At 37.9% G+C, this 501,883-nt stretch overlaps 9 protein-coding genes, 3 long non-coding RNA genes, 2 other non-coding genes and 1 pseudogene across 15 annotated transcripts; 8 read left to right on the forward strand and 7 right to left on the reverse strand.

The window, feature by feature from the left end:
* Positions 1-5,107: 5,107 nt before the first annotated feature.
* LOC134806461 (uncharacterized) lies at positions 5,108-159,333 on the reverse strand. Its single transcript, XR_010146526.1, has 2 exons — positions 159,252-159,333; positions 5,108-5,307 (listed from the first exon to the last, which is right to left on the reverse strand). It is a non-coding gene; the product is annotated as an uncharacterized LOC134806461 (long non-coding RNA).
* LOC134806369 (serine protease inhibitor 3/4-like) lies at positions 32,120-54,514 on the forward strand. The gene is made up of 9 exons (XM_063779591.1): positions 32,120-32,287; positions 32,650-32,741; positions 34,738-34,881; positions 35,794-35,994; positions 36,837-36,935; positions 41,354-41,491; positions 51,122-51,334; positions 52,932-53,079; positions 54,307-54,514. Exons 1-9 carry the CDS (start codon positions 32,269-32,271, stop codon positions 54,492-54,494), a joined length of 1,242 nt encoding a protein of 413 aa, XP_063635661.1. The 5' UTR covers positions 32,120-32,268; the 3' UTR covers positions 54,495-54,514.
* On the forward strand, positions 55,064-55,136 carry Trnaa-agc (transfer RNA alanine (anticodon AGC)). Its single transcript has one exon. It is a non-coding gene; the product is annotated as a tRNA-Ala (tRNA).
* LOC134806465 (uncharacterized) lies at positions 104,358-424,997 on the forward strand. Its single transcript, XR_010146530.1, has 3 exons — positions 104,358-104,370; positions 154,622-154,680; positions 424,391-424,997. It is a non-coding gene; the product is annotated as an uncharacterized LOC134806465 (long non-coding RNA).
* On the reverse strand, positions 198,599-207,434 carry LOC134806420 (lipoyl synthase, mitochondrial). Its single transcript, XM_063779688.1, has 8 exons — positions 207,313-207,434; positions 207,023-207,215; positions 205,977-206,110; positions 202,507-202,663; positions 202,253-202,310; positions 200,431-200,583; positions 200,162-200,283; positions 198,599-199,578 (listed from the first exon to the last, which is right to left on the reverse strand). Exons 1-8 carry the CDS (start codon positions 207,358-207,360, stop codon positions 199,343-199,345), a joined length of 1,101 nt encoding a protein of 366 aa, XP_063635758.1. The 5' UTR covers positions 207,361-207,434; the 3' UTR covers positions 198,599-199,342.
* Positions 210,518-241,683, forward strand: LOC134806452 (uncharacterized). The gene is made up of 16 exons (XM_063779733.1): positions 210,518-210,682; positions 211,214-211,317; positions 211,814-211,940; positions 216,847-216,924; positions 218,158-218,277; positions 219,049-219,201; positions 220,110-220,232; positions 221,321-221,464; positions 222,225-222,554; positions 226,667-226,830; positions 227,725-227,822; positions 230,602-230,782; positions 232,852-232,945; positions 233,783-233,896; positions 235,252-235,414; positions 236,403-241,683. Exons 1-16 carry the CDS (start codon positions 210,602-210,604, stop codon positions 237,110-237,112), a joined length of 2,784 nt encoding a protein of 927 aa, XP_063635803.1. The 5' UTR covers positions 210,518-210,601; the 3' UTR covers positions 237,113-241,683.
* On the reverse strand, positions 260,374-312,886 carry LOC134806459 (uncharacterized). The gene is made up of 2 exons (XR_010146523.1): positions 312,561-312,886; positions 260,374-260,520 (listed from the first exon to the last, which is right to left on the reverse strand). It is a non-coding gene; the product is annotated as an uncharacterized LOC134806459 (long non-coding RNA).
* On the forward strand, positions 264,585-266,384 carry LOC134806652 (uncharacterized). The gene has a single exon (XM_063779981.1). The coding sequence runs from the start codon at positions 264,651-264,653 to the stop codon at positions 266,382-266,384; it is 1,734 nt and encodes a 577-aa protein (XP_063636051.1). The 5' UTR covers positions 264,585-264,650.
* Positions 266,909-273,954, reverse strand: LOC134806370 (uncharacterized). Of its 2 annotated transcripts, none has more exons than XM_063779593.1 (5): positions 273,516-273,954; positions 273,205-273,314; positions 268,811-268,915; positions 268,403-268,588; positions 266,909-268,040 (listed from the first exon to the last, which is right to left on the reverse strand). In XM_063779593.1, the coding sequence occupies exons 1-5, from the start codon at positions 273,631-273,633 to the stop codon at positions 267,978-267,980; spliced, it is 582 nt and encodes a 193-aa protein (XP_063635663.1). In that variant the 5' UTR covers positions 273,634-273,954; the 3' UTR covers positions 266,909-267,977. The 2 variants fall into 2 exon arrangements, with proteins under 2 accessions (XP_063635663.1, XP_063635664.1); XM_063779594.1 differs by having other exon boundaries at positions 268,459-268,588; positions 273,516-273,948.
* LOC134806371 (uncharacterized) lies at positions 339,110-344,917 on the forward strand. Its single transcript, XM_063779595.1, has 6 exons — positions 339,110-339,845; positions 340,398-340,629; positions 340,892-341,138; positions 341,398-341,631; positions 343,221-343,395; positions 344,680-344,917. Exons 1-6 carry the CDS (start codon positions 339,327-339,329, stop codon positions 344,845-344,847), a joined length of 1,575 nt encoding a protein of 524 aa, XP_063635665.1. The 5' UTR covers positions 339,110-339,326; the 3' UTR covers positions 344,848-344,917.
* On the reverse strand, positions 357,999-366,590 carry LOC134806372 (general odorant-binding protein 1-like). Its single transcript, XM_063779596.1, has 3 exons — positions 366,427-366,590; positions 358,483-358,663; positions 357,999-358,229 (listed from the first exon to the last, which is right to left on the reverse strand). Exons 1-3 carry the CDS (start codon positions 366,565-366,567, stop codon positions 358,042-358,044), a joined length of 510 nt encoding a protein of 169 aa, XP_063635666.1. The 5' UTR covers positions 366,568-366,590; the 3' UTR covers positions 357,999-358,041.
* Positions 372,019-413,379, reverse strand: LOC134806456 (proton-coupled amino acid transporter-like protein CG1139; annotated as a pseudogene).
* LOC134806414 (proton-coupled amino acid transporter-like protein pathetic) lies at positions 415,716-470,225 on the reverse strand. Its single transcript, XM_063779680.1, has 10 exons — positions 470,088-470,225; positions 443,226-443,373; positions 434,154-434,237; positions 431,177-431,327; positions 425,176-425,297; positions 424,144-424,228; positions 422,321-422,562; positions 420,479-420,691; positions 416,907-417,076; positions 415,716-415,993 (listed from the first exon to the last, which is right to left on the reverse strand). The coding sequence occupies exons 2-10, from the start codon at positions 443,294-443,296 to the stop codon at positions 415,755-415,757; spliced, it is 1,377 nt and encodes a 458-aa protein (XP_063635750.1). The 5' UTR covers positions 443,297-443,373; positions 470,088-470,225; the 3' UTR covers positions 415,716-415,754.
* Trnav-aac (transfer RNA valine (anticodon AAC)) lies at positions 427,815-427,887 on the forward strand. The gene has a single exon. It is a non-coding gene; the product is annotated as a tRNA-Val (tRNA).
* Positions 470,226-480,097: 9,872 nt separating the features above from the next.
* LOC134806653 (uncharacterized) lies at positions 480,098-495,309 on the forward strand. The gene is made up of 10 exons (XM_063779982.1): positions 480,098-480,677; positions 480,965-481,084; positions 481,451-481,619; positions 482,089-482,282; positions 482,836-483,209; positions 491,523-491,793; positions 492,089-492,400; positions 493,428-493,584; positions 494,081-494,262; positions 494,522-495,309. The coding sequence occupies exons 1-10, from the start codon at positions 480,215-480,217 to the stop codon at positions 494,914-494,916; spliced, it is 2,637 nt and encodes an 878-aa protein (XP_063636052.1). The 5' UTR covers positions 480,098-480,214; the 3' UTR covers positions 494,917-495,309.
* Positions 495,310-501,883: the final 6,574 nt, after the last annotated feature.

A 501,883-nucleotide genomic window follows, 5' to 3' on the forward strand; every position in this document is an offset into this window, starting at 1 on the left:
TCCTCATACTGGATGTGAAAAGCAGTATGTGTCACACGGTATCAAAATTATTTCGTCTTGGGCGTTCACACTTGAATCCCTCATTACGCTCAGGATTCTACTTTAGAATCCCTCACTATGTTCGGGATTCTATTGTAGAATCCATAGCTTCATTCAGGATTCAATGTACGCCCTTGACGGAAATATATCATTTTGATCCCTTGTAACACAAACTACTATTTTTCACATTTAAAGTTTTAAGGTGACAGTCCATTTCCAACCGCAGCTGCACTACTGTTCATTTTACTATGGAAATTAACAATAACGGCGACGCGTTCTGTACCAGTTAAGTAGTGCAGCTGCGGTCAGAAATGGAATGTTACCTTTACCTTTTACGGTTTAGACAGTGCGTAGTCTGTCAGTAATAATAAGTGACGGAACCTTAAAAGTGGCACACACAAAATGACCAAAATGATGCAAAGTGACTTTTGAAAGCTCGAGCACTTTTATTTACCGCAAGTTTTTGCAAAAAAAAAATGATTTTCAAATGTACTTGCCTTACGGTTGTGATATGAAGGCAGTGTAGAGATATGAAAAATGTATCAACACAAAGTGGCCTTAAACAACTTTCCAAGTTGGGCCAAGCGCTACGCGCGGCTCGTAGCGCGTAGCGGCCGAAGCCGCGAGTCTACGCCGTAGCACCCACGCGTAGCAAAATTTCACAACTTTTTATACTTTTACCATTACTGATTTAAAGTATAAGAATCTTAATTAAGTGTTACAGACATTGTGTATTAATTTTTTGAGAGTTGAGTGTAGTTGAAAATATGGTTAGTTTGATATTAACTATTTAAAAAAATATACGCGTCGACTTGAGAACCTCCTCCGTTTTTTTTTTTCGTCGGTTGAAAATAGGTCTTAACTCTTCTGGATGCCCGGTCATACTGTTTCACATCTGAAAATATTTAGTTTAAACATACCTGAGCAGCAACACAGCAACATAAAACAGCTAAGAGTCTATACCACTTATTTTAACGTAACTATAACTAACGGTTAAATAGACACCGATACAAAGCCTACCATAAAATACGTTCTACCAACCTAACACGAACTAACTTTCACAACCAACTGAGTCAGCTTCTACTCTAACTTAAATCTACCCCCAAAAATGCACTAAATTAATCTCTAAATCGTGAACGCGTCACTAATAACGGAATCGAACGCAGTTCGAATTTGAAATTTTAACGCGCGCGACTTTAAAGTTTCAAAAAGTTAGGGTTGTCACTTGGACCGCGTGCTGCGTGGGTCGACGGCGGTGAAGCACTGAACGCGGCGGCTATCAGACACAGTAACGGTTGATACTAGGTCTAGAATAGATGTAGGCACAGTAGACAACCCTAGGGCTGTGCATGTGTGCGTTGCATTTAATTTTGTACCTGGCCTGTGCTTTATTCCGACTATTCATCTTAATAGTTCAGTTTATCGAAAAAAGTTTCAATTTTTAGTATTTTCGGGCAAATCAAGTGAATACAATTAATTTCTTTGTGGTATTATACATTCCACTTAGATAATAGTGGAGTATCAAGTTGAAGCTATAGTTAGACCAAGGAAAGTCTGCAACGGTTTTGATAGAATACGCAGTGCAAGTGTTATTTATACGTTATAATTTCAGCTCGGTATCAAGCTTCAAGATCGAGTAATGAATGTCGAGATCCGTGAGGTGGATGACGTGTATTTCTATGAAGCCGATGGTCCCGGGTTCGAATCCTGGTAAGGGCATTTATTTGTATGATGATACAGATATTTGTTCCTGAGTCATGGTTGTTTTCTATGTACATATTTAAGTATTTATATATTATTTATATCGTTGTCTGAGTACCCACAACACAAGCCTCCTTGAGCTTACCGTGGGGCTAAGTCAATTTGTGTAAAAATGTCCTATAATATTTCGTCATTACCAAACTAAAATGGAATTGGGCGGGACATGTTGCTAGGCAGAGTGATGGCAGGTGGACTAAAATGTTAACAGAGTGGTGGCCGCTTTCAAATGAAAGAAGCGCCTGGCGTCCGTTGGCTCGTTGGGTGGACGACATACGGAAAATTGTGGGTCACTTCTGGATGAGATTAGCTCAGGACCGGGACCAGTGGCGTACTAGAAGAGAGGCCTATGCTCAGTACGTCCAGTTCATACAATGGAGACGGAGCTTTGTTCAGAAAACATATAAAACTCAAAAATGCGCGTTTTCCAGAGGTAAGGCCTAGCTAGATCGATTCTTCGACCCCGAAAACCCCTATATAGCAAATTTTATCGAAGTCGTTAGAGCCGTTTCCGAGATCCCCGAAATATACAGGGTGATTTAGGAGACGTGAGCAGGACTAACACTGCGCATTTCGTAAATTATAAGCAACTGTTTCGTATCAGTATTAGTGAGGTTAACGTTAATTTTCTAGTCGTGTTGAAAAAAAAAGTTATTAATTTATTTACGACATGCATGGTCACCCTAAAATTAGAATACTACCGATATTCTGTGTCAAATTGAATGTCATCACTGTCATCACGGTCTGGTTACTTTTGAAAACTCGTATCTCACTCAAGTTTGACAGTTTATTTTCTTCGTAATCAAAATGCTGTCATTACGGTTAAAGTGGTTTTATGTTTATTAATTAGGTTTTGTAGGGTGACCGTCATTGTAGAGAATAAAATATGCCCTCACCAAAAAGTAAAGAAATAGGAAAAAGTGTGGTTGTTTTACCTAAATACGACGGTGATCGATGAATTATCAGTTACTGAGTGTGCAGGATTAGTCCTGCTCACGTCTCATGAATCATTCTGTATATATATATATAAAAACAAGAATTGCTCATTTAAAGGTATTAGATTGGATAGATAGATAGGTAAAATTGATAAGAACGCTATTTAAGAAATAGTTTTGATGTTATACAGATGCCAGGTATATCAAGTCCGTCTTAAAATTTTAGCAGTTTTTCGCTTTCTACGTAGTATCAATGCAACAATTATTTCCACAATTCATACTTCTATTTGGTAAAATCGTTGAAAATAAGATTTAAAATAACGAGATTTTCTTCTCAACCACATACCGAAACAAAATTCCTGCCTACAAGAAAAACTATTTCTATTATTGTGTCCAAAATCAAATACCTGCACCAATTTCGTCCAATGAGCTAAATTGGCCTTTACCTCAGCGTTTCTTTAACAGCCTTTGATCTGAATTCCATCGAATTCCAAACTTGTACCAAATGTCGTCGGAATCAAACTTTCATTATTGCCTGAAAAGAAATCACGTGCCCAACAGAACTACAAAGCATTTCAGTTGAACAGAAAGGCCGGAAGGACCAGCGTTTCAAATTTTCGTTACAATAGCACAGCTAACTTTAATATAATCCTATCTATAAAAACGAATCCTCTAAAAATAATCTGTATGTCAAGTATATAAAGTTCAAATCCCAAGCGACAGTTGTGCCGCGATACAAGATGTTTAAACATCAGAAATAGTCGCACAAAAGGGTGATTGCGCTCAGATACGAACCATCGAGGAATTTAGTCACAACGCCATCTAGTGTCGGAAATGGGAACCGCTTACTGCCGCCATGATTGGAGCGCGCAATTGAAGTTGCAACTTTGCCGGACTTTTTGGCGCATCCGTTGGGTAAGTTGAATGATGTTCGTTACTTTGAGTGTCTTTAGTGCAATTTTATTACAGGTGTTGTGAGGCATTGTAATGGCGTTGGAAGATATTGTCACAAAATGGTGCAAAAGATAACAAACCACAGATATCCACTGAACATTTTAGAGCTCGTTGTTGCTTTAGGATACTGTATCGGGGTTTAAAATCGTTCGTGGAATATTATGAGGGTTTTCAGAAAAAATGGTACCAATTACTTTTTTTCGATCAAATCATCAACTTTTGGGTTATTTAGACTCGGAATCATGAGTACTCAATGAATGAGACGAAGAAAAAAAATGTCCCCAGTTTCTCATACAAATTTTGGGTGTCAGTTTTGTAACGGTCTATTACAAAATGTATGTGAAAATGCGTTACAAAACTGTAAATTTTTTTGGGATACAAATCCCATGATTCTGAGTGGAAATAACCCAAAAGTTAATCGAAAAAAAGTAAATGGTACACTTTTAAATGAAAATGCCCTTATACGTCCAAAATTAGATTTTTTTGAAAAAAAAATATTAAAATTTCTTTGTTTTTCTTGTTCAATTTTAAGGCGATTATCACGCTGAAGCGGCTTTTCTCTTTCCGCATAGTCTCTGATTAGCAATTTATAAGCGCATCTCACACTTATATGCTTGTTTCTGCATTAGTACCAGATAGCTCGTAAAATGCGATTCCTTTAAGTTTTCGATTGAAATCCGATACATTAACTAGTCGACAAAAAGCAGAAAAGGAATAATGAAAATCACAGGTACAGTAAAAAGTCCTTAACTCAGTCCGAGGAAGGTAGTTAAGCCAAAGCGATTCTGATAAGACTCGGTACTTGTACTCATTTGTACGGCTCGGGACTGCCGCTTTATCTACCAGATAACCGGGGTCAATTCTAATGTAAAAAATGGTTACGGTTTAATTTTTAACAAGCAGATACTATCAAGCTTAGAAATTTAAAAGTGGAATAATTACTGTACTGGATGAGACTTGACCTCACGGCTTCTGGATCGATACTCCAGCTCTCTGCCATCTGAGCCACAAAGACCTCATCCATACCTAGCTAATCTTTCCACCATATGGGTCTAGGGGACCCTAGCGACATTTACCGTGAGAGCATTACACTTCTTAAACGGCTACCGGAGTTTAAGACCTACCGGTTTACCGGGGTTTTAAATTTGTTATGGTTTTTTTTTATAAAATAAGTTTATTTCATTCAACCTGTAATAACGAGTAGTGCAATATTGAAAGGGGTTGAAACCTTCTAGTAGGTATGGTGTACCATCAGCCGCAAAAGTGCGTGGCGAATTTATCAATTTCATAAATTTCTCCATGCGATTTCGCAGCTCACTGTACCCGTGTCGCTGTTCCAATTGGTAACGAGTACAGTTGTATTGTATTGTAGTACGGGCGATTTTCCGCAACTCGACGTCCTGCGCCTATTTTGCGTGATAGGGGGTGGGCTAGTCCTGCCAGCCCAGCTCCTCGAGGAATCCCACCAAACCTTTGATGTTGAGTAGGACCTCGGGGAGGTCTCTCGGAGATCCGAGATGTTTTGCCCTGTATGGGGCCACTCCGCTGCATTCCAACACCACGTGAGAGGCTGTTTCTTCCTTCTCCATGCATCCACGGCATAGGGGACTGTCTGTGACACCTACGAGTACAGTTAAAACGTTGTTATCGATATAACTAAGGTGCAGGGGGCAATTTAGACTGCGGGGTGATTTAAACTAATCGAAATATCTTCCATGTTTTACATTATTAACTAGACTTAACTAGAATGTCCAGATAGCGAAAAAAGATGTGATGTGTGACTCTAGTTAATAATGTAATTATCCCGTAGTCTAAATTGCCCCCTGCACCTTATGTATAATCTGAACACTTATACTCGTACTATGTTACATTAAGTATCTTTAGAACAAAACTACAACCTTAGGTTTGAACTGGTTTTCATAAGACCTTGGGCCCGATTCGGATTTTGAAATAAACATCTATTAGATATCTTTTAGACATCACCAAGATACGATAACGATATGTTTAAGATCTAACCTGTCAAATTTGACATTTGCGCGATTCTGGAGATACTCTTGAACGATTTCCACAGGATATGACTTAGAGATCCAATTCACATATAATAGATATCTTACTCTATCTAACGTAAAAGTGACAGACTGCCGTATTCGAACTTCAAGATATTCACAAGAGACGACACGTACTAGATCCATTCTAGATACGTTATAGTTTAGATATCAACTAGTTCTCTTTTGCAGCGCAATTCGGGCAACCAATGTCACTTTTACGTTAGATAGCGTAAGATATCTATTAGAATTTAGATGTGAATTGGATCTCTAAGTCATATCCTGAGGAAATCGTTCAAGAGTATCTCCAGAATTGCGCAAATGCCATATTTGACAGGTTAGATCTTAAACATATCGTTATCGTATCTTGGTGATGTCTAAAAGATATCTAATAGATGTCTATTTCAAAATCCGAATCGGGCCCATTGGTTGCCCGAATTGCGCTGCAAAAGAGAACTAGTTGATATCTAAACTATAACGTATTTAGAATGGATCTAGTACGTGTCGTCTCTTGTGAATATCTTGAAGTTCGAATACGGCAGTATATCTTGGTGATAGGCGCGCATCTCAAGCACGACTTTCACTTCATTTCGCGTGCACCAATCAGCTTGAGCGATTTTCAAGGTCGTACCAAAAGATATAAATCGTAACAAACTACTTGTTAGTTTAGTAGTAGGTACCACTGTGGCGGTGGTTCTTTTATGTAAATAAATGTATTTTCTTAAAAAAAACCGTAACAATTTTTTTTATCTGAATCGGGTCCGGGACTTTAACCACTAGATGGCGGGATGATTATTTTATGTAGACAGTCTTTCTAATTAGTTTCTGATCTCAAAACTTTGTTTTTATGAAGTTGCTTGTATATTATGTATAATGTATATCGTGTTTATATTGCGAATTATCTCTTTAGAGAAACATGCACTCTTCAGAAATGCATTTTTATATGTGTATCTAATTCTTTGTCACGCTCTACAGCCTTAATAGTTTGACAGATTCCAACGTCTGAGCTGTCATTAGGTTTGTCGTTGTCATAGGAGTTACTTAGGCTATGTTAAAATAACTATATAAATCAAAATAGCCGAGTTGGCCACCAAAATGCCGAAATGTCACGACCGAGGGACACTTTGTCACAACCGTGTTTATGTACTCGTTTTATTTACCTTTCCTGAGGGTATTAAGCTTGACCATGTGAATCAAAAAAATGCTTTTTGTATGTACTTTTGATATATGTAATAATATGTGAAAAATAAAAACGTTTATGAATAAAATAATATTTTTATGACTCAATTTATGAATCACCCATATTACAGGGTGGAACATTTCTAGGGACTGAGCTGAAAGGATAGTGTTATCTAAGTGATCTAAGTTATCTAAATGATAATCGAGTTATTATTTATAAACGTAAAGCTGGATTAAAAACTAAAACAAAATCATTAAAACGATATATTTTTGTATCAGTGACAACCCTACAAAGTTATTTACTTTTTAAACTGACACGCCATGTCATTAATGGAATCTTCTTGCTAGGGTTGAAACATACAGATTTTTACAAGAATGTTTAACAAACTGTATCTCAAAAACGGTTAGAAATATACTCTTACCTACATAGGTGTAATGAAACCAAAGCTACATTTTAAACTAACTTTTAAAAAGGAAGAGTTTCAAACTTATGAGATTTACAAACTTTTTTCATTACAACGTACTTATTCGTAATATGAATACGCTAACGCCCCAAGTCCCTATCTTCTTGTCTCAAATACACCTTCTGCACGGATATCATGGTCGCATTTTTATCACCTGTCATGTCATGCGTCACTTTCGCACTTCCATACTTGTTAGAACGTGACAGGCATGGTGACAGATGATAAAAAGGCGACCATCTTAGCCCTACTAGACGTTGGGGATGAAAACGTGACCGTGACGATATTCACCTCACAATCAAATCACAGGCCAAATAAAGCAAGCCTTTCACACTGGACGAACAAACCTGTCCCATATCTGCAAGTTGGGCCACCTGTGGTCCAACTTTGCCCGCGATTTAATCAGTTATGGTAATGAAGCGCACCGGAAACGGCTCAGCCGGTGTCCTGATGTAAATTGTTTTGTAACTTTGCCTTGGATTTTGGCCTAAAACATAACCAGTATCTTGGAAAAGTTGTAATTGAATACGCGTTTTTGACATGAAGATAAGATTGAAAATCATATGTTTAACACCATATAGATATTTATAGAGTCGAATTTCATTTTTCGAGTTAAGTATATAGATAAAAAATTTACTGAACAGTCGTGAAGGGAATCGCTGCTTACTTCGTCTTAATGAGGTTGAATAATTCGAATTACGGAGGTTTTAGGCTCGGAAAGGAAGGGAATGACATTTTATTTCGTGTTAACGAGGATTTCGTCTTATCCAGGTTCGAGTAAGCGAGGTTCCACACTGTATCTATAATTCTATAATAATTTAGTTATAATATCATTGAATGCAACGGAGTAAAATGAAAGTGTATCCCCTTTTTCAAATCAGAAACTAAAGTGACTCATACCATGATCAATTTATGATTATGATGTCATCATTAATATCTAGTGAGGACTCAGTATCATTAATATCGGTCGTATCATCATCCCTCAGTTTACGGGGAGCATAAATTTTAATAAAGCAGCACTCAAATGCACCCTGGGGAGTGGATTTGCAACAACTTGTAGGGTGGTAAACATAATGGTTGTTTTATTGTATTTTTTTTTACTCTACTAGAAGTATAGGTATTATTATAGTGAAAGATATATCGGGTGACAATCAAAAGTCACAAATTACTAAAAAATAATCAAACAGAAATCAACCTTATGATAAAACTAATACGTTTCACTATGGCTATGAACTTGTGGTGGTAATTAATGAGTTTTGGTTGTCAGCTGACGATATTTTAACCTCGTAAGACCCACCATTTAAAGTTTTCAAATTTTTTATTTGAACCTTATTCTATAAGTAAATTAGAGCGAATTCGTTTGTTTTAAAAAGCAATGGTGCAAAAGAAAGTCTACTTTATTTGGTTCATGAAAGGTTCAAATTAGATTGCACGAATATGTACATTGTAATGTACATTTAGTCTCAGGAGGATAATACTAACCGAAATTAAGGGCCCGATTCGGATTTTGAAATAGACATCTATTAGACATCTTTTAGACATCACCAAGATACGATAACGATATGTTTAAGATCTAACCTGTCAAATTTGACATTTGCGCGATTCTGGGGATACTCATGAACGATTTCCTCAGGATATGACTTAGAGATCCAATTCACATCTAATCTTACGCTATCTAACGTAAAAGTGACATTGGTTGCCCGAATTGCGCTGCAAAAGAGAACTAGTTGATATCTAAACTATAACGTATCTAGAATGGATCTAGTACGTGTCGTCTCTTGTGAATATCCTGAAGTTCGAATACGGCACTATGTCTGTGACATATAGTTCGAAAACCACGAGGTTTGTGAATGCGTTGCCCATCTCTATTAAAAATAGAATGTTCTTACCCTAATCCAATAAAATACTGTAAGATTTATTTTATTCCATAACAAGTGGATGCAAGTAAATTAAAGTTGGTAGCATGAATCCTAGTGCGTTTTACCATATTTCTGAATAAAATTCTGCTTAAAATCAAATCAATTCCGATTTACAAATTTCGGCATAAATTAAAACCAAAAACAAACATTCTCCATGAAAACTGTAGCTCAGACGTCCTTCCCAGTTTCAGCCAAGCGAGCGATCGGTCGCCACGGATCACCAACATCGCCAATTTGGCCACCAGGCCACCACAAAGCGGACCGTTGCTGGCCCTTCAATTTGCTATGTAAATGTATCTTTTGTCCGCCACCCGGGCACTACTCCATAAATTTGCTCTCGACTGCCCACCGTTTTGTATGCAATTTTCCGTTCTCAGATGTGGGCGGCATTGTCGTGTTTTCTAATCGTTCTTTGTCAGGAAATCTTGCAATGGAAGTAATAAATAAATAACTGACCTTTAAAGAGGGTTGGACTACTATGCACCTACTAAATTACGAGTAAATCCAAACCGAATTGATCTATTGAATAAAGCTGTACCTTATAAGATGAGAAAATACATTTTCTTCATGAAAGTCCAGTTGTATTAATTGTATTTCCATTTACTTACTTATTGCACGTTTTTAGTTTTTTTTTTCTAATAAATATCAGTGCGGGATGCCCTGTTTTAAAAAAAATTCACAGATTTCGTGCCTCACACGACTATCGAGCACATTGGAAATGAATCTACGGAATTCGAAAAAATATTGTCGCTGAGCGACGAGAAAGTCTGGATAAGGGAAAAGTTACAAAATAAAACTACAACGTTGAATGATAATTATTTTATTCTTAGATTAACACAAGTATCCTGGACATAACGCATGTGAACAAACAAATTGCAAAATTTCCACACGCTTATCGAAGTTTGAATAATTGTCGCCGTGGCGCATAAGTATAGGTACATATTTCATTTTTCGATTAATAAGCAGGATATATAAAGAAAGATCGATCGATTTTCAAAGTACAAGAAAATTATTACACGGCAAATCCGTAGTCAACTCGAGAAGTGGTAGCCACATCACCGATATCGTCACTCGAGTCTTGATCGGCAGCGGCCCATTTGCTGCAAGATATGAAATTTTCTTTTTTTGACAGCAGTTTGACGCGACGAGAGATGACCATAACAGCGTTTGTCTATGTTGCACCAAACCAGAGTTCCAATAGGTACTACCAGGGTTCAGCATCAGCTATCTTGGGTAATGCTCTACCATATGATCATCATGACGAATCGGATGTCCAAAACGGCGCGTGCCTATGTTGCACCAAACCTGAGTTCCGCTAGGTACAACCAGGGTTCAGCATCAGCTCTATCTTGGGTACTACTCTCCTAAGTGCTCATGCTCATCAAGACGATTCGGATGACCAAAACAGCGTGTGCTTATGTTGTATTAAATCCGTGCTCCACTAGGTACTGCCAGGGTTCAGCATCAGCTATCTGCTAGCAGCCGCCAGCAACATGCTGAGGTGAGACCATTTCGTGGCACTTTTTCTTTTTTATGTTTCTCTGTATAAGTTTTTATTTTGTGTTTGTGCTCACGAATAAAATTATTTCTTTTTCTATTTCTACCTCTACCTCTACCTCTACCTCTACCTCTACCTCTACCTCTACCTCTACCTCTACCTCTACCTCTACCTCTACCTCTACCTCTACCTCTACCTCTACCTCTACCTCTACCTCTACCTCTACCTCTACCTCTACCTCTACCTCTACCTCTACCTCTACCTCTACCTCTACCTCTACCTCTACCTCTATCTCTATCTCTATTTCCACCACCACAAGAATGCATAGATTGTCGAATAGTGCGTTCTGACTTTTTGACTATTTTAAGGTTAGGCTACAGGGCAAACCCTTATCCGATCGTCTTTGTTTTAGGCTCAAATTGTAGCTGACTAAATTATCCAGAGCCGATTTTCTCAATTTTTTGATATCATTCTTCGTTTCCAAATTATCGAGCAACAAAATCAAAAATTCGGAAAAAATTGAATTTTATTTTCACTATTTCGACCATAACTTATTTCGTTTTTGACTTTCTCGAATAATTATTTTTGCACCTTACAGCTCTCGTGATTATGCGTCTTTTGAGCCTATTTTTTAATATCATATCTTCACAACTTTCCGAGATATAAGGGGATCGCACTTTTTCGTGAAATCGGACCCTATACTGGAGCGAACGAAAAGACATTTCCAATGTCAAAATCATATATTTCATAACGCATATGTTAATTTACTTTCTGCTATAATTTTTGCTCAATACAGGCCTTTGTCTCTCTCGCTAACTCCGTTCGCCTTATACAACGTCGAATGTACTCGTATTCAGTAACATTTCTATAGAACGACGCTAACGATGATATCGGATATATTTGCAGTGTGCGCACAGGAATTCCATAATTCTACCTTCCCCGTTCCATTATTGTTTTCAAAACCAACAATATTATTTATTTTTAAAGGGAATATTTTCGTCGTCTTTTCGCTTCTATCGTCTGTATTTTTTGCCAATTGCAACCTCATTATCTTCAAAGCAATAATAGGCTACTACAGAAACAGTGAGCTTAACTTAGGCCCAGGCATCACTCCCCATCAATTTACACAAGAGTCAATCAGTGTAATAAAAAAACGCTGTTTGGAGCTTGTTACTTTAACAGGGTAGGTACCAAAGCCTGGCCCTAAGGCCCAGAAAAAACGCGGGCGAATCCGCCAAACCGACGCTGATGCTACACTCTGTTAGAGTTGACGGCTATAGGTACTTATTTTTAACACGCTTTTATTAGGTCGACCTGTATGTAACTAACTATGTAATGGAATCTAAGGTACCTAACTAATTTAACCATCTTCCAAGGATCGTAGCGTCATGAAAATTGGCAGCTGTATGTAGTTCTGATGACAATACAATAATATGGTATGGTACTGTCGAACTGATCTGATGATGGAGCCGGAAGATATGAACTGGAACTTCATGATGGAAGATCGTATCATAGCTGTGTTTGGATTTGTTAGAAAAGTCTTGTAATGAACTTTGACCACGATTAGGTTTCAAGGTCTGATGATGAAGCCGGAAGATAGCCACTGGCATTCCATGATGGAATATCGTATCATCTAGTCGTGTTTGCACTTGTGAAGCGTGTTTTTCTAGTGCTTTTTAAACTATTATTTACAACAGACGTCAGTGTCGAGCAAAAATCGGCTAGGAGTATTTTTTTATAAGCATTCGGTGCAGTTGTCAGTTAGTTAAGCGGCCTTTGCAGGTACTTGCGAAATATAGACAGATAAATTAAATTAGTAAATACTTAAGGTCGGTTGCACCAAACTGTTCGTATCGTTAAAGAGTTCGCTAAATTTTTATGTATGGAAAGTTTCATAGTAAAGCGCCGTGGCGCGCCGGCTGACGTTGATCAGTCTGTCAAATGTGGTTGGTGCAACTGGCCCTTAATCACCACACCAGCTCGTAAAAACTATTCAAAGTCAAATTATAGTTTTATTCATGATGTACCTTTACTGTTCCAATAAACCTTTTAAGAAAGAACGATAGACATACATAGGTAATATTATATTACTTAAATATTATATTGAAGGTAAATAAATGCTTCTTTAAGTCTATTCGCCAAAAAACAACGAAATATAAAAATGCACATAAGTAAGTCCAAGTGCTGGTTTAAAAATGTTCCCTTAATCTCGGATGAAAATCTTTATAAAAATATTTTATACGTGTCAATAGCAAGTTGCCTCATTTTCTAAGGTGAGGTTGCCTAATATTGAACACATCGCATCTCATAATATTATTTTTATTAAAAAAGAACTAAGGTAGTATGGTAGTATGTAAATAATTTGGAGAGACCCATCGCGATGAAGTTACGAGGTAAGTAGGTTGGGTAAGTATACATTATGTATCTACATTAATTGAAATAATCGGTAGCAAAGCTTGTTAAACCCACGTGCCCTAAAACCCTCGCAACGCTCAAGTTTCCATTTGTAAAACCACTCGCTACGCTCGTTGTTAAATTTTGCAATATTTCATTTACTCGCACAAGAGGTTAAACAACAACTTTTCCCCCTTGTAATACAAATAACTATATACCTAAGGCATCTTAGTATATTGCTGTCTGAATCTTTCTCAATATCTTTCTCAAAGGGTGGAATTGTAATCATTATAAATGGCGTCAAGCTTATAGAGCTTATTAAATCATCCTACAAGCATTTTTGTATTTAATATTATAATGCAAGTCCATCATCAGAAGCACTTACCCTAACGGCATTCGACATACGTCAGCAATGGCGGGCGGAAATGGCGGCTCTGCCAATATCCGGTGTCGGCAGTGTAGCACCCGGAATTAAAATCAAACATTTTTAAAGAAATTGGCAAAAAAACACTTATGTGATGAGTATATATGCGAATAGGTGTGAAACCTAGTCATTAAATATAAAATACGTAAAATACTTCTGGTTTTTTTTTTTTTCAAAATTGCGGATTAGACTCGCAAGGTCTACTGTAGCTCACAAAGCCGCTACTTTATTGCCAATATTATACTAAATTTTACCTACAACGCACCAATGTTAACCTGAGCTCACCAATAAACGCCAATATTCTGGCCCTGGCTCTAGCCATAGCCCCACAATGGCCAGTTAGGCCGTAAAGCAATTTCCATATTGATACCCGGCAATTGCGATACGCGTGATTCGATCATCGAATCAATGATTTGATGATTGCACACCGATTACGAGAATCAATGAGTAGGCTTAAATTAATATTCGGGATTCCGTGAGGATTTAATCTTTCAAAGATTTTTTTTTTATTCCGTCTGTTGAAATGAGAAAGATGTTCATGAGTTTAGAATTTAAGCGTGTATGGAGTACTAATGATTATTGTGTTCGGCAATGAAAAAAACTATGGGTAAGGGTTCCGTTTTTCCCATTTTGGCTACGGAACCCTAAATACTGAGTTAGAACTTTGGCACTTCCTCAATTCTTGACGCCTCGGAAAAGTTGTATGCCAATGTCTAACTGGCCTCACACCTGCGTGTCTGGGTCGTAATGCTTTTTTTTAGATAAAAGTAAGTATGCAGATATACATATATTTTAAGTCCCCGGGGAAGGATATTTTTATCTCGAAAATCATAATTCTACTTACAAAAAGTGAGGTGAAGCTACTTATTATTAAACTAATTCGCATATAATTACGTGCAAACCATTATTTAAATTGCAAATCGTTTAAATTTGCCGCTGCAGCTAATTCTGTGTGTGATGCATGGCCCTGGCGATAAGGTAATTCGTCCCCGGCCGTCTATTACGCATTACGATAGTCATTTACATTATGTAAGGGGCTCTTGGGCCCAAAGTTAACGTTTTCATTTGTTTATGGAACTATCTTTGGCCTGAGGTTACGTTTCAGAACATATTTTGTAGATATAGGTACCTCTACTACTTATTTTTTTTGGTTAACAGTTTTGTGCCCTTGCAACTGAAAAAATACTGTTAGCACAGCACGGTTGCATTTGATTTTGAAGGGAAAAAAAGTAGAGGCCAATTCGAACGTACATTTAGGATAATGCGAGCACGAGCGAAAGGTACCTACAAGTGATAACTTAATAACATCATTTAGATATAATTTTGATGTGAAAATGTGAGTTTGAATTGGCCTCCTGGGAAATTGGTCCCATTGGTATGACTATGCTACCGTTATAGCCCGTAAGTGAAAAACCACTATTCGTGACAAAAAAATAACTAAACAACAAGTAACACAATAACACGGTCCCGAAATGGTCCAACTCAGCAGTATTTGATATAAACGATAACTTTGCTTCCTTGCATAACATTAAACATGATAAAATTTCATATCATCATGCAAGAACGGCAAATGTTGAAGTAGCGCTCGCTGCTTAATATGAAATTCTAATAGGTACCTGCATTAAGTACTTTTTCTGCAAACATAAAAAACAATTTTAAAAGCGTCACTAAGTTAAAAGATAAAGCGCCGATTACTTATTCATCATGTAAATTGTTCGAGAGTTTTTCAAATCGAAATACACGTCAAATTGCCAAGTCGGGAAAGTTTCTTTTTTTAATTTCTCCTAATTCTTTAATGCGGCGTTGGGATTAACGTTTTCTGGAGCGGTAAATTAACATGGAAATGTACTTCTTTCGTTTATCTTCTAGTTCCACCATCTTTACTCTCTACTCGTCACTAAGTACTTTTTGGACCCGTTTTAAATGTAAATTTTGTTTTTGTTTCGTAATGAATTAGTTTTGATATTTTAAAAAGTTTTAATGCCTTCTACCTTCTACTATAAATTAAAATAAATGTCATATACTAAGAAAAAGTGACGAAGGCCCCCAGTACCCCAGGTTGGAATCGAAGCAGCGTCCTCTGCTTTATCGCGGCAGGTGACGAATATTTTCTGAAAATAATTTTAATTTCTTCTAATACTTCTCGCCTTCTACTATTCCTACTTGAACTTGAAGCCCTGCTTTATTCCTATTAGGTCTTTCTTCAGAGTTACGTAGCCAATATGGCAAAACGGAACCCTTATAGTTTCGTTATGTCCGTCCGTCCGTCCTTATTATCACAGCCATTTAACTCGAAAACTTTAAAAAGATTTTAAAAGCTTTTAAACTGGGCATACAAAAAAAAAGACGAAAAATAAAATATACATGGTATTTACTAATAAGCAGCCTATTGTTACAGACAGGTGACTACGGAACCCTACACTGAGCATGGCCCGACATGCTCCTGGCCGGCTTTTCTTTCTTTTTTTACTAATCGACTTCTATTTCAAGAAAGAGGAAGTTTCGTATTAGGTTGAGTAGAGGCTATAGTGGTGCCTCTGCTCGTAAGCGCTTTTCCCAATGAAGCGGAAAAAACTCGTTACCAGCGACAATTTTATTTATGATCACCTTTTATGAAAAAAAAAATACCTTCAATGAAAACTATTTGAAACAGAATAGGTATTTTATTTTATAAAATGATGAATTGTTCAATATATACATTTACCTACTTATTGGATTTTTTTTATAAAAAAATAATATTATTATAAAAACAAACTATGTAAATATTCCTTTATAACGAAAATAGGTATTTTTATAGTAGGTAGTTAGGCTATACATAAAGTATAATAATAATATGATCACTTGTGGAATTCATCAGAAATACGGCATAAAGAACCTACATTGTAAATCTCCAAATCACTTTGATTTATTCATTCAATCCGTGGAATAGGATTGTGCGTATGATTAGTATTAAATTTGAAATATCCTTATTAATTTATATATTACCGTTCATAGTATGACACAGATATTAAATTAGACTAAGCTATGGGGAATGTATCATGGGAAATAAGATTATGATGATTCCACCACAAAAAAAAATGTTTAGCCAGCCGTCCATTTTGGGAAAAAGAAGCAAAAATATAGTTCTAATTCTTTATATGTCTGGTTTATTTTCCAATGCCGCATTTATTATGCATATTATGTACCTAAATGAAAAATCAACCAGATAATATTTATTTTCCCATTTATATATACTCACCTTTTTATTTTTTCCAGTATTTAAGTAGCTACTTTCTTATAATTTTCTTGTTATAATAATTAACCCTTTGCCTACGGGTGTCAACCAGAGTTGCCAGTAAGGCAACACCGTTGCAGTACGGGTGTCAACTATAGTTGATCGAAGTAATGGTCGTGTTCAACATTTTTTTTAAACAAAACGAGACCTTGTGGCTTGGTAATAGCGGTCACATTATGCACTGTGATTAGTATAGATACAAAGAAAAAAATATCATAATATTTCGGTAGATGGCTCTGACATTAACATAATTTTAAAATTACCGCTTTTTTGCTGGCAACTGGAGTTGACACCCGTACTGCAGAGGTGCTAATAATTGAATTCAATATGGCGGACAATAGTGTTGTTTTCAAATTTCATCGACTTGTTGTCGATATGAGAGTATGGCGGGGGAGTGTTTGGAGTGTTATTTTTAGTGTTTTTTTACCGTTTTTGGTTAAAATATTGGAATTTAACATGTTATAAAATCATTATTAGGTACTATTGTACCTAATAATAATTTCACCACAATCATAACTTGTTAAATTTCAGTTTTACATTTACTAGGTTATCGATATATCGACAAATGCGTCGATAGACGCACAACACTATTTTCCATAAGTGGCAAATTGTTTTAGTGCAACGTTTTTTGTGATTGATATTTATGCATTATTTTCATAATTATCGTTATTTAAGTGTTTATTTGTGTTAAGTATATTATAAACTAATGTTCTTAAACGTAAACTTGTGAAATCCGCGAGTAGTAACTTAAAAATCTTCAATTTCTTAGTGACTGGTATATTGCTTGATAGCAGAAAAACAAGTGAATATTATTACTCCAAGTGATTATTTATTGATTAAACACATTATACTTATTATGTGTGTGAAGTTTCAAGTGTGTAGCTGTAATACTTCAAAAGTTACAAGTAAGTGAAATTATGCCTAACCGCTGACTCTCGCCAAAACATGCCCGTATTGGGCGGTGACGGAGCGATTTAATAGCCCGTAGGTAAAGGGTTAAAATCATTATTTGCATAACATTATACAGTCACCTGCAATAATATGTTACTCTTCGAAGGTCGCATAAATAAGTGACACGCTCTTGTGGCTCTACAAATAAGATCGTGTCAGATATTTTTGCGGACTTCGTTGTGTAACATATTTGCAGGTGACTGTACCTGTATGATTTGTCTTTACAATATCTGCTTGGCAATATATATTATCTTACAACACACAAGTATTATAATAGTGGAATTTGTAACAACAGCTAAAGTAGGTATAGCAGCGCCTGCTGCATAATGCTAATAGCAGTCATTCAATTCGCGTATTGCTTACTTCAATTATTAGGCAATTCATTAACTCTTTCAATTCCACCCCTCTTTGCACTCTCTTCTGGGATGATTTCCGACATAAAAACTATCCTATGTCCTTCCCCCGGACTCAAACTATCTATATACCAAATTTCAACTAAATCGGTTCAGAGGCTTAAGCGTGAAGAGGTAACAGACAGACAGACAGACATACAGACAGAAAGACACACTTTCGCCTTTATAATATTAGTATGGATTTATAATGAAGTCGCTGGTTAATAAGCGAAAAGCAAAATACTCTCGATATACAAACGTATATATCGATAGTTCTGATTCAGAATTGCAGGTGGCGCTCCAAAATGATTCCAAAAAAGTTGCACCCTTTCGGCGCGATTCGGGAAATGAAATAGAGATTCACTAGATATGAAATAGTAAAGATATGTGACGCTCCACGAAAAAAGGTACCATTGCCCCGGCTGAATATTGGAGCGGCGTTAATAATAGCGTAAGCGCCAGCCGCCATAAGGTACCTTTTGCCGTGGAACGTCACATATCTTGTGAATCTCTAAATAATTTCCCGAATCGCGCCGTTTGTCCTATGTTGTATATTATTACGTAGTATATGTCGTTGTGTTTAAGCCTGTGGAAGTCTCAAATATAATTTTCACTTCTCATGCTCAAAAAGTGCACCTTTATGTCGTGCGTAGACGACATAAAATCGCATTTTATGATCTAGAGCATAAAGTAAAATCATCTATTACGACCCTTATTGACTAAGCAATAAAGTCCAAATTCTGCCATACAAACTGCCAGCCCTGCCGGCGCGCCCCCGACCGGCGCTCTCCCGATCGGCGTGCCCCGCGCCTCCGACCGGCCCAAGAACAATTTTCTTTAGTCTTGAATAAATACGTTAAAATAACCTAAAATATTTGATTTTTTGTATATTTTCCTCGCAATCGAAGTGAAAAGCAGAGTGTACAACAAGGGCATAAATGTCCATTTTTACCCTCGTCTACTATTTTGGTCTTCGCTTCGCTCAGACCAAAAAATTGCCTCGGGTAAAAATAGGCCACTTTATGCCCTTGTTGTACAATCTACTATTTATTCAGATTGTTGTATCATAATGTGAACAAGAACATAATGAAACGAGATAAGGAATCATGCCCTTAGCTTAAATGACGGGGGAAGTTGTTAATCAAAAAGATTATACTTTTGACGGATCGGGCGCCGCGGTCCCGCGGATTATGCTTTTAAATCTTTTATTTTATTCGCGAGTTTGACGTGCGTGAAATTTTACATAACTTTTAAGTAAGACGCATTTTTAAGTCCTTCGGAGTTTTAATTCGTTTTAATATTTATATTCTTACCTATTTTAAGGCCTCTCAGATGTAACGACGGTAACGACCTTTTATTTATTATTATTATTCAGAGCCCACTGTGTCCCACTGCTGGGCAAAGGCCTCCCCCCTCTTCCTCCACTCGTCTCTATTTAGTGCAATATCTGGCCAGCCTCTCAAGAAGGAGTCCAAGTTATCCCGCCATCGCCGACGAGGCCTGCCGGCTCCCCGGTTAGACTCGTGGGGCTCCTACTCTGTGGTTAACTTGGCCCACAAGTCGTCCGGCATTCGGCAGACATGACCAGCCCAGTCCCATTTTAACTTGGCCGCTTTCCGAGCTACGTCCATTATTCGAGTCTTAGAGCGCATCGTGGTGTTTCGGACTCGATCCCTTAATTTTACACCTAATATGCTGCGCTCCATAGCTCTCTGGCAAACCCCGAGTTTGGACTTCTGAGCTTCCGTCAATGACCAGGTCTGAGCACCGTAGGTGAGAACTGGAAGTACGCACATGTCCATGAGCCTACGCTTGAGTGACTTGAGTTGACTTTTTATTTAATTGTTTAAATATTATTTTAGCTTAGCTAAAATTACTGTTTGCATCTTCAGGTTTTCTATACACTCACGTAATTGATTTGTTGTTTTGATTGATTGATTAAACATAGGTATTTGAACATCAATTAACATATTATAACTACTTCCATTCATGACCTCAGTATGATATTTGTGCTAACCCCGCTAACCCTAGACATATTAACCACAAAAAACAAGCCAACCAATCACCCAATGGTCCATTCAAATCCTGGACAACCTAATATGACCCTTATTGACACGCTTATAAAGTGCAAGCATCAAATAGTAACTATAAAGAACCATTTTGTAAATCAAACGTTCATTACCATTAATACATTCCCTGGTCATTCCGACGGCAGGGGAGTGAGTATTCTGTATCATTTAAAAAAAAGTCTCAAGTCTCATAAATGTTCTATGGTAATAAGCTGTTTTTACTTGAAAATTCAATTGAATGCAAAGCCCATCCTGTGGGATATTTCGTGCTCTATTATATGAATTGCACTTCTTTTATTGACTTTTCATGGATCTTGCAAAAGGAAATAGTGAATAGACTATTTATTAGGGCCCTGCATACAGTCGGGAGGTCATGTCACCAGTTGATATATGAAAATGGGGTGGTCTTCGAGATATTGATATTAAAATCTGGTAATATATTTTTATGTATTAACATTTTAAAATGTTTTTAAGGGCTTGCAATTTTATGAGTATAACTGCACTTAGTCAAGTCTAATTTTATGCTTTGATTATCAAAGTTATTTAAAAGTTTGATATAAATGGCAGTAGTGTGTCAGATTTTTATATGCAAATAAATAACTTAAATGTAAAACAATAATTATTTAATTATGATAATGATCTACAACATTGATAATTCTTGCGGCGTTGTATGGGGGTTGTGCATGGATTGTGGTAGTCTTCCTTATTTACTAAACTCTGATAAAAGGAAAAATACAAAATATAATTGCAAAATGTAAAGCAAGTAACAATTTTGAAACAGTAAAATACGATTTTGTATTAAAATTGTGTTGGTAAAAAATATTTTACCCGTTAAATAATTAAATTGCAAATGTTTGGTATAATAAATCTGATAAAAGCATTCTACAGTGAGTGTACAATATAATAAATTCAAATACGTATTTAAATATAAATCATTGCTTTTAGTTATAATCAATTATGAACTTGATTGGTTGAATAAACCTGTGGACAGTGTGGACAGGGTTTAATATAATAAAGAGTTATTCACACTGTTAATTTTCATACATAAAATGCCGCCATTTCTCAATTTTAAGTTAAGCCTTACATCAAAGATTATATCACAAATAGAATTACTAACCATACCACTTTCACGTCAGTAGTCCCTATCTGAACCTAACCTCCAATAAATAAACCGAAATAAATATCTTAGCAAAAACAAATAAGTATATAAAGGCGAGCATTAAGACCCGCCATACATTTTCCATCGAGCCCAATAGAGTCTGAGATAAAGTCGCCAGTGGAGCGAAAAGATAGGACCAAGGAATTGTCAAAGAGACCAGCTAAGGGGAACTAAGCCCCTTCGGACGCCAACGGATTTATTGTTTAGGGTTTTACAACGGACGTCCGGCAGTGTTTTGTTTTTGTGACAGTTTTGATGAAGTTATTTGGCGAGGGATTTTTTAAAAGTAATGTCACAGTTTATGCGTTAATAAGTAACAACTAGTTCTAGTTATTAGTGAATTCATTGAACAGAGTAATTTTAAAGACTTATGCATGGGAAAATACCTATTAAATATGCAAATAAACAAAAATTTTAGCCATAAAATGTAATTCCATAAGGAACATTGAACCAGTATTGCAATTATAACATTTCACTCATTATTTCATTTTAACACTCGAGATTTTCTGTTTTATCCCATGGTTGACCGCTAGAGAATGCATTTAGGCATTAAGTCCGCCATTTTTACCTATTTTTTATTGTGCAATAAAGTTTAAAATACAGATGACACGTGACGTTCTGCAAAAAATACGGTCAGTTTTTACCTATAGGTAGGTATAAGTAGTTACGTTCGTTATAAATTATTATATAAGCCTATACGGTGTCCCACTGCTGGGCAAAGGCCTCCCTCCTCGATTTCCATTCGTCTCGGTTTTGAGCAATCTCGGGCCAGTCGTTAAGATATGCGTCCAGGTCGTCCCGCCATCTCCGTCTGGGCCTGCCAGCTCCTCGCCCGTCTTGCGGCACCCATACCGTGGTTATTTTGGCCCACCTCTGTGGGTGCATGCGACAGACATGGCCGGCCCAGTCCCCATTATAAATGCTTTTATTATTTATTTTAAACTTTATTGCAGAACGTAAAATGTTGTTTATCCCTCAGAAGTAAGTTGGAAGCGTATTTTGATTGTAATAACAGGTTATGAGTTTGTTACGGATGTGATCTGTTAAGTGTCAAAAGTGACGTTTCTAGTTGAAAAAATATCACTTTTGACACTGATGAATCTGTGTCAAAAGTAACGTTTCTGGTTAATGAAATGTTACTTTTAACACAGACAGATCATAACCATGACAAATCCAGTTGAAAACCTATTTTTGCAATCAGAATACGCCTCTATGTATCCACCCTAGACACTCCAAAGTTAAGTCTACATCTGAGCACGGATAACCATACATTTCGTGCCAAAGCTGTAGTTTATTGAAATTCAAATCGTGAAAGTGGACTGCGATAACGTACGGAACATGTTTTTTTTTCGGCTCCGAAGTTAAAAGTCAACCGGAAGATTTTTTTAATAGAATACAGCGGTAGGTACTATAACAAAATAGTAGATTGTACAACAAGGGCATAAAGTGACCTATTTTAACCCGAGGCAATTTTTTGGTCTGAGCGAAGCGAAGACCAAAATAGTAGATGAGGGTAAAAATGGACATTTATGCCCTTGTTGTACACTCTGCTTTTCACTTCGATTGCGAGGCAAAATATACAAAAAATCTAATATTTTAGGTTATTTTAACGTATTTATTCAAGACTAAAGAAAATTGTTCTTGGGCCGGTCGGAGGCGCGGGGCACGCCGATCGGGAGAGCGCCGGTCGGGGGCGCGCCGGCAGGGCTGGCAGTTTGTATGGCAGAATTTGGACTTTATTGCTAAGTCAATAAGGGTCGTAATAGATGATTTTACTTTATGCTCTAGAGCATAAAATGCGATTTTATGTCGTCTACGCACGACATAAAGGTGCACTTTTTGAGCATGAGAAGTGAAAAAACAATTTTTATGCTCAGAAATAAATCGCATAAAAAAGCATTTTTATTATATATAATAAAGAAAAACAGACAAGTGCGAGGGCGTTTGCTAAGATATTTTTAATGTGGAACAAAATAATGAGTGTATTATTTGTTAGAGTCGATCAAATCAGACCCATGATACCAATAACATATTTTGTAATCAACAAATGCTCAAAAAAGGGTATTCGTGCTCTTTATATTTAACAACTTCCGAGAATACATTTTAAATATGAAATACCTAGTTTTTGATTACTTTTATTGTGTAAGTTTTCTTTTTATAGCTGCAACAGATAGTCGGTATTCGGCCGAATAACAGGCAGCATTCGGCCGAATACCGAATAGTTGCCGTATATTCGTGGCATTTAATTGTTATGCATAATGCCGCTTCTCATAAAAGGGCAGTAGGCCACGTTTTTCGTATTCCCTGTATATGATACAGATACCTTGAACCTCCAAAATGGAATCAATTTAAAACCTATGCGGATATTTCGAAGCTTGGTCTCATACTCGTATCCAGTCACATTTGCTTTCGGATCGCTAATCTGAAGAAATCAGAGAAATTGCTTACAACTGCCATATATTATATTTAACTGCGGCAAATGCAAGTGGAGTTCGCGCCCCGAGATTTCTGTGCCATCACACAACCTTGAGCGTGAGATAGAGTTTAGGAAAAATCATACGTTGTAAGTATTATTTTTCCTTAACTCACGCTTCACAAATTTTTTATTTTGTTTTTGTTATGCAGTACTTCTTCTTTATTATCATACCGACTCTATGTAAAACTCTTATAGTATAAACTCTAAATATGTGTACTTACCATTTTTTCTAACCAAAATTATTACAACTACTGAAATTTTCATATTTTTCGCGTTATTTACGATTAAAGATGCAAAATCAAGTCGGTCTCGCCAAAACTCAAACCCAGCGCAATCCAGTCGCGCGCACTCGCGCATCGGAGCCAATCGCCGTCCCATCAATCCAACGCTTGATCACCTGCAAAAAGTAAAGAAAGATCGCGATAACCCGGCCGGCTAATAAGTTTGCTCGCTCTTGCATGCCGGCACCGAATTGGTCCAATTCCCTCTTTAAATTCTGGAGGATTTTTTGGTGCGCTGATTCGAAGCTGATGCCAATTATGTTTTAACAATTTGATAAGGTTTTGAGCGTATTTTGATACGACCTTGAGTCATGTCATCAGGGGCCTTACCATGATGTCTTTATTGCGATTCAGTTTAGATCCTAAACAGAATCTTACTAAGAGACATCATGGTAAGGCCCCAGGCATTCTGTCAGCCCATAACTGTATAATATCCTGATTCCATTTCGAACCAATCAATGTTAGAGTTTTATCCACATATTACGTCACAGCAAGGGGGGAGGGTCATGCCGTAACAGTATACGTATGAAAGACCTACCTTTTGCGTTTGAAAAAGTGTGACAAGGGGGTGGGGGGTTCTGAAAAATCGAAATTTTGTGTGATGTGATCAATAGACCCCCTTAGCGGCACAAGCTCATTGGAGTAGCGGCGCAAATTGTTAACAGAATCAGTTCCGCGGGTTCGGCTGTTTGGTGAAGATGGTGTTATTGGATTGCTTGAATTGAATTATATATAGTTATGTTTTTTTTTAATTACTGTACTTAATCAGATGCTTTTGAAAACTAAGTAATATTTCATACCACGACGGTATCTGATACGATCTTATTTGTAGCGCCATAAGAACACGCCACAATTTTTGCGGCGCACGTTGTGTAACATTTATTGCAGGAGACTGTCCTACCGAAACCAAGATTACAATGTACAAGAATAAAAATGGTTCAGTATTTAATATAGAGAAGTTATTCATCCAATACTTATTACATTGAAAGCAGAGACGAGGGAGTATTTAATATAAGCCACATCAAAAGAAAATCAAAAGAGACTGAATCCCCTATATTCAGGACGTTTTTGGCGGGCGGAGAGTAACCAAATTTGTGGCATTGGCATATTATTATATTTATTACCTTTTCTCACTTTCACTTCACTTTTTCACTTTTTTTGGTCTATTGACACCACAGCCGGGCTAGCACAGGAGTGGCGTGACAGTATCTCTCCCGCGAGCGAGAGATACTGTCGCGCCAATCCTGTGTAAGGCTTAAAAATATTGTATTTAGTGGTGATTAAATACAGATATAGTGCATAATTGTTTTCCATCGTATTTTCTCGGAAGCGATCGTATTTGTCATGCTAGTTCAGTCAATTTCAGTACTTTTTGTACCGAGACTGACTGAAATAGCCAGACACGTTCGTAAGTTTCCGTGAAAATACGATAGAAAATAACTATGCACTACATCTATAGTTGGTCAAGCAGATCTTGTCAGTAGAAAAAGGCGGCAAATTTGAAAAATGTAGGCGCGAAGGGATATCGTCCCATAGAAAATTTGAATTTCGCGCCTTTTTCTACTGACAAGATTTGCTTGACCATCTATATATACCTATTATTGTCAAGAATTACTGCATTCTCTTTGCATAGTTTTAGTTTTAACAAGGTAACATCGTTTTTGTAACGGCCCGCAAACCAAACCCCGTAAAACGATTCAAAATCAGCGTACACGTAATAAAAATAAGCATAAACGTCAAGCGTAAACCAACACGAGGATTTCATCAGAAAACCACGTCTGTATAATAATTGAATGAATATTCAGGCTTCTTAATCAATGGAGGCATTACCGAGGCTGCAGGAGCAGTCACCAGCCTGTGAAATTGGACTCGAACAGATAAGGATGGGGCGATAGGGTTAAATGGGGGCGCGAGAGGGAGGCGGGATCTGCTGGCTTTTATAAATCATTTTTCCTGGCACGGCGAAGGTTTAGGGTGGCTACGAAGGGGTAGGATTTTAGTTTTTATTTAATGGTATAGAATAGACGCAAAATTTGATCAAAATGTATTCCTTATCTTCTAAAAGAATCAGACAATACATCCATGAGAAACAAACATATTCATTAAAAAAAAATTAAACATGCAGATACGTCTGCGAGCGATATTTTATTATATTTATTATAATTTAATAATAATGAATAATATAATCATTTGATAATTGGTTAGAGCAAACGCACGGATTGCGGAGGTTGCGGGTTCAAGTCCTGCCAGAACCATACATTTTTCCATTTGTTCCTTTAATATAAAATTTGAAACATATTATTATTCATTATAATAAAACGGGTCACTCGTGTCTCTCATCGATCTATGACGAGGGCCTTCAACGGGAGCGTGTGTTGGTTGACCTACGCAGACCCAGTCCGAGTTCCAGTGGACGCTGCTCGTTAAGGAACGAAAAAAACCGAGCAAGTTTCGACTTAAAAACGTGAGTGAGCCGTTTCAATACCTATATTTTGTGTTATATTTGGCAAACCAAATTTATCAGTAAATAAGAACAAAAAAACTATACTCATCCTTTTCTTTTTGGTAGTACTAGTCTATGACAAAAATAGTATGATTCTCTCTGTCTGTGTTTGAAATGAGACAGTCCTTTGACAAACTGATAGTTGTCTGTTTTGTTTATCGTTTTCTCTGACAGGTATTTAACAAATTACTAACAAACGAGACAATAAACGGCATACAAAAATAAAAATAAGATAAAAGTCATGTTATAAAACTAAAATAAAAGTATTAGCCAATTAATTTGGTACATTTTGACGATATTCAATTAAGTTAGCTGGCTGGAACCAGGTATGTATACCAATAAATACACTTAGCGTTCCCGATTCAATGTATGAGAGACAAACAGGACTGTCCTGCCCGCTATAATTAATTACTATTATATTATTTCTCCCAACACAGGCAAATATATTGCTTACCACTTACCAGGAGACACCATCCATTAAATTATATGTACAGTTTTTATGGAGTAAATAATTTTGTATTTTTTTGTATTAATATATGTATGTCCTAATTTAAGTATTTTGGAAAAATGTACCATCCACAAGAAAGTTCCGTGCGCGGCCCGCCTTAGTAGCTGAAACGCTGAATTGCGATTATTTCTCTTTGCGTTTAGTTAATCAATTATTGTAATGTTGTTGGCGGAGACGTGTGCGGGTGCTTTTGGTGTGGTGTGGGAAAACACGGCGAGTCTGGCTACGAGATAAATTGACGTTGAGTGTGGCAACCACGAGTTTGTGGCACTGACATAAACGCTATCGAAAAAGTAACTTACTTTCTATGCATCTCGCTCATACTCGCATATTAGTGCGAGCGTGTATAGAAAGTAAATTACGTAGATGTTAACGTATAAAGTCAGACCAAGAAGAGTCTGCAGCGCTTTTGAAAGCCCACGCAGTGCAAGTGTTTTTATACGTCATAATTTCATAGAAATTTGACGGGTAAAATGCACTTGCACTGCGTGGGCTATCAAAAGCGCTGCAGTCTTTTCTTGCTCTATCTCTATGTCAGTTTTGACTCTTGGTACGGATACATGAATTAATTCATTAGATAAATTAAAATTCGGTAAATTTCATTCGATAGCATGACGTGACGTACGTTTGCGTTAAGTCTCATTTTTTGATTTTGAACAGCGCGCCAAGCGGAACGTTTTGGAAACTCAAAATCCCATACTTTGGAAACCTAACGCAAATTATGCGTACGTAACGTCACGTTAATCACGCTATCGAATCAAATTTATCTGAGGCCAAACATGTAAATTATTTATATGTTTATAATTTCATTTGTACTTTGTTTAATTGTAATCGTCAGATAAATTGTAAGGCGGAGTAACATATAAGCCTTAAACTAATAACGCATAGACAGATAGTCCCCCCATACGGCTAACCTGTCAAAAGTGAAGCCGAAACACGATCGATGTGTGCGTGCGAGGCTCGTGTTTTACGCTCAGCATCACACATAAACAAAAACGTGTGGTCAGTATATAGATATTTCCCTCAAAGTGGGGTATTTTAACCACATCCTTAACACTTGGTTATTAATAATTAGTAAGTGTGTAGATTTGATTTTGTAGCAAAAGCTTTTTATGTTCCTTTTAAGGATTTTTTGCATTTCTGTAGTTTTCAATAAAAAAAACTGATACATTTTTACAATTTTTTATTTAAAATGTGCATAAAATCACTACATAAATTGAAATAAAATAATGAAATATTTAAAAATATATAATTTTTATACAATTATACAAGGAACTTCAATTAAGCGTATTCATTTTAGAATGTAAACGTCATGTCCCATTTTGAGGAAAGAATATTCACTACACTGGCAACATTTATAAGAAATAGCGGCTGACGAAACATTGGATTTTTGTAGTTACGATTACGTAAAAATATCACATTAAACTCTATACTTACGCGTGAAATGTAATGTAAGTCGGTTTGTTTTTATGATATGATCCGTTGTGACACCCATTCAATGCACAAACAACCATTTTTCCTGTGTTTTTGATTTTTAAACGGGAGGTGTACACAAACCGACGTGACCTTGAGTACTGCCAGGGCCGATCGAATACGGTGACACGAGTGCGACGTGACGTCGCACTTGAAATGGCTTCACTAGGGATGTACGAACACTCAATCTATGCCTTATAAATCTATGATATAAGCAAAGAAAGCAGGGGCTTTCTATAGGGTCCGGGTCCGGGTCGGAAACGAAATCACTCTGTTATAGCCAATTTGGTCTGAAACTACTAGACTTATCGAATAAAAAATATCACAACTAATTAATTTAATAATGTAGGTAAGTCGGTGACTCAAAAACTGTCGTGCGATGTAAAAAAAGGTAAGTAATTGTAACATGAGGCTACTTTAAGGAGTTACTTTTATACCGCCTCAGTTGCAATCAAGCATATATTTTAAAACTCGCAATATTGGCCTCCACAATAATCAACATCTGACACAGCTCAAGGGCATCACATCGGTTTCTTGCACAAAAATAATGAGTATTAACTTATACGGAAACTCTTACTCAATAAAGCACCCCGCTGCAATATAAAGCAAGTACATTCAAACAAAATATTCATCCGTACAGGGCGAAGACGCTCTCACAATCTATCGCGATATAATGGAGCTGTTAAGGACAATATTCCGGGAAACATATTGGATGCAGCCCGGCGAATGTGTAAGCGAGCGAAGACTCGGCCGGACTGGGGCATAGTGGGAGGAAGAAACCATAAAAACCGGCTTTTTTTATTTAGAAAAAGGTGAGCATTTGACCACAGTCTCACGTGATGGTAAGTGCCGATGCAGTCTAGGATGGAACATGCTGACCTACCTTCCTACATTTTGAAAATTACATAAAGTGGGTCAAACAGAAAACTGTGTTCGCGTCTTGTGACGTCCAGGCTCCGTTGTGTACTGAGTGATCAAATGAAACAACTGTTATTACTCGTGCACTCCGCCAGCCACCCGCACGCCATGACACTTCCCCACGGAGTGAAGCTAGCGGGTAGTTGCGTCGTACTGTTTACTGTGTGTAAAACTAGTGTGTTCGCGCGAACTGTACATTTTTCTCTCCTGTGGGCAATAGTTAACAGCTTGTGGGCATGTAGGTAATGATTTTATCATAGTTCTCTAAATAAAAGGAGTACCTTTTCACGTGGATAAGGATTAAATAAGAAAATTAACCTTTATAGCCCTTAACTTTTGTGTACAGAAAAGACGCGAACACAGTTTTCTGTTTGACCCAGGTCTTTCATTCAAAGAATTCGCCGAAAGGGCACGGCACAGGGCCATATCTTGAGCTGAAGCTATTCAACAGTCATCTCAAAAAATATGTCTACAGTCTAATTGCCGCGACCCATATATTTTCCTACAAAATGTATGTAATGGCAATTAGATGCAACCGCATATATATTCTCAGAGAATGACCCTCTAATAATCCGTGTATTCCGTCTGTCGCTAATAAAAAATTAACGTCGGAAAACACGCGCGTTCAGCCTGCTCTGCCAGTCAGTCTTTTTATTTAATTTTATTTTGTATAGGCAATAAAAATATACACTGACATGTCCGATCCATGTCGCATCTATAGCAAATTTTTGACGTATCTTAAAAGTTCGAATCACGCCGTAACATATTCGTTTCTGATGTAGCTGCAGTTTTTTTTTTTTTCATAATCCCCTGTGCACCTCGCGCCTAAACGAGTGATAAATCCGCCGCTACATCTGGCCAGGCGCTCGGTTCAATTTTATTACCATTCTCTCCCGGCGACTTATTTGATTCACCGTCAAAGCCTTCGAGACGATCTTGGTTACATTATCTTCTTTACACTCCCGCCTTTTCTTACCTTATCTTATCATCGCTATCCTTTGCTGATCAGTCTACTCCTCGTTGCAACTGAGACGCAGATGCTAAGCGGATCTGTTGAGTGCGGCACGCTTTTAGTTCCGCGTGGTAGATTTACTTACTTTTAAAATGTATATTCTATGCGTTTTATTCTGTGGTACTATTTGACTGCAGCTGTAATCGCTCAGGTGCAATAGGGTGTATTACTGCAATGTTCTGCCGCCAGAGTGCAGCACTAGTGCCTATCGTAAACCATAGACATCCATAGAGTAACTTATACATACTGTGCCTTAAACTGTTTTCAAAGATAATAAAATATGACATTGATGAATCATGACGGTTTGTTTAGAAAGGGCCTACCGGGAATCGCGAAAATCGAAATTTAGTTATCTGCCTCTTAACCTCGAATATGCAAGAGTGATAGAGACGTTAGATAACGTAAGTTTCGTGTTATATTCCCTATTGGTTCAGAAGTTCAAAAGTTAACAATCCATTTTCGCTTCATATCTTCAATCCTAGTATATTTTGAAACTTCCAAAGGGTTTTTAAAGCAATATTAATACAAGGTGTAACAAAAATAGTGAGAATCCGTTTAAGGACATATTCCGTATCGGGTTCTGAAGCTACCTGTTACCTGAAGCTGTTAAATTTATAATTTTGACTTTTTCTTAACCTGAATTGTTACCACTTTTGAATCCTAACCCTTTACGGGTGTCGAGCGGATCATGCAAAGTCATTCCTCCTACGGGTAGTGACTAGGTATAATATAGTATTTATTGTCGATTTGGGAATGGGTACATTTCGGGTTTCTTTTAAACTACTGTGAACCTTCTGTCTTAGCGATTATGGTCTCAAAATACAGTTGCAAATACTATTTTTTATCAAGTAGAAACGTCTGCGAGCGCACCTGCATTTTTAATAATAAAGTAAAAGTTGATAAATTCGCCACCACCGGCAATTAGACTCGATTCGGAACACCTGTCCGATCGCTGCCACCAAGTACCAACTGAGCTACAGAGGCTTAAGTCTGGACGCATAGGTATTTCGCAGACTAATCTTAGACTAGTAGTTATTGCGGTTTTTAAATCAAACACTTAAATAGGAGCTTACGTATTACACGAAATACATGTTTCATTAAGTTTCTGCGATGGTAGTATGAGTAAGTACGTCTGTTTTAATTCAGCAGCCAACCTTCTTCTTCCTCGCGTTATCCCGGCATTTTGCCACGGCTCATGAGAGCCTGGGGTCCGCTTGACAAATTATCCCATGATTTGACGTAGGCACTAGTTTTTACGAAAGCGTCTGACCTTCCAACCCAGAGGGGAAACTAGGCCTTATTGGGATTAGTCCGGTTTCCTCACGATGTTTTCCTTCACCGAAAAGCGACTGGCAAATATGAAATAATATTTCGTACATAAGTTCCGAAAAACTCATTGGTACGAGCCGGGGTTTGAACCAGCGACCTCCGGATTGAAAGTCGCACGCTCTTACCGCTAGGCCACCAGCGCTCAAATTCAGCAGCCAACCATTGTTCTCGAATTGTGATATTTTACATAATTCTTTACAAAGTCATCCCAATTTTACGATACGGTGCGGAGAGCTTATCGATGTAGAATTTGTTTTGTTGGACAATAAAACGGTTTTACAACTCTTACAAAATATAACGCTGGCGCGAACGAGGAAATGTATTCAGTTACTTTTGGTAGCTATATTTTTCTTATATTATAATCAAGTTTATGTCATATACCTACTCGTATTTAATTTTTTTATATCGGTTTTTTTTTACCTCGCTTCCTTAATACCCCAACTTCTTACCTTACAGGATGTTTTTTAACCTTTATTCTGCAAGGCGAATGTGTACATCATACTAAATTCACACCTTTAAATACCTAAATCTTTACATAAGTATCTATATATAATCTTACACCGTAATCGTGTAACTATGTTTAGCTGTCTCATTGAAAACATCGACATAATTTTTATTCGTATAAATAAAAATTATGTCGGTGAAGGTTTCAATCTATCAGTAAATACTTGAAAATAATTTACTTACAACTTTTTCAGTTATATTAACACTGGTATTATGTACAATTTGGGATCCGCGTCGCACGAAATCGGCGTTTGCTAAGCAAAACATGTTACGTGGAGTCGACTTGGTGAGTTAAGAACGCGCGATACTTTTTATTATGTAAGTACTAGTTGCCATGTAAGATGTAGACCTCGCGAATTTTAATTGGCCATTTTGCAAAAAGTCCAAAGAATAAAAAAATAAATGTGACCTGAAAAAAGACTGAAACGGAAATGAAGCTGCAACAGGAACAAGCTCGACAGGTCTACAAGATAAAGTATTCACATTACGACAGATAGAGTCAGACCAAGAAAAGTCTGCAGCGATTTCGATAGCATACGCAGTGCAAGTATTATTTAATACTTACGTCATAATTTCATAGAAGTTTGACGTTTAAAATAACACTTGCACTGTGTGTGCTATCAAAATCGTTATAGACTTTTTTTGGTCTATCTGTAACTAAATTGAGTATGGAAAAATGTGAAATGAAAATACAATAAAACAATACTGGATCTCATGCCTCTTCAGGTCAAGCGGCCCGATTCGAACTATAAGATACGTAAAATATTACGTCTAGATACGATATGGATTAGATATGTCAGTGTCAAAAGTGAAGTTTTTCTTTGAAGAAACGTCACATATCTAATCTATATCGTATCTAGACGTTATATTTGACGGTTGACGTCTTCGGCCTTGGGAACAGTCTTTCTCGCCCGGACAACCAAGGCCTTACAGCGCAGCCACGACATTGAGCGACTTGCGACGACGGCAGCGACAACCATAGGTGAGAACAAAAGGCCCGATCGTTGTCTCGCTCCAACCTATAGTTATCTATGCCACCGTCGCAAGTCGCTCAATGTCGTGGCCGAACCGTTACGCTGCGTAGTCATATTTCATAGAAAATTTGCCGTCTTCCCACTGAATGTGACGCTGAATGCTGGCTATTACATTTTAAGAACCATAAATGAATATTAATCGGTTAAATTAAAACCAAAACCATTTCATTACGCTTTTGAGAACCAGCGACGCTTAATCCTCGCCGCCACAATGCCAACGATGCAACGATCACTTTATTAGCTGCATTGTGCTAAACTACCACGCTCTCATTATCGCTATAGTGATGAAAAGGGACCTTATGGTTGATGGCGTTTACGCTACGGAGCTACGTATTTGTATGGGAGGGACTTTTATAATGGCGTAAGCGCCATCGACCACAAGGTCTGTTTAATAGATAATGTCACAAATTGCTACAGCGTTCAATTTTCAAAGCCGCTTTGACTGTGATTTTATCGGTGACGGTATACCAAGAACCTAGAGTCATCCTTTTCTCGTGAAACATAGAATAGTAAGTACACGCTCACGACGCACAGAATTATCACTGTCTAACAAAACCGATGTGTGACAGCGGAAGGTCTGGCACGTTGTCCCTGCCTAATGTATGGTGCTTATGCCGCGTTCTGTTTCTCTTTCACTAGACTGTACCTTTGTACACCGCTCCGATGTGTGAGCGGAACATCTAATCGCTATATACGCGCATAGCGCTTCACGCTCATACATCCAAGCGACGTGCGAATACACATCAGCGTCAGCTATTCTAAGCACCAAGGCACCACTTGCACCATCCCACTAACCCGGGGTTAACCATTATTCCTTTATTTTCCTTAAATAACGTGTTTACTTTCTTACTTAACCAGTTATACCGTTAACACCTTGTAAATTGTACTAGTAACTATGGTAAATCCAGGTTTAACCGGTTAACCTGGGGTTAGTGAATGGTGCATGTATCCCTTTGAGATGTCGCGAGCGCGCTCGAATAATTGATTGAAATACCACGTTCGATTACACCTGATGACCGTTTAAGAAGTGTAACACTCTTAAGGTAGATGTCGCTAAGGTACCCTTGACCCATAATATGGTGGAAAGATTTGCTGGCTATGGGTGAGGCCTTGGTAGCTCAGATGACAGAGCGCTGGAGTATCGATCCAGAGGCCGTGAGTTCAAGTCTCGCCCAAGACCGTAATTTTTCCACTTTTAAATTTATTCTAAGCTTAAACCTGATGATTTCAAAAATATTGTGTTCACAGAAGATTTTAAAAGACAGAATAGGTAAAAATACAGTGGTATCATCGTTTGCTTTTCGGCTACCACTTTGCAAACTAGCAGCAGCTGCTTCAACTACCACTAGACACGAAATTATATCGATACTGGATATCTCCGCACTGAGCGAGGTACGTACATTTATTTTTGACATAGTGCTTAGGTATGATTCGGTCAAATTGTGTTTTTTGAAAAACAAATTATAGCCTATCCGATGCATATCCAGCGGGAAAGAGGGGAGGCCTTTGTTCAGCCATGGGACACTCCTATAGGTTAATAAAAAAAATAGCCAGCTTGAAATGAATGAGCGTATGGTGCTTTACGAACACTTATTGTCCTAAATGTCCCATCCCCTCCCCCCGACGCAACCCCCCCTTTTAGCATGAAATACGAGTGTCGAGTATGTTCCGGTTGACAGTTATTTTTTTTATACCTACAAGTGTAAATGAAAGAAATAATCCCTATTAAATTCTTAACAAAAAAAGCTATATTCATTTTTAGGGTTCCGTACCAAGAGTAAAGACGGGACCCTATTTATTACTATAAACATTTTCAAGACACGTTATCTTTCTTTTTAGCTAATTCTAGGTATCCCTTTATCATTATAGAATTGCTTTCAAATATACTGTATGGCCGGTTTCAACCGGTAAAAAATTTCGTGCTCTGTTTGTTATTCCATAAAATAAACTTTATACGGTACCCTCGCATGGTTTAAGGTGAATTCGAGTATTTCCGAATCGGGTTATTCTTCATACCGGCTGTACACACTCGTCGAGAGACCCCGAGAGAGGCCGAGAACGTGTGTATACAGTATACTGCTACCTTCTTGTCTCGCTTGTCTCATCGCGCCGTTTTCCGATTGGGTCAGGGCGGTGCCGAGACTCTCGGTGTCAGGACTGTCAGGTTCTCGACGAGTGTATAGCTGGCATGGAACTCACCTACAATTCCTTCATGTCAGTTGTTAGACAATTTCGGGACTACCGGACATTCTGAAGTGATTCAGAATAGAAAATAGTTTTCAAATTATAATTATATATTTTCAGACAAAAACCTGTTACTCGAGCTTGTTTCCCTCTATGTCACGCGTATTGGAGACAGATTTAACCATGCTGAATAAGATTTACTTAAACTACACAGATGAGATAGACGATAATTTTATTCGGGGCTCCCAGTCTTATGGCATAACGGTGTCTAAGATAGGTTACAATTACCGTAAAGACGCTGTTGCTTACGTTAATCGAGAAGTAAGTTTTTGCAGCTTTTAATTAATTATATGTAACAATAGACCTTGCGATATACATGACACCGTAAGATTGTGAACCCGTTAGTTTACAATATAACGTAGGTTAGGTTAGATTGTAATCTCCCTACCGTCAGTTTATAATTTAACTAGCGAGATTATAAACTGACGAGTGTTTACAATTTACGGTGACATACATATACAGATGTAAGGTAAACTAGTGCTCGACATGCTAATGCCCATATGCCCAATAGATGACACCTTGCTGTCACCTCTATTGACAATGACTTAAGTTTCAAGATGACATGTACTGGGACTGGGACCGACCGCGTCGATCACCAGTACGTTTACATTAGTGCATAATTTTTTCCATCGTATATTCTCGGAGACGTTCGTATTTGTCATGCTACTTCAGTCAACCACAGTACTTTTTGTACAGAGACTGACTGAAATAGCAAGACACGTTAGTACGTTTCCGTGAAAATACGAAGGAAAATAATTATGCACTACATTTGTAATCATGTACCTTTGTCATCTTGCTATATTATCCACTTTTCTTAATGGGTCTACATAAATTATGTAGATATTTTTATTTAGACGTATTTATGTAAAAATGTGATGAGTAAGATATAATATCCCCATAGCCAAAAGTAACTTTATTTTATAAAATCATTAAAAATACTTAAGAACTAAGAAATAAATTACCTTATAAAAAGTATAATAATCTAATATATGTAGGTCTTAAATAAATATCAGCAATTTGAATTATGAAAACGCACTTGAGCATTTAAGAGTTATTTTGAAAGTAACAATAAATGTAAACATTATTATTTGTATTTTTTGCAGTTCAGTTCCGAAACATACATGCGTATACAAGATATCCTTGACTTAAATGATATCGACGAAAACTCTTCTATATTGATTGTTAATGGATTTCATTATAAGGTAGGTAAACCTCATTTACATCAAGAATATGAATGCAATATTCGATACATTGCTAACTACAGATTACAATGAGTTCAGTCAATCGACGAAATACCGCAATGTAACGTAAATCGCATGCAAGTTCTTAATTCGTCTAAATAAGGCTTAAGAGCCACCCCACACTAGCGTCTTTTGAGCGTCGGCATCTAGTCAACTCTATGGCTGCTGCTCGACGCAGCGTTGACGCAACTGTGCAGCAACGCCATTTTCCATAGCGCTGACTAGACGCCGACGCTTAAAAGTCGCTAGTGTGGGGTGGCTCTAAATGAAGACGGATCAAGAACTTGCATGCGATTTTCGTTACATTGCGGTATTTTTTCGATTGACTGAATTCTAGTGTGGGGTGGTGCTAAGTGATAATTTCAATTGATAGGTACCTGCCTATTGTAATACCTATACTTTGGTCTAAAATAACGTTCAGATCCTGCATTCCACTTGTTCGATTTGAAAAGAAACGCTTATGATGATGATGACTGACCATAAACACCAACTCAAAAGATAAGGACACGTGGACAGACGATAGTTAATCGATATAAATCTCAATTACTTATATCGGGTGGAACAGAACAAAGGACTTTTACGCAAACGGGGAATTGTTTAGGCTACGTACTTTATTTTTCACTTATTAATCACGTTAATATTTCTAACCGTTTTAGAGATACAGTTTGTTAAACATGAGTGCAAAAATCTTTATGTTTCAACCCTAGCAAGTAGATCCTATTGTATGACATGACATGTGTCAATTTAAAATGTAAAGGAAAAAAAATACTTTGGTACCCTAAATAAAAAAATCATGCTTACCAAAAAAAAAATTGCTGAACACCAAAAAAATAAGGCCTAAAAATACAAAAGTACCACAGTTTTAATTACGACTGCACTTCAAATACCTAATATCATGAATGATCACCAAAAATCATTAATGATCACCAAATCTTGAAGACCAAATTAATGCGATATTTTCACCTAAATAAACCACTATGATTACCAAAAAATATATACACATTACCAAATAAAGTAAACTGATGCCAAAATTACTAGCCCCTCCCGCTCAACCCCCTGTACCCCGCACCACATACCTACCTAACCTAACCTACTTTTCTAGTAGCATTTCGTTATGCTACTAGAAAAGTAAGTTAAACTGCTGTCACTTAGGGTTAGGTTAGGTTAGCACTGCGACCCTTACAGAAACGAAATGGTACTAGAAAAGTAGGTTAGTTTAGGTTTGAACTACGACCTTTACAGAAACGAAATGCTACTATAAAAGTGGGTAAGGTTAGGTTAGAACGGCGATCCTCAAAGAACCGAAATGCTACTAGAAAAGTGGGTTAGGTTAGGTTTCAGCTGCGACTAGTACAGAAACGAAATGCTACTAGAAAAGTGGGTTAGGTTAGGTTTCAACTGCGACCTATACAGAAACGAAATGCTACTAGAAAAGTGGGTTAGGTTTGCTATCCTATTAAAGCAAATGACTCCAAAATAATCATTGTTCCTAAAACGAAATGCTACTAGAAAAGTGGGTTAGGTTAGGTTTGAACTGCGGCCCTTACAGAACCAAACTGCTATCAGAAAAGTGGGTTAGGTTAGGTTTGAACTGTGACCCTTACAGAAACCAAATGCTACTAGAAAAATGGGTTAGGTTAGGTTTGAACTGCGACCCTTACAGACAAGAAATGCTACTAGAAAAGTGGGTTAGGTTAGGTTAGAACTGCGACCCTTACAGAAAAGAACTGCTACTAGAAAAGTGGGTTAGGTTAGGTTTGAACTGCGACTCTTACAGAAACGAAATGCTACTATAAAAGTGGGCTAGGTTAGGTTAGAACGGCGATCCTCACAGAACCGAAATGCGACTAGAAAAGTGGGTTAGGTTAGGTTTCAGCTGCGACCCATACAGAAACGAAATGCTACTAGAAAAGTGGGTTAGGTTAGGTTTCAACTACGACCTATACAGAAACGAAATACTATTAGAAAAGTGGGTTAGGTTTGCTATCCTATTAAAGCAAATGACTCCAAAATAATCATTCTTCCTGAAACTAAATGCTACTAGAAAAGTGGGTTAGGTTAGGTTTGAACTGCGACCCTTACAGAAAAGAAATGCTACTAGATAAGTGGGTTAGGTTAGGTTTGAACTGCGACCCTTACAGAAAAGAAATGCTACTAGATAAGTGGGTTAGGTTAGGTTTGAACTGCGACCCATACAGAAACAAAATGCTACTAGAAAAGTGGGTTAGGTTAGGTTTGAACTGCGACCCAAATGGAAACAAAATGCTACTAGAAAGTGGGTTAGGTTAGGTTTGAACTGCGACGCTTGCAGAAAAGAAATGCTACTAGAAAAGTGGGTTAGGTTAGGTTTGAACTGCGACCCTTACAGAAAAGAAATGCTACTAGATAAGTGGGTTAGGTTAGGTTTGAACTGCGACCCTTACAGAAAAGAAATGCTACTAGAAAAAGGTGACGAAGCGGATTAATTAATTTAATAGGATAACGATAAATTAAATATTTGCACATTTTTAATTAAAATGTTGGTTTTCATTTACTATTTTTGGGTTTACAATTGAGTAGCTTATTTTCAAACTCGGGTAAATCCATGTGTCAGATTATGCGATTTTGGTATTGAGAAAAGGTAATAGGGTAGATATTTGCTGAGAGGGTCAAATGGAGTTACCCGAGTTTGAAGTTAAGCGACACAATTATTATTTTGGAGTCAGTTGCTTTAATAGGGTAGCAAGATTAAAAAAATTGGTTATAATTTTACATTAAAATGGAGTTCTAATTTTGGTGGTCATTTACTATTTTTGGGTTTACAATGATTATTTTGGTGTCATTTTCTTTAATAGGATAGCAAGATGTAAAAATTTGGTTATCATTTCACATTAAAATGGGGTTTGAAATTTGGTAATCATTTACTATTTTTGGGTTAATAATGATAAGTTTGGTGTCATTTCCTTTAAAAGGATACTAAAATGTAATCAAATTGGTAATCATTTCACATTAAAATGGTGTTATAATTTTGTTGATCATTTATTATTTTAGGGTGCTAAAATAGATTTTTTTGGTATTAAATTTTACTAAATCTGGTGATCAGTTAAATAGCAGCCAAATGTAAATATCTTTGTAGGGTTGTCACTGATATAAAAATATTTCATTTTAGTGATTTTATTTTACTTGTTATAGGTAAACCAGAACTTTGGGAGTACTGTCAAGAGGGCGCTCGTTTTGAATTTTATATAGCAACAATTTGTATAGTGGGGACAATGGAAATTGGCAGATGATTTTTGTTTTATTCCGACAACTTTAATAAGTGCGAAGTTTGATGTTTGGATATTTCTTCGGTTTTTACGCTATAAAATTCGTGAATTTTACGACGTATGACACATAAATCAAAATCATCCAAATCTATTTTCTTTTTTTGTTTTCTTTTTTTTAGGTTTGGTCGTTTAATTCCGCCCTTACGCCCTTCGCTAGCAATCCGTGATACCGATGCATGCGATACACCTAATACACAAATCAAATTATTACAAGACATCAACCAAATCGTGACGACCTGACTATAGTGACATTTGTCCATAAGTTTGAAACTTACCCGTCAATTCAGGTGGTAATTTTGTTATGTTTTCTAATGGAAGATATTTCTCTCCCGCACGTTTTTTTTTCAATAAATAACTATATACACCGTTTACAACTTTTTCTCTGTAAAATCTAAAACTTTCGGCATGATTATTGCAGTCTAATAATAATTCACACGAAACTAGACAAAGCAATGTTTACATTGTCAATATTGACAACTATCATAGAGGGTAGATGTTGTCTATTATTAAAGTTGTTGCCATTGCTAGAAATTAGTACCAACAAATTTCCGTATCATGGCGCACCCTCAATAGATCCTGGTTCACCTATACTTCAGCTTTATAATTTATAATAACTCGATTGTAGATCACTTAGATAACATTATCCTTTCAGCTCAGTCTCTAGAAATGTTCCACCCTATATTCTGAATAATACCGGAATAACTTTACATGTAATATTGATAATATTCTAAATTAATTACTATGAACACTAGTTATAAGTATAACTACTGTTATTATCCCTTCAAGTGGCGGTCAACCCGTTAATGACATATAAAACAACCCGTTAATGACACTTGACTACTTTTCGCGTATTCGCGGGCGCCACTTGAAGGGTTAACATATCTTAAATAAAAATACAAATTATTTATTCTTTGAATGTGCGTGATTATAAATGGTGGTAGGGTTAGTATTTAGCTACATCACAATCAGCCAGAGTTTGGCGTATAATACTCTGACTTTCAATATGCATGTCAAAAAACAAAGAGACATAACAATGGCCACTTTAATGCTGTAGAAAACCTTTATTAACTTCAGGCCACCTGGGAATCCCTCTTCGATCGTTCTTCAACGACAAGCAAGCAATTTAGTAGTGGATTAAAGAATTTGAAGATAGAAATGATGCAAAAAACGACACAAAGTTTGTTCTTGACCGATCCAAATGCTAAATTTAAGGTAATGTCATGTAGGCACTGGCTTGTTAAATTCGACTAAATTTCAATTACTATTCTGCCCCACTACTATGCATAACAGCCGTAACAGCTATGGTAAAAGTAAGTGAAATTAAATAAATAAATGTAAGAAATTTTGCCAATGACTGTTGATAGCCTAAAGGAGACCACAGATTACCAGTTCGCCGGACGATATCAGCCTGTCAGTTAATCTCAAAAGGTGACAGCTCCGAACAACTGGCAGGCTGATATCGTCCGGCGAACTGGTAATCTGTGAGCCCCTTTACAGTCTCTATATAGTGGGACAGTAATAAAGATCTTTACACCTGGATTTTAATTTAGGCTCGTACTTTCTATGACAATTAGATCACCTTCATTGCTAATTACATAGGTAACTTAAACTCGTAATCTTTCTTTCCATCAAAAGATATGAGGTAAATAGGTATTTTTATAGCCACATAGTATAGTCGTATGGTTTCAAAATGTCGGGATCCACTTGAGAGACTACCTGACGATGAATGGCATTGTTATTTTTTGTTAAACCAAACCGCTAATTACCTGTGCAAAATGCGCAACTGCTGTCGTCAAGCTCACCATACTTGTTAACCTATCGAATGAGATGATGCCTTTACTGATACTGGTTAGCGATATGTAATCATACTACATACCTATATGAGGCCTGGACGTTAGTGAGATGACGATTCACTCATTGCTGGTGTCCTACTTTATTACCTGCATATAAAATAAGTTTCACCTGATTATCCACCTGGTTTCTTGAACCTCATAGTCGCCTCCAAACCTCCCCTTATAGCGACCCCATTCCTCACACTAAGTTTACCATAAGTTCATATTAGCCATCAACAATTCCCTCGGATCACTGTTCACTCTGAATACTGATATACGTTAGTCACAATTTACATGAGGCACATCATTAATCTAATAACACCATAAGAAAGCCGTTGAATTGATCCCCAAAGCAAAATTCTCCCTCCGTATCTGTTCGCACATAACCTCCCTTTCTTACTATCGTTCGGCGTCTACCCTCTTGTCTTGTCCTAAAAAATCACAATAACCTAGAAGCGGTTATTTAACTTAAACATGACTGCGAGCGCCATCTACTCCATGACGCTGGCAACTATTAGCCGGTTCGCATGTTCGCGACACTCCCGCCCCGCAGGAAAAAGCTACTCTTTTAATTGAAATTAGATGTCCATAGGCAAACATGTAAATAAATTAACAATTAGATGATAAGAACACTAATGTGAATAATAATGTATTTGAGCTGTTCATCCTCTGAATGCCTCTCTCGGCTTTGGCGCTGTGAATCGGCATGACCTGAGATTTCGTACCATTTCTGATGATGTCGTAGAAATGTGCTGTGGCACACCGTTTCTGAGACTGATCTGATTGTTCATCTGTATTTGTGCTGAGCTGATAAAGAACAGGATCCTGAGACTGGTCTGAGCATTCATCAATGTTTGTGCTGAGCTGATTAATAATTTGATCCTGAGATTGGTCTGAGCATTCATCAAGGTTTGTGCTGAGTTGATTAATAATATGATCTTGGGACTGATCTGAGCATTCATTGATATCTGTGCTAAACTAACTGATCTCTGATTTGAGAATGAAAGCAGTATCCTGAGATTGGTGCGAGCGACTGAGCGTTTATCGGTGTCTGAGCTGAGCTGAGTAGGATCACGGCTGCGATTTGTCATCTCTGGTCTGTTACTTATCTCTCTATCTAACCTATATCTATGTCCTATGTCTATGTGTATTTCCCACAATCTCGCGAGTTCGGTTCCAAATTGCTCCGAGCAGTCCTTAGTTACAACGTGGCAACACCGATTTGATATCGAACATCGGTGTTGTTAGACAGTGAGAACTCAATTCTCGCTATATTTTATCTATGACTACCATCTGTGATGTTCTGATGTTTTATGCTGCTTTGCTCTTATGATATCGTTAATAACTTGTTTCACTACTTCAAGGGTCAGAACTTCTACTACAGCAGACGTATACATGATGACCAGCATAATTTGCGTAATTAAACAACTGTAACTTTATTAAACACCGCGGCGACCGCGCGATCGAACCATAGTTATTACACAGACAAAAGCGACCGTCTTATCCGAACGTGACGTGTATATGTAACCTAAGTTCCCACTTCTCTTCACTTATTACTACTGGCAGTAATCTACTATGTGAAGTATTTTAATATACTTGCTTATTCATTAAACCTACTGCTGACATATCCATCTCTTCGTGTATCTACTTCATGTCCGGCAGCCCTCCCCAGCCAAGGAAGAATTACGCTATTCTCATTTAATCACAAATCAACATGTAAAAGAAAGAACGTATCTACAACTCAAGAGAACCACATTATTTTTTATTTTCTTAAGCTAAGCTAAGGATATTTAACAGACTTGTCAAATCAGGCACTTATTTCGAGTCAAGTCGCCTTTTCTTGTAGTTCATTCTGATTTATTAAATAGATATTGTGCCAAAAATTACTGCAGTTTTTATTTTTCTAATCATTTTCTGATGCTGGTGTGAAATAATCTAGTTTAAAAAGATTGGGACAGTCGTGTCAGCCTCTCTATTAGGTATGAAAGCCATCAATGCATTTAACCTGAGCTACACTCAAATAATATAAACTGAGCACTTTATTTTCATCTTGGTTAGTTACAAAACCTGTCAACAACTATTTTTTACTGCGTTACATTTACGTTACCGTGGACCTAAATATACCTAACCTAACCTATATATATATATCATGCTAAGGATCGTAGAAACATCATAGCAAACTGTACCTACCGAGGTACCGATTCATTACGACTTTACATGACTATTCTTTAATTAATGTAACCGATCAGATCTTCAAGTGTAATAATCGCCCGCTTCCCGTACTACGGTATTTTCACTGCTGTGTCTATCAAATTGACCCACTAAGTTCCCTTTATTCACGAATTTTCACTTCACAGCTTTGATAACCATGAGAGACATTGAAGGGTACTCACTCAGTACTCTCAGTAGCAAATACTCAATGTGTGGCAATTAATAGAGAATACAGTGGGCACGGCGTCTGTATACTCTTTAAAGGCTTTCGCAAAGACTTTTGATTTCCTTAACTGGAGTAAAATGTCAGGGTTATGAGCGAAATGGGGATAACACGCCGAGTTATCTTTTTAAAGTTGACCAAGGAGTGCAACTGTTTACTAACATCGGTGAATACATAATGAGTATTGGAAGGCTGTTAGGGTGGTGTCTGAGTTGGTATGAGACTGCGTCCATAAAAGCCGATTCCCACCGGCTTGCCTGTTTTTGGACGTTTGAGCAGAGTTGTAAAGGAAATATGTAAGCCAATTAGCCCCGGCTTGCCTATGGATATGTTTGACGCGCCGCCACTGGTTGATAGCCAACTTATCAATAACCTCAGTTTTGCAAATGACATGACTATAATTAGATTAAGTGTCTGTGGAAAATAACTTGCGGTTCTGTTTCTAAAATTGAGCATGTCAGATATGAGTCCATAACTCCATACTCAGGATTCAGACCAGATTCATACCCCAGGATCAAAAGAAATAAGACGAAGTTGATGCATGTCAATCTGGTAAAATGAAGAGTACCAATACATTGCACGATCTAGAGGCAAGTTGTTGGTTTACTTGGGATCTTAAATAAGCGACGATGGCGTTTTCGACCAAAGGGTGGTCAGAAGAGATCAGATAGCCAAAGCTGCGGTGAAACGACTTTCCAGGGTATGCATATGGGAGAACATACAACCAGTATCACACTAATGCGGACGCCTTGTTTTCTCGATCTTTCTGTACATGTCCAAACCTAGACCATTAAAACTGAAACCCATCATAGGACAGATGCATTTGAGAGGTGGTGCTGGCGAAGAATGCTTGAACGCAGTAGGTGAAATTGCATCAAGTCTCGACGAACTCAACATCAAACCGAGGTTATCCACTATTTGTACTCACCGCGCACGTACTTTCTTCTGCTATCGAGGCAGAAGAGGATCCTATAGTCTGGAGAAGCTCATAATCACTGGCCACATGGCAAGGAAGCGTAGGGATAGGCATGGACGTATGGCCACACGGTGGGCGAACAGAAAAAATATTAAAGACAAAGCCACATTACAGGCTAGCATATCTAGTTACTGCAGATGGTGAGCACTGGTGAAGAACCACACAGGACAGGTGTCTAACTGTCCACTGTGACCCAAGAGACACGATAGGGACACGAATAAAACTGATAACTCTGTCTTGTGACTATTGCTCCTGTAGTACTTAGTCGTACATAAAACAAATACCATGTCCTTAACACTACGATATTTCACAGCAATATTAAAATTAATGAAGAAAGATACATATAGAACTTCATTATATGACATCTGATTCTAATTGTGATTCTGTTCTTGTGTAGCTCCAGCCTCCAGCCTGCATTTTATATCTCAATATTCTGATTAAATCTGATAATCAAGTTAACAGTTGAGGCCACGATCATATACCAATAATTATTTGGCTCATGATTGATCTCTTCCTTTTACTATAACATAAAAAGTTTAATACTTAATTGAAGTTACCTATCACCCTTTCCTTCCTTCTTCACAGGTTTAAATCAACACATTTTATGTTAGAAATAATGTTCACTCGCATCACAATGTCTGTTGTGATAGACGACAGACAACTCTACGTGCCAAAGGTATGCTTTTACCGAGTTTTCAATAACAGGCATTATAACTACATAATATTACAAACACCTAATGTTGGTACACACTGTATTATCCATACTATTTTATTAACATCTGAGAAAAATCTGTGTTGACAGACGAGATAAAATAATTAGCCGATACGCTGTTGAGACTGGAATAAATATAATATGATATAAAAGGCTAATTTCTAGCCTAGTGTTAAAAATAAAAAAATATTAATTATTATTAATGTTTCGTCTAGACCATCTAGTATTATTACAGTTTACCACACAACATCTATCGTGGCCCATTTTTATTGTAAATATGATTTTTAAAGCAAAAAGAAACGTGAACAAAATAACTGAAAAGTATGTGAATTGACAGAAACACTGCTTGCTAACTTGTCATATTGTCATTTAGCCACATCAAGCGCTGAGTTTGTTTCGGCTCCCCCCACCACTTGCCTTGCACGCAGCGAATACCTACTATTCCTTTTCGTTACCTAGACATAGGTAATATACTCTGTAACAAATGCTCATGTGTCTTTGTCATTATGCCATTATTTAATTTCAGAACTACTTGCACAGAGTGGTATAATGACTACTATCATAGTTAAAAATACGTTATCACATTTATTTAAATAACCGAATACTTGAGAATTTCTCTTATTCAGAAACCTATCCACCATGGTCTTACTACCGTCTCTATAATTATTATGAATATGTAGGTTCGTATTCTTTAGTATTTAGTATCTCGATTGGGTAGGCGATATCAATTAATATGTGTTGCTTGATTCCAATTCATTTAACAAAATAAAATTAGTTATGCATGGCTAATGGCTATTCTTTAAATTATCTACCACTCCCTTATCCATTTCTGTTCGAGTAAAAGTAAAGTATGTACTATGTACTTAGAAGTATCTAAATCAGTTAGCAGATAATATAGAAACCACTAGCCCATTCAATCAGTATGACTTTCACTGGGAGTCTTTTCAATAATAACTTATTTTAGCATTTTTAACACTTTAGGTTTGGGTCATCGTATGTACACACATACACAATTCAGAAGTTTAGTTAATCTTTATCTAATCACTAATCTATGGACTTTCCACACTAAGAATCAATGGTTCAGTAATAATAGGAAGTCATTATACCTTAGGGTATTGCTTAAGTGCAAACATATTAGTGGTGGCTTATACTAAACAGTTTTGCCTTTGTCCTTTACATATCCAAGTTGATATTTACTGATTCTCTGATAACAATCTATATTGAAATGTTAATTGGGAATAAATTAAGATACTATGCTTTATTACATCAACAGACAAGTCTTTGGAACCTTAATGTAACGCTGATTAAACGCAATCCATAAAGTAAGTGAATATTGTTTAAATTAATTCGGCAGTTTTTTATTCGTTTACAAACATTTTACCCGTTTATTCTTTCAGAACAGAAATATCATGCATGCCAATTGAGTATGTTACTATTGTTAAATCTAGCGAGCCCCATTTTTGGCCGTTTGCTGGTACCATTAGAATGGCTGAGTGATTCTGATTGAGTTCCAATGATGTTCCTGGTCCTTTGAGTTTGAGTAGTATGTACCTACATTGTACTCGTACATATGACGTCAAGTTGTAATCTGATTTCAAGTGCCTCCTGCATTTTCATTCAGGCACATTACAACTAAATTGTACCGACTTCCAAGAAACCAATCCGTTACAATTCCTTACGATTGTAACAACAAACAACGATGAGGCAAGAAATTCCATATTAACATCTCTTATGATATGAGTGGTTCTAGTCCTTCAAACGTGGTGAGTGTTAAATTCGAGTTTTTAATTAAACTCAATGGTTCTGATTAAAGCCCAGTGAAAATATGGATCCGCAAAACATACCATTATAATAGCCTGGTTTGTTTGTCTGGAAGATATCAATCTTTTAGCGATAAGACCGCCCGTTGTGCACCATAGTATAAGTGATATGTGTTAAGTTCCTTTACATATTGGTGAGCAATAAAAAATATTGTGTTGTTGTAAAAATATTGATCATATAAGTATAAGGCTAATACGTTAAACATGATACATTCGTTTCATGAAAAGATACGCAGTATAAATTGTTGTCATTTCACCACACTTGCGCTCACGACTAGTTTAATCATGGCTGAGCTGATAATTTGTGATGAAGCGGGTATTCTGCAAGCAATGCATCTTCTAGAAAAGCATGCAATCCAGTAATAATTAACTTGGCGTGGAACTTCATAATCACAAAATATTGTTTACCACCAATTTAACGAAATACCGATGTAATAGAATATATACAAAATCGGAGGTCAGACCTAAACTGGTTTGTAAGCAACAACAGTTGGTAAGCCATAAGTAATATCAACTACCCGCATTAAAAATAAACTTTCAATTTGGTACTAAAACTATTCGGCCACACAGAACAATGAATGTGAGATTATGATTCTTATTATTTTAATATTAAGATCTTAACTCATGCAACGTTACAAACAAAATTGCAAAGGCATGGATGCCAAAAAATTCGCATATAATTATTTTAACAGATCTAATCATTTATGCGATTTCATTTATGTCTTACATTTAATTAAATTACGAAAAATGTCATAATCGTCACTTAAGAACCCAATTTAAAAACAAATATAATTAGTAATGTTAAATTGTTGATCAACTGCATAATTTGAATCTTCTAGCTCAGGTGATAAAGTCGCTGTTTGAAAGGATCCATTCTGGTTCACAAATCGACCAGCAAATTTTAATTCAAAATATATTTATATAGACCGTGATTACCTTTCCCTTAACCGTGAATCATCCAAGACTGTTATTTTTCAAAATCTCGTAAATTTTTATTAGTGCATGATTTTATCAAAGATTGGTCAGGTAACTAAAACTAAACAAGTAAAGCAACTTGTCAACTACATCATCAAACATAATAAATATCAAAATGAAACCATGTTCTTGTGAACATAATCATAACATCCACCCAAATATAGATTATATATAAACCTCCTGTTCAACTTAAACTTGTTAGGCATGAGCAGGTATGGTAACGGTACCAATCATATGATATTTAAGAGAACAATAAGATTATTCACAACTTTGAGAAAAAATCTAGTTACTTTTATCAAATATTGCCATTGGAGCTTCTTCACCTTTTCTTTGATACATGACATATATATATTTCAGTTCAGGATTATTGCTGATAAGTGTAAATTTCTACTGCTTAGGGCGTTAAAACTTGAGTTGAATGTCCGTTTCGTCACCCACGTTTTTAGACATGTTTAATGAAAAATGTACGTAATGATTGGTTTCAACGTAATGAAATCTGAGACTTAAGCAGTTCCATGGCTCTTGTTGAAGGTAGTCTTACCAAGTTAGTGTTTAAAAACTGATTATAAACACCTCTCTGATAGAATTTATAGTAAACATACCCATATTGTGCTATCTTTTCTGATGTGACAATCTTAGCCACTCTCTCATTCTTATAACATAGAAATGTTGGAATCCTGAGCGTTGCGAGGGTTTCAAGGCACGTGGGTTAAAAACAAACTTTGCTGCCCTGGAGACACAAACATTTGTATCACATCAACCAGTGACAAATACTGGCTGTAAAACGTTAAATATATAACATATGCTTTCAAATATTTTTATCATTCAAAACCATCACTTGAAATTCCATTCTACTGCTTAACATGAGGAATCAACTCCAAATTTGCACTCTATAGGACTGATTGATTAACACACTGCTTTCAAAGATTAAAGCGAGCTTTTTAGTATTATGTATTCCAAGTAGAATTTTTTGAAACAATTTTGTATTTATAGAATTTACCAAGGAAATTTTTGTATTTAGATAGGTACCTATTTTTTATAAACTATATATATATATACTGACATTTGCAATCTCTTGTATATCAAAGAGCAAGAATGTTCAATAAAATGTAGGCACTTAATTGCATATGTGCTCCGGTGAACCACTAACATATTCGCCTGCTTAACGCCTTTTTGCAAGAATAGGATTACATAAATGTGGGCTTCATTTCATGCCTGAAATAAAACATTAAATTGAACTGAACAAACCAAAAAATGTAACTCTTTAGTTGTACGTGCATATATAAATTGACTTTTCATATGTTACTTTTGATGATGATTACAGTGCATGTGCATAAAATCCCAGCATCTCCACCATGTCGTCAAGCTCACCATACTTGTTAACCTATCGAATGAGATGATGCCTTTACTGATACTGGTTAGCGATATGTAATCATACTACATACCTATATGAGGCCTGGACGTTAGTGAGATGACGATTCACTCATTGCTGGTGTCCTACTTTATTACCTGCATATAAAATAAGTTTCACCTGATTATCCACCTGGTTTCTTGAACCTCATAGTCGCCTCCAAACCTCCCCTTATAGCGACCCCATTCCTCACACTAAGTTTACCATAAGTTCATATTAGCCATCAACAATTCCCTCGGATCACTGTTCACTCTGAATACTGATATACGTTAGTCACAATTTACATGAGGCACATCATTAATCTAATAACACCATAAGAAAGCCGTTGAATTGATCCCCAAAGCAAAATTCTCCCTCCGTATCTGTTCGCACATAACCTCCCTTTCTTACTATCGTTCGGCGTCTACCCTCTTGTCTTGTCCTAAAAAATCACAATAACCTAGAAGCGGTTATTTAACTTAAACATGACTGCGAGCGCCATCTACTCCATGACGCTGGCAACTATTAGCCGGTTCGCATGTTCGCGACAACTGCGCAGCGACGCCATTTTCCATAGAAAATGGCGTCGCTGCGCAGTTGCGTCGCGAAGCAGCCATTTTACTAGACGCCGACGCTCGGGAGAAGTTAGTGTGGGGCTAGCCCTATAAATACTTATATCACCAAATAATTGTATTAATTTCAGGCTATTTCCTTACATCTATCTCAATATGATGTGGTCATGACGTTCGTGTTGCCATACCACAATTCGAGCATTATCGAGCTTCTAAACACCATGTCAGCAAATCCAGACTTTATTAATACATTGAACAAGAGAATGCAATGGAAAGTCGTTAACATTGCTCTTCCGAAATTCAAAGTGAAGACTTGCTTGGATTGGACGCCTTATTTGAAGCAGGTGACTTAGGGCCATTTGCACCATTCACTAACCTGGGGTTTACCGGTTAAACCTGGAGTTTCCATGGTTACCAGTACAATTTAACACTGGGTTAAGGGTTTAACCGGTTAACCCCAGGTAAGTGGGATGGTGCAAGTGGCACTTAGTAATCTTAGGGCTTAGGGCTACTTCCACCACTCACTAAACCGGGGTTAACCAGTTAAACCTTGAGTTACCATAGTTACCAGTACAATTTGACACTGGGTTAACGGCTTAACCCAGGGTTAGTGGGATGGTGTAAGTGGCGCTAAAGTATCGAAATCAACGGTAAAAAAATTGGGTAAGATGGAGTATTAGAACCATACGCAGTCAAACATAGCTATACCGTACCTACCTCACCTTCAATAACTAAATGTATAAATAACTTCCATATTGCATTGATCCCATCAATAAGCAGATGTGCAAAAAAAAAAAAATTTCATCACACTTGCTCATACAACGTGGTATTTTACGCAGGTTGCACTTCGCAGGTTGTTACTTGCACCATCCCACTAACCCGGAGTTAACCGGTTAAATCGTTCTTCTCTTCTTCTTCTTTATATTTAAGAGCGGTGCTCTTGTCGGTGGAGCAATCTCCAACTCGTCCAGTCCTCTGCCAACTCCTTAACCTTCTGGTATGACACGACCTAACCCTTTTCTTTTATTTGGTTGAAATAATTTATTCTCGGTCTTCCTCTTCCTCTCTTTCTTTCTATTTTTCCTTCTATGATGTTATTTCTAGGAACATGTCGTGTCTTAGCACGTGTGTTAAATCGTTACCCAGTGTCAAATTGTACTGGTAACCAGAGTAACTTCAGGTTTAACCTATATAGTGCAAGTGGCCTTTAAAACATGTGGTGAAATAAAATAAAAATCCTAGGGAGGTTGTGAAGGTGAAGAGGAAAAAGAATACCTTACTTAATGGTTTTTTTATTATGTTACTGTGTCATTATGTGTAAATTTAAAAGTTAAATTTGAATGAATGAATTGCTGATTAAATATTTTTTACAATTTTAAATCATGGCTGTATAAAATTTGTTATAATATTTGTCATTAATAAGATAAAAACTCGCTTATAAATTTTGAACTTAATACTCACATAAATATTAAGCTTAAATCTTATTATAAATAAGTTTTCGCAAAGCTCAGTTAAAACTTATAATAAATGGTTTTTAAGTATTGTATGGAGTGAGCAATCTAAGAGCTACCCCACACTAGCGTCTCCCGAGCGTCGGCGTGTAGTGTGTACTCGTAACTCTATCGGCTCGGCCACGACATCGAGCGATTTGCGACGGCGGGAGCGATAACCATAGGTTGGAGCGTGACACAGCGATCGGACCTTTCGCTCCAACCTATGGTTATCGCTCCCGCCGTCGCAAGTCGCTCGATGTCGTGGCCGAGCCTTAAGGCTGTTGCTCGACGCAGCGTTGGCGCAACTACTCAGCGACGTCATTTTCCATATCGCTGACTAAACGCCGACGCTCAAAAGACCCGTGTGGAGTGGCCCTTAGCCTAATTACTTCACTATGCTCTCGTTAACAATTTCGCCCATACCTCCCATTGCACAATGTACTTACAGATCGGTCTCAACCTGACAACTCATATGGAAAACACTGGCCTGAATGGTATCTTGAAAGATGAAGATAATGGACCCAACATGTATGTTAGTAAGGCGAAGCAAAAATTATTCGTAGAAATCGACGAGAGCCCCAGGCGTAATAAGCCAGGTAAGCATTTAAAGTATTTGAAGTATTTAAAGATATAACTGATTTGTCTGATTACGATGAGAGATAATCGATTTAACTGATTTGTCTGATTGAAATTTAAGCATATTAGGGCTACTTGAACCATCCCACTAACCCGGGGTTAACCCGTTAAACCCTTAACCTAGTGTCAAATTGTACTTGTGACCATGGTAACTCCAGGTTTAACCGGTTAACCCCGGGTTAGTGGGATGGTGCAAGTAGCGCTTGAAGGTGTATAATTTGTTAAGGTTTTGCGTAACCCGTGCGAAGCCGGGGCGGGTCGCTAGTTATTAATATTTTTAATTTTAAATGACCACGAATTATAAAACATATCGAGTGAAATTTATGTACCAAAACTGGTGTTTATTGTTCTCATAATAATATTGGTATGTGAGAATGATATAGACTAAAACCAAACTTTTATATACCTAGTAGAAAAATGTTCCTCGATGTAAAAAAAGATATTAGTCAGCAATATAATCGCCTCAAAAATAGTACGTCCTGTGATACAAAGCAATTTGAATGAATTCAAACACAATACATGTCTCTCCGTATATCGCTATATCTACAATTTTATTAAAGTCGATTTAGAATTCTCTAATCGCTGAAATTATAGCCCTTTTATAATTGTTAGAGTCGGACTACACTAGCTCTCCCATACTTTGTAATGACAAAGTGTAGGGTGTCACCATAAAAGCACAGAAAACTATATAGTAGGTATGTAAATTAACGCAAAACATTTACTCAGACCCGTGACTGTGTAGGTCACACTGAGCAACTTTTACTACGGCACCAACCCCGAAATAGCGATAAAAAATTTGGCTGTTTCATACATTTTGCTGGTCTAGCGTCGAAATTTCCTATGGGAGAAACAATTTATTTTCGCGATTTCGGGGTTGGTGCCATAGTAAAAGTTGCTCAGTATGACCTACACATTAACGGGTTTGAGTAAATGTTTTTCGTTAATTTACATACTGTATGAACAAGATTTATTTCGACGTAAACAATTTACATATACATACTGTATGTATAAAGTTTAGATGGGAGACGTGATTCACCACCATATTGTGATTTCAGTGGGCCTTGCCGAAACGCGATTCACCACCATGTTGTGATTTCAGTGGGCCTTGCCGAAACGCGATTCACCGCCATGTTGTGATTTCAGTGAGCCTTGCCGAAACGCGATTCACCACCATGTTGTGATTTCAGTGGGCCTTGCCGAAACGCCGCAAGTCAGACCTGAATTAGAACAGCCAGAAGCGCCTCCCGTGAACCTAGAAGACTTTACAGTTGACGGTCCGTTTTTCTTCTCTGTCACTATCACTGTCTATGAAACGAAGAGAAAACGAGTGAAAAACTTTCAATTGCTCAACGGAATCTACTATGGCCCGGAGTGACATAAATAAAGCCGTTATAACCAGAAATAATAAATCTGACATTCATTTTATTTCAAGTGCGAATCGGACTCGCGTTTCTAGGGTTCCGTACATAAGTCCGACTCACGCTTGACTGCACACTTCTAATAGGTTTTCCTGTCATCTATAGGTAAAGAACTATTTTGTGTATTTTTTTCAAAATTTTAGACCCAGTAGTTTCGGAGATAAAGGGGGGGAATGGTAATTTTTTGGCTAATTTTGTAAATAACTTCGAACCTATGTATTTTAAAATTATAAAAAAAAACATGTCCATCTTTGGGTAACTAATTTACATATGTGTACCAAATTTCAACTTAATTGGTCCAGTAGTTTCCGAGAAATAAGGCTGTGACAGACGGACAGACAGACAGACAGACGCACGAGTGATCCTATAAGGGTTCCGTTTTTTCCTTTTAAGGTACGGAACCCTAAAAAAGAAAGAATAAAAACGAAGAAATAAAAAGAAGTGTAATGTAAGACTCTTACGGAAGATGTCGCTAGAGCTTCCCTAAGGCTCATATATTGTGGAAATATTTACTGTATTGGGTATGGTCTTGGTAGCTCAGATGGCAGTGCACTGGGCTAGCGATCCAGTGGTCATGGGTTCAAGTCCCACCCAAGACAGTGAATTTTCCACTTTTAATTTGTTTCTAAGTATATTAAAACGGTTAAACAAATAGATCTAAAACGTAGTAGTACCTATAATCATAAAGAATCTGCATAACAACAAACAACAAAAACCAAACAAGTCGTTCTAACTTAAAGCAATTAAAATATAATGAATTGTGTGGACGGTAACCTTCGCGACTCACTTGGATGGTTTTCTAGGATTTTTGTAACTCAATAGGAACTAGAACTCGCTTTACTGTGGAACTTTGAGAAAACCAAACTGAATTAGACTCCAGCAACCTTCGAGCAACACCGGGAAGGGAGTCCGCATTCGCACTATTTCCCCTCTGCCGAAGCACATGCCCAACTGGGCATGCACACAACTAGCACGGCGGTGCGTGTTTGTGACTCATCCGTAAACAAAAAGAGATCGAGGTGTGCAAGATTTGTCTTTGACCTGTGTCATTTTCTATGTATTTGTGTCGTCATTACAGACCCCATCATTTAACATACTTGTATTTTATTTAAGTAACTAGCTGTGCCCGCGGCTCCGCCCGCGTGTAATTCGGTCTGTGACAGTAAGCGGCTAATTTCTAATCCTAATTTCTCTCCCCTGGAGGAGGAACTTAAAGTAAAGTTGACATATGGATATGCTAGAGGACTGAAGTCCAATATTTTACAATTAGGTATGTACCACTAAATAAAACTACACTCCAAAATCAATAGTTTTATTCGCCCTTATTCAAATTTTACACGTGATTTAAACTTAGAGAATATAATCAAACAGAGTGGTCATTAACAGGCGTTCCCCTCTGTCGAAAATAGGCGGCCAATGGTCAACCGACGTTTATCTGACATGGCTATGTTTACGTTACGTAGGTACACATTTGATCTGCCCCTCCCCCGCAAAAAACGCCAGACTATTTTGTACCGAAAATTATAGACATGGCGTTTATTACTTGGCGTCTTAGTACTTATGGCGTCTCCGTTGGTTATATTCTCTAAGGATTTAAACGACAGAGTAGTAGGTGTATATCGGACGATACAGTAAGGTATACGCGCGCGAGCGAAAGCGAAGCGGCCTGCCTGGGTAGAGCGCCACCGCCACGCACCGTGGTCTTCTTCAGACTCCTGAGGAAGACCACGTGCCCCTTGTAACCTCAATGCGTTGCGAAACTTTCGCGAATGATTCGATTTTTTTCGGGAAGGCATGGTAAATGCGTTTGACTCCGCAAACGACCAGTGCCGGATTAAGATATTTTGATGCCCTAAGTATTTCTAGACCATGGTGCCCCCTCTCCCTAGGGTCATCAAGATTACATTGAATTTTTTTGGTAAATTGAGTGACGTTCATTGCTGCATTTCAGCTGAGAATGGAAATCAGTCACATCATTTTATCACGAAAATTGACAGTGCCGCAGCAGTAACGTTGCAACAGAGTACCTAATGCTGCTGCAGTCGCCACCCGGATGTCACCTTTATCATAAACATCTTAAAATGTTATTGAAAACGCGAGCGAAGCCAGCGCGAAAAATTTTCGATATCAAAACGCAATTTGATAGATAGTTGTACATTTTTACTTTTAGTATGGAAAACAGTCACATCATTTTATCACGAAAATTTACAGTGCTACAGCAGTAACGTTGCAACAGAGTAATGCTGCTGCAGTCCTCACCCGAATGTCACCTTTATCACATCTTAGAAAGCTATTGAAAACGCGAGCGAAGCGAGCGCGAAAATTTTCGATATAAAAAAACGCAATTTGATAGACAGTTGTACATTTTTACTTTTAGTACGGAAATCAGTCACATCATTTTATCACGAAAATTGACAGTGCCGCAGCAGTAACGTTGCAACAGATTACCTAATACTGCTACAGTCGCTATCCGAATGTCACCTTTATCACATCTTAGAAAGTTATTGAAAACGCGAACGAAGCGAGCGCGACAATTGTTCGATATAAAAAAAAACGCAATTCGATAGACAGTTGTACAGTTTTACTTTTAGTATGGAAATCAGTCACATCATTATATCACGAAAATTGAATGTCACCTTTATCATATGTTAGAAAGTAATTGAAAACGCGAGCGAAGCGAGCGCGAAAATGTTTTGATATAAAAAACGCATTTTGATAGACAGTTGTAGGTACATATTTACTTTTAGTATGGAAATCAGTCACATCATTTTATCACGAAAATTGACAGTGCCGCAGCAGTAACGTTACAACAGAGTACCTAATGCTGCTGCAATCGCCACCCGAATTTCACCTTTATCATAAGCATCTTAGAATGTTATTGAAAACGCGAGCGAAGCGAGCGCGAAAATATTTCGATAATTTTGGTGCCCCATAGACATGGTGCCCTAAGCAAGTGCTTATTTTGCTTAAAAGGGTTAATCCGGCACTGCAAATGACAGAGGTCAATGTTTTTTTTTTTCAAAGTACCCACCTTCGTGGCCATTATTAAGTGCTTAAGGAGGCGATACGTATGAATATGGATTTGATATGGATGCGATATAATTACGATTAGGTATAATTCATAACGGAGAAAATAAATAATTTTATGCAATTATACTCGTGTTGATATGTGTGTTTATTTTAGCACTACGTAACTATGTAAACCCATTTTTAGTTTTCTTGGTTACTTAATGTTTACTCAGCTCCCCAAAAGATGGCACTGTGCAATGAGGGGCAATTAATTTACTGCCGTTTAATTTTGTTGTATTATTAAATCAACACAATTATTCAATTAAATTTGTTAATATTCGTACGATTGATTGAAATTTTAGAAGAGGGGTCTTCTAAACTGATAGTTAATTTGGCAAAATTCTTCCTCGGTGGCTTATTTATGTCACATCGTATTCAATTCAGCGCCATACATCATTCAGTTTACCAGGGTACTCTATAGTGTTAGCACATATTTGAAAAAAGTTTGCCCCTCCTTCCTAAGTAGCGCCATACGATTCAGGGGCAAACTTAAGTCAATCGATTGTTGTGGCTACCCCCCCTTTTAGGGGTTGAATTTTTATAGCCTATAACCTGGCCGGGGATTTTCTCGACAGATTAGTAAAGTTTTCATCAAAATCTGTTCAGCCGTTTTCACGTGATGCGCGTTCAAATAAACAGACAAACAGATAAACAGACAAACAGACAAAAATTCTAAAAACTGTTGGAACGTGTTCTGTTATCAATTCTAATTATCCCCGGCCAACTTTTTTTCAAATATCTTCCATGTACAGACTTTCGACCCTCTTCAGCTTTATTAGGGGCTATTCATAAATTACGTCATTTCAAATTAGGGGGGGGGGGGTCTGGACATCGGATGACGGTAGCATGAAGTAGGAGGAAATGGGGTCATTTGATGCATGATTTTTGGATGATTATAGGGGGGGGGGGTCCAAAATCGTCAAAAATCGATGACGTAATTTATGGACAGCCCCTTATATGTATAGATAGATAGATAGATAGATTAGAACTAGGTATATATTTTTTTATTTATTCGTATTTTTTAAGTCATTAACGGGTCTAACGCGATTCAATTTCATTATTTTACTTTTTTTCCAAAGTTTCGGCCAGGTTACGGGTGGCAGCACCTCCGGTTGAACAGTAGGAGAAATGGCGCGACCATTTTTTTAAATATGCCTCGGCGTGGCAGAGGCCGCGAGAAGGTTCGGTCATAACAAGCCCGTAATTGGCAGAGACCGTCTCGCGGCCTCTGTGCGACGCTGCATTTCGCGCCTAAAATAAAACCGTTAAAACTATGCTTTGCTTGCTCACTCTTGCAAGATGCATTCGTCAATAAACAAGGATGGTATTCCCTAACGGCCGAATTCCCGCGTAAAACAAAGTTTGTTAGGAATGACGTGATGTTCCTGCCCCACCTCGCCCATTACGCGCCGACCGTCGTCGAGCCGCGAACATTCAAACGGAATACGCACTGATAAAAAGTGAAATAAACTGTGGGAATCGTGTTAAATGTATTGTTTTGTCATAAAGACTGCTTTTTCTACAATCAATTGTTTTATTTCGTACCTAATTATACGTATTTTTACATGAAAGTAGAAAAAAAATGGTAATATGAGATTAGAACAAGTCTAGTATAATTCACATAAATAGAATAGAATTCATTGGTATACAATGAAATAACCCATTTTATGCTGAATTCTGTGATATATAGTTTGTATATATCATTCATAGATTTTTTTTGGGAAACGGTCATATTTCTCGCACGCGCCAAATTTGCGATGATCACCCGTTGAGGCCCCGCCACTTGACGTATATTTTTCTAAAATGGCTGCGCCACTCAACCGGCTTGTTATGTCTGTCCGTCTCGCGGCCACCGCCACTTACCGTAGAGACCTCGAGGAGGACAATGCCACTCGAAGGGCTAGGTTGTACACATACTAACTCTTTTAAAATAAAACTGTAAATGTCTCGATTGTAACCTCTGTTCAACACTTTTTTATTGAGCATAGTAGGGTGACAAAGAGTTAATAGACACACGACACCCAATCATTTCTATTACAACTTTAATTGCCAGAATGGACAAATAAAGTGACATTGGACAATAATGGCTAACTACGTGCGCGTGGCAGAAGCGTGCCTGATGGTGACAATACGAGGGTAGCAAGGGGTAAGCAGGTCACTCTTTAAAAGTATAAATTAGATTCAAATTTATTAGCTTTTTGATTATAGGGGCGAATTATTATCAATGTACGGTCTAAATAATTATCTTACACTTATAGGTATTTAAAAAAAAATCTTTGTACCTATCTTGAAACTAAAAGTTTTCCTCTTTATCGCATTTGCTCGCTCTAAACGGGAAAGAAAGAGATGCGGATAACGGAATTTCGATTTTGGTTGAAGACTCGAAAACTTGTGTTTTTTTAGTCTACTATGGTGCATGGTAAGTAAGTAACAGATTTTTAGGTACATTTAAATAACTTGATGAACGAGGAAACATTTTTTTATGTAAACAACTTTGCATATGTAAATTTATATTTGTGTGTTATATTTTTTTAGAAAACCTCATTTTAGCCTATTAAATGGTAACAATTCTCAGCAGTTTCAAAACACCATAGAGTAGACCAAAATAAATTTTCAACGATTTTGATAGCACACGCAGTGCAAGTGTTATTATTACGTCATAATTTCATAGAAGTTAGACGTTTAAAATAACACTTGCACTGCGTGTTCTATAAAAGTCGTTGCAGACTTTTCTTGTTCTAACTCTACACAGATATGACTATTCAGTTAGCTTTAGAGTTCGATAATTGTCACCCTGGAGACATCACCTGTCGGATAGAGGTCGACGGCCGATTCGACTTCTCCACTAAAGCACAGACTTGTTACTCAAGTCATTTACCTACTGTCCGCTCATACTATATGTATGGATGGTGCCGCAGCCCTTTCGGCCACGACACCAAAAGCAGTCGCTGGTCACTGTGTCGACAAAACTGTGTAACCACTTAAAAAAAATTCACAGATTTCGTGCCTCACACGACTATCGAGCACATTGGAAATGAATCTACGGAATTCGAAAAAATATTGTCGCTGAGCGACGAGAAAGTCTGGATAAGGAAATAGTTACAAAATATATATATTGTCGAATAGTGCGTTATCTACGCCCGTCTCAAACAGGATAGATAGAGTTAGACCAATAAAAATCTGCAGAAATTTTGATAGCCCACGCAGTGCAAGTGTTATTCTGCCGTCATAATCCCGATAATTCACAACAAACACCGATAACGAACTCTGCGAAACATGAAGTCATAAATGTCATGTGAAAAATGTCGTTCTGACTTTTTGACTATTTTAAGGTTAGGCTACAGGGCAAACCCTTAACCCGATTGTCTTTGTTTTAGGCTCAAATTGTAGCTGACTAAATTGTCCAAAGCCGTTTTTCTTAAATTTTTGATATCATACTTCTTTTCCAAATTATCGAGCATCAAAATCAAAAATTCGGAAATAATTGAATTTTATTTTCACTATTTCGACCATAACTTTTTTTGTTTTTGACTTTCTCGAATAATTATTTTTGGACCTTACAGCTCTCGTGATTATGCGTCTTTTGAGCCTATTTTTTAATATCATATCTTCACAACTTTTCGAGATATAAGGGGATCGCACTTTTTCGTGAAATCGGACCCTATACTGGAGCGAACGAAAAGACATTTCCAATGTCAAAACTATATGTATGGAAATTATTTATAATAGCTAAAATTATCTAGTGTATTGTGAAGGTGGTTGGCGGCAACATGCAGTGCGTGACCCATATGGCTTATGACCGCATACTATGGAGACGCAGCATACATGGTCGCGATCCTCAACAATGAGGGACCGAGGAAGAAGAATGGATACGTCATAGTGATTCTAGTATTAAGTACGAAACAGAATCGTAGAAAAAATCGTTATGACATAAGACACAGAGAACACACCTATCTTTAGGGTTCCATACCCGTAGAAAATATCTTTATGACATAACATAAGACACAGAGCACACACTTATTTTTAAGGTTCCGTATCTCAAAAGGAAAAAACGGAACCCTTATAGGATCACTCGTGCGTCTGTCTGTATGTCCGTCTGTCACAGCCCATTTTCTCCAAAAGTACTGGACCAATTAAGTTGTAATTTGCTACAAATATCTAAATTCGTGACCCAAAGACGGATATCTTACGTAAACAAATTAATTTTAAACATGGAGGCCACTTTTGGGGGGTAAATGAGAAAATTAAAAAATAATGATTTTAGGGTTCCGTACCCAAAGGGTAAAACGGGACCCTATTACTAAGACTCCGCTGTCCGTCCGTCCGTCCGTCCGTCTGTCACCAGGCAGTATCTCGTGATCTGTGATAGCTAGAAAGCTGAAATTTTCACAGATGATGTATTCCTGTTGCCGCTATAACAACAAATACTAAAAAAAAGAATAAAATAAAGATTTAAGTGGGGCTCCCATACAACAAACCTGATTTTTGACCGAAGTTAAGCAACGTCGGGCGGGGCCAGTACTTGGATGGGTGACCGAGTCCGACTCGCAATTGGCCGGTTTTTTTAAACTATATCGTGGTACATAACAAATGAATGAACTCATTTTAAGAATTTCAAACATATTTTTTTTTGTAATTTTAAAATAATCAAAATCAATCAAAAATATACTTTATTCATGTAGGCCTAGCAACAAGCTCTTATGAATAAATAGTTAAGCATGTCATTTTAAATAGAAGAGCTTATCTTCGATTGTATGGAAGCGGCTTTCCAGCGGTTGGTTCGTGTCATTCTCAAGACAATATAAACAGAGTGATTTTTGCATGCCAGTTGCTGGTGCTTGTGCATGCATGTGCTTCGTAATTGCTAAATCCATCTTTTGTACCTAACCATCGCCCACACTGTTAATTGTCCATAAGTGGACCTTATGCCTTTTTTAATAAGGTCCACCGATGTACAATTAGAAGTGTTGCTACTTGTACCATATTTAATGTAAAATAATCAACATCAAAATCTGTTAATCTTAAAATTATTCTCCCATCCAAACACAAAAACTACTTGCACAATCATAGCCCCGAGACATAAATTCTATTATCCTCTACACTAAATAACAATGATCCCTTAGATATTATTCAGGGGCGCCACTCTATATGCATGGCAATTTAGTCTTTACAATATTCAAATCGCAGTAACAACGAAGGGCAATTATCAAGGCGCTGCGCCACATCGCTCCCGGCGTTCGTAAGTATGCAGATGAGGTGGTGATATTGTGATTGTTTATTTGACGACGTTCGTGTTTTGTTTTTAATATAAAAATAAATTAGACATGGCAACACTTTAGTCTATACACATAGGGCATACATTACATTGCAGGTCACTTTATGATCGAGATTAGGACCCACACGAACCTTGCGATAAACGCACGGCGCGATTCGGGAAATGAATTAGAGATTCACTAGATATGAAATAGTAAAGATATTAGACGTTCCACGGCAAAAGGTACCATTGCCCCGGCTGAATATTGGAGCGGCGTTAATAATAGCGTAAGCGCCAGCCGCCATAACGTACCTTTTGCCGTGGAACTATAAAATATGTGATTTTTACTATTTCATATATTTAGTGAATTTCTAATTTATTTCCCGAATCGCGCCGGAATGCGTTAACAGAATGTCGCTCCTTGAGAAACATAACGTCATTATCCAAAAAATTGGGTTTTTGAGTTAATAACGCCATCTAGCTCGTATGATCGTAACGCACGCAATACGAAGACACCTATCGCCCTAGCTCTATTAGAACCGCCAGAGGGCGCTAATGTCGTTATGGCGAATAGAGGGAATAGGTGCCCGTCTCATAGGAACAATGTCATTAAGGGGAAGTAAATTGTATTTTTTTGCTTAGTGACGGTTTTCTATGAGATTCAATGGTAAGTACGTCAATTTACATAAGAAATAGTGTATCTATAAGTACTATGTCACTTTAAACTTATAATATGGTATCGAAATCAAAACTCAATTTAAAGCAATATCGTGGACACTTGTACTTTTGAATTTAATAGAATAGAATAACGTTTTGAAATAAGTAAAGTGACATTATACCTATAATGACGGTTTTGCTTAAAACTTAAAGCCATAATGCTGACTAAAAATAAAAACGTACTGTTCTTTTACTTTAAGTGACATTGTGATTTTAAGAAGCTGACAGAAGTCTTAGCAGGTCGATCGTCATTATCTGTGTAGTGTCAATATGCTAGCTTAGTTTACCATAGCGACAGTTGGCATGCTTAAGTGAAAAATGTCGTTTTAAGCTTAAAGCCACTACAACTGGTACAGAACGCTTATAACGGTGTGGTTAATGAGTGTCACTCGTTGTTTAATGTCACTGTGTTGTATTTTTTCTATAAGGTTCATAATAGAGTTGTATTATGGGTACCTACTAGACGACTATTTATAATTAGATAGATATAGCCACATTACGAGCCCTATTGATCTAACTGTGGAACTAGGTTGGTATGTGTAAGATTCCCATATTTATATTATAATATAATATTATTTATGTGTTGTGTGATACTTTTTCATTCATCAAAATTTGCAAGTTATTTTTGTGATGTCTGTTATGTTCCAATTTTATTTCTGACAAGGTGACACAAAACACACGTTAATTATTATTATCACTAGGTAGGTACTTACCTATTAATTACCCATAAAACTATTGTTCTCTTACAGTAGAAAATGTCTCAATGTGTCTTGAATGACAAAAAAGTTTAAAGCTATTTTAATAAAGTTAATACTACTGTTTTAGTTGAAACTGTTAATAAAGATAATACTTATGATGATGAAGAATTCGTACCTCCTTCAGAAGAGCTAGTTCTAATAACGTAATGTGTCGCTTGTGAGTTTTTTGTTGTTTTTCCGGGTTGGTTTAATTTTGCTACTGGCTGTTTCTAAAGTATTTATAATGTTGTTATTTTGAATTTGAACTTCTGAATGTGTATTTGTGGTATCTCTTCTTGTAAGGTGTCAAAATTACTTCGTAATTCTAAGTTAAACTGATCGTGGTTACAAATAAGAGTGTGTTTCTGTTTAGGTGTTTTGCCTATTTATGAATTACATAATTGCTTACGGTGGATTTAAGTCTTACATTTTATTTTTGCTCTCACGGGTCTGTGATCGGAACTAAATTTAAACCTATTGATGTACCTAATACCTACATAAATAAATATTTAATTAAACTATTGTCAGATGAAAATATTATTATATAAGTAGTCAATTTCGTGTGTGATATTCCGCCAGGCGAAGTCCAGGTCCAGCGACTTTGAAGTTTTTTTGAGAAAGAAGGAATTACTTATCTACGTTCATGTTTCGACCAAAGGCAAATGGAATAGACCTAGAACTACGGTCGTTTCTGCTGCCAAGGCCATATGTGGTCCGACTATGTATGTGTGCTTGATCTGACTTCACCAAGGACAATGGTCCATGTTTCCTGCTTTTCATCAGTAGATTTATTTAGAGGGTCATAATCTCGTAATACTCTTCAATCTTATCATCGCAATGTGTAGATGTTGATGCGTAGGCTTTGATTGCGGTTAAGGTAGGTATATAGCTTTGGGATTTGGGATATGCTTAACGTCAACACAGCCACCTTGTCGGAGTAATTTGATGACGACAAAGCGTGTGGGTATCTTCCGCCGGGTAGTTTCAAAGTAGCGCCAATAACAGAAAAGCTAACGGAAAAACGTCTGAGGTGGTACGGTCATGTACAGAGGCGTCCTGTAGACTACATGGTTAAGGTAGCGCTCGATATTTCAACGACGAAGCGAGGACGTCGAAGACCACCTGCTACCTGGCTGACGACGGTTCAGCGAAACCTGAAAGACGCCGACGTTGCACTCAATCGTGCAGAATGGAGGAAAAGAACAGGGAAGGCCGACCCCAAGTAAATGAGAACAAGGCCTAGCAGGATGATGATGACGTGGGTATCTTCCGCCCGGGGATTCTTAGCACCACTTTTACAGGGTACTTAGCGCCGTAACGAGGAGTCGTACATGTCAAATGAGATTGGGCCATAAGCCCACCATGCTGGTTCAGTGCGGGTTGGTGGATCGCCAGAGGCTTGTTTGGTATTCCACAGGGTGACCACGTGCAGGAGAGGCTGGTCTGGGGTCCGTTACATGACATTCGGGCCCCTTACATCGCATCCCCCAATTATTATCCTCCCCTTTGTTTATTTACTTTGGTAATTTTTGATCGTAAAAATATAGCCAAACAAAACAAGCTAAGAATACTCTAGTTTTAAAGAAAAACTAGTCTTATTTGCTAATTTTTTAAGACTGAAAGTCGCTTACTTTAGTAAATATTAATTAACATCCATGTAAAATGATTCTAATTGCGCTTTTTCTTTGAAATAAACGTTAAGTTATATCAAATAACTGGATATAGTGTCACTGTTCCATAAATTGAATCAATATTGCGAAGTCGTCATGTGACATTAAGCAAAACTAAACGGAATAGTGACATTACAATTTTCTTTTAATTGAATTATCTTAGAAATTAAACAAAAAAAACATAGTTTACTCAAATGACTCACAAGATTAGTTTAAAATCTAACAAAATATAGCAAAAAAACTCTTTCTTTTATCTCTAGTACGGCAGTTTTAGACGTTTGAAGATTTCGAAAATTTTAAAGCTCTGTACCCAAAAAACACGTTTTTCGCTTAATGACACTGTGTTTCTCAAGGAGCGATGTATGAAAAATGTCAATGCGCTTACAGTTTGGGTTTACCGCGTAAAACAATTAGTGTAATTAGATTATCTAATGTAAAATGTATAATATCCCCATATTGCTACTCTTTCGAATAGACTGAGCTCTGCAGCTTTTGAAGTGAGCAAAATCCGTCAGTTAACTGACGTGAAAACAGCTCGATTAGTATATTTTAGTTACTTCCATAGCATTATGGCATATGGTATTTTACTGTGGGGCGGTGCTTCAGATATAAATACCATTTTTGTTCTGCAGAAGAGGGCTATTCGAGCAATATACAAAATGAACCATAGAGACTCACTTAGAGATAAATTTAAGGAAATTGACATAATGACAGTGCACTGTCAATACATTTATGAGAATATTCTGTATATATTGTGAAATTCATAATATTAATACTAGAAATAAACATAAGCTCGCAGTGCCCTTCACTCGGCTCCATAAAATTAAAAAATCATTCATGGGTAATTGTGTAAGATTTTATAATAAACTTCCAAACCATATTACTGAATTATCTATTAATAAATTTAAGAATTATGTAAAGCGTAAACTTATTTCTAAAGCTTATTATACCACACAAGACTACATGAATGATATTACAACGTGGGATTAATTGTTATTCGAAATGATTATTTATTTATTAGGTACATTTGATTATTGATGAGGAAATGGATATTCCGATGTAATACTATCTACTTCTTTTGTTATATACTTATGCTTTTTTTTGACATTTAGATTTTATTCTAGAAATTCTAGACTAGTATTTTTTTATACAATCTTTTTAATGTTTGACGATCCTTTTGTGAAATTCTTAGTGTTAAATTTGATATGTATAATAATCCAATTTTATTATGGAATAATATTAACATCAATAAATTGCTCTGATAATTAGATTAAGATTAATTACGATTCATAAGAGCTTGTTGCTAGGCCTACATGAATAAAGTATATTTTTGATTTTTTTGATTTTTTGATTTTGATTTTGTAAACGTTGAAAATGGCCTGAATGGCTTCGAGAAAAGGATGGTACGGCCGTGCCTCTTTGTTTTACTCGACTTGGCGGGGGCACTACCGTGCCCCCAGATTTTTCCTACATTTCGTTGATCGCATGAGTTAACCCTGCGTTTCGCTTAAAACAACCGCTTTACTTATCTACACATATTAGCATGCGTCCACATAAGCTCAACATATCAAGAAAATCTTCGAGGATAAACTTTGTATCGATCTCACTCGGAGGCAAGCTTGAACCTGGAGCACCTATAGGCAGAGCCCATTAATTCGGCAGGCCAGCCTACCGCACCTACATCATGCCTAGCATAGCCTAGTCCTGTACGGTGCGCAGAAAAATCGAGCCCCGCGCGCACTCTGACAGGAGGTCATTTGTTAATTCGTTGAAATATGGTGGCAGGCGACGGCTATTCATTATAAGGCCGCTCGTTTACGCCACACGTGTGCTGTACGGTTTGCAGCTGACTGTGGATAGCCTGCTTTTGAGTGATGTTGTTTGAAAAACTTTCTCGGTTTGAACGGGGACGGATTGTACCTTTTTGCGACTCATTCTTATAGTCCGACAAGAAATTGTAGAAAATGAATGAGGGCGCCACATCCTACGTAACTGTCATTTTTGACGTAAAATAAAACATGGCAACAATTTAGTATTTTTTTTTTAGTTCCATTTTATTTAATTTCTACTATTTTATGTCGCACTATTGCGAATTAAATGAATAAAAATTCGTAAATTGCAAATAGTTTTTTGGATTTTATAATCTTAGATTTTTTTACAAAAATCTTGGATACAACATGCACAACGCTGTACTTACATAAGTGATTTAGTAGGCTAAAAGTTTAAATGATAAATGTAGTTAGGTGGTAATTAATTTCTATAGGAGTGATTGATGTGTAATTTTAGTCTTCCATTACATTTATAGTCGCTTTTTAATTCTAATATAAATGTCGCTACCTTCTGGTCCCGTACAGTCTGAAACCATCGACACGAGAAGAAGAATTCTGATGAGTTTACCCAGGTTTTTTTTAGTAAATATAATTTATTTTAAATACAGTCAAATACCCTTTTTTTAAATAATAAAAATCCTTAAAATAGAAAATACAAACTAAAATTAAAAACTAAATTTTTTATTAGTATTTTCCAATGAATTTGAAAACTTTCATCAACAAAAAAGTATTAGCATTTGCATTCTAATGTTATATTTTATTATATACCTACGCGAAATTTTTGAAGCATTAGATGAAATATAATTTTAAAATTTTAAATAAAAAAAAATACTAGAAACCCAAGATTACATTAATCTTATTACAATTTTAAAAGCACTAAGAACAAACACATTACTTTTACACTTAACTTTTTAAGTCTGTTTAAAACAGATATGTAAAGTAAATATTCTCTTAACCGACTTTTTTGCCGACGCTACAGTCAGTGCAACCGCTTGTGCAATTGCTACAACCTGCATTCTCTCGCTCTGTACCGGTACATTACCCGCATAGCCTTCCCTTTCCCACATGGAGTGCAATTTCATCGTTGTACATAGTTAGGCCTGCACTTTGGGTACGTAATTAAATATTTTGTAAAAATGGTGGCCGCATGTTTAACTGAGCGTGTATTATTTAAATTCTTTGTCGAAATTATGCTTTAGTATTTTACACACTTATGGCATTATTCATAATAGCTCTACAAGCTTCAATTAGCTATATTAATTGTTTGTTTTAATGTATTTGCAAGAACGCGATAAATATAAGTTAAATAGAAAAAGTTCGATATAAAAAAGCCCTTTCCGCGAGTAGTTAATAAATGTTAATTAATCATACATTATCACATTCGGGGCCAAGAACCCGACTGTCGGGTACACTGTTCGTAGCGACTAAGAGCTTCATACGGCAAAGACGTGGCTACGCGCTTCGAGCGTAACCCGTAGCGCTTAGTGGCAATGTGTGTTATTTCACTTCCCCCGGACTTATCGTAATACTCTTTCAGAAGTACCGTAACATTTAATAAAACATTTTTTTTACTATTTTTATTATTTCCACAACTTGGGGCTCACATAATTGGGTAATTGACTAATTGAGTACTTAAATGTTTAAGTTAAATCTCACTATAAATGTAAGTACACCTTAACTATTTCAAAATACAGTTCAAATTTCATTGCCATTATCCCTTACAACCCGACCCAATGTGACCCAACACACAGGTATTGAATGACCAATAAGCTTCATTATAGGTAATGGGAAGCATATAGCCTATACATATATATATACCCAAGCATTGCGATGCCCCGCACGGCCGCGGGTGAATATGGAATGACCCGTGGGTGACTATATGCTTTGCATATAATATACTTCCCTGATTACATAATGGATCATCTTAGCAGAGGGAACTTATGTGTTATGATCTTTTGGTTTTACGGCATTACAATACCCGTTGAATAATATGAGTGGTTACGTGCTCAGGGTTCAGTTTTTACGTGGATAGTTTTTATTTTACCTATTTTCGCTTGTTTAAGGTTATTTGAGAGGTCAACTAGTCTACTTTTCAAATGTATTATTATTACAGACATTCATGCCATGCCATGAAGCGCTGGTGGCCTAGCGGTAAGAGCGTGCGACTTGCAATCCGGAGGTCGCGGGTTCAAACCCCGGCTCGTACCAATGAGTTTTTCGGAACTTATGTACGAAATATCATTTGAATTTACCAGTCGCTTTTCGGTGAAGGAAAACATCGTGAGGAAACCGGACTAATCCCAATAAGGCCTAGTTTCCCCTTTGGGTTGGAAGGTCAGATGGCAGTCGCTTTCGTAAAAACTAGTGCCTACGTCAAATCATGGGATTAGTTGTCAAGCGGACCCCAGGCTCTCATGAGCCGTGGCGAAATGCCGGGATAACGCGAGGAAGAAGAAGACATTCATGCCATGCCCCATCTATAGGTATATGCTATGACTTGGGAAATGAAGCATTTGATGAATCCTCTTAGGTATAATTCTACACTTTTGATACGTATTACGTGAACTAATAACATGTCATGTCCCTTCTTTCCGAGCCGTTTTGGCTATTCGTTGTTTATTATCATTTATTAGTAGGTATCAGTGGATAAAACATCTGCATTAATATAATTATACCTATAGGTACTTCCAATTTTATTTAAAAATGATGGAGTTTAATTTTGCGTAATTTCTGTCATTTTTCTGCATTATTAAGGGTTAAACATGGCAAACTTTTCTTCTTCCTCTTAATACTAACGCCGTTCTTACAATCGGTAGTTAGCACAGGGCGTAGTTTTGTGAAAGATAGCTGCCTCTTTCACACGAGGAGGCGAGATATGTAAAGGTTTGCAACCTTTTCAGCCTTTTTTAATCTGTGACTGGCTAGTCACCCTATCCCTACCATATCCCTTTACGGCCGGGAAAAATATTTTGCAAAAACTCATGTGCAAAATATTCTTCTTCTTGCTTCATATATGCAAAACGCATGTGAACCGTTTTCATTTGTTATAAAATAGACGTAAAAAATGATAAAAAAAATCCAACGACCCTTCATCATAAAAAAAATCGCATGCACGAAAGTGACGTTCAGGAATTATCTGTAAATGCACGAACGTGCAAATTCATTTGGATTTGTAAAATAATATGGAAAAAACGCAATATTTTACACAACAATACACTAGTATAATAATAAGTCTTTAGTTTTACATAATCATCACAGTTCTCTTAAAGAATCAACACTAAAACGATTATAGAATGATTGAAAAATAGAATGATAGAAATAATCAACAATTATAAAGTAATCTCAATTCAACTACGTACATCATATGGAAATCCTTGAAAAAGTTCTCATAAAATGAATATTGATTCATTCACAAGTAAAAAGAGAGTATTATGTTTAATAAAGTTTATAACTAATTCTGGAGCTGTAACATCAACGTTTCGAATCTTTTTCTCTCATCTCTTCACAACCCTAATATTGATTGTGCCTGAACACTTAAACAGTTAGAAGTCGAGGAACATAATATACTGTCTTTCCACTTAACTAGAATGTTACTGAATCTGTCTTCATCAGCCGACTCTCTCCTCATTGTCGTCTTTGAATATCAAAATCAATCTGTCAGGAATTCGATTCACCATTACTTTACCCATGCTGTGTCATCTGCTATTGTTGAGTTTTACAGCAAGTAATATAGTTGTAAAGAATCTATAGCGATATAAACTAACTACCTTGGCATACACTTCGAGAAAAGATCGAGTATAGACCAACATTACAGCTTGACCTAACCCCAGTGACATAATATTACAGCCAAACTTGGTTTTAGCTTCTTTATAAATATGGATGTACCGGTTATTGTACCGAAATCAAGCATTAATCCAGTAGAATTATAATCACCATGTTTTTAACGCTACTGGACGAATTTTATACACGACGACCTGACGCAGCAAAGCTATAACATCGTCTGATTCTTGGCTTTCATAGTAAATCCATTCCAATAGCGAATAAGGGGAATAAGGTCGTCGTGAAATTCTTCAATATTTGATACCCATGTCACCATAACACAAAATTCAAAGGATTTGTCTGGCTCCTAATGGACATCTTCAAAAATACAAACCTAAGAAACGGAATATATTATAAAATGATCAAACATATGATATCTATTGGGATTTTAGTTTTTGCGCAAAAGCTGGATACTCACAAACATGCAAATAGTTATGACAATTGATTCACGGGCTACGGCCGAACCCACAAATTCGTGCACTTATTTTTTACAAGCGTGTAGAATGATCATGATGATCATGATGATGATGCCCTAAATGGGTCAAACAGATCAGTGTGTTATGTCTTTCCTGTAGACATACACAAGAGTTAAGGGCTATAAAGGTTAATTTTCTTATTTAACCCTTATCCACGTGAAAAGGTCCTCCTTTTATTTAGAGAACTATGATAAAATCATTACTTACATGCCCACAAGCTGTTAACTATTGCCCACAGGAGAGAAAAATGTACTGTTCGCGATAACACACTAGTTTTCTCTCCTGTGGGCAATAGTTAACAGCTTGTGGGCATGTAAGTAATGATTTTATCATAGTTCTTTAAATAAAAGGAGGACCTTTTCACGTGGATAAGGGTTAAATAAGAAAATTAACCTTTATAGCCCTTAACTCTTGTGTATGTCTACAGGAAAGACATAACACAGTGATCTGTTTGACCCAAATATCATATTTTTACTATAATTTGTGCTAAATAAACAAACTCATTTAACTCTTTTACTGTAATAATTAAGTATTAAATAGCACCTTTGATACCAAAATTATACGAAATTATAAACTTAGTTGTGTCACTACTCACACCCAAACACGCCACCATCTTCAACACTGTCTTGCGACCGACTGATGCGATTGACCTACGGCATTTAGTACTCGAATGTGTCGCTAATATCTGCAGTTTAGATCGGAATAGGTTTGAGCTCGAAAAGTAATTTGCTTGCGGACAGGATTTTTTTAAAGTAGTTTGCAGGATTATATCGCACCGGTCGGAAAGGGGTATTTAAATTTAGAATGTGAGCCCGCTGTCAAATGGAACGCGCTGCGGATCGGCATTCGGTTAGAGGCAGCCATCAAGAGTAGATGACTTACATAACTGTGATATTGTTCATGCCCTAGGCGTCCTCCCTTATAGGCCGTCCCCTTTTGTCCTAACTACCTAATAATCAATCTCATGAGATACCAGTATAGTTGAGTCGTTCCTTAACGCCTGTGTCTTTCGTGACCCAGAGGTAAAGCCTGAGGTCGCGAACCACGAAAGAAGTTACCATCTCCTTCGCACTTACGTATGAATTTACAAGTGCGATAGAGTTAGTAATATAAATAATTTTTAATTATTCATAAAACATAAATTATCGATGGTACCCGAACTCTGGCCCATCAATATCACTTCGCAATTTCGTGATCGGATTCCAATTACACCTAACCAGATTGAGCTAAGCGGAGTTTTGCGAGTTAAAGACAAACAGGCAACTATGCAGACGGCCTGAGATCCATTTAATTAATACAAATTCGCTGCGAGTTGCAGTTTCACTCAAACACATTAGGGGATTTTAGCTCCACAGAAATGCCATTAACTTTTGTATATTAAATTTGAGGTTTAAGATTAGATTCGGATTCAGACTGCACAATCGTTAAGGTGACAGTCCATTTCCAACGACAGCAGCACTACCATTCATTTTACTATGGAAATTGACAATAACACCGACGCGTTGTGCGACTAGGTACAGCTGCGGTCAGAAATGGAATGTTACTCTTTGCTGCGGCATTGACGCGGGAGTTGTCAGCGGCAATTATTTTGACAAAATGAGTGATGGCGATAAATCGCAACGCAATTAAAGGTGTCATTCGGATGGCAGCTGCATCACTGTTGCGGTATCACGGCTGCGGCGTTGACGCGGGGATGCCACTGTATAGTGCGACATAAGATAGTAGAAATTAAATAAAATGGAACTAAAAATATTCCATAATAAATTGTTCCAATGTTTAAGCATTTTAAGTCAAAAATGTGACAGTGAGGTAAAAAGTGGCGCCCTCAATTATTTTCTAACTACAATTTCTTGTCGGACTATAACTATCACTATTATATTTTTGATACAATAATGGATTGAATATTCTAACCACGACAGTAATGCGGCAATGACCGCAACGCAATTTATCAAAGAAATTGACAGTGACATTGCCCCCGTAAACACCGAAATAGTAACGCTGCTGCAGTGCTATTCCGAATGTCACCTAGTTACGTGGCATCTAACGACTCTTAGAGTAAGTAGGTGACCATCAGTTTTCTTGAGAATCCGAAACTATTGGCGCTGTAGTAATTTAAAAAGTTTATTAGGTAGCACTAGCGCGTTTGTGTGGTCTTCCTACTAACTATGCTGCGAGCGGACATTTAATTTTGAATTATGGCGTAATGGACATTTTTACCCGGGGACCTTTTAACCCCGCCCTACCCAAAATATAAGGCTAATATTCAATATATAAGGGTTAATGTGCTAGTTAGTGACCGCAAACATTCCCATATCGCAATCAGTTACATTTTGTTTGATATGCAACACCTCGTTAACGGCTATTGTCCGCCATTTTGAAACGAATCTGAGGGCATACCGCGAACCACGTTCGACGTGTTGCCTCCCTTTCACACTTATGTACGAACTCACAAGTGCGAAAGAGAGGCAACACGTCGAACGTGCTTCGCGGTAGGCCCTCTGATGATATATTTAATTCATGAATCCCCGCTTTGACGATCTCCGTGTAAATTACTATTGCGTGTAATCTCGATCTGAATTTCAATTTTATTTGGAATAAGCCGCTATTTAGTTGATATATTCAACCGACTTTCAAAAAGGAAGACGGCCCAAAGTCGACCGCATGGTTAGGTTAGGTACCTACCTAACCTAACCATGCTAATATACCTATATTTTAATTTAATTTACTGATCAATTCATGTCTATTCTGCCATAGAGTAAAACACAGTACGTACTTACCGCGAATCAGTGATAGAACCTACCTAACATTTTTTTTTCCTAGAACTAAAATTAAAAGTCAATTTTCATTTACCTAAGTCTATTTACATTAAAATGGCTATTAATTTTAGTATCGGAAAAGTGTATTTACTTAATACAACTTGTGTACCTAAGAAGTGTTTTACCCATTTCAACAGTACCTAATTATTACATAAATAGGTACAAATTAAATTTTGTATTTGAATATGCAATATCCATAAATTTCAATTTTATTTTTAGAAACTTAGCAGATGTAACTATCCTATGAATGCACCTGGCAAATAGTACATTTAAAAATAACATCAAAAGAAAAGCGAGCACTGGCGAAAAGCATTCAATAAACCCGCTTCCAAATTCAAAACGCGTAGAATTAAAACAAAATAAAACACTTCCCAATGGAATTAACAACTCGTTGATAACCCGTTAACCGTTGCAGCGCTTACGTGATGCAGCTACTAATATCGTTATATCGTTATGTCGTTATATCGTTATTTGGTTACGCGTGTATTCGGCTCACGTCGCTTGCTCAAAAAGCGAGCACAGTTCCAATTATAATTTGTTCGTCGAATGAGTCTGGTTTATTTAAATTGAGCGTGTTAGCACTAATTGATTAAGTGAAATTGCGGTTAAAAATTGGATTTAACGATATTTTAAAAATTTCATCTCGCATTATTGCAACATGTAATATTTATTAGCTTATTTAAATTTTAATTTCAGTTTCAGGTAGATACATTAAAACTTATTTTAAGCAAAACGTTTTACAACATTTAACCCGACTAAATTTCGTGCAACAAAACCTCGTCTTACAAAGTTGGTTAAAATGTTGCCAATGTAACCCGCATTGTAAAAAGTACTTGACACATGACATGATACACCAAAATCAGCGCCATACCTTGACGTTACGGTTACGGTAAACACAAGAAACAAATACATCCGTGATACATTCATACCCATAAATAGAGTGCTAATATAACTATAATCCTTCCTGTAAACGGGTAAACTTTGAATTTATATTAAGCATATAATACCTATGATATTTTGTTTTCTAAAAGTGTGAAAATAAATTATTATTTATACTTATGTTTACAGGTTGTATAGTGCACCCTTCAAGTGGCGCCAGCGAAAACGCGAAAAGTCGTCAAGTGGCGCCGCAGATTTGCGCAAAAGTAGTCACGTGGCGGGGCCCCGATGGGTGGTCAGCGCAGATTAAGATAATTTTACAAAATCGTCGATTTAAGCTTTTCTATGTTTGAAAGTATATTAAATCACATATCGTTATAATCAGCGTTAAATATGCTATTTGAATATAGCAATAAAATTATTATAATATTTATACATTTGGCCAGACATAATCAAACTCCGGAAGAATGACCGTTTTCCAGTTCCCTTGTAAAAATTACTACCACCATAAAACAAATTGATGATTGGAGGTAATTGCAAGTTAATTATTATAGTAAGACTTTTATTTTTAAGATTAAATCATTAAAAAGGACCTAATATACTATTTATTTCACAAAACAACCTCTTAAAAATCAACAGTGAACTCGGACTAGGCGGTCGCTCCTGAATGAATGGTCCTTACCAACAAATTTTATCCTAAGCGTTTTTGTGTTTCTTACTGTATGCTATCCTTGTCTAACTCGCTACCTAATTTTGGGCGCTAGAAGAGCGAACTATACTTAAATGCGTTCTACACCTCATTGACCACTCACTGGTGGCCGACAGTTTACTGGTTTTCGCATCGACCCGTGATTGGTGGGCCGCCAGTTTACTGCTTTTCGATCCGACCATTAACGGGTTGACCGCCACTTGAAGGGATAATTATTTTCCTTCGAATTTTCACTGAAACGTACGAACGTGCCTTGCTGTTTCAGTCAATCTGGGTACAAAAAGTACTGGTAACTGAACTAGCATGACAAATACGAACGTTTCCGAGGTAATACGATGGAAAACAATTACGCACTACATCTGTAGTCGACATTGCACCTTTAAAAAATGCACTACCTATATCATTACATGTCAATCTCCTTCCTGAAATAAAACACGTAAATGATCAGTGAAGTCAACATCCGAATGTCATCTTAACGCTACGAAGCATAGCAAGAGCCATAATCAAGAAGTTATCATAATCAGTCGGCGCCTGCGGCGACGCTAACTTTAATTCCGGCACTATAATATTCTTCAACCTCGTGATTGTCTGCTTTGCAATACAAACGGAATGACATACGTTATTATGTAGATTAGAAATGGGAGTTGTGTAAGTGAAATCAGTTTTAAATTTAATTTAGACACAAACTGAGAAAACTATAATATTGATGTTGGAATTGGAATCGCGGGATGCAAAGGGAAGATAAATATCTTGTTTCATGCTAATCATTTTTTTCAAAAGCACTTTAGTTCTAGTGCAAGTGCAGCGCGCCAGTGCTCCGCGCGCAACATGATTGTATTACCGATCTCTTTCTAAAGTCTAAATTAATTAGAAACAAACGACAAGTCAATCTTCAACAAAATTTTGCAAGTCAAAATGAATGTTATTAAATATTTATCACTCCAAATCATCATTTGTCTATTCTACCAGCCAACATAAGGAAACAACTCAAAATTTGCATTAGATAACTTTGCCCCACATGTGGATAAAATGCAACTTTCTCATCAGTAGGTATTTGAACAACCAATGTAGCCTTTACCAGCTGCCGGCGTATTATGGATAGCTTTATTCATCTTTATCCACGTGATAAAATAACTGTCACTTTTTAACACCGTGGGATAGAAAGTGACGGACACCGTTTTATCACGCTGTCACGTAGACAAGAACGACCAGCATATTTGTACTGGTGTGGTGAAGTCACTAAACATTTACAAAGGTCACAATGGTCCTTTTATTTCAATTGCTACCTCGTTGCCGGGGGACGTCCCACGGACGGGGTTAGGGTGACCGGTTTTCACGCGTGAATAAACTTGTCCGGGGGACTGATTAGCTAGCTAAGCTGATTTGGGGAATAGTTAGAGTAAATTGTGAGCGAATAAAGACGGAAATAAATAATGTTTCGTATTTTATAACATGGAAAAAGGCACAAATGGAATTATTGTATTGATTGGTTTAATATTACTCGTCGGTTTTTGTGACGACTTTAAAAGGAAAGGGGACGGTCGCTTCTCCATACAAACTTAGTCCCCATTTTCCTCTCTGGATATTGATATTACGGAAAATATTTTTACATAATATATTTTTAACCATAGCTATGCTTAGTTTGGGGCTATCTATCTGGGGATTAAATAATTAAATTAAATGGGGAAGATAGTCCCTAAATACTTACTTACATACTTAATAGTACTTATTGTACGAAACTAAATAAGTAGTTATTGATTAGAAAAAACCGGCCAAGTGCGAGTCGGACTCGCGTTCCAAGGGTTCCGTACATGAAGTCCGACTCACGCTTGACTGGACATTTCTAATTTTTTTTAGATAAATATATTTGGAATATCTCAAAATGAGCTCTTTCATTTGATATACACCGTGTTTTTATTGAAGTCCGTTAACTTCGGGGTATGGTTAAGTACGTTTAAGAGAACTAAATGGCATTGTTAATTTAAAAAAAAAATTTTTGCTTAAAAAAAATAAGTTAAAAAAGTAATTCAATGTAGCATATAGCGTTGTTGTAACACGGGCATTACATTTAACTCAACCAAACAATTGAAATCTGTGACATATCAATGTCATTTCAAACATCGATCGACCGAGATTGTACTTAAGTTTAGTAGCAAATGTATGAACTCATTTTAAACACTAATCTATACGTAATCCGGCCCTAAGGCAAGTGTACACGCTTGTAGAGGCCTTATAGGAAAAAAATAAATTATTGATTATCTCCGAAATGGAGATAATTAGAATATCGGTGTCTTTGGGAAAATACTTGATTTAAGCTCAAGAATGCACCCTTGAAATTAACGGAAATCAAAAAAAACACGGATAGTTTGAAAAACTTTATTTTTTTCACGCCACTGTTCGGAAATGTGGCAATAGATGGTCAAAAACCAAGCTGGAAAGTAGGCAATAGCTGTAGCACCTGAACCACCACTACTACAATGTTTCATTGTTATCATCATCTGTCATTGGTGACGGTTCGCTACAGCAATGAGTATCATTTAAAATATAAAAATCAATAAAAGGTCTTTTTTGCCGCAACTTTTTCCTTCGAAAATAAAATTAGGTTATTTATAGGACCAATTTCTTGTTTAAAAAAAAAAGAAAAGTCAAAACCATTCAGTTCATTTTTTTTTAACAATTATCCATTCAGTTCACGCTTAAGGCGTTTTTTTATTATTGTAGCTATTTGTGTTTTTTTTAGCAAAAACGCTTCTAAGTTTAGAGTCGGTTTGAAGCAAATAACAGAAAACGCCTCTTAAAAGTGATGAAAAAAAGTAAAAAAGGCGGGATCTGAAAATACTTACTGAATTAGACAGTGTAAATTGTGTTTGACTAAAAGATACCAGAAATCTACGCTCGCTATAAAAATGAGTTCTTCAAGTGAAGAAAATTATATTCTTACGCTGACGCCTACCGAAATTCAAGAGACAGCACAGGCAGTGGCTAGTAATTTGCTACCAGAGAAATCGCGGGCTAGTACTTATAGTTATGCAAATGTTTTCTTATTTCCTCGCAGTAGTCGTGAAAAGCACTATGTAATGCCTCGGCCGGAAACGCTAAAGATGGACTCGTTTTATTTGAGGGCCTCCACTGACGTGTCGGCCCTCAAACGACTCGTCCATCTTTTAGCGGTTTTCCGTCCTCTCCTACAATGTACTATTAACTTTCTCATTTACCCCCTAAAGTGGCCCCCATATTTAAAATTCATTTGTATATGTTACATGTCCATCTTTGGGTCACTAATTTACATATGTGTACCAAATTTCAACTTAATTGGTCCAGTAGTATCCGAGAAAATAGGTTGTGACAGACGGACAGGCAGACGCACGATTGATCCTATAAGGGTTCCGTTTTTTTCCTTTTGAGGTACGGAACCCTAAAAATAGTTTGATATTATTGTTAGTGTATTTTGCTCATACCTACTCATTTCATACATTATAATAGTGCAAGAGCAACGCACGCAGATTAAAGAGCATCAATTTGCAACAAAATTTAATTTATAGTTGGTACCTTTAAGGTACCACAACTTACATTTAATAAAATTTACATATTCTAAATAGGTTTTTTACCCATGTGTGGAGTGAACATGTATCTATGCTTTTACGCACGAATGCCTGTAAAGGCCGAGCCTGTAAGCGAATATTATCTTAAAACCTCAAACAAAAGGACCAATAATAGATATTCTTGTGTCTTTGACAATACCGTTAATCCGTACCGAACACACCATAATTGAGCGTACGTCTGTTCCCAGTCAGTCGAGCTAGAGAATAAAGCGGTTCAGATGCGAACATCTTTTTGAGCCGTCCAATTACGACAGATAATGGGGGCGAGCTTCTTTCAAGTCCACACGGCGATTATTACGGCCAAATGACCGTCTTGAGGCGAGGCGAGAGTTGCAGGATGAAGCGATTGATTAATAGGTACCTCTCTTCTTCCTCGCGTTATCCCGGCATTTTGCCACGGCTCATTCCCGAGCCTGGGGTCCACTTGACAAGTACTTAATCCCAAGAATTGACGTAGGCTCTAGTTTTTAAGAAAGTGGCTGCCATCTGACCTTCAACCCAGTGGGAAAACTAGGCCTTATTAGGATTAGTCCGGTTTCCTCACGGTGTTTTCCTTCACCGAAAAGCGACTGGAAGTTCCGAAAAAGTCATTGGTACGAGCCGAGGTTTGAACTCGCAGTTGATGAATAACTATAGGAATATTGAAATATTGTCTCCATCTTAACTGGAATGGAATGAATTTGCAATCCGCTTGAGCGCTAACGTGTTAAAATTTTCACGGGAGTTTAAGTCCAAAATTTATCACGCTATTCATAAGTCTGTCAAATCTAATAGAGTCCTTCTACATAACAAAGTGAGGAAATGTCATATTTTCATAGAAATTTTACGTGTAGGGTGACACTTACACACTTTGTTAGTTTAGACGCACTCTATCGCCTGTCGCACGTAACTTAAACGCAAGGTGTGAGGGGAGGAAATAGAGCCTCCTATTGCCATCGTTATGGGAGCTCATCTCTCGATATAGAAAATTGATAAGAACCTTTTTAGTTCCGGGAAACACTTCCAGTTAAAACGAGCCTGCGAAGCTGAACCATCACGTTCGACGTGCTGCCGCTCTGTCGCACTTATAAATTCGTACGTAAGTGTGACAGGGAGGCAACACGTCGAACGTGGTTCGCGGTATGCCCTCTTAATCCAGTGAAATTGTAGAATTTTGTAACGTGGCTCTTCTGCGTCAAATCCGCTAGTTCTGATTTTTTGCAGACTTATTTATGATGTTGGTCCAATGAATAATCCAAGTTGGTGACCTCGAGCGCCGAACGCAACTTTGTCAATAATCGAAAAACCTGCGAAAATTTCGGTTTTTATTTAGTTTTGGGCGATTCTAACCCTAAAGGACTAGTTTTTGATAGTACCTTCCTTAGACGTTTTTAAAGAAGACTAAATTTTCTACAATACGAGATTAAAACTGATAAAGGCTTTCAAAATTTAGATTTTTTTGAAATTGAGCTCGTACTTAAGCTAAGTGAGTGCAGTGAGTATGCACTTTTGACTCAGGCGATGCCGCTTGGCACGATTGTTCCTAAGGTCAAACAAAGCTGATTTGGCCCAGTAGCTACGAGATCGTAGCGTGCATACCCCCCAAAAAGGGAGGGGAAAGGTCGGATCCCCAGGTCCAATTTAAGCTATATTTCTTCCTGCTCTTAGCAACTAGGGCAAGTTATAAATGATTTTCGCCAATCAATAGAGTGATTCTTGAGGAAGGTTTAAGTGTATAAGTAATTTGTTAAGGTTTTGTGTAACCCGTACGAAACCGGGGCGGGTCGCTATTCTGTGATAAAAAATACATGACATTTTTTGCGAAACAATCATTATAACGATTTATTTATTCAATGAACGCTGAACTTTGTCGTTGTACTAACTACCTCCACTTCTCCAACTACCCCCACTACCACCAACCGCCAAGTTGTCAGGTGGTCACGGCGGGCCTTGCGTCCAAAATAGTCGAGAATTCTTTGATGGCAAGTGGATTTAAGCAGCTACTTACTTATGTCAAATGTTTATAGTGCTGTAACGACTTTGAGATAAATATACTCTCCCGGCCATGGTATAATAATATACTCCGCCTGGTACTCCATTCCGAGATTCGCGTATGACCTAACTGACACGCGCCTACGTCATCATGCTGTTTACAGGTTCTCAAACTTTGAAATGTGGGAGAATTTTAACCAACGGTGAAAATTATTTTAACGGCATTAATTTTAAGTTATTCATGTAGAAACATAGTAAAATAAAACAAATCTAATGTATTAAATTAAACTTTATTTATCTATACAAGACAAACGTTTAAAAAACTAATTCACAGTTACACATTAATTACCAAGCTTACGACGTGAAAAGTTTGGAAAACACTGCGACTGCTGACACTGAGCGAGAAGGAAATAACAATTAACACGCGTTCGACAAGGATGACGGTCAGGGCATGAAGTTATCTAGATCCGAATTGTCAAATGTGCACAGCGCTATCCTGTGTTGCCAGTAGTATAAACAGAATTACCCGAAAGTCTGAAATTTCTTTCGTGAATCGGAAGATATTGCTAACGAGTAATTAAAAATGACGTGTTATTGTAAAATTTAAGCTAAAATACATATAAATGAAAATTATAAAATTATAAAGAAATATTTTAACTTATTAACCATAGGTATAATGTACCCATGTAACATGTTATGTTGAAATAAAGTGGCAATGTTATTGTGACGTAGGCCCGTGTCACTCTGGGAATGGAAGACCATGTTTTATTAGACCATGCTCCCGGCTTCTTGTCACACCAAGGGTTACCAGGTCAGATAAATATTACGGGACAGCCACATAAAAAAATCGTGACTAAGGGCACAGGTAAAAATTCGTGAAGTGCGTAGTAGGTATTATATTAGTTTATCGAACGACTGTCTCATTTCAAACATAGACAGAGAGAATCATACTATATTTTTCTTACACTATTACTAGTACCCAAAAGAAAAGGATGAGTAGGTATAGTTTTATTGTTCTTATTTACTGACAAATTTGGTTTGACCAACTTATTCTATGGGAGTTGTCAACAAGGAATTTAGTATTATATTTTATTATTTTGGAGTAGGTTAAAATTACCATACCTTTTATTTTTACAACTTAACACTACTGATCATATGAGTATGTACACTCATATGCCCATATGAGCGATTAGTAATAAAGAAAAAAATGCACATAGTTGACTTATTTTATTAAGGAAATTATGAATTTTTTTAGCTTTTGGCGCTCAATAATAATTGGTATAATTAACAATGTTATGCCCCAAATTGGATTTCTCTAATTTCAGCACAAGTCCAAATCGGTAGCTAAAAAAACCGATTATCCTGAAAAATTCGGGAATCCTATGCATACCGCATAACCAGAACAAGACGCCCTGTGAATTCTGAGTCACAATGCTGCTGTCATTATGTGCAAGCAATCTAAGTTGCAGACGCCCTGTGCCCTGTTTACACACACTGTTTGTGTGAGCCGATTGAGTTTCACATTCAAATTTCAAAATCATTTATTTCTTGTAACTTTGACACATCATATTAATAAAATACAATTTAAAAAGCCTGAGTATGCCTTGCCTTATAATAACTTAAAAATAGCATTTGTAGAATTTATTTAAGCATTTTGCCGTCCGGAGAATGACAGCAGATTAGGCTTATCCGCTATCATTCTATGTACATTATCATTTTTGGAACTTTTAGGCATCTGTAGCTTTAACTAGAATATATATGATTTTTTATGATAAATAAATAAATAAATAATAATATTTAGGGAAAATCACATTTTAAACATAGTGCCAAGCCAAAGATTCGTTGATTGTAATGTGTAAATTTTGACTTTGTGCTTCGAATTTGACAGCTGAAGTACATGTCGCTGTACAGCTCCGAACATTATGCGGTAACTCAGGTTATCAAATGTCAGTTTATCGGGGGCAGTCATTATTGTCATTAATGATCTGATCAATAAAATACAATTTCTCGCTTCTACAACTAGTGGCTCTGTTGTATCACGCGAACCCCCATCATTGCTCCGTTATTTTTTTTTTTTAACATAAACTTTTTCAACCTGCTCAGCAAATTTCACTAGAATCGGTTGGAAGATGCGACCGGACATACGTTATAATTTTTGCCCAAGCTAAAACAGAGACTTCACTTTCGCTCGGTCAATCAATTACAAGTTGCAGTCCATCTGTACCGTCCCTTGGGAATGTTACCGTCTTGCACACACACACACACAATTTTAATCGGACTCAATCCTTATACCATTAAAAAAAACGTAATCCTTTTTTGTGAGTTTGCACCCCACGCGTTAGTAAACAAACAAACACAGGGTGTGAGTTACACTATCCTGGGATCGGTATTATCATAATACTGGCTTTAAGTTAATGCCGGGTCAAGCCGTGTGAGAATCGAAGGGCGTTCCGCGATTTTTAATCAAATATATAAACCTTTTTCATATCAAAAATGGATATAAATAATTACTTATTCTCACATTTTTCAGAACAAAATATCATAGGTACGAGTATGCTGAATATAAATTCAAAGTTTACCCGTTTACAGGAGGGATTATAATTTTAGCAATTAAAACACCCATGACCCAGGAACAAATATTTGTGTGCATCACATCGAACCCAGGACCATCAGCTTTACACGCAGGATCACTACCCACTAGGCCAGACCGGTCGTATACAATAATGATTTCATTCGACGCTCATGGACCCAAAAATTTTAAGAAACCTAATATTCCAGTATCACCCCGCGATCGATGTCTGACAAATAATTCAGTGAAAACTTGAAGACAGCAGCTTATGTTAATTTGAGCTGCTTGAACATTCAAATCCGGTAGACCGTCCCATCGGCTGCGAATCTAGTATAGCTAAGATTTAGAATTTGTAATGCTAAGTGAATTCTGTTGGTTCTGCTTGCGAAATTTGATAGTCTTCGGGAAAGTCCAGATGTCAAAAGATGACGAGAAAGTGAGTCGCAAGAACTTTAGTACGGCTACCACCTCGACACTGACACGTGCCGTGCCGTGTTACCCGTTTGCGATGCAGTTGGTGCGCGAGGTTCGACGATATTGGCGACCCTTCAGTCATTTCTGAAGCCTGTACTTAAGCTTAAGACACACTGCACAATACAATACAATGGACGTAGTTAACTGTGGACGCACTAACTTTCTGTAAATAGTTGTTTTGTTGGTAACCCAGAAGAAAAAGGTGAAAAGTTTTCTTAAAGAAATGCCTTCTATGCAAAGTGTGTTCCCATAGGGATTGTCCATGAAAGAATTGCAAGTTTATGAGAGTTTTACGCCTTTAAAGGGCACATCACCAATAATACCTACTAAAGTTGTGTAACGAAAAAATTGGCCCGCATGTGACCTCCACAACTGCTAATAACTGCTGTTCTTATTTGATCTGAGGTCTAAAAAATTTTATACAAACGTACTCATAGAAGGACCATGTAAAAGTGCCCAAAAATAAAAGTACTCTTGTTGACTATACAATACATATTGTAATAAATACAATAGAGGTACAAACTGTTCTTAAAGCTTGACAATATTTTTAGTACCGGCGAGACGTCATGTTTCTCGGAAAAATCTTAACACCGCGAACTAGGATTTTCAACACACGGTACAGCGACATCGAGCAGGCAATTTGACAACTAAAATTAACTTCTTTCAAAATAAAACTAAGAAATACATACAGAGGTTGGACACTTCATTTTGGGAGCCACGCCGCATTACCGATACTTAGGCATGTACATAAATCAATTGCCTAAACTAAAGGACCTTAAGAATAGATACTTCACTGAGAAAACAATACCAAGTCCTAAAACAATTCTAATTGCATTTAAGCACACAAATATTTACCTACCTACAGCTTTATATACTTTTACAGTACACCTGGAGCTTCATTACGACATCCCATGCTATAATAAGTACATTACGTAACTACGTCGAAAATTTAAACGGATGAGTACATCACATACACAATACACAGACATAGTTTTACAGTAGTAAAACGTTGTACGATACACGTACAAATAAGTAATTCGCAACTCGTGATGATTTAAAACATTCCCTTCGGATGTGTTTTAAAATTCGCCATTCGTTGCGAATTTTCTATTTTTCGCACTTAAATAACTATTAATAAATCGCAAATAAAGTAAAATGTGGTTTTATTCTAGCAAAATTTAAACAGTAGCCCGGAGCACTTTGTTTTTATTAACATTTGGAGTGTTTTAACAAGAATTACACCCCGTCTAATATTAGAAAGGGGTGCGACGCTAAGTTACCCCTTTGTGTATTTATCGACACTCAGGGTCTTAACTTTTGGAGGAGATGGCTTTAATTTTAGACGCTATCTAACCCTGGCCCCTTCGATATTTTAGCGAGGTTAAAGTTTTCCATGAATCCGATGCATTATTGCGTCGTAATTTGAATGGGGTACTTCTTTAAACAAGGGAATTAAAGGAGATGTACCTGGTCTTTTATAAATATACGAGTATCGTTGATTGTAGAAGGTATTCCCTTGGAGCGATGGTCTGGTCAAGACATTGTTTTTAATAGGTTGTATGTTTTTTAATGTTTTTCTTGTATTCTTACCAGGCCCCGTAAACAACATGCCAATCGCGCTCAGTACTTATCGAACGAAACGCAACTGTCATTGTCACACTAATTTTAATATTAATTGAGAGACACAAAGCAATTCGATAGCGAAGCGCAAGCGATTGTCACTTTGGCTAGGCAGCCAGCTACCTAAATAAAATCTATTCTACGTATAAAAATATTATTAGGTGTGTATATTTATACTTAATGTTGCAAAAGTATACATACTATTAGAGTATGATCCTGTAACCGCAATATGGCCAGTAAAATATAGAATGATTGATTGATTTAATGGTGAGTTATTTCTGTTGAGATTATATATAACCAGCTATTTAGGTAACGTGATACTAACCTCGAGGAATTAGCTATTACTCTAATGATGAACCACTGCTTTAGGTACGTCGTTTATTTCTTTCTGTAATAATATATTATTTACATTTTTCCTTGTAGGTACCCAATTAAATAATGTAGGTAGGTATTGTTGAAAAGTGTACCTATTGCAGCATAACTAATGTAAGACCAATTAGTTTAATTACCTGAACATTTAGTTAAAATCAAATCCTACGCACCTTCTAATTTGCTCTAATAACTCCAATTATTCTAAAATCATTGGAAAATCTATCTCCTCACAATAGGGCTGTCACCGATTATTGAGCGAATTGAAGGCTAATGGAAATTTAAATGCCTGCTTCCGTGCGCGTGGCGGACAATGCGCGGTGAGAACCCTAATTGTGGACTTTTAGTTTTTGTCGAGTGTCAAATTGGCCATTGTCGGCGCGCAACGACGTGGACGCTCGCCTTGTTAGGGTTCCGTACCCAAAGGGTAAAACGGGACCCTATTACTAAGACTCCGCTGTCCGTCCGTCCGTTCGTCCGTCCGTCCGTCTGTCACCAGGCTGAATCTCGTGATCTGTGATAGCTAGACAGCTGAAATTTTCACAGATGATGTATTTCTGTTGCCGCTATAACAACAAATACTAAAAACAGAATAAAATAAAGATTTAAGTGAGGCTCCCATACAACAAACGTGATTTTTGACTGAAGTTAAGCAACGTCGGGCGGGGTCAGTACTTGGATGGGTGACCGTTTTTATAGATAATGGTACGGAACCCTTCGTGTGTGTGCGAGTCCGACTCGCACTTGGCCGGTTTTTTCGTTTTTATTGCAGTGAGTGGAAAATTGTCGCATGCTCTATTGAAAGCATATTGAAAGTAAATTTTTAGTATGGTGTCCATTGAAAAGCAGGGGTTTGTCTAAAATTCCACACGTAAATGAAAGTTTGTTGATTTTAATGTTTCGTGAGTCATATACAATCATTTTACTGTTTCACTCAGCCTTTTTTTCAAGCAGTGCTGAGATTCGTTCGCGTAGCGTAGACGATGGATCTTAATCTTACTTTTTATGCTTGAAAACTACAATAATTATGTTTTTTTTATCGATTCCCTAACTTTTTTTGAATATTTAAAGACTCAATAAAATTATAGAGATGCATATGTTCCTAAATTACTATTACGAGTAAATAAAAGAAACGTTTATTACTCCAGAATGTTTTTTTTTTTGTTTTTTGTATTGTGATAGGTTTTTGCGACAGTCAAAATATAAAAATATTGTGATTCCAAGCAATAATAAAAAAAAATCTATCCTTTGTTCCCTGATTGACAGATTCGTTAAAACTAATACGGATTATCCCTGTATCGGTAATAGAATCTTCAGTTGGGGGATAAGTTAATGTTCCTGTACATGATAATTATCGGCTGGATCAGAATTGATCCCCAAAGAGGGGTGAAAATATGTTAATGTCAATGTAAACATTGTAAACTAACTTCTACAGCGATAACTTGGTAAATCTTAATAGCTCTTAAAATCTATAATTTCTGATTAAAGTTATCAGTTGACAGTCAGTCATACATTATGTCATAACTGTTTTTTAATTAAAATTAATGTTATCTTTTACTGACAGATAGCCCGATCCATTGAATGTAGAACCTTAAAATTTAAAACTTAAATATGTTCTAAACAATTACAAAGCTCTACTAAGGAGGCATTTTTAGAAATTCAATACCTATTAATGGGGTGAAATTGGGGTTGATTTTTTTTATCGCCGATGAAATCGCGGGTGAAAGCTAAAGTTGATAAATACAATAAGTATATCACAACATCCTTTATTTATTCAGGTAATTACAACATTAGAATTAAAAATTAAATAAATTAGTACCTACCTATAAATATAGTATAAATAACCTATATATAAAGGGCCCTAAAAGCCACAATTAAGTATATACAGGTTGATTCAGGAGACATGAGCAGGACTAACACTGCGCATATCGTTAATTATAAGCAACTGTTTCGTATCAGTATTAGTGAGGTTAACGTTAATTTTCTAGGCGTGTTGAAAAAAAAAGTTATTAATTTTTTTACGACATGCATGGTCACCCTAAAATTAGAATACTAAACTACCGATATTCTGTGTCAAATTGAATGTCATCACTGTCATCGCGGTCTGGTTACTTTTGAAAACTCGTATCTCACTCAAGTTTGACACTTTATTTTCTTCGTAATCAAAATGCCATTACGGTTAAAGAGGTTTTATGTTTATTAAATTAAATTTAATTCTCAACAATCATGGTCCCGTAGGGTGACCATGATTGTTGAGAATTAAATTTGCTCTCACCAAAAAGTTAAAAAATAGGAAAAAGTGTGGTTGTTTCTCCTAAATACGACGGTGATCGATTAATTATCAGTTACTACGTGAGCAGGACTGCTCACGTCTCATGAATCATCCTGTATACACGTTCACACATCACGTTCTCGAACCAATAATCATTTTATGAACCCAAACACCGATAACTTGAAATAACGATATCAGAGCCAAAGTTGGAAAAAAAAATCGAATATTCGTTACATACATATATGTGTTTCGGTAAAAGTTTACCGATAGGTGATGTCCTTCTATCAGGCTGTTAGCGCTGTCAAACAAAGGGTGTTACAAAAAGTTTGGCGGCTCGTTACGACACATACGCCGTCACTAATTGGCTGACAACTTCGTTTAAAGGTAAAATTGGCTCTGCGAAGCTGATTTTGCAACAAGTTCGGTTTTGTCGGGCAATCATTAGTATTTTTAAAGCTTTTAAGGGTGCGAAGGTACTCATTTATAGCGTGACCTGGAAAAGCAAAACCCCAAAAGCCCATTCGGCGTACAGCCGAGATTGAAAATAGTGAAGCAAATATTTTTAAATAGCCTAAAATAAGTAATAATTTACCGAAGTTACCGAGAGTTACCGAAGGTCTACTTTTCAGTTTGGGCAAAAATGCACTCGTACTCGTATGTAGCCGGATGTTCTACAAGTCGCAATTTTGAAGCGATTCTCATGAAATCTTGTAAGCAATTTCGATGATTAACTAGATTTTTTTGTTGATTCAGTTATTGGATTTTTTAAAGATTGCGGAACCATACATTTATTCAGTTTAAAGCTATCCTCGCGATTTCTACAGCTCACAGACCCACTAGTATGTAGTAGTATAGTTTGTCAAAGGATTGTCTCATTTCAATCATAGACAGAGAGAATCATACTATCTTTGTCTTACACTAGTACTAGCACGCAAAAGAAAAGGATGAGTACCTATAGTTTTCCTGGTTCTTACTAACTGACAAATTGGTTTGACCAACTATGTATATAATATTAAAGTTTTACATAGCAGGCAGTGAATCCGTTAAAAAACAAGTCAAATTCATGAAAAACAAACCTTACAAGCCATGCTCAATATACCGCTGTTCATAAAACTCGAAAACAAAAAGCCATCGTGTAAGGTTAAACGTTCAATTAATTTTGCAATTTGAACGCTGGCCACACCGCTCCTGACAGCAGAACAAATGTGACGTCGCCTGTCAAATTAGTGACGGGCGGCCATTTTGCTTTTTGAGTTTCGAACACACCGCGCCGCTGTTATTGAGCGCGCCCACTCATTCGGAAACGGTGCCCGGTGAAATGACAATAATTGACGTTTATTAAAAAATGAATTCATTACGCATATGCGTGTTTTGACGGCATAGTGTTGTTTTTTTCGCAAAAAAGAAAAGTTTTATAGCGCAATCGTTTACATCACTGCCGTTGCCTCTACCCACACGATTTTAGGGTTCCGTACGCCAAAAGGGAAAAACGCAACCCTTATAGGATCACTCATGCCTGTCTGTCTGTCAGTCAGTCCGTCTGTCACAATCAATTTGCTCCGAAACTACTGGACCGATTGTGTTGAAGTTCTGTAAGATTGAAACCCAAAGACGAGTGACGTAAATGAATGAATTTTAATGTTGGCAGCCATTTTTGGGCGATCAATTAGAAAAAATAAAATGATTTGCATCCAACTTATAAACGTACTTATATATCGTGTGACATATCAAATGAAAGGGCTTGTGGTGAGGATTTCAAATGTACCTATAATTTAAAGTATTTTTCAAACAGGAACGGTGTGCTGACATAATTATGTCATCCTAAATAGTACAATTTTGCGAGATTTGGCGTTTTAAGGTTATAAATTATGTCGAAATGACACCTGTCCCCGGACCCTTCTTGTTTTAAAAATACTATACATTTAATCTCAACTTAGATAATATTCAAGTTATTCAAGAATATATCACCCATACTCACTCGTAACATGAACACGTATCGAGACGATATGCATGATTTTATTAAAAACAACTTTATTGCGGCAAAATGCGTCAAAAAACCCAAGTCCACTACGGCGGGAAACTTTGCCTTCTTCAGCAATATGTATTAAGTGCCACAGATTATGTGGATTCAGACAAGTAAGATCATAATAGTGACATGAGAATGCTGTAACGATTAGAACATTCAATCCGTCACTCAATTTACTAAGGGAATTGACGTCGCCCATTTTCCGTAAGTTTTTCCATACCTCCCGTATTATTTAAAACCCGGCAAGTGCGAGTCGGACTCGCGCACGAAGGGTTCCGTACCATAATGCAAAAAACGGCAAAAAAAAAACGGTCACCCACCAAGTACTGACCCCGCCCGACGTTGCTTAACTTCGGTCAAAAATCACGTTTCTTGTATGGGAGCCCCACTTAAATCTTTATTTTATTCTGTTTTTAGTATTTGTTGTTATAGCGGCAACAGAAATACATCATCTGTGAAAATTTCAACTGTCTAGCTATCACGGTTCGTGAGATACAGCCTGGTGACAGACGGACGGACGGACAGCGGAGTCTTAGTAATAGGGTCCCGTTTTACCCTTTGGGTACGGAACCCTAAAAAGTAAAGGTAGCCATGTATAAGCATGAGGATTAATTTATTGATTATTACTTCATTAACTAATTACAATACACTGGCAATACTACTTTAGGCCCCATGTTTATCTGATCTGCCACTGCTATTTAGTTTGGTCGCAGCAGTCGGTCCGGCAGTAGGTATGTCTGTGGCATCTGATGTGAGCAGTGATTAGTGAAACCTACATTTCAGTGTCGGCTGATTTTTGGCGTTTTTGTGTCAATTAATATACCTAATATGTATAAGAAACTACTTGATTGTATTTTCAGAATAACTTAATTTATGTAAAAATGTCATATTTCTAATACAAATAGGTAAGTACCTATATTATCTATTAATTAAAAGTTATGCAAAACAACGGCATTATGAATCCAACAATTGTATTATGTACTTATTTAGACTAAAAATTATGTAAGTTTTGCTGTAAAATGTTGGTTTTATTCATGGTTATACAAATCAGTGTTGTGTTAGAGATTTAAATTTATTTGTTCAAGTTATCAAAACGTGTAACAAATTTACGAAACACGTTTAAAATAAAATTTAATTAGGCTATAGGTAAAAGAAAAAACTGTTTTATTTGTGAGCAAGAAGTGTTCCGCTGTGTATTTGCTCAATTAAAAAATCTGTATCCGTAGATGGTGTAAAATTGTGACGCATCTACTTTTCCTATTCTATTAGTCTTTGGTCTATACTTACCTTTTTAAAAACGATACGAGATGAGGTGAGCTGGGGGCCTACCGTGAACCACGTTCGACGTGTTGCCTCTCTGTCGCACTTGTAAATTCGTACATAAGCGTAACATGGAGGCAACACGTCGAACGTGGTTGGCGGTAGGACCTCTGGTTTGATGTTATTTAATTTCATGAGTGCTCGCGAATTATAATAAGCAAACTTACAAGCAAGTTCGCTCAACTCCGATTATGGAGATCGCTTTCAAAGTTTATTTTCTACTTTTAGAGTAATTATGAATTGGTATTGGGAATATAAGTACCGGCTCAACTCCTCAAGTACCAATTTATTGAGAGTTCCACGTCATGTGCATGTTAGCGTTTCTACGACCTGGGGCCGATTGCATAACAAACTACAACTAATATTACAAGCGGAACTCCTTATTTAATAAGTGAAATTAGAAAAGGAGTTCCGCTTGTAATATTAGTTGTAGTTTGTTATGCAATCGGCCCCTGGACCTGGTACAGTCAACTGTAAAAATATGGGTGCACAAATCATCTCAAAAATATGTCCCATTGCTCTTATGTCAGCGAATTAAGAACTATGGGACATATTTTTGAATAAGTTGGCTACACCCATATTTTTACAGTTGACTGTACCTTGAGTATTCAAATGTTTTTAATTGAACCAAATACATACAGTAGGACCCTCCTAATCCAATTACAGAGTCCTATTAGATGGCGGACACGTACTTTTACGTAGCGAGGCATACAATATTTATATTTTCCACTTTTGTATTAGGTACCTAACTATATTTTACAGCGAATGCAGGTCCAACGGTCCAACCTAAGACCAGCTCGGTTCGTTGGTTAGCGTTTGTTTGAAAATTTCGTTCGGCTCGGACACTGCCTCGTATGAAATTCGATTTTAGTTGAGTGTGCTCAGAGCATAAAAAGGTCAACCACGGCGTTGCATGAACAAGAGATTTCCTTTGGCAGGATTGGTCCTTAGGACCCAAGGATGGATTTAAGAAGTGGAGCCACCCAGATTTTTGATGCAGGTGGGGGGTGGGGGGGTTTTAAGCGTCGGCGACGTCTGATGTTAATAATTGTTTAAGTTTAGGTTCTATGTCAAGTTTAGTATCATTTTTAAGTAAATCAAAGATGTAGACATAGATTTCATCTAAATCGGTTCAGCCCTTATTGATTCCCCATACAATCTTACATCTTCCTTTTCACTTTCAAGAGATTTATTTTTGAATAAAAACTATCCTATGTTCTTCCCCGGGACTCAAAATATCTCTATACCCAATTTTATCTAAATCGGTTCAGCGGTTATTGAATCCCCATACAAATTTCCACCTCCCTTTTCACAACCTTAAAGGATGATTTTTGAGATTTAAAGTAGGCTATTATATTCCCTGAAACTCGAACTATCTCTGTACCTAATTTTAACTAAATTGGTTTAGCGGTTTAAGCGTGAAGAGGAATTAAAAAAAAAGTATTTTTTTCATATTTTATGTGTTTTTACTTCGGAATGGTATCATTATGATATCAGAAATGAATTCGGCATCCCCGATTTATACGAAAACGATACCAAACTTAGCCTAGTAGCTTAAATGAATAGATATCAAGATCAAGTTGAGAGCCCCCTCCCCCCCCCCCCTAAAATTTTACATCAAAAATCTCGGGGGCTCCACTTCTTAAATCCATCCTTGGGCCCTAAGCACCAATCCTGCCAAAGGAAATCTCTTGTTCACGCAACGCCGTATTTTAGGCCCAGCACCATCCGCTATTTGGCTGTACCTACTTGCCGGGGGCGGGCGGGTAATCGACAATTTCGAACAATTTTTCCGGATATTTAAGAAATAACTAAGACTTCAGATTTTACTAGAAAAGCGTTTCAAAGATAAGCATGCCTTTTTACAATTGTAAAATCTAGATGCACATTTCCATTAACAAACCCAAATTTATAAACATTTGTTTTTGAGTTACGGATGTTTTCAATATATTTATAGAAAATACATTTAATTTATAGGAGAATATAAAAGGTGACCTTTTATCATTGACATGCCTTTTGTTTATCAGCTAAGTTTGTTTCTTTGATAAACAACCAAAAATAGCATTAAATCTAATTCAATACTTACCTAAAACACGCACATACAGGTTGGAAAAAAATTATGGGCCCTGGATGGAAAATGCCTTAAAACCTTACGTTAGCTCATTTTAGTTAAAGGAAACATTCTTTTATTTATGAAAAGAAACAAAACTGCATTTTAAAGATTTTTCTCTTTTTCGTCAATTTTGCTTGTCTAAAAATATTCTTGAGTAGGTACGTAATATTTTCAATTTTATGAATATTTTGTACGACAGACGAGTGTAAGACCTAATGTTTCTTTGAGAAATGTTATTATTAACATTAACTGTATCGACTAGTAGAATAAAATAACGAGTGTTTATTTTTGGAATTTTTAGTCGGATCGATTCCCGGGCGAGACAAGCGAAATTTAAAAAAAATCTTTGAATGCAGTTTTGTTTATTTTCAAAAATAAAAGAATTATTCCTTAACGTAAAATGAGCTAACTTAAAGTTTTAAGGCACTTTCCCTCCAGGGCCCATTTTTTTCCACACTGTACAATTATTTTCTTAAACTGAAATAAATAAAGCCATTTTATTGCACAGTGCGCAAAACCCGCAAACCTCAGACGTGTGTGCACCTCGTCTGCCCTTTGCGGGCTCGCTAATCATATCAGATCGTATGCAGTCTTGATTGCAGCCGGCTGTTTGTGAGCTTACGAGCTCGAATTAACGGTGCGATTGACACGCAACATCTAAGCAACTTGCTTAAAAATTGAGTGTAGGAAGAATAAAGCCCTCTTGAGACGGATCAAGAACTTACATGTAGGATAGGTAAACAATATTCGATACATAGGTACTAGGTACTACAGAGGGTCGATTTCAAAAATATCAATTTGCCGTTTGCCACAGATTTTCGAAGGACAAAATCGAGCGCTCGAAATTCAAAGGTCTAATCGTTCTACATACACCAGCAACACACTGTACATCGGTGGGCAATAAGGCAAAAGGCATATAAGGTCCACCAATGTACAGTTAACAGTGCGGGCGATGGTACAAATATGTATGCTTTTGTACCTATTAGGTATAGTAATAAATCTCCACAATTTGCGTTCAAAAGTATCTGTCACATTTTAATTGTTCTACATATAGAGACATGTCTTTTAGTCCAGTTATTACAGAATGTTAGATTACTTTTAACGCGTAGTTTTGATATTGACTGTACTAGCCCTAATCTAAAGACACTGACTTTATAAAATCAAACTGAATCCTATTTAGCTTAGAATAAATTTAAAAGTGGAAAAATTACTGTCTTGGGTGAGACTTGAACTCATGACCCCTGGATTTCAAAAATGGCTTATTATTAACCGGGCAACTAAAATATTAAACAGGAACTTTCACTGGGCATATAATAATATAATTTGGCTGTGCATTAATATTTTAGCACCAATAATTTTATATTAGCCTCAAATTTAAGCATCATATTATTAAAAAACTGGCCGCAAAATCAAGCCACCCAAAAAAATTATAGGAAACTTGAATTGATAGGTTGACGTCTAAAATAATAAGTTGGCAACTAATAATAAGTTGGCAAAACTTGTAAAGCGATCATAAAATTTGGTTGTTAATATATTTTGTACATATACAGAATACCTAAGATACCTATATACATAAGCTTTAAATACTCCATTTTTAAATAATTTAAATTTAAACATATGCATACCTAGTACTTTAAATTGACAAATTTCCTAATCCACAAAACACCACAAATTTATTTACCAATAATACCCTATTATACTTGCTATACTTATAGTCGAAATTCCTAATCATGAAACACCTAATGGCCATTATACCATTAGGTCTTTTAATTTTTAATTACTAATTTTAATAGTTACCACTGTGTTCTGCCAGAGTCAAAAGATAGGTGCGACGACGAGCGAAGCGAGGAGGAGCGTGTTAGGTTGACCGTGTAGTGACCAAACAAAATATTTTAAAAGAACTTCATCTTTAAATTAATAGATAGCAGTTTTCTTTTTAAAATGTGCTTCATAAATAGTCGCCAATATAATAATTCAGTTGCCAAATAAATATTTGGTACCTGCCTAAAAATAAACAAAAGCTGTAACGGCATTAAAATACAACTCATATTGATATATTTTATGGCTCCGTTTTTGTTGCCAAACTATTAATTTTAGTACCCATTTCTATTATTTTAAACTACCCAAATTCGATTAATTAGTTGACCGGTTAAATACGTGCCTTCAAAAATCAGCATTCATGATTTGAATGAAATGAATCCTATTTATTTTCCATCTATTTAAAGGGCAAGCGGACCGTCAACATTGCCCAGGAGGGTAAAAAACCGAGGGTCAATTTATTTACGAATTGATAAACCCTTTCGATAGTTGACAATAGCAGGAGTAGATTACCGCGGCCAGCGACTCTAGAGCCTCGTTGTTTGGCTGTACTTGGTAAAGCAACGTAATGTTGTTACGATCGGCGCGATTCGGGAAATGAATTAGAGATTCACTAGATATGAAATAGAAAAGATATGTGACGTTCCACGGCAAAAGGTACCATTGCCCCGCCTGAATATTGGAGCGGCGTTAATAATAGCGTAAGCGCCAGCCGCCATAAGGTACCTTTTGCCGTGGAACGTCACATATCTTTACTATTTCATATCTAGTGAACCTCTAAATCATTCCCCGAATCGCGCCGTCTTTTGAAATATTGTTTATTCTTTGATTTCCGTCCGATCACTAAATCGCTAACCTATCTAGTCTATTTCATTTATAGAAGCAATATTTATTTGCTGCATGGTCGAGTCAGCAAACATTACTATAAGCCCACGTTCCAAAAATATATTTTCATGACCTTATTGGTCAGTGTCAGAGGCATTTTTGAAACGTTGGCTTGTATGTATATTTGTGGACTCAACTGTACAAGTGAATATATAAATCTAATAATACAGATTCGACGTCAATATTTTAAATACACTCTTATACTTACTCACTGAAGTTTGTATTTGTACTAACATTAGCTCTAAGTAAATTTTGTTAATGACAACTAAATACGTACATGCTTCTGAAATAAATGATTTGGTTGATTGATATTAGCTTCGTGAACAAACGTGTAGATAATTTATTATTCGATTTTAACCTACTTTTAAATAGCTGTGTCTAATGTGAAATACAGTCGAAAATAATAAAAAGTTACTTATTATTTTTTTTGGAAGAAACTTATAGATAACTTATGTGTCATAAAACCCTATATATATGTCTTAAACTTGTAAACGCTCCAAAGTTTCAGCTTACACTGGTCCTTGGTGCACAAAAGGAGGGTCCTGTCCCCTGGGAGACCCTTTCATACTGCTAATGAAATCGTGACCTAAAGCCGATTTTTAACTCACGGCTCATATTCGACTAGAAGCATAATAAATACCTAAAAAATGCGTGTTTGGTGGCTTATCGAGTGATAGTCGAGCCAGACGAGATTTTAGGGGGCAAAATGTAATGGCAATTAGGGAGTTTCCATATCTATAAACATGAAAATTGATGCTTTTTCCATATGAATAGTGATCGCTCCAACTTTCGTTTGTTAAATATAGCCTAAGTCTGTTCTTTTTTATTAAAGATATTTAAAATTTGGTACTTACTCGTAACCTCTAGCGGTCATTTAAAATATGGTTTCTGTAGTAGTTTATCATCGTCTCCAAAATAATTAAGAACCATTAAAATGACACTAAACAAAATTAAAACCATTCAAAGTGACGTTGTTAGAATTTTCAAAAGTTGAATTTTTATGTACTCAAATTATTGTGTACATAGTACTTTGTAATTATTTATATTATGTATATAACGCTTTTATTATAAAAATAAACACACTAACAAACAAAACTTGGAGCGGTTACTAGTTTGGGAAAAATAACGACAACTACTTTATTTTATGCATTTATGAACTCCCCACCTGTCTTAAACGTTGGCCCCTAATATCCGGTGTCTGGTCGAGACTAGTCTCGATCTATATGCTGATCTAGATCTAGATCATATGAAAAAAAAATGAAGTACGAGTAATAGCTAATTTAATTAAAATAAAAAGACTGTCATAATGTCATAAAACTCTGACAATAATTATAATATCTTTAATTTTGTATTTATGTTACACGAGTAATTCTCATCCCCGAAACGATTTAAAACTAATTTGTTATTATGAGATAATTTTTCACATATTAATGATTTATTTAATTTAGGGGAGGATTAAACCAATTAAGGAGGGGGGGACTAGCCTAGAGAGACTTGAAACATCATATTATAGATTTTTGTTAAATAAAAAGCCAAAAACAAAATATTTATTTTATTGGCCCTCCAATATCCCCTAACGATACCGAGCACCTATTCGGACTTGACAATGCCAAAACAAATATTTTATTTGCCACTTTTTGTTTATAAAATCATGTAAGTCTCGGGAACCTGGGTGAGTCTCCCGCTCCGCCTAAACTAGTCAGAGTTATTGTTACGCAGGTAATGCTTACATTTCAGTCCTCATAAGTATAGATCACCCGTAAAAAGCCCTTCCCAAATCCTCTGGAATCAGCTTACGCGTATACAGCGTGTAATTGCGCGGCGCGGGCGCAGGGCCCAATCAGCGCGACACGTGTCGTGTAGTGCACCCCTTTTGCACGCATTCCGGTCGATACACAGGCGGGTAGACCGCGGCGTTTTTTTTATGACTACCTTTATTTAATTAGCGAACGCGAGCGAATCGTCACTGTTTCAGCTTAAGCAAAAATGCTTATAGTTTGGCTGTTTGACTCATTTCTCAACCGCATTTCTCATTTCTCATTCAGGTTGCATTTCTCAACCGATCTTTGTGAATTTTTGTGCGCTGACGGGATAATTGTATGTTTTTTTTGTCGATCCAGATTTTGAAGTCTTTTCCTGATCCTGGACCTGGATCCATGGGGGTTCGTGAGGTCTACATCTTACAGAAATACTTACTTGTTAAGAGGGTCGATACCTTTGTCTAGGAAATTAGTTACATTACATATTTATACATCTAATTATGTATGGTATATTCCTTTTATAGCTTATAGTTCAATTTATTGACCCAGCAAGTACGAAACACGACAAAGCGTCTCCGTTTCAGCTTTTGCAAAAATGCTTTCGTATGACCTTCCAACAGTTCTCCTTTACAGGTCATGTATCTCAAAAAATGTTGTGAGCAGGTTTTGTGGATATTTCTTTTCGATTTTATTTTCCAATTTATTGGGTTTTAAATTATACAAAGAGAGTTCCGAGTTCACTCTGAGTCGCCATTATGCAGCCAAAACCAACTGCTGGTAGTGCAAAAAACTGCAACACGCGTCGCTGTAAATTGCGAGGACGAGCGAGATAGCGAGCTTAGTCAAATAATCATACGACTTTCAATCATAATACTACGAATCAGTCGTATGATTATTTGACTTGCACATTGGATTTTGCCCTACAATAATTGTCAACATTTCAGCGTTCCGCCCGCCCGTTCACCCGCGACCCTCCATAAAACCCGTGGGACGCGCGCGACACATTGCATGTGACGGATTAACATTATCATTTGACACTGCATTTATTTAACTACAAACCCGACGTTTGTTATTGTGAGGCTGGGTAGCGTGGTAACACTGGCATTCCCAATTTGATCCTCTTCATTATAAATTGACAATACTTGTTAGTGAGCGTACTGGAAAATAAACGTGACCACATTTGACAAAGAGGTAAGTACCTAAAGAACTACCTATATTTGGCCTTGAAGAGAGGAATAATAATATAGGTATTTAGAGTTTCTGCCCAATATTTGATGAAACCATTTTAAAAGATATGGGGTTCTTCAAAACAGAAGTGTACGATGACCGCTCACTATCAGGCGAGCCGTATGCTTGTTTGCGTCCGATGTGGTATAAAAAAATGAAAACATGATTTCAAACGTAGCCTAGGTATGTTATATTAAATGAAAACCCTATTATAACACTCTCACATACAAAAAATAAAAAACCTATTGAAATTTGTTGCAAGTGTACTTCATTCCGACGGCACACAGACATAATAATAATAATAAAAACATTTTCATGCAATAAATATAAAATAGTCGGATACGTTTTCAGATTGGCTGCATTTACTGAATTCTTAAATTTCCAAAATAACGAGGTGACTCACAATCAATTGTTTAATTTTTGATTTTGAGACGTGATGTTATAAATATGCACATACAGGAGTCCATTTCAAATTTACATTGTGACATCAAAATTATATCTGAATGAGTTAGAATTGGCCCCCTGGCCCCCATGAGGTTAAAAAGCTCCGTCCAGCGCGCCCGACACCCAACCCATCTAATCTAACTTTACAGCAAATTAAATCGCGAAATCCGTTCTAAATGAGCACAGTAATTTGGCACATTTAATTTGGTACTTTCTGTGCCGTTCGGAAGCCCTAGCAGAGAGTTAGTTCCAAAATCCCCGGCCAACTTTGGTGGTAAGTAAAAGAGTGGCTTCGTTGCAAAATTAATTAATGGCATTTAGTTTGGGAGAGTTGCAATAGGATTATTAGTGTTGTAGTAGTAATAAAATTTTCACAGATACCTAGGTATACAAAAATCCTTTCCTTTTGTGAATAATGCAACTATTTACTATTGAAAAATGGGCATTTAAATATAAGTATATAGGTATTTATTTTGTACAGTTGCATCTGCCATCATATCGGACTAACTAATAGTAGTTATAATAGAAATGACCATGATAGCTAAATATTATTAATAAAGAAAAACATTGTAATTTTTCTGATGACATCATTAGGTACCTACTTAATAAATAGCTGTAATCAAAGTTCTGTAAAAAAAACTCTTCAATATGCGAACATGTACCTATAACCAATCTGTTAGTTGCAAAAGGCAGAACATTTTGAAAATTTTAAGGGCCCACAAATTACAAGTTCGCCGGACGATATCAGCCTGTCAGATGTTCGGAACTGTCATCTTATGCGTTTAACTGACAGGCTGATATCGTCCGGCGAACTGGTAATCTGTGGGCCAATTTAGATGGTGCGTAATAGGTTAAAACTCTCGTAGTCATATTAAATTTCGCGCCTTTTTAGGGTTCCGTACCCAAAGGGTAAAACGGGACCCTATTACTAAGACTTCGCTGTCCGTCCGTCCGTCCGTCCGTCCGTCCGTCTGTCACCAGGCTGTATCTCACGAACCGTGATAGCTAGACAGTTGAAATTTTCACAGATGATGTATTTCTGTTGCCGCTATAACAACAAATACTAAAAACAGAATAAAATAAAGATTTAAATGGGGCTCCCATACAACAAACGTGATTTTTGACCAAAGTTAAGCAACGTCGGGAGTGGTCAGTATTTGGATGGGTGACCGTTTTTTTTTTGCTTTTTTTTTTTTTTTTTTTTTGCATTATGGTACGGAACCCTTCGTGCGCGAGTCCGACTCGCACTTGCCCGGTTTTTTCTACAAACATTATTGGTTTACCAGACTTCTCTTTGTTGATACTAATGTTTAAATATTTGTCAGTTTAGAAAACATTAACGCGGCTAACCCAGCGTCAGAAACTGCAAACGTAATATCAAATATATCGAAATTCGAGAAATTTTAAATCAGATTTTAGAACAGATCAAGCGATCGAGCAACCCGCGGGCATCGGTGCATATAATTGTTCAATGGCCAGCGTTCGAGCGCAACCGAAGACGGTTCGTGATACAAATGTACGGATATTTTAAGATCGAATTCGAATAGCTTGTTTTGACAAATGTTTGAGCTTGACTTTTAAAATATATTTCAAACAACGCTTTCCAGTTACAAAATCGAGTAGAAGTTTACTTTTATAAGTAAACAGCTTAATATCGAATAAAAAGTGGATTGACATATATGGTAACCTGGTAACTGCACGCCTGGTTGTTTTATCAATTATAGCCAAAGCCTCAAAATTTATAATTCCTTAACTTTTGACCGTCTTGGATTCTCAGTTCCTGAAAATGACAATGATACAATTGAAATTATTTGATATGAAGGTAAATGAAGCTCCGTTTCGCGGACATCGCACCGTGGAACGACCCCATACTTGTGGTTGAACATAAGAATTTTCTGTTTTTCGATGATAACTTTTTATTTACCTACCTAACAAAAATCTTCGAAATTTAGTAAGGATCTGGGGAATCTGTTCAGTATTATCCCTCCCAAATTGTATGATTTTTTGTCAACATCATACAAAAAATATTCACCGAAAGACAGATGATTCTCGTGTCCACCCAAAAATATGGTGACGTTTCACAGTGCATCGTTGTTTATTTTTTTACAAGCTTCATTTAGTTTCACCTGTCCCGTTCTCTGTAATCAAATCTTGCAATTAGGTAGGTAATAATATACTGTACTAATCTGTAAAGTTATTTGTCAAGCGGACCCCAGGCTCCCATGAGCCGTGGCAAAAATGCCGGGATAACGCGAGGAAGAACACAAATCTGTAAAGTAACGTTTGATTCAATTTTTGATTCAATTAATTAACTATAAACCAGGTATCAAGTATCAGGGATTGAACAGAGGTAATTCATGAGGCGTCAGAACACTAATGGCAGTAGGTGTTCGGGGAAGATTAGCTCCATAATGCAACTGTCGAGCAAGATATTGTGTCGTTAATCTGGGTCGGAGACTTTATGCATTTCTCGCTTCGGTAGTGATAATGACTTTCGTTTGATTCTTTAGCTAGCAGCGGAATTAGAGTGATGGGGGGCGGAGGGGGGGTAGCTAAGGGGCTAAAGCCTCCCAAAAGTATTTTAAACCGTCCATGAAAAAAATGGAAACGTTGCCGATAGCGCGTACCTGTCATACGCTCCGGACATTCAGCCAGAAGTAGCCATTTTGGAAAATATGTTGTTTTATAAACTACTTTATATAACGTAATAACGTTTGATTAAATTTTTGATTCAATTAATTAACTATAAACCAGGTATCAAGTATCAGGGATTGAATCACGAGTAAAGGTAATTCATGTGGCATCAGAACACTAATAGCAGTAGGTGTTCGGGGAAGATTAGCTCCATAATGCAACTGTCGAGCAAGATATTGTGTCTTTAATCTGGGTCGGAGACTTTATGTACTTCTCGCTTCGGTAGTGATAATGACTTTCGTTTGATTCTTTAGCTAGCAGCGGAATTAATGCGGAGTGATGGGGGGGGGGGGAAGGTAAGGGGGCCAAGCCTCCCAAAAGTATTTGAAAGCGTCCATGAAAAAATTGGAGACGTTGCGGGTAGCGCGTACCTGTCATACGCTCCGAGCATTCGACCAGAAGTAGCCATTTTGGAAAGTGTGTTGTTTTATAAACTACATTACATACTCGATTGACGTAACCAGGTATCAAGAATTGAATCACGAGTAAAGGTAATTCATGAGGCGTCAGAACACTAATGGCAGTAGGTGATCGGGGAAGATTAGCTCCATAATGCAACTGTCGAGCGAGATATTGTCTCATTAATCTGGGTCGGATACTTTATGCGCTTCTTGCTTCGGTGATGATAAATGATAATGACTTTCGTTTGATTCTTTAGATAGCAGCGGAATTAGAGTGATGGGGGGGGGGGGGAGTAAGGGGGCTAAGCCTCCCAAAAGTATTTGAAACCGTCCATGAAAAAATTGGAGACGTTGCGGGTAGCGCGTACCTGTCATACGCTACGGGCATTCGACCAGAAGTAGCCATTTTGGAAAATGTGTTGTTTTATAAGCTACTTTACATACTCGATTGACGTAACCAGGTATCAAGTATCAGGAATTTAATCACGAGTAAAGGTAATTCACGTGACGTCAGAACAGAACACTAGTAGCAGTAGGTGTTCGGGGAAGATTAGCTCCATAATGCAACTGTCAAGCGAGATATTGTCTCATTAATCTGGGTCGGAGACTTTATGCGCTTCTTGCTTCGGTGGTGATAATGACTTTCGTTTGATTCTTTAGCTAGCAGCGGAATTAGAGTGATGGGGGCGGGGGGGGGGGGGGGGGGGCTAAGGGGCTAAAGCCTGCCAAATATATTTTAAACCCTCGAGGAGTGGGGGCTAATAAGGGGCCAAGTAACTGGTTAATGAAATTCCACATACCACTTCAGTGTGTAATCCATTTCAATTTTTTGTAAAATAAGTACTTACAAAAACGAAAAATAGGAAATTCACTGTTTCAGTGTTTTAAGTCATCGCACTAGTTGCACGACTGCACGTGTACCTATCGTATACAATGTCTTACAGTACATATGGCCCTTTAAATTTTCGACGTAGTTACGTAATGTGCTTATTTAGCACGGGCTGTTGTATTGAAGCACCAGATAATAAGTTATTCACGATAAAACGAATTTCCTACTTTCCGCACTTGTATCGTAAATAACTATTATCTTTATCGTACCTACCTACAAAACAAATAGTGTGTGTACCTAATGCAGACGAGACAGGTAAATTGTTTGATTTGTGAGTGTGTTTCTAACTTAAACACTAACACCATAAGAACTACTTTTCATTGCATTTTACAAATGTAAATCAGCTCTATAGTGTTTATAGTTAAGTTGGGTATGTTATATACTTATGTATATAATGGCAACTGATTGCCCATTTAGCTGATGAGACTTGGTAATTATCCGAACGGGCGGCGCTGACGCGGCAAATTTGTTCGCGCGGTTTGTGCTCGCAGTGCGTTTAGTGCACAGGGTGATTTGCTCGTTAGAATTTAGGGAAAAGGACCCAACAAACATAAATCTGTCAATAAAATTTAAACTTTCTGTCAAGCACAAAATCATTCGCTTAAATAAGCCCAGTTCATAGTGCCTAATTAGCCATAGTGTCTAGTTCATAGTGCCTAGTAGCCTAATTACATAGACCAACCACCAATTTATGTAGCTGTTGGTAGCTAATGGAATTATAAAGTCAGTCTTAATTTTGGCAATTCGTTCATGTCTTACGCGACAAAGCACCAGATTACAACTACGCATTAGTAAGTTTACAGAAATTTAAAAATACTATTATGAATATTCAAGTGCAAACAAAATAATTTACAAAAACACAGTCAAAACAAAATTTTAATTTTTCAAAAAGGACGTTCGTACCTAAATTTATTTTTAAATTTTACCAAATGATACCGCTCATAAACTGACTAAACGTATTTTAACTAAACTTCTTTTAATGCCTAAAAGATTCGCATGTTACTCAAATAAATTGGCTTATCAAAATTAATAAAAGTATTCAAACTGCAGCATTGCTTTCTCCATCAAGGGTAATATGAATTGCCGCAATATTCAAATTCCGAAGCCAAAGCTACATCTGTAAACGCAAACGCAAAGGCAATCTCATAATGGCGCTTATAACGCCTCAATCACACAAGCGCCAAAATTGAAAGGTTGGGAATCCCCCTGTATAAGCCGGGCTATCATACGCGCGCAAAGAACCGTGAAATTGGTTTATTCGTTCTATCCGATGAATAATTAATATCCGTATGGGATACACGGACATAGAAGGGCGTATGTGGCGACGAAATACAAGGGAAAAGGTCCTTTTGATAGTGGACGCATTAAATCCATCTGCATTTTAAACCGTGTGGGAACGCAGGGATGGTCTTGGGATCAACCTGTGGGTGATCCAGAATCTGCGTAGGACGTTTTGGTCGGAGAATGTTGATGACCTAAAATACCTAAATGATAGTAGGTTTCGGTAAAGTAACCGATCTAAGACTATATAACTATATACCTACATAGCTAAGGCGGTTTTACACTAAAATTATACTGTAATTGTATGCAGGGTATGGTAATGGTATACAATAACAACTGAAATAAATGTTAATCATTAAATGTTTTTTTTTTTTGGAATCCATTGGAAGCCTGAGAGCAATTAGTGATGTGCCGATGAGAACGTTCGCGTTTCTGAGAATTCCTTTTCGAAGAAATTTCCTGAAAATTTCCAACTTTCTCGAGAACGTTCTCTTATTAGCATAAAATGGTGCCAAATAGATTTCTCTGTTCTCGGGAAAATTTCAAGAACGGCACATCGCTACGTTTAATACCTACCAATTGTTTGGCAAAACATAATAATTATAAAATCCAACCCAAACCCTTTGCCCTTTTTAATCCAATTATTATTAGATTTATTTTCGTAGGTATTCTTGGCATAAACTCTTTCATTAGCGTAAACGCTTAGGTAAACACAAAAGGCTTGAGAATTAACATTTGTATTAATTGAATACATTGTTGCGCCACCTTTCGGCGCAGATTTGGGAGTTGGGTCCGCGGTATGCAACATGAAGCTAATGTGCCATTTTATATTAATTTTTAGCAGTTATTATTCATATACTGATAAAAGTGATAAAAGAAGAAATCATATAGACGAAGAGTCAAGTAAGCACTAAGTACATAAAAAATTCATGAATTAGGAAAATATATTCGTGATCATCACATAAACACCATAAATTCCAACCGACACCTATCAGCATCTCAGGCAGTAAGTTGCTGACTAGACCAAACGTTACTTCAAATTTGTATAGCTTAAGTAGAAGCGGTAGAAGAAAAAGCTAGCCATCCTTTAACTGTTAAATATATGGATTTAAAGGAAAAAAACCGGCCAAGTGCGAGTCGGACTCGCGTTTCTAGGGTTCCGTACATAAGTCCGACTCACGCTTGACTTGACTGGACATTTGTAATAGGTTTTCCTGTCATCTATAGGTAAATAACTATTTTGTGTTTTTTTTTTCAGTATTTTAGACCCAGTAGTTTCGGAGATAAAGGGGGGGGGGGGGCATGGTTAGTTTTTGGCTATTTACTTAAATAACTTCGAACCTATGTATTTTAAAATTATAAAAAAAACATGTCTATCTTTGGGTCACAAATTTACATATGTGTACCAAATTTCAACTTAATTGGTCCAGTAGTGTCCGAGAAAATAGCCTGTGACAGACGGACAGACAGATAGACGCACGAGTGATCCTATAAGGGTTCCGTTTTTTCCTTATGAGGTACGGAACCCTAAAAATATACGAAACATGGGATGGTTCCTTCTAACAGATGGGTATAAACAATAAACGCTTGGTTCCTTATTGTCCTCCGCCATCCATTTTAAGTATGAAACTGTCTCCGTTTTTTTCCGCTTGGTGGCGCTTTATCTAATTACCCGGCTCGCTAACTCCATCGGGGTCGTCTTGGGAACGCGACCACCCGGGGATTTGCCACCAAGCCTTATTGTATATGGTAAATTGCTATGAGAATATTTTAATTATGCATTTAAATATGTATTAATTTAAGTATGTACTATCTTCTGCCCGTGACATCGTCTGAATCATCACATGAAACTATCTTAGTCATTATCCGGGCCTCAAACTATCTCCGTGACGAATTTCATCTTAATCGGTTCAGCGGTTTAACCTATATTATTCTTATACAGTAGATAGGGATAAATTTATTCATTTTAATAAAATTTAAGCAAGGCCGTACTTGCGCAAAGAAAACTTAAGTATACTAGGATCAATAGACATATCGACTGGTATATGAAGCGTTTTGTTTTGTGTGTAACGAGAGTGAACGCGACCAGATCAACGAGTGTAAACACTGTGAACGCGTCCGGTGGTAATGTTGAAAGCGAACGCAGCCGACGCGCACGAAGAAGGGTAGACCGAGCGCGGTCTACATAACTTTGACACCTATAGTTACCCGTGAACAAGATGCATGTAACCATAGTCTAATAAAACATGGTCTTCCATTCCCAGAGTGACACGGGCCTACGTCACAACAACATGGCCGCTATATATAGCGCTATCGCATATTATCATATAGCGCTGTCGCATGATGACGTAGGCCCGTGTCAGTTAGGTGACCTAGAAAAGACGGGAATGGAGTACCAGGCGGAGTATATTATTATACCATGCATGTAACTGCATCGAAATATCGGGAGCTCGAAAACAATACAAAAGGTAATCACGGTTCATATTCCTGTCGATATAAGTCTAGTGAAACTAACTGTGAATCATTCAAAACTGTTATTATACTAGGATAGTAACTAATGTGATAATTAAATGGGAACTATACTAATGGGATGAGTCCAGGCAGTGATGGCACTCAAGCCGACATCATAAAGCTCGAGTGTATGGGTCCAATTCTGCATAGTCTGTTGTGGAAATGTTGGGAGGAAGGAAAGTTCCCACAGGATATGCGCGATGCTAACATCGTCACGTTGTACAAGGGGAAGGGAGACCGCGGTGATTGCAACAATTACCGGGGTATTTCCCTCCTTAGTATTGTAGGCAAGTTATTCGGTAGGGTAGTACTATCAAGACTACAACAACTTGCCAATCGTGTGTATCCCGAAAGTCAGTGTGGATTCCGTGCCCAGCGTTCCACAACGGACATGATCTTTACACTTCGGCAAATCCAAGAAAAGTGTAGAGAGCAGAAAACACCTCTGGTGGTCGCATTCGTTGACCTGAATAAGGCCTTCGACACAGTTAGCCGAGAAGGGCTTTATTCCGTACTGGAACATATAGGATGCCCACCAAAACTCTTGAGTCTTGTGAAGTCCTTTCATGAGGGTATGCAAGGAGCTGTAGTGTTTGACGGTACCGTGTCTGACCCGTTCTTTATGCGTAGTGGTGTTCGGCAAGGCTGCGTACTGGCGCCTACCCTGTTTGGTATATTCTTTTCGTTACTGCTGAAAACTGCTTTCGGTGACGACCAACAGGGTATCCATCTGCATACGAGGACTGATGGAAAACTTTCTAATCTAAGCGAAAACGAGAGGACTTATTCGTTGATAGCTTGCTCTTTGCTGATGACGCAGCCTTCATCGCCACATCGCAGTTTGAGATTCAAACAATTATGGACAGGTTTTCTCGTGCCTGTGCTCTTTTCTCTATGACCATCAATCCCCGGAAAACTGTAGTGCTGGCTCAAGGGTGTGCGGAAATACCGACAATCCTGTTGGATGGCGCCCCACTGAAGTCAGTCGACAAGTTTTGTTACCTCGGGTCGACCGTGACTAGCAATCTCTCACCGGATGCAGAAATCGACGTTCGAATCGGAAAAGCCGCAACGATGTTTGGGAAGTTGAGTGCAAGAGTATGGCAAAATAAACATCTAACCAGGAAAACTAAGATGGTTGTCTATCAAACGTGCATCCTGAGCATACTCTTGTACGGGGCTGAGACCTGGACATCGTATGCCAAGCATGAACGTCGTCTCAACGCTTTCCACATGCGCTGCATCCGGAACATATTGGGCATATCTTGGAAGGACAGGGTCACAAACGAGAGGGTCCTTGAGATTGCTCAGCTGCCCAGCCTCTTTGCGCTGCTAAAGCAGAGACGCTTACGCTGGCTGGGGCATGTGCATCGAATGCAACCTTCTCGTTTGCCGCGGCGTGTTTTGCTTGGCGCCATAGCTGACGCCAAAGAAGTATCGGTCGGCCGATGCTACGGCATAAGGACTGGCCAAGCGAGACATGCACTCCTTCAACATCCCGGTTCATAAATGGGAGGAGCTTGCCGAGGACAGAGATAAGTGGCGCAAACAGGTGTTCGATGGTCGCAAAATCCACGATGACGCTTGGTTTAAGAAACTCGCAAGTAAGCGAGCCAAGCGTCATCAGCCCGACATCTATTCGCCACGGGCACACTACACCTGCCTGTTTTGCGGTCGTGGTTGCCGCTCCCGTATTGGCTTATACAGCCATGAAAAACGTTGTCGCCCTGCCTGACGCTGTTTGTATAGTCTGCAATAGACTGAAAGGCCTATGATACTAATGGGATAGTAATTACATTGATGTAATAAGTATTTTCTGAATTCTTGGCCCGTAAAATACCTAAACCCCCGGGGGTTTAGGCATTTTAGACTATTTTGGATATTTATTACAACGTCTCGTTAAATTCCTTCCGCCGCTATTCGGGAAATGAATTAGAGATTCACTAGATATGAAATAGTAAATATATGTGACGTTCCACGGCAAAAGGTACCTTATACTCCATTGAAATCGTACTCTAAAAGGGGGGTTGCCTTGCATCAAATCGGGTAGTTCTGATTTTTTTATATGTTCTATGTGATGTAGTGGTTATGGCAAATCCAAGTTTTCGACCTCGGAAACCGTCCGGGTCATGGTCAAATTTTTGAAAAATCCACAAAATTTTCGGACTTTTTTCAGTTTCTGCCAATTTTTACCAACAAGGACCTATTTTACGGTAAATATTACTATGGCCATTTTAAAGAAGACTAAATTTGCAACAAAATGAAAGTAATTTGGTCACCATAGACCAAATAGTTTCTAAAGTACAGCTATTCAAATGTTAGCAAAATTTCCTAAAAAATCATTTTTTTGAGTTTAGTGGTGTCTGGTTTAAGGTATCTACTATTTATAGTAGCAGAAAAAACAAAACAACAAAAACCTGTGTCATCGGATTTATATTCAAACCGCAATAATAGTCCGTGGTGTTCACGACCAAAAAGTGCGATTTACGGGAAATGATGATGTTGGAATTTCATTTTGCAGAGTTGCTCCTTTTGACTCACAGATTGATTTAGGAAGGGGAACCAATCGAATTTTTGATGCAAAATTTTGACTTTAGGAGGGGTGCCCCCCGAAAAGTGTAAAGAATTAAGTTTTGCTATGTGCTCAAGTTTGGTATCATTTTCGGGTAAAAACTTGGAACGGCTGTATCTAAAGAACTAGTATCAGGTCTTAATAGACCAAATTGGCCTTGTTTTGTTGCGAATGATGTTTAGGTACTTTAATAACGTATAATGACTTGTGACGTAAAATGGGTCCATACTTGAGCACATAGACGAAAACTGAAAAAAAAGCGTCTAAAAATAATATTTTGGAAATTTTGCTAATTTTTGAACAACTGTATCTTACAAACTATTCGGTTTATCGCCTTCTAACTTTAACCTACTTTGTTGAGAATTTAGTCTTCTTTAAAGTGTTCATAGTGACATTTGCCGTAAAATAGGTCCTTGTTGGTACAAATTGGCAGAAACTGAAAAAAGTCCGAAAATTTTGTGGTTTTTCAAAAATTTGACCATGACCCGGACGGTTTCCGAGGTCGAAAACTTGGATTTGCCATAACCACTACATCACATAGAACATACAAAAAAATCAGAACTACCCGATTTGATGCAAGGCAAAATGTACCATTTCAATGGATCATTGGCGCTGGCGCTTACGTCGCATAGCGCCGTAATAATATTGGAGCGGCGTTAATAATAGCGTAAGCGCCAACCGCCATAAGGTACCTTTACCCATGGGACGTCACATATCTTTACTATATCGTATCTAGTTAATCTCTAATTCATTTCACGAATCGCGCCGAGGGTCTTAATTTACTTTATTATCACACTTTATTATCTAATTAACCTTTAAACGAGCAATTCTTGTATATTTCTATATTTCAGGGATCTCGGAAACGGCTGTAACGATTTCGATGAAATTTGCTATATAGGGGGTTTCGGGGGCGAAAAATCGATCTAGCTAGGCCTTATCTCTGGGAAAACATGCATTTTTTACTTTATATATGTTTTCCGAGCAAAGCTCGGTCTCCCAGATATTTTATTTCTTAAAATGATATGTAGGTTAGTAACTAATGGGATAATGGGAACTATACTAATGGGATAGTAATTACATTGTAGTATGTAATAAGTATTTTCTGAACTCTTGGCCCGTTCCGGGTTTAGGTATTTTAGACTAAGTATTTCGGGTATTTCTTACGTCTCGTTAAATTCCTTCCACGGGTCTTTTTATTATTTATTTTTCACTTCTCATGCTCAAAAAGTGCACCTTTATGTCTTGCGTAGACGACATAAAATCGCATTTTATGCTCTAGAGCATAAAGTAAAATCATCTATTACGACCCTTATTGACTTAGCAATAAAGTCCAAATTCTGCCATACAAACTGCCAGCCCTGCCGGCGCGCCCCCGACCGGCGCTCTCCCGATCGGCGTGCCCCGCGCCTCCGACCGGCCCAAGAACAATTTTCTTTAGTCTTGAATAAATACGTTAAAATAACCTAAAATATTTGATTTTTTGTATATTTTCCTCGCAATCGAAGTGAAAAGCAGAGTGTACAACAAGGGCATAAATGTCCATTTTTACCCTCGTCTACTATTTTGGTCTTCGCTTCGCTCAGACCACAAAATTGCCTCGGGTAAAAATGGGTCACTTTATGCCCTTGTTGTACAGTCTACTATTTATAGTGATGTATTAGTGAGAAAATTAAATTATATTTTTCTGAGAAAAGCGAAAACGATCAGGTTTTAGAATTATTTTATACCTTCCCTCTACTACGTATTTAGATTAAGGAGTCCATCCGTACCATAATACTAATAGTAGATTGTACCAAAATAGTAGACGAGGGTAAAAATGGACATTTATGCCCTTATCAAACTGCACAACGGGACTTAATCGCGTATTTAAGTTTTAAGATTTACCTCCGACGTTTCGAGGACGGCGTTGTCCCCGTGGTCTCGGAGCAGACTGGCTCAAGTTGACATCAACATCTTCTAGCCGCGCGAGTTTTTCGAACTACCCGCACTTGGTCTTGTTTATCAGTTTGAACGTTTTGCGCACTAGGGATGTCACTCTGTCGACACACAACACTTAAATACGCGATTAAGTCCCGTTGTGCAGTTTGATAATGTTTAATAATCGTGAAAGTTTAAATCAGTATTTATGCCCTTGTTGTACAGTCGCCATCAGATATATCGGAGCGGCCAAGGTGTTCACAATATCTGAACACGCGCTCTAACGCCCTGACAATAGAGGCGTGTTCCGATATTTGTGAGCACCTTGGCCGCTCCGATATATCTGATGGCGACTGTACACTCTGCTTTTCACTTCGATTGCGAGGAAAATAAAACACATTTTCACGGCAATTTACACCACGAAATTGTCGTAAAGCGAAAGAAACATAATACATAACCAATTCCCGCCAACTAACTTTTTTTTTTAATTTTCAACGTGATAGAGTTTCACACGCTTGGTTTTCTGCCAAGTCAAACATTTCGGAGCATTTTTGAACGATAATCGACTCCTATTTTATGTGATTTACTAAATTTAATGACAGAAAATACGGGTTTCTAATAAATTGTAGCAAAAATAAAATAATATAACAAGTTTTGTCATCTACACAATTTTATTGCTCAGTAAAATTGTGCAATATGTTTTAACTGTTTGGCTGTTGAGACCAATTACCTTAGTCTTAGAAGAAAATTTTACTTTTATGCTCTAGAGCATAAAATGCGATTTTATGTCGTCTACGCACGACATAAAGGTGCACTTTTTGAGCATGAGAAGTGAAAATACTTTTATTCGTTAAGGGGCCCACATATTACCAGTTCGCCGGACGATATCAGCCTGTCAGTTAATCGCAAACATAAAAAAACCGGCCAAGTTCGAGTCGGACTCGTGCACAAGGGTTCCGTACCATGACGCAAAAAACGGCAATAAAATCACGTTTGTTGTATGGGAGCCCCTCTTAAATATTTATTATATTCTGTTTTTAGTATCTGTTGTTATAGCGGCAACAGAAATACAACATGTGTGAATATTTCAACTGCCTAGCTATCACGGTTCATGAGTTACAGCCTGGTGACAGACAGACGGACGGACGGACAACGGAGTCTTTGTAACAGGGTCCCGTTTTTACCCTTTGGGTACGGAACCCTAAAAACAAGTTAATTGGGTTAAATACGTTTATACAAAAGATATATAGCCCAATATTTCAGGCTCTCAGCCATTACTTCATAACGTCTGGAGCACCCCTATCTCCTCTATATTCATGGAAACAAAATGATATTCAGAGATATAAAATTCAAATGTACTGGTATGATCACACGAGGAATTAGACTAGTGCCTTAAATCGTGCCTTAGTACCCGCGCCTCCCCAACCGCGTTTATTGTCTACGGTGTAAAATAATTAAATTTCCATAACGTGCCGCGTCGCCCCTCTCTCCCCTGCTCTGTGCGTTACATGACTCATTAGTCATGAATTTGAAGGCTGGGAGAATGTTGGCTCATGCATGGTCTCATGTACATGGTGTGTCTGACCATGGGACTTTAAATCCAGGGCTTGATTTTACTCGCTAAACTGAGCTACTTTTACTATGGGACCAACCCTCAAATCGGGGAAAAAATTTTGGCTTTTCCATAGAAAACGTCGACATCTGATCAGCCAAAATGTATGAAAAGTAAAAAATTTTTTCGGGATTTCGGGGTTGGTGCTATAGTAAAAGTAGCTCAGTTTAGCGAGTAGAATCGAGCCCTGGATTTAAAGCCCCATGGTCAGACACACTGTATGTATACTATCACTACACCTTATAAAACAAAGTCCCCGCGTCTCTCTGTTTGTGTGTTTGTATGTTTGTTCGTGATAAACTCAAAAACTACTAAACGGATTTTCATGCGGTTTTCACCTATCAATAGAGTGATTCTAGAGGAAGGTTTAGGTGTATAATTTGTTAACCCGTGCGAAGCCGAGGCGGGTCGCCAGTTATATATAAGAAAACCTTAACTCCAAAAAAAAACAGAGCGCTATGTGCACAGTTGCACACTTCATTTTAGCCCCTAAATTTAATACAGCAATAGACATTTTGGGCAGCAGTTAGTTCTCGGTAGGAAGAGCTGATTGAACCTCGCGATTTAGGCCCAGTGGAACGAATATTTTTACGGAAAGTTAATCAAATACCTTCAATTACTATTTCACTAAGTACGGATTTCATTTTTAGAGCTCCGCACGATACTGTTCGCGGAGCTCTTATGCATGGGATCACTTCTGTCTTGCAAATCGGTTATTTCAAATTAAGTTTTAATTTAATTTAATCGAATATTCTATAAGGTATTTATTATAGTACCTACTTCTCTTTATTGTTGGAACGATTCCATGCCAACTATTTGGTAGTTTAGCCTATAGTGAGTTAAAAAGGTTTTATAATTACCATATAATAAGATTTTTTAAATATAATTTGATTGGTGGTTGTTTTGTAATTTTTTTACGCATCTTGCGTGTATGTTACCTAGTCATATTCATTGCCTACTAATAGTATACCGCCTTAGAATAATAGGATAATCCTTGATTATTTACAAAGATTAGTAACTTAATACTGAATATTCGAAAGACACGTGTCAGGAGAGTGCTCATATTAGGTAAGCTTATAACATATCCAAAGACAGACGGACGGACGGATAACAAAGTTATCCTATAAGGGTTCCGTTTTTTTCCTTTTGAGGTACGGAACCCTAAAAATTAGCCCTGCACGTGTTGACAATTTTTTTGTTGTTTTTTTGTTTTCAACCTATAACAATACAAAGGATTACCGACGCTATACCCATACTTATTGCACTATTCTATTTTCTTTTTCTACAAATTACATAACACAAAAAAACACAAGTCAAAAACAAAGCAGTCAGTAGTCAGTCAAATATCCCACCCCGCGTCATCCCAGGCGCAAAGGTGCCCAAAACGCTCGCCGCATTACCGCGCTGAATCGCGATGGACAACCTCTGCACCAGGAATGACCCGGAGCGGGGATCCAGGCCTCTATCTCGCAAACGGTTCCCAACCTCCTTAAAAAACTCTCTAGCCTCTGAGCACCAACAACCAGCCGTTTCGACCGCCAGAGGCACAAACAAATAGCCGTCCAATTCCGCATACTTCTCCCGTTTTCTCAGCGCCGCCACCTCAGCAGCTGCCCCTGATGCCCTCACGGTGCGGCCAATGTGCGATGTATTCTAATTGGTTGTCATAAAAGGAGGCGTGACGCATTTATTTTTTTTGTTTGCAAACGATTCAGTTGACGAAATGTCCAGCCGTAGCCCCCCAGGGGCCAATTTTTTAAATTCGACCGCTCGATTTCGTGTAGTTCGATCAGTAATATCTCCACTACTAGTCATTTAAGTCAATACCACTCGATTCCCAATTTTTATCGCTCGTATTTCAAAAATTAACATATCGCCGTTTTCCACCGATTTTCGAGTGACGAAATCGAGCGATCGAAATTCCCAGGGGGCCGACATTTGAATTTCGACCACTCGATTTCGAGTATTTCGTTAAATAATATCTCCTCTACTAGGCATTTAAATTCTACTAATAGAATTGAAATCGAGTGGTCAATACCAATAGATTCTAAATTTCGATCGTTCGTATTTCAAAAATTAGCATTTCTCCGTTTTCCACCGATTTTCGAGTGACGAAATCGAGCGATCGAAATTCAAAAATCGGCCCCCTGACCGCGACAGTGATAGTACATCATAGTTTTATAACAAATGTAAAATCATACGTTGGCTTGAAATATCTATATTACTTCAGCAGTGAACCCAACGAATAATTAATAACATTCTTTTAGAATTGCAATTTATCACAAATTGTTAACTAACACGATTTTCATTCGGCCAAAAATCGGCCAAGTGCGAGTCGGACACGCATTTCTAGGGTTCCGTACATAAGTCCGACTCACGCTTGACTGCACATTTGTAACAGCTTTTCCTGTCATCTATAGGTACAGAACTATTATGTGTATTTTTTTCAAAATTTTAGACCCAGTAGTTTCGGAGATAAAGGGGGGGAATGGTAATGTTTTGGGTATTTTCCTAAATAACTTCGAACCTATGTATTTTAAAATTATAAAAAAACATGTCCATCTTTGGGTCACTAATTTACATAAATGTGTAGGTACCAAATTTCAACTTAATTGGTCCAGTAGTTTCCGAGAAAATAGCCTGTGACAGACGGACAGACAGACAGACGCACGAGTGATCTTATAAGGGTTCCGTTTTTTCCTTTTGAGGTACGGAACCCTAAAAATTGTTAACTGTTGATAAATACGAATAAAATTAACTGTAGTTTAACCGCCGTTCCACTGGGCCTAAATATTTTAATTAACTCGTATTAGAAACCGTATCGGCTAACTTAGCGAGCCTAGATTGGATCAAATTTGCTTGTAAAATGTATTTTAATGTTTTCCTTCACTGATTAAATCTGACTGAACAACCCTAAAATTAATTCAAATTAAACATCCATTTATGTGCGGGTGTTGTTAGAGTTAGACCAAGATAAGTCTGCAACGATTTTGATAGCACACGCAGTGCAAGTGTTATTTGTACGACATAATTTCATAGAAGTTTGACGTTTAAAATAACACTTGCACTGCGTGTGCTATCAAAATCGTTGCAGTCCTTTCTTGGTCTATCTCTAACTAAGTATTTTTTTAAATATTAAAACATTTTTTTTTATCAATAGTGCCTACTCCGATACATTAGTAGGGTCCCCTTGACCCTGGTAATTTGAAAATAACATTAATTAATATCGAATACAAAAAAAAAAATACTATACTATCAATTAAAATTTACGGTTGGAAATATCCAACAAAATTAAATATTTAGACATCAGTAAAAATAATAAAACGTGACAATTAAATCAATTAGGTATTTTGGAATATATTGTCATTCTAGGCTAGTACAATATCAGCAAAATTCTCAAAGCAGATAAAAAAAACATTTAATTAATTATTAATTCAAAATCTAAAAAGTTTTTTTCTTTCAGGCATAAAACGTAGATATATTATACATATACAGGTTGGCTAAAATTAACTGCATTCCCGTTGCCAGGGAGGTTCGAGATTGGTCCCAATGTCCCATAGTAAAAGTTGCTAAGTATAATCCAAAAACCTCCCTGGCAACGGGAATGCAGTTATTTTTTGGCCACCGTGTATATTACCAACTATAGATGGTTAAGCAAATCTCAGTAGAAAAAGGCGCGAAATTCAAATTTTCTATGAGACGATATCCCTTCGCCCCTACATTTTTCAAATTTGCCGCCTTTTTCTACTGGCAAGATCTGCTTGACCAAGTATATATGGAACCAATATTTATAACGTCATCCTCATATCAGTCTAAACACGTCTGCTCAGCTGTAGGTACTATGCTCCCCTAAAGATCTACTGAACGACCAAGTCGTCACTTTCACCAGATTTCTGTCCATCTAAAGGTGGGTCCACACGGTGCAGACTTTAGTCTGCGCAGCGTGTCTGTACAGACTTAAGTCGGTGCAAATGGGACGTGTGGACGTGAAGTCTCAAGTCTGTAACGACATCTGTGCATTTTTGTATCTGGCATCAAAAAGTCGGCGCAGACATGCGTGTTTGCGCCGACTACTGCACTGTGTGGACGCATGTTCAGACTTGTTTGGGTCAACTTACGACAACTTTGGTTAATTAATGCACAGTTTGCTTTGTTTTTATTATAAAAAATGAACGATTTAAGAAAATATTCGAGAGAATTTATAGATCTATATAAATCCCTTCCAGCTGTATAGAAAATTAAGTCCAAAGAGTACAGTAATAGGGATATGAAGACCCAGGCACGTCCGCACACCACGAGGTTTAAAGAACAACTAACATGTCTGTATCGTGTGGACGATGTGAGTCGCACATACTTTTGTCCGTGCTACAGCCTGCGCAGCGCAAGTCTGCACCGTGTGGACCCACCTAAAGGTAACATTCTAATAATTGCAGCAATACCGTTACAGCTCAGCATTCGGTACAGTAATTATTGAATTAATTTAGCTTACAAACTAAATCAACTTGAATGAAATAAATCAAATTCTATAGCATTCAAAATCTTGTTTATTTTATACTTTATTTTTATTTTTACTTTATTTTTACTTTAGCTTAGACCCTTATTTACCCTTTTTCAGTATTAATTTCCAAAGCTTTCAATAATAGAGAAGGTTGAGGAAGTTTGAATATTTCAGATTATAAAGCTTTTATAGAGTTAGAACAATAAAAGTCTGCAGGGATTTCGATAGCCCACGCAGTGCAAGTGTTATTTTAAACGTCAAACTTCTAAGAAATTACGAGTATGACGTATAAAGAACACTTGCACTGCGTGGGCTATCAAAATCGTTGCAGACTTTTCTTGGTCTAACTCTAGTAGAGTTTAGGCTGGATAAGACGTTGCAATACCTACTGTAATAAAAATCTAGGAATGAAATGCAATTATCTAGGACGGCGGTCGGCAACCTGCGGCCCGCGGGCCGCATGCGGCTCGTGAAACTGTCACTTGCGGCCTGCGAGCCTCTCTGGCTATGTAATATTGAGAAACGACAATGTCTGATAAAGTCATAAATATTAACAAAGTGCGGCACGCGTCAACTTACTCATCGTTAACTACGCTACTAAAACTACGCAAAAAAAGGTTGCCGACCGCTGATCTAGGACATAGACATTAAATTGGTTATTTTATGCGGCAGCGTTGTGCTGCAATGCTGTTGGACTTAGAATGTTACCATAATACTACGAATGATATGAAACTGATTTTTTTCATTAAACGACTCATAATGATACATACCTACGCAAAAACCGTTCAAACCCAATTTACCATTTTCAAATAAAAATTTCCACAGTTCATCTTCATCCGGCAAGTAGCTTAAAGGCAAAGACTAGAGCTAACTTCCCAAACCTCGTATCTCGATTTCTACGTCAAACTAAAAACAATCTTATTTAAAAGTTAATAAGGATCAGACTTCAAGTGAGAGTGGTGAATTGATATGATATTGTGCGAGTATTCGGTCGCGGCAGCTAGAGGCGCTTTGACTCTGAGGTGACAATATTATTCCCTCCAAAATTGGGGACTGGCATTTATTAGAGTGAAACCAGCAACAAAGGGATGATATTGAATTGTAAGGAAAGGGACAAGAAGGAAGGAAGAATGGGGAATGGATGAGGCTTTTTTGAAGACACAAGAGTCATATTTAATTACATATAATGTTGAATAGTACCTCAACAGATAAACAATTCTGTATAATAACAATGGTTACGTAAGGTTCAGACGTAGGTATTAAATGTACTTATTAAAACGAGTCACTTACTTTTTTAAATCGAAAATTGGTCGACATGTTCCGCGCCGTAACGAGTAGCTTCAACAGGAGCCACACCGAGGAGGAGGGGTTGGCTGACCGACGCAGACTGCAGTTATAATTATTTAGTAACACAACAACCAAGTTTACTCAAACTTACTTAACTATCACAAGTTAAAGTTTGCCATTTACTACGTGTTTAATAAAGCTTAACTTAGCTTAACTTAACTTAACTTAACTTACCGTTAAGTTTAGAAATCAACTAATATATTGCCTCTTTACTGTATGACGTCAATGTCATACCGCTACTGATAAAGTACCTCAGGAAAATAGATTAATAATATGTGACGTTATCTATGAAAAGGGACCTTATTGTCGATGGCGCTTATGCCATTATTAACGATTCTCCGATATAAATACAATGCCGCGCGACGCTGTGCGGCGTAAGCGCCATCGACAATAAGGTCCCTTTTCATAGATAAAGCCCCATATTAAGTGAGACACTTTCAAGGTAAAGTTATCGATTAAGAGGTGAAATTACGCTAATATCGTACAGAATAGGGAACTTTACCCATCCACCAAACTTTATCAAAATCTGACAAATAAATGGTTGTCTGTGAAATCGATTTACGGACGATAATTTTAAGTGATAACGTCATAAAAAAACATTACCATTACACTACGTAACGTTACCATGGAGATTTGTCCACAACGTGACACTTTTTCGTGCATGCTACCGGTGTTCATCGATTTATAAGACGTTATCACGTCAAAAAATCGACAACATAATTAAATGGTCACCTCAAAAGTGATACTTCGCTCGGCGTGACAGATCAGCGCACAGAGGGCGGGAGAGGTGACACGCACAAAGAACTCCCAACTTCTTTCATTGTAGATTAAATTCTTTCCTTACCGCTCGGCCTGCGGCTGGTTGTATAGCTAGAGAGGGGCAGGGGCGAAGCGACTGAAAAACCGGACAAGTGCGAGTCGAACTCGCCCACCGAGGGTTCCGTACTTTTTAGTATTTGTTGTTATAGCGGCAACAGAAATACGTCATCTGTGAAATTTTCAGCTGCCTAGCTATCACGGTTCATGAGATACAGCCTGGTGACAGACGGACGGACGGACGGACGGACGGACGGACGGACGGACAGCGGAGTCTTAGTAATAGGGTCCCGTTTTTACCCTTTGGGTACGGAACCCTAAAAATGGTTGAGTAAAGTATTGCCCAAACTTTTATCCCAAACCAATTCTCATTTTTTCCAATAATTTTATTCGGAACTTACCAAAACGTTCAAATCGCCTAATAATATTACCCGTATGATTATTTAGCATACTAACCTATGCTAAATAATAATACCTACGCCCAAAGGGATCAATCTAAAAAAATCTAAATTGCCATTTAAACTTTAGCCTAATTGGGAAATAAAACAAAGCAAAAAGAATTTCGCCGAAATAGTATGTAGTAGGTACCTACACTTGCCGCGTTACCACAGAATAAATAATAGTACAGTGGAACCTGGATAATTGCAATCTCAAGGGACCGGCCATTTTTTGTCAATTAACCAGGTTTTTCATTTAAGCAGGTCGTGTCAATTAACGAGGTTCAAAAAATCGTTGTATCAATTATAGAGGTTTTCATTAATAGAGGTTTCGTTCTGACAAATTTCTTTTATGGAGGTGCAAATAACCATTAAAAGTAGATTTACACGCTTACGTTCTGGGTTTCTGGTCTAAATATTGCTTCTGTCTATACTTGCACTTTTACAGTACATTAATTAATAATTACTACTTTATTTTCTTATCATTTGGGTTTTAAAAAATTCCCTTGAAGAAAGAAGAAAGTTTTATTAGAATGTAAAAAGCATACTTTGTTTTTGATTCAATCAAAACTATTTCACCTACTACAGGCTGTGATAGATACCCAATAAATAAATTGAATTCTGGGTGCAGATATAAATAAAATGATCATTGCTATTAAAATGTTGTTTCTGCTGTCTACAACTACATTATTTCAATTACAGAGGTAATAAGTAAGACTCGTTTCAATAATAGAGGTAAAAAGAAGAGCAAAAATAACGGATTTTTTTAGCACAGTGTCAATTATAGAGGTCTTAGTTGCGATGTGGTCAATTACAGAGGCAAAATTACGAAAAGCACTAAAATCTAAATTGCAATTATAGAGGTTCCAAAATTTCAGTTATAGAGGCCTTTTGGTCTCAAGGGACCGGGACCGGACCTTTGGTTGCAATTATTGAGGTTTTCCATTTATCCAGGTGCCAATTAACCAGGTTTCTCTGTACTAGGTACAGAAGACTCACTCTCTAACAAAACGCGTCTGTTACGATCTGCACAGATATGGCCGCTAGGTGGCGACAGCGCCACGCGCGGCTTATGGCAAACTCCAAAATTGGGGCCGAACGGATGTACTTTTAGCTCATGTAGCAAAGCGTCGAAATCGCGGAGTGAGCCACGCCTGGCGTTACCAAGTTGTCCAGGTTGATAGCCAACCTATTATCAACGAGTGAATAGTTTTTTTCATCACACTTGCTCGGAAAAGATGTATTTACACGTAGGGCTTGCGGGCGGGAAATTGAATTTTTCGCCCTAGGGCGGAAAAAATCTTTTCCGAGCAAGTGTGATGAAAAACACTTATTTACACGTAGGGCTTGCGGGCGGGAAATTGAAATTTTCGCCCTAGGGCGGAAAAGTGTTTTATACAGAAGTTTGTTTTTATTAATTCTCCTTTTTTTCCTTACAAGTGTGATGAAAAACATTGTGTGTGCCACGGGCGGGAAAGAAATTCCGAACTCGTGAACATTTTAAGCCCTCGCTTCGCGTCGGGCTTAAAATTGACACTCGTTCGTAATTTCTTATTTCCCGCCCTTAATACACAATGTACTATTTGTTCACTTTAACTAATTGGACTAACACTAAACATATAAATCGCGGTAACCGAAGACAATATTAGTAAACATATAGGTAGTAAGATATTTTGTGAAATATTTAAACTTATCTTTTATAATATCTTATTTTAAACAAATCGTTCAAACGAATTCCGTTTTTTGAAGACTTTGCTTATTGGCCTCTTCTGTACGAATTTCCCCAGTAGTTTCAATCGGCCCAATTCAAACAATACTTATAAGATGTCACATCGATACAATACCGATGATCAGTGCCAAAAGTGTCATTTCTCCAAAAACGTCACTTTTGACATTGATACATCAGTATCGTACAGCTGTAACATCTCATAAACATTGTTCGAATAGGGCCTAAAGCCTCGCTCGCACTATGCATCCACCTAGCTTAATATCCGATCCCGCCGCATCGTGATCTGGTCCGGATTTAATACATATTTCATTGGAATATTTCACGAGGTATTACCGCATTGTTTGTTAAACGCTACTTTATTACAGAGTAGCTTTTGTTCTACTGGATTTAATAACTTTTTCTTTAATTTTACTGAACTTGACAGTGTATGTATTTTTAGATGGTCGTTGTGCTTTTCGCCAAGGTGACGAGGTAGGTATAATACCAATTCAAATCTAAAAATGTATTAAGGTGGATGTGTAGGGCTGTCCTGCCGACTAGCCACCAAAAGATGGCGTGATTGTGCACAAATTGCGGATTATCACTATTTCTTTCAAAACCCAAACAATTTTCTAAGATGTGTTAATATTGGCGCAAACAATAAAAAATATTACGTCTAAATCGAAATATATTCCACTCAACAGTGTCTCATTTCATCAAAATCTGACAAAACTGCAAAATATTGCAATTTCATGCATTCACGCACACTACCATATCCCCCAGTGTCAGTCTTGTGACCATTAAGCCAAAACAGACTAGAGGTCGCTAGTACAGAAGATGGCTTTTCTGATTACTCTCATTAGCTAACTAGGGACAAAAGTGTAAACTAGATGGCGCGGTGTAAGAGATGAATTTTTTTGCAAGATTAATTTAAGGTAAAGGCGCATCCAGACGAACTGAATTTAGCACCAGAATGGGCGGATTGTCTATGGTCACGGACGGTATATTCTGTAAGGCCTCGACAGACCTTGCTACAAATACCGGAATGGAACGGAAATCACATGCAATTATCGGTGAGGTATATAGAGGTCCATACAATAAATTCGTGACCGTATGCAGACCTTTATTATTCTTTTTTGCTCGACGCTGCCTTCGACTGCCATACATTTGTTATACTACCTACATAAGCAATACCCACATTATATGCACGTAGCGTACGTTTCGTGGCTCCTGGCCGAGGCGTTAGCTTGGTCCGATTTTAAGCTACCTACATTCCAAATTGTAAATTTCAAAGGTCACGATTACATACTTTCTACAATGTTTGTTTTCACACCGCAATGAATGATGAGTGTTTCCAAATGGTCCAAAAGAGCTTTTTCCAAAAAAAAAATAGACCTGAGTCTCACAGACCCTATATATTATAATAATTTGTTTATCTAGTTCTTCCAGCTCAAAATCACTGGCATATTCAATCCTGATAGTAAAAAAATCCTCCAAATATTTGTGGCTTTCCATTACAAATGGGTCCTTATACTTCAAGTGCAATAAGGTCCTTTCCAACTGAAATTCTTATAAAAAGGTTCTTATTGCACATGAAACATAAGGACCATTGCATTGTCTGAATGGAAAGCCACATTTGTATGGAAATTGTAGATTCCACTAAGTAGGTACGTCAAACCATGAAGTTATATTGTTTAAACTGGAGCGAGTTGTCAGTTTTTTTGCCATACTAATTTGAACCTTATCACCGAGACAGAATGTTGTTCATACCAGACTAGAGAAAACGGTCCACATGAGATAGAAAAACCTGAGCCCTGTGTCTCACTCGCACATGTTGCCAATGTTAAAAAGATACCATTGTGATAGAAATTATATCAATATACTACTGAAATTCATTACCTTCTTATACCTACTATTTTAGTGCTATATTCTAATTACAGTTCTGATATCTTTTAAGTAATTTGTTAATTATTATGATGTTAATATTATTAACTGATTAAGCCAAGCATGTGCGCAACAAAAAAAACAGTAAATTGAATATGGTAGAAATTGTAGTAACTTTGAATATTAATTGGTATCCCCAACTTGATGACGATTAGGGTCACCATGATGTCGGTACGATTTGGATCGGTCTTACAAAATTGTTATTTCCTACTTAATGTAAAAATAACTTTACCTAAATAGTATACTAATAAATAAATAAAGATATACTTATTTTGGCATGTTTAATTATTCGGTTCACGTAATGAGAGCTACATAATTGCCAAAAATTAAATCCGAAGTCCTTACATTACAGATTGGACATTACAGACTCATATTTTTATACATAGTATTTAATTACTGGAACGTTAATTCTAACTATTTATATATATGTAATCGATTCTAATCGATCCGTCAGTATACAAAAGCGGCAAATTTGAAAATGTTGTTTCAATTACAGATCTACGATGACGCTAACGCTTAAAGAATAGCTAAAGTATGCAAAAGGGAAGTCATCACGTATATGAACACACCATGAGTATGATATTGATAGTGATAGGTATTTTGTTAAATTATGAATTATGAAGACCATAAATAGTGTAGAATGCCGGTTTACACAGTTAAATGTAAGTTTTTATTTCGTCGTGTGCTAATATTTTATCATTTTAGTCAATAATCAAGATAATTTCGTGTAAAAACATAAATTGTTACGCTACGCTAGGGCTTCACAAAATGACTAGTATCGATAACCAGTGGGCATAGTAATAATATAAATTTATTTGCGTTGCAAGTGTTGAAAGTAGGAATTAAATTCGCAACGAGTGGTGATAAATTAAAACACGACCGAAGGCAGCGTTTTTAATCGATACGATTTGCGAATTACCAAGTACAACTACAACGTTTTACCCGACCCTGGATATTTGTCTCGCTCTCTCTTATAGCTGTCTTTGATAGAAATAGAAAATATTTATTTGGCGTACAAAAACATACCTACATTACGGTAAGTACACCATAAAGTTAACAATACAGTAAACATACACCAAATAGGATGCCGCTCAGCATAAGCAGTGTCTGTAAGACACTACGCTGGTTTTCACCCAATACGTACGATGGACGTACGGCGGACCACCTTCCTCACAATAAACCACGATCGCATTGATCGCGATCCAATACGCCCATCCCATCTGTAACAGCTTTTATAACGACTAAAAGCTTTATAACGACTAAATTAAGTAAGGTTGTGTGAAGCGTTTTACAGAAGAGAAAAAAACTATATCCATCTCTTTTCTGGGGCAATTATACTAGCATAGGGTAAATACAGTATGATTCTCTCTGATTATGCACGAATGAGAAAAGATCCTGGCCAAACTATACATTCCATCTTATGCTAATATCCCACATTCATATGACTTATGGTCACCCTAATTAGAAAGAGATGGAGGGCTCAGGTTTGACCTCTCATGTGGACACACTTTTTGGCCAGTGTACACTATCCAGTTTACTCTCTACGTCCGTGCGTCAAACACGTACAAGTGAAGTACTAAAACGTGACGTAATGGAACGGACATCTCGGGACATTTTTTTAAGTGGTAGTACGGAATGCTGACGGTGTAGAATGAGCCCAAAAATGTGCATGGACACAAAGTTAAATTTCAATGCAGAACTGAAATATTCATGTTTTAGTTTAGGGGAAAGTACCTACCTAACCTAATGCAAGCTTTAAAGCTACTATTCCATCCGCTTACCGAGCGCGTCGAATGGGATGACCGCTTGGGCTAACCAGTATGGTCGTATTTTCCGATTATTCACAGTTCTTAGATCTCTAGAGGGTTCAGCCAAGATGCCAATCATTTGCGACAGAGAGACGTCAGAGTTTCGTTCGCTATGGCGCAAACGATTGATATCTTGGCTAGGCACTCAGTTCACACTACGTTGGACAGCGGTGAGAGAAACTCAATTCCCTAGTACTCGCCCGATATTTGTTTTACTCTGCCTGCTTATTAATTAACGATTGATCCGACTTTCCTTCTTCAAAGAATAAGTATTTCAAGTTAATTACTAAAGTGATACAAAAAGCTTAATATCACTAATAGATATTAGAAGTACTTATACATGCAGAGTGTAGTCTAGTCGACAAGTTCAAAATGGTGAAAAATAGAGATACTACTAAAAATACGTGTGATACCTGGATTCGGATGATGTATAGAAAAATGTATTCGAAGCGTTTATTAGAACACAAAAAAAATCAAAAGTTATAGACATAAAAGGCGGAAAAGAGAAGATACCGTCAACCGGGATGAATAGGGATGATAGGGGTGATAGGGAAGGTCTTCTAATAAGACCGCGTTTTCGCGTAGCAGCACGGGATATGGTAGCTGCTCTCACTGACCCAAGAAGAAAATCCACCCTGTATGTATACCTTTTCGTTGCCTGACCTAATATTAAGTAAGTTTCAATAATTGGTCAATGCACAAATTTATAATTCTTACGTGCTATTTAGTAGCTACTTCATAATACCGCATGAGTTTGTGCCGCACCATAACGATAGTACCTTGTAGTCGACCGGGGTACCACATTACGATATTATATAATAATAGTAGACAGTATTAACAGATTCTGCCCCATGTTCCGGCCCTGCCCAACCTTACGTGTAGCAGAGGAAGAAAGTTGGAAAGGGGCAGAATCTGTGAATACTGTCTACTATAATATAATAATGTGATACTCCGCTCGACCGCAATGGTATAATGGTTATATATTTTTTGATTCATATATATTTTATATAATTGTCACAAGATTTAAAAGAATTTTGGGTAATTCTTAGCAGGAAATGAGTTCTGTGTCGAAACTTCGTAACAATTGTCATGTTTCTTGTGACAATTGTCATTAGCTTCGCCAAATAAGTACCTACCTACTTATTTATTGTATAATAGTATGCTGACTAGGTATTTTTTTACACTTAAATTTCATAGTTTTTTTAAATATTTACTTATCTTGAAAAAATTAAAAACTTCGTAATGTTGATTGATCAAGTGCGGGCTAAGCGTATTCAGTGCACTCCGCGAGCTGTTGAGATTTGCCTCAAAAATGGCGTGAATGGCCGCTAAGACCGAAATACTTGTTTTTAAATAATTATGTCATGCGTCGCCTGTTTGGGTTTGGATATGTATATGTAGGGCACATACTGACTGATACCATGGACAATATTGTATGTATGGCCATGGGACAAAACGGAAACGTACACATGCATTAGGGTATTTAGAGCCAGTAGACAGTATCATAACAACCGGTGTAGTGGTAGTGGTTACGAAGAAATTAACTAATTACGATTTTTTACTTTGGAGCAGCCTGTATGTGTTAGTAGCTCCTGAGGTAACCTTCTTCGACCTTTCTGATTATCTTTCTTATTTATGACACTAATAAGATTCTGACTTTTAATAAACGTCATTATTGCCGCACATTTTCGAACAAATTGTTAAAAGCACTGCCAAGGATTAATACAATACAGGGTATATTGTTTCAAATAAATAAATCATTCATTATACATACCATATGCTACAAAGTATATTTCAGAGTTTTTCAGGGCGAAACATTATTCCATACTTTATTCATTTTAGGCCCTGGGTAATGTTTAAGTAATCATAACTATTACAACACAGTAAACTAAAGAAAATAAAAGTATTTTCTTATTGTACTATTAAATTAAAAAAAAAACAACATATGATTTTACCAAATTTGAGTATATTTACAAATAGGTACTTATTTTTTTCATTTTCACTGGTTCTGTTGTGGCCAGGTGATATTTAGGAGTTCACTCCCGTAGGCAGGATATCGGTAGCGGATGTTTGTGTTTGATGATCAGCTAAAAAGGATCAAAATAGATAATATTAACTAATAAGGAATGAGGATAATAAATTTTAAGAAAATCTAGTTGAGACTAGAATAGTTTTAAAGTTACTTAAAATGAAATTACTATACTTAAGTTTTTATATTATTTACAATTAATAAGCTTATTTATTTATTTAATAACATTTATACAACTTTATAACAAAACACTAAAACTTATATAAAAAAAAAACAATTAATTAAATTTGCCCTGTTACTATGTATGTTAGTTAGTGTATCTAGGTCAAATCTTGAAAGCTAAATTTAGGCTTACGGCTCGATTCGGAAAATGAATTAGATTTCTACTAGACTTCAACAAGTTACAATACGGATAATTTAAAGATATTTGTAAGGTAGATATGTCAAAGGTCATTGGGCGTTTTGTTCGGACATATGACCCACAGCGTACACAAACGAAATAGGGCTAGGTATGTAGGTAAATGTATCTGCTACCCACTGGTATGAGTCGCATTCTTGCAAGACATGGGAGAATTGAGAAAAAAATAAAAATCATTTCTCATCATTATAGCATTTTTGCAATGAATTAAGTCAGAACTATTGGAATTATTTCAAATATACTTTGAATAGCTGCTGTTAGATTACGTTGCTGTTGTTATATTGTTTAATATCAATAGGAACAAAAATAAAATCCAGTTCTAAAAAAACAATATTTTTATTCTGCTTGATCAAAATCAATTGTTAATTCGTCTAAAAAGGCAGCAGCAGGCGCGTCAATCACTTCTTGATGCCTGGCCCATGATAAAAAATAGACTACGCTTGCAGCATGTGCACAGCTTCCGACGGTTTAGGCGGAGTATGTCACTTTCTTAAGAGGGCACTTTCGAGTTAGGTCACGTTCTAAGGACGTCACTTTCTGAGGACGTCACATTCTGAGTTCGTCACTTTCTGAGGTCGTCACATTCTGAGCACGTCACTTTCTGAGAACGCCACTTTTCGTGGGCGTTACTTTCTGAGTACGTCACTTTTTTATACTAAGATTTAAGCGTATACTTACACGAACAATGGATACCAGCAATCAGCTGTACGGCATACGGCCGCTTTTATGTATGACATATACAGGTTGTTTTTTCAGTCGCCATTGAAGGAAAATATGAATCTATAGAGGATAACGGGCGTCTGAATCCAAACGGCAACGACAGTTTCCTGTTATCGTCTATAGATTCGTATTTCCCTTCAATGGTCACTGAAAAAACATTCTGTATGTCATAAATAAAAGTGGCCTTATACCGTACCGCTAATATAATTTCTGGTATCCATTGTTCGTGCAGGCGCACGGTGCACGTGCATGCTAAAAAAGTGACGTACTCAGAAAGTGACGAACTCCGAATGTGACGTCTTCAGAAAGTGGCGTTCTCAGAAAGTGACGTACTCAGAATGTGACGACCACAGAAAGTGACAAACCCAGAATGTGACGTCCTCAGACAGTGACGTCCTCAGAAAGTGACCTAGCTCGAAAGTGACCTCGTAAGAAAGTGACATACTCCGCCTAAACCCTTCCGACGGTAGTGCGATGGCCTTGTATACACGAGCAGTAATAGTTTTGAATACTATTTCTTCCAATAACAACACACAACACTAAGGGCCAGTTGCACCAACCACATTTGACAGACTGATCAACGTCAGCCGGCGCGCCCCGGCGCCTTACTATGAAACTTTCCATACATCAAAAATTAGCGAACTCTTTAACGGTACGAACAGTTTGGTGCAACTGACCCTAACACTATCTCGTACACATACTGTTGAATAACTTTTTTCTGCCGGTTGATACATAAAAAAAATTACATATTTAAAAAAGTGAGATTAAATTCTCTATTTTAAAACTAGTTTGGTCTCTGTACGGGAAAGTTCATAAAGCGGGTCAAAAACGCCCAATGACCTTTGACGTTTCCGCGATTCTGGAGGTCCTCTTGAACGATTTCGACAAGTTATGACTTAGATATCCAAGTCACATCTAGTCGATATTTAATGTAGATCTAGTTGATCTCTAAATCGTTGCAAGATCTTGTGATTATCTCGAAATCCGAATAGGCCTGTTACTTCCCGATTTCCGATTGAGCTGAAATTTTACATTCATATGTAACTTGGAGGTTATTCCCACTAGTTACCACCATGTTGTTACCACCATCGAACTTTCCGTTTTGGTTTCTTGTGAACAATATGATAAATAATTATTAAAGCGGCAGCTGCACGACGACGTACGTCCATGGTTCCTGAGTACAAACTAGTCGATCGTCGGATTGCTTGCCGCGCGCGGCTGCCGCGCTATAATTCAAGATGGTGCCAAAAATGGCTCGCGAGCCAAAATACAGATTTGCCGCGGTCGAACAATGCTTGCGCGGCCGCCGCGCGATATCGAGACGCGGCTTAAGAAAAAGTGACCAAGGCCTCCAGTGCCCCGGGGTGGAATCGAACCAGCGTCCTCTGCTAGGTCACGGCGGCAAGGGCGAATTTTTCTATGTACAGTCGACGTCTTTGATATGTTTACATTTTTCGGTTTATTACAAGGGAGTAAGGTGCAAACATGTAAACATATCTTTGACGTCGACTGTATGTACATATTATTATATATTTTAATGTTTGTTATTACCTATTTTAATTTGTTTGACATGCCTAGAATTAATTTGTTATTTTAGAATAAGAATTGCTGTGCCCTTACAGGGTCCATGTCACTGTACTCGAAATTGTATTGTAACACCTTTATGTAGCAACATGGAAATGCAATACACAATAAACAATGATGATCGGCCTAGCCTAGTCAAAAAGAATCTGAAGTAGATATGCATGATGCAGTTTGCAGGACAGGACCAGGTGCAAAAAAATATAAAGAATTAAATACGAATGTCACACATCGTGACAAACCATAAACGTTTATCGATTATATTATATATTCCTATACATATTTATACTCGCGCACGAAGGGTTCCGTACCATTAGGCCGCCGCCCCACTGCTGCGCACGCTATGTACACGACCCACGTTCCTATTAGTAGGAGATCCCACATATATGGTCGACCTTCACCAACCTGTCTGACGGATGAAACTATGAAAATATGAAAGAAAATATGTTCCAGAACATAAATAAGGGGTCATCCATTAATTACATCACACGTTTAGGAGGAGGGAGTGGGTCAAGAAAATGTGACATGTTGTGACAAGGGGGAGGAGTCACAAACTTTGTGACGTCACTTTAACTTCATCAGTAACCGAAAATTTATTTAATATATTTTATACGCCAATATACATTTAAATAACAAGTCTTAGAAACGATAATCGTTTTTATTCGTTTAATTTTATTTCTTAATCAGTTTTGGGTTATAAAATTACTAATATTTCTTTTGTCAAAAATATTTTGATAAAATATTAAATAAATATTTGCCGATTTCGTTGATGTGACGTCACACCAGGGGGGAGGGGTTTGCCAAATGTGACCAAGTGTGACAAGGAGGGGGGGAGGGGTAAAAAAACCTAGAAATTCGTGTGACGTAATTAATGGATGACCCGTAAATAGGGTTGCCTAAAGAAATATGGTCAAGGCTATTTTAATAAACTTTTGAAAAAAAATTTTTTTTCGTCAAATTTCACCGATTTGTCTGACGAACGAAATAAGTTTCAATGGAAAGTATACAACTTGTACAACATAAATAAACTAGGTTGCCTATCTTTTTCCGGTCACTATTATGTGGTTGCCGTGTTTAAAGAGGTGATTTTATATCGATAATTGCACTCATCTATCTGACGCTTGAATTATACATCAAAATGATGGCAATTTTATTGCAAATACAATGGTATAGGGTTGCCTGCGAAAATCCGGTCACAAATAAGGGTTGCCAGGATTTTAAATAAAATAAGAAGGGAAGACTTTATCGATAACTCATAAACGGCTTAACTGATCAAGTTTGTTTTAATTTTATTTGAATGAGTTTTTTAGGCACTATTTTCATGATTTTTTTCATATTTTTTGTTTATATATATTATATTGTTTGCATATTTATCCAACGACATGTCACACTATGGGATTGAAGCGAAAAAAATGGATACATACATTTTTTTATTTTTCTTCGGTTGATACCTATGTTGTGATATGTCATTTGATATGAATTTTAAAATGAATAAGGTTCTTCAAAAATTTTTTTTGCTAAAGTGAATATTTTAGGAAATAATCGCTTCGAAAGAAACAAAATGTATGTGAGGATTTTTTTTTTCGTTTCAACCCTATGGTGTGGGGTGTCGTTGGATAGGTCTTCCAAAATTAATAGGGGTTTTGGAAGAACATTTTTTGATTAAGTGAATATTTTCGGAAATAATCGCTTTGAAAGAAACAAAATGTGTGTGACAATTTTTTTATCGTTTCAAACTTATAGTGTGGGGTGTCGTTGGATAGACCATTCAAAATAAATAGGGGTATATAAACAACATTTTTTGATAAAGTGAATCATTTCGGAAACAATCGTTTAGAAAGAAAAAAAATGGCTTTTCCTTCTAACTTTTGAACCATTGGTCCAAAAAATATGAAAAAAATCATGAAAATAGTGCCTAAAGAACTCATTCAAATAAAATTAAAACAAACTTGCTTAGTTAAGCCGTTTATGAGTTATCGCTAAAAGTCCTTCCTTCTTATTTTATTTAAAAGCCTGGCAACCCTTATTTTTGACCGGATTTTTGCAGGCAACCCTATACCATTCTATTTGCAATAAAATTACCATCATTTTGATGTATAATTCAAGCTTCAGACAGATGAGTGCAATTATCGATATAAAATCACCTCTTTAAACACGGCAACCACATAATAGTGATCGGAAAAAGATAGGCAACCTAGTTGATTTATGTTGTACAAGTTGTATACTTTCCATTGAAACTTATCTCGATCGTCAGACAAATCGGTGAAATTTGACGAAAAAATGTTTTTTCAAAAATTTATTAAAAATAGCCATGACCATATTTCTTTAGGCAACCCTATTTATTTATGTTCTGGAACATATTTTCTTTCATAAAATATAAGTTTCATCCATCAGACGTATTGGTGAAGGTCGACCATATATGTGGGATCTTAGACCATATACAAAACTTCGTGGGCTTGCCCACGGTTTGTATTAAAACGTGGGCCGTGGATGTAGCGTGCGCAGAAGTGGGGCGCCGGCCTTAAGCAAAAAACGGAAAAAGAATCACGTTTGTTGTATGGGACCCACTTAAGTATTTATTATATTCTGTTTTTAGTATTTGTTGTTATAACGGCAACAGAAATACCCGGAATGGTGGTGTGGTCTGGCCTAGTGGGTAGTGACCCTGCCTATGAAGCCGATGGTCCCGGGTTCGAATCCTGGTAAGGGCATTTATTTGTATGATGATACAGATATTTGTTCCTGAGTCATGGTTGTTTTCTACGTATTTAAGTATTTATATATTATATATATCGTTGTCTGAGTAGGTACCCACAACACAAGCCTTCTTGAGCTTACCGTGGGGCTTAGTCAATTTGTGTAAAAATGTCCTATAAATGTCCTATAATATTAAATACATAATTTGTATGAAAATTTCAACTGTCGGACGACAACGGAAGACGGACGGACGATCAAACGGACAGCGGAGTCTTAGTCTTCGCCGTATTCCTTGAAAGGGGTTATTCTATGGGTCATTTGCAATGATTTAAGTCCAGTCAACCAGGGGTCAAAACTCATTGGTTTTCAAGTTATATGAGTTTTTAGTTTTTTGTTTACAAAACCCGCCTTTCGACTAAAAAGTGGTAATTGTGAAAAAACTACTCAAATTTGGACGTAAAAAAACATTCACCTAATAGCCAATAAACTACTGATTACGTGAAATAAAAAAAGATTGCCAAAACTTTCCAAAATTTTCAAAAAAAAAGGATTTGAAGTCACAATGTTTTTGTAATTTTCCCCAAACTTTGTAACATTTTAAGGCATTACTTTAAAAAAAAGTATGACACTTTGCGTACAAAATACAGAAATGAGTTCCTCAGCTTTCCAAAAAAGTACGAATGTCGACATGTTCTCTTAAACTTTTTAAAATAATAATAATAATAGCAGAGCAGGTAGGTACCGAAGACAAAAAATGCTTACGTAGAAACTAATTACCGTAATGACTTGACATGTATTAGGTACTTACCGAAAATGTAAAATAAGTTTATGGCAAAAATTTCATTTTTGGTACAAGCTTTTATCGCTGACTATACTTTTCTTACGACAGACAACTAATACTCATTATAAATTCTAAAAACCCCTAACACAATTAGGTTGCGTTGTTTCATCACAGAGTTCCTATGGCCACCTCCTGTCTCCATCATCAGATCAGTTCGACAGTACCATATTATTGTATTGTCATCAGGCGGCTTAGCACGGTCGTGTTTTTATCCCTTGTCACCATGCCTGTCACGTTCTAACAAGTATGTAAGTGCGAAAGGGACGCGCATAGTGATAGTCGATAAAAATGGAACCGTGCTGAGCCCGCAGAACTACATACAGCTGTAAATTTTCATGACGCTACGATCCTTGGAAGATGGTTAAATTAGTTACCTTAGATTCCATTACATAGTTAGTTACATACAGGTCGAGAGTTCCTATGGCCACCTCCTGTCTCCATCATCAGATCAGTTCGACAGTACCATATTATTGTATTGTCATCAGAACTACATACAGCTGCCAATTTTCATGACGCTACAATCCTTGGAAGATGGTTAAATTAGTTACCTTAGATTCCATTAAGTACATAGTTAGTTACATACAGGTCGACCTAATAAAAGCCTGTTAATGAGTTTTAGTTTAGGCGTCCGTATAAATAAATCCAGCGAGTAAACCACAACCACAATACTCTTGCGTACAATAGTCTAATTTACGGTGAACGGGAAAAAAATAGAGCGGTAGGTAGGTAGTTTAAAAAAACGTATGCAGAAAAACGCACAGCTTATCTATGGAATAAGTACCCTTCACACTCTCGCGGACTTAATAATAATTTATTATAAATGTTATGATCTTATAAATTTGTAAAATCAATGAAAATTCATTTATAATTTATGAATATATAATTTTTATTTAAAATCATTGAAAAATTATCACCTTACTACCAATCCCAGTTTTGAACTGATAATTGATTAACGAAAATTCCTAGAAACCCTTAGAAAGCAAATCTGGCCTGACCTCCGATTAGGTAGTTACATGTACTAATGTAGGGATCAAATTTTAACGGAAATGGTTTGTAAGCTAAACTATTACAACATATTTTGTGAATTATATACCCTTACGTTATTACCATCTATTGAGTAAATTAGACACTACTTAGTTAGGTCACCTGTGTTAAAGTGACATCTATGTTGGTTATTATTAAACTGAATCTCGCCATCTTGTTTTACATGGATAGTGTAAAGATCACTCACACAAACAAGCGCTTAACTAAAATCTTCGCATTTTTCAAATGGTTTTTAATTAAAAATATTGAATAATTGGTCATTATTTTTAACTTGGCGACGACAGACGATTATGCACTACCTAAACATCAAGGTTGTAAGTGCTGTAAATCTACGTATTAAGAGAAAATTGACCAATAAAATTGTATGAAATTCGCATAAGGAGAACCACCTTAAATATTAAATCATTTTTAGGGTTCCGTACCCAAAGGCTAAAAACGGGACCCTATTACTAAGACTCCGCTGTCCGTCCCTCTGTCTGTCCGTCTGTCTGTCCGTCTGTCTGTCCGTCTGTCTGTCCGTCTGTCTGTCCGTCTGTCTGTCCGTCTGTCTGTCCGTCTGTCTGTCCGTCTGTCTGTCCGTCTGTCTGTCCGTCTGTCTGTCCGTCTGTCTGTCCGTCTGTCTGTCCGTCTGTCTGTCCGTCTGTCTGTCCGTCTGTCTGTCTGTCCGTCTGTCTGTCCGTCTGTCTATCTGTCACCAGGCTGTAACTCATGAACCGTGATAGCTGACTTTTGTACCGCCGGCGGGACGAGATTCGTAGACATAAATCCGTGCTCGCGCCAGGCGCGGCTCACTCCGCGATTTCGTCGCATTGCATCAAGTAGCTACAAGTACATCCGACCCACACCAAATTTTGGTGGCTAGCCATAGGCCGCGCGTGGCGCTGTCGCCACCTAACGGTCATATCTGTCCTAATCGTAACAGAAGCGTTTTGTTAGAGAGTGAATCTTCTGTACCTAGTACTATTATTTATATTATCACCAGATAGTGAGGAAAGAACCTGGCCCCATAGACAACATGCCAATCGGTAACGCTACGTAGCGAATGAAACGCAACTGTCACTGTCACACTATGGAAGAGTGAGAGATAGACACAAAGCGATTCGATGGCGACGCGATAGCGATCGTCACCTTGGCTAGGCCGCCTGGCCCCGTAGACAACATGCTAATCTCTAACGCTACGTAGCGAACGAAACGAAACGCAAATGTCACTGGAAGAGTGATAGAAGAAGAAGAGTGATGGATAACTCCATCCATCGTACGCCAGCTGTTTTGTATATCTATACTCCAAGCCCAGGTGTTGTCGCAGCCTGCGCTGCCTCAGGCGCCGGCGATAAATTAACAACAAACAAACTTTCACGGGATAATTACAACAATGGGGTGTCCGTTCACTTGTACTTTCATTATTTTTGTGCCGCGTTTCCATTGCCGCACGGATTTTAGGGCGATGCTTAGCTAAGTATAGTTCAAACCAAAGTCAGTAAGTAAATAAGAACAAAAAAACTATACTCATCCTTTTCTTTTGGTTGCTAGTACTAGTGTAAGACAAAGATAGTATGATTCTCTCCGTCTATGTTTGAAATGAGACAGTCTATATTTCTTCAACCAAAAACGTTACTTTTGAGACTGCATATCAGTACCTAGGTATCATATTGGAAACAGATCTTATAACTAACACTAGAATTGGCCTGCTAGTTTCTGATGCCATTGTATTTTGATTATGACGTTGACATTTGCATATCTAATCTTTAAAAAAATGGCTTAGCAAATAACAATTACTTTTTTCATCGATTCTGTTTTTGGTATTTTCAAAATGGCTGAACTAGAGCTCACAGATCCACTATAGTCGTAGTAAAGTTGACGCTAAAATAAGATAAGCCGTTTATGGAGTGTAATACTCTTACGGTAGATGTCGCTAGTTAGTAATAATGAAGGATATGGTGGAAATATTCGTTGTCAACGGGTACGGGTTGTCAAGTCTCGGTACGTCAGTTGATAGAGCGGCTGGCTGGTATCCCGGAGTTGCAAGTTCGAGTCTCGCCCGAGACAGTGAGTTTTTCCATTAGTATTTTACCTATTTTTAAGCATTGTCAATAACCTATTCTCACGTTATTCTGCCTATAATCGTGTCGTATCCGTATCAGTAATGGAGCCGCGCGCTAACTCTGGAGTCGCACGTGCCACTAATGACTCGCCGTTTGATTTAAAGTCGCAACAATTGTGTTTACGACCCGGCGCCCCGCTCGTGAGGCAATTCCCGAATTGGACTGCAATACCTAACTTATAATATTATAGTTTGTTCAAAACTTAGGTATGTCTAGATCGACATAGGGTGACTGATATGGTTATTGGCCACTACATAATAATTGGCCACTCCTAACATCAGAAAGAAACAAGCTTTAGTTACATCGTCCTTGACACGACTCGCAGAGCATTCCGCGCGCGCCAATAAGAGCGAGCAATCGCAATCGCATATAACAATATCAAAACTATATTAGATTTTAGGTACGTGCACACTTGTGCACTTCATGAAATTTCAATTAACCCTGTAACGGCTTGTACAGTCGACGTCAAAGATATGTTTACACTTTTGCACCTTACTCCTTTGTAATAAGGCGAAAAATGTAAACATATCTTTGACGTCGACTGTACAGTCAAGTATAAAAATATGGGTGCATATAACTTACTCAAAAATACGTCCCATAGTTCTTAATTCGCTGACATAAGAGCTATGGTATATTTTGTGTATGATGTGTGCACCCATATTATTTTTTTACAATAGCAATAGAGTTTGACTCTATTTGTCGACCGAATCGAATCCGCTCGTCGCTCGTGTCAAATCGTTACAGTCGCGTCCAATTGTGAAGGTATGATTACTTAAAAATATAAATCATCACCAATAGAATCGATTATATGCCCTCTGCAGATTTATTCGAGAATCGTAAAAAGTTGTTTCTAATTTGCATTGTCACAACCCTATAATCACTTTTTGATACCTATGTGTCATTGTTTGAAAAACATTATAGTCATTTCAACATTATTAATCATAATTAGCTTACTGTAAATTATAAATCAAAGACTATTTTCATTGTGGTGGAACAGGGGCCAGGCTTTTAATTTTTTAAGTTGCCTAATGAACGGCAAGGTCTGCATAATCTTAAAAATAGCTTTTAGAAGCCGTTTCAGGAATAAACTTAGCCAAAATTATGAACATCGCGCTACGCGCAAAGTTGCTCAAGAAGTCATTTTGCTAATGGATGATGTCTTTATTGATACCGACCAAGTTGTATTGTTGGAAACAATTTCTTAATAGGTACTTTTGTCTTTGCTAGCACAAATAAAAACAACATTCAATTTACCGGCGTTTGAACCGCTTGCGATAACCTGGTGGTCAAAAGTATGAGATATTTCCGAAAATTTTCCATGCTGAAATTTCTCAACTTAAGAAACTTTCTGGCGGCACATGTATTCAACTTAAAAAAACTCCTTAATTAATGATTACTCGGATAAATTCTATATCTGGTTTATTTTATCGCCCGTATAAGATTTACACACTGAATCAAGAATTAAGAATCTGTATTTTGGCCCTCTGCAGAGCCCTCTCCAGAGGCGTACCTCAGGGATCGATACTCGGCCCAATCCTGTTTATTTTATAAATACAGCTGACATCAGAACTCGCATTACACACTGCAAATATCATATTTAAATGCAGATGATATTCAGATATATATTTTACACTGGATTTCTAGTTGAAAAACTAAACTCAATTCGCCAATACGACTTGCCTCTACATATATCTCTTTTAAGCCCGTCGATACAAATAAGATAACAATAATACAAGGAATACAATTTCTTTACAGTTTTCGCAGTCCGTCCGTTTGTTGTCTCAAAGACAAAGCAGCTTTCCTTGTCTGAACCTCAAACGATAAATCCATTGGTGTCCAATGCAGCTTATGCGCTCCCCACAGCTCCTGCACTAACATAAATACAAATACACACCAAACAAACGAATCCGAATTCTAAATCAATACCCATAAGGCAAGCAGAACAGCAGCATAACTTTGCATGTCACTTGCAACGACAACTTATTATTATCGTAATGTTGAAGGAATTTGAGTTTTATGCGGTCGTTTTAGATATCAAGGTGGACGTAAATATACAAAGTCAGGTTGTGATTCGGTGCTGTGTCGGATTTGTCGCAGATTTTAAATGTTTGGGTCATTAAAATGACAGGAAATCAGGGGGTGTGTGTGGCTGAGCTTCTCTGCCTGTCTGTCAGACTCACGCCTGCAAAAATGCAATTTATTTTACTTAGTTTTATTTATCTCAGGTGTATAAATTTTTGTAACGCAGTTAAAGACGAGGGTAAGGTGTTTATAAATAAAATAAAATAAATATTTACTCTGTCGAAAGAAGTAGGTACATGGATTAGTAGGTAGAAGTCCTTTTACTAAAGGGGCCCACAGATTACCAGTTCGCCAGACGATATCAGCCTGTCAGTCAAACGCAACGCAACGCAACCCATTAGCCACTTTTTTCTTGCAGATTGTTTTTAAGCTTTTGTAATCGTAAATCAAAATCCCAGTCAGCCTCTGATGCCAGCATGACGTCATTGCACTGTTGTAAGACTTCCACTTCAACTTTGCCACAGACTGGTATAAACCTTACCGAGTCTCCGCAGTCCGCAATATCGAGCCAAACTCACTCTAGACAAAACGTTCCGTGAATAGGTCTGGCAGTTACCACTTACCAGGCGTTCTAGTCCCTGCACCTGAGCAGTATTTCCAATCGGAGCCGAGTCGAACTCAAAGGCGACTAAGCGGCCGCTGGATACTCTTCATCTTAGCTTTCCTGGTTACATTTTTAAGGATCCCAGGGTCTGATTTAGGCACCTTTTTACCAAGAAGTAGCGCAGGCATTGGTTGTTAAGAAAGCGCGTCGTACCTTTCAACCCTGAGAGGAAACGAGAGAAAACTAGGCTGCATTAGGTTCAGTTCGATTTCCTTTCGATGTCTTCCATCACCGAAGAACAACTGGTACTGGTGCCAATCCGGGTTTCAATCAAACTTGGGACTGAAAATGTTTAAAACTAGCAACAATTTATGTGAAAGTAAACAAGATTGCGACTGGGTTTGTAGTGGCTAGTGAGAGCGACGATCAGCTTCTAGGGGACTCACATAGCCTATTATAGCTGTACGGCCACATTCACTGCAGGTCAGTACCCCTCAGACCAAACTGAAATAATGTAGGTACCTAGGTAGTATGGATCGCGAGATGATGTACCACGCAATTCGTCTAAATGCTTGACTCGGTAAGTCATTGGAACTGATGGCCAGACTAGACGTATGCAAAATGGGTGCAGCTCGCAAATCCCGCTCAATGTTGCGTTGCGAACGGTGCACGCGTTACGAACCTTAACGCACACAGCTTACTCATGAGAAGAACATCTAATAGTAAGGTAGAAGTACTAGTGCTCGACGCTGCACTAGTATTTGACATGGGCACTTTATGTCAAAGTGAGAAGGATTAAATTTGAATACAGAAAAATCTTCGCCGTTAAAATTTAACCTATATTACTTTGACCTAAAGTGCCCATGTCGAATACTAGTGCAGCGTCGAGCACTAGTACTTCTTACGTAGATTAGGTTACAAAGACAGTGCACCTACATAATCTTTATAGTTGAGCCCATTGGGTGCCATTAGTTGACTTGTAGTGAATGCCTTAAGGCATTTGTACCTTCATGAATTGTGCATTGTGCAATAAAGATTTAAAAAATTAATTAATTATTAACCAACGAATGAATGGCTCCCATTTCCGACGAGATAGATCGAGTCAGAAATGGGTGCTTTCAGGTGAAGGGTACTTCAGGTGAATTATACACTCTATTTTTCATTTAGAATACGAGGAAAATAAATCACATGTATTGTGTATTTTACAAGACATGATTAAGCATGAACTGGAAGTAAGTTTCTTGAGATAATTTAAATAGTTGAGGTAACAGGGATTGTTATTTATGGAAACGGGAGTTAGAGTTAGATATTAGAGATAAAGTTATAGGTACCACAAATCCATTTTGAACCGAAATTTTTAATTTACTAAAAATAAATATAATACTTTAAAAGTGAAAGTGAAGTGACTCTTTAATGGATAACACAATGAGAAATTTCAAAATGTCTCCGTACTATCACGTGTCCGCCATGTGGAGAGTGGAGAAACTGACTTCGCTGTATTGTTGCTTTGTAGCCAACGGGTTGGTCAGCCTAATTTAATGACTGCGCGGCACATAACGTGGTTTTATTTACAGGCTCGCTAGTTGTCGATGAGGTACCTACAGACTAAAAAATTCAAAGTGAATTTACTTGTAGACACTTTCAATAGGAGGGCAGAGAAAGCGCTATATCGTTTGCCATTGTCAAACTTAATTATACGCGATTAAATCCCATTTTCGTAAATAATAACGTGTAAAAATCGTAAAAGTACTCAATTACCTTCTCCTTCTTATACTAGTTTATCTCAACTCAATAGGAAACAAAATCATAGTCAATTTAAAAAGATAATAATAAAAATCAACAGAATGGACAACGTCATTAGAAAGGGACAATCAAAGGGCGCCAATTGTTACTAGTAACATTATTATGAATTTCCAATGCAAATAGTTGACCAAACGGCCTAGGGTCTGACACAGAGTAGGAATAATAGAGCGGACAAAATACTCGATACATTATTACGATAAATGATAAAATCACAATACGGTTTATTGTATACCTACTAATTGAACTTTTAAATGACTGACATAAAAAAGGAGGTTTTCAATTTGACCGGCTTTTGTATATTTGTTACGTCAGATTTACTTGTCATTTCTGGACGCCTAGCCAACGTGCCAATCGTTTACGCTCCGTAGCGAACGAAACGCAACTCTCTGTGTCGCACTAATATGGAAGAGTGATAGAGATGACTACGCTACGCTATGGAGCGTGGCCATATTACTATGTAGTGACTAATAAGTAGAGCAGTCACCTATATTGTTACACAAAAAAAGGGACAACATTTAATTTTATCCTTTTTCCTAAGGGTCCTTTTTGTTATTTTAAGAAAACAACTAAAACCTCTAAAACTAAAACTAACAAAATATAAGTTACTAAAGTTAGGACTCAATGTAATAATTTTCTTTACTTAATTTATTGATTAATTACTTAATTCTAATGTTGCCTATGTAATTATAAAGTACAAGTACAATATAAATTAATTACACATCATTAGTAAGATTGACGTAATATAAAGTGAGCCGATCTCTCGAACAAGTTTGAACAAGTTCGGCTCACTTTATATTTCGTCAACTTTAACTAGGTAGGGTACAGTCGAGTGCATAAATATGTATACATTTCTTCACCTTAACCCATTGCAATAAGGTGAAAAAATGTATAAATATTTATGCTCTCGACTGTAGTATAGTTCGTAGGTTTCTAATAGAGCCCGACGCCTAATCCTATTGTCTATTGTTAAGTAAAACCGCACGTGCTACTTACCTGCAAAAAAGGGTCTTAATTATTCTATTTGGCACCTGAGCGCGGGCTAGTCCAACGCTCAAGAAACCAGTGTAGGTGCGCTCTCCGATAACGCGCCTTTGTTACGCATCTCGATGACACATTTTAGACTGGTTCTGTAGCGTTCGACTCGCCGGCACTCAGTAACCGAAGTACTGTACTATTTATGCAGGTGGTTGTGGCACGTGGCACGAGCGGTTTTACTTAACAATAAACAATAGGATTAGCGTCGGGCTCTATTAGAAACCTACGAACTATACCTATGTGTCGCTTCTACGTAGGGCATATTCTTTATCAAAACACAGTCATGACGGGCCAGTTGTCCAGCAAAACTGTATGCGCCCCCAATAAGAGCACAAGCCATCGGCCGCCCGACTCGGTCAATATTTCACTTCAGACTTACTCTAACGTAATAAGCTGGACTATAACATAATAAACTTGGTAATATAATAAACTACGGTTTGTTTAACAGCAGCCCGATTCATAGTTTACTCAAGTCTTGAGCGCCATGTGTTTTCGATGGTACCGCTTTTCAAAATATGAAAATTGCAATTGTTTCAATCGGAATAAGTTAAATGGTCTTATTTATAACAAAATAAAGTTCTGAAGTTAGATAGTGTCAGCACAGAATAAATAATAGTAGTAGTAGTAGGTAATAAATAATACTAACAGAAGGTATTGCTCTCTAACAAAACGCGTCTATTACGAGAGATGGCGCAAACGCGAGCAGGCGTCCGTTCCGTAGCGGTGAGCGGCAACTACTACTGCTAGTCACCAAAATTGGTGTGGACCTCATGTACTTATAGCGACGCGACGAAATCGCGAAGTGAGTCACGCCTGGTTACAGTAAATTATTTCGTAAATAAACCTCAGCCCAAAAGTATAAATAGAAGAGGTGTACCTAATGAGAGCGACAACTCAAACCTCGAAACCTAGAAACAAGTTTAGTTAATTAATCAGCTAGGTTCTAGACTATTTTTAGCCGGCTTGCTATTCCGAGCACGTCGCGTGGTCGCCGCCAAGTCTTCATTAAGACGTTCGTATCGCCAAGCGCCAAGCTAAATACGACACGAAAAACTTAAACTTAACTCGGTTAGCATGTGGTGAAGTTGTCCTGAACTCCTAGTGTAAATTTCATTCGATAACGTGACGTATAGTTCGTAGCTTCCTAATAGAGCTCGACGCCTAATCCTATTGTCTATTGTTAAGTAAAACCGCACGTGCTACTTACCTGCAAAAAAGGGTCATGATTATTCTATTTGGCACCTGAGCGCAGGCTAGTCCAACGCTGAAAAAACCGGGTGTCCTTCTGAATCCCTAACAACGTTTGTCCTAAAGTTACTTGCCCTAACTGGTTTGTCCTAATGGGCACATGCCCTAACGATCAATTGTCATAACGATTATTTTCCATAATGTAATGTTTAGCCTAAGACTCATTTGTCCTAAGCATTTGTACCATAACTATCAAGATCCCTAATGTTTTTTACCATATTCTTTGAAATCCCTAACAATGTTTGGCATAAAATAATATGCTCTAACTGTTTTGACCTAATGGCTATTGCCCTAATTATCAATTGTCATAACAGTTACTTTTCCTATTGATCAATTATCATAACAATTACTTTCCATAATGAATGGTAACAAACTGTTGCCACAAAAGTGGGTTAGGTTAGGTTAGAACTGTGACCCTCGCAAAAACGAACTGCTGCCACAAAAGTGGGTTAGGTTAGGTTAGAACTGCAACCATTGTAAAAACGAACTGCTGTTAAAACTAGGTTAGGTTAGAAATACGATCCTTGCAAAAACGAACTGCTGCCACAAAAGTGGGTTAGGTTAGGTTAGAACTGCGATCCTTGCAAAAACGAACTGTTGCCACAAAAGTGGGTTAGGTTAGGTTAGAACTGTGATCCTCGCAAAAACGAACTGCTGCCACGAAAATGGGTTAGGTTAGGTTAGAACTGTGATCCTCACAAAAACGAACTACTGCCACAAAAGTGGGTTAGTTTAGGTTAGAACTGCGACCATTGTAAAAACGAAACGAAATAGGGAAATCAAAATTAGGGCATACGAGTTTTAGGTCAAGCAACGATAGGCTAAGTAAAATTAGGTAAAATGATGGTTAGGATATATAATTTTTAGGCCTAACAATAATTAGGCAAAAAAAGAATTATTCTACATAACATTAGGATAAATACTCAATATGGAAAGTGCCATTAGGGAAAAACATATTAGGACAAAAAAAAATCGGCCATTCGATAATAGGAAAACCAAAATTAGGGTATACGAGTGTTAGGACAACTGATCATTATGACAAACAATATTAGGGAATACAAAAATAGGAGAAGAGACTTTAGGGATTCAGATATAGATCCGAAAAAACCAGTGTAGGTGCGCTTTCCGATAACGCGCCTTTGTTACGCATCTCGATGACATATTTTAGACTGGTTCTGTAGCGTTCGACTCGCCGGCACTCAGTAACCCAAGTACTGGGTGCCGGCGAGTTGAACGGACCACACACAACGTAACAAAATTAGTTAATTTTGAATCTTATTGCAATTTCCATAGGAGTTGTAATTCAATTACTTGGGGAAAGTGAACAAACGATTTTTTATGCAGGTGCTTGTGGCACGTGGCACGAGCGGTTTTACTTAACAATAGACAATAGGATTAGGCGTCGAGCTCTATTAGGAAGCTACGAACTATACCTATGCGTTTGCGTTATGTCTCATTTTGATCATGGGCTTTGAACAGCGCGCCAAGCGAGACGTTTTGGAATCTCAAAATCCGCCTCACGTCACGCTATCGAAAGAAATTTACACTGGGTACTGTTACTACAAACTGTTTAATTGTAAGGTGTTTTATTTAATAAAACAATTTATAGGGATTATATCGCGTTAATCGCGTATAATGAATTTAAAGTACACCCACGACGTTTCAAATCCTTTAAGGATGACTCACGATAGACCGGGCCGGGGCCGGGCCGGAGCTCCCGGCGCTTCGTTTTCTATGGAAAGCACCTCGTTATCACCGATCATCATCATCCTTTACAGCGGTCGTATATAGGCAACACGGACAACACTGTGGTAAATTATTTGAATTTATGAATAACTATCACGGTAACCATAGAAATATCATTTTAACCGAAGACAATAATCAAATAAACATTCGAATTTACTTATTTTATCCATTGAATTTACTTTTAAAATAATCTAAACTTTACCTATTCGTAAATCGTTCTCCACGCCAAGCCAACGTTTTTAAAGTAAAAAATTTTTTAATAAGTAAAATAAAAATAAAGTAAGTATATATTTTCCAGCCAATCAGTGTTGCTAACAAAGTTTCTTAAGTTTTACCTATTGTTACTAACATATTTAATTATACTTTAGTTAATTTTAATTTTATTTTAGTTATTTTATTTCAAATATAATTGTATATAGAATTTTTGTTCTGAAATGAATTATTTGAATTGAATTGTCTATGGAAATATAGTTTTAAAAAGTATATGTCATAGGCCTCCTCTTTGTTTCATATTTGTCTATTGCAAAACTTATCTAGTGACCTATGTAAATCTTGTTTTATATTTTCATCTACCTATTGTATGGTATGCAAACTCGAAACGCTAACTAAAGCTAGCTCCCCACTTTACCATAAAACTGCAAACACCATTTGCTCCAAACTAAAAACGGTAACCTTATTTTTAAGGGGCTTTAAAGCACATTCCCGCTTTCCTTTCCCAGGTAAAGCTAGGTCCACACTGGTGTGCCTATGATATAACTCTGTAATCAGCCATTCCTATGCAAATTCGCTCGCTGAACCAACTATGGCTTTATATAAAGGACGATAGTCGCAGTTATGACGGCAGCTTTGACGCTGTTGTTGAAATAATACTGGCCGAGCAAACTTTGTGACAAGAGAGATTAATCAAAATGGGGAAAATAGGGTAAAATCGGAAACTCTACCTCAGTTAGTTAGGAACAACAAGATTTTGAGATAAGTATTTTTAGGGTTAATGTGTCTTGACTCTTATATTTCGTATAGGCTGCTATTTAACTGATCACCAGATTTAGTAAAATTTTATACCAAAAAAATCTATTTTACCACCCTAAAATAATGAATGATAACCAAAATTATAACACCATTTTAATGTGAAATGATTACCAATTTTATTACACTTTACTATCCTTTTAAAGGAAATGACACCAAACTAATCATTATTAACCCAAAAATACTAAATGATTACCAAATTTCAAACCCCATTTTAATGTGAAATGATAACCAAATTTTTACATCTTGCTATCCTATTAAAGAAAATGACACCAAAATAATCATTGTAAACCCAAAAATAGTAAATGACCACCAAAATTAGAACTCCATTTTAATGTAAAATTATAACCAAATTTTTAAATCTTGATATCATATTAAAGCAAATGACTCCAAAATAATCATTGTAAACCCAAAAATAGTATATGACCACCAAAATTTAAACCACATTTTAATTAAAAATGTGCAAATATTTAATATAATTATCGTTATCCTATTAAATTAATTAATCCACTTCGTCACCTTTTTCTAGTAGCATTTTATTTCTGTTACAGTCGCAGTTCTAACCTAACCTAACCCACTTTTCTAGTAGCATTTCGTTTCTGTAAGGGTCGCAGTTCAAACCTAACCTAACCTAACCCACTTTTCTAGTAGCATTTCTTTTCTGCAAGGGTCGCAGTTCAAACCTAACCTAACCCACTTTTCTAGTAGCATTTCTTTTCTGCAAGGTTCGCAGTTCAAACCTAACATAACCCACTTTTCTAGTAGCATTTCGTTTCTGTAAGGGTCGCAGTTCAAACCTAACCTAACCTAACCCACTTTTCTAGTAGCATTTCTTTTCTGCAAGGGTCGCAGTTCAAACCTAACCTAACCCACTTTTCTAGTAGCATTTCTTTTCTGCAATGTTCGCTGTTCAAACCTAACGTAACCCACTTTTCTAGTAGCATTTCGTTTCTGTAAGGGTCACAGTTCAAACCTAACCTAACCCACTTTTCTAGTAGCATTTCTTTTCTGCAAGGGTCGCAGTTCAAACCTAACCTAACCCACTTTTCTAGTAGCATTTCTTTTCTGTAAGGGTCGCATTTCAAACCTAACCTATCCCACATTTCTAGTACCATTTCTTTTCTGTAAGGGTCGCATTTCAAACATAACCTAACCCACTTTTCTAGTAGCATTTCGTTTCTAGAAGAATGATTATTTTGGAGTCATTTGCTTTAATAGGATAGCAAACTCAACCCACTTTTCTATTGGCATTTCGTTTCTGTATGGGTCGCAGTTCAGACCTAACCTAACCCACTTTTCTAGTAGCATTTCGTATCTGTATGGGTAGCAAACTTAACCTAGCCCACTTTTTTAGTAGCATTTCGGTTCTGTGAGGATCGCAGTTCTAACCTAACCTAACCCACTTTTATAGTAGCATTTCGTTTCTGTAAAGGTCGCAGTTCAAACCTAACCTGACCTACTTTTCTAGTACCATTTCGTTTCTGTAAGGGTCGCAGTGCTAACCTAACCCACTTAACTGATAGCAGTTTGACTTACTTTTCTAGTAGCATAACGAAATGCTACTAGAAAAGTAGATTAGGTAAGGTAGGTATGCGGTGCGGGGTACGGGGGGTTGAGCGGGAGGGGCTAGTAATTTTGGCATCAGTTTACTTTATTTGGTAATATGTATACATTTTTTGGTAATCATAGTGGTTTATTTAGGTGAAAATATTGCATTAATTTGGTCTTCAAGATTTGGTGATCATTAATGATTTTTGGTGATCATTCAATATATTTGGTATTTGAATACAATTTGAAGTGCAGTCGTAATTAAAATGGTGGTACTTTTGTATTTTTAGGTGTTATTTTTTTGGTGTTCAGTAATTTTTTTTGGTAAGCATGATTTTTTTATTTAGGGTACCAAAGTATTTTTTGGTGGTCATTATATTTGTAGCCTTTCGTATATACACCTAGTAAGTTTAGTAGGTACACCTATATTTCATCAACTTTACAGCTTTTTTAAAAGCCTTGAACGCAGAGTCCTAATAACAAATTCAGCTATATCTCTCATAGCATCAGGCTGTTCGTCACCGCCCTATTTGAATTAAATACCCCGTATAATGTATTAATATAGGTACAGTGAAACCTATATAACTGGGACTTCAAGGGTCCTGCAAATATGTCTCACTTAAATAGGTATCCCCTTACCCAGTGTATTATATTAGCATTTTAAAATCATTATTGTTTACATAGTCTCAAGTAACCAGTAAGTAAACTTCATCATTTTCATGGCAAAATTATTTAAACTTCGTTCACCTTGTCGTTAATATTTCAAACGGCGATAGAAATAAATTAGGCCTTTTCCTATTACTGTCAACGCATTGAAATCCAATGGCAAAATATGGCAACTAATATTATTGAGACATCCTTTGAATACGAAATAAAAAAAATCAAGTGGTCAAAATTTTAATAATTGGAGAATGATGCATTTTTTAACAAGCATCAAAATCGGCAGCCACACCACGACTGCCACACAGAATGTTTGGAACGGTCGCTGTTGAAGTAAGTGAATTTTCCCCTTTATGCAGCCACTTGACTCCGCAGTACAGAAGGTTTTATCCTTTGATTAGGTACTCTTCGAAAGTTCCCGAAGATGGCCGGAGACGCCCGAGATCGAATAGATGAGAATTGTTGCAAAATGTTTGTATTTTCCTAGACGGCGCCGGAGTGAAATTTACTTTGGAATGCTTATTGAATTTTTTGGTCCATGGTAGTTGAAAACTTAGAAGCCGTGTAAGAGATTTGTTTTAGACAATAATTGTGAAATGAATTGTCAGTTCTTGATTAATTTGCTAAAAATTCCCACTTCGAAACTACTGGGTATAAAATTTAGATTACAGGAAAACCTATTAGGAATGTGCAGTCAAGCGTGAGTCGGACTTAATTATTTAGTTTTTGATCCGACCCCTACGGGTTTATTAAAGACATTTTATGCACGTTCCACATAAAAAATTACATTGTTAAAAATTGAGTAATGAACGCACTTGACCGATCTTTCTAATTAAATCTTGCGCTGGTCAGTACAAAAATGATAGGTACATAGGTACCTACTTTAGCAATGTTTTGGTAAGAGTATAAGCATCAGGAGGATATTAAGCAGTGTCTGATTACGGGAGTGTTTGCCGGCGCTGATTGGCGGGCCGGAAAATTCGCCATTGCCGGCGCGCCGCAAGTTTTGATTGTGCGATGTAACATACATATAAAGCTGGCGTCACATGTGGCTTTGTTCAAACCTACTTTCAGGTTTTATTGCACCAATCTAAAGTATAGGTATCGGTTAACTGGGGCTATTTTGACTCGCAGGGTACAGGGGACACGGCCCGGTCTAACGTGAGTCATCCTTAAGAATTTTATCTGCTTTAGTTATTCACAAAAATAAAATATTTTGGGGACAATCCTACACAGATCGACGAAGCCCCAAAACTAAGCAAAGCTTGTAATATGGGTACTAGGCGACGGTAAACATAAATACTCATATAAATAAATACATACTTATATACATAGATAACATCCATAACTCAGGAACAAATATTCGTGATGAACACACAAATAAATGCCTTAACCAGTATTCGAACTCGGGACCTCCTGCTTCGTAGGCAGAAAAATACTTACGCAACTAGTAAAACGCCCAAAAAAACACCAGCGCTTGTTGGCAGAGATTTGCCCCGCCGTTGATTATTTCTGCACATTGCGGAAAACCAGACATCGCTACCGTAGACGCTGTCTCGGCAAATTTTGATTGCGCGTTACACTGAATGTATTATATCCGTCTGTGTACTCACCGAAGTACGAACAAGCGGTTCCATAGATGTGTTAAATAGTACATTGTCGAGACGGGTAAGGAGGCAATTCCTGACTTAGTATTAATTTTAAGCGGGTGATCTTGGGAGTTTTTTTAAGCGAAGCCAGCAAAGTAAAAATAACAAGTTACAAACCTCCATAAGCAATGGAAATTGTATGCAATATTAATAATTAATAATAATTTCAGCCTATATACGTCCCACTGCTGGGCACAGGCCTCCTCTCGTACGCGAGAGGGCTGTCGCGAATGCAAAATTGCTGTCACCAAAATCGAGAATGCAATTTTTTTTACTTGTGACTATTTACGTTGCACTTCTAGATATATTTTTATTTTATTCGGTAGCTTAAAAACAAGTTAGAAAATCTGCGCTGGTGCCTATTTTTAAGTGAGAAGACACTTGACACCTTAATTTATAACCCATGGATGACAACCAAGAACTGAACAAATCACTAAAACAGTCTATTTATTTATATTGTATATGTACAAGTACATGTATATACTCGTATTATACTTATTTTGTCTGGGTGTTGTACCTATGCTTAACTTATTGCACAAACCCAAAACAAACTAAAAAACAAATGAAAGTAATCTTCCGTTCCCGAGAACTAACTTTAAAGATTATCCAATCACAAAACTAAATTAGGATCTCGGCTCGGATCGGATAGGTATTTAGTTGGGGCGAACCTTTCCTTCTTTAAAGGAAGCCTTCATTTGCATCGGGAACTTTTTTCACGGTAACTGAACTTTAATTAAAAACAGAATTATCTAGAATCGAGCGCACACGTTTATGGCGATATTTACACTGGCTGCAACAATAACGGTATTGCGTTTAATCCAAGAACAGGGAGTATTACTGCAATGTTCTGCCGCCAGAGTGCAGCCCTAAGCTAGCTAGTAAACCATAGGGTAACTTATACATACTGTGCCTTAAACTGTTTTTTGACAAGTTATCACAGACAATAAAATTTGACATTGATGCATCAAGGCGGTTTGTTAAGAAAGGCCTACCGAGAAACGCGAAAATAGAAATTTAAATCTGCCTCTTTATCGCTCGAATATGCAAGAGTGATAGAGAGGTTAGATAACGAAATTTCTATTTTTTTGTTTCGCGGTAGACCCCCAGATTGTGATGGATAGTGGTAGTGGCGTCCCCTACGCAGAGTTTTGCGTAATATTCCCTATTCAAAATGACAGCACAAATGACGGCTTTGTTTAGTTACGAGAAATTAATTAATGAACTTGCGTTTTCAAAGAGAATTAAAATAATAATATTGTTGGGCTACCGTTATACTTACCTGTGTATTTTTCCATGCAATTAATATTCGAACAGCGAAAACATACGCAAATGAATAGAACAAACATCATCATTAGTACAAGACTCGTCGGATAGAAGGGCCTCCTAGCCAATTCGGTAGTTAGTTACCCTGCCTACAAAGTAGTACAAAGCAGGAGGTCCTTGGTTCAAATCCTGGTAAAGGCAGTTGTTTGTGTATTTATCACGGATATTTGCTCATGAGTTAAGAATGTTTTTATGTATATAAGTATTTATATAAATTTATATATTATATAATATCGTCGTCTAGTCCCCACACCACAAGCCTTCGAGCTAACTGTAACTATTCATCTTCGAAAAAAAAAAAAAAAAAAAAATATACGCGTCGACTTGAGAACCTCCTCCGTTTTTTTTTTTCGTCGGTTGAAAATATGAATATACCCATTAAATGTCCGGCTGTGGACACAGTGTCGGTGGCTGCAGCGTACTATCTATCGGTGGCAGTGTCTCCCGGGACGACCCTGCGTTTAATACAAGCCGACTAAGAATATGTTGTAGGTAGGTAATGCTAGCATGGAAATGTGAAGTTTTTACGTGAAGATATTGACAATTTTATTTATTTAGTTTAATTTACAGCGAGGAAATACGGCCAGCCTTCTGGGCACCTTGCCCGCTGACGGTGATTTAGGCCAATTTTTTTACCTATAACCCCCTTATTCATAAAACTTTACGGGCCTGATTTAATTAAAATATATTTTATCCGTATCTTACAAATACATAATTTAAAATGTGACGGATAAGGACAAACGATTATTAGCTAATTGAGGTTTGTAGTGCGTTTATGATTAAGTATTTAGTTTAATTATGTTTGTTTTTGTTTATTTCATTTAATCTTTATAAATATAGTTTAATTTATTTAAAAAAAATTGATAAGTTAAATTCCACAATTGTATAACGTGTATAGTTTGCAGTAAGGGAATTGAAGTAATACTTATAATTTAAAGGTTTAGAATGTATTTCCTTAAACAATAGACGGCCTGTCTGGCCTAGTTTTATTTTATGAAAAATTATATTTTTATCAACAATTTAAAATTATTTTCAGGTCAGGGTCAAACTCAAAACCATGTTCAGGTCTTTCCTGTTGATATTTATGCCGTGCGGAGTGCATGGTGAGGGTAAGTAAAGCGATCGCAGCGCATAAGGTGGTAAAAATAGGCACTAACAGAAGTTAGCGTCTTTGACATTTCATTTCAAAACTTGTGTTTTCATCCGAACTGTAATGTTTTCTCTCCTGTGCCCAATATGTAAATAAGAAAATTAACCTTTATTTATAGTCTATTAACTTTTGGGTAGGTATGCCTACAGGAAAGACCTGAACATGGTTTTGAGTTTGACCCGTCAGTGATGTGAAACTAAAATTTAAAACGGAATAATTTCCGTGTACTGCAAAGACCTTACCCAATAGCAACAACTTTATATGGATCTCTCTTTACAGCCTAGAACAGTTTTGCATATTATTCCTTTATTACCAGGATTCATATGCAAATATTCAAGACTTCGGGTCTCAAAGGGGCCTTAGCCCTGGCCCTAAAGGTTCTGCTGTTCGCGGGTTTAAATGCTTGTAAACTTCCCGCGGATTTCAGTAAATAACAAAACTAGTTTAACTCGGATTTTATTCAGGATGAATACCTAGGTATCTGTTGTCAGAAGCAAGTATTATAATTATGTTCATACTATTACTACATATTATAAATCAAAGTCCCCCACCACGTCTGTCTGTTTGTATGTTCGCAATAAACTTAAAAACTACTGAACGCATTTCCATACGGTTTTCACCTATCAATAGAGTGATTCTATTGAGGAAGGTTTAGGTGAGTAATTTGTTAAGGTTTTGTGTAACCCGTGCGAAGCCGGGGCGGGGCGCTAGTTATAACATAAATATATGACAAAAACTGCATTTATTTCATAAAGCAATAACAAGTAATGTAAACAAAAATAAAAGCCTTAAGGTAAAAATTATAAGCTGACAAAAACTTAACTTTAAACCAAATATGAACTTGAAAATAGTATAAGTTGTTGAGTATGTTTTTTTTGCATAAAAAGCAATTTTGACACTAGGCAAACAATCTTACTTTTACTTTAAAAATATATTTTCATTTGTGAACAATAAAGCAGGCTGCGCCACGAGCCACCACCCATTAAACGTTCTTAAGCGACTCTCTAGGGTTGCCAGTTGAAAAAGGGTACCTAGTAAATAGCTTTAAATTAAATATGAGGAGTGTGGTAAGTTTTACTAATTGTAACTCCATCTTTTTTCTATAATGTGTTACAAATTTAGTAACTAGAGTGTTCTCGTTTACCGTGGCCAATAGGTACCTTTGCCTCTCAACACAAAAAACCGTGGTAAGTAGTTTATAGTCAAGTGGTAGTCGTGGTAATATGTATAATATAGCAGGTAGCAGACATGGAAATTAATTTTCATGTATTCGTATTGTTTTGTTTTTTCATTTAATTGATGGGTTAGATTTTTGCAATTAGGCAATTTTAAAATTTTAAAAATGTCCCATAATCGTTTTGAGGTGTAAATTTTTATTAAATCTTGTTAGGACAAACATTGACGTAAAAAAATATATTGATTCAAATAATCACATTAATAAGTGTTCGCCTAGAAATATTTTTTTATTTCTATTAATTTTTATTGTTGAGTGTGCTTTTTAACAAATTATTGTATTGTTATCAATATACAATTCCTATGTAGGTATGTACTTATATAATACAAAGTCTCATATCGATACAGCAATCAGTAAAGTGTCATTCTATGGAACTTGCTAACTATGTAAACAAACCGCCATATTGAAATTGCCTCTGACTGATGAATTTACTAGTGACTTTTGTTTACATAGTTAGCAAGTTCCATAGAATGACACTTTAGGGTAATCGAATTACAAGATTTTATTAACTACATTGTCTATTTTATTAACAAGTAAAGTTAAAAAAACCGGGCAAGTGCGAGTCGGACTCGCGCACGAAGGGTTCCGTACCATAATGCAAAAAAAAAAACGAAAAAAAAAGCAAAACAAAACGGTCACCCATCCAAGTACTGACCACTCCCGACGTTGCTTAACTTTGGTCAAAAATCACGTTTGTTGTATGGGAGCCCCATTTAAATCTTTATTTTATTGTTTTTAGTATTTGTTGTTATAGCGGCAACAGAAATACATCATCTGTGAAAATTTCAACTGTCTAGCTATCACGATTCGTGAGATACAGCCGGGTGACAGACAGACGGACGGACGGACGGACGGACGGACGGACGGACGGACGGACGGACGGATAGCGAAGTCTTAACCCTAAAAAGAGTGCTAAAATAGTGAAATAGTGAAACACCGTACGAGCGACATGGACAACCCTAGGGACGACACGATAGATACGCGGCTCCGTTGCAGCGAAACACTGTCATTTATATTTGGAAGTGACGTAATCAGTTTCAAATTAAACGGGAAAATTTTGTGCAATATTATCCAAGGACTGTTTGTTATAAAGATAATTTGCTCATGAACTTTTAAAGGCGAGGGCTTTTAGAATATGTCATTAATGACATTATTTAAATTTTTATAATTTTATTTTGAAATATTATTTACCGTCAAGGTAATAAATAAATTAAATAAAGACTGTCAAACCAATTATATAGTCAGTAAAAGAAGGTGGCAAATTTGAACAATGTAGGCGCAAAAAATCGAGCTCCGAGCGAGGGGAATTGAGCGTAGACGTCACGTTTATTTAATTGTAAAAAAAAGAAACATAAGAGAGGTAAAGAGAAAAAATACTGACGTATTTATTTTAATTTTTAACCACATAAAATTTCTTTAGAATTATAAATCATATTGTTTTTGGTTTAAAAATTCAAACTTCCCTATACCTAAACTTCGTCCCAGTCAAGGCTTCACAACGTAAACAATCATCTAATTATTAATTATTATCTTTTATTCGTGGGCCCTTCCAGTATAACATAGGTACTTATACAAAAATATAAAAAAGATAACGCGAATAATATCAATTAAACAATAACAATAAAATTATCGTGCACTCAATGTGTGACAATGCTCACCAATCACAAGCTTTGCATTTGCACCAATCAGAGCGCTTTAAATTTGTAATGTAATCCAGCTCAGAGATTAAACGCGCCCGTAAATAAATACACAATCACAAACTATAAAAGTCTTAAAACAATTCTATCTGGAAACGCTTACGACTTTTCTGAATTAATGACCCGATAAATAAATGCTTTAATTTTGAATCAAAAGGGTGCAATTTGTTTGGTGTACGTTAGTACTTGTGCCCTTTCGAATATTGTACAGAATGCGATTGCTGGATTAAAAGACAACGGTTCATTAGGCAGAACGGTGCATCGGGAAGCTTGTTTTAATTTCCTACCTTAACGATATTGTTAATAAAATTGTTTTTGAACATATGAACGCGATAAAAGAGGGGATTTTGCATTGAGTATAAAGGGGCCCACAGATTACCAGGTCGCCGGACGATATCAGCCTGTCGGTTGTTCGGAGCTGTCACCTTTTGCGTTTAACTGACAGGTCAGCCTGTCGTCCAGCGAACTGGTAACCTGTGGTCCCCTTAAGTGATAGGAAATGGTCATTTTGCGGTCTACTACCCTAAAAGTGTTGTGGCTACCTGTAAATTTTTTGTAAAAATGTACAATACCTATTACACGTTCATCATACAAACGCCGTAGGTAGATACCACGACGACAAGGCTGTACGAAGGGCATGATGCAGTATGATGCGTTCTCGCGTCAAACAGGCACTAGGAGACAAGCGGATAACCCTATTTCGGATCAGATAAGACGAATAAAGGATTGTTGAGCTCATCAGTACAATAAATTAATATTTAACACCCCGAGACCAAGACACAACTTGTTTAGATGGTGAAGACCTCCGATAACTTGCGCATTGCCGAATCTAAAACACATGTCCCTACTTATTGACTCTTTATTTTTTAATAATGTGAATGGCCAAAGATGAAACTCACTGTTTACTTATACAGAGTGATTTCGGGGTCGCTCAGGAGACATCATACAAAATTCGAACATGAGCCAAATGAATCTAATGATGTTGTTAATTTTGTTTATCATCAATAAAGATGATTAATTTTTTGCAGATGTAGACGATGTAGAGATGCAGAGACACGTAGAAAAAAACATTTTTGGTCACCCTGTACTGTATATAATTTCTCAACAGTTCAAAAGATAACCGTATTTTTCCCAGTGTGGTACATTTCTTTTTTTTTTTTATTATGGCAACAAACAGTCATTACATCAAAAGATACAGCGGATGGATTACAGAGAAGACAAACAGTGCCGAAAGTTGTCATGTTTACTTTAGTACATAAGAATATTTACAAGGTTTTCAGAATTTCAGGTTCACATTCAACTGTGCCAGGTAATATATTTCGGACAATTTGCGAGTGGAGCACGCGGATGTTACTTTCATCACATACAGAGCAGTTTTCTCAAACGGACTAGTGTCAACGTGAACTATATCACGTAGAAGTCGTAGAATATTTAAATAGTGGATTAACGCTTCTCCATAGGTATTGTATTGTAGTACGGGCGATTTTCCGCAACTCGACGGCTGGCGCCTACTTTGTATGATAGTGGGGGATAGTCCTGCCAGCCAACTCCTCGAGGAATCCTATCAAACCTTTGATGTCGAGTAGGACCTCGGGGAGGTCTCTCGGGGATCCGAGATCCTCCGTGCATCCTCGGCATAGGGGACTGTCTGTGACACCTGTTTTAAAAAGATGTTTGTTAAATAGTCCATGACCTGTTATGACACTGGGTACCATACACAGTCGGAGCTTTCCTAGTTGAAGGAGAAGTTGAATCGGTGGGCGAGTCCGACTCGCACTTGTCCGGTTTTTTTGAGGTTGTACTTACGCTGGGTTACCTTGGGCAAAACACTCGTAGTGCCATGGGAATATAGGGCTAGGTAGCAAAGCTCGCCAGGGCATTTTCCCCCCAATTACGAAGCGGGCTCGTTTGCGATGCTTCTGCCACTACACTTGAGATTTCCACCGGTGCATGTTTGACAAAATATCTTGCTCTCGTGCAAGAAGCAAATTGAAACGTAGTAAGTTTGGTTTACTTATGTGTAACTTTTTTCGTGTAAGTACACTAATAATTGCTAACTTCGAAGAGTTTTTCCAGAATGGAATAAATAAAAAACAAACTTCAGTTCCGCATAAACACATTTGAATTCATTAACCGTGTGAAATAAGTACTAAACGTATGGCATAAGTCGCATGACCTTACTAGATACCTATTTATTTTACTTAATTTTATTCACGATTTTTTTTCTATTAATTGTTGTTTTCTTTTCATAATTCAATTAAATACAAGAGCTGATCAAGGCGAAGCTTTAAAACCCATAAAATTAGTGTAAAAAAAAATTATGTCTCCAAAATATTAATATAGTCCCGAAATATATTGGGATGATTTCTAACCTCGACTCCACCTTCACCTTTGAACTCCTACTAGACATTTTTTAAGGGCACTGAGGACAATTCGAACCTACATTTTCGATATCAAAATAATGCCATTTTGTTATCATTCGCGCGTTTCTACTTGTTCGTATTGTCTACACGTATTGGCGCGAGAGAGAGGCACGGCGAATCATAACCAACTCACATCAAGTTGACATAGGCATGAATAATAATTGTATTTTTTTTTATAAGTTCAAATCGGCTTCACTGTGCTAATGCTATAAATTCTTTGTCGTCGTAGAAGGTAACCGTTACGAATAATTGACTAAAGCAGGCCCCTGACGAGCCTTCCAAATCGATGCCGTTACAATGGATTCATCCAAATGGACGGCATCCTAATATTAAACATTGTACGTTTTTGACATTCACGGACCGATTTTAAAAAAAATCGGGCAAGTGCGAGTCGGACTCGCGCACGAAGGGTTCCGTACCATATAAAAAAAAAACAAAAAATAAAGCAAAAAAAAAACGGTCACCCATCCAAGTACTGACCACTCCCGACGTTGCTTAACTTTGGTCAAAAATCACGTTTGTTGTATGGGAGCCCCATTTAAATCTTTATTTTATTCTGTTTTTAGTATTTGTTGTTATAGCGGCAACAGAAATACATCATCTGTGAAAATTTCAACTGTCTAGCTATCACGGTTCGTGAGATACAGCCTAAAAACGTAGGCGCGAAGGGTAATCGTACCATAAAAAATAATTATGAATGTTGCGCCTTTTGCCACTGACAAACTTGTTTGACCGGCTATACCTGTCCTACTCTCCCTCTCCTTATATGTGAAACAGTTTCTTTTCTCACCCAAAACAAAAATAGATTTACAGACGCGCAAAATAAACCCACATTCCTACCGTTAAAACCGAACCTATATAAAATTAAGTCAACAAGTAACTTCGTAAAATTATTCATAGAAAAAGATCGAGAGGTGCAAAGTGGGGGTTGCAAAGGGAAAAGAAAGGGAAAAAATGGCTTCATGAATTGGAAATGTAATTTGGTCCGGTGCGTATGAGAGCGGCAATTGTTTTGGAGGTATCGCCAACGATTTCAGTGATAAACGGGACACCGAGATGGCGGGATTCAATTTCGAAAGGAGACATGTTTATCAGTGAGAGAAGGTTTTTTTGAAGGACCAATAGACGGGTTTTGAGATAGACGACTTTTTTTGAGTTCGCTCCGGGTTGTTTTGGTTTATTTTGTGTATATCTTCCTCTAAGATTCATTTACTTTAATTTATGAAATGTTTATGTTTATTTAGATAGACAGACGGACAGACAAACGGACAGCGGAGTCTTAGTAATAGGGTCACGTTTTTACCCTTTGGGTACGGAACCCTAAAAATGACACAAAGCCTTTTTGCCGTATGACTTTAGTTTGACCTAAGAAAGACAACAAAATACGGTGACATACATTGAGCGTATGTCCTTTAACAATATTGGATAGAAAACAACACAAGTTGGTTTTCTTAGCCGTACAGAACAATATTCTTTTTAGCAAAACAAGTTTTCACATATAATATTTGTGTTATCAACATTCAAACGTTAGACAATCTCTTAGTGTTACCATAAGTTGTGTGTCTGTATGAGCGGTACAATTTGATACCACGGCCATCGGCGTCTCTGCAATACCATTTCGTCACTTGGGCATGGAGACGTGGCAAAGAGTTAAACATAGAGGCGACAAGACATTCTGACGGTGACATTCGGAGGCCGAGTGCGGTAGCGTATTAGCTGTTGCTGCGGCGTTGACGCGGGCAATGTTACTGTTAATATTCTTGATAAAATGAGTCACAAATTGAATGTTCTAATCGCGACAGCAACACAATACAATCAGTCACATCAGAATATGCAGATGCATACACTGCAGCAGTCAACAGCTACGTTACTGCAGTCGTCTTCCGAATGTAACCTTAATATTTAATTGCTTGTTCTTCTACATCGTGGCATTCCAGTAACACCATTGAGTTACTTTCATTCCTGGGGTTACTTTGAATCTTAGGGTTAATTTGATAAAATCTTAAATTGGTTAATTTATTTTTAATTATTCAACTTTCTTAATGCATCTTTTGGGATATTTTTTTACCATTGGCTGTATTGAACGTTTCTGTCGGCGTCAGGATCGCAGTGATGGGGTTAAAGTACGTTTATCAATGGAAAAACACTAAAAATTAAGTATTAATCATATATTAACCCCTTACCTTCCGGTAATTCCGCTGCTAGCCAAAGAATCAAACGAAAGTCAATATCACTACCGAAGCAAGAAGCGTATAAAGTCTCCGACCCAGATTAATGAGACAATATCTTGCTCGACAGTTGCATTATGGAGCTAATCTTCTCCGAACACCTACTGCCATTAGTGTTCTGACGCCTCATGAATTACCTTTACTCGTGATTCAATCCCTGATACTTGATACCTGGTTTATAAGTATAATTTCAATAGCTTGTATAACTTATAAGTAATTGCATATATGTTATGTAATTCACTGTATCAGGCATGTATAAGTTATAATCATTTCTTTTGGGTTATTGTACCAAGGGTTGCCTTTGATCAGGCGATCAAGCGGGGTTACTTTGATCACAAACTAAAGTTAAATAACATGTCAAGCGCTCAGATTTTTAACTTATTGTATGTTTGTAAATTAACCGAAAAGTTTACCCAAATGAATATCGCTTCTGTTGTACATTAGTTTAATCTTTGCCAGACACGAAGGGGACAATCTCCCCGTAAAGCACGCTTTTTACCGCGTTATTATACGGCTAAAACTGCAGGATAAGGACTAAGGGCTCAAATAGGTGTGAAGTTTACGCCAAGTACAGTCGCCATCAGATATATCGGAGCGGCCAAGGTGCTCACAAATATCGGAACACGCCTCTATTGTCAGGGCGTTAGAGCGCGTGTTCAGATATTGTGAACACCTTGGCCGCTCCGATATATCTGATGGCGACTGTACCTACTTTTCGTTTAGTTTTGAAGGTAGCGGACGGTTAATGTGATAGCATTTGTAGTTATTTGACATTTTCAGTTGTTGTTATTGTATTTTATTGGCTTAGACCATGTGTTACTGTTAAGGCCATGTTAAGGCAATGGAAATGTAACATTGGTGCGAAATGGGCGATGTCAATGTCAATCCCCTTGATAAAATAAATGTCACCTTCTATTCAGTTACCTGCAATAATATGTTTACTCTTCGAAGGCCGCAAAAATATGTGACAAGCTCTTATGACTTGGCTCTACAAATAAGATCGTGTGTGATATTAATGTATTATTGCAGGTGACTGTACGTTTTTTAATAGATACTTTCTTATAGTGGGTTAAACAAGGGTTAAACCCATGTACTAATTTAAATAATTTTTATTTTTTTTAAATAAATACCTAAATTTGTTCAATGTCATAATGACAACTCGTCTGGAGTAATCAATTCGACTTATTAACAGCTAGTCTGCGCATTTTAATATCGTGGTGGAATTACAAAGTAATAAAAATGCAAACGAACGAACTTGCCCGGTCCGCTGCCTGTAAAATCTGACGCTTAATAAGCCTTTTTATTAAGGCGACGACGTAAATTAAACAAAGTGTTGATGGGTTTGATTTGATTAAGAATTTTCTTCAGTGACAGTAATATTACCATTTTAACTGGTTATAATCGCGTATAATGGGTTTGTTCTCGTCTTTCTGAGTCAGGGGGGGCTATAACCGCGAAAATCGAAATTCGCAAATTGCGGGCATTTTTCTCTGTCACTCTAATTACGCCTTCATTGGAGTATAAGAGAAAGATCCCCGCAATTTGCGAATTTCGGTTTTCGCGGTAGCCCCTCAGTGTTCAAGGTTCAAACTTATTTACCAAAATTTGCCTGATCACCGTCCTGCCGGCCAGGCCAAAGTAACACTCGCTATAGCTACGACAAGTACGGCTACCATCAGTTTGGCACTGATATAAACTCTAACGTCTACGTAATTTACTTTCTATATATCTCGCTCGCACTAATATGTCAGTACGAGCGAGATGCATAGAAAGTAAATTACGTTCACGCTCGCGTTTATGTCAGTGCCAAACTGATGGTAGCCGTAAAGGAAACGCTTTGTGTCTATCTATCACTTCGCGGCCTGTAGACTCAAATCTTAGTTGGTCTGCGCTGGTTGGTTGAACACTAAAACTCGTTGAAGCGCTGCCGACCATTTTAGGGCGCTTTGGACTCAAACCTGTAGAGGAGAAGAATAGTGATTGGTATCGGTCAGTTACTGTGCAACCAAAGTGTCTGAATCAATCCACAACTTTGTATGTAGGTAATACTCTAACTACATGAAAAGAGAGGAATATCAGGCGGAAGATTCTGGGATCAATAATATGACGATGAAAGCTGGAGGCTTAGAAAGAATAGAGATCTAGTTGCTATGGCCTTATTACACTGAAACTGAAATATCACCGGTTGAAAAGCCAGACATCGTGAGTGTTGTGTGCCGGCCGAGTGCAAAATGATAACCCTACAGTGCAAAATGGTCAAGTTGATAAACAAGATCGAGGGCGGGTATTTCGAAAAACTCACGAAAGTTGAAAGGCATGTGCACACCGGATGCGTGTGCGTAGACGTGCACGTGCACGTGCGCGTTGTAGCATTCAGATCCTTATGAGAGACGGCACACTACGCTCGAGTGACGTGTGCGTGTGCGGCTCCAACATTTTAGTGCACGCGCACGTGCACGTCACGCACGCCCAGCCGGTGTGCTCTGGCCTTAAATCAGTATTTAACATACTATTCGTTTACAACAGAACTATCATCCGATTCCTCAATTGTACCATTGAAGTATTTTGGCAGCAAAGGCAGGTAACTTACGTCGTTCCGTGCACACACATGGTCCCATACATCATTAGCCTCCGGTTATAATTTATGACCCCGCCTGACCAATTTCACGCACGGCCGCGTTCCTATCCGGATTTTATCCGGACAGATTAAGTTACCCGGGCACCCACCGTCCGGCTAGCGGAGAAGGGTTTCCTGAATTTTGCCGGATTTCAATGACCGGTTAAAATTTGCGACGACCTTTTTCGTGGAAAGTTTAAAAAGCTTTGGGTTTTTGTATTTGATGTATTATGGGGTCGTTTGTCAGGTACAGTCATTTGTTTTATAAACACAGAGACAAACGATTGCAATTTTAAACTCTTTCTTTTAAATGAAGTGAATTCCAGTTTCCTTGTGTAGGTACCTAAGTGTGTTGAAATATAATTGCTAGACTCAGTGCAATAAACATCAATAAACAAACTCTCTTACCTACTATTTTTATATGCACCAACTTAAATAAATAAATAAAATATTATATGACATTATTACACAAATCGACTAAACTTGGCTAGAGACAGAATGTGGTGAGTCAATAACAACTTCGAATTCTTATGAAAATATTTATAAAGTTCCACATTTGGTCACTACCATTCCGGTGCAGACTTAGCTAAGACGAATCTAAACTGTAGCCTTACCACGAGTTTGGCACTGACATATTCGCTGCGTAACTTACTTTCTAATCTTTCTATGCATCTCGCGAGTTTATTTATCATATGGCGTAGGTATGTACCGGATTACATATAAAAGGTAAAACTTATAGTTTGTATGTCGCCCTTCCCAGGTACGCGGCTGCTTCTTCTGACAGGAGCCTGCCTGTCCGCTAGGCCTTCCAAGAAAAGCTAAAGATGTTATCCTTACCTTAAAAACCGGACTCGCCCACCGAGGCCTCGGCACTTTTTAGTATTTGTTGTTATAGCGGCAACAAAAATACATCATCTGTGAAAATTTCAACTGTCTATCTATCACGGTTCATGAGATACAGCCTGTTGACGGACAGACGGACAGACAGACAGACAGTGGAGTCTTAGTAATAGGGTTCCCGATTTTACCCTTTGGGTACGGAACCCTAAAAAACTTTACAATTTACAGCACAAACGGGCTCTTCTCGTCGGTGCCGTGAACATATTAGTCTTGATTAAGTTACTAGCACAGGTTAGGCACGCATTTGTCTTTTCTTGTGGAGCTCTTTACAACTCAAGTAAAACATGAGTTTTACTATATAGAAACTGAAATATTCAAAATATTGAAAGCTGCCTGTAACGTGGGGATCTTAGAGGAATACCGATTACCGATTACTGCGGGTCGCCACTTTCCCGAATGAAGGTTGAGGGAGGCGATGGCTGAGATACGCGTCATACTCGTGAACGGGTGCTGTTTGTGGAGACTGGTCTGTTTAAGCTAACACAAGCTATTATACTTAGTAACTTTATTTTTATTAATTAATTACAGTGAGACGCCTCATTCTGCTCTCGTATGTTTCTTTTCTCTTAATGAATGTATTAATTATACAGGATATTGACTCTTGGAGACCCTATACATCTCTAAGGATAACTTGATAAACTATATAATCTTATAGTTCTGACACCTAGAGACATTTACACCTCTAAATATTATAGATTTTTTTTTTTGTGTTTTGTATCTGTATTTTTTATGTAATTCGACATTAAGAGACCATATACATCTCTTAGTAATTGTAATACGTTAGATTGAATTGTTAGTTTTATTTTATAAAATTGTTGATGTTATTATTTTTGCTTGTAATTATGTAAATTCAATGATGACGTGTAAAAGTGCCCTTGTGGCCTATTTGCTTAATAAATGTTGATGTTTGATGTCTGATGTTGCGGCAAAAATTTTGAAGTTATCTTCTTATAATTAATTAAAAAAACGAAGGGGCATAGCTGTGATCGAGCCGATCTGATGATGGATACTGGTTCATTTAGATGGATATAGGTATTAGGCATCGTGTCGTTGAGTCGTACGTGATTGGGCACTACGTGTAAACGCGCCTGCAACACCGGCTCCAAATGATCTGATCTTTAACGAGCTTCGCTTGATGCTGATACATCGCCGATTCTAATAAGATGGATACCTCGCGGAGCTGCAATGTTCATTACCTGCTAAGGATAGTCCAAACATTAGTTAACATCCCAAGAGATCCTTTTCTTAAGCGTAAAACACAATCTTATCTCTTATTTTTATCTTACAGGTCAATTCGTAAACTGCTATCAGAATGACATCTAACTGTTGTCATTCAAATAGGTATCGTGTATTTCGCTTGTACTTTTCCGTACATGAATTAGCGCGGGCGAGCGCACGATAACTAATGACAATGTACGATCGAAGTGGCCTGTATGTTACAAAAATCGAATGACAAGTCTGTGCCATGTACATTTTTTTTTAATATGATATTAGGTATGTCTATGTTCAGACTTCTTTCGTGGTGTCCAACCAAAAACGGATTTTTTGCCTCGGTTTCGGCCGAAACCGAAACATAGACGTGTTAGTTAAAGGAAGACACGCTAGACCGGGCCGTGTCCGGGCCGGGGCGTCCGACATGTCATTTTCTATGACAGCTGATCGGTGATCACGTGGTGGTTTCTATAGAAAACAAAGCTCCGGAAGCTCCGGCCCGGCCACCGCCCGGTCTAACGCGAGTCATCCTTTAAATCAGGGCTCTCCAAACCCCGGCCCGCGAAGCGTTCCAATCCGGCCCGCCGACAGCGGTCCAATCCGGCCCGCGGGAGTCAGGCTCCAGGTGTTCAGCCCTAACAGCAGCAACCCCAGATACACCCCCCCCCCCCCCCCTCGCCCCCCGGCCGACGGTGGCCCGCGCGAAAATTCTGAGGTGCAATATGGCCCTCAGGTAAAAAAGTTTGGAGACCCCTGCTTTAAATCGTAGAATAAAATGTCGATGGCCTTTCGTAATCGTCATATGAACAATGAATTAACTATAATTACCGCAAGTTAAAAAATCGCCCAAGTATTTAGGTACATGTCGAGCCTATCATTATTCACTTACCTATCATTATAGAAAACTATACAGATGTAGTGCATACTTATTTTCCATCATATTTTCACGGAAACGTACGAACTTACCTATCTTGTTATTTCAGTCAGTCTCGGTCAAAAAGTAATGAGGTTGTCTGAAGTAGCATAACAAATACGAACGTTTCCGAGAAAATACGATGGAAAACAATTATGCACTACCTACATCCGGTTACCATCAGTTTGTCACTGACATAAACGCCGTCGAGAACGTAATTTACTTTCTATACATCTCGCTCGCACTCGCATATTAGTGCAAACGGGATGTATAGAAAGTAAATTACGTTCTCGACGGCGTTTATGTCAGTGACAAACTGATGGTAACCGTACTGTAGCCGAACGCGATCCGTAAATCCGACGTTCTAAGTTTCTATCGAGCTCCACTTTTTAACTAGGTTAATAATTAATAATTTTATCTTCTGAAAATTGAGAAATGCCTTTCCGTTTTGGTATTTGCCATCCTTCGTCCCACACTTCTACAATAACTATCAGAGCATGAAGCCTCTTGAGACGCGATTCGGGTCCCGTTTGCATATGGCCTTCTGCCCACTGCCCTCTCGAGGGCAGAGTGGACTAATGCATTTGTGATTGCACAGCCATTGTCGGTAATGCGAATGGTGAGTTTGGGTACATACGTCGAGGAGTTTGGGAGTACGACAGACATACAGATGAGTTTGAATACGTGCATTTGGCCATATAAATCTGACTAGGTACATACGAGTACATACATACCTACACGCCATACATGGGTCTGATGGTCAAATAAAAATATTATTGGGCGCAGCAAAAAGGAAAACTGGAGCGATTTTTATTCTTAATACCTATTGACTAAAAATTACCTATAAAATTCTTGTTCTTCTACCTATAGACTTATCCCGGCCTTTGCTAGGGTCCGCTTTCTTCCACTTTGCGCGACCCTGGGCGTCGTCTTGTGTGAGCCCGTTCACGCTCATATCTGCTTTCACGACATCGAGCCATCGCCTTTTTGGTCTAACTACTTATAAAGTTATTATTTATGTAAGTTAAACACTAATTTATTATTTTTTAAATATTCTCAACAAATCCAACTATTTTGAACCGACTTCCATTTCATAGAAGGAGGAGGTTCTGTATTCGGTGATGGCTATGTTTTTTTTTTTTTTATGTATATTCATCGATTACTCCGAGACCCATGGGCCGATTTGAGTAAATCTTTTTTTGTTCGATAGGAGGTACTTCCAAGGTAGTCCCACATTAATCTGGTGCTGTTCTGATGATGGGATCCATGAGGAATTGAGGGAACTCCTCAATTTTTAAATGCACATGTAGGGTGATTTGGGTGTTTTCTTAAGCAACTCGAGCATTTTCTCTCGAAAACCACCAATTTGATGAAGTGGACCTGATGATGATGATTGTTTTGATGATAATCATGACGATTTCTTAAAATGTACGACGTTCAGCGATTATTCCGAGACCCGTGGTCCGATTTGAGCAATTCTTTTTTTGTTTGAAGGGAACTGCCTCCAAGAGCGTCCCACATTAATCTGGTGCTGTTCTGATGATGGGATCCGTGAAGAATTGAGGGAACTCCTCAATTTTTAAAGGCACATGTATGGTGATTTGGGTATTGTCTTAAGCAAATCAAGCATTTCCTCTTAAAAACCACTAATTTGATGGAGTGGACCTGATGATGATGATTGTTGATGATAAATGATGACGTTTTTATAAGTGTAGATTACTCCGGAACCCGTGGTCCGATTTGAGTAATTATTTTTTTGTTTGAACGAAGTTACCTCCAAGGTGTTCCCATAATATTGTTGGTTATAATCTGGTAACGGAATTCATAAGGAAATGAGGGAACTCCTCAATTTTTAAAGGTACCTACGAGTATGGCGACATCGTTGTTTTTTATAGTAACTCAAACATTTCCTCCCGTTAATAACCCATTTGATGAAGTACAACTGTAGCCTTACCACGAGTTTGACACTACATCTTCGCTATCGTCTTCGTAACTTACTTTCTATACATCTCGCTCGCACTAATAGGATGCCAGTACGAGCGAGACGCATAGAAAGTAATTTACGCACTCGCTAAGCTAATATGTCAGTGTTAGACTTATGGTAAGGCTACTGAGGAGTCGGGAAATGGCGGTTGAAGGGTTGGTGGTTCAGGCTTCAGGGTCGAGGGGTTCCGTGATCAGGGGTTGATGTGCTGTGAGGTTGAGTGATCTGGGGGTTGAGGGATTGGGTCAGTGGCGGGGCGGAGGATGGATTTTGTGTTTGTGCACTGTAGTGACAGGAATGATTACGAATTTAGTGATACGCATCATTATTATTCTCATTCATGCGTCACGCGTCACTCATAAGCTGTTAACAATGCCTTACAATTAAAAATGGAGAAATAAAAACTTTTACAAAAAAAAAGAAAACCGACTTCAAAAAGGATAAAATAAAATATAATCCGTTTTTAAGTATATGCGTTACTAACTGATATGTTTGAAGTCGGTGCCAAGACAAATAGTAACAATACCGGTCAAAAATAATCAGCTTTATGTCTATAAATCACATTACAACTGTACTAATAGGTATTATAATAGTGAAAGTAATTGTGTCTGTCTCTTTGTCACCTTTTCAGCTAAACAACTGCCATGTAAACTGGTGAAATTTGCCATGCAGGTAAAAAGTTAAAGCCCTGTAGATGGTTCTTGAATTGTTTTATATTTTGAAATCGAGTTCTCTGGATAAGAGGCGGGAAATAACTCAGTCCCAATCCCACACCTGAGTACTATGGACAGTTCGAAAATTAGTAAAAATTGCTGTTTAAAAAACATATCGGCAATCGCATTGGTTTTATACTAGTACCGACAAACATGGTACGGACTGCGCCAAGGTGGATTGACAGTGGGTTCTTAGGTATCTACAGAAAGTAATGATAATTGCTGTCGTGTAAGGCAATCCTTGTTATGGCAAACATTGTTACCGGATCGCCCTAAAATCATGGTAGGTATGTTTCAAATTTGGCTTGGCACCGACTTCAAACATATCAGTTAGTAACGCATATATGTACTTAAAAACGGATTATATTTTATTTTATCCTTTTTGAAGTCGGTTTTCTTTTTTTTTGTAAAAGTTTTTATTTAATCATTTATTTACATACAATATATGTATATACAGTGGTACTACTAAAAGAAATATTAATAATATAATAGCTTAAATCTAAAATAGGCCCCTGAGGCATTGTACCAAGGATGCTGGCGGCATTTCCTCGCTGTATCGCAATGCTGATATGTACGTTGTGCGAGGTAGCCGCCAGCTCTTCGGTCACCAGTTACGTCAACCAGACGCTTCGCGATTTCTGCGAACAACTTAAGTGCGCTGGGACCCCATGGACCTAGAGTTTCAACTCCAAATGGCACAAAATGGTACTCTCTACCAAGGCTCTTATATTTGTTACGTTTTAGAATTTCGGCGCTTTCCGCCGCCCCGCCCGCTTTTACAGTAGTCCGTTAGAGGTGGGAAGGTGCCAGTGTGTCTACGCAGGATTATTCAACCAAAATCCTGTACCTTTTTTATACCTCTAATACCACTTCGATGGCAAACAAGCATACGGCCCGGCTGATGGTAAGTGATCACCGTAGCCGATGGACACTTGTAACCCCAGGGGTATTATATGTGCGTTGTCGTCCATAAAAACCAAACGACAAAGCTAATTCTATAAGCGATTCTGTAATCTTCACAATAAGGTAAAAAAGAAATACTAATGCAAATAAATGGTGTTTTTGAGGCTTTGTGGCCAATTCCGAAAGCAGGCGTATCCGAGTTTACAACTCGCTAACTCGCTATCGTATTGTGTGACTCTAATCAACTTCTAACGAGATGCTTAGAGAGCTTGCACAATGGGTTTATTCTGTACACCGCACGGAAAACGTAGTACCTGCTTATTGTCAAGCCAAGTAAAGGTGGAGAATCGTTTTTTTTTTTTTAGTTTAAGAATTCAGAGCATACAAGCCTTCATATTCGTGATCCCCAGCATTGTGGTGCAGCAGCCCATACCAAATCTGTTCAGCGGTTATGATTCCCATACTAACTTCCACCCCCCTTTCCACACCCTTAAGGGATGATTTTTGGGATATCCTATGTCCTTTCCCCGGGCACAAACTATCTTTATACCAAATTTCAACTAAATCGGTTCAGCGGTATAAACGTAACGGCCTGATGGCTACAACATTGTGCGACTGGCCTTGGCTAGCGAGACACAGCGATCGGGCCTTTCATTCCCACCTACGGTTTTCGCCTTAGCATAAGCCCGTCGCATAATGTCGTGGCGAGGCCGTAAAGAGGAATGAAAAAAACCGGCCAAGTGCGAGTCGGACTCGCGTTTCTAGGGTTCCGTACATAAGTCCGACTCACGCTTGACTGCACATTTCTAATAAATTTTCCTGTCATCTATAGGTAAAGAACTATTTTGTGTATTTTTTTCAAAATTTTAGAGCCAGTAGTTTCGGAGATAAAGGGGGGGGGGGGGATGGTCATTTATTGGCTCTCCTCTTCTTCTACCTACCGTTATCCCGGCCTTTGCCAGGGTCCGCTTTCCTATTTGCTTTCCTCCACTTTGCGCGATCCTGGGCGTCGTCTCGTGTGAGCCCGTTCACGCTCATATCTGCTTTCACGACATCGAGCCATCGCTTTTTTGGTCTGCCTTGGGGTCGGGGGCCGTCAAGGGCTAGGTTAAGGCATATGTTTCCTACGTAGTCAGCTGGCCTGCGACAAACGTGGCCGAACCACCGGAGGCGACATTCTTGGAGCTTCTCTGCTACGGTCATTAATGGTCATTTATTGGCTATTTTCTTAAATAACTTCAAACCTATGTATTTTAAAATTATAAAAAAACATGTCACTAATTTACATATATATGTGTACCAAATTTCAACTTAATTGGTCTAGTAGTTTCCGAGAAAATAGGCTGTGACAGACGGACAGACAGACAGACGCACGAGTGATCCTATAAGGGTTCCGTTTTTTCCTTTTGAGGTACGGAACCCTAAAAAAGGTTTTTATCTACTTAAGGACCAATCCTGCCAAAGCAAATCTTCGGTTCACGAAACGTCGTATTTAATCGGCTGCAACGGCCACGGCCAATAACCGTGAGTGTAGTGTAGAGTATCCTTTACGCCCATTTTGACGCAATCAGCCACAGCTCGGCGCCGCCACGCGACTGTCGCAACTTATTTAAATTAAAGGCCTTATTTATTGGACCTTCAGCTGTCTTGCTAAATTTGAATTATATGGAAGACGAAACTTGGAAAGGGGTAGCCCGAAGCCCCGATGCTTCGCTTGCAAAAAAGAGAGCGCAGATAGATACGTAATTTTTGATTATTTATCGGGTCAATTTGATGTAATCTTGTAACCACAGTTTTAAGTTTCGAAGTAGTGTCAGAGGACCTATCATCACGAATATTGAAAATTGAAATTAGTTATCTGCCTCTCTATCAATCGAATATTCAAGAGCGTTGGAGAGGCAGATAACAAAGTTTTGATTTTCAATGTTCGCAGTAGACTCTTCAGTGCTAAGTTTTTGCATGGTTAGGTAGGTACTAACTTAGTTTTCACGATAGAAAATAGAGTCGAACGTTACCAAGTCGGCCTAGGCCCTCTCGCTAAATACTACGTAGTTGCTCAGTATAATCTCAAAACCTCCCTGGCAACGGGAATGCACTTATTTTTTCGCCACCACACCGTGTATAGGTACCACACCTATGCTAGCATTTAGGTACCTATGCTCCATAAGAGCCCGGTTACAAATAAAACTTTCTTTCATGACATCATAACGTAGGATCAAGCCGATAAAGAAGCACATAAACTCACTTAAAGAACTCCAAATGCCAAAAGACTTAAACTTAGAATGGCATTCATAAATCCCCTTGCCTATTGGATGGCGGCAATTTTATCGGAGGTAAGTAGTCGATAAAATGCTGGATCTAGCAGCGAATGGAATTGCGTATCGGGGCCCAGACAGGGTGTAATCTGCCTGCCGCGAGCCCAAACGCTCCCGAGAGTTCCTGGGCCCTCTGCACTTACTGGCAAAGAGTAACGTGGTATTGAATACAGATATTCAGAGACAGTATGGCTAAGATAAAGCGGCTTGGAGAGCTTTGGTGCACAGTGTCCACAGTCGTCACGTCCCGTCACAATCATGAGGGCATGACAAAGAAGAAGAAGTATGACTTAGCGTGTCCAGTTGGATGAAACAAAAATCTGATAATCACAGACATCATCGATCGGGAGGTCTCTTGTTTTGAAGGTTAGATTTGATTTTTGATTTGAAATTTAACCTACCTACCATAGAAATCCCATTACGGATGTTGAGGCCGACTTATTTGGTTTAGTGAACGTGTGAGCTTCGAAATGTCAACGCCGTTTCAAGAAAACTACTTAAACTATTACTAAGTTTTTTTACTAAGTTTTTTACGATTTATTTTACAACTGACGTCCACCAATAAACAGCTTCCAGGCGCCCAGATCAAGTAGATACCTATTTACATATAGCAAACTAACTAGAAATAAAGGCTGCTCTAAAACGGTATCCTTTTTCCCGAGGATAGCTCTCCGGCTAAATTTTATACTCTAGCAGCCATTCTCAAATTGTGCTCCGCGGAGCCCCAAAACCTCTTTGGGGACTACCTAACCTACGCCTGAATTTATTAAAAATGGGGACTACGCCTGAATTTAAAAGCGGTCGCCACTTTCTTCTTAAATCATTCGTCCCCTCTGCCCGCCCCAACTCTTCTGTGGCCGATGCATGGAATCGCGCCAGAACTAAATGAAATTGAAATTAGCTCTCGCTCCCAGGAGCCACTCGCGGAATTTCGCAAAATAAAAGCGTATTATAAAACAAAATAGAACTGTTTCGCTCTAGCAAATTATAGGACGACCGGGAAACTAGTTTTGGCCGGTTACATCAAGAATTTTAAAGTTTTATGTACAGATTCTTGGTTAACGGAGATACTACGCAATTTCAAATAAGTATTGCTTATGTTGAAGCGTTTTTGTAAACAAAAATTAAGTTTGTAATTAAGTTACAAAGCTGTTGCCAGCTAACGTTGTAGCCGTTGTAGGTGTAGATGAGATTTTTTTATATCATACGTATGTTGCATGTTCAGCTTTTAACCTCACGATAAAGGCCCACCTAAGAGCGTTGTCCGATCCGATATCGGATGTAGGATCCTACATCCGCGTAGGTTGTCGGGCCGCGGGGGCGCGGTGGGCGCCGGCTTTAACGGTCACTCACACTACAACAAACATTATGCATACACATGCGCACACAAACAAAATTTATCAGCCGACAACGGACGGGGGCTCCGTCATGGATAAAATTATCGGAAGCACGTTTCCGATATCGGATGTCGGAAGATGGCAATGACAATAACAGCTGCAGGAGGGTTCCGTTGGCATTAAGTCCTTTTTTGCGTTGTCTATCGCTTTTTAGTAATAATGATTTATTATATGCATAAATAAATATAGAGAAACATAATTATATGGGACAATGTGAAAACGCTCTAAGGGTGGTATTCCAGCTATCCAATTTCTTTGTCCAATGTGTATAACAACTTCTACACTAAATCACGTTCTTTCAATATTCAGCTTATTGCTAGATGGCGTCACGTAGGTCTCAGTTCCATCCATTTTGTTCGGCCTTAGGTCTCTGCTTTCGGGTTAGGGTTAGCGTCATCTATCGAACGGAAGTTGAGTTATTTTGAAGTAGGTCTCAGTTCCATCTATTTTGTTCGACGCTTAAAGCCGTAACACACTACCGCACCGCAACGCGACTTTGGTGCGGTGCGGTAGTGTAGTGTGTTACAACTCTTAGGTGGTTATCCCACTGGATGTGATTCGCACGACGCTCCGATATTTGAGCGAGACAACGCTATGTGCGTATTATAGCGACATCCCGCTCGTACATCGCAGCGACGTGACAATCGCATCCAATGTGATAACCGCCTAAACACCTCTTGACTTGTCAAAATAACCCAACATCATCTATTGAACAATAGATGGCACTGAAATGAAGGAAATGTTTTTCGAAAAGAAAGTGGGATGGGACCATCATCCAAGAACTCCAGATTTGATGGATACCCCAGACCCCAGCGTTTTTCATAGTTTGGATGTGCAGCGCCACGCGTGGTAAAATAAAGAACTAATTCGACCAAAATGCCGCGGCAAATTACAAACGGCGCCGTTAATGCCATAAGGATTATACATAATGCCGACATTTTACAAATTGCCTTCTGCCTTCGGCAATTTGCAAACGGCGAAACGTTTGTAAAATGCCGACGCCGTTTGTAAACGGCGGATTCTTACAATTTGCCGACGACATGTCAGTCCTCATTTTTTATTCGTCCCTGGCCACAATATGGAAGTTCCCATCGCACTGTCTCATCATGTATGCGCGGTTCCAAGCCGAGTTCGATGTATGCGTGTCCGAAAAGCCCCCACAATGCGTATTTCATTGGCGAATTCAATAGATCGAGTTTTTGTGACAAACCTATTCGAGCTTTATTCGCTACAAATTGGAAACCTACATCTATTCTGGTCTACAAAGTGTTTTTAGGGTTCCATACCCAAAGGGTAAAAACGGGACCCTATTACTCAGACTCCGCTGTCCGTCTGTCTGTCACCAGGCTGTATCTCATGAACCGTTCTAGCTAGACAGTTGAAATTTTCACAGATTACCTATGTATTTCTGTTGTCGCTATAACAACAAATACTAAAAAGTACGGAACCCTCGGTGGGCGAGTCCGACTCCGCGTGATAGTAAACGGTCACCGTAGCCTATGGACGCATGCAATTCCAGGGGTTACGTGAATTTTGCTGACCCACATGACATGCACTCCGCTACACTCTTTTTGAGAGAACTCATATTGTAACTAAGTTAAAACCCTTTTTAAATTATCTTTTTTTTGGATTTGCTTAAGCCCATTGCCTTAGTATTGACTATTACCCGCGATATGGCTCGCATTGAGCAGCAAAGAATATCAGTAGAGTTAATAATATGACAACGTCGTAACATTATGTCTGTCACAAATAATACGTTTTGAAGTGATTTCTATTACTAATTTATTATTATTTTATATTTAAGAAGTGATCTAAAGTTAACGTTAGTTATTGTTTTTAGAGTAAGTATTTTAAGTATTTTTATGTAGCTTTCAATCATCTGTGAACTAACAGCAGCCCAACACTAACCAATGGAATGCTGCGTATGTAAAAAGACTTTCTCAACAACAAAAGGCCTACACATACATCAGTCTCGCATTCACCATGTTCGCGTGTACCCCGCCCCACCCGCTCTGAGTCCAGAAAACACCCACTGCTCATCTACATCACCACCTCAGCCAGAAATCCCACTCCAAACTCTTCTCGGCAAACTTAAACTGTCAACGCCCTTAATAAAGCGCATACCGCGTGGTGCTAGGCCCGCAGTGGCTGAAGCACTAACCGCCACAATAAACAACTGTTTGAAAGACAATAACTTAGATTCCTGGCGTGACCTTTTAACCTTTTCGTTTAAAATTTTATATGTTTCTGACAATAACGACAAAATTAGCCTCACTCAGAAAATTAAAAATAATATTCTTGCGCCTAACCTGCCTCCAACCACTCGATCACCCCGGGATCGAAGTAACAATAATTATGATTTATGCAAAAAAGTGGAAGACAAAGTTCATGACGGCGACCTAAAAGGAGCGGCGCGGCTCCTTTTCTCAAATGACACACTCGCACCAGACACCCCAGAATCAGTGGCTGCATTGCAGGCTAAGCACCCTGTAGGCCCTTCCACCCCTATCTTTGCCGACACTCCCTCAGATCCTTCAGCTTGTCTGCACGCCTCACCGGAAGATGTATTAATGTCGGCTCTTGCATCCTTCACAAAAGGGTCGGCTTCAGGCTTTGATGGTATATCCGCCCAACATCTACTAGACCTCACTAGTCACTGCACTGGAATATCTGGCGAGTTGCTAACTGATAGTATTACCAGACTGATAAATCTTATGCTTCTAGGGGATGTCTGCCAAGACGTGACTGCCGTTATTTATGGAGCCAACCTCATAGCCCTTTCAAAGAAGGACGGTGGCGTGCGCCCAATTGCTGTTGGTTCCACATTCCGGCGGTTAGCAGCCAAAGTGTGCGTGCGACATACTCGAGCTAAACTACAAAAACTCTTCGAGCCTGTGCAGGTTGGTTTCGGCACTCGCGGGGGCTGTGAGGCCGCAGTCCATGCCGTACGCACATTTGTCCAAACAGACTCATGTGAGGTTCTCTTAAAAATAGATGTCAAAAACGCCTTCAACTCTGTCAACAGAGATACCCTACTTAGTGTAATCAAAATTCATGTACCTGAAATTTATAACCTTTTACTCCAATGTTATCATAGTCCGTCCAAATTAGTTCACAAGGGTAACGAAATTCTCTCTGCCGTGGGTTGCCAGCAGGGCGATCCTCTGGGCCCCGCCATATTCAGTCTGGCCATCAATTCAGCTATCCATAGTCTCACGTCCAAACTGAATGTTTGGTACCTGGACGACAGCACCATCGGCGGAGACTCACAATCGGTCCTGGCAGACTTATCCCTAGTTATACAGAAATTTAGCGAGATCGGCCTGAAACTTAACTTCGACAAATGTGAATTGTACATTTCCGAAAACTTAGAACCTTCTTTAGCACCTTCAAAGTTTTTCAAGTTTAAATAAAAATAAAATAAAAATTAAAAATAAAAATAATTTATTTCAGACTTTAGGTCCATTGGGGTTAGTATCATTATTGCTAAACTTAAAATTAGGGTTAACATCATATAAAACTAAAGAATACATTAAAATTAGCCCCAAACATTAAAATCTTATCAAAAGATAATCTCCACCTTCTCGGTTCCCCCATTTTCGATGAAGCTATTCCGTCTGTTTTGGCCAAATCTATTTCTAAATTTCGTGTTAATTCAGACCGCTTAATTAAAATTAGTAGCCATTCAGCCTTATTTATTTTAAAGTTTTGTTTGTTGGTTCCCAAATTTACGTACTTGCTCCGTTGCTGCCCTATCTGGAAACTCGCTAATTTAGTCCAACCTATCGATAGTCTCCTAAAGTCACAACTGGAATCGATTTTGAATGTCCGTTTTAACGAACCAGCTTGGACCCAGGCTTCTTTGCCCATTAGGTTTGGCGGTTTAGGAACACGCAAAATATCGAGTGTTGCTCTGCCGGCATTCTTGTCCTCAATCCATAGCACGTCTGATCTCGCAGGTAAAATCCTTAAAACAACAAACTGCGAGATCGCTTGCTTGGATGAGGCCAGGAATGCCTGGCTAGCCAAACTGCGAGATGTGCCACCTAGACCCGAGAGGCAAAGGGCCTGGGACAACTTGGCCTGCACCGCCGTCATGAAATCCCTAGTTGACAGTTCGTCGGGAAGGGACCGCGCAAGGCTCTTAGCTGTGTCCAGACCAGAGTCTGGACAATGGCTACACGCCTACCCATCACCCCACACCGGCACATTCATCGAGCCAAACACACTAAGAATTGCCATCGGACTCCGGGTCGGGGCCGATGTATGTGTAGACCATAGCTGCGCCTCTTGTGGGGCCCCTGTTAATCGCCTTGGCCACCACGGACTCGCCTGCTCCTCGGGCGCCGGCCGCCTATCCCGTCATGCCGCGCTTAACGACATCCTGAGGAGAGCGCTCGTCAGCGCCGACGTCCCTGCGGCTCTGGAGCCCCAGATCGCAAGGGATGACGGCAAGCGCCCCGACGGGATGTCGTTGGTCCCCTGGAGGTTGGGCCGCGCGCTGGTGTGGGACGCCACCTGCGCAGACACGCTGGCGGCGTCCTACATTTCAGCCACCAGTAAACAGGCCGGGGCGGCGGCTGACGTCCGAGAACGTTCCAAGGTTAATAAATATAGTTGTCTCGGCGCACACTACGAATTTGTAGCCTTCGGCGTCGAGACACTAGGTCCGTGGGGTAGGGGGGCTCGGGGGCTCCACAAGGAGCTCAGCAAACGCCTAAGGCAGGCCACAGGTGACCCTCGCGCGGGCAGCTTTCTCGCGCAAAGATTGGCCATAGCAATCCAGCGCGGGAACGCTGCCTGCGTGATGGGCACCTTACCAAGGGCGCAAAGTTTTGATAAATATTTTTAGTTTTTAGCTTTAGTTTTCAGTTGTACTTAATTTTAGTTTTGTATTCATTTTATAACACTTATTTTACAATAAATGAGTTTTCCTCCATAAAAAAAAAAAAAAAAAAAACGTTGCGTTTTTTTGCTATTCTAAATCCTGACTAGGAATATATCATCACGCGCCATGTTGCGGAATTTCACTGGAACAATTTTTAGGGTTCCGTGCCCAAAGGGTAAAACGGGACCCTATTACTAAGACTCCGCTATCCGTCCGTCCGTCCGTCCGTCCGTCCGTCCGTCCGTCCGTCCGTCTGTCACCAGGCTGTATCTCACGAACCGTGATAGCTAGACAGTTGAAATTTTCACAGATGATGTATTTCTGTTGCCGCTATAACAGCAAATACTAAAAACAGAATAAAATAAAGATTTAAGTGGGGCTCCCATACAACAAACGTGATTTTGGACCGCAAGCAACGTCGGGCGGGGTCAGTACTTGGATGGGTGACCGTTTTTTTTTGCCGTTTTTTGCATTATGGTACGAAACCCTTCGTGCGCGAGTCCGACTCGCACTTGCCCGGTTTTTTTCATACTATACTGAACTGCCACCCTATACAATGAGAATAACAGCGCCCTCTTGACAATGATTGTATATTACTGGTCAAGCATTACATAAGTGTTGTTCTGAAGATAGAAAGGCATGGCTCGAGTTTATGACGGCCTTCTACACCTCTGGATGTAGACATCAAAAAGAACTAGGATAAAGGATGACTCACGTTAGACCGGGCCGGAGCTTCCGGAGCATCGTCTTCTATGGAAAGCATCACGTGATCACCTGTCATGTCATAGAAAAGTAAGCGCCGGAAGCTCCGGCCCGGACACGGCCCGGTCTAACGTGAGTCATCCTTAAGACAGTGCCCACCCTGTATAAGAAGCGGCCGGGGCTGAGCGCACGACCGCACATAAGCCGCCGCCGCACAAACACGCCGTTTGATGCCCACACGTGCATTTATGCCTCGGATAACGAAACTGTAGATATGGCATGAATTACCAAGTAATTCCACGAAAAGACACTGGTCACGATATCATTCCGTACCGTAAACTCACCTAACTATAGCTTAGACCTTAGTTATGGTACCTAATGTTTTTGACGGTACTAATTTAATATGGGAGCGGAGCGACCTCTAATTTCTCTTGCTTGCGTCCACAATTAGCTACTTACTTCCTGTATTGTACTGTATGTTAAAACTATAGGTACAAAATTGTAGTTCTGTTCTAGTCTAGGGATAAACTAGGACTGTTAATGTATAAAATGGTGTAGTTCTGCAGCGTACCTACAATTTCACAGGTCAAATTGTATATATGTTGTGACCTCGCACTCCTCGTAGTCTTTCTAATGCGTTGTTCGATGTAAATTTAGTCTGTGGCTGCCTGTCCAATTTCAGTCAACCCAAACTAACTAACTAATGTGGCTCAGCGACCCAAAGAGGGTCTTGGCCTCCGAAACGTTTCCTGCCAATTAATCGGCTTGAAGCTGATGAAGATAGGGACCCTAAAAATGTATTTATAGTATCCGTGCCAAATTGCAGCCTTGTAGCACTAAAGGTCAGTGAGGTAAGCCGCAGATAGATAGGCAGACGGATAGACAGACAAACGGGTATGGCATTACTAGTCCGGTGGCCGGCTGCATGAAACAAACCTCATCAAAAAATAGAATATACCTACCCTGTAGAGGTACCTGACATTTAGTAGCTTCCAACGCACTTGGTCGGCCTAGGCTTAACCTGGCAGATTTTGTACAAATGGCAAAAACGTTGGACAAAAATTCATCAAAAAAAACCTCATCGAAAAATAGAATGAAACTTGTATGGTACGATACCTGACCTTGAGGACAGTAAAAAAAAAGTGGTCGGCCTCGCCTTAGCCTGGCAGTTTTTGCAGTCCGACCAGATTTATTGGGTCACGTGAGAGCTACAATTTACCTCATCGAAAAATAGAATGAAACAAACGGATTATAATAGCTAAAATAAGCCTGTTGACGTATGTCTTGGTCGGCCTCACCTTAACCTGGCAGTTTTTGCAGTCCGACCAAATTTATAAAAAAATCATCAAAAATTTTTTATCGAAAAATCGTATGAAACTTGTATGGTACGATAGCTGCCTTTGAGGACAGTAAAAAAAAAAGTGGTCAGTCAAATCCTGTGTTGGCAGGTTACTGTGTCCGACCAATTTTGTGGTACCACGTGAGAGCTACAATTTACCTCATCGAAAAATAGAATGAAACAAACGGATTATAATAGCTAAAATAAGCCTGTTGACGTATGTCTTGGTCGGCCTCACCTTAACCTGGCAGTTTTTGAAGTCCGACCAAATTTATACAAAAATCAACAAAAAAATTTTATCGAAAAATCGTATGAATCTTGTATGGTACGATAGCTGCCTTCGAGGACAGTAAAAAAAAAAGTGGTCGGCCAAATCCTGTGTTGGCAGGTTCCTGTGTCCGACCAATTTTGTGGTACCACGTGAGAGCTACAATTTACCTCATCGAAAAATAGAATGAAACAAACGGATTAAAATAGCTAAAATAAGCCTGTTGACGTATGTCTTGGTCGGCCTCACCTTAACCTGGCAGTTTTTGCAGTCCGACCAAATTTATAAAAAAATCATCAAAAAAATTTTATCGAAAAATCGTATGAAACTTGTATGGTACGATAGCTGCCTTTGAGGACAGTAAAAACAAAAGTGGTCAATCAAATCCTGTGTTGGCAGGTTCCTGTGTCCGACCAATTTTGTGGTACCACGTGAGAGCTACAATTTACCTCATCGAAAAATAGAATGAAACAAACGGATTATAATAGCTAAAATAAGCCTGTTGACGTATGTCTTGGTCGGCCTCACCTTAACCTGGCAGTTTTTGAAGTCCGACCAAATTTATACAAAAATCATCAAAAATTTTTTATCGAAAAATCGTATGAATCTTGTATGGTACGATAGCTGCCTTTGAGGACAGTAAAAAAAAAGTGGTCGGCCAAATGCTGTGTTGGCAGGTTCCTGTGTCCGACCAATTTTGTGGTACCATGTGAGAGCTACAATTTACCTCATCGAAAAATAGAATGAAACAAACGGATTATAATAGCTAAAATAAGCTTGTTGACGTATGTCTTGGTCGGCCTCACCTTAACCTGGCAGTTTTTGCAGTCCGACCAAATTTATAAAAAAATCATCAAAAAAAAATTATCGAAAAATCGTATTAAACTTGTATGGTACGATAGCTGCCTTTGAGGACAGTAAAAAAAAAGTGGTCAATCAAATCCTGTGTTGGCAGGTTCCTGTGTCCGACCAATTTTGTGGTACCACGTGAGAGCTACAATTTACCTCATCGAAAAATAGAATGAAACAAACGGATTATAATAGCTAAAATAAGCCTGTTGACGTATGTCTTGGTCGGCCTCACCTTAACCTGGCAGTTTTTGAAGTCCGACCAAATTTATACAAAAATCATCAAAAAATTTTTATCGAAAAATCGTATGAATCTTGTATGGTACGATAGCTGCCTTTGAGGACAGTAAAAAAAAAGTGGTCGGCCAAATGCTGTGTTGGCAGGTTCCTGTGTCCGACCAATTTTGTGGTACCATGTGAGAGCTACAATTTACCTCATCGAAAAATAGAATGAAACAAACGGATTATAATAGCTAAAATAAGCTTGTTGACGTATGTCTTGGTCGGCCTCACCTTAACCTGGCAGTTTTTGCAGTCCGACCAAATTTATAAAAAAATCATCAAAAAAAATTTATCGAAAAATCGTATTAAACTTGTATGGTACGATAGCTGCCTTTGAGGACAGTAAAAAAAAAGTGGTCAATCAAATCCTGTGTTGGCAGGTTCCTGTGTCCGACCAATTTTGTGGTACCACGTGAGAGCTACAATTTACCTCATCGAAAAATAGAATGAAACAAACGGATTATAATAGCTAAAATAAGCCTGTTGACGTATGTCTTGGTCGGCCTCACCTTAACCTGGCAGTTTTTGCAGTCCGACCAAATTTATAAAAAAATCATCAAAAATTTTTTATCGAAAAATCGTATGAAACTTGTATGGTACGATAGCTGCCTTTGAGGACAGTAAAAACAAAAGTGGCCAATCAAATCCTGTGTTGGCAGGTTCCTGTGTCCGACCAATTTTGTGGTACCACGTGAGAGCTACAATTTACCTCATCGAAAAATAGAATGAAACAAACGGATTATAATAGCTAAAATAAGCCTGTTGACGTATGTCTTGGTCGGCCTCACCTTAACCTGGCAGTTTTTGAAGTCCGACCAAATTTATACAAAAATCATCAAAAAATTTTTATCGAAAAATCGTATGAATCTTGTATGGTACGATAGCTGCCTTTGAGGACAGTAAAAAAAAAGTGGTCGGCCAAATGCTGTGTTGGCAGGTTCCTGTGTCCGACCAATTTTGTGGTACCACGTGAGAGCTACAATTTACCTCATCGAAAAATAGAATGAAACAAACGGATTATAATAGCTAAAATAAGCCTGTTGACGTATGTCTTGGTCGGCCTCACCTTAACCTGGCAGTTTTTGCAGTCCGACCAAATTTATAAAAAAAACATCAAAAAATTTTTATCGAAAAATCGTATGAAACTTGTATGGTACGATAGCTGCCTTTGAGGACAGTAAAAAAAAATGGTCGGCCAAATCCTGTGTTGGCAGGTTCCTGTGTCCGACCAATTTTGTGGTACCACGTGAGAGCTACAATTTACCTCATCGAAAAATAGAACGAAACAAACGGATTATAATTGCTAAAATAAGCCTGTTGACGTATGTCTTGGTCGGCCTCACCTTAACCTGGCAGTTTTTGCAGTCCGACCAAATTTATAAAAAAATCATCAAAAAAATTTTATCGAAAAATCGTATGATTCTTGTATGGTACGATAGCTGCCTTTGAGGACAGTAAAAAAAAAAGTGGTCAGTCAAATCCTGTGTTGGCAGGTTCCTGTGTCCGACCAATTTTGCGGTACCACGTGAGAGCTACAATATACCTCATCGAAAAATAGAATGAAACAAACGGATTATAATAGCTAAAATAAGCCTGTTGACGTATGTCTTGGTCGGCTTCACCTTAACCTGGCAGTTTTTGCAGTCCGACCAAATTTATAAAAAAATCATCAAAAATTTTTTTATCGAAAAATCGTATGAAACTTGTATGGTACGATAGCTGCCTTTGAGGACAGTAAAAAAAAGTGGTTGGCCAAATCCTGTGTTGGCAGGTTCCTATGTCCGACCAATTTTGTGGTACCACGTGAGAGCTACAATTTACCTCATCGAAAAATAGAATGAAACAAACGGATTATAATAGCTAAAATAAGCTTGTTGACGTATGTCTTGGTCGGCCTCACCTTAACCTGGCAGTTTTTGCAGTCCGACCAAATTTATAAAAAAATCATCAAAAAAATTTTATCGAAAAATCGTATTAAACTTGTATGGTACGATAGCTGCCTTTGAGGACAGTAAAAAAAAAGTGGTCAATCAAATCCTGTGTTGGCAGGTTCCCTTGTCCGACCAATTTTGTGGTACCACGTGAGAGCTACAATTTACCTCATCGAAAAATAGAATGAAACAAACGGATTATAATAGCTAAAATAAGCCTGTTGACGTATGTCTTGGTCGGCCTCACCTTAACCTGGCAGTTTTTGCAGTCCGACCACATTCATAAAGAATAATAATTTCTATATTGAAAATATGGTTTCTTCGCAGCTTGAACTTAACTTAATAATGCTTACTGAAAAAAGTCATAAGTAAATGAGTCCATGGAGGTCTTAGAGGGCTTTAAAAAAAAGGAAAACATTCAGTACAAATTTTATTTATAAATCTATCTAATATCTAAATAACGTTTTCTAACTACCGACGTGGTTTCAGAGTAACACTTACGTTGAGATGATGTCTCACAGATGTCAAAAATAAAAAGGTGTTCATCTATTATTGACAAGTTTTGAATCGTATATCCTACTTTTCCACTACAGATAGAATGAGGAGGCATAACTGACATTTTATCACGCCAGGTGGCGCCTCCATAGTGGAGTTGCTGTCACTGTCAAATCATATACATTGTTTCCAATAAATTGTAAACATTCTCCTTTTTTAACCGACTTCCAAATCCCAAAGGAGTAGGTTATCAATTCGGTTGTATGTTTTTTTTTCTCCACAATACTGCAATAGTGTGCGACAAATTGTGGAAATATACCTATAGGATCTCCCTTTTTTCCCAAGGACCCGATATGCATAAATCGGTGAGAAAAAGCTTTGAGTACCAAAAACTAAGGCAAATGACAAAGACCGTTTGTGTAGGCTGCATTTTAAGGAAGATAAATATTTTGGAAAGAGTAAATACACAGGTAAGCTAAATTTTAACGAAGTAGTACATAATTTAGGGCATAATGGCTTGGCCACACATGCTATATTCCATACGCATCATGACTTTGTGTACCTATCTGATGGGCGGGCGTATATGAAACGCCTTCTTGTACATGCAGGTGATCCAGGTATACACCAAAGCTTAGTTTTCAATCGAACACTTGTAATATAAGAGGAAAAACTGCACGTGAGCCTTCCAAAATTTCAATAAACGGTAAAATACACAAGATAACCTCACATATATTAAGTGATTATCTTTGCATCAAATCAGCCTTTTCTCCTTCGAAGCTCGGTTTGTAGAAAATAAATTCCCACCTTTTACCAGTGGTAACTACTGGGAATAAAAATTCCCAGTAGGTACCACCAAACCGAGTTGGTGGTAACTACTAGGATTTTTTTTTCCCAGTAGTTACCAGTGGTAAAAGGTGGGAAAATAATTCCCAGTAGTTACCACTGATAAGAACTTGGTGGTAACTAGTGGGAATAACCCTTTTATTGTTAATAATTACTGTTAATCATAATCATCTTCGGAGTCGAAGTCTGACGACTTTCCTCAGACTCCGACTTATCTATTGTTATTTCTTCGACTCGCAAACATTTATACATTTCATCTCTTAATGTCCAGCCACAATGTGTTGCATCAAATTTGATGCAAGTGGATTCTGCCGCACACTGCCACATTGAATTTATGAAAGCCGTCCGTAACAAGCCATACGTCAACAGGTTTATTTTAGCTATTAAAATCCGTTCTTTTTTCATCCTATTTTCGATGAGGTAAATTGTAGCTGTCACGTGGTACCACAAATTTGGTCGGACTGCAAAAACTGCCAGGCTACGGTGAGGCCGACCAAGCCATACGTCAACAGGTTTATTTTAGGTATTATAATCCGTTTGTTTCATTATATTTTTCGATGAGGTAAATTGTAGCTCTCACGTGGTACCACAAAATTGGTCGGACACAGGAACCTGCCAACCCAGGATTTGGCCGACCACTATTTTTTTTTACTGTCCTCAAAGGCAGCTATCGTACCATACAAGTTTCATACGATTTTTCGATACAAAAATGTTTGATGATTTTTTTTATAAATTTGGTTGGACTGCAAAAACTGCCAGGTTAAGGTGAGGTCGACCAAGACATACGTCAACAGGCTTATTTTAGCTATGATAATCCGTTTGTTTCATTCTATTTTTCGATGAGGTAAATTGTAGCTCTCACGTGGTACCACAAAATTGGTCGGACACAGGAACCTGCCAACACAGGATTTGACTGACCACTTTTTTTTTACTGTCCTCAAAGGCAGCTATCGTACCATACAAGTTTCATACGATTTTTCGATAAAAATTTTTTGATGATTTTTTTATAAATTTGGTCGGACTGCAAAAACTGCCAGGTTAAGGTGAGGCCAACCAAGACATACGTCAACAGGCTTATTTTAGCTATTATAATCCGTTTGTGTCATTCTATTTTTCGATGAGGTAAATTGTAGCTCTCACGTGGTACCACAAAATTGGTCGGACACAGGAACCTGCCAACACAGGATTTGGCCGACCACTTTTTTTTACTGTCCTCAAAGGCAGCTATCGTACCATTCGTACCATACAAGTTTCATACGATTTTTCGATAAACATTTTTTGATGATTTCTTTATAAATTTGGTCGGACTGCAAAAACTGCCAGGTTAAGGTGATGCCGACCAAGACATACGTCAACAGGCTTATTTTAGCTATTATAATCCGTTTGTTTCATTCTATTTTTCGATGAGGTAAATAGTAGCTCTCACGTGATACCACAAAATTGGTCGGACACAGGAACCTGCCAACACAGGATTTGGCCGACCATTTTTTTTTACTGTCCTCAAAGGCAGCTATCGTACCATACAAGTTTAATACAATTTTTCGATAAAGAAAATTTTGATGATTTTTTTATACATTTGGTCGGACTGCAAAAACTACCAGATTAAGGTGAGGCCGACCAAGACATACGTCAACAGGCTTATTTTAGCTATTATAATCCGTTTGTTTCATTCTATTTTTCGATGAGGTAAATTGTAGCTCTCACGTGGTACCACAAAATTGGTCGGACACAGGAACCTGCCAACACAGGATTTGGCCGACCACTTTTTTTTTACTGTCCTTAAAGGCAGCTATCGTACCATACAAGTTTCATACGATTTTTCGATAAAAATTTTTTGATGATTTTTTATAAATTTGGTCGGACTGCAAAAACTGCCAGGTTAAGGTGAGGCCGACCAAGACATACGCCAACAGGCTTATTTTAGCTATTATAATCCGTTTGATTCATTCTATTTTTCGATGAGGTAAATTGTAACTATCACGTGGTACCACAAAATTGGTCGGACACAGGAACCTGCCAACACAGGATTTAGCCGATCATTTTTTTTTACTGTCCTCAAAGGCAGCTATCGTACCATACAAGTTTCATACGATTTTTCGATAAAAAATTATTGATGATCTTTTTATAAATTTGGTCGGACTGCAAAAACTGCCAGGTTAAGGTGAGGCCGACCAAGACATACGTCAACAGGCTTATTTTAGCTATTATAATCCGTTTGTTTCATTCTATTTTTCGATGAGGTAAATTGAAGCTCTCACGTGACCCAATAAATCTGGTCGGACTGCAAAAACTGCCAGGCTAAGGTGAGGCCGACCACTTTTTTTTTACTGTCCTCAAGGTCAGGTATCCTACCATACAAGTCTCATTCTATTTTTCGATGAGGTTTTTTTTGATGAATTTTTGTCCAACGTTTTTGCCATTTGTACAAAATCTGCCAGGTTAAGCCTAGGCCGACCAAGTGCGTTGGAAGCTACTAAATGTCAGGTACCTCTACAGGGTAGGTATATTCTATTTTTTGATGAGGTTTGTTTCATGCAGCCGGCCACCGGACTAAGAGGTGGAGTTGCAAAGCTTGCTGGACCATACTGCGGCTCGTATAGTCGAATCTCAGAAGAAAGTTTTGGCTGCCATTCCTCAAGAAAATATAGGTGATGTTTTCTTGATAGGAAAGTGGGGTTTTGATGGCAGTACTGGCCATAGTGAGTACAAACAAAACTTCGCTAACTCCGATGTCACTGAAGATGGAAGTTTATTCGTAACCTCGTATGTGCCGCTTAGAATGATCTCCACGGACTCATCTTCAGAAGAGACTATACTGTGGAAGAATCCACGTCCGTCATCCACCAGATATTGCCGACCTATACGATTTCAGTTTATTAAGGAAACCAAAGATTCAACAGTCAATGAACTGAATTATTTTCAAGCAAAAATTGACAAGCTCGTTCCTACAAAACTGACATACGGCGATGATAAGGAAATTAATGTAAATCATTGCCTGCAACTAACCATGGTCGATGGGAAAATATGCAGCGCGCTCAGCAACACTAATGCAAAATGCTGCATATGTGGAGCCTTGCCCAAAGAAATGAACGACATCGATTCTTGCATTACGAGGAGTATCGATTTTGATAAATTAGAATTTGGACTATCCCCTTTACATTCATGGATCAGATTCTTTGAATATTTTATACACTTATCGTACAAACTTCAAACGCAGAGATGGCAAGCAAGATCGGCGGAAGATAAAAATCATGTAGCTTTAACGAAGAAAAAGATCCAGGACGAGTTTCGACAGAAGTTGGGATTAATTGTAGACAAACCGCGGAGTGGCGGTAGTGGTACTTCAAATGACGGAAATACTGCACGCAAATTTTTTAAAAATGCGGGTGTATCTGCTGAAATCACCGGTATTCAACAATGCCTTATCGAAAGGTGTGGAGTTCTTTTGGAATGTATGTCATCTGGCTACAACATAAATATAACTAAGTTTGATGAATATGCCATAGAGACGGCCAAGCAACTCGTGGCAGCCTACCCATGGTATCCCCTACCTTCATCCGTGCATAAAGTGCTCTTACACGGTGCTACAGTAATAGAAAACGCATTAGTTTCTATTGGTGAACTGTCCGAAGAAGCTGCAGAATCAACGAATAAAAATATAAAGGCATTTAGACTCAATCATGCCAGAAAAATGACACGGGTCTTCACAAACATAGACCTTTTGAACAGACTTCTACTGAACTCAGATCCACTGATTACTTCAAAGAGGGAATTGCCCAGAAAAAAGAAATCTTTACTTTCAGTTAACGTTATAAGTTTATTGGATTGTACTTACGAATGACATGACATGTAATATTATTTTATTCATCAACTTAAAAAACATTGTTAATTCTCCAAATTGTATTTTTATTTATTAATCCCTAATAAACCTGTGCTTTAAAACTGTTTCCAATCAAAAAATCAAGTAATTGACTAAATAATTAATTATGAACGCCTTACTAAGGCGCGCAGCCCACCGTGCACCGTAGTCCGGTGGCCGGCTGCATGAAAAAAACCTCATCAAAAAATAGAATATACCTACCCTGTAGAGGTACCTGACATTTAGTAGCTTCCAACGCACTTGGTCGGCCTAGGCTTAACCTGGCAGATTTTGTACAAATGGCAAAAACGTTGGACAAAAATTCATCAAAAAATAGAATGAAACTTGTATGGTAGTATACCTGACCTTGAGGACAGTAAAAAAAAAGTGGTCGGCCTCACCTTAGCCTGGCAGTTTTTGCAGTCCGACCAGATTTATTGGGTCATGTGAGAGCTACAATTTACCTCATCGAAAAATAGAATGAAACAAACGGATTATAATAGCTAAAATAAGCCTGTTGACGTATGTCTTGGTCGGCCTCACCTTAACCTGGCAGTTTTTGCAGTCCGACCAAATTTATAAAAAAATCATCAAAATTTTTTTATCGAAAAATCGTATGAAACTGGTATGGTACGATGGCTGCCTTTGAGGACAGTAAAAAAAAAGTGGTCGGCCAAATCCTGTGTTGGCAGGTTCCTGTGTCCGACCAATTTTGTGGTACCACGTGAGAGCTACAATTTTACTTCATCGAAAAATAGAATGAAACAAACGGATTATAATAGCTAAAATAAGCCTGTTGACGTATGTCTTGGTCGGCCTCACCTTAACCTGGCAGTTTTTGCAGTCCGACCAAATTTATAAAAAAAACATCAAAAATTTTTTATCGAAAAATCGTATGAAACTTGTATGGTACGATAGCTGCCTTTGAGGACAGTAAAAAAAAAAGTGGTTGGCCAAATCCTGTGTTGGCAGGTTCCTGTGTCCGACCAATTTTGTGTTACCACGTGAGAGCTACAATTTACCTCATCGAAAAATAGAATGAAACAAACGGATTATAATAGCTAAAATAAGCCTGTTGACGTATGTCTTGGTCGGCCTCACCTTAACCTGGCAGTTTTTGCAGTCCGACCAAATTTATACAAAAATCATCAAAAAATTTTTATCGCAAAATCGTATGAAACTTGTATGGTACAATAGCTGCCTTTGAGGACAGTAAAAAAAAAGTGGTCGGCCAAATCCTGTGTTGGCAGGTTCCTGTGTCCGACCAATTTTGTGGTACCACGTGAGAGCTACAATTTACCTCATCGAAAAACGGAATGAAACAAACGGATTATAATAGCTAAAATAAGCCTGTTGACGTATGTCTTGGTCGGCCTCACCTTAGCCAGGCAGTTTTTGCAGTCCGACCACATTTATAAAGAATAATAATTTATATATTGAAAATATGGTTTCTTCGCAGCTTGAACTTAACTTAATAATGCTAACTGAAAAAAGTCATAAGTAAATCAGTCCATGGAGGTCTTAGAGGGCTTTAAAAAAAAGAAAACATTCAGTTCAAATTTTATTCATAAATCTATCTATTATCTAAATAACGTTTTCTAACTACTGACGTGGTTTCAGAGTAACACTTACGTTGAGATGATGTCTCACAGATGTCAAAAATAAAAAGGTTTTCATCGATTTTTGACAAGTTTTGAATCGTATATCCTACTTTTCTACTACAGATAGAATGAGGAGGCATAACTGACATTTTATCACGCCAGGTGGCGCCTCCATAGTGGAGTTGCTGTCACTGTCAAATCACATACATTGTTTCCAATAAATTGTAAACATTCTCCTTTTTTAACCGACTTCCAAATCCCAAAGGAGGAGGTTATCAATTCGGTTGTATGTTTTTTTTTCTCCACAATACTGCAATAGTGTGCGACAAATTGTGGAAAAATACCTATAGGATCTCCCTTTTTTCCCAAGGACCCGATATGCATAAATCGGTGAGAAAAAGCTTTGAGTACCAAAAACTAAGGCAAATGACAAAGACCGTTTGTGTAGGCTGCATTTTAAGGAAGATAAATATTTTGGAAAGAGTAAATACACAGGTAAACTAAGTTTTAACGAAGTAGTACATAATTTAGTGCATTAATGGCTTGGCCACACATGCTGTATTCCATACGCATCATGACTTTGTGTACCTATCTGATGGGCGGGCGTATATGAAACGCCTTCTTGTACATGCAGGTGATCTAGGTATACACCAAAGCTTAGTTTTCAATCGAACACTTGTAATATAAGAGGAAAAACTGCACGTGAGCCTTCCAAAATTTTAATAAACGGTAAAATACACAAGATAACCTCACATATATAAAGTGATTATCTTTGTTTCAAATCAGCCTTTTTTCCATCAACTGTAGCATTTCTCCTTCGAAGCTCGGTTTGTAGAAAAGAAATTCCCACCTTTTACCAGTGGTAACTACTGGGAATAAAAATTCCCAGTAGGTATCACCAAACCGAGTTGGTGGTAACTACTAGGAATTTTTTTCCCCAGTAGTTGCCAGTGGTAAAAGGTGGGAAAATAATTCCCAGTAGTTATCACTGATAAGAACTTAGTGGTAACTAGTGGGAATAACCCTTTTATTGTTAATAATTACTGTTAATCATAATCATCTTCGGAGTCGAAGTCTGGCGAACTTTCCCCAGACTCCGACTTATCTATTGTTATTTCTTCGACTCGCAAAGGCGTTATGTGTCCTTCAAACCATTTGATCTTATACATTTCATCTCTTAATGTCCAGCCACAATGTGTTGCATCAAATTTGATGCAAGTGGATTCTGCCGCACACTGCCACATTGAATTTATGAAAGCCGTCCGTAACAAGCCATACGTCAACAGGTTTATTTTAGCTATTATAATCCGTTTTTTTTTTCATCCTATTTTCGATGAGGTAAATTGTAGCTGTCACGTGGTAACACAAATTTGGTCGGACTGCAAAAACTGCCAGGCTACGGTGAGGCCGACCAAGCCATACGTCAACAGGTTTATTTTAGGTATTATAATCCGTTTGTTACATTCAATTTTTCGATGAGGTAAATTGTAGCTCTCACGTGGTACCACAAAATTGGTCGGACACAGGAACCTGCCAACACAGGATTTGGCCGACCACTTTTTTTTTACTGTCCTCAAAGGCAGCTATCGTACCATACAAGTTTCATACGATTTTTCGATAAAAAAATTTTTGATGATTTTTTTATAAATTTGGTCGGACTGCAAAAACTGCCAGGTTAAGGTGAGGCCGACCAAGACATACGTCAACAGGCTTATTTTAGCTATTATAATCCGTTTGTTTCATTCTATTTTTCGATGAGGTAAATTGTAGCTCTCACGTGGTACCACAAAATTGGACGGACACAGGAACCTGCCAACACAGGATTTGGCCGACCACTTTTTTTTTTACTGTCCTCAAAGGCAGCTATCGTACCATACAAGTTTCATACGATTTTTCTATAAAAAAATTTTGATGATTTTTTTATAAATTTGGTCGGACTGCCAAAACTGCCAGGTTAAGGTGAGGCCGACCAAGACATACGTCAACAGGCTTATTTTAGCTATTATAATCCGTTTGTTTCATTCTATTTTTCGATGAGGTAAATTGTAGCTCTCACGTGGTACCACAAAATTGGTCGGACACAGGAATCTGCCAACACAGGATTTGGCCAACCACTTTTTTTTACTGTCCTCAAAGGCAGCTATCGTACCATACAAGATTCATACGATTTTTCGATAAAAAAAATTTTGATGATTTTTTTATAAATTTGGTCGGACTGCAAAAACTGCCAGGCTAAGGTGAGGCCGACCAAGACATACGTCAACAGGCTTATTTTAGCTATTACAATCCGTTTGTTTCATTCTATTTTTCGATGAGGTAAATTGTAGCTCTCACGTGGTACCACAAAATTGGACGGACACAGGAACCTGCCAACACAGGATTTGGCCGACCACTTTTTTTTTACTGTCCTCAAAGGCAGCTATCGTACCATACAAGTTTCATACGATTTTTCGATAAAAATTTTTTGATGTTTTTTTTATAAATTTGGTCGGACTGCAAAAACTGCCAGGTTAAGGTGAAGCCGACCAAGACATACGTCAACAGGCTTATTTTAGCTATTATAATCCGTTTGTTTCATTCTATTTTTCGATGAGGTAAAATTGTAGCTCTCACGTGGTACCACAAAATTGGTCGGACACAGGAACCTGCCTACACAGGATTTGGCCGACCACTTTTTTTTTACTGTCCTCAAAGGCAGCCATCGTACCATACCAGTTTCATACGATTTTTCGATAAAAAAATTTTGATGATTTTTTTATAAATTTGGTCGGACTGCAAAAACTGCCAGGTTAAGGTGAGGCCGACCAAGACATACGCCAACAGGCTTATTTTAGCTATTATAATCCGTTTGTTTCATTCTATTTTTCGATGAGGTAAATTGTAGCTCTCACGTGACCCAATAAATCTGGTCGGACTGCAAAAACTGCCAGGCTAAGGTGAGGCCGACCAATTTTTTTTTACTGTCCTCAAGGTCAGGTATCCTACCATACAAGTTTCATTCTATTTTTCGATGAGGTTTTTTTTGATGAATTTTTGTCCAACGTTTTTGCCATTTGTACAAAATCTGCCAGGTTAAGCCTAGGCCGACCAAGTGCGTTGGAAGCTACTAAATGTCAGGTACCTCTACAGGGTAGGTATATTCTATTTTTTGATGAGGTTTGTTTCATGCAGCCGGCCACCGGACTATACCACAAAATAAATAATAGTAATACCGTACAGAAAGGACACTTCTTACAAAACCGAAGTTTGACAGCGATTCAGGGACGAATCGTGCTATCCGTTTCTAATGTATGGCACTATCCCTATCCCATTCTAATGTATGGCACTAGTCGGCTATTTAGGGTTGTCAAAATTCAAGCCATTATCTTATCTGTGGTCGTGCACGCAAACAAAGGGACGTCAAGAGGTGCCAACCCTAATAATTGCTCGTAGCAGTGCTGAGCCGAGCGGAGCCGAGTTTGCCCGAAGTCAGGAGTAGACGTCTCCCCACTGGCATTACTAAGGAAACCTTAAAATAAGTTATTGGTAAAAAAAATCATTTTTGGTACAAGCTTTTACCGCTGACTGTACTTTTCTTACGACAGACAACTAATACTCATCGAGACAATTCTAAAAACCCCTAACACAATTAGGTTGCGTTGTTTCATCACAGAGTTCCCATGGCCACCTCCTTTCTCCATCATCAGATCAGTTTGACAGTACCAAATTATGGTATTGTCATCAGAACTACATACAGCTGCCAATTTTCATGACGCTACGATCCTTGGAAGATGGTTAAATTAGTTACCTTAGATTTCATTACATAAATAGTTACATACAGGTCGACCTAATAAAAGCTTGTTAATGACTACGCACAAGTGCCTCGTCCACATTATAACACATCACCCAGTTAAATTAGTTACGTTTTTAGTATTCCGCGAGCAACGGTTGCTTTTTCGTCCGCGAGTGCGCGTTCGTGCGTGCCGGCCGACCACCCACGTACGATCTGGCCTGCACCTTATTACTATGCCTTAGAGTTCAGTTTTGCTTGGGTGAGGTCCAGGATGGACTAGCCGTTTATTCACGTGCAGGACTAGCGATTCGACTTTGATAGTAAATAAGGTTGCAAATTAAACCTTTACAATAATAGAACCGTTTTTAATAATAATAGTAGTGCTACAGTGTATGAACGAATCCTAAGTTCTTATTGGAAAATGAAAATAATTTCAGGTACAAAACGTGGTGAAAATCTGAATAACACCAACAGAGGGACTACCGCCAACATCGGATAAACGAAAATTTGTTATCTGCTCGTATGTCGCTCGAATACGCAGGAGCGATAAAGAAGCGGTACGATTTTCGTTATTTCGAAGTTGGCTCAGTTAAAAGCGATTTAAAATTCAATCGGTTTGGAAACATCGGACAGGACTCAGGATTTGTGTGACGCTTTGGACATGGCTAAATTTGGCTAGCTGTATGAAAAAGTCGGAAAAATACATTTGTGTGTCTGACTTGCTTATGAGTATGTAGGTATAATTGCTAACTAAGTGCTAATCTTTATATCTAAATGTCTTTATGCAAACTTTTTTATGCATCTAGCTAGATTTGTCCAATCTAAAACTGCTTTATAAATATTAAAGTTCCACGCGATTCAAACAAAAACATTTATTTTATAACAATTTTATACACAAAATATAATTTTAATTCTACAAACAATTAACAACTAATCTTTGATTCGTGTCCCTTGGGGATAGTTGAACACAGATCTAATCTCACAGCGGTAGCGCAACAATGCATTTTATGTCAACGTAACAAGGTACAATTGTATATAACGAACGAACTAGAATACTATAGAAGACTGACTTGAGCTCAAAAATGACCCCACGGCTACTGTGTCGAAAACGAATCGACTGTGTCGGGCGGAATTTGACAGCTTTAGTACGACAGCGGCCTTCTGTTTTATAACATGTCAGCCCATATAAAATTATTAATTCAGATAGCCTCATAAAATGCCTTCTTGTGCGGTAAAATGGTGCCGCAACAATACAATAAAACACAAGAAAAAGGATGGGATTAATTGGTTTGTGTAAGTGTAATTCCTGAACGTAATAAATAATTATTGAAATTAACAGACTGTTGTAGACTCATACGCTAAACCAAATGTCGTAACTCTATACTAGTTTCATAATGACTTATGCCTTTTTGATACTGGGTGGCAGAATGGTGATAGCGTTATGCAACATATCTATGAGTAAGTTGGCTATTTATTTTATTTTAAAGCAACAAGCAACTCTGATTATTTCTTTTTATGTAAAATATTAAGTATTTTTTAAATAATAATAGAACCCTGTCAATAACGTAAATATACATTGCAGGGTGCCTAAAAATAAATGCTTTCCTGTTGCCAGGGAGGTTTTAGGATTATACTGAGCAACTTTTACTAGGGGACCAACCCTGAAATCACGAAAAAATTTTTTGGCTGTTTCATACATTTTGGCTGGCCCGTTTTCTATGGGAAAGTAATTTTTTTTTCGCGATTAAGTGGTTGGTTGCTCACAGTAAAAGTTGCTCAGAATAATCCCAAAACCTCCCTGGCAACGGGAATGCAGTTATTTTTTAGTCACCGTGTATATTTAGTAATAATATAGTGTCAATTTGATACTATAATGAATCCTCTTGTTTGTCACAAGTAATCTAACCACACAACAATAGGTACCTGGTGCCACGAATTGAAGTGACGATTTTGTATATCATTTTAACGATACCTAGGTACCTATCGAAGTGTTTTAAATAAAATTGGGAAACGTTGACCACTGGCATTTTATAGAAGTCTGTATGTATGTACTGACACTGTTCCAAAATACATACTACGCATTAATATTATATTTCAACTTTTGAATGAACCGATATACACAAAGTATAAACATGCGTAATCTTAACAATAAATACGCGTCATAATAATAATTATATGAATTGGTTCCCTCCTGGTTAGTATCATCCTTACAAGATTTGACAACGCCAAAATATTGTAACGCCGCGCAAGAGGTTTGACGCATAGAATGTTATTATAGCCAATCAAAACTTATATTGACCAATCACAACTTTTTTTTAATAGCGGGAAATTGTTTATTGGATATAATTCATATAATTAAAAGCAGGTGGGACATATTCATAGAGAACGAATAGCTGTCAGAGTCAGTGTGGCTGGGGTCATTTTTGGAAGGCAATTTTCTATTGAGAGCGATGTCTATATATATTCCGTCGTTGTATATAACCAACTAAATTTTGTAACATAATTAGCGAAAACTCCGTAGACATGTGTTATCTAGGTACTTACTCCTTGCTACAAACAGTTATACCTAACCTAAAGTATATTTGTCGTCATTATTTCCTAAAAGTGAAATGACGGAGTATTTCTTTTAGTTCCTTGTCAAATTAATCCACCCAATTATTCAATATCCATGTTGAATAATTTTTGAACGAAGTTTGTAACTACAAAATGGTAGAAGGAACTTCATATTAATCTCAAACTCATCCTACTGGTATGAATTCTATAACTTATTATGAATAAAGTTATTTTTAAATTCATGGCTCATGGCATTCTGGTCGTGTTTACAATACCGCTCTTAGTATGAACATTAAACAAAGCAATTGAAAATAAACTTTTCCTAATATTATCTCTAGTTAATTGGAAATAAAACATTAAAAACTGATGAACAACATTCACAATGGATCCGATTGGGGCCTACTTCAGTATTAAATTATGAAATGATCATTGACTGTAGCGTTAGCGAAGGTCTCCGTTTTGACTCGGGCATTTTGCTTTCGTATGTCCCGATGTTCTCCTCTACAAGTCACAATTCTTAACTGATTCTCGTGAAACTTTATGACCAGATTAAAAATATTTTTTTTGTCGATCCAGATTTTGGAAAATTTTCAAAGTGCGGAGTTAAGCGCCAATAGCATCTACAATGGCGCTGAAATGGAGTTCACTGTAATAACGACTCAACCAAGTATTTTTCACTTTTACATTTTCTAAGAGAGGTCTACAGCTCACCGAGCTACTAGTACCTACGTATTAAAATGATTAGCTAAATCGTATTCAGGTCACAAGCTTTTCGCCTTCTTGTCTTTCAACAGGCTAGTGATAAAGAACTCCCCAGCTCTGTAAGAGGATCTAACGAGTGGCCCACTAGCGGTATACAGGAACCCTAGTTCGTTGCCTCTGCGTTCCCAGTGTTGGAACTTGGCGGGGGTCACGTATTCGAACACTTTGAGGTGGCGCTTCGTTGGCTGCATGTATTGGCCGAGCGTGAGGCAGTCTACGCCTACGGAGCGCAGGTCTGGAAGAAAAATTTAGAATTGTATAAATTGTATATACAGATGTCAATCACAAGGAAAAAATCAACAATGATCGACTCTGGCCAACGTGGGACTCGAACCCACATCTTTGGATTTCCGGTCCAATGCGTTATGAATTTCGCTAGATGACCATCCGCTAGATTGTAATGTGGTACGTCCCACAATAAAAAAGGAAAAATATTAACATTTTAAGTTAAATTTAGAATAAAGTACGAAACAGTTCAAAAGTCAGGAGTATAACACTCTTACGGTAGATGCCGCTAGGCGCCTCCATAAGGCGCATATGGTAGATATTTCTACTTCGCTGTTCTCGGGTCTCGGTAGCTCAGTCGGCAGGGCGATGGGCTAGTGATCTAGAGACGCGAGTTCGGGCCTCGCTCGAGACAATGAATTTCTCAACAGCAATAGTTGTTAAGCGGGCGAGGTGTTCAAAATGATCTTGACGCAACTTTATTGTTAAAAGAATAAGAGCGCGTCAAGGTAATTTTGAACACCTCGCCCGTTTAGCAACTTCTGCTGCTGACTACGTATCTGCTTGTAAAAATGAGTGGATGACCACTTTACCTTTCATGGTCTGCTCGACTTGCTCATCTGTCTCGCCCAGACCCAGCATGATAGACGTCTTAGTGACAAGATCGGGGTTCATTTCCTTGGCAGTTTCTAGCACTTTCAGCGTTTGCCGGTACCTGTATAAAATGCATTATAATTTTTATCTTTAGGCAACTTTAGGTGGGTCAAAAGCTACATTAATGATTTTCCCGGGGGAACCAGGAGATCTTAGGGTCACGTTTTTACCCTTTGGGTACGGAACCCTAAAAAGTAACAGAACTCACCCTGCCCTCCGGTCCCGGACGAAAGGCGTCAGTCGCTCCACGGTCTCAATGTTGTGCGCGAACACGTCCAGACCACAGTTGGCTATGGTGTCGATGCAGTCGCGATTCCCTCTGAAATCGGGCACTAGGCATTCTACTAGTATCTCCTTGTTCCTGTTAAAATAATTAAACTATAGTCAGTTTACATAATTAAATAAAAGTAAACAAAATCTACTCTCAACTAGCTCCTTCAGCCAGATGACGGTAGATGTAAACATTATACGATCAAATAATGTAGGTTAAAGTCAGGTTGTTCAGTGACAGATCCAGGCGGTTTTGTATTTGGTTGGTTAACCAATAAATGTTATAACTATCCGAAAATGTACAAATTATTTGTTTACTTTTATATAAATACCTAATGATACAGAGATTAGAGCGGTATTTCTTTAACATTTGGATAATACTATTAGCTTAGTTTCGGAGAGCCTAGGTCTCGGCACGCGTACGTTGCGCGCGGCAATCGTGATTGCTATACTCATGCATTGTTGGCTAACCCCCGTATTCATAAAACTTCACGGTCCTGATTTAGTTAAATTATGTTTTATCCCTTTCTTACAAATACATAAGTGGAAATGACAGATAAAGGCCAACGATTATTAACTAATTGAGGCTTGGAGCGCGTTTATGAATAAGGGGATAGATATCCATTTGAAAGCATAAACGATGCACGGGTAGCGGTCACGATGACCGCGCGCTGTGTACGCTTACCGAGACCACAGAATAAGTAATAGTACTACCGTACAGAAAGGACACTTCCTACAAAACCGAAGTTTGACAGCGATTCAGGGTCGAATCATGATATCCCTTTCTAACTTATGGCACTATCCCTTTCGACTATTTAGTGTTGTCAAAATTCAAGTAATTATCTTATCTGTGGTCGTGCACGCAAAGGGACGTCAAGTTATGTCAACCCTAATAATTGCTCGGCGCAATGCTGAGCCGAACGGAGCCGAGTTTGCCCGAAGTCAGGAGTGTCTCCCCACTGCCGAGACCTAGGCTCTCCGAAACATGTCGCGCGAGTGACTAAAGCTCGTTTTTTTCCATCGCCCATGTCAAAAACACGGAAACATTCTCTGAAATTCTGAACTGAACTCTTACCGTTAAATGCCTACTTTACTTCCCGCTGGGTAATTGTGCTTTGCGCTCCAATATTTTCTAATTATGAAAACTATATCACAACCTCATTTAAGTGCTACAACATGATAGCGCTGATAGTCAATAAATCGGCATATATATCAACATACGTACTATAATATAAATATGTAATTTTAAAATTATAATTCATTTGTGAATTTTGGAGCAAAGAGGGCAACATTTTACGGTACCATAGAGAAATATAGTAAGAATAGAGTGCTCGCTCCTTACATCAGTTTTAGTGCCAAAACGACTATTATTTTCACAGTCGACATTTAGCATCAGGTAGCGGAATTATCAGTACCGCTACTTGATACTAGAATTCTCTAGTGTCGCGACTCCCGAAAATTGTATTGAACATCAATTTACAACTAATATTAAAAGCAGGAGTAGAAAATCTGGTTATAATATTAGCTGAAAATTGTTGAGCATTAGACTTTTCGGTCGTTGCAACATCTATTGTCAAGTAGCAGTACTGATAATTCCGCTACTCGATGTCGACTACGAAAATAATAGTCGTTTCGGTACTAAAACTGATGTATGGAGTGAGCACTTTATGTATTTTTTTATCTATGACGGTACTTCGCATAAGTTTTATGGTAAAAAGATACAAGTGTAAAAACCCTATAATATGGAACAATGTACTCACTGTCTTTTTATTTCTCTAACTGTTTCTGCGAAGTGAGCTGATCCTCCATCCGGCAAATCTGTGAAACCAAGAAAGTACCTAAATGAGATTCGTTGAAGTTGCTACCCCCTACAGTTTATGCACGTTCCCTATATGAGGATAAAGTCCGGCAAATCATTTTTGTCAGTAGAAAAACGCGATAATATGTAGGCGCCAATCCCCATCAAAAATTTGTATGCCCCTGGAAATTTGGTTTGCCAGATTATTAATTTTACCGTCTCTATCGACTGAGGTCAGCACAATGTACCCGAGGCCCCACTGTGCGACGGCGGCGGCCGTGTGGCGCGGCTCCAGCGGGTCCAGCGGCGGCGGCGCGCGCGACGTTTTCACGGAGCAGAACATGCAGCCTCGCGTGCAAGTGTCACCCATGAGCTGTGAAATAAAATGAATAATTATTCAAATCAAAGTCAAATGATTAACAGTCCGCCGGACGGTATCGGCCTGTCAGTTGTTCGGAACTGTCAAAATTTTGTTCTAACTGACAGGCCGATATCGTCCGGCGGACTGTTAACACATTCGACACCGCGTACCCGACTCTCGGGCACTCGTAAACTTTACTCAGATGCCGGCATACCCGCTAGTCGGGCAAGAGCTATAAACCTACACGCGACGCCGAAGTGCCCGACAGGCGGGCAAGCATTGCATCTTCACTACCTCAGGGCTGCCACTGCCACTAACAGAAAAAATTGTAAGTCTTCTGATTATTATGTGGTCGAAAAGTTGGTACAGTTGATTATTATATTTTATTATTTCACTTTGTATTTTTATTTACTTTACCTAATGCGATTACAAAATAAAAATTCTTATTAGTTGTTTACGTGAAATTGCATACACGGGTATGTATCAATAGGAGTTAGAATTTTCGTAAATCGTACAACCTAATTTGTGTTTACGAATATTTAGTAAGTATAGGTATACATCTATTTCATGAGTACTCATAGGATGATTTTTGTGAAACAAAATTCGGAGAAAAATAAACCAAGAAATTCAACTAAGTACCTAACAACATTCTAACTTCTAAGCGGCAGTTCTCAGAAAAAGACAATAGGTCAGTCATCATAAAACAGCACTGCACTGCAACTGCGTGGAAGCAAAACGTAACAAGTAGCTTTGAATAGTTACGATAATTAGTACGTTCGTACACATACAATAAAGTCGCAATTTCTTTGACAAAAGAATGTAGTTACTGTGATCATACACTTAACCCTGGAGATGTTGTTTACCATCCCTTATCTATTTGAAGTTTGCGACCCGGGTTTTTTTTTCAACCCGGTCTCGGTGTAAAATTGCAATCGGAGCCATTCCGTAATGGTTTGTGATGTGCAATATTAACCCATTCAGGGCCAGCGACTCAGCGTATGGGTCATGCTCAAACAGTTCCGCAGGGCCAGTGACTCACATGTGAGTCTTGAATAAATTCTGATTTAAACTTAAACGAAACGTAATTTGATGTAATAACGCCATATCATATACGCTAACAACCATTTCTACAAGGTATATTAGGTTAAAAAATTATAAACACATATTTTTTAATGAAAACAGGGTCTAGAATATTGAAGTTTGGTTTACTATCAGTGCAATATAGTAAATATACTGAAATTCTAGATACATATGCGATGCAAGCAAACAGAAAAATCCATATTTAAAAAATACAAAAAATATATATATTTCAGAAGTTATTGACATGGCTCAAGGTATGGGTCACCGTGGCCTGGCGCTACTTGTAAAAACTACTAATGTTTCCGTAGCAGGCTAAAATAAACTTTATTGGCTTGTTTTAAAGCTTATTTCATGTTGAAGCTATTTGATATTGTACCATTTTACAACCGATTACTGTTTGGATGATGGTAAGCCACATTTTGTAGGAACCAAACCGTAGTATAATAATATTTTGTTTTGTATGAGGGGTAAGGCAACTAGGATTTTCTCCCACTGTACTTTTATGTCATAATATTTGGTGATCGTTGTATTGTATCTTAGGCAATTACCTACTAACAATGATGTTAAGGTTAATTTTTTTTTCGTTTCAATATAAAACAAGGCGGTTGAAACAGTCATCACTAACTAATATGTATTGTATTACAAATAGTTTGTGACAAATATTTACAAGTTCTTTAAAACGTCGTGGTTTCTACGGCAGATTAGAAAGTAAGTACTATAATACATTTTAAGTTCTCTATTGTTACTAATATAATGGCGTTTACCAAAACAAAGATAAATGACCGACCAGGTGTAAGCTTATCGGACACACTTGGACAATAAACAAGGAATGCATCCGAGCGGCGGCGGCGGTATTATTTTTCATGTGGTATTTGACGTATTTGTCACAAGAGTTCAAGAAGTGATTCATCCCATCCCCCCTATTAGAGATGTATTTTGGAGTAACATGGGAAATAAATATTATTTAGTCACGATTTATTCGTGGGCGACTTTATACTCCTCCTGTGCTGTTGTGATTTCGTATTTTGTGACCATGGCTATGGATTACCGGAATTTGAACCCGCCTAACCAAACTGCAATAAGTAATTAGTTTTTTTTGATAGGCACAGAAAAACGGTGGTTAGTAAAAATGTTGCATAATGCTGTTCAACTGGCCGGCTTCATAAGCGGCGATTTATTTACCGTGCGCGCCAGGCTCGAGACCCATAAGCTGAGTCATACGTTTTAGCTAAAAACGGTTTGTATGGTGGCCCGGCGTATTGTGTACGCTCAGCGGTTCGTGGCCATGAATGGGTTAATAAATGTTGATGATTTGGCTTTGTGTGATTTTATTCATTTCCTACTGCCCCACTGAATGCATTGTGATAATTGATAAAACGGGGAGCCTAAACAGATGAGACAGCAGATTTAATTTTATCCACGTACTTATACGAAAGTTACTTGACACAGCCCTGAGCGTCCGCCGCTTGCCCGACTAGCGGGTTCGCGGCGTGCGGCATTGAGTTGCACGTCGTTGCCCGACTAGCGAGTACTGTCGGTTTCTGGGGTATTGTTTGAAATTTTGCCTGGTTGCGAAAGTGTTAATCAGTGGGCCCCTTAAACATAGGTAACAGTGTTGGTACAAAAAGTATGTGAGAACGCTATCTTTCGCCGATGGGCATACAAATTTGAGATTATTATGAGTGTCTCACATAACCTATAGGTTAATTATTGTCATATTCATCATATAATTTTATTACTATATCTTTACTCTAACATATTTAATTTTCCTGCGCATTGGCGCTAGCTGTAATGATGTAAAATTATTCCTGAATAAATATTAATATCAATATCAATAACCCATTCCCATAGTAAACTCAATAAGACTTGTGTTTGGAGTGTACTAGCCCTCACCGGGATTCGAACCCAGAAGCATATGTAGGGTTAGTATTCGTAAACAGGGTAATAAACCTGTAGTTGTAGTTACAAACTAGGTTAGGAGATTCTTGAAACACATAATATATGTTTAATAATTACATGTCTTGAATTTTGTAAAATAAAATAATCTATGTAAACTGAGTGAAAGTTCCTCCCTTGCCCAGCAAATTGGTGTCGCTATACAGCTTGGTAATGCTACCAGCCTTCTGGGGACTCTCGGTACCTTTTAGTGGCGACCCAGCTCCCCTTTTTTACCGTATTTTTTTTAAATATGTTTCATTAATTGAGTGTTATTTTGGTTTTTGTTGATTTTTAGTGCAAAAATTACCATAATTGTAGCAGTAGACATGCCCTGCTTGCCCCCGCTCCAACATTCCCCGATGTTTGGACAGCGGGCCTCCTCGCACACTGTACTAAGCTTCAGGCTGCGTAGTTGCTCCTTTACCTCGTTGAACTTTGACCCTGTAATAATGGTGTACAGAAACAATTGATTATTTGCTTTGAATACATACTAGCATCATAAGATATAAATGATAGGATTCTTCCAGATTTTTATCACTAATGATAGTCATTAAGGATAGACAAAATTTATATGTACCAAAATACACGCAGATTGGTACGTATGCAGTGGATGTAATTAGCTGTAAAAAAAACTATTTTCATCATCATCTTACTCGTGTTGTCCCAGCATTTTGGCTACGGCTCATGGGAGCCTGGGGTCCACTTGGCAACTTATCCCAAAAATTGGTATAGGCTTTAGTTTTTACGAAAGCGACTGCCATCTGACCTTCCAACCCAGAGTAAACTAGACCTTATTGGGATTAGACCAGTTTCCTCACAATGTTTTCCTAGGCATATAGGACAGGATAGAAAAACGAGCAAATATGCAGTGCTAAAAATTTCAATTGAGACCAGATCACTCGACTAATAATGTAAGTTACATTGCAATCTTATCAAAATAAAAAAAGCGGCGGTTTCACACTTACATACTTGTTAGAATGCGACAGGTATGGTGACAGGTGGAGATGGAGAAGGATAGGACATACTATTCAAAGAGGGGAAACAAATAACGCAACCAACACTTTCGGTTGGAAACCGCCAGACGGAAGCCGTGGCCTCGGGTGCCCCGTACACCTACACTCTTGGCAGCAGTCCGTCACAAATGAGCTATGAGCGGTCGGGTTGAGCTGGAGCGAGGCCAGAAGGGTCGCTGAAAATAGGAAGGCGTGGCGCGAGCTTGTGAAGGCCCCTTTGCATCTCTGGGGTTCCATAGGACAACAGCATATCACTCTAACATGTAAAACATATTATAACTGTCAGAAGCATATTTTACTTAGGAAAGCTATATACTTGACAAATGTAATTCCTAAATACCTGTTGGTATAGAGGTCTTCAACCACGGTGGAAGCCTCAAACGTTCCTGTTCTCCCTTCTCCCGTTTCAGTTTCCCTTCATACTCTTCCCAGTCTTTGGGTCTGTCCTCCGCTATGAAATCCGATAGCCCGGGTCCCTCGCGGAGTTTCTCTCGTATAGCCTCCAGCTTCGCCGTGTGCTTGCATCTCTGAAACTGTGTAAACAAAATCATTGTAAAAACAAGGTCATGTTTCGTCACATAATCTGCGACACTCCGCAGAAACAACTAGGATAGTAAAAATCGGTTATACTTCTGGATTTCGGCTGATCAAACATGATTTTATCGAATTACGAAACATGTTTTTAGTATTTAATTTATTTGCGTCTACGTAATAACACTCAGCTGAAGTTCAACTTGATTTTGGTTTGACGTATGTTTGACGTGATGACTTTGACGTTTGACGTTCAACTCAATGTCAATATAATTGTCAATGCGTTTCGTAGTCGGCGTTATCTTGGAGCTTATTTACATTCGCGGCTCGGATCGGGGCTCGTCTCGTGTTCACCTCGAGCTCGTAAGCTCGTCGAGCTAATGATTACACTCACCTCATGGCTCATCTTGTGTCTCGGCCACAGCTCGTAAGCTCGTCGAGTTAATCGATTTTAAACACAAACTGCACGGTATAAGGTTTGTAACGGGTCCATATTGGGTTGCATACAAGTTTAGGTCATATCTTTGATGCGCATAACAACTTGTGTCATAATCATCATTGCGCATACAAATTAAAAGTCATATTATTATGTGTCATACATTTTTAGCCATAATATTTGATGACATACTCAGCAGTTGTCATATATTTTTTGTGCATATAGGTTTTGATTATAATGAATCAAATGTCATACCAGCTAAAAGCATAGTTATCGATACTTATAATGTTTCTACGTATAACGTTTTGTAGCATAATAATTGTCAACCATAATGGTTTACATAATTTTAGCCTCTCAACAACTCCTCGAAAAAAACCTTTTCCCTAATATCCGTCCAAACACTTAATTCGACGGAGCCCCGCTCACGCGGGGCTCCTATTTCTGCGTAGTTTGCCCTTCGGGCATCTAAAGAAACCTAACGAACCTAACCTACCTATTATGATTAGTTTCTTTTATAAAACCGTTTCTCCTACTGGAGGGGGCTCCTCTCCTTCGATCTCCTCTTTTATACGGTCTTTGTGTGGTTACGATTATGACATTTATGACTAAAGTAATATTTGCTTCATAGGTTTCTCACAACCATACATATTTATTATTCATGTTTTGGTTACAAATATTTTGAAACTTTTGAAACTTTATGAAAAAAACATAATGACCACTATAAATATATGACTTAACTTTTTATGTCTATAATAATACTATGCACTGCAATACTTCGAACGAAAAAAAATTATGGATATCAAGCATATGACTTAAAATTTTATGCGAATTAAATTAATGACTATAAAAATTAAGACAACTCATTTATGACAAAAACCCAGTTATGCTCAGGAATAATTCTGACTGAAGATTTTTATGACTTACAATTTTATGCATAAAGTGTTATGACAATTTAAAATATGACAAAAGTTGTTATGCGACCAGAGGGAGTCCCGTTTGTAACAGAATGACAGCCGAACTCAAATGTAAACAGCAAGCGCGCGTCCCGCGCAACCGCTTTAACTCGTGCCCAAAAAATCGCTCCTCTACGCGAGACAGGCCAACGCGAGCCGTGCCGCGGGACAAGCCACGAGCCCACCGCTTACATTCGCGTCTCGTGGATCGGCTCGCGGCTCGGATTTTATTTTGTTCTATAGTATAATATACAGTCTGTCTCTGACCATGAGGCTTTAAATCCAGGGCTTGATTTTACTCGCTAAACTGAGCTACTTTTACTATGGGACCAACCCTAAAATCGGGGAAAAATTTTTGGCTTTTCCATAGAAAACGTCGACATCTGATCAGCCAAAATGTATGAAAAAGTAAAAAAGGTTTTCGGGATTTCGGGGGTGCCATAAGATCTCAGTTTAGCGAGTAGAATCGAGCCCTTGATTTAAAGCCCCATGGTCAGACACACCCTGTATATCTTCATACAATATCTCTATAACGAAATTTAAATACAATTTTTTTTGTAAAGTAAAAGTTTAAAAATCCGGAGCAGACTACCGCGACCTTGGTGGACTCATGCAACACACAGACAGACAGGCGTACCGGACAGTGATCTTAGTCCGGTCGTTAGTTGGTTGAAGGTGGCACGCCGTACGTCCGTCAAAGACGCAGCTGTAAGTGAGAGTGTGAAATAGATTGTGCAATCCTTGTAATACAAGAGTTGTCTGTTACATTTTTTTTTAAATTACCGTGTTTTTGCAGGTTCATCTTTCATTAGCCAGACTCTTCGACGAGCCAAATTGGCCTTTACGTCGAAACCACCCTGATTGTTCCCGTTTGGACTGGCGTTTATTAAAAAAAAAACATCGATATGTCACGCGCGTTTACATTCGCGTGCGAGCCACGAGCCGAGCCGCGGGTGTAAACCTGTAACCAGATGGGATAATCAAATCGACCGATTTGATCAGAAATGAAATTGGCGTCAATCTCTAATTTAATCACCAATTTTAGATTAATGGTGATATCAGAGCCCTATAAATTGAAAAAATGCCCCAGAACGAAAATATTGTCGTCACAAATTGGCATTATTTTGCGTCCGCGCCTCATTTTATCGGTAATATCGGTCATTATCGGCGGTTGAATTCGGCGAGCCAAATTGGCGATTGCATCACGTCCTGATTCGATCGGGCAATTTAATCAGATTGGCGAAAAATTTACTAGTCTGGATACGCCTTAAGCGGTGGGCTCATGGCTCGTCTCGCGGCTCGGCTCGCGTGGAGGAGCGGTTTTTTGGGCACGAGTCAAAAGCCTCCTCCACACTCGCCCGCGATTCACGCGCATAGTCTGGAGGGGGCTAAAGGGGCTCGCGCGGGACGCGCGCTTGCTGTTTACATTCGCGTTCGGCTGTCATTATGTTACAAACCTTATACCGTGCCGTTTGTGGTTAAAATCGATTAGCTCGACGAGCTTACGAGCTATGGCCGAGACACGAGACGAGCCACGAACCGAGCCACCGAGGCGAGAGTATAATCATTAGCTCGACGAGCTTACGAGCTCGAAGCGAACACGAGATGAGCCGCGAGCCGAGCCACGAGCCGCGAATGTAAATAATTTTCAGATTTCTTTTTTACATATTTTTTCCTAGTCGCAACATTATTACCATTAAATTAGTCAAATATTTATTTAAGATTTATTACAACGAAACAAAAAAGTACTTAGATGGAATAGCGTCTTCATAAAAATATAAAGTTACTTAGTTTGCAGTGTTTCTTAAAATGCTTAGTTTCTTGTAAATATTATAGTAACAAATTTAAATAAAAGTGTACTGTGATTGACTTTTGATTTGTGACCTTGAATTATTAGCAGCTGTCAACTTTAACCAAACCGAGTGAAGAGGTGAAGAGTTAAGCGAGAGTCGTAAAAATGGAATTTTCAGTTTTGTATTAGTATTCCAAGATTTTCACGATGAGGAACGTTAATCCTCATCTCTTGGAAGACAAAATGGACGAGGCGGTGACGCACTACATCACCCACCAGCCCAGTGAAGTGAGTTTGTTTTCATGCTTGTTGACACGACAAAAACCATCTCGGTTTTAGATCTGTACCGTACATGATTTCACTCTTATTTTATCTTGTGTTTGGAATTCAGCTATCCATTTCAATATTCATCTATAACTCATGAAACCAGATGGTTAGAAATGTCATTTGTATATTTTAAATTTAGTGAAATGCTAATGATATTGAGGTATTTTGTATTCTGCTCAGTGTTGTTTGTGAGCTACATTTAATTTATTGATGTAACTAAGCTTTTCTATTATTATATTTTGATCGTTTAATATAGTATTAGAAGCAACTGATAAATAAGGGTTTGGTTTCCCAATACAATTCTTTTGTTCTGTTCTTAAAATGAATGCATTTTGTAAAGATAATGTTAGTCAGTGGCTGAAACTTCGCTAGACTGAAGTATTTATGAAGTAAAAATGTGAAATGTAAAATACATGTATTGAGTGTAGTGCTCTGCAATTTATTGATGTAACAGCTTAAATAAAATGTTAATTATTGTCACGTTTCTTCTAGTCCGTTCATGTGGATGCAAACACACTGGCACTGAACATACAAGAGGATGAAGGCAGCAGAGTTGTGACAGTCATGCCACAGAACTTCAGTCAGCAATTGTGCCGGTATAGTTAAATTTATATGATCAAAGTTATACAGTAAGAAAGAAAAGTGACACTTGAAAATACATATTACACGCATTTAGGATCAAATGAAGGTATTAAAATGATTTCCAGCTTGCTGGGAATTAATTTTTCGAAAAAATGACTGATCAATGTTACTCACAAGTGAAGTATGAAACATATTGCCACAGATCCTTATATTGTAAAAAAAACCTTATCTAAATCATATCTGGCCCCCCCCACTGGAAGGGATCGGTCACTTTTTCATTAGTATAATATATGACATCTATTTAATTTTGTTTGAGTTTTGAAAAAGGTAATGTTCATAATAATATAATAAAGTTGTGGAACCTGCCCCCTGCTGGCGGCACCCTAGGTTAGGTTATATAATAATATGTTTATACGTATATTGTATTGTTTTGGAAGTGTTTTTATATTTTTCTGAGATCCGATCTGAGACCTAAAATGGATAATAAAGTTGCATTAAATTTTTCCGCAGACAAGTATCAGTGGGGGAGCACGTGGAAGGGTGGGGGGAAGAAATGCTTGACCCGGACGGCCGGCTAGCAGCCATCGTGGCACAGCTCGCCAAAACCGGAGCCCAACATTACCACCCACCACATAAGGTAACTTTTGTTTCTCTGACTTTATTCTTAAGGTGCAGGGGGTCAACCAGCAGTTTTGGAAAAATCGTAGTGCTGTTGGTTTGATTTTACGGTTGCCAAAAAATATGAATAGCAATTGAGGCAAAATTAAAATAAAATCAATGTGCTGGAGGATATTCTTCAAATCTCCATTACATAAATTAGGTGTTTTTTTATTTACATAATTAAATATACAGAGGTATTACAAGATAAATATTAAAAAACCTAAAGTTGCCTGGGACATCGTCCCCAGAACGCTTGCGTGTTTAGGTATTTTATATAAAATAAAATAAAAAATACACCATATACAGGGTGTCCCATAAGTGACACGACACAGTGACACTGGAGGTAGACCAGGCCAAGAGGACCCAAACCAACTTAACATGACCCCAGTAAAAGTGGCACGGTTTTCAAGTTATTGCCAAATTAAGGTTTTTCATGAATTTTGACCGTTTTTAACATTGTTAGTGCCAGTGTGCACTCGGAAAGGTCTCGAAGTTAGTTTTTTTTATGTGTACGGCATCATGAATAGTTGATTAAGATAACAGAAGAGGTATTTTATCGATAAACATTGTAAAATGCAAAAAAAAATACCGGTTTAATCTTGAATGAAATTCACAGCGAAACATTAATTTCGACTTTGACCACCTGTCGTGAAAAAAAAATACTAGAAAAGTAATGAGCAAATAACGTCAAGCTATTAAGCATGTTATGCAGATTCAAAAATGGTATCATACATGTACCTTTCCGTAATAAAATAAGAATTATGATCATCTTTCGAATGCCTCATAAAAATTAGGTTAAAACTAGGAAATCTGCAATCCGTTGCTACTTAGTAAAAATAACGATTTAATGTTAAGATATCTCATTCTGGATACAGAAATAAAAAATCGCCCATTTAGTATTTGCCGAATGCCTAAAAGAAAGAGATGGAAAATGCTTATCTCCCTTTTTAGGGGTATCATTGAGTTGATAAAGGTTCAAAGAAAATAAAATTCAGGTTGAAGTTTATTTGATTTATTAAAATAATGTTACAGTAGATGCTCGAATTGTTTTCCCCGGGCTCGTATGCACGCTTGGCACCGTCTTATAAAATTTCTCGTTAATTTCCTTAAATTAATTTCGGATATGCTTCGTGCTGCCTCGAAGACACGCCGCCGTAGTTCCTCTTGGGACCTTATTGGTTTTGAGTAAACTTTATCTTTTAAGCATCCCCAATAAAAAAAATCCAATGGGTTCAGGTCCGGGGAACGCGGCGGCCATGCCACTGGTCCCAATCGGCCGATCCATCTTCTTGGGAATGTCCGTGTGAGGTGGTCGCGGACGTCGCGAGCGTAGTGTGCTGGGCAGCCATCTTGCTGGAACCACATCCTCCGTCTGAGTGCGAGCGGTGCGTCTTCAATTAAGTCTAGCAAACCGTCTTGCAAGAACTGCAAGTAATTTCTCCCATTCAAAATGGCTGGCAACTCGACCGGTCCTATTATTTGGCCATTGAATATTCCCGTCCACAAATTAATTTTAAATTGGTGTTGGGACCGGTCTTCTTTTTCCTCGTGTGGGTTTTCAAGTTGCCAGCTATGAATGTTGTGGAGATTGAGATACCCATCTCTTCTACACGTAGATTCGTCGCTCCACAAAACTTCATTAAAAAAGTTTTCATTTTCTCTAATTTTTTGCAGCATTTGTCGGCAAAATGCAACTCGAGATGCGTAATCCGTCGGAAGAAGTGTTTGCACGCGTTGGATATGGTACGGATGATATTTGTTACGTTTTAAAATTCTCTGTGCTGAGGACTTAGGTACGCCAGTGCGGCGTTCAATCATTCGTACTGAAATTTCTGGCTCTCTCCGTACCATATTTAAAACCACGTTGTCGTCAATAGTCCGGGGTCTTCCTTCAGCGTTAGCTCGTCCTGGCATTCTGCCATTGCGTTATGCATTAACAATTCGCAAAATAACTTCGTGATTCGTGGCATTACGATCTGCATATCTTTCATTGTATAGTCTTGCAGCTAATCTTGAGTTGTAAGTGACATTCCCTCGATTAGATACACGCCTAGTTTCTCCATAAATCATGTGCATGTCACTGTACTCACGATGGGTGTAATTGTTGCGATTTGCCATTGTAGTGGAGTAGTTCCACAAAACAATTATCAGTGTCCAAGAAGAGGGCAGAGTCGTCGTTTCAGTTCCACAAACAGTCCAAGTCAAAAAGAAATCAGAGTCCAGTTGAATGCCAAGTCGATTTGTTTAGGAACACAGAAACAGAGGTGCAAAGACAACACAGGTGTTGCACGAAACGCAAGGTAACGAACTAGGTTTAGCATTCCTGAATGCTTACTAGAGATAAGGATGACAAAGTTGTGCAAGCGTGGCTTATCCCCACTCCTTTTGTTTTTCGTAGTGATAAGCCCTGGGATATTCCCAGGTAGCAGTCGACCGTGCGACAAAGTCGAGATAAAAAGAGCGAGATAGAGCAAGTGGATGTTATGTTGTCTCATTCTCCTGACCTTTTGAGAACGCGGACTCAAAACCAATAAGGTTCCAAGAGGAACTACGGCAGCGTGTCTTCGAGGCAGCACGAAGCATATCCGAAATTAATTTAAGGAAATTAACGAGAAATTTTATAAGACGGTGCCAAGCGTGCATACGAGCCGGGGGAAAACAATTCGAGCATCTACTGTAACATTATTTTAATACGAGGGGCGTTCAAAATATTCTCGGTATTGATATCTTACAACCTCTTCTAAAATTTCTTTCGTTACTGGCCGCTAAGGTTTATTCGTTGACATTAAAAAAAAGTATAATTCGAACCGAGATGTTCTTTTGTTTTTCTGCAATTGCTGAACAAACACGGACATCATGTGCGAATTGACAATGTTAACAAAATTAGAACATCGATGCGTCATAAAATTCTTGACAAAACAGGGTAAAAATCAAAAAACCATAAAAGAGGAAATGGATTGTGTTTACCGCGAGTCTGCTCCTTCTTTATCTACCATTCAAAAGTGGTCAAGCGAGTTTAAACGTGGAAGGGAGAGTATTGAAGATGACCCTAGACCTGGCCGGCCTGTAGTAGCTACTTCACAAGAAAATATAGATAAAGTGGAAAAACTTATATTAGAAGATGGTCGAGTGAAAGTAAAATCTATAGCTCAAGTAACCAATCTCTCTATTGGTACCGTACATGATATTATCCATGACCATCTTAATATGTCAAAAGTAAGTGCAAGATGGGTTCCGCGAATGCTGACTCGGCTTCAAAAAGACATGCGTGTTGCTTGTTGTTCCGATTTTATTGACCTGTGCGGTGAAAATCCTGATGAGGTGCTGCAAAGAATAGTTACTGGAGATGAAACCTGGGTTCATCATTATGACCCAGAGAGTAAACAAGAGTCCATGCAGTGGCACATTAAGGATTCAGCTCATCCCAAGAAATTCAAGGTCATGCCTTCAGCTGGCAAGGTCATGGCCACGATATTTTGGGATTGTGAAGGAGTATTACTAATCGACTATAAAGAAAAAGGTGTCAGTATCACAGGACAGTACTACGCTAATATTCTACGTCAGTTAAAGGATGCAATCAAAGAAAAGAGGCGAGGAAAGTTAACCAAAGGTGTTCTGCTTCTGCATGATAACGCCCCCGTCCATACTGCTCATATTGCCAAGGCAGCTATTGTTGAATGTGGGTTTGAAACTGTTACTCACCCACCGTATAGCCCGGACTTAGCCCCCAGCGACTTCTTTTTGTTCCCCAATCTTAAAAAGGATCTGCGTGGAAATAAATTTTCTGACGATGAAGCATTGAAGGCGGCAGTGGAGGAGCATTTTTACACCAAAGATAAAAAATATTTTTATGAGGGATTAAAAAAAATAATTGATCGATCTCTTAAGTGTATGAACATAGGGGGGGAGTATATTGAAAAATAAAAATATCAAACTTTTCGTACTTGTTTGTTTTCATTCTCATACCGAGAATATTTTGAACACCCCTCGTAAATCAAATAAACTTCAACCTGAATTTTATTTTCTTTGAACCTTTATCAACTCAATGATACCCCTAAAAAGGGAGATAAGCATTTTCCATCTCTTTCTTTTAGGCATTCGGCAAATACTAAATGGGCGATTTTTTATTTCTGTATCCAGAATGAGATATCTTAACATTAAATCGTTATTTTTACTAAGTAGCAACGGATTGCAGATTTCCTAGTTTTAACCTAATTTTTATGAGGCATTCGAAAGATGATTATAATTCTTATTTTATTACGGAAAGGTACATGTATGATACCATTTTTGAATCTGCATAACATGCTTAATAGCTTGACGTTATTTGCTCATTACTTTTCTAGTATTTTTTTTTCACGACAGGTGGTCAAAGTCGTAATTAATGTTTCGCTGTGAATTTAATTCAAGATTAAACCGGTATTTTTTGCATTTTACAATGTTTATCGATAAAATACCTCTTCTGTTATCTTAATCAACTATTCATGATGCCGTACACATAAAAAAAACTAACTTCGAGACCTTTCCGAGTGCACACTGGCACTAACAATGTTAAAAACGGTCAAAATTCATGAAAAACCTTAATTTGGCAATAACTTGAAAACCGTGCCACTTTTACTGGGGTCATGTTAAGTTGGTTTGGGTCCTCTTGGCCTGGTCTACCTCCAGTGTCACTGTGTCGTGTCACTTATGGGACACCCTGTACAATAAAAAATATACCAGTGATAGTTATCCAATAAGTGTATAATTTCCTTTTTTAATATACTTTCCGAGATTGTACTGTAGCTCACATCACACTTGTCATCTTGTATAACAACACAACCCTGACATAATTTATGATCACTGGATCATATGTTTTGATGAATTCCAATGATATTTATTTTCAGCTAACCTCAGTGAGGGGCGATGTGGAGTCCTCAGTTATGTTAGACGGCCAATTAAGGCTTTTCAACGCGCAAACTTTGGTGAGTCTAATATTATTATACGCATTTGTAAAGGCATTCTCTTCTTCCTCGCGTTATCCCGGCATTTTGCCACGGCTTATGGGAGCGTGGGGTCCGCTTGACAACGAATCCCAAGAATTGACGTAGGCACTAGTTTTTACGAAAGCGACTGCCATCTCACCTTCCAACCCAGAGGGGAAACTAGGCCTTATTGGAATTAGTCCGGTTTCCTCACGACGTTTTCCTTCACCGAAAAGCGACTGGTAAATATCAAATGATATTTCGTACATAAGCTCCGAAAAACTCATTGGTACGAGCCAGGGTTTGAACCCGCGACCTCCGGATTGCAAGTCGCACGCTCTTACCGCTAGGCCACCAGCGCTTCACCATTTGTAAAGGCATTGATTGTATAATATGTGTAAATTCTAAAAAAAAATCGTACCTTCGAATTTGACAGCTGAAATCGATGGCGCCATATGTCTTGTGGTAATAAAATTACGGGGCCTTACAGCTACATTGACTTATAGCTGTAACATTCCAAGGATGATTTTTTGTTAGTCCTTTTATTGGCTTTTATACTAATGATAACTCTTTTGTAAAAACTTGTATACCTAACTATAAAATAATTACCTTTACAAGTTCCGTTTCTTTGACATCTACAGTTCTACAGCAATATATTTCATAGACTAAATCAATGGTTTAATTTTGAACAAGCAGAAACGTCTGCGCACGATGCTATTAAACTTAGAATAAATTTAAAAGTGGAAAATTTAGCTGCTTTGGGTGAGACTTGAACTCACGGGTCACGGGAATTAGGGTCCCCTAGACCAGCGGTCGGCAACAAGCGGCCCGCGGGCCGCAGAACCTCTCGCTTGCGGCCGGCGAGCCTCCCTGGCTATTTTGTGTGTAATATTGAGACAAATGTCTGCTAAACTCACAAATATTACCAAAGTGCGGCCCGCGTCAACTTCGTTAGCTACTATGTGGCCCTTGGCTGCTAAAAGGTTGCCGACCGCTGCCCTAGATCCATATGTTGGAAAGATTCGCTGGCTATGGATGAGGTCTTCGTGGCTCAATTGGCAGAGCGCTTGAGTATCGATCCAAAGACCATGAGTTCAAGTCTCACACAATGCAGTAATTTTTACACTTTTAAATTTATTCTAAGCTTAGATCAGTGGTTCTAAACCCGGTGGTCTGCGAATTTATATCGTATTACTTATAATGTTTACATCAATATGTCTCTGTCACGTTCAGGACCAGCAGGGTGACTCGATAGTTGTGCAAATGCCATCGCTGCCGCCTTTACCACCGCTGCAGGAGATGAAGCGGTGCTCCGACACTGACTGGTTCAACAAATCCAAGAACAACATGAAGGTATGTCGAACTGGGAACTGGACCTTTGTCGGTACACTCTTTACCGAGTGGCCATTATCGGTTATTACCTATCAATAGAGAGATTAATTGTTTAGGAAGGGTTAGGTGTCATAATTTGTTAAGATTTTGTGTAACCCGTGCGAAGCCGGGGCGGGTCGCTAGTAAATTATAAATTACCCCAATTAAATGTATGAACAGATAATATAATACAAAATTTATACAAGTTATGCATCATTAATCAATATTAGACTTTAAGTTACAGGTGAGTACTATATACCATGGTATAATAATGACCCGGGTATGTCCTTAAACTACGTCCAAGACCATCGGTGGACGGGCAGCAGCGTCCCTCAAATTCGGTGTACTCGACTGCGATCGCCAACCCGCCTGCCAAGCGTGGCGATTATGGCATACACCCCCCAATGGGGGAGGCCTATGTTCAGCAGTGGACGTCTTATGGCTGAGATGATGATGATGATGATAATATACTCCGCCTGGTACTCTCTTCCGACCACGTGACTGACACAAGCCTACGTCATCATGCGACAGCGCTATATGATAATATGCGATAGCGCTATATAAAGTGGCAATGTTATTATGACGTAGGCTTCTGTCACTCTGGGAAGAGAAGACCATGTTTTATTACACTATGCTATATACTACATAGGTATAGTGCCAGTTTTCTTGTCAAACTCGATGCAAGATTGTTTTCTTAGATAATTCTTTACTATAAAGTCACTACTGCTATAATAGTCCCACAAATGTCCACAGACCAACAGCGTGCTAGACTCCGAAGGCCAAGTCCTGGAGTTGTCAGATGCGTCGCCGGGCCAGAACCGGCAGCCCAGCAAAAAGAGCCTGCCGCACAAGAAGCGCATATCCCGGAAACTGAAACGGAATACCGGCAACACCACCCCGCAGCAGGTCAGTGTTTTGATTATTATAGTCTGTCAAACCATTTCCGTCAGTAGAAAATAACGGCAACTAAAAAAAAAATTAGGTGCAAAGGGTCCCATATAAAATTTGAATTTCGCGCCTTTTTCTACTGCCAAGACCTTGTTTGACAGGCTATACTAGCACAATTTTGACTAATTTCAACTGACACGGGACTTATTAATTACTTTTATTTATTTTTTTGACCTGACGTTTCGAACTTGACATTACGTTCGTGGTCATAGGCAGTCACGAACGAAAGAGAACGAGAGAACGTAATGTCACGTTCAAAACGTCTGGTAAAAGTAAACGATATAAGAATAAGTAGATGCAGTCTAAAATAAATACAGGGTGACCTTAGCCATTGGACAAACCTGAAATCCCACGTAGGGTTACTTCTCAGAAATGCTCTAACGGTAATATTCTTTTAATTAGAACAAAAGATTAAAAATAAATTATCAAACAAAAGTTATTTCCAATAATCGACAACAAAAAGAAACATACTGTATTAATCATTGGCAGTGCTTTTGACTTGACAATTTGTTTGAAAATGTGCGGCAATGATGACATTTGTCAAAAGTCATAATCTTATTAATGTCATAAATAAAAAAGATAATCAAAACGGTCGAAGAAGGTTTCATACTATTTATTACCTCAGGAGCTACTAACACATACAGGTCCAAAGTAAAAAAATCGTAATTTGTTAATTTCTTCGTAACCGCTACACCGATTGTTATGATACTTTGTATACTGGTTCTAAATACCCTAATGCATATGTACATTTCGGCTTTGTCCAATGGCTAGGGACACCCTGTATATTGAAATTGATATTCGGGGACTTACCCTTTCTTTTAATTCCCGTACATGCTCTAAACACCTAATTATTACTATTTTCGCAGGACATAGTAGTAATCAGCTGCAACGACGAAGTGCAACAGGAGGAAATACTCCCGGACAACTATGTGACTCAAGTGCAGCACCAAACACATCTCGCTGATGACGCACACAATATCACGCACGAGGTAACATTTTCCTCGCGTTATCCCGGCATTTTAAATAAATAAATAAATATTATAGGACATTTTACACAAATTGACTAAGTTCCACGGTAAGCTCAAGAAGGCTTGTGTTATGGGTACTCAGGCAACGATATATACACGATGATTTTTAATCGGTGATCAGGAACCAATTTTTTTTATTCAGTTATCGATGGCGATCACATTTAACTATGAAACCAACTGCGAAATCGTGAAAAAAAAATTAACTCTCTCATAGAAAATATCAACATCGGACCAGCCCTACTGTATGAAACAGGCAATTTTTTTTTGGGATTTCGAGGTTGGTTCCATAGTTAAATGTGATCGCCATCGATGACTGAATTAGAAAAATTGGTTCCTGATCACCGATTACATTTCTTGGTGTATACCTAATATAATAAATACATAGACAATAATACATAGAGAATACATAGAAAACAACCACCACGCCACATTTTGCCACGGCTCATGGAAGCCTGGGGTACGCTTGACAACTAATCCCATGATTTGACGTAGACACTACTTTTTACGAAAGCGACTGCCATCTGGCCTTCCAACCCAGAGGGGAAACTAGGCCTTATTAGGTTTAGTCCGGTTTCCTCACGATGCTTTCCTGATGGAGACAGGAGCCATAGGTGCTGTGAGATGAAACAACCCAACCTAATTGTGTTTGGGGTTTTTATAATTGTCTCGATGAGTATTATAGTTCGTTTTTTTTAGCATTAGAAATAAGATAAACAATCTTGATGTGTCTTTTAATTGAAAAACGCTTTTTAAAAATCAGTAACTATTACTTATGAAAGCAGAAGAATATAAATAATCGTATTAGATTCATAATTATTATGTACATATTTGCCGTAACTTATTTTAATATGTGTTTTTCAATTAAAAGACACATCAAGATTGTTTACCTTATTTCTAATGCTAAAAAAAACGAACTATAGTTGCATGTGGAAAGAAAAGTACAGTCAGCGATAAAAGCTTGTACCAAAAATGAAATTTTTGCCAAAAACTTAATATATTCTAATTGTTATTACAACTACTCACTTATTTAATTAATTTTGTGATAACAGGTTCGGCCAGTGCTAATATGCTGCATATGCGGCGAGTACTACGGCGAAGAACAGCTGAAGTTCTACCAGCATCTCAAGCAGCATTATGAACCACACGCCACCATCATTATCGAGAACCCTGTGTCTGACTTAGGAATAGATAAGGTACGAAACAAGAGGAATTATCACTACACCTTAGCCCCTTACTCCATGTAATAAATAAATATTTGTTTGAACTTTAATATCTGTCAATAGAGTTAAATATCATATCCGCCATATATAGCTTCGTATGCAGTAAGGGGTTAGGGCTCATTTAGACGATGCGAGAACTCGCATGCGAGTTTCATTACATTGCGGGTTTTGATCGGTCGGTTGAATTGGACGTAACCAACAGTCCGCAATGTAGCTAAAATCGCATGCGAGTTGGCGCGCCGTCTAAATCAGCCGTTATAAAACAAAGTCCCCCGCCGCGTCTGTCCGTTTATGTGTATGCATGTTCGCGATAAACTCAAAAACTACTGAAGGGATTTACATGCAGTTTTCACCTATCAATAGAGTGATTCTTGAGGAAGTTTTAGGTGTACATTTTGTTAACGTTTTGTGTAACCCGTGCGAAGCCGGGGCGGGTCGCTAGTTGGTTAGTTAGTTTTCCTTGTTTCGAAATGTGCAATATTTTTTTTTATATAAATATTTTTTTAAGTGATTCGAAACCTATAAACCTAGAATATATTAATGCAGAAGTGGTCGACATCAAAATCAAAGTGATCAATATTTAGTTAGTGGAAACCGTTTTCTCCCAAAATGGAAATTTCATCAAAAAATTACCTAATGTCAGGGGCTATTCTTCCCTCTTAATGTATTAAATTCCTGTTTTTTTAGAATCTACACTGACTGACCACCGTTATGATATTTTTTTCTGTTTTAGATGACCAACACGTGCATAGAGGACAATGTGGCCAACCTACCAGACTCAATAGTCGAACTATCTTTAGAAAACACCGTCCCGAAAACTATGTACCAAACGATGGACAAACACATCCTGTACACATCAAGCGACAAGACGCTCCAATACTCTAGTAATAAGCTCCAATATTCCATGGCAAGTATGGATAAAGAGGTGCCGAGTAACGAAGTGGAGAAAGCGGACTTGTATGATACTCTGGATAAGTTGGAGATGTATAATTGTATGAAGTGCAATAAGACTTTTAGGAAACAGAAGCAGTGTGAGGCGCATATTAAGGAAGTACATGGGAAGGTAAGGCAAATTACCGTGCATTATGTTTCTTTCGTCTTTGACTTTGACAATATGACCAATATCAACTATAACACGGGACTTAATCGCGTTAACTCTTTATAATCCACAAGGGTGTCAGAAATTATGCAAAATTGAACCCTATCACTTTGAAACACAGTTCAAAATCATGTGGGAAATATATTCCCTCTGCCTTATAGGCATAAAGGCTTAGGTAATAATGTGTAACCAATATATGGATATGACCAATAATTGGACAAGTAATGGCTAATTTAGAAAGTGCGACCGAATGATTATTTGGAACTAAGACGCATATAAAAATGGGTCTTGTTTGGACTTGTTTATTTGTTTATTTTATTTTACAATTAGCACTAACAGTTAAACCTTACGTACTAATCGGTGTTGTGTTACTTATGTCTAAAGGGGCCCACTGATTAACAGTCCGCCGGACGGTATCGGCCTGTCAGTTAGAACAAAATTTTGACAGTTCCGAACAACTGACAGGCCGATACCGTCCGGCGGACTGTTAATCAGTGGGCCCCTTAACATGCAGACAGGTACTTAATTAAGATGGATTAAATTACAATATTATATGGGGGATAAAATTAATTACAATTGCAATAAAAATAAATTACCATAAATTACTATAAATTAAATAAAAAACAGGTACACTTGTGTAACTTTTGTAATATTCTAACTTGCGCTATGAATTTGATGTCGGTTTTTAGCGAATATTCTGTAGGACCATTCCACGGGCTGTCCCATACAAACGAATTTTATTTCCTGTGCGATTATTTTTCTGTGCATATTTTTGACCATTTGTCATAGAAAAGGAAACTCTTATACCTGCAAATCTTCAGAAAAATCGCGTTTGTACGGGACAAACGGTAGACAATTTCATGGAATGCTCCTGTACTATCTGTTAACTACAAATAAACTAACTGAATGGCCTAGTTTTTGTACAAAAAGTAAATGTATTTTTTTATAATGTAAAATGTACGCCTTCGCTGCCTATTAACATAATGGGATTGGAGCTGGAATCGTTGCACGCTCGCGGCGAACTCGTTGCGCACTCGTGGCGAACTCGCTGCGCGCTCGCGGCGAACTCGTTGTACACTCGTGGCGAACTCGCTGCGCGCTCGCGGCGAACTCGTTGCACACTCGTGGCGAACACGTTGCGCGCTCGCTTTCAACTCGCTCGCAAATCGCTAGTGTCATAGCGCTCACTAGGGTGTTGCTTATTTCGTCGAAATTGAAATTTTCTATGTCTCACCCCCTTAAATTGTTCTATTTGACTAAAAAACAAATGTGGATTTTTTTCAGAATATTCAATTACTTACGTTTTAGGGGTTGCTACCGAATTTTGAAAATTTGGACCCTCCATACAAGATTTTTTTTTTGTTTTTTTTTCTCGTATTATTTTTTATGAGACAACGGGTCAGGGTGGGGAGAGGGATGTGCAGTTTAACATAAAATATTACCACTATTTTTTTAAAGCTTATTTTGCGTGTTTTAGGCGTTCTAAATATTGATTCTGCAGTGCGCACTCCTAAAACAGGAATAAATAATTGGCCAAGCACGAAGTCAAGACTACGGTGTTCAGAGCACCGTTCCCTTTCTCTATACGCCTTACTAACTCTATGTGCTCTATTGTGAAAAAAAAAAACACAACGACAGTGAAGAACGGAATTCTTAATTTGAATTTTTTCAGATACTCTGCAATAATAAATATGATTCTTACTGGGCACATTGAGATAGTCAATTGGTTGGAAAGCCTGTTCGAAATTTAAACTTATTTGCAATATAATAAGGTTGTATTTTGTAGATCTCTCTCATACTTATAGTAGGCTATTCAGAAAAAAAAATATCCCACAAAAATAAGCAAGCAGAATTAAACTTTGTATCAAAGACATAAGTCATAAATTTCAATGCCAAAGTTTTAACTAAGGATCTTTCTCGCTAAAACTACTTCCTAATATGAAATGACCAGTGTAAGCATCAGTTGGCTAGCCCTAAGCAACCAAAGATCAGGCTGCAGTTGAAAAACTAATAAAGATAAAGTTAAGCTGATAATTTTCCCGCCGTCTCCATGCTTCTTTAAGTTGGGTGTTGACTGGTCAGCTGCCTGTTAGCAATAGTTTTCGCGAAAATCGCCAGGACAGAGGTGAAAATTTTTGTATGAAAACTTGCAACTTTAAATGCATTTTTTATCGAAACTATTGCACTCTAAAATGAAGTCAAAATCAGTCCATCGACTCAATTTTTTGCAAGCTTTCTAATGGTACCCCACACGATTCTTACAAATAAAAAAAAACAAGCTACCCCTCTCAACCCCCTAAATTTCCCCCTAAAATCAGAAATAAGCAGTTTTGACTTATTCACAGTGTTAGTGATGGTACTTGCCATAACTATTCCAAATTTTAGGTACCTACATCAAACGATCTTTGAGAAAAACGCATTTAACCGATTTGCAAGACCGAAGTGATCCCATAAGAGCACCGTGAACAAAGTTTTGTACGGTGCTCTAAAAATATTTAAAAATATATATTAACTATACCTAGTATTGAATTACATATAAATAGCTTCCATATACTTTGACTCACAGTCTCACTAAAAAAAAAAAAAACATCATGTATGAAGGATCCAAATTTTCTAATTTCGGTAGCGACCCCTAAAACGAAATTAAAAATTCTGAAATAATTCCACATTTGTTTTTTAGTGAAAGAGAACAATTTAAGGGGGTGAGCAAGGACCGGAAAACCCCTCTTTACGCTTAATCCTATCAATTCGGTAACCCAATCGATTCGGTTACCTTATCATTCGGTAACCCTATCATACTGTTACCTGATTGTAATGGTAACCTTATTGAAACGGTAACCCTAACCTTTAACCGAGTTAATCTCAAAACCCCATCGCGATAGGGTTTTTGTTAAGGGTTTTTAACAGGTTTTCATTCAGTTATGGTAACCTTTATTATCGGCTGCTTACTGGTTTGCTACATTAAAGTAGTTTTAGTGATGTGCCGTCAGAACTAAAAAAAAATACTAAAAAATTTTTTATTTTATTTACTTTATTTATATTTTGTTGATTTTATTGACTTTATTTATTAAATTTATTTAATTTAATTTATTTATTTAATTTATTGAATTTATTTATTTTTTGAATTTAATTAATTTATTTCATTTATTTTATTTATTTTATTAGTTTTAATTGTTTCATTTAATTAATTTGTTTAATTAATTAATTTATTTATTTATTTATATATTTATTTATTTATTTATTTAATTTATTTAATTATTTAATTTATTTAATTTATTTAATTTATTTAATGTATTTAATGTATTTAATTTATTTAATTTATTTAATTTATTTAATTTATTTAATTTATTTAATTTATTTAATTTATTTAATTTATTTAATTTATTTAATTTATTTAATTTATTTAATTTATTTAATTTATTTAATTTATTTAATTTATTTAATTTATTTAATTTATTTAATTTATTTAATTTATTTAATTTATTTAATTTATTTAATTTATTTAATTTATTTAATTTACTTAATTTATTTAATTTATTTAATTTATTTAATTCATTTAATTTAAGTTAATTTATTTAATTTATTAAACTTATTTAATTTATTTATTTTAACTATTTTAGTTATAATATAATAATATTTATAATAAGAACACACCACACAGGTAGGTATAAAGATAAACAAAGGAAAGGCAAAAAAACTTGTTTGTGCTTAGACCGCCCATGCCAACCTCGGTTATTCAATAATAGGTTGAATTTAAGTGTGCGTAAAGATTACAATCGTTTGAACTGGTCAAAAACCTCATAATGAGGTAACTGAATAGACTGGGTTTTTATTTCGGTTACCGGTAACAGAGGTTAACTCGATCTGATACGGTTACCGAATCAAAGTGTTACCTTATTAAGCGGTTACCGTTATGGTAGGGGTTTTTATAAACACCTCTAAAATAACCCTATGAAAAACCCCGGTTAAGGTAACCGGTTCCTGTCCCTGGGGGTGAGATATAGAAAATTTCAATTTCGACGAAATAAGCAACACCCTAGCGCTCACACAATAAAATGTTGTTATTTACGTAACAGCTGGAGGACATGGGTGAGTTCAGCGAGCCCGAGGACCTGATGGAAGGGATCCACGTCGCCGTTGAGGGGGTGGAGCCCGCGGAGGGCGAGGCCTACGAACAGGCCCTACTTCCTCATCTCACAGTGGAGAACGGGACCGTTCATCAAGAACACGTTAGGCATTGGTAAGTTTTACTTCCATTTATACACATACTATAGTTCGTTTTTTTAGGGTTCCGTACCCAAAAGGTAAAACGGGACCCTATTACTAAGACTTCGCTGTCCGTCCGTCCGTCCGTCCGTCCGTCTGTCTGTCACCAGGCTGTATCTCACGAACCGTGATAGCTAGACAGTTGAAATTTTCACAGATGATGTATTTCTGTTGCCGCTATAACAACAAATACTAAAAACAGAATAAAATAAAGATTTAAATGGGGCTCCCATACAACAAACGTGATTTTTGACCAAAGTTAAGCAACGTCGGGCGTGGTCAGTACTTGGATGGGTGACCGTTTTTTTTTTTGCATTTTTTTCCGTTTTTATTTCATTATGGTACGAAACCCTTTGTGCGCGAGTCCGACTCGCACTTGCCCGGTTTTTTTAGCATTAGAAAGAAGGTACCTAAGCGATCTTGACATGTCTTTTAATTGAAAACGCTTTTTAAAAATCAGTAACTATTATGAAAGCAGAAGAATATAAATGATCGTATTAGATTCATAATTGTTACATATTTGCCGTGAGTTTATCGCGAACATACAGACACAAACAGACAGACGCGGCGGGGGACTTTGTTTTATAATGTGTAGTGATTTTGCGTTAGTAGTACGACAATCAAATATGACGTTCTCAATCAAACGGTACCACATTGTCGCTTGCCATAAGGCTATTCTGACAGGTTATTTGTGTAAAGATACAAGCAAATTTTGTCTAGTTAGCGACCAGCAGGTACCTTTTGATTGAGAACGTCACAAATAATAGTCATATCAGAACATATTGAGCTAATTTGCTTTTAAATTATTTAGGTGCTTTTTACGGTAATTTGCTATGTTTTATGGCAATGGTCCATTTTTCTCCGCCAGGTACATGCGCGGCAACCAGCCGACCGCGTGCGGGCCGGACGCGTACTGTCCGGTGTGTCCCGCGCGGCCGGAACACCAGAACGACTCGCAGCTCAAAGGTACTTCATAGATCTACCACAGAGGTCTCCAAACTTTTGGATCCGAGGGCCGTAGCCAAGCCTTCGGCAGGGCTTCCTTTTCGCGCATTTGCCTCTCCCGGGCCTTTGGAGGATCTTTGGCCCGCGGGCCGTCGATTGTAGACCACTTATCTCAGGCGGTTGATAAACATGTTGGGCGGTGATTTATTTATTTATTTATTATTCGGAGAACCAACAGCTATCAATTGTACAATAGTTATGTATATAGATAACAGAAAGCCAATTATAGGTTCCCACCAATAGCAACAGGTTAACAAACAAATGGTGGTTAGCACTAAATTTTATATATTTTATAGTAGAAGTTAATAGTTAAGTTTTGGGACTAAAATTGGAGGGAGTTTATGAGCTGATATTGACATGTGATGTGAGATTTAAGCTAATAAAACGGTGTAACTCACTAGTCACTCGGGTGACATGTTTCGGAGTATGTATGTCTCCATCCATGTAGGTCTCCATTTTCAAGCACATTTGCCGTGTATCGTTACAAGCACAGACCAACCCCTATAGACCGAGCTTATAGGACGACTCGCGGTCACCGCCCGTATGGTGTATAGGTCAAATATAAGATTGTTCGCGCGCCGCTCCGATCAGTTGCGCCCAAGGTTACGACCTGTTAGCAGTGTGCACGAGTCTAAGAAAATAAATCGTAAACTATTGAATTCATTGGGAAATCATGGGATATTGCAGCGTAAAATGGTGTGGCAAGTCATCTAAGACTTCTACTTACAAAACAGATGGAATAACATCCCACAGGAAAGCGAAATTCATTATTTCATTGAATAATGTTTCTTGTCCGCGGGGTTCATTTTATACTGGTCAGTAAGCAGAGGCGAAGTATGTCCGTCCCTTTTCGTCAACTTGAAAATGCAATGCGCTATCCCTTTCCCTTTCGACTAGTGATGTGACGATGATGGTTTTTCAGTTGCGGAAACTTCGTGCTTCGTCATACCGTATTGTACCATTTTAGACATAATATATAGGTAACATGTTGTGTAAGTTTTTTTAGAATCCTCTAGGCCAGCGGAGCAGTTAGGCCGCATGTCACGAGATGGACCTGATGATGAACTTCAAAGAAGTACCTACGAGGGAACTCGGTGTTGGTCTGTGATAGACATATGTTGTATGGGTTTTTTAGAATCCTCTAGGTGAGCAGTTAGATCTCATGTCACGAGATGGACCTGATGATGAACTTCAAAGAAAGTTCGAGGGAACTCGGTGTTGGTTTGTGATAGACATATGTTGTATGGGTTTTTTAGAATCCTCTAGGTGAGCAGTTAGGTCTCATGTCACGAGATGACCTGATGATGAACTTCAAAGAAGTTCGAGGGAACTCGGTGTTGGTTTGTGATAGACATATGTTGTATGGGTTTTTTAGAATCCTCTAGGTGAGCAGTTAGGTCTCATGTCACGAGATGGACCTGATGATGAACTTCAAAGAAGTGCGAGAGAACTCGGAGTTGATTTGTAATAGGCATATGTTATTGGTCCATTTGACTATGTTTTCAATACAACCTTCTATGACCTTAATAAAACGGACAAAAGAAAATAATTGTATGAGATTTTGGCGACACTTTTTTCTCGTATCGAAAGAGATTGCGATTCTGAGTGGAAATAATATAAAAATTCTAAACTTTAAAATTCAAGTTCTGGGTACTTTAAACAGAAATGCCCTAATATGTTAAGTAAAAAATTCAGGTACATTGTTAAATTACTTAATGAAATATTAAATTAATCAATAAGTATAATTATTAAGTAAGTTTACTCTTAAGTATACTAAATTGGTAACAATTTTACCACAATAAATTTCGATGTCACTGGTAGCAGTACCCACTACCTGTAATGAACATGTCCCATCCCTACATTTACACGTGTCAGCGCGCCATGTTTAAAACGACCAATCGCAACGCCGTGAGCGCCCCTCCCGCACCTCAGTCAGTTTGGTGATTTGCGTCGGGGTCAAAATGGCCAATATTATGTTTCTAGAGGCGGTGTTCTGTGGTTACAAGTGTTGGGTGACCCAAACCCGACTAAAACGACAGCGCAAGACCACACCCAATCGCTTATCTCATTGCGCGCTAGCGCGTGGCCTTCGTGAACGCTACTCATGCACCGTTAGGGCTTTAAGCCTTTATAAGGTACAGGGAATATATTTTCCACATTATTTTGAACTGTGTTTCAAAGTAATAGAGTTCAATTTTGCACTTATGCCTTATAAAGGGTTAAAATGGAGACCTAGGCCCTCCAAAACATGTCACCCGAGCAACTAAAATACGTGAGTTACCTAAACCGTTTTATTAGGTTATTTACAGATGTAGTGCATAATAATTTTCCATCGTATTTTCACGGAAACGTACGAACGTGTCTTGCCATTTCAGTCAGTCTCGGTACAAAAAGTACTGAGGTTGACTGAAGTAGCATGACAAATACGAACGTTTCCGAGAAAATACGATGGAAAACAATTATACACCACATCTTTAGTATGACACACGACAGTTTAAATTCAATAATGAGATTGATTGATTTAACCCACTTTAAAATCACATAACAGGATTCGAATCCAGAACGCCCAGCTTCGTGGGCAGTTTCCTTACTAAAGTTTCCTCTATAGAACTTGCTAACTATGTAATCAAACTGCCATATTGAAACTGTCACTGAATGATAATTTCAGCATGGCGATTTGTTTACATAGTTAGCAAGTTCCATAGTTACACTTTAATCAGATATATCTCAACGTCTACAGAGGAAGTCTTCCAAAGAATATTCGACGTAGAAGTGCCGGCGGCTGAGAACTCCAACTTCGCGGACAACATAATACCGGACACCGAGATACCGGAGGCCGAGAAACCGGACGAGAAGCCCGAGAAGGGGAAGAAGGGGAAGAGCTTCGAGTGCCCGCAGTGCGGGCGTGTGTTCCAGCACAGGTTTGTTTCGTTTTTATGACTCCGTTCATAAAACTAAAAAATGGAACGACGTAGAAGTGCCGGCGGCTGAGAACTCCAACTTCGCCAACAACATAAAACCGGACACCGAGATCGAGATACCGGAGGCCGAGAAACCGGACGAGAAGCCCGAGAAGGGCAAGAAGGGGAAGAGCTTCGAGTGCCCGCAGTGCGGGCGTGTGTTCCAGCACAGGTTTGTTTTGTTTTTATGACTCCGTTCTTAAAACTAAAAAATGGAACGACGTAGAAGTGCCGGCGGCTGAGAACTCCAACTTCGCCGACAACATAATACCGGACACCGAGATACCGGAGGCCGAGAAACCGGACGAGAAGCCCGAGAAGGGCAAGAAGGGGAAGATCTTCGAGTGCCCGCAGTGCGGGCGTGTGTTCCAGCACAGGTTTGTTTTGTTTTTATGACTCCGTTCTTAAAACTAAAAAATGGAACGACGTAGAAGTGCCGGCGGCTGAGAACTCCAACTTCGCCGACAACATAATACCGGACACCGAGATACCGGAGGCCGAGAAACCGGACGAGAAGCCCGAGAAGGGCAAGAAGGGGAAGAGCTTCGAGTGCCCGCAGTGCGGGCGCGTGTTCCAGCACAGGTTCGTTTCGTTTTTAGGGTTCCGTACCTCAAAAGGAAAAAAAACGGATCCCTTATACGTTCACTCGTGTGTCTGTCTGTCCGTTCACAAAAATGCGACTTTGTATAGACACAACAGTCTTGTTTTATTCATCCATTCGTGCATGGATGGATGTACATAGCTACAGCCTACAGGTTGAACGAAACGTTCATTGTATATGTGACACCTGTATCGGTATACACTGTATACAATCAGGGCCACTATTTTATTTTTTAACACATTAAGGGCCAATAACCCGACTGTCGGGTACACTGCTCGTAGCGACTACGCGCTCCATACGGCGAAACCGTGGCTACGCGCTACGAGTGTAAGCCGTAGCACTTAGTGGCAATGAATGTGTTAATGTGATACACACTAGTATTTTATACAATCGTGATATAATAGCGAGTTTTTCAGTCGAGTACCGTGTTTAGGCAACGAAGCTTGCTGAGTTGCCTAAGTAAGGTACGAGATTGAAAGGCTTGATTATATCACTATTGTATACAATACTTTTTCTACGAGTTAACTAAAATAACTAAAATAAATAATGAATAATACCATACTTTCTACTTCTACTACCTGACTTATTTTACTCAAGTTAACAGAAATAGTAAAACAGTTAATATAAAAAAACTACTACGTACATTTTTTAAGGTGCATTGTTTTCCTGTAATTACCTTACGAGAAAAAAATTAAAAATATAGTGTTACCAAAATTAACCCAATGCAATACTTAGTTCTACTACTGAATAATGAATAATGCAACACTCAATTTAATCATGTTTCCTGAGTAGTGGGCAACATATTTTCATCGCTGTCACTCATTTTCATTTAGTATTTTTCACAGTTTCACTCACAAAACAAAAACTTACTTTTACAAGTTTTCAAATTTGAATGCAGAGAAAATCTCGTAGGCGTCCATTGTGAAAAAAAGTTTGAGTTGGCCAACCAATCACAAAGCAGACGCGACGCAGCAGCGTGTTTAAGTAGACGGAAGTATGACAGATGCCGCGATAGTATTAGTTCCGAAACGCCATCGTTGGCTAATTTGCATTGAGTCGAGTCTCCTTAAACAAGCAATATTTTTTTATCGAAATGTATGAAGTTCTAATTTCAAAATTTTTGTAATTGACTAAACCGTATCGATAAAATTATATTAGTTGAGTCGGAAATGCCATAGACTATCCAACGTTAAAAAGTTTGAGGTTATAGAGTTGTATATGAAGTTGTAATACACAGATTATAGTCGATGAGTAGAAAAAGATATTTTCAGTCACTAATTCATTTCATAATGACTGACTGAATGACTACATACTGTTTTTCACTAAAAGTTCATAATTTGATGACAGATGCTTGGAACGTTTGTGTATGATAACATTAATAACCGCGCCCATTTGCAGATAATATGTATATCTAATATTGTTATTACAGAAACAGCCTGCTGTACCACGTGCTATCACATAACGGGAAGCAACATGTATGCCGCGAATGCAATAAGGGATTCTACACGTCGGGCGCACTAAAGGTACCATCGCCCACACTGGTTATTTATTTAATCGTATGGCATGCATGATTAGGCAATCAGAGAACAGCTTTGAGGTTGTTAAGCCAGGCAACTACGTCGGGTGTCAGGGCATCCAGATCCTCAGCTGGGCCAGGATAGGAGTGAAGAGGGCAGCGCCGCAATATGTGCTCAGTGGTTTGTTCTTCTTCGCCGCACTCGCAGAGGGGAGACTCCTTCCAACCCCACTTATGTTGGAAATAATTACAACGGCCGTGACCTGTTCTCATCCTGGTAACTGTACATCGGTGGGCCTTATGCTTTTTGTAATAAGGTCCAACTATGCACAATTAGGTGTGTTGCTATTTGTACTAACAGCTGTAAAATTATTGTTTTATATTGAATTTTTACTCGTTTTAATCAAGAGCAAACTAGACTAATGCAAAGGCCAAACCATTAAAAGGTTAAAGTTGGCTCTATTGAATAACTAGTGATATAGGGTGGTATTCCATCCGTCCAATTTATTTGTCCAATGTGTATTTTGTCTCACATTTTGCTTAATGAGAGAGTGAGACGCAATGGGATTGGACCAAGATATTGGACATGGAATACCAACTATAGCCGAGAGTTCTGATGAGCAAAATTTTAAATATATTTGTTATTTTTAGTAGTAGTAGTAAACACTTTATTGCACAAAACAGGTACATAACACAGAGAGAAAACAGTAAATGTGTACAAAGGCGAACTTATCCCGTTAAGGGATCTCTTCCAGCTAACCTTTAAGTAACTGAGAGATTGATTGATTGACTGATTGATTAATTTTTGGCGTTCAATAACAGACCTTATGTGTATGTCGTTTAGATCCACAAGCGGGTGCATAACGGCGACCGGCCCTATAAGTGCGAAGAGTGCGACCGCGAGTTCCGGCAGTGGAGCGACCTCAAATACCACAAGGTGTCGCTACACTCCAACCAGGTAAGAATGATTGAAGTGAAAACTTCTTTAGCGGCGCTGTGCACATTTTGTGATGGAGAAAAAATGTTAAACTCGCGACAGCGTAATAAGTAAGACGTAAGACGCTTCGTAAGACGGACACGTGACCTGATCGAAAAAATCGGGCAAGTGCGAGTCGGACTCGCGAACGAAGGGTTCCGTACCATATAAAAAAAAAAACAAAAAAAAAGCAAAAAAAAAACGGTCACCCATCCAAGTACTGACCACTCCCGACGTTGCTTAACTTTGGTCAAAACTCACGTTTGTTGTATGGGAGCCCCATTTAAATCTTTATTTTATTCTGTTTTTAGTATTTGTTGTTATAGCGGCAACAGAAATACATCATCTGTGAAAATTTCAACTGTCTAGCTATCACGGTTCGTGAGATACAGCCTGGTGACAGACGGACGGACGGACGGACGGACGGACGGACGGACGGACGGACGGACGGACGGACGGACGGACGGACAGCGAAGTCTTAGTAATAGGGTCCCGTTTTACCCTTTGGGTACGGAACCCTAAAAACTGTTACAATGTCATTGAGTTTTCACTTCTGCCGGCACTCCCGGAGTGCAACCCGTTTTTTTTTACACAACAGCGCAACGCGAAGGAGGCTAATTAGGGTTCCGTACCCAAAGGGTAAAAACAGGACCCTATTACTAAGACTTCGCTATCCGTTTGTCTGTCTGTCTGTCACCAGGCTGTATCTATTGAACCATGATAGCTAGGCAGTTGAAATTTTCACAGATGATGTATTTCTGTTGCCGCTATAACAACAAATATTAAAAACAGGATACAATATATATTTAAGTGGGGCTCCCATACAACAAACGTGATTTTTTTTGCAGTTTTTTTGCGTAACGGTCGGGACCCTTCGTGCGCGAGTCCGAATCGCACTTGGCCGGTTTTTGTATCTATTAGTCTGTGTGTATGTCTTTTGGCACTCTTGGGAACCAACACGTGGGCTGATGTTGATGATTGATACATCACGAATGTAAGTAAGAAGTAAACAATATCGCGACAATTAGACTCCATATTGTAAAAAGAAAAAAAAAATCGACATAAATGTCGAACCTTTAGGGATTTACAATGTCCAAATAACAGAAAGTCAGTGTCAGTGTCAAATATATGGGTATGTGTTAATGTTTAAAGTTTATGAAATACTATGTAGTTGAATTAAGTTCAATTATTTATTTTAAACTTTACTGCACATCAGAAAAGGTACAAATGGCCGACTGCATGACCGAATGACTCATGGCATTCTCTACTAGTCAACCATAGGGCCAAACAGAATGTCAAGGTAATATTGTCAGTATGTTTGTTATATTTGTTTACAGAAACATTTCAAGTGCGAGTTTTGCAGCAAAGAATTCGCTCGCAAATATTCGCTGAGCGTCCACCGGCGAATCCACACCGGCGAGCGTAACTATAAGTGCGAGTATTGCAACAAAAGCTTCCGAGCCTCCTCCTACCGGCTCTCGCACATGCGGACTCACACCGGTTAGTTGTTCTCTATAGATTACAAATATTCGCTGAGCGTCCATCACCGGCGAGCGCAACTACAAGTGCGAGTATTGCAACAAAAGCTTCCGCGCCTCCTCCTACCGGCTCTCGCACATGCGGACTCACACAGGTCAGTTGTTCTATAGATTACAAATATTCGCTGAGCGTCCATCGGCGAGCGCAACTAGAAGTGCGAGTATTGCAACAAATGCTTCCGCGCCTCCTCCTACCGGCTCTCGCACATGCGAACTCACACAGGTCAGTTGTTCTCTATAAGTTACAAATATTCGCTGAGCGTCCACCGGCGAGCGTAACTACAAGTGCGAGTATTGCAACAAAAGCTTCCGCGCCTCCTCCTGCCGGCTCTCGCACATGCGGACTCACACAGGTCAGTTGTTCTCTATAAGTTACAAATATTCGCTGAGCGTCCACCGGCGAGCGTAACTACAAGTGCGAGTATTGCAACAAAAGCTTCCGCGCCTCCTCCTACCGGCTCTCGCACATGCGGACTCACACAGGTCAGTTGTTCTCTATAAGTTACAAATATTCGCTGAGCGTCCACCGGCGAGCGTAACTACAAGTGCGAGTATTGCAACAAAAGCATCCGTCCCTCCTTCTACCGGCTCTCGCACATGCGGACTCACACAGGTCAGTTGTTCTCTATAGATTACAAATATTCGCTGAGCGTCCACCGGTGAGCGCAACGAAAAGTGCGAGTATTGCAACAAAAGCTTCCGTCCCTCTTCCTACCGGCTCTCGCACATGCGGACTCACACAGGTCAGTCCATCTCTGTCACTGTATCTTGGCACATGTTCTGCCCGCCTTCATAAGCGCCCGGCTCTAGACATGCATTCGAACACGGTCTATTCCAACATCACACTAAACTCGAAAAATCGATCGATCTAATCTGAATAAAATTACGAACTAGAGAGTCGCTTTAAAAAAAGCATATACACACATACATACATACTACTCTTGTTTCAGGCGACAAACCGTTTAAATGCTCAACGTGCGGCAAGTGCTTCCGCGTGGCCGGCGACCTGCGCCGCCACGCGCTCACCCACGACAAGCTCACCCGCGACAAGCACCCGCGAGTCAAGCACGAACCCGACAAGTCACCCAAAAAAGACAAGAAAGACAAAGAGCACAAGAAAAAACCACCCGCCACCACCACCAAACTGCCCATCCTAAAAAGCATCCTAGACAAAAAATCACCCAAAAGCAAAAAGAAAATCGGCGCCCCCAACGTTACGGTCGATCCTGATAAAGAGCAGTTCAAAATCAATAACGAATTCACGAACAACGTTGAGGTATTCGACAGTAGAAATTACAAGTTTAAAGAGATATATGTGGGCAAAGAGGAACAGCTGAGGCAGTACGAGTTAGAAGATAGGTTACCCGATGAGAGAAATTTCGCAGTGCTCAAACCTATGTTCAGACCGAACGATTCTATAGAACCGGAGAAAGTGTATGACAGGAGTGAGAATACTGATGGTAAAATGGCCGTTTTCACGCAAGTGGAGAAGAAGGAATATGCCTCGATAGTGTCAAATACGCAGGTCACTCTGGCTGATATTAATAGACATTTAGAGAGAGAGCCGAGAGAAGTTAGGAGCGACAGTCTTAACGGGGAGGCGATAGAAAATGGAATACTCGAGAGGTTGGCGGCTCTGTACAATATACCTGCGGTATGAGAGATGTGTGTGCTTCGAACAAATTCAGTACCTGTCTAATTCCGTATGGCTTCCGCGATGAAACTTGGAATTATAAACTATTTATCTGACCGACAAGTAAACTAACTGTAAAGTAGTCGATAGCTAATATTGGCATAAAAACGTGAATTATGAAGTACTGTCCAGAACAGCAGTATCACCTTCGCGTGTTACCGTCGATACCCGATGTATCTTTCTAAAATCCGAAGGTCATTCTGAGAGTTAACGGACTGTATCAGTATGCAATAATCCATATTGTCTTCTTTAAATGGGTTTTAGAAATTTAAAAAAAGTTATAGCGGAGTCTACTGCAATCTTTTTTAAGTGTATTTGTGAGAACAATAATAATGATAATAGTGATTTAACTCTCCAACGGCAATATATTACGGGAATACGCAAAAAGAGCCATTAAGGGTGGTATTCCGTCTGCCCAATATATTGGTCCAATGTCATTGCGTCTTACTCTCTCATTAAGCAAAATGTGAGACAAAATACACGTTGGACAAAGAATTTGGACAGGTGGAATACGATCCTAAACTATTTTTTTGACCGGAGGTTAATTCATTTGCGAATAAACCATTTAGATCCTTACGGAAAGACGAAACTTAGTGAAATTTACTTTTTTATGTAAGCTTTTTATTTACTAAATTGTAAGAAATACGACCTGATAATGTACCTATTGTATTTAAATGTACAGTGTAGAGCATTCTAATTATAAGTGTTATAATGGTGACATTTACGAATAGTTACTATTTTCAAATAAAAGGGGTGCGTCTTATCTAAGCGAAATAAAATACCTTTCCGAAAATGATAATGATGGTGATCGTATATAAATATGTATACACGACCTTATTGCCCATATATTAAGGTAGTGTATACATAGTTTTGGCACTTTGTCCGTATCGATATTAGTAGACGTGGCTGTACTATTATTCTGTGGCCTTAAGATGGCTGGATGGGAAATGTTATAGAATTTGCCTTTTCTCTACTTCCTTTTCAATGTGAGTATGAATTTGATCCCCCTACAAATGGGCATTATATGAGTGTAAATTTGATATCAACGGTTCTTTTGGTGATATATTTAAGTATTACAAATATAAAATGTAATCTTTCAAAATAGGGTTAATGCTAAGTACGGATGTAGTGCTTAATTGTTTTCCATCGTATTTACTCGGAAACGTTCGTATTTGTCATGCTACTTCAGTCAACCTCAGTACTTTTTGTACCGAGACTGACTGAAATAGCAAGACACGTTCGTACGTTTCCGTGAAAATACGATGGAAAATAATTATGCACTACATCTTTACTCGATACTGCCCCTATTATTTGGCATCTTTAATCTTAATTAATTATAATAATAGGTTGTTTTTGTGTTCCTAACAAATGTATGACGTCGGAACAAGCTAACACTGCACATACTTTACAGTGACAAAGTGTAGTAGTGTCATCACAAACGTCAAAATACTATCGAAATAGGACGTTTATAATGGCATTTTCACACCGTCAAAGTGGGTTATGAGTATGAGTTAGCTTAGACAGAATCTAGCAATAAATTATAATAATAAAAGTAGTAGGCTAAGAGCTAGTCCCGGAAAATGGTTAGTTCTGATATTTCTCCATATTCCATAAATAACGATACTTTTACCTAAATGGTTAATTGAAAGTACCGTCAAGAAATGCAATAAAAGTTATACTTAGTCATGTTTAAAAAAACAAGTGCGGGTCGGACTCGCCCACCGAGGGTTCCGTACTTTTCAGTATTTGTTATAGCGGCAACAAAAATACATCATCTGTGAAAATTTCAACTGTCCAGCTATCACGGTTCGTGAGACAGACGGACGGCCTGGTGACAGACGGACGGACGGACGGACGGACAGCGGAGTCTTAGTAATAGGGTCCCGTTTTACCCTTTGGGTACGGAACCCTAATAAGTAAGTATTTAACTTTCCTCGTATTCGACATGAAAAGTAGTGTTTCACTGGGGTTAATAAAGGCACCATTTCAGCCTCGGACTATTGGCGCTCTCACTGCGTTCAAGTGCCAAACTACCTCGGCAGAAATGAGTGCCTTTCATCTCTTGGTTAACTATCTACTTTAGACATCACTTGGTTTTCTGCATAAAACACCTCCACACATAGAGGCAGAGGTCCACAACGCTTGATGTCAGGTGTCATTACTGTTGTATTCGTTCCGATTGTATCGAAATCGAAATTGTATGCTGTAAAACTTCACAGGAAATGTTTAGAGTCTCTGATTCTGTGTTCTAGAGTCGAATGTCATCTGGAATGAAGTATAGTTATCTAGACAGATAGCCTACCGCGAACCACATTCGACGTGTTGCCTCTCTGTCGCACTTGTAAATTCATACGTAAGTGTGACAGGGAGGCAACACGTCGAACGTAGTTCTCGATAGGCACTCAGTTTTTTTTTTCTCAAAATCGTTAACCATTTTCCGGGACTAATTCTCTGTCTATAATGGTGGTGGTCTACACACTGGCTGTTATATATAACATTTCGTGACAAGAACAACACTAGTGTTTTATTATGTTGTCCCAGTGACACAATGTTATATAACGGTGTAATAGCCAGTGCGGGACCACCATAACATAACATCACATAATATACTGTGGGACTGTATAAATAGCATAATAAAATGACCAAATTACTATTGATCAATTGAAGAGTGTAATAATTATGTTTACAAATGAGTTATTAAAATAGGTAATCCGGCGTTAAATAACTTCCTATGCGATTCACGACTGTTTTCCATGCCGTCTCGTTCGTTTCACTTATTGAGGTAAGAGATAGCGCTGAATTGAATCGCAGTTTAACTTGTTTATTACTCTAAATGATGAGGCAGATTTACGAGAAAATAAAATAAGTGGTGTTTTTTTTTTTCAAACGTAAATATTTTTTACACATTATTTACATCAGTTTTGTCATATAGATCTATTGTAAATTCTCTTATATAATTGTGTAAAAATGACTGATAGCTGTATAAATTAGTTTATAAATTAAAAATCGTAAGAACACTTTCTTAAATAATATTTCAATGATCGCCGCAGCTCTAGGTAATAGGTAGATAGGTACCTACTGTAATATATTTAATATAATATGGAAGTTCTAGAAAAATACCTTTTATATGAAAGGATGCAAAACCAATCACGATTAATTTTATTTGAAGCAGAAACGTGTACAAACGGTACCGCAATACTTAGAAATATAAATGGAAAAATTAAGCATCTGGCGAAACTGGAACTCTGGACTACGAGATACCAACCCGCTGCTCTACCAACTAAGCTACCAATAGCACAGAATAACTAATAGTACTACCGTACAGAAAATTCACTCCTTCACAAAAGTCGCATTTATGTATAAAATTATACCTATACTCGTCGCCTGCAACAAAATTGAAACTTATAACTGCGCACGAACCGTGAATCTCCTTTGAGCGAGCGCCACGTGACACGACTATCGTGCGGTCGAGCGGCCTGCTCTGCCATACGCCTGCCGCTCCGCGCGGCGCGCCGGCCAAATGTACCTAAACTGCGTAGTGACACCCCCCTGCGAATAGGTACTTACTCGTTGACAGCTAGAGCGTAGGTTGAGCTTATCAGCAGGGGGCTGGTATAGTCTGTAGATTTGTAAGTGGACCCGAGCCGCTAATCCTTTGTCTATTTAAGTAAAACCGCACGTGCCTCTACCTGTAAAAAAAAGGGTCGTGTAATTCTCTACGGTTACTGAGTGCTGGCGAGTCGAACCGTCTAAAATCTGTCATCGAGATGCGTAACGAAGGCGCGTTATCGCAGAGCGCACCTACACTGGTTTTTTGAGCGTTGGACTAGCTCGCGCTCAGGTGCCAATTAGAATAATTAAGACCCTTTTTTGCAGGTAAGTAGCAAGTGTGGTTTTAATTAACAATAGACAAAGGATTAGCAGTTCGGGGTCTGTTACGAATCTACGGACTATACAGTATGAATTTTCTCAAATGATTTTTACGCCTAAGACCCTAATCTGTTAAACAAAAGCCACATTGTTTCGTTTGTGCGAGCGGTGGACTCCCGTTTTGAGCGCGTGGCAAAGCAACAATGTCGTTTAAAAAGCTGCTGTATCGTAGTGGTTTTAAGGTCTATGTAATAATATGAGCGCGCGCCTATATTAACAAAAACATGTTAGATGTTCACAGACTTGAATCTTAAAACCACTACGACACAGTCGCCTTTTAAACGACATTGTTGTTTTGCCGTTTGCCGAAAATTCGTATTAAGTATATCCCGGAGTCGCGAGTTCGAAACTCGACCGAGACAGGATTTTTTTCACTTAGGTATATTTAAGCATTTTCATGATGTATAAAATTACTGTTGAAGACCATAAAAGTGATGGCATTAAACTGGGTAGGGTTTCTTTTTTTGTGGAATGCCCAGGTGTGAATAATTGATGTATGTACCTACATTAGGTACCTACTAAAACTTGAAAACTGTATTATACTATTGTACATTTTTGTAATTTACATTTAATATTAGTTAAAAAAAGAATAAACAGGATTTCTATTATGTACTTGTTTTAATAATTTTAGGGACCTAATTTACCTGTGGGGAGGATCAATGTTTATCCTGCGTCAAAGGAGGCGCTAAGCGCGAACTTAAATGACTTCACATTACACACTTATTTTGGCTCATTTGTGGAAAGATAAACTGTCAAAATTTTTATGGCGGCTAGATTTTGTGGTTTTACAACAAAACAAAAAAAAAAGAGATAGAGGATATTCAAAATTTTCAATGGAACAACCATCATAAAGTTCTGCGAGTGTAGAGTTATACGTCAACGCGCAGCGTCGCGATAATTTCACCGTGCTACTTTTTGTTCAATGTCATTGAGTCCCACTTGACTCTCATTAAGCAAAATGTGAGACGCAATACATATTGAACAGATGGAATACCACCCTTACCAAAATGCGGTAGATTAAAGGTTAAGAGAATAAATAAATCCATCTCTCATAATAGAATCATCCATTTGGTCCAGAATTTACCGACATTCCTGTCTTCCCACTGATTCACTTCCGAACATGAAAGCATAACTCGTTTCAGGTCACATTAAATTATCGGGTTATTCCCACTAGTTACCACCAAGTTTTTACCAGTGGTAACTACTGGGAATTTTTTCCCACCTTTTACCACTGGTAACTACTGGGAATAAAAATTCCCAGTAGTTACCACCAACTCGGGTTAGTGGTAACTACTGGGAATTTTTATTCCCAGTAAGTTACCACCAAAACTTTGTTAGTGTTAAATACTAATAAAAACAGTAGGTATGAATAGTATAAATAGAGTTATTTTGAATTACCTAATAAAATCACTTGAAAAATCATCTAAATGGATTATTAAATTTATCCTTAAGTACATATATCATAGTTTTTGTACTAGTACCAGTTAAACTGTTTCAATATTTTTGGTCACTTTTAAGGGAGTTTACTAAAACACTAATCGACTTATAATTATTTATTAAATTACTCTATATATTTATACTACACTATTTATAGTGTTTTCATTAGTATTTAACTCTAACAAAATTTTGGTGGTAACTACTGGGAATAAAATTTCCCAGTAGTTACCACTAAACCGAGTTAGTGGTAACTACTGGGATTTTTTATTCCCAGTTGTTACCAGTGGTAAAAGGTGGGAAAAACATTCCCAGTAGTTACCACTGGTAACAACTTGGTGGTAACTAGTGGGAATAACCCACGTTATCGGAACGAGAAGTCATCACACAACTGTCCTGAGCATTCGCTCACTTCCGCTTGAATCCCGGCCAAGAATCCTAAACTTGCTTTGTTTATTTACTCTTTAGTTAGTTTATGGTTTCGTTGTTAAGTTAATAAAGTAGGTAGGTACCTAGGTAATTAACTTCAAATAGTGAATAGAATCAGGGGGGCGATTTTTGAAATTCGATCGCTCGATTTCGTCACTCGAAAATGCTAATTTTTGAAATACGAGCGATAGAAATTTGGAATCGAGTGGTATTGACCACTCGTTTTCAATTCTATTAGTAGAATTTAAATGCCTAGTAGTGGAGATATTATTGAACGAAATACACGAAATCGAGCGGTCGAATTTCAAAAATCGGCCCCCAGGCGTTACTTTGCGGGAATCCATATTAATTAAAACCAAAATATTACTTTGCTAATCCGCGAAAAGAAAACGTGCTAGTCAATCAGTGCTAACCCAAAAAAAAAAGCAAAAAAAAATCAATCAAAATCAGTGCTTCAAAGCGCGTAGTTATTTTATTCGATTAACTTTTGAATATACTATTTTTATCAGAGTTTATAATTTTAAATTAAGGCCAATTTTTGAGATTCGAGCGCTCGAAGTCGAAGGCTAATAGTAGTGGTCGAAAATAATCGCCAAAATTTACGACACGACGAAACATACGACAAAATTTCAAAACTTTTTTCGCAAAATTTTAGAAATTGGTAAGTACCTACATATTTTTGACTTCACTCGAAATACCGCACCATCAGTAGTATAGGATGGCCTTGCGGGCGCTTGTCGCAAAGCAGTAGTAGTAAGAATTCACTATGACTAGCTTCCATGGCAGCCCCCATGATCAACCTCATCATCACCCCATGGTCGATCCCATAACCACCCCATGGCACATCCCATGACCACCCAATGGCTAACCTCATGGCTAAACCATGACGACCCCATGGACAAAGTTTCATAGGCACTGCTTTACAAAAACAATTTCAACAAATCACGATTCTGACGGACTTAATTACCCTTACCGCCATCATCGAATAATCGAAAATCGATGAATACATCTGCCTCTCTATCCCTCTTGCATATTCGAGCGACAGAGCGGCAGAAACCGTTTTCCGATTTTTCGAGTAGGCAGAGGTATCCTCCAGTACCTATCACTTTCGTAAAGAGCATACTATTATAATTAAACAAAAGAAACTTAAATATTAAAAACCTAAATATAAAACACGATAGAGTTAGACCAAGAAAAGTCTGCAGCGATTTTGATAGCCCACGCAGTGTTTGCACATCATATTATAATTTCATAGTAGTTTGACGTTTAAAATGACACTTCCACTGCGTGGGCTATCATAATCGCTGCAGACTTTTCTCGGTCTGACTCTAACTACGTTTTACACTCAAAATTTATTCGATTCAACGACGATATTATTCGAAGTTTTACACTCATGTGCAAACATCGGATTCTAGGGGGCAAATTGTATGACGGGATCCCTATCCGTCATACAATTTGCCCCCTAGAATCCGATGTTTGCTCATGTGTATTGATACGTTGCGCTATATATATTGTAGATTTATCAGTAGGTAATCTATTAGTAATCTGTGGACGATGTTGGTCTCACACTTTATTATCCTTTGTACTCTATTTCTGAGTCTGAACCCTGTGTGTTACTGTTTTTTGTCCCAAATAAATTGAAAAAAATCCGACAGGTCAGTGGTTTAGCAAGACACGAAACAAATAGGGAATGAGTCCAGAAGAACAAAAATGACTCACTAAGACATGCCTTACTCCGCTTTACCTCATTTATTTGCAATAAATTATTATGTGTTTTGGTTACACATAGCTCCGTGTTTTGCTGGTAAAACACGTTCTTTTCGATGAGTTCCGGCAAATAAAAATAATGATAACATGTGGCTAAAGGCTGCCAAATATTCAAACATTCACTCCTTAAATCCCGTTTTAAGTTAAAACTAGTTCAAAACTCCTAGTGTAAATTTCATTCGGTAGCGTGACGCTGACGAGCGTTCACGTTTGTTATGTCTAGTTTTGTTTGAGATTTTGAACAGCGAGCCAAGCGGGACGTTTTAAAAACTCAAAATCACATACAACATGACACATGACACTTAACGCAAAATTGCTCACGCTATCGAATGAAATTTACACTACAGGGGTAAGTACCTACTGGACTACAATCCTTACCCGGCTTAAAATAATAGTACATACCTACATTGTTGAAGAGGCTGGAAAATGACCATTACCTACCTATTAAGAGCCCATCAACATGCACACTAGCGCCACTGCTAAATAATTGTGATTATTTAAATTTAACGACAGGTATTTAAAAAAAGGGGGCCGCTACGTACTGTATTGTCTATTTAAGTACCTTTTGAATACATCAGACTAGTTTTTATGTTGCTGGATTCGTCGATATAGGAACTCAAAACAAAAACGGCCGTTTTAACTTTGGACGCATAGATTGACGAATCCAGCAACATAAAAACTAGTTTGATATATTCAAAAGGTACTTAAATAGACAATACAGTACGTAGCGGCCCCCTTTTTTTAAATACCTGTCGTTAAATTTAAATAATCACAATTACTTAGCAGTGGCGCTAGTGTGCACGTTGATGGGCTCTTAAGTAGATGGACGAGTTTGTTTGAGATACAAATCCATTGCACTTTCGGCCGATTACATTGTGTATACCTACTCTGTCACAACTACCTTGTCAGTGGAAAAAGGTGGTAGATTTCAAAAATGCAGGCTCGAAGAGTTGACTTCCCATAAAAAAGTTGAATTACCCGGCTTTTTGTTATAGCGACAATACAACACACCAGCTGAGAGAAAATATCAACTGCCTACATGGGTCAAACAGATCACTGTGTTATGTCTTTCCTGTAGACATACACAAGAGTTAAGGGCTATAAAGGTTAATTTTCTTATTTAACCCTTATCCACGTGAAAAGGTCCTCCTTTTATTTAGAGAACTATGATAAAATCATTGCTTACATACCCACAAGCTGTTAACTATTGCCCACAGGAGAGAAAAATGTGCTGTTCGCGATAACACACTAGTTTTCTCTCCTGTGGGCAATAGTTAACAGCTTGTGGGCATGTAAGTAATTATTTTATCATAGTTCTTTAAATAAAGAGAGGACCTTTTCACGTGGATAAGTGTTAAATAAGAAAATTAACCTTTATAGCCCTTAACTCTTGTGTATGTCTACAGGAAAGACATAACACACTGATCTGTTTGACCCACATATAATATTATAACGCTTCTTAATATAAAATGGCACGTATTTAACCGGTCAACTAATTAATCGAATTTGGGTAGTTTAAAATAATAGAAATGGGTACTAAAATTAATAGTTTGGCAACAAAAACGGAGCCTTAAAATATATCAATATGAGTTGTATTTTAATGCCGTTACAGCTTTTGTTTATTTTTAGGCAGGTACCAAATATTTATTTGGCAACTGAATTATTATATTGGCGACTATTTATGAAGCACATTTTAATAAAAGAAAACGGCTATCTATTAATTTAAAGATGAAGTTCTTTTAAAATATGTTGTTTGGTCACTACACGGTCAACCTAACACGCTCCTCCTCGCTTCGCTCGTTGTCGCACCTATCTCTTGACTCTGGCAGAACACAGTGGTAACTATTGAATATAGTAATTAAAAATTTAAAGACATAATGGTATAATGGCCATTAGGTGTTTCATGATTAGGAATTTCGACTATAAGTTTAAAACGTACTGACCATTGGTAAATAAATTTGTGGTGTTTTGTGGATTAGGAAATTTGTTAATTTAAAGTACTAGGTATGCATATGTTTAAATTTAAATTATTTAAAAATGGAGTATTTAAAGCTTATGTATATACAGGGTGATTCAGGAGACGTGAGCAGGACTAACACTGCGCATATCGTTAATTATAAGCAACTGTTTCGTATCAGTATTAGTGAGTTTAACGTTAATTTTCTAGTCATGTTGCAAAAAAAAGTTATTAATTTTTTTACGACATGCATGGTCACCCTAAAATTAGAATACTAAACTACCGATATTCTGTGTCAAATTAAATGTCATTACTGTCATCACGGTCTGGTTACTTTTGAAAACTCGTATCTCACTCAAGTTTGACAGTTTATTTTGTTCGTAATCAAAATGCCATTACGGTTAAAGAGGTTTTATATTTATTAATTAGGTCTTGTAGGGTGACCATGATTGTTGAGAATTAAATTTGCCCTCACCAAAAAGTAAAAAAATAGGAAAAAGTGTGGTTGTTTCTCCTAAATACGACGGTGATCGATCAATTATCAGTTACTGAGTGTGCAGGATTAGTCCTGCTCACGTCTCATGAATCATCCTGTATAGCTTTTAGGTATCTGAGGTATTCTGTATATGTACAAAATATATAAACAACTAAATTTTATGATCGCTTTACAATATTAGTTGCCAACTTATTATTTTAGACGCCAACCTATCAATTCAAGTTCCCTATATTTTTTTTGGGTGGCTTGATTTTGCTGCCAGTTTTTTAATAATAATGATGCTTAAATTTGAGACTAATATAAATTTATTGGTGCTAAAATATTAATGCACAGCCAAATTATATTATTATATGCCCAGTGAAAGTTCCTGTTTAATATTTTAGTTGCCCGGTTAATAATAAGCCATATAAAATAACGGTTATATTTATATGACACTGTCCGTCGGACTGAGCTTAGTCTGACCATAATGCACCTTTCGGGTAAGGAGCCCTAGAATTTATATTAATGATGATAGCTATATGATTGGCATGCGAGCTTGGAGGCTATAACAAAACAGAGTAGCCATTAACAGGCGTTCCCCTCTGTCGAAACTCTATGATCAATGGTCATACACATTGTATGGACTGACGTTTACCTGACATGGCTATTTTTACGTTACGTATACATTTGACGTGCCCCTCCCCAGCAAAAATCGGCAGACTGTTTTGTACAGAAAATAAAAGACAAGACGTCTCCATTAGGTTATATCCTCCAAGTATGCTAGTCATTTTAAAGTGACGCGACAGTGACAGTTGTTATTGCCGCTGCGCTGTCTCCCGGCAGTTTTGGAGACCCAATGCCATGCCCAACAACATACTAATAATGGGGTTGGCAACTGTCAAAGGTTTGCCTAGATGGCGCCATCATAGCTTGCCCCTTTTTCTATGAGATTTGGCTTAAAGAGCTGGCATCCAGGGTATTAAAAAAACAAAAATTTGACACAATTCTAGGGATTGACGGGGCAAGCTATGATGGCGCCATCTGCTAAAAACTTCCACCGGCCAACCCCATTGGTAGCGGTTTCCGGATCTGAACTATATTCCCATAAGGCAGTGCACTATATAGGTATGGGTTAGGTATGCACTATGCTTGGGGATTTATGCCAAGGAAAAGTGTATACCTAAGGGGAGAAAAACGAAAACGAAACTACGATTTTATTCTAGACCAATAATCCTGGCGTAATTGCGGAATCACCTCAAAAACTATAATAAACGTGAATGAACACTTAAACAATTTTGAAATAACACGTCTGTCAGCGAACGTAGTGAATTTACACTAAATCGAACGCTCCCAAACAAACATGTCCGAATTCCGCCAAAAGAAAACAAACGCGGGCGTGAATCTGCCGCGGGCCCACGCGGCAAGTCATGCGTAACCGTTGAACTGATCCTAAATACAGCTCTCTGTTTACTTTCCTAGAAGATATAATGCTGGTGGGTTAATTTGGGAGCTGCAGGCTGAAAATAATCTCACGTACGCCTTCTGGATATAGATGGAATGCACGTGCCCCGCTTTACCTTTTTTGGACATGTTTACCTACGGGTTATATAATTTTTTTAGCAAACTCGTTCGCGTCTTTCCTGTAGATATCGTAAAGTTAAGGGAATCTATAAAGGCGGGATAAATTTTTTCAGTACTCGAGACTCAAATAAGAAAAACGGGATATTTATGTACCAGAGTCGTTAACTTTGATTGTATTGTCCACAAAAGTGGCCTTTTACTAAAATGTGTTTGACATTTACATGTTTCAGGAGGATGTGGGAATGGTGCTTTTGAGTATTTTATTTTAGCAGGGTAACGGGTTATTAGATCTAACCGGTCGGGACACTTTCTGCTATTTTGCTGCCAAGTGCGACGGTTAAATTAATTTTCCCTTTTTCTATCTTTCTCAGCAGTGTCCGGCGACCAGATAGATTTAATAGCCCCTAAAAATTGTGACCAACCTGTTATAATAAATAATAATATACGCCCCACAACCCGGCACACTCTCAGGGGCGAAATGGCTAGCAGGTTGGTGGTCCTCGATGCAGCTGAATTAGAACTTCACAGTCATACATCCCTTAATGTCTTTGAAATTGAAATTGAAATCGTTTATTGCATATCACATAGCAGGTACAGGTGTTCTTAAATATAAGCTGTTCAAGTGACGCCTCTTTACATATTCCTTATCCACAATAGTTTTATTGTATAATCAAATACATTATTTATTATCAAAAACGATTAGGTATGTGCATACCTCCATTAGGCTCTAATCTAGGCTGAGAAGCTGGTAATTAACAGGCCGTCCACCGGAGCCGGCACTGACTCTAATAGTCTTTACCTCTGTGCTTTTTGTCTTTCTAAGGCGGTCTGATCAATCTATCGGGTGTTTGGGTTTTCCGAGCTCAGTTTGCCCAAAATGCAGCTCCAGAATTCGTGTAGATATTTCTCGATTCCGAGGGCCTAGGGCGGTTGGGCTTGTGGTTTGTAAGTTACCTTCAGCACATAACAATGTAATGATTTGGCTCCTCTACACGATGGGCCAACGCCGGCCACTCCAAGGGACGCAGCCATGCGGTAGAATGATATAGCAATATCACTTGCTCCCTCTAACGCATACATGCGTCCCTTGGAGTGGCCGGCGTTGGCCCATCGTGTAGAGGAGCCATAAGAAACTCGCCAGTCGTTCTGTCGGTGATTATGACTGGTATGGGTGTTCTGGACTACAACCGCGAAAATCGAAGTTCGCAAATTGCGGGCATCTTTCTCTGTCACTCTAATTACGCCTTCATTGTAGTAAAAGAGAAAGATCCCCGCAATTTTCGAATTTCGGTTTTCGCGATAGGCCCATGGTACAGTTCCAAAGGCTTCGGACATAATATAAAGATAAGACTTCTGTCTGAATACCTATATCAATTTACCTATGCATCATAACGGTAAACAAAACGCTTACCTACCTACAATTTTGTAGGTATAAATGACCATACAAAAAGATGATCATGTCAGACGTATTAGCGTAAGATTATATATCAAATCTGTCTGTGATCACAAACGTAAAAATAGAATTGGTGTTTTGGTGTTAAATATGATCACTCATGTTCACGGGGATTCACATGAGTCTCAAGGATAATTTTGTTGTTTATATGTCTACGGCACCATACAGTCTACACTGGCATCAGCCGTATTCGAACAATGAGATACGTCAAATACTAGATATTGAAACGATATGGATTGGATATGTCAGTGTCAAACAAGTGTCAAAAGTGACGTCAAAGAGGATTTGAAGACGTTTATGTTTGAAGAACGTATCTCATTGTTCGAATAGACTGTAAGGGCCATTTTATTAAAGTTGTCCACAACACTTTTTTCCAAAATTGGGATTTTTTATTTCATTTCTACTCAGAATCACGAGCTCTTTCTATCCTTATAGGAGAAAAAAAGTGTCCTAAGGTTTTTCCCATTCCGTTACCATTTCTTCATAGACTTTGTATGGCGGTTTCGGAATGGAAAGATCGAAACATGTATGGAAATCTTGGGACCCTTTTTTTCTCCTATTAGGATCAAAAGAGCTCATGATTCTGACTAGAAATAACATAAAAAATCCCAATTTTGAAAAAAACAGTGTGGGGGACAACTTTAAATAAAATGGTCCGTAAACGGTTTTCAGCAGAGATGTGGGAACACGTGGGAATAAAAGAATAAATAGGAATGTAATACCAGAATAATCTTTATGAAACTATCGCTCCCATGAGTAGATTTAAAAATTGATGAAAATATGTATAACCTTATTAACTTTAAAATTAACAACTTCGTATATATCACGCGGTCGCCTTTCCCCAAATGAAAACATCGCGAGGAAACCGGACAAATCCCATTTAGTCCGAGTTTTCGCTTAGGATTCGAAAATCAAACAAATCAAATGCAGTCGCTTTCGTATGAACTAGAGTCTGCTCCACTTGGAATTTGATTGCCGAGCGGACCCCAAGCTTCCCTACCAAACTTGGCAAAAAGTGTTACGGGAATAGTAAGTATATTATACTCAAACTAAAACCAAATTACTTACTTCCGACGCTCGCTCGAACTAGCATATTAGTGAGAGCGAGATGTACCTATAGAAAGTAATATGTTATGCAGACGTTAGCGAATATGTCAGTTTGACACTGGACTGTAGATCCCAAAAACTGTTATTAATTTTGGATTACAAGATGGCAGCCATGTGCTTTTCCGTGAAAGTAGACATGGTGGTCATTTTCAACGTTTCCGGATTGCAGTTTTTAATCTTCACCGCAATCCTTAATGGATTTGCTCGTATTTAGAAATATGTGATCTAATGCGCGAATTGTAAAAACCGGACCAAGTGCGAGTCGGACTAGCCCACCGAGGGTTCCGTAGTTTTTAGTATTTGTTGTTTTAGCGGCAACAGAAATACATCATTTGTGAAAATTTCAACTGTGTCTATCACGGTTCATGAGATACATCCTGGTGACAGACAGACGAACAGACAGACAGACGGACAGACAAACAGAGGGACAGACAGACAGACAGACGGAAAGTGGAGTCTTAGTAATAGGGTCCCGTTTTTACCCTTTGGGTACGGAACCCTAAAAAATCACTAAGACGCCCCCACCACCTGTCACTGGCCAAATCCCAAAGCAAACACGACATATGCCGGAATGCGTACGTTTATATGCTATTAAACCGTGTCATAAATGTACATTTGAGTCATCGAGTCACGAGCTGTAGTGACGACACAATGACGTTGCTGTTAATACGTTTAACGATGCGAAATCTGTAATGACACAAGTACGGTTACCATCAGTTTGTCACTGACATAAACGCCGTCGAGAACGTAATTTACTTTCTATACATCTCGCTCGCACTCTCATATTAGTGCAAACGGGACGTATAGAAAGTAAATTACGTTCTCGACGGCGTTTATGTCAGTGACAAACTGATGGTAACCGCCAAGGCCTTTCTTGGCCTGGTGCTGGTGTCATGACAGATTTCGCGATATATCCGCGAAGGCTGCCTTTATGTCTGCCGCGGTAGGCATGGGGGCCATAAAGGTTGTAAGCTGGAAGGATGCTGACTGTTCCTACCTGTACCTATAGAAAAGTGGATACTTATATCGGGTGGAACAGAACGAAGGACTTTTATGCAAACGGAAAATTGTTTAGGCTGCGTACTTTATTTTTCATTTATTAATCACGTTAATATTTATAACCGTTTGTGAGATACAGTTTGTTAAACATTAGTTAAAAAATCTGCGTGTTTTAACCCTAGCAAGTAGATCCGACCATCGAATGTAAAGTCAAGTTAATGACGTGTGTCAATTTAAAATGAAAATAACTTTGTAATGGTAGGGTTGTCACTGATATAAAAATATTTCATTTTAATGATTTTGTTTTACTTTTTAATCCAGCTTTACGATTATAATAACTCGATTGTAGATCACTTAGAACTATCCTTTCAGCTCAGTCTCTAGAAATGTTCCACCCTGTATTAGGGCACCGACTATACATTGACGCTATGCGGAAAATGCAGATGACACAACAAAATACACAATTATATTATCTCGACATTACCGTAGCTTGGGTTTCTCCGTCTGGCTTAGAAAAAGTGCATTGCATGCCGGAAGATTACCTACTCGACTATTTTTAGCCTAAACTCATTAGGTACCTACTTTACTGCCATTTGTATTTTTAGAGTTAGTTTTAGACCAAAAAGCAGCGATTTTGATAGCCCACGCAGTGCAACTGTTATTTATACGTCATAATTTCATAGAAGTTTGACGTTTAAAATAACACTTGGACACTCTATCCTCCATTTTGTCCTCAAGTTGCTTTCATTGTCTCCCTGTCGCGTCCCCATAAACCTCAGACTTTTAGACATTCAAATAATAGAGTTAGACCAAGAAAAGTCTGCAACGATTTTGATAGCACACGCAGTGCAAGTGTTATTTATACGTCATAATTTCATAGAAGTTTGACGTTTAATAACACTTGCATTGCATGTGCTATCAAAATCCTTGCTGACTTTTCCTGGTCTAACTGTACTATTTTTATAGGTACTTTTATATCACACTTTATTATCACAAATATCTAAACATATTTATGTAAATTGCAATTAAAAATAAAATAAAATTGATGTAATCTTAAAAAATGTGTGATTCTACGGAACCCGCCTTTAACGCAAGCCAACTTGCCACTCTCACTTGTCTGTATGTTTTTCTCCTACTCGTAATACAAATGGACTTATACATAATGTATAAGTGTAATGTATAGTTTTTTTACTCCGTTAATTCGATAGACGTAAACTTCGTTAGCCAAAGTGGTGCAAAAAGCACAATTTTCATGGGGATTCCCTCCATTGTCCGATGATTGAACAAGGATTACAATTAGTAGACTTTATCTTAAGGTAATATGCCTTAAAGGTGATAATAAATACAATACAATACTTTTTTCATCACACTTGCTCGGAAAAGATGTATTTACACGTAGGGCTTGCGGGCGGGAAATTGAATTTTTCGCCCTAGGGCGGAAAAAATCTTTTCCGAGCAAGTGTGATGAAAAACACTTATTTACACGTAGGGCTTGCGGGCGGGAAATTGAAATTTTCGCCCTAGGGCGGAAAAGTGTTTTATACAGAAGTTTGTTTTTATTAATTCTCCTTTTTTTCCTTACAAGTGTGATGAAAAACATTGTGTGTGCCACGGGCGGTAAAGAAATTCCGAACTCGTGAACATTTTAAGCCCTCGCTTCGCGTCGGGCTTAAAATTGACACTCGTTCGTAATTTCTTATTTCCCGCCCTTAATACACAATGTACTATTTCACCACACCAAATGGTAAAGGCTCTCTTTGTTGTTCAAAAACGGTTAGCAAAGTTGCATTTTATTCACATGTGAGGCAAAGTAATCATATGCAAATTTTGAGTTGTTTTCTTATGTTTGCGGGTAGAATTGATTTTTTTGAAAGATAAATATTTAATAACATTCATTTAGATTTGATTTTGTTTGATATCTTACAGTTAATATTTTTTTCGGGTTGGTGTGGTGAAAAATTTTGTTTAAATCTCGTGCTTTGAAACGCTTGCAACGCTCAAAATTCCCAACGCTCGCTACGCTCGGGGTTCAATTTTGGAATCTTTTGCTTGCTCGAGTATCAATATTAGCACGAGCGGTTAAACAACAACCTTGCCCCCTTGTTAAACAAATAACTCAGTTTAGATACATTACTACAACATAAACAGAGACAATAAATTTGGGTAGAGGTAAGCTCTAGTCGACGAGGTCAAAATGGTGAAAAATAGGGACCTAAAAATACGTGACACCAGTATCCTCAATGAATTCGGAATGATGTCTAGAAATATGTACTCGAAGCATTTTTAGCACATAAAAAATTGCAAAGAAGTAATATAAAAAAAAATTGTTTTTCTCTAGTATCTTATAAACTATTAAAATACCTATAAGAAATTAAAAAAAAAGGGATTCTTCATACTTTATGAGATATTGGCTAAAAAAATAAATAAGTACCATTTTTTTTCATTTTGAATTGTTTATAACTTATAACTTATGAATTTTTTAATGTGCAAATAAACGCTTCATATAAATAGCAATACCTAACCTGGTTTTTATACGAAAGTAACTAAAATGTTAAAAGACTAAAATATTTTTCACCACACCAGCTCGGAAAGGCTTACTTTGCGCTTCAAAAACTGATAGCAAAGTTGCATTTTATTCACATGTGAGGCAAAGTAATCAAATGCAAATTTTGAGTTGTTTTCTTATGTCTGCTGGTAGAATTGACTTTTAAATGAAAATTTTGGATGATAAATGTTTAATAACATTCATTTGGATTTGATTTGGTTTGATTTTGTTTGATATTTTACGTTTAATATTTGGTTCGGGTTGGTGTGGTGAAAAATTTTGTGTTACACTAGGGGGCAAATTTTGTTTAACCCTCGTGCTTCGAAACCCTCGCAACGCTCAAGATTCCATTTTTCGAACCACTCGCTACGCTCGTGATTCAATTTTGGAATCTTTCGCTTGCCCGGGTATCAATATTAGCACGAGCGGTTAAACAACAACTTTGCCCCCTTGTAAAACAAATAACTATTGCGCCCTCTACAACAATGCCCATTTTCGTGGCGTTATGGAGTATTGTCAACCTTCTCATTTTATTATTATCCTATGCTAAAAATCGCTGTAAAGGAGTGTTTATATATATTTTTTATATTATTGTCCCTATTATATTATATTTATTAAATTGTTCAAATACCGCTCTTATAGTACCTATTTTTATGTGATACGACCCGTAGCAACGGCTTAACTAGATTGCTACGAATACAAATAAGTTTTTGGCAAAAATTTCATTTTTGGTACAAGCTTTTATCGCTGACTGTACTTTTCTTTCCACAGGCAACTAATACTCATCGAGACGATTCTAAAAACCCCAAACACAATTAGGTTTCGTTGTTTTATCACATAGTTCCTATGGCCACCTCCGGTCTCCATCATCAGATCAGCTCGATGACACCATAATATTGCATTGTCACCCGACTTACGTACGTATGCAAAATTTCAGCTCAATCGGAAACCGGGAAGTGGATCAAATTTAACTTGCAAGATTTGATTACAGACAACGGTCAGGTGAAACTAAATAAAAGCTTGTAATTAGAATTACTTAATAATATTATTGGCGGCCCGATTCGAACTTTAAGATACGTCAAATATTACGTCTAGATACGATATGTATAGACGTTTTTGTTTGAAGAAACGGTGCTTTTGAGACCGGCATATCTAATCCATATCGTATACTAGCTGTGCCCGCGACTCCGCCCGCGTGTAATTCGGTCTGTGTCAGTAAAGGGGCCCACTGATTAACAGTCCGCCGGACGGTATCGGCCTGTCAGTTGTTCGGAACTGTCAAAATTTTGCTCTAACTGACAGGCCGATTGTCAATCAGCGGCTAATTTCTAATCCTAATTTCTCTCCCTCTCCCCTGGAGGCGGAACTTGAAGTAAAGTTGACATATGGATATGCTAGAGGACTGAAGGCCAGATAAAATATTTTACAATTAGGTACCACTAAATAAAACTACACTCCAAAATCAAAAGTTTTATTCGCCCTTATTCAAATTTTACACGTGATTTAAACTTAGAGAATATAACCAAACGGAGTGGTCATTAACAGGCGGTCCCCTCTGTCGAAAATAGGCGGCCAATGGTCAACCGAAGTTTATCTGACATGGCTATGTTTACGTTACGTAGGTACACATTTGATGTGCCCCTCCCCCGCAAAAAACGCCAGACTATTTTGTACCGAAAATTATAGACGGCGTCTCCGTTGGTTATATTCTCTAAGGATTTAAACGCCAGAGTAGTAGGTGAATATCGGACGATACAGTAAGGTATACGCGCGCGAGCGAAAGCGAAGCGGCCTGCCTGGCTAGAGCGCCACTTACCGTGGTCTTCTTCAGACTCCTGAGGAAGACCACGTGCCCTTTGTAACCTCAATGCGTTGCGAAACTTTCGCGAATGATTCGTTTTTTTCGGGAAGGCATGGTAATGCGTATAAAATGCGAGTCCCAAATCGTTTGACTCCGCAAACGACCAGTCGGCCGGATTAAGATATTTTGATGCCCTAAGTATTTCTAGACCATGGTGCCCCCTCTCCCTAGGGTCATCAAGATTACATTGAATTTTTTTGATAAATTGAGTGACGTTCATTGCTGCATTTCAGCTGAGAATGGAAATCAGTCACATCATTTTATCACGAAAATTGACAGTGCCGCAGCAGTAACGTTGCAACAGAGTACCTAATGCTGCTGCAGTCGCCACCCGAATGTCACCTTTATCATACCTTAGAAAGTTATTGAAAACGCGAGCGAAGCGAGCGCGACAATTTTTCGATATAAAAAACGCATTTTGATAGACAGTTGTACATTTTTATATCACGAAAATTGAATATCACCTTTATCATATGTTAGAAAGTTATTGAAAAAGCGAGCGAAGCGAGCGCTAAAAATTTTCGATATAAAAAACGCATTTTGATAGACAGTTGTACATTTTTACTTTTAGTATGGAAATCAATCACATCATTTTATCACGAAAATTGACAGTGCCGCAGCAGTAACGTTGCAACAGAGTACCTAATGCTGCTGCAATCGCCACCCGAATGTCACCTTTATCATACATTAGAAAGTTATTGAAAACGCGAGCGAAGCGAGCGCGACAATTTTTCGATATAAAAAAACGCAATTTGATAGACAGTTGTACATTTTTACTTTTAGTGTGGAAATCAGTCACATCATTTTATCACGAAAATTGACAGTGCTGCAGCAGTAACGTTGCAACAGTTTACCTAAATGCTGCTGCGGGCGCCACCCGATTGTCACCTTTATCATAAACATCTCAGAATGTTATTGAAAACGCGAGCGAAGCGAGCGCGAAAATTTTTCGATAATTTTTGGTGCCCTAAGCAAGTGCTTATTTTGCTTAAAAGGGTTAATCCGGCACTGCAAATGACAGAGGTCAATGTTTTTTTTTTCAAAGTATCCACCTTCGTGGCCATTATTAAGTGCTTAAGGAGGCGATACGTATGAATATGGATTTGATATGGATGCGATATAATTACGATTAGGTATAATTCATGACGGAGAAAATAAATAATTTTATGCAAATATACGCGTGTTGATATGTGTGTTTATTTTACCACTACGTAACTATGTAAACCCATTTTTAGTTTTCTTGGTTACTTAATGTTTACTCAGCTCCCCAAAAGATGGCACTGTGCAATGAGGGCCAATTAATTTACTGTCGTTTAATTTTGTTGTATTATTAAATCAACACAATTATTCAATTAAATTTGTTGATATCCGTACGATTGATTGAAATTTTAGAAGAGGGGTCTTCTATACTTAGAGTTAATTTGGCAAAATCCATCCTCGGTGGCTTATTTATGTCACATCGTATTTAATTCAGCGCCATCTGTTAGTTTACCAGGGTACTCTATAGTGTTAGCACATATTTGAAAAAAGTTTGCCCCTTCTTCCTAAGTAGCGCCATGCGATTCAGGGGCAAACTTAAGTCAATCGAGTGTTGTGGCTACCCCCCCTTTTAGGGGTTGAATTTTTATAGCCTATAACCTGACCGGGGATTTTCTCGACAGATTAGTAAAGTTTTCATCAAAATCCGTTCAGCCGTTTTCACGTGATGCGCGTACAAATAAACAGACAAACAGATAAACAGATAAACAGACAAACAGTCAAAAATTCTAAAAACTTTTGGAACGTGTTCTGTTATCGATTCTAAGTATCCCCAGCCAACTTTTTTTCAAATATCTTCCATGTACAGACTTTCGACCCTCTTCAGCTTTATTATATATTATATATTATATATTATATATTATATATTATATTATATTATATGTATAGAAGATAGACGTAATATTTGACGCATAGATATAATATTCCTAAAGATGGAGTCTAAGCGAGCTGTCCCTGTCGCTACTTTGTTTTTATGTAGGTACGATTAACAATGTGCAACCACCTTGCTGTGGACGTGTCGATAAAGTCATATCATAATATTAATAATACGAGTATATTCATATTTTAATGAAGATATCAAAGCTTCAATTAATCGCTATTACTTTCCGCTGTGTAGCGTTTATCGATATATAACATGATTAAAATTGACTTTTCACATCCCTAAAAAAGCACACATACACGCTTTTACGCACACATACACAACTTGAAACCACCGAAAACAGCGACACCTTGATTTGAAGTTCATCTTGTCAACAGTATGGTTGTCCTTTTTTGACAAATGACATTTTTAAAATAGCGAGGAGAGAGAAGTGATACTAGTTGCTGCGCCGTCATAGAGAACAGACAACGTTGGGGCCTTGATTGGACGTATCTTAAAGTTGGAATCGGGCCGTGGGTCACCTATTGGGTAATAAAACCGTTATGCTTTTTCGAATCTGAGTAGGTTTTTATGAATAGTGAAAACCTATTGATCTAGAATTCTAGATTATTGATTGCCGAAAATGCAATCAAAATCGTGCCCCGGATTTGAAGTTTGGTTTTATACGATACAACGCTATTATTATGTTTTATGGCATAACAATTATCAAATGTCAACAATTATTAAATATACATGATTACATAATTACAATGTTGGACAATTCAATAATTAATAAATACCTAATAGAAACAAATCTACATTAAAATTATAAACTCATTAACATTATTAATTATCAAATGAAATCTAGCACAATATAAATAAACAAATATACAGTCACCTACAATAATATATTACACAACGTAGGCCGCAAAAATATCTGACACGATCTTATTTGTAGAGCCATAAGAGCGACATATTTTTGCAGGTGACTGTACAAAAACTAAACTTACAAATATATCTACATAATCTAAAACTTTGAAATACTTTGAAAAAGGGTCTATGGTACTTAAGATTATTGTGAGTTCGCTGTGGTAATAATTCGATGAAATAAGTTTTTTTCCCATTTTTAAGCCTTTAATGTTTTTTTATAACTTTAATGAGCCACCAATGTTTTTAAAAGTAAATTTACTTTCTGTTAAATATGAGGCACAAGTTTTTCTTAGACATTACACCTCTATTATGAATTACCTCTTGTTAAAACTAGTTTTAAAACCGGCCAAGCGTTAGTCGGACTCGCCAACCGAGGGTTCCGTACTTTTTAGTACTTACCTACTTGTTATAGCGGCAACAGAAATACATCATCTGTGAAAATGTCAACTGTCACGGTTCACAAGATACAGCCTGGTGACAGACATACTGAAAGACGGACAGACGGACTGTGGAGTCTTAGTACTGGAGGTTTTACCCTTTGGGTACGGAACCCTAAAAAGTCAACAAGTCCAAATCTAAACCTCCTCAAACTTTGTTGAGGAAAGCCCGTATTGCACTTACGTCTTGCAAGTGTTAATTGGGTATTCCGTGGGTATGCCCTTTTGTATCAGAAAACCATTTTCCCTACAAATGACATTCCATTCCATTGACAATTAAGGAAAATGTATGTATGCATTCTTGTATTATTATATTTCTATTTATGTATGTATATTTGTAGTAGTGTATTCAAAACTTGCATTTCATTAATTTTAGTGATTGTACACTTTCGCTTTTGTTTGTCATTCATCGTGTCACTTCTGTCCTACTCATTTCCTCAAAGGTTAACTGGAAGAGTTCCCATACAGGGATAAGTTCGCCTTTGTTGTATTTAATGCACTCTGTAACTGTGTTTCTCGTGTTTTTATTTCTATGTACAATAAAGTATATACATACATACATACGTACGTATACTTAGAGGCTACAGAGAACAAATAATATATTATTATGATGATAATAATCATCCCGGCAATGCGTTTTGGAGTTTTTTTATTAAAATCTGAGGATTTAGTACAAAATTCTTTCCGTCGGCCCTCGTGTGCAGATGGACACCCTGTTGGTTATCGCCGAAAGCGGTACGTAAAATAAGCGAGAAGTATATACCAAACAGGGTAGGAGCCAAGACGCAGCCCTGTCGCACTCCTCTGGAAACGGCGAACGGCTCTGATGACTTGCCATTAAAGACTACTGTGCCTTTCATATTATCTTGGAAGGATGCCACTAACCTTAAAAGCTTAGGTGGACACCCAATGCTCTCGAGTGCTGTGTACCTACAAGCCCTCCCGGCTGACCGTGTCGAAGGCCTTGTTAAGGTCAACGAAAGCCATAACCAAGGGGTTCTTTTGTTCACGACACTTCTCCTGTATCTGACGAAGTGTGAAAATCATGTGTACGAAGTGTCGAAATGGCGCAAACGTGTTGTGGAGGGTCGCAAGTATTGTCACGAGACCTGGTTCGCCGCACTCGCTGACTAGAGGCAAAAACGACGACAAGGTGGCTCATATACCGGTTTCCGCAAACTTCTCTTGTCAGACCCCTGGTAGACCATGTCGGGCTCGCATCGGTCTATTCAGCCACCAAAAACGGTGTTTCTCCGGTGTTACACCATAAATCGTCTGCAATAGACGAAAAGGCCTATGATGATGAGTACAAAATTGGTAGAGTAAGACCAAGATTATTTTATTTATTTATTTTTACATATTGATAACAAGAAATTACTATCTGAATAGACCCCCGGTTCTCTTCTGCAGAGGGCCTACCGCGAACCACTGTCGACGTATTGCCTCTCTGTCGCACTTTTAAATTTGTATTTAAGTGTGACAGGGAGGCAGCACTTCGAACGTGGTTCGCGGTAGGCCCTCTGAGGCCTCACATGTCTCAACCGATATGGATTTTTGTATTAGATTAAGTATTTGGGTCTATTTCCAAATGGCGGAGTTATAGGGGTTCGCGAGGCTCACAGGGCTACAAAAGTACAAACGTAAAATTTCGTACATAACAAACGGTTATTGCCTAAGGACGCCTTCAACGTTAGTACAGTCACCCACAATAATATGTTACACAACAAAGGTCCCAAAATTATCTGACACGATCTTATTTGTAGAGCTATAAGAGCGTGTCACATATTTTTGCGGCCTTCGAATAGTAACATATTGCGGGTGACTGTACCTAACAGACATGTTGGAAATTGTCTCTCTAGTCCAGGGGTCTCCTAACTTTTTTAGCTGAGGGCCATATTGCGCCTCAGAAACTTTCGAGCGGGCCATTTTGCGCCGGGGGAGGGTGTCTGGTTGCTGCTGTGAGGAACAGTTCCACTCTCAATGAATGCTGAACCCCTGGAGCCTGGCTCCCGCGGGCCGGACAGTGGGCAGTAGCTTTGGGTGTCGGCGGGCCGGATTGAAACGCGTCGCGGGTCGGATTTAGCCCGCGGGCCGGGGTTTGGAGACCCCTGCTCTAGTCTATAGATACAAATGTTTACAAGTTTAAAGGTTTTAATAAGAAAACTTCCGTGAGACACAGACATATTAAATATAATAATATTAAGAACGGACGGAAACATGTCCTCGGTAAGGAGTGAAACATGTCGAGCGTTTTTCGACTTAAAATACGTGAGTGACGGTCGTTCTTAATACGAGTATATTTATATTTAATAAGTTTAAAGTAAGTAAGTAAGTAAATACACTTTATTGCACCACAAAGAAAAAAATACAAAAACAGATTTACAGTGTAAATAAAGGTAGCAACAGGCGGTCTTATCGCTGTAAGCGATCTCTTCCAGACAACCTAAAGGTGCCTATTAAAACAATAACTAGTTTTGCGACGCCTGATAAAATCATAGTCAGAGGCTAGTTTGTAAAAAATATTGATGTCATTTGCAATAAAATGTTACCTATTCATATTTAGGGGTCCGCATTAAAAGCGACCATTTTTTTATTCACTATCGAAAATTCCTAATATAAGGATGGAGGGAGGTAAAATTTCAAGTTTTAGTTACCTACTAGCAAAGACATATGTAATTTCGTATAAGACGAATAAAGTCTAAGGAAAAAACGTGCCTCGGAATTCAAGTAAAAGTCATTCTCGAATAGATGCCGCACACACCTTTAGCCTATCCTCGGCTAGATGGCGTGACGACACCGTTTCATATTTAACAAGTTTAACACATAGATATCAGTGAATGAACATGGATCAAAATGTTATAAAAATAATAAAATCATTTATCCATATATATACATTTTTTGATAACTTTATACGTTTTCATTTTGAGTTTTAGTCGTGTGTCGATAGATGGCAGTAAATTTACAGTGACTACAAAATTTACAATGAATGAATGAATGAAACCATTTATTTTCAGGCAACTATTGGCCCATAGATAAATACTTTAAAACTAGCATACATATTATTACAAAATATATCTTAAAACTAAAAACACAATTATGGCTGCGATGCAGTTCGCAACCCCGCAGTGTCAGGGAGCCGGCCGCGGAACCGCCGCAACTTGACACCCTTCGGCCAAAACTTCTCCTTAGTGAAGGTCTAATAGATGTTCAGTCGGAACGCTCAGCACAAAAGAATTAAAATGACAGGACCACTCTATACTATCTATTCTTTTTGCTACTAGTCAAATGAAATTATCAAATAGATAAGTAGGTACTAGTATCTTCTAAAACAAAGTTGATTTTGGTTGTTTTTTGCAATTAGTGACTTTTGGTTGTCACTGTCAACTGAAAAGACATACTTATGACGCGCACATTAGGGGGTATTACTGCAATTTTTGCCACCAGAGTACAGCACTAGCACATATTGTAAACCATAGGTTAACTTTTTTTATTTTGTGAACTTGTTTTATACATAGGACAAGTACCTATGCTTCGAAGTCAAAATACTATAATGATCGTACTTATGTATGAGAGATAATTTAAAGTTTGTACGGAACCATCGGTGCGCGAGTTAAATCAACTGGCACTTGACCGGGATTTTTATTGATGGAAGCACCCACGTATTAACGACGGTGTAGTGCTTGTAAATCTTGAAATATTTACAATAATTGTAACATATACAGCCAATAAAGTAGAAAGGGGTTTACAGTTACATTCTAAACGCAGAAGCATTGCAGCGTAGTGTTGCAGCAGACTATAGTTCTTTGCTGCAATAGAAGCTTCTTGATCAAGAACATAAATATTAAATTTGTCATTCAAAGCATTGCTGCGAGCTGCATTGCCGCAGGAAATTTTAATATATTGAACATTGCAGTAATCCTCCCTGTATTACTGCAATGTTCTGCCGCCAGAGTGCAGCACTAGTGAACATACTAAAGCATAGAGTAACTTACATACATACATACATAGAGTAACTTTATACTTACTTATGGCCTTAAACAGTTTTTTGGCAAGTTTTCACTATGACATTGATGCATCAAGGCGGTTTGTTTACAGGTGAAACGCTAAAATCGAAATTTCGTTATCTGCCTCTCTATCTATCGAATAGGCAAGAGTGATAGAGGCAGAAACCGAACTTTCGATTGTCGTGTTTCACGGTAGGCCATGTGATTGTGCTAGTGACGCCCTCTACGCAGAGTTTTGCGTAATATTCCGTATTGTCTATGTCGATGTTCTGTATAGTTGACATTTCATACAGTACAATACAGTCTGCAGCAATTGAAATGTTACCTTTATACGACAATCATTAACTATACTGTCAAATTATCATTTGACAACTGATGTGGGTAGGTAATTATGCTAATTATCAATTTTTCATTTGTCGTGATAACGACCGTTCCGTCTGGTTATAAATAAGGCAGCTAGGCCAGTTAGAACGCTTACGGCTGTACCGATATTAAATATTGTTTCATATGGGGTTCTATTTTTACGTAGATTACTAGTTTTAAGTAGTTCTCTATTAGTATTTCTGGTTGGAAATTGTTTTATACGATAGGTCATCATCGTGCAAATCGGTCATGTATACTACATTACAACTACTTACCTTTTTAGGCTTAGTTTGTGCAGTGTTCAGTGTTGAAATAAATCATTTTGTGAAAAACTCGATGCTCGCTAATATTCTTGAAATGTGTGCATTAGATATAGTTTTATCTAAAACTTTGCATGGAGCTGATGTAGCTGTCATCAGAAATAATAAGTTCGAAAATGATTTCATCAAAAAACTTCACGAAAGTTACAATGTCAAAATGTTTGGAAAGGATTATGATGTACCTTTAAATATTTCACCTGACGTTTACATAGTGCATTGTGATGACAAAAATCATTTTGAAAATATCATCGTCAATTTAAAACATGATTGCTACCGGAATACTAATGCTTTGTTCATACTAGTGTTACCAAATATAAGGGAGGATGATTTGCCATTTATATTTAAAATATTATGGTCCCACCATATCATACATGTTCTTGTTACAATTAAAGATGTAAATGAAGATGCTTCAATATACTCATATCTACCCTATGCAGAAGGTCGATGCGGCAGAGATTACAATTATAGTATTAAAATAGGTCAATGCCAAGGAGAAGCAGCGAGGGACGTCGTAGAGAAGTTACGCGAATACGATAAGCCTAATTTAGAAAACTGCACATTTAATATTTTGGCTCACCATTACCCACCTCTAGTATTTTCTGATCTAAACCCAGCAGATACATTTGCGGTCGGGATAGAAAGATACCTTCTACAACTGCTGCTAGAGGCTGAGCACATGTCCCCGAATTTCACATTTGTGCCAGAAACTGTTGAGTTCGGTGACATAACAAATAATTTTACCGTTACCGGAATAATGAAAAAATTGCACGAAAGCGAAGTCGATTTGTTGTTTGGAGGATTCAGCTTGAACAACAAACGAGCATTGTTATTCGATTTTATATCTATTCATTTAGCATTCGAAGATGTTTACATACCAGTTACCCCTAACGCAGAATTGGTGCAAAGATGGAAGATAATTTACATGATTTTTGAGTACAGGGTTTGGTTGCTTCTACTAGTCGCAATTTTTATTTTCTCAGCTCTGCTTACAATTATTGATAACTTATCAAAATGCAAGTGCAATAGTTGTTCTAAACTGCTGAAGCTCTTTGGAAACGCAACTCAAAATGTAGTGTTAAAGCGAAAAGAAAACTTATCGGAAAATTTAATAATTATTAATTGGTTGTGGTTCGTTTTCCTAGTGACCTGTTATTACAATACGCGGTTGACAAGTTACTCAACCTTCCGGACATATGAGCCACAGATAAACGAATATATGTCTTTGGAGAATTACAATTTGACCCCATGTTTTTCACATGACATGACGGCCTTCATAAAGAATTCAGAGACACCAATAATACATGAACAATATCTAGATATGGATAGCTGTAAGACTGCTGATCTTGCATTAGATGAGATTGTAAAGTCATCGAGTAAATATACAGTTACAATATACTATAAATACCTTTGGTGGGCATCGCAACACCCGAAAGAGAAAAACCGTGTTCATGTCATGCAAGAAAACATGTACAAAACGCATTATGCTATATTTTTTAAACGTGGATTCCCTCTCCTCCAGCAGTTTGAGAGGACAATGTCTCGCATAGTTGAGTGTGGTTTTGTCCATGCTATTGAAGGGCGGTTTCCTAACGATGTCAGATACGCAAGCGACTACTCCGGCGCGTTTGAAGTGCGCTTTCTAACATTGTACGACCTAATTTTACCTTTCAGTATTCTGGCCGTTGGACAACTTATTGCATTAGTAGTATTTATTGTAGAAGTACTTCAAAAAACGAACAAAATACATTGAAGGGAAATTTATTTCTTTATATTTTACTATGATTGAGCTCAATTTTTTCAGTTTCGAGAGAATCTTTCGAATATTCTGCACAGCACAGAACTTGGCACCCATATATATCTCAATTCTTTTGTCGGCGATTTAACCACGATTAATAATTGAATTTGGCTCTCGTTTCACATTTATGTTTTTGTTGGGATCTTACAGTCGCTTAGGAACATGAAGGCCTCTTTGTTTGTGTTAAACATACTCAAGATATTTTGTGCAATTAGAAGTACTATAGTATATATCTCACTTACTCCCGTTCCCAATTTCCCAGTCTCCCAATTTCCCAGTCTCCTCTAGTTGTAGTATTGGGTTTTCTAGTGTTAACTCACTTTTCAGTGTCACTTGCGATTATATGGGTGGGTAAAAATACTTCATAATTACTCATATCCTCATTTGTACCTTATTTAGTAGGTTCCAGACGGAATACCATTTAAGCATGGGTGCAATAGTTATAGATAAGGTTAGGTAAAGTGAAAATAATAAAAATATTTAGAAAAATAAATACAAATTTTATTTATGATCTTATTTTAAGTACAAAAATTTACTACCTATTATTTAATTTAATGTGATTCGATCACTTAAAGCTTCTGAAGCTTAAAATATTTCATAAATAAATTAATGACATATAAATTAAATCTATGAGATTACATGCCTTTGGCACCAAGGACTAGGCCTCCAACACGAACTAAAAATTTAAATACAAAAATTACACAATTAAGAGAGCTGATTTAAAAAATCGAGACATTCCCTGATATCATACAAATCAATAAATTAAGTACATGTCCTATGACTAGACCGAATACTTTAAAGTTTACCTAATAGTCACAGTAAATTATCTTAAACCTAACATTGGAATAGCTATAAATATCACAACATAGGAATTACGTAAATCATATTTACGCCATTAAGTAGGTATAGTAAACAAATACTGCACAGTGATGTCTAGGAGACAAATACTTTTCAAACACCAGACATAACAACAGACTTACAAACATTCGTACGGTGCAAACATTAAATACAGACCAAGGGTCTCGGAACATATTGAGCTCACAGCACCATTTGGCCCCATATAAAAAACCTAAAATAAATAGCTTACCTACTCTATTAATACTGTTGAGACTTAGACTACTTATGTTATAAGACACTTATATCAGTCGGCAATACAACTAAGGTCACTTTAACAAGTCTTTAGTTTTTCACGTTACTCCGCCACTATTGTAGTCAAACTCATAATCGTTTCGACTTTCTTTCAGGACCTCTATTCGACAAGCGACGTTTGACGAATCGTGTTGATCTCCCGTTGATGTGGGAAAAATCATAAGTTCTCGAATACGTACAATGTCAAAATTTGACATTAGCAATCCACAGTTCGGTGACAACCGAACCACCCCGAGTTCAGAGTTGAGTTTTGGTTGTACCAAATGATATTATTCACAAGTGATCGAATCAACACTTGATAGAATCAACATGCAATAAAATTAACTGATTTGACGTGGATGCAAGATCTGACAGTTGTACATGTCGAATTTGGCCCCAGAATGTTCGCGGCTCTATCACTTATCTCATCCGTCTTCGCGCTTCACAAGCGCATTTAGAACGATTCCACCGCATATTCGGGTTCTATAACAAAAGAAAACTTACATTAAAATTTCTGAAAAGTTGTTTTTTTTTTTAGATAAAGCAATAAAACGCAGACAATGGATATCAGCACGTACGCAACGAAACACCGAAAAAGGCGCGTGAATTATAAAAAAGCCAATAAATATTATTCTAGCCTCGATAAGTAGATAGAGGCGTGAGACGACTTGCGTCTATCATTTAAAAAGGTAGTCTCTTTCGGATTAGCATCAGAAAGATTAGAAAATAAACAAAACAAACAGCGGTACAGTAATGAAAAAGAAGTAAAAGCGTTTGTTAAAAGTCGATCGGTGCATCGTGCATCACATCTAGTTAGTGCTTACAGACATCCATTATCTACGAACCTTAGCGAGGCAGTTGCGGCGCTCCTCGAGATTTGGACATTGGCAGGCGCACTTACGGGGGTTGAACACCCGGCCACTCGCCGCGCAGCTCTCAGGGCTGCCCGTGCAGCACTGGCATGACAAATGCTCCTCCAGCTCGTACAGGGAACACGACTCCTTCCCAGTCTTCATATTGGTAATCTTTATCTGCAAACAAAATTCCAATCAGATTCCAATCGTTAAGGAAAGCTATCATAATAGATGACCCGTAATCGCGCGCCGATTCGCTGAATCATAGACGCATTAGAACAATCATGAGGTTTGTTATGTCATTATTATCGTAGGAGACAATCAGAATTACTGTGGCGACGTTTAAAATAGAACAAGTGTGTCAAGGTAGTTCAGTAGAGATAAGGTTTAGGTACTTACTGGTATATGACGGATGGTAGTCTCGCGAGGAACGCATTTGGAGTCCGAGCCCACGTGGTCGCAGAGGCCGACGCAGCGTTTGACCCACACGGCGCCCGGATGGATCTGGGGAAAAACATGAACGTCACCCATATAACCATTCCAGTCGCAGAATCACAAAGTGGTAACTAAATGTCAGATGTGTCGTAACAGAGTCCACACAATGTGTCTAGAATTGTTTCGAAACAAAGTGTCGTCGCCGTGTCTACACTTTTCCGTAACAAGGTGTCGACACATTTGTGTGCACTTTGCGTGCGGTTTGCGACTAAATCTGACAGCAAATTTGTGACAGCAAATGTCAATATAAAATACCTCTTGGAAAACCAAGGTTTGTCAAACTACTATTAGTGTCTCGTGTGCTCGTAATTCTAGTAAGTCATCATGGGCAATGCAAATGATAATAATCGACCGAAACCATATAAACACCCAACACCCGTCAACCTTTTACAGAAAAGTTTTTAAATAAATTCAATAAGCTACTTAGGTCAGGCAACGAATGCTCCAAAAGTTGTAGAGGGAAATGCTCGGAACACAATTTTTGACTCCGTAACTCGGTTTGACAAGTTAGGAGGTGAACATATCAAAAGTCCCCGGCCGTAGCCCTTGAGCGGGGGGGGGGAGAGAGGGGGCTTTGAAGGTCCCATTTTCCCGTTTTTCGATTATATCTCGGAAACTATGCATCTCAGCGACATGGCCACTTAGCTCATGGCTCACAAAATGAAAGTTTATTTAATTTGTTACAAGTTTATTCAGTAAATTTTTTCGATATGTTGAATAGTTTTTGAGATATCCGCTCTTGAAAGTTTATTTAGGGCTCTCAATTTTATCTTGATATATCTATATCAGTGAAGGTGCTAGGCCGTGTTTGGTATCGTTTTCGTATAAATCTGGGGTGCTGAATCCATTTAAGATATCACATTGACACCATTCCACAAAATAAAAATAAATCTTTTTAGGGTTCCGTACCTCAAAAGGAAAAAACGGAACCCTTATAGGATCACTCGTGCGTCTGTATGTATGTCCGTCTGAATACACAAAATAGTTCTTTACATATAGATGACAGGAAAACCTATTAGAAATGTGCAGTCAAGCGCGAGTCGGACTTAATGTACGGAACCCTTAATACGCGAGTCCGACTCGCACTTGGCCGGTTTTTTTGAAACTCTTCTTGACGCTTAACCGCTGAACCGATTTCGTTGAAATTTGGTATAGAAATAGTTTGCGTCCCGGAACAGGACATAGGATAGATCTTATAACCAAAATCATCTTTTGAAGGTGTGAAAAGTGGCGTGGAAATTTGTACGGGAAATCAATAACCGCTGAACCGATTTATATGAAATTTGGGATGGTCTACATCTTTGATTTAGTTAAAAATGATGAAAAAACATGACTTCAAACCTAAACTTAAACAGTATTCTTCAAGAAGTCAATTCTGAATTCCCCCCTACACCTCATTTCACACCTTTAAAGGATGATTTTTGAGGTAATTTATTATATCCTGTCTCGGGACTCAAAATATATGTGTACCAAATTTAAATTAAAACTGTTCAGCAGTTTAAGCGTGAAGAGGAGTTTAAAAGAAAGTATTTTAATAAGTTTATATGTTTTTACTTCGGAATGGTGTCAATGTGATACCTTAACTAAATTTGGTACTGCGAATTTATACGAAAACGATACCAAACATGGCCTCGTAGCTTTACTGTTGTAGAAGTCAAAATAAAATTGAGAGCCCTAAATTCTTATTACTTGGCCAAACTTGTGTAGAAGGAAAAGGTAAAATAAAAGTCTTCGGCAGGAATATAAGACACAAATATATTTTTTTTTGCGTTACTATTTCATTCATCAAATATAAACATACCTTGATTATACTATTCTAGTGAGATCCTCATAGATAAACAAAAACATTTACTTAAAAAATTACAAGGTCGAAATGTCACGGAACTTGTGAGAGTAATATGTGAAAAATATAAACTTTTATGACAAAAAAAATCTGGACACAATTTAAGAATCACCCAATTGCGTCGAGGAATCATCTGTATTTTTGCTTGTTTCATTACCTCCTCGCTTCTTTTTTGTCCTTTGTATTCTGTAGCAATTTGTTAGATCTGAAAATAAAGATAACTTGCGTCGTCACGGATGTCGATTTATAGGTTTTAGGGAGTGCAGAATTCGAAAACGATGATCATTTTATAATCCAAGATGGCGGCTACGTATTTTGTCATAAAAGTGGAATCCAAAATAGTCATCATTTTCGAAATCTGCGCCCCCAGAAACCTATAAAACGACATCCATGACGACTTTTATGACATAGTGCATGGCCGCCATCTTGGAATCCAAAATAGTCATCATTTTCGAAAGCGGGGCCCCCTAAAACCTATAAAACGACATACATGACGACTTTTATGACATAGTGCATGGCCGCCATCTTGGAATCCAAAATGGTCATCATTTTCGAAATCTGCGCCCTCTAAAACCTATAAAACGACACCCATGACGACTTTTATGACATAGTGCATGGCCGCCATTTTGGAATCCAAAATGGTTATCATTTTCTAAATCTGCGCCCCCCAAAACCTATAAAACGACACCCATGACGACTTTTATGACATAGTGCATGGCCGCCATTTTGGATTCCAAAATGGTCATCATTTTCAAAATTGGGGCCCCCTAAAACGTATAAAACGACATCCATGACGACTTTTATGACACAGTGCATGGCCGCCATTTCGGATTCCAAAATGATCATTATTTTCGAAATCGGCACTCCCTAAAACCTATATATCGACACCCATCTCGACTTTTATGACAAAGTGTTTTGCTACCATCTGCATGCAAGACATTTCTATTATTTTTACGTACAAAAATGGCCCCCTGTCAACTTTCAATCGAGATTTAATCGATAATTTATTCGATTAATATTCAGATTAATTCAATTTCAATCTATGTTAGGTCGACTAAACTAATCGCGATTAAAATTTGAGAATTAACTTTTTTTATTCCATTAATTAGTCGAATAAACAGTTAATCGATTAATGCCCATCTCTGACCACGGCATTTTTACACTTTGAGAATATCTGAAAACAAATCAACACAAGGAGCCATTTTGCAAATCCAGTAACTTTGTTATTACTTTTGACAGCGCGTGTCATGTGTCAACACAGAGTCGACACAAAGTCGAAACATTGCAACTACTTTGTGACTGCAATATTTCTCAGCCTTAAACCATATTTATACATCATAATTAACAAGTTTGGTAGTATGTAAAGCGTTATTTCTGTTATTTAAGTATAGTATACGCATCGAAGTACTAAAAATGCTTCAAATAATATAGTTATGAACACAGGCACTGAGAAGTAAACAATTTCATTTCCGGCTAAACTACAACAATGTGGTGGCGCGTTGATTATATTACACTTAGTTTATCAAATCACTCGAGCAGTTTAATTCCCCATAATAATTTAAGTCATATTGTAATATAAATGCAAACAATATATAATTACGTCTTGTAATCCGTTTAAGAGATGGCGTATTAATGTCACTTATTTTTATTTAAGTATTTTTCCATCTGACAGTTTCCATTTGACAGGAACAAAATGAACGAATGAACGAATGATTTTGGCATAAAGTAGTCGCAAACCCGAAACAATGTGTGCACACGGCGACCACACTTTATGTCACTTTGTGTCATGTGTCGACCCTTCCCCATTTCTGGTAACTGTGTCGACACGGCGACGACTCTGCGACTGGAATTGTGACCGAAACAGACGGTGTCGACACAAGATGTGTCAACACCGCGTCGTAACGGCGACTGGAAATGGTTGTATGGGCAGTAAGGCTTTGCGGCGTATGAGTACTGTAGGTACGCATGAAACCTCAAATATTTGATCTAAGCGGCAGATTAAGGATGTCTTTTATCTCTAAGTTTATAACGAACTAGCTAGGTATATCTGATCTTAGAAAAAGTTTAATGTAAGATATAAAAACTAATGTTGAAATAATGAAGTAAAATTTATATTAAATTCAATTAAAACGGCTTATTAATAATCTGTTTGAACTTTTGAAACTTGTTAAAAATTATCAAAAATAATCTGATCAAGATAAAAATAATTGGTCATCATTTGAATTTATGACGGTTAGATATCGTCACAATTAAGATAACGAATTGTAATGTTGTGAAATCGAGAAAATTGTACGAGAAATTGTATCATGCGTTCACGTAGTGCCGATAAAAAGGTGGGTCATTTAAATGCTCACGCGAATGTTGGTGACGCCCTCCGCGTATTTAAATTAAGAATTAATTACAACTTATCAAATTAAATAATGGAATTTAGTGATTAGTTCAGATATATATTCACCTCTTCGTGAGCAGCTTTGGGTTTCAGTACAACGAAAACTTCACGGGGTGCTCCGCATCGCGCATCCTCAATTAGGGCACTCCTCTCGCTTGAACCACTGCTACAGGATACTGCCAAACAAATAACAGTAATTGTTAATAAAACTTGTCAGTTATCTACAAATTCAAAACAATTTTTTTTATCATTATTGTCCCATTTATTACTATTTATTTCGAATCTTTCGTCAAAAATAGGTATATATTTAAGGCTGCTACAGTAGACCGTTAGGGTGTCATCAATTTCTATTAATGTGATGATCCAGAAAGACTCACCTTTCTTTAAAGGCGGGACTTCATGCTCCTCGTAACTCCTGCCAAACTTTGGGTGATGTCTGTTCTCCACCGCCCTCACAATCACAAAAAGCACCAAAACCATGAATAACTTCTCCATTTTTTTTGTAAGTTTCACAAATCTTAATATCACTGGTTAGCTAGTCACTTGCACGTCGTAAGTTATCACTGACACTTGTATTAGGTACGTGTTGCTCGTTCGACGGTCTGTGGAGGTATGGTGTGGAAGGCGGCGAGTTTGTGTTATAAGCCTGCGGGCTGCGGCTGAGTCAGCGGCGGAGGCTCGTCGGTTGCGTCACGGCGACGGCGCGGCGTGCAGTTTGCACAGCTGTCGCTACGTCATCGTCACGACTTTCGGCGAACGGTTTCGGGATCCTTTGCGGATTTGCGTAACTTCCTATTTGAACGTTCCTGCGATAAGGTCCGTCTGGCTTTTGAAGTCATACGGCGCGATTCGGGAAATGAATTAGAGATTCACTAGATATGAAATAATAAAGATATGTGACGTTCCACGGCAAAAGGTACCTTATGGCGGTTGGCGCTTACTCTATTATTAACGCCGCTCCAATATTATTGCGGCTGCCATCAGTCGTTTTAACGTCGTTGATTTTTAATGAGCCTTTATGATTACTACTCGTTAGATTTATTTTGGAGCTTAGATTGATACCTACACTAATGCTTTTTCTATATTAGGTATACCTGAGGTAAACGTACTAGTGCTCGACATGCTAATGCCCAATAAATGACACCTTGCTGTCACCTCTATTGACAATGACTTAAGTTTCAAGAGGACATGTACTGGGACCACGTCGAGCACCAGTACGTTTACCTTATACTCCACATAATTTGAAAAATACTTAAACATAATTTTACTGGAACTTGAATTTAGACCATAGACTTGTAAGTTCTGATTTTACGGTCGCATTAAAGGTTGTGGTAGACTTACATGATGTCAAATAAGCGTGCAATTAAGTAAAGTGTTAGCTTGATGCCATTGCGAGTCAATTCTATTTTATCTATCTAATATCACAACAGTGCGTAGGTAAGCACAAAATAGGTGTAAATTCGTAAATATGTGTAATATGATAGTTAATCACAATAATGATGATGAAATATAATGGATTACATGGAATTCCCAGATCTAAATCAATTACAAAGGAATTTATCGTCATAAAAGTCCACTATCAGATTATTATATCGATTGATGTAGTTAATCTGACACCTGAGGAATTCGCCATAGGTACTATAAACATAGTATTACTCGATAGGTTATCATTCTTGGCGCCGAGTCATGAACTAACTGTGAATGTGATTAAAATACATCAAAGCGTAGGTATGTTCGTATAAGTGATTTATAATCTTAGAGAAATAAATATATTTGAACTGAAAAAAAAAAAAAAATGTTTGTCTTAAATTATCTTTCACGGCAGTGACCTAACCTAGCGCAACGCCCTTTGTTTTGCGGTCTTAGTGTCATCATAATATTATAGTTATGTTAAAGATACAGACCATATTTGCATTGAATGTATTTCCCTCAGTAGCTTGCTGCAGAATATCTTATAATTAATAGATTAAGATAAATGTTTATAGCACGTCCAAATACCAAATTATTTATTCTTTAAAGGCGGATACAACAGGTCTTAAACGTAGGTATCACACATTTTCGCTTATTACTTGCGGTTTTTTGGCCATCCAAAGGTAGGGCATGCACCTTGCAATATGCCTTGATAACACTTCATTTATTACTTTTATTACTTGGTATTATGAGAACATAGATCAGATCCAGATACCGTTACTAATTTTAGTATATTGTGAGGAAAGATACTAGGACCCCACGACTGCCGAGAGACAGTGGCACAAGCACAAGTCTCCTGTGTAATGACGTTATTAAAATGGGTCTGGCATCGCTATTAAAAGTGCAACTTGTACCGAAACTGTGATATCCCTTCGTGCGTTTCCCATAAGGCAGCAGGCTGTTTTTTAGAACGTAATTTAAGATACTAGTCCCGTATAGATATCGTATTTTTTATATAATTGCCTTCCAACGTCTAAGTTTGCTGTCACATAAGTTATCTGATAAGCTATTGGTGTAAGTTGCAAGCATAAAACATCCCAAATTTATGGGATAAAAATAATACGTATAATTGTTACCCGGGAATCATCCCATAATAGTGATAAGCTCGAACAACTAGAGTTTACTTAAACTTTTGTAGAGTATACTGATACCTATATTGGTTTTTATTGCAATAATAAATATTTCAACTGTCTATTAATGTATACAAACGGTAGCAGTAGCTAAGTATACAATTTCATAAGACAGATATACTAAACAGTAGTATACATACCTACATATAGGTACCTATAGAGTTGAATTTACAAGCATTTCATCAGCGTGTTATTTATTAAGGTGCCGTAGGTCTAGAGAGCAGAGTTTTGCAAAATCGTACCGCTTTTTTAGACTTCTTAGTTTCTATACGGTTGCCAAAAAATAATTAGCAATCTTGAGGGTTTTCTCTAGTCAGATTCGAATCCAGATATTTTTACTTTCGGTCAATAGAAAAAAATCACAGACATAATATCTATATAGGAAGATATGTCTAAAAGGCACTTTCAAAAATTGTAACAGTTTATGCACAAAAGCTAAAAATATGGAAATTGCTTCTAAAAATGCGTAATTTTATTTTTGAGGGAACTCATCGATATTTTTTTAAAACTTACAACTAATTAAAATTCAAAAACATCCTGCTCCGAGCATCACATGCATCTCGCTCCCGCTTACGCTCAGTGATAGTGAGAGAAGAACTCGAACCTACGGGGCCTTAACAAAACATTGAAAGCATCAATTAATATTCCACTAAATATTACTATTTATACTTAATTGACAGCTTTTTCATAAGCTTAACTGGAAAGAGCTCGTTAGCATACAAATAAGTTCACCTGAAACTGAACTAATCGAAAAGTTCGTGGAAAATGTGGTCACAGTTTTCCTTGGGAGTGACGTCACCGTTCGGTCGACATACGAATTTCAATTGTTAAACGGTAGGCGTGAACGGGCGGGGCGCAAGTTAAAGGCGCGCGGGAAAAACCACGGAAAAACTTTGACAGGTATACAAATAGAATATCGGATAGATATATCTATCACATACCTTTAAACCAGCAATTCTTGTTTATTTATATATTTCGGTGATCTCGGCAACGGCTCTAACGATTACGATGTAATTTGCTATATGGGGGTTTTCGGGGGCGATAAATCGATATAGCTAGGTCTTATCTCTGGGAAAACGCGCTTTTTTCAGTTTTTATCTGTTTTCCGAGCAAAGCTCGGTCTCCCGGATATTGTTATACCTACTTAGAAATGGTGAACTTAAATAAATGTACATATATATTTCCTTTCCAATTTTTTCTTCTGTTTCTTTTCATATTATTGTATCGTTCTTCTTTTAAAGCGTAGATAGCCTAGTGGACAACATAATTTTATGCTTACCAGCCGCTTTTCCCGAACCGCACAAACATATCCAAAATCCCTATAAGTATAGCATATAGTTTGGCGAGCCATTTACGTCAGTAGAAAAAAAGGCATCAAATTTAAAAACATGTAGGCGCGAAGGATTGTTCTCCTATATTTCGTACTTTTTCTATTGACAAAGTGCGTTTGCCAGAGTACTTATAATTTTTTTTAGTATTTTTTTTATTAGCCTGTTGTAGTGTCCCACTGCTGGGCAAAGGCCTCTCCCCCTGATTTCCACAACAATTTCCAAATTGAAGGTTTGCCAGCGAGCAATGGATCGCAGTATTCTAGGTGTCACAAGGACGGATCGCATCCGAAACACCACATTGCGCTCCAAAACACGCATAGCTGACGTGTGGGAGAAGACTGCCAGACTGAAGTGGGACTGGGCGGGTCACGTCTGCCGCAAGCATCCGGATAGGTGGGCTAGTATAGCCACCAAGTGGATGCCGCAAAAGAAGCGCGGACGTGGCAGGCCCAGACGGAGATGGCGGGACGACTTAGACGCCTTCATCAGTGGCTGGCCGGAGAAGGCACGGGTGTATAAAATATTTAACATTAATTTCGCTTAATTTTTTTTGTTTTCTTCGGTATAAAAATTGTAAGCTCGTGGCTTTCTATTCACTCTAGATAACAATTTTGACCGAGGTATGGTATAAAGAGAATTTAGTATAGAGGCGTATTGTCAAAGTAAATTTTGTAATCACAGTAAAATTACACAGGATTAAAACTTTTAGAACGCCATTCGACTTTGATCCTTGTTCTTTCACTGTTATGTGTTAAAATTGTTAAATATCAAACGGTGTCGCCATCTACACGAGTATAGGCCAAAGGTATATGGCGCCATCTTTTCGAGCATACTTTTTTTCTTAGACTTTATTTATCTTATATGAAGTTATATATCTATATTTTTGGTTATGGTAATGGTTATTGCACAATGTACCATTTCATTATCTAAAATATTATAGACTTTTCAACGTCATTGTGATGTATTTGTAGTTATGATCACATTTAAGCCATGGTTCACGTAAAACTAGACATGAGCTCGCGATATGTAAACGCAATAAAACTATAGCGTCAATGAGGAATGTGCAAAAATAAATAATCGCAGAGGAAACTAGGTAATCTTAAAAGTCCGTAGCAAACATAGCGCGAGGTGACGATGACGTTATGATTGCGACAGCAATACAGCGAACTGTTGCTGCCGACTGGATTGCTGTAGGAAATGTCAATATCCAGGACAATGAACTTACGCTGGCATTCTGTCGTGATTGGAACGTAACATTTAATTTTCTTAACATGTTTTCTTACCCAGCGAATTGGCATTGCCATTCAGCGCGGCAATGCCACCAGCCTTCTGGGCACCCTACCATCCGGCGCCGAGCTAGCTCCCATTTTTTATTTGTATTTTTTATATGTAGGTACATAGTTTAGTTTTAATTTTAATGTTTAAATAGTTTATTTATTTTGTTAATACTGTTTTGCTAAGATAATATTGAATAATATCTTTTAATGACTATTATTATTGAAAATTCTGCCTAACGATAAATATTCATAAGGCTCTAACTAAATAATAGCAATAGTGGATCACTATGTAATTGGCGGATATAAACTTATCGTAAATACTTAGGTATCACAATGATGGCCACTGTCCCAATAGCAGACCCTTTATAATATTGTACTAATCCTATTTAATATACATTAAGATATCTATTTAGTACCCGTACTAAATATACATCTTAATTCCACTATAGCTGATAATAGCTATCATTTGCAAGCCGTCAATCACTAGGTCGTTTACCTTAATTAAAGTGTAAATAATGCTTTAGATAAAAACGGTCATTAGATCATCAGTCAAAACAAAATTAAGACACGACCACCTGGTTAATTAGTCGTGGTTGATTAAGTGGCACGAATTATATTGGCATAATTAGCGAGTTTTAACCCTTGTATTGTTTTGTTCTTAATTACAGGTGGACTTTATCGTCTTTCTAATGACACTGTAATATATTTTTGAAAGTTTTTTTTTTCATATTAGTGCCTACCTATTCACTAAGAGCGTTTCTGGTTTCTAACTAGTATTGGTACCTAATACCTATTAATAGTCAGGCCAATTTTTCTAGTCGAAAAAACGCGTCGAATTTAAATGTTGAAGCCAGTGTAATGATTCGTCCAAAACTACGAAACTTGACAGATCGTAAAGGCCTAAAATAATTTCATTTTCTGAAAGTCAGCAATCCGCTGCCGCTTATGCCTTAGGTGAAAGCGGAGTCCTTGACACACAGTGTACCTAGTGTACAAGTTTGTGCGAGTCATTATGACGTCATACAACGGTGCCCCCAGCCATCGACTCTAGGACATCGATTCTGGTTCAACAATTTGATAAATTTTTTCTTATTTTGATACGACCTTAACGTGGCGGAATGTCATCGATCTTAGTGCGCCCTCACGAACGGCAAAGAGGGTGAAACGTCGGAGTGGGTTTAGTGGGTAGGGCCAAATTCTCCCTCTCTCTTGCCAGGAGAGGGGAAAGGAGCGGCGAATCCCACACAACGTGCATAAACGCATTCCCACTCCGTCAAAAAAAAAGTCGTATCATGAGGTACGCGCACCAATTACTTAGTGCAAGCGAGATGCCTTATGCGACTCCTGATTTCGTGAGGAACATGCAGCGTTAGCGGCTCACCCCGATTAGTGCAGGTAAATCTGAATAGGCGCACGTTGACTCGAGGTCGTATCAAAATAAGATGAAAAACATATCAAAAATATATCATAGAATCGGCCTCCGGTGTGCTAGCTTGTTCACAGCCAATTTGGAACTGAAATATTAAAACTGTCTCTCTTTCCAACCTCGTTATACTCCCGATTGGAACTTTAAGATACGTCAAATACTTATTAAGTCTAGATACGTTATGGATTAGATATGTCAGTGTCAAAAAGTGATATTACTTCAAAAAAAAAAACGTCACTTTTGACTCTGACATATTATCGTATCTAGACGTAATATTTGACGTACGAGTATCTTAAAGTAATGAGTGAAAGAAGGCTAACAACGAGAGTGTATAAGGGAGAAGTAGAAGTGGGATTTGGTAGGGGGGCAGACCTCGGCGGACTTTATCTGATCAGATCGGGGAAATCCTTCAGGATTTCTTCAGAAAGGCCAGGTCAAGAGCACCCTAAACGGGCGAGCGTGTCTGAGGAATGTTATGAAAGTGAAGGAAGCGAAAGAGGTACCTATGTCAGGATCGTAGCAAGTGGAAATCCGTGGTCTCTGCCTACCCCTCCGGGAAATAAGCGTGATTATATGTATGGATTATATGGATTCGAACTTTAAGATACGTCAATTAATAGATCTAGAAACGATATGGATTAGATGTGTCAATGTCAAAAGTGACGTTTTTGTTTGAAGAAACGTCACATTTGACACTGACATATCTAATCCATGCCGTTTCTAGATCTATTAACTGACGTATCTTAAAGTTCGAATCGGGCCGATATGCCCGCACAAATGATCACATAATTACATCTTGTTGAATATTTTGATATTCAACAAGATGTACGAGTAATTATAAAGTTCGAAAGTCTCAAGATCGCAATAACTATATTATCAAAAGTTTAACATATTCTGAAATCTGAAGGTGCCTAATGATATGATGAAAAACAAATGATGTAATTACGAGTAATACTGCCGTATTCGAACTTCAAGATATTCACAAGAGACGACACTTACTAGATCCATTCTAGATACGTTATAGTTTAGATATCAACAAGTTCTCTTTTGCAGCGCAATTCGGGCAACCACAACCAATGTCACTTTTACGTTAGATAGAGTAAGACATCTATTAGATGTGAATTGGATCTCTAAGTCATATCCTGCGGAAATCGTTCAACTGTATCTCCAGAATCGCGCAAATGTCAAATTTGACAGGTCAGATCTTAAACATATCGTTATCGTATCTTGGTGATGTCTAAAAGATGTCTAATAGATGTCTATTTCAAAATCCGAATCGGGCCCATAGTCATACGAAAACACACGTTACCGTCTAAAATTAACCGCTTGTTACAGGTTTGGACGTGTGTTCACATCTTATCACGCGTTCCAAAATTAGCCAAGTATGTTCGTCAACTTTGTACACGACACACGACAAAATGTGAGTCACTAACCTACGATACGACATATCGCCCACACTGTTAATTATCCATAGATGGACCTTATTACAAGAGGGATAAGGTCTACCGATAAGTTAAGAGTATTGCTGCCTGTACAATCAAATAAAGACCGTCTATAGATTACACAAACTCAAAATGGAAGTCCAAAGAGCGTTTTGTCACTAAGCAAACATTAAGTTTGATTTACTTGTATAATGTGACGCAACATTGCAATGTGTTCCAATCGCTCTAAACCTTTATTTAATAAATTATTTATAAGATAATTAAATAATCGCTGTTTTATCATGGTTAATTGTATTAAGATTTTGGAATTCACGGGTCTAGAAATCCCGGTCTTTTGATAGGCTTGCGTGGGGATATAGATCCAACACGTAGAGGCCCCTTGGAGAGCTTTAATGTCATGTAGAACGCCTGCTGGAACCCGTTCACAGGCGCAACAATAAACACCCATGAACCGGTCGCAGCAGGCATTGGGACTATTGTAGAAAAAGTGAATAGTATACCGGTCTATGGATTGATGTTTGGATGGACAATGAGACTGGGCTATTGTAGAGAAGTCCGGACACCTGCCATAACAATGCTAAAACACGTTATCGAGGCGGGTGGTGACTTGCCGCTGACTAGATGGGCCGCTGCAACTGCCGTCGCGAAGACGACCAGGAGCAACATCGGTGTGAGCGGCTCAGGGGTGTCGAGAGGTGTGCGCCGCTTTCTACCCAGTGGCTGTTACCAGCCACTGTGCCAACTCGCGTCTTATGCATCTTTCACTTCCACCCCTGGAGCATATAGCTCTAACGACTCCTCTCTGGACGGCCAATTAAGGCAAGCCAGAGCTGAGAGTCCTGCGGGTCCCCTTGGGGTCCACTCCGACCGACGAAGACACGCCGGAGACGGAGACCCTGACCGACTCTCGGGAGCACTCGGGTCCGTGGGGTCGTTACTCCCCAACAGCTCGCCACAAGCTGCCGGTATTAAGATCATCTTTAAAACACAAAGTTGAGATACTATTTCAAACGGACCAGAGATTTAAGCCCACTTGCACCATCCCACTAAAACCCGGGATTAAGCGGTTAAACTGTGACTCCAGATTTAACCGGTTAACCCCGGGTTAGTGATTGGGCAAGTGGTCCTTAGAGTGTTTAGAGGGAAAATGGTCAAAGATGACCCTCATTTTCCTTTTCACTTTCGCTTTATGGGCCGATTTTTATTGTGGTGTGATTTTATTTTTTATCGTTAGATTTGTAATACAAAGAAAATGTTAGTTTTGTATGTAAAACTTGTAGAGTAGACCAAGAAAACTGCAACAATTTTGACAGGACACGCAGTGCAAGTGTTAGTTATACGTCATAATTTCATAGAAGTTTGACGTTTAAAATAACACTTGCACTGCGTGTGCTATCAAAATCGTTGCAGACTTTTCTTGGTCTTTAAGGGGCCCACTGATTAACAGTCCGCCGGACGGTATCGGCCTGTCAGTTAGAACAAAATGTTGACAGTTCCGAACAACTGACAGGCCGATACCGTCCGGCGGACTGTTAATCAGTGGGCCCCTTTAACTCTACTCGCTCTATTTTCTTTGTACCTACCTATATCAATTTTAAGTATTGTTGTATGTATACCTATACAACAATATTTTTAATTATGTAGTATTCGCTGTAAAACTAAGAAGCTACTACTTAGAAACTCAACGCACAACTTCTTTGCCGACAACCTGAGATAAGTGGTTGAACTGTACCTATTCTTTAAACAAAACGGATTCTTAAAACAAAACACTAATTGCTTATTAAAAATTCTTTAAAATAATTCCATGAATTTGCCCGATAATAATAAGGTCATTGAAGATTTTTCTTGTGAATGAAGATCGTGTGAATGATAACGGTTGCCGGGCACGCGACGAGTCATATTCGGATTCTACAATTTGGTATTGATATTGTTATTCTATTATAGTACGACCTTGACAATTTGCAGTGCTTCTCGCTCGTACTTACGAGACACGGTTCGCGGAGCAGTAAGAGCGATCTTATCACATCAATATCAAAAGCCTAATTTATTTTAAAATCTTAATACGGCTTCACGTGTGGTGTGCGGTGGAAGCCCACTACCATGATAAATATAGACCAGAGAATAATTATCATTACATGTTACTTTTGCAGAGGCGTACACTTAGGGCTGATTTAGACGATACGAGAATTCGCATGCGGGTTTTAATCGGTCGGTTGAATTGGACGTAACCAATAGTCTGCAATGTAACTAAAATCGCATGCGAGTTCGCGCGTCGTCTAAATCAGCCCTTAGACAATGCGAGAACTCGCATGCGAGTTTCATTACATTGCGATTTTTGATTGGTCGGTTGAATTGAACGTAACCGACAGTCCGCAATGTAACTAAAATCGCATGCGAGTTCGCGCGCCGTCTAAATCAGCTCTTAGAGTCGGTTGCACCAAACCGTCTGTCACCGTTAAAGCATTCGCAAAATTTTATCGTATGGGAAGTTTCATAGTTGACTGCTGAGTGATGTTCAGTCCGCTAAATGTGGTTGGTGCAACTGGCCCTTAGTAATTCGCGATGTTACATTAGAAGACTATATAAAATGATGGACACTGTTATGTGAACTCGTTTCTTTTTTGTCAAAAGTATTTAACAACATAAAAAGTTTAAGTTAAAGGGATTTTAAGGCTACTGCTACAAAAATAATGTATTCCAATTTAAAATGGAGCTTTAGTAATACGCATAATAAAAAAAAGCGATCCAACAATCTTCCAAAATCACCTTTGTATGAAAACCCCTCTCACCCCAAATACGAGGCACTACGGGGTGAGGTGGGTTTTCCTCTTTATCGTCAATGTTATGAAATGGAACTACCCAAAATAAAATACAAACGTCCGAAACACTTATTATATACACCATTCAGTTTTCATATGTAAATATAAAATGTTATCGAGGTTTGAATTTCAGTTTTGACCCTACTCACCCCATTTTACGGTAATGTTCTATGCAGTGTAGGACATTTTAGGTAGTCGGAGATCAATACAAAGATATTGAGATCGATGTCAAAACACTGCAAAAATTGAATTTTATTTAATTACATAGGGCAAAGATACATTGATTGAGTAAGATGCGTAAAATCTAAGACAATTTTGTGCATCGAATTTGACAGGTATACGAGATGGCGCTGTACAGCTCCATACATTTTGCGGTAACTCTGATTGTCAAAAGTTGACGTTTGACAATTCAGTGACCGCAAAACATATGGCGCAGTACAGCGCCATCTGTTTTGGATGTCAAGCTAGGGGGCACGTTTTATTCTTAGACTTTGCCTCTCTGTTACAATCAATTATCTTTGCATAGGGTCATCATAGGGTGCTTATACCTATAGGATACCTAGCTACGCAATTTGGTACCTACGTAGTTAATGAATGAATGAAATGAAAATGAATGAAAACATTTATTTTCAGGCAACTATTGGCCCATAGATAAATACCTTAAAACTAGCATACATATTATTACAAAATATATCTTAAAACTAAAAACACAATTATGGCTGCGATGCAGTTCGCAACCCCGCAGTGTCAGGGAGCCGGCCGCGGAACCGCCGGAACTTGACACCCTTCGGCCAAAACTCCTCCTTGGTGAAGGTCGCTAGATGTTCAGTCGGAACGCTCAGCACAAAAGAATTAAAATTCACACTGTGTCGAGATTCCAACTTCACGACCCTCAGGATGAATCCGGACTTGGCTCGTACATACTTCACGTTAATATACAACGGTGGCTAAAAAATAACTTTCCGTTGCCAGGGAGGTTTTGGGATTATACTGAGCAAGTTTTACAATAGGACCAACCCCGAAATCGCGACAAAAGATTTACACTCCCATAGAAAATGGAATCGCCAAAATGTATGAAACAGGCAACGGAAAGTTATTTTTTAGCCATCGTTGTATATTAACTACGTAGGTACCAAATTGCGTAGCTAGGTATCCTATAGGTATAAGCACCCTATGATGACCCTATGCAAAGATAATTGATTGTAACAGAGAGGCAAAGTCTAAGAATAAAACGTGCCCCCTAGCTTGACATCCAAAACAGATGGCGCTGTACTGCGCCATATGTTTTGCGGTCACTGAATTGTCAAACGTCAACTTTTGATAATCAGAGTTACCGCAAAATGTATGGAGCTGTACAGCGCCATCTCGTATACCTGTCAAATTCGATGCACTAAATTGTCTTAGATTTTACGCATCTTACTCAATCAATGTGCACAGTATAATCCCGAAACCTCCCTGGCAATGGCAGTGCAGTTATTTTTTAGCCAACCTGTATGTTGCATTTCTGGAGCATGCGTCGCTGCGATGTAGTTTGTTTAGCTTGGTAGTGTTATAATAAAAAGGTTCAAACATTACTCGTTGTCTCTTTCGGTCAAAGACACGTCCAGAAAGTTCATTAAAATGTGAACGACTTAATTACTAACACTGAATCATTCGTATAAACACCACGTAAATACATTTCGGCCGATTCTTCAACTCAGGTTTGCTCCAAGAATTTAAACAATATTTTCCTCGGATGAGTAATCGAATAGTTGGGAGATTACCGTTTTCACATTTTCGTTCAGTAAGATAAACTTTTACTCCTACGCTACAATACATCTGAACCCCTCGTGTAAATTTCGTTCGATAGCGTGACGAAGCGTTCGCGTTTGCGTTATGTCTATTTTTGTATGGGATTTTGAACAGCGCGCCAAGCGGGACGTTTTGGAAACTCAAAATCCTATACAAAATGACACTTAACGCAAACGCGTACGTCACGTCACGCTACCGAAAGAAATTTAACACTAGGTACATGTAACGTTAAATTGATTCACTGTCAAAATTCGGCATCGCTTTTTAAAAGACTTCAGGAGGAGGATTAAAAGGATGTTCCTGATTTTTCAAAGACGGCTCTGGACATATTTGGTTGAACTACTGATGAATATCATTATACTAATGGCATACTACCTACCTGCTGATTTGTCAAATCGGTTTTTACGGGTCCGTACCCAAAGGGTAACAACGGGACCTTATTACTATGACTTCGCTGTCCGTCTGTCTGTCACCGGGCTGTATCTCATGAGTCATGAACCGTGATAGCTAGGCAGTTGAAATTTTCATTGATGACGTATTTCTGTTGCCGCTATAACAAATACTAAAAACAGAAAATAATAAGTAGGTATTTATATACGTGGGGTGGGCTCCCATACAACAAACGTGAATTTTTTGCCGTTTTTTGCGTAATGCTACGGAACCCTTCGTGCGCGAGTCCGACTTGCACTTGGCCGGTTGTGTTTTTATTAAATCACGGGTTGAATAAGCCATCAGAAGAGCGAGTAAGGAAAACTGTAATTAATTTTGTGAAACCCGGCGGATTGGCAAGTTTAGGTTATGGAAAATCAGGCCAAAGAAAATTGATGTTGATAAGTATGATATCCTTTCACACTATGCATGTAATGCGAATCACGATGTTTGTTATTATAGTACGTTGCTTCTGGAAAAAAATATATGGAAAACTTGGCATAATTAATAGAAGACTTTTTTCAATTGGGATATGTACGTTATGGACCGAAGTTATTTTTCATCAACCCTCCCTAACCCTCCCCCCTCTGCGTCACCCCCCCACACCCCCGCAAAGGGCCCGAAACGCGGTTTTTCTAAATTTTTAAGAAAACCGTTCAAGATATAGAAAAAGTGTGTAGAAACGAAGTGATCCTTAGTTAATTTGCTATTTATCTCTTATACACACTATAGTGCTATCACTTATAGTTTTTGTGAAATCTGTCACCATGTATGCAATTTTTTTAGAATTTTCGTTTTTTTTCTTTTGTAAGATAACTTTTCTCAAAATATACTTACGATATCGCCAAATTTTGTTTAATTTAAATAAATAGTTAATATGTTCTTTAAAATTGTGTATTATTTATTATTAAACTCCTTCATTTGACGATGCTATGCCATTTAGAACATACATCGTCTTCAAACATTTTTAAGCTCACCGAACATCGTTACTATTAGCTACTTGACTGTGAAACAGATCGCACGGTCGCGTTTTTATAGCTTGCCTTACATAGAAGGTAGCCTATAGAAGTGGTGTGCGTGTGCCTCCGTGAGGGACAAAATATACGCAGTGCGACAATATTAAAAACACGTTTTAACATTCCTGACAATATACCAAAAACAATAATCTTCGTATTTCGGTCGGGATATTGAAATGAAATGAAATGAAATTTTTTATTTGTTGCCTACCATAACCCATACTAAATTTATGGTGGGGAACAAACAAAAGTGAGACTGTGACAAGGACAAGCAATATTACCGCTTTCTTGCTACTCCTACTGAAAGTTCTATAAGTGTATCTCGTTCGGTCATTTGGCCCCTCCCCCGTTTCCTCTCTATTATTGTACCTCTATGTTGCCTCACCTGTTACGCTCTAACAAGTATGTAAGTGCGAAAGGGACGCGCATAGTGATAGGCGATAAAAATGGAACCGTGCTGCGCCCGCTGAACGAATTTTATACAACACAAACGAGGGTGAACTCACGATTTTTGACCACCACACACATGAAAAGTTCATCATCTTCTTCGCGTTGTTCCCGGCATTTTGCCACAGCTCATGGGAGCCTGGGGTCCGCTGGCAACTAATCTGATGATTTGACGTAGACACTAGTTTTTACGAAAGCGACTGCCATCTGACCTTCCAACCCAGAGGGGAAACTAGGCCTTACTGGGATTACTGGGATGTTTCCTCAAGATGTTTTCCTTCACCGAAAAGCGACAACTAACACGAGGAAGAAGATGTGTGTGGTGATCAAAAATCGTGGGTTCACCCTCGGTTGTGCTGTACCTATAAATTTCGGTCAGGATCCGTTTCATATACAGACAAGTGGTTAATAACGATATTAGCTGACATTGAAAATATTTGAAGGCGATGTATTTTAAAAATGGCATAGGATCGTCAAATGAAGTAGTTTAATAATAAATAACACATACATTCATATAATCACGCCTATTTCCCGGAGGAGTAGGCAGAGACCACGGTTTTCCACTTGCTACGATCCTGACATACCTCTTTCGCTTCCTTCATTTTCATTACATTCACGCACGCATACACGCTCGCCGGTTTAGGGTGCTCTTGACCTGGCCTTTCTTCAGGATTTCCCCGATCTGATCAGAGAAAATCCGCCGAGGTCGACCCCTTCCAACTCCCACTTCCACTTCTCCCTTATACACTCTCTTTGTTGGCCTTCTTTCACTCATTCTTTCCACATGTCCAAATCATCTCAAAATACCTTTCTCAATTTTAGTCACTACATCAACATTCAGTCCACACTTTTCCCTTATCACACTGTTCCTAATTCTATCTTGCAATCTCACACCACACACACTTCTCAGCGCTCTCATTTCCACTGCATTCACTTGGCTCTGATGCCTCTTCTGCCATACCCAACTTTCGCTACCATACATAAGTGTAGGCACCAACACCCCTCTATGAACAGCCAACCGTGCTTTTTGCGACACCTTCTGGCTGCTCATTAAAGCGTTAAGTGCCCCATTCACATGATTTCCAGCATTCACTCTCCTTTCAATGTCTTTATCATGCTTACCGTCCCTAGTGAACAAGGTTCCCAGATACACAAACTCTTTCAATAAATAATACCCATTTTAAATAACATTTTAACTATTTACTTAAATAAAAAAAACCGGTCAAGTGCGAGTCGAACTCGCGTTCCAAGGGTTCCGTACATAAGTCCGACTCACGCTTGACTGCACATTTCTAATAGGTTTTCCTATTATCTATAGGTAAAGTACTATTTTGTGTATTTTTTCAAAATTTTAGGCCCAGTAGTTTCAGAGATAAAGGGGGGGGGAATGGTCGGACAGACAGACAGACGCACGAGTGATCTTATAAGGGTTCCGGTTTTTCCTTTTGAGGTACGGAACCCCTTAAAGCGTGAAAGATATCGTAAGTGTTATTTGAGAAAAGTCATTAGAAGAAAAAAAACACTGAAAATTATAAAAATAGCATCTTCCGTGACGTATTGCGCAAAAACTATAAGTGATAGCAATATAGTGTGTATAAGAGATAAGTAGAAAATTTTATAAGGATCACTTCGTTCCTACACCCTTTTTCTGTATCTTGAACGGTTTTCTTAAAAATTGAGAAAAACTAGGTTTTGGACCCTTTGCGGGGGTGTGGGGGGTTGACGCAGAGGGGGGAGGGGAGGGGAGGGTTGATGAAAAATAACCTCGGTCGACAACGTACATATCCCAATTAAAAAAAGTCTTCTATTAATTATGCCGTAATTTTAGCTAATTTCACTGAACTAATTAGTTAAGAATAGAAAAACGTGCGATACACGTTATAGTCTGTATCTTTAGGTATTTAAATAAAAGTAAACAAAATTTACCCTCAAATGACTCCTAAAGCCAGTTAAGGGTACGAGTAGATGAAAACATTACACGATCAAATAATGTACGTTAAAGTCAGGTCGTTCAATGACTGATTCAGGCGGTTTTGTATTTGGTCGGTTAACCAATAAATGTTATAACTACCCGAAAATTTACAAATTGTTTGTTTACTTTTATTTAAATACCTAAATATACAGAGTATAGGTATTTAGGTACTTACTTATACAATTTCTATGAAATCGATTTTAAAATTGGCTATTTATGGCTAGCGTTTTATTTTCTTTAGAATTTGATACTAAAAATAAGTAAGCTTGTTTTAATAATTGCCTGAAATCCCTCAACTACGTAAAGAAATGTGGCCTAATTAATAATATTTGTAATCTTAAAAAGGAACACGAGCAACAGAATTAGATCGTCCTTTTAACAGGGGCTGAGTATAATTAATAACGCCAAGAGAGGCCTCTACTCACCTCACCGATAGTTACCGGCGAACGGCGATAGATACGTTTTAGATAATTGCCGGCTAAGTAGGTGCAACGAATTCAATCGATAGAACAAATGCCGCGATGTAACGCAAATCGCATGCATTTATCGGTGAGGTGAGTAGAAGGCTAGAAGCATTGACCCTCTAAAGTCAACTGAGGTTCAGATCGATAAACCTTCGTGTGAGCACTAAGTCATCAAACGCATGACTAACCCCCTTATCCAGAAAACTTAGCAACTTCTTACAAACCTCTGTTAAATTTTGCGTTTATCTAACAAACAGGTTTGTTAGATATGAAATATGACAAACGTTTATGATTAATTATGGAAGAACTTTTTGATTTGGTGCCATCGTCTCGTTTCTATCATGGTATAATAATATACTCCGCCTGGTACTCCATTCCCGTCTTTTCTAGGTCATCTAACTGACACGGGCTTACGTCATCATGCGACAGCGCTATATGATAATATGCGATAGCGCTATATATAGCGGCCATGTTGTTGTGACGTAGCCCCGTGTCACTCTGGGAATGGAAGACCATGTTTTATTAGACTATGGTTTCTATCACCGCACCTCCCGCCAAAGGGGCAAAGTTCATCCCCACTTCTTAGATACATGGCACACCAAGAATAAGCGGGCATCTCGCTCGTTTCTTCCCAGAACGTGCAGAATGTGGAATGACTTGCCTCCTGAGGTATTTGCTTTGCGCTACGACATGGGATTCTTCAAGAAGCGGGTATTTAGGGTTCTCAAGGGTCGGCAACGCTTAAGTGGCTCCTGTGATGTTGCTTATGTCCATGGGCGACGATGACCGCTTCCCATCAGGCGGCTCGTCTGCTCGTTTGCTGACTATATAAAAAAAAAATGAAAATAAATGTTTTATTTTGTTGTAAGTTCAATGTTTTCAGGATTCCCAGAAATTGTATGTTATTAGTGTTATTACTACTCTCTATTATATTGTTATTTTATGTTATGTTCAGAGTCACGACCACTTTTGATTCTACTAGGGTAAAAACTGTCCCAATATTTTCCTATTTTGGATTTTTCATTACGTTACCCTCAAAACAAGTGCCTCTAGAAAGAACATAGTAGAATCAATCTGTTGTTGCTCGTATTTCTGAACAGGAATAACCTAAAATTTCAGGGAATCCTAAGAACACATTACAACAATAAATAAACGCGTTTTTTTAGAAAATTGTAAATTAAACTGTTAACTAACTGTGTAAACTGTGTTGAAGGTTTAACATGGCGTCCTTGTCACTATCTAAGCGAATGAGCAAGTAAATGAAAAGATTTTCAACTGAACTACTGAAGTAAAGAACTAAATGAATCCGAACTGAACTAGTGAATGAAAGAGTGACATCAAGTGAAGTACTTCATTAGAATCTTTTATTCGCGAAGTACTCATGTCTATTTACGAATAATCATTTATAAACTGTATACTAATGTTACACAGGAATTACAGGTGTATACGAAACTTTGCCCCGGTCACCGCAACTTTCATAGTGATGTCTAACCGGATTACGTTTGTTGATTACTTTGATAAGGTGTGAGTCAAAGTCGCCCTGTATTGGCTTGAACGGTCTACCGGCGAATCGGCGTCGCTAGACTTACCTGCTTAGAACCTGACTCATAAGCTTCGCTGTGAAGAGTAAGAAAATAATGTGGTATACGGGGCATTTTTCTAATGTTTGATTCCTAGAAATTTACCTTTATATTCTACAAAAATATAATGAATTTGAATGTTATTTGTATTTGGATATTTATTTGTTTGCGCAAAACGGTCGAACGGAAATCAACGAATCAATCTTGTACTAAATAAAAGTTTTTTTCAAACTCACCAATTACTACCACAAGTTCGGGCCGTAGTGAACCGTACTTTCATCCAAAATGAGTGTAAATCCATCAATTAATTTTCATAACTTCACTATACACCAACAAAAAAAAATTATAGTAGGTACCTACTTACCAATGTAAGTAATAACACATTGTCGATTCTGTGCAGCTGAAATCTTTGATCAGACCTCGCTATCTGCCGCGGCATGCAATAATGCTGTTTTCCACTAACTGAAAGTAAAAGGAATTCCCACTGAGCTACTAAGCAGGAACCAAAGGGAAAAACCCTCAAGGCACCGTCAACCTTATCGCACTTTAGAAATTAGGCGCTCCAGGATACGGAACGAACAAAGACGTCTTTTCTATATTCACCGGCTATTTAGTTGTATAAAATGGTAGAATAAACATTTATTCGACCTTGCTATACGACAATAAGTTTATCCGACTATTTAGTTGCATAATGCACCATTAGTCAAAATGACGACTGTTATGCTACCTTTATAGTACTTCGAGTCGTATAGCTACTTGTTATACCACTAAATTGTTTGTTGGGACGTACCGGATGATCGAGGCGGCCGGCTCATTGATATCTAAAGGCAGAAAAGCTTTTAACGTTATATTGACTCTATGTAAAGACAGTAAAAAAACTATTTAAATGATTTATTTATTTGCAATAAGGAACAAATAATGATAGTAGATAAAATAGGAATTGTTTATAACTTTGGTACATAAAATGCCAATAACGCTTCAAATCAAATCAAAAATCGTTTACTTACTATCAGGCAACAAATTAATGCCCATAATACCACAAACTAACATAAGTACTTATAAATTTCATAAACCTTAAAACCAAAGATTATTTTGGCGACAAAACGGCGTGGCTCCGTTGCATCGGCTGCTTTTGTGTCGGATTCGGCAGTTTACCCCGGAACCTCCGAAACACGACAACTTTCGGCCAGAAGTCGGCGCACTCGATGGTCCCCTGCAGCGGTCGCGACACTCGCACCACAAAAGAGTGCACGTAGTGGCGCGATCGAAGCTGGAACACCCTCAGCGTGTAGCCGGTCTTCTGGTGTACATACTCCACCACAGCAGCGATGGCGATATAATACAGGCGCGACACATACTTCCACCGAGCGTCTTACTCGGTGTAAGTAATAGCAAGTCAGTCAGTCAGTTTTTAATTAAAGTTTGACGTTCTAATTAAATATTATGACCACCGTGCGCCGTGGGTACTTTTAACTATTTTCTGTTGCCAAGGCCCGCCTTCTACAATGTGACATTGCTGCCAAACTCACTGATACAATCGTATGTATATAACAGCACTTAATCACATTTCTGTCATGTGATACGCATGTCATTCCATCGTGTCATGACTTGAGTCACGTATTTAGCACGAGCTGAATTTCAGAATCATGATGAACCGGATCTACTTAACTCATCTTTTACGGGTTTTATTACAGGAAGGAGATTGACATGTAATGATAATGTGCATTTTTTTAAAGGTGCAATGACGATTACAGATGTAGGTAGTACATAATTGTTTTTCATCGTATTTTCTCGGAAACGATCGTATTTGTCATGCTACTTCAGTCAACCTCAGTACTTATTTGTACCGAGACTGACTAAAATAACCAGATACGTTCGTACGTTTCCGTGAAAATACGATGGAAAATAATTATACACTACATTTGTAACGACGATATACCTACCGACATTGAAATTTTTTCTTACTTTATCCTTATAAGTATGTTAAAACCTTCTACTTCTTGAAAGTTGTATTACAATACTTACATACTTATATTATAAGGATAAAGTAAGAAAAATTTTCAATGTCGGTATCGGCGTATGATGGTCTTATAAACGTGCCCAAATTGATAACTTTTGTAATTTTTACAACGCGGACGACAAAACCATTTGAACTCGGCTTTTCGGCTTGAAAGAGCGAGAAGAAGAAACACCGCAGTCAGGTGAATGATTTTTCCAACGTTTTGCTAGTTTACGAATTAATCATCATCCTCCTAGACGATTTCGGCCACAGCGACTGCTTTCTACCGCTGAGAGCATCGCTGGTGCGCTCTCAGGTGACTGACATAGCCAATTTTTGCGACCACACTCGCTGCAGGTCAGCACCCCTCCGATATAAATGTAAAGTATGGTCACATGTGTGGTCTGGCCAGCTCGTCGCGCTTGGCGTCAAGTTCTGTGCGCCACCTAGATTAAAACTGACGCACCTGCGTCTGCACAATCTTTTAATAATATAATACCTTTAAACGAGCAATTTTTGTATATTTATTTATATAGGTATATATTTCGGGGATCTCGGAAACGGTTCTAACGATTTCGATGAAATTTGCTGGTAAAACGCGCATTTTCAAGTTTTTATATGTTTTCCGAGCAAAGCTCGGTCTCCCAGATAGGTATTATGCCATTATACTAATTATAAAGAGTTTTGAGAGCAGTGTTATTAAATGACATAGTTCTACGAAGAATCAGGTTATTGCGTCGTTGTAAAGATAGATTAAGATTGATCTTTCTTTATATAGAGATCAGTTTCCTCGAAGTTTACCGAGTGAATAAGGCTATCGTGAAAAACGGCTGTAGGAAGGATTGTGTTAAATGAGAAAATTGAGGAAACAGTAATTTCCTCCTTCCTACAAGTAGGTATTTTTTAAGCTTTTGTGGCAAACAAACTTATGGCTGTTATCATGGTAAGCGGCTACGGCGTCCATAGACCAGCGTTTACCAAACTATAGCCCTCTAACTATAACCCATTGTTGGGTCGCGAGTGAATATTGAGTGGGCCCCATAGGCGTACTCACGGTGGGGCAAGGTGGGGCAGTTGGCTGGACTAGGGCATCTGAGCGTTACATGACCAAATAATATTTGATGCCCCCTTTTTAAGACGGCCAAGAGGTGGGTCCTGAATTTGGTAGTTTTCGTTAGGTAGGTCGGAACCCAGTCAACTTTGGGAACCACTGCCATAGACTAATGAACACATTCAAGATTCCCACCACCGTCTTGACTAAATTACCTACATGTTGAGCACTTTTCTATTAGCCAAATTAGCTCCAGCTTTCCTCCAAATATTTTTGACTCGCCGCCACTGGAACTACCTAAGTATAATTATAATTATGATTGGGATCTGCTACATGCTACCCTTTTAAAATATTGTCTTAAAGAACCGCATACGTGTTTTCAATAACTTTCTAATGTTGTATTTTCTGCATACTCGTAAAAGTGGATTAGTTTGTTTTGGCAATAGTGAATAGGGATGCTCACTGTTGCCAAAACAAATCAATTTTGTGAGCGTTATTGCATCACAATACCTATTGTGATAGCAAATCACACTAGGTAGTTTAATAAGGCCTTCTCTTATCGGTTATCTAATGTACGACACGAGCCACGTACGACTACGTATCCATATCAGATCAGTATCAGTCACATCACACTGGAAAGTTTGTAGAATTACACCAAGATTTCATAATACCTATTAAGCGATCAGGACTTATATTATCCAATATTACTCAATAATAAAGTTAATCTATCAGCATATAATAATTAATGATTGATTAGAAATATTTTACTAGTGGCTCCGTGAATTACACCAAGATTTCATAATACCTACATTGTGATCAGGACTTACATTATCCGGTAATATGACTATCAATAATAAAATTCAGCCTAAGTATATACGTCCCACTGCTGGGCACAGGCCTCCTCTCATGCGCGAGAGGGCTTGGGCTATAGTCCCCACGCTTAGCCCAAATGCGGATTGGGGACTTCACATACACCTTTGAATTTCTTCGCAGATGTATGCAGGTTTTCTCATGATGTTTTCCTTCACCGAAAAGCTAGTGGTAAATATCAAATGATATTTCGTACATAAGTTCCAAAAAACTCATTGGTACGAGCCAGGATTTGAACCTGCGACCTCTGGATTGAAAGTCCGACGACATATCCACTCGGCCACCACCGCTTACATTACATAATGATTGATTAGGAATATTTTATTAGTGGCTCTGTGAGCTGTAGACCTCGCGTTAAGCTTAGAAAATGTAAAAGTGAAAAATACTTAGTTCGTTGAGTCGTTATCATAGTGAACTCACAATGTGCAATGGTCTTAAGCGCTATAGACACTATTGGCGCTTAAGTCATTTATGCCAATGTCACCATTTTGTTAAAGTTACATAAACGGTATCTACAAAAAAAATCTATTTAATCATAGAATCTGCTCACAAATTTTCACGAGAATCGGATAGGTAAGAATAGCGACCTCTGTAGTGGAGAATATCCGGACATACGTGGGCAGAGTGCCCAAGCTGAAACGGAGACCTTCACTAACGCTTCGGTCAATAATATACCTATCCTATATATATCATAATGTAGCTATCTGACAAATTTATTTTTCTACTCAATTAAAATTAATTTTACAGTAGGTACCTACATATGGTGCTACTTTACCGCCCTAGGGCGGGATTAAGGACAATATACCGGGTGTGGCCTGTAACATGAGCAAAAAATTAAACTGTAGGCTGTACTCCTCATACTGACCAACATTTGTTCAGCGTCTTTCAAAAATAACTTGTGGTTTGATTTTTAATACCCTTTAAAGTTTATTCTAAGACGCAATGTATTGCAAATTTTGTTATGTTTAAGGCGTGACAAGCAACGTCAATCACAATGATATGGCGTGGCGATGGCGTCCATTGAAGATAATATTTATTTTGTATGAAAAATAGGGAGTCTAAATACTTCATAATTTTTAAAAGTTGTGGAACAAAAGTGTCACCGTTTGAGGAGTACAATCTATGTTTTAATTATTTGCTCGTGTTACAGGCCACACCCGGTATAACGTCAAATCCAAATAAGATTTTTGAAGATTGAATACCACGCATAATTAAAAACTCACACGACGGACATACCCGTACTGATAAGTACATTAGATCATTAACCTTGTCACTCCGTAAACTACGCACATAGTACGGTATCACTGTAGTACGACCTTATTTGCACTTTCAAGCATGAATGAAAATTTTAAACCGACTTCCTTGACACAAGCTCAGTTCGAAAACGACCAAACTCCCAAACATGCCAAGATAAAATCAACCAAAACATGTTAACATAGCGTTCAGATTTCATTGTTTTAGTACAGTTAGTTACGGTAAGCAGTAACGTATAAGAAATCGAACTCTATTATGTTGACGTTAATGATTATTTTTGAATGCTACTGTAATAGCACGTGCTCGGAACGTGGCAATGTCATCTACTCTACATTCCTACGAGTATTGAGATGGTGAGAAGTATGCCACATAGGCTAAGAGATAAGGTGTATGAATGTGTAAGAGGTGAGGAGTGGATAAGTGAATGGGAAAATGTGCTTAGTAACTTGTACAATTCGAGAAAATGTAAGGTATTTGTATTGTTTTACCGATGATGATTAAATTAATTAACCCGCCCTAGCATCATACGTGTGATGCTAACTCAATTTGGGTCGTAGCGACTCAGTATCAGACGTGTGTTACTACAAATCAATATGGGTCAAATTGCTTTGCATCATTTTGTCGTATGGTGGGCGTTCGACGGGTTAATCTTCCAGAACATGTAAATGTATAATGTATGTATGTGTTATGTCTATATTAAAATTTTGGACGTACGAGTATATGTAAACTAAATTGACAACGATTATTATGCATGTAAATGGGTATTCTAATAATGAAACACACGCATTACTTTCGCATTTGTAAAATAAGTATGGTTGTATATAGGTAGGAATATACTTCTTATATGTTAATAAATTACAATGTTTATTCAATATTGAATATATATAATTTACTTGCAAATATGATTTTTTTTACTAGAAGTAGGTAACGCTATCGGCGTAGTGCTCTTCTATGAACAAAAAGTTAAAGAAAGTCAATAATTGTATATTATTGTACCTTTTCTTTAGAATGTATGTCTGGACTGAAAACTGGGTTACAGCTCCTGGACTATATTGGCTGGCGATAAGAGAGTCGCATTGTTGCATCAGACTGCGAAAGCGATTCTCGGAACCCAAATCTCATAAAATAAGGGAGTAATTAGTTATTAATGAATTAATTAACATAAAGAGATAAAGATTAATATAGTTTATTATTCAAGTAGGCATACTACAATGCGCTTAAAAACGTCAAATCGTCACACCGGCTCTATCCCTACACCTCTGCCACGAGAAGATTTACATCCCCCCTCAATTGAAGGAGGGTATCCCAATATGGGACCGGCAAGAAACACGGCGGGAGTCCCAAAAGTGTCAAAAGTAACGTTTTGAAAAACGCCACATTTGACACTGACATATCTAATCCATATCGTTTCTAAATTAGTTCGATTAGTTAGTAGTTCCGTTTAGAATTGACGTATCTTAAGGTTCGAATCGGGCCCTCTGTCAGTGCCAAACTGGTGGTAGCCACACTGGTAGCTAGTATTTAGTGTTCTGGTCAACGACGTCAAGGGCACTTGACGCTAAGGCTATTATATAAACCAAACAACTCACGTTCGCCTGTAGAAGGCCGATTCTGTTTAATCATGTTGTTAAAATTGTGATCTTGTCATGATACGACTCACGGTGCATTACCAGTATGTGTGCGAGCGAAATGCCTCATGTCACGGCTCGCCAGTGCATTTCGCGCGGACCTATCATCGGAATCGTCAAGTTCGAATAAGAACAAGAACAAAACATTAACAAATTGTATTTTTTTTTGGTTTTAATGAAAACGAGTTTTCCCTAGTTACAACTAGTTTCCATATCGGGTCAGCAAAAACGCATTTTCACTAGTTAAAATCAGAATCGGCCAGGTAGATTACAAAATTGTCTATTGGTCCTGTCAGTGACGTAAATGGTTTTTCTTGAGATAGCATCATGTTCATGAGCAATCCGACTGGCTGAACAAATGTAGTAAAAAAAAACTGAGATGACAAATCACCGGACGTCGGTAAATCTGCCAGCACTGTGATCTGAGTAATGACGTAGGTTTACAAGTACAACGGAACATATATGGTTTTACAAATAAAAGAATCCTGGTATCGTCTTGGCCCGTCCTATTCGTTTTTCGTCAAGTTCTTAAATTAGTCCTATTCTGCTTTCGTCACTCATTCTACATTGGTCACAATCGTCGGTGGCTTTCAATGTAGAATGAGTGACTAAAGCAGAATAGGACTAATTTAAGAACTTGACGAAAAACGAATGGGACGACCCACGACGATACCAGAATACTGACAATTAGAATCTTGTTTAATATGTAATGAACTCGAAAAATCTAAAGTCATCGGAAGATTCTGTATACTCTCTTTTATCACCATAATTCTTGCTTCAGCATCAGCTAGCCCTTTTCCACCCCTTTTCCCATCACTTGGGGTCGGCGCAGCAATCTTTTTCCCTCCATACCTCTCTGTCAAATACGTTGACGAAAAGTAGTTTTAACTGGAATTTCAGTAAATACTTTACTAGTTTCCGCAAACTAGCCTTATTGAAAACTAGTTTTTACTAATTGATAAACTGGTTTTGAATAGATTACCTGAATTAACTATGAACAATCATTAATCCCTGGCTATGGATTGTGTTGCTTCTGTCAGAACGTGCTCAGTGTTCAGTCAAAAGGGCTTCTAAGTGTTACACAAAATTATCAACAAGTGTGTATTTGACATACCAATATTTAAGTTAAATGATATGAGTTGAGTACGTTGATTAGATAGCTTAAGTAAATATACATCTATTTTAAATACATACAATTAGGTCAAAAATAGTAAACAGTTGGTTTTCGTTGTCTTAATACGTCTTCACGCATTGAAGGACAAACCAAACATATGATTCGGCCAAATTGTGTTTTTTGAAAAATAAATTATGATAAAAAAAAAACTGTCACCCGGGACTGGTGAAATGGGACTTATTTCATGCTAAAAGGGGGGTTGCGTCAGAGGGAGGGAATGGGACACTAGTGTGCGTAAAGCACCATACTCAAAGGTATCATACCTACTACATTAACTGAATGCTGGCTATAATTTGTTTGTCTTCCCCATATATGTGACGTTATCTATGAAAAGGGACCTTATTGTCGATGGCGCTTACGCCATTATTAACGATGCTCCGATATAAATTCAATGCCGCGCGACGCTGGGCGGCGTAAGCGCCATCGACAATAAGGTCCCTTTTTATAGATAATGCCCCATATTAGAACATAACTTGACCGAATCAATAGAGTCAGCGATATGTGATGAGATTTCGCTGGACTTTGCTTAACATAACTGTTGAAGTTCAGTGACTGGGGGCAGGCTGTAGGTACTAAGTAGATATGTTAATTAACTAGTTAATTTCAACAAATTCTAACATGTGGAAAATCATTCGACAGGTCTTTAAACAATCTGGTTTTGAAAAGAGCTTTTTGATTAAACACTTGAAATCCTAAATAATAATATAATATGTCTTCCAAGAATAAAATAATAATGGCGAGTATTGTAATTAGGGTGGACGGTTTTGTGTTATTTAATAATTATCAGCATAAATCTTACCAGTCAACTGTACGGGGTCTATTACGTTCATCACTACGCCATAGTACATTACGATACAAGTGCGAAAAGTGGGTAGTAAATTCGCAACGAGTGGCGATAAATAAATAAGTTTTTGGCAAAAATTTCATTTTTGGTACATGCTTTTATCGCTGACTGTACTTTTCTTACGACCGACAACTAATACTCATCGAGACAATTCTAAAAACCCCTAACACAATTAGGTTGCGTTGTTTCATCACAGAGTTCCTATGGCCACCTCCTGTCTCCATCATCAGATCAGTTCGACAGTACCATATTATTGTATTGTCATCAGAACTACATACAGCTGCCAATTTTCATGACGCTACGATCCTTGGAAGATGGTTAAATTAGTTACCTTAGATTCCATTACATAGTTACACACAGGTCGACCTAATAAAAGCTTGTTAAAACACAACCGAAGGGAGTTTTTAAATCGACACGAGTTGCGAATTACCTTTTCGTACGTGTATTATACAACGTTTTACAGTACATATGGCCATTTAAAGTTTCGACATACGCACACTGAGAGAAAAATCATTAGTAAACTAAACCAGGAATTAAAAAACAGTTCTGTACTGGGGGAAAAAATGAAGTTTAGTAATAATTATAGACGTTTCACTATTTCTGTAAAGTTTATTTATTTCTACAAACAGCTCAGTAATCCTAAATCTAATTTCAACAAACAGATAATAGAAATTGCATTGCTATCCTTTTCTCTCAGTGCACGTATAGTGCAAGTTACCGCACTAGGGCGGTGTAGTAGTACATATGGTGCTAACCATATGTACTGTAATAGTAGATTGTTAACCAAGGGTTGAAAGGCACCCATTGCTGTCGAGGTAGTTTGGCGCTCGAACGCAGTGAGAGCGCCAATAGTCCGAGACGGAAATGGTCGCAGTGAGAGCGCCAATAGTCCGAGACGGAAATGGTGCCTTTCACCCGAGTTAAACACTCTACTTTTCATATCGAATGCGAGGAAACCAAACAAGACAAAGCAATTTCGCAAAATTAGTAATTGAAGTACCTAATAGACCCACGGCCATGATTTTTTTCCTTAGGACTTACTTGCAATCGGAGACTTTACATATGTGAAGATTAATAACCCCTAGCAAAATCATTTAGATTGCAATATTTACGAAAACACACATTTTTTAACAAACTGCAGTAATTTTAAAATTATTTGTTCATTATAGCAAAGACATATGTAACTTCGTATAAGACGAATAAAGTCTAAGGAAAAAACGTGCCTCGGAATTCAAGTAAAAGTCATTCTCGAATATATAGATGGCGCACACACCTTTAGCCTATCCTCGGCTAGATGGCGTGACTACACCGTTTCATATTTAACAATTTTAAAACATAGATATCAGTGAATGAACATGGATCAAAATGATATAAAAATAATAAAATCATTTATCCATATATATATACATTTTTGATATACATTTTTTGATAACTTTATACGTTTTCATTTTGAGTTTTAGTCGTGTGTCGATAGATGGCAGTAAATTTACAGTGACTACAAAATTTACAATGACAGGACCCCTCTATACTAAAAAGTTGGTCAAGCAGATCTTGTCAGTAGAAAAAGGCGGCAAATTTGAAAAATGTAGGCGCGAAGGGATAACGTCTCATAGAAAATTTGAATTTCGCGCCTTTTTCTACTGACAAGATTTGCTTGACCATCTATATCTATTCTTTTTGATTATAGTATGAAAATCAGCGGGATTGCCTCTTACTTTTTAATTTTATACTTTTTCGTTCTAAAAGCCGCAACAGACTACCGGACCGCACCGCACCTTGGTAAGAACATAATAATAACATATTATAATAAAAGTATTTTAAATATTAAATAACAATTTAATTAATAATATAAGAATTTTATATCTTGTATTTTAATTTATTTTCATGAATATAGTGCTAAATAACTTTAAAACCCACTTTAATATCGTACAAACGTTTAACTGTGGCTGTATAAGATTCTGCCTTTGCTCATTTACGCAAGTGTAAGGTTTAAAAAAATATTTTTGGTGTATTCCTTTTGGTTCCCATTCTATTTACTCGATTTCATAAGGAAATCGAGTAAATAGAATTCAACGAAAGAAATCAAGAATAATTTGTTTTTAACAATTTACTTACATCTTTTTTTATAATAAAAAGATCAACGTGGGATAGTAAAATTAAACAATTACCAATTGTTCCAGGCGAGGAAATAAAGACTATTATTGATATATTATTGACTATTTTTCAATTTTATTTCCACCCAGTTGTTCGTGGGACGGGGACGCAGAGGAGTACACCACTTTTCTGCGCTAGAGCATAAACGTATCACTTTCTGCGCACCTTTTAGAACAACAACGACCCACTCAACTCAACTCATGAGCATGAGATATGAAAAAGGTTTTATCGTCACGGCCCCAATTTACCGTCCAGAACTCATGGCTGGTCACGTACGTTCGTTGAAACTTGAAAGCTGTGGGTGCAGGCTACGTGCGCTTCGGCAGGCGTTCATAAGGCTTCAAGGAAAATGTTCCAAATAACTGGCGTGGAGGCATATTAGACTTGATTGCTTTAGTCGAGTGTGCTCAGGCCATAAAAAGGTCAACTACGGCGTTCTCTGAATAAAAGATTTCCTTTGGCAGAATTAAGAGCCCATCAACGTGCACACTAGCGCCACTGCTAAATAATCGTGTTTATTTAAATTTAAGGAAAGATATTTAAAAAAGGGGGCCGCTACGTACTGTATTTTGTATTTAAGTACCTTTTGAATACATCAGACTAGTTTTTATGTTTCTGGATTCGTCGATCTAGGAACTCAAAACAAAAACGGCCGTTTTAACTTTGGACGCATAGATTGACGAATCCAGCAACATAAAAACTAGTTTGATGTATTCAAAAGGTACTTAAATATAAAATACAGTACGTAGCGGCCCCCTTTTTTAAATATATTTCCTTAAATTTAAAGAATCACGATTATTTAGCAGTGGCAGTGTGCACGTTGATGGGATCTTAATCTTTGTGTTTCTAGAGTTAGACCAAGAATTGTCTGTAGCGATTTTGACAGCCCTCGTGGTGCCAGTGTTATTTTAAACGTCAAACTTCTATGAAATTATGTGGCATTAAATAACCCTTTCACTGCGTGGGCTATCAAAATCGCTGCAGACTTTTCTTGGTCAGACTCTAGAAGTGGATAGCCACCCAGATATTTGATGCAGATACGGGGGTTTTAAGCGTCGGAGACGTCTGAGCCTGCCTGCTGGCTGTCTGAATAATTAGCCTCATGAATAACTTTTTAAAATTTTTTAATAATTATTTATATCGTTTGAACACCGGAAAAATTAAAATACTTTTATAAACCTTCCCATAATATTATTAAAAAATATTACAAAATTTCGAAAAATTTTGAGCGGTTGAAATGCTCATAATTTTTGGCGCGACTCCGACAGAACTGATGACGTCACTCGGTGTGAACGCCACTGACGTTTGCTACTTAGTGGCGAGTCAGGTCATAATGCCTTCTCTTTCACTCTTGGTAGGTCTTAACAATTTGTTCAAACGAGTGGTGTCACGTGACGTTTCGACTAAATATCGTTGCGTTTCGCTCACTAGCTTTTCGCGGACTAAATACTCTCATACTAAAAGTGTTCAATTTTTTGCCACAAAAACTTCTATGTCAGATCATTGGGCAACCGACATGTGTCACCGGTTCTCAATGTAAACGTTACAATCATTGCGTAACGAGCTACGAGACGGTGCCAATGACCTACTAGCTTTTGGCAAGTCACTCATCGTTTCCTTCATTCCGATCCGAACGGTCTTGATCCGGATCGAGTGACGTCATTTGACTCATCTGGAATGAAATAGAGGTTGGCCGAGGCTGAGATACTTATCTATTTTCAATTTTTTTTTTTAAATTTATTATTAAATCTTGAATAGTGTGTAATATTGTATAGTTGTAAAAATGCATGCACAATTATTTTTTAAGCCGTTTTGTTGGTAAAATGTCTCTGACTGCCCGATTCGAACTTTAAGATATGTCAATTAATAGATCTAGAAACGATATATGGATTAGATATGTCAGTGTCAAATGTGATGTTTCTGTGAAACAAAAACGTCACTTTTGACACTGTTACATCTAATCCATATCGTTTCTAGGTCTATTAATTGACGCATCTTAAAGTTCTAATCGGGCCGTGATTCCCACGAAACAGGCTGAGCCTAGTGTGGGAGTCACCGAAAAAAAAACGTTCAAAATAATCAATATTTTCAAAATTTAGTTCCTTTTCTTGAACTGTTATTTTGAGCTATTTCTATGTGTCGTCTACAGTAAGCATCAAAATAGATAGAGTCTGTGCGGAAAGAGAAGAGTCGTAGAATGTATGGGCTCCCCTACATTTCATGACTCTTCTCTTTCCGCACAGACTCCGGAGGTCAAAATGGCTGGCGGAAATGTGTTCCGATATTATAATTATGTTTAGCTACTTTGACCTTCACTATTTTAATGTTGACTCTGACTGTACCTCCTTTAGGTGATAGGATTCGGGACCAGCCCTACCCGCGGTTTTCATCGATTTTTGACAAGTTTTGAGTCGTATCTCTTACCTTTGCATTGCACTACAGATAGAATTATAAATCATAAATCACTTATTTCTAATATATTATAAGATAAACGGCTCTCGGTTCTTCAATCTTTTATCTCCATTGACAAATTAGGGCAACATTCATTTCAGTGTTCGAGATATAAATAAAAACAAGATTAAAGTCTATTTTTCATTCGTTTATAAAATGACATTTCCTAAAGTTCGTTTTTTTTAGCATTAGAAAGAAGGTAAGCGATCTTGACACGTCTTTTAATTGAAAAACGCTTTTTAAAAATCAGTAACTATTACTTATGAAAGCAGAAGAATATAAATGATCATATTAGATTCATAAATAATCTGGCTAAAACTGGCTAAAACTGGCTAAAACTGTCAATGAAACAGCAGTATTAACCGCCTATCAATCCTATGTTACCTCAACTTTGAGATATGGCTTAATATTCTGGGGAAACTCCACAGACCGAGATATGGCCTTCAAGGCACAGAAAAAATGTCTACGATCAGTGTGTCGGGTTCCACAAACCGAAACCAGCAAACCAAATTTCATTACTGGCGGAGTCGGACGTGGACGACATATCGCGCGTCGGCCCCCGCAGAGGCGCTGGTACCCAGAACTTGGAGTCTGCACTACCACGGCCGGTTGTCCTCCGCTTTGTGCGGCACATGAAACGCCAAGAGTTTCTTAAAGCGACCAAGTCTAGGCGTAATATTACTTCTGCTGACTTAGAGGTAGAGGGCCGTAATAATAAACTCTACTTTAATGAGAGGCTTACGAAAGAGAATAGGCATTTATTTCGCCAAGCTAGACAAAAAAAAACAACACAGGGTTACAAATACTGCTGGACCTCTAACGGACGCATCTTTATGCGTAAGAGAGAGGGCGGCCCCGCCATTGAAATACGAGGACCTGCAGATCTTGATAAAATCCGGGAGAAGGATCATGATTCACACCCCATCAACATACCACCAGATTCTGTGGTTCCAGGCAGCGACCCTGTACCTGGCGATATTCCTGCGGCGAGTGATACCTCGGCAAATGGGACATTTCGTATCGATAGCTGATAGCCTTTGTTGCCGGTCTCATTATGTGTTATTTTTAGTATCATTTAATTTTAAAATTAGTTATAACTTAATGTTACTATGTATAATTGTTTACGCAGCAACCGCTTGCAAACACTGCACACTCACCTTTGCATACTCACACACATCCTTACACCCTTCTACTACAATTATACGCTTTAACGCAGAAAATGTACCGACTCCAAAGATGAACCATATTTCCGAAACACCATCATTATGGCCTTGTCTTGAAATTATATACTTACTTATATATTTAAACAGTTATAGCAACACGTGAAATAAGCGCTGATATAGATCTAGTTGTTGCCATAAACTGTCAAAAGCTTGAATCTTTGGAGCAAATTAAGCCATATTTTACAAATGTTGGCTCTGTCAAATTTATGACCCTTAACATCAGAAGTCTTCAACGAAACTTTGATGCATTCGAGGTAGCACTAAAACGAATAAACACCGTTTTTGAGGTTATCATACTTACCGAATGTTGGCTAAATGCGAGTTCAGTGATCAACCGCCTTCCAGGTTACAACGCCTACCACACGACCAGGTATATCAATAAAAGCGGAGGTGTAGTAATATATGTGAAAGAATCTCTTAATGCTGTTGTCTCGGAACCAAGTGTCGATGATGCAAATTGCCTTTCGGTCTCTATCTCTGACCAATTTAAAATTTTTGGTATTTACCGCTCCCCGTCATTTCGCAACATAGAAAAATTCGTTTGTTCTCTAGACGTGGTACTTAGCGATGCCACGGGGTTTAGTAATATGTTATTGATTGGCGACATAAATATCGACGTAATGGATTCTTTAAATAACCAGTCCGCTGATTATCTCCAACTAATGGCTATGCATGAATTTCTACCAGCAATTACCATCCCAACAAGAAGTAACTCATGTTTAGACCACATCTTTGTTAAATCTAAATGTCGTTCACTTGGTGCGGTTTGTCAATGTCCTATCACAGACCACGATATCGCTATGGCCGCAATTGCGGCCCCTGACAAAACAACCACCCAACGCTCACGCTGGAGGACAAAAACTGATTTTGCAGCGGCAGCGTTAGAATTACAATCAGCAGATTGGTCCAAGGTTATGAACTCTAAAAAAGTAAACGAGGCGGTTGCGTACTTCGACCAAGTCATTGCTAAATCACTAATTAATAACACCAGTCGGGTGAAAACAAGCCGCTCAAAATTTAATCTGAAGCCTTGGATAACTCCTGGCTTAATCAGGTGTATGAAACATAGGGATAATCTGCACAGTAAAGCTCGAGCTGCGCCAAATGATGTGAGTCTTCAGATTACTTATAAGCGTTATAGAAACTTTTTTGACAATCTCCTGTATAAAATCAAAAACGATTACCATAGTCAACTATTAACGGAGGCCAGAGACAATCCAAAGAAATTATGGAAATCAATAAAAAATATATGTCACACCCAGAATTGTAAGGATTTTGCTAATCAACTCACAACATTGTCTTTTTCGCCGAAAGAGTCCCTTAATGTCTGTAACCAGCATTTCGTGACGGTGGGACAAAAGTTGGCTGTGGAAATCCTTAACAAACTCTCGGAAACTCAATCTTCTTTAACCTCCAAAGTAAAATTGTGTAATTCATCCGCTGACTCCTTATTCTTCAGCCCAACGGACGTTTACGAAGTTGATACAATCATATCAAATCTTAAATCGGATAGCGCTCCGGGACCAGACTCTGTTACGCCACTTTTTATTAAAGAAATCAAAAACGCTATCGTTGAACCACTAACCTATATTTGTAATCTGAGTTTGATCTCTGGATGCTTCCCAGATAGTTGGAAATTGGCTCAGGTATCTCCCATTTACAAAAGTGGATCTAAAAGTGACCCCAATAATTATCGTCCTATATCATTACTCAGTGTTTTTTCTAAAATCTTGGAAAAAATTGTCAATTCTCATCTCACTAATTTTCTGGACAAAAACAAAATTCTCTCAGATAATCAGTTTGGCTTTCGAAGGGGTATGTCAACCGAGTCCGCAGCCATTCAACTGTCAAATAAAATAGCCAGCTCATTGGACGAGGGAAACAAATGTCTTGGGGTATTCCTTGATTTATGCAAAGCCTTTGATACGGTTTCGATCGATATCATACTTAAAAAGCTTGAGGCTTCGGGCGTAAGAGGGATATCTCTTGATTGGTTACGCAGTTACCTGACGGATAGACACCAAGTTGTTAAAATTGGAGAGCACTGGAGCGACCAACTACCAATCTCCTTTGGAGTGCCGCAAGGCAGCATTCTTGGCCCTACGCTTTTTCTTATTTACATTAACGACATCCTTGAACTTAAGTTAGATAAAGCAGATATAATTTGTTACGCTGACGATACTGTAGTGCTTTTTCATGGTAAAACATGGGAGAATGTTTTTGCGCTCGCAGAGTGTGGTTTAAAAGACATTAGGGAGTGGCTCGATAACAACCTACTGACGCTCAATGTAACGAAATCCAATTTCCTTGCGTTTTCTAAAACATCTGCCTCTACTGCTCCCTCTGACAGAAATCTAGCTTTACACGAGAATAATTGTCGCAACCCTGTCAATGGTGCTTGTACGTGTAATACTATAACAAGAGCTGCAAGTGTCAAATACTTGGGTCTGACAATTGACGATAAACTAACATTTAAACAACACATTTCTACACTATGTGGTAGAGTAAGAAAATGCATCTATATAATGAAAAAACTTCGCCGCTGCTCCTCTGAGCATGTTCTTCGCATTGTATACTTTGCGCTCTGCCAATCAATTCTTCAATATGGTTTGATCGTTTGGGGAAGCGCGACAAAAAGTACTCTTTTACTGCTGGAGAGAGCGCAGCGTGCAGTTATCAAGGTGATGCTCAGAAAACCTATTCTTTACCCAACTGACGCCCTATACCGCGAGACAAATCTTCTAAGCGTAAGACGGTTATTTATATTTAAAGCAGTATCTCGAGCTCATTCCGTAGTAACAAACTTACAAAATTATCCTCAACTTCTTGTTAAAAGAAAATTCAGAGTCCCTCTACCAAATTACAAATCAGCCCTTGGTAAGCGTTCACCCGACTATATACATTTACGTATTTATAATAATATATGTAAAGTTTTTGAATTCCAAAACTGTACATTATGGAAATTAAAAACAATTGTAAAAAAGTGGCTCGTGTCTTTAACTTATGAGGATGCAGAGTCTCTTCTTCTCGCCAGTTGATCCGCCGGTACTAACTCTCTCATACATGTACATACACACACACACACACACACACACACACACACACACACACACACACACACACACACACACACACACACACACACACACACACACACACACACACACACACACACACACATGCACACGCTCATACAAGTTGCATGCGGGTTTATTTTTTTAACCTATTACTATTACTTTATAAATTGTATAGTTAATGCTCTTTGTTAAGTGTAAGTATATCTAGCATAATAATCTTATTGTCAAACTTATTTTGCACTCCAGGGGCCCATGATACAGGCTCAGCCTAGTTTGGGTTCCGCCAGACATTTCTTTTATGTAAAAAAATTGTACTGTTTAACAATAAAAAATATTTTGATTTTGATTTTTTTGATTAGGCTCAACATACTCACATTACCTTGCCTGTATATTTACGAAGTAGCGGTATATGTTAAAAATAATATTAGCCAATTTTCTGTTACCAATAGTGCACGTCGTTGCAACAAAATTTATATAAAATCAATAAAAACGGCTTTTATGGCCAAAAGTATTTTCGGCATGGCCCCTAAACTCTATAACAAACTGCCAGATGATATCACTAAATTAGATGACATAAGTATTTTCAAAAAGAGTCTGTTTAAATTTTTAGTTAGGAAAGCATACTACTCGATCGGAGAATATTTGTCTGATACAGAATATTAATTATATAGGTATATGTAGGAATGTAAATTACTAAATTATATTTTATTTTTATAGATTAAGTTTGTAAATATGCATGCACCATCTGGAAAATATTTGTATGCCTAATGGCTAAACATAGTGATACTCTTTTTAAGTGTACAATTATATCTGTAAAAACCTATGTTTACAAATAAATATATGATTTATGATTTATGTTTTATAAATGTTACATATTATTTATTTGTCTTTCCCATCACGGAACAATGGTGTTCCGGACCTTTGGGAGGCGTGCGCGGAGCCGAAGCCAACACGTAGAGGCCCTTTTGACACTTTAATGAAATGTAAGGGGTACACCGAGCGGATGCTGCCCTTACCCGTGTCATGGGACGCACGCAGAGGCAGCACCCGCCAGGGTGTAAGGGCTATTGAGAGTTGATGGAATCTAAAATGAACTAGGTTATTGGGTGAAAGCGATGGACTAAGTACTGAGCTATGGGGTAAAAAACCGGACGCCTGCCTAATAAAACGGTATGCAATTTTATTTCCGGCAGACGGTGACTCGCCCTCACAAGATGGGCCCCCACAAAAAGCGACATCTAGGATGGCTCAAGGGCAACACCGGTGTGAGCGGCTCAGGGGTGTCGAGAGGTGTGCGCCGCTTTCTACCCAGTGGCTGTTAACAGCCACTGTGCCAACTCGCGTCTTATTACATATTATTATTATTATTTATTATACAAGAAGTTACAACTTTTTTGTAAGGACAATGCTCCACAAAACTACATTTAGTTTGACTGTGGAGTCTCACTATACTATACTTAATAAAATTTAAATATTATAATAGGTTTACATTTGGGAGTTAAAATACTTAGGTAAGTAGGTATGTCATGAATACTCTGTAGGGTAACAACACGTCTCCTATAGAGTATTCAGGAGATACCCTTTTAGACTATTTTTAAATCTACTTTTTTTGGGCTCTTTATTTACTGTGACTTATTTTTAAAACGTGTTTTTCAATTAAAAGACACATCAAGATTGTTTACCTTTTTTCTAATGCTAAAAAAACGAACTATAGTATGAACATAAAATAACATTTCATAGTATGAAATGACATTTTAGTCTACCGATTAAAAAAATAGACTTTACGTAACAGAGATATTGATGTAAGTTGTAACAAGATTTATTTTATTGTTGATATAATATTATTGTTATTGTATGTGATCCTAAAATAAACATTAATATAATTAGTTACACGATTAGATAAAGTTGGCTTGATAAAAAATGATTTATCGACCTTGGCCCGCGTCACCTTAAGAGGAGGTCTGAGAACCGGTATTCAGTGACGTGCAATGAAAGGAGGATAAATTTGAAATAGATACAGCTTGCAGTTGGAAATTACTCGGAAGCGGATAATGATCACCTTACGCAGTAGGGTTGCCAGATCGAAAGGCTATTATCGGGAAAAATATCGATTTTTCGGGATTTTGGGACTTAAGTCTGGAAAAACCACTCAAATTAAAGTAATTGTATTAAAAACAACGATATTTTACACTATTGACACAAAGTCAGCTTCTCTGCCCATAGACGTTTTTATATAAAAATAGTATAAATTCTTTGAGATCTAGAACAAACAAAAAAGAATGTCTTCTCGTTATCAACCTAATATCATACTTATAATTATTAGGTATCAATAATCAACAAAATTTATGTAACAAATTTATTTCTTAGCTTGCCCTTGCCACATCTATTTTATGTTACTTTTTACCGATTTTACCATTTTATCGCCTTTTTCACTATTTAAGGTAGACTTGAAATTCAAGCAGTTTTCCTCGAAGTTGAATCGAGTCATTAATTCAGCTTTAATTAGATCCATTCCCATTATATTTCTTTTTTGTAGAGGTTGTTAAGTCATTACTCACGGGAATCGATAGTACGAAACACATAACTATTTTTTTTAATTTTGTACCTCATACGACAGTTCGGAACTTGAGATTATTGTTTTATAACGTGAAGCTGTTTTTCGGGACAATTTTCACTTTGTCGGGAATCGGGAACACATGCTAAAAATCGGGAGAATCCCACCAAATCCCGACCATCTGGCAACCCTAGTACGCAATCATACGGCCTGGGTCATACACATTTTGTAATACGGTTAACCCGTTCGCGTCTTTCCTCTAGTCTAGGCATAGCACAGTTAAGGAAATCTAAAGTCTGTATCTTTAGGTATTTAAAAATCGGCCAAGTGCGAGTCGGACTCGCCCATGAAGGGTTCCGTAGCAGCAAGTAACATAATAAAATTGCGGGTTACGATTTATGACGTATTAAAAAAAAACTACTTACTAGATCTCGTTCAAACCAATTTTCGTTGGAAGTTTGCATTGGTAATGTACATCACATCATATATATTTTTTAGTTTTATCATTTCTTATTTTAGAAGTTACAGGTGGGGGGACACACACTTTACCACTTTGGAAGTGTCTCTCGCGCAAACTATTCAGTTTGGAAAAAAATTATATTAGAAACCTAAATATCATTTTTGAATACGTTATACACATATCCATAGAAACCCCACACGTATGGGTTTGACGAAAAAAAAAATTTTTGAGTTTCAGTTCCAAGTATGGGGAACCCCCAAAATGTTTTGTTTTTTTTTCTATTTTTGTGTGAAAATCTTAATGCGGTTCACAGAATACATCTACTTACCAAGATTCAACAGTATACTTCTTATAGTTTCGGCAAAAAGTGGCTGTGACATACGGACGGACAGACAGACAGACAGACATGACGAATCCATAAGTTTTTTTGCCATTTGGCTACAGAACCCTAAAAAGAGTAAACAAAATCTACCCTCAAATGGCTTCTTAAGCCCGTTGAGGGTAGATGAAAACATTACATGATCAAATAATGTAGTTTAAAGTCAGGTCGTTCAGTGACAGATCCAGGTGGTTTTGTATTTGGTTGGTTAATCAATAAATGTTATAACTACCCGAAAATGTACAAATTATTTGTTTACTTTTATTTAAGTACCTACGTAAAGATATATTTTACCCCCTCATTCATTCCCTTTCTTACAAATACATAAGTCAAAATGACAGATAAGGACAAATGATTATTAGTTAATTGAGGTTTGTAGCGCGTTTATGAATAAGGGGGATAAAGTATAGGCAGGGCGCTTTGGATGCGAATATTGATCTCCTCTTCCCTGGTGTTTGTATCGGTAATCCAAGATACCCGATTTGTCAACTCCACGGTAGAAGGTACCCCCGACATGGAGACTTCCTCGCTGAACTCGTGTATTTTTGTAGCGCTTCATGTGGAAGTATTCAGTTTTTGGCTGGTTAATCCTGAGACCTATCCTTGAGGCATCTCGCTCCAAGACACTGGCTGCCTGCACTACTTCTTCGCGGCTTTCCCTTAATAAAGCAACGTCGTCCCCATACCCTATCACAGTTTGTGCTTGCCACTCAGCTCCAGCCCTACAAATAACAATTTATATATACATATATATCTACGGAATTATATAATCTACCTATATAAATTTAATATACTTATAAGCTACAACCTTTATTACATTATTTTATACGTTCCTAGTATTTTAATCCCCCGTTCCGATGCGTTCCTGATGCAATTATGGCTGTCTATAGTACCTAATCCAGCGTACAAGTTGAATGCCGCAAGTATCATAGGCCCCTTCCTAGCAGGGAAGAAAAGTTCCACTTTGATCCCTGTTAGCGGGGAAGAAAAAGCCACTTTTCGAATTGGTGATGTGAAAAAAATGTTTCAGTACTTACCATAAACCCGTGGAGTAAATCTAAGTCCAGCAGTAAGGTAAACGTACTGGTGCTCGACGCGGTCCCAGTACCTACATGTCATCTTGAAACTTCAATCATTGTCAATAGAGGTGACAGCAAGGTTTCATCTATTGGGCATTAGCATATCGATCACTAGTACGTTTACCTTATATGGACCCCCTTCGTCTGATAATAATATGATGAACTCTTAAGCTTTCTTATATAATATCACAAACAAATAATTGTATTTACTTTATGATAAAATATAAAATATTAACTTCATGAGTCATTGAGGAAAATTTCTTGTCCATGACATGTCAAATATCTGGTCAATGTTTTGTCTAAAATAGTAATCTAAAAGTCACCGTCCACTAAAATATGTTGAACTTGTCAGACTGAGCTCGAATCTTCTCTTGATATACCTTAATTAAAACAATACACTCATTTAAATGATATATAATACAGGTAGGTACAGGCAGCAGCAAAAGTTTCTAAGCGGGCCAGGTGTTCATAATGATCTTGACGCGGCTTTATTGTTAAGAGAATAAGAGTGTGTCAAGATATTTTTGAACACCTCGCCCGCTTAGCAACTTCTGCTGCTGACTGTACTGATAGCAGCATAGCAACCGAGCCATAAGGTAAACGTCCGAGTGCTCGTCACTGACCCAGTACATGTCACGCACGTTTAAACTTAAGTAATCACTAGTCCTTATAAAACCAAAGTCCCCCGCCGCGTCTGTCTGTTTATGTATTTGTATGTTCGCATAAACTCAAAAATTACTGAACGGATTTTCATGCGGCTTTCACCTATCAATAGAGTGATTCTTGAGGACGGTTTAGGTGTATAATTTGTTACGGTTTTGTGGAATCTGTGCGAAGCCGGGACGGGTCGCTAGTTGTCAATAGAGGTGACAGAAGGGTGTCATCTATCGGGTACTAGCATGGCAACTACGGCATTTACCGTATAATATATGCTGGCTTACGGTTGACACGTATGTCAAATTGTGTTTGTAAGGTCTCGATTTCTTGAAATCCGTATTTTTTTCTAAACTAGTATTTAATTAAATATTTCTCTACCTATTTAAAAATCTGTGCTCGAGACTTTTCTGTAAGAGAGTTATAAGTTCGTGTGTTCTTAGAATTCTTAGAATTTAGGTTATTCATATTCAGAATCACTAGCACTACCTAAGTACCTACTGCTTCTAGAAGAAGAAAAAGAAATTTGACCATAAACTTAACGCTACTTTTGTTTGCCAAATTACTATAATTTAATTTGTCATAATAATCAATTGCCATAATCTTGTTTCACGTAAGAAAGAGAGTTTGGAGCTTAATTATTTAAAGAATAATACGCACAATTTGCAGCATTTACTAGAAATACCGTATTACTGGGACATACATGGAGTTTACCGGGACTTTTCCCTTTAACGAGTGTCATGGATATAAAATGCTTGCATTAAATTGGCATAGACATAAACTTGACTTTTATGGGAGTTTACAAAAGGGAGTGGTAGACCATCCAGTCCGTCTGGCTAGGGTAATCCCCGTCTTGAGTTCAGACAGAATGAAACGCGATCTCGGCACTTTACATTCTAGAATAACTGGTTCTACCGATAGGCACTTTGAAACACTGACAAAAATAGAATACGTACTGTAAAATCAGGTAACTACAGACCTTAGGTACAACTATGGTCCAGTTTTTAACGTTGATTCTTAACAAGCCTTTATGATTTGTACTCGTTACATTTATTTTGGAGCCTAGATACACTAATGCTCTTTCTATAGGTATTATATGGGTACTCTAGATAATTTAAAAAATACTTATACATATTTTACTGGAACTTGAATTTCGAACATAGTTGTAAGTTGTGGAATATAGTTACCTGATTTTACGGTGCCATAAATGTGAATTCAAAATTGGGATAAAATGAATGATTTACAATAGAGCGGTCCTTATATTTGAATTCTCGCAAGGGATCTCTTCGTTGCATTCAACTAATTATGTATGTTATGATTTATATTCTTATTTTAATTTAAAAGTTTAGAGTTCTACCATTTATGGAAACCATCTTACGTAAAGTAAAAATAAAATGTTGATACCTATCTTTCGCTTTTTTGTCAAGGGGAATCGTAGTACAGTCACCTGCAATAATATGTTACTGGCCGCAAAAATATGTGACACGCTCATATGGTTCTACAAATAAGATAGTGTCAGATGTTTTTGCGGCCTTCGTTGTGTAATATGACTGAAGTGTCATTGATAATTTTGATTAATTAACATAATATCCCCATAAAATAAGATGAATTTTTAATAAAGGGGCCCACTGATTAACAGTCCGCCGGACGGTATCGGCCTGTCAGTTGTTCGGAACAGTCAAAATTTTGTTCTAACTGGCAGAGATACTGTAGATCTTTTACAACGTACTGTATAAGCCATGAAACATATCTTAAAGATCATTTTGTCGACTTTGACCTTAGGGTTTCCCATACCGCGCAACAATGTCTATTTTTACGTAATACCGTGAGCTCAGCAGAATCCGTTATAATTAAGGTGTAATGAGGAAATCCGTCAGTAACATGGACTTTGGTTAAAATTTAAAAGTAGTTGACCGAGGTCAGTTTGTAGATAAAAGAGGGAAATATCAACAAATAAATTAATAAACTTATTTGCATTATGCATAGGTAAGTACCTATTTGTGTAATACGAGAGCTAAGTTTGGTTTTTGCGTTTGTTTGTCTAACGGCTGATTTTTAGCTCTTACCAAGCGAAAAATTATATATTTAGGTATTCGAATCACGATTATCACGAGTGTAGTCACATCACTCACTCACTAGTATCACATTTTTTGTGTGATACAATATCCTCGGCCTGGTTCTAATGTGGTGACAACATTAAAATAACTCACGAACAACTCCAATTAATACATTTTAACTCCACCAAATCTAATCATGCTACATGTTTGACCACTAATTCTATTTTGTCCTGATATTCCACTGGTTTATATCATAGACAACAGAGAAAATAAAAAAAAACCTAAGTTTTTAATATGTTATGAACAATTTTGCTACTCCTGAGATTGAATAAATCTTCTATACATATAATAAAGCTGAAGAGGGTCGAAAGTCTGTACATGGAAGATATTCGAAAAAATGTTGGCTGGGGATACTTAGAATCGATAACAGAACACGTTCCAATAGTTTTTAGAATATTTGTCTGTTTGTCTGTTTATCTGTTTGTCTGTTTATTTGAACGCGCATCACGTGAAAACGGCTGAACGGATTTTGATACAAACTTTACTAATCTGTCAAGAACATCCCCGGCCAGGTTATAGGCTATAAAAATTCAACCCCTAAAAGGGGGGGTAGCCACAACACTCGATTGACTTAAGATTGCCCCTGAATCTTATGGCGCTACTTAGGAAGGAGGGGCAAACTTTTTTCAAATATGTGCTACCACTACAGAGTACCCTGGTACTTAAACCCGCGTGTTTAAACTAACAGATGGCGCTGAATTTAATACGTGTTGACATGAATAAGCCACCGAGGAAGGATTTTGCCAAATTAACTCTAAGTTTAGAAGAGGGGGTATGGATATCAACAAATTTAATTGAATAATTATGTTGATTTAATAATACAACAAAATTAAACGACAGTAAATTAATTGCACCTCATTGCACAGTGCCATCTTTTGGGGAACTGAGTAAACATTAAGTAATCAAGAAAACTAAAAATGTGTTTACATACATACTTACGTAGTGGTAAAATAAACACACATATCAACACGCGTGTAATTGCATAATTATTTAAAATTATTAATTTTCTCCGTCATGAATTATACCTAATCGTAATTATATCGCATCCATATCAAATCCATATTCATACGTATCGCCGGCCACGAAGGTGGTTACTTTGAAAAAAAAAACATTGACCTCTGTCATTTGCAGTGCCGGATTAACCCGTTTAAGCAAAATAAGCACTTGCTTAGGGCACCACGTCTAGGGGGCACCAAAACCGTAGGCAAAAAAAGACCCTTAAATATCGAGCCCTATGCGAAGCTAGGCTGATAAAAAACTGTCCCATCCCTTCTCTGTATGAAATCCTGGATTCGCGCCTGGATGGGACTAAAAGTAAAAATGTACCTACAACTGTCTATCAAATTGTGGTTATTATATCGAAAAATTTTCGCGCTCGCTTCGCTCGCGTTTTCAATAACTTCCTTAGTATGATAAAGATGACATTCGGGTGGCGACTGCAGCAGCACTATTCTGTTGCAACGTTACTGCTGCAGAACTGTCAATTTTCGTGATAAAATGATGTGACTGATTTCCATACTAAACGTAAAAATGTACAACTGTCTATCAAATTGCGTTTTTTAAACCGAAAAATTTTCGCGCTCGCTTCGCTCGCGTTTTCAATAACTTCCTAACATATGATAAAGGTGACATTCGGGTGGCGACTGCAGCAGCATTATTCTGTTGCAACATTACTGCTGCAGCACTGTACATTTTCGTGATAAAATAATGTGACTGATTTCCATACTAAAAGTAAAAATGTACAACTGTCTATCAAATTGCGTATTTATATCGAAAAAATTTCGCGCTCGCTTCGCTCGCGTTTTCATTAACTTTCTATTATATGACAAAGGTGACATTCGGGTGGCGACTACAGCAGCATTACTCGGTTGCTACGTTACTGCTGAAGCACTGTCAATTTTCGTGATAAAATTATGTAACTGATTTCCATACTAAAAGTAAAAATGTACAACTGTCTATCAAATTGCGTTTGTTATATCGAAAAATTTTCGCGCTCGCTTCGCTCGCGTTTTCAATAACTTTCTATTATATGACAAAGGTGACATTCGGGTGGCGACTGCAGCAGCATTAGGTACTCTGTTGCAACGTTACTGCTGCGGCACTGTCAATTTTCGTAATAAAATGATGTAACTGATTACCATACTAAAAGTAAAAATGTACAACTGTCTATCAAATTGCGTTTGTTATATCGAAAAATTTTCGCGCTCGCTTCGCTCGCGTTTTCAATAACTTTCTGTTATATGACAAAGGTGACATTCGGGTGGCGACTGCAGCAGCATTAGGTACTCTGTTGCAACGTTACTGCTGCGGCACTGTCAATTTTCGTGATAAAATGATGTGACTGATTTCCATTCTCAGCTGTAATGCGGCAATGAACGTCAATATACCAAAAAAATTCAATGTAATCTTGATGACCCTAGGGAGAGGGGGCACCATGGTCTAGAAATGCTTAGGGCATCAAAATATCTTAATCCGGCACTGGTCGTTTGCGGAGTCAAACGATTTGGGACTCGCATTTTATACGCATTTCCATGCCTTCCCGAAAAAAATCGAATCATTCGCGAAAGTCTCGCAACGCATTGAGGTTACAAGGGGCACGTGGTCTTCCTCAGGAGTCTGAAGAAGACTACGGTGACTGGCGCTCTAGCCAGGCAGGCTTCGCTTTCGCTCGCGCGCGTATACCTTACTGTATCGTCCGATATAGGTACACCTACTACTCTGTCGTTTAAAATTTTAATAAGGGCGAAAAAAACTATTGATTTTGGAGTGTAGTTTTATTTAGTGGTAACTGTAAAATATTTCATCTGGACTACAATCCTCTAGCATATCCATCTGTCAACTTTACTTCAAGTTCCGCCTCCAGGGGAGAGGGAGAGAAATTAGGATTAGAAATTAGCCGCTTACTGACACAGACCGAATTCCACGCGGGCGGAGCCGCGGGCACAGCTAGTTCTTAATAATGCTCAATAAGTAATTGATAATATAATTCTCTATAACCGTTTGTTCAAGTTCAATAAAAACAACTTTACGCGAAAAGTTATTGCATTAAACATGCCTGCCCACCGGTAGCTGATGTCGGTACGATGACTTTTGAATAATTCTCATTGCATCATTCACTTTCAATGTTCGGAATTTGTCAAGCACATGTTAATAACGGCTACTACGTCTGACCTACTTCTACCTTTACGTCTACCATCAGTTTTGACATTGATACATACGCTCACGTCTACGTAACTTACTTTCTATGCATCTCGTTCGTACTTGCATTAGTGCAAGCGAGATGTACAGAAAGTAAATTACGTAGACGTGAGCGTTATGTCAATGTCAAAACTGATGGTAGAGGCACTGCTTAGATACACTGTTTGTTGTTGAAATATATACTGTGAATTGCGCGAGAATCCAGGAATCGAAATATTATCTGGGTGGATATTTTTTTCACCACACCAGCTGCAAGGGCTGTGTTTTTACTTCAAAATCTGAAGAGAAAGTTGAATTTTATCCACATGCGAGGCAAAGTAATCTGATGCAAATTTTGGGTTGTTTACTGATATAATTTTGAATAATAAATATTTAATAACGTTCATCATCGAAATCGTTCTGCCGTCCCTAAAAGTTGTTCAGTATGAACTATAAAGTCACTACGCAGAGTATAGCTGGTGGTTGAAATTTCATTTCAATATCAGATTATCGCGAACATAATGACAATAATATAATCGTGCGTGTTTGAGAAATGTTATATTTTATTACCACATTTCTTGCAAGAATTAGTTTGACCGTATAGTGTGGTACTTAAGACACATTTTTTTTTAATAGCCAGGTGTTAACACCTGAACGGATTTTGGCGATTACTTATATCAAAGTTTTTATTTCATTGTCTGTTACTCACTTATTTTGCGTTTCTGTGACAGCCTACCGTCACCCTACCATCTTTCCTCGAAGCCATTCGGGCAATGGTACATAATTGTACCTAATACCTACATTGGGTATAGAACTAGTTGTTCGCATGGATTTTGATATTTCATGGTTGTTGGAAATCGTACAAGAACAATCCCGTTAATATATTAGGAGGGATGCATCATTTGCAAGGCCCTGGCTCAAAGTAATATTCGAACCCGATACAAATTTTCAACCCCTTTTAAACGTATCAAGAGATGATTTTTTTTAAAACGCTAAAATTATTTTTCTTGAGTTTCTTGACATCAAGTTCAAAAGTTTCTCATTCCAAATATAAAGTTTTTTGTAAAATTGAGTTTGTCATGTGAATGCTGAGTGTGAATGCGTTGCACCACTTAGATACCCGCGGGTGTCTAAAATCGCATGCAATTTGTTGCAAGGTCTGTGGAGCTCTTAAAAACCCCACAAGGGTTTTTTAACCACATTATATAACTTGATTAATGTCGGCTGTTATGTAGGTTCTATTTTAAGCAAGTGTTGCTCATGTTTAAGTCATCACGATCACGATATCGAGGATTCGAATTCGGGTTTTTATTAGTCCATAATTTCTGAGAAATTGTTTCTGATATGACTTTTCATGCCTAAGTTGGTCGGTTTTTTATCATCTGTCATCATGCCTCTGTCACGTTCTAACAAGTATGTAAGTGCGAAAGTGACGCATGACATGACAAGTGATAAAAATGCTACCATGATGATATTGATGATACCGCCTCAGCACGTATCGAACGACTGATTAATTTTTAAGTTGTTAATGCCTTTTATAAATATATTTGTATTAAATAATGAATGATGACGTTACTTTTTATTATATGTAAATCTAGATTATAATCAAGGGTGTCGGTATTGAACGTTTATATCAGATAGGGTGTTTGATAAGCTAGAGATTGCATGTCTACGCTAAGTTTACACACAGTCATCGGCATAGAGATGTACGGTACAAGGGTACATATCGTCGGGTGACAAGCAAAAGTCACTAACTAACACCATTGAAATTATAGGACAATAAACCGTGTTACAAGTGTAATAAAGTGCATTGTTACTTTAATGTTTTGATAGTACTTAGTGACTTTTGCTTGTCACCCGACGATATACAGGGTGTCCCATAAGTGACACGTCACAGTGACACTGGAGGTAGACCAGGCCAAGAGGACGCAAACCAACTTAACATGACCCCAGTAAAAGTGGCACGGTTTTCGAGTTATTGCCGAATTAAGGTTTTTCATGAATTTTTACCGTTTTTAACATTGTTAGTGCCTGTGTGCACTCGGAAAGGTCTCGAAGTTATTTTTTTTTATGTGTACGGCATCATGAATAGTCCATTAAGATAACAGAATAGGTATTTTATCGATAAACAATGTAAAATGCAAAAAAAATACTGGTTTAATCTTAAATTAAATTCACAGCGAAACATTAATTTCGACTTTGACCACCTGTCATGAAAAAAAATTAAGCTATTGGGCATGTTATGCAGATTCAAAAATGGTATGACACATGTACCTTCCTGTAATAAAATAGGAATTATTATCAACTTTCGTAAGCCTCATAAAAAATAATTTAAAACTAGGAAATCTGCAATCCGTTGCTACTTAGTAAAAATAACGATTTAACGTCCCAAGAGGAACTACAGCGGCATGTTCGAGGCAGCACAAAACATATCCGAAATTGATTTAAGAAAATTAACTTGAAGTTTTACAAGACGGTTCCAAGCGTGCATACGAGCCGGGGTAAAACAATTCGAGCACCTATTGTAAAATAAAATTATTTTAATAAATTGATTAAACTTCAACCTGCAGTATTTTAGTTTCTTTGAACCTTTATCAACTCAATGATATCCTTAAAAAGGTAGATAACCATTTTCCATCTCTTTCTTTTAGGCATTCGGCAAATACAGAGTAGGCGTTTTTTTATTTCTGTATCCAGAATTAGATATCTTAACATAAATCGTTATTTTTACTAAGTAGCAACTGATTGCAGATTTCCTAGTTTTAACTTATTTTTTATGAGGCTTACGAAAGATGATAATAATTCCTATTTTATTGCAGGAAGGTACATGTGTCATACCATTTTTGAATTTGCATAACATGCTCAATAGCTTGACGTTATTAGCTCATTACGTTTCTAGTCATTTTTTTTCACGACAGGTGGTCAAAGTCGAAATTAATGTCTCGCTGTAAATTTAATTCAAGATTTAACCAGTATTTTTTTGCATTTTACATTGTTTATCGATAAAACATCGATTCTGTTATCTTAGTTAACTATTCATGATACCGTTCACATAAAAAAAAATCACTTCGAGACCTTTCCGAGTGCACACAGGCACTAACAATGTTAAAAACGGTCAAAATTCATGAAAAACCTTAATTTGGCAATAACTCGAAAACCGTGCCACTTTTACTGGGGTCATATTAAGTTGGATTGGGTCCTCTTGGCCTGGTCTACCTCCAGTGTCACTGTGACGTGTCACTTATGGGACACCCTGTATATATGTCCCATAAGGGCGCCAATAGTATCGCTCCGTAGCGGAGATACTAAATTTTAATTTTTTACTTCAAAACTATTTTTACTTTTTATGTTTTAAATTCAATAGATACCTATCTATAGTGAAACACTGATTTAAACTTTCACGATTTTTACACATTATTAAATTGTACAGCGGGACTTAATCGCGTATTTAAGTTTGAAGATTAAACTCCGACGTTTCGAGGACGGCGTTGTCTCCTTGGTCTCGGAGAAGACTGGCCAATTGGCCATGGAATAATAATATACTCCGCCTGCACGGATAGCACATGATTATACGCGGGATAACTCTCAATTCTGTCAATTCCTCGATTTTGGTAGCATAAGTTCGCACATCGAGAAAAGAGTTCCACGAGAGAGAGCCATTCCGCGCGCGACATAGCCGGGGTGGCCGGTACTCTCTTCCGACCACGTGACTGACACAAGCCTAACGTCATCATGCGACAGCGCTATATAAAGTGGCAATGTTATTGTGACGTAGGCTTGTGTCCCTCTGGGAAGAGAAGACCATGTTTTATTAGACTATGAGACTGGCTAAAGTTGACATCAACATCTTCTAGCCGCGCGAGTTTTTCGAACTACCCGCACTTGGTCTTATCAGTTTAAACGTTTTGCGCACTAGGGATGTTAACTTTGTCGATACACCAACCAACCAACAACCAACCAACCAACCGTGAAGTTAGAATTCTCAACGGTAGATTGCCCCAGCCCTTATTTTTAATGAATTGCATCATTGTAACGGGGTTTGATCATGAATGACATCAGTCTCTACCATTTTGGATTGGAACTAACGAGCCCCTTTAAAAATGTAGCAAACGTTAGTCATTTGTGGCAAAAAACGCACTGATTCTAATAGATTATAATAGCCATGATGGGCCACAAAAAATGGTTCCGTTTGGACGGAATGATGGTATCATGACTATCATGCGTCAGCTCTTTGCTGTATTCTTTCACCTGACATTTTTTGATATTTTATTAAGAGGGACACGGACACGGAAACTTAATTTCTTAATCGCTCGAAGACACTGATAAAGAAATCAAAATTTTCGTTTTTCGTGATAGGTCCTCTTATACTAAAATGACATTTCGATTGGCCAACATACATTTTTGTATACAAATGGGGCAATCGAACCAAAACATTTGATTTTCAGTGGTGTTCACAGCAATAGTTATTTACGATACAAGTGCGGGATAGAGGAAATTCGAAACGAGTGGCGATAAATTAAAACACGACCGAAGAGAGTGTTTTAAATCGACACGAGTTGCGAATTACCTTTTCGCACGTGTATTGTGCAACGTTTTACAGTACATATGGCCCTTTAAACTTTTGTCATCGCATGAAAAGCTATTTTACGCACTAGTGCGGGAAAATAGGACCATAATTATGTACTGTAAAAGTATATTTAAACACATTTTGAAATGTACATGGATGTGTACCTATGTACGCGACCTGGTAAAGGTCGCGGGAGTCCGCTGGATCCGGGTGGCGCAGGACCGGTCATTATCGGCTCGATTCGGAAAATGAATTAGATTTCTACTAGACTTCAACAAGTTAAGATACGGATAATTTAAAGATATTTGTAAGATAGATATGTCAAATTTGACGTTTCCGCGATTCTGGAGGTCCTCTTGAACGATTTCGACAAGTTATGACTTAGATCACAGATTAATAAATAGTTTGCTTAGATATCCAAGTCACATCTAGTCGATATCTAATGTAGATCTAGTTGATCTCTAAATCGTCTCAAGATCTTGTGATTATCTCGAAATCCGAATAGGCCTGTAAGGCACTCTTTGGGGGAGGCCTATGTCCAGCAGTGGACGTTCTCTGGCTGATATGATGATGATGATGATGATGATGATGATGATGATGATGATGATGATGATGATGATGATGATGATGATGATGATGATGATGATGATGATGATGATGATGATGCTGTGTACCTATTATTATAGGTATTGTTTATAGTAGCAATTTGTGTCTTAGATACTTAGAGCATAGATACAAAAGTAAATGCTAAGTGGAAACTTTTTAGATGATGCCTTTGAATAAACGAATGGCGAATATCAAACACTGGCTTAAAAGATTAAATTAATCCAATTAATCAGCACTGATATCAACAGACAAGGAATCCCCGAAAGCTTTATAATACCTATAGAAGTATAGACAGCAAGTAGGTATGTAAGTCCAATGTCTATCACGAACCGGAAATGTGTCAGAGAGAACAATGTCCGATATCAGATCGGACAATTGAAAACGCTCTAATACCTACCTACCTACCTAATTGTCATTACATAAGAATGTGATTGATAGCCGACTAATTTTCACTGCCTAACCTAGGTGGAAAACCCAGATAACTTTATAGGTACCTATTTCGTGAAATATGATATCGATTAACGTCATAAAATGCATTTCGTTATCGTAAACGACTTTTGGCGGCTTTCTGTACGCCTAGTGTAAATTTCCTTCGACATAACGTACGACCTAAGATCATTTATGTAGTAACTGGAGACGCCTTGGCTGTCATTACAAAACAGTCTGCCGATTTTTGCAGGGGTTGGACAGGTCAAATGTATAGCTATTTGTACATAACGTACAAATAGTGTCAAATAGTTATGTCAGATAAACATCAGTCCATACAATAGTTTGCACAATTGGGCAAGGTTTTCGGCAGAAGGGTATTAAGCTCTTAAAAGCGACTCCAGTTATTAAATTCTCTAAGCGTACGCGTTTGAGTTAAGTGTAATTTGTATGGGATTTTGAGTTTCCAAAACGTCCCGCTTGGCGTACTGTTCAAAATCCCATACAAAAATAGACATAACGCAAACGTGAACGCTCGTCACGCAGTTGTCACGCTATTGAATTAAATTTACACTAGAAATTCTGGACACAATATTGAGTCAAACTAGAGTATAGACCGTATGATCAAAGTTCATTTATGGCTGGCTTTGCTTGGGATTTTAAAAAACGGTGGCAAATTGAGTTACTTTAGGAGTTTTTTCACTGGAGACGGTCGATAGCGTGAAGCAAAAACATTTTTAGTTTTTAATATTTGTTTTCATATCTCATGCTCTGAAAGTGGGTCGTTGTTGTTCTAAAAGGTGCGCAGAAAGTGATACGTTTATGCTCTAGCGCAGAAAAGTGGTGTACTCCTCTGCGTCCCCGTCCCACGAACAACTGGGTGGAAACAAAATGGAAAAATAATGTCTTTATTTCCTCGCCTGGAACAATTGGTAATTGTTTAATTTTACTAATCCCACGTTGATCCTTTGTTTATAAAAAATGATGTAAGTAAATTGTTAAAAACAAATTATTCTTGATTTCTTTCGTTGAATTCTATTTACTCGATTTCAGATAGCGGGAACCAAAAGGAATACACCATAAATATTTTTTTAAACCGTACACTTGCGTAAATGAGCAAAGGCAAAATCTTATGCAGCCACATTTAAACGTTTGTACGATATTAAATTGGTTTTTAAAGTTATTTAGCACTATATTCACGAAAATAAAATAAAATACAAGATAAAAAATTCTTATATTTTTAATTAAATTGTTATTTAATATTTAAAATACTTTCATTGTATTATTACGTAGTGCGGCGCACCAAGGTCGCGGAGCGGTCCGGTAGTCTGTTGTGGCTTTTAGAACGAAAAAGTATAAAATTAAAAAGTAAGAGGCAATCCCGCTGATTTTAAATTTTTCATACTTTAATGAACACATAATTTTAAAATTACTGCAGTTTGTTAAAAACTTTGTGTTTTCGTGAATATTGCAATCTAAATGATTTTCGCTAGGGGTTATTAATCTTCACACATGTAAAGTCTCCGATTGCAAGTAAGTCCTAAGGAAAAAAATCATGGCCGTAGGTCTTATTAGGTCTAGTTACTGATTTTGCGAAATTGCCTTGTCTTGTTTGGTTTCCTCGCATTCGATATGAAAAGTAGAGTGTTTAACTCGGGTGAAAGGCACCATTTCCGTCTCGGACTATTGGCGCTCTCACTGCGTTCGAGCGCCAAACTACCTCGACAGAAATGGGTGCCTTTCAACCCTTGGTTAACAATCTACTATTTATGTTAGATAAAAGCAAACCTACCTTACCTACTGAAGTATATAGCCGCTAAGGTTTCAGGTAAGTCCCCAGAAATGTATGTTTATTATGTTTTCTCACGTCGTTTGAGAAAGTCACTATCTCTCAGAAACAGGCATTTTCTGACTTGGATCTTTTGCCGATCCTTGGCAAGCCTCAGGGCGGCGCGAGTACACGGTGCCGCCTCCGCGCCGACACCGCACCGCCGCCGCACCTCCGCGCTATGTACTCGAGACGCGTAAAGCCCGCCTGGTGCGGCGGCGGTGCGCTGTCGGCGCGGAGGCGGTACCATGTACACGAGCCCGTGCGGCGGCGGTGCGGTTTCGGCGCGGAGGCGGCACCGTGTACACGAGCCCTCAGCCTGGAAACTACCTCGTGAGAAAATTCTTCTGTAGCCGTTCGGTTTAAGCGGATAAAATAATAAACAAGTGCGAGTCGGACTCGCGCACGAAGGGTTCCGTACCATTACGCAAAAAACGACGAATAATCACGTTTGTTGTATGGGTGCCCCACTTAAATATTTGTTATATTTTTTTAGTATTTGTTGTTATAGCGGCAACAGAAATACATCATCATTAAAAAATTTTGGGCAACTACGGAACCCTAAAAACGCACCAAAAGGTCCAAAAGTCCTGCAACCCTGGAATATTTTTCCAAATACAGTGTGTAGTGTGTGTGTTCAAAAGTAGGTATCTGTAATCATCTAATTGTTTTATATATAGAGATGTACCTATCTCTTTTTGTAAGGCAATTAGAGAATGGGAGAAGCTTTTGACGCGACGTAGTCTGATCCGGTCATTTAATTTGATGCTGACTATACTATTAAACCAGAACTTCCCAAATTCATGCAAAAATGAAAATGAAAAATGTTTATTATGTACAATTTGAATACAATTAGACTTGACTCCTCCTTGTAAGTTGTAAGTACATATCGCTCCTTGAGAAACATAACGTCATTATCCAAAAAATGGGGTTTTTGAGTTAATAACGCCATCTAGCTCATATGATCGTAACGCACGCAATACGAAGACACCTATCGCCCTAGCTCTATTAGAACCGTCAGAGGGCGCTAATGTCGTTATGACGAATAGAGGGAATAGGTGCCTGCCTTATAGGAACAATGTCATTAAAGGGAAGAAAGTTGTATTTTTTTACTTAGTGACGGTTTTCTATGAGATTCAATGGTAAGTACGTCAATTTTCATAAGAAATAGTGTATCTATACATACTATGTCACTTTGAACTTATAATATGGTATCAAAATCAAAACTCAATTTAAAGCAATATTGTACTTTTCCCTTTAAGGACACTTGTACTTTTGCATTTTTTAATGTTTTGAAATAAGTAAAGTGACATTATACCTATAAAGACGGTTTTGCTTAAAAATCAAAGCCATAATGCTGACAAAAAATAAAAACGTACTGTTCTTTTACTTTAAGTGTCATTGTGATTTTAAGAAGCTGACAGCGGTTTAAGCAGGTCAATCGTCATTATCTGTGTAGTGTCAATTTTCTAGCTTAGTTTACCATAGCGACACTGGGCGTGCTTAAGTGAAAAATGTCGTTTTAAGCTTAAAGCCACTACAACTGGTACAGAACGCTTATAAAGGTGTCGTTAATGAGTGTCACTCGTTGCTTAATGTCACTGTGTTGTATTTGTTCAATAAGGTTCATAATGGGGTTGTATTATTGGTACCTACTAGACGACTATTTATAATAAGATAGATATAGCCACATTACGAGCCCGGGTCTCTATTTTTTACCATAAAGTTTTAAGGCATAATGTAGGTATTGTTTGTCCGCATTTTCGTTAGTCATAACGAAAATGCGGACAAACAATACCTACACCTACCTTCGGGTTTTTCTCAGAAACGCGTAACTTTTTAGGATTGCCATAAAACAAACCTAACCTAACCTAAACTATCTATAGGACAACCTTACGAAAATCCTGAAAAGTAAACGGTTTCAGAATTATGACTTACGATGATCTGACAAACAGTACATCATGACTTTCATTAATTATGTCAAACAAAGGGATTCGTACGAGCCGTATTTTGAACTGACTGTGGAATTAGGTTGGTATGTGTAAGATTCCCATATTTATTAATTATAATATAATATTATTTGTGTCTTGTGTGATACTTTTTCATTAATCAAAAATAGCAAGTTATTTTTGAGATGTCTGTTATGTTCCAATTTTATTTCTGACAAGGTGACACAAAACACACATTAATTATTATTATCACTATTCATTACCCATAAAACTATTGTTCTGTTACAGTAGGAAATGTCTCAACGCAATTCAAGACAACAAATTTTAAAGTTAATACTACTCTTTTAGTTGATAATGTTAATTAAGTTAATACTGATGATGACGAAGAATTCGTACCCTATCAGAAGAGCTAGTTCTAATAATGTAACGTGTCATTTGTGAGTTTTGTGTTGTTTTTCCGGATTGGTTTAATTTTGCTACCGGATGTTTTTTAACTATTTATAATGTTGTTATTTTGAATTTGAACTTCTGAATGTGTATTTGTTGTGTCTTCTTGCAAGGTGTCAAAATGACTTCGTTATTCTAAGTTAAACTGATCGTAATTACAAATAAGAGTGTATCTCTGTTTAGGTGTTTTACCTATTTATGAATTAATTGCTAAAGTCCTAATTGCTAATTTATTTATGCTCTCACGGGTCTGTGATCGGATCTAAATTTAAACGTATTGATTGTACGTACCTACCTACATAAATCTCTAATTAAACTTTTGTCAGATAAAAATATATAAGTAGGTAGTTTAACAATTTCGTGTGTGATATTCCGCCAGGTGAAGTCCAGGTCCAGCGACTTTGAGGTTTTTTGAGAAAGAAGGAATTACTTACGCTCATGTTTTGACCAAAGGCAAATGGAATAGGCCGAGAACTACGGTCGTTTCTGCTGCCAAGGCCATATGTGGTCCAACTATGTCAGCATCATAGCAGCAGCAGCAGTATGTTAGGTATCCAATCTGTGCTTCATCTGACTTCAGCGTTGAAATCACCAAGGACAATGGTCCATGTTTCCTGCTTTTCATTTCTAGATTTATTTAGGGGCTCATAATCTCGTAATACTCTTCAATCTTATCATCGCAATGTGTAGATGTTTATGCGTAAGTTTTGATTGGGGTTAATGTATATGACTTTTGGATTTGGGATATACTTAACGTCAACACAGCCACCTTGTCGGAGTTATTTGATAACCCGACATTGTTGTTCTTCCACTTCTTTTTGACGACAAAGCCTACTCCATATTGTCCACTGGCTGTTCCAAAATGGTTAACGGTTCACGCCTTCTCTTCGAACTTCTGACAACCCCACAACGTCCCATTAATTTATTTTACGCAGTGTTTCAGTTCCACTGAACGCGCTCTTCGTTTATCAAAGTGCGGCCTTTATAGGTGTTGGAGTTCTTTTTTCTTGCATGGATCATTAAAATCTTTTTGTGGGTATCTTCCGCCCGGGGATTCTTAGTAGGTACCACTTTTACAGGGCACTTAGCGCCGTAACAAAGGATCGTACTTGTCAAATGAGATTGGACCATATGCCCACCGTGCTGGTCCAGTGCGGGTTGTTGGATCGCCAGAGGCTCCTTTGTTATTCAACAGGGTGACCACGAGCAAGAGAGGCTGGTTTGGAATCCGTAACATGCCATTCGGGTCCCTTACATCCTATCCCCCAATTATTATCCTCCCCTTTGTTTATATACTTTGGTAATTTTTGATCGTAAAAATATGGCCAAACAAAACAAGCTAAGAATACTCTAATATTAAAGAAAAAATAGTCTAATTTGCAATTTTTTTGGAACTGAATGTCGCTTACTTTAATAAATATTAATTGACATCCATGTAAAATGGTTCTATTTGCGGGTTTTCATTGAAATAAAGGTTAATTTATTTCAAATAACAGGATATAGTGTCACTTTTCCAGAAATTGAATCTATATTGCGAAGACGTCAAGTGACATTAAGCAAAAATAAACGGAAAAGTGACATTACAATTTTCTTTTAATTGAATTATCTTAGAAATTAAACAAAAAAAACACAGGTTACTCTAACGGCTAACAGGTTTAGTTAAAAATCTAACAAAACATAGCAAAAAAATCTTACTTTTATCACTAGAACGGCAGTTTTAGACGTTTGAAGATTTCGAAAATTTTAAAGCTCTGTACCCAAAAAACACGTATTTCGCTTAATGACACTGTGTTTCTCAAGGAGCGATATATGTATAGTATTGTATAGGTACCTGTATCACGTGAACCCGCTCTTTCTTAATGTATGTACAGTCAGCAGCAGAAGTTGCTAAGCGGGCCAGGTGTTCAAAAAGATCTTGACGCGACTTTATTGTTAAGATAATAAGAGCGTGTCAAGGTAATTTTGAACACCTCGCCCGCTTAGCAACTTCTGCTGCTGACTGTAGGTACATAATATTAATTCAGCTTATGCAATTTTTTATTAAATATTAAATATATTTATACATGTTCTGCATAACTGCAGTTTATGAGTTACGAGCAATTAACCCATGAATCCGAGACGAAACACGGTACACAATTGTTTTATTCAAATCAAGTGCTTAACACGGATACGGGAATTCCAATATTCTGTCCGGGTGCCGCGGCGAAGGAAGAAAAAAGGGCTGATTGCTTTAAGCCAGTGGTTCTTAACCGGTGGTCCGCGGACCACTGACCACGGGGTGTCCCCTGTATGATGTTTGGCTACGTGATAGCGTGATAAAGACAGTACATATCCGTCTCTTTCAATCGCGTGGTGTTAAAAAGCACTTATTTCATCACCTGGAAGAACCTTATAGGCACTTAAAACCCTAGGTAAGGTAAGGTGGGGTAAGACTAACATAGTTTATTTTGCTCGGGACAAGACAGACAGTATGAGTGTTCCATACAAGTGATAGTCTTATCCCACCTTACCGTACTTATTAGATAGATTAGATGATAAACCATTTATTAAAATTTGCATGATGAAAGCCTTTATTATTTATTTTTACAATTATAAAATTATATTTTACGCTTTTATAAGGTTAACAACCACTGCTCTGAAATGATGTATCAGAATAAAATTAGAAATAGGTACCTAATAAGAATAATTGATGTTCCCGGGCGTCTTTTAATTGATATTATTACTCACGCTAAATCGGACCGGAGCCGGGCCGGAGCTTCCGGCGCTTCGTTTTCTATGGAAAGCACCACGTGATCACCGGTCAACTGTCATAGAAAATGACATGTCGGACGCCTTCGGCTCGGACCCGACCCGTTCTAGTGTGAATCATCCTTTATGATCTATTATTTGGGTTCCGTAGCCAAATGGCTGGAACTTGGTTGAAACTTGGTAAGTAGATGTATTCTGTGAACCGCATTAAGATTTTCACACAAAAATAGAAAAAAAAAACAATAAATTTTGGGGGTTCCCCATATTTAGAACAAAAACTCAAATTTTTTTTTCATCATACCCAATACGTGTGGGGTAACTATGGATAGGTCTTCCAAAATGATATTGAGGTTTATAATATAATTTTTTTCTAAACTGAATAGTTTGCGCGAGAGACACTTCCAAAGTGGTAAAATGTGTGTGTCCCCCCTGTAACTACTAAAATAAGAGAATGATAAAACTAAAAAAAATATATGATGTACATTACCATGCAATCTTCCCCCGAAAATTGGTTTGAACGAGATCTAGTAAGTAGTTTTTTTTTAATACGTCATAAATCGTAAACCGCAATTTTATTATGTTACTTGCTGCTACGGAACACTTCATGGGCGAGTCCGACTCGCACGTGGCCGCTTTTTTTTAAAATTTAAGTCTTTCGTATCTGGATTGTTTTAGACAAACATGTGTCACGTTGTGTTTGATTTGCAGGAGACTTAGGTAAGTAAATAATTTTACTTTAAGCGCTGGTGGCCTAGCGGTAAGAGCGTGCGACTTGCAATCCGGAGGTCGCGGGTTCGAACCCCGGCTCGGACCAATGAGTTTCTCGGAACTTACGTACGAAATATCACCTGATATTTACTAGCCGCTTTTCAGTGAAAGAAAATATCGTGAGGATACTGGACTAATCCCAATAAGGTCTAGTTTACCGTTGTAAAGTCTCTTTCGTAGAAACTAGTGCCTACACCAATTCTCGGCATTAGTTGCCAAGCGGACCCCAGGCTCCCACGAGCCGTGGCAAAAGCCGGGACAACGCGAGGAGATGATGATGACCCTATTATTGATAAGTTTATTTACATTGCAGTCATGCCAGCGGACCATGTGGTACAAATCCTTGTCAAATATTAGGCCTACATACGTAATAGGTACCTAACCTAAGTACATGTTTAAACAATAAACATGGTTTAAGTTTAAACTACCAAATATCGGTTACCTACGCACAAACGAATACTTATAAGTTTGACCTATCTATACATCTATCTATCTATACATATAATAAAGCTGAAGACGGTCGAAAGTCTGTACATGGAAGATATTTGAAAAAAAGTTGGCTGGGGATACTTAGAATTGATAACAGAACACGTTCCAACAGTTTTTAGAATTTTTGTCTGTTTGTCTGTTTATCTGTTTATCTGTTTGTCTGTTTATTTGAACGCGCATCACGTGAAAACGGCTGAACGGATTTTGATGAAAACTTTACTAATCTGTCGATAAAATTCCCGGCCAGGTTATAGGCTATAAAAATTTAACCCTTAAAAGGGGGGGGGTAGCCACAACACTCAATTGACTTAAGTTTGCCCCTGAATCGTATGGCGCTACTTAGGAAGGAGGGGCAAACTTTTTTCAAATATGTGTGAACACTATAGAGTACCCTGGTAAACTAACAGATGGCGCTGAATTTAATACGATGTGACATAAATAAGCCACCGAGGAAGGATTTTGCCAAATTAACTCTAAGTTTAGAAGAGCCCCTCTTCTAAAATTTCAATCAATCGTACGGATATCAACAAATTTAATTGAATAATTGTGTTGATTTAATAATACAACAAAATTAAATGACAGTAATTAATTGCCCCTCATTGTACAGTGCCATCTTTTGGGGAGCTGAGTAAACATTAAGTAACCAAGAAAACTAAAAATGGGTTTACATAGTTACGTAGTGGTAAAATAAACACACATATCAACACGCGTATAATAGGCCTGTTGCAAGTAGCAAAGAATCACGGAAATAATGGTTTCAAAGAAACATATATGTTAATATGATTCAAAAAAATGGCCCAATCTCAGTATAAACTGAAGGATTATTAATATATTCAATAAAATAAAACTGCAAAATTCTCCAATCGGCCATTATTACTGAAACGCCAATCAGAAGCGTTCCAAACAGTGACGTCATCAATCTATAACATATTTCTTAGAGCAACATAGACAACCTCATTGACCGAAATCCATACGTTCTCACCAAAGAGTTCGAAGGTGCAAAAAAAAATGTTATTTCGCCACTAAACATTTATTACGTCCAAAAAATATTATTACACGATATAAAGGAGATATCTATTTGTTATTATCTAAATAAAATGCTAAATAATACGATATTTCACAAACAAACTTTTTTAATTATTTGGCTGAATGGAACTATCATTGCCATGTTGGCTGTCGTAACTAGAAAAAATGAAAAATTAAAAAGTAAAACCGGCGCTCGGTGATTTTCACTCAAAATTTACTTGTATCTAAATAATTCATCTTAAATTGCAACCGTGTGAGAGTTTTTGTCTAAAATGAGTTATTGTGATAAATTTTTGTAATGTATTTATCATCCCTAATCGTAATATATGGTGCTGAAATAACAATATCATTCGGATTTAAGGGAAATTCGTAACTGTAAGTATGTAAACAATGTCTACCACCCTACCACCAACTAAATAGTGACGTCACAAATGTCGTGCGAGGCGTTTTCGCGCGAGTTTTAAACTAGCTATAATAAAATGCAATTATTTATGTTAAATCTTATGAGTATAGCTGAAATATTGTGTTTTTCGGAACCAATACAAGTGTACCGACAATAATAAAAGGGATTTCAAAATTTGTCATCAGGCCTATTGCATAAAATTATTTATTTTCTTCGTCATGAATTATATGTAGGTACCTAATCGTAATTATATTGCATCCATATCAAATCCATATTCATACGTATCGCCTCCTTAAGCACATGGTATAATAATATAGACCATGCTTAAGCACTTAATAATGGCCACGAAGGTGGGTACTTTGAAAAAAAAACATTGACCTCTGTCATTTGCAGTGCCGGATTAACCCTTTTAAGCAAAATAAGCACTTGCTTAGGGCACCAAATCTAGGGGGCACCAAAAATTATAGAAAAATTTTCGCGCTCGCTTCGCTCGCGTTTTCAATAACATTCTAACATGTTTATGATAAAGGTGACATTCGGGTGGCACCTGCAGCAGCATTAGGTACTCTGTTGCAACGTTACTGCTGCAGCACTGTCAATTTCCGTTATAAAATGATGCGACTGATTTCCGTACTAAAAGTAAAAATGTACAACTGTCTATCAAATTGCGTTTTTTAATATCGATAAATTTTCGCGCTCGCTTTGCTCGCGTTTTCAATAACATTATAAGATGTTTATGATTAAGGTGACATTTGGGTGGCGCCTGCAACAGCATTAGGTACTCTGCTGCAACGTTACTGCTGCGGCACTGTCAATTTTCGTGATAAAATGATGTGACCGATTTCCATTCTCAGCTGAAATGCAGCAATGCACGTCACTCAATTTACCAAAAAAATTCAATGTAATCTTGATGACCCTAGGGAGAGGGGGCACCATGGTCTAGAAATACCAGGGGCATCAAAATATCTTAATCCGGCCGACTGGTCGTTTGCGGAGTCAAACGATTTGGGACTCGCATTTTATACGCATTACCATGCCTTCCCGAAAAAAATCGAATCATTCGCGAAAGTTTCGCAACGCATTGAGGTTACAAGGGGCACGTGGTCTTCCTCAGGAGTCTGAAGAAGACCACGGTAAGTGGCGCTCTAGCCAGGCAGGCTGCTTCGCTTTCACTCGCGTGCGTATACCTTACTGTATCGTCCGATATTCACCTACTACTCTGTCGTTTAAATCCTTAGAGAATATAACCAACGGAGACGCCATGTCTATAATTTTCGGTACGAAATAGTCTGGCGTTTTTTGCGGGGGAGGGGCACATCAAATGTGTACCTACGTAACGTACACATAGCCATGTCAGATAAACGTCGGTTGACCATTGGCCGCCTATTTTCGACAGAGGGGAACGCCTGTTAATGACCACTCCGTTTGGTTATATTCTCTAAGTTTAAATCACGTGTAAAATTTGAATAAGGGCGAATAAAACTATTGATTTTGGAGTGTAGTTTTATTTAGTGATACCTAATTGTAAAATATATTATCTGGACTTCAGTCCTCTAGCATATCCATATGTCAACTTTACTTCAAGTTTCGCCTCCAGGGGAGAGGGAGAGAAATTAGGATTACAAATTAGCCGCTCACTGACACAGACCGAATTACACGCGGGCGGAGCCGCGGGCACAGCTAGTACATAAATACGTAACTAAAAATATACATAGTTTACAAATGTTAACACATGTTCTTACTGTAATGATGAACGTTACACTCACGTCTAACCTGTTTGAACAAGACTTTTGTATAACAGGATACAAGATGTTAGTCATGTGACGTCACAACCCTCGACACACGTCCACGTTGGTGACGTCACGAACATCAGCTAGGTACCTCATGGTAGGCGGTTATCACAATGGCGTGGCGCCACAAATGGAAAACATTATCTGTGTGATAAGCGTTGCAAATCCGTGAAAGCCATTGACGTATTATATCTAAGGACTGGCCTTACGGGCACTAAAAATGGTACTAGTTCAGCGGTGTCACCCACGAATTCGAGCTAATCGTGCAGCCTAACGCAACTATAGTTGCGACCAATCGCGCGCGTGATGCGAACTCATCAACGAATCGCGTGCGTGATGCGAACTCATCAACCAATCGCGTTGTAGCGATTTCACACCGCTGTTTGTACTGGCCCCATTCATGCCCCATTCTTAATGCCCGTAAGGCCAGTCCGGTGATATATATGTCAATGGTGAAAGCGATGTTTTAGAACAACTGAGGGCCTACCACGAACCACGTTCGACGTGTTGCCTCCCTGTCACACTTAGGTACGAATTTGCAAGTGCGACAGAGAGGCAATACGTCGTACGTGGTTCGCGGTAGGCCCTCTGGATAGGCGTTCAGTGCATCTCGTTCACTTTTATGACCCAAGCGCAATGCATCTCATGCATGCATTTATTTTCATCCCACGGCAACAATGTAGAGTTCGACCAAGAAAAGTCTGCAGCGATTTTGATAGCCCACGCAGTGCAAGTGTTATTTTTAACGTCAAACGTCTATTAAATTATGACGTATAAATAACACTTGCACTGCGTGGGCTATTATCAAAATCGCTTCAGACTTTTCTTGGTCTAACTCTATACTTATGTTATAGTAGGTAAGGTAGGTACCTTACTGCTACTGAAAAAGGTACTCACACTGAAAAAGGTATTCATAATATTTTCAAGTCCTTTGCTGATGAATTCGGTTCAATAGATTCTATTGAACCGAATTCATAGAATTCAATAGAAAGTAATTCCGAATTCTTAAAATCTGCTTTAAACAGGTTCCATCAAAGTCAGACTGCAGCAGTACAGCGTGGCAAACAAGAGTAATAATTAAAAAGTGGCAACACTGTAGTGTCGTCCCGTTCTATTCTATATTATAAATAGATTGATTTGAAAGGGACGACACTACAGTGTTGCCACTTTTTAATTTCTACTTTTTTTTGCCAGGCTGTATTGCTGGCACAAGTGGCACATGATAAATGCGTCGCTGTCGTTGTGGCATTGCTGTCGTGATTAGAAAATTAACTAAAGAAAATTCTTATAAATGGCGGGTAACGCGGGTAATGACCCATGGCCAGCCCATGGGATATTGTGCTGTTATAGAGTCTGTGCGGAAAGAGAAGAGTCGTGGCAGAAACGGGAACTAACAGTATCTCAAAAATTAAAAAAAAAAACCGCCAATCGGGACATATTTCATGCTAAAAGGAGGGTTGCGTCAGGGGGAGGGGACGGGACACTAGTGTGCGTAAAGCACCATACCCAAGGGTATCATACTACATTCATTAAATGCTGGCTATAATTTGTTTGTCTTCCCCATAGGTACATTAGAAATTATAATAGAACCGAATCACTCCGTTTTTATACTCCTGAGTGGCCTACGACATCGCGAACCACGAACGACGTTTTTGCCTCTTTGTCACACTTACGTACGAATAGCTACGCCCACAACTTTGAAGTTCGACACGATTTGACCATTTCGTTTCACGACGTTTTCAGCAAGTAACGATTTTTTTTGTAATTTAGAAATAAAACTAGAGTCTGTGCGGAAAGAGAAGAGTCGTGGAATGTATGGGGTTCAATACATTCCACGACTCTTCTGTTTCCGAACAGACTCTATGTCCTAAGTAGTCCCTTAAATTCTAGAAAAAGATTTTCTAATAGAGGTAGACCAAGCTAAGTTGGCAGCGATTTTGATTGTCCAGGCTGTGAAAGTGTTATTTAAACGTCATAATTAGATAGAAGATTGACGTTTAAAATAACCCTTTGCACTGTCTGGGCTATCAAAATCACTGCTAACTTAGGTTGGTCTAACTCTTTTCTAAAATAATATTCTATTTATAAAGTAGTAACCCCTTAGCAGCAAGTTGCGTCTGACGGAACGTGCTAGCTAACTATGACGTCACATTGACGTCACTGAAGATTGGCATTTGACATTTAGAATATTTAGATTCACTTTGTTTCGTTTTTGTTTCTTTAAGTGAGAATCTTCCTAAATAAATAAATAAAGAATAGATAATTTGTGTTAAGTTTAATTCGGTGAACGCATAATGTAACTTAAAATCAGTGGGAGTGTTAGTTTTAAGTTGTGTGCACTCTAGATAGCTTTAGGTATCTTGTGCTTCACTTTTGCGTAGGTGTTATATTCAATTGGGCAAATGAAGCCTGGTAAAAGTGTGGACGTTCGGGAGGAGATAGTAGAAGTTCATTCCGTGGCTCGGTCTCCTTCTCCGAAGCACAAAACTAAGTCCCGATCGCGAAGTCGGTCCGGATCGCGAAAATTATCAAACGGGCACTCAGAGGCCCCAGAAGTGGTCGAAACTCCTGCTGTTGATGAACAGACTACAGACAAGTCCAAGCGTGACAGCTGGATCAAGTCTGAGCAAGAATCTTTAGACATAGAGCTGCCTATTCATGATCAAATCAAGGATCAAATCCTAGGATTTGTTGAAAAGGAGATTAAGAAGTCTGATAAGAATCCCTCGTTCGTGTTTTACTCTCATGATCCTACTGGGTTGGATGAGAAGTTCTTGAAGAATTTATCCCGGCCTTCGAGTGGTCATAAGGAAAAAAGGAGCCCGTCATATAGGAAGAAGAAGAGGCAATCATCAAAACATAGAGATAGAGATTTGCATGATTTTGAAATGCCTGGATCTAGTCTCAGTGCATTGGAAAAGGTAACTTAGATTGTTATTTACCTGTGTTTTTTAACACATTTGCACACACGAATGCTATAGCATTTGCATAGTTTTTTGTTTCCTTTGGCCTATGACACTTGATGTCACTAACCATCCACAAATGTGTTATGTCAATACAACTTGTAAATATGAAGGAGGTATATTCTTCAAAATTAAAAGTTTTAAAGGAGTAGAACTCGATCATGCTCTGCTGTTTAGTTTAATAAAATTGTTGAAGGCATATAAAAGTATGAAAGTTTGTTATTTTCTGTGTTTATTTGAATGTCTGTTTTAGCTTATTCAGTTCATTATGATTACAGTCTAAACTTGTATTTGAAAAATAATTATTACACTGGCTTGCCTGTGAATTTTATTGACATTGCCACTGGTATAGTGTGACACTATATCTGTAATTACTATCATAAGTTTTTGGCAAAACTTTCTTTTTTGGTACAAGCTTGGGAAGTGGATCAAATTTAACTTGCAAGATTTGATTACAGACAACGGTCAGGTGAAAGTAAATAAAAGCTTGTAATAACATCTTTTTTATAGGTTGACGACTATCTAAAGGAATACAATAAGGATGAGGTGGTAACTCTAAGTGGTGAACTAGACATAGAAGCGAATGATGTAGAAAACAACAATGGGTCTTCGAAGGAGCACAAACCTAGAAAGACTCGCCGGAAAATGAGGGATGATAGACAAGACACCAATGCTAATGGGAGTGAAGTCAGTCCTAAGGTGTTTAAAGCTGGCAGTAAAAGTAAAGGCGGAGGCAAACCAGGTAAAGGTTGTACAAACTCAGGGGTGTTCAATCTGTGTGTTGTGACATTCTGGGGCCTAATTCAATGGCTCGCTAGATTCTGATGACAATTTGAACGTAAAGGGAGTCACACTAGAAAAAAGTTTGAGAACCCTTGAGTGATTAAATTTAAAAAGATTGTGAAGAAAAAAATTGGTTTTATAAAGCAAGCTCTCAACTCCTTTCAAACCTAGTAGGTTTTAGAACCAAATCTGTACTATAACTTTCACAATACTTGTTCCAGTTCGCCCGACAGACTTATCCACAATGCTGGAATCTCTTGAATCCAGTATGCAGTACCATGACCAGTATATAGACAACCCCTTCTCCTCACCGTCACCTCTCACTTCACCCAATGATGAGAGGCTCAATCCCTTCGGTTCACGGAGGCCAGAGAAGATCTACATGCAGGGCGGAGGGACATTCAGAGCGGTGTCCAGGGATAGAATCTTGGAGTCACAGCAGTCTAGAAATGAAGATAAATACTTGAGGTAAATACATTGTTTTTATGCAAAATATGATTTTGATGGGTGCAGGGGAAAAACAATAACATCCTATTTTACTACATCAAAGAAATAGCCATTTTATTTAACTTAAATAGTTGTAGTAATAAAACACTTTATTGTAGAAAAAAGAATACAAAACAGGAAAAAAACTCATTAGTACAAAGGCGAATTTAACCCTTTATGGATAGGTACTGCGGCTACCACCCCTAGGGACAGGGACGCTTAGAAGACTTATTATTTTCAGACTGGGCGACCTGACGCCACTGGACGTGGCGCTGACGGCGCAGAAGGCGTGGCGCAGCTGCGCGTACGCCTGCCACGGCGTGCTGGGTGGCGTGTCGCTCATGCACCTGCTGCTGATCAGCTATTCTGACAGCTTGGACGCGGGGCATCTTTCCTTTCACGCGGTCGTCACTATGCCATACGTCGCTACTTATTACTTTCTTTGTGTGTTGTGTCTGCTCTCAGTGTTGGATAGGTGAGTGTTATGTGTAAGGGAGGTTGGGGACCATTGGACAGTCGGGAGGCTCGGGCACTCGGTGTAATACATGTCCTGATTTACAAGGGGGTGCCCGAGCCTCCCAACTGCCCAATGGTCCCCTATGTATGTGTACTATATCTATATTATTCCGGCATCCTCTCAATCCACTTTTTACATTGGTTCTGCATAATATCGTCATTTCAATGTCAAACCATAAGGCGATTCAGAAGGTATAGTTATTGTTTCAGTAATATATTTTTTATCCCGTAAATGTTAAATTGCATAGTTAATGACCCAATATACCAAAAAAACAAGTGCTTTATGGAAAATATACTTCATCGCGGAGAATAACTTCGTCTCAAGTCTGATAGCCTTCGAACATAACCTCTATTTCTCAGGGATTAGAGTCTAAGCTTGTGCAAAGGCACTCGAAGTTCAAGGCCGTTGCATAAGGAGCGTTCATTGTTGATGGTATCGGGTCACGCTACGAATAAGTTAAGCCTTAATAAAGCAGAATATTTTGCCACAATGATTTTGAACTTTATTTCAAGGTATGATAGGCCGTTATGCCCGTTAAAGGGTTAAGCGTACATGGATTAACTGGTATAGAATTCTTAAATTAATATTTTTTCACTTCTAATTATTGAACGAAACAGGAGGCTGTTTGACAAGAAAAGTATTCAATTTTGCGTAATATCCGACACCTTTAAGGATGACTCACGCTAGACCGGGCCGGGGCCGGGCCGGAGCTTCTATGGAAAGCACCACGTGATCACCGATCAGCCGTCATTGAAAATGACATGTGACATGGACTATTGAAACGGTCCGTTCCGTAAAATACATAAATATATAACTGTATCTTGGATATTCAATTAAAAGTTTAAAATGGGTTCATAAGTTAGGTTATGAGGACCTGATGGAATGACGGTTTTGTTTCTTTTAAATTCTACAATTGCCTATGATGGGTAGTGTTGTGACTAAAGTTTGTGATATAAACCCGCTACACACTACCCAACCCATGATCTATACCTACCGCCGCGGTTATAAAATACATCAATACATCATTCTTAAGTACTAATTTGTCTTCTGATCGTGATTAAACAAATTAAAAATATGTAACTACATGTTTTTTACTTTTGGTATTTTATTATTCGAGATGGTTTGACATTAGTAAAGTAGTAAGTAGGAGTCTTGCCCATCACTAGTAAATTCATCATTCAGAGACAATTTCAATATGGCGGTTTGTTTACATAGTTAGCAAGTTCTATTGAAATAGACTTTAAGTCATTTGATCTGCCAATCTGATCCCATGCTAGTCGCAAAGTACAGTTTTATAGGTTCTGAATACCTAGATACAGATGTAGTGTATAATCGTTTTCCATCGTATATTCTCGGAAACGTTCGTATTTGTCATGCTACTTCAGTCGACCTCAGTACTTTTTGTGTTGAGACCATGTTGAGACTGACTAAAATAGCAAGACACGTTCGTACGCTTCCGTGAAAATACGATGGAAAATAATTATGCATTACATCTGTACTTATTTCTCATTTTTCGTGACCATAAAAATCGAAATCAACTGTTTCAGGCTAGACGTCACAAGTTTGGACCTGAGCCGGGGCCTGCAGCCCTACTTCCAGCCTATTGTGCTGGTGATCCTGTATATGGCGTGTCTGTTGGTGTGCACGGCGGCGCGTATGTACGACGACCTCATGGTGTACCAGTACGCGCCAATGGTCGCCAACTACACCAATGTTACCACTGTAAGTACTACTTCCAGCCCATCCTGCTGGTGATCCTGTATATGGCTTGTCTGTTGGTGTGCACGGCGGCGCGTATGTACGACGACCTCATGGTGTACCAGTACGCGCCAATGGTCGCTAATTACACCAATGTTACCACAGTAAGTTACTACTTCCAGCCCATCGTGCTGGTGATCCTGTATATGGCTTGTCTGTTGGTGTGCACGGTGGCGCGAATGTACGACGACCTCATGGTGTACCAGTACGCGCCAATGGTCGCCAACTACACCAATGTTACCACTGTAAGTACTACTTCCAGCCCATCGTGCTGGTGATCCTGTACATGGCTTGTCTGTTGGTGTGCACGGCGGCGCGAATGTACGACGACCTCATGGTGTACCAGTACGCGCCAATGGTCGCCAACTACACCAATGTTACCACTGTAAATTACTACTTCCAGCCCATCGTACTAGGGTGATTCAACTTTTAGAAAACTTACGAGTGGATTTTTGATTCATAATAATAACGAAATTCTGGTGTGGCCCTAAGAGCCATCCTAGATTTCGCTTTTTGTGGGAGCTCATCTTGTGGGCGCGAGTCACTGACTGTCGGAAATAAAATTGGATACCATTTTAAACTTATGGAATCCCGGTTCTCGCCGAGATCTGTATAGTGCTTTTCTCAAACTTGCAATCCATTGGCTATGGTGGCAAAAAACGAGAAAAAAACTACCTAAAATAGTAGATTGTACAACAAGGGCATAAAGTGACCCATTTTTACCCGAGGCAATTTTTTGGTCTGAGCGAAGCGAAGACCAAAATAGTAGACGAGGGTAAAAATGGACATTTAAGCTCTTGTTGTACACTCTGCTTTTCACTTCGATTGCGAGGAAAATATACAAACAATCAAATATTTTAGGTTATTTTAAAGTATTTATTCAAGACTAAAGAAAATTGTTCTTGGGCCGGTCGGAGGCGCGGGGCACGCCGATCGGGAGAGCGCCGGTCGGGGGCGCGCCGGCAGGGCTGGCAGTTTCTATAGCAGAATTTGGACTTTATTGCTAAGTCAATAAGGGTCGTATTAGATGACTTTACTTTATGCTCTAGAGCATAAAATGCGATTTTATGTCGTCTACGCACGACATAAAGGTGCACTTTTTGAGCATGAGAAGTGAAAATTCTTTTACATATCACCTTCACTTCTCGCACCTTATACGTAGTATATCCAATCTAATCTAACCTAATTTGAAGTAACTCATGTCAACATTTCTTTGCAAGTTTGAGACATATATGATTACTTCCCCAGCCGACCATCCCCTCGTTCTACCACACGTGGACGCACTTTTCTATCTGGCGCGCCGTGCTGTCCATCCTCGGGCTCGTGTACTTCGTGATCTCCGACCCGCCGGACCTGGTGCTCGCCAACCTGACCAAGCTGCTGCAGTACAAGCATTCCTTGCAGAGCATCGGGTGATGACGTTGAGTGACCTTTGGCTTAGGTCATATTGCTCGGTGATGTATATGAACCCGCGATGTCCTTATTTTAGTTGCGACCACAATTATTATGACCAGTACTTCTGTAAATTAAAAATTACAGCTAGTAGGCTTAACACATGATTGGCACGACAGTATCTCGCGGCGTGATAGACTACCCGTCTTTTTCTATGTTAATAAAAGAGGACGAAGGACGGGTAGTATATCGCTCGTGATTTTATTAAATACCCATGTATGCTCCATCTTGTAGTTGAAGTGATATATGGCTTAAAAAACGTAGTAAACTAAAGAAACTGACTTATTTAGCGAAATCTTCAAGGACTGTACAGTTGCTGTCTTTGAATAGGGGCTATAGAAAAAAATACAGAAGCGACGTCATCGGTATGATTAATTGATTATTATACTAAACTTTTGAGCCCTATTCATATCATAACCAACAAAGTAGGTCCATTGTTTTACACCAATGCATATTTTATAGAGGAGTAAAAAATCTAAAATTCTTGTCACATAAGTAGTACAAATTGGTGTAAATCTTAAATGCCGGCTGTACACACTCGTCGAGACACCCCGAGACAGGCCAAGAACGAGTGTGTACCTACATACTGCTCCTTCCTCTCCTCGTCATATGGCGTCGCCTAACTTCAAACTCGGGTAAATCCATACCTCCATACGACCCTCTCAGCAAATGTCTACCCCTTAGTACCAAAATCGCATAATCTGACAGATGGATTTACCCGAGTTTGAACTGTTGAAGTTAAGCGACTTATATGTAGTCTGTGGTCTCGCCGTTCTCCGATTGGGTTGGAGCGGTGACGTGACGAGACTCTTGGCGCGAGGCTCTGGACGAGTGTGTACTGCCCGCATAACAAGGTTTTTTGTTTGGTAATAAATAGTTTATCAAGAATAATTTACAGATTAAATAGCCTTGAGACTGGTCTCTACTAGTTTGTACTATATTTGTTCCATTTTCAGAGCGTTTTTTTAATTTTTGCCATTTTTATATATTGTGACTTGTGACCTTTTAAATAAATATTTTGTGCCATTTCTACTCAGAATCACGAGCTGTTTCGGTCCTAATGGGATAAAAAAATGTCCCAGAGTCTTTTTCCTATTGTGTTACCATTTCCCCATATAATACTATAAGGATGAAAAGGGCTCGCGATCCTGACTAGAAATAACACAAAAGAGGCAAAAAAGGTCACAATATATAAAAATGGCAAAAAATAAAAGAAACGCTCTTCAATAACAGTGGCCTAGTCCTTTTAGCTGTAATAAACTTTAAGCATAATATTACTATATTACTCAGCATTTAATAAGAGAAACATTTTTATATTACCTACCTTTATAAAAAAAATAACAATAATACGGCAGCTAATTATAATACTTAAATTATAAAGTCTGATTGCTAGTCCTAGGTTTAATTTAATACTGAGATTTAGATGAATAGGTATTAAAAAAAAAATACGTTTTGGATTTCCTCTCGTCGAGATATGGCTTTTTGTAATAAAAACTTTGTAGTATGCCACATTTGAGATGTATTTCTTTGATCTATAGTTCCGTTTTTTTAGCATTAGAAATAAGGTAAACAATCTTGATGTGTCTTTTAATTGAAAAACACATTTTAAAAATAAGTTACGGCAAATATGTAACAATTATGAATCTAATACGATCATTTATATTCTTCTGCTTTTATAAGTAATAGTTACTGATTTTCAAAAAGCGTTTTTCAATTAAAAGACATATCAAGATCGCTTACTTCTTTCAGGTTCTTTCTAATGCTAAAAAAAAACGAACTATAGATGTCAGCAGTGGCACAATGTTATATAGCAAGCATAGTCTGCGCCCGAGCTCTGACGATTTTTCAGTCCAGAAACGTGTTCTGTTCGGCCGTGGTTTTAGCAAGTCACACACGCTAATGTAAGGACGGTCTGCAAGAGGAATTTCGTATATTGACCCGCCTGCTATCTGTATCACACGCGCGTAATTATATTGCGGTCTCGTGCATGTGCGGTCAATGTCATTGTGTGAGCGGTAAACAATATTAAGCACGTGGCGATAGATATAGTAAATGGCGTGTTGTTCTTCGTGCTTAGCGTCCATACTTTACTAAGGAGGGGAGTCTTTTGAGCTCGTGCACATACTGTACATACATTGCGGACAACAAGGCTGTTTTGGTTGCGTTTTATATTATATGCTTAAATGTTAAATATTTGTCTGCTTGTCACATTCAGTGTTATCTTAGGAAATTTGCATATGCGTACTAATAAGTAAGTGTGGATATCATTTTCGTAATAGGTATCAAAATATGTTAGGTAAATTATTGTTAAAATATCAACCAAATCTAGTCAGAAGTTGATCTTTCATATTATATTAATTTTAAGTGTGTATAAGCCCTAACGGGGTTATTACATCTATATATTACTTTTCTGCTTTCTTGATGCTAAGAGGGACAAGGAATGATACCTTTGTCTCTCTCAGTAGCAAGTGTCCTAAAAAGGATATATGTTTAGAGTTAGACCAAGAAAAGCCTGCAGTGATTTTGATAGCCCACGCAGTGCAAGTGTTATTGTAAACGTCAAACTTCTATGAAATGATGACGTATAAATAACACTTGCATTGCGTGTGCTGTCAAAATCGCTGCACACTTTTCTTGATCTAACTCTATGTAATAACCTCTTAACCGGGCATGTGAGTTGGTCCAACATTGATGCTTGTCTAAACATTATCAGTGACAAAATCATAAAGTATTGATAAGATTGATGATGACATTGTCTTTGCTATACTTGGACAATATTAGCTTTCCTACATACCAAATACTAAAAGCGACTGTGTGTATTACCCTGTATGTACAAGTAGGTTGACAAAAAAATGTTAGGAACATTTTCATACAAAATGTCATTAAAAGTTAAAACATTCATAAATAATCATTTAACTGAAACAAAACCTATACTTATTGCCTTTAAAATATTCTCCTTTGACTTTGATATCAACAATATAAAAAATCAACGTATTTTTGGGCCAACCTGTATAATGCTAACCACAAACTGTATTTAGTTAGGTCTAATAATTAATAATATTGGTTAAAACCTAGATTTTTCAAGTTGCTTTATAGAAGCTTTCATAGTTTTTTTGTGATATCACACCGATGAGTAGATATACCGTCTTGGTATCTACGTACAAAGTGTTTTATTCAACTGTTAAGAATACTCTGTGAAGTGAATTCTCTATGGCATTAGCTTCAAAATTACAAACAAAAAACTTTCCCTAGGAAAACACTAAAATCTGATTCGATTTTGAAACTACAATTTTTATCGTGATTTCACTCCTATATATATTCACCTCAGAGCTAAGCACTGAAATTGAAATAACACTGTCAGGCCAAGAAATCAAGTCAAAGTTATTTAAGTCATAAATACCTAACATTGCCAAATAGTCGTACCTAATATCTACATACATACCTATTATACTCCCAAATACGTATTTTCATACCTTTTTTTTCAGGAGTAGATATGTTATAATATTTTCAAAGACGTTACCAAAGTTGTTGACTGAACAACTTTGGTAACTAATTGAAGTCAATAAAAATACTAATTTCAATAATTCTGTAGCTAGCAAAGCGTCCGGAGTTTCATCAAATAGCCTAAATAAACAATTCTCAAATTCATATTAATTTAAACCGTATGATAAACAACATAAAGTAATGATGTAGTTATTAAGGGACCATTGCCAAATAAAATAGTCGAGCTTGTGCAGTCAGTATAAAATAGTAATTAAATAAGAATAATATGCATCTTACCTATAACCCAGTGGCTCCCTATTTTTTTCAGCCCGCGGCGCACTTGCAAGTTTAAAATTTCGGCGGCGGTGCCCTAACCCAGCTAGGCTTAAGTAGGTAACATGGTGAGATGTTTATGGTAGTAACGTTGTTCTTGCAAGCATAAGATTCCAAAATTTAAAGTGAAATCTTGAGCGTTGCGAGGGTTTCAAGGAGCGAAAGGTGAACAAACTTTGCTACACAGTGAAACCCAGTTTTGTACACCACACAATCGCGAGGAAAGTATTCGCTGAAAATCAATACAAATATAATCCAAATTTATGCTAATACAATTTTATTATTCATAATCATCATCATCACTTAAAAACCCATTTTACCAGTTGACACGATCTAGCATAGAAAATCCAATTTTGCTCACTGATTTCAAACAATAAAGAGGCGGTTTCCGAGCGGATATCATGAAATGTTGTAATCTAAGGTTATATTTGTCATTTGATGTAACTAAGGGTGGTATTCTATCCGTCCTGTACCTTTGTCCAATGTGTATTGCGTCTCACATTTTGTTCAATGAGAATTTTTATTTATAAAAAAAAAAAAAAAATATATAAAAAAAAAAGAATAATGAGAGAGTGAGACGCAACGCAAGACAAACAAATTGTACAGGTGGAATACCACCCTAAGTTGTTGTTATGTTATGAGCCGCCGGCGCGAATAAATTTACATTTAAAGCAGGCATTTACTACCTACCCTAAAGCATCTTACTATGTAGGTACTGCAATTTGTTACATGTAGATAAGGAAATGATGGCATAATATATTATTATCTTATTACATCACGAATGTAACGCTATGTCATCATGGTTCCACAGACAGATGGTACCTCGGAGCCGAAGAGGGGATTTTTGTAGCAACTCGAGCGCGTCAGATTAAAATATGAGTGATATCTTGCTACCCGTGGAGAAAAAAAACGTTTTATTTTTTATCAATTATATCAGTTTTGGTATTGCACAAAATAACGTTTATTTGCGTGATTTCTGTATAAAACAAAGTTTTACTATTAATTTAGCGCAAATAAACATTCGAAAGTAGATAGTTGCGCACATATTTATGTAGTAATAGTGTGTAATTACTTAATATATCGCAATTGTTTTTTGTATGGAACGCGAACCACCTTTACTATCGCGGTAACCGGTACAAGTCAATATTAACATATCTTGAATGTGATTGATTTCATACTGACTGCAAAAGCCAATACCAAAAATGATTTGGTAGTTATCGATGTGTAAAGTAAAATAAAAAGTTTAACAATTTAGTTACTATAAAAACCTCCTTTTTTGAAGTCGGTTAAAACATTATGCCGCACAGCGCCATCTACAACTTCCTAAATGAGGTCACGATTTTTCTCAGACTTATATTATAACATTAAATAATTAGACCGCGAGCCACGAACAAATTTCCATGACCAATCGCCTCCCGGGCGAAAACTCGTATAGTGGTTAACGGCTATGTATGATGAACCCTCGTGGACGTCAGACGCCGCTCCGTTGGTGGGTTGAGGAATGGCAGTCACCGAAACACGTAAAAAAATTAATAAATTTAGTCATCGCCTCCCGCTTGATGCTTTGTCAGATGATAGTTTGCTATTGTTAATAAAAAAATATCGTCAGCCGGTTGTATCGCGGTGGAAAGAACGTCAGCTTGTCGCATGAACATGTAAAAATAAGCGCTTATACCTTTTTATGATAGTAATAACAAAATCATGAAACTTAGCACGTAGCATTTCATCAGGCGTTCCAATAAATTGATTATGATTACGCATTACTACGCATTACGCATACTTTTCTGACATAAATGGTTAGGCGTGTATTTGTTTCATGTTCATGTGACCAGCTGACGTTCTTTCCACCGCGATACAACCGGTGGACTATTTTTTTAATTCATAATAGCATCTAAACTATCATCTGACAAATTATCAGCCGGGAGGCAATGACTGATGATATATGCTCCTGGCCCGCGGTCTAAATCTTTTCCATTACTCTATTAAGTCGGCTTAAATTCTATAGCTTTTAATTATTGTTATCACATTAGGGTAGACCGAGGCGAATCGGGTCATTTTTTGTTTGACGGTCAATAAATACAATTTTTAAGGTGATACTGTTTTTATTAATATTCAGTTGGATAAATTATTTATTAATGAACAGAATCCAAGGTTCAGACATAAAATCAAACTTAAATATGATTTATAAAAATAAAATACAAAACCTCTTAAAAAATCCGATTCGCCCCATTTTAAGGGGTAAAACTGTAAAACGGATCAAAAAAACTCTTGTCATAAAATCATATGATTAAGAATCACAAAGGTCAAATAGGTAATTGACATCAACAATCATTGGTATCTTTAATGTTGCATTTGAGCATTATTTTTATTCCTCCTTTCTAGTTCAATTTTTTATCACGCCACCTACAGAAAGCGCAACATAATATCACTCCTATATATGCTACTATATATTTTAACAATAAATCCAAAACATGCTAATGGCCATTTAGCAACAAAATCGAATAATTTAAATGAAAATAAACAAAAACTGTAAATTTTTGCAAACCAAAACATGAAAAATCACACATATCCGATTGACACCGATTGACCCCATATGAGAAAATTAGTTATTGGTAACAAAAGACTCTACGTAGGGACAGCGGTTTCGTTAAAACCTTATTAGCAGCTGTAGTCATATTTTCTCCCGACCATTCCCCCTGATACCTCTTCTTTTTATACGTACGCACCATCTAAAACATGCGAACATAAAATAAGCCAAAAAGAAACGTCCGAAAACCTTGTTTTATAATGTGATCCTAATCGCCCCCAATCAGATGATCCGAATTACCCCATATCATATGTTTGAATTATTTTCGTGTAACGGAAATATACCTTTAAATACAATAAAAACAAAATCAAATCAGCAAACACTATGCGCCATTAACAAACAACAATTACAAACCTTTAGCCTTTTGCGTTTACTTTTATCACGGACTGTATTTGCACATTTTTTACATCGGCGGTAAAATCACAATACACCTGTACGAGCGACTCATCGGGAAGTGTCACCGTGACCGACGCGTGAGTCTTTTCCTATGGCAGTAACTGTGGCGACATGCGTTAGGAACAGAGCGAACGCGGGACGCTGATTGACTGGCTGTAACTAAACGCGATCTTTCAAATTTTACAGAAATGCTTATTTTGATCCGATTTCCCCAGTGATCCGAATCGCCTCGGTCTACCCTACTCTGTAGTAGGTATTTCATACCTTTGCGGCTGTGTTATCACTATATACCTACATTTAGTTAAGTATGTATAACTGTATTGCGGCAATATGTGCCTGGTGCATTCATGTCGAAGATTTTTACGATATATGCGCAGTTAACTGTACATAGTGGTAACATTTTGCCCTTTTCTCATTATCAACGTGTGAACTATACATAATGTATAATGTACAACTAATATAAACGAGTATAGTTATAATTGTTGACGTTGTATTTCAAATATAATTGATTTGTGATACATATTGTTTTATTTCAATCATCATTCGTTTGTACCTTGAAATTGAAAGGTTATAGCTGGATTTATCTATCTGAAGTGATGCAATCTGACAGATATGATAGTCTGTTATCTGCGACATGCGACACGTCAGTTTCCTAATTACATAATTATCTTATAAAAACCAAAATAATAATAATCATCATCGTCGACGGTGCCTTCGATGGGGGCTCCGTTAGTGTTAGGATTTATTGATCCTAGCGAACAAGTGTACAGTGTCGATTTTGTAGAAAATGTTATGTAGATTACCTAATTTGCCGCCTATTAAGACTTATTTATGAAAAAAATCGGGCAAGTGCGAGTCGGACTCGCGCACGAAGGGTTCCGTACCATATAAAAAAAAAACAAAAAAAAAAAACAAAAAAAAAAGCAAAAAAAAAACGGTCACCCATCCAAGTACTGACCACTCCCGACGTTGCTTAACTTTGGTCAAAAATCACGTTTGTTGTATGGGAGCCCCATTTAAATCTTTATTTTATTCTGTTTTTAGTATTTGTTGTTATAGCGGCAACAGAAATACATCATCTGTGAAAATTTCAACTGTCTAGCTATCACGGTTCGTGAGATACAGCCTGGTGACAGACGGACGGACGGACGGACGGATGGACGGACGGACGGACGGACGGACAGCGAAGTCTTAGTAATAGGGTCCCGTTTTACCCTTTGGGTACGGAACCCTAAAAAGGGACCTTTACACCCCTTCCTACCAGTTATCTTCACTCCTATACATTAGTAGGTCAGAAATCACATACTGACATACTCGTAATAACTTAAATTTTGCTTAAATTAACACGGAAATCATTCTGTCTTTACAAAAAAACTTAAATTTTACCAAATGTGGTTTTCCGAGGGAAAATTAATTATAGGATTGACTGGCACAGCTGGTTCATTAAAAATCGGCCAAGAGCATGTCGGGCCATGCTCAGTGTAGGGTTTCGTAGTTACCATTGTAACAAAATAGGCCAAACGGGGGCTATTAGTAAGTAGGTACCTATCATGAGGGACCTTTGTAGCGCTCTGTATATACGTTTTTTACTAAGAAAAGAAGATTTTTTGCAATAGACCCATCATGTTCGCTATAGTTTTAATTGAAAGCTTTTGTTTCACGATCTATTTCATATTTTTTGGAACCGTGGTTCAAAAGTTAGAGGGGGGACACATATTTTTTTTCTTTCGGAGCGCATATTTCCGAAAATATTAACTATATCAAAAAAATGTTTTAGGCGACCCTTATTCGTTTTGAAAGACCTACCCAACGGTACCCCAAACTATTGGGAAAAAGCAAAAAAAATGAAAAAAAAGTTTTTGTATGGGAGGCACCCTAAAAAATTTTTTTTTCATAGTTTTTATTTTGCCGTTCTGTCGCAATGCATGCTTTATGTATCCATGCCAAATTGCAGCTTTCTAGCACTAACGCTCACGGAGCAAAGCCTCGGACAGACAGACATGGCGAAACTAAGGGTTTCTAGGCAGTGTTGGCCGAAAGTTAATGCGAATTGAAAATGTTGGCCATTAACCATTATAAATTGAACCTTACACCGTAACGGACGATTACAGTTTACGATTCAATTTATAATGGTTAATGGCCAGCATTTTCAATTTGAATTAACTTTCGGCCCACACTGTTTCTAGGTGACTACGAAACCCTAAAAAGCTCGGCGGTAGGAATAAAGTACCGCATTAGTATGCACCAGTAGTAACTAAGTCTAATAAAGTGGAACTAGGATATGCATGTGTACCTAATGTTAAAACTAAAAACACTAGCGATCCGCCCCGGCTTCGCAGGGGTTATACAAAACCTTAATAAATTATACACCTGAACCTTCCTCAAGAATCACTCTATTGATTATATGATAGGTGTTGGTATTTAGGTTGCTATGAAACCGTTGTTATTGTAATGTCTGTACAATCAACCGTCTGATTTCTGTATCAAATGTGTCGCTTAACTTCAAACTCGGGTAAATCCATTCGACCCTCTCAGCAAATATCTACTTACCCTATTACCTTTTCTTAATACCAAAATCGCATAATCTGACAGATGGATTTACCCGAGTTTGAAGTTAAGCGACTCAAATATACCTATTCCTCGAAATTCCACTGCGACTTATTATTATTCAGGTCATGTCCCAGTTTACAAAATTTTCTGTTACCAAATGGTCTTATTAAGCATGTATATGTGAAGAGCTCTAGAAGGCGACAAAATTTTACGATAGTTATTTATAAATTTTTTGTTCGTTTTCAATAAAGAAGGAAGTTCGAGAAAATTAACAATTGCCTAACTTGTTGAAAAAATAACTTTAAGACAAATATCTACAAGTAGTACATTTGTAGATATGTTTTAAATACACCATATTTTTTTTAAATTTTCAATGAATATTTAATACCTTTAAAATTATATTTCCACCTCAGCAGCACGAACAAGGGTACTTTACTTCTTAAAAACAGGGAGCAAAATGCGATTTTGAATGCATTATGCGAATACACGCTTAGAATACATTTTTCTAGGCATCATGACGAATCTAATGAGGTATCACACGTACCTATTTTTAGGAGTAGTATCTCTATTTTTCACCGTTTTCAGTTTCTCGAACAGGTGTAGTATAAGGTGTAGTGATGAGCGAGTCAGCGGCAGTGATGGTACTAAAATGATGTCGGGTTTATATTGATGCTTGTAACTTTCTAAAGCTTTTTCATTTCTTATGCTCGTAAAGTTGATGTTTAAGTCGCGTGTAAGCGGCATTTTTATGCTCTAGTCGAGTGCATAAAGTGAAATAATCTATTACTACCTAATGCCTTATAGACTTAGCAATAAGTCCAAAACCTGCAAGAAACGACTGATAAATAAAAATATTTGTAATGAAGTTTTCTACATCAATTCCGAGAAAATTAATAACAAGCTTGTTTGCCCTCTTAGAGTATTTTCATCGTATTTCTTGCTCACTTTCACGCCGCCCCCTAATAAATCGCTGGTAATGCGCAAAAAGCAATCACTTCTGTTTTTTACAGCAAAATTGGATACTAGAAAACTCCCGTGGGAAGTAATAACTGTCGTTACGAGAATCATTGCAGGAGCTACACCTGCGGCCTGCGGCCATGTCCCGGGCGTCCTGGCGTATTTCCGGCCAAATTACCGTTATCCGCTAAAATATGCATTTCAAAATTGGAGTTTTTTTGCTCGTGTTGGAACTGTGGAGTGTAGGTACGTACTTGAAATGATTTATCGAATTATTTATAACATGCGGCTAAATGAGAAAACTTGTCTTGCGTAGGTACAGTCAGCAGCAGAAGTTGCTAAGCGGGTGAGGTATTCAAAATTACCTTGACACGCTCTTATTCTCTTAATAATAAAGTCGCGTCAAGAAAATTTGAACACCTCGCCCGCTTAGCAACTTCTGCTGCTGACTGCACTTATTTCTCCACCCGCATTTCCATCCTCACTGTTAACTGACAATTTCACATCTTATTGCAAACACATAGTAGAGTTTACCAAGAAAAGTCTGCAACGATTTTGATAGCACACGCAGTGCCAGTGTTATGTTAAAACGTCAAACTTTTATGAAAGTATTACGTAGGTATTAATAACACTTGCACTGGTAAGCTATCAAAATCGTTGCAGACTTTTCATGGTCTAACTCTAAGGTTCTTTGATGTTTAGTTGGGCATTCTCAAAAAATTTGCACGTCTGCGGTCTAAAAAAATACAAATAAGTGAAGACGAGTTTCAGACTTCCACCATTATTATTTATTATTGTTATTTTAAAACATAATTTGACGTACAATAATATAATCACAGTTAAAACTAAAATTAAGACTTGTGGCTGACATTAAAACTAAAGATTAATACTAGAGAAGACTACAATAAACAATAACAAATCTATTTTTATATTCGGAGTCCAATTTTGATAATGCCTTTATTGTTTTGATCAAGTATATTAGAACAACATTATGGGCAACTGTTTTTTTACTTATACCCTCGAGCGGCAAAGCAATTATTTAAATCTTGCCGCACGAGGGGATATTTAAGCAAACAAATATTGAACGAAATGAGTGAAGAACATAGAAGCTAAATTAATACATACGCAAATGTATAATAATATGTGCAGAAATGAAAATGAAAAAAAATATTGACAAACGTTTGCTTTTAGGTTAGTCTGGACTATCTTAATTAAATCTTAGTTTGACTGATGTCTATTGCAAAGTAAAAACTAACAAGATACAATAATGGCATGGAAAAGTTATGTAGGTACCTAAAAAGGAACAAACAACAAATAGATAAGGGAAGAGATAAGACAAATATCCCGATAATGCTGTTACTAACAATGACAGTGTAATCAATCATAGCTTAATCCAGTACCCGACTTAACAACGGATATATACAACTTTCTGACACGAGGCGCGTCTAAAACACAGACTTATATCGACCGGGTTGCGGACCATGATAACTTTTGTACTTATAGTTTTCGAGCTCCCGATATTTTGACGATATTCTCTCCGAAACTGTTTACTGCCGTAATGGAAGACGCCTTCAAGCTCCTGGAATGGCAAGGACTTGGCAACAATATCAACGGCGAATACATCACTCACCTTCGGTTTGTCGACGATATCGTAGTCATGGCAAAGTCGATGGTGGAACTCAGCATGATGCTCGATGACCTCAACCGAGTTTCACAACGGGTGGGCTTGAAAATGAACATGGACAAGACGAAACTTATGTCAAATGCCAATGCTGTACCCATCCCAATCTCTGTTGGGAACTCGGTACTCGAAGTTGTTGACTCGTACATCCTAGACATACAGACATACACCTAGGACAAGTAGTCCAATTAGGTAGGTCCAACTTCGAGAAAGAGGTCAACCGCCGAATCCAACTCGATTGGGCAGCGTTCGGGAAACTACGTAATGTTTTCGTCCGACATACCTCAGTGCCTCAAGACGAAAGTCTTTAATCAATGTGTGTTACCAGCGATGACTTACGGCTCCGAAACGTGGTCTTTCACTATCGGCCTCATCTCAAAACTCAAAGTCGCTCAACGAGTTATGGAGAGGGCTATGCTCGGAGTTTCTCTGCGTGATCGAATCAGAAATGAGGAGAACCGTAGACGAACTAAAGTCACCGACATAGCCCACCGGATTAGCAAGCTGAAGTGGCAATGGGCGGGCCACATTGCACGCAGAGAAGATGGCCGGTTCGCGGTGGGGTCGAAAAGTGCTCGAGTGGAGACCACGGACTAGCAAGCGCAGCGTAGGACGTCCACCCACAAGATGGACAGACGACCTTGTTAAGGTCACCGGAGGACGCTGGATGCGGGTCGCTGCCAACCGGTACAAATGGAGGTCCAAGGGGGAGGCCTATGTTCAGCAGTGGACGTCTGGCTGAGATGATGATGATGATGATATTTTGACACAGTTACATGCATCTTATTCACGGGCAACTCAAGACAGCGGATGTGTGTCAAAGTTATGGAAGGTAGACCGCGCTCGGTCGGTAATTCGTGATATCTAACGAGATGCATGTAACTGTGTTGAATATCGGGAGCTCGAAAACAATACAAAAGGTAATCACGAATTACGGTCCATATCCCGGTCAATATAAGTCTAATGAAACTAAGCTTGAATTATTCAAAACTGCGTCTAGAACATTTTAGTGCTCTAAAATTTCTGATACAAAGCCAGCTCTCAGCAACTCAAGACGGACCTTTTAAAACTTTAAATAATCACAGGCTCTGACTTAAGCTATGATTTTCTATAGCTATTCCTAGGAATAGGAATAGGAATGAACGAGATTAAGGTCCATCTACAATCGCAACTACGACGGCTTGACTTCAGTCATCACCTCTTCCAGCACCGTTTCCATGCTGGGCGCCCACTTGAGCCCATGGATCTTGGTTCTGAAGCACTTGGCGATGTCCAAAGTCTTGATACAGTCGTCGGGTTCGGTATTAACTTTCTCGCACTCGTGGATCATGGTTACTAGCTGTTTTGCGAGGTCATCATCTGAAATGAAGTGTGGAAGGATCATTAAAATGTGTGTTTTATATTGTAGTATTTTGAAATAGAGTGAAGTCGATGGATAATTGCGCTGTTTGTGTAAAAAAATCATTAGCTTCTTTAGACACTGCTGTACATTACCTTACAAAGGCAGCTGAACAGTGAAGACCACTTATAAAAATGACCGCTAGGCGCCATGTCGAACTTTATCGCCATGTTTCTCTCGTTACTGATGATCGTGACGACTCGACTCTCTTACCTGCTCCATGAGTCTTAGCGAACTCATGCGCGTTCTTATGATGCAGCTTGGCATCCTCATCAATGAGGTCGAACTTCAAGGCCATACAGAGAATGACGCAGCCCGTGTCACGGTTTAGTAGCTCGTAGTCTTCACGCCAGAAGTTGTAGAAATCTTGCATTACGTTTTCTTGGACGTTTAACTGGAATACATTGAACATTTTTCTGTGTAATTTAACAATATAATTAATTATCAACATCGCCAATAGCTAGGAATATACGTAATACCTGCCATACATTGCCAGACAGGGCCTACCGCCAACATCGAAAAACGTTATCTGCATCTGTGTCACTCTTATACGCAAGAGCGATAAGAGTGGTAGATGAGGATTTTCGAATTTTCTATGTTGGCGGTAGGCTTTCAGATCTGATAGACACATATGTAAGTAGGTCACTGATTCTCCTTCTCTCATTGTTTTATTTATTTTTACTAGCTGTGCCCGCAGCTCCGCCCGCGTGTAATTCGGTCTGTGTCAGTAAGCGGCTAATTTCCAATCCTAATTTCTCTCCCTCTCCCCTGGAGGCGGAACTTGAAGTAAAGTTGACAGATGGATATGCTAGAGGACTGAAGTCCAGATAAAATATTTTAAAATTAGGTACCACTAAATAAAACTACACTCCAAAATCAATAGTTTTATTCGCCCTTATTCAAATTTTACTCGTGATTTAAACTTAGAGAATATAACCAAACGGAGTGGTCATTAACAGGCGTTCCCCTCTGTCGAAAATAGGCGGCCAATGGTCAAACGACGTTTATCTGACATGGCTATGTTTACGTTAAGTAGGTACACATTTGATGTGCCCCTCCCCCGCAAAAAACGCCAGACTATTTTGTACCGAAAATTATAGACATGGCGTCTCCGTTGGTTATATTCTCTAAGGATTTAAACGACAGAGTAGTAGGTGAATATCGGACGATACAGTAAGGTATACGCGCGCGAGCGAAAGCGAAGCGGCCTGCCTGGCTAGAGCGCCACTTACCGTGGTCTTCTTCAGACTCTTAAGGAAGACCACGTGCCCCTTGTACCTCAATGCGTTGCGAAACTTTCGCGAATGATTCGATTTTTTTCGAAAAGGCATAGTAATGCGTATAAAATGCGAGTCCCAAATCGTTTAACTCCGCAAACGACCAGTCGGCCGGATTATGATATTTTGATGCCCTAAGTATTTGTAGACCATAGTGCCCCCTCTCCCTAGGGTCATCAAGATTACATTGAATTTTTTTGGTAAATTGAGGGACGTTCATTGCTGCATTTCAGCTGAGAATGGAAATCAGTCACTTCATTTTATCACGAAAATTGACAGTGCCGCAGCAGTAACGTTGCAACAGAGTACCTAATGCTGCTGCAGGCGCCACCCAAATGTCACCTTTATCATATCTTAGAAAGTTATAGCGAAATATATAAAGAAAACGCGAGCGAAGCGAGCGCTAAAATATTTCGATATAAAAAAACGCAATTTGATAGACAGTTGTAAGTACATTTGTACTTTTTTTACGGAAATCAGTCACATCATTTTATCACGAAAATTGACAGTGCCGCAGCAGTAACGTTGCAACAGAGTACCTAATGCTGCTGCAGGCGCCACCCAAATGTCACCTTTATCAGAAACATTTTCGAATGTAATTGAAAACGCGAGCGCAGCGAGCGCGAAAATTTTTCGATATAAAATCGCAATTTTATAGAGAGTTGTACATTTTTACTTTTAGTATGGAAATCAGTCACATCATTTTATCACGAAAATTTACAGTGCTGCAGCAGTTACGTTGCAACAGAGTAATGCTGCTGCAGTCCCCACCCGAATGTCACCTTTATCATATCTTAGAAAGTTATAGCGAAATATATAAAGACAACGCGAGCGAAGCGAGCGCGAAAATTTTTCGATATAAAAAAACGCAATTTGATAGATAGTTGTACATTTTTACTTTTTTTTACGGAAATCAGTCACATCATTTTATCATGAAAATAGACAGTGCCGCAGCAGTAACGTTGCAACAGAGTACCTAATGCTGCTGCAGTTGCCACCCGAATGTCACCTTTATCATATCTTAGAAAGTTATTGAAAACGCGAGCGAAGCGAGCGCGACAATTTTTCTATATAAAAAAACGCAATTTGATAGACAGTTGTACATTTTTAGTTTTAGTATGGAAATCAGTCACATCATTTTATCACGAAACTTGACAGTGCTGCAGCAGTAACGTTGCAACAGAGTACCTAATGCTGCTGCATGCGGCACCCGAATGTCACCTTTATCATAAACATCTTAGAATGTTATTGAAAACGCGAGCGAAGCGAGCGCGAAAATTTTTCGATAATTTTTGGTGCCCCCTAGACATGGTGCCATTGGTGCCCTAAGCAAGTGCTTATTTTGCTTAAAAGGGTTAATCCGGCACTGCAAATGACAGAGGTCAATATGTTTTTTTTTTTCAAAGTACCCACCTTCGTGGCCATTATTAAGTGCTTAAGGAGGCGATACGTATGAATATGGATTTGATATGGATGCGATATAATTACGATTAGGTATAATTCATGACGGAGAAAATAAATAATTTTAAATAATTTTATGAAATTATACGCGTGTTGATATGTGTGTTTATTTTACCACTACTTTTTGCCACTACGTAACTATGTAAACCCATTTTTAGTTTTCTTGGTTACTTAATGTTTACTCAGCTCCCCAAAAGATGGCACTGTGCAATGAGGGGCAATTAATTTACTGTCGTTTAATTTTGTTGTATTATTAAATTAACACAATTATTCAATTAAATTTGTTGATATCCGTACGATTGATTGAAATTTTAGAAGAGGGGTCTTCTAAACTTAGAGTTATTTTGGCAAAATCCTTCCTCGGTGGCTTATTTATGTCACATCGTATTAAATTCAGCGCCATCTGTTAGTTTACCAGGGTACTCTATAGTGTTAGCACATATTTGAAAAAAGTTTGCCCCTCCTTCCTAAGTAGCGCCATACGATTCAGGGGCAAACTTAAGTCAATTGAGTGTTGTGGCTACCCCCCCTTTTAGGGGTTGAATTTTTATAGCCTATAACCTGTCCGGGGATTTTCTCGACAGATTAGTAAAGTTTCCATCAAAATCCGTTCAGCCGTTTTCACGTGATGCGCGTTCAAATAAACAGACAAACAGATAAACAGATAAACAGACAAACAGACAAAAATTCTAAAAACTGTTGGAACGTGTTCTGTTATCAATTCTAAGTATCCCCAGCCAACTTTTTTTCAAATATCTTCCATGTACAGACTTTCGACCCTCTTCAGCTTTATTATATGTATAGATGTATAGATAGATAAATAGAAGATAGATAGATGTATAGATTACATACACGGAAAACCAACAGCTATATACATTTCAACAAGCTACAATAGATTTACAGAGCCAATTACAGGTTCTCACTTATACAAATTATTAAGTAGGTACCTATACAAAGAACAGTAGTATTTTATATGCAACAGTTTTATAAGAGGGATCAAAAAATGTGAGTGGCGTGGGTAACATTGTTAATATATTTATTAACAATGTTACCCACGTCACTCACATTTTCGCCATGAGCATTTTTTGACTACTTATACAACGTTGCATACAATGCTTTTTCTATGAGTAGGCAATATTACTTTAATAAAATACAAAAATTTATAAACACAATTTTATTTATGAAAATGAAAATGTAAATTTTGGATAGTACCCCAATGGACTTACGTCTGAAATAAATGTTTTTTTTTATTTTTATTTTTTATTTTTTTTATTACTATATGTATGTAGCTCTTGTCTGCGACAAGCACCCATAATACCAAATATTACTGCAACCTGTAACAAGAAAAAGGAGAATTAAATAATATTCAGTTTCAATGCAAAAATATTAAATGTACATAAATATAGCTCGTTGTACTGTGTACTCTAAAATCATAAAATTTTAATAACACATACCAATCTTGCTTAAAAGATACGCCAATAAGACGTATTCAGAGAATGACGAAGTTTTGTGCTCCAATCTCCACGCCATGAACTTCTCATAAGATTTGTCGTATAGGTGCTGCGATTTAGTACTTAGGCATTAGGCAACAAATTTTCGGTCGCTGCTTGTGCTGCAGCGGATATTTCTTCAGGTGTAGAAACAATGTTGTCCTCTTCGTCCATTTTCAACACTTTTTATGAACGCAAAACAAATAGTAACGCAAATTACTCACAGAACAAGAAATTACCGAGAAAGGCGGGAAACGTAAAAACAAACGAGTACTTAATGTCTATGGTTATGTTTTTTTTAAGCCGTTACACACTACCGCTCCGTACCGCACACCGCACTAAGTGTGTTACGGGCCTTAACTAGAAGTCCACCTTCCAATAGTGATGATTCAAAAAGTATTTTTTATTATGTTGGTAGCAATGAACTTAGTACAAATTTGATTTTTTATAAATTAAAACCGTATGCATTTAATCGTTTGTCACGTTGGTAGCAATGTATCGGTATGTGGCACCTGCTACTCTAAAGTCTCTAAAACGTAGTGATTATATTCTCTTTGCTCCGCACTAGCTTACCGTGTCGTAATGTCTCTAAAACTATACAAGTGCTTTTTTGGGCAATAGACTATAGACTTTTATAAGGAGTAAGTATTAATAATGCATAGAAGGTAGGGATCCTATAGAAGTAGTATACGCGTGCCTCCGTGAGGGACAAAACATACGCAAATGCGTCACTATGATTGGTTGAATTTATTTGTTGCCCACCATTATCCATACTAAAAAAAAGGTGGAGAACAAAAAATATGTGAGACTGTGACAAGGACAAATAATAATAGCGCTTTCTCTGCTACTCCTACTGAAAGATACGTAAGACTATCCCGTTCTGTCAGTTATCCCCACCACTCACGCCCAATCCAGTTTAACACTAGATTCATGTAATAATATATGCCCTTATATGTTCGTTCGTGACTATGTAAATGACAGATAAAAATACACGAGTAGAATAATATAATTACAAATCAGTAATGTGGATTTATAATTATTTTATTTAGCTACTTACATATTGTTTGAGAATGTTTATGTATACTACGCCATACGATTAAATAAATAAATTACAAATCAGTTACATACTCAAGTATCAACAGCACAGGCCAAGGTTAAGGCCGGAGCCCCACTGCTGCGCACGCTACATCCACGGCCCACGATTCTGTGCTACCAACATTTAGCAAGATTTTTGAAAAATTAGTTCTTTCTCAATTAGTACGACATTTTAACGTTAATAATTTAATGCATAATAAGCAGTTTGGTTTTACACGGGGTCGCTCAACAACCGATGCTGGTGTTGAGCTAATTAAGCATATTTTCGATGCCTGGGAGGAGTCACGAGATGCTTTAGGTGTCTTCTGTGATTTGTCTAAGGCCTTCGACTGCGTTTGTCATGAAACATTAATCAGGAAACTTCATTATTATGGAGTTAGAGGATCGGCAGTATCGGCACTGAATTTACTTAAGTCCTACTTAAATGGTAGAATACAAAGGGTCGATGTGAATGGACAGCGATCACCTGGGTCATTGGTCTCTATGGGTGTACCACAGGGATCAATATTGGGGCCTTTCCTGTTCCTTATCTACATAAATGACTTGCCATTCCTTGTTAAGACCCACCATGATATAGTATTATTTGCAGACGACAGCTCACTTATTTTCAAAGTCCAACGACAGCAACAAGCTTACAATGATGTAAACAATGCTATTTCAAAAGTAGTAAATTGGTTCAATGTCAGTGTCATTGTGAAGGATGAGGAATTGGAATTAGTTGATAGTACAGTTTTTCTTGGTATAACTTTAGATTCTAAACTCCAGTGGGGTCCCCATATTGCTACTCTTTCGAATAGACTGAGTTCTGCAGCTTTTGCAGTGAGCAAAATCCGCCAGTTAACTGATGTGAAAACAGCTCGATTAGTATATTTTAGTTACTTCCATAGCATTATGGCATATTGTATTTTACTGTGGGGTGGTGCTTCAGAGATAAATACCATTTTTGTTCTGCAGAAGAGGGCTATTCGAGCAATATACAAAATGAACCATAGAGACTCGCTTAGAGATAAATTTAAGGAAATTGACATAATGACAGTGCACTGTCATTACTGTCAATACATTTATGAGAAAATTCTGTATGTATATAAAAATATTGTAGATTTTAGGAAAAATTGTGAAATTCATAATATTTATACTAGAAATAAACATAAGCTCGCAGTGCCCTTCACTCGGCTCCATAAAATAAAAAAAAACATTCATGGGTAATTGTGTAAGATTTTTAATTTTATAATAAACTTCCAAACCATATTACTGAATTATCTATTAATAAATTTAAGAATTATGTAAAGCGTAAACTCATTTCTAAAGCTTATTATACCACACAAGACTACATGAATGATAATACAACGTGGGATTAATTGTTATTCGAAATGATTATTTATTTATTAGGTATATTTGATTATTGATGAGGAAATGGATATTCCGATGTATGTAAAGCCTGACCATTAATATATGATCATGCGCCATGTTGCGGAATTTCATTGGAACTAATTTCTTACACTGGCAATAATTTTAATGATAGGTTGTCACTGTTGTCAGTGTCATTGTGGCGGTTTACTTGAATAATACTTAAGTGTTGAATATTAAATAATAAATGACAAAAAATGGCCAAAACTATACATAACAAGAGCGAAACATTGTAAATAATGTAAATAATAAACTGCTGGAAAAGAACCGTTCGGGAAATTAAACTATTTCGCTACGAAACATTTCCAAATTAACATCAGAGCTGACAGGTAAACAAATCAAAATGTCATTATAGTCTGGTTATTACGACTTGGTTATTGTAGTGTCATGCTATACATAAGCGAGGAAACACTTAAGTACAGTAACAAAGATGTGTTTGAAAAATATTTATTATGGGCAAAGATATACATAACATAGATTTTCATTTTTAGTTTTAATCTTGTGTCGATAGATGGCAATAAATTTAGAGTGACTACAAAATTTACTATGAAATAACTCTCTATACACTCTATTCTCTTTGCTATGGGCTTTGGAGACGATCAATTTTATTCATTGACAATGTAGCAGACCCTATGTAAGGTAATTTTGACCTATGTGTGACGCGTAAGAAATTACATGAATTTTATACGGTAAAAACCGACAATAAAAAAATGTGAACACCGAATATTTGGATACTGATTATGATTAGAGTGAGTAAAAGTATGTAAGTCAAAATAACGAGTTGCCAATCCACATTGTACAGACTATACTGAACTGTTGCCATATAAATGAGAATAATAGCGCCCTCTTGACAATGATCATATATTACTGGTCAGGCTTTAGGTACTTCTTTTGTTATGTTATTTTTGACATTTAGATTTTATTCTAGAAATTCTTGACTAGTATTTTTTATACATTTTTTTATGTTTGACGATCCTTTTGTGAAATTCTTAGTGTTAAATTTGATCTGTATAATAATCCAGTGTTATTATGGAATAATATTAACATCAATAAATTGCTCTGATAATTAGATTAAGATTAATTACGATTCATAAGAGCTTGTTGCTAGGCCTACATGAATAAAGTATATTTTGAGTTTGAAAGGTTTGATTGCCATATAAAATTTAAAATGTTAGTTCCCGTTTCTACCACGACTCTTCTCTTTCCGCACAGATTATAAATTAATAACCTATGGAGATGAGAATTCTAAATTTAAAATGATTAATGATTAACAAGGTTAAGTCTTAACATAATAAATTTATGATTATAGGACACAAGTCCCAACACAATCATTTCACCTCTGATTACTATAGAAGATCAAAGTTAATTAACAACTTAGCAAATGTATACATTTTATATCGGTATCAGTAAATTTCCTAACATCTCACCTCGGTCTTACACTTATCCAGCGCCGTGGCAAAGCCAGTAGTCAATTTCTTCATAATCTCAGCAGAAGGAGTAGCTTTATTCACACAAAGCGACAAAATAAACGCGGCAACCAACGTCCACCATTTTGTGGCAGCCGCCATCTTGAATTATAGCATTCAAGTGATCGAGAGATTCAAGTGAGAGATCGTTTTATGCCATTTTTAAAGCGATTAGGGAAAATTAAAGTTTTTATAATTATAGCGAAGTGCGGATGTGTTAATTGGTTTGATGAATGGTTCTGTCATGCAGTGTGATAATTAGCACGTCGCGTCGGGATGACAATGTCACGTAGTACGCTTTAATGAGGGCTTTGATTCATGACGTGGTTATGACTTAGTGATTAAATTCTCTTTGGTTATGACAATGAAGCACTTAAGGGTCACATGAACCCGCCGTTAAAGAGCCGCTCTTATAGAATCGAAGTTAGGTACGCTTTCATTAGGAGTAATAGGATTGAACATTTACGTAACATACTTATATCTTTCGACTCGAGTTTCCATTAAGCTGTCGTGTCACGCGCAACTCATGTACTAATAACTTTAAAAGTTCAGTTTCGAGCTTATTAGGTAGGTACGTTTAAAGTTTTAATGATTCAAATGCTGTTGTATATAGTTATCGTTGACGGTTAATCGTATTTTTGTTAAAGTGAAAACTTCTTTAGCGGCGCTGTGCACTTTTTGTGATGGGGAAAAAATGTTAAACTCGTAACAGGTGTCACGTGACCGTAAGACGTAAGACTGACATTGAGTTTTCACTTCTGCCGGCACTCTCGGAGTGCAACCCGTTGTTTTTTTTATAATCTTTTTTTCGCATATTTCGCAAATTTGCACATGAACTGAAAGAACTTTTAATAGAACAATCGCTATATACAGTTAAAGAATATAGTCAAAAATTATTTATTATAAAATAATTTTATATTGACTTTATACCTATTTTATTATTGTGACATTTAATTTAATTTGATACGAATTCTGACATTGCCATTAATATTTTTTTAGCTATTAAGATCGTTGACATTTCATATATATTTTATTTTGTTTTTGATTTATAATATCTGTTAAAGTTATTTATAACTTAGTATTTTTTGGAAATAATTTTGTTCATTTGTTTTTTCTTGTTCTTGACATTCGACAATACCTAGGTTTGCCCTAGCTAAGTATACCTGCTTACATTGACATTTTCTTATTTGTGTCATTGTTTTATTTATTTATTAATTTTATATTCTTTTATATTTTTTCTTTTCTGTTTTTAATGTAAATGTTAAGTTGACGATCTTTTAGTGAAAGCCTTTGTTTTATCTTTTGTGTAAAATACTGTGTCTTTTTCTTTAAGAAATAAATATATATATGAATAGTTTTCATTTTATTCGAGTTAAATGGTTCCGCATGACCAACTCTTCCATACTATATAGTGGTCACACTAGGCATATGTCGTTCACGAGTGAGTGATTTAAATGAACTGTATCATTTGTCTGAACTCACTCACTCTTCAACACAGTGCATATTCAACTCGCTCATTTCGCTCAGTAACTCATCTATCTCAGTGTTCCTTGCTCGCTATTTCCCACTCATGATTCGAATGAGCCGGCCGAGCGTGACGAGCGCGTGAGTGAGTGAGACGATGCGAATAGGTTTCAGAGCGGTTCGGAAGAATTCGTTTTAAATGTCATAACATACAAATTTTTACCCGACTACGGCAACGCAAAAGGAGGGTTATGATTTTGACCGGTATGTATGTGGGTATGTATGTATGTATGTATGTTCATTTGTTCCCTCATAACTTCTAAAGTACACATTATAATTTGACAAACGATATATCATTCGAATCGTCTTAATCGTCCGCTGGTTATAGGCTACATGATGTCACAAAAAATGAATACGGCGCCCTCTAGAGGTCATAAAGACACGAACCAAAAAAATAAAAATAAGTAATGACGTGTTGTATATCATTTGAAAGAGCTCAATTAGCACATTTCAAATAAATATATATTGTTAGCTTTTGCACCCGGCTTTGCTTGCATGCACCCGATAAAACATTAATTTATCGAGTAGGTAATTCGAACTACGAATCTACAGGCGCTCTGGATTCTACCTAGTCGTATTACCCGACTACGGCGATACAAGAAGGTATTAGCAAAAGATATTTGTTTGGCCGCTATATACATGCTGTTTTTTTAATGACCTGCAATATTTTATAACGTGAATAGGTATAGAATTCCAGAGCCGTACAAGAGACGTACGAGGCACGCTGTATACGCGTTCCAAAGCCGGGCGCCTTCGGCGCCCTCATACTAGAAGAGTCAGGCGCAGCCCGACGTACGAAGCTCGCTGTACGCGTTCCAAAGCCAGGTGCCTTCGGCCCCTCATACTAAAAGAGTCGGGCATAGCCCGACGTACGAGGCACACTGTACGTGCTCCAAAGCCGGGCGCCTTCGGCGCCCTCATACTAGAAGAGTCGGGCGCAGCCCGACGTACGAAGCTCGCTGTACGCGTTCCAAAGCCGGGTGCCTTCGGCCCCTCATACTAAAAGAGTCGGGCGTAGCCCGACGTACGAAGCTCGCTGTAGGCGTTCCAAAGCGGGCGCCCTCATACTAAAATAGTCGGGCGTAGCCCGACGTACGAAGCTCGCTGTGCGCGTTCCAAAGCCGGGCGCCTTCGGCGCACTCATACTAGAAGAGTCGGGCGTAGCCCGACGTACGAGGCGCACTGTACACGTTCCAAAGCCGGGCGCCGAAAGCGCCTCCATGCCAAAGGATGACGCAGCCCGATATATGCGGCGCTCTGCGTGCATTTCTGAACTGAGGATGCCCTTGAAAAAATAATATAAAGTGACTTCAAATAGTTAGTAACGAAGTCATGACCCCAAAATTAATTAAATAAAAAATAAGTTCAAAAACTAAAACCCGACTACTGCAAATCACGCTCTAAAAAGTATGAAACAAGATATAATTCTTATCTGAAATTATCAAACAGAAAATATTATAAATGTTATAATTTTTTTAATAAAAAAATTCAACGTAATATAATTTACTACAATTTTTATATATTTACAGAGATTCAGAGGTAGCCGTGGTCGTATGCCACTTTACCTTAGAGTTTATAATCGTGGCATACGACCACGGCGATCCTTTGAATCTCTGTAAATATATAAAAAATGTAGTAAATTATATTACGTTGAATTTTTTTATTAAAAAAATTTAATATTTAATATTGCTGCACGCCGTTGGAGTAGGTAGATAATAAAACCAATACCTGCGTTAAGCAGAAAGGATAATTCCGCGTGCGCATAAACAATACCGTATTTACTAGATAAAACGTGTAATTTTTTAGATAGATAGATAGATAGATAAAAACTTTATTCGTTTCCACAACATACATGGTACATAGATGAAAGAAGACATGCAGCTTAAAATTATCATAAAAATTAATTTACAAATCTTAAAGTAGAAGAAAAATAAAACAAATGCAAAACCATGTGTCGTGGCAGAGAAAAGGCGCTGGCTCAGCATGGTGATGCGGCAAGCCACATCGCTGATATTCTGCCAGGACCTTTTACAATAATGAAAAGACTGTACAACGCTTAATTCTTATAAATCTAACTTTTCATAACCAAGCGAAATAATATTGTTGCCGTATAAACCAAGCGCTCGGCCAGTCATGCCTAACTGCGGTAACTTAAAGCTAGGTTCACACGGCAACGTCCTACACGTTTTTTCACGTAAGTATTTGATTTTAAACGTAGGTACAACCAGTCAGGTGTTCACATGGTAGTCTTTCATTCGTTTAAAATCCGTTTTCACGCCGAATAGCGACAGTTTTCACGCAGTTGTCGAAGTGGGCAGACGTCTGAGGATGGATCCACGCTTCATCGTACTTTTTTTATTTTGGTATCGATGGCGATAACGCTTTCGCCGCCGACAAAATAGAAGGTTTTGGGTGTGTAATAAAACATTTCAAACTGTATAGGTACGCTAAACAAAGTTTTTCAATTTCTTTCAATAGACGTCCGTCTAGTCCGGTGAGTATCCGTTTAAACGTATAAACAATGTACGTTTTTTTGCAGTATAAACGCCGTGTGAATGGTTCTATGCACAAAGTATGTGCCACTATTTATCCGTTAAGACGTATACTGCAAAAAACGTGCAGGACAATGCCGTGTGAACGAAGCCTAAGAAACGATGTGATATTTTGGTAGTGTCAGTCATGCGTATATCATGCAACTCAAGTTAACTGAGTTGTGTCTGATGCCATCGGCAAAAAAATGAAGTTACATTGAGTTAGTCATATGCTTTTCTCAGTAAATACCTACCTAATGAAGATATTCAAAATTTTCTTTTAGAAGATATATATTTAATGGTTTTTAATACGATTTAGACTGGTTATCCGTAACTCATGTAACTCGAGTTAACGGAGTTGGGCGTGACACGGCAGCAAGGCGGATGTGAAAAAAGTCAACTTTTCAGGAGAGCCAAAACAAACCTGACACATTTGTTTGACAAAATTACGTATTTTACTACAAAGTTAAAGGCAAATACACACCTCACTATATATCTGCATTTAAGATGCTTAGTCTCAAGTCACTTCCAGCCATCTACAAAAACGAAACATTTCAGAGGTAAGTAGTTAGGTATAATAATGGTTTATGCCTTATAAGGATATTTACATGAAGGAAACAGGAGTGTGAGCGTGCATGTGTGTAAGCTTATCGTGTGAGTGTAATGTACCTAAGTCATGTAAAAAATTGTTTGGATTTTAGTTGTGTTCGAGCGATTTGAAAATGTGAATTGAAGAACTCGAAAAGGAATAGGTAATCCTAAGAATACGTAGTGCTAGGAATCTCTTGGGAAGGTTTCAGAATTTCTTCTGATTCCTCATAGTTCCTAGACTTTAGCAGGTTTTGTATAATTTTTTAGTTTTGTACATTGTGTACAAAACGCCCAGCAATGTCATCGTCATCATCCTCCTAGCGTTTGTCCCGTACTGTGACGGGGTCCGCTTTCCTACTTTTCTCCTTCCACTTCGCTCTATCCTGGACATCGGTTTCCGCTAACCCACATGCGTTTAAATCTTTGGCGATGACGTTACGCCACCGCTGCCTTGGTTTGCCCCTCCTCTGGTAAGCTCAGGGCTCTATTAGGCAATAGAGCCCTGAGCTTACCAGAGGCACGCAATACGTAGGCACGTATTCAGGCGCCCAGCAATGTAACATGTTTATCATGACTATTTGTGTTCTAAATTTAAAAATAAAAAAAAATACCTTCAACATATTTTTTTAATCAAAACTACATCAAATTATCTACATAAGTGTGAAATTTTATGGTCCTAGGTGCAAGAGTTTTTAAAATAGAGTCGCACGCCGGCCTCCACTAAAAGATACCCGTATTGAGGAGCTGCGGCACTCAAAAATACCCCGTAGGTAAAATGTGGCCTTCCATCAGAGAAGGGTCCTTATTCTTCACGTGCAATAAGGACCATTCTATCAGAATGTCTGTTGGAATTTCAGATAAAAAGGTCCTTATTGCACTTGAAGCATTAAGGACCCTTCTGTGCTGGAAAGCCACAAATGTTACATGGGCCTTGTTTAAATTACCAAGCTCCAAACACGAATAAGTACTAGGAAAACTTTGCAACCATTTCAACAATAGACACGTAGCAACCAGAAACTAGAACCAGTAAGTAGAACAGCAAGAGCAGCATGTTCTTCCACACCACTATCAGATACGGGCCCAAGTCCCTATCCCAGCAATGAACGGTCTGCACCACCACTGGGATGAAGAGGCCCAGGGTTGAGAAGAAGATGGCGCCCACCAGACCTATCAGCAGCTCCAAGTCGGGCACTGCGATGGCCAGGGTCACTGGAACAGATAATTTAAATCGAATTTACTAATTGACAATACATATTTGTGCAATAGAAAGTCTTGAAGGGAAAACGTGCCTAAAGTACGATTCCCACCGAACGGACGGAGTCAGAGTGCATGTCAAATTTGTACGGCCGCAAGCCGGTCGGCTTCTCGCGGACGCGGACGGCTCTGGCCGGACATCGCTTTTGCCATACATAATGTATAGGCACATTGAAAATGCGCTCCGGCGCGGCCCGGCACCAGCCGGTTGGTGGGAATCGTACATAAGAGACAAACTGAAGCCTTACCACGACTGCCTTAGCAGTGTGAGACTGACATATCTATCATCTGACGGCTAACCACTGCCGCGTTTCAAAGACCTTATTTATTTTTCGATGCAGGGCAGGGCCTTAACACATGGATTCTTAGTACCTAAGTACTCGTGCGTATGGATTCAGTGCACGCTGTTCAAATAACTTTGGAGCGCGCTATGCTGTACGCTCCGCCGAACACTCCACTTGATGCTGTATGGATGAATAGCTACGGAGAGTACAGAGGCTGTAAATACGACATTTAAGTGCGGTTACAGACTAGCGTGTTTATCTGCGCGTAGATATACGGTAGTTTCGACGTTACGAGCTTACTCGTACACGCGCGTTTCATTTCCCTACATTTGGTTTTTACGAGCTTACACGCGCGTTACTTTTAACCTTTGGTCTATAGGTACGTGCTTAAGACGCGCGTACCTACGCTCGTATAAAACGCTAGTCCAAAACTGCCCTAATTGACCGTAAATATATCCACGGTTATTCACGGTCTATCTCTATACCAATACCGGCGTGCGCTATCTTCATTCTATGGTTTTCTGGAATCTTTATCTGGGCCTACCAAGGCTGCGGAATTCTAGGCACTCGCGCCAGTTCCTTCCCCCCGCTAGAACGCAGGATTTAAGTAGACCTCCGATTCCGTTACTAATGAATGGAAGTTCGGCTTACGGTAACGGTTATATGATATTTACGAAGATCGGACCGGCGTCAGTGAAGCACGGTGGCCGTTTGCTAGATTGCTATTACCTATTTACTCGCGTAAAAGACGCATTATTTTTCGATGCAGGGCCTCTATATGGAGGCGGATTCTAAATTAAACGAATTCCCAATTTATTTCTTAAACGACTTTGACAGGACTTGCAGTGCGCACCAATAAGCGCGTGCGATCGTATCATACCAATATCAAAACCGTAACAGATTTAAAAATCTAAATACTGATCCTCCAAAGGACGTCACAGACTTAACCTTTTGGACGCCAATGACCGATATATCCGCACCGCAGGTTCAACGCCAAAGACTGATTAATCGGTCACAGACCACAGAGCAACATAGACCTACGTGCATATGCATAAAATTCAATTTCAGTTTTGACACTTCGGTGACGTGGCGTCCGCGTGACAGCTTTTGTGTTTGACACGGCGTCGAAAAGGTTAAACGTAAATATCGACGTAAATACTTGTTGTGTATTTATATTTACCCGTGAGAGCGACACACAGTGTTCTGAGAACGACTTGCCCCAGATTATGGTAGTTCGCAGATAAGCAGCTCTGTATTCGAGTCCAGAGGATGTCCAAAGGCGCGTACATCTGCAGGCAATATGTGAAGAATACCGCTACAGCCACCAGAATTTTCGCTACCATCGCCGGGCTACGGAAAAAAAATAGACATACAGGTGACTTCAAATTGGTAATACAAAACACTCGATTGTGGCTCACTTGAGAGCCCATCAACGGGCAGACCAGCGCCACTGCTAATTAATCGTGATTATTTAAATTTTACGACAGGTATTTAAAAAAGGGGGCCGCTACGTTACTGTATTGTGTATTTCAGTACCTTTTGTATACATCAAACTAGTTTTTATGTTGCTGGATTCGTCAATCTAAAGTTAAAACGGCCGTTTTTGTTTAGAGGTCCTAGTTCGATGAATCCAGCAACATAAAAATAAGTTTCATGTATTCAAAAGGTACTTAAATACACAATACAGTACGTAGCGTAGCGGCCTTTTTAAAAATACCTGTCGTTTAATTTAAATAATCACTATTATTTAGCAGTGGAGCTAGTCTGCACGTTGATGGGCTCTTAATGCCAAATAGTATACTACATTAAGCCCGTTGTTGAAATTAGTTGTTTAATTAGGTAAGTACCTATCGCATATTTTCTAACAAAACGAATAAGTAATTAAAGTCCCGAAGTGTGGTTACCCCACATTAAATACCTAACTGTTATACCTGTCATTCTTATTTTCTTTGACAAATGACAAATACTAATAATTTTGATACGCTATCTGAATAAAGACAACCATTTAACTTAAAAAAAAATACCGTTTTTTAATAGGTACTTGAAGAAGATAAGAGACATCTAAATATATAAACGTGAAAGACCTGACTGACTGACTGACTGACTGACTGACTGACTTAAATCAACGCACAGCCCAAACCGCTGGGACTAGAAAGTCCGAATTTGGCAACTAGATTCCTTATAAGGTCTAGGGGTCCACTAAGAAAGGATTTTTCAATATTCATCCCCTAAAGGAGTGAAATGGGGGTCCAAAGTTTGTATGGGGAAACAAGATTAGTTAGACTATTTTATTCCAAATTTCACAGGAGTATTCCTAAAGATAAATGAGTAAACACGTGTTTCAGGTTTTTTGAAAATTGAACCCCTAAGAGGGGGAAAAGTCCCCAATAGGGTTGATATTTCAAAATATCAATATGGGTATCGTTTTCATAGTATTTTGAGACGCTAATAACAAAAATGGCATCAAAATTAAAATTAACGTAGCCGAAGTGAACAATCATCCCCCTGGTGGGGGTGCAATGGGGTTGAAATTTCAAAATATCAATATGGGTATCATTTCCATGGTTTTGTGGGACGCTAATTACAAAAATGGGATCAAAACTAAAATATAACGTAGCCGACGTGAACTATGGCCCCTGGTGGGGAATGCTAATTACGAAGATAGCATAGACGGTTGTAACATACACGCTGATTTACAGCCACACGTGATCCAGACTTTTGGGAATGCAATGCCTTGAAGTAAATTTTTTTAGCTATTAGCTCAGGGAAAATTTCACTAATACCTACAATGGCTGTTGAATCGTTGGATATTGATGGGACCATGTTGGCTCACACCGTAGTACCTATAATTGGAGATGGAGCCTGTCAGGCCGCGTAGCCAAGATGCCAATCGCTTACTCTCCGTAGCGATCGAAACGCAACTGTCACTGTCGCGCTAATATGGAAGAGTGATAGAGAGACATAATGCTTTTCGTTGTCGAAGCGATAGCGATTGTAACCTTGGCTAGGCCGGCTGTTTCGCGCCATCTCCTATCTTCTGTATGATACGCAGGTGATGGCCAGCGAGGTGCGCGAGCAAATCGTTAGTCACGTGGTGGCCAACTGGGAGGAGTTTGTTATTATGTCTCATAACAGTAACGGTGATAATTACTCCAGCTCCGTTGAATACTGCCTTGAAATGTCGCGCCCGTTTACTTACGGTAGTCTCTGCGAGTTGGTAGCGGCAGGACAACTGTTTCCGTGGGTTTTCGAAGTTTACCGCAACAATGAGCTATATATGAGAGTTGGTACTGTGGGTAATCCGGTGGGCCAACTAAGATTTTCAAGTGATTTGTCTAGCGGTCATTTTGACGTATATATTCGCAGTGAATTACTCGTAAGACCCACAATATCAGAGCCCCCTTCTTCACTCCTCTCTGTGGTTGCCAAGAAGATTACCACGAGAAGGAATGAAGAGATTACCACCCCACCACCCCATTTAGAATCAGACTGATCATTATCTCTTACCGCTACCAAAACAGTTACTAAAAAACGCCGTGCCAGGTTCACGAATACTACACGGAACAAACAACTAAAAGCTGCCGCAAATAAATATATGCAAAACAAATCATCAGATCACCAAGCTGCCGTAAGCAATTACCAAAAAATGAACCCTGATGTACACAGAGAAGCAGTAGCTAGGTATCAGCAAGCCCACCCCGAGGTAAACCGTGACACCTCTGCTAGATATCAGCAAACCCACCCCGAGGTAAACCGTGACACCTCCGCTAGGTATCAGCAAATCACACACACTGATAAACTTCATCCATGTAAAACTCCGCACCATTTTGCAATTCTCTCTCAAGTTGCCGTTTAATGTCGTCCGAAAAACTGTCCTTATATTTTTCCCAGAGACTTAACGGGTCAGTAAGTTGACAAAAAACTAACATTATTATGAAAAGTTCACGCAGCTTGAAGGGAGAATCGCACAACGCAGCTTCCTCTAAAGTTGAGTCCCAAATGTTTATCGTCCTCTAGCAATCCAAGGGAGAACCACTAATGTAGTGTATAAGGAGGTGCTATAGGTACAAAAGGCTACAACTACATAAATAAAAAATATAAATTAAAAGGTGTTAGGTACAAAACGTACATTAGATTATATTAAATAAGTCGAGCTCGATTAATCGATATAATTACAATGCAGTACGGTTACCATCAGTTTGTCACTGACATAAACGCCGTCGAGAACGTAATTTACTTTCTATATATCCCGTTTGCACTAATATGCGAGTGCGAGCGAGATGTATAGAAAGTAAATTACGTTCTCGACGGCGTTTATGTCAGTGACAAACTGATGGTAACCGTACTGGTGTCTTCAAGTCAAGAGTGAATACTGTGAATAAGCTTTTACTGAAATAGTGAGCTACACCTTCGGCCTTGTCATCACTTTCCAGCAGGTGAGACTAAGGTCAGTCACTGTTCAGTCCGTAAAAAAAAAAAAAAAAATTAAAAAAACTCTCCTGCGCGTGCGAAGCCGCGGGCAAAAGCTAGTAATGATATAATTGTCGATCCAAAAGCTGAGGTGTGATATGGTATCAGATATAGTACCTATGTAGACATAAGAGATAGAGCGAGTCAGTAATATAAATAAACGGACCATTACTAAGCACGCTTTTGTTCATCTTTAATATCGTACCTTTTTCCCCGCCACTCCTCAAAGCTTCATCAACTTATCTTTTGTCAGATTTGAATAGGGACGGGAGGTTTATTCGGACTTATATTTTAGTATCATTCGATTATGCGTCTCGGTCGCGCTAAAATACGAACAGTAGTAGGCGAAAAATGAAGTGAGCCGATGAATGGTATCTCTAATAAAATTGCTCTTTTACAATAGGGCAAAAAAAAAACAATTCAATCTCGGCATTGCTTACGTACCTACTTGGACTAAACAATCTTGAACCCACATACTTTTCTAAATTTTAATTTCTATGTTTTAATAGTATTCCAACTTATCAATTCGAAGTTTATTGTTTAATACAAATTTTCATATTTATTCAATAATGATTATGATAGTTACAAAAAAGTATACAAATTACAACACTTACAAATAAAAATTAAAAGTATAAATTTAAAAAAACAAACCGCTCCCTGCCGTTCCCGGTGCAAAGGTGCCCATGATGCTCGCAGCATTTCCACGCTGGATCACCACGGACAGCCTTTGCACAAGGAACGACTCGGAGCGGGGGCCCTCCCCTTTCTGTCTGAGTCGACGTCCTAATCCTAAATCACGTGTGAAGCTTTTCGCGTCGGTTGACGAGCAACCCGCCGTTTCTACAGAGAAAGGGATGACTAGGTATGTAGCCAGGGGAGAGAGGAATTTTAATAAAATAAAAAATTTATGTAAAGAAACATTAATTTCAAAGTTAAGACTATTTGTGTCGAAAAAAAGTATCATTTGCCTTAAAGTGTCGATATTATCTAATAAACAAAGTATCATAACTAGTTATTCCCGCCATATCAACGAGACGTGTAGCAAAGCACTTCACACCTCCTTTTGTCCTTTTGTATTAGTATAGTAGATTGTTAACCAAGGGATGAAAGGCACTCATTTCTGCCGAGGTAGTTTGGCAATAGTCCGAGGCTGAAATGATGCCTTTCACCCGAGTTATCACTCTACTTTTCATTTCGAAGACGAGGAAAGTAAAATGCATGATGTGTTTTTTTAAAACATGACTTAGTATACATTTTTATAGTATTTTTTGATGGTGCTTTCAATTAACAATTTAGGCAAAAGTATCGTTATTTACTTAATGGGGAGTCAAATATCAGAATGGAAATTGTTTAACAAATCCATTTATACCCAAATTTCAATTGTTTATCGTAAAAACAAAATCGTACTTGGAACCTAAAATGCTCTAGTGCAGAAACGTATCATTTTCTGCACACCTTTTAGAACAACAATGACCCTCTTTCAGAACATGAGAAATGAAAACATCATTTTACTATCGAAATGTAAGTTGGAATTATCTTCCATGACCGGGTAAAACGTAACGACCTCGTTCAGTTTACGACGATGTTTAATAATTTAGGTGATATTCCCATTCATCTTATCTGTGTCTGCTACAAACATTATGTTTTGTAATGGACGATTAAAAATTTAATTTCCCAGCAGACTCATGAAAGGATTGATTACCAAGCATACTTATTGTTACTCGTACAACTTGATTTTTGCGATATATAATCATATATTTCTACTGCTCATATTTAAAAATCAACGTGTCAACGTGTGTTTATGCCTTGCCTAGGGAATAACTTCGCTCGGTGTTGGTTGGCGAGGGTTTTTGTAATTTAATCTTTCTTCACATTTTATCTGTTTGCATGTTTTTCCTTTTTCCATTTTGTAATTTTACTGACAAATCTATTTTTCTAGCGTGAATTGGTGTGTAAGCACTGTATTAAATAAAAATGTAAATATGTACCTATGATAATTTTTCAAAATAAGAAAATATATTTAATTATAAACATTATGTTTGTAACTATTAATTGTAAACATATCATCTACTCCGGCTGTACAAGTATTTGCATCTAAATAATGGTTATTCGTACCGCGCTAATTTATAATTATCAATTTATCACATTCCAGTGCCGGGCACTCATGCCAATAATTCTGCCAGAAAGTTGCTCACCCTTTTAATACCCAAACCCACGTTATGCTAATTTTCAACCATGTTTAAGTACGAGTACTTATAGGTTAAGAATTAGCATAAGATGGCGTGATACCGCTTTGACCCGGCAAAGTGGAGTGCTCTTGCCAAGTACCTAAGTAAATATATAAGGGGAACACCATTACAGGGGTGTACATTGTGACAAAATCAAAATTTATATTTAATAGGTATACATAAAATTCCCGTCTACGGGTGAATTGCAGAAAATATGTACCTATTACCGTATTTAGTGTCCCGTGAAAACACGGAGGATTTAAAAATATATTTTGAGAATAAGACACATCGGAGTTAGGTATGTTAATTTAATAAAAGTAATTATTTTGATTCAGATAAAATTCATCTTATAAGTCTTATAACAATTATAGCTTTGCTTTATTTTTTAGTTATTTTTCTATGATGCATGCAGTAACTTCACAACAGTATAATCATGTCCCAATGTCGAGCGTAGTTCTATCGAGGACGTTTGTTACGATTCATATTATTATTATATTATTCAGAGCCCACTGTGTCCCACTGCTGGGCAAAGGCCTCCCCCCCCTCTTCCTCCACTCGTCTCTATTTAGTGCAATATCTGGCCAGCCTCTCAAGAAGGAGTCCAAGTTATCCCGCCATCGCCGACGAGGCCTGCCGGCTCCCCGGTTAGACTCGTGGGGCTCCCACTCTGTGGTTAACTTGGCCCACAAGTCGTCTGGCATTCGGCACACATGACCAGCCCAGTCCCATTTTAACTTGGCCGCTTTCCGAGCTACGTCCATTATTCGAGTCTTAGAGCGCAGCGTGGTGTTTCGGACTCGATCCCTTAATTTTACACCTAATATGCTGCGCTCCATAGCTCTCTGGCAAACCCCGAGTTTGGACTTCTGAGCTTCCGTCAATACGATTCATATTAGTTTCTTAAAAGTTTAATTGTAGATAATTAAGTCTTTATAAGTTCTTCTGTATGTTCAATACGAATATATTTACTTTTATTAGGAATAATATATCATTTTGGTATTAATAGGTACATACTGTCCCAACTTATAGAACTTTCGTTACTCAGGTTTAGTTACGGAGGATTAATCCCAAAGATTGTTTAAAATATTAATAGAATTACTTCTAATTATTCTGGCAACACAGTGGCACAACTCTCAAATCGTTAAACACAGCGACACCCATTATATTTTTTCAACGAAATGGCTAATGGATGGATGCGTGGTGTCAAATATACGTAGGTGTAAAATATACGCCAAACGTTATCAGTTTCGTTACAGCAAGTATCAATTTCGTTTATTCTCAGTTTAGTTACGAAATCCAAAAGGTACATTTTTTCTGCAATTCACCCCTACAACCCCTTAAAAAGCAATTTTTCTTTCATTGTTCACGGCCCGCTGCTTATACGGCTGTTCGATATTTTGTAACTACTTCTATGGCCATACTAAACATACTTACATAAAAAGTCTATTTTATGCGTTTCGGCATTCGGCTCATTATATCAGATTCGGCTGTCGATGTTTCCCTATGGAGTAGACAAATTTTGTTCCGTGATTTCAGCATTGAATTCCCGTAGTGATAGTTAATTAGTATGATTTACACATTTTAGAAATTATTTTCATATTTTTAGTTTTTGTGCAACTTTTATTACGATTTTAAAGTGCATAATTTGTGCACAAAAACTCAGGTTTCCGAAGGCCTCAATACAGCCTCAAATTGCTAAATAAACTTTTGGCAACTGTATTGTGAATTAAATAAAAAAGTGCTACGACTTTTCAAAAACTCCGTTCTCTGAGCCTACTTCACCTTAAGGAGTAAACTCCATACACAAATAGAAAATAAATTCAAGAAATTGCGTAAACCTGCTTTAAAATAAATGTAGCCGTTACATTGCTAACGATAACATAAAGTTTACCGGTACTTTATTTTACCGTCTCGTCTCAATAACAGTTGAAAGTTACCTTGGCGATGAAGGGCTAATAATTTTACATAACTCGTTATATAAATCAATATTATTGAATTGACCAGCAGACACTGTTTGTCGCTTTTTAACACCGCGCAATTGAAAAAATAAACAAATACGGATCCCTTTCTTTGACATAATTATTGAAAGTCATAATGTACCTAATGATTGTCAGATTATCATTAGTCATAATCTTAGATTCAAGACATTTAAGTCATACCTAATTCTAAAACCGGTTATCCTATAGATAGGTTAGGTTAAGTTAGGTTTGTTTTATGGCAATCTTGAAAGGTTACGCGTTTCTGAGAAAAACCAAATTATAACGAATGAAAATGCGGACAAACAATACATTATGACTTACAACTTTATGGGAGCACATTGTTATTATCACGCTGCGCTGTCACGTCGTTAAATACGGGCCATCATATCCGTGTTCCTTATCTTTTGTGTATGTATTGTGTTTGAACGTGACTTTACATTTTTTGCGGGCATCTTGTGAATGAAATCTGCGTGAAAATCTATAGGTAGGATACAATCAAAAGCCGGCAACTTGGGCATATCGATCGACGCCCCTGAGACTTCGTTGCGATACCAAGGGGCACAGTTTTGTAACATCAGAACTACCTATAGACCGACATTGACAAAACGACGTACCTACTCCAAAGTTTCAAGTTACAGACTAAACTCTAGTTTTGAGCTTTTAAACTGAAATTTATTACAAAAGGTATTGAATTAGAAACCCCAACGTTTTGAGACTTACAAGGTCGACTTTTGGAAAGTACCGCTTTTAAATGGGGAAATTATGTTTATTAAGTAGATACAAGTGGGTCGAGATTTAGCATTATACAGATTGGATTTTTTTAATCGGGCACTGAGGACAGCTACCAGATCCCATGATGCTATTAAACTGACGACTTTCATGAAAAAGTATAGGTATAGGTAGGCGGACATCTTGGATTTTAAAATGGTAATATTTTTTACAATCCGTACCCCTAAAAATCTGGAAACGATATTATCCATGATTACAAAATACTTTCACGAAAAAGTACATGTAGGTACTCAGTCCAAATTTTAGGGCTGTAATATGAAAATCTATTCTTACCCACCTTAAGCGGGTTCTTGGCAATTAATGTGTTAAGAAAACTCACATTTCATCCTGCGGGAGATTAAGAGTGACGCTTCCTTGAGCCTCGTCGCCGTACTTCAAGAAGCCAAACAAGCCCACCACACCGTACAGGGTGGCCACAAAGACCATGGTCACGTTCAGGACCCCAGGGCACCCGAGGAAGCGGTTCGGGTTCGCCATCTCGTTCTCGACGGGCATGACCACGTTGATGCCCAAGAATGGAGGCGTTAAGTTTAGGTATCACTATCGCTACACCTTGGGTAAACCCCCCACAAGGTGGACTGATGACCTGGTAAACGTCGCGGGAGTCCGCTGGATGCGGGTGGCGCAAGACCGGTTATTGTGGCACTCTTTGGGGGGGGGGGGGGGGCTATGTCCAGCAGTGGACGTCCTCTGGCTGATATGATGATGATGATCACTACACCTTATACAAAGTCCCCCGCCGCGTCTGTCTGTTTGTGTGTTTGTTTGTATGTTCGGGATAAACTCAAAAACAAACGGATTTTTATGCAGTTTTCACCTATAAATAAAGTGATTCTTGAGGATTTCTTGGGTGATTTTTGAGCTGTACCCGCACCTTTTTCATTACTTACACAATTTGTTGCACAATGTTTAGATTAATACTTACACCTACTTACTCCATATACCTAAGATGGACTAATTACCTACCTAACCCTTATTTTATTTATTTTATTTTATTATTAAGGTTCACCAGCAGTGGCAACAACAACTTATGCACTAACACACTTGCGTACTATTCAATTGTGATTGCGCCACCAATTACAGGCGAACACAGCATGCATATTACTCTAAACATTTTAATAAGGTAAGAAGAATTACAATGATGCCTAATAAGTCTAATAACTAGATAAAAACTAAACAATAAATAAACCTAAAATCTACAAAGTGGAATGTCAAGAGGCACTTCAATCGGGAATCGAAGTAAGCTTCTTTTTAAAACTATTTAAGCTGTCATAGTATATATCCAGCAGCATAGTATATATTGTGCTTGCTAATTGTATTATACAAGCGCGACATGCGGGGCACCGGTGAGTGGGAACCAAGTTTAGTGCGACAGAAACGCATACTAAATAGAGGGCAGGGGTAGCGTGGAGTGCGGGTTGGTACTTTAAGCGCGAGCATACTCAGTAGGCTGGGACAGTCTACTTGGCTGTTGATTATTTTGTATAGGAACGTCATGTCCAGCATTTCTCTCCTACATTCTAGTGATTTCATATGGAAGCGCCTAAGTCTTTCTTTATACGACGTTCGTTTCGGTATTCTATTTCGGTAAGCCAGGTGTTTAGTAAATCGTTTCTGCTCGCGTTCAATTCTGTTGACATGGATTTTGTACGTAGGCGTCCAGATAATACTACCATATTCAAGCTTACTTCTGACGAATGAGTTAAATAGCTTTATCAGAGTCGAGTTTTTCTTAAATTCTTTCCCAGCTCTGAGTACAGCCCAGCGCCCTGAATGCAGCGTCAATCATGGTGTTTATGTTTATGAAATCGCAGTTTGCTGTCCAGTGTAACGCCGAGATCCCTGATCTCAGTCACTTCTTGCACATGTTGGTTCATGATTTTGTATTTTGTTTGCAACTCGTTCCGCTTCCTATGGAATTTAATATGGTAACATTTCGTGGGATTTAAATGCATTCTATTGATAGCACACCACTCCACTAAGGACCATCGCCATGTAAATTTTCAGCATCAGCGGGGTCTCTAATGATTCTGATCGTCGGCAAACAAGTACACATTAGAAAATTTAAATATGGATGTTACATCGTTGATGAAAATGTTGAAGAACAGAGGGCCCAAGTTCGATCCTTGAGGTACTCCAGAAAACGCTACGAACTCACGAGACTGCGCGCCCTCAATAACCACAGTCGATGGCCTATTCTCCAGGTAAGACCGATACCAGTTATACAATGATTGACATATCCCAAATTGATGCAGCTTATCTAAAAGTATCTGGTGATTAACCTTGTCGAATGCCTTCGAAAAATCCGTATGCACTGCATCGACTTGGTATCCCTTGTCAACCGCTTGAGTAAGGTCCTCGATAAAATTGCATAGGTTTGTGTTAGTTGATCTCTTTGGCATAAACCCGTGTTGCAATGGTGATATATAATTTTGCACATGGCTAAAGATATATGGGTACACTACCTGTTCGAAAATCTTGGCAACTGTGGATAGGATAGAGATAGGTCGGTAGTTACAGACTAAATTACGTTTCCCGTTTTTGAATATAGGGACTATTCGAGCTTCTTTCCATTTATCCGGAAATACTCCTGTTCTGAGAGACCAGTTGTACAAGATGGTGAGGGGCTCAGAAAGTGGCTTAGCGCAATTTTTAAGAAATAAAGGCGGTATATTATCGGGACCGGTACCTTTTGATATATCGAGTTTTTTTAAACGGCCTTCAACTTTATCCTGCGAGAGTATTATGTCTGCCATTTCACTACCGGTAATTAGTATTTTTCTATTTGGATAGTTTCCGTGTTTTTCATATACTGATGAAAAATGATTAGCAAATAAGTTACAAATATCTCTGCGATTATCTGCTTTTGTGTCATTGAGCTCCATAACAGGTGGGTACGCGGAACTATTACAACGCATTTTGCTTAGCTTATGTGTGTCCAGAACATTTTCGGATTTTTGTTTATTTTGACATTGGAAATGTCTTTTCGTTCGCTCCAGTATAGGGTCCTATTTCACGAAAAAGTTCGATCCCCTTATATCTCGGAAAGTTGTGAAGATGTGATATTAAAAAAAGGCTCAAAAGACGCATAATCACAAGAGCTGTAAGGTGCAAAAATAATTATTCGAGAAAGTCAAAAACGAAAAAAGTTATGGTCGAAATAGTGAAAATAAAATTCAATTATATTTTTTGAATTTTTGATTTTGGTGCTCGATAATTTGGAAACGATACATATATCGTACATTGTAGGAGAGGATGGAAAACCGCTAAAAGATGGACGAGTCGTTTGAGGGCCGACACGTTAGTGGAGGCCCTCAAATAATACGAGTCCATCTTTAGCGTTTCCGGCCGAGGCATTACATAGTGCTTTTCACGACTACTGCGAGGAAATAAGAAAACATTTGCATAACTATAAGTACTTGCCCGCGATTTCTCAGGTAGCAAATTACTAGCCACTGCCTGTGCTGTCTCTTGAATTTCGGTAGGCGTCAGTGTAAGAATATCATTTTCTTCACTAGAAGAACTCATTTTTATAGCGAGCGTAGATATACGCGTTTCTTGTATTTTTTAGTCAAACACAATTTACACTATCCAATTCAGTAAGTATTTTCAAATCCCGCCTTTTTTACTTTTTTTATCACTTTTAAGAGGCGTTTTTCTGTTATTTGCTTCAAACCGACTCTAAACTTAGAAGCGTTTTTGCTAAAAAAACCACAAACAGCTACAAAAGTAAAAAACGCCTTAAGCGTGAACTGAATGGATAATTGTTAAAAAAAAGGAACTGAATGGTTTTGACATTTTTTTTTTTCAATCAAGAAATTGGTCCTATAAATAACCTTATTTTATTTTTTGAAGGAAAATGTTGCGCCAAAAAAGACCTTTTATTGATTTTTATGTTTTAAATGATACTCATTGCTGTAGCGAACCGTCACCAATGACAGATGATGATAACAATGAAACATTGTAGTAGTGGTGGTTCAGGTGCTACAGCTATTGCCTACTTTCCAGCTTGGTTTTAGACCATCTATTGCCACATTTCCGAACAGTGGCGTGAAAAGAATGATATCAAAAATTTGAGAAAAACGGCTCTGGGCAATTTAGTCACCTAGAATTTGAGCCTAAAACAAAGACGATCGGGTTAAGGGTTTGCCCTGTAGCCTAACCTTACGAGTAAAATAGTCAAAAAGTCAGAACGACATTTTTCTCATGACATTTATGACTTCATGTTTCGCAAAGTTCGTTATCGGTGTTTGTTGTGAATTATCAGGATTATGACGGCAGAATAACACTTGCACTGCGTGGGCTATCAAAGTCGCTGCAGATTTTTCTTGGTCTAACTCTATCTATCCTGTTTGAGACGGGCGTAGATAACGTGTTCACTATTCGACAAACTATGCATTCTTGTTGTGGTGGAAATAGAAATAGAGATAGAGATAGAGATAGAGATAGAGGTAGAGGTAGTGGTAGAGGTAGAGGTAGAGGTAGAGGTAGAGGTAGAGGTAGAGGTAGAGGTAGAGGTAGAGGTAGAGGTAGAGGTAGAGGTAGAGGTAGAGGTAGAGGTAGAGGTAGAGGTAGAGGTAGAGGTAGAGGTAGAGGTAGAGGTAGAGGTAGAGGTAGAGGTAGAGGTAGAGGTAGAGGTAGAGGTAGAGGTAGAGGTAGAGGTAGAGGTAGAGGTAGAGGTAGAGGTAGAGGTAGAGGTAGAGGTAGAGGTAGAGGTAGAGGTAGAGGTAGAGGTAGAGGTAGAGGTAGAGGTAGAGGTAGAGGTAGAGGTAGAGGTAGAGGTAGAGGTAGAGGTAGAGGTAGAGGTAGAGGTAGAGGTAGAGGTAGAGGTAGAGGTAGAGGTAGAGGTAGAGGTAGAGGTAGAGGTAGAGGTAGAGGTAGAGGTAGAGGTAGAGGTAGAGGTAGAGGTAGAGGTAGAGGTAGAGGTAGAGGTAGAGGTAGAGGTAGAGGTAGAGGTAGAGGTAGAGGTAGAGGTAGAGGTAGAGGTAGAGGTAGAGGTAGAGGTAGAGGTAGAGGTAGAGGTAGAGGTAGAGGTAGAGGTAGAGGTAGAGGTAGAGGTAGAGGTAGAGGTAGAGGTAGAGGTAGAGGTAGAGGTAGAGGTAGAGGTAGAGGTAGAGGTAGAGGTAGAGGTAGAGGTAGAGGTAGAGGTAGAGGTAGAGGTAGAGGTAGAGGTAGAGGTAGAGGTAGAGGTAGAGGTAGAGGTAGAGGTAGAGGTAGAGGTAGAGGTAGAGGTAGAGGTAGAGGTAGAGGTAGAGGTAGAGGTAGAGGTAGTGGTAGAGGTAGAGGTAGAGGTAGAGGTAGAGGTAGAGGTAGAGGTAGAGGTAGAGGTAGAGGTAGAGGTAGAGGTAGAGGTAGAGGTAGAGGTAGAGGTAGAGGTAGAGGTAGAGGTAGAGGTAGAGGTAGAGGTAGAGGTAGAGGTAGAGGTAGAGGTAGAGGTAGAGGTAGAGGTAGAGGTAGAGGTAGAGGTAGAGGTAGAGGTAGAGGTAGAGGTAGAGGTAGAGGTAGAGGTAGAGGTAGAGGTAGAGGTAGAGAGAGGTAATTATATTCGTGAGCACACGATAACGGCGATGTGGCTACCACTTCTCGAGTTGACTACGGATTTGCCGTGTAGTAAATTTCTTGTACTTTGAACATTAATATATCCTGCTTATTAATCGAAAAATGAAATATTGTACCTATATATACTTATGCGCCACGGCGACAATTATTCAAACTTCGATACGCGTGTGGAAATTTTGCAATTTGTTTGTTCACATGCGTTATGTCCAGGATACTTATGTTAATCTAAGAATAAAATAATTATCATTCAACGTTGAAGTTTTATTTTGTAACTTTTTCCTTATCCAGCCTTTCTCGTCGCTCAGCGACAATATTTTTTCGAATTCCGTAGATTCATTTCCAATGTGCTCGATAGTCGTGTGAGGCACGAAATCTGTGATTTTTTTTTCTATCTCGCTTATGTAGTTTTTGTAGCATTGATTTATTAATTTGTCTTATTTTATAACCCTTATATTATACCTAAGCACTGATGTAAAAAGTAATGAAATAAATGCATTTGTATTTGTATTTGAGGAAGGTTTAGGTGCTAGTATACGAATATAACAACAACACTGACGATGTTTGTACAAAATCGCGTGCCTTAATTATTCAGCGTCATCTATTGAACGGAAGTTGAGTTATGTTATTAGGATAGCTCGTGATTCTTAATTAAAGAAAACAACGGGTTGCACTTTGGGAGTGCCGGCAGAAGTGAAAACTCAATGACTAGTGCAAAATGTCTGCAGCACTATGTGTAATTGAGGTTAACGCCATCTAGCGTTATTTCGTCGCATTACTTGAAACCCCTAAGCACATCACTGTTAGTACCATGCAGTTAGAGGGAAACTCACTAGATGGCATTTAAATATTTTAAATCAATAAAGAAAAACTCAATGACATTCTAAGTTTTTCGATCAGGTCACGTGTCCGTCTTACAGTCACGTGGCATCTGTTACAAGTTTAAAAAAATTTCCCCATCACAAAAAGTGCACAGCGCCGCTAAAGAAGTTTTCACTTCAAAAAAACAAATAATAATAAAAAGAAAATTGTTAACAAGCTGATGAGAGTGCCTACGAACGAATATCTATTTTTTTTAACTCCTAAAAAAAATGCCCTGCCGTCATCCTTAAACATTCTAATAATGTTTCACGGGTATATTATTTACACGTATCATTTAAAACTTTGTATTAATAGAATTTAATATCTACTTATTTGTATGTACCTACATAGCTCTCTTGTTTGGAAATACATACTTATGTATACTTAGGTTTGGCAAATATTTTCTTAGTGACAGAACGACCGAGAGAAACATCTAAAATACGACAGCAACAGATGATCTAAGAGCCCCTTTACGCCACCTTGTCATTTCATGCGACTAGGGACGGAATACAATTATTTCTTAAAAAAACAGCATCTAAATTAAATGATAAATGGGGAAAGGCAAATAATTTTCTGGCTGCAGATCCCTCAAGAGAGAGATTTTCTATAGTTAATAAATATCCATAGAGGATAATGAGGACAAAATTTCATATAAAAAGAGTTTTTTGCAATAACGTAGCGCTTAGATCATAATACGGTTGCCAAAAAATATGAATTGCAATATTCAGGCACTTCTCTAGTTACGATTCGAAACCTGATTTAACAACTTTTGCTCGATAGAAAAAAATCCCAAACATAGTCACAGGTCTAAAGCGCAACATTAAAAATTTGTAAGTATTTTTGCACAAAATCTATTAACATTAAATTGTTTCTAAAAATGCGTAGAGTCAGACCAAGAATAGTCTGCAGCGGATTTGATAGCCCACGCAGTGAAAGTGTTATTTTAAACGTCAAACTTCTATGAAATTATGACGTATAAATAACACTTGCACTGCGTGGGCTATCAAATCCGCTGCAGACTTTTTTTGGGCCGACTCTAATGCACCTCACGCACATCGAAAAGCGTGAGCGAGATGCCTAATGATACCATTATGTTTACTCGCGATGATTGATATGGTTTGCCGTGTGCACCAATGCAATCAGTCGTCTCATTAGGCATTTCTCGCTTGGACTTATTGGTGCGCGTGAGATGTCGAATGCCATCAATACAAACCAAATAACACAAACTCACCTTAAAAAAAGGGGCCATTGGGTGACTCTAACTGCCAATTTTTCCGGCCCCACGCTCGGTATCCCCTGGAACGTGTAGTAGCACGTGATAAGAAAGGTCAGAAGGAGACAGAGGTTGGCTAGAAGAGAGAAAGGGACCAGGAACTTGAGATGGCGGATTTGGGAGGTCAGGATGAGTGGGAGTAAGAGGAAACCGCAGTAGGTTTTGACGGAGTACACGTGAGATGGGTAGAAGTGGTCGCATATCTGCAAAGAGAAGAAAACTAGTCGTAGAGTCGTCATAAAATATATAGTGACGACCAAAGTAGCCATATACACATCCTTTTTAGTATAGTAACAAAAGTGTATTGTGTGTGTGAACGCAGCAAATAAAAGCCAAAGCAAATGTCGACTTACACGAACCTAAAGAACCTGGCCGAGGACCGCGAATACTGGCCTATACTCCACCGACAACAGCCATGCTCTTAATAGTACATTGTGTATTAAGGGCGGGAAATAAGAAATTACGAACGAGTGTCAATTTTAAGCCCGACGCGAAGCGAGGGCTTAAAATGTTCACGAGTTCGGAATTTCTTTACCGCCCGTGGCACACACAATGTTTTTCATCACACTTGTAAGGAAAAAAAGGAGAATTAATAAAAACAAACTTCTGTATAAAACACTTTTCCGCCCTAGGGCGGAAATTTCAATTTCCCGCCCGCAAGCCCTACGTGTAAATAAGTGTTTTTCATCACACTTGCTCGGAAAAGATTTTTTCCGCCCTAGGGCGAAAAATTCAATTTCCCGCCCGCAAGCCCTACGTGTAAATACATCTTTTCCGAGCAAGTGTGATGAAAAAATTATGACGATGAAGAAAAGTGTGTTATGATATATTTGGCCGCTTTGTCCGTCACTATTTTGAGTTTCCATAACGTCCCGCTTGGCGCGCTGTTCAAAATCCCCTATAAAATGAGACTTACAAAACGCGTACGTCCGTCGCGCTATCGAATGTTTACACTAGGGGTTCTGAAGATTGTTCTGCTGGTAGGTACAAAACGGAATGAATCAAAACGTGTGCGGGCCAAGCAAATAGCAATCAGCCAGAAATGCTTCCCTTTCCAGTAATCAGGCTTCAAGAATAAAGGTGTGGTAAAGTTACTTACATCTTTGAGCGAGGAGGCGATGAAAATTACGTAGACACTGGTTCCACCCAAGCAAACCCCGGCCATAGCGAAGTCAGCAAAGTGTCTGTGGAAGAAAATGATTAAACATCACAATTTTACAAATGATTAAAATATATATTTGACGGCCGCTGTGCCATACAAAAGATGTCCCAATTTTGCTCTCTGGATATTTATAGGGTCATTGTCTTGCAACAAAAAAATTTATTTTACGTGTTTTGGTGGCTGCCATTCCTCAACCCACCAACGGAGCGGCAGCTGACAGTGCAATTGCGTATAATTTAAATATACGCCTATATATTCAAGAAATGCTTATAATTTGAATATATTACGGCCTCCTAGCCTTGTCGGTAGTGACCCTGCCTACGAAGCAGGAGGTCCCGGGTTCGAATCCTGGTAAGGGCATTTATTTGTGTGTTCATCACAAATATTTGTTCCTGAGTTATGGATGTTTTCTATGTATATAAGTATTTATATATATGTGTATATTATATACAGGGTGAAATTTAAATCACTGGCCATATTCATTCCCAGCACTAGGTTACACTTAAGGAATCTATTTAGCGAAAAAAAAGAGTACATTTTTTTATAATTTTCATTTTTCAATTTTTTAATATTTTCCACGAGTCGTGGTCACCCTATTACCACAAATGTAAACAAACCTAATAGTAGGTTTTAACAACAACATCAGCAAAACCCTTATCTGACCTTCACTAAACCTTATAATCGTTGCAATAGGGTCCACCCAGTTAGTGTTGGCGATGGTAGGCAGGTTTATCAATTTCGAGGGTAGTCTAAACTAAACCATTCCGCGCTAGCGGTAAACATAACGGTAAGCATAAATTATTAGTCACTCGTCACTCGCCAACCTTAAAATAATAATCGCGCGCGTACTAAGGTTAAAAAAAATGTTTACGAACCGGGAATATTACGAAGTGGTACGGTGTTATTTATTAAGTGGTGAGTGTTTACGTGGTGCACAAAGATTATACGAAATGGAATCCGTTCCACGCCTTCGCAGACAAGGATTGAATCCAAGAGTACCATCTCGTGGGACTTTCGTTAATTGCGTCGATTTTTAATCAAATGTAAGTTGATTCAATTTTTTAAATACGCCTGAATGCAAAGATTCCTGACCTAGTTTTTACTCATTGTTTTTAAGCCACGGACGTTTTGTTAATAATCATTAGTCAGAAATAACATTTTAGATTAAAAATGGGTTGCCTTTGCATTTTGACGGTTCTAAGCCCGTTAAAGTATGAAAGGAAAAATTAGCAACTTATGTAGGTAATCTCGCTCCAATAGGGTTCATAATTGGTGACGCGATTGCAAACAGCGGGAGGGGCGGGGTGTCAATGACCTTAACTGATAAGAGAGAAGCGGGTGTAGTGGGTAGTTGTCGGTTCACCATAACGTACGAGGTTTTTAGGACAACTTGATGATGAGTTATTTCGAAAAAAATGTACTGAGCGGTATTAAAAGAAAAAACACGTGTTTAATATTTTTTCGAGTTCTTTCGGTTGTTTCAATTTGGCCAGTGAATTAAATTTCACCCTGTATATCGTCGTCTAGTACCCACAACACAAGCCTTATTGAGCTTACTGTGGGACTAGGTCGATCTGTGTAAAATTGTCCTATAATAGTTATTTATTTTTATTTATTTATTTTTATTTATTTATTTATATTTATTTATTTATATTTATTTATTTATATTTATTTATTTATATTTATTTATTTATATTTATTTATTTATATTTATTTATTTATATTTATTTATTTATATACCTGTTATGTTCAAATGATACGCAATTCTTTGTAGCAGCTACGCCAAGTGGACGGAAACAGGCACTGGACGGTAAACTGACGCAATGACCGTATGGAGAATATTTTTACACGGTCGTCCAGTTTCTTCTTAACACATTCAACACCAAGAACCCGACTGTCGGGTACACTGTTCGTAGCGACTACGCGCTACATACGACGAAACCGTGGCTACGCGCTACGAGCGTAACCCGTAGCACTTAGTGGTATTGAATGTGTTAATATCAAGGTACTTCACCCAATGGGCTGTATTTTCACTTAGCGTTAGAAAGTCCAGAGGGACTTAGTGAACTTCATAATTTTAATGCAACCAAGATTTATAATAATGCCATACGACTACATAAATAAATGACTTAGTAACTGAAGCGATAAAGAAGATGACAATGTAAACATAGCAGGCGTTGTGTTTAATTTGTCCTCAACCCTTTACCAGGCCCCTAAGAACTAGCGTGTCTTCATACGTACTGAATATACTGTTAGAACCGTATTGAACGCCTTGTAAAAAAATTCACAGATTTCGTGCCTCACACGACTATCGAGCACATTGGAAATGAATCTACGGAATTCGAAAAAATATTGTCGCTGAGCGACGAGAAAGTCAAAAGTTACAAAATAAAACTCCCTCTCCCTCTCCCTCTCCCTCTCCCTCTCCCTCTCCCTCTCCCTCTCCCTCTCCCTCTCCCTCTCCCTCTCCCTCTCCCTCTCCCTCTCCCTCTCCCTCTCCCTCTCCCTCTCCCTCTCCCTCTCCCTCTCCCTCTCCCTCTCCCTCTCCCTCTCCCTCTCCCTCTCCCTCTCCCTCTCCCTCTCCCTCTCCCTCTCCCTCTCCCTCTCCCTCTCCCTCTCCCTCTCCCTCTCCCTCTCCCTCTCCCTCTCCCTCTCCCTCTCCCTCTCCCTCTCCCTCTCCCTCTCCCTCTCCCTCTCCCTCTCCCTCTCCCTCTCCCTCTCCCTCTCCCTCTCCCTCTCCCTCTCCCTCTCCCTCTCCCTCTCCCTCTCCCTCTCCCTCTCCCTCTCCCTCTCCCTCTCCCTCTCCCTCTCCCTCTCCCTCTCCCTCTCCCTCTCCCTCTCCCTCTCCCTCTCCCTCTCCCTCTCCCTCTCCCTCTCCCTCTCCCTCTCCCTCTCCCTCTCCCTCTCCCTCTCCCTCTCCCTCTCCCTCTCCCTCTCCCTCTCCCTCTCCCTCTCCCTCTCCCTCTCCCTCTCCCTCTCCCTCTCCCTCTCCCTCTCCCTCTCCCTCTCCCTCTCCCTCTCCCTCTCCCTCTCCCTCTCCCTCTCCCTCTCCCTCTCCCTCTCCCTCTCCCTCTCCCTCTCCCTCTCCCTCTCCCTCTCCCTCTCCCTCTCCCTCTCCCTCTCCCTCTCCCTCTCCCTCTCCCTCTCCCTCTCCCTCTCCCTCTCCCTCTCCCTCTCCCTCTCCCTCTCCCTCTCCCTCTCCCTCTCCCTCCCCCTCCCCCTCCCCCTCCCCCTCCCCCTCCCCCTCCCCCTCCCCCTCCCCCTCCCCCTCCCCCTCCCCCTCCCCCTCCCCCTCTCCGCGATTTTGAAAGCCCACGCAGTGCAAGTGTTATTCTGCCGTCATAATCCCGATAATTCACAACAAACACCGATAACGAACTCTGCGAAACATGAAGTCATAAATGTCCTGTGAAAAATGTCGTTCTGACTTTTTGACTATTTTAAGGTTAGGCTACAGGGCAAACCCTTAACCCGATCGTTTTTGTTTTAGGCTGAAATTGTAGCTGACTAAATTGTCCAGAGCCGTTTTTCTCAAATTTTTGATATCATTCTTCGTTTCCAAATTATCGAGCACCAAAATCAAAAATTCGGAAAAAATTGAATTTTATTTTCACTATTTCGACCATAACTTTTTTTGTTTTTGACTTTCTCGAATAATTATTTTTGCACCTTACAGCTCTCGTGATTATGCGTCTTTTGAGCCTATTTTTTAATATCATATCTTCACAACTTTCCGAGATATAAGGGGATCGCACTTTTTCGTGAAATCAGACCGTATACTGGAGCGAACGAAAAGACATTTCCAATGTCAAAATGTATTTACGAAAGTCGGAGATGTTCCTTTAAACCAGAAATAAAAATGTGGGTTACGGTTATCCCATCGCCTGTTTTAGTAATTAACTGTCATACTCGATTTTGTCTTATTATATTCTTGATCAGGCGAAGGGATATATTCCTCCCACATCTTATATCGGTTATCATAGTCAAGGTTTAACTCCAAATCTACTACGAAACATTATATCAATCACTGAATCGCTCTAGGTTGAACACAGAACAGTTTTATTACTTACGTGAGTTTTTATGACATGACAAGACAATTTACCGGGCCATGGGAAGAATAGCTCCCGCACAGTTAAACTCTAATAAGGCCATGGGATTATGTCAACCCACATCCTAATTCTGGTCATACACAATAATGCATGAATATTTAGCAATGTTAACGATTACATTACCTTTCAACACTCAAAATCTACAAATTATCAAAAAATAGTTCGACCTATGTACTTCTGTTTCATAGAAATTAAGGAAAGTGTTCGAATTTCTCCGTAGTTTACTGAAATTAGAGTTCAAGTGAATTTAAACGGCTGCCAAAGATATATTACGCGATTTAGAAGCGTGTTGTGAATGAAGATCATAAAATACTATTTTCAGGGATTGACAAAAGATTTTGTAAGTAGGAGGTTTTGGGGTTAAAACCTGACTACGGTAACCGATATAAGATGTGGGAGGAATATATCCCTTCGCCTGGTAAAGGGTTAAAGGTAAATACTTAATCGCTTTCAAAATAAGAGAAATAAAAAATAATAGACCGGAAGCCAGGATCAGATTTCCATGACCAATCGCCCCCGGGCGAAAACTCGTATAGTGGTTAACGGCTATGTATGATGAACCCTCATGGACGTCAGCTGCCGCTCCGTTGGTGGGTTGAGAAATGGCAGCCACCAAAACACGTAAAAACACGCAAGCAAGTTACTTTATATACCGCATACACTATGTATACTACCGGTACTTTCTAGAGCTTTAGAGGTGTCTTAAGATGTTTCTACTTTTCTCCAAAATTTGCTCTAAAATTCGAAAATTTAATTTAAATTTTAAAAATATTATATTGTGTAACTAACGCATGATAAGAGTCAAGTATCTTAAGAGGGCAATTAAAAAACCAAACGAATTGAATTGAATTGTAATATTTATTTTAGACCGTGGCCCATAATGTGTTAGTACAGGTACATACAATATTTACATGATAAGATTATGGTTAGTAAGACATAAGACAAAACAAAAATAATTAAAGTTACACAACATAAAATTAGAATTACATTCTAGACTGGATAGGCGCTCCAACATGAAGCTTTATCCAGTGTTCCTGAAAAGAACAGTCTAGCCCATTGCTTTTGCCTAACGATTGTACTGAAATGGTATGTACAAATAATTATGTTCTAAATGAATTTTAGTTATTTTTTGTGCTAATAAACGATTCTTATTCTTATTCCTAATGCTTTTGTGTTTATAGACAGTCGACGTCAAAGATATGTTTACATTTTTCGCCTTATTACAAAGGAGTAAGGTGCAAAAGTGTAAACATATCTTTGACGTCGACTGTACCATCGCCGACAGTGTTAACTATACATCGGTGGACGGACATTATGCCTTTTGTAATAAGGTCCAACGTACAGTTAGGAGTGTTGCTGTTTGTACTAGGTCGTCAATTTCAAACTTCCGACGTGTGATGTTAATATTTATTTAAGAGATGCGCATAATTAACCCTTTACCTACGGGTGTCAACCAGAGTTGCCAGTAAGGCAACACCGCTGCAGTACGGGTGTCAACTATAGTTGATCTAAGTAATGGTCGTGTTCAACATTTTTTTTAAACAAAACGAGACCTTGTGGCTTGGTAATAGCGGTCACATTATGCACTGTGATTAGTATAGATACAAAGAAAAAAATATCATAATATTTCGGTAGATGGCTCTGACATAAACATAATTTTAAAATTACCGCTTTTTTGCTGGCAACTGGAGTTGACACCCGTACTGCAGAGGTGCTAATAATTGAATTCAATATGGCGGACAATAGTGTTGTTTTCAAATTTCATCGACTTGTTGTCGATATGAGAGTACGGCGTGGGAGTGTTTGGAGTGTTTTTTTACCGTTTTTGGTTAAAATATTGGAATTTAACATGTTATGAAATCATTATTAGGTACTATTGTACCTAATAATAATTTCACCACAATCATAACTTGTTAAATTTCAGTTTTACATTTACTAGGTTATCGATATATCGACAAATGCGTCGATAGACGCACATCATTATTTTCCATAAGTGGCAAATTGTTTTAGTGCAACGTTTTTTGTGATTGATATTTATGCATTATTTTCATAATTATCGTTATTTAAGTGTTTATTTGTGTTAAGTATATTATAAACTAATGTTCTTAAACGTAAACTTGTGAAATCCGCGAGTAGTAACTTAAAAATCTTCAATTTCTTAGTGACTGGTATATTGCTTGATAGCAGAAAAGATAGTGAATATTATTACTCCAAGTGATTATTTATTGATTAAACACATTATACTTATTGTGTGTGTGAAGTTTCAAGTGTGTAGCTGTAATACTTCAAAAGTTACAAGTAAGTGAAATTATGCCTAACCGCTGACTCTCGCCAAAACATGCCCGTATTGGGCGGTGACGGAGCGATTCAATAGCCCGTAGGTAAAGGGTTAAACCTAGCTATTTATAAAGAAAAACAATATCTAAATTTGTAACCCTGCGGGCACAACCCCGCCTAGGTGCCCAATTTACCTGTAAAAAGTTTTTAACAACCAATTCTCCTTTTATAACACTCCGAAGTTGAAGCAATATAATTATTATAACCCAATTAAACAAGATTGGCCATGTTTGAAGCAATATAATTCTTATAACCCAAACAAGAGTGGTGTTTGTTTACTTTTAGCCCTACAATGCATACAGTTCCATATATGGCACAACCTAAATATGTGCGAATTGTGTCAAGCATCAGGCAGGCAGCGACATTTGTTATACTTTGAAGGTAGGTAGCAGTAAATATCCAAGTAGTCGGGCGATCGATAAAGTTTCGGGAGTTGGTGCAAAAGTCAGTTTTGACAAGTTTCGAAGTGCAACAAAAAAAACCATTTTAAAGTTAAAGAACAAGAAAATATATATATTTTGACTGTTAAACTGTATATAATTCAATGGTAAGTTTAATTTAATAGTATTAGCAATATTTAGATAATGTCGAGCAATATTTTTCAAACGATCCCGATATGGTAAACCATGCATTAAGGTTCATATTGCTTATACAAAACAAGTGAGGAACGCTTACATGACGTTGGCATAAGGCCTGAGTTACACTTGTAAGTTTTACTTACGTAAGTAGGGACACGGCTATACTACAGAATGAGAGATGAATATCGTTATCTCATTCTAACAAATAGCTTTGTCCCTACTTACGTAAGTAAAACTTACAAGTGTAACTCAGGCCTAAGTTTTAGTTTAGCCTAATCTGTAGGAACGGTTATTTATGGTTTTACGGCACACTCACGTTAAAATATGTATACATTTGAGAACTTCTGTCCAAGGCATTAAGGCTCAAAATCGTTAACCTTTTTTTAGATCTGACAACAGCTGATTATATTAATAATTAATTAACATCAATAAATTGCCCTGATAATTAGCTTAAGATAATATATATGTAATTTACCATTCATAAACAGTGCTTGTTGCTAGGCCTACATGAATAAAGTATATTTTGAATTGAATTGAATTTGAATAAAAACAAAAATGTGACATATATTTCTGTATGTATATAATCTATAACTTAATGCATGAAGTTCCACATATGGAACACAGATAAAAAACCTTTTATATTCCAAAATATGCGTTATATATTTTTTTAATTATTTTTCCCTAAAAGTAAACACATATATTTATCACATATAATTTTATTTCTCAAAACAAAAAGTCATGCATGGCGTTTTGCACATTTTCTTATTCGAGTAGGTGAGCGATGAATTTGATAGGTAGAAAACAACTAAAATAAAATTACTAGGACAACTAAGAAAAACAATGTTGTTTCCTTATGTTGGCTGGTAGACTTGACTTTCATTTTGAATGATAAATATTTAGTAACTTAATGTTTATTGGGCTTTTTACTTGGTTTGATCTTCTTTGATGTTTTACTTTGGTGAAAAATGCTATTTCATTCGGTGGCTAAATTTGTTTCTCCACGTGCCTTGAAACCCTCAATATTTTACTTTTTGCGGAACAAGATTATTTCCAATTAACTGTTGTCTCACCTTACATGTGTAGAAAATCTCCTAATCATCTTTGGGCCATGTTTAAAAGCCTTTTCACACGTCTCGGCGTAGCTCAACGAAGCTACTCGGCTTTCTTCACACAGTGCTCGTGACGTAGATACCTTTAAATTAAATGTTAGAATAAAAATAACTAGGTACAGTCACCTGCAATAATATGTTGCTCTTCGAAGGCCGCAAAAATATGTGACACGCTCTTATGGCTCTACAAATAAGATCGTGTCAGATATTTTTGCGGCCTTTGTTGTGTAACATATTATTGCGGGTGACTGTACGTAGGCTGCGTTTTGACCAGAGGTGTGCGAGGATGCGTTGCGAGGGATGCGTTTGTTAAGAACCAATAGAATCAATTTATTTGTGTTCTTCGCTCAGCGTGCAGTGATTTTATTGGTTCTTAAAAACACAACCCCGGAACGCATCTTCACACATCTCCAGTCGAAACGGAGCCTAACGGCTCGGCCACGACATTGAGCGACTTGCGACGGTGGCAGGGATAACCATAGGTTGGAGCGAGACACAGCGATCGGACCTTTGGTTGTCGCTGCCGCCGTCGTAAGTTGCTCAATGTCGTGGCCGAGCCGTTAGGCTGAAACACACTGACGACAAATTAACCCTTAAACAGGTTGTGTATCTATAAGTACCACCTGACAAATGATTTTTTTTGGCGAGCTGAGTAAATACAATGACCGCAAAATGTCATTGCCGTAAAGTCTATAAAGTGGGTGATTTCCGAACGTAAAAAAATGAGAGGTGTCAAAACAAATTTCTTTGACATTTTAGTTGTCAATTTGAAATCGACAACAAATGGCACTTTTTGTACGTTTCTCCCGGTATAAAAGTTCACTACTTACACCGGAAAAAAATACTGCAAGTATTTTGTGTTGTATTTTTTTGGTAGATTATTAGATAATGTATGTGTAGTAAGTCATAATTTACCTTAGTTATTGTTTTCTGATAAAATATTCGCTCTAAAACTTTGTGGTTCGTATAAGCCCTCTGCCCGTCTGGGGCACGATGAAGTGGTTTCTAAGTGGCCACTGCCCTGCAGGGAGTTTGCATGAAATTTAAGGGTAAGATTTATTAGTATAAATGAACTCTCATAGTACAAAAGTAACATATTTTCCTTTAGTTTTTAAATTAAATATTTATTCAAAGGTCAGTCTTACGAGCCACGACATCCGCGCGACCCAAGCAAGTGCTGGCAGTAAGTGCATTTGTGACGTAAGTGTAAATGTGATGTGCACGTGACTTACCCTTAAAACTACTTGGTATGGCTAACAAGGCAGTGGCCATATAAGGACCACGTAGCACCATTGGTAACGGGCAGTGGGCAAATAAAAACCACCGGGTTTTTTTTATTGAATTAGTTATAATAAAAAAAATCAAGAAATTACTTTTTATTTAAGTTATTACCTACCCGAATCAATAATCAAAAGTAAAGAATGCGTCACGTCTGTTTAAGGGTTAAGCTCCAAAATATAAAATATTTATCTTTTTTCACGTTGTCCCTTAAACAGGTAGTGGGTATAGATACATATAGAGGTACCACATAACAAATGATTTTTTCTTGACGAGCAGAGTAATTACATCGACCGCAAAATGTCATTGCCGTAAAGTCTATAAAGTGGGAGATTTCCAAACGTAAAAAAATTGGAGGTGTCAATACAATTTTTTTTTACATTTTAGTTGTCAAAATCAAATCTACAACAAATGGCAGTAAGTTTCTCCCGCTATAAACGTTTGTTACGCCGAAAAAAAATGGTGTAAGTACGTATTTTGTGTTGTATTTTTTTTGGTAGATTATTAGATAATGTATGTGTAGTAAGTCATAATTTACCTTAGTTATTGTTTTCTGATAAAATTGCGGTCTAAAAGTTTGTGGTTCGTATGAACCCTCTGCCCATTTGGGGCACGTTCAAGTGGTTTCTATGTGGCCACTGCCCTGCAGGGAGTTTACATGAATTTAAGGGTAATATTTATTAGTATGAATGAACCCTCATAGTGCAAAAGTAGTATATTTTCCTTTGGTTTTTAAATTAAATATTTATTCAACGGTCAATCTTATGAGCCATGACATCCGCGCGAGCCAAGCAAGTGCTGGCAGTTAGTGCATTTTGTAACGCAAGTGTAAATGCGTTGTGCACGTGACTTACCCTTAAAACTACTCTGTATGGCTAACAAGGCAGTGGCCACATAAGAACCACGTAGCACCATTGCTAACGGGCAGTGGGCATATAAAAACCACCGGGTTTTTTAAAATGAATTAGTGATAATAAAAAGAAATCAAGAAATTACTTTTCTTATGAAGCTATTACCTACCCGAATCAGTAATCAAAAGTAAAAAATACGTCAGGCCTGTTTAAGGGTTAACATTATTAAAAATATTTTTACAAAATTTGATATTTGAATCATAGCTATGCCCGACCGTTTGATATTTTTGGATTTTTTCATTATCGTGAGAGTTAGGAGCATATAAAATGTGTATGAAACCTGTTTTTCGCTCTTAACTTTTATAATAATTAAAAAAAAGAAAAAAATTCAACGGTCGGGCATAGCTATGACTAAAATACATAAAATTCTGTAATAGTAGATTGTTAACCAAGGGATGAAATGATGCCTTTCAACCGAGTTAAACACTCTACTTTTCATTTCGAATACGAAGAAAGTAAAATGCATGTGTTTTTTTAAAAACATGACTTAGTATAAATTTTTATAGTATTTTTTTAGGGTACTTTCAATTAACAATTTATGCAAAAGTATCGTTATTTATGGAATGGGTAGTCAAATATCAGAATGGAAATTGTATAACAAATCCATTTATACCCAAATTTCAATTGCTTATCGTAAAAAAAATCGTACTTGGAACCTAAAATGCTCTAGTCCAGAAACGTATCATTTTCTGCACACCTTTTAGAACAACAATGACCCTCTTTCAGAGCATGAGAAATGAAAAAAATATTTTGTATAGGTACTTAATGCCAATATCCAGGAAAGAAAATGAGGACTACTTTTGTATGCAGAATCGATCGTCCCCTTTCCTCTTAAAGGTAGCTGGTGCAAGTAATCCTGAGCTACCAAAGATTTTTGAAGATGAAAGGAAAGAGATACTATACTCACTAATATGTGGACGCAGTGTGTAGCGATAAGTGCGACTAGGGCTGTGCCAAAGACGCCGGGAATTATGCCGATGTTTTTAAATGCGGCCGGCATCGCCAGCAGCCCTGATCCCAGCGAGGACTTTAGAAGATGGAAGAAAGATCCAACTGTCCTGTAAATTAAATGAATTATCGATCGATCGATCTTGATGGCGTTCCGCCACGTTCCCTTTTGCGAGCTTCTCCAAATAATAATAAAAATAAAAATTATTTACCTAAAATTTGAGACGTTCGATTTCGTCACTCCAAAAATCGGTGGAAAACGGCGAAATGCTAATGTTTGAAATACGAGCTATAGAGATTGAGAATCTAGTGGTATTGGCCACTCGTTTTCTACCCTATTAGTAAAATTGAAATGCCTAGTAGTGGAGATATTATTGAACAAAATACACGAAATCAAGCGGTCGGAATTCTATTCTAAAAATGGTTTATCCCTTCCTGCCTATTTAAACACGTTATTTCTTATTTCTTCCCACGCGCGTATCATAAACAAGTAATTTATTAGTACAAGTACAAGTACAAGTTATTTTTAGTTATTTGTAAGTAATTTTGAATTTAGCACATGATATACATTTGTCTTTTAATACGCCTTCGGGGCATGCGTATTTTTAATAATTGATTTACATAGGTAACTCTGAAAGTGCTTAATGAGAAGAATTTTCCTCGGAAACAGAGTAAAAGAGGCACCCATATTATTAAAATATATTTTTTTAGGTACCTACATCCATTCCATCCACTAGGTATATTACATCCATTGTTCATTTATTTTGTATTTTAGGAATGCTGGAAATGAAAATTGTATGTAGAGCCACAAAATAAATAATAGTACTACCGTACAGAAAGGAAACTACAAAACCGAGGTTTGACAGCGGTTCAGGGTCGAATCATGCTGTCCCTTTCTAATATATTGTCACGTGGTTTTCCTTGCCCGGCTGGGGCTTTGCCCAGGGGAAACTCACGGACAATTAAGGTTACTAAATTAACCAATCTAAATCTTAACCAAAAACTCAAGCAGGTGCTTACACTTATTTCCATCAACTATTCAGGGGTTTCTAAAGGATGTCAAAATGAAATGTTAGTTTTGTGACACATAATTTATTTCTATTCTCACACTGAGGAAGTTGTTCTACAAGTAAATCATTTATTAAGCTAGCATTAAGCACCTTATTCTATAATGTCAGACGATAGAGCCGGGTCGTGCCAAAAATGGTTCTACAATGATTTACAAGCAGACCTATCTAAATTTGTTAGTACCTAATTTATCATTTGCCATCACATATGATTCTACTAAATTCTTTAACTTTAAATTTGGAAATGCTTCTAGGACGGAAGGAAAGCGTACACCAACCTCATAACAATATTGCACCGCGGAGCACCACAGAAAGCCAAAGGCCTCAGCTTGAAGGTGTCGTCTCCTCCACCCAGCAGAAAAGCGAAATTCTTATGGCGAACAGCTCACCATACGCACTTGAAGTTTGATGGATATGGACGGACTTCCATACTCCGAAATAACAGTAGCGTGACATAACATAACGTAACATAACACCCAGTCAGCTGAAAGAAACATTTCAACATTAACAACTAGAAACATGTGGTATCTTAACCTTTCAAGGGACATTATTATATTCTGAGTTTCTTACCAGCTGGAAATTCCTAGAGTGGATTCATCTCACAGCTCTGATACCCATCCCACCACATTGTTTCGCCAGCAGACTGGAAACAAAACGAATGGTCAAATAAGCAGGGACAAAGATTCAACAAGGAGTCAAACCTGAAGACAATTATATATTATCATATTCTACTTACTGTCTGTGGCAAAATAACTTCTGCATGAGCTTCCTAGCTCATGGATGCAGCGGCTGCTGCCTAATCAAGACTCGGATCGATGCTACCATAGCATGATGTATTTAGCTTCACTTTCTAAATTAAAAGATGCCCATCCAGGGCAAAAGCCAACCAGGAAATGATCTCAACCTAACTGTCCCTGGGATAACACAATCAAAATAACAGTAACTAATGAAATTCTTGGAATAATTTTTGTATGTAAGTCCAACATATAGAAATAAATCATATTTAATTATCTAAACATATTTCCACCTTTTTTGTATTTAAAAATTAAGTTTTGATTTAAATATTTAATAAATACTATTCCATCAATTTAGGATTTAATTTGAAGTAGCAACACCATCAGATTTAATTAGTTTCTAATTGGCCAAATGGTTGTCATTTGTTTTGTTGCTACATCAATGACTTCCTTGCCATAAAACAAAACTATACTATATTCGAGACAATCCTAAAAACGTTAAACTGAATCATACATGCAAAGTGCCGTGTCACAATACCCCTCTCCCCGCTGTTGCGTTTTACCAAGGGTAAAACGCTCGCTGTCCTCAGCGACTATCCTAAATCTAAAACATGTGTCACCAAGAAAAGGAAAAACAAAACTACACTACCTCGACCATACCTAGTATGGGAGCACCTAAAAAAACACAACCAAAATGATTGCCGCAAGTTTCGAGAACCCTATCCAGAAAAGAAAAGCCAAAGTAAACCAAACTATCACTACATGCCGAAACCGCTAAACCATAAATTTTAATTTCACGAATTCTCGAACCCACGCAACACTAAATACTAAAAACCTAACGTGTGTGGTATCCGAGCCCATCAGAAAAATCCACCACCTTTTTCCTAACTAACCAGTGAACATTCCTTGGTTTTACCAGCACAACATTGCGTCATTGCGCTGGAAAAACCAAACCCTCTGCCAGGACTGATGATCAGCATTCCAAACTTATCTCTACTAGACCGGGCAAAATAAAATTCCGAAATAATTCCTACTTCGAAGTTTACTTTATAAACTTGAGAAGCTAAATAAAATCCAATCCAAAATATAATTCGCAATTCCGAAATTTCCATACTAATCTTAAAATGTCGCAACCCTACAGGTTGAGGACACCCATAATTGTCTCAACCCTTCAGGTTGACAACCACAACAAACCCAAACAGACAAAATACCAATCCTCAAAAAACCAACAACAAACGGTTGAATTGGACACATCTTAACTGTGCCAACTCTTCCATTAAACAAAACTAACCAAACCATACCAAAACATCTGGGCCCTTCGAGTTGGTGAGAGTAACCTATCCCCCAACTCTCCGGATCACAAAACAAACCGACCAAAACCTTACACAACTCTGAGGTTGCAACATGCCCAAAATCTCAACCATTGAGGTTGAGTACTGAAACAGTATCGCACGCCAGGCATGATTGGCGGCGATACCGCGTGTCGCATCTTCGCCTACAAAAATATTTGTCGTTGTATCGGCAGCGCGAACACAAAAAAATCGTGTGCCTTACCAACGCCTCTATGGCTTGGGCTTATGGGCAACACGTACAGAAAAGGTACCCACCAGCGAGTACCAAGTCGACGCCTGAAAAGAGCAAGAACCCATCGGAGTACACAAAAAGAACGCAAAACGTCCGTGGTATGCAGTGCGCGCCCCGCCATACCTCACAAAATCTCCTGGGTGTGGACCCCTGTCGACCTAAAACACAAAACGCACCAAACACGGCGCTCGGGTGTGGTAAGCACCCGACAACTTCTCACCAAAAACCCCTGGCCGTATTAAGGATCGCTCCAAAACTTAAAAAGTGAGCTAGATTGTAACGCCCCTTTCATACTCCACGCATTTAGAGCACTGTTCCAAGAACCCTTTCATTCATCACACACAACAAAAAATAGTAGTGAAAACAGACATTGCTGCTCACCACGTTCCGCACATACAGTCGTGATTGAATATTTTTACCACAATATCCAACACTCCAAACGAAACAACCGTAGAACGAAACGTTATGGCGTAAGCGAGGGCGTTTACTCTGGCGGCAAGGTGAAAGCTAAAAAACCGGGACCTTGCGTCCAGAGAAAACCTCCACCTCCAAAACCTACCAAAACCCTTGTGTCCGAATCCTTAATACGCCACGATCCAAACTCCATGTCCAAAATCCAAAACGAAACTTCACCTAGCACCATATAAAAAACTTCAATTTAACTTAAAACTTGGTGCTAAAAAACACAATCGTAACGTTACATCATTAAATGGAATGTTTTGAAACACCCCGTAATGATAAACCAAGTTAATCAATAACTTCAAAAACGAGCGTTTATTAAACGCTGATACGTTACGACTTAAGTTTGGACCCTAAAAATATCATGTTTCTGAACGCACCCTTTGTTGAACTTATTTATTTACTCTATGGTATAGCGTCTATGCTTTTAAAAAGTTAAATGTCACTGAGATATTTTGCGAATTATAACCTTACCTACAAAAAACTTTCGCCGCATTTATCATTTATTACTAGATTCATCTATATTTTAGCCATTACTGTAATAACAAATTTGAAAACTAGATATGAGTGTGATCAAACTTCGAACAATACTTACTTAGAACTTCAATATTTAGTTTGCCAAAATGCGAACTTGGAATGGAATTAAATCCACTAATAAACACAGGTAATCAACCAAATAATGAGAAAAGGAGTCAACTTTCGTTCTCATACTCTAAACTGAACGCAAAACCTCTGTAAAGTTCCCTGTATTTTATAAAATAACCAACCTAGTATGTATAATCAACTCTAATTTTAATGAAATTGTTACAGACTACTATAAAACTGTGCTAAATTTGAACAACAGACCACCATAAAAGCAATAGATATCCAGCTATGCCTATAACTGGACACCGGACTACAGGAATTTGCAACTTTGAAAATCAAACAATGTTAAATCATGAGAACACAGGCACTGGCAGTGCGCTGAAGAAGTATATCTTCACAAATCAAAGTCATTTACTAATCAGGAACCAACAGAAGTCACTTGCCGGAGACTATCAACCTTGCTGCTGCCGGACACTCAAACATTTCCACTTCTCTGCCGTTCCTGCAAACTTCCAACTACTGCCAGCGACGCCTCAGATTTGATCCACCTTCATAAATAAGTTCAACGGGCATTAAACATTAAAAGTGTACTGAAACCGCCGTTGTATAATAAGTTTAACTCAAAATATTGAAATATGATGGCAAAAGACTTACAAATTGATGTGGCACTATTGTATCATTACTATTTATAATAAACAATGCTAAACTTATTGTGTTTTTTACTACAATGAACCCTTTTTAGCTCTGTGTAAGTATCTTACATATTTCATATAAACAAAATTTGTATCAAAGCTATTGATAACAGTGAAAGCAAGCCACTAACTAAAATAAATTACTACACAAAATTGTCCTAAAATTGCAAGCTTTCAAGTTGAAGTCTGTCTAGAAAAAAAACGTTCCAAAATCAAGTATGTACACACTGTATGTTCATACAATTTACCAAAAACAATTTCCTACGTTCTTACAACTGAAAAATATCCATCTGTGGCTAAATATCTAATATATTTTTAAACTAAAAGGTATTTTGAGTTAAAATTTTACACTTAACCAATACTTCTCAAATTTCTTAACAGTCTCTGCACAAGCTCAGTAGCTTTTCGAACTTGACCTAAAAGATCATTGATTTGACCTTAACAAAATGACTTACAACTCAATTGCAGTACTTATAAAGCTCTGCCCAAATATTTGTCTTTAACTAACCAAGTTATACAACAAAATTAAAAAAATGCTTTTTAAGTCCTCAAAAATGCAAAATATCTTAGGTCTCAGTCTTTAGAGACTAGCTCATAAGCATAAAAAGTAGCAAAATGTACTAAAAGTTTGACACTTTCAACTTCCTGACAAAATGTCAGCACAAATTTTACTAACTGAAAATCAAAGCATTTCATTTACGGATTTCACCAGAAATTCTGGATTTCGTGCAGAACATTGGACAAACCTAACTGTAAAACAGCTAAAGCTTAACCTGGATGGTATCAAAGTGTGCAAAGCCAAAGCACAAGCTCAAAATTAATACTTAACCGTAAGTATTACAAAACTTTTCTCATCAATATGTAATGGCAATGATATAAACTGAATTTGATGGAAATAGTTAGCTTAAAACAAAAAGGGAATTACCTTTAATGGGCGCCATATTGTCACGGTGAGTATTCCTTGCCCGGCTGGGGCTTTGCCCAGGGGAAACTCACGGACAATTAAGGTTACTAAATTAACCAATCTAAATCTTAACCAAAAACTCAAGCAGGTGCTTACACTTATTTCCATCAACTATTCAGGGGTTTCTAAAGGATGTCAAAATGAAATGTTAGTTTTGTGACACATAATTTATTTCTATTCTCACACTGAGGAAGTTGTTCTACAAGTAAATCATTTATTAAGCTAGCATTAAGCACCTTATTCTATAATGTCAGACGATAGAGCCGGGTCGTGCCAAAAATGGTTCTACAATGATTTACAAGCAGACCTATCTAAATTTGTTAGTACCTAATTTATCATTTGCCATCACATATGATTCTACTAAATTCTTTAACTTTAAATTTGGAAATGCTTCTAGGACGGAAGGAAAGCGTACACCAACCTCATAACAATATTGCACCGCGGAGCACCACAGAAAGCCAAAGGCCTCAGCTTGAAGGTGTCGTCTCCTCCACCCAGCAGAAAAGCGAAATTCTTATGGCGAACAGCTCACCATACGCACTTGAAGTTTGATGGATATGGACGGACTTCCATACTCCGAAATAACAGTAGCGTGACATAACATAACGTAACATAACACCCAGTCAGCTGAAAGAAACATTTCAACATTAACAACTAGAAACATGTGGTATCTTAACCTTTCAAGGGACATTATTATATTCTGAGTTTCTTACCAGCTGGAAATTCCTAGAGTGGATTCATCTCACAGCTCTGATACCCATCCCACCACATTGTTTCGCCAGCAGACTGGAAACAAAACGAATGGTCAAATAAGCAGGGACAAAGATTCAACAAGGAGTCAAACCTGAAGACAATTATATATTATCATATTCTACTTACTGTCTGTGGCAAAATAACTTCTGCATGAGCTTCCTAGCTCATGGATGCAGCGGCTGCTGCCTAATCAAGACTCGGATCGATGCTACCATAGCATGATGTATTTAGCTTCACTTTCTAAATTAAAAGATGCCCATCCAGGGCAAAAGCCAACCAGGAAATGATCTCAACCTAACTGTCCCTGGGATAACACAATCAAAATAACAGTAACTAATGAAATTCTTGGAATAATTTTTGTATGTAAGTCCAACATATAGAAATAAATCATATTTAATTATCTAAACATATTTCCACCTTTTTTGTATTTAAAAATTAAGTTTTGATTTAAATATTTAATAAATACTATTCCATCAATTTAGGATTTAATTTGAAGTAGCAACACCATCAGATTTAATTAGTTTCTAATTGGCCAAATGGTTGTCATTTGTTTTGTTGCTACATCAATGACTTCCTTGCCATAAAACAAAACTATACTATATTCGAGACAATCCTAAAAACGTTAAACTGAATCATGCAAAGTGCCGTGTCACAATATGGCACTATCCCTTTCGGCTATTTAGGGTTGTCAAAATTCAAGCCATTATCTTATCTGTGGTCGTGCACGCAAAGGGACGTCAAGTAGTGTCAACCCTAAAAATTGCTCGGAGCAATGCTGAGCCGAGCGGAGCCGAGTTTGGCCGAAGTCAGGAGTTTCGCACCCCTGGTTGAGCGTTATTTCAATTTTAACCCGAGAAATTATTCGTGTCGTTTATAGGGTTCCGTAGCCAAAAACGGAAGGAGCCCTTATAGTTTCGTCATGCCCGTCTGTCCGTCCATCTGTCTGTCCGTGTGTCACAGCCATTTTACTCGGAATGAAATTTAAAATGTAGGCGTATTTTGTGAGCCGTTACCATAGAAGTAAGGATGCGGAGCCGTTTGGGGTTGAGACTATGGGGCCTTGGGGGGAAAGCGCCCACAGCTCGCCCACAGAGTTTTCAGCGAATGTAGCCGCAGGTTAATTGAGTTGACGCGTGACCAGAGGGCTGGGTCATATCTAGCGCAGCGGATCAGCATTGCCATACAACATGGCAATGCTGCCAGCCTACTGGGCACGCGGCGATTTGGGGCAAATTTTCTATTTATAGTTTATTTTTAAACTTAGTTTTTAATTTTAGTTTGTATTTTCAATTTTAAGGCTTTTTATTGTTTAAAAAGAGTTTTTGGCTGTATTTAAAATAAATGAATAACATCCCCAGTAAGGATGTGTTCCTATATATTTGGCTATTGTGTTCCGATATACGTGTTAGTATAGTCTGTCAAGCCATTTCCGTCAGTTACAAAAGCGGCAAATTTATAAATTGTAGGTGCGAAGGGTACTCGTCCCATAGAAAATTTGAATTTCGCGCCTTTTTCTACTGACAGAGTTGTTTGACCGGCTTTATTTAATACTTACCAAAAAGAATAGATAGTATAGAGGGGTCCTGTCATTGTAAATTTTGTAGTCACTGTAAATTTACTGCCATCTATCGACACACGACTAAAACTCAAAATGAAAACGTATAAAGTTATCAAAAAATGAATATATATGGATGGATAAATGATTTTATTATTTTTTATATCATTTTGATCCATGTTCATTCACTGATATATATGTGTTAAAATTGTTAAATATGAAACGGTGTCGTCACGCCATCTAGCCGAGGATAGGCTAAAGGTGTGTGCGGCATCTATTCGAGAATGACTTTTACTTGAATTCCGAGGCACGTTTTTTCCTTAGACTTTATTCGTCTTATACGAAGTTACATATGTCTTTGATACTTACGAAGTAGGGTGAGTGACGTTTCTGTGCTCAAACGGGTCATATTTGGTGTCTCTTCCCAACTGGTCCTCTCGTGCCAATGTGATTGTCGACCGAGTCTGGTATTCACTATAACAATAAAAAGAACACTTATTTTAATACTATGGCCAGAGTAGAGAAATAACCAGTACTCGAGCTTGACAAAAATGTGGCTTAAAAACTTAACTTGCTTATCAAACATAACGAAGAGGATAAATCGCCAAACGTGAACTATGCGTCGTTGAAGAGTTCCGTTCAGATCATCATCAGCAGTTTCACTTCATTAAATGTCACTTTTTTGAATGTATAATATATGCTTGATTTGTTGATAAAAACACAAAAATCACTAAATGTATGCCTTTAAGATTTGAGGAGTTCCCTCGATCCCTCATGGATCCCATCATCAGAACTGGGTTTTGAGAAAAACGGGACCAATCTGTATGCATATAACCTACATACAATCAATAAAAGAATTTTCAAAATCGGTCCAGTAATGACGGAGTTATGGAGTAACAAACATAAAAAAAACATACAACCGAATTGATAACCTCCTCCTTTTGAGATTTGGAAGTCGGTTCTAAAATAGGGGCAGGACCTGGACCAATTTTTTGTCTTTGTTCATTTTATAATTGTATTGTAATTTATGCTTTGAAAGAAGGCGAAATATTCCATTTTCTGTAAGTAACCATTGAAGAGATATTCCAAAATCCATATTGTATTTTAAGTACTACTACGGTAACAATTATGGGTACATATATAAGTATTTTATATATGTATTTACAAGTTTAAGTTGTATTAAAAACGGCAACATGTTTTATTTCAGATGTTGTATAATTCCCTTGAGATCAACTCGAATGTACACTTTCACAACTCATGTCATTTAGTTATCATTATCACTCGCGTTCAGGATGTTAATTATTGTGATGCTTACACTGTGTATGACCCAGCTTTAGGGATTAAGATAAACACATTTTCACCAACAGTTGGGTGAAAACAACGACAACATAATATATTTTGAATTTAAGGATGCTATATTTATATAACAGGGAAGGTTTGTTTGACTTGTTTTTAAGTCGGCTCAAGAGTCTCAAGACTATCGCATGGTATAAGTATTATAATGACGCAGCCGACAGAAGATATCAAAATTAATTTTGCAGTTGAAATACAGCAGCATTACTGTAACTTGCTACGTTACAAATGTGGATATAATTGTTTTTCATCGTATTTTCACGGAAACGTACGAACGTGTCTTGCTATTTCAGTTAGACTCTGTACAAAAGGTACTGAGGTTGACTGAAAGTAGCATGAAAAATGACGAACGTTTCCGAGAACATACGATGGAAAACAATTATGCTACATCATCTGTATCTACCGCTGAAGCATTGACGTGGGCGACGTCGGTCTCCTTCGAAAAAAAATGAATCTGTGTTTTGTATGTGTATGTACTTATGTTCTATGTTTCCAGCAGACAGGTCCATCTGACAGTTTGTTTAGTTAAATTACTTGACTAGTAGATAATCCCATTTGGCATGAAATCAGCCTTTTGTAAATACTTCGTTGTTTCCGTGCAAAGAAGTTTAATTATACGGTTAATTTGATAAATAATAAACATAACATTTAGGTAGAGAGTCAATAATCGGCTCTTTTGATTCCCAGATTAAGAACTTCCTCCTTTTCACGTACACACGGCATTTAACATTTATAAGCGCATTGTAAATATGTCTACTTGAAAAATAAACTTTGGAACTTTGAAGTCAGTTAAAATAAATTAAACTGTGTAATATTTATACCGGTACATTACCAAACATACTGTTCCTTAGCTAATGTTATGGTAACAAGTTATGTTATGACAAAGCTGTTCGATAGATGTTCCATAGATAGGTACTTACATAATGAACTACCTATCTGTCTTTGTTGGTAACACCTACGGGGTCGTAAATATTATGACGATAAGTTAAATACATACTAGCAAGAGGTTATACCTAATTCATTAGGAATTATACTACGAAGTATCATAGTCATATCTTTCATTAACAGGGCTATTATTAGGTACATTAATAAAATTTGATTCATCAGCACTCGGTCTAAATTATACCGTACAAACATTAATAAGTTCAATATCCTCAAAAATATTTATCACGACACTTCATTTCAACGATTTGTAATGACGAGGGCTAATGAATTTTCGTTAACATTTGCCAAATAAAAAGCAACCTTACCTCAATTCATTTAAATCCATGTTTGCACGCAGAAATCACACAAATGCACGTTAATCCCGTTATGCCGGGGTTTTTACATTTCGTTTGTTACAAGCGATTGGCGGCGAAGAATGGCCGCTATCTACTGTGAGAACTCTCCACGCGGATTACTGATGACTGCAAGGGCAACCATGCTATAAGGAAAACTAACTACTCTTCATCACTATTTACACTGACTTCAGGGTAATAGGGTATAATGGGCGATATTACTCTCAGAAAAGTATTTTTGTGTCTCATGCCATCATGCGATGGTATTAGACGAGTATTTTTTAAAACTCAGCTATAATAATTAAGTTACAGATTTTTTTGTGGTTTAATCGTAAAAAAATATATATATGGGGACAACTTACACAGATCAACCTAGCCCCAAACTAAGCAAAGCTTGTACTATGGCTGAAAAGATAAAAAAAGGAAAATTGTATTTGAATAAATAAAAAGAGAACTTAATTATGTATGTGCAAAGTTGATGCGTAGATGATTAATAGATAGTTGGTAGGTACCTGTAATTGGAGAGGACAATTTCTGCAAAAGGTGACACTATTTTTTTTCAATTTAATTAATGTGTTAATATTGACAATCCTTATTGGAGCTATAATCTTATTTCATTATTATTGTTATTATTTTCATTTTTATTTTATTTTACTTTGACGATTATGATAGAAATTCTTATAATTTTGACATCAATGCAAACTTATTATGTAATTGTCTTTCATGAAATAAATCATCTAATCTAATACCTATTTGTCGAAAAGCGTTAGAGTTAGACCAAGAAAAGTCTGCAACGATTTTGATAGCATACGCTGTGCAAAATAAATGTTAATTACGTCATAGTTTTATAGAAGTTTAAAGTAACACTTGCACTGCGTGTGCTATCAAAATTGTTGCACTTATCTTGGTCTAACTCTACAAACAGATGTTAAATACAAGATACATAATTAAGTACTTACTCCACTTTTTACCATAAGAGGCAATACAATACATACGATATTTGAAACCTTATTTGTGGATAATTGTATTTATTTAATGCATACATAATAGGTACACACAACACAAGCCTTATTGAGCTTACTGTGAGACTAGGTTGATCTGTGTAAAATTGTCCTATAATAGGGTGTCATTTATGAAACTACAGGAATTTTACTAATTTTAGTGCTGCAGAAATTCTTCGTAATTATTGTCACCCTACATACTCGTAAACAGGTATAATTAATGACAGTCAATTGCAGTCTAGACGCTGGATGCAACCACTTCACGAGTGGTTTTTATTTCTTTTATTTTATTCGTGTTCCGTCGGTGGCAGAACATGCTTCATTCATGTTTGAAGTCGATTTCACAGAGTATATTTTATGGTTGTGTTGTGTGGTTTATATATCGGTACGATTACGGGTAATGTTAGGTTAAATAAACTCAAGTTTACCCTGGTATAACTGGTACAGTACTATAAATGTTATTCTCTATTTAATTTATTAAACTTAACAATAATTTAATGCAATTTATTTATTAACTAATTACTTCATCCAGAAGATCTGCGTCTCGTCGCTGGCTCCTGCAATGGACTGTGTGAACTTTGGAAAACTCGATGATACTTGCTGCGGGGGATCGAGGGATGTTTTGTTTTAATTGGGGTATTTTCATCAGTTTATTAAGGTACGCCTCCACTCGACTCTTTAGATATCCCCAAAGAAAAAAATCGAAATGTGTAAGGTCAGTGCTTTTTGGAGGGTTGAAGGAGACCTTTGCGAGAAATCAATTAGTTGGGAAACATGTTTTTGACTGCCACCAAACTCATGTTCGACGTATATGCGGTGCTCTATCTTGTTCCATTAATTGCTGTTGTATTCCACTGAATTTGCAGTAAAGTTATTTCCTTGAGTCAAGCGGACACCAGGCTCCCATGAGTCGTGGCAAAAAGCCGGGATAACGCGAGGAAGATGATGATGATTAAAAGTAATAAGTTTGGTTGGAAGTTGTAACAAATTTAATTGATCTCGTCCACAACAACACAAAAAGTATTTTTTCTTAGATTGTTCGCGGCCCGTAGGATTACGGCTGTTCTAGATTTTCCAGCCACGTCTTTGGCCAAGGCCATACTAAATATTTATGAAAAAAATTTGGGTTTTGTTAAAATTTTTGGTCGTAAGTCACATCCTTACGACTGGTTGAATGGAAAATTACCTATTGCTTTCCAGGAACATTTTTGGAATCCGCCGGTACATAAGATAATGTTAATATCTAGAGTGGAAAATCAGAACTACGTTTGTATGAAAAGGCGATTTCGCGCGGATCCTCCACTTTCGTCTTAACATTTTACCAGGCTGACTCATCGAAAATTGTCGAAAATAGAACACATGTTTGAAGTGCCGTATGTGGGAAACATAATATCCCTTAGCCCGGTAAAGTGTTAAGTAGTGGCAGTAGTGTGACAAATTAAAAAAACAACGGCCAAGAGTCATATTATATTTAAACTTAACTAAATCAAATATCACAATTTCTCTAGAATGCCGGCGATAGAGGCGGCCACGCCGGACACCATGGCGACGGTCGCCAGCACCACAATGATGGTGTTCTTCACGACGACCCAGTAGCAGCAGCCCAGGTCCTTGCCCCACCGCCAGATGGTCTCCGAGATGGCCGGCAGCATCAGCCCCAAGAAGGAGAGGCATACGGCTCCCACCAGCTCCATGAATAGCTCCAGGCGCGGAACTGCGCTGGCTAGTCCAACTGTTGACAAGTAACATGAGGATCAAGTTTGGATCTGTACTTAACGCAATACCAACTGACGACTGAGATCATAATGCTATCTCCTTTACCCTTGTCCAGATTAACCAAAAGTGAAAGAGATGGCTTAATGACTTGACTCGCCACTTAGTTTTGCAGCAAGTATTGTCAGTTATGCTTGACTATACGAATAATATCAGATTTACGGATGATATCTCGATATTTTTTTATCCCATTCAGGGCCACACTTGAAGAATGAGTGTGACTTTATATATACACGTAGGTACCTACTTTATAAGAAAACAGACCATAGGGATCTATGTATCTTGGTTCCCATAACCATAAAAACCCCCTACGCTATATGCCAAAAAAATCCATTTTACGCCAAAAATGCCTTACATCATTTTGAAAAAGAGCTGATACTCTTCAAACCGCTGGATCGAATTCTATCAAGCACAGCTAAGAACTACCGCAAGGAAGCTTGCTTTTATGTAAAAACATCGCATCGAAATCGGTCCATCCGTTGGAGAGCTACAATGACACAGACAGACAATAGACATTGCCGTCAAATAAGTATATAACACCCCTCTTTTTGCGTTGGGAGTTAAAAATGTGAGTACAGATGTAGTGCATAATTATTTTCATCGTATTTTCACGGAAACGCACAAACGTATCTTGCCATTTCAGTCAGTTTCGGTACAAAAAGTACTGAGGTTGACTGAAGTAGCATGACAAATACGAATGTTTCCGAGAAAATACGACGGGAAACAATTTTACAGTACATATGGTGCTACTTTATCGCCCTAGGGCGGGATTATGTCAAAAATTTAAATGTACTTACAATACATGTACTTTTCACACATGTATCGTAATGCACTACATACATCTGTAATCTCTTAAATCAATTTTACCCTACCTATGAATAAGGTTCCAACGAAGCGGATCCCAGCGATCGCCCACCGGTGCGCCCGCGCTGGCACCTTGGGCTCCACGCGTCGCCACACCACGTCGAAGGGCACGTAGAATATCAAGGCGAATGTCAGCAGCATCACACACGCCACCAGGATCTTAGCCGATTGAGCCAGGCTGAAACGAATTGAATACATCGAATTTAAACTATTGTGAGACATACTAACATTACCGTAAAACAATAACCGCACCGTAAAACCGTTCTAAACCGTAAAATTATTCAATTGAATACATATTAAAGGCCCCGTAGGTTCGTATTCTTCTCTCACTAGTAAGCGTGAGCGAGATGGATGTGTCTGCTCGTAACCGCGAATATCATGTTTTTAAATTTTAATTGGTTGTAAGTTAAAAAAAGTAATCTTCTAGTTCCCTCAAACATAAAATTGCGCCTTTTTAGAAGCAATTTTCATATTCTTGGCTTTTGTGCATAAATTGTTACACATTTTTAATTGATAGCTAACAAACATACCGCGCTACCGCGGCCAATATGACTCCAATATCGCTCTAACATTGGTTTGATGTCACTGCACGTTCAAATTGGCCTGTTCGCCAGTAGGTAAATTGCACTCAAGTCGCCTGGAATGGTTTACCCATATTTTCGGTAGACTGCTTCCGTTTCTAGCTTCAAGAGTAACAGTAACAACAGGCAACAACTGTACGGTTACCATCAGTTTGTCACTGACATAAATGCCGTCGAGAACGGAATTTACTTTCTATACATCTCGCTCGCACTCGCATATTAGTGCAACCGGGATGTATAGAAAGTAAATTACGTTCTCGACGGCGTTTATGTCAGTGACAAACTGATGGTAACCGTAATGTTCATTAGTAGCGCAGGCTGCACTCCATTACGTTAAGGCGGTGAGTTCAGGCCGCAGCTCTCTAAGCACCATATTTTTGGCTTATGCGCAAAAATTATTGCAAAATTTTAATGATGCGTTTTAGACCTAATTACGTTTGTGATTTTTTTCTAGTGAAAGTTGTTAGTGTTGTAGTATATATAATATACTATAATACTAGAGAAAGCAATAAAAAAAAGCTGAAAACCTCAACCGTCGCAAGTATGTCACTTTGGGGTTGAAACCTTGGGGTCGTGGGGGCCTAGCGCGCGTCATATGCCACGAATATTCGGCAACTATTCGGCATTCGGCCTATTCAGCTACTTTGCCGAATATTCGGTATTCGGCCAAATGTTGCCTACTATTCGGCCGAATACCGAATATCTGTTGCACCTACCTAAAAAGAAAAATTAAACAAAAAATAACCAAAAACTAGGTATATTTAAAATTTAAAATGTATTCTTGGAAAGTATTTCAATACGAAGGTACGTTTTTGAGCATTTGTTAATTACAAAATATTTTATTTTTATCATGGGTCTGATTTGATTGACTCTAACTACATTCATTAATTCTGTTCGACATAAAAATATATCTTAATTAGTTACTTATTTATTAAAAATATATCTTAGTAGTACTTAACGTTGTGCTTTGTTGGCGAACAGGTTTCATAATAATTGTGACTCAAAATGCTCGCACGGCACGTCATGCCGAATATTCGGTATTCGGCCGAGCGTGGGACCGAATATTCGGTATTCGGCCAAATTCACTATTCGGGGCATCTCTAGTCGTTATATTTTAGTATAGAGGCTTCTGGTGACCAGAGAGCTGGCCAATATTTCGCTTAGCGGATCATAATTGCTATCTAGCGGGGCAATTATTTATTAACCGAGCATTAGCGAAGGTCTCCGTTTCAGCTTGGGCGTTTTCGTATGTACGGATGTTCTCCTCTATGGTCGCTATTCTTAACCTATTCTCGCTAAATTATATGAGCAGATTCAATGGCCAAATAATCAATAAATAATCATTTTTTACAAAAAAATAAACCAGTCAAGTGTGAGTCGGACTCGCGTTCCAAGGGTTCCGTACATAAGTCCGACTCACGCTTGACTGCGCATTTCTAATAGGTTTTCCTGTCATCTAATTCTATAGGTAAAGTACTATTTTGTGTATATTTTTCAAAATTTTAGACCCAGTTTCAGAGATAAAGGGGAGGGGGGGAATGGTCGGACAGACAGACAGACGCACGAGTGATCCTATAAGGGTTCAGTTTTTTTTCATTTTGAGGTACGGAACCCTAAAAATGATGAAGACCTTCAAATTGCTATTGATATCTTTTGGCAACCGTAGATCTAAAAAAACTACGATTTTTCAAAAATCCTGCTGGCTGAACCCACGGCACCTTAATTACAGAAGTGTGTTCGGCATTTGAAACCTGTGCCGTCTTGCCAATTACTTATGTAGTTACTGCCAGCGTAAACAAGAGGAGCTAACGCGTAGTTTGGATATTTAACTATGTTGCCTACTCCTTTTAATCAAGGATATAATTTATTGGTACACGGCGGGAAGAAATTGATAACTCGAGATTAGAAATTGAAGAAAATTGAACCTAAAATAGAATTAAAATTTATCGAATCTTTTCCTGCCAAATTCAACTTCTTTCCACCGACCGTGTACGATATGTCGTGGCAAAATGAACTCGGAAACTAGATCATACTCGTATTTGCAAAATCAGACTCATTAAAGTCTAATCGATAGAAAAATATCTCTAAAACACGTCTAATCTCCGTTAAATTTTATTTGTATATCGTTACCCGGTATACCAGGCAGTATAAAATAACTAAAGTGATATAGCTGAGCGACATTACTAGCAATGGGGGGCGTGCATGAAATATAGGAGCCGTCAGATTTTTTGCGCGAGGCGTAAATGTGACGTATATGCTTCCGATGTAGCCCACAAGATGGCAGAACCAACTATGCACAAGGAGACGTACCTACGAGAACGGTAGATGGTAGCACTTGCTTTGGCATTTTACATGTGCACATATGTTTCCGATTCAGGCCACAAGATGGCAGGCCCTCCAACGCGCACGGTCCCTATAGGTATTTTGAAAATAGGTACCTAATTGTTTCAGAGTAATTGACGTAAAACTTTTGTAATATATTCCACCCTCCCACCGACGCAAGCGTTTTCCTGGATTAACACTCCCTAAGAACTGAAATTGGGTTCTGGATACGGAAAGGAACTCCGACAAGAATAATAAAAACCGGACAAGTGCGAGTCGGACTCGCCCACCGAGGGTTCCGTACTTTTTAGTATTTGTTGTTATAGCGGCAACAAATATACATAATCTGTGAAAATTTCAACTGTTTAGCTATTACGGTTCATGAGATACAGCCTGGTGACAGACAGACGGACAGTGGAGGCTTAGGTTCCCGTTTTTACCCTTTGGGTACGGAGCCCTAAAAAACACTTGCCCTCATTGTATATGTATTGTGACCAGAAAATTTTCCTCATTCTACTCAGCCGATGCGAAATTTACACCTGTCAGAAATCATCTCGTCTAACAGTAAGTGAAAGAAGCTTTTTCTGTGAATATGAATAAGTAGGTAGGTAAAATTTGCTTTGATTTTATCTTTACATTGGATGTTTTCCCGTCTTTGATATTTTATGTCAGCTTACATTTCATCTTGAGGCAGGTTTAGTGTGAGACTTCCACGCACGTCATCCCCATACTGCACATAGCCCGCGAAACCCACGCAGCCGTACAGTATTGACACCGTCACCATGGCGATGTTCAGCACCCCAGGACAGCCCAGGAACTGCGTGGGTTTCACCATCTCATTCTCGACTGGCATCACCACGCCAATACCTTCCATTGCAAACAAGCTCGTGCTGAAAAACAATAAAACACACGAATGAATAAACTGGTGGATATGAAATGACAGCTTTTTAGTATGAAAACCAGTGTCGCCAAACTCACACATTCATAGTTAAGTAGGTACAACACGGCATACATTAATAGCAACTTTACATTTCAATAGGGTTTTACCGGTTGACATTTTTAGAATGATTATCAACTGTAGGTAACATGGTATACCGCGGTCTAAATTAATGTCAATGTCCTACTCCGTGAAAAAAAAACAATTGGCCTGATGACAAATTTTGAAATCCCTTTTAATATTATCGGTACACTTGTATTGGTTCCGAAAAACACAATATTTCAGCTATACTCATAAGATTTAACATAAATAATTGCATTTTATTATAGCTAGTTTAAACCTCGCGCGAAAACGCCTCACACGCCATTTGTGACGTCATAAATTATGGTGGTAGACATTATTTACATACTTACAGTTACGAATTTCCCTTGAATCCGAATGATATTGTTAATTCAGCACCATATATTACGATTAGGGGTGATAAATACATTACAAAAATTGTTCACAATAAGTCATTTTATACAAAGACTCACACGGTTGCAATTTAAGATGAATTATTTAGATACATGTAAATTTTGAGTGAAAATCACCGAGCGCCGGATTTACTTTTTAATTTTTTCTAGTTACGACAGCCAACATGGCAATGATAGTTCCATTCAGCCAAAAAATTAAAAAAGTTTTTTGTGAAATATCGTATTATTTAGCGTTTTATTTATATAATAACAAATAAATATTTACTTTATATCGTGTAATAATATTTTTTGGACGTAATAAATGTTTAGTGGCGAAATAATATTTTTTTTGAACTTCCAAACTCTTTGGTGAGGACGTAATGGATTACAGTCAATGAGGTTGTCTATGTTGCTCTAAGAGATATGTCATACATTGATGACGTCAATTCTTAGCTCGCTTCTGATTCGCGTTTCAGTCAAAATGGCCGATTAGAGAATTTTGCAGTTTTATTTTATTGAATATATTAATAATCCTAATGTTTATACTGAGATTGGGCCATTTTTTAGAATCGTATTTACGTATATGTTTCATTGAAACCATTATTTCCATGATTCTTTGTTACTGTCATCAGGCCAATTATAATTTCGCAAGAGTCACTTGTCAGTGGAGCATTGTGATGATACGGAACCCTTAAGGTACGAGTTCAACTCGCACTGACCGGTATTTTTTCTGGCAATAGGAATTCCATTCCTGCTCGGCTAAATCACAAGACGAGGTATAAAATGGAGAAATCAATTTAAGCTTTAGAGCCGTTGAAAAGGAGAAGGGTGCACACCCTTTTTTAATGTCGGGGAAAGGACCATGGGCAACTTTGTATGGAGCCTGGACCCAACGCCAACAAAAATGAGAGTAAGGTCATTAGATAGGTATTTCTATGTACTTCATTTTGTTCTATGGGCACCAAACGGAATTCCATTGCAAAACTGAGATATTGGTAGTTTAGCCAAAATGTCGTCACCCTTATTACCTACTGCGGACTGTTGGATACGTCTAATTCAACCGACCGATCAAAAACCGCAATGTAATGAAACTCGTATGCGAGTTCTCGCATCGTTAAATGAGCCCTTACCTTATAAAATTAGGTATCCCCGTAATAGGAGCAGCCAGTTTCCTTTCTGATAGATCGGGAGGGTCCCTCAAGCAGTAGTAGACAGAGATACCGATGGCCGCGGCCCACACGAAGTTGGCGAGAGCAGAGAACGGGACGAGGTACTTCAACTTGTTGATTTGGGTGAGTGGTACCAGAACCACTAAAGTCAGCGCGCAGTAGACGGTGACAGACCAGGAGGGCCCTCCGTATTCGTCTGATACCTGGAAATGTATAAATGGTTACTGCGCCATAATTATTTCACGTCCCAATGCGGGTCACCGGCTAATAATACCTATTTCATACATAACGTACACGCTCCATCCTGCCTCGGGTGTAACGATTACGACAGAATACAGAATCTTACGGCCTGTTTCGAACTTCAATATGTTACGTTAAAAATTAGCTCTAGATATGATATGGCTATCGTATGTAGAACAAATTTTAGTTCGAATCAAGTGACAAGTGACTACCCTAAAGAACCAAGCTTTCCTCATGGACCAACTACGTATGCACAACTAGTTGTGCCATCAAAAATATGTATTCCTAATGGCACAACTAGTTGTGCATACATAGTTGGTCCATGAGGAAGCTCTCTAACCCATTCTTTATAACACAACTACAGTCAAAAGAGGAAATAGATCGCTTTCATATTAATAACCTCTTTAGATATTGACAATGATAATGTTTTGCATTATTTGCATCCATTAATTGTGATGTACAATTACTTGTATGTAAACGAATTTAACCAGTTTCTAAGAAAATAACGTTTGTTCTGGACTCCTGAAAATAAATTATCATTCGTCATTATTACAAAGTGTTTTAATATTTTTGCATATAAGGGGTTGTGCACAAATCACGCGAGATTCGATACGGGGAGGATGGGGTCACGAAAAAATCACGATAAATCACGTTGGGGGAGGGGGGGCTATAAGGAAACCTCGCGTGTATTTTTCTACAGTGAACGAAACTAAGAAAATAAAACCTTCCACATGAGTAGATACTTTTTCTCGGTTTCGTTAAACATAAATCTTCACTCTGCACTTCAAAATAGCGAGTCTATTTAATGAAAATAGAAAAATAAACAAGATTTTCTATATACAATACTACTTATTTAAAAATTAGGTCGAATGAAAAAAATTCAAAAAAATACACGTGAGGTTGTGTGGGAGGAGGGGGGTAGCCAAAAACCGCACCAAATATCACCAAGGGGGAGGGGGGTCTAAAAGTAGCCGAAAACACCTCGCGTGATTTGTGCACAACCCCTAAGATAAAGAAAGCGGGAGCTATAATTTGTTGAAGAAAAGTGAGAAATTTTATTTTTACAACTCTACCGCTACGCTAGCTCTACCGCTTGGAATATTTATGGAAGTTATAAATGTTCACATATTCCTACTGGCTTTTAATAAATTGGAAATATTCCACAAATGTGCACGAAAAAGACCTATACGTATATCTGATGGCGACTGTACATTTCGACAAAAACAGGCAACACTCAAGAATAGTTGTGTATTTGGGAACTCAAATTAAATGCCAGTAAACCAGTTGTATCTAAGGGAAGGATTTAGAAAAAAAAATCCTTATGACACAACTAGTTGTGCATACGTAGTTGTTCCATTAGGAAAGCTTGGTTCAAAATTTGCTCATACGAAATGAAAAACATGATCCGATCTGCCTCGAATATAATTCCCTGATCGTATATTAGATGAAATAATGCAACTATTGAATGTCACCATATCATATCGGGTTTTATCGTTAACATCGATATCAAAATCTTTAGAGATTCCTCCTATGTAATTACTCACCTGTTTGAAGGATTCTGCCACTACCACAACATAGACACAACAAGCGCCTATGTGAGTTACGGCTAGAGCCCAGTCTGCTAATTCTCTGTAAATCAAAGACATCGAATCATTACATATTCATATTCATTTATTTCGTAAATGCACACTAAACAATTGGCTACGTGCGAAGTGCATGGTGGGGGTAAGTAATACGATCGCAGCGCATGCGGTGGTGAAAATTGAAACTAATGAAGGATAGCGTCATAAGTGTCATAACATTTCATACCAGTTATATGGCTCGAAATGGAACTTTAATTTACGATTACTCCTGATATATTCATTTAAATTGTATGGTGTAAGGAACCATTATAATCTGTATGAAATGCTTATTAATATAACGAACGTATTTCATTTAATAATTATTTATACTGTATGCGTGTAAATAGCTTTGCAAATGCCACATATACTGTGATATTTGTCTAGAAGTTAAAAATGGGTATAGTAAATTATCCTTAAAAGATAGACATACACCATCGTGGACTTTTTTGTAGACCCATGAAAGAGAGACAACCCCACCATACATTGTGTTGTTATAGCTCAAACGTATTAGTTGGTATTAGGTGGCGTTTTCGATTAAAGCTCCTAGCCAGCGTGATTTTTTCCAACAACATCGTCATATTTCAACCAATTTAAACGAAACCTTAACAAGTTATATACCTAAACCTTCCTCAAGAATCACTATTGATAAATGAAAATCATGTGAAAATCCGTTCAGTAGTTCTTGAGTTTTGGAGTAGTTTTATAAGATGTAGTGAATTGACGTTTTCCCCTAGATTTACGGATGCTAGGTCGCGTGACAGTCGTGCACGTAACGAATACACGTCAGAAACGGTTTGTAGTTGAAGTTTTGCTGCATCACAATATTTGTCGTTGTCAAACTGCGCGTTGTACAAAGTCGCTCGCGGCACAATGCACGTGGGGTCTTTTTATAGAGAGATCTCGTCAGGGTTCCATATTTATTCTAGTTCACTGAGTTGTATAGCAACAGGTTACCTGGCAAACGCGGAGAACCTCCGTATGGGCTTGGGGCCCATCTGGAAGACCAGGTCACACGTGTCTGCGTACCCGAGAGCCGGCCTCTTGAGCTCCACGCACAGTTGCTGTGATGTCCTCACCTGTGCAACAGAAATAAGTAACAAGATATTCAATGACGGTTTCTATAAGGAATGTTACTGAGGAAAATTACTCAATACCAGATTTTCATGAAAAGGATATGATCAAATCACGCAGAATTGTTAAAATGGCTACTGCATTTTGTCATTCCCTAAAAACCCCGTGATGTCTGGGTCGGTTTAGTGAACAAACGAAATAGGTCAAATCAGCTAACATACTTTATCCTAAATTATTTTTGTAACAAGCAAAAACGTCTGCAAATGATGGCACAATTAATGATTTAAGACATGTAATACTCTTGACGATAGATATCGCTAGGTGTCCCCGTTCGCTAAGGCTTAAACATGATGATGATGTCTCCGTCGACGGCGACATCATGACAAGCTTTTTATTTTTTTAAGATTATCTTTAAAAGGGTTTTTATTAACTATTAAACGCATGGGCACGACAAAGGTTTTGAAACACGATCCTGCCACTTCACCCATAATATTGCTCGGAGATATCGTAGATGAAATGTATCTTGACGTTTAATGTCCCCTTTGTGCAGACAGCAGCAGCAGCAGAGGCAGAATAATTGCTCTAAACTGCGAGCTTTGTGTTAAGGCGTTAAGGCACACATATATATGAATTATGAAGGATGTGGTGGAAAAATTCGCAACGTCAACGTCAACGGGAGCGACGGGCTATTGTGTCGACGTATCCCGTAGTCGCCAGTTCGAGCTTAAATAAATAAATATGGAGTACTTATAGCACATTAAATTACATAAATTGACTAAGTCCCACTGTAAGCTCAAGCAACAATATAAATACACTAGTTTATAAATAGGTACTTTAATACAAAGAAAACACCCATGACACAGGAACACATATCCGTGCTCATAAATAGGTAAACAGAGTGACCCGAGACAGTGAGTTTTTCCACTTTTCCTTTAGTGATTTGGATCAAATCCCTAAACCACGTCATTGTATCGAGAAAATGAGCTCTGTAGTACTAGTACAACTCATTTTGCCATTTCACTGGTCATGTTTAGGGACTATAAAGGGACCCACAGATTACCAGTTCGCCGGACGATATCAGCCTGTCAGTTGTTCGGCTTTTGCTTTTGACTGATAGGCCGATATCGTCCGGCGGACTGGTAATCAGTGGGCCCCTTTAAATAATTATCAGCCTCTCGATATACCGAGTGAAAACGTCTTAAAACTTCATACTTTTGTCAGTGTATTTTCTAAAACCTTACGTGGTGTAGTAACACAAACGAGAACCCAGTTGAGTAAACGCATGGATCATTTGTACGTAAGTTACGTGACTTATCTAACGGGAAAATAAAGTACAAAAGTAATTGGTAATTCAATTTCCTAATAGGTAATACAAGGTACATTTATGACGCAAGGCCGTCAACGTAACAACGCGGTGAATTGTTTTATTACTTGTCCATGATTCAATTTATATGTATAATGTATTCTAGACAGACCACAATCCCTCTTAGGGATAAGTTAAAATGTGTACTACACATTTTGGTATGTTTTATCTGATGTAACCAATACTTATTCCTTTTTTTTCGTACAATAAAGTGTTTAAGTACTTACTTACTTACCACAAATTGTTTTAAATAAAATATTTAATTGCCTATTCGAAAACCCGGCCAAGTGCGAGTCGGATTGGTTTGCTGTATGGGAATCCCACTTAAATATTTATTATATTCTGTTTTTAGTATTTGTTGTTATAGCGCGATAGCGGCAACAGAAATACATCGTTTGTGAAGATTTCAACTGCCTAGCTATCACGGTTCATGAGATACAGCCTGGTGACAAACAGACAGACGGGCAGCGGAGTCTTAGTAATAGGGTTCCGATTTTACCCTTTGGGTACGGAACCCTAAAAAGTGGATGTTTCAAATACTGATTGCGGTTATGCCTACGGTTACACGTAATTTGCATTGCGTCATGACCTCTTTTCTTAATTGTCAAATTAAGCTCACAAGTGAAACTTGTGCCACTCACAAAACGAGGAAAACAAACAATGGTACATACATAACTAGAAAATAAACAACACAAGCGATTGTAAGTTTTAACAACAAAAAAATAAGATTCAGTTTTCGTTTCGTGCAATGTTAATAAAGACACAACTTTCTAAATTCGTTACCTCAAACGCCTCAAACCGCAAACAAATCACAGTTGCATATTGCATTGTATGCATTAATCGTTAATTGAAAATAGTGCAGTTGTGATAAATTAATAAACCATTGTTACATAATCGTTAACCGTATTGCAGCGCGGCATTGCTGCCGACTGCATTGCTGCCGAAAATGTCAAAATTCCAGGCAGCAACATCGATCTTAACATTTGCGGCAATGATGCAGTTGGCGGCAATATCGCGCTGTATGTTAGTTATATTGTAACATAGATAAGATCAAGCTTAGAATAAATTTAAGAAGTGTAACACTCTTTCTTGCGGTAGATGTCGCTAAGGGTCCCCTTGACCTATAATATGGTGGAAAGATTTGCTGGCTATGGATGAGGTCTTGGTGGCTCAGATGGCAGAGCGCTGGAGTAACGATCCAGTGGCCGTGAGTTCAAGTCTCGCCCAAGACAGTAATTTTTCCACTTTTAAATTTATTCTAAGCTTAATAGCATCGTTCGCAGACGTGTCTGCTTGTTAAAAATTAAAATAGATAAGATCGTTATTTACATTACAATGGGTCACCATCGTTAGCGTTTTAGCGTTAGCGTCAGCCTTATTGACAACCTTCAATAAGTACAGTCCCCGTCAGATATATCGAAGCGGCGACTCAAAAATATCTGTATCTTCACTTTATACAGTGAAACCTGGATAAGTGAGAAACCTCTATAGCTGGGACTCAAGGTGCGGTCCCGACACTTTAGCACTGAATTACCTCTGTTAGTGAGATAAAACGAACCTCTATAACTGGGATCAGTTGTTGTGATTTTATAGTCACATTTACCTCTATAATTGAGACAGAGAGTGTATTTTACCTTTTTACTGAGACTATATTTATAAGATTACATTTTCCTAATTGTTTTTTTAGAATTTTATACAAATTACCTCTGTATCTGAGATAACGTCAATCTATGACCTCTCTAACTTGGACTTTATTGATCCAGTTCCGTATTCTTACTAACTCTTAGTCTATCCACAAATTCCGCATTTGCTTAATTGTGACTAAACGTCTTCAAGTTTCATTTAGTTACTTTATGTTTAAAACTATCGAAACGAAAGCTGAAATCTTGATAAGTAACAAGAATAAACAAATTTTCATTTTATTTTCTAAGACGCAATGAAGTACGTATCAAATTTAATTTAAAAAATCTATCCTTTGGAAAATCATTCAAAATAAATTCAAAGAAATATTTAAACAGACTTTAAAAATATTTAGGGACAGGGATTATTTTATCTAAACATTTAAAGATAGTTACAAAATACCTTATTAACCACCTCTATAACTGAGATATTTCCTCTATTCTCACCTCTATTAATGTGACCCTCTGTAAATGAGACAGAAATTTATTTGTACCTGGCTAATTGAGAGCCTGGGTAAGTGGAATACCTCTTTAAGTGAGACAAATCTGCTCGTCCCTTGAAGTCTCACTTATCCAGGTTTCACTGTACAAATTATAACCAGTGATCGTTAATTTTCCAGCAATTTTGGTGCAGCATAGTAAAAATAAAGGATTTCCTTCATTTTTTTTCTAGGGAGAGGATTGGTTAAGATTAATATTACTGTTATTAACCCTAATTATCCATTCCACCTAGAGTAGGGCATGCAGATGCTTTTAATCAACAATGCTGCACCAAAATTGGTGGAAAATTAACGATCACTGATTATAACATACCTACACAATGAGATGAGGTAACGATTTTCTTACTTCATTTGTTTTGTTACTGATATACTATACTATTACGTAAGGCTGTCAAATGATACGAATTTCCTATTCACACATACATTGGTTATTTGATCAAAATATAGATTCATATAAATTGACATGAATGTAATTTGTAATGCAATCGTATGTTGTGTATATAAATCTAAATCTAACGCTTAAAAACTAGGTATTGTACAAAAATCTATTTCCATTGACCTAACCTAAAAAACAATTACCTACTAAATTGGATAAATTTGAGTAGGTCATTCCTACCGTAATGTCGGGCTACTTTAGCCCTGGAGGGTAACTTTGGCCATTGAAATTTACTCGGTGCAGGTTATATATATATATATATATTATTGCACTATAATTATGGAAATATGCAATGAGGTTGGTTTTAGCTAACCTTTGACATTTTTATGTTTTTATTAGACCCTTTTAAATGAGGTTTTCATGTGGGTCGAAGTTACCCTCCATTGGGTCAAAGTAACCCGAATTTGCGTTAATTAATTTTTTGACATTCTCTACTGCAGCAGTATTGCTGCTATAGTCGCAATCCGAATGTAAACTTAAATATGTTTTTTAAAACATTCAAAAGGACAGATTGGAATTTCAGACGTGAATTCCTTAAAAATAGGTTACCTACTTACTGTGCCTAGGAATACTGTCATTGTTCGTTCGCGGACGGTATGTGACGTCATATATCATAGACCAAAGGGAACAAAAAACTACGCGAATGCTATTCGTGTCCGCGAAGCTTTCCCCGTTGTACAGTCACCCGCAATAATATGTTCCTCTTCGAAGGCGGCAAAAATATGTGACACGCTCTTATGGCTCTACAAATAAGATCGTGTCAGATATTTTTGCGGCCTTTGTTGTGTAACATTATTGCAGGTGACTGTACCTATGAATTTCAGAGACAACGAAACCGTGAAGAAATAGGAAATTTGTACAAGATTCTTTTCTCGATATTCACGTGAAGTTTGCTTATAAAGGTCCCTCCATCGAGAATTAGAAAACTTCGATAGCTGGCTAACTTTATAACGATTTTTAGGATTTTAGGGTTCCGTACTCGACTGGGAATCCTTAGAATTTCATGACTTTTCTTCTTCAACCTAAAGTGGAGTGTTGTCGGATTAATGTTTTCAACAAATGTCAATGTGACGTTTTCAACCAAAAAGTACCTCATTGTCAGTTGTCGATAAGGTTGATTTCAACTTGCAGCTATATGAAAATAGCGCCTTATTAATAACCGACAATGAGTACCCTTTTGGTTGATAATGGCATAAAAATCGCTCAGATGTCAGTATGAGGAGATACCTACCTTTGCTTGTTATGTTCATAATTGCTACAAAAAGACCCCATTTTAGTCTGTCTATTGTGAAATGTAGTGATTTAAATATTTCACTCGGACATTACAATAAATCGTCTGCCATAAGCATTACAGACAGACAGACAGCTACTAAATCCTACACTAAGAACGATCCAAAATGCTCTTGGGTTGTTTTTCTAATCTAACCACAACAATGGTAAACATATCAAACAATGTCACTTCGTTCTAACTTCACCCTTCGTTTTCCTCCGCAAAGAATTTTTATTATTCAGCCCCCATTTCAAACTTTTCTTTATTGTGATGGAAATAAGTGAAATAACGTTATGTTAGAGTTGGTACACTGAATGCTTCTGACAGATCGTCGCTGTTGATTGCACCTTGTTTACGTTCTGTTACTTTTGTGTCAAACAAAAATATTGCATTGCTAATCCGCGTAATACCACAGGTAATACTAACATACTAGTCAAACGCAATCCTTTCTAGCGAACGTATAAAATATTAAAAGAGTAATCCTCAGACAAAGCAGCAATCAGCTAAATCGATTTATAAGTTTTATAACATACGTCAAGATCTTTTAAGTTTGTGACGACGATTTGGCATAAAAAGACAACAAATTCCACATTTGGAATAAAAATACATCTTGTCAACATATGAATCTCGACTTACAAGTATGTGTATGGCATGTGCGCATATGAAGCCAATGAGCGCCATGCCGATGGAGCCGACGAGCAGCCCGGCGTTCTTGAATGCCAAAGGCATCGCCAGCACGCCGGAGCCCAGAGAAGCCTTTAGGAGGTGCGCCAGCGCGCCCACGGTCCTGAAAGAGTGTAATTTAAAAGTTACAAACACAAGTGACAATACAATACAATACAATACAAGGTAACATTCCGATAGTAGTAGCTATAGGAGAGGATACAAAGGCACAAGACCGAGAACGGTGCAAGAGTTTGGAGGAGGCTTAAACCGGGAAGGGGTCCTAATACTTTATTAGATAGAATCTTAGGATAGAATTTAATAGTTCCTACTTATTTATGTAGTTTACAATCGAAAAAAAATCACCTATTCTATAGAAGAAATTGTCTTTGATTCATCGAAATGTATGAGACGGCAGATTTTTTTCGCGATTTCGGGATTGGCCCCATAGTAAAACTTGTTAAGTATGACCTGCATATTCACCCTTCAGAGTTTGGTCAGAGATAACAGTTTCACTTTGTATTGTACCTACGGTTTTAATTGTTAACATTCTCTCCTACAAATACCTAACCTATATCGGAATGTCGGAAATTCCAGTGAATATTAATTAGCGCCACTAAATTTTCCGAGAATATTTGATTTTTGATTGGGAAATTGATCGGGAATACTATCAAGCGCCTATCATACATTAATATGTGAAAACTCGTACAGAATTCTCATTTTGCATACATACCAAAGGTTGGCAGGGGTTGGCCAACAAAAAGGTCCCGGATGTTTACAAAGAGGGTCTGTTAGACGGGTTTTTTGTGTCCGGAGCATAGACTAAACAGACACCGTATAAAAAAATGTTGAAAACAGCGTGAGGTTACCAGATAAGTATAAAACTTCAGACAAGTATAAAGCAAGAAGATAGGGGACGTAAGCCACCTAAGGGCGCACCAGAGCGTGGATCAGCTACACTCTAATAATACGAGTTAAAAATTGCCTACTCCAGGGCACACAGTCGCTGTGGCCGAAATTGGTCAGGAGAGTCATCATCATCATAAAACTTCACTTACAAATTGCTACGCTGCGATAAGTACCTACAGGGTTGCGTGCATTCTATACTACTTTGTACGATGAAAATCCTAAGATTTAATAGTAGATATGTTTTTAAATAGACTATTTTGTGTCCCACTGCTGGGCAAAGTGCAAAAAATAGTTCAAAAAGTAATCTATTAAACAGGAACTCAGGTAGATACGACCGGCGTGGTTTTACGATCGGCCGCCGACGTATCCTCCATCTTGTAGTTGAGGTGATCTGTGCTGATCTGTGGCATGAACTTTCCATGGCGACTTAATGGTAATCTATCTACGTCAAAAAGATGCGATTAAACTGGACTAAGTTGTTGTTTGACTTTAACTTTGTGTGAACGTCCTTAAGGAAACGTACCCTAACGTACTGTAACGGGACATTAAAAGAGCATTCCATGAAATTTAATACTGTTGTCCCGTACAAATGCGTATTTTATGAAGATTCGCATCAATAACTTTTTTTAGTATAAGTTAAATAATAAGTTTATGCGACTTTCTTGAAGACACCATAAAATAAACGAACTTTAAAGTCATTTTTTCGTACTTTTTGTTTTTATCCTTATCTTATAGACATGTTATGTTTTACCTAGTTCCTAAAATTGTTATGATAAATGTCTTTCAATAATATATCCAAATCGTTAACTTTTGGTATGTCTACAGAAAAGGCGCCGGTTTTCCCTAACGTTTTTGTCCCGTATAATAAATACTTTTTCTGTGTCAATGGACCAAAAATACGCCAGACAAATATTCCTATCATAGATTCATATCAATGAGCCTTTCGTATCATCATCAGATTTGAAGATCAATTTTCAACGTGATAAGAACAAAAAGGAATCAATTCAAGATGGCTTTTTTATTACAAATTTGACTACAGATTTAGTTATAATAATTTTCGAATTCTCATATATCAACGTTCAATGATGGGTGATTTTTCGAATACATATATACTTATTGACTACAGACTCATATGGACCATTTTGGGCCTCAGATATCAATTTTCTTCACAACCAGTACAAAAATGACGAAATTCCAGATGGTAACCGTTTTTTTTACTATTGACTACGGATTCATATAAAGATCCGTTCGGATTATCAGATATCAATTTTCATCATGATCAGGCCAAAAATGAAGAAGTTCAACATGGCGGCAGTCTGGGGGCCGATTTTTGAATATCGACCGCTCGATTTCGTGTATTTCATTCAATAATATCTCCACTACTAGGCATTTAAATTCTACTAATAGAATTGAAAACGAGTGGTCAATACCATTCGATTCCCAATTTCTATCGCTCGTATTTCAAAAATTTGCATTTCGCCGTTTCCCACCGATTTTCGAGTGACGAAATCGAGCGCTCGAAATTCAAAAATCGGCCCCCTGTTCCAATGTTGACTACGAATTCATATTAAGCGGCCTTTCAGATCTTCAGTTATCATTTTTTGTTATGTACAGGAACCAGATTCTGATCTTAATGTCTTGATCTGAAACTATTATGGATTTGATGTTAGCTGTCAAAAGTGAAATTTCTGAAGAAATTATGAAGAAATTCAAGATGGCGACTTTGTGTATTGTCGACTCCCGTTATGTCCTGTTAAGTCCTTCCGCAGACCCCCAGATATAATGTAGAATATACTCGTATCTTCCAACTTATAGGCCAATTCAAGTTTTAGTTATTAGATCACAACAGTATCATATCGTAACAGATGGAATAACTAAAACTCGAATTGGCCTGTTAAAAAACTTTTAAGTTCAAATGTTGTAAAGCCCCTATCCAATGATTTTTTGGAAATTCAACCGCTTGGGATAAAATTGAGGTTGAATTCTTTTACCAACTATAAGTAGGTATTATAAGTAAGTAATAAAATATATTGGAACTTACGATGTGTTTGAGGCCAAAGGTCTGTGGTCTGCGGGTACGTAGGGATCCAAGTCTTCTCGTGAGCCATTGTATGCCAATTCTATTCTGTAACAATTTTTTTTTCAATTTAATATAAATAAAAAATAAGCTGCAATGGAGGGGCCGTATCGTACCAGGACACTAAAGGGCTGACTTCGGATCGACCAAGGTTGAGACAACTTCATCACGTTGCACCGTCAAGAACCCATCAGCTCTTAAATTGAATGATGATAAAAAAATAAGATAAAGATAAAATATAACTCATTGTTACACACACAAAAGAAAGAAAAGGTAAAAATTACTAAATAAGTATATCCCTTAAATCGACAGAAAGCAAGGAAGGTCGTGAATTCAAACCACCTCGGCGCTCAATAGTAGCAATAAATCTGACAAAAAAAAAATACAGAAAAAGAGAGTCAAAGCTTAAGTCCAGTATTTTGATGTTGCCGAATTAAGGGATGTTTTAGTCACTGATAACTGAGCAATGTCACTTTGAGAACAAGGAAATAATGAAGAAAATCCAACAAACGAGAGTCACGATAACCGGTGTAATTTTTACCAAGTTTTTCATATTCTTTTCTAAATTGTTGTAGACCCAGTATAAAGTTTGTGAGAGTGGTGATTTAAACATAAAACCAAGAGATAAATAATTTAATATTTATTATACGACAAAAAGTTGCCGGCTGTTGAATTCATAAAAATATTATGTTGGAAACATTTTTTTGCGGACGTCACATTTTTTACTGAGGCTGTTAAATCACCGTATATTTTTAGGCTGACAGAATAGAGCACGGAAAAGTTTTTCATTGGTCAGGTTACAAACTATCAAGACCTCTAAATTTAGACATGGTAAGGTAAGGTTAAGACACCGGTTACCCTCACATTGACATATGTACTTGTGAATTATTATCTATTGCATGGAAGCGTCATCTTCTCGTTGTGAAGGTTTACTATCCAGTTGTCTTATTCTCAGTGATACAATATAAAAACGCGAATAATCATGACCACGCTGCGGATATGATGGTCGCCGATTATCGACGTGATGAGCAAATGTCACTTTTTGACACCGCGCTATTGGAAGAGACACACATTGTTATGACAACGCTATTACGTACTATGCTCACTTGTCTTTGTCGCATGTCGCCACGGTATTGGCTTTTTCTCCTTTTTGCTTTAAAAATAATGTATAATGAATATTTTATTGCGTAAGTCATTTGGTCCCTGGGGTAACCGGAAAGGTTTGGACTCAATTAAATTAGAGAAACGAACGTTGAAGAAGAAATTGTAGTACCCGTATAGTTGTGGCATTAATTTCAAAGCATTCGATTGAATCTTCGGCGTAACCTGATCCATCTTTAATAAGAATTAATAATTGTTTAGTAAACGTCAAATATAAACAGCAGTAAATGATGAAAATGAGTAGTAATAGCTCAGATGGTGGTTTCCAAATGTCGCTGTTCGATTTAACAAACCACACTGGACGTAACGCCGTATTGACAGGCACTTTAGTTAATTGGTACCGATTTAACCCCAATATATACAATGAGTAAATTGTGATGAAACGCGTAGTTTTCATTGCATCATCTAATTTTATAAGCTATCAATTATGATTCTAATAAGACTGCGTCTTACTGCAAAAGGACATAGACTATGACACAACATAATTATCTAGAGTTAGATCGAGGTAAGTCTGCAACGATTCTGATAGTACACGCAGTGCAAGTGTAATTTATACGTCATAATTTCATACAAATTTGACGTTTAAAATTACACTTGCACTACGTGTGGTATCAAATTCGTTGCAGACTTACCTCGGTCTGACTATATCTAAACCTAATTTTATATCTCATCTAGGTTATTTAATAAAATATATAATACAGTGTGTAAATCCAATACGGGCAATAAATCAGAGTTCATAAATATGTGGGTTCAACGCGGTAACGCAGCAAGTGTGATGGGCACCTTTGCGCCGGGGGCGATGCGGGGTGGGTTATTTGATTAGTTTTTATAGGTTAGTTTGGGTTTAGTTGTAATTTATAGTTTTAGAGTTTATTGATAGTTTATTTCTTAGTTCTTAAGTGAAATTGACATTAATGTAATTCTCGCTTATTAATTAAATGTAAAGTGTAGTATGTAGGTACAAATTGAATAGTCTAAAGCAAATAAATAATATGTAGGTATAAATTATTTCACCTTAATCCATTGCAATAAGGTGAAAAAAATGTACTCATATTTAGAAACTCGACTGTACCCAAATTAATTAGGTAATAAAAGCAGGGCGGTAAATGAAGCTGTAAACTTAAATATAATTAAGATTAATCAAACTGGCAACGGATTATGTTCGATCGAGCATGAAATGATGTAATAAAACATGGCCCACCACGGATAACAGCCATAAAAGCGATTAAGAAATTCGTTGATTATTTACCGTATTTGGTTTAAAAAAGAAGGATAATATGAAAAAATTGGTTCGGACGAGATTCGAACTTGCGACTAGTTTGGCTTATTCTTCGGCTGCGAATATGTCCATCAAATATACCTAACTTTCAATCTGCGCCTTACGTCTTATACTGCTCCATACATTTCTGAACTTAAATACTTCCCCTAGAGGGCTCTTTCCCACTGAACATACTGTTTTCTGCGGGTACGATTTTCTGCACTATCCCGTTTTAGTAGTATGCGTGTAGTATCCCGTAGACAGAATGCTTGTGTGAACGTTAAGGGGCCCACTGATTAACAGTCCGCCGGACGGTATCGGCCTGTCAGTTAGAACAAAATTTTGACAGTTCCGAACAACTGACAGGCCGATACCGTCCGACGGACTGTTAACTGTACATCGGTGGACTTTATGCCTTTTGTAATATGGTCCAACGATGTACAGTCAGGAGTGTTGCTGTTTGTATAATTTAGCACGTGTATAAAACGGGATCGTGCAGAAAACCGTACCCGGAAAAAGCGGGATGTTCAGTGGGAAAGGACGTTTATTCCCTTCGGGGGGGGGGGGGGGGGGGGGGGTGCCCGTTCTAAATTCGCGGTGGTGTACGTGTGAATTACGATGGTAGCCCAAAATGTATTTTGACGGTACAGTTGCCATCAGATATATCGGAGCGGCTAAGGCACTCACAAATATCTGAACACGCCTCTATTGTCAGGGCGTTAGAGTGCGTGTTCAGATATTGTGAACACCTTGGCCGCTCCGATATATCTGATGCCGACTGTACAATATAGGTAATTGAACTATTTGTCACGTATTACTTTTGTGACGTAAACAATTATTATAATGACGTAGTTAGATTTTTATTGTGAATAACAATTATACTGATTCGTTATGTACCTATATTCAATGAATTATTTTCTTGCTCTATTTTATTTGCCTCGTTATGAATCACGGTATTTACACGGTAATAATGCCCTAATATAATTACGTTATTGTAACATAAGAACATTATACTAGCAAAAAGCAGAGCTTTGTAAGGGCTCGCGGAGGTTTTCTACCTTAACGTACCGAACCGGTTGCTGTCCGGTAGGTACGCCTGTCTGTTACAGCTTTTACTTTATCCTTTAAAAACGTGTCCAGACGACAAAATCAAATTGCCAATATCATCCACACGTAATATACAATTTCCTAAGTGCATTACATCCTACACGGTCGCCCAGTACTTTTTGTAAGGAACCCAACTGGCTTTCCTACATAATGTTGGATCAGCAAGCCAATGTTCTTGAATTTATTTTTGCGTCCACTCCACACAATTGATCGAAAAACTATCCCGTCTGGACACCTACTGGCGGTAATCACGCTGCTCCGCACATAAACTAACACACACAGTTCCACTAGGTACAGCCAGGGTCCAGCATCAGCTCTATCTTGGGTACTGCTCTTCCAAGTTCTCATTAAGACGTGTCAGATGACCAAAACAGCGTGTGCCTATGTTGCACCAAACCTGAGTTCCACTAGGTACAGCCAGGGTTTAGCATCAGCTCTATCTTGGGTACTAATCTCGTAAGTGCTCATCAAGACGAGTCGGATGGCCAAAACAGCGTGTGCCTATGTTGCAACAAACCTGAGTTCCACTAGGTACTGCCAGGGTTCAGCATGAGTTCTATCTTGGGTACTGTTCTCCCAAGTGCTCATCATGACGAGTCGGATGTCCAGAATAGCGTGTGTCTATGTTGCATCAAACCTGATCGAGTTCCACTAGGTTCAGCCAGGGTTCAGCATCAGCTCTATCTTGGGTACTACTTTCCTAAGTTCTCATCAAGACGAGTTGCATGACCAAAACAGCGTGTGCCTATGTTGTATAAAACCCGAGCTCCATTAGGCACTGTCAGGGTTCAGCATCAGCTATCTTGGGTACTGAAAGTACTGATCTACCCAGTGATCATCATGACGAGTCGGATATCCAAAACAGCGTGTGTCTATGTATGTTGCATCAAACCCGAGCTCCACTAGGTACTGCCAGGGTTCGGCATCGGCTCTATCTTGGGTACTACTCTCCTAAGTGCTCATCAAGGTGAGTCGGATGACCAAACCATAATGTGCCTTTGTTACACCAAACCTGAGTTCCACTAGGTACTGCCAGGGTACTGGGTCATTTTGCTGAACTGCACGCCGACGTTTCGATTGGCTTGCAGTTCCCATACAAGTTGCAGTCGGGTTGTAGTCCGTCTGTATCGGCCCTAAGTCACTGAAGTTTGTATTAATTATGCTTATCTTTATTTATAATTTTAGCAGTTCCAAGGGGTTACTAATGGATTACCGAAATATTTTTGCCAGATTTTCATATCCCAAACAATTTATCCCAAAAATATAAAATCCAACTAATCATTTCCCAACTAAACAAGTCGAAAAAAAATATTTTCCAAGAGAACGATATGCAAAAAAATATTTTGACATTTCCTTACTTTGGCAACATTTATTTTACCAAATTTTAATTACTCGAAAGTATTAGTTGGCAAAGAATACAAAAACCATAACAAAACATGACAAATGTAACAGTTATCAAAAAAAGAAATTGCCAATTTTTATTTGAACAAATTTTAATTTCTCCAAATGAGTACTTACCAAAGAATACAAAAACCAAAACTAAACGTGACAAACTATTGTATTTTGTCATTTTCTTATTTTGACAATTATTATTTCACATTTTGTTATTTATTTAATAAATACTTTAAATAATTCCAAATTTAGTAATGGCAAATATTACAGAACAAATGTCAAAAATTATTATCTGTAGGGTGGTACGAATTGCATTTCACTAATATTTTAATAAGTGGGTAGGAGATTGAAGTATCCGTATAAGCGTCTGAATACCGTCGATATTTATTATTAACTTATTCAACTGACTTTGTGCGTAGTAGAAGCTGTATTGAGTGTGTTGCTTATGCTTATGATTGAACCATTACTTGTTTAGTACCTAATAATTATGAGTGAATCAAGTGATACCGGTGACGAATGTGACACATTTACTTCCACAAAAGGTGGCATAAAGTTATTTAAGAATGGTTATACCTATTTTTTTCTTTAAAATGTTCTAGTAAAGGTAAAATAGTAAAGATTGAAAATAAAATACTCATTTATGTTTTTTTTTTCATCGATAACAATCCCTTTTTATAAAGCAAGTGAGACCTGGTAGCCGGTCGACGAAGCCCCGCTTCGCGGAGCTTCTATTTTCTGCTCTGAGGAACACAAGGTAACTAACGAACCTATCTAGGTGGAAATATACGTAATACTGTAGTGTTTTTTAATGCGGGGGGCTTCGCCCCCCGAGCCCCCCTTTCGGGGGGCTTCGCCCCCCCGTCCCCCCTTTTGGTAGCTTTCGCGTGGTTTAGACTAACGCAACATATTCTAAAGTATGACTTAATTAATAATCGTTAACAAGTGAGACTCGGCAGCCGGTCGACGAAGCCCCGCTTCTCGCTTCGCGGGGCTTCTATTTTCTGCTCTGAGGAACACAAGGTAACTAACGAACCTATCTAGGTAAAAATACAGGTAATACTGTAGTGTTTTTACAATGCGGGGGGCTCCGATAACAATCCCTTTTTTTAAAGTAAGTGAGACCCGGCAGCCGGTCGACGAAGCCCCGCTTCGCGGGGCTTCTATTTTCTGCTCTAAGGAACACAAGGTAACTAACGAACCTATCTAGGTGGAAATATACGTAATACTGTAGTGTTTTTTCAATGCGGGGGGCTTCGCCCCCCGAGCCCCCCTTTCGGGGGGCTTCGCCCCCCCGTCCCCCCTTTTGGTAGCTTTCGCGTGGTTTAGACTAACGCAACATATTCTAAAGTATGACTTAATTAATAAAAAAACAATTGTTGCATATTACAATCCCCTTTTTTAAAGCAAGTGAGACTCGGCAGCCGGTCGACGAAGCCCCGCTTCTCGCTTCGCGGGGCTTCTATTTTCTGCTCTGAGGAACACAAGGTAACTAACGAACCTATCTAGGTAAAAATACAGGTAATACTGTAGTGTTTTTACAATGCGGGGAGCTCCGATAACAATCCCTTTTTTTAAAGTAAGTGAGACCCGGCAGCCGGTCGACGAAGCCCCGCTTCGCGGGGCTTCTATTTTCTGCTCTGAGGAACACAAGGTAACTAACGAACCTATCTAGGTGGAAATATACGTAATACTGTAGTGTTTTTTCAATGCGGGGGGCTTCGCCCCCCGAGCCCCCCTTTCGGGGGCTTCGCCCCCCCGTCCCCCCTTTTGGTAGCTTTCGCGTGGTTTAGACTAACGCAACATATTCTAAAGTATGACTTAATTAATAAAAAAACAATTGTTGCATATTACAATCCCTTTTTTTAAAGCAAGTGAGACTTGGCAACCGCTCTAAGGAACACAAGGTAACTCACGAACCTACGTAGGTAATAGTGGTTTTTTGGGCAGCTTTCGGGCTGTTTAGTTTCCCAAACCAAACTAAGCACCCACTTTACCTAACCTAGCCGTAACACATTTTTAATAACTTAATGTTTTGGATAGACATAATTTGTCCAGTAGTGGTTTTGCAATACATTTGTTTGAACAAACATTTTTTAAGTAAAGATATTTTTGGAAAAAATAATTTTGTCCAGTGATTCATTTGACGAAAATAAATTTGAGCGAACATTTATAGTCTAAGTAAAACATTTGGAAAAAAAACAGTTGGTCTTATAAAAGTTGCAAAGTAATAGTTTGGGAAATGATCATTTGTCGGAATTTAAGTTTGTTAAATGTTCATATGGGAAAGATTGAGTTGACAAACGTGCAGTTGGTAAAATTTGGTTGGGAAACGAAATTAAAAGGATCCCAGTTCCAAGCAATAGTAACACTAAAGGCGCCATTCATTAATTACGTAAGACAATTTTTGCCAGCGTTTGACCCCCTCCCTCCCCTATGTAAGAAATAATAAGAATAGGCTGACCCCGTCCAGCCACCAATATAATTTATTTTCAAAAAAAATATTTTTATGAATGTTTATTTGGACCTGTACAAAGGTACTTGAGCTCGTTTAAGCTAACTCTGCACCGTGTTTGATAGCATAGAGTGTGGAAGTATTATTTTAAACGTCATAATTTCATAGAAATTAAAAAAAATATCGCATGTTGTGATCTTACTTAAGAACTATGAAAACCCCCTCCCCCCCCCCTTGTAAGAAAAAATATGATATGTTCGACCCCCCTCCACCCCAAAATCGTCTTACGTAATAAATGAATGGCGCCAAAACTGTATCTCGAACTGAAAATACCCGATTTAAGTTTGCTAACACAACATGACTGATCATCACATCGTCAGCGTCACAAAACATACGAGTAAATTGACCTCCGCAGTAAATATACAGCAAGATTGATTGTTCTAGTAGGTATTCACAAAAACCTTTATTGCTAAAATGGGAATCAAACCAAGTGAAGCGAGATGGGTTGAATCCAAAATTGTACCCACTTTGGTATTCATCGTTGTTAATGGCGTAAACGCCATCGACATTATTGAACTTGAAAACACCACATAGGTATCGTATTGTCTGAATACCCACAACACAAGCCTTCTTAAGTAGTCAATTTGTATAAGAATTTCCAATATTTATTTATATATTTATTACTAACGCCATCTGTTAGAGAAAGAAATAATTAACATTAGCACGAATGTTAATTCATCATTTTGCCAACAGATGTCGCTAGTAGTAATACAAAGTGTTATTACTTTATTTTATTTTTTTAGGTTTATAAAATGATATTTTTATGTTTGATAACACATCTAGACATGAATTTAAATTACTATGTTAAATTTCAAACCTAACAGTGCAGTAGTTTTTCCGTAAAGTGTACCACAAGAATGCATAGTTCGTCGATTAGTGATAGGGCTCGCTTCGCTCGCCCTAATTAACATTAATATCTGGGAGACCGAGCTTTGCTCGGAAATATATAAAAACTCAAAAATACGCGTTTTCCCAGAGAATAGCTAGAGCTAGATCGATTTTTCGCCCCCGAAAACCCCCACATAGCAAATTTCATCGAAATCGTTAGAGCCGTTTCCGAGAACCCCGAAATATATATATAAATAAACAAGAATTGCACGTTTAAAGCTGGTTTAAAGGTATTAGATTATTTTTAACGGCCTCCTAGCCTTGTCGGTAGTGAGCTTGGAGGTCCCGGGTTCGATCCCGGTAAGAGCATTTATAAGGTAACAGTTATAGAGGGTTAGTCAAGTCACAGTAGATGTAGCACCGACCGGAAAGTCTTATGTTGTTGAGATTAGAGTTTCCAGTCGGTGCTACATCTATTGTCACTTGACAGTACTACTACTACTACTTAAAGTACTGATAATTCCGCTACTCGATGCTAGATGTCGACTATGAAAATACTAACATTTTTGGTGCCAAAACTGATGTATGGAGTGAGCACTCTTGTCTTACTATATTTCTCTATGGTAAAGTACCTAGTGTAAAAGCCTCGAACTGTTTGGATGTTGTTGCATACCTGTTATTGGTGCGTATATTATACGTGTCTACTGTACTTATGTAACTTTATTTGCTTTGTTTATAACTTTACTGTTGGTGTGTCTTATAAAAAAAAAATACTAACTTGGAGCTGTAGTTGTCCGAAACGCGGCGCGGTGCCGGCGGCGGCGGCGATTGCTTCTCAGTCTTCGCCATCTTGTGTTAGGAGAAAATGTCAAAGTGATTTCTTTTGACGTTTTTGGGTTACATCGCCACGGCTCCCGGTATTTAATCTGAACAAAAAAAAAACAAATTCTTATTTTCAATCAGATTTTGACTGGGACGACCCGACGGGACACAATGACGTTTTCCGTGATAAAAAACATTAACCCTTAATGAAACGGAACACTTTTTATGAGATTTTTTAAAACTAAGAATGGTTTTTAGGTAATTTGGGTAGATTACGAAAATATATATAAAAAAAAAATAAGTGGGGAGAAACGGGGGGTTTTGCGGTGGGGGGTTTTCCCGTTATCCGTTACGGAATAGCAAAACTTTGAATGAAGTGGGAAATAGTTTCCCATTGTCCGATACGGTTAAGAACTTTTTACTAGTTAGTAGCTCCCCCCGGCTTTGCTTAGAATTCAAGTATGATTTTTTTACGTTATCTTCAAACGTAAATGAAAAAAAAAAAAGAAGCCTGGGTCATTGGTCTCTATGGGTGTACCACAGGGGTCAATATTGGGACCTTTCCTGTTCCTTATCTACATAAATGACTTGCCATTCCTTGTTAAGACCCACCATGATATAGTATTGTTTGCAGACGACACCTCACTTATTTTCAAAGTCAAACGACAGCAACAAGCTTACAATGATGTAAACAATGCTATTTCAAAAGTAGTAAATTGGTTCAATGTTAATAATTTATTGTTAAATGAGAAAAAGACTAAATGTATTAAGTTTGTCACTAGTAGTAACGTAAGGCATGTGCAAACAAGTGTCATTGTGAAGGATGAGGAATTGGAATTAGTTGATAGTACAGTTTTTCTTGGTATAACTTTAGATTCTAAACTCCAGTGGGGTCCCCATATTGCTACTCTTTCGAATAGACTGAGCTCTGCAGCTTTTGCAGTGAGCAAAATCCGTCAGTTAACTGACGTGAAAACAGCTCGATTAGTATATTTTAGTTACTTCCATAGCATTATGGCATATGGTATTTTACTGTGGGGCGGTGCTTCAGAGATAAATACCATTTTTGTTCTGCAGAAGAGGGCTATTCGAGCAATATACAAAATGAACCATAGAGACTCACTTAGAGATAAATTTAAGGAAATTGACATAATGACAGTGCACTGTCAATACATTTATGAGAATATTCTGTATGTACATAAAAATATTGTAAATTTTAGGAAAAATTGTGAAATTCATAATATTAATACTAGAAATAAACATAAGCTCGCAGTGCCCTTCACTCGGCTCCATAAAATTAAAAAATCATTCATGGGTAATTGTGTAAGATTTTATAATAAACTTCCAAACCATATTACTGAATTATCTATTAATAAATTTAAGAATTATGTAAAGCGTAAACTTATTTCTAAAGCTTATTATACCACACAAGACTACATGAATGATATTACAACGTGGGATTAATTGTTATTCGAAATGATTATTTATTTATTAGGTACATTTAATTATTGATGAGGAAATGGATATTCCGATGTAATACTATCTACTTCTTTTGTTACTTATGCTTTTTTTTTTGACATTTAGATTTTATTCTAGAAATTCTAGACTAGTATTTTTTTATACAATCTTTTTAATGTTTGACGATCCTTTTGTGAAATTCTTAGTGTTAAATTTGATATGTATAATAATCCAATTTTATTATGGAATAATATTAACATCAATAAATTGCTCTGATAATTAGATTAAGATTAATTACGATTCATAAGAGCTTGTTGCTAGGCCTACATGAATAAAGTATATTTTTGATTTGATTTGATTTGATTTGAAGACAAAAAGAACGCAAAGATTTTTTGTGTAACAGACAAACGGGCATATATTTTTATATATGGAAACAAATTAAAATTTAGGTGGAGAACAAATACTGGGAAATAATTTCCCACTTGATAAAACCTACCAATTTTTTTGTAAACCGTAAGTTCAGGAACAAACAATGGCAAATGATTTCCCACTTACTAAAACCTTAAAATCTTGGCTAAATCATATCGTTATCACAATTCTTTTCAAGCAAAACACAGGGAAAATAAGTCTAGTTTATGATAGTATTCAGCGTATGCACTTACCAGATTTTTTTTCGCACTTAACCTCAAAACACAAAAAAAAACTGTTGTTATTGCAAAAAAAATCACGACAACTGACATTGACTTTGACGTATGGACACAAATGGCGGCCATTAGAAAAGTGTTGCCATTTTTCAAATTCCAAATTTTACTAAGATTTTAAATCTGTATGGTTGGTATCTCTGAGTGCTGCCATTAAAAAGATAAAAAATATTTCGTAAATTAGAATGAAGTGGGAAATAATTTTCCGTTATTTGATTAAGGGTTAAGTACTTAGATGATTTTTCCCGGGACCAAAGAGAATACAGTGTACCTGGTCTATATGTATAGAGTTACTGTCACGGTAAATTATGAAGCCACAGTACATTTACTGTCATCTTTCAACAGAAGATTAAAACTGTTAGTACGCCATTTCACTCTGATCCTTATTCTTTCACTGATATGTGTTAATTTGTTAAATATTTAGATTAACGCCATCTACTCGACAGTAGGCCAAAGGTTATGGCGCCATCGCTTGAAAATATTGCTACATAATTTACTTTGACAATCCGCCTCTATTTCAAATTCTCTTTGCCGGGACTCGAGAGGTGATAGACAGAATAGTAGAAAAGAAACCTTTTTTACCATTAAATTTACAAACATGCATCAGTCCGTACGCTCGATTAAATCCACATACCTAGTAAGTATGGCATTGTGAACCCGTACAGTAGGTAAGTACCATTAGCGCTCGAGCGCGAACGATCCCTGTCAGCGAAGTAATTCAAAGGAATATCATTCTGATGTTGAATGCTGGAGTCGTGTCAAAACTCAAAAACACAAATCAAACATTTATTTGCGAATTGGCTACAAGGGCACTTTTACTTACACGTCAGTCAAGATTTATCCTTAGAGATATATAGAGGGTCTCCAAGAGTTTAGGACCGATAATAAAAAAAGAAACACAACGACCGAATGAGGTGTCTCACGTCATTTCCACACAAAACATATAGTAAGCTTAAACATACCAGTCTCCACAAACAGCGCCCGTTCGGCCCCATTCGCACGGGAGCTTTAAAAGCGTCGCGTTAAAACCCGACGTTGGCGCCTTTTTACCGTTTCTAATATTTGTGCTCATATGAACGCTTAAAAAACACTTGTCTGTCGTATTCCCTGTCTTTTGAACGTGTAGTAATAAAAACACGGTCCATTTTTAAGTAGTTTATTTCCGTATTCCGGTAAAGATTTAACATAGAGTAAGCCTCCATTCGCACGACAGCTTTTTCAACGCGCGTTAAAAAAGCGCTCGAATGTGTCCGCACTCTAAATTCGATTTAACGACCATGGCTTAAAGTCGAAAATCCAACAAAGCTTGATAAAAAACGCCACCGATGTCGTGTGAATAGATACTTGGTTATCCATTTGTGTTATTCAAACGCTTTATTAACGCGCGTTGAAAAAGCTGCCGTGCGAATCGGGCCTAATGGTCGAGACTTTCGCCTTTTGTAAAAGCGCCCGTGTGAATGAGGGCTAATTCAATTTGACGCCAACGCTCAACGCCGAAAATCGAACAGTGCTCGATAAAAAAGCGCCGCGCTTAAAAACCGCCTTCGTGTGAATACATACATGGTTAGCCATTTGTGTTATTCAAACGCTTTTTTAACGCGCGTTGAAAAAGCTCCCGTGCGAATGGGGCCTTCATGGCGCGTATCTCAGCCATTACATAGTTCCTCAATTTCAATCGCGTATGTCAATATTTAGAGAGGAAAATGGGGACCAAAGCATAAAGAAGCGATCGTCCATTTTCCTGTTAATCAGAATTCTGCGGCTTAATAATATTGAGCTTTGTATTTGCGAGGAATGATAACGCGGTTTCCAATAATCCATGTACAAACAGCAACACTGTTAACTGACCATCGATGGACCTTATGCATTTTGTAATAAGGTCTACAGACAGTTAACAGTGTGGACGATGGTACAATAAGGATGTCGATAATAAAGCTAGCATTTTTTTTTTTGGGAGATTTATTTGGGTAAGCTTTATTGGTTCCCACATTTATAATCCGATTACGCTGAAATACGAGAGGGGATAACTTCCAGGCACAATTTAAATATGAATGTATGGTACTGAAGACTGAAGCAACCGAAATCCGTCGTTTTACAAGCTTTTATTTAAATTGCAATGTACCATGTATGTATCTACGCAGGCCATTGACGAGCCTTCCAAATGGATGCCGTTACAATGAATTCATCCAAATGGACGGCATCCTAATATTAAACATTGTACGTTTTTGACATTCACGGACCGATTTTGGATTGCAGCCACGCTATTTGGACTGTTGGAAGGCTCGTCAGTGGCCACCTATGTACTAACTATGTACTAATAACTAATCCCGGTTTCCGATGAAGCTGAAAATTGCATTTTCACCCGACTTACATATAGTCGGGTGAAAATGCAATTTGATGGTACAATCGAGCTGATCTGATGATGGAGACAGGAAGTGACATAGGAACTCTGTGATAAAACAACGCAGTTTGGGGTTTTTTTAGAATAGTCTCGATGAGTATTAGTTGCCTACGAGTATGTAAAGAAAAGTATAGTCAGCGATAGAAGCTTGTACCAAAAATGATTTTTTTTCCAAAAAAATATTTTGTTTGAAAATGGCAGCGTGAAAATCCAGTACGGTTAGAGATCTGGTGAAAATAATAGAATTTCCTATCGAAATTCTTAAGGAGTCAATACATTTTTAGGGTTCCGTACCCAAAGGGTATAAACGGGACCCTATTACTAAGGCTCCACTGTCCGTCTGTCTGTCGGTCACCGCAGGCTGTATCTCGTGATAGCTGGACAGTTAAAATTTTCACAGATGATGTATTTCTGTTGCCGTTATAACAACAAATAAGTACTTAAAAGTACGGAACCCTCGGTGGGCGAGTCCGACTCGCACTTGTCCGGTTTTTTTGTTAATAATCGCAATGTTTTATGATTAACTCGAATTTTTATGTTTTTCACGGGTTATTATAAGGACTATAGGATTTATTTTTGTTATAACGAAAGTATAAGGTTAACTATTTTAATAAAAATTGTTCGTATCTAAAAATAGTAAAACCGGTTTCAAAAAGGATAAAATAAAACAATATTAAGCTGTGCTGTCGAGAATGTCATTGGCCAAGCGTCGGAAATACGCCTTGTGTAGAAAGTTTTATTAAATATAATAATTAACCATTGTTAGACTTATTAAGAATCACGTGGGAGGATCAGTTAACATATTTATTTTCTAAATGAATAGAATAAGTTATTACTATTGTTACTTCGTCACGTACGAACAATGGGAATCGTCACGTAAGAATATTTGCGTCATACCTATTACCTCATTATTTCTAATGTTGGCCTAACAATTTACATTCTTGACTAAGTAAAGTTATATTTGCAGTATATTTTATGAATATGATCATTTCATTTATAGCATTTAGTACAATTACACACCTTTCATATTCTTTCCCTCTGCCAAAAGTCAACGTTATGGCCGTTTATGAAAACCATCTATAGGTACTGTCTGAAAAAAGTAATTAATTTTTGGTATTGACCAAAAATATGCATAGGTGCCTTCAGATCCACAGCGCAGGCTTCGTCATTATACAGATAGCTCATCCACGTCAGGTTTCGTCAAAATAAAACGTACATTTTCACATATGTCATCCCCAACACGCATCGTCAAATTACAATTTTAATTACGTCTATATGAAAACCGTCTTAAAGTCGTTTTCGTCATAATATAAATCCATCTAGTAATATAAATCATTTATATACTTAACAATAAAAGCAACGCCAGCCTATACGGAAAGTCGTGTCATAATTGATGTAGTTTCTTAATTCCGTACTCATTTCAGCCCAAGCAAGCCTAAATCTCACACGATTAATTAAGGAAAGGCAAATAAAAATTTAATTACGAAATCAGTCATACTGATTAAATTGGTTGATACGCATAGGCGTACACTTTCTATAGCTACGGGTATCAGCCAATATAAGTTTTAAAGTTGTCTTATACTCATAATTTTAATGGAAATAGTGTTTTATCACGCTCTTAAACATTTGTATAAAGATGTAAATTTTATTACTTCAATGGATTAAGACGATTTTGTTTATCCTCTTTAAGCTACAGGCGTAAAATGTACAGTCTACAGAATTAAGCATGTTACAGTAAAACCTAAGATTTCCCAGCATCGAATCAAATCATATTGGAATTTGTGAGCTTTCGGAACACGGGTCCGATTTTTAGTGTTCCGTACCCAAACGGTAAAACGGGACCCTATTACTAAGACTCCGCTGTCCGTCCGTCCGTCCGTCTGTCACCAGGCTGTATCTCGTGATCTGTGATAGCTAGACAGCTGAAATTTTCACAGATGATGTATTTCTGTTGCCGCTATAACAACAAATACTAAAAACAGAATAAAATAAAGATTTAAGTGGGGCTCCCATACAACAAACGTGATTTTTGACCGAAGTTAAGCAACGTCGGGCGGGGTCAGTACTTGGATGGGTGACCGTTTTTATAGATAATGGTACGGAACCCTTAGTGTGCGAGTCCGACTCGCACTTGCCCGCTTTTTTATATCCAACTGAGCTACCGAAGGTTACCAGAAGCGTGGGAATCTTTCCATTCTTTGCTTTTCCTTCCATACATTGTGACGATTGCAACAAGGGTAGTTAGACCAAGAAAAGTTCTTATAAAAAAATTAATCTCGCTAAAAATAGAATAAATTGACATCATAAAAAAATCTAAGTAGGTACTCAACAATATTAATATAACCTCTGAGTCTTTCATAAAAGTTTGCCGACCCCTGATCTTGGACCTATACTTATTCTAAACTATGCAAGTATTTCAAGGTGGCTGTAAAAGTCGCTTTAATTATGTACATAGGCTACAAAGGTATTAAACGTCATCATCATTCTCTTGCCCTTGTCCCATTCACTTGGGGTCGGCGCAGCATGTCATTCTCTTCCACACCTCTCTGTCGCCCGTCATTTCATCATTCACTTGCGTTCGTTTCATATCATCTCTCACACAGTCCATCCACCTTTTCCTCGGTTTTCCTTTCCTCGTACTTCCCTCCACATTCATTCGTAATACCTTTCTCGTCACATGACTTTCATCCCTCCGCATCACATGCCCGTACCATGCTAGGCGATTTGCCCTTACTTTTACAAAGGTATTAAACGTACTATACTATAAGTACGAGTACCTATGTATCTACTTATACCTACATAATGGCATTGCCATTGACACAGCGTCAGACTAGGCTGCTTCGTAACCTTAGAGCATAACCGGAGTCGCCTTTAAGAGCCTACCCCTCTGCCGAAAAACTTGCACAATAGGGAGTATTACTGCAATGTTCTGCCGCCAGAGTGCAGCACTATGTTGTTTAGTAAACCATATAGTAACTTATACATACTAGGCCTTAAACAGTTTTATGACAAGTTTTCGCAATGACATAATGCATCAAGGCGGTTTGTTTACAGGTGGACTACCGCGAAACGCGAAAATCTAAACTTCGTTATCTGCCGATCGAATATCGAATAGGCAAGAGTGATAGAGAGGTACAAACCGATGCGATGGCGAAGCGTAAACAATCGTCACCTTGGCTAGGCCGGCAGGTGCTTCTATTTGCGTCGCATACATTATTTAGATTCCGGCATTTAGACACGCAGATTTAATGAGATGAGATAACACCAAGGATTTCAAAAGTAAAGATAGGCCCCGTTCATATAATTCCGACCGAACATTTTCAACTGGTGTGCCAATGGAATGCTGCGACGGTTGATGGGTTCGCACCACGCGCGTGATTGGTCGCAACTAGTTGCTTTACATTGCACCATTGTCTCCAATTTGTGCGTGACACCCAAAATGACACCGCTTAACTAGCACCATTTTTAGTCTGTAAGGCCCGTCTTTACGAAGTAATATGTAAGTCAATGGATAACACAGGTAAATGATCATTTGTGTCATTTCATTTGTCAGAGTATTACCAACAAACAGGCCAATTCGAACGTACACTGACATCAGAATGATGTTATTTAGTTATCGTACGTCTCACCCGCACCAATATAATAAGGACAAGTCCGAGCGATACGCAATATAACTGAATGATATCAGTTAGATGTCATTCTGTGTCACTATGTTTAGACATTTCCAAATGAGAAGATACTTAACAGTCTTGAAAGAAGTATTTATAGAGAAACATTACTAATTTTCCGCTTCATTACCGTGACCGCGCGGTACATTAGACACTCTACGTCATTTCTGTCGTTCTCAAGTAAAAGGTACCACTTTGTTGCTTACCATTTATTGATAACCATAAAATTTAAAATTGTATTGAGATGAATAACTGTCACCGTACCAAAGCAATGAAAAAAATACTGTAACGCTCTTGTACAGTACGCGCCCACCGAGGGTTCCGTACCTCTTAGTATTTTTTGTTATAGCGGCAACAGAGATACAATAATCTGTGAAAATTTCAACTGTTTAGCTATCATGGTTCATGACATACAGCCTGGTGACAGACAGACGGACAGACGGACAGTTGGAGTCTTAGTAATAGGGTCCCGATTTTACGCTTTGGGTACGGAACCCTAAAAAAAGGTCGAATTTATAAACTTCTCCTTTTTACAAGCTTTTATTTAGTTTCACCTGACCGTTGTCTGTCTGTCTGTCTGTCTATAGTGTATATCTGTGTGTAATCAAATCTTGCAAGTTAAATTTGATCCACTTCCGGTTTCCGATTGAGCTGAAATCTTGCATACATACGTAAGTCGGGTGACAATGCAATATTATGGTGTCATCGAGCTGATCTGATGATGGAGACCGGAGGTGGCCATAGGAACTCTGTGATGAAACAACGAAACCTAATTGTGTTCGGGGTTTTTAGAATTGTCTCGATGAGTATTAGTTGCCCGTGGAAAAAAAGTACAGTCGGCGATAAAAGCTTGTACCAAAAATGAAATTTTTGCCAAAAACTTATTTTAAGTCGGTTTAAAGAAATAATGTCGATACACCCGTCTGATGAATATAGTGGTGTGATTTAAAAACACCGTTTGTATACGGATTAGTTAGATAAAGATAATGCAATGATATCATGAATATATCTCTTGTGTGCGTCGTTAGTTTATTTCTGTTCCGAGGTGACATAATTCATAATTACTTATACTTATTTATGTTTATCAAGTCATGGTGTTCAAGACCGAGACGTGCGTGTTTGGACCAGCGAAGTGACGTATCAGGAGCTCAAAACAGTGGGCCCGATTCGGATTTTGAAATAGACATCTATTAGATATCTTTTAGACATCACCAAGATACGATAACGATATGTTTAAGATCTAACCTGTCAAATTTGACATTTGCGCGATTCTGGAGATACTATTGAACGATTTCCACAGGATATGACTTAGAGATTCAATTCACATCTAATAGATATCTTACTCTATCTAACGTAAAAGTGACATTGGTTGCCCGAATTGCGCTGCAAATGAGAACTAGTTGATATCTAAACTATAACGTATCTAGAATGGATCTAGTACGTGTCGTCTCTTGTGAATATCTTGAAGTTCGAATACGGCAGAGTGGCAGAGAGAAGAACGGATGGCGATTACTCCACCGACAAGAACCAGGCTCTTAAGAATGATGATGATGATGATGATGGTGGTGTTCAAAATCATAATCTGTTTTGGTATTGTGATCTAAAAAAGCGGCATGATTTTTCAAAAATTCACTCTCTGAACCTACGGCACCTTAATTAAGGAAACGCTTTCCGCGCTTTCTACGGGGTCTCTATTGTTTCCCAAATAGTTTTAAGTCATAATGTCTTGTTTGTCCGAATTTTCGTTAGTCATAATTGGTTTTTCTCAGAAACACGTAACTTTTCAGGATTGCCATAAAACAAACCTAACCTAACCTAACCTATCTATATAATAGCCTTACGAAAATCCTGAAATGTTAACGGTTTCAGTTTTATGACTAACGATAATATGGCAAACAATACATTATAACTTATAACTTTATGGGAAACAAAGGGACCTCCTTTCTACGATCGTCGCCGTCTTATCGGATATGGGACATAGGTATTACTTATGTGACAGTCGACATAATAGTATGAGAATGTTTTCCTATAAAAGTTTATATTTCTACCACTCAGTGCGTTGTAGTCAGAGTCTACAGGTTCAAAGCAATATACTGACTTAATTAAAGCAAAAGCGTTTATAACAATTATATTATAAGTATTATAACACTAATTATTACACATACTCGTAGCATTTCAGTAATAGGTACCAAAGCACAGCGAAACTAAATAACTACAAAATAAATGAATAGGAATAGTAGAAAGCAAGGAAAAACATTAGTCATAGATACAAAGGGATCCTTTTAAGAAGCGCTGGTAGCCTAGCGGTAAGAGCGTGCGACTTTCAATCCGGAGGTCGCGGGTTCAAACCCCGGCTCGTACCAATGAGTTTTTCGGAACTTATGTACGAAATATCATTTGATATTTGCCAGTCGCTTTTCGGTGAAGGAAAACATCATGAGGAAACCGGACTAATTCCCAATAAGGCCTAGTTTTCCCCTCTGGGTTGGAAGGTCAGATGGCAGTCGCTTTCGTAAAAACTAGTGCCTACGTCAAATCATGGGATTAGTTGTCAAGCGGACCCCAGGCTCCCATGAGCCGTGGCTAAATGCCGGGATAACGCGAGGAAGAAGAAGAAGACAAAAGGATCCTTTTAATTTACCGAAACTTTTTTGACCTTTCGTTTCCCAACCAAATTTTACCAACTGCACGTTTATCAACTAAATCTTTCCCATATAAACATTTGACAAACTTAAAATCCGACAAATGACTGTTACTTTACAACTTTTATAAGACCAACTGTTTTTTTCCCAAATGTTTTACTTAGACTATAAATGTTCGCTCAAATTTATTTTTGTCAAATAAATCACTGGACAAAATTATTTAGTCCTAAAATATCTTAACTTAAAAAATGTTTGTTCAAATAAATGTATTGCCAAACCACTAAGTACTTGACAAATTATGTCTATCCAAAACATTATGTTATTAAAAATGTGTTACGGCTAGGTTAGGTAAAGAGCACCCACTTTTAGTTTGGTTTGGTAAACTAAACAGCCCGAAAGCTACCAAAAAAAAAACACTACAGTATTATCTACATGTTTTTACCTAGATAGGTTCGTTAGTTACCTTGTGTCCCTCAGAGCAGAAAATAGATTGGTAAAGTACCTACTTACTCATTTGGAGTAATTAAAATTTGTTCAAATAAAAATTTACAATTTCTTTTTTTGATAACTGTTATATTTGTCATGTTTTGTTATGGTTTTTGTATTCTTTGGCAACTAATAATTTCGAGTAGGTACCTAATTAAAATTTGGTAAAATAAATGTTGCTAAAGTAAGGAAATGTAAAATATTTTTTTGCATATCGTTCTCTTGGAAAATTATTATATGCGACTTGTTTAGTTAGCTTTTATATTTTTGGGATAAATCGTTTGGGATATGAAAACCTGGTAAAAAAAATTCAGTAATCCATTAGTATTAACCCATACAAAACACAAATTAAACACTGTATCGTGGTCTACGGCGTAAGTTTTAACAAAGTAAACCCTAAATCCAACGGAACTGCCGAGAGCAGCATTGGAGCAGACTGCTGAGGGCCTACCACGAACCACGTTCGACGTGTTGCCTCCCTGTCACACTTACGTACGAATTTACAAGTACGACAGAGAGGCAACACGTCGAAGTTGTTTCGCGGTAGACCCTCTGGTTCTTTTATTATTTTTATGCTCATTTTATCTTTTTGGGTTCTCGGGATTCACTGTTAGTTTTATATTTAGAACGTAAGATTAAATTTTCAGACAACCGAGTAAAACCTGTTTGAAATTGGGGTGTAGAACGCCAAAGACGCCATCTGCCGCGCGCCGCTACAGCCCAATATCAACCTTCGTACATTACGATAAGGTTCACGATGACGCGAAAACGCAAAAGGCGTGGCGTTCAAAGGGATAAGTAGCGCATTTTCTCTCTCGAACATATCGTTGAATTGTACCCATTGTGTTGTTATAATATTGTATCATTAGCCTAAGTTATCGTCCATTAAGGCCTATTCGACGTTTCAGAGTTGCAGATGTAACGAGGACATTATTTTCATCATCATAATTTTTCTTAATTCACATTTAATGGCTGTATGGTAGCGCCCACACGATTATTTTACCTGTAGACCCAAGAATAACCACTCTTGGGCTAATTGCAAAATATTATAAGTTTTATGTGACCATTTATTTGAATGTGGAATATAGGATAGGAAAATAGGGTCGGAACGGAAATTATTTAATATATTCCAGTAGTTTACTGGTAACTTGTTTAAGGGGATAAACTAGAATAACTATTGTTAAGTTGTTCAGTAATTTCTTTGAGGCCAAGAACATGTATAGATAGCCCCTTTTTGATAGCGAAAGTTTGCAAAATGCAAATCAATTCGTCCGAAATTACCATCGTCTCTTAAGCGCTCCGCTCTACAATATACTCCGCCGGTGTTTTGCCTGCTCTACTTGAGCCTCGCCGTGTGGTGCCGGCCTATAGAATAGCACCAACCCTATTCTTCCCGTGGGTGTCGTAAAAGGCGACTAAGGGAAATATAACCGGGGGGTGGGCAGCAGCGCCCCCTGCAGAACAATTACTGAACTGCGATCCCCAACCCGCATGCCCAGCGTGGGGATTACGGGCATTACCCCCAAATGAAAAGACACGCCAAACGAAAATGGCCCCCAGTTCCCGGCCGCCTCGCTATTCCTGGCCATGGCAGCGGCCACGGTAACGGCGGGGCAAGGGGTGCTAAGAATCCCCGGGCTACATTAGGCTGCCATTTATTACAAAATTTGACCCTGGCTACGTTTAACGGACGCACTCTGAGGCTTGACCACCATCTAGCGCAGTTGGAAGTGGAGTTAGGGAACATTAAATGGCATGTTTTAGGGTTATGTGAAGTCCGTAGAGAGGGGGAGGACACCGTAACCCTAGACTCGGGCCACCTTCTCTACTTTCGCGAGGGTGACAAAACATCCCAGGGTGGTGTAGGTTTCCTCGTCAATAAGGCCCTCTCTAACAACGTTGAAGAAATCTCCAGTGTGTCGACCAGGGTAGCGTACCTGATCCTTCGGCTGTCGAAGCGCTACAGCATGAAGGTAATTCAGGTTTACGCACCGACCTCGGCACACTCGGATGATGAAGTGGAGGATATGTACGAACACATATCCAAAGCCTTGCACAACACCACTAAGGCCCACTTCAATGTTGTTATGGGGGACTTTAACGGCAAGGTGGGAACCCAGACTGGCAACGAATCCCGGATAGGCCCGCATGGTTACGGAGTTAGGAATCACAGGGGGCAAATGCTTGTCAACTTCCTTGAGAAAGAGGGACTGTTCTTAATGAACTCCTTCTTTAAGAAACAGCCTCAAAGGAAGTGGACATGGCAAAGCCCCGACACTGTGACTAAAAATGAGATCGACTTCATCATAACGGATAGCAGGCACATATTCAGAGATGTCTCAGTGATCAACAGGTTCAATACCGGATCTGATCACCGACTCCTCCGAGGCTCTCTGAATATCAACTTGAAGCTTGAAAGAAACCGTCTGATGAAGTCCACGCTCCGCCCTAACCCAATCCAAATCATGGCGGGTACTGAGAAGTTCCAGCAGCTTCTCAGGGATAGATTTGTTGCCTTGGAACCCACCGATGACGCTGACGAAACCCTACATAATCTGGTCGAAACTCTGAGGGATGAGGGCGTCAAATTCTGCGGAACGCAGCGGACTGGCAAGAAATCCAAACTCTCGGCTGAGACCCTCGGATTGATGACAAAAAGACGGGAAACTACCCAAGCGACTTCGTCGGAGAGGTCAGACCTGAACAAGCGAATAGCGAAGATGGTACGGCGCGACCTTCGGAGCTCCAACACACGCCTCATTAAAGAGGCGATAGAGCGAAACCGAGGGTCCAAAGTATTCACTCAGCAGCTTGGCAGGAGCCACCTGACGAAGCTTAAAACGCGCGACGGGAGGACCGTATTGTCGAAGCCGGAGATCTCCGCCAAGATTGAGGATTTCTATGGCCGATTATACGCTGCACATGCCCCTCATTCCCGACGAGACGACCACGATTCCAGAGCCACCCTGACACGCCACTACACCGACGAACTGCCAGAGATCAGCCAAGACGAGATCGTGTTAGCTCTGAGGCAGCTTAAAAATGGAAAAGCCCCCGGTGAGGACGGAATAACATCAGAGCTTTTGAAAGCTGGAGGAGCCCCTGTTATACAGGAATTACAGAACCTCTTCAACGCCGTCCTTCACAGTGGGAGAACTCCAAAGGCGTGGAGCGGGAGTTTGGTGGTGCTCTTTTTTAAGAAGGGGGACAAAACCCTCCTTAAAAATTACAGACCCATCTCGCTCCTGAGCCACGTCTATAAGCTGTTCTCACGAGTGGTCACGAACCGTCTCGCTAGGAGACTCGACGAGTTCCAGCCGCCGGAGCAGGCAGGATTTCGCGGAGGATATGGCACCATAGACCACATTCACACAGTGAGGCAGATTATACAGAAGTCCGAAGAATATAATCAGCCCCTGTGTCTAGCCTTTGTGGACTATGAGAAGGCCTTTGACTCTGTCGAGACCTGGGCTGTTCTGGAATCCTTACAGCGATGCCAAATAGACTATCGTTATATCGAGGTGTTGAGATGTCTTTACGAAGGCGCCACCATGAGTGTCCAAGTACAGGGTCAGCAGTCTAAACCCATCCAATTGCGCAGAGGAGTGAGACAGGGGGATGTTATATCCCTGAAACTGTTCACAAGCGCGTTGGAAGATATGTTTAAGACGCTGGACTGGAAAGGTAAGGGCATTAACATAAACGGCGACTACATCTCACACCTACGATTCGCAGATGACATAGTCTTAATGGCGGAGTCGCTAGAGGAGCTGAACCGGATGCTGGACGGCCTAGCTGCAGCCTCGCGACGCATCGGTCTTGGCATGAATTTGGATAAAACCAAAGTCATGATCAATGGCCACATTGATCCAATACCGATAGTCGTAAATGGTCACCTTCTTGAAATCGTTTCCGAATACACTTACCTCGGGCAGATTCTGCAGTTAGGTAAAAACAATTTCGAGAAGGAGGCCAAGAGGAGGATCCAGCTGGGCTGGGCAGCGTTTGGGAAACTGCGCCGAGTCTTCTCGTCATCCATACCGCAATGTTTGAAAACAAAAGTTTTCAATCAGTGCGTCCTACCCGTCATGACCTACGGAGCCGAGACATGGACACTCACGGTAGGGTTGGTCCACCAGTTCAAAGTCGCTCAGCGAGCTATGGAGAGAGCTATGCTCGGAGTTTCTCTGAAGGATAGGATTCGTAACGAATACATCCGACAGAGAACCAAAGTTATCGACATAGCTCTAAGAATTAGCAAGCTGAAGTGGCAGTGGGCTGGCCATATCGCACGAAGGACCGACAACCGCTGGGGTAAACGTGTTCTTGAGTGGAGACCGCGACTTGGCAAACGTAGTGTAGGACGCCCTCCGACCAGGTGGGATGACGATCTGCGAAAGACTGCAGGCAGATGCTGGATGCGGCAAGCTGAGGACAGGGCGCTATGGCGCTCTTTAGGGGAGGGCTATGTCCAGCAGTGGACTACTATAGCCTGATGATGATGATGATGATGATGACTTGAGCCTCCTGGCATTCTAATGGGGCCTACCGATTAGCAGTCCGCTGGACGGTATCGGCCTGTCAGTTGTTCGGAACTGTCAATTTTTTTTCTAACTGACAGGCCGATACCGTCCGCCGGACTGTTAATCAGTGGGCCCCATTAGAATGCTAGGAGGCTCAAGTAGAGCAGGCAAAACACCGGCGGAGTATATTGTAGAGCGGAGCGCTGCGTCTCTAGAGAAGTGGCCGGCGCTCCTTTTGGCCCGATTCGAACTTTAAGATACGTTAAATACATACATACAACCATTTATTTTAAATACAGCCAAATACTCTTTTTAAACAATAAAAAGCCTTAAAATAGGAAATACAAACTAAAATTAAAAACTAAGCTTAAAAATAAACTATAAATAGAAAATTTGCCCCAAATCGCCGTCTATTGGCAGCGTGCCCAGAAGGCTGGCAGCATTGCCGCGTTGTATGGCAATGCTGATCCGCTGCGCTAGATATGACCCAGCCCTCTGGTCACGCGTCAACTCAATTAACCGTTAAATACTGTTACATAATATTCCGATTCTTGAAAAGTTCGGCGAAAATCTTGAACCTACTGCAATGTAAAGGGGCCCACAGATTACCAGTTCGCCGGACGATATCAGCCTGTCATTTGTTCGCGAACTGTCATTTCGTCGGTGCGAATAAAAAAATAGCTATGTGTTTTTTTACGATTTTTTGATTTTGGCATATTTGAATTCCTTTTTCAATTTCCCGTCGACCCACATAAATATTTTTGTTATATTTTTATTAGTTTTGAAAATAACAATTCCGCTATGTGAACATAGAACAACATTCGTACAAAAAAAATAGAACAGGAGCACCTGGATGCCAGCTTGGACTCTTCGACTCAGTCCAAAGGCGCGCTGTAAGAATCGTCGATGATCTCAAACTCACAAGCGGTATTGAACCTTTAAGTCTAAGGAGAGATGTTGCCTCCTTGTGTGTGTTCTACCGCTTGTACAATGGGCTGTGCTCTGAGGAACTATTTGACATGATGCCAACGGCCGCTTTCTATCACCGCACCGCTCGTCGTCGGCAGGGTGTTCATCCTCACACCCTAGAACCTAAATGGTCGCGTACTGTGCGATTTAAGAGGAATTTCCTCTCGCGGACGCTCCGGCTGTGGAATGAGCTCCCTTCCGAGGTTTTCCCGAGGGTCTACAGTGTGGGGTTCTTCAAAAAAGGAGTGTACAGGTTTTTAAAAGGTCGGCAACGCGCATGTAACACCTCTGGAGTTGCAGGCGTCCATAGGCTACGGTGACTGCTTACCATCAGGCGGGCCGTATGCTTGTTTGCCACCGATGTGGTATTAAAAAAAAAGACCCTAAAATCGCTATGTATCATCTCTCGTACTAATGCTACTTTGGCAACAAATCGCTATGTGTACAAACTTCACACATGACGATTTTAAGTGAACCCAATTTAAGTCGCTATGTAGCAAAATATTGGTTAAAATAATAATATTGTAAAAAATTACGAAAAAAAACTGTTTATTTTCTTCATGAGTATCATGTAAAAATCATTGATCTATTAGAAAAAAAATACAGGTGCATCAAATATATTACAAACAGGAAAATAAACAGTTATTTTTGTCTCCTGAAAAGTAGCTTAAAAATACATGGCGATTTTTTTATTCGCACCGACGATTTTTTTGCGTTTAACTGACAGGCCGATATCCTCCGGCGGACTGGTAATCAGTGGGCCCCTTAAGGACAGTTACAAGTCCCTAATGATAACAGTACACACACAACACACAATTCTTATCAACTACAATTCTCAAGTAACAATATACTAATTTTAAATTTACATATACCTACCTACATTATTGAGGCGTTTTAACCTCGTAAGACCCAGGGAAAATTTTGTGCTTTTGAATTTGGAACTTTCTTTTATTTCTAAATGAGTTCAAAACTCGAATTTAATATGTACTTGTACAAGTACACGGGGACCTACGAGGTTTAAAATAACTTACCTAATGATAATGACACAGCGGAACTACACGTATTTTCACAGCCTCATTATCAGTTGATCTTATCACACTACGTACCGGCGTCTCGCGTCAACGACAACTGTTCGACATCCATGCGAGAGTACGTTACACTACAGAGTGTGTTTTTTTACAGCCATTTTTGAATTTAGATTTTACCAGTGGGGAGACACTCCTGACTTCGGTCGAACTCGGCTCCGTTCGGCTCAGCATTGCTCCGAGCAATTTTAGGGTTGGCACCACTTGTCTTCCTTTTGCGTGCACGACCACAGATAAGATAATCACTTGAATTTTGACAACCCTAAATAGCCGAAAGGGATAGTGCCATATATTAGAAAGGCATAGCATGATTCGAGCCTGAACCACAGAATAAATAATAGTACTAGGTACAAAAGACTCGCTCTCTAACAAAACGCGTCTGTTACGATCAGGACAGATATTGCCGCTAAGTGGCGACAGCGCCACGCGCGGCTCATGTCAAACCCCAAAATTGGTGTGGAACGGATGTACTTTTAGCTACCTGAAGCAAAGCGACGAAATTTGTATCGAGTCTACCTTGTGGTAGATTTTTAGTTAGAAATCGATACATTTCAGTATCCTAAGTAAATTACCCCTAGTGAGAATTTCGTTCGATAGCGCGACGTGACCTACGCACCATCCCACTAACCCGGGGTTTACCGGTTAAGACGAAACAGGAGCTGAGTTTTAAATATTTTAGGTAAATATACCCGTCTCGCTAACGGAAGCGGCACCTAAAAGTAGTGCGATAAGGACAAGGCGAAAAATCCTGCGTAAAAATCTCAAAAATCGAGGTTTCGTACTCCTCTGTTTCCTCCTCCAAAACTTAACCAATCGTAACCAAATTTGGAAATCTAAATGATTATGAAATTATCTGTGTCGGACCGTTTTGCTTTTTTGGCTAATTGATATCAGTTTTGAATGCCACGCCTCTCATTGCGGCATAGTCAATTAGGCCATTTTGGCCATTTTAGAAGGGCTCTAGCGCCTTAAAAAACAAAAATATCAGAAAAAGCAAAACGGTCCGACACAGATATTGACAATATTAATCTGTGTTGAAAAAATCATTGCTCTAGCTTCAAAAACCACGGAGGAAAACGAGGAGTACGTTTGTATGGAGAAATGACCACTCCCGTTGGCTCTTAAACCGTTAACTCAGTATCAAATTATACTGGGCACCATATTAACTCCAGGTTTAACCAATTAACCCCGGGTTAGTGAATGGTGCTAGTGGGCCTTAGCAGATGGCCCATAATAGAAATGGGTTTATGGATAATTAATTATTATAAATGGATTAATGGAGCCTCACCTTTAAATACTCCATCATGGAGCTCAAGTACTTACAAGTGTTTAATGCATTATCAGTGATTCTTATCACACTACTCGCCGCCCGTCAATGACACTGTTTCACAGTCACGCGAAAATAATTACTGTATAGTGTGTTGTTTTTAACGCTCATAAGACGATATTGGACGACCGCTTCCATACAAACATAAATAAATAAATATTAATAATTAAATATTAGGGGACATCTTACACAGATCAACCTAGCCCCAAACTAAGCAAAGCTTGTACTATGGGTGCTAAGCGACGATATACATACTTATATACATGAATACATACTTATATACATAGAAAACACCCATGACTCAGGAACAAATATTAGTGTTCATCACACATATAAATGCCCTTACTGGGATTCGAACCCAGGACCATCGGCTTCGCAGGCAGGATCACTATCCACTAGGCCAGAACGGTCGTCAATAGGCTTGATTTTCCTCATTCTTTCCTTTTTAGGGTTCCGTACCTAAGGGGTAAAAACGGGACCCTATTGCCCGATTCGAACTTTAAGATACGTCAATTAATAGATCTAGAAACGATATGGATTAGATGTGTCAGTGTCGAAAGTGACGTTTATGTTTGAAGAAACGAAGCTACTCTAGTTTTCACTGAGTCAGTTTGAAACAAGATTTTGTCATTACAATATCCATCAAGGTTTGAACTGGATTGAATTGAAAGTCCACAACCTAGGTATTTCAAGTGAAATTATATAAGAAAAAAAAATATATTTTAAAGTGTAAGGAAAAGGTCCCATTTCTACATCAACCTGTATGCCTATAGGTACTTACTAAGGTAGGTACATATAAAGGCTGCTATTACTTGGCATTGTTCTACTATTTTGCTGACCATTTATTCATTCATTGTGACGTAATTCTTAATAACAATATATATTAAGCTAACTTAGATTTTTAACAACAAATTTGTTTTTGACCAAGTGAGCGCGAAACGAGAGCAAAGCGTGTCTTCAGTTTGGGAAAAAATATTTTTCGTAATTTTAAGCTCGTATTACTGAACCAATTCCATTGAACTATTATTACTGACGTATAGAACCGGCACACAGAACCAGTATTTTGCGCCATGAGTTGATGTTGTTTTGACAATAAACCATAGAAGCGGAGCGTGAGTCTCGCGACCTTAACACGTTCGCGGACGCGTATTGCATAGCATCCGTTTTTGTACTCCTCCTGGTGACGCGCATGCTATTGCATCCGTTATTCGTTTTAAATTTCTCCGTCGAAATGCTTATCAATCCGCTTAACTCTTCGAGCAACACGGAAGGGAGGCGGCATTCGCACTATTTCCCCTCTGCCGAGGTACAAGATTAGCGCGTCAATCTAATCTAGCGCGGGTAATAAAACTAGTTGCACTTGGATTTTTCACTAGACCGAGTCCAGACGCGCGCGTGAACACTGCTGCATAAAAATGCCTGTTTGCTCGGTTTTTTGTTATAAAAAGAGGTCGGGGACATCAAATTTACAAAAAGAAAGTGTTACATTTCACATGTAATATTTTTTTTACATATCATACGTTTAATTACATTCAAACACAATTATTATATTTTAGTCTCATGTAATTGTTGGATTTATCGATTTTGCTCGCTCAGTACAAATTGCGGATCGGTCGAGCCACAAATCCGACTTCTCATCTCTCAGAATACAGTAACATACTTCAACGAAAATGTGTTAGTGTGCGTGTTGTGACACTTGTCACTCGTCCGTACACAAAAAGAGATCGAGGTTTGCAAGATTTGTCTTTGAAGTGTGTCATTTTCTATGTATTTGTGTCGTCATTACAGATTGGATTTTGTATGTAAGTGTGTGAGAAGTGCGACTGTGTGCAGCTTTCCCCCCGCGAAAAATGGCAGAAAGATTTGTACGGTGAGATATCGCTTGGGCCCCTCCCTTCCGATGTGTCGGAAGCCGGTGTTGCTCGAAGGCTTAACCACAGTATAATATTATTCATCAACATTTCCCCTACCAGTCACCAGAATCAAAGAATGCATACTGCCATATTACGTAGTTTTATCGAAGTTAAAAATTATCCTGTGACGCCTCCAAATGGGCCCCCCTTTGTGTGACGAACATGCCTTAGCATTCGTCTTTGTATGGCAGTTCCCTTAGTAGCCCGGCAAGTGCGTCTGGGAGTGGACACGTGCAATTTGGGTGAATTTCGTGCGCGATAGCCATTCTATAAGTTTTCCATTGTGTTTTGATAAACAAACAATTCGGTCTTCAATTACTACCGTAATGATTCGGTCATATTGTGTTTTTTGAAAAACAAATTATAGCCAGCATTCAATGAATGTAAATAGTATGATACCTTTGGGTATGCTGCTTGTTGAAAAACTCGTTGAAGTTCAATATAACATGAGTCTTACCAAAAAGTTGCATAAGGTGTATTCGGGTATTACCGAATGTCGGATAATTCCGAAATTCAGATGAAAATCACCCTAAATTCCATCATAATAAAAGTCTCTTTCGGAATTATCCGACAGTTTTCGACATTCGGAATTACCCGAGTAAACCTGTATAACCTTTTTTGTTTAAAATTTATTAAGGATTATTTCTTACCTTGACATTTTATTCCTATTTTAATTCTAATACTTTTCTCAAAAATTAAAAAAAACCGTCAACCGGGACATATTTCATGGTAAAAGGGGGGGGGGGGGGGGGGGGGGTGCGTCAGGGGGAGGGCATGGGACACTAGTGTGCGTAAAGCACCATACCCAAAGGTATCATACTACATTCATTGAATGCTGGCTATAATTTTATTGTCTTCCCCATACATTAGAACACAACTTAACCGAATCATAAGTTTTTTTTTTTTATAAGTATGGCTTGGACTCAGGTCGAGGCCGTATGTTGCGTAGCGACTTTATTGTGTGTGGGTTTGGAAATATTGCATTTATATGTATAACGTGTGATACTAAAGTAAGAACGCGAGACGCTGGTTCGATTCCAGCCTGGGGCACGGGAGGCTTTGGTCACTTTTTGTTAGTAGGTATATGACATTTATTTCAGTTTATAATTTATATAGCTTTCTTGAAATAAAAACAAATTAAAATATTTTCTGACAATAATTTCATATTTGTTCTAATACTTCTAATGGAGCATTTTATTGTTTGGTTCAAAAAAGTAATAAATATTTATATTAAATAAAATGATTATAAAATTAAATAAACACGACTGTTTAAAGGGGCCCACTGATTAACAGTCCGCCGGACGGTATCGGCCTCTCAGTTAGAACAAAATTTTGACAGTTCCGAACAACTGACGGGCCGATACCGTCCGGCGGACTGTTAATCAGTGGGCCCCTTAAAATATTTTTTAATTACGTAGACAATCATGTTTTGGCAGAGTTATCTCTGAGACTGTCCCTACACACTCGTTTACATTAAATATTTCACTTCAATTACAGTAGCTATATTATAATATTATGCTAAGCAGCTTCGTTAATTGTACTCTGCGCGGCCGATGTTAACGGAATTCAATAAAAATACCTCGTGCGTCGAGCGGATTCTCGTCCAATGTAAAAACCGCCTTAAAAATACTTAAAGGTAGTTAGGTAGTTATTTTTTATTCATCATTACCCATTGAGCGTGCGAGCCTTGTGCCACATAAAAGGTCACGCGCCGCAGAAAACATAACAGGAGGCCCACTTGCGGAATAATCGCTGTAGGCCTAGCACATGATTGGAGCGACAGTATCTCGCGGCGACATGTACACGGTATCCAGACGGGACTCGACCGATTTGATCAGAAATGAAATTGGCGTCAATCTCCAATTTTAGATTTATGGTGATATTAGAGCCCTCTAAATTGAAAAAATGCCCCAGAACGAAAATACTGGCGACACAAATTGGTATTCTTGCGTCCGCACCTCATTTTATCGGTAATATCGGTCATTATCGGCGGCCGGCACGTCCTGATTCGATCGGGCAATTTAATCAGATTGGCGAAAGATTGACTAATCTGGATACGCCTATAAGTAGACTTCCGTCCCCGTTCCCGTCTTTTTCTAACAATTTTTTTTCGCGATATCGGGGTTGGCCCCATAGTAAAATTTGTTCAGTATATGACCTACATATAGTCTGACAAAAAAGAGTAGAAATTAAAAAGTGGCAATACTGTAGTGTCGTCCCGTTTTGTTATATAAATTGATTTGAAAGGGACGACACTACAGTACTGCCGCTTTTTAATTTCTACTCTTTTTTATCAGACTATACACAGTGTTTGGTCAGTGATAACAAAACCCTGTATAACATAAAATAAAATTTTGGTACTTATATTTAATACTTAGGTATATATTTTAAGCCTCGTTACTATTTAACCTCTTATCTGTGTGATAAGGATCCTGATCCTGACCGATTTTTTTGTCAACTTTTTCCATGTTAAGGACTTACGTTAGACCGGGCCGTGGCCGGGGCGGAGCTTCCGGAGCTTCGTTTTCTACGGAAAGCACTACGTGATCACCGATCAACCGTCATAAAAAATGACATGTTGGACGCCTCGGCCCGGGCACGGCCCGGACTAGCGTGAGTCGTCCTTTATTCGAGAACGATTTCGAAACGAGGTGTGAACCGACGATTTTTAGGGTTCCGTACCCAAAGGGTAAAAACGGGACCCTATTACTAAGACTCCGCTGTCCGTCCGTCCGTCCGTCCGTCTATCTCATGAACCGTGATAGCTAGGCAGTTGAAATTTTCACAGATGATGTATTTCTGTTGCCGCTATAACAACAAATACTAAAAAGTACGGAACCCTCGGTGGGCGAGTCCGACTCGCATTTGAGTCCGGTTTTGACAATTACACACATATGAAAGTTAACGGCGGTGCAACATTGACGGTTATTTTGCGAGAAAGTTTTTTATTATTTGATATTTACCTATGTCAATTTCTTACGGTATGAATACCATACCGGTAAGAATATTATCTAAATTTAGCTGTGAGATGTAAACTCGAGTTTAATTAACTTTCTAACGTTCTAACATTAGCCGTAACATATGTATACAAAGATTCGAATAATAACCTCGTATAAAACATCTGTATAATCTGTACCCGTACCACGAGTCACAGATAGTGTCAACACTGACATATGCAGATGAAGTGCATAATTATTTTCCATTGATTTAATTATTTTGACGACCGGTCTGGCCTAGTGGGTAGTGACCCTGCCTGCGAAGCCGATGGTCCTGGGTTCGAATCCCAGTAAGGGCGTTTATTTGTGTGATGAACACTAATATTTGTTCCTGAGTCATGGGTGTTTTCTATGTATATAAGTATGTATGTATTTATCTATATAAGTATGTATATCGTCGCCTAGCACCCATAGTACAAGCTTTGCTTAGTTTGGGGCTAGGTTGATCTGTGTAAGATGTCCCCAATATGTATTTATTTATTATCGTATTTTCACGGAAACGTACGAACGTGCTCTATGAACGTTGCTATTTCAGTCAGTCTCGGTACAAAAAGTACTGACGTTGATTGAAGTAGCATGACAAATACGAACGTTTCCGAGAAAATACGACGGAATACAATTTTATTATGCACTACATCTGTAGTACGCTAACGTCTTCGCAATTTGCTAATATGCCAGTACGAGCGAGATGCATAGAAAGTTACGTTCACACTAGCGTTTATGTCAGTGCCAAACTGGTGGTAGCTGTACTGGATTAATAATTATGTACTTTATTGAACCAAAAACAAATAACATTATATATTATACTTACCTGAGAGAACATAATAAACGGACGTATATTATCTACTGTTATTATATGAACACAAATAACGTTTTAATAGGTAACCAATACCTAAAGAAATCCTCGCAGTTTTGCGTGAGTAACCAAGAAAAAAACCCATTCATCAATTTCTCAGTATAAAAAAATGGCCGGGAAACGCCAAAGAAAATGTAGGTATAATCATAAATGAATCATGTAAAAACCTAGTGGTTAGATTAGTGTGCAAAAGAAATTTCCCAGTGCCTTACTGACACCTCAGGTGACCGGAGGGCTGGCACTGGCAGCTACCTCGGCCAGAGGATAAGCCTGGCCATCCAAGGTAACGCTGCCAGCCTTCTGGGCACCATAACGCATGAAGGTGACCAGGGAAGCGTGTTTTATTCAAAATAGTTTAGTTTTAATATTAATGTTTAGTTTATTTATTTTATTATGTTGGTTATTATGTAGTATGTTCTATCTATAAGTTAGGATATTTATTTATTTATTTAAACTTTATTGCACAAAAGAATAACTTAATGTACAAAAGGCGAACTTAATGCCATGAGGCATTCTCTACCAGTCAACCTTAAGGCCAAGCAGAAAATATTGTAGGCGGTGCATTAGAAAACCAAGAGAGAACTTATCTAGAAACAAAATATATACAAATGTACATACATACATATATCACATGATTCTTTAATAAATATGGCATTAATACATAAATATAAATTAATAATACATATATATATATATATATATATATATATATATATATATATATATATATGTATTGTATATATATACCTAATCATACATACATATAAAATATATAGATATTATACGACTTGTCAGACAGATACTTAATTCTTCTTTGAACTGCCAGCAAAGAAATCACGCACAGATTTTTTAAAAGCATACTTGTTAGGTGCTTTCCTAATGTTAGGGGGAAGACCATTCCAGAGGCGGGCCACCTGAATGGAGAATGAATCGGACATAAAACCCGTCCGATGAAGAGGGATAGAAAGAGCTCTATTGCCGGTAGAGCGAAGCCTACGGTTACGAGAGATAAATAGATTTTCATATAGGTATGTCAATTATGGCTAAACATACATACCTACATATTTCATAATGATCGTCAGATTAAAATACAAGGCAGTACTAGTAATAAAGTAGAATTTAACTAATGCTGTAATTGTGTAAAGTAGTCATCATCATCATAATTAATTACTCGTATTATCAGGTAATAACCGTCCTCAACTGGATAAAGGCTTCCGTTAAGGACCTCTACAATGACCGCAAAAACGGTTACTTAAAATAGTTTATGCACCCCTTTTTGCGTATCCAGTCTACAATAGTGTCATTGATGGATAATTTTATTTATGTACCTAAATATGCCAAACAATTACTTTCACAAGATAAGTAATTTTTTTAGGGGATATTTTTTAAGACATAAATTTCTTGTCGACATTCCATAAATAGGTACCTAAAATAATGTCAATAAAAAGATATCGTTAATAATAATGATGCTATCTTTTTTTTAACGGCTATGATTATGAAAAAAAAAACTAAATAAATAATTAATATAAAACATTATTAACATTTAATGTTTTGTCTTATGCTTAATTATTTTACAATAATATGTACATATATTAATTCATATCTATAATCTCCATAATTTAGCAAAATGTAAGTTAAAAAAATAAAGCTAATGTAAATAATCATGAAAAGTTACAAAAATACATGCAACGTTTTTTTTGTATTTACTGTGTTGATAAACCTTTATAATACAATAAATTGAGTTTTGGCAACAATCGCAAATATAACTAGGAATTAAAAAAAAAAAAACTCACATTCTCCACCTCACTGTATTCACGCACTAAAATTCACAATACACTGGAACTCACTGGGAAAAGTGCAAAAACTGTAATTTTTCAAACAAACGCGTGCATCTGTGGCCTGCTTAATTCATACATTAAGCACAACACTGCAGTTTGTTTGAGCTCTTGAGATGAATTGGCCAGTATTACGAAATGTTATTCAAGGAAAATCGCCTCTATTCCAAAGTCGTAGAGTCCTCTAATGACGTTTGATAGGTCTGATATAACTGGTCACTACCTACAATTCCCTTTCATTGGCCTTCGCATTGCCGCCAACCTTCACTGGCTGCTTAGCACAGATGAAATAATACTGTAGTAGATGCGCCACTCTCAAGACGATAATATCTATCTAATCTATATTAATACATTTAAACGAGAAATTCTTGTTTATTTATTTAGGTATATACAGTGAAACTTGGTTAAGTGGGTCCTGGATAAGTGGGAAACTTCTATAGCTGGGTCATGGTACGGTCCCGAGACTTTAGCACTGAATTACCTCTGTTAGCGCCACTTGCACCATTCCACTAACCCCGGGTTAACCGTTTAAACCTAAAGTTACCATGGTTACCAGTACAATTTGACACTAAGTTAACGGTTTAACCGCTTAACCTCGGGTTAGTGGGATGGTGCAAGTGGCCCTTAGTGAGATAAAGCAGACCTCTATAACTGGGATTAGTTGTTTCGATTTTAAAGTCAAAGTTACCTCTATTACTGAGACAGAGAGTGTATTTTACCTCTTTTACTGAGACTATATTTGAGAGATTACATTTGCTTCATTGTTTTTGTAGAATGTTATAGGAATTGACCTCTGTATCTGAGGCTATGACCTCTCTAATTTGGCCTTTATTGAAGATCTTGGACTTTAGTCTAACCAAAAGTTCCGCATTCGATTAATTGTGTCTAAACGGCTTCAAGTTTAATTTAGTTAAATCGAATAAGTAGTTAAAACTATCGAAACGAAAAACCAAAAATTTCATTTATTAAAGTTCTAAGACGCAATGAAGTCCGTTTTTCATTTAATTTAATTTAACATAATCTATCCTTTGTAGAAGTAGAATCATTCAAAGTTATTAATTCGAATAAAAATTTAAACAGACTTGAAAAACGATTTAAGGGAAAGGATTATGTTGACAAAATACCTTATTTACCACCTCTATACTGAAATAACCTCTTTTTTCTACTCCCGTACTTTTATTTGTCATTTATAGGGTCGTGCACACACCTTTAAAACCCTACCTTATAGTTGTCATGACAAGTATTTAGTCTATTCCTCAAAAAAGAATTTGTGCATACACGCTACACGCAGTATCTTTTTGACGATTTTACGATACTTCGTGTAATGACCACTTAAAAAATATTGAATGAAATACAGTGTTGCCAACCTTAATTTGAATGTCATCTCTGACTAATAAGTGAAGCATAGACATTTTTTTTAAAATTTTATTAATTCATTCATTCTTTTCCCGCCCGTACCCTCCATTTTTGCTACTTCTTGATTTAAAAATATTTCTTAAATTTACAATTTTATTTCAAAGTAAGTGCTTGGTCGTAGAAAAAGTATTGTATGCAACGTTGTTTAACTGAGTCAAAAAATACTCGTGTCAAAAAATACTTTATTAACAATTTTCGGCTTCGCCTCAAATTGTTACTCACGCCACTCGCCTTTTTTGACCTCTCTTAAACAACGGTTGCATAAAATACTATTCTCACCTCTATTAATGGAACACTCTATAAATGAGACAGAAATTTATTTATACCTGGCTAACTGAGACCCCGTGTAAGTGGAATACCTCTTTAAGTGAGACAAATTTGCTCGTCCCTTGAGATCCCACTTATCCAGGTTTCTCTGTAAGTATATATTTCGGGGACCTCAGAAACGGCTCTAACAATTTCGATGAAATTTGCTATATGGGGGTTTTCGGGGGCGATAAATCGATCTAGCTAGGTCTTATCTCTGAGAAAACGCGCATTTTTTGAGTTTTTATATGCTTTGCGAGCAAAGCTCGCAGATATTGTTACCTTAAGAAGATCTTAATGTAGGTTCCATGGTTAACATTAGTTAAGTAATATGTATATCAATTCATATATATTCTATAATCTGAATAAATTAGCAAAAAGTAAGTTGAAAAAATAAACCTAATGTAAAATAAATAATTATGAGAAGCTACAAAAATACACGCAATATTTTTTTTATAAATGGCTGTGTTGATAAAGAAAATATAACAATAAATTGTACAAACATAGGAGGACATCATTGGTGTTTTACCAATATATATTATCTCTTGTATGCAAAAACATGCAAAGTCCATAATCGAAATCACTCTGTTGAATACGCTACAAAGGCGAGCTAAATCAACGACATGGAAAATTGGGTCAATGCTAAATGAAACGTGGCATATCTGTATCTAAATTGTGTACTCTGTGACAAATCACGGTAGTTAAATAACTATACATGATGTTATGTTATTTAATGCTTGCATGTGTTTACTTAATTGACATGACACGCATGTTATGGCTCCTCTACACGATGGGCCAGCGCCGGCCATTCCAAGGGACGCAGCCATGCGGTAGAATGAGATAGCAATATCTCTTGCTCCCTCTAACGCATAAATGCGTCCCTTGGAGTGGCCGGCGCTGGCCCATCGTGTAGAGGAGACATTATAATGTTGCGTTGGTGGTTACAAAAGTTCCATGATTTTAGCACTAAAAGTGCGGCAAAAGAAAACCGACTTGCACTCTTATTAATACCTATTAATAGTTATTTACGATAGGTACAAACAAGTACGAAAAATAGGAAATTCGATAAAAGTGGCGAATTTTAAAACACGAGCGAAGGGAGCGTTTTAAATCGACACGAGTTGTGAATTACCTGTTGTGTATCGTACAAGTCGTACCACGTTTTACAGTACATATGGCCCTTAAAATTTTTGACGTAGCTACGTAATGTAATTATTATAGCACTGGTGTCGAAATGTAGCACCAGATGTATTATTTGGGGTTTCTATTGGTTCCCATAAATTTTTTGTTCCGATTTCTTCAGTCCATAACGTTTTCCATCATAATTTTTATCAGTCATATTGAATTGTCTAAAGTTATAAAATTAAACAATAACATATTGCATGCGTGCCTACCTGGGGATTCTTTTTTGTTTGGTTTAATGATTTCCCCGCCATTTCTTATTCTTCATGTAGATTATTAAGCCATTTCGTCCCGCCAACTAGTCGACGGAACCCCGCTTCGCGGGGCTCCTATTTCCGCTCTGAGGGACACAAGGTAACTAACGAACCTACCTGAGGAAACAGATTTTTTATTGTTTGGCTTACTGATTTCCCCGCCGTTTTTTATTTTTCATGTGGCTTATTAAGCCATTTCGTCCCTCCAACGAGTCGACGGAGCCCCGCTTCGCGCTTTCCGCTAGCTAGAGGGACACAAGGTAACTAACGAACCTACCTGAGGAAATAAATTTCGTTTTTTAGTCATTAAAAATGGGGGTCCCTTTGTTTGATATAATTATTGAGAGTCATAATGTTTAATATTATAGCTCCTAAATATTAGAACCATTAAAGGTTATACTTGCCAAAAATTATGTTATTGATGTTAGTGTCCATAAATCATAATGGATATCATTTTCTGACTATCTAAATTCGAAACACTACTACTATGTACTTGCATATGCAGCTGTAATGTTCAGCCAAGGTATGGTTGGACCGGACCGATACAGTGTTGTGAGCACGATGCTTGTTTTATATTTATAAATAATCTTAATTTTAATATAATCATTATGTTGTATCTTCTTGCCGTAAACTTTATTCCTATTTAACTATTTGCTTACTGTACATTATTTTTATGTCTTTTTCTTCTTGTCTGTTACCTTCCGTGATTCTCCTCACTTGATGGTCTCATCGGAAGATCAGCGCTGGAAGCCACCAGCAACATGCTGAGATGGGGCCATTTCGTGGCACTTTAATCCTATTTTGTGTTTTCTCTTCTATTATGTATTGTCTCGATTGTTTGTGCTTACGAATAAATACTATTCTATTCTATTCTATTCTAAACAGTAAAATTATGGGAAACAAAGGAATGACTTTAAAACGATATGATTAACGACCATTAGTGAGATAAAATATATGCCTTAAAATATTTCTGAATAATTATTGATATACCTTTGAATGTTATACTCATAAATTTTATAACTTTTATGATTATAGCGTTTAATATTATATATGTTTAACATTAGAACTATGAAACGTTATACTTAACAAGAAATATGACTATTGATGTTTATGTCCATAAATTATATGGATATCAATTTCTGACTATCGAAATTCGAAACAATAAGTTTCTGGGAAACAAAGGGATCCCATTATTTGACATAGGCACGTATTGTCCTTAATCCCGCCCTAGGGCGGTAAAGTAGCACCATATGTATTGTAATATTTAATATGATACATGCCTAAATAACCTTCGTCATTCAATATCAAGACATTGACCCAAGATTTTATACTTGGAGCCTTTTTTGCACTTCATCCCAAACTTGAATTACGAATAAAAAAGTGCAAAAAAATATGGTTGCCTCACGGCCGCAGCGCAATGAGAGGACATGTTTTGAGAGATCAATTTATTAATATAATTATATTTATATAGTGTAATACCTTTAAACGAGCAATTCTTGTGTATTTATATATAATATCTGGGATCTCGGAAACGGCTCTAACGATTTCGATGGAATTTGCTGTATGGGGGTTTTCGGGGGCGATAAATCGATCTAGCTAGGTCTTATTTCGGGGAAAACGCACATTATTGAGGTTTTATAAGTTGTCCGAGCAAAGCTCGGTCTCCCAGATATTGTTAATAATTTGTAATTTAACGTTTTAGTCGAGCTATGGTTAATACGTATACGTAGGTATACTTACATAAAATTTTGTAGGTAGTAATATTTTCCAAAAATCCAAAGACGAAAAGGCGGAGTACAATCATAACCGGTCTTCTCCTGCGGAAGGCTAACTGAAGAATCTTTTTACAAAGGTTATTTTTACTGAAAAATTCATCATCATCATAGGTATAAGCCAGAGGACGTGCACTAGGGTGGAGCGAAATCAAAAAATCTAGAATATAGCAATGGAACCCCTCTAAAAAGGCTGTCTATTTTTTTATTATTTAAGGGAAAAATAATAAAAAAAATATTGGTATATACTTTTAGCCCTCTGCTATTCGATTATATATAGCAATATATGTATATTTTTAACCAATCCGCATTGGGCTAGCGTGGGGACTATAGCCCAAGCCCTCTCGCGCATGAGAGGAGGCCTGTGCCCAGCAGTGGGACGTATATAGGCTGAAATGATGATGTATATTTTTAATAAATTAAATTTATGCTTATATTTTTTATAACAAGTTTTATTCATTCAAATAAATAACATCTTTTTCATACAAATATAATCGATTCCTATACTTATTTATGTTTATAACGTATATTTTTATCACACGGTAAAACCACGTAAATAGGGGTTTTATGGAAAATGCCCTTTAACCCGGATATTGTGCACAAATTGGAGTTTACAACCCATAACAGAATCGTGAAAACTATTTTGAACATGATAAGATAATAAAAAGAATACTAGTAGAAGTATATATATGCCTAACATACGTGTGAACATGACCCAAAAAGGACGTAAGCGACGCCGAAGGGCGAAATTTGACGCTCATTTAAACATATAAGTAACCCTTTTTTCGCAGTAAAATTATAATTTTCGTAATCAATAACATCGTTACTTTGACACAAGAATATCTAAAAAAAATAACTCATATTTTTTTTTTACACTGTAGCATTTTCCTTGTTTTGCATGAAATTAAATATATATATATATATATATATATTGGGGACATCTTACACAGATCGACCTAGCCCCAAACTAAGCAAAGCTTGTACTATGGGTGCTAGGCGACGATATACATACTTATATAGATAAATACATACTTATATACATAGAAAACACCCATGACTCAGGAACAAATATAAGTGTTCATCACACAAATAAATGCCCTTACTGGGATTCGAACCCAGGACCATCGGCTTCGCAGGCAGGGTCACTACCCACTAGGCCAGACCGGTCGTCATTGTTGCTGTATAATACGAAATTTTGAAATTATATTACTTCATAAATATTGAAAAATGCACAAAAATTTTGGTAATAACTTATTATACGCTTATTACGTATTATATAATTGCAATAAAATGTACACATATTAGTGAAATAGTATATTTTAATAATTGATGAAACGTTACCTTTATTAATTTCTTTAGCGGCTGAGTAGAGGGCTAAAAGTAGTGTTGATGTTGAAACTTGATATAATCACTATAATCTACATGACAAACTGCAACTTTTGGTACCGGTTCCACATTGATAATCAAATTTTTATTTTTTTCCATACAACGACGCTCCACCCTAACGTGCACTGCTGGACATAGGCCTCCCCCAAAGAGTGCCACAATGACCGGTCTTGCGCCACCCACATCCAGCGGACTCCTGCGACCTTAACCAGGGGCCTATTGCATAACATTATTTAATAAGTGAAATTAGAAAAGGAGTTCCGCTTGTAATATTAGTTGTAGTTTGTTATGCAATAGGCCCCAGGTCGTCAGTCCACCTTGTGGGGGGTCTACCCACGCTGCGCCTTCCGGTACGTGGTCGCCACACGAGAACCTTTCCGCCCCAACGGCTATCGGTTCTACGGGCAATGTGCCCCGCCCACTGCCACTTAAGTTTACTGAAAAATTATCTAGTGATCGAATTACTTAACAAAAAATTTAGTACCTACCTTTATAAACTGTTGAAAAGATCATGGTTCTCATTGTAAAGTGCGAGACAACATAGAAATTAAGCTAAATTGGTTTGTTTACATTATTCGCAATTTCTATTGAAAATAGGCACGATAAAGGTTGACTCACGCTATGCCGGGCCGGGACCGGGCCGGAGCTGCCGGCGCTTCGTTTTTTATGGAAAGCACCACGTGATCACTGATCAGCCGTCATAGAAAATGATCATCGGACGCCTCGGCTCGGGCCCGGCCCGATCTAGCGCGAGTCATCCTTAATTCAGGGAAAGTCCATGGTGTTATTATTTATCTTCTTTTGGAGATATACCAAATAGTCTCAATAATCCTTTTGACGCTACCTTCCTACGCATCTGTGCTTTCATAAATTCAAAACTCTCTTGAAATTTGTATTATCCTTTCAACCGATCATCGTTCTCAATTTTCGACGATAACGATGCTTAGGTATCCTTCGAATTTAGATTTCAAAATTTCAGTCTGGAATTTGTTAATTTTACCCGTTCAAAAATATACTTTAATAGTGAGCAAGTTACCGTCTGCGTGCCGTCTGCCGAAATTCAATTATAGCCTAGAGTTCATGACCCCTATTCGACAAGCGAAGTTTGACGTATCGTGTCTTAGAGAATATAACCAAACGGAGTGGTCATTAACAGGCGTTCCCCTCTGTCGAAAATAGGCGGCCAATGGTCAACCACATGTCAACTCTGACATGGCTATTTTGACGTTACGTGTACATTTGATGTGCCCCTCCCCCGCAAAAAACGGCAGACTATTTTGTACCGAAAATTATAAACAAGGGGCGTCTCCGTTTGGTTATATCCTCTAAGTATCGTGTTGATCTCACGTTGATGTGGGAAAAATCATAAGTTCTCGAATACGTACAATGTCAAAATTTGACATTAGCAATCCACAGTTCGGTGTGACAACGACAACCAAACGACGACCAAACCAAACCACCCCGAGTTTAGAGTTGAGTTTTGGTTGTACCAAATCAATACCTATCCACCGTTGATAGAATCAACACTTGATAGAATCAACATGCAATAAAATCAACTGTTGATTTGACGTGGATGCGAAATCTGACAGTTGTTCATGGAGAATTTGGCCCCATTTTTAGATTCCAACCTGCGTGCGTCCCATGACACAGGCAAGGGGCTGTCCTTGAGGAGGCTGCAAAGTGTGATAAATGGTAGAAAATATATTGCGAGGATGAATGGAAGATTTGCTTTGTACTCAAAATGAATGAAAAGAACTTACATTGTCATTCCCTTTTTTTGAATGAATAGCAAAGACTTCATACGGAAAAAACAGAGTTCCTTACAATTTCTCATGGCAAATGTTTGAATGTACGGTATAGCGAACATTATGATATTACTTAAGGCGGGATTCCACCAGTGTTTGGCACTGTACGGAACAAGCATATTCAGTACAAAAATGCTTGTGCTGTGCCCCACACTGGTGGCAACTCGTTCTCTCGGCATCTCTGTTCAAAAACTTGCATGCAATTTTCATTTCACTCTGTAGTTATAGTTCGTTTTTTTAGCATTAGAAAAGACGCGATCTTGACGTGTTTTTTAATTGAAAAACGCTTTTTAAAAATCAGTAACTATTACTTATGAAAGCAAAAGAATGTAAATAATCGTATGTTATTCATAATAATTCATAATTGTTATATATTTGCCGTGACTTATTTTTCAAAAGTGTTTTTCAATAAAACGACAAAAAAAGAACTTTAGCTATGTTATGTATCGAATATTGCATTCAAGTTCTTAAACCGTCCTTATGGGGCTTTAAGAGCCACCCCACACTAGCGTTTCTCGAGCGTCGGCGTCTAGTCAACTCTATGGTACCTGCTCGACGCAAACGCTTAGTGACTCAAAAGACGCTAGTCTGGGGTGGCCCCTAAATTAAAGTTGCCGAGTAAAGTTAAGCCGAAAACCAGTGAAAAGGCCTTGGCCTTCGTAGGCTCGGAGTAATTAACAATGGAGCCGCCATTAACAGGCGTTCCCCTCTGTCGAAAAAAGGCGGCCAATGGTCAACCACATGTCAACCATATGTATGGACTGACGTTTATCTGACATGACGTACCATTTGATGTGCCCCTCCCCCGCAAAAAACGGCAGACTATTTTGTACCGAAAATTTTAGACATGGCGGCTCCATTGTTAATTACTCCGAGTTCGTAGGTGGAGAGTTGTGGACTGTAATTTGAAAATCTTCAGTAGGAAAAATTTAGATTTTATTTAGTAAACCACGAAACGTACATTCTTATAGGAAAGAAATTGATGAAATGCCGCTATGGCAACGAAATAACAATATTCTTATGATTTTAAATATAGACCTTTAGTTCGTTTTTCAACGTTGCTAACAACCAGAACAGAAGCATTCCACGAAATTGTCTACCGTTGTCTCGTAAAAAAATCAAATGCCTATACGAAATGAAATGTGTTTGTACGGGATAGGCCGTGTGGTATGCTTCAGCGGACCGTAAAATTGCACGTTATTCTCGGGAACAAGGAACTGATGCCTTGATCACAGTATAATAAAGAGTACTAAACCTTGATGGGTAACGAGCCCGAAATAAAGTTGTAGTATCTACTCAAGGAGGTGTGTGTCCCGCATTTTCATCGCTGTTCGCTGACCGTATGTCATGTGAACGTAATAGCACCCGGCGCTCGCATGCGGCATGCGTATTCCACGAAAGTGGCCCCATAACTATTTTTGTAATATTTATGATTCAGCTCTGAAGTCGATCCTTAGCGTGATAATACTACCTAGATATAATAACTCAGTTTTCAATTCAACGAATTATTTTATAAATTTTTGTAGGTTGTATTTTTGATGGAATGCCCCAGCAGCAGAGTTAATGGAACTTACATCAAGGTAAAACGACATATTTATTATTAATAATGAATTATTTTTTATGCACAGTCATTGTTTTGTTACATAATCAACTAACTGGCGTACATCTTATAAGAATCTATACATATAGGTACCTACACCCAAAATATATAAGAATTGTGGTTGTTTCTTCGATAGCCATACTTTCGAGTCTTAAATGCTTAAACAAATGTAAATTACGTAAATGTAAACGTTATATCCACCATACAGCGTAAAATGCACCCGGGAATTATGGCTTATAAGGAAAACATTCAAATAACGTAACAGTAATAAAACAATACGCATGCGACTAGTCCTACTTAAGACGACAATTATTCATCACCCTGTCAGTACGAATCCGGTGCCCAATAAGTGATTTTCGTAATCATGTCCGGGCTCATCAAAGCAGCATTGCTGTTCAAAATATTGGTTGTCCAAGAGAGCGTTTTTCGCGCAGAAAAATACCTGCAGGACGCAAACCATATTGAGCGCTATAAAAGTACATATTCAGACTTTAGTTCTGATGACTTAAGCGATGCATTAAATAACTTTGATGTCGGTCTAGTGAAGTTCATGCCAGGATATCAACACGGCCATTTTGCTGATCGTAAAAAAATACCTGATTGGTTTGCGAAACCAGCGAATCCGGAGCTTATGGGACCAGTTGGTCCTATTGGAGCTATAGGTCCTCTTGGTCCAATTCGTCCTACCTGGCCATCGTCTCATGGTCAAGGCAGAATCGGTCTTCCCGCCAGGCGAAACTCGAATAACAATAGAAGGAACAAGATGTGTCAAAATTTAAAGGGATTGCCGGCACCTGAGTCAGGGTGTTGTGGTGTGGAAGAGCCACGTAAGTCATTACAATGTGTTTCAATACAATTAATTTGTCATACAACTAATAGTAGTAGTAGGTACCTAATTTATAAAGACCTTACGTCTTTTGTCCTGCTTCGTTGAAAAAGACGTTTATTGGGCGTTGAATTTCAAAACATTCTTTTGAGGTGGACTCTACAAAATTTGAAGAATACATTTCAAATATCAAGGTCCTGGCTTCGATGGTTTAGGCTATGTATTGTATATCTGTATCTAAAAATCGGACTTCATTTATATTCTTTGTATTGTATTGTATTCTTACAGGCTTCCCGATTCATCAACAGAATCCAGGTTATCCGAATGGTCCATTCTGGCCTGAACCATGGAACGAACGCCACCGACGTTCAACTGACAGCGACGAACCGCCTCACAAAATGATAAGAGGTAGGATAAATCCATAATGCAGTGTTTACTGTCACCATAGAGAACTCATACTTATAGGCCGAAAACGATAAGTCCAGCAAGTATGTTTAACTTAACCATTATGTTGGTTCTACGATTATTGTACCTGTAAGATCTGAAAGACCACTCATTGCTTACTGTTCGTAGCATTTTTTTTTTGTTAGTTTTTTTGGGTCCAATGAAGAGAAAAATGGACTACCGCTTTTCTATACAAAAGTAATCCATATTTTCCTATTTGGATATTACCATTTTTTAGGCTCTACGCAACATGTCGCGTGAGTGACTAAAAAATACGAGAGTTAAGGCCTAAAATAAGCTTAATATAACACACCTATTGACGTATTTCAGGCGGTCGGGCGACAGACTTGCACCAGCTGCCGTGGACGGTGAGGCTGGCTATCAACCCGCGGCTGAAGGGCCTACACAGCCCGGACTACTGCGGTGGGACCATCGTGAGCTCCCGATATGTACTCACTGCCGCCCACTGCCTGCATAACACGTTCAAAGACATTTCGCAGTACGTACCGTAAAAGTATAAAACTTTGCCCTTTAACATAACTTTGCCCACCGTGTCATGTCATAGTTCAGTAAAAGGGAAATAACTTATAAGTAGTTACAGATCTGTAACTACTTTTAAGTTATTTGGCTTTTACTTTTACGGTAACAAATATTTGCTTAGATTATTTTTTTATATAAGTACTACTTAATAATTATATTTTACAGCAGGTTTGATGATATATTCGAAAGGAACCGTAGGAAATATGCAATAAAACAACACAATATTAGCGTTTTGGTAACGTCATGTAACGTAAACTAATGCGTTAACTACCTCTAGCGCATTAGATAAATTCTTCAATTAAAAGTAAAACTTAGTTTATTTTTTTCTGTTCCGTGTATTATTTTTATGAAACTAGTTATATTGATTGTAAATAATAAATACCTAGTCTAAAAATAAATTAAAATTAAGTACTTATTTTTAATTTCAGACTTGAAGTTTTCTTAGCTGAGTATGATACTGATACCTACCCAGAGGATTGTATCACGAGTAATGGGAAAAAAGAATGCATTCATAATATAGTAAAGAAAGTCGAGCACGTGATAATACACAAAGATTATAACGACACCTACTTGCAGAACGATGTGGCACTCCTGAGACTCAGCTCCGATATACCCTATACAGGTGAGCAGTGCGTAACTCCCGTTAGAAATAGTTTAAAGAAAAATAAGGTATTTAATCGTAGATACCATTATAAAGAGCGCTGGTGGCCTAATGGTAAGAGCATGCCACTTTCAATCCGGAGGTCGCGGGTTCAAGCCCCGGCTTGTACTAATGAATTTTTCTGAATATCTTTTGATATTTACCCGTTGCTTTTCGGTGAATGAAACATCGTAAGGAAACCGGACCTTCCTTTATAAGGGCTAGATTCCCCTCTGGGTTGGAAGGTCAGATGGTAGTCGCTTTCATTAAATGTAGTGCCTACGTCAATTCTTGATATATGAAGTGAAATTTTACCTTGATTTTGAATGGCTTGTGTCATCAAAAATTTTTACATCTTGTTCACAAAATCTGAAACTTTATTTTGGCATCTCATAATATTTTTACGCCTCAACGCGCATTTATCTTCTGTCTTCGTGACCGTTTTCTTCGAAAAAGACGCATGTCATAAAAGCGCAACCATGACACCACGTAGAACAAATGGAAATTAGAATTTAATACGGGATTATTTTGACAGATTTCATCAGACCGATATGCTTGCCGACCGAAGACGTTGCAGATCTAAAAGGTGAAAACATTATCATCGCTGGATGGGGTATGAACGGCAAAAAAGAGACCAACGTGAAACAAGCAGCTAATGTCAATTACGTTTCAAATGACAAATGTAAAGAACAATACTCATACAAAGATGACAGCATGTTTTGCAGTATCGGTGACCATGGGGAGGACATTTGTCATGGCGACTCCGGGGGCCCATTAATGGTATTGTCCAAAAATAAATATTTCCTGTCGGGTGTTGTGAGCGGGAAACGAGGCGGTCACGAATGCGGATCCTCGGTGTCCTCATTGTTTAATAACGTTTTCTATCACAAAGACTGGATTATGAAACATGTTAAATAAAACGAGTATTAATTCTAAAATTGACGAATAATTAATTGAAAATCATTTTAAAGAGAAAATCCAAGGAATCTGAACTGAAGAATATGTTAAACGTTTTCTCATCAATTTATGGAGTAAAATAAGCCCACAGTATTTGCAAATTTTCTGATTTAATCTAATTTAGTTATTAAACTAGAGATTTACAGTTGGATGGGTACTTTTCAACAGTTCCCTGCAAAACGTGTGAGTTTCGATAAAATTCTGTACCTACACATTTAGTGTATTTATTTTAAAGATATTATTATATTGTTTTATACGAGAACTTATTATCATACTAAATGATTGAAAACACTATCTTAAGAAACATGAATGTTATAGTCGAGTTAATATGAGCTGAACTATTTACACCCACTAACTTAAACCGAAAAGTTAACCTGATATTAGTTCTACCTATAAAACCTAGATAATGTTTAAAAAAATCTTGTAATGAATTATGCTGAAAACTGCATGTTTCTCGACTGTGCATGCTAAACGTTTTTTTTTGTGTAAACCTTTGTATATAGCGTAAACGTATAAAACTTTGCCCTTTAACATAACTTTTCCGCTTTGTGTGCTTTGTTCACTTTCTGCAGAAAGTGTATCTGTAACTACTTTTAAGTTATTTCGCTTTTACTGAACTGTGACGCGGTGGGCAAAGTTATGTTAAAGGGCAAATTTTTATACTTCTACGGTAATATTTTTTTTTTCAATGTTCCTATTAGTTTATAGGTATACCTAGACTCAATCTACTAAATAAAATTATAAAAAATATTATTGTTAGTATTGTAAATACATCGTGTTAAACAAATCACTAAAAGTACTTTTATTTTTTATAAATTTTAAGTACAACATTGTCCAACTTTTTGGAAACTTTCCGCAGCTTATAAACATCGCACAGGGTGCCCCGAGTTCGCACACGTATGCTTATTATGCAGCTTACGTGGATGTGTGCAGCAAGTGGAGAATTAATATTTGAAATGGGTTTAACCATACTTTAGTCAACACCCGGAAAATTCAATCCATCGCGGCTATTATTAGTAAATTCCAGCTATCATTTCTCTAAAAGCATTTACCGAACAACGTCATGTTTTATGAGCACACTTTTGATTATGAAAGGTAGATGTAAGGAATACAATCTCCATGTATCAAAAAGTGTCCATCAGAAAGCCATAATTCATAATTCATAAATCATAATTCATAATTTATTTATTGCATCCATGGTTGTTACATTGGTGTTACATAGTAATAGTGAGTTTTCACATGGACCCTGGTAGGGCACAGCAATAGTCTTAGAACTTAATTATGCTAGGTGTATTTATAAATTTATATTATATAATAATTATAAAATTAGGTCTTTTAACAATGGTTAAGAGATTGTAATTTAAAATTTTATAGTAATGAATGTCTAGGAAATGTTATTGATAATTAAAATTAACATTGAAATTGTAGTGTAAGTATATAATATTAATTTATTTAATAGTCATGTCAAGAGTAAGTAATTTTATGTCACACAATGTTTAATAATAAGTGGGTAAAAAATAAATGAGTTAAAAATAATAAAATGGGTATAAAATATTGATGAAAAAAATATGATTGTAAAGTCGGTTTACGGACGATAATTTTGCGTGATAACGTCATAAGAAAACACTACCATTACATTACGTAACGTTACCATGGAGATCCGTCCACAACGTTACCATGGAGATATGTCCACAACGTTACACTTTTGCGTACATGCTACCGGTGTTCATCGATTTATAAGACGTTATCACGTCAAAAAATTCAAATCATTGACAGCGCACTTCACTCCGTCAATAACGCCTAGGTTCTTAGCTACTCTAGCGCTACTCTGGAGAGATTTGGAACTACCTTTTATTTATAGTTGACAGCTGGACACTTTTGCAACAGTTCTGCCTTAAGGCGCGGTGTGTTGTAAAATGCACTTTTTTGTCACCATATTTACAGACTTTTACAAGGATTTCATGCATTATTTTCTAGTATGTATAACTTCAGTCCTTGAACTACGTTATTGCTTGTCAGAAACACGACGGCTCATTATTTTCTCGATAGAATCTTAAGTTGAAAACATGCCTAACACTGTCTTTATTTCCTTATGTTAGAAGTACTAGGACGAAAATGTATATGAAACTTACTTCAGTCGATAGCTTTTAAGTAAATCTTCATTATTGCTTGTCCTTTTATCGATACGTTAATTTTTTCATTCATCATTTGATGAATTCAACATTTTGCCTACTAAATTACACCCTACGCGGCAATACCTTGCGCCTATTCCTCACGCCAGTACGCCCGTGACCACTGTCAGCGTCGGACCTGTGCTAGTTTAGCGGACGTTTCATAAAATGGGTAATCACAGTATAAATATGCAAATATGTTATACACACAATGTTTTTCAACATACTTACGAAGAAAAGCAAAATAATTCTTAAATACGGTGACATTTCAGACATTCTCCCTCATATTGTCATTTTATAACAAGTTGGGCAGCAAAGGCACACACCCATCTAACCAATCCGGAATTCAGTCACGATTGATAAATTGTGTAAACATATTTTAAAAGGCTATAAAATTAATCAAATTGAATAATTTAGAATGGTCACATTTTTGTAAAAATCGATTTCTATTGGCAAAACATACTACTTTTTGGCAACCAGGTTTTTTAACCTAATTAGACCCCGCTGAATCCGAATTTGCCGGTTGCTTGATCGAATTCTTGACTGGAAGTGAGATATTTGATATTAAAGGTCCCTTTTTTAGTTTTTCGTAAATAACTCGTAAAAGTGGCCAATATAAAAAAAATGTTGTAAACAATAATAATCTACACAAAATTTTCAATAAAAAAGATTCAGTACATTTTTAGCAAGGATCAATATTTAAAAAGATAATAAAGAGGGAAAGTTAATTATAATAAATTCTAAGGTTCCTTGTTTTTATTTTTTCGTTAATAATTTGAAAAGTATGACTCATAGCAAAAACAAATCTTACACATAAATAATAAACATAAAATTTCCTACAAAAAACATGAGAACACTTTTCGCTAGGATCAATATTTAAAAAGACAAAGCAGCCGGTAAGTTAATTACAATCAATTTTAAAGTCCCTTTCTTCCTTTAATATCGTTTTAAATATTGATCCTAGAGAAAAGTGTTCAGATGTTTTTTGCAGAAAATTTTATGGAGATTATTTATTCATAAAAACCTATTTTGCTATGGGACACCGTTTACGAGAAATTTACAAAAAACTAAAAAGGGACTTTAAAATTGATTATAATTGACTTACCGGATGCTTTGTCTTTTTAAATATTAATCCTAGCGAAAAGTGTTCTACACGTTTCTTGTAGGAAATTTTATGTTTATTATTTGTGTAAAATTTGTTTTTGCTATGCGTCATACTTTTCAAATTATTAACGAAAAAATAAAAACAAGGAACCTTAGAATTTATTATAATTAACTTTCCCTCTTAATTATCTTTTTAAATATTGATCCCTGCTAAAAATGTACTGAATCTTTTTTTATTGAAAATGTTGTGTAGATTATTAACGTTTAACAATTTTTTTTAATTGCCCACCGTTTACGAGTTATTTACGAAAAACTAAAAAAAGAGACCTTAGAAGTGACTATAATTAACTTTCCCGCCTTAATATCTCTTTGAATATTGATCCTAGCGAAAAATTGTACGGAATCTTTCTTGTAGGCAATTTTATGCAGATTACTTAAATTTAAGATTTTTTTTTGCCATGCGCCTCCGTTTAAGAGTTATTTACGAAAAACTAAACAAAGGGACATTTAATATCAACTATCTCACTTCCAGTCAAGAATTCGATCAAGCAACCGGCAATGTCGGATTCAGCGGGGTCTAATTAGGTTAAAAAACCCGGTTGCCAAAAAATAATATGTTTTGCCAGTCGAAATCGATTTTTACAAAAACATGATCAGTCAAGTATATACTCATATTGTATATACATAATTAATAATTATTTAGGTACACTCACCGTCTTACCTACCATTTTTAGGGTTCCCTACCCAAAGGGTAAAACGGAACCCTATTAGTAAGACTCCGCTGTCCGTCCGTCCGTCCGTCCGTCTGTCACCAGGCTGTATCTCACGAACCGTGATAGCTAGACAGTTGAAATTTTCACAGATGATGTATTTCTGTTGCCGCTATAACAACAAATACTAAAAGGTACGGAACCCTCGGCGGGCTCGGTGGGCGAGTCCGACTCGCACTTGTCCGGTTTTTAATTTCATTAAGTACTCATCAAAATTCGAATTTACTAATAAATCTTATTCAATATTAATTGCCGAACTAAAAATCCCGGAACTGACAATTCAGAATACCGATGTCGTCAGAATAAGGACGTAGACGTGCTGCGCGGGAATGGTGTGGTGCGCCGCGCGGGGCGCCCGCCTGCCCGTTCTACCACGCGTCTGCTTCACCCCCTTGAAAACGTAAAACTCGAGTATAAGAGCGCCTTAAGATATTGTCGTCCTTCCTCTACCGTCCATACTTTTGATATTGCCGAAATAATCATATTTTAACGGAAGCCATCTTTTTTATTTACATCCAATCTGTTTCTGACATACAATAAAGCACCTATCAAAGCCAGCCAACCTAACCAATCAACATTGACGAAGGATTTTTGGGTACCAAGTTGTATGTAAGGATGTGCTCAATTACGTAAATAGAATTCACCAACCTCTGCACAGTAAACAAAATGTGATTTCTTAAAGTACTTTTCATCACACTTACTCGAACAAGATCTTATTTCATGCGTGTAGGTCAGTGCAGGTAGTGAAGGGTTAAGGCCTATATTGTTCCTGAGGGAGTTAGGGATTGTGAAAAAAAAAGGCTATAGCCATTGACGTATTATATCTATGGACTGGCCTTACGGGCACTAAAAATGGTATTAGTTCAGCGGTGTGACTCACGAATTCGAGCCAATCGTGCAGTCTAACGCAACTAGTTGCGACCAATCGCGCGCGTGATGCGAACTCATCTACCAATGGCGTGCGTGATGCGAACTCATCAACCAATCGCGTTGTAGCGGTGTCACACCGCTATCCTGACCCCATTCTTATTGCCCGTAAGTCCAGTCCTGAAATATATACGTCAATGGCTATAGCTATAGCTTGTTTTAAGTGAAGGTATAAGGAAGTTTTACTTTTAAAATACTGAGGTTTTTTATTTAATATCTTGTGTATGTGTAAAAATATATAATTTGATTAATTTAATTTAACCCTTAAATGCATAGTGTTGCCAAATGTCTACAAACCATTGGACAGCTCACAGTTTTAAAATAAAAAGGCTTACGTTCTTGAACGCACCTTTACGCCAAACGTCAAGTAATAGAGTACTAATTTAAGAGTTAAATTTACGCAATATTTTTAATTTATAAAAATTACATTCGTTTTAAGACGAAAACTCGGCAAACTTGGAAAAATCCACAAGTTGATCATGGATCTGGAGGCGCACAGTGGAAAAAGAGGCGGCATCAGTTGGCCTCGGCTGGGCGGAGCTGGAAGAGGCCGCGCTGGACCGCGAAGAATGGAAATCCCTTCTGAGAGCCCTATGTCCCTGATGAGGGATAACAGGATATCATCATCATGTAATTATTTTATGTTTAAAAACTTTATCATAGGTATATCACAAATAGTGTACATAACTTTCTAATGGTGAAAAAAAAATCATTAATATATTACTGAAAATTACATATTTACATAAATATGATTTAGCAAATTCAACTTCTAACACTGATTTCGCAGTGAAAATCGAAGTTATATTTTTTTTACTATTATTCCTAGAATTTACAAACAATTATAGTTGGTCAAGCAGATCTTGTCAGTAGAATAAGGCGGCAGATTTGAAAAATGTAGGCGCGAAGGGATATCGTCTCATAGAAATTTTGAATTTCGCGCCTTTTTCTACTGACAAGATTTGCTTGACCATCTATATGTGATACATATATAAATTTCGGGCAAAAAGAAAAAATCATGCATTTAAGGGTTAAAATACTTAAAATATTTTTACACAAGGTATGTGCCTTCGATGCCTAACATGTCAAGAAATGACAATATAGCAGACGAATGTTTGAAATGTCAGCGTAGATATTTAAGAAAAGAATTTTCTTTGCAAGTGTAATGAAAAACATGTGTGTAACTTAGGGGGCTAGAATTTTGTAAATTCGAGTCCAGCTTGCGGCTGTCGTAAATTATAGACCTCGTTTACAAAATCTCGCTTACCCCCGTCGTTGCACACTGTACTATTCTCTATTGGATCTCATTTGAGAATGCAAAGATGGAATGAAAAGGTAATGAAGACTTTACGCTGCCTGCAATTCGTCCACGACCATTCGCTGAGCTGTGGGTACTTACAATTCTCTAGGGGTCCATTTTAAGAACGGTATAAGATAGTTAGCTAAAACTAATAACGCATAGACAGATAGTCCCCATACGGCTAACCTGCCAAAAGTGAAGCCGAAACACGATCGATGTGTACGTGGAACGCTCGTGTTTTTACGCTCAGCAAACACACACATATATACAAAATATGTTGCCAGTATTCATTTACTTCTCTCAAAGTAGGGGAATTTTAACAACATCCACACTTGGTTATTAATAATTTGGAAGTGTGTAGCAAAAGCTTTTTGTTTATTTTGGGATTTATTGCATTTCTGTACTTTGTGAAATAAGGATTAAATAAATAGCTGATAAGTTTTTACTATTTTTTTTATTTAACAAATGTGCATAAAATAATAAGAATAAATTTAAATAGGACAGAGCATATTCGACTGTGTTCGAACATATTGCGTCATTCCGATTTAGTCTAATTTTTTCCTTCCATCTCGCAGACAGAAGCAGATCAGTCAGAAAACTGAAACGAACATTACACAAAATAAAAATAAGAAAAAAACTAAATACCTAAATAATTAACTTAATTATAATTTTCTATAATTATACAATGAAATTCAATTGAGCGTATTTATTTTAGAATGTAGACGTCATGTCCCATTTGGAGGAAAAAATATTCACTACACTGGCAACATTTATAAGAAATGGCGGCTGACGAAAATTTGGATTTTTGTATTTACGATTATGTAAAAATATCACATTAAACTCGATACTTACGCGTGAAATGTAATATCAGGCGGTTTGTTTTTATTATCTGATGTGTTGTGACTGCACCCATTCACTGTACAAACAACCATCTTTCCTGTAGTTTTTGATTTTTAAACGGGAGGTGTACACAAACCGATTTGACTTTGAGTACTGCAAGGGCCGTTCGAATACGATGATACGAGTGCGACGTGACGTCGCACTTGAAATTGCTTCACTGGGGGTGTATGGACTAGGTATCTATCTATGCCTTATAAATCTATGATAGTTAGTATGAAAACCTATTTCTACGTTTTAATTCTAAATATGAATAACTAAGTAGGTATACATACAAATGTAGATAAACCGACTAGATAATACAAAACAATGAAAACATTTCATTTTTACATATGCAAACTGAATGGTGTATATAATAAGTGTTCCGGACGTTTGTATTTTAGTTTTTATTTTATTTTGGGTAGTTCCATTTCATAACTTTGACGATAAACATGAAATCCCACCTCACCCCGAAGTCTCTCGTATTTGGGGTTTGGGGTGAGTTGGGTTTTCATACAAAGGTGATTTTGGAAGATTGTTGGATCGATTTTTTTTATTATGAGTATTAGTATAGCACCATTTTAAATTGGAATACATTATTTTTGTAGCAGTAGCCTTAAAATTCCATCTCATCCCCCATTCATCCCTACTTTCTCCATTCATAACCCAACTCACCCCGCGAAACCTACTCACCCCATTTTACGGTAGTACTTTCACAGGTTGTGTCATTTGAAGCCTTATTAATTATTTGTGCTCAAAAAAAAACGTCGTCTGATAACGAGAATGTAAATAAGCTAATGGGGATTTGAAAAACAAAGGAATAACGAGGAAAATTATGCTTGTATTTACTCATTCTCCACAGGGACGCTTAGAAAAACGACCCGTAAGAAGTATGTATGTTTAGGAGTCGTTTTCCTTTAGCAAACGAATAATAAGGATTTGTTTGTTTCCGGATCCTGTTTTTTTTACAGCAATATATATTTATTTATCCGGTAAAATATTAACGCGGTAAGTACAAGCTACTAGTTGTAACCTATGTCATGACAAACAGGATGGTAGCTTCCTCAAGCCTAGTCTATATATATAGCTGACGATTTAAATTGAGGGCACAGTTAACTGACAACCTCTCCAAGGAGAGGTCAAAATACTGGTCTTGATTGGTTTGGTGGTGAGAAGCTGTCCTTCCATCATGGCACAGTTCACTCTTTCCTTGGTAGTGGTTGTTCTGTCAGTGTTGGTTCCAGCTCTTGCTGGATGGAACCAGCTGGGAGGTAGGCCCGGTTTTGGGAAAGTTGGCTTCGGCGATGGGACATGCTCAGCTATCCAGGGTATTCTTCCGGATCCAAGATCTGGCTGCTGCGGCAAACACGCTGAAGTTGGAGGTAGTCCAGGTAAGACTAGGCATACCTTAATACCACTGCGATACTTATTGATATTTATTGTTCTATACTTTCTCCATTCCAGAACCAACATATACCGTCAAACTAGCGAACTTTGCCTCCAGTGGTATCTTTGCCCAACATGACTTTTTTCATCGTATTTGTTTACATGTACTTACCTAGCCATAAGAGTTAAATATAATACCTAAGTAACAAAACGAAAAAAAAATTAGGATAGGCTACATTTTGCAAAGAAACAACAAATTAGAATGTTCATTTCAAATGTATTGACTAATTGAACTGCTAGGTGGAGACAATGGTGGTGATCAGGAAGATGGCAATGGTAACGGGCACGGTGGTGATGATGGCTACGGGCCAGGAGACGACCATGATCAGGGATACAGACCAGGAGGCAACGGCAATGGCCTCGACTTTGGGAACGGCGATGACTTCGACTTTGGCAATTGGGATCGGAACTCTGGTGACAATGACTGGGGAGTCGGCAGCAATGGAATCGGTGATTTCGATTTCGGACGTTTGATGTTTAATGGAGAAAATCGTTTCAAGCGTTCATCCGATAAAAATGCTTCCAATGTTGCACCCGATAAATATATTATTGGTAAGTAGGTACCTAGTATAATTATACACTATTAAAATTGCTCTTAAAATAAATAATTTGGGAAATTATTTCAAATGACTTAATTTTGTTTGCAATAAGATGATGATGATGCTCTCCTGACCGATTTCGGCCACAGCGACTGTGTGCTCTGGAATAGACAATTTTTAAGTCGTGTTATTAGGGCTCGGTTACATGTAAAAATTCCATACTCCGTTTTACTGTCTCGCCACTCTACTCGGTACGTGTACCGAGCCCATTAGAGTGTAGCTGATCCACTCTCTGGTGCGCCCTTAGGTGGCTCACGTACCCTATCTTCTTGCTAAATACTCGAGCGCATTTTGGGCACGTCAGCACACCACCTATATAATTGTAGGAAATTGAGCAATAAGATAAACGATAAGCTAAAAGTATTATTTTTAATTGCCTAAACTTTTCATTTTGTATATGTCGCAGTCAAAAGTGTGAACTGGTCAAAAGAACTTTTAACCGACAAAAACAGTCAAAACTGCTTTTGACTGAGCATGTTGGTCAAAAGTAGTTTTACCTGAAAATCATTGGTTAATAGTACCTAATTGTGACTGTTACTATCAGTCAAAAGTACTCGCAGAAATAGGTAGGTTAGGGTTTTTTTTTTTTGCTACGCCCTAAAAACGAAACTGTTCCCAGAGATAGGTAGGTTAGGGTTATTTTTTTTTTGCTACGCCCTAAAAACGAAACTGCTGCCAGAAATAGGTATGATTTTCAGGTAAAATTACTTTTGACCAAAATACTCAGTCAAAAGCAGTTTTGCCTGTTTTTGTCGGTTAAAAGTTCTTTTGACCAGTTCACACTTTTGACTGCAACATATACAAACTTAACATTAGCATTCGCTTGAGTATAGTTATATAGACTGATAAACACATTACCCTTTGCGTCGCGCTGTCGGGTAAAAATGGTCAAATATCAGTAACGTATCTTAGTAGAAAGTAATCGTTATAAAAACAGTAGGTATGTTTTGACCTACAATATTTTTGTTTGTTTGTTTTAGCCGGTAAACCTGCAGGCATAGCCCAGTACCCTTGGCTCGTCCATCTTACTGTGAAGCTCCAGGATAAAATGGTTGGCTGTGGAGGGTCCCTCATCAGCACCCGTCACGTGATCACAGCGGCCCATTGCGTTGATTTCCAAATCAGCAATTACGAAGAGTAAGTAAAAAAATTATAATATCAAAATCAAAATTGAACGAAACTAGTTATGCACAGGTTTTGTAATGACAATATTTGAGTCCATCATTACGCAGCGTACTACGTAGGCGACCAACACGCGAACACGAAGCGAAGCGATGCGGCGCGGGGTGAATCAATCCTTTGATAGCTATAGAAGTGTCCTACGTGGGCGATCTCGTTGCGAACGCGAACGGCTTGGGCCCGCCGCGCCGCGCCGCGTCGCGTTCGCGAGTTGTTCGCTTACGTAAGACGCAGCGTTATATTATATTATATTATATTACACGTCAAATTTCTACGTGAGCGAAAACGTCAATGTCTCGAATCGGTGCCAAGTTTTCTGAGAAGGACTCTAAGTACATTGTATGGGTATGGTCAACATCAAATAGTGGCGGTCGGACGGATAGCCGTAGGGTAATAATGAGTTAGGTACATGTACTTATACTTAGTAGAGTAAAATGGTATCTATTGTTTTCAGTGTAAGCGTCTACTTGGCCGAGTACAACACAAGGACATATCCCAACGATTGCGTAGGAAAACAATGTGTAAAGAATATGGTCATACACCCGGACAAGATATTTAAGCACAGCAGATACAACCGTAACGCACTCCACAATGACATAGCCTTGATGAGGCTTAGTTCAGCAGCTCCTTATACTGGTAAGCTTCTTTATTTTTTGGTTTCATAACTGAAGGGTGCCGATTGGACCTTATTACTAAGATAAAGTTGTTTGACTCATAAGGCTACCATTAGGACCTATGACTGTTGAAGAAATTTTTTAAGGGGGGTCGATATAAAATATTGTGATTATATAGTATAAAAAATACCTAACCAACTGCTTAGTTTTTCACTTTTTAGAGTTTTTATAGGGATTTTGCACAGTAAATATGTTTTACCCTGATTTTACAATTATTACAGACTACATTCGCCCCATTTGCGTGCCTCGTTTCAACATCAACTCCGCCAAGTACGAAGGAACACCGCTCACCGTTGCCGGCTGGGGTCAGACGGAGTACGGCCAACCGTCTTCATTAAAATTACACACCCAGGTTGCCCAAGTACCCCCAAACAAATGCAGGCAGCACTACCCAGATATCACTGAAGGCCAACTTTGCGCTGCCGGGAGAGGCGGTCAAGACACCTGCATGGGAGATTCTGGTGGTCCAATCATGATGGAACGTGACGGAACCTTCTATCTCGTTGGGCTGGTAAGCGGAAAGCGCTCGGACGCTGGGTGCGGGTCGCCGGTGCCTACCATGTATACCAGTGTATTCGCATATACGACGTGGATACAAGATTTTATGAGAAAATAAGCCCATAGGGTGTCACTAATCTCAGAGAGTTTCATTCAATTTAAATTAAATATGATTGGCATGAGTAGGTATACTCATTAGTATATTTTTCAAAATTTCTTATTCATTTTAAACATTGGGTCGTTTTAAACAATAAAAACACATACATATGGGTTTCCATTTCTGTTTGGAATTTCAGATGGAAACGTCCTTATTGCATTTAAAGCATAAGAACCCTTCTGTGAGGGAAAGACACATAATTATATTGTAATCAGAAAATAATACACTGTTGTTTTTATTACAGTATTCAATATTTTTTTCATATTCAATTTGAAAGTGATTATTTAATGCAAAAAAAAATATTAACCTCGTCTTTAATAAATGATGTTACAAAATAACAAAAACTAATGTTCATTTCAAACCCCAGCATGTACCATTTTTCAGTTGTTCGTTTTGAGTTTTATTTTAGATTAAAAGCTTGAAAAATTGCCTTTTCATATTTGGATTATAACGTTATCAATCAATCAATCAAAATTATACTTTATTCATGTAGGCCTAGTAACAAGCTCTTATGAATCGTAATTAATCTTAATCTAATTATCAGAGCAATTTATTGATGTTAATATTATTCCATAATAAAATTGGATTATTATACATATCAAATTTAACACTAAGAATTTCACAAAAGAATCGTCAAACATTAAAAAGATTGTATAAAAAAATACTAGTCTAGAATTTCTAGAATAAAATCTAAATGTCAAAAAAAAGCATAAGTAACTCATCAATAATCAAATGTACCTAATAAATAAATAATCATTTCGAATAACAATTAATCCCACGTTGTAATATCATTCATGTAGTCTTGTGTGGTATAATAAGCTTTAGAAATAAGTTTACGCTTTACATAATTCTTAAATTTATTAATAGATAATTCAGTAATATGGTTTGGAAGTTTATTATAAAATCTTACACAATTACCCATGAATGATTTTTTAATTTTATGGAGCCGAGTGAAGGGCACTGCGAGCTTATGTTTATTTCTAGTATTAATATTATGAATTTCACAATTTTTCCTAAAATTTACAATATTTTTATGTACATACAGAATATTCTCATAAATGTATTGACAGTGCACTGTCATTATGTCAATTTCCTTAAATTTATCTCTAAGTGAGTCTCTATGGTTCATTTTGTATATTGCTCGAATAGCCCTCTTCTGCAGAACAAAAATGGTATTTATCTCTGAAGCACCGCCCCACAGTAAAATACCATATGCCATAATGCTATGGAAGTAACTAAAATATACTAATCGAGCTGTTTTCACGTCAGTTAACTGACGGATTTTGCTCACTGCAAAAGCTGCAGAGCTCAGTCTATTCGAAAGAGTAGCAATATGGGGACCCCACTGGAGTTTAGAATCTAAAGTTATACCAAGAAAAACTGTACTATCAACGAATTCCAATTCCTCATCCTTCACAATGACACTTGTTTGCACATGCCTTACGTTACTACTAGTGACAAACTTAATACATTTAGTCTTTTTCTCATTTAACAATAAATTATTAACATTGAACCAATTTACTACTTTTGAAATGGCATTGTTTACATCATTGTAAGCTTGTTGCTGTCGTTTGACTTTGAAAATAAGTGAGGTGTCGTCTGCAAACAATACTATATCATGGTGGGTCTTAACAAGGAATGGCAAGTCATTTATGTAGATAAGGAACAGGAAAGGCCCCAATATTGACCCCTGTGGTACACCCATAGAGACCAATGACCCAGGTGATCGCTGTCCACTCACATCGACCCTTTGTATTCTACCATTTAAGTAGGACTTAAGTAAATTCAGTGCCGATCCTCTAACTCCGTAATAATGAAGTTTCCTGATTAATGTTTCATGACAAACACAGTCGAAGGCCTTAGATAAATCACAGAAGACACCTAAAGCATCTCGTGACTCCTCCCAGGCATCGAAAATATGCTTAATTAGCTCAACACCGGCATCGGTTGTTGAGCGACCCCGTGTAAAACCAAACTGCTTATTATGCATCAAATTATTAACGTTAAAATGTCGTACTAATTGAGAAAGAACTAATTTTTCAAAAATCTTGCTAAATGTTGGTAGCACAGATATCGGTCTAAAGTTAGTGGGGTCAGAGCTGCTACCAGATTTAAATAAAGGAATTACTTTACTATGTTTCATTAGATCAGGAAACTCGCCGCAATCAACACTGTTGTTAAATATAACTACCAAGTCAGGCGCTACAATTTCTACTAAGGATTTGACAGCATGGACAGAGACTCCCCAGAGGTCATTAGTTTTTTTGACATTAATTGATTTAAACGCCTTTATTACATCTGAGGTACAAACATGTTCAAAATGAAGGTCTCCACAACACTCTGGAGCGTTATGTTTTAATAATGTAACAGCAGATGAGGGTGATGAATTTAAATCCTTAGTTGTGGATACTGGTACCTCGGTGAAAAATTTTTCAAATTCTGTAGCTACTTCTAAATTGGAATCTATAATTTTGTTATCAATGTTTAGTTTAAGTTCTTTAATTGTATGTTTCGAGCGACCAGTCTCCACATTTATAACTTTCCAGGTTGCTTTAACAATGTCGGAACTACTTTTTATTTTCTGACTTAGATAATTTCGCTTAGCTATATGACAATCTACTTTAAACTTCTTCGAATACTCCTTCACATGTTCTTTAAATTCATCACTCTGATTAAACGCCTAACGGTCGAGTTCCCGCGTAAAACAAAGTTTGTTAGAAATGACGTGATGTTCCTGCCCTACCCATTACGCGCCGACCATCGAGCCGCGAACATTCAAACGAAATAAACTGTGTGAACCGTGATGTATTGTTTTGTAATAAAGCTTTTTCTACAATCAATTGTTTTAATTACTCCGAGGTTTCATTAGATCAGGAAACTCGCCGCAATCAACACTGTTGTTAAATATAACTACCAAGTCAGGCGCTACAATTTCAACTAAGGATTTGACAGCATGGACAGAGACTCCCCAGAGGTCATTAGTTTTTTTGACATTAATTGATTTAAACGCCTTTATTACATCTGAGGTACAAACATGTTCAAAATGAAGGTCTCCACAACACTCTGGAGCGTTATGTTTTAATAATGTAACAGCAGATGAGGGTGATGAATTTAAATCCTTAGTTGTGGATACTGGTACCTCGGTGAAAAATTTTTCAAATTCTGTAGCTACTTCTAAATTGGAATCTATAATTTTGTTATCAATGTTTAGTTTAAGCTCTTTAATTGTGTGTTTAGAGCGACCAGTCTCCACATTTATAACTTTCCAGGTTGCTTTAACAATGTCGGAACTACTTTTTATTTTCTGACTTAGATAATTTCGCTTAGCTATATGACAATCTACTTTAAACTTCTTCGAATACTCCTTCACATGTTCTTTAAATTCATCACTCTGATTAAACCGCCGTTCCTCATATAAGGCATACAGTTCACGTCTTCTTTGATGTAAGTCCGCAGTAGCCCACTCACTAAAAACTGATGCACCACTAACTACGACCGATTTTGAGGTGAATATCGCATTATAATGATCCATAAAAGTGTGAAAGAATGAATTATACATACTATTAGGACTCATATCGGAAGACAAAAAGGGTAGCGCCTGAACTAAACTTAGCTTCATTCTTTCCACGCGGTCCGAGGTTACTGGTACAAAAGTTATTTGTTTTCTCATGGTATTTTTCCTTAATGCCTCAAATACCATTAATTGACCTAAGTGGTCTGATTCTAAATTGCTGATAACTTTTTTAGCAATAGGAAAAATATCTGTGAAAATATTATCTATACAGGTTGCACTAGTAGCAGTCACTCTAGTGGGCTCCATAAACATGTGGTTGAGATTACAAGATTTAAAAAGATTCAATAATCTACAAGACATTGTTGAATTTTCCATAATATTTACATTAAAGTCGCCGCATATAAGCAATTTCTTACTAGAAGATGATATTTTAAGTAGTTAATTCAACAATTCGATTTTGTCTATACTGACTTATATAATTAACATAATTAACATTATATACTTACTCACTGCGATTCCGGCCATTATTATTATGTATTATATTTTTCCGTGAAATTTTCGTCAGTTCTTTTCAATTTCTTGTTGATGGAGTTAAGAACCTCATGCTCAAGGCAAAAATAAAACCAAATTATTCTTATTTAGGTATGTTTTCTTTTATTACAGATGCTTTGTAACAGATCCGTTAGTACAAGCGCTTACTGTATGAAATTGGCAGTTGTAATATTTAAAACATTTGATTTGATGTAAATAACCGTTCCAGCGGTTCTGACATTTTGATTATTACATTACATTTAAATTCGCTTAAAAATATGTTCGCTTTTATCAGTCACCAAATCAATATGTACTTACCTACTTTTTTTAACCTAATCAATAAAATTGGTCCCTAAAATAATAGATTTGTTACCAAAATTGTATCACCAAATTAATATTTAGTAAACTGACCACGTGGGTAGCGAGGTTTTCTGGTTAATTTTCGTTAAGCTGTCATCATTAAGAATAATATCTAGTTATTTATTTGGTGACATAATACCATCTACAGATGTAATTCATAATTATTTTCCTTCGTATTTTCACGGAAACGGTACAAAAAGTACTGAGGTTGACTGCAGTACCATGACAAAATAATACGAACGAATTTACAGTAAATAGTGATCACCAATGTACCTACTGTTTAGAATACAAACATTAAGTTGGTTATTCACATTTGGAGACAGTTTGCATTCATACAATATAACATTGACGTATAGTCCAGCGGTGTTACTCACGAATTCCAACCAATCGTGCAGTGTAACGCAACTAGTTGCGACCAACAGCGCGCGTAATGCGAACTCGCCAACCAATCGCGCGCGTGATGCGAACTCATCAACCAATCGCGTTGTAGCGGTTTCACACCGCTATACTGGCCCCCGTCATACCTCATTATTATTGCCCGTAAAGCCAGCCCCTAGATATTTATGTCAATGCAATATAATTATTTGTTGGGAATAAATATTGAATACGGGATATCACTTGGTGACAAATCCAAAATTGGCGATGGAAATTATAATTGCCTTAATAATATTAAATAATAACTTATTACCAGCTTTAAAAAATGCCTTACAATATTTTTTTCCATCTGGAAGCCTATTGGCTAGTGCTAGTAAAATTCCAATCACTGTGTCCCTACTTTCTCCTCAGTAGTGTCGTCCCGTTTTCTTAGATTGATTTGAAAGGGACGAGAAGACGATGTTGCCACTTTTTAATTTCTACAACTTCTTGTCGGTCTATAGATATAAATTATAAGTAAAAAAACTTATTTAAAAACAAGCTTTTATTTAAATGCGCTAAAAATAATAAAATATTTTTTTCCTTTAAAAATGTTACTATCAAGATTTAACGTCATTACACAATTTATATGATATAAAAGCTTGTCGCGAGATTTAAGAACTCGTATTTACTTCATAAGAAAATTTTAAAAATTGTAATCCATCTTATCCATCAGATCAAGTTATTTATTTTACTTGTTTATCTACAAAGGTTAATCTTACATACGTATGCAAATTTTCAGCTTCATTGGAAGTCGGAAAGTGGGTCAAATGTAGCTTGCAAGATTTGACCCGTACAAACATAGTTACAAATTTACATAGGTACATTGCAAGTTAAATAAAAGTTTGTAAAAATGAGCGGAACACATTGTGACTGAAATCGAATTGGTTCCTATAAATCCTAATATATAATGCTTGTAGATGTTATATTTTAATACGTTCTTACACATAATTATGCCAATAAAATAGATCTTGGTAGATATTAAAACTTATTACACTACAAGTTAATTAGGGCTATTTTTACCAATATAAAGAACACGGGTGGAACCCGAGGGAATTTATGGGTGAAACAGATCACTGTGTTATGTCTTTCCTGTAGACATACACAAGAGTTAAGGGCTATAAAGGTTAATTTTCTTATTTAACCCTTATCCACGTGAAAAGATCCTCCTTTTATTGAAAGAACTATGATAAAATCATTACTTACATGCCCACAAGCTGTTAACTATTGCCCACAGGAGAGAAAACTAGGGTGTTATCGCGAACAGTACATTTTTCTCTCCTGTGGGCAATAGTTAACAGCTTGTGGGCATGTAAGCAATGATTTTATCATGGTTCTCTAAATAAAAGGAGGACCTTTTCACGTGGATAAGGGTTAAATAAGAAAATTAACCTTTATAGCCCTTAACTTTTGTGTATGTCTACAGGAAAGACATAACACAGTGATCTGTTTGACCCTTATATGTTTATTTCCGGCTATATTTCGTGACATAATTTTCCGTACAGTCCAATATCAATAATTGCGCACTATAGCTGTCAGAAGAGTGTTCGGATTAATGGAAAATTCGGATTACTGGAAAGTAAAGCATATTGTAGATATTGTGATATATTTAAAAATATGTCTTATAAATACACTTTACGAAAATTATATATTCAATTTAATTTCGACCGTTATATGAATTTTAGCAATTTATACAGAAAAGGCAGTGTGATAATTTAAGCGTAGATTCTACATAGATATAGTTGGACGTAATAATGATCACTTTTACTCAATTTTAACGCCGGATTACTGGATGTACCGGAACGTCGAAGTGCCGGATTATCGATTTTCACTGTAATAGAATTTAGTCCTTCGGGTTCCTCCCGACTCTCCCGAACACATGGCGTAATATGTACAACATATAATATAATTGTTATTTTATATTCCACAGTGGATGTTATCCTTAAAACTATTAACAATCACAACCTAATTGTCATTTAGAGTCACTGCGACTTTGTGACTGAGTACAGTTACAGGTTTGTCACAAGCTTAATATTATTAATATATTGCAAAATTATTGTTACAAATACCTGCACAAGAGCTGGACTAAAATTGTCAATAATAACAGAC

The sequence above is a fragment of the Cydia splendana genome, chromosome 3 (assembly GCF_910591565.1).
Source record: "Cydia splendana chromosome 3, ilCydSple1.2, whole genome shotgun sequence".
NCBI classification, from domain to species: domain Eukaryota; kingdom Metazoa; phylum Arthropoda; class Insecta; order Lepidoptera; family Tortricidae; genus Cydia; species Cydia splendana.

Bases quoted from the DNA above. Each gene is read 5' to 3' on its own strand.
- LOC134806369 (XM_063779591.1), top strand. The intron at 36,936-41,353 runs GTAGGTAAACCT...TATTAACTTCAG, and splicing joins TTAATGGATTTCATTATAAG to GCCACCTGGGAATCCCTCTT. The intron at 53,080-54,306 runs GTAAGCATTTAA...TTGTGATTTCAG, and splicing joins CCCCAGGCGTAATAAGCCAG to TGGGCCTTGCCGAAACGCCG.
- LOC134806420 (XM_063779688.1), bottom strand. From the start codon at position 207,360: ATGTTTCGTAATTCGATAAAATCATGTTTGATCAGCCGAAATCCAGAA. The intron at 206,111-207,022 runs GTATTTAGGAAT...CCATTATTACAG, and splicing joins GAAGACCTCTATACCAACAG to GGTCAAAGTTCAACGAGGTA. The intron at 202,311-202,506 runs GTAAAATTAATA...TTGGTTTCACAG, and splicing joins GACCTCAGTCGATAGAGACG to ATTTGCCGGATGGAGGATCA.
- LOC134806452 (XM_063779733.1), top strand. From the start codon at position 210,602: ATGAGGAACGTTAATCCTCATCTCTTGGAAGACAAAATGGACGAGGCG. The intron at 211,318-211,813 runs GTATAGTTAAAT...ATTTTTCCGCAG, and splicing joins TTCAGTCAGCAATTGTGCCG to ACAAGTATCAGTGGGGGAGC. The intron at 235,415-236,402 runs GTTAGTTGTTCT...CTCTTGTTTCAG, and splicing joins GCACATGCGGACTCACACCG to GCGACAAACCGTTTAAATGC.
- LOC134806652 (XM_063779981.1), top strand. From the start codon at position 264,651: ATGCTCGCTAATATTCTTGAAATGTGTGCATTAGATATAGTTTTATCT.
- LOC134806370 (XM_063779593.1), bottom strand. From the start codon at position 273,633: ATGGAGAAGTTATTCATGGTTTTGGTGCTTTTTGTGATTGTGAGGGCG. The intron at 268,916-273,204 runs GTGAATATATAT...GTTTTTCCCCAG, and splicing joins CCAAAGCTGCTCACGAAGAG to ATCCATCCGGGCGCCGTGTG. The intron at 268,041-268,402 runs GTTCGTAGATAA...CTTTTGTTATAG, and splicing joins GCCGCAACTGCCTCGCTAAG to AACCCGAATATGCGGTGGAA.
- LOC134806371 (XM_063779595.1), top strand. From the start codon at position 339,327: ATGAAGCCTGGTAAAAGTGTGGACGTTCGGGAGGAGATAGTAGAAGTT. The intron at 340,630-340,891 runs GTAAAGGTTGTA...TACTTGTTCCAG, and splicing joins TAAAGGCGGAGGCAAACCAG to TTCGCCCGACAGACTTATCC. The intron at 341,139-341,397 runs GTAAATACATTG...TATTATTTTCAG, and splicing joins AATGAAGATAAATACTTGAG to ACTGGGCGACCTGACGCCAC.
- LOC134806372 (XM_063779596.1), bottom strand. From the start codon at position 366,567: ATGGCGGCTGCCACAAAATGGTGGACGTTGGTTGCCGCGTTTATTTTG. The intron at 358,664-366,426 runs GTGAGATGTTAG...AATGTATTCCAG, and splicing joins TGGATAAGTGTAAGACCGAG to TTAAACGTCCAAGAAAACGT. The intron at 358,230-358,482 runs GTAAGAGAGTCG...ACTTCATTTCAG, and splicing joins CGCTAAGACTCATGGAGCAG to ATGATGACCTCGCAAAACAG.
- LOC134806414 (XM_063779680.1), bottom strand. From the start codon at position 443,296: ATGGCGAAGACTGAGAAGCAATCGCCGCCGCCGCCGGCACCGCGCCGC. The intron at 431,328-434,153 runs GTAAGTTCCAAT...ACACTCTTTCAG, and splicing joins CCTTTGGCCTCAAACACATC to GACCGTGGGCGCGCTGGCGC. The intron at 420,692-422,320 runs GTAAGGGCTCAT...ATTGTTTTTCAG, and splicing joins GGGATACCTAATTTTATAAG to CACGAGCTTGTTTGCAATGG.
- LOC134806653 (XM_063779982.1), top strand. From the start codon at position 480,215: ATGTCCGGGCTCATCAAAGCAGCATTGCTGTTCAAAATATTGGTTGTC. The intron at 493,585-494,080 runs GTAAGTAAAAAA...TATTGTTTTCAG, and splicing joins CAAATCAGCAATTACGAAGA to TGTAAGCGTCTACTTGGCCG. The intron at 494,263-494,521 runs GTAAGCTTCTTT...CAATTATTACAG, and splicing joins TTCAGCAGCTCCTTATACTG to ACTACATTCGCCCCATTTGC.